Below are 538,393 nucleotides of genomic sequence, written 5' to 3'. Positions count from 1 at the left end.
AACTTAGTTAGATGGGCATAAATTAAAGTTCACATTTTGAAAAGTACTTTTGCATAAGCTAGTTAATAATTTAAAATATTTATTCACAAAATTCTAGTGGTCAAAGGAAATGTATTCGATACCCCCAAATAATAACAGTGTATTAAATCCTGATCTAAATTTTTATAGACGTTCGACGATAATTTAATATTTTAGAAGTCTTACGGATTATAATTGTACAAGTTGTAAAATAGGGATAAAATTTAAATGGTGAACTAAAGACTGGTCATTTGAGTAAATCAGGTTCTGTAGTAATAATAAGTATGGGCCTTTCGATTAGCCAGATTCGGCCCATATAAATACTCCATACTCTCAAATCTCACAATTGATAATTTAACAAGAAAGTATATATTCAACATTTTGTAGTTACAAAAACTCTCTCAGAAACCCTATTCTCCTGCCTCCGTGTGTCTGTGCCGCCATGGATATTGACAATCCGAGGGCTGAGCAACCGGCGGCAACCTTACCGGCGAAACCCAACTTTCAACCTCTAAAGGCCCACGAAATCTCGGACGGCCATGTCCAGTTTCGCAAAGTTACAGTCCCACAGCATCGGTACACTCCGCTGAAGAAAGTATGGATGGAAATCTACAATCCAATCTTCGAACAGATGAAGATTGATATCCGAATGAACCTCAAGAAGCGTCGGGTCGAGCTGAAAACCCGAACCGACACGCCCGACATCAGCAACCTACAGAAATGCGCTGATTTCGTTCATGCTTTCATGCTAGGGTTTGATGTCTGTGATGCTGTTGCTTTGCTCCGTCTTGATGAGTTATATGTCGATTCGTTCGAGATTAAGGATGTGAAGACGCTAAGAGGTGAGCATTTGTCTAGGGCTATTGGTAGATTGTCTGGGAAAGGAGGAAAGACGAAATTTGCTATTGAGAATGCGACGAAGACTAGGATAGTAATTGCAGATAGCAAGATACATATATTGGGATCTTTTTTGAACATTAAGATTGCTAGAGATTCTCTTTGTAGTCTCATTATGGGGTCTCCTGCTGGTAAGGTTTATTCCAAGCTCAGATCTGTTACTGCTCGGGCTGAGATGCTTTAATTTTTGTTCTTGGATTTATAGAATGTTTAAGTATCAAATTTTTAATTCATATATGTGTTGTCCTGATATCTTGTTTGGAAGATCCTTGTCTATTCAATTGGCATTTTAACCTCAAGTTATGCTTTTTTCAATAGAGATGTTTGAGTACTACTAGTATGGGGTGATTATGTATATGAGGATATGAGTCTATACATACGAACCAAGTTACTATAGCTTAGAATCAATGTTGTGAGTATGATCTTACACATGCATAATGTTGTATGATTATTTGCAATTCTTATGTGCTTTGTCAGACTTTGACATGATTATTGCCTTAAGATAAGTTCGTTAAGTACCAGTGCATATCAACTCTACCAGTCTACCCTAGGTATGCTGTTGTATGGGTAAGGTCTGCGTACACAGAGTTAAACAGCCTTTCTAGCTTCTCGCGGTAAAGCTAAGGTCTGTGTTCACTCTACCCTCCTTAGACGCTAGGTATGTTGTTTTTGTTGTAGTAATAGTATTCAGAGTTGGATGTTTTGATGACTTAATTGTCCATCTCATAGCAACTTATGGCTCAACTGCTCTTCTCAGAGCGGAGTAGAATAGTTTTAGAGATATATTTGATTCTGTAACTCTCAGAATTAGTGCATCACTGGTTCGTGTTTCCTTTTCACTCTACATGCTAGGTGCACAAAAGACACAGCATAAACATATTATTTTGGTTGTATCGATTTTAGCTGCCTTTTGCCTTTCTAAAACTCTGTTATTCATCATCACACGCCCCAATTTTTTCTACCGTGCTTACAATTATTGGGGATGTACTCATATTCTAGCTTTTATACGTATACCTTAAGTGGAGAATTTTCATCCTCCAATCCAACCCAACCTAAACTGTTTCCAGTGAGGGCTTACATAAGTCCATCTCCACTTTTACTCTAGCCATACCAGATCTGCTCTTGTTATTTTGTAGCTTTATCTAATGCTAAAGATGTGCCTACATCAGTGATAACTTCTCACGTAATATCAATTGTGCATATGAAATGCCAAATTTGGTAGAAGAGCCATTTCTGTTAAGCTTGATAATCTTTCAACTTTGATAATTGTCCCTTTTTTTGAGATTGTGTTTGGGAATTTACTCATTTCTTCCTATATCCCTAAAATATGCGTTTGACTCTTCTGTTTAAATTAGCACAGCGTCTTTAGCATGTGCTGCTTCTTTTTCTGTGCTCCATCGTCACAATCTGGATCTTGATAGTAGATAAACCTCCTTGGTTAGTCACAATAATGTTCAAGTAATACACCTTTTTAAATCTGCTAGGTAAAATTATACCATGGCTGTTACCTTATTTGTGGCTGCTTATCGCCAGAGTGGGTGGATAATTTAATTTAACGGTTTGGCCTATTGGATATCGATTTTTAAATTTACTTATCCGCTAGCCAACCTATAAGATATCGGTTGGTTCGGTAATTCATTAGCAATTATCGGATGGTTATCGAGCGGTGTGTCGTCTAATTTCTAATTAATTTTTATGATACATTTTTCACCATTAGTTTTTTTTGAGTTTGCTGATTTGCTCTGTTATAATTATAGAAAAGTAAAAAAAAATTCCTGGCTTTACGGCTTTAGCCTTTCGAAGTTAGAACTAACAAAGGAAAAATATATAATTATTTTTATATATTATGGTAAAATATTAAATGAGGCTAATATACTTAAAATAAAAGTATAATTATGATAATTTTTAACGGGTTAACGGTTTATCTAATAAAAAAATTGAATAATCTGTCTCTACACCAATAAATCGTTAATTATAAAATTTTAATTTGTTTTTCAACTGTTTATTCGATAATTTAATATTAATAAGCTAATTTTGTAATTGATTTATCGGTTACTATTCGGTTTTGAACATCCCTACTTACTTGCATTATTTACTCGGGTGAAATGCATCCAAAAGATGTTTCCAAAAACCGAACACCCCTACTTGCATTGTTTACTCGAGTGAAATGCAGCTAAAATATAAATAAACATAAGAATTAGTTAAATAAATTTATAATTAAAATTATATTATATAGTGTAATTTTTTAATAGAAAAAATATGAAGAATTATCACAAAAATAAAAAATGAATGTTGTTATATATGGTATTAAAAATAATATAAATGTATGTATATCAATGTAAAAGGTAAGAATTTAAAGGGATATTTTTGTCATTTATTTATTTTATCTCGGGATAAGTTATCATAGGGGTGGCAAAATCAAATCCAATTCGCCAAATTCAGCCCATTCATTAGCTCAATCCATTTCAACCAATAAAAAATTGGGTTGATATGTAATCCGAATTGGCTCATGAGAAATCTTATTAAAAACTTTTTTTTCAATTTGATATGTTATATATAGCCATAATAAAGAAAAAAAATAATTTTATTAGGTACTAAAATAGTTTGAAAGAACAAATAAAATAATTAAGCTTAGTAAAAATTAAGCTGGGTTGAGTTTTGATCCGTTATATAACTCATTACCTAACTCATTTTGACTCAAAATAATTTAGATTGAGTTGAGTCTTAACCCAATTATTGTCTTAACTCATTATGACCTGTCCGAACTTGATCCAACTCACTCAATTGTCACACCTAAGTTATCTTAGGATTAGTATATTATCTAAGAGAAGGATAATCTATTTCAGTACTAATTATTAATTTTGAGATAAATTATTCCAAATTTACCAATCAAATAACAAATTAAAATCTCATTATAATTTAATTACAAGACTATTTGATATTATCCTTCGTATCTTTTTTGTCATGTGAATTTAAATTTATCATAAAAATAATTGAGTCACCAAATTACGAACAATACGATGGTGATTGAGTAGGACTTTTCAACGCATGCTTTCTATTGCCCCTAATATAAGTAGTAGATCATCATCATACTTCCAGCTTCCTTTCCTGTTTTCCTTCTCTTTTTTTTCCTCGTAACATCAAATTCAATTTTTTTTACTAAACTTGTTTGGTGAAATTTTAATGCCTACTAGTTATCAATCAATTTGACGTTTGGCCATAGTACACTCCTGCAAAATTACTCCGATATTAACAAGGAAATAATCTCATATGCTCACTCATATCAATTGAATAAAAGAAATAATTTTTTCATATATTTTTATGTGTGAAAAAATAATAATATATGTATGAAAATGAGAATCTCTCCTAAATAAAACATAATAAAAAAGGACAGTCCGGTGCGCTAAAACTCTCGCTATGCACAGGATCAGAAAAAATAAAACATAATACTATAAATAAATTTGTAAAGAATTATAAAATTATATTAACTCTTCCAATATTAAATCCTCCTCTTAATATGCTTTATTCGGGACCATATGCTTCATTCTTTCCTTTTCCTTTTTGTATTTTTCTTATTGACCTGTTCTCATTCTTTTTGGGCACTTTGTTTCTTCAAGCATGACTAGCAAAAAGAGAGTGGCTTGTCTAGAGAATCCTTACAAAAGTATTAACCAAATAACAAACATATTGGGTCAAAATGATTTATTTTTTTTTGATTTTTCATATGGTGTTCAATATCTTTGTGCATTATAAAACGATGCTTTCAATAAGATTTTTTTCATCTTCTTTTTTTTGAATTAGTAATCTATCACTATCAAAAACAACTTTTCTACTTCACGTAAATAAGGGTGAAGTTAAAATCTGCAACTTTACATATATCTTATTCTTCGCAGCGCTGATTATGAAATTATGTCGGGATAAGTTATTTTTATTGTTATGTAATTATTGAAGATGAATAAACATTAAATATACACCAACTAAGCCTTCAACCATCCACCTCCACCTCTAAAAAGGGAGTAGTAATTGCCAACCTATCCTTCTTGTGATCCAACTGTCATTCACAAGTGCAAACTTCACTTCACAATACGTAATTTATTTATTATTACTATTATTACTTTTTTTTGTTTAACTTTTCAGGTAGCATTGTTTTGGTACTTCAAATGGAGCAAATCACTGTGAATTATATTGTGTTAACATTAAAGATATGTTTCATTTTTCAAAAAAAGTGTACAAAAATAATTTCTTAATAGTATATTATTACTCAGAAGGGGAGCCTTGGAGTAACTGGTAAAGTTGCTGCCATGTGACCAGGAGGTCACGGGTTCAAGCCTTGGAAACAGCCTCTGGCAGAAATGCAAGGCAAGGCTGCGTACAATAGACCCTTGTGGTCAGGCCCTTCCCCGGACCCCGCGCATAGCGGGAGCTTTAGTGCACCGGGCTGCCCTTTTTTTTATATTATTACTCAAACAACAACCCAAAAAATAAAAAAGAAGAGAAAACTCAATATCCGCACCGTGATCCATAATTAAACTCAATTTAAGACTCGTGACTTTTCTATATTGCTTCAAGTTTAACAAACATTTTGAAAGAGCATAAAATTAATAGTAAGTCTGAATTTTAGATTCGTAGCATATTATATTCTCGTAATAGCCTTTTTTTTTTGCAGTTGAAGCTGCGATGTAGGCTTCGACTTGGCTCCCAAACCCATGCCTCAATAATTCACTAAACAAAATTTATCAAAAAAACATTGTAATTCTTTAATAAAAAAAATATATAATACAAAAATAATAACATATGAGACTATAATAATAAATCAATTAATTAATTTTAAAAAGAAGTTCACTTTTGGTAACTAAATATTAATCGATGGTACAAAAGGATCCGTCTTTTGACTTGCTGATCGTTTTGAGTCTAATATTAATTTATTTATTTAGTTCAGACAATTATTCTCTTATTAGGTCAGCAACATAAAATAAAATAAAAAAATTCGAGGAATTAAAACAAACAAATTCATTACCAAAATCCTGAAAATCTGAAATCCCTTTTACCTTTTCTCCACCTCTTACTCTTCACTTTGCACTAAACACTCTCATTCTTCTTCTTCTTCCTCCTCCTCCTTTACACCATTAACACAGATCCAAATCTCGTACTCCTTCAGCTCAAGCGAATCGGGTCGGGTCGGGTCTTTTTTTCAGCTTTGAGATATGTGGATGAGCAAAATGTGGTTACAGCAACTGGATGAATTCGATTTGAGGTTCATGGATACTGATAATTTGACCTCACAACCTCAGCATTACTCCTAAAACTTGAAAGGCGTTTCTCGATTTTTCAGTTTTTCGAGGTAATTCACTGCGGCTTGTTATGTATTTTTTTTTCTGAATTTTATATTTTTGTATTTGTTCAGCTCGATTTGTTTTTTGTTTTCTGATAATTTTGGCGGCAGATCTGTTTGCTCGTTCGATTTCAATTTGTTTGGGCATTGTTAGATTGAACACTCAATTTTTGTTTTTATTTTGAAATAATCTTTAAAGGTTTTCTGACAGTATTTTTTGTGTAGCTTTTAAATTTGATTTCTAAAAATAATATGGAAATTCATGTAGAATTCAGGCAGAAGATTAGACCCATTGGAGGGAGGAGTATTAAGTAGCGGGCGGGAGCTAGGATTTTCAGTAAAGTAATTGAAAATATAGAGAAAGAAACTCAATGATAACCTAAAGGGATTCACCATATACTATTTGTAATTTTTTATTTTTTTGAACTAGCATATATGGTATGATTTCCCGGCTTGCACCCCCTGGCTCCGCCGCCGGACTATTAAGAAGCAAGACCATGTTTGGTTCTGCATGCTCTTCAGTCTTCACTGTTTGCTTCTTTGACAATGTGAAAGTATAAAGAATTGAGAAATTGAAAATGTTGTTGGTCCTTCTGAACTGTATTATTGGAGTATATTTTTATAATGGAAGCTTAGGATTCCCTATTACCGGGACCTCATATGACTTGGGGTTGTTCAATAGTCCCAACTTACCAAACTCTCTTTGACATTTACTTGAGAGAAGAATAAATTAAAAAAATCCCCATGATCTGGTAGATTTTTTAATGTAGTTCTTCTTCATCAAATTTTTGAAGCTCCAATCTTGGATAAGAAATATCACGAGGGTGAAAACGTGTGATAGAAGGAATAGTCTAGTCCCGAGTTGACTTTAAGGAGTGGTTATTTTCCTTCCCTTTGCTTATTAGATACTAATCATGATAGAATACTTAAGTGTTAGCTATTTGTATGTATTAGCTCTTGCTCTTCTACTTCAAGATTCTTTATTAATGAAATTGAAAATGGAATATTTGTGAACCAAAGTTTTTCTGTGAATGTTTTTTCTCCTACTACTACAACAACAACAACAACAACAACAACAAACCCAGTATAATCCCATAGTGTGGGGTCTGGGGAGGGTAGAGTGTACGCAGACCTAACCCCCACCTTGAAAGGTAGGGCGGCTGTTTCCGAAAGACCCTCGGCTTTAAGAGAGGACAAGATAAAAGGTCAGATAGGGGCAAACATATAGAAAACAAGATGAAAACAGAAATAACGAAAGGGAAAGTCGTGGTAGAGTGGTACGGGAAGAAAGAAGAATAACTACAATAAATAAATAAATAAGATAAGATAAGATAGATAAGACAGTCAAAGTAATGTTTTTTTCTCCTACTATATAGTATATTCTTTTCTAATCACACTAATACTTCTGTTTTGAGCTGTTTAATATTGTACATGGTTCGGTATCTCTTCGCATTATTTTTTTGGTGTAATCATTCGTCCATCTGTAACATTTTCGCCTACTTCCTTGTGCAATAAGGTTTTCGTTATTTTGGCTTAGAAAGCGATATGTCAAGTTTTCTGGTTTCGCTTTCGCACTTCTCTTTTGCACTTTGTTTATTTCTTGACATTAATGAATATGAGATTGAATAGCTTTTGAAGTTATTATATGTTGGTAGTATGGTGGATGAGATTTTTAACTAAGTCAGCCTAGCTTTCATCATACTATGTTATTTGACGTTTTCTTCTTCTTCTTCTTCTTCTTCTTCTTTTCTTTTTATGGTTCCTTGAGAACATGATTTGTTTTATTAATCTTCTTCTGCAAATGGTGAAAAATTAGTTAAATGTAGAACAATTACTATTTGGCATTCATAAGAAATTATATAAGTCTAATTCATTGCTAAGTGTTTTTGGAACATATGTGCAAAGAGAAACATTAGTTAGGCACATATTAATTGTTAATTGGAATCCATAAAACGTCATCGAGTTTTAGTTCATGAAAATTTAGTGCAGATTCCAAACATATTTCTTGAGGATTTTTTTTTATAATTTTGACCGCATAAATGCGTAAAATGCCATTTTTTATCCTCCCTATCTCCCCTTTAGTGTTTGTTGGTTCTCAAAATGTATATCTTCTGTATTATTCCAGGACAACCACAATACTGACAGCATAGTGGCTTTCAATCAGTTGAAGGTTTCCTCATGAGAATCTACTACACCAATCAACTTCTACATTCTCTTTTTGTTGTAGCAACTCTTCTTTCGCTATGCCTTGGTGATCTAAACTCGGACAAACAAGCCCTTCTTGACTTTGCTGCAGCAGTCCCACATGGCCGGAAGATCAACTGGAATCCTGCCACCCCTATCTGCTCATCTTGGGTTGGCATTACTTGTAGTAATGATGGGGCCCATGTGGTGGCTGTACGACTTCCAGGAGTTGGACTCATTGGTCTGCTTCCAAATAATACTTTTGGGAAGATGGATAACTTAAGGATTATCAGCCTTCGATCCAATCGTCTCAGTGGAAACCTTCCTTCTGCTATCACTTCACTTCCTTCTCTCCAATTCCTGTTCTTACAGCAAAATAACTTATCTGGACCTATTCCTGCTTCTTTTTCAAATAAACTGAATGTTTTGGACCTATCTCATAATTTCTTCACTGGTAAGATTCCTGAAACTATTCAGAATTTGTCTCAGCTAACTGGTTTAAGCCTCCAGAATAACTTGCTTTCTGGACCCATACCCAATATTACTCTTCCAAGGCTTAGACATATAAATTTAAGCCACAACAATCTTAATGGTTCTATTCCATTATCCCTCCAAAAGTTTCCAAATTCCTCCTTTGCAGGGAACTCACTCTTGTGTGGACTACCCTTAAATCCTTGTTCGCCTGTTCTACCACCTTCCCCTTCCCCACCAGCACCTTCCCCAAACACCGAAGAAAAAAGCTCAAAAAAGAAACTTAAACTAGGAGTTATTCTTGCTATTGCTGCTGGAGGGGTTGTGCTGGTCTTGCTGCTAGTTGTGATCATGATTTTGTGCTGCCTGAAAAGGAAAAGGGGTGATGGCAGAGGTGTGCTGAAAGGGAAATCTTCGGGTGGAGGAAGGAGTGAAAAGCCGAGGGAAGAGTTCGGTAGTGGGGTGCAAGAACCAGACAAAAATAAGCTGGTTTTCTTTGAAGGCAGCTCTTACAATTTTGATCTCGAGGACCTATTGAGGGCCTCAGCTGAAGTGCTAGGAAAGGGGAGTTTTGGAACTGCTTATAAGGCTATTTTGGAGGAGTCATCTACAGTGGTGGTTAAAAGACTAAAAGAAGTCATTGTGGGGAAGAAGGACTTTGAACAGCAGATGGAGATTATTGGTAGAGTTGGACAACATCCAAATGTGGTTCCTTTACGTGCATACTATTACTCCAAGGATGAGAAGCTACTGGTGTATGGTTATTTCTCAATGGGCAACTTGTCAATGCTCTTGCATGGTAAGGCATCATATGCTCTCATCGTCATTTCCTTTCTCTATTTCTAATGTTTGGTGGAGTAACTTGATTCGCCCTTTGTCATTGAATGACTAATAGTAAACTCCTAACACAATACAAAATGCACTCAAGTAATCTTCTAAGAATTATTAAATGAATCTAAACAATTTGAGTTTGAAGTTTAAACTTGTGAGCTGGTGTGAAAAGGAGCGTTCTTTCTTGTAGCTTATTGTAAAGTTAGAGAAGAAAAAGTCTTATTTAGAATATATGCATCAGTTTGATCTCTCTAGGTATATTATATGAGTATAAACAGCTCTTATATGATTCCGTATCTATTGTTTCTGTAGCTACATATTGACACTTGCTGGCTTCCTTTTACCTACCACTGGTCCATGCAAGGTATAGTTTATCACTCGCACTATCATGCTGTTTTTCTAACTGGAAAGCTGCTAGTGCTGAAAAATTTCATGCATGATATACTTATTATCTGTCCTGGAAGACTACACGAGAAGTGAACACATCCCCATTCCCTAACCTACATAAACTTATCAATGTAGAGTATACTGCCAATGATCTTATGTATTGCTGATATTTCTGTTCTCTAATCCCTATCAAACCCCACTATCATTTAGGAAACAGGACTCCTGGAAGAACTCCACTGGACTGGGAGTCGAGAGTTAAAATATCTCTTGCAGCAGCAAAGGGGATTGCCCACATCCATTCAATGGGTGGTCCAAAGTTTACTCATGGAAATATAAAGTCCTCGAACGTCCTACTCAAGCAAGATCTGGACGCTTGTATCTCAGATTTCGGTTTAGTCCCTATAATGAACTTCCCTGCAGCCCCACATCGTTATCCAGGGTACCGGGCTCCTGAGGTGATAGAAACCCGAAAGCATAGTCATAAATCAGATGTCTACAGCTTCGGTGTCTTACTACTCGAGATGCTTACTGGAAAGCAACCAATGCAATCACCAGGGCGTGATGACATGGTTGACCTTCCTAGGTGGGTCCAATCTGTTGTCAGGGAGGAATGGACATCAGAGGTTTTTGACGTAGATTTGATGAGATTTCAAAACATTGAAGAAGAGATGGTACAGATGCTGCAAATTGCTATGGCATGTGTTGTAAGGGTTGCGGACATGCGACCCAACATGGAGGAAGTTGTTAGAATGATTGAAGAAGTTAGGCAATCAAACTCTGAAAATAGGCATTCTTCAGAAAGAGAATAGATCCTATTATTCAAATGTGCATACCCCTTGATTCCTTGGATTTCTGACTTACAATTTGTAAGTGCTGAGAAGTGCATTCCATTCGATTCGATTTGATTACCCAGTGCAACAACATACATGTTTTCTTTCCCTAAATTTTCCCATTCAATCCTATTGACAAGTGTATCTAATGAAAGTGTGGATTTGTTTTCCTTAGGATATATAGTAAGACAAGTTGATCTTCCTTTTTCTTTTGGTTTTAAGAACTCGTCATTTGTTGTAAGATTTAGAAGGTGTTTGGATTTTAAACAGTTTTTGGCTTTTAAGCTCTTTTTTATTCGCGTGTTTAAGTTAGAACCACAATAATTCAACTTCAGATCACCAATACGAAATTTGAACAGTTCCAATTTCATGAGACTATATTTCTCAAGTTTAAACTATAAAATCGACTTCTTGATACTAAAAGTTAATAATCATAAAGTTTGAAATTGAAAAAGTTAACAACACAATGTCTTTAGTTTTAAACTATAAAATAAATTTCAAAACATAATATCCTGAAAAATTAACTTCAGGACACATTTCCTACTGTTTGAGGGTGTGGAAATTAACGTTGGTCGTGGCTACCTAGTGCCATTTCCACAAGAGATGTGCACATTATTACTCCAATAGACTATTTTAGAAACTTTGCTCTACGAATAGTCTTTGTATAGATAATGTAGGAATAATATTTATTCTCTTTTCTTTTCGTTCAATTTATATGATATATTTGATGCATTATATTCTTTTTTAAAATATTTTATAAAAATTTATATAGCTATAAAATAGATAATTTAAAATAATTAAATAAAAGTATCTGTATTTTCTGGGAACAGTGTGTCCTATAAATGGTAACAGAGTGAATATAATTATCCCCTTTCTTCCATAGGATTGGCTCAAAACCTATTCCAAGCTGTGCCAATCTCCATTCAATCAATTGTCTTCAACATCTTCTTTCTTTCTCAGGTACTTTTCTGCATATTAATGTCAATTAAGAAGATCTAAGAGTTCACATGAACAATCCGTTAGATCTCGTATTTTTTTCTGTTTAATTTTTGATAAGCTTCAGTTTTCTAATTCTGTGACCTTATTTTGTGTGTGTAACTGTTTTCTACTTTACTTGAATTCTGATATCTGTGGAATTTGATGAAAAAAATGTATTTATATTTGGTTAGGGCTTTGATTTGAAGGTATACGGGCTGATTTATGGCGTCGAAGCGCATATTGAAGGAGCTTAAGGATCTCCAGAAGGATCCTCCCACATCATGCAGCGCTGGTATGTCGACTCTACCTCCTATTTTGCCTTCCACTTCTGGTTGCTGAGCTTATGTGCTAGTTTTGTTAGCTGAAGACCGATAATTAGGTCAGCGGGATTGAATTTCTGATGTTTTCTGCTGCTTTTGTGAGGCTAATGCTGCTAAGTCTGATTTAGTAATTTGTTGAACCTATTTCTGTTTCTGTACTAGCAGAATCGCATGATTTAAATGTTTGTTTCTATAGAATTAGTGGCATTAGCCCCTCTGTGGTAGCCTAGTTGTCCAAGAGCTGAGTTAGAGTAACGATGTTAGCATTCAAGATTCAAATCTCAGTAGAGGTGAACTAGGTGAATTGTTCCCATTTGGCTATGCTTTGGTGGACAAGGTCATAAGATACATGTACTAGTTGGAGGTAGCAGGTATTGTTCATGTATTCAAGGTGTCTGTTTGCAAGCTTGGACACTAATGTAACAAAAAAAAAACACTAGTGGCATCATTAGTAGGTTGATCCCTTAAGAGTTAATAGCAGCTGAATGCAGATTTGGTTATTTGTATATATATTTTTTCTTTTTTTACTTTTTTGTTATATGATAGTGGTATCCGACCAGCTTGTGCTCAACCCTGGTTGTATTGCATCTTTATATTGGTTTTTCTTTATCGCTTCTGAGAATTGACATTCAATATATGCCACTCTGAAGATTCTGAATGTTACTTATAATTGTCTATCAAATTTCTGTATCGTTCGTTGTTGTACTTCTCCTAAGTCCTAACGTATATTGTCATTTGTCTGATGAGGAATTGCTATTTTCTCTTAGATTTAGGATTGGCTTTAATTAGCTGAGTGTGATTATACATTTGTTTAAGTGGGTACTTTAATCACATGGCTATTATGTTGATATTAAATAGCATATTTCATTAAATACAGGTCCAGTGGCTGAGGATATGTTCCATTGGCAAGCAACGATCATGGGGCCTACAGATAGCCATTACGCTGGAGGTGTATTTTTGGTCTCAATCCATTTCCCTCCTGATTATCCTTTCAAGCCTCCAAAGGTATGCCTATGCTTTAGAGTATCCTTGTCCATATCTGTGTCTGTTCCTTTACATTCTTTATTGTTATAAGCTAGAGAGTATCGTTTTGCATGAATTTAACCAAAGACAAAGAAATCAACTGAATGCATCTCAAATATGTGCATATAGGTTTCTAAGATAATTTTCTTATTTTCTTAAAATAGCCAGGAACTTTCATGGATGACACCTCACCGGCTTAGCTGTGTCCATATGTATATGTGGCGCGATAAAATTGGCTGATATTAACCTTCAAATTATTTCCTACTTCGAGATGTCTAATTTGTTTTAGTAGAATGTGGAGTTCACCTTGGCATGCTTCCATCAGCACTGAAAAGACAGCATTGAACGAGAAGAAAACTAAGGCAAGGCTGGTGATGTGGTATGAAGGGCTCAGAGAGAGCGCTAGCATTAGAAATGCTGACACTTTCTTTGTCTGCACATGGTTTTTTGATTTACATACCACAGAGACAAGTCCGCAGACATACATGGTGGAATACACTCAAAATTGACATAAAGCTCCATCTCCCTTTGGAAAATTTCATGAAGCCTTGGATACTAGTTACTACTGCCTGTAACTTCCTTATGATCTTTTCCACTACTTGAGATGACATTTGAAGCTTTTGTTTGAGAAGTTTGTATTTTCTCTGTTCTCTTATGTTCTGATGCTAGAGTGAGCTGGTACTTCAGGGTGCTGTTCAAGATTATAGCTCAATCATCATGGGCATAACATTTTTTGTCCATTTTGTTTTGTCATGCCTATAAGTGTGCTAGTCTTTTGCAGCACAGAGTTCTTGCAACATAATGTAGAAGATGGCTGGCATTTGTTTGCTGCTAGATTAGGTTTACCTTCATGGTGGTTCTGTAGGTTCTACGGATTTTGTTTTTTTAGGCACTGTTTGAAATTTGCAGATCTGCTAATTCTTAAAATGTGTTTGAATAATAGTTGTTGCCTGGGTTTTGTGGTGATCAGACAAGTTTGATCTTCTTGTTGTTTATTTGTTTCAGGTTGCATTTCGAACTAAGGTTTTCCACCCTAACATCAATAGCAATGGAAGTATATGTTTGGATATACTTAAAGAGCAATGGAGTCCGGCTTTGACCATATCTAAGGTTTGGATCTTCGTCTTTGTTTGTGTCCAATTAAATGTTGCTATTTTTTTCCCTGGTCTTTTCTCTATGAAGGTGAGTTCTAGCCAGAGATTAGGTCTAACAAAATGAAGATGATGGTGGTGGTGCGTGATATGATTTGGTGGAGAATGGTGAACTTTTGATATGTATTATTGTCCAGACCTGTCGAGTCTTGATTTCCCTCTTTATAATTAAGGACTTCGAGCCATTGCAATCATGGCTTAAAGTATGCCAAATAATCCGACCTGGGAGTATACTTAGTAGAAGAAGCTTTATGTCAATATAAATGAATGTGAGAACTGTACTTGGCAAGTTATACTGTCTCTTTACTAATGTGATGGCATGCTCTGTAAATAGGGTGGTTTAGACTGGTATGTTTGTATTTGAAGAGCAAGTGCAAGCAGACAAAACTTCGAATCAACCATTTTTATCAAGCCGTATGAGGAGAAAGATAATGCCAATCAGAAGGAAAGATAGAGTAGAGGAGGAAAGAAAAGTATCATCATTTTAGAAGAGTAACTAAACAGCCTTTCAAAACAGACCTTACTTCTACCTTACCTTTACCTTTTAACTCAGAGGTAGAGAGGCCATTTCCGATAGACCCTCGACTCAAGGAAATGTAGTCCAAAGCAGTCGAATTCAAACAGATATTTATCATACTATGCCCTTCATCTGCATCAACATCAACTGGAGGGAAAATGGAAGACCGAAAGAGACAAAATGTGCCATAAGTAGTTCACCTAATTTCTACCAAAGATTTAGCAGAAGCAAGTAAGAAGTGCTAGTCATTATGCATTTGTTGTATTGGGTTTCAGAGTTGAGGTTTGGGTGTTCAGGTTTAATTGAAGTGAAAAGATTAGTGGTAATATTGAGCTGTTACTGCAGGATTGCTCTTTTTGCTCCAGAAATGTTATACCTACAACTCTCAGATAATCGACTTATTGAATTCTTCTATTTTATGCTCTTTGTTTTGCTTGATGTCTCTTGTTTGCATATTTATATTAAACTATCCAAAATGTGATGAAAACCAGTTTATGTACCAGGTCACCACTAAACTTTCTGGCAAAGGGGCGAGGGAAGAGCTTCTCTGAATTATCTTTCTTATTTCAATTGTCTTTTGGATTTTGTCTCACGGGGCTATTTTATGTTATAGGTCCTGTTGTCCATCTGCTCTCTATTGACAGATCCAAACCCAGACGATCCACTTGTACCAGAAATTGCTCATATGTACAAGACTGACAGGGCCAAATACGAGACCACTGCTCGTAGCTGGACGCAAAAATACGCTATGGGATGACGGCAAGATTGTCCTCGGGTGTCTGAGACACTTCCAATTCAACGACTTCATTTTGCTCACTCCTAAGTGCAGTGTCTTCATTGTGCTTTGGATGAAAGAACAAAATGTTGGTAAGGAAATCAGTTTACGTAGACTCTCCTATCATGTCAAGGTTGTTGAGACCGAGATCTTTCAATATGTGAATATCTATTTGTTGAATTTTAGTGAGGGGAGAACCAGAAATGTAATTTTACTTTTGCTCCTTCCTACGTTTTTGTTATTTGAATGTCTTGTATGGGTGCTATCTTTTGAGTGGCAAAAATTCCAGTGGTTAAACTGCAACTATTCTCCGTATGAGACCATTTTTCTGTGAATCTGTTCTGTTATAAGTTGTGCAAAGCAGGTTCTTGAAAATCTGTGTAGGTAAACGACGATGGCTCGCTGCCCTCTTCCATGAGATAAGTTCTCCCTTGTATTTCAGTGTTTAAAGTTTGATTTTTTTTCCCCCTTAATGTGTGCGGAGATATTGGGGACTCTGGATTCAAGGCTTTTGGTCATGTCGTTTTAGGACAGCTGCAAGAAGTGCTGACGATTCAGCTGGGGATACTTAATGTGTTGAGCAGATGATTCTTGAAAAGTGGGAACCACCGTCTGCAGGACGTAAGGGCGACTGACTCTAATGCACTGAGGTCATTATCTTAATCTTGGGAATCGTTTACTAATGAAGTTATTGTGCTAACTTTCTTATCGCATCCCCTCAATTTTTTGAAGAGGTAAGCACACGATAGGCAGTGTGTCAATAAGTCATCTTTAAATATGCGGTAGTAGTTTTTTTTGGAAGAGTAGTTTGTTCTCTGTCTAAAAGTTTAGCTTGTGTGTGGATGGGTCACTATCGAGAAGGGTCAATAGGATGGTGGTGCAATTAGGAAGCGCCAGATGTTGGAGTTGCATTATTTTGAGGCAATTTTTCTGTTCGTATAATTGAGTTGAAATTAGAAGGTAAGCTGATTGTCACTTAATTTACAAGCAGAAAAGTCTTCAGCCTATAGATTAGATTCACATGCCGTGCTATCAGCTCTTTCTTCACTTTGCTTCTTATTCAAGTCAAACGTTTCGATATCTTGGTATAACTCGGGTCACTTGTGTGAGACAAAGTAAATCTTTTTGTATGTTTAATATGCTATGTAGTACTCCCTCGATCCAACAATAATTGTCTATTATTGACTTGACACATGAATTAAGTAGTAAATGATAGAGGTAATTTTATCAAATCACTCTTATTAAATATAATTTATCTAAACATTGAAAAATGAATAGTATTTAAAAGCAAGGGTAAAATAGACACATTATGGTAAATTATTTATTAATTTTATAAATTAGATAAGTATTGTTAGACATTTTAAAATAATATAGTGGACAAGTAATAGATAAAAAAGAGAGATTAATAAATTGTTGCCTCCCAAGAGAATAGCTTCTTTTTAGCTTTCTCATGGATTTACTAAAGGTAAGGTTCAAACAGGACTACCTTTGGTAAGTTCTGTGGTTGGTTGAAAATTTCAAAATAGTTTCTTCCTAATTTCTCTAATACTTTTGTGGACTGATATCAAGCCTTCATTATAATTATTATTCAAAAGGTAGGACCTTAACTCATTATAAAACTTCAAAGAATCCTAGAGAACCAATGGAGGCTTCCTTGCAATATCCTATTCCAAAATCAAGAGAAAATTGTGCAAAGTTAGGTAAAAAGCAAAATGCAAGACCAAAGACTTTCTGCTATGCGTAAATACAAAGACATAAAAGAAAGTCGGGGCTGCGGGGTGTGGGGTTGGGGGTGTTTGACATGTCCAAAATCACCAGCTGTAAAGAAGATCCTCCTGTTCTTAGTCAAGTATAAAACTAATATTTTTACTTCGTTTTATTTCTATTTATGTAACACTATTTCATTGAATACATAATTTAAAAAGATTAGAACGTATTGTCTAAAATTAGACTTAAATATTACGTGATTATAATAAATCATATCAATAAAAATAAATGATAGTTTTAAAAAATGTAAGTTTTTTTTTAGATAAAAAAAACATTTTATAAGACAAATTAACAAAACGTGTCAAACAAAGTAGGACCAAGAAGATCCTATACCCATTTGATCCACACTCTGCATTTAGTCCACTTGCACAACACTTCTCTACTAGCTGCAAAAATTCTGTAAAAAAAATATTGAAGTTATCAACATTGATATTGTATAAAACTTTATATTGTTAAATTAAGTTTTATATAAAAGTAATTCTTTTATACTAACAAGCTTGACTTTTTTAAACAAAGAAAAGGATTTGAGAGTCAGTAAGAGAGTCATGACACCATCTCAAGCCCACTAGACTTGATTTCTTGCATTGTTAGAACTCAGGGATAAAGTAATACGAGACTATAGAACAGAGCATGGTCAAATAAGGTCATTAAACAAATAATTTTATTTAAAGAGGAAATAAATGAGGAAATTATAAGATGAAAATCGAACCTTCATTAATAAAGTTAAAATTCAGATAGTCAATCAATTCAAGCTACCAAAATTCTCTAAAAATTGTACTTACGTAACTTAACCTCTTTTAACTAGAGAGTCAAATTGTCCAACAAGGCAATTTTTTATTTTTTTTTGTTACCTTTTTTAGAAATTCGCACATTTTTTTTTGCTTTTTTTGACATAGTAATAGGCAAAAAAATAAAACAAAAGCGTATTATATCTAGTATCTAGTTAAATTTTATTTATTATATTGTTAATTATATACCTTAAATCCAAATTCAAATTTTGTTGTGTTTCAAATTGTATGTCCCAGTGTGGAATCGTATCCAAATCGGGCCCCAAGCTGGTATATCTACGTGGTATATGTGGCCTTTCAGAGTTGTATATTTCTGCCCAATTGCCAATACTCAGTGCACTATATATCTTGAGTGGAGAGCAAAAACTCCTACCTTCTCTGTTTATAGCTCCTCACTCTCATTTTCCTCCCTTTGGCTTTAGTCTACTAATTTTATTGCAGAAGAAGAAGAATTATACTCAGAGTTAGAGCTTATTTCCCGCCAAAACAACAAAGAAATTAATCTTTTTTCTTTTTCCACCCATCAACTTGTTTCGCAAATCATTGTATTTGTACCAGTGTACTCTCCAACTTTTTCCACAGTTTCTTCTTTAGCAATAATATTAGTGACTAAAGCCCATATAAATTTATTCACTCCAACCAGTTCTTGATTGTTCTGATACTGCAAAAAGATGGAAAATTTTCGCTCTACTTGTATGATGGTATTTTTTTTAATGTTTTTTCTGTGCTCAATTTGTTCCTTTTGAGAAAAAATCTTTTGATCACTTTGGTGTAGCCATGACGGAAAATTCAGTTCCGGTCATTAAATTCACCCAACACATAGTAACTACAAACAAGCATGTTTTTAGTGAGCACAGTGAAAAACCCAATTCAGAGACAAAGGTTTTACAGAGAGTTGTGAGGATTATACTTACAGATGCTGATGCTACAGATTCTTCCGACGATGAAGGACGAAATACTGTACGCAGAGTGAAGAGGCACGTGACGGAGATCAACCTCATGCCGTCACCTAAATCGATAGGTGACAGAAAACGAAGATCGGTTTCATCAGATTCTGACGTCACTCGCCGGAAAAAGTTCAGAGGCGTTCGTCAAAGGCCGTGGGGTCGTTGGGCAGCAGAGATTCGGGACCCGACCCGGGGGAAACGGGTATGGCTGGGAACTTATGATACACCAGAGGAAGCAGCTACCGTTTACGACAAAGCTGCAGTTAAGCTCAAAGGTCCCGACGCTGTTACCAATTTTCCGGTATTAACAACGGCGGAGGTAACTGTAACGGAAACGGAATCGGATTCTGTTGCCGACGGTGGAGATAAAAGCGAAAACGACGTCGCTTTGTCACCCACCTCAGTTCTCTGTAACGATGATTTTGCGCCGTTTGATAACCTGGGTTTCTGCGAAGTTGATGCTTTTGGTTTCGACGATGATTCACTTTTCCGGCTGCCGGATTTTGCTATGTCGGAGAAATATTACGGCGAAGAATTCGGCGAGTTTGACTTTGACGATTTTGCCCTTGAAGCTCGATAGTAGAGCGGGGGCTATTTCGTCTATTTTAGTAAGATGGGGGTCACTGGTTAGTTGACTGGTGACGTGGCATTTTTTGCGGAAATATATATAATGATTAGCAATCTATTCATACGAGAAGACTTTGTGAGAGATTTTTGTTTTTGTTTTTAATTGTGGGTGAATATTGTAATATGAAAAAATTTGTATGGTGAAATTGAAATAGAGTTAATTAATGATGAAGAGAAGGAACGTTAAGGGGAGAGCGTTTAATTTTTTACGATCGAGGTGTGTATTATGATTCTAAAAAAAAATAAGTTATGCTTTTTATGTCTGAAATGTTAAGTTGAGACTTTGTTCGAAAACATCAATTCTGTTTATAAAGGAGATCTTCTAAAATTATATTGGATTTGTTTTCTTGTAAAAATAAGAAAATTATATCATATACCTCTAAATTGTTAAATATGTTTCTTCTTGAGCTTCAATGATATAATTATGTGCACTTATATTCTTTTGAACGTGTAAAAAACTTGTTGAAGTGGAAACAAACTGTTTTTAGGTCTATTATAATTTTTTTTATAAATAGTCAACAAAGCTACTATTTTAAATAAATTTTGTTAGAGCAATCTGCTAATCTAAAAAGATGTGTTCAATGAAATAATTTATTGTATTTTGTTTGAGATTTAAAACATTATATTTATTATTATTATTATTATTATTATTGTAATATTTAATCTTTCTAATGAGTGAAGAATTTTTAAAAATGCTACTCTGTCAATGTATGTGGAAAAAAAGTTGACCATAAGATGCACTCTTGAAGAATTTGTATTCTTAATGTGATGGAGGAAATTAATGACACTACTTACTATAATCAATTCCTTTACTCCCTCCAATTCATATGATGATATTTAGTTTTAAAATATACTATTCTACTTATCAATTTTTAACTTGTTATATTTATTAAAAAATTAATTATTAATATGATGAGTTTATTATTTTATTTTTATTAATTACTAAAGTCATAATTCAAATTTTAAAATATTTTGATACTAAAAATATTAACTCTTTCAATAAATTAAGAATATAATAAAAAATAAATAAACTTTCTTAATTTATCAAATTTAAAAAGTAAAAAAAATCAAATTAATAATTTTTTGATAAATAAAAGAAAACAGAGGGAGTACTAATTTTTCTTATTGGATGTCCCTTAAAAGACGACATCAATATTATTCAGCATTTAGATATTTTAATTTCAAGCCTATATATATGTGACACCCTAGTGGGACACGTAGCTACAAACAAATAGAGAATTGAATTATTATTATCAATGTTATAGCACAGCCATAAAGTGAGGGCGGCTAAGGAGTAACAAAAATTCCACAAATCAAAAACTTTAATATTTTCTCCGTTTTAAAATAAGTTGTATTTTCAGCTTAGATAATGAATACATCACTTTAAAAAATTACTCACTTCGAGAAAATATAAAAATATAATTTTTAATGATGTAAAATATCATGTATTAAACAAGAGTTATTTTAGAAATAAGAAAGATAAAAAACAACACTTATTTTAAAATGGATGAATATGAATGAAAAAAAGAAGATAAATACGAAGAAATAGGATTGAGTGGGGTCCAATGGTTGGTGACCAAAAAGATCCGAAAGCAACTCTATATATAAGCCGCCTTCCACTTAAGTACTCCACTTATTAAAATGGGATTTAATTTAATTTATATTATATGAATGGATAATGTAATTTTTTTTATTATAATAGTATTATTATTTCTTGTATCAGGTTGTCGACTTTGATTTCTCAAAGTGTTTGATAGTATTTGATTTCTATGTGGTTGATAGTTTGATTCGATGCAAAATTTATAAGGAAATTAATTAGAAAATTTATGATCTAATAAATATGAAAATATTATTTCATTTTTTAAGTTTAATAAAATGCTATTTCAAACAAATGTCACAAAGAATGATAATATATATATATTATTGGTATATAAAACTTAAGCTCATTATAAAGATTGGAAAAGTGAAATTATCAATTACTTATCACTAAATGAATTGATAATAATTTTTTTATGTATATATTATTGTTACTTTTTCTAATTAAGAATTTTAGTTACCTTAGTTGAAGTTTTATTGAAAATAACTTTTTAATTTTAAAAATAAAAATAAAATCTGCATATATATAATTTTTTTTAATTTTATTTATAAAATTACACTAAATATATTATTTTTTGAGGGGAACATTAACATTTCTAAATTTAATGTTAAACTTAAACTCATCGCAAAGATTGTTAAAGTAGAATTTGGAATAGAGTTAAGACTATGACTTTTGACTATAGGGGGTCATTAACAACAAATTATATAGGGCCCTAAAATAAGAGACAGGCAATATAATAATGATCAAATAAGTTTAGTCGGTTTCTTAGTTGACTGATTCAATTGATATTTTAAATATTCAATTTAATTTGATCAATACAATATAATTAAAAAAGAAAATGTCACTTTTAGATGTGTCTCTCCTTTTGGCAAATCCACTTCATATTTACTTTATGTATATTCCTTTAATTTAGAATCAAAGTGTCTATTATAGTGGAATGGGTTATCAGATAATTGTAATAACAAAAACATGTCATTATTTTTTCTTTTTTCTTTTTTTTTTTGAAGCATTTCAGTGAACAGATATCTTTTTGTTATCGGTCTGTTTAACATGAGGTTTTTAATAAATTTTAAAGTAATGAAAAAATTGATTGTAATTAAAAATAAAATATAATAAATAAAAAGTGAACGGTTTCAGTTTCTTGCTTATTTATAAAAAATATCACATTGTTACTGCTCTTTCTGAAAATAACTAATGACGGAAGAGGATGAAGAATTTTTTTTTATGGGATATTCTATTTAACTATTATTTATGTAATACGACTTATGAAACTTTATATAATTAAAATTTAAGCATTTGTATTTGAAAGTTAGGTAAAAGTGATTGAATTTAGCCATATATGGATGAATTGCAGGCAATTAAGCTCCCATTTGTATATAAATTTTGAAGTTAAAACTTGAAAATTTGAGTTTTTGAAATTTGAAGTTGTGTTTAAACATGCATTTCAATTGGAAAAGATTTGAAGTTTTGTGAGTTTGGAAGTTCCAAAAAAAACAAATATTGGAACTTGAAAATATTTGAAGATTAAATTTTCAAAATCTGATCAAAGAGATATTTAAAAATAATTTTTCAAAATCCATGATCAAAAGGTAGCAAAAATAGTTGAGCTTTAATTCTCCTATATTTGAAATTGGAAAATAATAATTGAAACAATTGTGTTGGTTGCCAAGTTTAGTTTATGCTTCTCCTAACACACAAAATTCAACAAGCATGGTATGTACTATGTATACTGATGATTAGATTCAAGACAATTGGAACTTCATAAAGACTTTGTAGTTTCCTACTGAGTCTTCTCTTTCTTTTTCAAGAAAAACAATTCAAATTTTTCCACAAAACAAGTACGTTAAGTTTAAGGAAGCCACATTTGTATGACTTTTCTAGTCATAAATAATAGTGTTGTCTTCTGTCTTCAACTGATAGAGACATGAAAATATGACATTACGGTTACAAGCAAGACCATTGTTTTATCAGAAAATATTTATTCCTATTCAATATTTACACGAACTCAAATTATGAAGAGTATAGGATGGTGTAAATATTGTTGGGTTTTAAAGGTGTAAATGGGAAATGAAAAGGTTGCGACTTTTTCAAAAAAGTTGTAACTTTTTAAAAAGAGTTGCGACTTTTCTGAATGATTGTGACTTTTGAGAAGGGTTGTGTCTGTTCCGATAAGACACAATAAGCACATGTTCACACTAACCTTTGTTGTCTATAAATAGATGATTTTTCTCTCATTTTTAAACATCAAAATTTCTCCTCCTTCTGCATATATATTTTCTTTCAAACAAAGTTGAGTCTTTGCGTGATTTTGTTGCTGGCTTTTGAGTTCGCTGAAATTATTGAAGTTTGAGGTACCGCTACTTCTTTAACAGTTTATCCGTTTTATCTTGGGAGGAAATAATCCATAACCTCGGGTACAGTGAAGGGATTAAATTCCTTAAGGACACACAGTGAATTCTGTGGACTCGGATACTATTTTTTTATTTTCATCTTTATTGTTTCTGATTTGGTAACTTTAAATCGACCAAATAATTCACATACATGATAAAAGAGCATTCCAGCCCTAGTGTACTTATCCACTGGAGTAACAAATATTTCGTATCGTAAGATTGTTTTCGTGTTCTATCCCCCAAACCTCATTCTTCTTTTGCAAATTGGAATTTTTATGCCCTAGGTTCATTTTCAATACTGAATGTTACTGACATTTATAGAGGAGCATATTCAAATATTCAATGAATAAGTTATGGGTTCATTTGAACATATAGTTTTTTTCTTAGTTTAGACTATGTAATGTCTTTAAAAAAATCATATTAAATATGTATGATGAATATATTTTGAATACAGTAAATTTGATAAAAATGATAGGCGTAATCCAAATTTATAAAATTCAAATTTTAAATCCTCTTTTATATTTATATATAAGCTTCTATGAGATAAATAATTGAAATGTGCTCCCTTAAAACTAGAGGCAAACCTAAGATTTAAAAACTCATGAGTTCTATAATACTTGAACTTTATGAACAGTTGACTTATAATAAAAATAGTAAAATGGAGTGCTAGCCAAGATTGACCCCAGGTCACGAGGGTGGGTTCTTGGGCTTATACTAGTAGATCGTCGACCAGATGCACTTCTATGCCTACTAAAAATGCACTTATTTTTATATTCAATCTCCAAAGTTAACGGGTATACGTACCCCTCCACCTATACACGTGGGTTTGCTGCCTCTGCTTAAGACTTTTGATACACTTGGAACTAGGGGTGCTCACGGTTCGGTTTGGATCGATTTTTATTTAAAAAAATAACCAAACCAATTGAGTCGGTTATTCAAATTGTCAAACCAAATCAAACTATATCGGTTTTTACTATTCGATTTTTGTCGATTTTTATCGGTTTTTTTGGTTTTTGTCGGTTTTTAAATCACCTTGTAGACACAGTTGGAACACTCAACTTATTGACATTTTCTTAAATATCCTTTTTATATTAACTTGCCAATATATGTAGATAAGATAAAAAACCCTTATGAGTTGATCAAACTTTTGTTTAGCCAAACATTCTCTTTACATATTATAGTTATACTGTCTATTTTATTTATATAATGATATTTGAATAGCGTATTTTTTTTCTCTAAAAAAGAAAGACTTTTGATGAGTACCAAAAATATTTTTCAAATTTGTGATCCCTTATGACTATATAAGAACATGCCATCAAGTGTAATATGAGAATCTTAGAGGTAAAAAAATTTGCAATACGTAAATGTCATTTATTGAATCATATAAAAAGAGTTTGTTGTAACTTGGGAGACAATGAGATAGAAGTAATATCTTTTCTAAATCACAACAACCCATTGAATCTTATATACATTTCACTTGCATCTTCTTCTTTCTTCTTACCCCAAATATTGAGCGACGATCAAGTTAATGATTAATTGAAGGACAAGAGGAAGTTGATGAGATGGTAAACATCACTCACTTAAGTTATGAATTCGAGTCATTAAAAAAGCAAAAGGATGGGAGCTCCAACAGGGAGGAGAAAGACAAAAATAATAAAATTGATTGAAGAACTACATAAAGTGACATGAAATAAAATTACAATCAATAATTTTTACGTATAAGTAAATAGTTCTGTAAATATTTTTTTTAATCATCAACAAATAAATCACAAACTCATTTTTTATATGTTTATTAATTATACTCGAGTTAAATTTATCTATCCACTCTTTAACTCCCTTTACATGTACAATTACTTAAAAGCTAATATAATAATAATAGTAATCTATCTATATTTATACTATATTAAAAGCATTAATGTCCTTAAAAATGCCGATTGAATTTTTGTTTTTCACTAAAATACTCTATTTTAGACAAAATCGTCTTTTTACTATTTTTCTTCAATTTATACTATTATTTTAATAGTATTAAATATTGACCATAATAAACATAATAAAGATTAAATGGAGAGGATTTTCTTATTATGGTTGTATTCTTACACGATTTTTTTTCCCAACTAAAAAGATTTGATCCAAAAAAAAAACTATATTAAAAGCACGAAGGTCCTTGAAAATATTGATTGAATTTTTTGTCATTTATTAAAATACTCTGTTTTAGACAAAACTTTTTCAACCAATTAAAAGTGATAACGTAAAAATATAATTTTTTCTTTCAATGCCCAAAGCAGATTAGTGCGGCCCATGTTCTATCGAACAGCCTTGAGGCCCAAGTAAGTAGCCCAAAACTGATTATAAGGGCAGTAGAAACGCAACTCTCCCAGTAGTATCCAAAGAGAGAAAACGTTGCATCCTATCGGCCGCGAAGATAAACGAATCATCCGATTGAAAGGTGAGCTTCTGATCTCTTTTGTTATTCATCTTCTTTCTTAATGTTTTTGTACATAATACGCATAAATTTTGCCGTTTTTTCAATTTTGTGTGAATTTATCTGAAACAAGGTAAATTTCTTGAACAATTTTTACGATTTTCTCTATTTTTTTGTGGATTGCGATAGTTCGGATTAATTTATATGTTTTTTTGAGCATCTAATAAAGCTAGTTAGAAGGATTTAGGGTTTTTGTGCGAGTAATAGTAATACACATTGCATTCCTGTTTCATTTTTATGCCTGTGTGAATTATCCGAAACAAGGTGAATTTCTGGAGCTATTGTTACGTTTTTCTATATTTTCCGAGGATTGCGAAAGTTTGCGTTAGTTTTTATGTATTTTTGAGAATATAAAAAAGTTACTTATAAGGAATTAGGGTTAGCTGCCTGATATTACTCCAAATTAGATATATGTGTTCACTAATTTGTTGATTCTTATTGGTTTAGATCTTAGTGCAGTCATGGCTGAAGAAGAGAATCAAAACGAGTTGGTGGCTGATGTAAGTTCAGCTTTTTCCCTGTATTGCTGTTTGACGTTTCTGTATTTGCTATATCTCTTTGCATCATCTCTTGGTAATGCCTTTCTGTTGGTGCGTTGTCCGGACTATGAGAGTAATAATTCCTGGCTTTAGGTACTATGCTGTTTGAATACTTCTTAAAGAGTTTTAACCAACAAAAAGGCACACTTAATAAGAATCCCTAATTAAGGATTGAGGTTTTTTTTTTTTTTTTTGCAAAGAATGTTTGCACAATTTTATAAGCCAAGCAATAAGTAACGGTTTATAATAGACGTAGATTTGTAACCTGAAAAAGATGATAAGAAACCTTTTACTAATGATTGAAGTATATTAGCAGTCTTAAACTTCACAGTGTCCGCATTTTATAACTTAAATCCTTGAGAATTTTCATATTTTAGTTGTCAGGACAAAGTGCTTAGGCTTTCATATGTCCGTTGTTCACAGTTGTATGAAGTCATCTCTTCGAACAGTGTCTGCCTTGGCTTCTTTTATTGAACATGTAAAAGTGCAGAAGATATAGATATATTAACGTTCTTTGTTGGTAGTAATCTATATGCATATGGGGAAGTTAGAATAACATCAATAAAGATTTTTGTAGTAATCTATGTGCATAAGGGCAAGACACAGGCTTCTTTCCTCTCTTTGCTAGTGGAATGTAAAAGTAGTGGAAAGATTTTCTATTCATTGTTCATTTTAGAGGTGGTAGTAGGGCTTGGAGAGCAATGGTGGAATGAAAGGTGCAAGTGAGCTCATCCAGCAACAGTGAGAAATAACATATCATGTGATTTGCACAAGGAATCTTTGACGTTACGTTCGGATACCTCTTGATTCTTGGCTCAGAGTGAATATCAAACACCCAATGTGAATGCAGATACTTCAAAGAAATTACCATGGTTAAAGTTATTTGAATTTTAGAGATACTGACTCCCGGATAATAGTACAGATAGGCAATTTGATATTAGCAGTTCACTGGCATCAGAACAATCACAATTCTCTATCCTCTGAACTTTGAACATGCATGCCTCATTAGAAGTGCCCGAGTGAAAATGGTGGATGCTTAATTCAAGTATACATAGATCTTTCTTCCTTTTTGAACATTCTGATTGCTTGGATTTTTGCTAATAGCATCACTGGTCTTTAAGCATGTATTCCTCATTAGAAGTGCCTGAGTGAAAGTGATAGATACTTAATTTAATTATACATGAATCTTTCTTCCTTCTCAAACATTCTGATAGCTTCCATTTCATCAAACTGGTGATAGAAATGGTGTTGGATGTTTACCTCTTCAGTTACATCCAATTATACAACACAAAACAGTTTATTGGTTTTACGTCGATTTTCAAATTGATGGTGTTGAGATCACAGAGCCTATTTTGTGGGTGATTGCTACATTGGTTTCATTATCTTTTCCTCTCTTTCTACTCATTTGCAGATAGCACCTTTTGATCCTACAAAAAAGAAGAAAAAGAAGAAGGTTGTAATTCAAGATCCCGCAGATGACTCTGTTGATAGCTTGGCTGAAAAAACTGAGAATTTATCTGGTACGCTAGTTGTAAAACCTGGTTTCACTTAATTTTCGCCATAATCTTAAGAGAGGTGGTAGTGTATAATTGCATAATCAACCTCTTGACCCCTCCCCAAAACCCCCCAAAAGACGCATGTTCTCGCACATGCACACACCATCTGAAGATAAAGACTACTGAAGAACATTTGAAACTTGAATGTGATCTCTCTGAATTGTTTTTCTATGCAGTTTCTGAGGGCCTTGAGGCTACATTTTCTGGTAAAAAGAAGAAGAAGAAGCCGGTTAGTTTTCTTCAATTCCACATGGAATTCTTTTGATTGAATTATCAGTGAATACCTTGCACGCTTGTCTATATTCTGGCACCAACCCCTCCTGGAAGAGGACACTGGTGGAGGACTGAATGGTGCGATAAGAACATGTATGTTTACACTCAGAGGGAACAGAAAAAGAGGGCGGGAGGGGAGAGATGAATAAGGGAAGCTTGTATTCTTTCTTTCTTATGTACCTAAAGAAACCCATTTTTCCACACTCCCCCGGCACCAAATATGGCCAGTTTTATCAGTATTAGATAGTCACAGGCTTATTCTTATGACCTCATAATGTGTCAGTGAGATACACTCAATGAAATAAGACATTAGGAGTATTTTCTTGAGATCCATTGTCATGACCTGTCACAAACCATTTTAAAATTGTGCAGGCACACACTGATCTCCTGAGTGATGAAAAAGAAAGCATTGGCGAGGAGGTGGATGGTGAGATCTTCTCGATTTCCAGCTTTGTTGAGTTTAATTGTGGTAGTATTTGAGATTTAACCTTCTCTCTTCTTCTAGATCAACCTGGAGATGATGAAGAAGCTGGAGAAATTGTCCTACAACAGTTACCTTGGGAGGGAACTGATCGAGATTATGAATATGAGGAGGTATTTTCTTAATTGCTTGTATTTTCTGCATATACCTGCTAAGAGACACTTTCAGAATGCACTAGATTGTCCAAGATAATAGGTAGCTAACCAGTCAGGCATATGATTAAAAACCTTGTGTAGTTGTGTAACCAAGGCACCCTAAGTTTCAAAAAGTTGTCAAATGTTTGGTACTTCGATGGCTATCTTATTCCTATGTGAACTTTTTGATGGATGACTAAATAACCCTAAGACAATCTAAGTGTAAGGGCAGTATCATTTGTATACAGTTCCTAATATAAGGAATCTGTGCTAAAGTAGGACTATATTGCCAAAGAGGTGTACATTGTACTCATTGTACTTCTTTGTGCAAAGGTTGCCTGCTTTATTTGCTATATGGAACTAGTGGCGTAGATCTGATTGTCGTTTCCTGATGCACGCTACTGGCTTGCTTTTAGGCTTTTTATTAATGGCAATTGATTTTCGCTTTCAATTCTGCAGCTTCTGGGCAGAGTATTCAACATTCTCCGTGAGAATAATCCTGAGCTTGCTGGAGATAGGCGAAGGACAGTTATGAGGCCCCCTCAAGTTCTTCGTGAAGGCACAAAGAAAACTGTGTTTGTGAATTTCATGGATCTTTGCAAGACGTAAGTTCTTTTTTCACCTGGTTCGCTTTCCTCAACCTTTGTATCAATTACTGTCGTCCACTTGTTTTTTTGATTGAATGTTTTATGTTCAGCATCATGGATGTGTATTTCTTATATGTTTTGACGACAGACATCATATGCTAATTGCTATAGTAAGTGACGTTTAGACGATCTTTGCACCACATCAATTTCCTCACAGCTTGGAATTTTGCTTGTACTTTGATAGTGATGAGTAGTGACCACCATATTTACCAATCACAATATAATTAGTCTTGTTTTACATTGCTGCCTTACATGGCTAAGACTTGTCATTAGTCGTTTTAACTAGTTAAAATATGAAATTTTCGTAGGAACCTGCATCTTTATTTGCCACAATAATTTCACCAACTCAACTAACCCTGCTACCTATTCTTGAGATAGGTAATAACTCAACAGTGCTAACTAGTTTTCGGACCAGCACTGTAATATCTTCCTATCTGTAGAAAGTGGAACCTGGAAAGTTTCTGTGGAAAACCAAGCAATGCATTATGATAACCCAAGTTTTTGGCTCAAACACCAAACATATATGGAATGTTGTGCACTCTGAAATTGTCATTTTCTGTGGAAAACCACTCCATGCATCATAAATACTCATGTTGGCTCTAACATCAAACACTTTACATGATGGAATATTGCTGCACTGAAATAGCTTGTGTGGGTACCTCTAGCAACTTGCTCTTAGTTTATCTGAAATTTGTTTCACACAATTGTATTTGGTGTGAAGATCAAGGAGTGAATTTGAAGAATATAGTTAGTTTATTATAATTGATTGAACTTGGATGGTGAGTTTGATTTTACTAACGTGATTATGGTTTAAATTCTAATTGTTGATTGAAGCTGGTCTTCAAAACTCTTCAATGCTGTATAATGTCTAATGAACGATAGTATGTGTTATAGTGGCATCACTAATGGAAGGTTATCATTGGATTACCTGTGAGTTTTGGTCAGTTTATCTTTCTGTATGTTCTACCTATTGCGCTGCTTGATTAATTGTTTCCTATTTATAGGATGCATAGGCAGCCTGAGCATGTTATGACTTTCTTGCTGGCTGAAATGGGGACTAGTGGATCACTTGATGGGCAGCAAAGATTGGTCATCAAGGGAAGATTTGCTCCCAAGAATTTTGAAGGAATCCTCCGCCGATATGTCAGTAAGTTCCTGTTGTCAATTCCTGATCTATATGCAGACTGCAGCTATTTAGTGACATTTTTTTTTCTGGTTTTACATATTAATAGTGCTTTGTATGCGCGCTTCTGCATCCTACGATATAACAACCTTCTCTTGGCAACTTTCTTTTCCTTTCAGATGAATATGTCATTTGCAATGGCTGTAAAAGTCCAGATACTATCCTTTCAAAGGAGAACCGTCTTTTCTTCCTCAGATGCGAGAAGGTATTTTTTTTTAAATAGACGCGATATCCATTTCTTAACTGCATTCAATCTTCACATTTGTGAATGGAATAGCATATCTTTGTAACTTGTGCTCCAATTTTTCTTCCATCAGACAAATAGAGAATAGACTACGTGGCAGGTGATTGTATAGGTACTTTTAGGCTTCTATCCCCTTCGAAATCGCAATACAGGATTAGTGGGGGGTATAAAGTTCTTTCTTTGGGCTTTCGTAGAGCAAGTGCTGGTGCTTCTAGATTCTAGGCTACTTCTGGGGCATCCTGTGACAGAATGTGAAGTTTCATTCGCCAGATCATATATCTTAGTAATATGAGAGATCTCAGGCCTTCCATTTATCTTCATTTATACTGGGTTGCTTTTCTTGAATGAATTGTTTTGTGCTTTTGATCTTGTGATATCTGTTCTACCCTCGAGAATGCTTTTAGTATTCCCATCTCTTGATCAATCATAAAACAAGAAAAAAGGCTTTTAGTGTTCCCATCTCTTTAAACCTGAAACAAAGGTCAAGAATGACTGCCTTCTTTTTACCTCAAAAAAAGAGGAAAATGGCTGCTTTCTTATTTACAAAGGACCATCTTTCTAAATTGTTGAATTTTTCCTCTGTTCTTTTTTTCCCCCAATTTGAAAAGGGTTATAGGGAACTATTGAATTTTCGAAAACAAATTAGCTTTAAATTGTTTATTTCTCATGTAAACTCGTTTCTGGTTTGTTTATTTTCTTGCAGTGCGGGTCTGGAAGATCAGTTGCTCCTATCAAGGCTGGTTTCGTTGCCCGTGTTGGACGTCGGAAAGCTGGGACCTGATACGTCTTGGGGATTGTTAGTTGGACAACTTTTTCTCGTAATAGAGTATGTTGGAGTTTTGTATGTCTTGCTTTGTGTTTAACCTGAGGAAACACATTGACGTTTGATGCAACTTTTCTTATGAAAAGAGTCGGTTTAGATTTAATTTGGTGGGAGATGTCAATCTTGTGTATTTCTATAAAATGTGGCTTTACTTTTGTTTTCGGCTTATATTCACCTGCTGGTTATGTTGCACATGCAATGGCCGAAGATGATGTTAGTTTCTTTCTCGCTCTCTTTCTGTGTGCAGCAGATGGCCACAAAGATTTGCCTTTTGTGTGCGGCAGATGGCCGCGTAATCTTAGTAGTGATTTGCTTCCTAAAGGTCCCTTTGGATATTGAAAAATTGGAATATGAAACTGAAATATAATAGCTTCGAGGTAATTTGAAACTGATAGTATACTTAAAAACAATTTAATAGAGCTCAACCAAACCGGTTACCAGTGACTAACTGCCATAGATATTTCGAGGTAATTTATCCAATAATTTGATTGATCGCAACATTATCAGTGTGTTCACGCTCGGTTTATTCAATTCCTTTCTAACTTTTTTGTGTAATATAATTGTGTTAAAGCTTCTGTGATTGATAACAGTAGGATTTCACTGGTAGACTCTTCTATGTAAAAGGCAGGGGTATTAAAGCAGTAGGAAAAGGGAGTCATCGGAACTTTGATCCATGCCTACTAAATGACTAAATAATAGAATTTTTGAGTCTGAGAGTCATTGGAAATAACTTATCTACCTTAGATAAAGTGACAAAGTAGGAATAAGGTATGAGTACATTCTACCTTCATCATCAAATGTGTTAGTGTTGTTGTTATTGACTTAATAATAAGAGTTGTGAAGAATCAATGAAACGTACCAATTCAGCAACCGATATATATTTTTAATATTTACTGCTCCCATCTGTCTGCGTATGTCTAATTATTGCAAACACATATACCCTCATAAAATAAAATAAAATGACATATATATTCAAGTCCAAGAGAAAGTCTTAACACGTTGCTGGAGACTCAGAATTTGAGAGCTATTTCGAATAGTTCAAAACTAATTTTGACTATTTTCCGTATAAATAATGATAGATAGATATATGATGGAGTTTATTTTATTAATTTTGTTTGAGAGATCTTCTTGTGTTTCTTGGTGTCGATCAGTTTCCTTGGGATAATAAAACCAATAAATGTTAAATGGATCGAGCATGACAAGTGCTGCCATATCTAAAAGCATGATTAATAATATATACCCCCAATATGTAGGAGGGATGGGAGAGCAGTAATAAACAACATTACACAGAGTTAAGTAGAAGTGCTTTATTACTGGTTTCTACCTTTTATTAGCCAGATCAAAACAATATATCATATTTTGGGGCAGTATAATGACGAAATAAATAAACGTTGAGAGGAGGCTCTTAGTAAGGCTAAAGCAGAGAGAATAGAAGCAGAGAGTTTGCTTGCATTGGAAGTTGAGCAACTAAAGGCAAGCATTGTCAAGAGCAACAACAATAATAATGTCGAAGAATTGAACAAAATCCTTGAAGCAGTAGTAGCAGAGAGAGATCAGTTGAAAGCCAGAGTTGCGTTATGACATAGTCACAAAGAAGATCAAATGAAGAAGCGTTTGCACCAAAAAATAATTTAACCATGTGTAGTATGTTGAGTTAGTTGCTGAAAATTTAAGGAGGCACGTAAAATGGTAGAAAGAGCTGAAGAGAAAGGCATTGGTCCCAGTATTACATTTACAACCACTCTTTCTTTTGTACTATTCATTACTTTTGTTTCCAAGTTCAACTTTCCTTTTGTTCAACGCTGCACATTTTTGCTAGTAATGACATAACAGCTAAATTCCCAAGCTCTAAGCAGCTAAATGTTCATCTAAAATGAGGGTTGTTCCCGAAGGAAATATCATATTTGGAGGAATATATATATTGAAGAAACAAATGATCGCTGTGTATAATCATTCTATTGTGAAGGTAGAGAGGTTGTTTTGAATAAATGAACCATATGAATCATTAGAGGAGACTTTTAGTCAAGCTAGAGCAGAGAGAATAGAAGCAGACTTTTCTTGGTAGAGAGGTTAAAAGTTCGGTTCAAGTAAAGTATATCAGAAATAAAACATGTAAAACCCTAAGCACATGATTGTTGAAACTTGTGCAGACATTCGTTATTGTAACTGTATGTATAATAAGATGCAAATCATAAGTACTCTATTCTTTATAAAGTAGTTAGCTAAGTTTTTTTGATCAAAATGGTGTCGATTGAGGGACAAATCGAACAAATACTTCTGTTCGATTTTTCATAACCAAAATGCTGTCTTCAAGTGTGCAACTTTCACGTTTGAAAACAGATGGTCCGTTAAATATATTTACACTAAAGTTGCTTAGTATTCATGAGCCTTCCATGAATATTTTAAATTTTGGAGAAAGGCTCCTACCTTCTAAATCGCAATCAAATTAATGGAATGAATAAGCATTCAAACCAATTGCATAATGAGTTAATTGCTAAATTTCCACTTTCTTAAGATTTACCCTTCGGCCAATTATATATAATTATACGTATATTATATATGCATTAGCTATTTAATTTAACGACTGTTTAAGTTAATTTTTCAAAAAATCAGGCATCTTGGCTTTTTGTGCTTCCAAGGGTGTGGTTGTGGTAGGTGCAGTTCAAGACTTATTATTATTTCCTGCCACATATAACCTTTGAACATTCGTGTCCTAAAATATATATATATGGCTTGAAAAATTCTAGCCGTTCAACGATGGCAATCAATAAGCATATACTCCCTCTTTCGTCTCAATTAATTTATATGACATAATTTGATTGTATACAGATTTGAAAAAATATAGGAGATTTTTTAAAATTTATGGCCTAAAATAAATTATAAATATGTGTGTGGATATAAATTATCTCATTAAGAATGGAATTGATATGTTAAAGTTAAAATGTCACTAAATATAAAAATATCTTCTTTTTTATAACTAACAAAGTAAATTTCTAATGTTGTTGGTGATATGGTTTAATAATTCCTTTCCCATATTAATTAGTTGGTGGATGGTTTTCAGATGGAGACACATTTAGAGCAGAACAATATTTTCAAGAGATCTAAATTTAATTATAATTATTTCCTCCATTTAACAAAAGAAGAAGACAAGATTAATAAAATACTATAATTGCGAAAAGTAACCAAATAGAAATGTGGTCCTTTAATCCTACCATCAACTAGTAAAACTTTTGACCTAACAAAAGCACGTTCATTAACATTTAAATCAAATACCAAAACACATCAAAGTATATAAAAAAATAGTGCATACAATGCTATCTTATAAAGATAGAGAATGTCTATCTCCTGTCAAGTATGCTTCCCAGACATAGCCTTTTTCTTACCGACGAGTAAGTACCCTTTTTTCTCTTTTTAGTTGAGTTGGTGTTCAATGTACCCCTTACCGATGGTCAGAATTTTTTTCCAGTCATATCTTTTTAAAAAAAAAACTTCTACCTCTCAAAGATTCATAAACAAATCTGTAAAGTTGTCTATAAATATAGAGTACAAATAAATTGTTTTTCATAAATAGTAAGATTCTGATTCATTAGCCTACAAAAGGTTGTTGGCGCCAAAGGGCATTCGTTTCACATTTGTATCAAAATGGGACTTGTCTTCGAAACAAGAGTTCCGTGCCAAGCACCCCAATGAGGACAAGTTTTTGAGAGAGAAGTTACTTGCGATAGACAATCGGCACAAGCAAAACATATCAAAATTAATTTAAAAAAATAATAAAATACAATAATGAAGAAAATAATAGTAATAACAACACAAAATTTTAAAAGTCTATGACTTACTTTAGATCATATAAATATTTATAATTTATTTAAATCATAAATTTTTTAAATTAAACCATATCAAATAAATTAGAACGAAGGACGTGAGGGAGTACTAATAATTGTAGAAGAAGTCATTAACCCCTAAATCAGTAGTAGTTTAAAAAGATAATATATTTTTATTTGCTGGCTTATATTTATGATGATTATGATAACATGTGATAGATCTCTAAAAAGGTGGCAGCCACATAACACCTTTGGCATTGATGCCCAATTGAAGTAATAGGTCAACATTTCAATCCACCAACTCTTTCATAATCTATTGAGAAAAATCCTCCGTCAAACTTAACGGACGTTATCTCCATCTTCAAGTTGACCTTTCAAGTTGTGCTGTAAAATTTTGTTTTGTTTTGTTTATTCCATTAAGACATTTTTTATTTGAAAGTGATGAAGCACCAAACTTTGACTTCTAATGGGAAACGAAAAAGGAAAAAAAGAAAGAAAAATCAAAATTTTAATAACCCTTGAGAAATTTTAGTACTATTAATTAGTTGATTCTCTTTTGAAGAAATAGAAAAGTACGATCTTACATGCATGGAGAATTAAAAAATTAGTTTGTTCAAAATTAATTAATCAAACACCACCAACCACAACTTATATCACATTGCATAAAATTTCTTTTATCTTTATCAAAATTTTTAAAAGTCTCGAATTCGAATCGAAAAGTTCTATATAATATTGAATTCAAAATAATCAGATTAGTAATATTACCAAACACGAAAGTGATAGTATGCTTGTCAACAAAATTATTTCTCTAGACACAATAATGTTCTGATCATCTAATGAAGTTAAATCTAGAAGTATATATGTCTTGTATGAATGAAAATCAAAATTAAACATTATTGTGTTTGAACACATTGAATTTGAATGTATTATTGAGAGAAAATAAAACAAAAGTGACTGCACAAAATGCCAAAAACATCTCTCAGACAAATACTGAAACCCATTAATGATATATATATTTCCATTAAGAGAATAGTAGAATATTACAAATGTAATTAAAAATGATGGAATATTCAAACTTTAAAACTCAAATTTATATTGCCTTCTAATAATATTCATCCCTTAAGCTAAATTTTAAAATTGAGCATACAGAACATATACATGCAATTAGTTTGTTGAAAAATCTTTTTGTCACCTATATAGTCATTACTACTAAAAAACACTTCATTTAACTACGAACTTTATCATTGATTCGTTGGTACTATTTTGCTCATAGCTAATAAAAATATTGCTAATTCATTACTAAATCGAATTAGCAACAAATTTATTGTTTAGCTACAAAATATATCTTGAGCGGAGTTCAATTTTGTTATAGTGTATATAAGAAATCGTATAAAATATATTGAGCACACATGTGAGATCATTAATTATAGCTAGTACGACGTTGAGAAGCAAAATTGTGGTTCATAAACGATGTCGACACATTAAAAAAATAAAGGGATGGAGATGAACCCCAAATATATTGTTAGTTGATGTGTTTTGTGTATTACGAAAGTTCCACGTCTCTCTTATATAAAAGGGCAGTTCGGTGCACTTAAGTTTCCGCTATGTGCAGGATTCGGGAAAGGATCCGACTACAAGGATCTATTGTACGTAGCCTTATCTTGCAGAGGCAATATTCTCGAATACCTAATTTAATGACACTATTAATTTTGTGGGGTTTTCAATTTTCAGTTTTCACTCACTGTCCTGAGCAGAACGGCATCGTTGTTCATCTGAATCTGCTCGATAAAAAATATATTTTTTTATATATAAATTATATTTTAAAAAGTTTAATGGGTATGTATAATTTTTGAATTATTTTAAAAACAAGACTAAATGTTGAATCAATAATTTAAAGAGTTCAAAATTTAATATGAAGTTTCAAATTTAAATCTTGTACACTATATTTTTATTTTTTTGAATCTTGTGCAATATTATAATTCAAAATTCGACGTGAGGATGATTAAACTTTCGATAATAATTAGATGCAAAGATTATGTTAGTAAAAATCAAATATATGTTACTTTTTCTCATGTTTTAATTTATATGATAATGATAAAATTTGGAGTCAACTAAATTCTTTTATGTATTTTTTTAAAAAAAATACTTTAAGTTGTTAATTATTATAATTTATAGTACTTTTTACATCATTTTCACATAATATATGTTACTTTTTTTCCAATTTATGTGGCATGGATCAATTTCGAAATTCAATCAAATTTTTTATATGTTTTTTTTATTGATATTCTAAATTGCTAATTATTGTGATTTTTAGCACTTTTAATGTAATTTTCACATAGTACATATTACTCTCTTTATTCCAATTTATGTCATAAAAACAAAATTTTGAAAGTCAACTAAATTTCATAAGGTTTTTAGATATTTAAGTTGTTAATTATTGTAATTTACAATATTGTATTTTACATAATTTTTACATTATGTATATTACTCCCTTTATCAAACTTTATACGGTATAAATAGAATTTTGAAAGTCGTTCAATTTTTTTTAATATCTTTTTTTAGATATTTTTAGTTGTTAATTTTTATGATTTATAAAGTTTTAAAAGTTATTATATATATATATATATATGAAGCAGTAAAATACAAAAGATTTAAAGAATAGAATATAAAAAAAAATACCAAAACTATCTTTGACATATAATTATACAAATATGTTGATGTAAACTTGCTTGTTAACTTTTTTAAATAGTACACTTGGAAATTGGGATACCTAATCATTAAATTAAAACAATACTCCTAATACTTCGATAAAAAATAATCAACAAGTAAACCTTTTACAGGCATTATTTTTCAAATATTTTTCTGGGAAAAAAAATTAGCCAAATATATGGGCAGTTTTTTTGGAGTATGAGAATTTGACATAATAAAATGGATTTGTTGTAATCATGTTTAGCTCTACTTATGTGATTAAATTGTTGGCTAAATAGTACTTACGTGCCTGGCATAGACTTCTAAAAAAAATATTATTTGTTGATTACAATTACTTAGTTGAAATGTTCAAGTCATAATCAATTGAAAAACAAAATTAAAACTTCAACCTGATCATATCGTGAGTGATTAATTATTTTACTAATCAATTATTGGAGTTACAAACCTCACCAACTAAGCTGCAGATTGGTTGATAATTTTATATTTAGGTAAATTGAAATCCCAGATCACCAAATATCAATTATACAGTAACTGATTAAAGTACTGTACTTAGACTACTTCAAAAGAATAAGAAATTGCAAATTGAAACATGATTAAATTATTTGTTTCAGATCATTTCTTCAAAATTTGACTTTTTTTGACTACTATTTTAATTATAATAATCTCAAATTTGTTTTCTTAAATCTGATTTTGTATATATGATTCCATCTTTTTGGGAAAATTCGAAAGCTACTTTTGTAATAATAATATCAAAAAATCAAGTTGGTGTAATTATTTTTATCTTTATTTTGATATCCTCTATTTCCATAACAGTGCATTATGTAACTATGAATGAATATTATGTTATTTCATTATATTTGAAATTATGTAACTACATATTGTAATTTTAACCTTAATAATAATTTGTAGCGATTGTTTCAAATATTTTCTGAAAAAGGGCCCTTATTTACTAATAATCGTTTTATTCTCTATTTTGTCAAATAATGACGTGGCTTCCATTTGCTGATTTGACAGTGGATGATTTAAAATTCAAGTAATCTAAATTATTAAACAACATGAATGATATCATATGACCTAGTACTATCATATATCTTGTATACTACAAAAAAGGGGTAAATTTTGAAATATTACAAATTATTATTATTTCAAATTTTAAAAATCAACACTTGAAAATAATGTTACGAAACTAAATTTGAAGAATTATTTAATTCTCAGAATTATATTTTATTTATTTAGAATTTTCAGAAATATTCATAGTCATTATTTTTCAAGTACACACTGGGTAAACTTGTTTCTGTGTGCAATGTGCAAATTAAGAATTGTGATGGAGTGATAAATTTTTTTCATCTTTAATCAGAGGCTTTGAATATGAGCCCCCTGAATATAAAGCCGCATTTATATTATATTTTATCCCCGATATAAAATATTTTGGCATAAATTTAAATTTTATTCAGCTACGATATGAATATCAAACAGACTAAAAAAAAATAAATTACAATCAAACAAAATATAAAGCGAATTAGATAAATCATGTGCGATGAGTTCTACTAAAGGCCACAAGGAGAATCAATCCTCGATCTTCCTTATAAGTCAACCATTCATCCCTGGTGCATGAGGATTAGAATAGCCAGAGCTAGTAGAGGTTTAGATTTCGAGTTTCATTGAATATAGAGTTATTTTTGTTCAATATTTTATTTTTTAATGTGAAACTTTTTGATTTGAATTTAAATTTAATAAATATTTAAAGTGAATACGGAACAACATTGAGTGAAAAAAAATACTGCAAATCAAATCAGATGTAAAGTAAATTATATAAACCATGTACGATGATCTTCACTAAAAGGAGAATTAATCACCAATATCCCCAATGAGATAATCAATTCAGCTATCCTTACGACTTATGAGTTATATTTTTATTTATATTTAATGACATATAAATGAAGATTTATGAGAGAAAGCCGCCATAATTCAATCTCACCAAAAAATTAACCCAAATAAATTTATCAATATTAATGTTGTATGCATCTAGTGAATTCTTCTTCACCAAACAAACACACCTCCCATTCATCTATCTTTCCTCTACCTAACCCCATCCACCATCCACTTGCTCACGCCGTTAACTCTCCACCTAACTCCGTTTTCCCTCCTATAAATCCTCACGCTTTAACATTTTTGCTTCCTCAGCAGTACAAAGTTCCACATTTTCCCCCAAAAGAACCTATTTCCATTGTCCTCAAAAATGGATCTTCTCTTACTGGAGAAGACCTTAATAGGCCTTTTCTTTGCCATTTTAATCGCTATTATTGTTTCTAAACTTCGTTCCAAGCGTTTTAAACTACCCCCAGGTCCAATTCCAGTCCCAGTTTTTGGGAATTGGCTTCAAGTTGGTGATGATTTGAACCATAGAAACCTTACTGAGTATGCCAAGAAATTTGGTGATGTGTTGTTGCTTAGAATGGGGCAACGTAACTTGGTTGTTGTGTCATCCCCAGAATTAGCAAAAGAAGTTTTACACACACAAGGGGTTGAATTTGGTTCAAGAACAAGAAATGTTGTTTTTGATATATTTACAGGGAAGGGTCAAGATATGGTTTTTACTGTTTATGGTGAACATTGGAGGAAAATGAGGAGGATTATGACTGTACCCTTTTTTACTAACAAAGTTGTGCAGCAGTATAGAGGGGGCTGGGAGTCTGAGGCAGCTAGTGTGGTTGAGGATGTGAAGAAGAATCCTGAATCTGCTAAAAATGGGATTGTTTTGAGGAAAAGATTGCAGCTTATGATGTATAATAATATGTTTAGGATTATGTTTGATAGGAGATTTGAGAGTGAAGATGATCCCCTTTTTGTAAAGCTTAGGGCTTTGAATGGTGAGAGGAGTAGATTGGCTCAGAGCTTTGAGTACAATTATGGTGATTTTATCCCTATTTTGAGGCCTTTCTTGAGAGGTTATTTGAAGATTTGTAAGGAGGTTAAGGAAAAGAGGTTGAAGCTATTCAAAGACTACTTTGTTGATGAAAGAAAGTAAGTTCACTTTGTCTCCTTTATGCTCAATTGTTGATTTTCCTTTGTTTTATTGTCTTAATGTAAATGTGTAGGATATAGGATCAATCTAAAGAACCAATCTTTACTCAGTGTCTTTTATAAGGTAGGTGTATTGTTGATAGAGATCTTTGGTATGTGGGGATCACATCACAAACTGTTGTCTTTAATCTTTTGGCAAGGAAATCATTCCATGGCATTAATTGTTTAGGGGATTTTGTTGCAAGTCCTGCTTCAATGAGGGATGGTGTGACTGGATTCTTACATGTTTTGGACAAGTCTAACTTTTGGGTTGAGTTAGGCTCTATGTCTATTCTTTCTTATCATGGTATCCGAGCCAAGCCATTCTAATTCTTCGTTTACCCAATGTTGGGTGCCATATTTGTTGTCCATGCTCTAGATGGTAGGCCTGTGTGAACTAGTGGTGTTTGAAGTCCCATTTGGTGTGGGATGGTGCGATTGAACTTTTCGTATGGTCTTGGGCAATTGAGCTAGCTTTTGAGCTTGAGTTAAGCTTGCGGTCCATTTTCTTACTAGGTTTTGACTAACTTAATTAGAGCTATACTAGTATTATGGACCGAATTTGTTTTGGTTAAAGCTGCAAATAAAAAGGATTGGAGGGAGTACTTCCTCTGGTTTATATTTTAGTCGTTAAGCGGGTTTCTTTAAAGACAGATAAAGGATTGTTTAGCCGAATATTGTTATAAGGATGTGCAAAAACCAAAAGATAGATAATATAAGACGGCTCCTTTACCTCATGGTAAAGCGTTTGAATTTCCCAAGGCTGTAAGGTCTAGCTTGATGAAGTGCTTTGTGGTACCATTAGTTTGTAACATTTTTATTTCTTTGTGCAGGAAGCTTGCAAATACCAAGAGCATGGACAGCAATGCTCTAAAATGTGCCATTGATCACATTCTTGAAGCTCAACAGAAGGGAGAGATCAACGAGGATAACGTTCTTTACATTGTTGAAAACATCAATGTTGCTGGTATGTTTCAAAAAAACTTATCTTTAATTCTTTGAGAGTATAATTTGTTCTAGTTTGGTTTGAAATGATTGGTAGTATATGAAATGGTTGAAAAGAACTTCTAACAGTATTGGTTGGTGTTTGTGTGATGTATTTCTTGGAATTTTTATCGCTCGTTTACATGATTTTAATTGTCTTAGTCAGAATAAAGTAATTTATAAGTTAATGCATTTCCAGTTCCAATTTACTCTGTATTTTTTTTCTTAAAAGTAGTAGTTGAGAGATTCCAATTAAAGGCCCCAAGAACAACTGTTTTTATGATCAAAATGGGCTTCCTATTGAGTTAACAGTTTGTTACCACATACCAATTTCTTGTGGTAAATAAGCTGTTATGTTAACATCCAAGTTGAACCTGTAGTTTCCCTCATTGAACGGGAAATAAGTAATCAAGTGAACCACATGATATGTCTCAATGCTATCAAGACTAGTTAGGTACCACAAATTTTATACTACCACAAGACTTGAACTCACTAACGGTAGATCTTGAAATCGCCTCTTGTCCTAAAGTTGTTTCATTGATTGCATCGCCTTGTTGTAAGTAACAAGTGAGTTTTGATGGGGTCTTAACTTAAAGAGTCACACGTCCTACCATTTAGAACCATTGAAGCATGTTTTGTTGTTTATATCTGTTCATAAACTTCTTGGCTAGTTCATTATTCAGCTAATATGCTTAAGTATTGTCATGTACAGCAATCGAAACAACGTTGTGGTCAATTGAGTGGGGTATCGCAGAACTAGTCAACCACCCTCACATCCAAAAGAAACTCCGCGATGAGATTGATACAGTTCTTGGACCAGGAGTGCAAGTGACTGAGCCAGACATGCCCAAGCTTCCGTACCTTCAGGCTGTGATCAAGGAGACTCTTAGACTCCGGATGGCAATTCCTCTTTTAGTCCCACACATGAACCTTCATGATGCAAAACTTGCTGGATATGATATTCCAGCTGAGAGCAAAATCTTGGTTAACGCTTGGTGGCTAGCTAACAACCCTGCTCACTGGAAGAAACCGGAAGAGTTCAGGCCCGAGAGGTTTTTTGAAGAGGAGAAGCATGTTGAGGCCAATGGGAATGACTTTAGATTTCTTCCGTTTGGTGTTGGTAGGAGGAGTTGCCCTGGAATTATCCTAGCTCTGCCAATTCTCGGCATCACTTTGGGACGTTTGGTGCAGAACTTTGAGCTATTGCCTCCTCCAGGACAGTCTAAACTCGACACCTCGGAGAAAGGTGGACAGTTCAGTCTACACATTTTGAAGCACTCCACCATTGTGATGAAACCAAGATCTTTCTAAACTTTGTAATACTATCATTAAAGGGTTCTGAAGAAATTTGATAATTATGATTGTTGTTTGATTGTGTAAACCTTTGTTTGACAGAAAACATTCTTCTTTCTTATGTTATATAGAAGTCTTCTTGGACTAGATTCATTACAAGTTCTCCTATCTGATGTATTTTCTTGATACACAAATGGTAATTTGGCTTTCTGACAATTTCATTGTTTTGGGAGTTAGATTTCTCGTACATCACTCAATTAATAGTTATTAAAAGTCATTTGAAGAAAAAAAATAAGTAAGTCACCCAAGGGAGCGGTTTAGTGGCCAATAAAATGGATTGACAATTTAGGACATAAAAAACATTGGTTAATTTCTTTCCATTCATTTTAGCCTTAATAGATGTAATTATGCGATATTTGTTGCTGGTGAGAGATAAGTGATGAAATTAGATGAGATTTAAGAAAGTTGATCTATTATTAAAAAAGTAAAATTGAAATCAGGACAAAAAAAATAACTAGTTGAGTAATCATTCAAAAATTCAACTTGAAAATATCTTTTTACTTAAGACTTTTGGACCACCTACTAATTTCTGCTTACCACATGATAGAAGCCTTAGGGAAGGGGTTTGGGAGGATGAAGCTAACGTAGTTGCACGAAATTGTATTAATTTATTATTCATCAAATAGTCAATTAGTACATAAATACATGTTATTTAATCATAATTAAGTGATAAAATTCGTATAAAAAACATGTTATGCGAATACATTTTAACTTAAATATAATGCCACATTGAATATGTGGAAATAGTTGGTGCCCCTGGTCCACCCTCCATTTGACCTGGCCAATGAAATTAAATGTTTGTCTGATTTAATGTTATTTATTCTTTACCTAACCCCGTTAGGTAATTTTTAAACGAACACGATTAAATTAAATTAATTTAATTTGGTACTACATTGTTGTGGTACTATTTGGAAGAACGATAATGACGTCTCAACGCCTCCTATTGCCACTGGTTAAATTGCATAATTATTCATCTAACCATGGCTTTCTAAATCATCTAGTAGAGACTAATAATCATTAATGACTTGTCATTTACTTTTAAGGCTTAATACACTGATAACCTATTAAATTTAAGAGTATTGAGCAACTGAACACATGATTAACTTATTCTTATTAGACATTTTCGATTCAAATTTTAAAAATGAGACAAATTTGCTAGTATTTTCGGTTATATATTTTGGCTTAATACATTGCATTAGCCTTAGTAAACTGTAAAATTTCATGCTTATTTCAATTGAGGTTGATATGTATCCTTTAAGGTTAATCCAACTACCTCGAAGAGACGCTTGTAAACACATACAAAAAGAAATTCCTAAATTTGAATTGAAAGTGTCTAAAATAAATAATTTATCATGCGTTCAGATTCTTAATTAGAATAAATTATAATTCAAATATCTAAATAAAACTTAATGCAAAGTTTATGAAATTATTGAGTATTAAGCCTCCTTTTTAATATTTTGAACTTTGGCTCTTTGTAATATCATCTGGTAGAGAGAATCAACTTTAACGCCTTATCAATTACACTCTGGATTGTTATTTTCAATGGATTTTAAAGTATATAATGGTGGATTTTAATCCAAAGCTTTCAAATAAAAAATAATATAATTTGACCTAATAAGTTAAGTAAAAGATAAGATTTTGATCATTCCTTCATTTATAGGTAATCTGATTGTGCAATTAATTTTAAATTTTGGCCCCGCTATTAAAATGTTGACTAATTTGACCTCTAAAATTAGGATTTCCCAAATTAACTGATGATTGAAAATAATTTAACATTAAAAAAAATTGTTTTTATCTTTGATGAAATAATTTATACCAATATAAATAATGAAGAAATATTTTAGACTATAAATTTTAAAAATCTTATTTCATTTATTAAATTTTATGTCAGATCAAACCGTACCCCATAGATTAATATGAAAAGATTCTTATATATACAAGGATAGACGTATACATATAAGAACCAAGTTACTATCTAGGTATCACTTACATGCAAGCGAGTTTCTTTAGCTTATGATACAAACTAGATACATGAGCTCGTGCAAGCACGGGCTCAATATATGTTATTTTATTTGTCTTAATTTATGTGATACTGATAAAATTATGAGAGACAATTAAATTTTATATAATTTATAGTACGTTTAACATAATTTTTAAATAATATATGTTACTCCATTTGTCACAATTTATATAGCACATGTGAAATTTTGAGAGTCAATTAAATTTTTAATATATTTTAAGTTGTTAAACATTGTGTTTGGTACTTGTCTCAATTTATGTGATATGCCTAAAATTTGGAGTGCTAATTAGAAATTTTTATATGATTTTTAAATAATTTGAATTATTAATTATTGCAATTTATAATAATTTTTACGTAATTTTCAAATAATATATATTACTGTTCTTGTCCCAACTTGAGTGGATCTAATAGAATATTTTTTGAAGTATTTATAGTTGTTAATTATTATTATTATGATTTATAATAATTTTTAAATACGCAACTAAATATTTCAAATTGTTAATTATTGTTATTTATAATACTTTTAATATAATTTTTTAACATATAATATATTTTGATAAAATAATACAAGTAATTGAACATCCATCATGTACTGTCTTTAAAATTTTGGATGGTGGAAATTATGTTTTTATTTTCAAGCAAACCTAAATTAGTCAGAAAAAAATGTCAATTGATACACTCAATTTAAAGATAGTTGAATGTCGACCATGCATGCTTTATATTTTTTATGATGGAGATTTTGGACGAGCTTTCTCATCCATTTTACTTGTCGTACTTATTTGTCCAAAATAATTATCATTTTAAATAATTAAAATATAATTAATTATTTGTTCTTACCTTTATTTTTAATCATAAATATGAAAATATAATAATATGGTGCAAAAGAGAGAAATATTAAATTAGAAAAATTAATAAATTAAATAATTTAATTAAATTATTCTTTAATTGATAATTTTTTTAAGAACGTAAAAAAAAATATGACAAATAAAATGAATTGAAAGAAAGTAAGCTCTTTCTAAAAACGTAGAACAAAAGTAGCATACACATCTTGTTCAAAAGTGACTAAAGACGTGCAAGAAACCTGCTCTTCTTTATATATATATATACCAGACACATGTATCTGTACTAGTATGGGTTCAATATCTGTTATTTTGTTGTCTCAATTTATATAATGTAGATAAATTTTGGAGAGTCAATTAAATTTTGATATGATTTTTAGATATTTTGAGTTGTTAGTTATTATAATTTATAGTATATTTATGTAATTTTTAAATAATATATGTTATTTTTTTTATCCCAATTTTATGCAGCATTGATAAAATTTTAAATTTTTTAATTATTATGATCTATATTACTTTTATGTCATTTTCAAACAATATATGTTACTCATCTATTCCTATTTATGCGGCACTTATTCGAGAGTCGATCGAACTTTTTATATGTCTTTTAAATATTTTAAGTTGTAAATTATTATAATTTATAGTAGTTTTACGTAGTTTTGAAATAATATATATTACTCCCTTTGTCCCAATGTATGTAGCACATATAGACTTTCAAGAGTCAATCGAATGTTGTTAATTATTGAGATTTACAAAACTTTTTACGCAGTTTTTAAATTAAATAATATATGTTACTCCTTTTGTCCCATTTTATGTGACACCAATAGATTAATTTCAAGAATCAATCGAGGTTTTTCTTATGTTTTAAAAATATTCAGCTACAAATTATCACGATCTATAGTATTTTTTTTTTACAATTTTTAAATATATAAAAAATTAAAAAATAAGAAAAACAAATTAAAACAGAAGAATCATAAAAAAATTACAAATATACCCTCAAGCTGCTCAAGCAGACATGTCGACCTGTTGCCTGCTTGAGCAATGTGCTTGTTGTCTTTTATTATATAAAATATAAAAAAAATAAAAAAAATGTAATAAAGAAGATAGGAGAATGCTTTGATTTAGAATTTTTCTTTAATTATATATATATTGTGTACTTTAATGTGACTTATTAATGTTTATGTCTTTTAATTTTGGGTGTGCAAATATATGATGCATTTATAACGCTACATATGACACATAATACACGTGTAAGACACCACATAGCTTACAAATTTTCACATAGAAAATCATATATGCCGCAGATTTAGGCTTCTTCGATTGAGAAAACTCCGACAATTACTTTTATAGTAGCTTCGAGCCTAAGATCAAAAACAGTTACGACTGAATTCAAGTTAAAGAACACACACATATATATATATATTATATCTTTTAAAAATATTTAATAAAAACTCTTTTGTCCTAGCATTTATATGAATGCCCTTCGTACGGAACAAACCGTATGAATTAAATCGAATGGACTTTATTTTAGGATCTCTTAACAAGGATGAACATGTTCGATACTAATTAAGAAAGCTGCTTAATAATTCAGTCTCTCATTTTCACATGAGATCAAATACATAAAGTTTATAAATAAAATATGTAAAATCCTTGTGAGATTAATTATTTTCTATTCAATCTTATCTTCATAATAAAATATTTGTTAACCAAACATTAATGAACTAATGAAGTATGCACCTAGCAAAAGTCTTTATGAGCTCACCAACTCCCCCACCCCGCTCTCTCTTTCCTCTACCCAACCCATCTACTATTCCGTTAAACTTAACACCGTTAACTCTCCACCTAACCCCCATACCTAACCCCTCTATAAATACTCAATCAACGCTTTTCTCCAAACCAGTACAAAAACATTCTCTTTTTTTATAGCCCCCCAAAGAACTCATTTTTATTGTCCTAAAAATGGATCTTCTCTTACTGGAGAAGACCTTAATAGGCCTTTTCTTTGCCATTTTAATCGCTATTATTGTCTCTAAACTTCGTTCCAAGCGTTTTAAACTACCCCCAGGTCCAATTCCAGTCCCAGTTTTTGGGAATTGGCTTCAAGTTGGTGATGATTTGAACCATAGAAACCTTACTGAGTATGCCAAGAAATTTGGTGATGTGTTGTTGCTTAGAATGGGGCAACGTAACTTAGTTGTTGTGTCATCCCCAGAATTAGCAAAAGAAGTTTTACACACACAAGGGGTTGAATTTGGTTCAAGAACAAGAAATGTTGTTTTTGATATATTTACAGGGAAGGGTCAAGATATGGTTTTTACTGTTTATGGTGAACATTGGAGGAAAATGAGGAGGATTATGACTGTACCCTTTTTTACTAACAAAGTTGTGCAGCAGTATAGGGGGGGCTGGGAGTCTGAGGCAGCTAGTGTGGTTGAGGATGTGAAGAAGAATCCTGAATCTGCTAAAAATGGGATTGTTTTGAGGAAAAGATTGCAGCTTATGATGTATAATAATATGTTTAGGATTATGTTTGATAGGAGATTTGAGAGTGAAGATGATCCCCTTTTTGTAAAGCTTAGGGCTTTGAATGGTGAGAGGAGTAGATTGGCTCAGAGCTTTGAGTACAATTATGGTGATTTTATCCCTATTTTGAGGCCTTTCTTGAGAGGTTATTTGAAGATTTGTAAGGAGGTTAAGGAAAAGAGGTTGAAGCTATTCAAAGACTACTTTGTTGATGAAAGAAAGTAAGTTCACTTTGTCTCCTTTATGCTCTATTGTTGATTTTCCTTTGTTTTATTGTCTTAATGTAAATGTGTAGGATATAGGATCAATCTAAAGAACCAATCTTTATTCAGTGTCTTTTATAAAGTAGGTGTATTGTTGATAGAGATCTTTGGTATGTGGGGATCACATCACAAACTGTTGTCTTTAATCTTTTGGCAAGGAAATCATTCCATGGCATTAATTGTTTAGGGGATTTTGTTGCAAGTCCTGCTTCAATGAGGGATGGTGTGACTGGATTCTTACATGTTTTGGACAAGTCTAACTTTTGGGTTGAGTTAGGCTCTATGTCTATTCTTTCTTATCATGGTATCCGAGCCAAGCCATTCTAATTCTTCGTTTACCCAATGTTGGGTGCCATATTTGTTGTCCATGCTCTAGATGGTAGGCCTGTGTGAACTAGTGGTGTTTGAAGTCCCATTTGGTGTGGGATGGTGCGATTGAACTTTTCGTATGGTCTTGGGCAATTGAGCTAGCTTTTGAGCTTGAGTTAAGCTTGCGGTCCATTTTCTTACTAGGTTTTGACTAACTTAATTAGAGCTATACTAGTATTATGGACCGAATTTGTTTTGGTTAAAGCTGCAAATAAAAAGGATTGGAGGGAGTACTTCCTCTGGTTTATATTTTAGTCGTTAAGCGGGTTTCTTTAAAGACAGATAAAGGATTGTTTAGCCGAATATTGTTATAAGGATGTGCAAAAACCAAAAGATAGATAATATAAGACGGCTCCTTTACCTCATGGTAAAGCGTTTGAATTTCCCAAGGCTGTAAGGTCTAGCTTGATGAAGTGCTTTGAGGTACCATTAGTTTGTAACATTTTTATTTCTTTGTGCAGGAAGCTTGCAAATACCAAGAGCATGGACAGCAATGCTCTAAAATGTGCCATTGATCACATTCTTGATGCTCAACAGAAGGGAGAGATCAACGAGGATAACGTTCTCTACATTGTTGAGAACATCAATGTTGCAGGTATGTTTCAAAGTAGCATATTTTTATTTCTCTGAATTTACTTTGTTCTAGTTTCGTTTAGTATGTGCATCTCCTACTGAAAAGGTTGAAAATAACTTTTAACGGTACTTGGTTTGTTATCCGTATCCTTATGAGTTCCTTTTGGATGAGAATAACAGAATGGTGTGCTTGACTGGTTAAAAAAAGAATGACAATGTTACCTCCACATATTACCAAGTTTAAGGAACTTATTATCAGTTGTCACATGATTTTTAATCAGACTAAAGTAATTTATAAGTGAATGCATTTGGGTGGGGAACAACAACTGAAATGATTGCTAATACCCCATACGCTGAGGAGCAAAAGGAGGAATCTGCTCAAGAAGGGCAATCACTTAGCAAAGCGATGATCAGTAACTGGTCCCAAGAGGATTATCAGCTACATTGGGACTAAGACACGGCCCAGAATCCTATGAGGGGGCAGCAGTGTGGAATTTTCCAGAATAGGTGAAAGCCTGACGGAGCTCTGTTCCAATTTACTCCTGTTTTTTAATCAAAAGTCGTAGTTGAGTAGTTCCAGGGGTTAGGTAACAGTTTGATATGGTTGGTGTACTTACCAATATCTTGATGGGGGTTAGGTAGAGCAGGGTTGTTGGTGCACATTTCAAGGCATCTAATTATGATCATGATAGTGGAGTAATGTACTGAAAGATCTTTAGTATCATTATTTTCTAACTAAAGCACTCAAGTGAAGGCTTATATTAGAAAACACTTTCTTTAGCTCTTAGGGGGGGGGGGGGGGGGAGGAGGGGGATCTCGTGCCATTGTCGCTCGCTCAGCTTCGTCAAAGGCAAATGATGTGATTGATTGATAATTTAATTAATTCGCGGATCGAATTGAGTTCGCTGAAGTTTTTGTAGTGTGAGGTACCACTACTTCTTTAATAGTTTATATGTTTTATCTTGGGAGGAAATAATCTATAATCTTGGATTAAGTGAGGGGATTAAATTCCTCGGTGATTTCCGTGGACTCGGATTTTTTCATATTGATTGTATTTCTAGTTTACTATTCGAGATACTGCAGATAATAAAATCATACTCAGTTTAAACTCACTAACGGTAGTTTCGGTGCATTGTCTTGTACTGAGCAATAAGTGTGCTTTGATGAGGACAAACTTATAGAGCCACGCTTCCTACCATTCTTCTAAACCTAGCATTTAGAACCATTGAAGCATGTTTTGTTGTTTATATCTGTTCATAAACTTCTTGGCTAGTTAATTTTCAGCTAATATGCTTAATTATTGTCATGAACAGCAATCGAAACAACATTGTGGTCAATTGAGTGGGGTATCGCGGAACTAGTCAACCACCCTCACATCCAAAAGAAACTCCGTGACGAGATTGATACAGTTCTTGGACCAGGAGTGCAAGTGACTGAGCCAGACATGCCCAAGCTTCCGTACCTTCAGGCTGTGATCAAGGAGACTCTTAGACTCCGGATGGCAATTCCTCTTTTAGTCCCACACATGAACCTTCATGATGCAAAACTTGCTGGATATGATATTCCAGCTGAGAGCAAAATCTTGGTTAACGCTTGGTGGCTAGCTAACAACCCCGCTCACTGGAAGAAACCTGAAGAGTTCAGGCCCGAGAGGTTCTTCGAAGAGGAGAAACACGTTGAAGCCAATGGCAATGACTTTAGATTTCTTCCGTTTGGTGTTGGTAGGAGGAGTTGCCCCGGAATTATCCTAGCGCTGCCAATTCTCGGCATCACTTTGGGACGTTTGGTGCAGAACTTCGAGATGTTGCCTCCTCCAGGGCAGTCGAAGCTCGACACCTCGGAGAAAGGTGGACAGTTCAGTCTCCACATTTTGAAGCATTCTACCATTGTGATGAAGCCAAGATCTTTCTGAACTTTGTAATACTATCAATTAAGGGGTTCTAAAGAAAACTGGTCAGTATGGTTGTCATTTTGATTGAAAAGTGAAAACATTATTAGTTTTATAGAAAACATTTTTCTTCTTGGACAAATTCATTATAAGAGAATTTACCTTTATCTGAAAATGTTCTCTTGATGTACAATGGTAACTTGGCTTTCTAGTCACCAAACAAGGATTGTGGTGGGTGTTAAGTACTCTTTATCATTAATCAGCATTTTATCTCTCATATAAATTTTTCGATGTGAATTTGGATTTAGTCGGGTTTTGATGTGGGTACCACACACCGAGTGGAAAACCGGTTTTTTTTAAAGCTTTTTGGTCAATAGAATTTTTGTCCTAGTAAATAAAATATTAGACCATAATAACCATGGTACAAAATGAACTTGGATCTTTCCATAAGAACATTAGAGAAGAATTAATTGCATTGTTTGGGCTAAAATTGTCATTTCAATTGAACTTTTGGACCCCCTACTAGTTCTCATAAGGCGTATTAATGATCTCTCCAAATCATATTAGTTTATCATTCCGCAGTCAATTAATAAAGTAAAAACAAAATACATGTTTCTTAACTATAATTAAGATTAAAGTTTATAAAAATGACATATGTCATATATTTTTTGATTTGACTTTACAGCAGTCTATGTACTTGGTCCAGCCTCCAAAAGGAAGTCACTTAAGTTCTGAAAATAAAAACTCTGTTAGATTTGTCTCGATTTATTCATTTCACTTAACCTAAGTTAGGTACGTTAACCCATATTTTAGACCACATGATCAAATTTAACTTATATAGTTAGGTACTTTTATGTGTAGTTACCAAAAGCAATTTATTAATCAATTCCAGTTGCTCACTCCATTTCAATTTAGGTAATGCTATTTCTTTGTTGGTTTGATTAAAAAAAAACGTATTTATATATTTTTTTAAAAAATAATTTTATATTCTTATTGAATGATTTATAATCATACATATATGAATAACTTGTTTGGATCAGAATTTTTAATCATTATTTTATAAATAAATTTCATGTCAGTAAAATGTCATCATATAAATTAAAACGAAAAGAATAGTAGCTAAAAAAAGTTGGTGAACGATGAACATGTTTGTGCTATTTAATTTATCTACATAATTATTCATCTAACCATGGCTCTCTATATCATCTACTAGACCTTAATCACCATTAATGCCTTGTCATTTACTTTCAATAATTTGAACAAATTGATTTTTCATATGGTTAATCAATTAATAGTTATTAATTCAGAAAATCATATTTTTCTAACAAAAAATAACTTTCTAAAATATTTACTGTAGTAATTGAGTGATAATATGAAAAATCAACTCTAATTTGAACATTCTTTCTTTGCATTATCATGTAGTGGTACTAATCAACTTTAAACCCTTGTCATTACTTTTGTTTGACATTTACATTGGGTTTCAGACTTTATAATAGTACTAGTTCTGAAAACGTTCGTTGCACGTTTATCTCAAAAACTTAATTTAAACATATTGTAAATGATTAATTTGGTACAATATATTATAGGAAATAATTATCAAAAAAAAATTAAAAAATGCAATATCTAGAAAAGAGAAGAAAATTTAAAACAACATATTAGGAACAAAGAAAAGCTCGTAATTCCTCAAACTTGCTCTCTTTCTCCCCCGACAAACTAATTCTATCTTTTATAACTTTATTCAGGCATAAAACAAACCATAAAATTTATAATATCAGGTAGATCATATAAATGATCATGTTTCTGTCAATTTTGTCGCACAAAACCTAAAGAGATTGACTAATTCATGATTCAACTAAGAACTTGAAGCACAATTCCGTGTCAGTTATTATTGCTATATTGAAATGCATTGTAATTAACTCTAGAAGTAGTTTTCTGTTTCGCATAATAAACAACAAAATGTGATCTCATAAAATTTACATAGAATATGAAAAAGCTTCACCATATTACTTAATGGTTTGAGAGAAAATGAGCAAAGAAAATAAAAATAGAACCGAGAGATCGAGGGTAAATTGTTACATACCTGGTGGATTTGTGTCATCCAATAATGAAAGTTAGACACATAATTGATATCCATTTATATAAGATGTTTAATGAGCAAAGTTCAATATAAATTCATCATTAGTGTTAATTGATACTAAATGATGGAAAACAAAAGGTTTGACAACAGCTAACAATTATTTAATATCTATATGCATATTATAGAGATTGCGCCTAAAGAAAAAGATGTATATAGAAAATTTCTAACATCTTAGTGTCAAACAAGCTAAAAATTAATTATATGAGTTCTCATCTCTACACTTAAACTTAAATAATATCATCATCATAAATTAGCATATTTTACGTTGTTATCAGCCTATACTGCAATACTCCTCAATTATCCAAGCAAAGGAACAAGAATATAGGGATATGTAGAATGTTTGCACATTGAAAGATCGCAAGTACTTGTGGATATATATTGAAAGATTGGCAAATTAATGCATCGATTTTTTTATAAACAAAAGTTATATGAATCAACATTTTTACCAAGGGTTATTAAAATATTAAAAAAATATATTCATAAAAATAAATAAATAAATATATATGTAGAATGTTTGCATTCGGATTGAGATAAAGATCGCAAGTAAAAAAAAATATTCATGAAAAAAAATCAAATAAAATTTAATTTATATATATATAATAAAAAAATCTCTCTACATAGTAATTTTTTCAGCAAAAAAGTGTCATACGATGTGACTTCGCTGCTAGTCACAAACATAAAGAAAATTTGTTATTGTGTGCCTTTAGATTCCATATTTTTCGATCATGAATCTAAGTCAAAAAGTTAGATATCCTTGTGCCATATGCAATTTGCTTTTGATCAAAGTTATTCTTTCGTAAAAAATAAAGTATTGCTGAAAAATGAATCATAATCCTTTCTCGAATATTATCTTGTGCGATATACATATATATATATATATATATATATATGAACGAATAATAAAAATTTTACCTCTTTATGGACTATACACCTCACTTGTACCCAAAAGATGAACTCAAGAAAATGAAGTTTCTCCGAGACTTACGGATTTGAGTCTCTCTAGAAAAGATTTGAATTAAGTTTTGTTTAATATTTTTTAATCTATCAATAATAGATCGTATTAACAAATAGTGACAGGAAGTCACATGTTAAGGAACCAGATGGAATGGCAACAATAATTGATTTTCGAGATTTACGAACATGTGCCCAGCCATGTACTCCTGTCCCCCCCCCCCCCCCCCAAAAAAAAAAAAAAATCCCTCTCTGTCCCCCTCAATTCTCCCAAAACATCGTATCTTTTCGTTCACATCTATTTTGATCGGATGTATTTGAGCTAATTCATATATTTTAGGAATAATTTTATTATTTTCACAAGTCATAAATTTTAAAATCTGAATCTGCGTTCTTCTATTAATAGCATTTGAACTACAGTCGGTTTCCTCTATGACCTTCTCATTTCGGCTATTGTTTTTTTGTCTTTTAGAGTTTCTCTTTTTTCCAAGATGAGCCCCAGCTAGCTTGTCTACAAAATATATAATCAACTTTTATGAAGATAGACAAAATGAAAAATAAAATCATGTACTATTTCCCATGTATGGCTGCCAACTTTGTATGATTTCATCCATTTCAAGTCTATTTATATTATAAGCATGTACCAGCTAGCTTGTCTACACTATAGTGACATGTTAATTATATTTTCTTGATAAGTGTTCATAATTTATTCTTTTAAAAAAAATATCTATGAGAAACAAAATTATAATACTTGAAAATGATTATAGGATAGATAATATGAGCTCATGAAAGAAGCAAATTTTTGAAGGTTAAAAGATATAAAGAAGAATACGCCAAAGAAAATATGATGCATACACGTATAAAATGTAAGAAAGACCTAATAAGTGCTCCCTTTTGGAAACAAAAAATTGTAGCTACAAATTTGCCTAAATTCACCAAAATGCATAAAGACAGATGAAGTAAAAAGTAATCTATTAAGGGATAAAAGTTGTTCACGAAAAGTTATTCCTTCAATCTACTTATTTGACAAAATGTGCAAATGCGTACTCTCAAACTTGGAATTGCAAAGTGTTACATCACAGCGAAAATGAGTATATGATAGGCCAAGTGGCAAAGAAAGGAAAAAGCAACTTTGACCAATTGCAAAGGTCCAAGTACCAAATAAGCAAAATATGTCCTAGGAAAAAAAGCAACTTTATAATCCACTTAAATTCCAATATCTCTCTTATATATAGTAGTAAAGTAAAGTAAAATAATATCTATCTATCTATCTCTCTGTTTTCATCAAGCATCAAAATCCACTACACAATTCCTCAAAAAATAATTTTCTATGATGAATACTACCACTCATTTCCCATCTGATGGATTTGAATTCTGTCATCGTTTCGCTTTGAAGAATAATAATCTCGGTGGCGGCGATGGAGGAATTAATGATGTTCTCTGCTTTTCAAGCAGACGACCATCAGAAGAAGAGGTTGTTATTGGTAGTGGTAGTGATCGGACAGTAGTTCAAGGGGATTATTTCGACGGAGTTTTTAAGTATATACATCAGATGCTTATGGATGATCAAGAAGATTTGGAAAATAGGCCTTGTATGTTTCAAGATTGCATCGCTCTTGAAGCTGCTGAGAAGTCTTTTTATGATGCCTTGAATCCTCCTCCAATTCATGGCGATGGTGTGGATCAATTTGTTGAGTCCACCTTTAATTCTGATCTAGAATGTTCGCTTTTTTATAATTCTGGTTTAAACAATTATCATCAACCTGCTAGTATTGGTGTTGCCAATGGCGGTGATTTAATCTCACCGAATGCAAAAAATTGTTATCAAGGTAATGATGTCAATCAAGGGTGGAAATCAACGTCAGATGGAAATAAGAAGCACACTCGAGAAGAAATTAGTGACAGTTCAAAAGGGCGAAATTCGAAGCAGTTTGCGAGTAATGGAACAGAGGAAACAGAGGATAAAACAGAGGAACACTACGATAAGACGCTTCTTTGTCCAGGCTTGAATCCTTCTTTCTATGAGAATCGATCAAAATCAGCAACATCATCAGATAATGCAGCATGGGACAAGCAAAAGAGCTGCCATATAAAGCAATCTAAACGTGGAAGGCCTCGTGGGAGCAAAAAAGGCGTTAAGACGAATGAAGTAGTTGATCTTACTAGTCTACTAACGCGTTGTGCGGAGGCTGCAGCAAGCTACAACAGCAAGACATTCATAGAGGTTCTCAAGAAAATTAGGCAGCATTCTTCTCCCTTTGGCGATGCTACTTCAAGATTGGCCTATTGCTTCGCCAATGCCCTCGAAGCTCGTTTTGCTGGCGGAGATGCAACATTGATCACAAGTAAGAAAATATCAGCTGCAGATTTCTTGAAAGCTTATCAGGTCTACATCACTGCTTGTCCATTCAAGAGGATGTCAAACATATTCGCGAACAAGTCTATCGCGAAATTAACAAGTGAATCACCAAGAATTCATATAATAGATTTCGGGATCCTATATGGATTTCAATGGCCTTGTATAATACACGGGATTTCCCTTAGGCCCGGAGGACCTCCAAGTCTTAGGATCACAGGAATCGATTTCCCTCAGCCAGGTTTTCGACCAGCTGAGAGAGTTGAGGAGACAGGACGACGTTTGGAGGATTATTGCAAGAGATTTGATGTTCCATTTGAGTATAAAGCAATAGCAAAGAAATGGGATGAGATTAAACTAGAAGATTTGGATATCGAGAGAGATGAAATCGTTGTGGTCAATTGTTTGTACAGGCTAAAGAATGTCCCTGATGAAACACTAGTAACACACAACAACAAAAATCCAAGAGATGCTGTTCTTAACTTGATCAAGGAAATAAATCCTCGTTACTTCGTCCATGGGATCGTTAACGCTATGTACAATGCCTCTTTCTTCACTACAAGATTTCGGGAGGCTTTATTCCATTTCTCGTCACAATTTGACATGTTTGAAGCCACAATGCCACGAGAAGATGAAGGAAGGATGATGTTTGAGCAGGAAGTATTCGGAAGAGATATCATGAACGTTATAGCTAGTGAAGGGGCGGAGAGAGTTGAGAGACCGGAAAGTTACAAGAAATGGTCAGTGAGGAATCAGAGAGCGGGGTTCAGGCAACTTGCATTGGATCAAGACATCGTCAAGGAAGTAAAGACCAAGGTGAAAATGTTTTATCACGCGGATTTTCTAGTGGATGAAGATAGCAACTGGATGTTACAGGGCTGGAAAGGAAGAATCATGTATGCACTCTCAGTTTGGGAGCCTATTCATAAATAAAATCTTGCATTCAATTCTTGTAAGAACATAAATCAATGGAAATTCAACAAATGCATCTGTCTTCTTTGACTTTCCAAATAGCAATTGTGTCACATAAACTGAAACTGACAAAATGCCAAAACCACATGGCCTTACACTGACATTAGCTTCATACGACATAAAATATATTTCGAATAAGCATACTTGGGCATATTTTAAAATCAAAACAAATCAAACGGTGGAGAAAAAGGGGAAAACTGACATTAAAACATTAAAAAAAATATGCCCAACTTCATATTGAAGCTTCGGGTATAGATCTAAAACAGAGAATACACTAACATGTAACTCGCATAATAATAGTGTCACGTAAATTAAAACTAAGAAATAAAGAACTTGTAAGTAGCAAGAGTTAATAATGTCACTAGTTTGGGGGATAGAGCTGCAACACGAAGTCAGAGATTTTAAGAGGATCATGAAGTGATTTTTGTTACAATTGGTTTAAAATGTGGAAAGAATTTTGACAAATACATTTTTAACCTATTGTAACAGTAATGTGTTATTTTCTAGCTTAATTGTAAGTATATTTGTTTATGGACTTTGTAGACTTTCACAATTAGACCTTCAAAACAATCCCAACTAGTGTGTGATTTCCACTTCCCACCAAATAAATCAGTACAAGCTACTCTTATTAAGTCTCTAACAAAATATTATGATAAAGAAACTAAGTAGCAAAAAAAGTACTAATATATGCAGAGTTTTAGGCGAAAATCATCCTTAAACTATATTTCAAGTTTAGATTACATCCTTAAAATACTATTCTTAGCAGAAAACAACCTCTAAATATTTAAAAGTTAACAACTTTCATCCTTCTACTAGAATTTGTCATGAAACTAACAAATCCCACAAAAATTAAGTCACCCATTCGTATTTAGTATTATGATAAATGACAAAAATATTATCATGAATTTTTTCGGCAATTGAGTTTAGTATTATGCAAAATCTTTTAATTAACAGTTTTTTTCATTTATTTTTCGTGTTATTTAATATTAAAAAACTTGTCCGTTGAAATATGATTCTTTTCAATTGAATCTGCTAGAAGCGGTGTTTGTTGGAGACTTCCACATTAAATAATGGAAAATAAAAGTTGAATACGAGACATAATCAGAATTTCGATCACCTCAATATCACATTGCCCCAAAAAATTATTGATCTAACTATAATTTGGATTTTAAAAGGTAAAGATAATTAAGCTCCGGCTTCTTTTCTTTGGTAAATGAGAAGAAGAGCAGATCATGTATCATCACACATTTCTAACATTTTTTGTTTCAGCAAGCACTAGTATCCAATATTTTTAATATTCTTTTCTTCATGAGCTTTTTATAGCAGATAATGGCATTATACAAGATAACTTTTGTTGATAGTCACGCGAACTGTACATGTTTTTGTAGGATCCTTTAGTTTTTTGACAATATCTAACAGAAAGATGAAAACTGTTAACTTTCAAATACTTTGAGGATGTTGTGTGCCAAAAAGGATATTTTAAGGATGTAATTTAAATCTGAGGTATAGTTTAAAGATGTTTTTGACCAAAAACTCAATATATGCATTGTGATGAAAGAAAGATAATCCAAGGTAAGATCCATCCACACTTAATAAGGTCTCGAGTTTGATTCCTATGAATGAAAAACAATCTTGATAGGAAGCATTTTCCCTGATTTTACTACGGTACGAACCCAGATTAATCGAGGCATTAAAACAAGTATTGAACACTAGCGCGCGGAATTACCTTAGAAAGAAAGCAAAGCATACTTATCATGATCTATGTACTCAAGAATAATAAGTGATTCACAAATTGGCTTGTTGTTACATTTAATTGCACGGTTTGGCGTGACTTTTAAATGGGTTGATCTTTAATTTTTGTCCTTAAAAATCGAACTTATGCCTAGAGAGGGCATAAATTCTTTAATGATGCAACACAAAACTTGTGGGATATTATAATATGAAGATATACACTTATATTTCGTGAAAAAATTATTTTCCTTGAGGGAAAAAAATTTATAGACTAACACGAAATAGGAGCAAAAGTACAAATGACATATGAATGAGAAATTCTTAGTATAATAATGTACTAAAAAAAAGAATGAGGCACTAAACTCTCGCTATCTCCTACTTATGACTTATAAGTTACTTTTTATAAGTTTTTCAAACACTAAGGACATGAGATTTGGTGTAATTGAGTGTAATTACACTCTTTGGCATGTTTGGTAGACTAGGTAATTACTTGGTAAGAGAGGAATTGGTGTAATTGAAGGAGAGTAATTACATTCTTCAATTCCTAATAGAGGGTAAGGAATTGGTGTAATCACATGAAACTTTTTAAAATTCTTCTTTTATTTATATTTATATTTTTTTATTTTAATTTATTTTTTATTTCTTTTATTTTTTAAAAAATATTTTTACTATTCTAATATTTTCTAAAATTATATTTTTTATTTTTTATTTTTTATATTTCATTTCCTTCTCATTCTCAACCTTTATTTTTTCATGTGATTCCATGCAATTTTTCATATTATTTATTTATTTATTATTGTATTTTTTTTTGCATAATTTTATTAGTATTCTAATTTTAAAATTAAAGTAGAATTCATTATTAAATAAGATTATACACTTACGTTTTCCTTTTCTTTTAAATCATATTTATGTACGTTGTGTTTAAATTTAATATAAGTGTATTATATTAAATTTTTTGTTTTGAATTTAGAATTTATGTTATATTTTCAAATTCATTTGTTTCAGTAGTATCTTGATATTTCACTTTGCAAACCATTTATTTTTTAGTTAAACTTGATAGATTATTTTTTGTCAAATATTTTAATAATTTTATGATATTTTATTTATAATATTAACATTTTTGCCAAACATACATTTCTTAATGTTCATAAAAATCTTATACTTTTAGTTTTTATGATTAAATTAATTAAAATATACTAATTTTAAAAATATAAATAATTTATTTTTTATAATATTAGTTAAGAACATATATTTATTAATTAATATATATCTTAAATATTTAATTTAATATCATTTATAAAGGTCTTTATTTGTCTAATATAAAATTTAAATGATTAATTTTTATTTTTAAAATTTAATATAACCTTATAATTTTACTTTTGCAACCAAATAATACATTTATAATTACATTAAAATTACATTCTAAACAATAAACAGATCATTATAATTAATAAGTTGTGTAATTATTAGGCTAATAATTACTATCCTAATAATTATACTAATTTCAATTACTAGCTGACTTTCCCAACAGATTGTAAGAGATGAAAAGAGCATGCGCTGAAATACTGGCTTTGGATGGGCTCGTCTCTTATTAGCCTATGAGCAAACCCAAAACCACTCTACACGGCCCGTTTTTTGTATTTCTTTATTTTCAACTTTCTGTAATATCCTTCTACGATTTTTTTCGAAAAAATTATTTGATTGAGTACTTTTTAAAAATTAATTATTATTTTTAGTGATATTTTTTATTTATTATCATTTATAGAAATATACAGCAATACTATGATAAATCTACACTTGTATTAAAAGTGAATTATCCATACAATATAAATGTATTATAAGTGTTTTAAAATATATATTATGTTTGTGTAGTAAGAAACTGATATAATGTATTATAAGTCTATTAAAGTATGTGATAAATGTATTATCCATCTATAAAACTTGTATTATATATGTTTTATAAATAGTTCTCTGCAATATATATTATAACGTATTATAAGTGTTCACTGATTTTTTTTTATTGCTATAGATGGTAAATATTTTCTTAATATTGTATATTTATGTAAGTTTCCCATTTTTTCACTGCGTTTCTTTGAAATTTGAGTTTTTTTAAAATGAATATTGTTCAATCTAATATAATCAAAAATACAAATTATTTAGTATTTCTTTTTTCCTAAATAACTATCATGGTCTAGCTGGCCAACGATACCTGTCGTAAACACCTTGCGATCAACGAAACATATTGTTATTTCCTAAAATATATATATATATATATATATATATATATATATATAAAAGATTGTCCGGCAGCTTTTATTTCATTTTCATTTTCATTTTCTCTGTGAACTTTTTGTTTTGCAATATTCCTAGAAGTATCTCCTATTTTATCTTAATATAAGAATTCTAGCTCGCGGTCACATAAAGCAGATGGAGATTCTCGGACAGAGAAAAACTGCACTCAACATCTATTAAATATCTTATTTGACCAATTATATACTTTATATGAAAGTTTTGGACAATTAAACAGATTTTTTACTGTCGCGAAAATCTATTCACTCTTTTCTAATGAGTTATTTGTTCAGTTTTAGGGATCTTATTTATACGGGTTACTGTTGGATGCTATTTAGTAAATATTCATTGTGGAAAAAATATACTTTTTTTTAATTACAAATTTTAATCATATAAATTATTTTATAATGCTTTTTTTTATGAAAATGATGAAAGTCTCAATAAGTTTTTTTCCATTTTTAAAACTCGAACCAAAAACTTCAGGAATTTTAACTATCCATCATAATCCATATGGATAGATTATTGTTTATGTGCACAAAAAACGTGTCCAAGTTGTCTTAACCTAATCCTGTTGGAGAATATTTCACAATGGGATGGATATTTATATATTGAATATAAGTAAATTACAAAGCAGCTGAATTATAAAGTAGGTCTATAATTAGGAATTTCTTATGCCATGCACATGAATGACTTTGGCAGGCTATTAACTTGTCTTTTCCCCTAGAGTTATTATTTTGCCAAATCTGTTACCAATAAACCATACACATGCAAGTAAAACAAAAATAATAATAATAATTCATGCATAGGAAAAAGAGGGGATATATTCATCAACCTCATACTTGGATTTTACTAAAAAAACAAATGCATTCAATTTCGTAGAGAGAGCACTACTAGTCTTATTCTCCTTTTTGCAATAAACAGAAATAATAGGACCAAATATTTATTTCCTTGCCCTAATTTACCAGTCTCACTGTCAAAAAGGTGAAAAGAGGATAAACATCATTTATGGTATACCGATTTATTATAAATGATATTTTTTATGAAACAATTTAAACTATGTACGTAAATTCATTCAAAATAAATAGTCAATCCAACTTTTAGATGATCAACTGAATCAAACAAATCAAAACATATTAAGTTAATAATATGCGAGTTATATATTCAACTTATTAGAAATGATATTTTTTATGAAACAATTTAAACTATATACGTAAATTCATTCAAAATAAATAGTCAATCCAACTTTTAGATGATCAACTGAATCAAACAAATCAAAACATATTAAGTTAATAATATGCGAGTTATATATTGATTTATTCAAATTTAAATAAATTATATTTTTATAGACTAATTTTATCGTCTTAATTATTTTTACCAATTTTAGGAGAACCTATGGAAGGTAGAAATGAATACATGTTGGTGAATGCAACAAATGGGTGATGTGTCCTTCTCCTAAATAATCATGCCCACCATGCATGATAAACAAACCCTTGCCTTGTAGTAAATGTTATATAAAACCTAGAAATTAAAAATGCATATAAACCTACTATTATTATTTTTACAAATTAGTAACCCATGCACCTTTCACAAAGGTGTATCATTTATTTATATGACAATACTATCAATTCTCGTTTTCTTCCTCCTACATTTATTCTACATCAGATAGTATATAAATTCATGCAAAAAGTTTCTTTTTTATTGGCACCCATTAGGTAGGTTATTAAATTGAATCCAAAATTTAAAAATATACAATTCAAGCAAAGTATAAATGGGCAAGAAGATCTTGAATGAAATTTTCACTATTCTGATTATATATTAATGGGTCAACTATTTAAAATTCGACCGAAACTCTCATCATTTGTTAAGGTGGGTCAATCGATCGATCGGATTGGACAAATATCCGTTACACACAATTTTTTTACTAGTCAAGAAGAGATCCAATTTACTGAAAATGAAAAATCTACTAGTATTATTTCAGGACTTAATAGAAAAGTCATATATTGAATCGAAAATTTACGAATATATAAAGGTTCTAATTCAAGCGAAGTTCAAAAGGCCATTAAAATCTTGATCGAAATCTTCATTGTTCTGAATAGGTGGGTCAATTACTTAAAATTTAATCGAAACTCTCATTATCTGTTAGAGGTGGATCAACTGGTAGATCGAGGGGGCAGATGATGTCTGTTTTACATGACCTTTTTACTAGTCAAGAATGGATCCAATTTATTGGAAAAATAAAGTTCTATTTATATTATTTTAATACTTGAAATAATAGGCAAGTTATTAAATTGAAAGCCTGTGAATAAATAAAAGTTCCAATTCGAGAGAAGTTTAATTGGACAAAAAGCTTGATTGAAATCTTCATTATTCTGAATAGGTGGACCAATCGATTGAACGAGTTGGGCTGATTATTACTAAAATCACTTGGTTTCGGGGGTCCAAACTCCTCAACTGGACACCTCAGGTTTTCAAGGTAGTGGTACGTTCAATTCGGATCAAGTGGCACACCCATGATAGCCACAATCCGGTACACCTCATTAATGAACTCCATAGGGTCCTCATCTAGTTTAGAACCATCGAACTTGGGCGGATTCATCCTTTGGAAATCCCGAATCCTAGAGGCTGGATTTTGCATTTGGGGAGGAGGAACACCTAGATTCCCTTGGTTGGCTATGACTTGAGCTAACAAAGTAATAACACTGCGAAACTCATCATGGGTTACCCCATCCTCATGATGTTGGGCATTGAGAATCGGAGGAGTTTGGTCCTCATCGTCAACCCTTGCTGGTTAATTTTCGATTTATTGAAAAATGAAAAATCTACTAAGTTAACTTAAAATAATAGGTAAGTTATTGAATTAAAATCGAAAGCCTATGAATATATATAGCGAAGTTCAAATAAGCAAGAATTGAGTTAGGTGGACCAACTCAATTAGATGGACCAACCGATCGATCGAATTGAGCCTGGGTCTGTTTCACATAACATTTTTACTAGTCATGAATGGATTCAATTTCTTAGAAAATGAAATATCTACTAATGATTTTACTACTTAAAAAACAGGTAAATTATTAAATTGAATCGAAAGCCTATGTATATATAAAGGTTCCAATTAGAGCGAAGTTCAAATGGGCAATAAAATCTTGATCAAAATTTTCACTATTCTAAATAGGTGGGCCAACTATTTAAAATTTGAGCGAAACTCTCATTATTTGTGAGATGGGCCGATCGATCGATCCAGTTGGACCGATGCCTATTTTACATAACTTTTTTCACTAGTCAAGAACGAATCCAATTTATTGAAAAATGAAAACTTTACTAGTGTTATTTTAACACTTGAAAAAAACATAGAGAAAAGAAAGAGTCACCAAGACAAGAGAGTTATAGATAAGCAATCAAGAAGGATAGATATAAATAATATTGTTATAAGTTTTCACATGACTCAAATTAAATTTCTAATTTATATATGTTAATCGCTAAAGCAGAGCTCACACGCTAGTATAATTGAAATTATGTACATGTAGATTGTGAAATAATAAAATTTCAATACAATATATCCTTTGAAATTATTTGCAAATAGTTCTAAAATATATACATTTAGCTAACTGAACTTTCATTATTTTTTACTAGTTGCAGTAATTTATGACAAACAAAAATAATAATATGAACAAGTCAAAGACTATAACACAAGAAACTAATAATTGACTGGTTAAAGATTCTTCAAAAATATTTAAATATTTTTCCTACGTTTGACTCATACAATTATATCTAAATTATTACTCCTAGAATATAAACTAAAGCTCGAATGCTAAGCATAATCTCATGACATCTAGGGTTTTCCTCATTTTTACTAACTGATCAATATGAAAAAACTTAAAAATATTTTCCTCCATATGTAACACATCCTAAAACTTATATATACATATGTGTGTTTGTATTAAGTCCCATTAACAATCCAAGAATATCCTTTCCTTCACACCAATTTTAGCGTTTAAATTAATTAACCGGTCAAATTAGTATAACTATTCTAATAATTTTACTATCGTATTATAATCAATGTATATGGGGATAACATTCAACATAAATAGAAGGACTGAAATCATATACAACAGTAATTAAAGTACATATTTCTTACACTATCAATGAACTTTAATCTACTATATATAACATATTAAATATCAATAATATCATATTATTAATTAATACTCGTCATTAAATTTATCTATAATTATCTTAAATGTCAAAAAATATGCCACTAGTCAACTTTACTTCATGTCATGTATTTGTAAAGATATAGTAATTATCAAAATCATTTATAATCATGTTTTATTTCGACCCACACGCATTCGACGTGACTAAAGTGATCTATGGCTTAATACCAATGCAACAAAAAATAATTGAAAATTAAATAAAATTCATTTTATATTTAATGACGACGATAGTTACATGCAAAAAACATGAAAATCAAACTATTTAATTTTCGAGCATGAGTTTATTTTTTTAATTTAGTTTATTCCTTTTTGATGTATTAAACAAAGATACCTTTTGATATATAAAAATTCTTTAACTTTTAATTTTTATTTTACTTTTATAATAGCATGCTTGATCTTTTCAAAATAAATGTCATAACTTGTTCAAAATAATAAATTCTAGGCACTTTTAATAATTTTATTTTTTCCCTTATATTTCATGCACACAGAAGTGTAGTAAAAAAATTTGATACACTATGTCATTATCTATAAATAGTGAGAAAATGATCTACTATATCACCTACAATTTAAATTTGATAAAAACTCCTACAAAGATCATGATTTGTGTTTTATTTATAAATCTCTTAGGTTATTTTTAACTGACCACAAAGAAAAAAATGATAACAAAACAATGTTGTTTTAAATTGACCTTCTATGAAAAGTATCATCTAACTATTACAAAATAAAGCTAACAACAAAATAACATCGTTTTGTACTAACCTTTTATGAAAAGTATCATCTAACTATTATAAAACAAAAGTAATGAGAAAACAACGTCGTTTTAAACTGGCCTTCTATGAAACGTATCATCTAACTATGACAAGTGAGGCTTGCTCAGTTGGTTAAGCACCTCCACCCACGACCGGTAGGTCCTGGGTTCGAGTCACATTGGAGGGGAAGTGTGGAAACACTATAAATCCTCCAAAATGGGGGGTAAAAAAAAATAAAAAAATCATCTAACTATTACAAAACAAAACCGTCAACAAAACAACGTCGTTTTAAATTGACATTCTATGAAAATTATCATCTAACTATTACAAAATAAAATCGATAACAAAGCAATGTCATTTTAACTGACCTTCTATGAAAAGTATCATCTAACTATTACAAAACAAAACTGACAACAAACAACGTTGTTTTTAACTGACCTTCTATAAAAAATATAAATCTAACTATTACCAAAAAAACAACAACAATAAAACAACGTTGTTTTAAACTGAATTTTTATGAAAAATATCATCTAACTATTACAAAGCAAAAGCAACAACAAAACAACGTCGTTTTAAACTGACCTTCTATGAAAAGTACCATCTAACTATTACAAAACAAAGCCGACAATAAAACGTCATTTTAAACTGACCTTTTATGAAAAATAACATCTAACTATTACATAACAAAATCGACAACAAAACAACGTCGTTTTAAACTGACCTTCTATGAAAAATATCATCTAACTATTAAAAAGCAAAATCGACAACAAAACAACGTCGTTTTAAACCGATCTTCTATAAAAAAAATACCATTTAACTATTAAAAAATAAAATCGACAACAAAACACCGTCGTTTTAAACTGATCTTCTATAAAAAAATATCATCTAACTATTATAAATTAAAACCGATAATAAAACAACGTCGTTTTAAACTGACCTTCTATAAAAAATACCATCTAACTATTACAAATTTATACAAAATCGATAACAAAATAATGTCGTTTTAAACTGACCTTCAAAAAATATCATCTAACTATTGCAAAACTAAACCTACCGTATCTATATGAAATCTTTTCACGTTATATATGTTAGTAAAAATAACACATTTTTTCATATATCAGTAATAACACTTTTTTTTAAAAAAAATTCCACCTATATCCTTTATTCATTCATGTTGAAATTTACCTGACCTGGTAACTTTTAGTCAAAGTGTAATACAGTAAATCTTGACTTATGAAATATATTTGACGTCATAATACCAAAGGGCACATGGGAATCTACGAAACCATAGGGGTCAATCGTATCACTGTCCGAAAAAATTGACTGAAAAAATAAAAATAAAAATAAAAATAAATAAAAATAAAATAAAATAAAAACAAGAAATAATTTTGTGTTAAATTTGTAAGAAAAAAAGGAAAATTTCTGTAAGTATAGAAGACGACCTTGCGGTGGTTGTCTTCAAGTGTCGTGCATGCATTTTGTGCATCCATTTTTTTTTTTTTTTGCTTTCTTCTTCTATGCTCTGTAGACTCTGCATGCACACATTCAACTTTCTCTCTCTAAAAATCTAAAAAAATTCTCTCTTTTTTTTGTTCTCTCTCTAAATTCTCTGTAATTGAATCTTTATCTGCTCTGTTTATCTCTTCATCGAAAACCACCGACCAACCACCGACCACCGACCACCGCCGATAATTTTTTTTTGACAGTGTGTGTTTGACCCATTTTTTCTGCTGAAGATTAAGTTCAAGATTCTATAATTTTTGTGCTCATGCTAAGGTTGATTTTTCATCTGGGTATTCGCTACATTTGATATTGGGCTAAGGTATAATTTTTTTTCGTGTGTGTGTTTATTTGATCTGGGTTTATTGTTTTCTTGATGGTTTTTTTAGGGTTTTTGTTAATTTAAAAGATTTGTTGTTAAAGGTTTGATTTTTAGGGGAAAAATGGGGTCAATGATTTGCATGAATGAGCTTTGTCGTGCAACGACGTCGTCTGAATGGAAGAAAGGTTGGGGATTCAAATCCGGTGGATTTGCTAAGCTTTGCTACAACTGCGGGTAATTTATTTCTCTTGTCCTAAATTAATTCTACCTTTTTTTCCCTATATATCTGTGTTGATTTTCTGATGCAAAAGGGCAGTTTGGGGACATCGGTTTTTTGTGGATCTCCCTAAATAGAGGGGGGCAAAAAAAAATTCTTGTTGTAGAGAAATTTCTCTTTGTTGCATTATGGGTTGGTTCCTAAATTTTGGGTTTTTAGTCAAATATCACATTTGTGGCATGTTGATGTTTTGTTCCTCAATTTCTCCTTCAAGAGTGAGTGGCCTCGACCTTTTGTTAGTGTATACTATGATTACATATTACGCTTAATAGTTTTATCTTCGATGTTTGTTTCGAAAAGTAGAAGCCTTAATTTGGAGGAAGGAGAAGGAAGGTCAGGATTTAAAGGACCTTTTGTTCTCATTTTCTTATTTTCAAGCTTTTAACTAAAGAAAAATGAGTTTTTACTTGATGATATAGTGGTTATTGGAGATAAAGATGAGATCTTTCATTAGTTTTGGGGTTATATGTTTCCATGTTGTATCTTAAACAACTAAGGTGTTTATAGTTGGATGCATCGAGTTCCAAGATAATAACTTGCACAAATAACTTTGAGTTTGATCTTGCTTTATTGGTCTTCCCATGTAAAATGGTATGTCATCATCTTTGTCAACTGTTTGGTTGCTAGTGTGGTTCTTTTTGGTTCTTGGAATCGGAAGTATAAGTTCTTATAGTTGTTATCTTATGTTATAAAAAAAGAAAATCATAGTATAAGTTCTTATAGTTGGAATTTCAACTTCTTTCTTAGAGCTCCATTTTATGACAGTGTTGTTGTCCTGGACTCATATTGGTATTGTTAATTTTGGTTTCCTTTGCTGTTCTTTATACAAGCGTCACAAAGTAAGAGCCTTTTCATCAGTGTTGACTTATAGTTGACTGTAATTTATATGTTGTTTCTGCCTAGCTATTTATTGGTTCATTAAGCCATCAGTAAACCAAAGTTTGTGATTTCTCCTCATTTTTGGTCTGTAGATCTGCTTTTGAGAATTTAATTTTCTGTGAAACATTCCACCCGGATGAATCTGGTTGGAGGGAATGCAGAACGTGTAGAAAGGTAGGTCACTGAATCTCATGTACTAAATTTGCATGGTCAACTGTACTAGATTTGCATGGTCAACTAGTGTTTTTGATTCTATCTTCATTTGGTCTGGCAGCACATACACTGTGGGTGCATTGCCTCAAAATATTTGTATGAGTACTTGGATTATGGAGGTGTTGCATGTATAAACTGTGCACGTCATTTGGATGGTCATTCCATCAGACCAATACAGGTATCCTTATTTTTTTATACTGTTCATTAATTTTTGTAGTATTTGCCATGATTTCTTCACTTTCGTCATTTCTTTTTCGATCTGTTTTGATATGATTTCCTTGAGCCGAGGGTCTATCGGAAACCTCTCTACCTCCCAAGGTAGAGGTAAGGTTTGCGTATACTCTACCCTCCCCATACCTCACTTGTGGAATTACACTGGATTTGTTGTTGTTGCTGTTGTTTATTTATTTTTGGTTTTGGTGAGACAGAGGGACATGCACAGTGCAATCTGATCAATTCACTAGAAATCATCCCAATATTTACAGTTGAGAAGTGGTGGCTTAGATGCATTGTAATGCACATAGTTTTGAAGTGAACCTAGAACCTCAGTATCGTGTCTTCTGCCTCTCTCCCTCCTATTCTGGATTAGTGAGACTAACTCATCATCATTTATATGCTAATATTTCTCTCAGCACCATATTCATTTTCATCATTGTACTTGGATAACATATATTAGTGTTGTCTCAAAAACTCTGTGTAACTTCTTTATTCTTATCTGGTTCTTCATTAGATCTAATGAGTAATTTACATTACATATTCTCTGCTAGTGGAGTTGGAAGGTTTGCTGCTTCTGTTTACCCCTATTATGTTGCAGATTCTATAAGTAATAAAGATGATTATAGGTCGCTGCATTGGTGTGGGAAAACACTAAAAGTAGAACCAAGGAAGTGTCGGAGTCACATCCAAAAGTATAAACCTAAAAGTAGAGATTCACAGGTTGTATTATGAGTTCATGAATTCCAACTTGCCTTCAGAATCATGTTGAAAAACCTTGTTGTTCCAAAAGAATCCTTGTAAGTAGAACAAAACAGATTAACCCACTGGATCTTTTTTTGTAAATTTGGTTACCAGCCAGCTTTTTGTGCTGATGAATATACTGTTACCATCCTAAAAAAAATCAAAAGAATAAATTTTAACTTTAGACTAAGAGTAGAATCCTTGTTGTCTTAAAAGGGTATTATGTATAGGATGGACTCTATGGAAACAAAGAAATTGAAGATGTTTTGAAGGGGCCTTCTCTGGAAAGCCAAATGCTTCCACACTTCATAGTTTTCGCTTAAATTAGAAAATATAAATGGCTTAGAAGATTTTTCAACTTCTTTGTGCTCTCTAAAATTTTGGTATTATAAGCATCTTAGTGCAATTGATTTTATGAATAAAATAAAAACGCTTATGGAAATTGAGAAACAATGAATTTCTCTCCAACACTTTTACTGCAATAACTAAATATATGTGTGAACACGAAATATGCTGGTAAGCTCACATTTAGGGAGATGATGTTTTGCTCTATTTGTTTTAATTTATCGCATTTGATTAGTTTAGGGATTAATAAAAGAAAAATTATATGAGAGCTTTAGAGCATGTTAAAACAATAACTCAAATGAGTAAAACAAAGTTGTTTGTCAAAAACACTCCCTCATCCCAATAGAAATACCTACTTTGACTTGTCTAGATATTGAGATAAAATGTTTAAGATTATTATACCATGGTTAATAAAGAAGTGTCTATAATAATAATTTGGAATGTAAAAATTGAGTAGTGGTTGCTAAGATGTGAAATAATAAATATTAGCGTTAGTTTTTACTACTTTCTTTTAATTTAGGTGACACCATTTGGTTGGATATGCAGTTTAAGATATCATTTGACTTGTATATTTTATAAATTAGTAATGTAAGAACAACTTAACCTAATAGTTGAAAGAGCTAGATTAAGAGAGAAAATTTCACGTCTCATAAATTTATAGGTGAATTAATTTGAATTCTAAGAGCGTGTGAAAGTTGTATAAAATAATATATATTAGTGGAATGGTGTGAAATATTTTCGAATTCTCCAAAATGGAAGGGATGTAATAAAAATTGGGATATAGGGATTACAAATTTGAATTATTAGAGGAAGAACAATTTTCATCCATGGAAAGACGTAAAACTTTTTGGAATTGATCAAAAAATTAAATTGGTGATTGTTGTTGGTTACTTGGTTTTAAGGTTCATCACATTGAAGAAATGGTATTGAAAATCTAGAATCCTTCATTTACACATAAAAATTTTTGGATGAAAAAAGATTTTGTTAAAGGAAATGGTCAAGAAAATTGTAAATAGAAAGGTATGTGGGTCAAGATATTTGTATAATTATAAGACGTACGTACGTACTTACCTTTATTTATTTCTGTTTCTCTAATCAATCAATAAATCAACCTTTTTTTAGTAAATTCTTTTTTGTGTTATTGACATTTAGTATCATATGCACATATTAACTTGTAAAATTTAATTTTTGCTCTCTCTTGGCAAACTTACTTTGTAATTTTCATATATTCTCCATTTTTAGTTGTCACATACTAAGAAAAATTATTTAAATAAGCCTTGCTCGTGATGGCACGCTTATAGTTATATTAGGTTCAGTCTGTGTAGAGATGTATATGTAGTAAGAGGTAGAGAATCTCAAGTTATTGATTTATTGGAATAATACTTGCAAATGGTTCCAAATGGAGCAAAACAGATAGTGAGGATTCATAGAGCGATCCAACTACAGTCAGACCTCTCTATAACAACCATCGTTTGACTTCTATAACAGCATTTCACTATTGCAACAAACAGATATCGAGACAAACAGCGCCGTTATAGAGAGGTTTGTAGTTGGAAATGAAGCGTTAGTAGTATTAGTAGTTGTTGATTATAAAGATTTATGGAAGTATGTAAAATTACAGGGTCAAAGTTAGCTCTCCAATAATGGGAGAAGAGTGAAGCCAAAGGAAGTTTAATTCCATGCTGATAACCATCAATGGTGAAAATTCAGACTGCCTCTGCATAATATTATTTTCAAATCTTCACATCTGTAAATTAAGGCAGCTTTTCCACTTAGAGAAATCGTCCGATGTATCTTGGTTTCTTGGTCTCTTAGAATTAGCTAGTCTGTATCGTGCCCATGCAAGTGTCATTTCCATGCAAAACGGACACAACAGGTTGCTCTCTTTTTTGTTTTTTACCTTTTTTGTGTGCTTTAGCATTTGATTATTTGAATACATTGTCTTATCTTTACTTGTCATGTCATCTGAAATAATATTTTAAAGATATGGGTAAGTATCTAAAAATGCAGGGTCAATATAGTTTGTCTCCATTATGAGAGAAGAGTAAGGTTAATCGCTGTTTGGTTTGGAGCTGGAGTAACCATCCAGAGTGAAAATTGTAACTACCACCTTAGCATATTACTTTCTACCCTTCACATAGTAATTCAGCAAATTGATGCAGCATTTTCACTTGGAGCAAAATTTCTGTGTTTTGATTTCTGGCGTTATTGTAATTATATATCTTGCGTCTATATTGTGTCCATGCAACATTGAAAGACAATCCCACCAGAAAGCCAAAACCGAATCCCCGAAAGAAACAAACAAATACAAGATATTGACATCTTTTATTTCACTTATCTAATCAGAGTTCTTTTTACGTGTGCTTTGAATGTGTATGCCCACTTCACGTGATCTTTTACTAATTATTGCATTCCCCGAAAGTATTCTCTTTGACAAATTTAGCTGATGGTCAGTTAACGTAATTTGAGTCTTAATCATCTTATAAATGCTTTTGCAGGTACCTGGTGATGATCTTTCTAATGGCACCTTGGGATCTAAGAGTGCACAGCCACTTGGCGTTGAGAATAAAATGGATGAGAATGACTTTGACAGAAGGAGGCTTATGCAGACCAATGAGCCTTGTCAACTCTTTCAAACTCAAAGGAATGACAAGAAACAAGAGACGATGCTTCCTATTGGTAATGTCAGTACATGCTTTTCAAATCTGAACCAGCAGAATATTGGAGCTTCTCTATTTGGCAAACCCGATAATGAGAGACCAAGTCAAGGTGTTAAAGATATGTATGAATCGATCAATCAGCCGTCTCTAAATTTCTCTTTGAGCACTCCAATTGGTACTTCAAGTTCAGGCCAGCCTTTTCTTGGTGGAGATGTTGAAGGAAGGGAACAAAGCAAAACTTCTCCCTTCCAACAGGGACAAAGGGCACGCCATATATTGCCCAAGCCCCCCAAACCTAGCCCCACCTCAGGTTCTGAATCAATCAAAGGAATGGCTTCACAAGCGCGGATTGCAAGGCCACCTGCTGAAGGGCGTGGTGGACGCAATCAGTTACTGCCTCGATACTGGCCTCGGATTACAGACCAGGAGTTGCAGCAATTATCTGGAGAGTATCCTTGACAGTGTATTATTTTTGGTTGCTATTAGTTATCATTGAGTTGTGTGTCGCGTTTACTTTAACTGGAATTTCAGCTTAAAGTCTACTATTGTACCACTGTTTGAGAAGGTCCTAAGTGCCAGTGATGCTGGACGAATAGGCCGTCTGGTTCTTCCCAAAGCATGTGCTGAAGTAATAGTTACTTCTTCAGTGTCTTTTTGTACTTTGTGAAGTTTAGACAATATGATATCTTGCCTGTTATCTTTATGGCCTCAAATGGTTAGCTTGCGATGCACCTTTTCTGCTTAATCAATGCCAATTCCTTGCAGGCATACTTTCCTCCAATTAACCAATCAGAGGGTCTACCTATAAGGATTCAGGATATAAAGGGTAAAGAGTGGACATTTCAATTCAGATTTTGGCCCAATAACAACAGCCGGATGTATGTCTTGGAGGGTGTTACCCCTTGTATACAAAATATGCAATTGCAAGCTGGTGATACTGGTAAATATTCTTGCTTTCATCTTATAAAAAAAGATTTGTTTCCATCTCTGGCAGAATGGCTAGTTATCAGACTGTAGATGCTGTCTTTCCTTTAGTTGGTCATCAATTGACTCTGTATTTGATAGTGATTGTGATTTTCAGATAGAACTACTGATTATGATCTATTGTTGTAGTGATATTCAGTCGAATAGATCCGGGAGGAAAACTTGTTATGGGATTTCGGAAGGCAACGAACAATGTTGACATGCAGGTTATATACAGAAACATTGTTTGCTATAGTCAGCTTTGTTTTCCTGATTATTATAGTGATTTTATTTCCCTCTTTTCGCATGCAAAACAGGATTCTCAAATGCCTTTACTTCCCAATGGCAATGGCTCTGGAGAAACTTCATTTTCTGGCATGGCTGATAACTTTCCGGTGAGTGTTTACTCTAGTCTTCTAGGTCTTTTTGCAAAGCAAGTATTGTCGCATGTTGCAGCATTTGCATTTTCTCTTTCCCGTAATGCGAATTCTTTTTTCCATCCAAAACATGAAAAGAATGGAGGCAGGACAAGCGAGGATACTGTGAACAGGCAAGTGCTGATGTCAGAGAAGAAAAAGGCAAGAAACATCGGGTCCAAAAATAAGAGGCTTCTTATGCATGCTGATGATGCTATGGAACTTAGAATCACTTGGGAAGAAATACAAGAGTTGCTACGGCCATCTCCAACTGCCAAGCCTAACATTGTTGTGATTGAGGACTGTGAATTTGAGGAATATGAAGTAAGTGCAACCAAAATACAGAAAGCCACAAAAATTGTCTCTTTACTTTTAGTGCTATATTGTTCGTTTTTCATATAGCCAATCAAGTTTAATGCTCTTTTTCTCTTACTCTATAGGAAGCACCGATTTTTGGAAAGAGGACAATATTTACTGCCCGATCTTCTGGGTAAGGGAAAAACTGAATGTACTGAGTGATATTTATTTGTAGTTCTCTGTTATGTCAATATATTAACTTGTGGCCAGTGTTATCAAAAGCAAAAAGAGCAAAAAAGCTCTAAAATCCATTGATGCTTTAAGCGCAAATAAAGTATGAACTTTAATGAAAAAAGACACAAAGGGAGAAAATATACAAATATATATGTTTAGTTCAAGACTAATGATTATAAGCATGAATGACAAAAATATGAAGACAAAAAATTGAAAACAAAATTATGATAAAGTGAAATATCAATTGTTTAGTGTCGTCTAAAGAGGCTCATTGCCATGGCAAAGTATGCCTTAGGACATTGGTGACGACATAAAAGCGCAAATTAAGCAATGCGAAGTGCTCAACACGTTTTGAGCCTCGCTTCGGGGCTTAAGTGTGCCTTTGACAACACTGGTGCAGACTTGAGAAATTTCATATGTTGTAGCTCAATCTATCCGGAAAACTTCTTCCGATGTGTGAACTGTCGCATGAAACCTTTAAACTACTTTTTCACCCCACCGTCTTTCACCATAGAAGATGCAAAATCTGAAAAGCTAAGAGCAGAGTTTTGCGTTTGTTAATAATGTTCACCTTTGCCTTCGCTGGTCATATCAAAATTACACTTAAGAAATGAGTGAATGCAATCTCACTGTTTGGTTGCTATCTGTTGGATTTTTGTTTTTGTTGGAGTTCAACGCTGATTTCTGTTGTATCGATGCACAGGGATCAGGAGCAATGGGCTCAATGTGACAGCTGTTCTAAATGGCGTAGATTGCCGGTGCATGTTCTCCTTCCTGCAAAGTGGACTTGTTCAGACAATATTTGGGACTCAAGAAGGTCTATACTAGTTATATCATTTTCATTTTTCACGATATCACATAGCTAAAAGAAAAAGGAAATTTGCCTTTTGCCTATGTGGGGGTCTCTCTCTTGGTAGGTAAACCATAAATCTGGGTGTAATTCCGCTCTACCAAATTTAGTGGCTTCTTACTATGATATTGGTAGTCTGTACAAACTGAGATACGTTTCTGCTAGATGAATGCGTCGTGTTTTTCAGATGCATTTGCTTTCTTTCATGTGTGTGTGTGTGTGTTTTATGAGAATTAGCCTAAACAAATTATGCTATTTCATATATTAAATAGATACTCTCTGAAGAATGTCAGTTTCTTATCCTTTTTCTGCCAACTTTATTACAGATGCTCTTGTGCTGCTCCAGATGAGATTAGTCCGAGGGAACTGGAAGCTCTCTTTAGAGTTGGCAAGGGTATTGGATATCTTTTCTCATTATTTAACAGAAATCTTCCCTCCTCCCTTCTGATTCTTTGTTAATGACACACAATGTTCACAAGGATATGATCATGAAGTAAAGGAAATGTGTTATGTGTATAGACATATATAACATGGACAAGAATGACGATGTGTGATTTAAATGGGTTTAGTTTCTGGTAGAATTAAGATTTGAATGTGCTATTGAGTAACAGCTTCAAAAAGGTTTTGTCGCTAGGAGGTAACTTTTCACAGGACATAAATAGTTCTATATACAAGCTTCAAGTTTGAGCCATCAAATTCTGTGTATTTTGTAAATGCAAGGTTAATCACTTACTTTTCCGTTACTTGCATTCACAAAATACACCTATCTTTTAGGAATTGATGGTTCATCTTGAAGCTTTAAGGTTTATTTCAAAAGAAAAAGAGCAAGTTTAAGTAATTTCTGCTGAACAGTCTTTTCTCCTGCTGCTAAAATCGACTTTTCATTTATATCTTGATGTTTATCTGCGCAAAGCACTACAATGTAGGAAATCTGTTTTGGTTGGAGGGGTCTTTTTGGTTTTCTTCTTTTTATCTGTGATATTTTGATTGGGCAATCCATATCAACCCCCCCCCCCCTCGAACATTTCCTTTGGGATTCCAGCAAGTTATAGAGCTTCTTTGTTGCCAACCCGGTTTATGAAGGGCTTTATGATGAATATGTCTGTAATTATATCAAAAATAGTAGATGCATTATGATTCTTGTGTGAAACACTTTATAAATTGAAACATATTAATTATGCTTACCTTTGTTTATATATCGAAGTCACTCACTATTAGTGTCTCCTCATTCCAGATCCTAAGAGACGAAAACTTGTAGACAACAATGAAGATTGTGAGTCTTCTGGCCTAGATGCCTTGGCGACACTTGCTGTTTTAGGAGATAACATTGGTGACATGGGAGAGCCTTCAGTTGGAGCCACAACAAAACATCCCCGTCATCGCCCTGGTTGTTCTTGCATTGTGTGCATTCAGCCTCCAAGTGGGAAGGGCAAGCACCATCCCACATGTAAGTGCAATGTCTGTTTGACTGTGAAACGTCGTTTTAAGACACTCATGATGCGTAAGAAGAAAAAACAATCAGAACGAGAAGCGGAACTTGCACAGGCAAAGGATCAGGTCCCTCCTAAAGATGAATCAGAAACAGACGGGATGACGAGTGGAATAGAGTTGCTTCAAATGAATCATTCCGAAAACGAACACATGAATCACTCCGACAATGAAAGGAATTCAAATGGGGATCAAGTGGAGGAGTTTGGACCCGGGAAGGGACAGTTGGACCTGAACTGCCATCCGAACCGTGATGATGACATGCTAGCTGAGGCCACTGCTGGAATGAGCATGACCTCCCTCGTTAATGCTGCCAACCTTCCCCTGGAGTATCTAACGCAGAACAGGCTCGAGAGTTTGGGCAACTCTTTACTGTCAGAAGCTGCAGGTGAGAGTGAAGGGCACCATCCTAATAACGGATTCGTGAAAACTGCAGAGGTTGAACTGGATAGTAAAGGCGACAAATCGTAATTTCTTTTGCGTTTTTTTCCCAGTTATATGAGCCTTTTGTTAAGATATATAGTGTTGTTCAAAACCTCATTGTTGAGGTGTTATACATACTCACAGTTGGAGGAGTCTGTTGTGTCTTCAATTCCTTCACTTTTTGTGGGTTCTCATACATACCTTCTGCTGGAAAATGTACTTTGTTCTTTTGCCTAATGTGTACTCTCTATCAAGGAAAAGCTACCAAAGTTTAGGGAAGTGTTTGACATCATTTGATTCTTTTTAGGTTGCAGCATTATTTATCTTGTGATTTGACGGATTCAAGATTTGAAGTTTTTGGGCTCTAAATAGGGGAATGCAAAAATTGGTTTAACCGATAACCGATAAATCAAACCCAAAAAACACCATTGGTTTATCAGTTTAGTTTTGGTTATTGGGTTAATGATTTTAAACAAATTTGTATTTTGTTTTATTGGGTTATCAATTCGGTTTTCTATTTTATGATTTTGATTAATGGTTTAATCGATTATCCAATATTACTTTTACTTTTGGCTGTAGGAAACACAAAGTAGTCTCCCTATTGCGACATCTTCTATCTACTCAACACAAACTAGTCTTTCTATTACGACATCTTCTATCTACTCGACACAAACTAGTCTCTCTATTGCGACATCTTTCTACTCAACACAAACTAATTTCTCCATTGCGACATCTTCTTTCTACTCAACACAAATTAGTATTACCTTCTCTCTTTTCAATTTTAGATTTGATTGTGACAAATACATACAAATTAATTTTATCATCGCAATTTATTGCATGAGTCTTTAGTAGGAATTCGAACAATTCGGTCTTAACAAAAGTAATCAATGTAGATATTTGTATTGCACTTGTATTCTTGCTACTATTTCTATTTTATGAACATCGTGTATATATGATTATATGAGCATTTGATTATTTATCAATCGAACCGTTAAGAATCAAAAATCGATTCACCAAAAATCAATAATAAATATCTTAGTAGTTTGGTTATCAATTTTACGTGTTCAAAAATTGAAAAATTGAAAATCGATAATACATAATCTGATCGAATCGACTGATACGCACCTCTATCTCTAAATAGTATTTCTTATGTTTCAATTTATGTGACACAATTTTTTTTTTAGTCCGTGCAAAAAAGTGTTACTTTTTATAATCAGAAATAATTTAACTTTAAAATTTATTTTTTACCTTGATGAAATAATTTATAGTCATACTCACTCTCACACAAATGATCAAGTAATATTTAGACCACAAATTTCAAACATCTTCCTTAAATTTTATGTCAAGTCAAACAATGTCACATAAATAGAAACGGACAAAGATTTATACTTCTTTCGTCTTAAATTATTTATCGTGTTTCTCTTTTACACATTCCTTAAGAAACATTAATTTGAAAGGCTCTTTTCTAATAACTATTTATTCTTATTTATTTCTTAAAATATAATCTCTATTCATTATATATTTACTCGATTGATCCACTACAACAAAAGAGACATTTAGTAGTAATAGATTTTACTTTTAGCAGCCGCAAAAACATTTAGCAACAATGGCATTAGCAGTATTTATATAATAGAGTGTTGATTATAAATACTTATATTTATTATTGCCGCAAAATCCTTTATTTGTTATAGCATAAATTGTTTGTAATCTTCACAAACAATTACTATCATATTAATAAGAAAAAAATAATTGGTTTCATCTTAAAACTTCTAAAATGACAATTTGAGACAATTACTTTAAAAATCACAATAAATAAATTGAGTGAACTAGCTCGCTACATTATTATGAACGAATTGCAATAATAAACATTTTAGGAAACCTATTTGAAAAATATTAGTTGAAATTTACAAGGTCTTTAAAGTTTGACCGCTTCAAAATCAACTTCAGACAACAGCTGAAACCCATCAACATTATTAAGTCAATAGCAATTATTGGACTAATATTTGAAAGATCTAATGACTAAAAAAACACATCTAAATTGTAACTTTTTTTGCAATCTCAACTATCGATTATTTTCTTTATTAGCCTAAACTATCACTCCCTTGGTATTAAAATATACCTGGATGCTTTCTCAATCGAAACAAAGCTTATGATAGATGATAGTCACAATACATGTACAAATATTTGAAAGAGCAAATGTCAAAAACACACATGAATTATTACTTTTTGCAGGTTTCATACCTCAATTATCAATTGTTCTCTTTACCTATCTAAATCATCCCTCTCTTTATATTAAAACACACATCGATGCTAAGTATAAATGTGTGTAGGCCAACTCCGCATCAAGATGTGTATTGATACGAAAGAGAGTTATAGTTGAGGTAGTATGAAACTCGTGAAAAAATGATAGTTTAGATTGATAAATAGAACAATAGATAGCTAGCTGAGGTATGAAACTCGCAAAAAGATAATAGTTCTGCTGTGTTTTTTACCATTAACTAACTCTATTTGAAATCTCAAAGGCATCTGGATACATTATCAGTTAAGCCTGAAATTTAGTAATTCACTTGTTTCATTGTCATTTAGCTTGAAATTTGTATCCACTGATTTAAATCAATCATTGGGACCACATAATTCAAAAAAAAAAAAAGGATTAAATTTAGGCAGATCCTTGGAGATGCTCTCTTTTTCTCCTGAAAACTGAAAAATAAAAGTTTGACCTAAAAAAGGCAACTATTTCTAGAGTGAATATGAACATGCACACATCTTTCTCCAGAGAGACATGATATACAACAGCATTCATCTGAAGTTTTATGCATCAAACAAGATACACAGGGACAGGTTTACATTTACATGATACAAAAAATATACAAGGCCATACCTCTGCTTAAGAAAACAAAAGGCTCTCATACGAGCGAAATTTCTTCAAAATAAATATCTATGATACCATGTTTCTCCACTTGTCCTTCAAGTCACCCTGAACAAAATTGTTCAGACATCATTAGTTGGAGTAATATACAACCAGTCTATAAATAGTAGTATCAGAAAACACTTACTGATGTCCTCACTGAAAATATGTCACGATAAGTATCTAAGATGACCTTCCAGTTTCCAGAACCATACCTACCAAAAAAAGGAAAACAATTAGAGCGCTAAACCCTGTGTCGCTACTTTTTTAATGTCAGAGGAATTAAGGGATGCTCCATACTTCTGTACACCAGTTCTCAAAGTGTCTTCTTCCAACGTACTCCATTTCATGGGTTTTCTCCTCGTGGTGATTTTTTTAAATTCATACTTCTTCAGGGGAGAAACTTTCGTCCTCTTTGGGCTAGGTAATGTAACCCTATTTGCGCCACTTAGTGATCCTTCATTTACCTCATCAAAGAAATCATCCCACTGTACATACAATTCAGAGTTTGTTTCCATTAGCAAGAATAAAATTGCAAATTATTTTCCCTCTATTTGGATATTTTCCCAAATACAGTTTGTGTGCCTAGGACAATTTTTTTCAAACAAGAATATGCTTTAATGTTTATGCTCTGATATTCCTCTGGCAAAACCAAATCTAGAGCTAATATCTGATCTAACCTCACTATTTTACGAAGAATCATTTTGTTACTTGGCTTGGCAAAAAGTTAAGCACATTTGGTTACAGAAAATCATTTAATCACTAGGCGAGTAAAGCTTTGAGAATAAACAAGACTACCTTGCATTGAAGACTTCAAGTTACTATACATTCAAGCATTGTGCATCAATACATGCCAAGAAGCAGCATTTGACCATATATTTTTAAGCAGGTGGAGGGAAGAAATTTTTTCAATGCATATACCTCAAATGGATGGACAGCACTGTGTCGGTTCACTCGGTCTGGCTTGGATGCAGCATTTTGATGACAATTATGCTGCGCCTCACATTTCTCCCCACTAACTTGAACCATTCTGCTACTGGAGGCCATTGGAGGAGGGGCTCTGCCACTGTTATTTTCAGCAGGCTGATGACCCATATTATCCCTTGCCGTGGAAGACAAAGTCTCAGCAAGACGTAGTGCATCAGGTAGAGGATCCTTCACCATAGCACGCAGCTCCAATGAACTCAATTTAAGTGCTTTCGCTGCTTTCTGGATTTCAGCTGAAGGCAGTAAACCATCCTGTCCACCAGATGCCTCTAGTTCTGACTCAATAGAATCACTGATCCTGACACCTCCACACATCCCAGCTGATGCTCCTCTGGTGCGTTTGAAAGCAACATGCTTCTTCCTGCGCAATGCATTTCCATTGGACACTTCTGCAAGCAGAAAAAACAATCATCTAGACATAAAACTCATAAAATTGATACGAGTTCAGCAAGCAAAACGTCAAAAAGTAATCTTTACCACTTAATAAGGATAAACTGATATTGGTATTACAAAGAAATGACAAAAGTACTTCCTTTATATCTTATCAAGGGTGCCCATATAAACTACAGAAAGCACACAATTCAGCATTTAACACCAACATACAGAATTCGGTCATCGTTCATTAAACTAGAGCAATAAGCAGATCATAGTTACAAGTTTATTATCGAACCTTTGATCATATCATAGAGTTTAATAACACATTACCTCTGTCATTTTTCCTGCAAGTTCCTTCTTTGTTCACCCCTCCAAAAAATGCCTTCATTGTCTCATCAGACTGGTAAGTTTCGGCCACAACATCAAGAAAAGGAGATCCAATTCTCTCTTTAGCTTCTCTAACGAAAACCTTAACCGTCTCCACAGCAACTACGCCTTTACTTCTCTTTATCAAACACTCAGAACACCTATCATCCCATAAAGCCGCCTCTATTTCATCCCTCCAATTCCATAACTCTTCTGACACAAACCCTACATTCTCCATTTTCTCCATTAAATTGATTCTGCGTTTCCATATCCTCCTTACTGCTTCAAAATACTTACCTTTGTCACCTCCTGCCCCTTCACTATTCAAAAACTTCACCGTGCACTCAACTGCCACCGCACAATACGCAGCTTTCATAACCTCTGAAGCTTCAATCCCCTCTTGATGATTTAATTCCTCAATTAATTCGAGAAATTCGAGGATTTTCTCGGTAACCGAAACGTTAGAAATCTCAGATTCGATTTTTCTGATGAGCAGCGCCTTTTTGAGATTAGAACTGTCGTTTGGGAGTGGAAGAACGTTAATGAGAGCGTTGAGAATGCCGTCGTCGAGCGGTTGCCGGAGGATGAATTCGAGAATCCAATGGGAAATATTAGTGTCGATATCCATTCGTAAAAGCATGAAATGGAACCCTAAAACCCCAAAACCCTTCGTAGCTATGCTAGGGTTCCTTTAGAAATCAATTTTTCGGGTCGGACGTTTCTCAGTTTCTTCGCCGGTGGCATAAATGCTCCGACCAAAATACTCCGACGCTGGTCCGATTAGATAATTTCTAGTAGAATGGTGAAGTCCTGAATAGAGAGTTGCGCTGTTTAGTAAATTGTGCCAAATAAAATATTGATTTCGTAAATCATTTTAAATAATATATTTGATTATAATAGAAAACTATAAATAAAAACTTCTTATTAAATATTTGATTTTCTGTATAGGAACAGTGTCGTATATATTAAGTAGTAGAATAAAAGAATATTTCGATCTTCTCATTCTTTTGGATATTTGATGTTATATAGATTCAAAAATTGATATAATATTATATTCTGATACTCATACTATAAGAAAGTTACTTGGTGCACTTGCTGTATGATGAGATATTTACCTTGACTACTAAAGATCAATTCTTAATTAATATATTTTTTCTTCTTTTAGAGGTGTATTCATATCTATTTTTTCTGTTTATTTTTTTATTTTGTTGAAGCATGATGAAAAATGATGACTCCATGTCGTTGTTATTCCGAAGAAAATGTTATAAATTCTAAATTCATCATCATTATTATTTAAGTGCAACTACATGTTAGAAAAAAATGAATGCATCTCAAAAAAAAAGCTGTCATTCTTGATTACTAATATGTGATTCATTTTATGTTAGTATGAAAAAATATATCTACATTCAATTACTAATATGGAATAGATCTTTATTTCTAATCTTTATTTGAATTATTACAATATTTATTCACTTATTTTTAACATTGAATAGTAATTGTTTGTTAACATGGTTGTGGTGATAACCAAGGTCTTTTTTTAGGCGGAATCCATTGGTGCCCCCCATAAAGTTGACATCAATTTTCACTTAGACACTTTAATTAAATTTTGTTTATTTTAGACACCTCAAGTAAGGTCTCGATGTGTCATTTTGACACTTTTTTGATAATCACCTAAATATATAAAGTGTATGTAATGCACTCGCCGATGACGCGTCAAAAGTGACGAATTAAACGAAGACTCGTGGCATATATATCAAAAATAATTCTCAAATAATGACTTTTGAGTAGGAAAAAATGACCAATAACTTAATGACATGTGACATTTTTTTATCCAAATAATAATTGTTTTAAAAAAAAATCAACTTCTATTAACCTCCAGCACCACCCATCCCTCCCGCCGTCTTCTCTAACCCCACCCACCCTCGCATTTCTCCTAATTTATCCTGAATATCACACAAGTGCTCGTCATCTCCATCGTCGATCTCCGGTAACACGCACTTCACCGATTGCACCGATCTCCCTTCTCTGAAATCGTCTCTCCACTGGACTTACAATTCAACAAAATTCGACACTTTCAATCGCTTTAACTGCTTCTCTGCCTTCTTCTAATGGGTGAATTTTGAAAGCTCCACCAGATGGATCCAAATGGATCCATGATTGTTAATCCTTACAATCTTACTTCTTATAAATCAATTACACAACCCCTCCCCCCACCCCATCAGATCTTCATCTCCCTCCACACCCAATCCAATCTTACCTATATCATTTTTAGAAAAACATTAAAAAGAATTTAACTATTCTGAAAATTTGATGAAGATGGCTTTAAAATAATTTGTAGAATTTTAAAAACTTTTGTCGATGTTTTTCAAATTATTTCGAGGTAAAGAAGGCAACAAAACAAAAAAAAGTGTTTAAGCTTGAGGAAATCTCGTGGCATTCGAATTCACTTTATATTTGGTTCAAATCTATTTCACCATGGATGAAAAATAGCAGCTAGGAAATAGAGAAAAAGAAGAATAAGAAAAAAATATAATTAAAAAAAATATATATTTTTTAAAAAGCTCTTCATGCGCTCAAAATGGGAGCAGCACACGCAATGTGCCAAATCAACACAAAGTGTCAAAATGACACACCGGGGCCTTACTTGAGGTGTCTAAAATGAATAAAGTCTAGTTAAAATATCTAAATGAAAGTTGGTGACAACTTTAAGAGACCACTGGTGAGTTCCGCCTCTTTTTTATTTGGTCATAGAGTTGAGCAAAGAAAAAACCTATCAAATCTTCTTCCAATACTGATGACCAAGGTCTTTTTATTTGGTCATAGAGTTGAGCAAAGAAAAAAATCTTCTTCTTATACTATTATATTCGATTTTTTCATCTGGTTAGTCTTTATTAAATTTAAATTTTTAGTTTTGTACTAGATAAATTTATTGAATTTTAAGGAATATATCTATATCGGCTAAAATATTTTTAAGGACGGTATCAATGACATGCCTTAAACAATGAGAAGTTCCGACAGATTTCATGATAAAGTATTTTTCTATAAAATTTTCAACACTACGAACATGGAACATGTATTTATATATATATATATATATATATATATAGAACAACAACGAAATAGTGCAATAGATTAAAGACAATAAACAACTTATGATAATAGTTATCAAAAGCGAGAAACTAACAAAATAGTACTAATACTATGACATACACCACCAAATCTAAAATCATTAAAAAATAAAAACAACGCTCTATTATCTACCAACCTACTACTCTAATTCACGACCTCCACATTTTTATATCTAAGAATTTCTCTATGTATTTGGCCTAGTTTTTAAACGTAGTATGTATGTATATGTTTTCCATGGATAGTTGTTCTTGGAATGAATAATATATTGAATAAATGATTTAAATATGAAATTCGTGATTATTACCGAGTCTTCAGAAGAATATTATATTTTGATTAAACAAACATAAATTACCTCCACTCACAAAATAGTTAACGAAATATAAAGTATATTAAACATTGATTTAAATTAGTGTTACGGCCTAAAATGGGACAATTGTCATATACTAATATTAGCTTAATTTTTAAATTTGTCACTAACTTTTATTTAGATATAGAAATTATAATTTTATTTCAATTTAGTATATATATTTGCATGGGTTCTTAAGTTTTTATTTAATTATTTATTGTTCTTGAATGACAATAAAATTCTCAAATATTTCCTAAAAATACACCTCAGAAACAGAGTCACATGACCAACAGGCGAAAAGCTAGCCGGAATTCAGTTAAAAAGTTACAAATTTAATCATTAAATTACAAAAGACTATAAATGTTAGTGGTGCAATTTTCTTCGCTCTCTTTCTAATGCTTTAACTTCTATCGAACACTTAGCTCCTATTATCACTTCGTCCATTTCCGTGATCCGAAGCTTTACAGGTTCTTCTTCTTCTTCCTCCATTTTTCTCTCCTTTTATCTGTTCATATAAATGTATGAATATTGTAGGGAAAAAAAATCCAATTTTATCTAAAGTATCAGATCTATAATTTTGCATTTTGGTAATCTTCTTAATATATTAACATATTCTTAATTTCTATATGTGTACACTGCTTTTTTCTTAAATTTGGTAGACATGTTTGGATCTCGTTGAATAAATCTCATTTTTTTTTTAAAAAAAAAACATAATTGAACGTTTTGTTTTCAGCTGAGCTGGTTTTGTATGATTCATGGACGCACGATTGCGCTAAGGTAAAAAAAAAAATTGGTTGTCAAATTGCGAGATGTTTTTGTATTTAGGTTGATGTGTGGAAATTTATATTGATGTGTAGATTTTGAAGTTGGAATTGGAGAAGGAGCGAAAATGACAGAAAGCCAGAGGTTTCAGCTGGGGACTATTGGAGCACTGACTTTGTCGGTGGTGTCTTCTGTGTCCATTGTAATTTGCAATAAGGCGCTTATTAGCACACTAGGTTTTACATTTGGTAAGTTTGATAAACATTTTTGGTAATGCAAATAATGGCTGGTGTTTTGTGGTTTTTCTTTTGTTCAGGTTCATTAGTGTAATGACTAATCCTACAAGTGAATTGCTTCTGTTATAGATTTTTCTTTGTGAAATTAGGTACCTGTTTTACAATTAATGTTTAATTTACCTTAAAAGATAAATTAACTAATACGCCTAAATAGAGCGGAATGGACATAGAGGATTTCACATAGCTAACATTAACTATTTGGATAGTGGCATAGTGATTGATTCATTGATCGCTTTAACACAGTTCTATGAGATTCATGAAGAGCTTGTTCAGGAAAGTTTTCTAAGATCGTCATGTCTCTTCTATTGGGATGAATGTGCTGACCCCAACTAGCTTGGGATTGAGGTGTATATAGTTGTTGTTTGGATGAATGTGATTCAGTAAACCTCAATATTCTCTGTTAAAAAATGGGTTTGACTGTGTAATTAGTAGGGAGCAGAACAACCTCAAATATTTGGCTTAGTTATTTCTCATGTTTGTGTTCTTCTTCAGTCATTATGCCATTATTTACTCTATTCTTTTAATGCAAAACAGCTCAACTTGACAGTTTATGTCACATGAATAGCAGAAGGAGAGAACACAAAATTAAATGTACCAAAAAAGGAGTGAACACAAAATAAGTGCAAGTGTTTGCATATAGTTAAACAAAAATTAGAACATAATGCAAATTAAAGATACTTCTAGATAGTGTGCATTCACATCTAAAATATATTTGGTTGTCATTGGCACTTCTTTTGGATTAGGGGATTGTTGATTTGTTGGCACTTCTATTTTGGTTCCTGCAAAAGCTAATAATAGAAATTTCTCAATTCTTATATCATTCTGCTTTGAGTTTTAACTTCTTATATTTTTCTCTCAGCTACGACTTTGACAAGCTGGCATCTTCTAGTTACATTTTGTTCTCTCCATGTGGCAAGATGGATGAGATTTTTTGAGCACAAGCCTTTTGATCCAAAAGCTGTTATGGGCTTCGGAATACTGAATGGGTCCTCTATTGGACTTCTTAATCTAAGCCTGGGGTTTAATTCTGTTGGTTTTTATCAGGTTTCTTCTTTTTCCTTTCTGCTGTTAATGACTTTTTGGTTTAAATATTTTTTACCTGGGATCCTGGCTGCCTTTAATAATGATTTATCTGGTTAAGATCTTCTTTTCCCCCCTCTTTTCTCTTTATTCTCATTCCTTGTCCCAATTGCTCTCAAACATTCCTCACAATTGAATTCTAAGTTGTCTCTACAAAGAAAGCCTTTTAGCTTCTGATTAATTTTAGATACTTAAATGCAGTTAATTTTTTTTCTGATTTTCTTCATTGTTTTGCATTTTAGATGACAAAATTAGCAATCATCCCCTGTACAGTTCTTTTGGAGACTCTTTTCTACCGGAAAAAATTCAGGTAAAAAAGTACTCAACGTTGACTTTCTCAAATTGACTTTACTATTTCCACAAAAAGTTGTTTAATTACACTAGGTAGATAGAGGATCACATTACATTACCTTCACATCTATTTTTATTTCTCTTTTTGAGAAATTTTCTCTTCCAAGCATATTGAACATATGAATCTGTTCTCATTTTATTAAGCTTGGACCATTACATTGGAGAAGCTTTTCACCAACATGTGGTTTGCTCGAACAAATTGAACCAGAAGTAATTTCTTGGAATAATTAAGAGTCTGATCCCTATGTCTTGTCCTTATCTAGTAAGTTGAATGTCAGAAGTATAATATAACATTATTCCCATGTGCAATCGTTTCTATCTTAGATTTAGGGCCAAGCATCATCCATTGTTAAAAGTTGAGTCAAAAACTATAGAAAAAAAAAAGTTGCTTAAGATAATTTATCTGCGTGAAAATTGATATACAATGATAAGCAGTGTAGAGGAAAATACTCTGTACCTTGGATCAGAGTATTCCACCCTTGATTTTCAATTTTTTTTTTTGAACATGATGACGTTCCCTATGAAATTGGCGATTAAGTGCATAATGCAGGCTAAAAGTAATTGAAATTTAGCTTGCTTCCACAGATGAATGCCAGAAAAGCATTTACATCATCTTGGCTAATTGACTTTTGTTTTGGAAACTCTACTACTTTAACATTATGGCTTAAAGTCTGTCAGTACTTAGCAAAGATCTTAAGTGTCATTTCACTGGCTGCTAACATGGTTAAACGAGAAAGCGGAAGGCCAAGTTTTTTTTGACAAGTTGTGCTTTTGATATATGTAAGTTCCTGTAAAATGTAACTGATCATTAAAATTCTTGGAGCCAAGCCATCTCTGCTTATTTTGGGTCTTTGATAATTTAAAGACCCATTTGGAACATTGCCTATTTTTATTAATTTTATTTTTTTGGTTTTATCACTCTTAAGATAGGGAGCCTTGGAGTAACTGGTAAAGTTGCTGCCATGTGACCAGGAGGTCACGGGTTCAAGCCTTGGAAACAGCCTCTGGCAGAAATGCAAGGTAAGGCTGCGTACAACAGACCCTTGTGGTCGGGCCCTTCCCCGGACCCTGCGCATAGCGGGAGCTTAAGTGCACCGGATTGCCCTTTTTTTTTTTACTCTTAAGATAGTTTGTCCTATTTTTATGCAATGTTCAGAATTATCCTTGTCAACATGAATGGAACTCTCTTTCAAGGAAACGCTTTCTTGTTTGATTCAACTATTGGCTAATTATTTAAGGCTGAGCTAGACGCAATTTTAAGGTTGCAAGTGACTGATGGACTATCAGATAAATATAATAGTAATGGAGCAGTTAGTCAGGGAGCTATCTTAAAGGGTTGGTGCATATGAAGACAAATTTTTACTCAAGTAGAGTATCTGTGTGCACAAATAGAGCTCCTTTGGCTGCACAAGTTTGATCCAAGTAACTCTATGTATCTCTTAGTCTGGAGTGATGCTATTGCACTATGAAGTGATACTTTTATCTGAATACCATTTTGCTTTCATTTATTCTTTTGCCTAAGCATTTATGAAATTACCCTTTAAGCTGTACATTTAATGATTTGATTCCTATCTCAACTATGATTTGCAGTAGGAATATCCAGCTTGCACTTACCGTTCTTCTCTTTGGGGTTGGAATTGCAACAGTAACTGATTTGCAGCTCAATTTACTGGGTTCTGTTTTATCTATGTTTGCGATTGTCACCACTTGTATCGCGCAGATTGTATCCTTTGCTGAATGGTCAATAAGTTTTTTTCAGTTCTTTCCCTTACTGGCTTTGCTTACTTCATAAATCCCCAGTTTAGCAACCTTATTCTTGGCAAATAAGACTTTAAATTTTTATGAGAGTTGTTTTATATGTATAAGAAAATGATGTTGGACCTATAGTTCACAGCTATTACATCATCTCTTCCCTTGCTTGGATATCTTAACCCATCTACTTAGATGACGAATACCATCCAGAAGAAGTTCAAGGTTTCTTCAACCCAGCTCCTGTACCAGTCTTGTCCTTATCAATCAATTACTTTGTTTATAGTAGGACCATTTTTAGATGGACTTTTGACAAATCAGAATGTATTTGCTTTCAATTACACACAAAATGTGCTGGTAAGTTAGAAAATCATTTTCAATTTTAAGTTAGAAATTAGCACTATTTGTTAACTTCAACGTGTTGATGGCAGGCCTTTATTGTTCTATCCTGCCTTATATCTGTCTCCGTGAACTTTAGTACTTTTTTGGTAATTGGCAAGACTTCTCCAGTCACCTATCAGGTCCTTGGGCATCTAAAAACATGTCTTGTTTTGGCCTTTGGGTATGTTCTACTTCGTGATCCATTCAGCTGGAGAAACATTCTGGGTATCGTCATTGCTATGTTTGGGATGATACTCTATTCATATTGTTGTTCCATTGAGAGCCAGCAGAAGTCCATAGAGGCTGCATCCCTTCTGTCTCAGGTATTACACCTTTGTTTTTTGGTGTTCCATATTGTGATAGACAAAAGTTACTCCATTTTATCATACACCAACTGTGCTATCTAGAAGAAAGTTGTCATTAAATCCTTGTGCTCCAGAAATTTACACTATATTTGCAATATGATTTGCTTGCAAAACGGTTTGATTAGTTAGTGGCATAGTTCATGGGGGAGGCAGATCTGGAAGAAAGGAAAACCCTAAAGCCTTATGCTCCCTTCATTTTAAACCACTACTCTCTATCGTGCTAATGCCGAATGTCATAGTTCCAGAAGCTGGTGGGGATTTGTGTGTTTTATTATCAACTTTCCTTGATGCATTTAGAACATAAATTTACTAAATTCTCTCTGTTGTTTCGGTGCTTGAAGGTAAAGGAAAGTGAAACCGATCCTCTAATAAATGTTGAAAAAGGCTCTGGCAGTTTACCGGATAGTGTTGTTGTTAAGGCCCCTAGCTGGAATTCTAGCAAGGATCAGCACGTATAAAGCTTCTAATGGTTGGCTATTTGCTAGCCGTTGATCAGAGTATAGGTAGACGTTTTCAGCAAAGAAGTTGTGTCTGCTAAGTTTTTTCCATACGTCACACAATGTGTTACAACTTACAACATTTGAAAGGAATATAGCTTTCTATTTTGCATTGCAGTTGGTAGATTTAAAGTATAAGGATAGCTGTCGTAATGTATCATTTTTGTTATCGAGCCTTGTACGAGTTAGACACACTTATATACTATACTTTTTTACTATACTTATATACTATACTTTTTTACCTAGTTGAGTATTATGTTCCTCAGCAGCTCTCAGATTTTTTCTTTCTCGGATTAGTTTATGTTCATATGAAGCCAATGAAAATGATGAAATCGGATTTGATTAGATTTCTTTGTTGGTTTTGCTATAAAGTCTTTAGTTATTTTTTTTTCTTCCCCTATATGAGAGTTTTGCAGTAGTAACTTTCAAAATTAAATTGAGATGATGTAAATTTTCTCTTCACCTTTTCCCCTATTTAAGGTGATTACATAAAATTGCCCAAATAAAATTGAATAAGTAAGTTGGAAGGAGTAGCAGGGGATGAGAAAGGCTAAGATAGACAGAATTGTCGAGAAACTAAAAGAGTTGGAGTTTGCCAATTTGGTCATTTAACAATTCGTGGAGTTTATATATATTTCTACTACTGGTTATGTAACGAACTTAAAATTTCAATGGTTCATTAAGTTTTTTTTTAAAAAATTAAATTCCTTTATATGCTTTTAAAATATTTTAAATTTCTAATGCTTATAATTTATAATATTTTTTATATAATTTTTATTCTAAAAAATTGAAAGCTTCTATATCCAAAATCATAATTAAAATTTAGAAATTTGAATCACAAAATTTTAATTGTATTGCTTGAAATAGAGGGAGTAAAAATTATTCAAAGTACCAACAATCCCACAATAGTCTTTTATTTTTCACTCTATAGTTGATACCCTATTTAAGCTCCTTTTGGTTTTTCTAATCTCTTCTTAGGAGCTCTCTAGTCGTTCGAATTCATAACTTAAAGTCGAGGTGAAAAATATTTATTATTTAAGCATTTGTTTAACATTCTCCCTACTAGAAAGCGACTCAACAATAACAAAAATAAAAACATTCCTTTTCATTTTAAATTCCGTGACATTATTTATTGAACATAATTTTGGAAAATACAGAATACTTTTCAAATTGTAGCCTAAAATTAGGGTGTGCAAAAATTGAACCTACCTATAAAAGTACCGAAAAAAATGTTATTGGGTTATTCTTTTGGATTATTGGGTTTATGGGTTTTTAGTGGTCTTATAAAAAAAGTTATCGAGTTATTGATTCGATATTGATTTTTTAATATTGAATTATTCGGTAAATGAATAAATCATTAAAACATAAATTTTAAATATTAATATCAATACATTATTGGTTACTATCTTTGCCCTTAGCCTTTGAGCTTCAATTTACATTATTGTCTTAATTTTTTTATTTGTGTTGCACTTGTATAGTTCTTTTCATGTTAGTTACTACTAAATTTATTTTATGAGCATTCCGTAAAGTTACGTTATTGTCTTGTTTCATAAAATTGTTATAAAAAACATATAGAAATAATTGTTTTATGAATATTTTTTATAAGTTCAATCGAAAATCAAATCGTTAAGTACTAGCGTATATAAAAATCGAATCGAACTAATAATACATAAAATCAATCGAATCGAACCGCTTTAGAAGATTAAAATTAAATTATTTTTAAAATAATTTGCGAGGGACTAAAAGTGTAAATTTACATCCAGCGCCGGCGAAGTAAGGCAGTCGGATTCTCGATTTTCTCCGCCACGTCTTCTCCTTCAGCTATCACGTCCTCCTCTCCACCACCCCCACAGAAACCCGACCCGACCCGACTGGTTCTTTTAATCTCTGTTTCCCCACACAGCCGCCTTTTCTCATAAACAACAATGGAGAAAAAAGGGAGTTCGAATATGAATATCGCGATAATCCATCCTGATCTCGGAATCGGTAAATTATTATCTACGCATATTTATATTTCCTTGATAGATCTATTTATCATTGCAATTTGTTGAATCTTTGATCAAATGAATTATTGGTAGAAGATCGTTAATTTCAAAAACCTTCTACATGAAATGGTAATTGTGTTGATGATCCTTTGATTTTTCTAAGACTACTAGACTTTTGAGCTGATAAAGGATTTCTAAAGCTGACCTCAGTGAGTTTTGAATTTAGGTGTAGTTGATTGATAAGGTAAATAATTGTTGGATACTGGATAGGTGGTAGTAATTATCATCCTTCTGCAATTATTATTGTGTCTGTCAGTTTCATAACTCTGAGATTTTATTATAGTTTGCACAATGTGCAGATCTATGGGTTAATGGAAGCACATTTTATCATGTGTGTAGGTGGAGCTGAAAGGCTAATTGTTGACGCTGCTATGGAACTTGCTTCTTTGGGGCACAAAGTTCACATTTTTACTTCACATCATGATAAAAATCGATGTTTTGAGGAGACTCTGTCTGGTTAGAAATCTTACTTTCTACACTCCAGTTATATGCCAAAGAAATATCCATTGTGCCTTTACTTAACTGATGTAAATACACGTTACACACTTTACAGGTGTCTTTGATATTACTGTATATGGGGCTTTCCTTCCGCGCCATATCTTCTATCGGCTTCATGCAGTATGTGCATACTGGCGGTGCATGTTTGTTGCTCTCTGCTTGTTGTTTATGTGGCCTTCATTTGATGTAATACTAGCAGATCAGGTCTCTGTTGTCATTCCAATATTGAAGTTAAAGAAGTCTGCAAAGGTATTTGGATGGATCTGATAATATCAAGTATCAACTGCTATGATATGATCATTGAGATATATGAAGTTTATACCTCATGCAGGTTGTATTCTATTGCCATTTTCCAGATCTCTTGCTGGCGCAACGTACAACTATTCTTAGGAGGATATACCGGAAACCTATTGACTTCATAGAAGAAATAACAACAGGTTTTTCTTGACAGTCTGCCTTCTGTACTTGGTGTTTGTTTCTCTTTTATCCACTTTTTTTTCCCTAATCTGTTCAAAATTTGCTTTTTCTTTGATTGCTTGGTCAAACTATAGGAATGGCAGATTTGATCCTGGTTAACAGCAGGTTTACAGCATCTACTTTTGCATCAACCTTCAAGAACCTGGATGCACGTGGGATTAAACCAGCTGTTTTGTACCCAGCGGTCAATGTATATCAGTTTGAGAAACCTGATGACACCAAGTAAGGGACGCCTTTCCATCTCTTGGTACCTTCAAGTTCGAGGTCTGATTGCAATAACGCTACAGATTTCAATATTTTTTTCTTTTATATTCAAATGCATCTGCCCCGGAGTTCCTTCCCTTCCATGTGCTCTTAAAAAAGAAGGGAGAGGGGGAGGGATTGTAGGGAGGTAGAGAGAAGGTTACTCCATAGAGCTCAAAGAAACACAACTAATACATCAGATGGTAGTACAATTTCAGTTATTCCTTTGTCCTGTGGGGGATATCTGATATAATTGGAACAATACAACGATAACTTCAGTTGTTCATTTCTTTTAGGCTGAACTTTCTGTCCATCAATCGATTTGAGAGAAAAAAGAACATAGAATTGGCAATATCTTCCTTTGCCATGCTTCACGCCCATGAAGTCCATGATCATCAAGAAGTTGACATGAATGATGTTTCCTTGACTGTTGCAGGCAAGTTTATTCAATTCTTCAAGTACATTGTATGCTGTATTATCCACCAACATGTTCTTGTTCTCTGTTTTGCTTCTGTCATCTCTTTTATTCGCTATTGGCATTTATCTTGTATGGTTGATTTGCATTATTTATCTTGTCTGTTTGTAGTGCAAAAGTTTCTGATATTCTGTTAGAGGTATGCAGAGTTCATCGAGAGCCAATAAGATATATGAATTTTTCTGATGTATATAGCCCGTCTGATCTCATGTAAATGACAAGGATATATAGTGCCCTGAAACTATATAAATATCAGATATTACTAGTTGTTGATGAAGTTAGCTTGGGTGCTTGTCTCCCTGTGCTGATAAGCCTTATTTTCTTCTTTTTATGTGCCTTTAATACCTTAAATAGATGGATTTGAAGTATGCTTCAATAAACGAGTCCAAGATATCTGCTGTCTACCATCAGTGGCTGAATATATGCTCAAAATAAATCTTCTTGCATGGTAATGGAGTTCTTCCTGCTTTTTATTTCAGGAGGCTTTGATGATCGCCTTAGAGAGAATGTCGAGTATCTGGAAGAACTGAAAAAGTTGGCAGAAAGGGAAGGTGTTTCTCAGCGGGTCAGATTCATCACATCTTGCTCTACTGCTGAGAGAAATGCACTCCTTGGCCAATGCCTATGTGTTCTTTATACACCAAAGGTATGTCTGATTCTGATATCTCTTCAACGAGGAAAAGAAACTTTTTTCCTTGGAGTAGGATGACCTTTAATCATCATAGTTGCTTGATGTTAGATGGAGTATGTTCGTCTTTTCTCAAAAAAAAATTCAACTTGAAAGTGGGATGACATTTTCTTTTTTTGGAAGAGTAGGATGAGCATTTTGGCATTGTTCCTTTGGAAGCAATGGCAGCCTATAAACCTGTTATTGCCTGCAACAGTGGTGGTCCAGTGGAGACAGTAAAGCATGGCGTCACGGGCTTCCTCTGTGACCCTAGCCCACGAGAGTTTGCTTCAGCAATGTCTAATTTTATTCAGGATCCTCACATGTCTGTAAAAATGGGGCGAGATGCTCGTCAACACGTTGCTGAGTCCTTCTCTACCAAGATTTTTGGCCAGCATTTGAATAGATATCTTGTTGATGTTGCACGAGGTAAGAAGGATTAAGTATTCTTTCAAACTGTTACCTTAAAAGCAAGTGCTCCTATAGGAAGTTGTAGTTAGATCAACTCCTCAGTGTAATTGCATTACACTGATTGTGATACAAAAGTTGGAAAAACATTTCTTTTTTCCTTTTAATGCTTATAAAAAGGTACAGAATACTTGTTGAAAATAGAAGGTTATGGGTTGTGGAAGTGGTTTTTCAGTTTCTTTTGGGTTGATTTCGCGAATGATCATTTAGTTAATTTCTCAGAAAGTCTTTTTTATTTTTTATTTCATTTTTCTTCAATAAAAAAATTGACTTTAAGATAATAATTATTAGTTGAACGATCATGAAATCAACTCTATTCTTTTTTCAGAATGAATTTAGTATTAAGATATAAAGTCATTTTAATTGCAAATTTCACCGCATTACATTGCAGAAATCTTGTCACAAGTTGAAGATGATTAATTAGCGTTTATTTTAATATTGACCGACTTTGGAATATCAAATTTAGTGGTCAATCATTCAAACTTGATTACTAAAATGAGTCTCTATAATGAGAAAGTAAAGTATGGAAAAAGAATGACAAAAAAAAAAATTGGTTAAAGCAACTTAATTGTTATTTCATCATTAATGATAACTGACAAGCTTTTCGTATTTTGCCAAATATTACAATCACGTTTCAATCCAAGTAAATTGAAGTATATTAAATGAATCCTCACGTCTACTTTGCTATGTCTTAATGGTCAACAAAGTGAGTTGAGAATCATGGGTTTCACATTTAAATTTCAGCACATTCCAAATATCCTACTTGGTGGGAGGTGATAGATATCTCGTAAAATTAATTGAGTTGCGCACAAACTGATTCAAACAACGGCGGAATCATGATTTTCATTAAGGGTATGCAAACTATGAAGAAGTAAACACACAAAGAAATTCAAGGGGTTTGAATGAACGCCCATACCCTTACTATCTCTGCTCCTGAATTCGGACACCATAATTATAAAAAAATATAAAATAAAGGTTACCAAACGAGTAATGATTATGGTCCCCGTTGCAATTTTTCAAGATTCCTATAGCTATCCTTTTCAGACTTAAAAGAGTTTGTTGTATTACGTAAAAGGCCATTATCCAAACAAACAGAATTATATTTTGTACAGAGTCATGTCATAGAAAGTTCACACGCTTAAATTGTGACCCAATAAGTCTGTGGTTTACGTTATTTAAACTTTTAGAACTGCGCAGCAGGTCACTTAACAATATTTTCTGCACAACTTTTTATTACAATCATGGATATATAGGTGACCTATATAAAGCGGCTTGTTACATCGACTAGAACTATGTTGATAGTGTGAAAATATACACGTAATTTAATTTTAAACGAATTTTTGAGCCAATAACTAATGTAAATCGATTCATGAATATCTCCAAAAGGTGACATATTTTCCTTAAAACTTATATGTGGCCCGCTGTACAACAGAATTATGAAAAAAGACAGAAGATGATATACGATATAAGTTTGTCATTTTCTTGAACTATGGGAACAGTTTCTTTGTCACACTATATAATGGAAAAAAGGATAAAAAAAAATTTGTCTCGCAATTTTAAATAACATTAATCATTTTTTGTTAACTTTTATCACATAGATTATGTAAATATTTTTTTTACACTATTGGAGAATAAAAGATATAAATCGACCCAAAGTCATGTTACGACAACCAAGTTGGTATTCACGTGGTAGCACTTGATATGTTACACATGGTTGATTTTTTCCTTAATATGTTACATATTAAACTAATTAGGGTAATAAATCATTTGATTTTCCTTCACCTAAATGATAATTACTTTGGGAACTCTTTTTTTTTTTTGTATTAATTAATTGATTTAATTTAGTGAAATCTTCTTCTTCTTTTTCTTTTTCTTTTAAAATTCTCAAAAAAAATTGTTATTGGTATTTGTTAGATGTGTGTGCACTGGGTCAACATGTTCTGGTGCAATGACTTGTAAACTATAAAAAAGAATTATCAGAAGGAATTGATTTTTGACATTTTTATAAGATACGACTTATTGTACCAATTCAATTATCCTTATCGATTTTTTTCTTTATGATCCAACTATAATATTTTATCCGCTCTCAAATTGTTAAATCATTGTACGAGATTACATTAATGTTAAAACGAGAAGCATGTGACAAATGATTAAAGTGCCAAGCCATTTTATTCTCTCTTAAATTGTTAATTAAATCATTGTACCCGTATATATTAACATTAAAATGAGATGCATGTGAAAAATGGTTAAAGTTCCATTCTAAGCCTAAATACCAACATGGTCCACCCCAAAGGTCTGAAATTTGAACTTTATGTTTGTTTAGTTGTATTTAGAAGGAGGAAAAAAAATTAATGTCAACAATGAAATTAAATAATTTTGACTCATCTCGATTTCACAAATGTGGAAACACTACGATCAATAGTAATTAAGGTTCAATCCCTAACGTGTTGAAATCAACTATAGAAAATTTTATGGATTATGCTACTCAATTTAAACTCATCTATATCAATATTATATAAATTAAAATTATGAAAAACAAATGTAAAAATATTAGAAGTTTTTTTTATATTTACTACATAAAGAAAAATACAAGATTTTGGACATGATTTTTTTTATAGAAATTATTCTTAAAACATTGTTTGTGTTATATATTGGAATAAACTTTTTGTTTTAATTTATTGAAGAAGAAATTTTCAAATTTGATGATTGGCAACTGTTTTTTCAAATGAAATGCATGTCCAAATACAATTCCAACTTCAAAAAATATTTTTAATTTTTTCAAGTCAACCAAATCTATATTCAAACGCCTACTTAAAGTAAAATTGTAAATGCTAAAATATTTACTATTCTTAAAACAATTTGTTTATATATTGGAATAAACCTTTTGTTTTAATTTTTTGAAGAATAAATTTTCAAATTTGATAAATTGGCGATTGTTTTTTCAAATGAAATGCATGTTTAAATACAATTTCAATTTTTAAAAATTATTTTTTAACTTTTAAAAAAAACTTTTAATTTTTTTCAAGTCAACCAAATCTATATTCAAACGTGTACTTAAAGTGAAATTGTAAATGCTAAAATATTTACTTCGTTATTTATCCTCTCCAATAAAGGAAAATTAATATTCTCCTAACTAATTTATCCTAGGAATAAAATCGAGGAAGAAGAGTTCCAGATTCTCCTTCTTTTGTTTTAGGATTTTTTCCATAAAGGGAATTGGTTTGAGTGGGGTACAATGGAGTCAAAATTATAATTTAAAGGCAATAAATACAATGTATCATTTTATTTCACATAAAATAGTTTTATTAATATATTATTTGAACAATTTTTTTTTTTAAAGTGTATATGCTTTGAATTTCATTTGACTTGTCTAGTTTCTTTTGTTTGTTGTTAGGTACATCGTACTCAAATCGAATGTCTATCAAAATAATTTTATTTTTTTTAATAAAATAAAATAGGATTTTGTGTATTTTATTTTTTACTGAATATAATATAAATAATTTATTATAATTTATTTTACATAAAGTATTTTAAATTTATTTTGAGTCTCATCGATCTATAGTAATTGATTATAAAATTGTTATTATTGTCAATTGCAGATCCAAAGTAGGACCTAAACAATGAACTCTTCTCGTTGACAACAGACAATCAAAGTCATATATTATTTGACACAAAAATTATAAATTTCTCTATGAAATTCGTTTGACTTACATACAATAAATGGAATATAATCGAAAATTTTAATCTAATTATTTAAGAAAAAAAGTAATTAATATATAAACATTCCGCATTTATATAAAATCAAAAAAATATAATATTTAAAAAGATGTTACATTGACAACCTATCTTGACACAAATATCTTTATACTAATGAACATTTAATTATTTGCTCTAAAAGTTCTTTCCAAAGAATCCTCAATCTTTCTCACAAATCAAACAAGTATAATGTTTTCAATCAATTGTTATTAATCAAAAGTGTAAATATTTTATTAATTATATTATTACATATTACTAATATCGTGACTTATTTTTACTTTTCAAGAATTTATTTAGCTATGATTAACGTTAAATTGAATTAAATCAACTCGAGAAATGAAAACTCACCAAATTCTTTTCGGTATATATAAGGTTTGATCGGGAAATATAAAGTCGTAATGTGAATTATGTATAATGTGTTTCTCCAATAACGGCATTTGAACATTGCGCCACCGCAGCCTTCACCGGCGTCCGAAAGAAAACAGAGTAATCGCAAGAAAAGAAAAAAAAACCCCAAAATTATACGTATATATGTATGTCTATACGAATTGCAAGTAATTGCAGGTAGAAGCGGATGTGAGGAAAAGTAGAAGAAAGAATTTTGGATTTTGAGGAAGAAAACAAGAACAGAGGGTGTGGGGGTGGGGGGTGATAGGGTGATGGGGGGATGTGGGGGCAATTGAGAATTGTCTCCTTCTCCGGAATTTTTTGTTCCCTTTTTCTTCTTGATATTAAAGACAATCAGATTACAGATATCCAAAAAAATATACATGACATAAATACTATATATAGCGTTTTTTTCTTCTCATTTTCCCCCATTTTCCCATTTGCTTATCTGTCTAGAACATTCCATGTTGTCAATGGCTTCTAAAACCCTACGATTTTCTTGGGTATAATCAGGATTTTTTATTTTATTTTTTGTTGTTGATAAGGTAGGGGGTTATGGGTTCTTGTGGATTCGGAAGCCGGGTTGAAATGGAGACCCGTTGGGGGGAACTTTTGGGTCCTGATCCTTCTGCAGTTACAGAGGATTGTTGGGTTGTTGCTGAAGAAGCTGTACAAGAGGTTGTGAATTGTGTTCATCCGACTCTTGATACTGAAGAAAAGAGGAAAGATGTTGTTGATTATGTGCAGAGACTCATCAGATGTTCGCTTGGATGCGAGGTCATTTTCCCTAACATTTGATTTGATTAATCGATTGTATAATTGAGATTCTAGCTGTTGATTCCTGAATTTGCATGTCTATTTTTATAATTCAATGATATCTATCATTGTTTGTTCCAATTCAATCGAAATGTTCTTTTACCTTTCAATGGGAATCTGTTTCCTTTTCTTTTTTTTTGGTGGTGTTGGGGGTTGGGGGGGTTGGTCAACTTGTTGGGGGTTACAAAACAGGGTTTACTTTTTCTTGGATGGTTTGTTCATATCTGCTGAACAGATAAGGGTGAACTTAATTTTGTTTGCAATCTATCTCAAAAAATACTCTACTAATCTAAGATGGTATGAAAGAAGGGGGTGGTTGTTGTTGGAAGAGAACAACATCGCTATTCACTGCCACAGTTGTTCTACATTATTAGCGGCGTTTCTTTCTTACAACAACTACAACATACCTAGTGTAATCCCACAAGTGAGGTCTGTAGATTGTTGTTTTCGGTAGACGCTCGACTCAAATGAGTGTAATCAAAACAGGATTGAAAGAGATTTTTCTTTTTTCTAATAACAGAATGTTGTTTGTGACAACTTGCTAACACCTCAACTAATCCACCAAGTCGTTGCTACTTCTCACCAGCACATGTACCGAGTCATCAAGGTTTAGGGAGATGGGAAGAATTCAATTAATATAAGTTATACTTTGATGAGATTACGACCTTGGTTCTGAAGGTTGTCTCTTTAGCTCTTCAACCGCGAGACCAGGCCACCCCCTGCTGACCAATTTGAAAAAAATTAAAGTTCTACTGCAGATTGTAGTGTTAAGCCGAAGATTCGCTTCTGGCAGATTTACTACTTACTCAAGTTCATCTGTTTTTCAGTAAACCAAGATATTTCATTGTAATGTCTACTTCTAAATGTGTAATTACTTTGAATTGCTTTTGTATTTTCCATGAATAAAAGTGTAAACAGTTTTCTGTCTAAGAGCATAGGTCAAATGACCTGCTGTAAAATCTACTTGTAAAAGTTTAAGCTGATTCCTTATTGATGAGGCTGGCAACACTCCCTTCGATAACTATTTTTTCTATCGTTTCGCGTCAAGTGGTTTCTTGTCTCTTTAAGCATTCCTTATACACCATTGAGTCAATTCAATTTCAGGAAACTAATTTATCTTGTTAATCAAATATATCAGATTAAAACTGAAGTGTGTGATTCGTCTTTTAATTCTTCTACAGTTTTAACATAATGCATAACTTAGTTAAAAATGATCCATTTGTTCCAGCCGACTAACTTGAGCAACTCTATACATTTGAAGTATTCAAGTCTTCTCTAACTTTACTTATCCACAGAATAGTTGAATGTTTTCTCTCTCTCTTTGAATCAGGGGCGGATCTAGCATACGTTTTATGCGTTCATCCGAACCAAGTAGCTCTTTGGCTCGGACCTTGTATATGTGCTAGAACTCCCACTAAATAAAGACAAATTATAGATTTCGTATCCAGAAAATCAAATGTTCTGTGTTAGAATTCCAAACTCGAACCCATAATGTTTAAATCCTGGATCATCCCTGCTTCAAATTACGTTCTGCTTCCTTAGTTTGTATCAGCTTCAATATTGCAGAGTCTGGTGTGCTTGAACTTGAAAGCAAAGCTTATTATCACATATTGTGCTTGAACTATGTTACTTTCTGTTTTAAGCTTTCTAACTGTTTTAAGGTATATCTTGTTTTTCGTTATCTTAATTGAGTTTTGCTGATCATACTTGTTTGTCATACAGGTTTTCTCATATGGATCAGTGCCACTGAAGACCTACCTTCCTGATGGTGACATTGATTTGACTGTTTTTGGCAGTCCTATTATTGAAGAAACATTAGCCCGTGATGTTCTTGCTGTTCTGCAGGAAGAAGAGCTAAAGGACAATACTGAGTATGATGTCAAGGATCCCCAGTTTATTGATGCTGAGGTTCTTTCCTGACTCTAATGACAGAAGTTTACTCAAACCTTTAAAGTCTGTAAAATGAACTGAGTTGGATGAAGTATTTCACAGTTCTTTTCAGCTACAAATGGTTTTAGTTTTTATTTTGATATCCTGCCACCTATGGAAGATGGATAGTTGAGTCTAAGCATAGTGGAGCTTTTAGCATGCCTATTTCTTTTTCTTTTTTTGGTGTGTGCGCGTCGGGGGTGGCTTGCACTTTTAGTTGCTTGATGAATGTTTATCGTAATTGAAGGTTGTTTGATAGAGGTGTACTACTATCTATTTAGTTTGGCTATCCATAGTCATTCACTAGATTTATGCTTAATTGATCATTTATTATCTGTTTAATTTTGAGAAGTTTTGACTTTCTCATGGCAGGTTAAGCTCGTGAAATGTATTGTACGAAATACCGTGATAGATATATCCTTTAATCAGTTAGGAGGACTTTGCACACTCTGTTTCCTTGAGCAGGTAAGTTACAAACTAACTGTCGACATTCAAATAATCTTGTCCCTGTTGGTACTCGGTTGTGGGTCAATGACAGTGTGTTAATGTGATAGAGCCTCTGTGCTTTAATTTTGTTTCAAAGACTCTTATATACAAGATGTTTAGCATGTCTTGGTTAAGCGGAAACAACTGGAACTGAAAAATGGTTTAGTGGAATCTCTAAAACAGAGAATCAATACCTCTTTTATATAGGTATAAATTTAACTACTGCAGTATGCTGTTGAATAGAGTGGGATCTTTTGGTTAATTGGTTTTTGTTATTTCTTACCAGATCAATTCCCTCTCTAATTACCAGGTGGTAGTAAACTTTTACACATTTAATAATATATATAGCTGAGTGTTGACATATCCCTCCATTCTGCAGTGTATGTACTAACTTTTTTTTAATGCAATTTGTGCTTAAAATGAACTACATTTTGCTTTTTAAACAAATATGTCTGACAAAGTTTAGTTGTTTATTTATCTATTTCAGATTAATGTCTTTTTGAACTCTCTAGAGTCTCTGCTTCATCGTCCTTCTATTCCGTGCAAACATTGGAGAACCAAATATCTCCCCCTGTGATTTTAATCAATACTTTTATTCTTCTGCTTCATGTTAAATGAGGAAATGAACAGCGCATTTTATTCTTGTCGTCTTCTCTGTTTGTTGACCGCAGGTAGATCGCCTTGTTGGTAAAAATCATCTGTTCAAACGTAGCATTATTTTGATAAAGGCTTGGTGCTATTATGAAAGTCGTGTTCTTGGTGCACATCATGGCCTGATTTCTACATATGCTTTGGAAACACTGGTCTTATTTATATTCCAACTGTTTCATTCATCGTTAAATGGTCCTCTAGCGGTAATTTCTTGTTTGTGCTTTTTTACTTTGTGCATTGAGCTTGGTATGCAAGCATAAGTGTATTTGATATTCCCGTTTTTGCTTGCTTTTAGGTTCTGTATAGATTTTTGGATTTCTACAGCAAATTTGATTGGGACAACTATTGTATCAGTTTGAATGGTCCAGTATGCAAATCATCCCTTCCTGAGTTATTTGGTAAGCAATGCTCTTCCTTTCATAATTCATTGATGTAGTTTGTGATCACCTTTAGATGTCTACAACCCTTTATAGGATTTTTTTTTTTTACACTTATGCATAAGCTTACAAAGATATTGATGTTTCTCCACATTTTGGCTTTTGGGTGGTATATGGTTCAGTTGAGTGAAGATTTTATTTTTCTTTATTCAATTGTTTTCTCATAGTCGCCCTTTATGTGTCTGCAGTTGAGATGCCAGATTATATAAGCGATGAGTTGTTGCTTAGTGAGGAGTTTTTAAGGAACAGTGCGGAAATGTTCTCAGTTCCATCCAGGGGTCTTGAGACGGACACACGACCATTTCAACAAAAGTATCTAAACATTATCGATCCCTTGAAGGAAAATAATAACCTTGGGCGTAGTGTCAGCAAAGGTACAACTTGAATGATTTCTGTTTTGTGGCTTACAAGATTGTTATATAGGAAACCCGTCCTCCTTTTGTTTCTTTGTTTTTCATTTTATCCTTTTCTGGTACTCCGGGGAGTCAGAAACTATGAAGAATGGGAGATCCTTATGAACTGATTCTACTGTTTTGGCCACAAATGAGATTATTACAATTTTGTTTTGTCTACTTTTCCCCAAGTTTTCCTTTTCATCTTTGCATTCTGTTTTTCCTGTAGCTACCAAAAGTACTAAAGCCTTGCCTTGTTACCACCTCTTGTTTGATAATGAGCAATATGTTTCACAATTGCCTGCCCAGGAGTATATGTGTCATTTGAAAGTTAGTATGCCTGTAGAAGAGAAATTTCGGAAACTGAGAACGTGCTTGTCATGTTATTTCCAGGAAAGAGCATGATTGTGGTGCTTTGAGTTGGTATGTAGGTGGGGTCTGTGTTGCTCTGTCTGACGTGTAAATTATGTTTTAATTCCCTTCAGGTAATCTCTATCGAATACAAAGAGCTTTTAAGTATGGGACCCGCAAGCTTGGCGACATTCTTTTGTCACCATTTGACAAAGTTGCCGATGAGATCAAGAAGTTCTTTGCAAACACTATTGAGAGGCATAGACTCGATCATGTGGCTGATTTACAATATTCCAGCCTAATTTTTGGTGATGAAGACACATGTTCTTCATTATCCCCTGCTGAATTTTATGCCAATGCTAGAATGCTTCTGAAATCATCAGATGGTGATTTTGAGACTGATAGCCTGAAAAAAGTATATACATCAATACCAAATGAGTTGTCGAGTAATTTGATGAATGGAGCTTCTTCAGAGATGGTGTCAGAAAATGGCTCCTTTTCAGATGATGCAGCAGTTTCAGGATTCTGTCAATACAGATATGCAAATGGTCCTTCAGCTTATGTACCTCTAAATCTCAGTGTTGCAAATGGCACATATGACTGTTGTTCTAATGGAAATTCCATGAGTTCTCTTTCTTGGAAGCATTACCATGCTCCTCCGTTCCATTTCAATAAATCATGTGTTGAAAATGGGAACAGTGGGCCTGAGAATTTGTGCCAAGGTGACCTATCTAATTCTTGTTTGTGGGTGGAAACCCCAGAGTGCCCTCAGGAGAGCAGCAGCATTTACCAAGCAGGTACTGATTATAGTGAGGACTTCTGGTCTGGTGGTTCAGCAATCTCGAGTCCAAGGACCAGTGTTTTAGAAAGTGTAACTCTTGATATAGGGGAAAGGGACTTGGCAAGCACAGCTGGAGATATTGAAGCTATGAATCCTTTGGTGGACTTAAGTGGGGACTATGACAGCCATATACGGAGTTTGCTCTATGGGCAGTGTTGCTATGGGTTTTTACTGTCAGCACCGGTACTTAATAGTCCATCATCATCTCCTCTGTCTCAAAACAAAAACTTTTGGGATACTGTCCGACAATCAATACCACTTAGACAAAACTCATTTTGGCAAACAAATGGGAATGGTATGGTTGTGGAACCAGCTGCTCAACCTTCTGGCAATGCTCTAACATCTGTTGCTACGATAGGTTCTGACAAGAAAGAAATGGCACAAGGAACTGGCATCTACTTTGTGAATACGGTAGTTTTCTCTTACATTCTGGCCAGTTTATTTTCCATCTTTTGAGTATCTCAGTTTGTTTAGATAAGTGTCTCCCTTTTTGTAAAGCTTGAGGCGGTTTTTTATCACCCTCCTTTGTCCTTTCAGAAATATTACCAGGAGAGACGTTGTAAAGGACGGACTAAGAGTAAGGCACCAGGAAGTCATGGTCAGTTGCATTGGCATAGTGGCACCCATAGTAACGAGTGCATTGCATTTTCTGATCCAAATCATTCAGAGGAGATTTCATCTGTAAGATCTTCTGTTGAAGGTGGTGAGAAGTTAGCCGCTCCTAGCCAATCTGATGACCTCCTCAAAGATTCTCATACCAATGCTTTCTTGGATTCATCATGTAGAATTGAATTTGGATCTCTGGGTAATCTTTCTGAGGATGTGCTTCCACACACTTCTCGTGATATGGTCCTGATTCCAAGTGTCCCACAAAAAGTGCAGCTTTCAAAACCTGCATGTAGTAAACAAGGAAGGTAGGAAAAGTTCCCTACTTTTTCTATTTTTGGACTGAGGAGTAGTCGTATGGTCTTTGTTACAGGATGCTATCTGAAGTTCCAATGTGGTTTTCAGGGCTGCAGAGCATTCGTTGCTGCTGAAGAACGAAGATGAGTTTCCTCCTCTACCATTGTGGAAGGTTTAGGATAGACTGAGGGAATTTTACAGTGAAAACTAACAAAAACAGATACTTTAGGCAGATATCAGATATAAAAGAGAAACTTGAAGACTGGTAAATCCGAGTATGTCTTTTTTTTTTTTTTTGGATGTGCATTTAGGTGGAGTACCTTTTATGGTAGAAGCAGGAGAGTACAACAACTACAGCTTAGTTCCAATCTAGTTGAGGCCGTCTACATGAACGTAGTGTAACATAGTATATGCATATTGTACAGTTTCTTTGGCAGAACTTCGTTGCGGCATTGGCTGTAATGCTGTAGTTCCTGAGTTACCACCATTGCAAACTTTTAGTGCCTGTTAGCTTCTTCTAATCATTTTGGTACTGCTGACTTTCTTTCTTTCTCATCTATTTTGCTTCATTTTGTCAAAGATAAATTAGTCATAAGTGATACATCTTGATGTCCAATTTCGCGATAACAAAGAAATCAAAATTAATCGTTCTATATATGTCTATTCTTTATCGCCTCTTCAGTTTTTCTACCTTGATCTACATATTCACCCTGTTAGAGTTAAGAAACAGCCATTAAGAATTCTTGTTTTTCCTTGAATCAAAGGTCAAACAACTTCATCCTTCATGAATCTCATTTGTGCGTTTACACTAGATTGACGCTGTTATCGTCCTCTTGTATATTCATTTGTGCGTTTACACTAGATTGACGCTGTTATCATCCTTTTGTATATTAAAAGCATGTTATTTTTGTCTTACATCATGTTGATACTTTTAACTGTTATTGACAAAATTGAATAGAGTAGATCTACTTACAGTGAAGAGAACATATTTTTAAAGAAAAAAAAGTCCACTGCTTTAGTCAGAAGTTATACACTCACTATTACTCAATAATCAACTAAGTAACATTATTGCTACGAATCTTCTGTTTAAAGTAACTACGACCTAATAAACCTTTTAGTTCTTATGTCTTAATATCCACAAATATTAATTATTCTAACAACCATATTCTCTGATTCTTGTGAAACATGCACATTGATTATAGCTTAAACCTAATAAGCTCAAATTAAAACTTGGGAACTCAAATCATTCTTTTTAATTAATGTTTTTTCAAATCATTTAAGACGGAAAAAAATATTATTATTTTGTCTCAAGGTGGAATATAATGAACACGTGCAACTCGTATCTCTCTTCTTTTTTTGTGTGTGTGCGCGTATATAATAGTAAAATAGTTTCTGTTTCAATTATTACGTAAGATGAAACGAAAAGTAAAAGTGTGCATACAATAATAATACAAAAAAAAAGCAAACAATCATGTGTGATTTGATTTTAGAGTGGAATTTTGGGTGCCCACAATAAGATGCTGTTTGCCTACCAAAATAATTCTGTGGATAAGAATAAAAAACAAGTATTAGTGGGGGTGAAATAGATAAGAAAATGAAGCGTGTTTTTTTTTTAGGTCAACTCTCGAGAGTTATGATGAGATGGATATAAGTTTTAATTTTTAATTAAGGTATAATATTTAAATTTTGAGAGTAAAAAAATATTGATGGAAAGTGTTTTCTTTTTAATGGACTTTATATGATGTAAATTTGAATTACTTAAATTTTAAAACAAGTAAATATTAAATATCTGATGAAAAATCAAAAATAATATAAAAGACTCGTCTTTCTTTTCTTAATAATGCTGGATTGAATTTGTATCTAATACATTTTATCAATATAAATATCGACTTGTTTTAATAAAGATTAGGAAGTTGAGTAGAAATTACTGAATATCTTTTTTAATATCTTCTAAATTTTTTTCTTCTTAATTTTCATTTTAACCGCTATAACACAATCTTTAGATTTTCACCTTTTTTTTTCCTGGTTTTATTTTCTTCTTTCTTGTTTTATTTATTTTCATTTGAAATAGAGAGGATCCTTCCTAACTTGTTATATTCATTGTATACTAACGTGGTGGGCCTGGAGTAGCTACTTCCAGTCATTATCAATGTAAAAATTAAACGAAATCACGAATAAAATTCAACATAAAAGATGATGTATTCAAATAACTACTTTCTATTCATGCATGAAATTTTAATTATTTTTTTTTTAAAAAAACATAATTAAAAGTTATATGTCAGCTGAATTAACCGGAAAATATGATAGATATGAGTTGTTCGAATGGTAAGCACACCTCACTTCTAGTCTTAAGATTGTGAGTTCGAGTCACCAAAAAAATAAAAAAGTGAAAACATATTTTTGTTTAATCATTTTTTTTAAAAGTGAAAGTTCACAAAATCGTTAAATTAAAATTTAAAGTTTATATTTTTTTAAAATCCAAGTCATACACCAACTTCTATTACTTATTATTTTTTAAAATGAAAAAAATCTCCCTTTACTATTCAAGAAGAGATGAGAGTACGTGCACGGTGCATCAATTGGAATTATTTAATTAATTAATTTGGTCAAATATTATTTATTAATTACTGCGTTATTATGCCATCGTGCACTGCAGATTTATTACGTGATAATATAAGAGCAGGTGTCACCTTTAATTTCCCTTGCAATAGTCAAATTTGGCCCATCAATTTTCTTGATTATAATATTAACCTGACCAAGTTCCATTAAATCATTGACAACAGTTTTCATATTTAATATTTATATTAAATTAATAATAGCATGACATATACATATCTTCTGCATACTCTTTTATTACCTAATTATTAATTAATTAGTATGTATTTTTTCATCATGGTAAAATATATCGATTTGGGGTATACACCAAATGCAGTTACTTATTAGTATTACAAAAAAACTATTTAACAAATAATGTTTACATTTTCAAATTGTTGATAAAATACAGATCAATAATAATTCTCAAATATTTCAATTGTCCTTTTTCTTTAATGATGAAACTTTATTCAAGAAGATACTAGCAAACATTGAAGTCTAGATCTTTTTATCAATCATAGCACATAGGTAATAAAAATACAATTAATTAGAAGTACAACTGCTCAATTTTTTTTTATGAAAATTATCCGCTCAATAGCCAAAATTAAATTTATCATACACAAAAATAAAAAATAAAGTGTCATAACGGCGTGTATCTAGCTTGACAATTAATTACTTTTATTATTAAACAAATAAAGTGTCAATCTCACCTACTTCTGGCTTATACTTGCATTTAATCGATAATATCATATATAATAAGTTGTCTTGTTACAAGAAATTGTAATAATGTTTAGTCTATTCAACTTATAATATGTATGTATATATAGTACATTAGTGGGAGTCAGGTCAAATGCCAACTTGATCATATGTGAAATTGCCTCCACTCGAATAAATAAGACTCCAAATTTTAGATCGTTCACAATAGTTTCACTTATAAAAAAATAAATTAAGATAGTAATCGAATATATTTATATTGATGAGTTTCGATTATATACTTATACTTTCGCTTAAATCGAATTTTTACTATGTTTCAAAATGAATAAAGAAAAGTGAATTTTTTTTGCTAGTTTTTGATATTGATATCAAAAGTGCTTTTATGCTATCGATCGACATTTGCTTGTTTCAATCTTACGAGAAGTTTAACAATTCAATTGTTTTGCCTAGTTATATTTATCATCTTTAACTTGTATGAATTATATAGGTACAGTTCAAATATATACAAATTTCTACATTTTTTCCAAAATCTATAACCTTAATAATACACATGAATTTAAACTTTAAAAGAGCAAAAAACCTCTCATCAATGATGAATGCGAGTTTTTTTTTTTATCAAGATTCATCATTTAATATATATACATAAAATAAAATATAAAAATAAACTTTTATTATGTGATTTTCCGGCAAAGTTTGCCCCAAGCTCTGCCCTTGCCTCTAGCTGATTTTTTATATTAACATCATGAAGTGTGCTTATACTATCTACTGACATCTACTCATTTCAATCTTTAAGGAATTTGATTATCTTTAATGTGAATTGTATAAATAGTTAAAATGCTTATAAGATTTTATATTTATTTCCAAAATTTATAATCTTGATACGCATGGACTTTGAATCCGTCTCTTCCCTATTATATGCACCAACCTTTTAGTCATTTTATCACTTCATAAAAAATCTAACCTAAAGATTTTATCTTTTCTAATATTCCTTTTAGTCACTCTTTTTTCTCTGTCGCCAGTCACCTAGCAACAAATAATAATCCCACCAAACCAATAGCTACAGATTCTTCAGGTCCAATTCTTTAATTTGTCTTTCTAATTTACTCTTTTCACCTTCAACAAAAATCCAAATCTTGGCCAAAAAATATCTCATCTTTTTTTTTCCTTCAAATTTTTTCAAGAAAATCCAATCTGACCCTACGAGTCCAAATTGTATAGTAGCCATTTTCACTTGTGCTATTCTGCTGTCAAATCAATACACACTCACCTATCACATTTGTCTCATTTCTCAATCAAATGGTTGTCATAAACTTCTCAAGACCCTTTTGGCTTCTCTGTTGTGTTGTGTCATCTCTGAAGCACCTCTTTTACTGAGTCTTGAAATACAAATTTTAGCTACCCACGTAACTCTTAACCTCCACAAATAAACAATTTATCTTCCTTATCCCCTTCTTCTTTTTTTTTTCAAGATTCAACTTGTACCCAATTTCTCAAGAATCATTTTTGGTATGTATTCGGGAAGATTTTCAGAAAACTGCAAAGAATTAGAGGATGATGATCTTGGGTATGTTGAAACTGACCCTACTGATCGTTATGGACGTGTAAGTAGTTGTTTTTTCTTATAAAGTTTCAATATTTTTGCCTTTTTATTGCATGTTGTTATAAGTAGTTCTTGTTTTTTTCTTATAAAGTTTCAATCTTTTTGCCTTTTTGTTGCATTTTGTAATATGGGGTTGATCAATTATGCATTTACAATTCTTGATTTGTTGATTTCCATAAGTGGAACAGATAAAAGTTACTGTTTTTTGTTGTAAATTATTGTAATGGATGATTCTTGATTATGTTTGGTATTTTGGGTGTTTATGCATGTTGCGGACAGTTCGAGGAAGTTTTGGGAAAAGGGGCAATGAAAACAGTTTATAGGGCAATTGATGAGTTGTTAGGTATGGAAGTGGCATGGAGCCAAATTAAACTTAATGATTTGCTTCAGTCACCAGAGGATATAGAGAGACTTTACTCTGAAGTTCATTTGCTTAGCACTCTCAATCATCCTTCTATCATGAAATTCTATACTTCTTGGATCGATATCGAAAAGAGGACCTTTAATTTCATTACTGAGATGTTCACTTCCGGTACTCTTCGAGGGTAATGCTCTATTCCTTGTCTATAGTTGTCTTTTTTTCCAAATTGCAATGATTTTAAAGTTATGTAGTGAAGTATTTGGAAAGTTATGTGCAGTGACGAATCCATAATTTAGAGTCCGGTGGGTTCTGATCGTTAGATTAACTCTGGAGATTTATGAGTCTCGTGTGTCTACCATTTCACCACCAAGGCATCCTGAAAGTGAATAGTATTCCATGAATATGATGCCTATCTAGTTTGGTGTATGGAATATATGACAAAGGGAGTATCTATTGATTGGTCATCTCAATAGGTACGAGTTGGATATCCAATTGCTTTGATTTGAATGATCAGAAAATCTGCCACTAGTTAATGTTGTAACTAATTGAATGTGAGGCCCCTGGACTTAAAGATCCCAATTTCGATGATTAATCGTGTTAGTTTATGAGACTTCATGAATTTTTTTCTCCTTAGATTGTATCTTACATGTTATATCCTATTGAAAAAACCCAAAGAATTTAAAGTTGAGTTTTGATGCCTATTACAATTAATAGGAGATCTGGAGGATCAACCTACAGTTAACGTTAATATCTGTGATGGATTTTCTGATAGGGATACATTTGATTGAATGCAGATACAGAAAGAAATATCATCGAGTAGATATTCGAGCTGTAAAGATTTGGGCACGCCAAATTCTGGAAGGTCTTGTTTATTTACACGAACATGATCCGCCAGTGATCCATCGAGACCTGAAGTGTGATAACATATTTGTTAATGGTCATCTTGGACAAGTGAAGATTGGGGACCTGGGATTGGCAGCAATTCTTCGTGGGTCACACAGAGCGCACAGTGTCATAGGTAACTCCATCTCCCACTTCCCTTTTCCCTGTCTGGAACTTTTGTCATCAATCTGTAATAAATCTGCGGAGTATCCAAGTAGCAGTGACATTTTCTGAAACCATACATTTGAATTTGGTGAACCCAACTTGTTTGGAATTGAGGCATATATAGTTGTTTTTATATACGTTTGAATTTGGTGATTCAAGCTCTGTGGTGTTCCAAATGTCAGAATGTATTTTTCCAAATCTAAGGTGCTCTAGTGTTTTGTCAAACATTCCACAATTACTACTAATTGTTTATTATTTCTATTTATTGCAATAGGAACACCTGAATTCATGGCACCAGAATTATATGACGAGAACTATGATGAGCTTGTTGATGTATATTCATTTGGCATGTGCATGTTGGAGATGCTTACCGGTGAATATCCATATAGTGAATGTGTTAACCCTGCACAAATATACAAGAAAGTGATCTCTGTAAGTTGCTTTATTTTTTAGTATCTTTTTCAACAGCTATTATCAGTCAATCAGAAGTTTACTTGCATGCCCTTTTATTCCTCACGCAGGGTAAGAGGCCAAGGGCATTTTATAAAGTTCAAGACTTGAATGCACAAAATTTTATTAGGAAATGCTTGGAGCCAGCATCAAATAGATTATCAGCTAAAGAACTAATGCTTGATCCATTCCTCGTGATTGATGATGCTGATAGTGAGTCTGTTACAATGATGCGACTTCAAAAGCCTATCTTGAATGATAAAATTGCTATTGAAGACCTTCACTTGAAGGAGGATGTTCCAAGGACTAATATGACCATCACCGGGAAATTGAACCCTGAAGATGATACCATTTTTCTTAAAGTGCAAATTGCGGATAAAGAAGGTATCTGCTGCTCTTCCATCTTTATCAAATTTTTACCTACTGTGACCTCAGCTTGTTCTCAAAAGATTAGGACTTTTTAGATTAAAAAAAAAGGTGTGGTTCCATAAGAATGAGAAGGATTATATAAAGGAAAAAAGCACGTTACTAGTCCAGTTTCTACATAAGCTCATGAAGCTGAAGCATTTGCTAAGTTAAGTTTTAACACTGTCCATTGCAGGTGATGTCAGGAATGTGTATTTCCCATTCGACACTGTGACTGACACCCCCACGGAGGTTGCAAACGAAATGGTGAAGGAATTAGAAATTACAGACTGGAAACCACGTGAAATCGCTAATATGATTGATGGAGAAATATCCGGCCTAGTACCTCAGTGGAAGAAGTGGAATCAGTTTGAATCTGCCGATTACCATGTTCTAAGCTATAAGGATGATGATAACGATCGCCATAACCCTTTCCAAGGTTTCTCATCTTCTTCATCTTCCCAAGTATCATTGTCAGGTCTGCTCTCCTCTCAAGTGATTGACACAAACGCCAATGACTGTTGTTGGCTTCATGGTATTATAGTTTATCTGATCTGTGTTATATTACTGAAAAGATATGGCACCTGGGCCTAACTCCCCCCAAAGCTAGCTCATGATGGGAGTATTGCCCAAATCCATATAAGGAGACCCCCAATCCATTCTTCAACCAATGTGGGACTTTTTACCCACTCTAACACCTCACTTCACGCCCAGGCCCAACTGAAGCATGGACCGAGAGCCCAACGGCCAACGGGATGGACCTGGCTCTGATAACATGAAAAAATATGGCACCTGGGCCTAACTCTACCCCAAAAGCTAACTCATGAGGGGAGAATTGCCCAAGTCCATATACAGAGATCACCAGTCCATTCCCAACCAATGTGGGACTGTTTATCCATTCTAACAATTACTAATTCCACACATGTTTTCTCTTTGCTCTACTGTCGACAGATTTTGTTTAACTAGAGTAGTGGTCTGTGTTGTTGAGAATGAACCACATATGTTAGTTGAGTTATATTAAAGGAACTAGCATACATACTTTGACCAGAAAAAGTTACCTAGACGTGATTGTTTATATGTTTGTCACTACATTTTGCTCTTGCAGGTGATATGTTTGATGATACCAGCTCTCAAAGCTCGTCTCACTCTGCAAATTATTCCAACTTCAATTACTTCTCTGATGATGAGAACGATCATGTGACAGCCTCTACAAGACAAAATCAACCAGCTACTGCAATTACTCACCCCACTTCACGGTTCTGCCCCGAGGAAAACTCAAGCTCCGGGCAGTCTTTGGCAAGAACGTGCTACAAGCAATGCAAAGCTATGCTAGAATCAAAAGAAACTTCTTCCACCTCTAAAGGGAAGGGTAGAGATGATACGCGTAGACTAACAAGAAACAGGTCCTTAGTGGATATGCGGAGCCAATTGTTGCACAAGTCATTGGTGGAGGAAGTGCACAAGAGACGATTGTTCAAGACGGTGGGTGCTGTTGAAAACATTGGGTTTCAACAGCCTTATGAGGATTTGAAGAGTAGCCCTCGATCAATGAATTGTACTTATTCAATGAGATCGTCGAGTGATGGTAAGGGACGAGGTCACAAACCAAGAAGACATTGATTTCTCTTCTTCAAAATATGCAACTTAAATAGTAAGGACTAGTATATATATACATATGGTAGTTTTAAGCAGATTCAGAGTTTGAATTAAGCAGCTGATGTAATTGTAAATGACAATAAAAGTGTGTTCAAATTTTGTACATTTGTTCCTTCATGCAATGAAAGAATAACACCCTCTTACAAATTGTGCAAATATTACTCTTTTGGACTGACAAAACATTAGAGTGTTGGTTGTCCCATTTGGAGATAGTTGTCTAATAAATTTTATTTATTCATTTTCCGACAACTTATGAACCATTTAAATCATGGTCTAAAGATCATTTATGAGTGAATCGAAAATCTTATGAAAAAAACGTTAGATTTCATGTGTATATATGTGCATTCATCAACAAAATTCCAAAGGTACATCCCAGAGGAAATGCAAAAACTAATTTCTTTATTCTTTTTTATGTGAAAACCTTTTATATGTGCATTCTTAAACAAAATTTGATTTTTAGCCCTGACCAAAGTCTTGAGGATAGGCTCATAAGTTGTTATAGCGGATCGTTTCGTTTGTGCCACTTACAAGAACTCCTTTTTCACTATACTTTCCAAACTGTTATACGCTTGCCTGATTAGAAGGGTATCAAATGAGTGGAATGATTGAATTTGAGAGGGATTGAATTTTTTTTCTTTTTTGGATTAACAAACCAACTTGGGGCCCAAATGAACTTGCATACATTGCATTTTTGTGTGAAATTACATCCAAGGTTTCTCATTGGTCAATTTGGATTTAATATTAGCTCAACTTTTAAATAAACTTAATTGAGCGGATCAAAATAAATTGAGTTAATAAATAAATGGATAATTACCCTGCCTAAACTCCAAAGGGTTAGGCAGGTCATGTTTGTATGGAATACTTTTGCCACCCTTATCTAATTGTGATCATAAAACAGTTAAGTTTGTGCAATAATAATATGTGAGGGCATTTTTGTTAATGTCTATGGCATGCTATGTGAGTTATAATGTTCAATAATTGATTAAAAGGGTATACAAATGCAAAGTAATGGTATATTTGCCCCATGCTTGTTACACTTTTGTGAACAGAATCTTCATTGTGGATCTTTCTTGAATGATGAGGCTTCACTTTTCCCCAAAGGTCACTTTGATTTCCAGGTATACAAAGGTCGTTATTGTTTTAACTGTTTGATGGATGTTTACCACAAAAAAAAAACTGTTTGATGGATGCATCTTCTTGGTTCTTTCTTTCCTTAAATTAAAAGGGATAGATGCAATGTTGATAAATGAAAATAATCAGAGATTTCGAGTTTAAAAACTAAAATTGAGAAATTCATGGTTGGAATTGTTTCCCTCTTAAGTGAGGCTCTAGATACCCAAGGCAAAAGCAGCTCTCTCAAAAGTCTGTTTCCATGCCTATCGTTGTGGGACTAGATTGTGGAACAAAAAACAGACAAGGGTTAGAAATTAAAAAAAATAATCTCGACTTTCATACTAATATTAATTAAGGATGTGTTTGGTATGGACAAAATTATTTTCTCGCAAAATAATTTATTTAAAAATTAAGAAAATGAATTCCCTTAACCAAGAAAGATAATTATTTTGTTGCCTCCCCCAAACCCCAACCCCACTCCACTCCTTACCATTCCACCCCATCCCATTCTATTTTTTGTAGATTCTACAATATTTCTGTTCTTACCTATGCAAATACCAAAAATGAGTAATTAGAAAACACCGTGCAACATAGGTAAATTAAAATCAAATATTTTATAAATTGTTAAACCGCTTGATACGATGAAAGCTTATCATATAATAATAAAGATGGTTCAAAATTAACTTTAGGTCACATGTTCGAAGTTTGCGCGTGACATATTTGTCTCTCGTGACTAGATAGATTTTGGTACTAATAGTTCCCTAACGACCCTCCCCTATTTTTTGATCAACGACCAAATCTACATTCAACGCACAATATTCGGGTCGGGTGTTAGTGTTAATATTGTCAATTTCTTTTTCTTCGTTTCTAGTTATATGTTGTCCTGAACTTATGTAATTAATAGTACATCAGCATGGCAAACTCAAAAATTCGTTAAAAGTGTTCAAGATTTAATATATACATATGAAAAATAACTTTTAACTTATATATATAATATGACTTTTCAATAAAGTATGTTCAATTGACCACCCTTCACAATTCAAATTTTTTATATAGATTGAATACATATGCCTCAATTTGAACAATCAGACTACAAATTAAAATTTGAGTTTAGTGATTCTGAATTAATTACATTGTCGGATCATCTTTACCTATCAAAGGCAGTACTCCATAATTAATCGGACATATCCCCAATAATAGGCAATAGCAACTCACAAGATTCTAAATATCCAATACTATTCAAAACACAACGTACGTCCTTGATTTGACTTATATAATTACATCTTTGTGGTCCTTTTCATTAATCTCCACAATTACCATGAAGAATTAGGCTTAACATTATTCACTCTCAATCATATATTTTTTTGTATAGGAAACATCTTTTTGATAAGACTATTAATAGTGTTCCCAAAAAAGGAAACTTGTTGATTATTGAACAGCTAAAAAAATTGCATTATTAATTTGTGCAAAGGCGGCCAATAGGGTACCTTAATTATCTAGGTGTTCACTCATTTTGACAATTGTGTAATAGAGATGGCCACCTTTTACAAACTTTAAAGTAGTCCTAGCTTTATTTATGATTTGTAATATATCTTCTTCACATTCTGTATCTGCACTACCTTAATTCTAATGTGGACCTCTTCTGTCAAAGTGTCGATACTCAGAATATGAAAGATCAACTAAATATTTTGGGGGAAGTTGGTTACACACTTCAACCTGATAATCACAACAAACTTCTATTAGAAAAATAATGGTCATCTCAAAAGAAATTGATCCTTATAGATTAGGAAGATTTTTTTTTGTTTAACTTCATAAGAAATGGTCCTTTAGTGAACTTGTAAAGAGCTAGAGAAAGAGAATAAACTCGCGGACTTTAAAAATGAACATGAAGGCAAAAATATGATGTTAAATTCCTATGAAACTCCTATAATCACTAACTCATTATTTCCTTATTATTCTACTATCTATTATTGTAACTTTTGGCCATTTATTTAGCCAATTTTCTACTCATTCTTTCTATTCATTGCAAAGAAGAATTCCTCACCTATAAATAGTGATGGTCTTACTTTGTGTTGTGTATAACAAGAGATGTACAATAGAATATAGAGTGAAAAAGAAGAGTAGTTTGTATTGTGTTTATATTGAGATTAAATATAATGAAAGAAAGAGTTGAGACATAGAAAAATATTCTTAGTGTTTAACTATATTCACTATATAAAAGAGAGTAATTATATGTTGAAGAATGTTCTTTTTGTGAAACTTTGGACTCTTCAATTAATCTGGAGTTACTTGAGTTATACGATGTTGTTGGGCTGTTGTATGTTGGAGGAGACAAGTCAAGAGTATTACTGCTGGATTGGTATAAATTATAGCACAGTGAACTTGAATCTCCTTAAAGAGAGCGAGATATTTGTGCTCTGAATATATTTTTATTTATTTTATTTTTAACTATAATTTATTATATTTCTGATATATTACACCAACAATATGTTTTACATTGTCAATGGATAGAGTTTGAATTCTTTCGCAGTTCGTCCTTATTTCTAATACTTCTAGCTTTACAACTGCCCTGAAATTTAAATAGAGCAGGGCAGGGCGGGTTAAAACAAGCTGATTAACTAGAATATCAAACCAGGAGCCTAAATAGAAAAATTTACTGTAAAAATAATACTTTTAACATTTTTAGGAGGAATGGGAAAAATTAAAGTAAGAAAGTAGTAGAATTTTACAAGTGAAGGTCAGACAAGTTGAACCATATTTGTTCAAATGCCTTGATAATAAGATCATGATACTCATTTGAATTCAATGAAAGATAACAAGCAAGAAGATTTTCCAAGTCTTTCGATGCCCTGATATTGTTTTCGACAACCATTTCGAGCATAGATTCTTTGAAATCCTTCTCGGGATCAATTGAAGCCTTCACTATAGCAAAACTTGTCCCTGTTGAAATCGAACAACTCTTTTTCTTTGCCTTCGAACGCCTTTTTGATGATGACACACTATTTCTCTTGCTTGCTACTTTAGTAGAATTTGTTCGTAGTTTTACACCAGAAGAGCTAGAGTAATGTTTTCTTGAAACAGGGGAACCTACTCTGTTCGTAGGTTCCTTTTCTCGTCGAACCTTCACATTGTCGTCCTGTTTTATATTCTTCATGGAATTTGATGTCTTTGTAAGAATCGGAGGGAGTTGATCAATATCTGAAATTGACGCGTACTCTGCATTTTTTGAGTGAGCTTTATTTTTCATATCTATGATAATATCAGTAGCTGAAGAAGTGAAGTGACAACTACAAGAATTTGGCCAATTTGAGGCAAGTTCATTGAAAGATTGAGAATCAACAGAGTCGAATTCCGAGGATGGAGAGTTAAGGAAATCCAATTCAGGGAATTTTTCTTCTTCTGTTGAGGAAACAGAAGAAGCCGACTTTAATTTGTTTGAGACTGAGACGTAGTTGGAAACAGAGGAAGGAATATGTTTAGGAGAAGGCTTGTAAATTGTCTTTCTCTTGGATTTTTTCTTTGATGATGATGATGATCTTCTTGGTGGATCAAGAAAACTATAAGCATGAGAATTGTAAATCTTGTCAACTCTAATGGACTTTCTAGTATAAGAAAATGATGATCTTGGCTGAGAAAATTGTGACTTATTAGTAGAAGAAGATGAAAATGGGGTTTTATGGTTTTTGGTTTTGCTCATATCTTTAAGCTTGTAAAACCAAGTGTTTGGCATCATATCAGAAAATTTGAATTTGTGATTTCCCATTGGAGGAACAAGTTTTCTTCTTACTACTTGTTTTCCAAATTTCCACTATATGTCACAAGCAAAAGAATGAAGGTTTGTGCTAAATAAATAGTGTTGAAAAAAAGGGAGGGGGGACCCTATAGGAAGATATGTCATGAAGAGCAAGTGGAGCACAGACTGAACAGTGGTTTCTATTTTATGTATGTAAGCCAGCTACTATTTCTTACATTTTACGATTTTGGTCATACATATTTTGGGCAGGTTATGGGGAAGTTTAGTTGATCATACTTCAGACAGTAATCAAAAGTCAAAAGACAAATTGTCACACCCCTTTTTAATGATTTTACTAATAAGAAGGTTCTTCATCTCTTATATTTAAAAAGAAAAAAAATCCTTATGTGATTTTTTCTGTAAAGGAAAATAAATTTTCCTCCCGCTCTTCAGGTTTAGCCTCTACCTGTCAATCCGTCAAGGATGGAGCTCTTCAACAAAAAATCACACTGTATATATATAAAGTCAATTTTTTTTATACATATATAATAGATGTTAAGCCTTTTGATGAAAATTTTGCTTCTGCGACTTAGCTCATCCCATTGGCAAAAAAGAAAATAAAAAGGAGGGCAAGAGGAGAAAGGAACCAAAATGCTTTAGAAGAGCAACACACTAGCTATCTTTAGAATTTTACAAGAGATTAATGAAGAATCTGTGCCATCCTTTTCTGCTTTTTTTTGTTTTTTGCTTTTCTTACATTTGAGGAATTATCAGCTGTCTATTAATTTGTTTATTGGAAATGAGTAACTTATGTGGGACTCTCTGAAGTCTGACTTGGCCCCTTCACAAAAAAATAAATTGACAAAATGATGATTTATCATTAGTAACAATACATGCCCACATATGTCTATGGAAAGGTTGTGGTCTTCAAACAAGTAAGCCCCCCATGAATTGTGGCAAGTTGTCGCATTTTCTTACTATTAAAAGGTATAATATATAATCCACAAATTTGCTAGCATGCGTTAACATGGAGACATGTATTCATTTTGCATGCAGTTGAAGTCTCCAAATTACTTGTGTCGCATGTCTATCTCATATTAATTTTTTCTTTTAAAAGTTATAATCATACAAATACGATTTTCCTCAGACTCAATGGAGGTAATTAATTTACTCGAAAAGAGAATTTAATTTTTAACGCGAGTTAATGTCAATCAGGTCGTGATGAGGCAAATTGAGGGAATATGCTTCGCCATACTTACAGGGAGCAGAATGAGGTACGAACATATTAACTAAAGAAGCAGCAAAGGGCAAACATTTTGGTGACATATATAGTTCACTTGTCAGTTCCTCCTTTGTTTGCTATTGTTGTCTTTAGAGCATACAAATTAGGAATTACTTTTGCCAGAAGCGTTATTTTGTCATGGATGAATAGGCCCAAAATTATGGAAGGTCTGGGCTAATAGGAATTAGATTTTGGGCCCAAAAGTATGAACTTTTCTTGCCAGTAGAAATTCTTGGATTAGAAGATGAAAGGATAAAAAGGGGCAACACTTTAACATATAATTTGATTTGACTACTTGTAAGGAAGAATTTGAAGATTTATGGGTGGCTAAAAATAAAGTTCAACCTATCCAATTGAAGTTGAAAGATCAAATTTTTAGGGTTATAATTAAATACTTCACTCGCACCTAAACTGTTTCACCATATAATTGTTGTTGTCTTGTTGACATATAGCTAGATCAATGCTTCTTGAAATCATCTTGTTTGTCTTTTTCTTTTTGTAATATCATTTGTTATATATATCCAGAATTTATATTAACTCGACTAATTAAATTTGCATCGCGTAAATAAGGCTCATGAGAAGTGTTCCCTCGTCCTAAGAGTCGAACCTGATACATTCTCATTTATTCTGACACATTCTTGGTGATATATATTAATTGTTTATCTTTGATCTTTCGTATCTTAACAACCATCACGTCCGTTAACAAACTCAAATGTAGATCAAAACTATATTGTATTAGTAATATAAATACAACTAGCAAGCAAGAGTTGGTGACATTTCCTTCATGGTATACCACCTTTAATTTCTTCTTCTAAATCAAACATGCAACCAACAACTTAATTATTCTTCAACACACCTTAAAAGGGAGTACACTTTTTGTTATTCTTCACCCCAAAATACACCAAACTCAACAAATTTAATCTCATATAACACCCACAAGTCTCTTGTCAATACCAAATTGAAAGCAAAGATAAGCTAATAAACCACCATTCACTTTTATATATTTCATCCACACTCTTTTCTCAACCGTTAAAGTTACAAAAAAGAAGAAAATGAAAATGAACACTTCATGTTGCTTGAAATTCAATAATCCATGCAAGAAAATAGTAAAGTTGTTCAAGTTCAAATTAAGAAAGCCTCTCTTCATAAGAAGGCTTCGATTATTTCGCCCTTCAATAGGATGTGAAAGCAATAGAAGCACCCGTAGAAAGCAAGCTTCACAAGTTCTTTCGGTGTTTCGTTCGATAAGGAGATCAAAACCAAGAGAGGAGGACCAAATCATGGAGCTCAAGAGTTTCTCCGATGCAGGTAAAGGTAACAAATGGGCGAGTGCAGTAAAATTTGAATAGGTTAAAATGAGTCAAATCAATAAACAGTCATGATCAATTTGACCAAAATTACCTTGGGTTAAATAACGGTCATAAACCAATTTCCCCAAAATTTATTTGAGTCAAATAACGGCTGGGTCATAATTGACACACCAAACATGACCTAACCTGCCATCCAAGGGAGGTCAGCGATCTATAAGTCACATATTCGAATCTATAATCAACCACTACTAATATTTGCATTATGGTTGGCTATTTGCATCGTATCCCCCTTAAGTGCAGGTCTTTTCTGGTCCTGGATCTTGTGTGAACGCAGAATATGCTTGCATTGTTTATTTTGAGTCAACAATGCACTTTTCTTAAATTACTAGTGAAATGTTTTTGTGCACCAAATTTAATTTTGTATGTGTCATGACTTGGATTGCATTAATTTTGACCTGTCGAATCACACTATTTTGAGTCATTTAGACCCAATAATTTTGATGAATTATTACGGTTCAACCTGAAGAGTCAAATTAACAAATAAGTCATAACTCAATCCGTTTAAACTTGAGCACATTGAACAAATTACAAAAAAAAAAAATGTTTGATATTTTGCAATGCAGGGCATATTAAAGCACCAGTTCCTTCACCAATTACTCCAGCTTATGCAAGATTGAGTGGAGCTACTAAAAAAGAAGTAGTAATATTTCAGGATGATGTGGAAGATGCATGCAGAAGCTTCGAGAATTATCTAGCAGAAATGATTGTTGAAGAGGGGAAAATGAGAGATTTGATGGGTGTAGAAGAATTGTTATACTGTTGGAAAAATTTAAAAAGCCCTGTTTTTATTGACTTAGTGTGCAGATTCTATGGTGAGCTATGCAAGGATTTGTTTTCAAATAGCTATAAGGATGATATCAACAGTCCAAAAACAATCTTTCATTAACTTTAATTACAGCCTTTCCTGTCTCTGTAACACATTGAAATGTATCAAGCAATAACAGCTATGTTAAATGGGTTTCTTTTTTTTCCGCAAACGGTCAATGCAGCAACTATATGGAAGTGGCACCAGGTAGTCACTTTTAGGACTACTGTTTAAATTCCAGCCAGTGTTTGCAAATTATTTATATTTACCAATAGCTTAAAAAGTGGACAGATATATATTCTTTTTCTTAAACTTCATGATATTGTGTCCTTAAGTTCATATTTTTAGTTCAAAACATCAGAATGTTGTGTTCTTTGATTAAGCTTTTACAGTTCAAAACATCTATATATATACTATGTTTTTAGTTTTTTAGTTAAAACCTCAGAATATTGTGTCCTTTGCTTAACTTTTTTCCAGTTCAGATTTCAAGACACCGTGGACTAAGGTTCGAATTATAGGTATATGTAGTTCAAACTTCAAATTTGTGTCATGAAGTTCAATTTTTGTGGTTTCGACTTCGGGCCATTAATAGAAAAGAAGAAAGAAACCACCAGTAACAGTAATCAATTTGATTTTAAGTCTACTTGTACACTTTGTCCCATTTTAAGTCTATGCACCACTGGAATTATTTTTCAAATGGTTAATTTTCGTCTTTAAAATGTTTGATACGTATTTTTTGTCCTTTAGCAATGAATTTATGCCGTGACATAACTTTGTGTAACATTATAATGTGAAAATATACATTTAAACCCCACAAAAAGCTACTTCATCAATTTTAATTTATGTGATATTTTTTGAATTTTGAGATTGAAATAAATCTTTCTTTGATAGTATATTTTTAAAAAAATATTTTTGAATTATCAATCATAGTTAGTATTTTTTAAATAATTTTTAAATATATAAATTTATTTCAAAAAGCTTACAAATTCCATATCTAAATTCAAGAACAAAATTAAACTATTTGATTATCAAAATCTAAAAGAGGCCACGTGAATGAATTGGGACAAAAAATTGAAGACTCGGTACAAAATATAGTGCAAATGACCAGAACTTGAGAAGGGATTTGGGCCAAGGAAATGATAGGTAAATTCCACCGGGCCTCATTCTATTTAAGTCTGTAAAAGTCTAATTTACATAAATCTCATAGTGTTAAAAGTTAATTATATTATTTTTTATTTTTTATTTTTTTCAAATTATAAAAATTATTTAAAATTTATAGATTTTGGATATATCAGCAAATATCTGGATACATAGGGGAGGGATGTATCCAAAAGGAGAGAGATGCATCCGAAAGAGGAGGGATATATCAAAGAGGAGAATAAAGATGTATCAGCGAGCGGAGAGTGACGTATCGAGAGAGAGTTTTAGAAAAGATTTTAAATGATAACTTTTTAAAAAATTAAGATAAAATAAGATATGTATTTAAATAATTTTTCCATAAAAATAACATTTTTATTTTCACTATATAAAAGCAAATATATCCCTACTACTAATGGTGCGAAGCGGAAAGAGGGGCCCAGCCCCTACCTCTTCTACATATAATATAATGCCACTACACTAGGTAAATTATTAATATTTTATCTTAATTCTCAATCTTTATATTGTTCTATTTAGAGTATTCTTTCAGTAAGTTGAAGTTGAGTCAAATTTTATCTAATCACATCTTCTTCTTTTTTAGCATATCTCCATTTGAGCTAACTCGACCTCTCACACTTTTTAATTGACACATCTGCACATCTCCTATTCACATATTTGAATAACTTTAGCATCGCTTATCTTATTTTGTCTGCCACGTAGATTACACTCAAGTTATCCTATATAACTTGTTCCTATGATGTCTCTTCTAATAAGCTCACATATCCATCTTTTAATTATAATAAAATTAGTATAGTATGATGTAATTAGTCAAAAGTGTTAAATGTGCGTGTAAAATGCATGTGGATGTGGCCAACCTTGGCCTAATCTACGAAGTATACGCGCTATTATTAGTTAAATAAACCGCGGACGCTTGTTATTCTCCCACGAAACATTCTTCTATTGTCTTAATTATTTTAATTATGATAATAAATCTTATCTAATCTAATACTCTCAGTTGTTACCTTTCTTATTTCTCAACTGCACCAACAATAACAAGAAGGAACCTTGATTATAGAACACCTTACATAACTTATTAATTACTTTTTAATTAGACCGACTTCATATTTTTATGCATTATGTGTTGGACTAAATACCGACCATTCTTATTCATTATAAAAATATTATTAAGTCACATGTACTCAGTCTTCTTGTTGAATGAATAAATATAAACTAATGTTGTTACTTTCTACTTGATTTGGTTATAACGCCGCTGAAATTTAAAGACAATATCATTATAGTTCATTATAGTATATAGTTTAATAAATATATGTATACTTGTAGTAAGTCTGTACAAATTATGGTGCCTGGGCAACCTTATTCATGAATACCAATTAATAAGTTTTGTTGTTGGAATAGTACATTATGTAGAATGGTAATTCTTTTATATATATTTAAATATTTTTAATAAATATTCTGACTTCTTCACCTAATCACAAATCATAATAACATAGTAGTGGCCAGTGGGATAATTGCATTCTACATTCATGAGAATTCAAATCTTTACGAGTCTCAAAAAGGATAAGGAAACTATAAGTGGGCGGGAAACCTTTTTGCTTTGATAATATAATTAAGCAATAACCGGTTTTAAAAAAAAGAAGATACGTTCAAATATATATAATAAACTAATTAGTTTATAATAAATATAGTCATATTTTATTTACATAAATAAAAATAGCCAAAAATCATAAGAAACATATCGTGACTATATAACTTGCAAAAGTCATAAAAAGTATACGTTGACTATACAATATAGATTACTTATACATGAGTTATGCACTAAATATATATATTATTATATATTCTATACATGAAATATACACTTAATATACATGAATATATTCAATTTTTTTATAATTAAAATGATGGAATGCCTAATTGTACCAAAAAGAAAATCCATAATTAATTAATTGAGATTCATTGGGTGACTGAAACGTGTAAACCACAGCCAAAACCGACTTTTTATTGATTGACTAAAAACGTTGAATAAAAAAAAAAAAAAAAAAACGATGGCTATAGCTAATTCAAAGACCGGCTTATATAACACAAGTAGACTGTTCTCAAGTCTGGAACTTAAACAAGAAGTTTCCTCTTTTGAACTATTCCAATATACATATATACCAATTCAGAGAGGAAAATAAAATAACTTTATATAACAATTCTGCAACTTCTTCTTCGTTAATCATATCTAATTATAAACCAAATCACATAATTGGATCCCGGCATCCGTCTACCGATGCCGGAGAAGCCTATATTCGGAAAATATGAGCTAGGAAAGCTACTTGGTTGTGGCGCATTCGCCAAAGTGTACCACGCTAGAGAAATCAACAATGGCAGGAATGTCGCCATCAAAGTAATTAACAAGAGCAATCTTTCCAACAAAGATGGTATTCCTGACAAACACATCGAGCGTGAAGTCTCCGTCATGCGCCAGCTGCAGCATCCATACATTGTTAGACTCTATGAAGTGCTCGCCACGAAGACGAAGATCTATTTCGTCATGGAATACGTTAAAGGAGGCGAATTATTCAACCAAATCGCTAATAAAGGCCGATTTTGCGAGGATCTCAGTCGTAAATGCTTTCAGCAATTGATTTCCGCCGTTAATTACTGTCATTCACGTGGAATTTACCATCGTGATTTAAAACCAGAAAACGTTCTAATTGACGAAAATGGAGATCTCAAAGTTACCGATTTCGGACTCAGTGCCACAACTGACCAAATTCAATCATTCGACGGGCTTCTACATACAGTTTGCGGATCGCCGGCATATGTAGCACCGGAGGTTTTAACGATTAAAGGATACGACGGAGCTAAAACCGATGTCTGGTCATGCGGAATTATTTTGTATGTGATGATCGCCGGTTACTTCCCGTTCTACGATCAGAACTTGATGTTAATGTACAAAAAAATCTACAAAGGCGAATTCCGGTGCCCGAAATGGATGTCTCCGGACCTTAAGCGGATACTATCTCGTCTTCTGGATATTAATCCGGCGACGAGAATTACGATTGAAGAAATCATCAGAGATCCATGGTTTAGAAAGGGATTGAAATTTATCAAATTCTCAGAGGAGGAAGAAATTAAGATAAATTCATCATCAAATTGTTTGAATGCGTTTGATATAATTTCATTCTCCCAGGGACTGGACATTTCGGGATTGTTCAAATCGAACAATCCGGTGGATGATTTGGAGAGGATAGTGGTGGAAGAGTCACCGGAGAGTGTAATTGAGAGAATCGAAGAGCTAGCGAAGGAGGAGAATTTCATATTGAAGAGGAAAAAAGAATGGAGAATCGACATGAAAGTACAAAATGGTAAATTAACGATGAACTTGAATGTATATCGATTAACCGAACAATTAAATGTCGTGGAAGTTCGAAAAAGTGATGGTGACGGTGGTTTGTATAAAGATGTATGGAAGAATAAATTGAAGCCGGTAATTCTGAGCCAACGGAGAGTTGAGCTTCAGGTTTCCGATTGCTAGATTTCAAGCATTGGGTGAATTTGTTTTAATTTTTTTTTTATTACACTACAAAACAAAAGGAAAAAAATGTACCATAATGTGCTTTGTTTTTTGTATTTTTAAAAAAGAGTTATTGTAAAGTAAAAAAAATACAGAGTGGAGAAGTTCATATTGTAAATACTTTTTCTTGTCTTATATTTATGTATTATCTTGCTAAAAGTATCTAAGTGTTCGTTTTGGATTTACTTGATATACATTTACAGTATCATAATTAGCAAAGATTCATATAAGGGAAGATTGATATAAGCGATCCCAATTTATTAATTTGTCAATACAAGTTAATTTTATAGCGTGTCTATATTTATCATATCAAATTATTATGAAGAGTACTTATTTGTTGTTAAAGGACAATTTAACCTAATAGTGTCCGATTCAAGCATGGCTAGCTGGTCGGGAGGTGATTCACAACAAGTTTACTAATACTTTATATCTTTTTTTGTGTTAGCTAGCAAAGATAACCTTTTTTATAATAGTCTTACAACAAAAAATAGGTCCCTACTATTTTTTGTCTAAATCAAATGCTAAGTAATAATTAATAGAAAGGATTTGGATGCCCATGCCAAGATAAGAAGCAACATGAGCATTTCAAATTGATCTTAAGAATGAACAGTACGTAATTAAATCTCTACTTTCCCTTCTTTTTTTTCCCTCCAATTATTCATGAGCTTATTTTCCTTCCAAGAAAATTAATGTGTGTACACTAGAGACCATAGTTATGAATGATTTTGTTATTCTTTTTTCAAACGAAAAAGGGCTTAAAATGCCTTTGAACTATTGAAAAAAGTATAAAAATGTCCCTCGTTCATTTATTGGGCCTACATGCCCTTGACATCCACCTTTAGGTCTAAAATTGACTTTAACAAAAAAGGAAAAATTACTAGAAAAAACGTTTTTTAATAAATAATTACTGATTTTAGAGATACTTTTTATTTATTACCATTTATAGCAATATATAACAATATTATGATATATCTGTCATGTATTAAAATTGAATTATGCATGCAATATAAATGTATTATAAGTGTTTTAAAATATATTATACTTGTTTGGTAAGAAATTGACACAATGTATTATAAGTGTATTAAAGTATGTGGTAAATATATTATCCATGAATAAAACTTGTATTATATGAGTTTTATAAATTATTATCGCTAATATGTATTAAAATTGTATTATAAGTGTTCAGTGAAAAAAATTATTATTGCTATAAATAGTAAATATTTTCTTAATGTAGTATGTTTATGTAAATTTCCCAACAAAAAAGGCATTTTAGGCCCAATAGATGGATGATGGACATTTTTGTACCATTTTCAATAATTCGAGGGCATTTTAGGCCCTTTAAAAAGAATTTTAATTAAATAATTTGAATAATTTTTTTAAACACGTGACGACCATCTATTGGTTATAATTTAATTATTTAAAATAAATTATAAATCAAAATTTATTTAACGAAATTTTAATTAAATAATTTAAATAGTTTTTTTTAAACACGTGGAGGCCATCTATTGGTTACAATATAATTATTTAAAATTAATTATAAAATTTATTTAACTGAATTTTAATTAATTAATTAGAGTAATTTTTTTAAACACGTGGCGGCCGTCTATTGGTTATAATTTAATTATTTAAAATTAATTATAAATCAAAATTTATTTAAAAGAATTTTAATTAAATAATTTGAATAATTTTTTTAAACACGTGTCGGCCCTCGAACTATTGAAAATGGTACAAAAATGCCTTCATCCTTCTATTGGGCCTAAAATGCCCTTTTTCGTTAAAGAAAATGTCACTTTTAAACCTAAAGATGAATATTAAAGATATTTTAGACCCAATAAATAAATAAAGACATTTTTATATAGTTTCAAATAGTTGAAATATATTTTAGCCCTTTCCCTTTTTCAAAAGAGTAGAGAAAAAGTTGTTTATTGTACTGACTATACAGACACAGTTCATCTACTCAGGATATTCGGGTTTCATTAAAGGAGTCAAATCAACTGGCTTGTAGTTTCGTCATCATTTTGGTACGTAAAACAATAATTTGAATGTGCTGGAGCTAGCAAATTGTTTGGAGTAATGAACATGGGTTGTTCGGACCAATCATGAGTCATGAGTCATGACCCCTTCCAGTTGCACATAATATAATTATCAAGTGCAGGGCGGTTCAAACACATTAGTGTGTTAGAAAGAGTGAAATTATTAGGTTTTAAAGGTGTGAATGAAAAATAAGAGGTTGTGATTTTTTTGAAAGGTTGTGACTTTTTCAAAAAAAAAAGTTGTGATTTTTTTGAAGAGTTGCGACTTTTTGAAAGATTGTGACTTTTTCGATAAGCCACAATAAGCACCTGAACTAAAAAACCGAATTGAAACAAATGAGTAATATCGTCCTAAAAGAGTTTATTTACAAAAAATAGTCCCAAGCCCAAAAGGGACAAAAACTAAAAACTAAACAGAATGTACATTAAACCCAATCTTAATTTTGGCCCAAGTGAAAAAATGGACTCTTTTGAACATACGGCCCAAGGCTTATCAAGCCATCCTAAACTAAATAGGAAAACTTACATAAATATACTATATTAAGAAAATATTTACCATTTATAATAATAATTATTTTTTTCACTGAACACTTATAATACATTTATAATACAGTATTAATACAACTTTAATACATATTAGCGAGAATAATTTATAAAACTCATATAATACAAGTTTTATTCATGAATAATATATTTATCACACTTTAATACACTTATAATACATTGTGTCAATTTCTTACCTAACAAATACAATATATTTTAAAATACTTATAATACATTTATATTGCATGCATAATTCACTTTTAATACATGACATATATAATATTGCTATGTATTGCTATAAATAATAAAAAATAAAAAATATCGTTAAAATCAGTAATTATTTATTACAAAAATATTCTCCCTGATAATTTTTTCAACTAAATAATTTAGGGCCCAATTGAACTTGCATAGCATTTTGGGCTAGTTTGAATACTAATGACTTATCAAGCCTGTTTGGATGGCCCAATCGAATATGTTTGAATTGACTTTTGGTTTATGCTTATTTCTAACTTATGACTTATGATTTATATTTGTTATTTTGGCTTAAAATCAAGTGCTTATACGTATTTTTTTAATTTTACCAAAACACTCCTAAACTGAGTTATTTTGACTTAAAAATACCTAAAATAAGTTAATCTAAACAGGCACTTGGTTTATCTTTTGTATCCAAAACTTAAATATATACTCATCCGTCTCATTTTAGTTGTCATGATAAGGTTTTGCAACACCCTTAAGAAAATATTAATTAGGAGTGTTATTTGACTAATATACCCCTTATTAACTCTTTAATCTTTATCTATTTATGTGTCTCTTAATTCTAAAATAATTAATGCCAAGGGTAAAGTTGGAAAAATGTAATTAATTGTCTCTTGATTGTTTAATTGATAATTATTTTAAAATAACTATTTTTAGTATACATGACAATTAATATGGAACGGTGGGAGTATAATATATAGAGTCTAGTTTTCACGAATACACACAATATCTATATTAAATGACTTTAAAATGTGGCAAACCACATGCATGGCAACAGATTCCCAGCTACTTTGAAAAAAAAGTATGAACAAATTAACAATGGGAATACCAAATTGCAATTTAATTACAGTATCTATATTAAATGACTTTAAAATGTGGCAAAGCACATGCATGGCAACAGATTCCCAGCTACTTTGAAAAAAAAGTATGAACAAATTAACAATGGGGATATCACATTGCAATTAATGGAAGCATCTACGATTAATGGTTTGGTTTGATTTAGTTTGACTTGATTTGGTATTGAAAAAAAAATCTGATTATATTTGTGTTGGTTTGATTTTAACTTCAAAAATTCAATTCGAGACCAAACTAACCCATCATTATATATACAATTTTTAAAATTTATTTTATACATAAAAGTATTACTTTGATATAATTTTTAAATATTTCTTATACTTTTTCATAATTTTTAACTTTTAACATATTATTTCAAGTTTTTGAGACTTAGAATTTTGAATGGTCCAATAAGGATTATAGTCCATAGATACTAATAACTCTAATAAAGTACAAATCAAAATTAAATCAATATTAATGCTAAAAAAATAAATTAATTCAACACTAAGAATGACAATAATGTTAGCTATTTGTTCTGTAGTTTTAGTGTCATCATTCATCTCATATTTTGTGATATTTTCTTAAGATACACCTTAGATAGTTGTATTTTGATAGGACTAAAGAAATATTTGGAACATAAATTAATGGGAAAATGACACGAATTAGCAACATATACTAGTTAATTAATATACATAGCCATAGTTTAAGTTAATTTTCACTCGCGATAAACCTTTTATAGTAATTAATATACATAGCTATAGTTATTCAAAATTTGTATATACTTACCCTGTTTGTGTATTGCCAGCGAATTATACAAACGGATTTGTATATTTCCAGCGAATTATACAAACAACTGCTATAGCTATAGTTACGGAATGTAATTACCTAAATTGTAGCTATTTTACCCCATTAAGATTTTTATAGTAGCTATTTGTGAAATTTTCACTAAATTAATTATATGTTTGAATGAATACTTTATCGAAAAAACACAAAAATCCAAAAAAACCTATAAAAAAATGAGGTTAAAAAATCTAAACTTTATTAATTTTATTTAGTGTATAAATTAAAAAATACGATACAAACTATTTAATTTAATATTTAAAAAACCCAAACTAACCCGGCCATATACACATACGAGTGATGGTTAATTATTGATAAGTAAATAATTGGTGAGGTCTGATGTAAACAGAAGGGCGATTTCGTAGGCTAAAAATACGGGTCAAACTAAACTTAGATCTCTGCATAAAATGCCTTCCATTTAAAGCAAGCTATTCACTCTCTTTTCTTAAAATAATTACTACTATAACTCTCTTATCCTCCCAATGACTCCATGTTCCCACATCTTATAACTTTTACCCCTTAGTTCCTTTTTTAGTTGTCGTTGGTTCTTCAAAGTTTAACTAAATGTATTTTGTTATTATTTTGATATGAAAATATTGGAATGTATAGTATTTTTCGTTTAATTTTTGAGTATTTAAATTTTTATTTTAAAATATCAAATTAATGTAATCTATTTTAGTTTTAAAATTTATTTAAATTGACTTTCGAAAAAGACACATAACAACTAAAAAGGAACAGAAAGATTATATTATAACACTCATTATAATTACCAAGTCTTTTAAGGACTTTTTATATTATATTATATTATACATTCTCTATAATAATATTTTGGTTTATCAACTTGAAAATATTCAAACAAACAACATTATTATGATGTCTTTACAAGTTGAATCATATATTCGCAACCCTTTACTAGTTCTGGTTTTCAATTTTTTTCACACATACACTAATAATTACTACTCTAATAATAATAATAATAATTATTATATATATATTATTGTCTTAGCTAGAAAGTCTTTGAAGTAAGAATCCAAGAAGACATGTAAATTATTTTCAACAGGTAAACAAGTTTGGTTATTGATGCTGACACTAAGTAGGAAGGGGATGGTCACAAGAAACTGGACTTTTGTTTGTTGGTTTCCCATTTTGGTATTCAGTATTCATACTGAAATTTGATTTAATTTGATTTTATCTATTTTTGAAGGTAGTGTTCCAAACAATATTTTTTTGATTGAGAGAGGAGGAATTCTACCATCCCATCTGCACAACGCATATAGATCATAGAAATTGGACTTCTCTTATTTGCAAACTTGTCTAAATTCAGTTCATGTTATTATTAGGAAAAGAGAATGGCCATTCACATTAAGTGATGGTCTTCTATCGTCTCTCACTTTCTTATACTTCTAAACATATAAATAAATTCTGAAAACTTTTACATAATAATAGTTCGGAAACAGTCGTCCTACATTGGTAGGAGTCAGGCCTGCGTACACTTTACCCTCCCCAGACCCTACGATGTGGGATTGCACTGGATTGTTGTTGTTTACATAATAATAAGATATGTTATTTTTATATGATTTAAATTATGTACACCAACAATAATTAATGTAATTAATGTAAAAACTTTTTATACTATACTTAGTTGATAAGTTGTTATTATTATTATCATGATATTTATTATACAAATGTATTTATAACTATTTAATACTAATTGATCTGATTATGTAAATATTGTTTGTACCACATTACATAAAACTTCATTTTTACAAAAAAGAAAAAAGAAAATGAAGTAAACATAAGTTTGGTAGTGATGAGAAGTCAATAGGTGCAATTAGTCACACGTGAGCAAGCTTTGACTCAGCTAGCAAACAATAATATTTTTTTAGTTTCTTGTGAAAGTACATTAATTATATGTGCTAATAATTAACCTTTCTCATGCCTTTTAAGAACTCCTTTTTCTCCCCTTTCTACTTTCCCTCTCTCCCTTTGAGAACTCAATTATCTTCATCGTAATTTTCAATTTATCTTCATCTTAATTTTCAATTTCAACTCTTCTCGAATGTCAACAGAAAGGTACGTATACTAATTAATTTACATAATCAAATAAATATAGTTTCTTTGTTGTTATTGTTAAATTCCTTTTAAGAATTAGATTAATTAGGTCTAATGAACAAAGACGCGAAGCTATGGGGCGCAAAGAATTCATCCAAAAAGTTATATTGTATATACAAGATCAACTTTTTTAATATGCATAATAGTAGATGTTGAATTTTCTTTTTTTCTATGTTTGCTTCTTGTTATTCTGAATTCATTTATTAGAAATACTGGCTTCGCCTTGAGGAGTGGATCTATAGCATGAAATGTACATATTCGATCAACAGAACCTAGTAATTTTAGTCCAGATCGTATATATTTGTTGAAAAATTGACTATATCTATACATATTATAATAAACTTTAGATACCACGAATTGAACATCAACTATATGTTTGACTTGTTGTGATGAATAGGGAGAGATTGGATGAGATGGGAAAGAAGTTAAAGAGAGAGATGGATATTTCACAACTACATATGCAACAACAAATGGGAAGAAGACACGTATTGGGGCCTGGTGGAGGAGGAACAACATTGAATAATGTTACACCTTGTGCTGCTTGTAAACTTTTAAGAAGAAGATGTGCTGAGGAATGCCCTTTTTCTCCATATTTTTCCCCACATGAACCTCACAAATTTGCTGCTGTTCATAAAGTCTTTGGGGCTAGCAATGTCTCCAAGTTGCTCATGGTATTATATATTTAATTTCTATTTTATCAGTTTTCAATAAAATAAATAAAAGAAAAGTCACTCATATATATCTACAATTTGTATTTGAGTTTAACTTCTACCATCAACAGTGAGATTAATAAACTAAACTAAATAAAGTTATGTTTAGGGGGAAAGGGGGTTGATCATCTAATTAAATACTTTTTCGCAGGAAAATACTACTATATATATACAAGATCGATTTTTAAAATTTTATTTTTATGTATATATGGTAGATGAAACCATCTTGATAAAAGTCGATCCTCCCTCCACCATTGACTATGTTACTAGCCTGTCTAATCAAGGGCAGATCAAGCCCTTGAAGCTAATTAGAAATAACTTACATCAATTGACTTTAATGAGCATATATATAACCTTTAAGAATTTTGCCACATAAAAGTACAGCAATGTTGACATCATATATAAATATTTCAGTTTTAATATTTGTTAAAATTTTGGTGATATATAAACGTGTTATGTATGCTCAAACATCAAAATGTTGAATTCGATTGAACCCCCTCCATTTTCCCCATGAACTATAATAAGCTAAAGTATGTAGAGAAATTAATTTCTTTTACACCGTCAATTTATATAAAGTTAGAACTTTTATCTTGTCATCACTTATTTTCTTTCTTTTAATTTTTTTTGTGCTGAAAAATATTGATTAGGAAGTGCCAGTGGGACAAAGAGCAGATGCAGCAAATAGTTTGGTATATGAAGCAAATGTGAGGCTAAGAGATCCAGTGTATGGATGCATGGGTGCAATTTCAACTCTACAACAACAAATTCAAAGTTTACAAGTTGAACTTAATGCAATTAGGGCTGAAATTCTTAGATACAAATGTAGAGAAGCTGCTAATAGTCTTATTGCATCTATTTCCACCTCTATGCCACCTGAATTGCCACAAGCTCCTCCTACTCCGCCGCCGCCACCACCACCACCATCTGTCGTGGTGGTTTCCTCCTCCTCTTCTTCTGCTTCCTCAACTTCATCTAATTTGTACACACCGGCCTCGTCTAGTGTGGCAAACTTCAGTGCCATAACCAATAATAACATATCGTATTTTGATCAGTAATAGTGTCATATAAAATGAAACAGATCAGACAATTAAGGAAAGACATTTGGAGAATTAATTTTAGTTCACTTTTTTTTTTCTTTTCAAATTTTTCATTGATAAGAGCATTATTATATAAACATACCATATTGTATCTCAAGTTATGGCAATTACAGCTAGAGAGATCTTAATTAGATGATGATGAATTGTCTTATTTTTCAAAGCTTTTGTGATGGACAATTTTCTTACTTTTTAATTGTTTGTTTTGTATCTGGAAGATATTTTTCTTTTAGTATTTTATAGACATGCAAGCATAGCCTTTTTAAAAAAATATAAAAATTGCGGGAAGTTATTAATTCTCATTTCGAAGAGTTCTAATTCTGATCGATGGTGTAAAAAAAATATTCTTTTACACTACTAATGCATGTGTGTTATATCTGTACATTATATATATCATACTTCCTCCGTTTCTTTTTACTTGTCAAATTTTGACTTGACGTACCTATTAAGAAAACAATGATTGATATAGTGAGTTTACTATTTTGTCCCTATTAATTGATAGAGTTTTAAACATATTTACTCACTACATTTTTCAAAGACATTAACTCAATGTTAATAAATTGAGGGTATAATAGGAAGAAAAAAATTGTCCTTTTTTGATTTGTCAAAATTGACAAGTAAAACGAAAAATCAAATTAAAAAATATTTGACAAGTAAATAGGAACGAAGGGAGTATCGTATAGTGTCCTGTTTACAACAAATTTTAATGTGATAAAACATAAATTGCAATCACAAATAAAATATGAAGAAACATAATTTTATTGATAAAATATGTGGGTACAAATCTGTTTGTTCCATTGATTTTTCTCTCTAAATTTTCTCCTTGATTTGAGAGCCGTTAGTGACATGTTTCTCGAACTAGGATGATTTGAATTTGATCTCTATCGTGATTCGAGAGCCATTAATGACGTATTTCTTGGACTAGGATGATATGGACTACCTAGTGATGTGTTTTGATCTCCATTGATCTTTGTGAATATATCATGAATTTGTGGAATATTCGAGATGCCATTTCAAGGAAATATAATACCCTTTATATAAACACGAATTAGGGTTTAATGTAGAGTAACCTCCAAGTAATTCTAACTGAAATAGGACTCGTCTTGTAGAGTCGTACAAAATTTTGATGTCTACATGTCCATATATAGCGCACATGAAAGAAGAGAAAATGTATACTTAGCTAATCTCCTCTATTCTTATATCTGATATAATTGTGATTTGGATTTGTTATATTTGAGGCGAGAGTCTTTCGAAACAATTCCTCTACCTCCACATGATAGGGGTGAAATTTGTGTACAATCTACCCTTTCTAAACCTCACTTGTGAAATTTCACTGAATAGGTCGTTTATATAGTTGTAATCTCAAAAATTAGATAATATGCTACTGTAACTAATTAAATTGCATCTTATGAGTAAACATTCTTCTCTCTTAAAATATAACTAATTAAAAACCCCAACATTAATTAGGTCTTCTCTATTCGTTGCTGCTAATTTTAAAAACGATTTTTGCAACTATCGAGAGATTCCTTAAGAAAACTGAAAATCATTTTTGATGTCAAGACAAAGTAGTGACCATTAATAAACTATGTAGGCTGTTAAAAATAATTAGATTCCTATTGTTATAGGAGTAGCATATAACGTTAATTAAATTTCCATGTTTGAGTCTTTTTTTTTGTTAATTTTATTTCACCTCTCTTTAAGAGCTTCTGCCTTTTTTGCTCTAAGCCTTACTGTTAAAAGTGAGGAATGCTTAATTACCATTCAAATAACTCTCTCTAGTCCATGTTTGAGTTTTGATTTGAAGTAAACTATAAAAATAATCTAATTTTCCTAAGCTGGGAAACTTACCAAGTGTGTTAGTTATACATGGTGTCAATAAATTAAAATGAGAGCAAGGAATGTATCTTTTATATAACATAACGTATGTGGGTTAGGTTCTCTTGGCGTCTGGAGGTCATCAATAGAGTAGGATTAGTCAGATCATAGGCTAGCTAGCCACTCTATTCTAAATTAATTTCTAAATTGGCAAGTAAAAGAAATAAGTTATACTAATAAAGAAAGAAAGAATACGATGGGAATATTATTTTTTTCTTCACCATGCTACCATTTGGCCGATTAGGCATCGATTCATATATGTCCATAGAAACGGATCTAAAGTACAATATAAGATTTAATATGTTGCTCTGTGCATATATAAGTTCATCTAAGTTAAGAGCGAATGTTAAAAACTATATTTTAAAATGATTTTAGTATATATATATATATATATTAACATCAAAATAATATTTGAATATTTCAAAAATAGGCCGACACTATTCCTATTACTAAGTCATGATCACATGGGTTATTAATTAGTTTCAATTCAATTGCAGCCATTAATTCGTATGGTACCTATTTTTTGTAGAAAAATATGTAGCTTTTAAAGTATACAATGGCCTTTTAATTAAAATAATTTCAATCGTGAGTCAACTTAGATGTATGTGTTAATTCAGGGGCAGAGTCATTTTTATTTTAATTTTTCTTTCTGTTTCAGAATTATTCTTATAGTTCTTCAATCTCAAGATGTTGGTGGTCAATAATCCCTGTTTTGATTAATTTGTAGAGTACTCTTTGTTCAAATTAGCCGGCCGGCTTACTCTTTAATTTTTTCCTAGTAGATAAACATAAATTATACACAGTTATACATATATTGATTATTTTTAGTTTAAGTGATTGGATGACTGGAAACTTAAGTTTATTCCCTTTTTTTATAAAAAAAGGTTGTCCAAATATTGCCTCAGAAAATTATCCTTCTGGTCCAAATATTGACTCAAAAAATTACCCTTCCGGACAATGTTAGACTAGGGCTTAATTAATGTTTGCTCATATATATTTTTTGATCATTACGGATAAATTATTAGACTGTTATCTAAATTTTGCAATATTAATTTATAAAATATTAAATCGTGATGTATTGTTTTCTAATAAAATTTTCAATTTGTTCAAAAGAGATACTTAAACTGTATCCTAGACGTTTTATAAATTGCAATAGAAACACAAAGATATTCATTTATTAAACTTGAACAAAATTTCACAAGAATATATAAAACAAACAATGCGAGTACTATAATAAACACAAGTAAAAATTGAAGTCTTTATTCACGCAAACATTTGTTTCTTATAACAAAACACAAACACGATACACACTTGAGTTCACTCACAACAACATAAATATTACTATTACAATTTTTATAATTAGTGCACTGACGATATATATTACTTAAAACTCATAATTAATTAATTGATTTTTCGGCAATTGGTACGAATTTCGCCATTGGATCCAGTAAGTGGGCTCAAATTCCCCATTTTAACCATAGCATTTGCAAAATCAGTATCGAACGTTATAGGATGAGTACTATAAGTTTTCACGTGAGAGTCCGTTGAACCGCCGCTAAATAGTTGTTGGTCCGAGTGAAGTATTCCTTTATTGTTAACCAAGTTCTTGTAAAAATGATTGTCGAATAATACAGGGGTGGCTGCATCAAGTGATGAAAGAGTGTCGTCTCCACCGGTACTAGGACAGTTCGATTTCAACGATGTAGCCAACGATGAGTCGATGTTTGTTTCGTTGTACACACGTTCTCGAAATGTTGTACATTGTGCTTTGCCTATTGTGTGACCACCTATATATGAAAATATACATATCAATTACTTAACTTCACTCTTTTTTTTCTCGATTTAACCTCTATAAACTTACAGTATAAAATCATAATTATAAGGTATTGCGCTCTCTCACAAGTCAACCCCTACTTCTAATTGAAAGTTTATAGGCCTCCTGAATTTGCTTCAATAATAGGCTCATGCTTTGATATTAATCGTTATGGACTATATATTACCAAGATCGAGATATATAAACAAGCAAATCTAGTTTCAGCAGACAGAAAAGCAACTAATTAATAACCTGAAAATAAAATCAGTAACCTTTTAGACCACTGATTTGTGTAAAAATTAACTTAATTACACCATAAGTTAAATACTTTGCAAAATAATTGGAATCAAACAGATTTAAATTATATACAACGATAATGTATGTATGATCATTTGTTGTACACATACATAACAACATGAATTAATTAGTAAGCTGGACGATAAAGCAAGTGGTGTTCTACATCATGTTAAATTGCATTGATTTGTATAAACAATTATACTTACGGTGTGGATGTCGGTGTCAACACATATAAATTGTGCATTTTGCTTTATTTGAGCCTACATATTCATTTTGAATTATTATTTTTAATTAGAATAATAATAAATTATCATCTCCAAGGTAGGGATAAAGTCTACATATACTTTATCCTCTTCAGATTCCACTTTGTAAAATTACACTTGGTATGCTATTATTATATTTTAATATTTTTTTTACACAAAATCATCTTAATAAATAAAAACCTCAAAAGTTTATTACCTGCAAGAGCAACCATTTCTTTAGCAATGAAGCCTTTATTGGCAAAGTTAGTAATAAGGTCACTAAGATCCAATGAAGGAGAAGGAATATCATTATTTGCTGCACTTAAACTTGCTGTTGTTGAATCTCTTCTCCCTAATTGGACTGTCCATGAAGGCCCACCTAACTGATCCAACAATTCAAGGAAAAATTACGCAAATAAGCAAATATATATTAGTTAATTAGTTAATATGATTACAATTTAACTAGTATACAATACATTACTAACATTTAGCGTTAATTACGATTCGAATTTGTATAATTCTCAGGTTTATGTAATTCAACTTTTGTATAATGTAATTTCGTATAATATTATTTATATAACTGTTTAAAGCTTAAATATTTGTGTTTGTATAAATTCGTTATTTTGAGTTTATACAAAAATAGCTCAATGATATTATCTGCGAATTATACAAACAAGGCAACTGAAACTATAGCTACAATCCGTAAATGTACAAACTATGGCTAAGGAGCCTATATGAGTTTATTATAGTGGCTATTTGCGAAATTTCTCCCAAATTCAACGAGATATAATGATTATTATGGCCCAAATTATTGTGGAAATTGAAATTGCAACGATTCTATGGGATAGCCATTTCCGACCGATATTTAAAAGATAGGCAGTGTTTGGAAGTTTATTTAAAAGATAGACACATTTGACGTAAAAGAACCATGACAGTGTCATGGATTTCAAACTTTAATAAACGCAAAATCCAAGATATTATCATGATTTTTGAAATCCATGGTGTAGTCAAGGACTATGAACTTTAAAAAAAAATGAAGCTTCATAACAATATTCTCTTGAATTCCATCCCATGATATTGAGATAGACTTTCGTTTTTTATGTTCGAACCTAATGACAGTATTATAAATGCCACAAATTAACTATTTTTCAATAATTTTTGAATCTATGGCTATTTTTATGAGATTAAAATACTTACAAGTACAACAGAATCTCGTGCAGCAACCGCTACAATATCCGCACAAGAAACAATTCCAGGACATACTTTCTCAACTTGAGATTTGATTTTATCTATCACATCAAAACCTCTTAGTGAATTTGAATTTGCTCTCGCTGATTTCTCTCCAGTAAAATCTGAAGTATCATCCAATAATACAGATCCATCACATCCCTGTCAAAAACAAATACATATAAATATTTTGCATAAAAATAAATAAATGAAAGTTAAAGTCGACAACTTGATTTGAAGATTAACCATGTTATATAGTCTTTCTAGGCTCTAGCTACTATCTTTTATCTATATAGCGATATATGATGTGTTTTTATATGAAGCAAATAAGTGATATATCTATATATCTTTTTATCAATAGTGTAACAGTATAATTGAAAAGAAACGACAAATAAAGCGTGACGCATAGCTAGATATATAATCAAAAGTTGTCCACTTCACTACTAGTTAAAATCAAATCAATCAATCGACTATACACCAAACTAATATTTAAGGTGTGTAATATGAACTCTATATATTCATACAGTTGTAATATTAATAGAACGGGAATTAAATCGATTGAAAAACCAAAGTGTAAGAATGAATTAACATGCATTAACGAAGCAATCATGAAAATGAAGACGGAGCAACGAGGCCCCCATGCGTCGCTCGTTCGTCACAGCATTTGCGACTGCGTTTTTAATCGTATACATAGCTTTTGGACATGATTTTTCATAGTAGTCCGAAGATAAATCTGCCGAACAAAGTCCAATTACTGAAAAAATAATTAAAAACACAGACAAGTAGAAAGTAAATGCCATCTTAATTAAGAAGATTGAAGAAAAATCAAAGGCTAGATTTAAAATGTATGAGATAATAGCAAGTTAATTAAGTAGTAATTATGATGGAGATGATTAATATGCTGCATTTTATAGATGATGATTATGGTTGAATCTTTGACTTTAATTTCCACTTAGTATGCATTAGGTCAAAGTTCACCCTAGTAGCTTGTTGATAATCTGCCTGTTTTTATATATATTGTAAAATAATTGTCATGGGGTCAAACAGTGAAGATTCTCTAGAAGGATAAGATAGCATATTCTTGCTTACAAAGTAAAGATAGTAAAAACTGTGTGTGTTTATATCAAATTAATGAACGTATATTATGTGTATAAATTAATGCATATTTTTGTTTATTTACTTAACCATGGTAAACTGAATTGAGTTGGTGTAACATCCGATTTGAATAAATATTTACTGTTGATTACGTAACATGTATGTGTTTCAGATTTTCAGGTATTAATATGAGAGATATCGGCCTCAAGCTTCATAAATAGAAAAATTTCAAATAAAAAGCAGCTTCTCTTTTAATGGGACGGGCCATAGTGATACAAATTTAATTTAGGGAAAATTAATCAAAATAAACTCAATTGTGAAACTATTTACTCAAATTGGAACCAACACAAACTATTTATCTTTAATAGACTCATGACCCAAACTATTTACCCTCTTACCCACTTTCTCCTTTTAATTTCGCGTATGACGTCATGCTGACGCCAGCATCACTGCTATAAAATAATCATCTGTGATACTCCATCGGTATTTGATACCCTATCGATTGAGCTTAATTCTCTGGGATGCTACGTCGGTATATTGACACCCTATCGGTATCATACATGATTGAGCTCTTTTTTTATGAAATAAAAATAAAACAATTAAGAGAAAATTGTTAAAATGACAATCTTATTTATTAAACTCTAAATTAGTAAAAAATATATTCTTTGTGATACTCCATCTGTATATTGATACCATATCCGTATCATATAGGATTGAGCTTAATTCTCTGTGATACTCCGTCGGTATATTGATATTCTATCGGTATCATGATGGATGGGTGTAGACGTCAGCATGATTTCAGCGCAAGAATTTTAAAATAAATTTATGTCATTTTAAAAAAAAAAGGTATAAAAATAATGGAGCATTTAAGGATAAATACTTTCTTTTTTTGAGATATAAATATTATTTTCCCTTTAAATTAATCAGTCAAATGAATTTTGAATATAGAACTGTTATTTCCATCCTGCACTATAATGGTGTGATATGTTGCTTCAATCAATTTATTTCCTCTTTTACTTATCCCCTATCACTATGTATTCACAAAAAAAAGTAGCTTTTGAAAGATAAAGATAATAAACAAATAAAAAGTCTAAAAGTATCTGATAGTTGGGGTGTTCGTATTTCACATTTCATACAGATTATTATAAAATTAATTGGTTGGGTTTGTTCAATTTCCAATTAAATAAAGGACTATTGGATTAGTAATTTGGTGATTAGTGTGAACAGGCTAATTATCGAAGAATCTGATAATTAGTCCATCTTTTTTCTCTAAGCAGCCATACAAGTCAAAAGATACATCATATATAAATGAAAAATACATCTAGATATAATCGAGTGAGTATAACTTCCACTAAAAAAGGAGTAAAAAATAAAATTTTCCATTCTTTTCAACGTCCTAGTTTTGTTTTTACTTTAGGAAATTAAACACTATATTTATAATTTACGAGTATGGTGAGTTGCGTTATAAATAAACGGATGGATATGAATTTGGAAAGATCAACATAATTTAAATTAATAAATGAGTTGGTGAATCCCTAATTTAAGATGAGTTGCGTCATAATGAATTCCTAAGTTTCTAAATTTAAGATCAGTTGTGTTATGATGAGTTGAACATTAGAACTTTTTTAACATCTTATTCTGTGTCTAGTACTCATATTGTAGCCCGATTAAATTTGAATTTGTATCAAAAAATCCCACATTGAGGAGTAAAGTGCTTTCTAACAAAGACGACTCATTACCCAAGGAGATGAGTTCGGACAATATAGGTAATAGACGAACTTGCCCAAGTACTCTAACTAAGTTTTCATATTTTTTTCATTTGTTTTCTTATAATAATATGTCCAATTACCAAACAAAACTACAAAACTTTTTATATTTAACAAATCAAACAAACAAAAAAAATGTGTTTCTTAATATTTTAACAAGTTTTCTTATAAGTCAATTTAAATTATGTACGATTGAACAACCTTCTGATAAAATAAATATCATTTGTTCGAATATTTCTTGGCTCATATAACGAAATGTTATTACTGAAAGCATGTAATTTAACAATACAACATGAAAATCAATTTCAACTAAAAACATTGATCATTATAGTGAAATGTTCGGTATATAGTGACAGTCGTAAAGAGGCCAATTGTATTTAACCTAAATTAGCTAACTTAGACTATGCGCAAATTGATGTGCTATGCATGTAGATATATATGTCAAGCTCAACCCGTCCAAACTGAGTAAATCATATTTTTATGGACTAATTAATCCCTCCTCTAGTCGATCATATCTACCACAACCTTCACCTCAATTGACATCATTAATTTTTCTACTCAAACAATATAATTATAATTCTCATGTGAAGCACAATCTTGGTGCCTGATCTTTGTCCTTCTATAAGGCTCTGAAAAAGGAAAAATAACATATATAGAGAAAAAAAAACAAATAACTTATTAGAGGATAGTACTACCAAGTGTTAGTTTGGCTATATAGAAAGTAAACATAAATACCTAACTCTTAACAAACTTTGTTGTCCACTTTACTTTTTCAGTTCAGTTATTCTTCCTAAATTCATCTGCCCACTTTTTCTTTAAATGGTCCTCCATCAACCATTTCTCCCAAAATTTATTATTTGCAGGCCTGCTTTTAGACTTTAGATGAGAAAAAAATACTGTTTTTGTTGTTATACAAACTAATAGTGGTTGAAAACTTTTAGGTTCATTAGTATATACTATATATGTCTCCGGCACCTATAATATAGTTAGATGATTGTTTTGATCGTCGTGTTCAATATTTGCATTGGATTTCGATTAATCCCGTGGTGGGACTTTTCTGAGGGTGAAACATGACTTATCAAAGATAATTGCATTGTGGTTGAGAACTTTTTGGTTCATTAGTATATTCCTCCAATTGTTTGGACCCCAATACTAATTATTGTACGTTAGATTTCCGAAGAAAAAAATATTCACAATTTTTATGTCCAATCATGTTCATGTAGGAATATGATACATTTAATTAATTGGCCGAGCTAGATTCTGAAGATCATGTATTAAATGTAATACACGACGCAGTGGGTGAATGGATGTTCTAAGTAAATAACAATCACATAACAATAATAATATAATATAAACGAGTGGTTCGTTTTAAATTATTTTTGAGTTATATATTTCTCCTTTATATTTTGGAGGATAATAATCATTATTAAAAAATGAGTCATAACTGACGAAAATGGCTGATTTTTTAAGAAATATGAACGCTAAATCGACGGACTGTACATATATGGTTGGTTTTGTCGACAGACTGTACATATATGGTTGGTTTTGCTTACGGCGCTTTCGTAAAATCAACGGATATGATCGGTTAAAATTGAGTGACATGTGATCCTGTCCGTTGGTTTTTGTCAGGGTGGATTTTTCAAAAATATACCTAAATAATGTAGCTACTAATTGAAATTGAACCTACTTTGGTACCACTCGATTAGACATTTTGATGAAATATTTTCAGCGTTTTATTTATACTCTTCAATTGCACTTATGCACTTCAAAAATCGACTTTGTTCATTGATTTTTGTAAAAATATAATTAAAAATTGGGGGATTACGTCATTTTTCTTATAAATTTTTTTTAAAAAAAAAATTACAATATCTGCACATTTTTGTGTGAAAAAAAATAATCCGACGGACATAATTGATTTTCCCTCAGTTTACTACTACAACTATATAAGAGAAAAAGGTCAATTAATTGATATAGTACTTTTGAATGATAATATATGGCCATAATAACCTACTACGTTATTTACATATGTGAACGCAAAATGTTCAAGAGAACCATAAAATAACTTCTCTTCTCGTTGTTCATAAATAACTCCCAAATTTGTATTTAAAAAAATATAAAAATGAATTTATAACGTCGATTTCTCAGATGGTCACTAGCTAGTTTAACTAGTAGTATTATCTTAGAAAGTCATTATTTTTCTTGATTTCAAATTTCGCTTCAATTTTAAAAATATTTTTAGAGATAATAACTATTATTGGAGTAATAATCATTTGACTCTAAATTTATATGATAGGAGAAGAAGTACGTAGCATATCACAATAACTAATTTCAAAGCATAAAAATTACAATAAAAATATATTTCATATAATTCAACAAAGTAAAATTTAAAAATTAGAATAGATATACGCAGAGTTTACCAGTTACCCTATTTGAAGGTAGAGAGGCTGTCATATTTCACTTATATGGCTACAAGTACTTATGGAAAGCTAATGGTCCTCTTTCCATTTCCTAATTTCTGCAAATTATAAAAGAAGGAATTTCGGTCTTCTGATTGCGTAGTAATGTGACTTACGCACCATGCATATGTAAGGCTATAGTTTCTAATATTAACCTTTTCATCAGTGGCGTACGCAAAATTTTTAGTAAACGTTATTGATATTTATAGAGAAAAGGATAAAATTTAATTATCACATATATCATTAAGGTATATCCTTTACCCATCGATTTAGTCTATTTCTAAGCTTTAAGAGGTCTAAAATTAATAATTCCGAAATTTTGGAAATGTTTATAAATAATGGGATCAAAAGTATAAATTTTAAGTAATTGAACGTTAAATGTATCTGATAAGATATCACAAAGACAAAGTATAATTTTATCAAATAACTAAGGAATCAAATACGCAATTAGTTTATGATTATTTTTTTTAAGTAATCATATAATAGCAGTTTGAAAACTTCACTTGAATAATGGATTTGGTACTTTGGATTTTTGAATATCCAAAAAATTTGTACCTTATGTGTAGTCCTATCTATTAGACATTAATCCATTACTGATAGATCCAATACTATCAAGTCCAATAATATATATCCTACGTACCTATTAGTCATTAGCTCATATAATTATATGCCCTTATTTATTTTTCTATTAAATTTCCTTGATAATGGTTGTTCTATTGCTTACCCACTTTATTTGGATGATTGTGATAAGAACGGAGAACTACTAATGCAAATATTATGATTTTTTTATTTAGATATTTTTTTTTTCAAGAAGAAGAACTCAACGTACACGTTTAAAACTAAAAATTTAAAATATTCAAATTAATTAATTCGAAATCAAATTTAAGAAATTCGATCCAATCCAAACTTATTTAAATTGAATTTAGATTGTAGTTTTTTTAATACAAAAATAATAAATTGGAACTTCCATATCAAATTCAAACTGTCCAAACGCTCACCGCTAAATTTCATGACCATACGTAAAAGTACGATAAGCCTCCCACGTACCCTCCATCATTTTTGAAACCTTGGACAGAGAACTTTAAAATGGTCTTATTATTGGGGTCCCTAAAACTGTTTTAATTAAAAATGCAGTTGGCACTGATAAATTGGTTGTACATTTTTATTTAAGGTTCACACCTACCTTACATTCTACGTCAACATTTAATCCTCATATTAATAATTTGGCAATAATATTATGACTCAGTGTCTTTGGGTTCAACAGGAGAAAATTGACATTTTTTCTTTGTATTATTGTAAGTTTCTTACAATATTTCATCATCAACATATAAATCTTTCGCTGAATATATATTCTATTCTCGATTTCACCTTGCCAAATAAAAATCAATTGTGTATGCAGAATTTTGAACACTTTTACTAAATGTGCCTATGGCATAGCCACATAGACTGAAGGTGGCCAGTTGAATATTCTTTCCTTGCTAAAATATATTATGTATATAAAATAATAATACTACGTATACAAGTACATTATCATTTACAAAATCATTTATTTACATTTTATATACTATATATAACGTACATAAATTAATACTAAAAAATATCACATAAAGTATCAGTTTGTAGTTCAAATAAGCTAATATAAGGTAATTAATTGACTCTATAAGTTAATACTACTATCTATTAATTTCCTCCACGTAAATGTGTATAAAATTTTTGTGTTCTTCTATGAAGAATAAAAGCAAGACAAGTTCCTAGGAAACAAAGACAACCCCATAAAATAAAAGTTGTCTGAAAACAATGTATCCCCAAACAACTTCCATGATCACTTGTTGATGAATTTCCTTGTCTTCTATAAAGCATAGCTGCCAAATCCCCAAATAAAAATGATCCAATTGGTATATTAGCCACAACAATATTGTGATTAACACCAAAATTTTTGGTCCCAAATAGCTCAGTTGTTTGTGAAACAGAAATTGAAGTAATTGCTCCAGTGCAAATTCCAATTATAGCTGTGCTGATGTATAGAGATATGTGACTATTGTTGAGTAGTAAAAAGAAAGCTCCTGTCATTGGTGCTAGTGTCACTGCTATGGTAGCTGGTCTTGATATTGCATATTTACTCCTGAAATAAATATTAGATCGACCAGTTTCAGTTCAGTGCACTGATAGTATATAATAACATGTAACTATTCGTAACATTATGATATGATAACTTGAAAAATGTAGGACCTATATTGTCCACGATGATCACTCATGATAATCATGGATTATTTTTAGCATAGGATCTAATGGATTGACCATGTTAAAAGAATATTTACACTATCAGGTTAAGTAAAGGACAATAACCGGTAACTATATACATCAAATTATTTTTGGGCCAAGACATATGCATGATACTGAAATATATCAACTATCATGAACTATCAATAAAGTAAGTTGGGAAAAGCTTAAATTTAAAAGAATGGTGTCCCGACATAAATAGTACTTTCGTCTCAATTTATGTGGTATTTTGATTTGATGAGAAATTTAAGAAAGAAAAAATAATTTTTGAAACTTGTGGTCTAAAATAAATCATAAATATTTGTATAACTATAAATCGTAAAATCGTCACCTAAAAAAATAGATGGTTAATGGATGTTATTATGTTTGGCTTACAGACCAAATGTATAACTTGCCCTATCATTTATGTGTCATAACTCCAAATTAAAAATCTCATGTCAAATACGTATATAATTTGATATGACATTTGTGTTGCTTAAAACCAGGCAATTCCAAATATTTTGTGTTTATGATAAAAACACGAAGTACGTATCTTACCAAGCTAGTTAATACAAGTACTGATACTTATTTAGTGTTTAATTTAATGCATGAAGAAACACTTGGTCTAAAAATTACAGGAGAAAAAGAAATGAATGGTGATGATTATATTTGGGCTATCTGATATTAACACACAAATTAATGTCTTCCACCATAACTAGCGGCTCATTAAATTTTACTACCAACTAACATTCTTTCAAGAATTGCTTTTGCATTAAAAGCATTAAAAGAACGAGCAACAAGTATGGTGCAGTAGTGCCCATGATCTCTAAATTCTTGATAAAATTGTCTCAGAATTGATCTTCCAAAATTAATTTAACTTTGGGTATGGAACGTTTATTATTTTTTCTAAAAAAACTCACAGCATTAAAAATATTCACTATCTTATAAATAATTTATTTTTCTTTTCAGCTATCAATGTCGGACTTGTTCACATACACTCAACAATCTTCTCCTTAAACTAGGCGCAACTAGATCCCCTATTTATTTATTTTTTGCAAACCGATGGCACTAAGTCGGTCTCTACGCTATTGCTGCCATCTCCATACTTACCTCGCCGAATCATTGACTTTGATACTCGTTGTTGGGCTAAAACAACTCAATAATACTCTTAACGTGATATGATAGTATTCATCTTGGGTAAAATCTACATGGTTTTCTCAAAAAAAAAAACTCACATCATTAAGGATATTTAATACCTTATAAATAGCTTACTTTTCATTTCATTTATCAATATGATTTACACACTCAATATGAAGACAATATATGTAATATTTCATAACTAAATATTTCAGGTTTGAGCTTCAGAAATAAGCAACTTTTGATAGAAAGCTAAAGATACTTTTTAAAATAAAAAAATTATACGACGTAGTCAGACGAGTAAATTTCGAATATTTTCATAAGCACAATGAGAGAATTTCTCACCTGGAGAAGAGGTAGTCGAAGAGTGAAGGTAGAAGACGACCAAAGAAACCAAATGAAGATGATAATGAAACCAATGAAGATGTCGCAGTGAATCCACGAGAATCAGCAATTTGTCCCAAATTATTCAAATAAACCAAACCCAATGTTGCACCAAACAAGTATACAAAGAAATACAACCAAAAATCCAACTTCATCAACATTTTCTTAGCTCCAATTTCCTCCATTACAGCAAATCCAACTTCATTTTCTTCTTTAACCCCACAATTCACCTCTTGTGGTGTTTTGATTTCTTCCTCCAATTTACTTAAATCACAAATTCTTGGATCTCTCCTTATCCAACATTTCCCATGCCAATGTTCTTTGGTACCTTCAACCAATGGGACGATAATTGGTAGCAACAAGAAAATAGCCATTCCAATTAAACTCAACAATCTTGGCAATAACTTTGAAATCGCAGGCTTTATGCTGGTGATCACAGAATAAGTCCCTGTTGCTAGCGTTATAACGAACATAAGTTTGAACCCATGTGATAATTTCCTTGATTTCTCAATCTTCGTCTCACGAATTACTGGAGCAACAACAAAGGCGAAAAACAGGGGTAAAACAGAGTTCATTAGGAGATATGTTTCAGCCCTTTTACTCGAGTTGGAAACATTTACTACATCAACTATATCCGTTACAATCTTGGCACTTAAACTTATGTAACTAGTCGATATTCCAACTGCAACTTGTCTATCCAACGGGAAATTCTGAATCGATACGATATACGAAACAGTATTGATCCAACAAATACTATTGCCAGCTAAAAAAGTGAGTGAAAAAACATGCCAATAGGATAAGTAAGGTATATGATTTGTAAGAAATAGATATTGTACCCCATACCCAATTAATCCAAGAATTGAACCAATTAAAAGGACTAACCAAAGGGGTAAATAAATAGCTGCAATTCCAGCAAACCAGCCAAGTAATTTTCCAGCATCAGAAGCAAATGCTAAATTGTTGAGTTCAATTTGGGAAATTGATAGGAGTTTTTTTATTTCAGAAGAATAAGCTGGGAAATTTGTGTTTGTTCCAGCCATAGACTGTAACCATAATGCTCCAACTAGGCTCATCCATTGTTTAGACATTTGAGTTCTTTTTTTAATTAATTTTTGGGAAAGAACTAAAGATGTCTCAAGTTTGATGAGTAATAAAAATAAAGAAGAATCCGTCTAGTTTTATAGAGAGGAAATATCTTGAATAGGAAAAGGTGAAAGTTGTTTTCATTGGCAGAAGGCAGGTAATGAGTTACATGTACGTGTTTGGAGGAAATTAAATATTTTGGAATTAATGTAAACCCTACCCTTGAACGGAAAGTAAATATTATAAAACATTTTGAGACTTAAAAAGAAAGTGAAAGTATTCTACCATTAATTAAGATCATAAGGTCGAAGGAAAGTAAATTTCAACACAAATATGAGAAAATTGAATTTTCCATCATGCCAACACACTCGTAGTATTAATGTGTTAGTATTTTAAGTGTTTTCAATTGAATTCCCTTTTTCCAGGGTAAGACATATTTATTTTTATTTTTCCTATGTATATATGATAAATCGAAAGGAGCTTTCGCGTAATTAGTAAAATTATTGTCATGTGATTAGAAGGTCACGCGTTTGAGTTGTCGAAATATTCTTTTACAGAAATACAATTAAGACTGGATATAATAAACCATTGTGATCCGATCTTTCTCCAAACCTCGCACATAGCAGAGGATTAGTGCACCAAAATACCCTCTTTTTTATTTTATTTTCATGTATATATATGATAAATTTGTTGGATCCTATTATATTAAGAAATTTTCTAGTGTAGCCGGAAAAAATGACTCAAAATTGATTTTGATCATACGTTTGTATCGCAATTGTTGCATTTTCACATTTGAATCCTCTTGTAAAAATTTCTGATTCCGCACAGTATCATTAAGAGAAATCCAATGATCTGGTCTAGTGGTTAACAAAATGAGAGTAAATTATGAAAAATTGAAAACTAGACTCAGATTCTATTAGAGTAAAAAAAATGTGAGGTAATTTCTTTCATTTATCGAAGCATCGAAGGTCGGAATTACTATATAGATATACCTTTAGGAGTGGAGTCAGAACTTCAATCAGGAACTCAATCACATTCAAATTTATCTTAAAATGTTCATTGAATATGTATAAATTTTTAATTTAGAAGAACTTGACTTCGACTTTCCATATCCTAGTAAAAAATACAGATACTCAATAAAATAATCAACGTGTATAGTGTACATAAATTGATCCGAACATTAGAAAAAGAAACTTGTGGTGGCAGGAGAAATAGAAGATGTGTAGAATTAGGAACCACCACTCAAGGTTTAGGAGGCATTAAAGGCTGATTAATTGCGTGTATTGTACAAGTAAGAAAATTAAACAAATAATGTTGCAGCTGTGAAATGCTAAAACAGAATATTATGAGTATAAAATTTGTTGTAAACGTAACATCAAAGAGGGCAGAATTTGGTTAAGTAACTAAGTGAATTAAGAGCCTTGGACTCTTTAACTTCATTATTAGACTCACAATTATTATTTGTTCACTATAATAAATGATGTATTGACTTCTTTTTCTGGATAATAATTATTTCTAAAAGTAATAAAATAATAATTATGTTTACATTTATAGGATTTTTTGGCATGTCTGAGATTCTTACATTGCATCATTTATACTTAAAGAATGTATTAATCTTCCCCTTTTTCCATTTCAAGTTTGTTTGACATAAATTTTCTTGTTTAGAAATTTACAAGGCTGTTTTCAACAATATGACATTGTATTTGATGCTTGTGTGAAAGGGAAGCACCAACATATACTAATTGATCTCATAGTAACGTGATCATTTGACAATAATATATCCCGTGTAATCTTTTAAGTGAAGTTTGAGGATGATGATATAAATATAATCGTATGCGTCAAATAATTTTAAAAATAAGAATTAAATACAGTAGTACTGATTACTGAAGTAACAATATACAAAATATGAGAGAAAAAAAATGAGAAACAATAAATATTGTGATAATCGAAGTAACAGAATCATTCAAATCCATATAGTTGTATTTTCACTGTCTCATATTAGATGACATCTTACTAAAAATAGTTGCTTCATATTACTTGATTACTTACTAAATCAGGATATAATTAATTATTTTATTTTATTTTACTCCTATAATTAATATGACCTTTTGAATGTAAATAATTTCTAATACTAGCTATTTCTATATTTTTTGTATATTTTTCCTAACTTATTTTTATGTGCATTGATATAAACAAAGGACAAAATAGTAAAATTGATTAAATTATTAATGATTTTTTTAATTACCATTTAAAATAAAAAGTGTTCATCTAATACGGAACGGAGGAAGTGCTTATTTTATATCACTATCCAACATCTCATCTTTCCTTCAATCAGTTCACTTATGTTTCTTCTGTCATGCTGACCTAATTATTTCGTGTAATTTTTGTGCTCTTTTTTTTCTTCTTCTTTTTATATGATTGTTTTTTCTGATTTTTCAAATTTCTAATCCGGTAATGAATAGTGTGTAGAAATTCGTTTTATTTTGTGCGTGAAAATAAAATTCTATTTTTTTACTTAGTTTTCATTTTCTACCCTTATAGGATTAACTCTTTCCATAAATCACAATACCTATTACCTATATATATGCTCCACTTCCTTTACTATTCCCTTTTTAATAAGTTCAATAAAGAATAACACTCTTGTATTTTTTTATAACTGTGGTATTTCAGTTTGATTACGCGAATCTCAATTAATTTTATGAGATATTTATCAAGATTGAAACGGATGAGAAGAAGTCACATAGTATTTTTTGCCTTCACAAAAATATGAATCGGAAATCTAGCTCATGGATTTTCAACTTATTTCATTGATCATCAAATCACAATTTTGAGTGCATATTTTTTTTTCTTGTAGTTGTATAAATCCACTACACCTTAGATTTCATGAGAAGGAATTCTACCACGTGAATATGCTCTTTAATGAAATTTTAACCTTAGTTGATTGTGACCATGCGAAACCAGGCACGTATTTTTTTTTTCTTGTAGTAGTATAATTTTACTACACTTATATTTTCATGAGAAGGTTTAGTCATAGCTGGTTGTGACCACGAGAAACCAACTAAGAACCTATCTTGGTAAATAGTTGATCTGTGAACCTATGTTAGCCTTGTCAGTATTGATTTTATTGGTTATGTATGGAGTCATCAAAATATAATTAAATGGTACTTTGCTTGTTAGACCTAGCCTATAGTATATGTGAATAGATATTTCTGGATTTTTCCAGCATTTGATTAAACCTTTCCTCTAAGTTCAAAGTAACTGCAGAGTGTAATTTCATCCTAGACATTTTGGGACTCTTAAGATTTTATTTGAATTACCTATCATGATTCTGTTTATTATCCTCTGCATTAAACTTTAACTTAATGGCAAGAACTTATCGGTATTTATATCAAATAAATAGATGCATATCCCTCACATAACTATTTGGTCAGAGTCTAAGCTAGAAGCTGCTACTAATTAATTAGGTATCGATTGCATGGTTAGATGATTTCCAGCACTAACTAATTAATTTCTTTCTATAGAGGACAAATCTGTGGCTCCCAGTTATTGATGTGATGTTTGCAAATTGCAAGTTTTGTTATTTCTGCTGTATTAAGGTTAGTAAATTAAAAACTATAAAGATGAGAATAAAAAAAATAGTATCCGAGTCTACAGAATTCACTATGTGTTCTTAAGGATTTCAATTTCCTCATTGTACCCGAGGTTATGGATTATTTCCTCCCAAGATAGAACGGATAAACCATTAAAGAAGTACCTCAAACTTCAATAATTTCAGCGAACTCAAAAGCCAGCAACAAAATCAAACAAAGACTCAATTTTGTTTGTAAGAAAATATATGCAGAAGAGGGAGAAATTCAATGTTTAAAAATGAGAGGAAAATCCTCTATTTATAGGCAACAAAGGGTAGTGTGAACATGTGCTTATTGTGGCTTATCAAAAAAGTCATGTGTTTATTGTGGCTTATCAAAAAAGTCATAACCTTTCAGAAAAGTCGCAACTCTTCAAAAAAAATCACAACTTTTTGAAAAGTTCGCAACATTTTGGAAAGTCACAACCTTTCAAAACGATTACAACGCTTTGAAAAAGGCACAACCTTTAGTAAAGGTCACAACCTTTTATTTTCCATTCACACCTTTAAAACCCAAGAATTTTATCTTTGACATATAATTTAATTTTGCTTTTGATGGTCATTTCTATAAACTTGAAGGTTAAATGTGCTGAATTGGAGAGGACAAGGACCGAAATTATATTTGAAGAAAAACGGAAGAGCGCATTTACCATGGTTTAAACGAAAAATAGTCAAAAATGTTCTTACATTTTGTAAAATGAATAAACATGTCCTCCATTTATAATTTGTTTTAAAAGGATCCTTGGTATCAATATGTTGATCCAAAATGCTCTTATTATTACTTAATGGGTCAAAAATGCACTTTTTTTAAATAAATATATTATTTATTTTCTTTTTTAACACATTCTTTGTCTAATAATATATTTTTATTAACAAATGTTTATCCTACTTCAATTCGAAAAAAAATTAAATATTTTTTATTTATTAGAATTATTTTTTATCGTTATCTAAATAAAAATTAATGATGAATTTACTATGATTTATATATATATAAAACATATATTATCCGTTAAAAAGGTACATGAAGTTATTCTATTTTAATTGATAAAATGAGATTAAGAAGAAAAAAATTATTTCCTGTACATTTTTATTAGTTAAATTGATTTAAAATGTAAGAAACCAAGAATAGGATTTTTTAAAAATATAATATTCTTAACAAAATGTGTTTTAAAATGAAAAGAAATAATATATTTATTAAAAAAATGACATTTTTGACCTATTTAGTAATAATAGGGATATTTCTGAACCAAACTATCAATGACAAGATTATTTTTGGACCAAAGTATTGACCGGGAGGACATTTTTGGACCAAACTATCAACGAAAGACATTTTTATCCATTTCAAATAGTTTAAGCGTAATTTTGACTCTTTTTCCCAGTTTAAATGACAAACAATCAATTACACCAATTCAAGAAATACAGATACATATTTTCACACATCGTTCTGATCAGAGGTGGATCCATGATTTAAAGGTTACAGGTGTCATATCACCTCTAATATAGACATGTTCCTTAAATCGATCAAATATTTAACCTATTTTTGACCTTGTAAATATCAATTTGGGACTTCAGTTCGAGTATTCATCTTTTTAGTTTGTAAAGACAAATGAATAAAAAAAATCATGATAATTTGGCGCACAGAAAAAACTTTCAAAAATATCTTCGAATTCAAGTTTGGGTATGAAAAAAATCATATTGAAAGCGTCACTCCATAATAGGTCCTGCGGTGCGCGATTCAAATTTAGTCAGAAATGAGATATTTTATGCTTAAAATAAAAAACGAAAAAAAAGTCAACGAAATACAAATTACGAAGTTTTACAACATGTTAACATATGTGCATTCTATAATATAGTAAAAACACATAAACATCATGTAGTGCCCATAGCCTAATGGACAAGGTGATTTCTAATCCCATTATATTTTGTGGATTCAAATCCTTGTTGGGTAAAGAAAAAATGCACGCGTCCTTGAGGAGAAAAAATCGACCTACCACTAGTAGCACCATGCACTTCATTTGTTCTTTGGGTGATAAGTTTATAAAATATCTTATACATAGATTATAGATAAACACAAATTCAACCGAAGTTACCGGCACCCACGGCTATACATAGATCCGCCCTAATTCTGATGACTAAACCATAGTTAATTACTACTCCAAACTTTTCAAATGATTTCTGTTATTTTTCTTTTTAATCCGTAAAAAGAAGATGTCTTTTTCTTTTGTTTGCCAACTTTTTAATATTAATTTTTCAAATGACATGATTAAAATTATAAATTTTAAAAATATTCTACTTATACATAATTTAGGACAAGAAAATTCAAAAGTTTTACTTATCTTTACTTTCTTAAATACTATATCAAATCAAGACTAGCCAAATAAATTAAAACATAGAAAGTACTATATATTTACTTTACTTTACGACTGAAGTTTCTTCCAACAAATAATTATATATATCCATTTGCACTATAGTATGAGTAATTCTCGAAATAGTGCACAAACAACACTAGCGGGTCGTATGGTACGTGAGACGAGGATAAAATTTAAAATTAATTTTCTCTTCCGAAATCATTTGTACTAAAATCATGGGATTATTATCCCATATTAAAGGTGAGATAATCTCATGAGATATCCTTAATTATCCCATCCAGTGTACCCGATCCAAAGAGTAAGATTTAACGAGTCCAAAACATCATTCAACCAGAAATCCAGCTGGACAATACTGAAAAACAAAGACAACACATAATCGTAAATTGTTAAACTAGACCGCTACAGTTAAGAGGTGTACTTGCGACAGGAAACCCGACTGAGATATACAATACTGGCAAGATTAGTTTTAAAAAGCTCAAAGAAAAGATGTTTGCCCAAATGACATAACAAAATGCCATTCACCACTACCCAGATAGCAGAATTAGCCAGATCAAAACACATAACTATATGTCATTCACAACACAAGGTTAAAATGATCTGCAAAGACATATACAGGTATGCACATATAGGTACTGATGACAAGTTAAACAAGGCCTTGTAGGGACGGTCACCATATGCCCTCCTCATCATCGGAAACTTCAACATCGGACTCACCAGATTTATCACCTTCAAGGATTGGATCTGCATAATCTGTCCAGTCCTCGCGGTCCACATCCTCATTTTTAAAAGAAATTACGCCAACAGTTTCAGTTTCATATTGTTCCTCAGAAATGCTGCTTGAAACTTCGGATTTGTCATTAGATGAACGGGTTTCATCCTCATCTTCAGATTCCTCTTCATCCGGATAATCATTCCAGGGATTATGTTCAGCTGGAAAAAAAGCTCAAATATCAAATCATTTCTAACAAAAAAGTACCTTAAATAACAAATGATACTAAAAGGGGGTGGAAAGGAAAGAGATATGACCATTGGAATCATCAGATTCATAATCTGAATGATCAGGGCCATCGTAGTAGTCGTCGTCTTCGTCAACCTGTACCCTAAAACAACCGCATCAACTATTTTAGTAAGAATTAAAAGGAAAAGATACCAGCTGAAGAAAAATTATATGATGTATGAATCCTTACAATGGAAAAGGGCTAGCAATATCCTCGTCAGGGTTGGTATCATTCTTAACAGTATAATAGTCATAAACATAACCATCTGAAGACACTGCACAGCAGTTAGCATAACCTTCAATAAACTCATATAAACATGAAAATAGACAGCAAGCTCCATTCCTCATTTGGCCAAATTCACAATAGTGACCATCCAATATACTCGGGAAGGGAAAGCATTCAAAATTCTATTAGTTAGGAATGAATCCAGAACTCTAGCTTTAGTACCTTTCCTAAAAGCATGGCTGAAATTGTCAGTGACGATGAGCTAGAATTTCTACCATATCATTTTGTTTCAGAACATAAATAAGTTGATGAAATTTGTCTAAGTGATAAAACTTCACAGAGCAACCTATAGCCTATAGGGATTCCCTTGCTGGGAGGAGAGAGTCACGAGATTGAATTTGAAAACAAATCCCAGGAAAAGGGAAGAAGCAACATAGAACCTTGTTTCGACACGTAATTATGAATCTCTGACTCAATTTCTTCAGCAGCACTTGGCATGACTTCTCGTAAAAGAGGCAAGTATTGGGACATCATCTTGTGATCTTCGAGCTCGGTAGTCCTGCATTGACATCATAAAACCAGCTCTTTTTCATTTGTGAAGAAAAAAAATAACACATGCGACAGTAACTTAAAAAGCTAGCATGTAATTACAATAACACTTACTCCTCTTGCACTTCATGGCTTTTTTCTTCAGTATCAACACGAATAACATCATATAGTCGACACATCTCATTCAGCTCTTCATCGTGCATTAGTTTTCTCTTCTCTTTTCTGCTTTTCCATATTTGCTCAAACCGGGCATTTTTCGACAGATCCTAAAGGAGAGAAAAGCAAGATGAGCTAAATCTTAAAAGCCTTGAAACATTTAATTAGGAGAAAAGATAACTGAATCTACTATACAAGAAACCACTATTAAGGGGTTCAAAACCCACTTAAAACCATAAGGTTAATAGCATGAATCAAGTTTGATACTACCGTAATAACGAAAATGTCCTCCCGGTCAATACTTTGGTCCAAAAGTGTCCTCCCGGTCAATACTTTTGGAAAATAATCTTTTTGGACCAAACTACCAACGAAAGACATTTTTATTCATTTCAAATAGTTTAAGCGCAATTTTGACTCTTTTTCCTAGTTTAAATGACAAACAAACAATTACACCAATTCAAGAAATACAGATACATATTTTCACACATTTTCACACATCGTTCTGATCAGAGGTGGATCCATGATTTAAAGGTTACGGGTGTCATATCACCTCTAAAATAGACATGTTCCTTAAATCAATCAAATATTTAACCTATTTTTGACCTTGTAAATACCAATTTGGGACTTCGGTTCGAGTATTCATCTTTTTAGTTTGTAAAGACAAATGAATAAAAAAAAATTATGATAATTTGGCACACAGAAAAAACTTTCAAAAATATCATCGGATTCGAGTCTTGGGTATGGAAAAAATCATATTGGTGTCAAAAACCACTATTAAGGGGTTCAAAACCCACTTAAAACCATAAGGTTAATAGCATGAATCAAGTTTGATACTACCGTAATAACGAAAAGAGCAAGAGTGACGCCTCCGTCACAAGCTTCAAAACCCAATACGTGTCATTGAATTCAAGCACAAACACAAACCTCTAGAATACAATATAATAATAGCAAATCAGATGTGGAATTCGCTTAACTACCAATACACCTTCATAAGCTAGGTTTAGCAACAAGCACCTACAGATGCAGAGTTAAAAAGGTTAGAAGATTTGTTTGAGAGTGAGCATCGAAGCTTATGACGGCGCTATGATATACTAAAAAAATGTTCAGATCACTTCCACCAAGGTGATTAAAAGAAAAAAAATCTTCATCAATTTTTCCCCACAACATTCTTCATTTTTTTCCTTGGTCAATCCAAATATATCAGCTAAAAATGAATAATATATTCCACTTGCTTATTTTTTCAGACAGTATGCAAATGTCATGTAAACTGTTCCAATAGATAGTTTTGTTTCCTTGTATCAATATCAGATCTGTTCAAGTATCATCATCCTTCCTTCCTTTGGTATTCAATTTTTCTTCTGAATGTTAGAATCAGATAGCGGTTAAGAATGCCATTTGGTATTAACAAGCAGTGGCGGACCCAGGATTTTTAATAAGGGGGTTCAAAATCTGAAAAAGTAGACACACGAACTAGCCGAAGGGGGTTCGACATCTACTATTTATACATAAAAAAATATTTTAACCATGTATAAATAGTATAATTTTTCGCCGAAGGGGGTTCGGATGAACCCCCTAATTACATGCTAGATCCGCCCCTGTTAACAAGTAAATTACATTCTTAACCGCCATTTGATTCTAACATTCAGAAAAAATAGTACGATTGCTGGTGGAAAGTGGCATGCATCCCATGGAATTAGTCGATGTGCACACAAGCTAGACACCACGGTTATAAGAAAAAAGAATATAATTTTGTATTTATCTCTCTTTTTCTTTTTTATCAGTAAATATTATTACTATTATTATTATTTCTCTTATTAGTACACCAAACCCCTTCAAGTAATTCTGTTTCATTCCAACATGACTCTTTCTCCATCAACATAATGACTTACCTCAGTAAAATAAATACAAAAGATAAAAAGGAAAACAAGCATGCCACAAGTAAAACATAGAATAGCAAGTTACATGCTGTGTGGCAAAAATGTTATTAGCTTAGTACAAAAGGAAAGATTCCATCCATGAAATGTAACTACATTAAACAACACAATATAACTGAAAGCTGTGTATAACCATCTTCTCTGTAATAGTAACAGTGAAACAATATTGAATTACTACATCATAAGAAGATCTGATGGTATAGAACTCTGGTAATACCTCTTGCTTTTGCTTTGCCTTGGCAAGTAGTTGATCTTGTTTCTGCACATATCACATTAAGTGCATGCATTCATCAATTATAATGAAGCTCTGGTTGATGCAAACTTCTTTTATATTTCTGCACATGTTTGTAAGTAAATCAAGAAAGAGCTTACCTTTTCTGTCCGAAAACTTCGCCTAATCTCAGATTTCTCTTTGACTTCTGAAGAATCTGCTGGAGCCGACTGATAAAGTGCAGCTATTAGAAAACTCATGGTAGCTACTATCAGGGCGAGAAATAAGCTAGTTAAATAATTGCACGCACAACTGAGAAACCCTTCTAAAAGTATGGCTTGATAATACAAGTGCTACAAAATTCTCACAATTCAAGGGTACATGTAACAACAACATACACAGTAAGGTCCCATAAGTGGGGTCTGAGGAGGGTATGATGTACGCAGTCCTTACCCTTACCTTTGAGAGATAGAGTGATTGTTTCCGATAGACCCTCAACTCAAAAGAAGTTAAATCAAAGCAGGATTGAAAGGAAAATAACACCGGCAAAATGAACAATGCAAACGAAGCAACAAATAGTAGTTAAATAGGATGTGTAAATGAGAAAGTTAAAAATGTAGAATATATTAGACTAACCACAAAAGACTTCACGATATCAACAGTGACCTCTGAGCTAGTTACTGTCTCCACATGTTGCACAAGTACCTTTCTGCTCTTCAATTCCTCTGCTGAAAATAAATATTAGTACATAACAGTAACAAAAACAAAAAATAGAAACACCTGCCGTGTTACAATCTTATAACAGCATTTGTTGCCTCTTCAACTACAATAGACATTAAGAATCCACAACATAAGCAATTACTCATTTGAGCATATACGTTAATAACATTCAACGAGCTATACCTCCATCAACCAGCTTTGTCTTTATCTACAACTTCTATCAAACATTTTTTGAATACTTTTTAGAGTTAATAGCCAAAACACAACTAAAGTATCTTGGTTATTCGAATTTCATATCTGAACTATCATGTGCTCAACTATCAGTTCTTTCCCTTTTCCTACCAGAAATATCACCATCATTCAGGCAAGAAAAGGGAACATTTGATAGTTGAATTGTGTTTTATTTAATCAACAGTTGGTAATATTTCTCACAGAGGAAACTCGTATCGGATAATTCATGAATGAAATTCGAAAAGCCGAGATATTTAGCTGTGTTTTTGACCCTTCAACCTGCGTTTTAAGTAGTACTTTTAGATATGTAAATTCAAAAAGTGTCCGAACTCTCATATTAAAAATTAGAAGTGTTAACCATCAAACCTCTACTTGAAGATTCATCGATTGAAAGCTTCGCAAAGTCAAGCAATGGTCGTTTGACTGGCCTCTCATTGATTTCAAGCCCTGTCGGTGCACAGCAGTTGGAACAATTGAAAAGTTAAGCTTCAAGTAAACCGAAAATACCAAAAGGTTGACTGTGAAAAACCCTAGAACTTACAGAAAGCGTCAAGTCGAGACTGGAAAGCTTTTCTCTTAACCCTAACAAAGACGAGCTTTTCTTCCTTCGCCGGAACAGAAGAACTCTCGGCGACTGCAGCCATTGCCGGAAAGCAAATCAGCGGCGATGTTTCCGCCAGCCACTTCGACTTATATATTGAGATTCCGAGTATTTTTTATGTTTTATATGAAGCTGGCGGCATATTTTAGGGAAATGAGCAGAGAGAGAAATAATGGGTCAAATTTACTCCCAATTATTGGAAGAAAATTAAAAATTAAAAATAATAAAAATTAACAGATTTTAGTCTAAAAGTATAGGAAACTCCTTTTTTTATACTGGAAGTTCTCGTACTTTCATGTTTATTTTTTTTTATATATTTTGGTTCCTTTACTGCATAACATACCTCTGCATGAAGAATCAGAGATCGAAAGTTTAGCAAAATCAAGCAATGGTCGTTTGAGTGGCCTCTCATTGATTATCCCTGTCGATGCATAAGAACTGGATCAATTGAAAATTTATGATTCCGAATAAACTAAAAGTACCAAAATGTTGACAGTAAAAATGCCCTAAAACTCACGTAAAGCGTCACGGCGAGATCGGAACCTTTTCCGTTCAGACCTACCGGTGACGGGAGGGCCATACTTAGAAGGAAGAGAAGAACTCTCGGTAATTGCAGCCATTGCCGGAAAGAAACTCTACGGCGATGTTTTGCGCTTTCCGTCGAGTATAATTATCGCGATTGTCACTATTAATTTTTTACAAAACTTTTGGCCTTATCAAGTGCTCAATACAGTGAGTATAAAATCATTATAAACTTGTAATTGAAAAAAAATATTCATTTATTCAGATTATTAATTTATCGATAAAAGAGTATTTTGTAGTATGTGTCATAAGAAAGAAAAAAAGCTAGATATTTAAAAATCATAATTCAAGTATAATGTCTTCTTATCGTTTTGGTTAGGTGGAAAGAAAAAATAATCAACTATAGAATCATATTTTACAAAAGAAATAGTTATTAGTCTAGTATTATTGACTGATTAAATATATATAAATTTTTGATGTATTCTAGTAATTATTACTTTATATTTTTTCTGGGCCTTTAATATTTTATTTTTAATTATTATCTAATGCATTTAGCGAGAATATTATTTTAATATAACTAGCTCAAATCGGAATCGGAGAAAAATATTTATTTAGCGAGATTATTATTTTATCGAGGTTTTACTGTATCTGTTAAATATAAATGATTTGATTTACTTAAGTTAAATATTTTTTATATTATGTGTTTGGGAAATTGACGGTAAGAACTAAAATTGATTAGAAATTGAAATTTTATTTTGATAGGTAATTTAGCTTGGTTAAGTCAATAAGTTGTATTTTTACTCGTAAACATATAAATTTATCATTTATAAAAACTATCAAAAAAAATTATAATTTTTATACAATCTTATCAAATTAGCAAATCATATTTCATAAATAAGATATTGATATATCATAAAGTGCGGCATTAATCAATTGCATGTCTGCATGTTCTTCTTTTTATAAATAATTTCTTACGATTAATATAATTATAAATTTTTAAATACACATAATTTTATAAAAAAATTTAAAATGGGTCATATTATACAATACGTAAGCTTATGAGTTAAGTTTAACATTTTTAAAAAATTGAAATCACATTTAAAAGTATTTGAGATTTAAAATCGTGATTGGCATTGAAGTTAAAATTTTGAACAGCTTTCATAAACAAATATGGATTTCTAATCAAAACTTAAAACTAAAACTTCAAATTCTATAACCAAACTCCTTGTAAGTTCCAACTAAACAAAAAGTGTAAGTATTTTTCTAACCAAATAAAAATATAATTCACTGATCAACTTTTATTTTTCAAACAGATCATTAAATCAATGCATTTGTCTTAAAAATTTTTGGAATGTTTAAGGAAAAAAATGTTTTGCTATTATGTATCAGCAACATGATTAAATTGAAAAAAACAAATGGCACGCAAATTTTACTTTCGTTCTTAGAAGCTATTTTGAATATTGTTATGTAATGTAAAGAAAAATATCAAAAGAGAGGTGTTAAAACAATAATAAAATTATTGTGTAATCTATAACTCATGAGTTTAAATCATCAAAATAATCACTAATATTTGTATTAAAATAAACTTTCCAGTCTTATTCCTTGAATGCAATCCTTTTTATGCTCGGAAGAGTCTTTGGATGCGAAGGGAAACTTCACAATTGCTCTCCCTCTAGTTTATGAGTATTTCAATTTTCAATCAGCTATTATTTGGCATAAAAACCTTTCTTGCCAAATGAAATTTATGTCCAATTGTCACATTTCTTTAATTTTATTCAAATTAAAATAAAGTGAAGTACTAAAAATATCTTTGAACTTCACGCAAATTATTAGTTTCATCCTCAAAATATTAACAGACTTAAAAACACTTTTTACTTGACTAACTAAACTTAAATACATCTTCAATTTGTCACATGACATAACAATTGATCTCAAATTCGATGCGACTTTTAATAAAAAAAATATAGATAAGTGTTAAAAAAACACCCCTAAACTTGACGAGAATTTAGGGGTGTATTTCAATCATGTTATAAAATAAGGAGTGTATTTAAATTTAATTAGTCAAGTAAAAGAATGTTTTACGGTTAATAGTTTGAAGATAAAACTAATAATTAATGCCGGCAAGTTTAGGTATATTTTCAATATTCTCTTAAAATATTTTCTAACCATCTCCTATATTCGCTGACAAATTTCTCCCTGTTGCCAAAAGGAATTTATAAAGTTAAATTCCTCAGACTTTTTAAATTTAATTCTTGTCGAAGCAAACCGCGGGCGAGATCTAGTCATTACGACCATTAGCTCCAAAATTTTCCGTTTCGGTTTCTTCACATACAAGATTGATTCACAGAGTTGGTCTTCAATTTAAGTTCATTTAGCTGGTTGATGAGAACCACTACCACGCCGGATGAATGGCCGCCGGACGGGCAATTCCCATTTGATCTTTTTATATCGAAGAAATATAAGTCTTTTTGGGATGCTGGCAACATCCAATTTACCGATGCTGTTGGCAATTTGTTCTTCAGAGTTGACCGTCGTCAATCAAATAATTCATCTGCTCATACCCATCACCAGAAACTAATTCTTGATGCATCGGAAAATACCCTAATTCGCTTAGTTCGATTAATTGTAAGTTTCCTTCTTTTGCTACCTTAATTTGTTAAGACTGTTTTTGCTGCTTAATTTAGGAAGAATTAATTGGTAAAAACTTGAAAAACCCTAAGCCTATAGTCAGAAACTACATAGTTCCATTGTCTTTCTCTGCTGCTGAATCTAATTTGTTGAGACAATGTTTAGCTGTTTACATTAGGAAGAACAACAACTAAAAGGAAACTCATTTCTATGTGCAAATGGAAATTGAGAATTTTAACGTTAATGGTGCTTGCTTGTTATGTGCCCTATTAGAAGCTAATCAAGTCATCAGGAATTAACTTATGCGACAGTGCAATAGGTTCTTTTGTGATAACAATGTAGAATGTATATTTTTTGCTATAAAATAGTATTAATGCATCGACATCATCTCTTAAAATGATCAAAGAGAAGGGCTTGTATGCTTGTTTATCTTCTCTTAAGATGTTATGTGATGCTATTTCTTTCCTGTCTTGTAGAAAGGATCATGGCAAGGCTTTATGGTAAGTGATAATGAAGAAAAGGAGTTGATGTTCAGTGTGAATAGGACGCTAAATACATTTACTAAACTAGAGTTTGACATATTCCTTGGTGATGGACATGGTGAGGGCGCAGAGGCTGATCTTAAGATGAAAGGTTCCGCCTTCCAGAGATCCTGCACCATCTACAAAGGCAATTCCATAGTAGCTGAGGTATTATTATAGTTATATAGCAAGTTAAATTGTCATGATAGAGTTATCCAGGACCTATGCTAGTGAAAGGTAGTAGGGACTCAATAGAAAAGTCGAGGTGAGCACAGGTTGAGCCCGACACCATATCACAAAAGTGGAGGTTAGAATTGGTTTACTATGATTCTCTGCTTTGAATGAACTGGAGGTTAGAATTGGTTTACGCCTCTTCTGCTGACCAACATGGGCTTCATTAGGAATCGTTCACACAGGATACAGCTATTTCAATGTGTTTTCTCTAGTTAGGAAGAATATGTTTGTAGTAGAAAAAATGACTTCCCCTCCTATTGAAGGTGCTCCTTACCCTGGACGTCATTCCTTTGTCCCACATAAACATCTATTTTCTACCGAATATATCAGGGAAAAGCTTACATGTATTTACATCGTGCATCATACTTCATATCCTGCTGAACTGTCAAAGAAATAACCAAGGTCGAGACTATAGAAATATAGCATGATAAAACACTTGAATTCTTCAAAGAGGGTTTAATCTATTTTTATTTTACCCAGTGTGTTGCTGATGCTTGGGTCTAGTTAACTTCCTGTATTTCATATTTTAGTATAATCTCTATACATTACGCAGTACAGTTGGTAAAAAATAGAGGACTTTCTCCCCTAACTTGATGCCATGGACTTGAATATTTCCAGTACTATGCGGTATAACATCTAGTTATTGGTCATTATGACATTTTGTCATATAATTTCAGTTCCATGGTAGAGCCATACTACATGACAGTGAACTACAATTACACGAGTAGTGTTTGAAGGTGTAGGTTTTGATTGAACTCTTTAGAAATACACACACTTACTGCCTTACTGATTATAGCTCATTTGTTCTTGAGATCTGCAGGATAGCTTTCACGTTAACTTTCATCTCTTTCATATGTTGAGTTTTAACCAGCTTTATGGTGTACTTAAATGCAGACTAGTCTTATGTACACGCTTGGATTCAGGAAGCATTTCACTCTGAGGAACAGATTTCGAGTAACCATATTTCCTGGTTTTGCTGAGCTTAGCCTTGTTGTGGCTTTGGTTGTAATATTTTTTGACAAACGGAAATTTTGGCTATAAAAAAGGCTGAAACTCTCAGCATGATGGATGGCAGTGTAACAAAGATAATTAAATCCGTCATTCCTTTTTATTTCAATGTAACAAATTTCATTAAAGTTTCATATGACTCTTTCAATTTTATATTTTCCTACATAAAATTTCAAAAGATAAAGCAAACAATTTGCCTGGTGAAAAAGTGTAATCTTTGCAGGGTAAATCTAAAATCCGTCAAGGATAAGTCCTAAAAATTCAGAAGGTTATATTGTGCAGTTACAACATCATTGAATACACACACCAGGTCAAGAAACAAGCAAAAGAAAATGGAAAGAACAATAGCCTGGTGTAATGACGTATATATGAATCGGTGAAAATTTTCTGGATATCAAAGCATACAAACACAGGCAATATATGCCTAAACTAGCCTAGAGTACAGAGCAAAAATTCAAGAAGTAAACCTCACTGTTTTCTCTAGAGAGTTGGTCAAGAAAGCACCCAGATTATTTGTTACTGAGAATGACCAGATTCACAGAGTATTAACAGATGCAATAATTTTACCGTTAAAATCTCAATGTTATCTGTTGAAGTTCGACTCTTTGTGGTTCAACGCATGAAAGGAACCAGCCATCTCATTTCTGCGCCATTTCCATTTGACAGATAATAGATTTTCTTCCAGCTTTGTTCTGTAAATGCCTCACGCTGAATGAGCCGTTGTCTGCCAGAATGAGAAAATTACACAAGGAGAGTTAGTACTAAACAGTGGTGTGGCCACATAACATGAAGCAGACCTTCAACTAAGTTCTAAATCCTAATAAATAACTCTATCTTCTTTCTCTTGGCATTCCATAGTTCTTTTTCTTTCGTCTTCTTCAAAGAAATGGTTCAAACTTTTATCGAACAGACCATTCCATGGTTCTTCTCCTTCCCTTGCTTATTTGTTTTATGTTTCCCTTTTGATGAATCAATTGTTCATTCCTTTTCCTCCTCCTTTTTTGGGGATAATTCAATTGTTCACTTTCTTTCCCTTTTCTAATAATTCAAATGTTTTTTACGTTTTCCCAGTTCTATCCTAAGTTCTATTTTCTTCAGTATTTATGTGGCGAGTGAATGGTGACAACAGAATCCTCGGTATTCACTCTTTTTCCTTTCAATCAAGTAATCCTCGGTATCCACTCTTTCTTTACGAGGTATGAGCATACCTTAGGTAGTAATGACAAACGGATGCAGCTTCATCCACACTATATCGTGGGAAATTGATGCGGGCATCTGCAGGAACATCTGGTAAGTCTTTGCGCAGCTTCCCTACAGCAGTTGAATGCGAGAAAGCACCCACCATCATATTGTTGTGAAACATGGACCTAAATGCATTAACCTGCATTTGATGGGACTATTCAGTGGCCACACTTAAACAGGCAAGCTACAGTAAGAAGATAATTTTGACAAAATGCAACAATTTATCAAGATTTTTCACAGCCATGCCAAACAAAAATCAGATGAATACTGCCCCAAAGCATTTCTCAAAGAGGTGGATAGGATCTGCAGGGCTTATCTTCGGGGTAGTTCTGAAGAGAAGAAGAAGGTAGCCTTGGTTTCTTGGGACAAGGTTTGCTATCCTAAGAGGTAAAGGGGTCTGAACATCAAAGGCAGCAGGGACAGGAATATAGCCTCAGTGGAACAGTTGTTATGATAAACTATAACGAGTAAGGAATCTTTATGGGTTAAATGGGTCCATGGGATCTATAGAGGAGGATCTTACTATATGGGACCATGGAGCTCCTATAGATTGCTACTGGAGGAAACTCATGGTTACAGTACTACGTAGGTCACTAGCCTTTTCCACCTCATGCATCTAAGTAAAGTCTATTGAGGCTGTCCTAGTTTCAAATTGGCAGCCACCATAGGAACTTCCCAATTCATGATGAATCCTCAAAATTTCCCAGCTATTCCGCCAAATTTTCTTCTTAACATTCAGCATTTATATTCTCAGGGCTCCAAAAATGTGAAAGCAGAAAGAGGATGCATACACAGGATAAACTTGAACCGAGGACATCCTCCTAGATCCAATTTAGCAGGCTAGCATTTTTTTTTGGTCATTCAGGCTAGCGTATTTGGATAAACACGTTGTCTTGTTGTAAAAATCAAATAAACTGATCGCCAAGAAAACAAAGGCAGGAGAACTGTGTGAATAATTATGAAGCAATATTCTCAAACACTTAAAGAATAGCTTACAGTTGCAAGTTCTCTAGCATGAATAGGTCTGCAAGAACGAACAGTTACTGGCTCCTCATACTCACTGAATGTGAACCAACTGTTGTACTGTCCATGAGCAAAAGAAAAATCAGGAAAAGGGAATATGTGATCAATGTCAATAAAAATAAAATTAACCCTATCCAAGGAACGATTCAAAGGACAGAAACAAGAGGCAAAGTCACAACGAAGAGTGTTTTTCTCACTTGATCAACTGCAATAAGAACAGGCACGTCCTTCACAAGGGATAATTCTTCCCTCAAACGGACTACCACCCCAACAGCAGCATGAGTAGAATTAAGCCCGACTTGAACCAGGTCAAGCAGAGTATAATCTTCTGGTATTTGTACCACATCAGCACCTTTCATCCATCCAACACCAGCTCCCTCTCCCAGTGGAATAGGTTCAAAAATTTTGCAGGGTAACTTTTGGAGGTGATCCTTATTATACTTCAAGAAATCCTGAATTGAGAGAGGATTCAAGTATCCCAAAGTTTAATTCTTAGACTTGTAAACAAATTCAGTCAATAGAGGATGATACTTCTCCAGAAACAACTAGCACAAGATACTATATGAAAAAAGAAGAAGATGAATATATGGACAATGTCAGGAGTTTGGTATCAATCTTATTTTGTTTGAATGAAGAAGTTACGACCTGCACATGTATATACCTTAAATTTTTTGAACTTTCATCTTTATGGAATGGGATTAAAATGAGAGAGATTCTTAACACAAACAAAGTCAAGCACTATATGGAGGAGATAGAGCAATAGTGAAGTCACGGGAAAAACATGCAGAAATACTGATCCGTATTTGCTAAATGATATTGAAGAACAACTTCACATTCTATCAGGATCCACTGTGTATACATAGCAGTGCCAAGATAAACAATTTCCAAGTATATCCTACTAGCAGATCTTTTTCTCACTTTCATGTGGGCTAAAACTGTTTCTGCATTAAATATCATAATATTTGAAACAATGAGTGAAGAGAAGTTGGATAAGTTACCGAAGTAGCGAAAATGTATGACAATATTAATTACCACATGAAATTAATCTGTTCAAACTATGTCTCATTCATATATTAGAAAAAATACAGCTTTCTTGCCTGAAGAACATTTGCTGCTTGGACAGGAGTATCCCATAATCCTGTTTTAGGATTTTTATAGAAAAAGCCTCCATGAGTCCATTCTCGGCCTTTAGGAACATAAAGAACTATCCAACCTTCATCACGTGCCCAATGAATAAGTATTGCAAGGGCAATACTCTTTCCACAACTTACAGGCCCATCTAATACAACTTGCTTTCGGGTTTTGAGACCTGCAAGTTGAGGAACATCATCAATCATTTCTCTTAATCATGGGTTACAGTAAAGTCAGCTCATAAACAACTGATTTCTTCAAAAATCAAACGAAGTGGAACACATAGCAGGGTACAATTTAAATATTCTTTCTTAAGATAAATTAAGTAATCTTTTTCTTTAAAATTGGTAACTTACAATGAAGTAATTTTCTTTACACAACTATAAGTTGAGATATAAAAAGCACTTTCAGTGTACCTCTGCATTCTCTTAACATCTTCAGGGAATTTCACTCAAGGGAAAGAAAAATATGTTCCAAGGACTAGGAAAAGACTAGAGATATAAGAAAAGAAGAAAATAATGAGGTCTCAGTTTGAATCCCATCGACGTCAAAAAACACTAGGTGACTATTTCCATATGCCCAAGCCTTGGTGGGTAGAGTTACGCGACGCTTGTTAGTTGGTGGGAGGTAGCGGATACCGGTGGAATTAGTTGAGTTGAGCGCAAGGTAGCACTGACATCACCGTGATTTAAAAAAGGTGAAGCTCATGTGTATAGTTTATTAGGAAAACACTAAATCTGGTAACTGTAAGGAGGGTTTTATTTTGCAAAATGATCCATGAGTTCCCTCGAAGAGACTCAACTTTAGCTCTGAGATGACAAATCAAGTAAGTTTTCGTGCTTCTGCAAGCACTGCAGAGCAAAAGAAGGGCCATAATGGCAGCTTTAGTAGTAGACTGATGCAGATATTTAGGAGGAGAGAAAGAGCAAGTGATACATGTGATGTAAATTCCTACTCATCGTGCACTCTTTTCCAAATTTAAGTACATTGACTCTTACACTCATACTTTAAGAAAAAGAAAAGGAAAAGGATCTAATTTGAAAAATGTGGAAAGATTCTTTGTAGATGAGCAACACGTAGTGTGGGTTAAGCGCATGTCACGAGTTCGAACTCTACAATCAACAAAAGCATGGTATTTTAAGTGGAGAAGGATATAGTGGTAGGTCCATTATGCACCGAGTTTTGAACGTGTGCCTCTGACATTCGGGGATTTCTCGGTTATAAAAAATGGTTCTTGGTAGATCAAGTCATTAAACAATCTTCCACACGTGCTGCAACCATCTGATTCTGATTTCTTGAGGAGTTCATAATGCTGAATGCATCCTTATGAGTTGATGCTCATACCTCCAATTTACACTCTTCAGTCAGTTCCCCAAACTAGTTCAAACTGACCTTCAATTGAACGATTATTACCGATAATAAATCAACAAACTTGATTTATGCCTAATGCCAAACAAGTTGGGTGCATCTACATGAATCATATGTAACCATCTGGTCCGTTATTCAATACTAAGTATTCAATGCAATCTAAAGGTTCTTTGAAAGTAAAAATTCATACTTCACTTGAACACATTTCACATTAGTACTCCTGACAAATACAGCTCTCCTCAATTATAATTCATAATAGATGATAAGACAGAGAATGGACCCTGAAACATATGCAGCACCAAAAAGACAAAGAACACACCTTTAGTATTAGATTGCAAAGTAGGATCAACAACCCTTTTAAAATTATCTCGAAGATCCAGAAAACTCTGGCGTATTAGCAATGCATCTCTCATAGAGTCATCGAATTCCTTAAGCATGCCCGTTGGTAATCCCTCCGGCAAAACGCTCTCCAGCTCTTCCCTCCTAAAACAACCATTTCATGAGTACAGACACAAAACAGCTCAGCAACAAAGTGCATCCAAAACTTTAATTCCACGTGTAATCCCTACTACTACACCCACTAAAGCTTTGTTACAATTTGTACAGGTTTAGTATTAGCACATTTTTTTACTCCATATATAGTTTGAGCCAATATACAATGGGTGCATATCAAAAACAGATAAAGATGTACCTGAATTTCATGTAAGTACATGTATCCTTTTCGGTAAGCTCGGAAATAGAAGTTGCGGGAGTGAATAGTGGACGACCATTTGGACCGATATCCAGTGATTTATCCTTCTCGTCTTCTTTGAGAGCGCGTGCACGAAGATCCTTATTGAGAGTTTCAGCAGCTTTGGCTCCTGCAGCAGCATTTTCATGTTTGACATCGGGTCTGAAGTTGGGTTTCTTCGGGTGTGTGCTCGTCGCGAAGGTTCTGGAAGAAGAGAGCTTGGAAGATGCTGAGATTGATGCCGGTATACGGATGTCTCCGGTGGTGGAATTCGCCGCCGTAGCGGCGGTTCGGAGTATTGATCGGAGCATTTCTTCGGGGGTTTTGGAGCTCAAGGGTTTTAGCCGGCGAATGCTTCAGTAATCAGTAGTATTGTTGCATTTGATGAGATTCGGAAATTTGATAAAACAATGAGGGTATTTTTGTCCTAGTGAAAAGTGTGGGTAAGCCCAGGTCCATTTAGATACTCTGATTATTTGCACTGTATAGCCATTTTTAAGGCCACTCTTTAAATTAGGTGCATATTAGATAGGAATGTACATGGATCGGGTTGGTTCGGATTTTTTACAAACCAAACCAAATCATTTGTGTCGGGTTATTAAATCTATAAACCAAACCAAACTAATAAAAGTTGGGTTTTTCGATATCAATTTTTCTCAAATTTTTCGGATTTTTTCGGGTTTTTCGGTTTTTTCGGATTTCTCGGGTTTTTCATAGTATCTAATAAAAAACACAGAGCAGTACTTATTTAAAAGAGTTCTAGTACAAAATATCAACATATAAGATGGAGGCAGAACACTATTTGAAGTTTTAACTTTATAATATAACTTTATAAGATGACCTTTTATTGTATATTATTTAGATGAGTTTCTCAAGTCCAAATCTAAATGTAAGAAAGAAAACAAAAATTATGAAAAAAAATTAAAAATATTTATAAATTATATTTTAATAAATATTTTTATGTATAACATAATTTAAAAGTAGTATATCTATAATCGGGTCGGTTTAGGTTCGGTTTGACTTTTTTTAGTTAAAATCAAACCACCCTATAATGGTCGGGTTTTTTTTTCCAAACACCAAACCAAGTCAAACCAAACCACTAGTCGGGTTTTTTCTCCGACTTGGTTCGATTTGTCGGTTTGGTGCGGTTTATCGATTTGCCCTGTACAGCCCTACTTTATTATTAGCTATGTGGCTAAGTCGAAAAGTGTTGAACTCCAAATTTTTACCATGCTAAATGGTTAATTTGGAGATGAATTTAGTTCACTGAGCTAACTGAGGAGATAATTTAAAGAGTTGCATGAAGAAAGGCCTATGTTACATATGCAAATTCTAATTAACTATAAACTATTTCATCAAAATATGTTTATGTTTGATCAATTTTATGTTTTTGTCATTTATCGTGCATAAATCTTTACACTATCAAATAAAGGTGAGACTTATAATAATGTCTAACTCGAAAATAGAGTGACAGTTTATGCATTACAACAAGTTAAATCTCATTAATAGTGTATTTCTTAAAATAATATTAATGTGTATAAATTAAACTCTATTTAATTAATCAACAACATGCTATATGTGACAAAATGCGACTGAAGCACCTATTTACCACATGCATCAATCTACAATTTAGACTTATCATTCGTTCTACACCAATAATGTGAAAACTAAATGATAAAGTAGGGTTTTAATTATTGACATTAGTATTATCTTAGAGATTATTAATTTATCGTGTATTAGTTTAGTGGGGCGCTTGTATATTGACATTATAATATATTTTTATAATATTAATATTATTTAATTCGTTGTAATATATTACTTACTACGAGAAAATAGTCAAATGGCCCCTCAACCTATTATTGAATTTTCAACTACACACTTATATTTCACGGGAACCTATTACCCTCCTGAACTTTTTAAAAGTGGAATATATAATCTTTTAAATGCTGACTTGACACAAAGAGTGCATTGACCAATTTTTTTTTAATATTGTTCTCTCCTCTTTTTCTTTATTCTTTCTCTCTCTTTCACCATAACACATACACTCAAATGCATCAAGGTTTACAATTTGTGTGAATATGAATTGAATGATTTATGCTTCTACACTCACTATTACTATTTGTTTGCTAAATCAAGAATCATTATTGATTTTTTAAAAAAAAAATTGTTCTCTCTTCTTCATCATTGTGAACTTTCTGAACTTTCAAAAACCCATTTTTGTTCCTCTAATTTCCATGACTTAGGCACATATATCTTCCTCTTTCAAACCTCACTTAAATCCAAATAATTTCTTCTTAATCCCTCAATCTAATCCCCCATAATGTCAATTTTTCCGTCAATCTTTATTCCAATCTTGACTTTAGCATAATAATATTCGATGTTCTGTTTCGTCCTTCTCGAAGAAGCACCATACTGATTCACCCGATTTCGAATATATCGTTGAGCTATCCTTTTTCCTTCCTCTCTTTCTCTTCCTTGATGCTATTTTCCCGCCATAAATTTCAAGTCTTATTACCATATAATGATGCATGCCTTTTTTCAAATGAACTTCCTTTTAGTGTTATTTACTCCAAAAGGAAAAGGAAAAAAAGGGGATATAAAAGGAAATAATAGAATAAAAAAAATTTAAAAATATATATTTTTTGTAAAAAAAAATAAAATAGTATTACGTGGCAGGACCGCGTGCAGTTCACCACTTAATACATATCTGGTTGTGACTTTTTAAAAGGTTATATATTCCACTTTTAAAAAGTTTAGGGGGGGTAATAGGACTTTCGTGAAATATAAGTGTGTAGTTGAGAATCCGATAATAGACTGGGGGGCATTTGACTATTTTCTCCTAGTTAGTAATGTATTACAATGTATTAAATAATATTGATATTATAAAAATATATTACAGTGTCAATATACAGTAAAACCTCACTAAATTAATACACGATAAATTAATAATTTCTAAGATAATATTTTTCTCCGATTTCGACTTGGGCCAATGAAAAATATCACTCATTTCGATAAGATATCAAGATAAATATTTTCAGAAGACCCCTATATAAATATATGGTCCCATTAATATTATAAATTAATAATTCTTTAAAAAATAAATATATTTAAGATATTTTAGTGAAATATGATTTCATCGTGTTTTATTTTTTTGTTAAAATTTAAATCTAGTTGAAGCTCATCTTTAACTTTTCTTATTGCATTCAAAAGTTTCGATGTTTCCACAACTGCAAAATTTTTGAGTGCATGTGGAATGATCTCTTTTGTACTTGCATAATGCTCTACTCTTTGATCTGCCGTTGTTGATTTTGTGACACATTTTAAGTGAAAAGTCATTTTTGGATATGGTTCAAGAAATTTCATATGTTGCTTCTATAATTTATCTTCCACCATCATACATTGAATATTTTGAATGTATAATTCATTATACAATGAATAATATTTGATTATTAAGAAACAATGAACACTATGTACAATGAATTTATTTTTACAATGAATCATTGAATTCTTAAATTTATTTTACATGAATCATTTAACAAAAAAATATATTTCAATGAATCATGTACATACATTATACTTTATGTATAAAAAAAATATTTTTTTATATGAATTCAATAAATATGATGTCACGACCCAACTCCGTGGGCCATGACTGGTGCCCGAGTTGGACACCCATACGTACCCTTAGCCCCACTTAGTACATCACTCGAATAAACATAGGTAATGATCAGAAGGGATCTCTAAACAGATCATAAAAATAGATATAACGCACGAGGGCCGATAGGCCATAACGAAACACACAAAACCCAAAACATATATACAAAACCCACATCTCATGTCTACAGACCTCTACAGAATGATATCCTAGTCATATGACGGGACAGGGCCCCGCCGTACCCTGAACAACATATATATATATATATATATATATATATATATATATATATATACAACAGAAAGTGTCAGTACCAAAATAGGGTTCCGGACAAAGGAGCACTGTCGACCAACATGGTGGATGTCCTAAGCGAGCGGATCAGCAAACCAATCATCTGTACCTGCGGGCATATAACGCAGCCCCCGAAGAAAGGGGGTCAGTACGGAAAATGTACTGAGTATGTAAAGCATGGACTGAAATCAATAAAGTCATTACCAGAGCAAAATGTACAAAAATGAGCAAAATATCCAAAAATATCAAATGTTTATCAAACCACATATAATGGATTGTAATAAGTAAAGTCATTACCGCGATAGAATGTACAAAACTGAGCAAAATGTCCTGAGATATCAAATGCTGATCAAAACCTCAGATAATGTATACAGAAAAACATATGCCATATCCGGCCCCATTATGGGACTCGGTGAACAAAGTGTGGTCGCCCTCCCATCATCGGCGCCACGGCACAGCATAACACCAGAGTAGGGAATATCTCCGTAACAAATCATATCATATCAGATGGCCATATCAAATCATATCATATCATATCATATCACAAACATATATGTACATGGCACAACATAACTCCGTGGCATAATATTTACCACCCCATGGTACATGTCATACCTGCCCCCTCACGTCGGGACACGGCGAATAATGCAGAGAAATACGCACGAAAACAAAACACGGCTCGGGCTCGGTGAAGGAAGCATTGGGGCATCCACGAGTGGAGTAGTGAGAAACTAATGCAAATTAAATCATATTTGAGACTCGATGGAATAATCAGAATGAGCTATCATTTAAAAATCGAGACGAGACTCATGTCAAGTACCTTTCAAAAGTTACCCGGATTGTATCAAAATAAATCTTCTGGAATCATATAGACGTATCGAAGCATAATAAAATACCTTTTGGAAATCAAGGAATTGTCCATCCTAATGGCTCTAGGAATAGGAACCTCTTTGAAATTATATAAAAGTCATATTTTTGTTTCCTAAATACCATACCAAAACAAATATTAGCTTTACATACTTATGTCAAAACATAAAAATCGAAAGAATATGCTTTACATACTTATAACAAATACATGCCAAAAGAAAGAAAGGTTCACTTTACATACCTCTTACGGATTACTCTTAACTATGCTCGCCTCGTCGTCTCTTGAACCTATTTAACATGAAATTAATACTAAGGTTAATAAATTTTCACTTTCCAATTTCCAACTCTACACCCAAGTAACCATAGGAATCATTTCCTTATCTATGTCTCTCGACTAGTTTAATACTAGCTCCGAATCTACCGAAAATCGGGCAGCATCTCCCCTGTAACTTGAACATCCCCGAGTTTTCAACTCGGCCACCATGTCAACAACCATACCAACAACAACAGCCAGCAGCATGTATACAATTAAATCACTTCAACTTTACACAATACAAGCTCTATACAACTCATTCCAAACTACGGTACCAAAATAGAGTTTTTAACCTTTATTTCGTAAAATATGTAGTCATACCAAACGGAGGGTTGTGTGGATGCAACCAGCAGCAACCACATACATTTTTTAGTACTTTACATCCCTGCAACACGTAATTAAACCACCACCAAACCGCAGCACCACAACAACAACACACTACGCGACTTCGATTTAACTACTACGACTTTCATTTAGTTTGTTTCCAACGTCAAACATCCTTATACATTTTTTTTACACTTCCAGCATATTTTAAGACATGTAATATACTTCATAACATCATCATAAAGTCCAGTTCAAAACAGAAAACTTTACCTTTCCCGAAATTCACCAAAACTCGCCAAAACTTGCCTCGGAATTTCCTTTAGCGCAGCTGAAACTTAGGGACTGTTTGATAACGTTTTGGGCTGCTTCAAACCATAAAATTTCATTACAATTACCTTCATAACATCATGGTATACCCTATATAATTAATTCATGAAACGGAATCGAAGAACTTACCTCTTTTTCTCTTAAATTCGTAGCTTTCTCTCTAGTTTCTCTAGTTTCTCCTCTTCCTTTCTCTCCTCTTCTCTTTTTTTTTCTTGTAATTTCGGTTCCTCCCTCTTGAACTCTCTAGATGAGTATGGGAATTAATGAGTCATAAGACTCATATATATATACAACTTTAGGGGTGACACATGTCATCCCCTAAGTGGTGACACATGTCAAGCTCTAATTGGTGACAAATGTCAAGATATAAGTGGTGACACGTGTCAAGGTTTCATTGGTCCAACACACCCCTTTTCTCCAATCATGGGCTGCCATGTGGCATGTGGGGCCCACATGAGTCTTCTTGAAGACTTTGTGAAATTCCCATTTTACCCCTAGCCTTTCACAATATTACCATAGGCCACTTTGCGAATTTTCCTTTTTGCCCTTTGCCTTTTCCAATATTTCCACACTATTAATGATCATAAATAATATTCATATCCAACTTGTATATTAAATAAATTTTGGAAGATGTTCATTTCCTTAACTTTACCACGGCTACCTTAAAACATCCAACCGTATAAAATACGGGATATAACATCCTCCATGAGAAATTCCAATTTTTGCCCCTTACGTTTTCTAATATTTCCAAGTTGAAATTATAATTAATCATAAGAATTTTTTGTCCAACAAGATCAAACATAGCCTTGCCCTTGACTTGTTACCGTTGTCTCCGAAATATCCTAATGTGAAAAATACGGGTTATAACATATGATACATAATTTAGTAAGATACAATTATTTTGATGTATTTATTGTACTTTATATATAATAGTTTTTTTGCAACATGGGGTTGAAGCACCGTGTTGGGCCATGCCCACATCTCTCTTTGGGCCGATAGTCAATTTATGGCCAGCATTCGTTCCAGACCAATAAACCCATAACCCATTTTGTGATGTTCGCCTTTCTTCGAATTTTGTCGCACACATTCAGAAATCACAGAGAAGAGCAAGTGATAATACAGAGACAGAGAAGCTACTCTACTGGGTAATGATGCTTACAGGAGACATACCACCGAATCAAACTATATACATTAAGAACTTAAACGAGAAGGTCAAGAAAGAAGGTAATTTTTTCCTCGCTGTGTCAAGATTTAAGCTAGGGTTTTAGTATAAATTCAAATCAGAAAGTGTTAAGGCTGCAAAATTTCAGCCTTTTCATACACTTATTCATTGTTGGGTAGTTGTAAATGGTAGCAAAATACCATATAAATCCACTGTGTATGAGCACTATGTGGAGTTGTAAGTTTGAAAGGACTTAGAGAAGTCATAATAGAAGGGTATGTAGAATATGTATGTTTACACGGGGTGGGGTATAGTAAAGGGCAGAGTTTCAAGTGACTTGTAAGCACAGATTGTTTTCCAAGAATGTTGGGTCAATTATGTAAGCCATTTACTTGGAAGGGATTTCCACTTTTGGTTGAGAGGAGCTGGAGTTTGAGCTAAGTAAAGGTCTAGTGGTGGTTTTCCCAGTCCCATTCATTGACTCTGTCAAAAGAATACAAACACTTTTCGGGTGAATTCCATTCTGTGGAGTTGGTATTAACTGAACCTAGTATGTTAGGGGTGCAATAAGTGTGCGAGATTTTTAGAACCCTTATTTGCTTTTAAGAGATAAACTTTATGCAGTATTGGAATAGAATGTTCCTGAGTGGAGTTGGACAGATTCATTAGCGGACACCAACTGATTTGGGGATTAAGCAGGGAAAAGCTTTCTGGTGATCATTTCCTTCTGATTTTTGTACATTTTTGCCTCAATGCCTATATTATAATCTTTGCATTCAGGGTTAAACTTGGCATGGAAAAAGTGTACTTATCAAGGAGAAAGCTTCAAGATTCGCTCTGTTAGTGTTCTATTAAGTAACGAAACTTATAACTCTTATGCAACATTGCCTTGAGAAATGATCTTCTAATTACGACAGAGTTTTGCAATAGGACCCAATTCTTGGGTTGTCTATTTCCTTTTGTTTGTTTGTGCTTTCAAATGCTTTTTCTGTTTGTTTATGGTGTGCGTGGATTTTTTTTTTTTTTTATGTGTACTGGCGATGATGCCATTTTGAACCGTTTCTGTTTTCTAATTTCGGAAAATGCCAAACATCCTCTGGCTTGTATTTTGTATATGAGAAATTAATGTGGATATGATTATTAACTCTTACGGTTTTAATGGGTTTGACAACAGCTGTTTGCAGGAGGATTAGTGTATGCCCTTTGCTTTAAGCTATTTTTTTTCCTTGTTTTGCAGAGCTAAAGAGGTCTCTGTATTGCTTGTTCTCGCAGTATGGGAGGATTGTGGATATAGTAGCGCTGAAAACTCCTAAACTTAGAGGACAAGCATGGGTTGTGTTTAGTGAAGTAACAGCTGCCAGTAATGCTGTGAGGCAAATGCAAAACTTCCCGTTTTACGACAAACCAATGGTGAGCATAATGACAGTTGGAATTGCAATCGGTTTTCTCTTGTGCATTTTTTAAAGTACTAACATGGTTGTTGTGGCTTAACTGTTCAAAAATGTCCCACTTCATTTTCCTTATTTTCGCTATCTATCTCCTGAAGTATGTGATGATCCGGAATGATTAGCCTCCTTGATGAGACATATGCTAATGTTTATGTGATTTTTTATCAACTTGTTATGTTTATGTGATATCCTTTGTCCTATCAGAAAAAGCTACTACACTGTCTACCGTACAATAGTTCTCTGAATGCATCTTTTCAGCTTGGACTGCCCTGATTTCTGGTTTTATAATCTGTCCCTAAATCATGTTGTCTTTCAAGATGTGGAAACGTATTTCTACCTCCACTCTATGCTCAGTGAAGTGCATTAAGGACGAGCATGGAAAAATATTGGTAGAAGAGACCCTCGTTAAACAGAGATGGCAGTCGTACTTCCATAAACTCTTGAACAAAAAAGGAGACAGAGAGATTGTGTTGGGAGATTTGGAACATATAGGGAGGCTTCACGTTGGTGAGTGTTGCAGGAGTATTTCGATCGAAGAGGTTAGGGTGCTGTGCGTAGGATGCGCTGGAGAAGAGCGGCCGAACCTGACGAGATCCCTGGTGAATTTTGGAAGAGCACGAGCCCAGTAGGTTTGGAGTGGCTGACTAGGTTATTTAATGTCATCTTTAGGATAGCAACGATGCCCGAAGAATGGAGGTCGAGCGTACTGATCCCTCTATACAAAAACAAGGGGGATATCCAGAGTTGCAACAACTATAGAGGTATCAAGCTTTTAAGCCATACTATGAAAGTGTGGGAAAGAGTGGTGGAGATGAGGGTTAGGAGAGGCGTGTCTATTTCAGAGAACCAGTTCGGATTTATGTCGGGACGCTCAACTACTGAAGCTATCCATCTTATGAGGAGACTGGTGGAGCAGTATAGGGAGAGAAAGAGGGACTTGCATATGGTATTCATCGATCTAGAAAAGGCTTACGATAAAGTTTCACGAGAAATACTATGGAGATGTTTGGAGGCTAAAGGTGTACCGGTGGCGTACATTAGAGTGATCAAGGACATGTATGAGGGTGCCAAAACCAGGGTAAGGACAGTAGGAGGGGACTCAGAACACTTTCCAGTTGTGATGGGGTTACATCAAGGATCAGCCCTTAGTCCGTTTTTATTTGCCTTGGTGATGGATGGATTGACGCGACAAATTCAAGGTGAGGTGCCATGGTGTATGCTTTTTGCGGACGACATAGTCCTGATCGATGAGACTCGTAGCGGTGTTAACACTAAGCTGGAGGATTGGAGACATACCTTAGAGTCTAAAGGGTTTAAGCTGAGTAGGACCAAGACAGAGTACTTAGAGTGCAAGTTCAGTGAGACACCTCATGAGGTTGGCGCAGAAGTTATGCTTGGTGACCAGGCCATCCAAAAGAAAGGTAGTTTCAGGTATCTTGGGTCTATCATGCAAGGCAGCGGGGAGATTGACGACGATGTCACACATCATATTGGGGCAGGGTGGATGAAATGGAGGCTCGCTTCCGGGGTGCTCTGTGACAAGAAGGTGCCACCACTACTTAAGGACAAGTTCTACAAAGTGGTTGTTAGACCGGCTATGTTATATGGGGTGGAATATTGGCCAATTAAGGTCTCTCACGTTCAAAAGATGAAAGTAGCCGAGATGAGAATGTTGAGATGGATGTGTGGGCATACCAGGAGCGACAGGATTAGAAATGAGGCTATTCGAGACAAGGTAGGAGTGGCCTCAGTGGAAGACAAGATACGGAAAATGCGACTTAGGTGGTTTGGGCATCCGAAGAGGAGAGACACAGATGCCCCAGTGAGGAGGTGTGAGAGGTTGGCCATGGATGGTTTCAGAAGAGGTAGGGGTAGGCCGAAGAAATATTGGGGAGAGGTGATTAAACAAGACATGGTGCAGTTACAGCTTACCGAGGTCATGACCTTAGATAGGAGTGTGTGGAGGACCCACATTAGGGTAGAAGGCTAGTACATAGTCGTGTTATCCTACCCTATTAGTAGACGCATTAGCGCACTATAATTTCCATTGTGGAGGACTCAGATTAGGATAAAAGGCTAGGTGATTCATCCTTTGCACCATAGTAGTTGTAGTTCTGCTCATTGTTTAATGCCTTTTGATTTCTGCATTGTATTGCTGTTTATATTTGTGGCGCCGTTGTACTTTGACTATCTTATCTATCTTATCTTATCTTATTTATTTATAGTAGTTAATGCCTCTTTCTTTCCGTACCACTCTACCATGATTTTCTCTTTTTGATATTCCTGTTTTCATCTTGTTTTCTATATGCTTGCCCTTATCTGACCTTTTATCTTGTCCTCTCTTAAAGCCGAGGGTCTTTCGGAAACAACCGCCCTACCTTTCAAGGTGGGGGTTAGGTCTGCGTACACTCTACCCTCCCCAGACCCCACATTGTGGGATTATACTGGGTTTGTTGTTGTTGTTGTTGTTACTCTATGCTCAGAGATTTAAACATTTTAATTTTTTTGCTAAATACCTGCACTTCATAAAAAAGTATACCAAGTTTGGATGGAGGAGCTATATTACTAAAACTAATAATACAGTATTTGTCAAAAAGGTATGCCAAACTTTTTTACAGAATGTGGTTAGAGTCGTGTGGTAATCCTCACTTTAACTATCCTGCTCAGGAACCAAATAGTGCCTTTTCCCACTTTGCTTCAATGGTGACCTATGTTGCTCGGACTCTTCAAAAATGTCATCGTGTGTGTGTCGGATCCTTCAAAATTAGTGCATTTTTGGAGGATCCGACACGGGCGCGGCAACATTTTTGGAGAGTCCGAGCAACTTAGATGGGGACTCTTACTCCCGATCGCATGGTTGGAGGTGTAGACCCTTCTCACTAGGCTATCCATCCCTTGTCTGCCTTAGTTAAAGGATTTTCTAATCTTCCTGATTATGGTTGTGGTGGTATAAAATTGAAAACATAGTTGCCTGCCTTAACATTGATAGACTATGACCTTAAATCAAGCCATGAATTATTATTCTTATTAAGGACCATGGAAACATCAACATAAATTAAAATGACACCATATGCTCCACAGGGTTTGGTATAGTGGTAAAAGCGCCGGATGTTATATGTCATGTGCACGTCGCGACTTCTACTTCGAATTCTTGTTTAGGCAAAACCCTAGTATTTAAGTGGAGAAGAGGAGACGGGCTGTCCCGTTATCCCTCAGAGTATCAAATCATGTGCCACTGAACCTCGAGGATTTCTCAGTTATAAATGAAATGACACCATTATAAGATCAGATACATGTATGCTTGTGTTTTGCATGAAGGGGTTTTCTGTACCAGTTAGAATGTGAAAGTTGGATCTTCTCTGGAGTCCGGACATCTATAAGCTCTACATAGATAGCTAATGTAAATATGGACCTTGTCCACAACAATCTGTTTAACCTTTACAAGCAAAAGAAGACTCTGGAACTGTGTAATAGGGTATAAAGAATTTCAGATTAATTCGATATGACCTGAAGTTTATCAACGATTGTTAAATGGGAAGGGTTAGATGGAGGTTGGTGATATAATTATAGAGAGTAAAGTTCTGTATCTGTTACTCATTTTTGTTTAAATCCTTATCACCATGTGCTTGATTGGGAAAATTTTTGCTCAGTTTGTAGAATATAGAAGTCACAGATACGCATCCCTCTAGAATAATTATATCTGGAAAGCTGTATCATCTTGTTGCTTGGTTTTAATATTCAATTTTTGGAGCATATCCTGACTATCTCTGTGCTTTGTGCATGTCGGACAAAAAGTATGTCCTCTAGAGTTGCATCTCAATAACCTGTATAAAAGTGCACAGTAGATACTATGGTCTTCTATCTTTCTAATGTTTGGCCTTTTTTAGTTTTAATTTCTCTGGACTAAATGTTTGTATTGATTGCTTAAATTGGCTTGCTGTCCAAAAAAAATTGGCTCGCTGTTGATCATTTTATATGGTATCGAACAGTAAAAGGATGTCAGTGACTAAGCTTTTGATATAATGCAGCGGATACAATATGCTAAATCAAAGTCAGATTGTATTGCTAAGGCAGAGGGGACCTATGACAAGAAAAAGAAACAAGATGAAAAAGGTGAAATCATTCTGTTGTACATTATTCACCTGCTCCATCTTCTCTTAAGCTTCTCATTTGTCCTAAAGTGCATGTTATGGGAACTCATCTCTGGAAATGTTAAAAAGTGAATCTTGTAGTCCAAGAAGAGTACTCTTTGCTGAAGCTAAGAGCATTCAAACAAGCTAAATAAACATTAATTACTAATATAGTTTCTGTTTACCTTTAAGATTTTCCTTCTTGCAAAATTCTTTTGCAATCACTCAGCTAAACAGAATATTTTATAGTTCAACTGAAGGATCTTAACAGAATAGTACTAGATGCATAATCATTGAGTAGCACCTATCAAACTGCATGTGATCTTGCAGTTTTGATGAACCACATGTGTATTTGCGTTGCATGCATAACTTTTAAAATGCATTTGTCAGTTATTTTGTTGACTTCTAGTGATCTGGACTAACTCGACATATTAATATGTAGTGGAAAAAAGGAAACGTACTGAAGAAACTCCGCAAACTGGTGCAGCTAATGGCCCAAGAGCTGACAGTAACGGAGGTCCAGCTGTAAGTTTGCTGCAACTTCATTATTTCCTTCAAATGTTGCTTCTTTTATTTGGCTCAGTTGTACAAAAACCTTCCACTCCCTTGTCCATAATTATGCGAAAGATTATCCATATGGAAATTCAAATACAGTGTGACAGCCTCTGTAGTGACCCCAAAGTAATGCGCTCACAGCCTGGTTATACTTTACCCATAACTCTGAATTACTAGCAGCTTGACTTCATGACAACTTCTAATATGTTACAGTTGATCTCTTTTTGTTCAATATTAGTTTCTGTATATATTCATCTATCATCTTCATTAATTGCACATTGTTGAACAACTTTTGCAGGCTGCATCTCGACCAGGAAAGCCAAGTATGCAAGATGTTGCAGAACCAAATAATATTCTCTTTATACAGAATCTTCCCCACGAGACAACAAGTATGATGCTTGAAGTGCTCTTCAAACAGTATCCTGGGTTTAGAGAAGTTCGAATGATTGAAGCGAAGCCAGGTATTGCATTCGTGGAATTTGATGATGACGTCCAGTCTTCAGTCGCCATGCAGGCTCTTCAAGGCTTCAAAATCACCCCCCAAAATCCCATGGCAATCACCTATGCCAAGAAATGAGCAGTCTTAATTCCAGTACAGGCTGGGATTATCTGTTCACCCCATAGGTCAGATGAGGAAGATGTAGAAGGCACATGTATTATACACTTGAGCAGGTTTCTTTTAAGCCTTGAAGTCTATTGGGTCTTTGTATCCCCAATTTAAAATGTTTTGATATTATATTGTTTTAAACAATTTGATTTTGTGTACTAGTGCTGCTGAATGCTAAGAAAATAGGCATTTGATTGAATCTGCACGGGTTTAATTGCATTGACATAGTATTTTTATCGGAATTTTTTCTAAAAATCTTTTATCGGTTCAAATGTACTCATTTGACCAAGTTTGTATTTTTTTTTTGCCAATCTTGTCGGTTCGTAATAGAGATATTCCATTCTATTTTACATCATCAAAAAGAAGAAAAAGATCTTCATGACCTAATCTATGAATGATAAAAATTGCTTATCAAAAAAGATTCTATGAATGAACTAGAGTTCATATTCAAAATTCAGTCATTAAATAAAATTAGTAGCATCAGTTCAATCAACTTGTAGTGATATTGCATTAACCAGTATTAAGTATATGTTTATTTATTCGCGTAATTTTTCCATAATGAAATTATTTTTTTAATTTTTTAAGGTTTTTTGTCCTATTGATTTTTTATACTGATCAAATTTCATTCCCATCTTTTTTTACAAATCAATGCTTAACACCATGTTTAATGAGCATCTTCATTTCAACTAATTCCATCTAGGTAATGTGGAACAGACAACATAAATACACATTTTATTTTTTAAAAATCTATATTTGCTTCGATTTTATTTTTTTAAATATAGTGTTAATTTTTTACATGGTCATCCCAATAATAGAAATAACTAATGAAAATCATAGTTATTTTTTATGACAAGAAATAACCAATGAAAATCACGGTTGTTTTTTATGACGAAGAAAGTCATTTACTAAGTTAGCATCTTAGATTCCCTTCTTAATGACAAAACTCATTGGCAATAGGGCGATGTGGTGCTCAATAGAATGGATGATCTAAAATCAAAATTTAGTAAAGAGAGTTATATTTATTTAATTTATATATATAATTTTTATAAATTTTAAAAAAATATTGTAATTGATTATAATTTAATAATTAATTTTTTTAGTATAACATTTCTTATAATATTTTGTAAGAAAAAAATAAGTATATATAAATTATTATACGTTACATGACAACACAAATGTTTAAATCTCTTTTATTGGTTATAGTCTTGAAAACTTTTTCAATATAATCAATTGTTATATATACTATCAAAATTATTCTAATAGTGTTTAAAATAAAATTAAGACTTCACTTCATCAAATATGTTAATTAAAGTACCATTTTTTTTAACTTATATAATATTTTTTTAATTACAAAAACCAATATTATAGTTATTGTTATCTTTATAAGACATTCAAAGTTAACACAATATTTTTTAAAATTTAATTATTTGATAATATAATTAGTTTAAGCTTGAAATGTGCAATATTAAAACATGATTGATTCAAATTGAAGTATATTAGACAAATTAACAAATAAAAAGTAACTGCAAATTTAATCGTGTAGAATTTTTAATTATAATTACATCAATAATAAATTTTCAAAAATATGTGCATAATAATTAGTATCCCTCCGTCCCATAATGGTTGATCATCTTACTAAAAATACTTGTCCCATATTAATTATCCACCTTACTAAATCAAGAAAACATTAATTATTTTTTTTCTATATTACCCTTGGAATTAATTATTTTTGAAAGTATTCACATTTGTTTGTATAATCCCGCCTCCCCCCCCCCCAAAAAAAAAAAATAAAAAAAATTAAGGGGTGAGTTATTAAAATTATATTCTTATTTATGATTTCTTAATATGCGTGTAAAAAGAAAAATGATCAACTAATATGAAATGTATGGAGTAAGAGATTAGCAACAAACTATTAAGAAAATTTTAATTAATACTCCTCCGTTCCTTTTTAGTTTCATGATAAGGTATGACACTCGGGGCGGAGCCATCTTACAGTCAGGGGTTCATTCAAACCCCCTTCTGGAAAAAATTAAATCATTTATACATAGTTAAAATAATTTTTTATACATATACAGTAGATGTCGAATTACCTTCGGCTAGTTCATTAGTCTACTTTTTCAAATTTTGAACTCTCTTACTAAAAACTCCAACTTCACCACTGTATGACAAATTTTAAGAAAAAATAATAAAAAGTGTTGTTTGACCAATATATCCCTTATTAATTCTTTAATCATTATTTATATATGTGCCTCTTAATTATAAAATAATTAATATTAAAAACAAAGTTTTAAAAAATAATTATTTTCCTTTTGATTATTTAAATAAATAACGGTACTGATTACCATAGAAATTACTTGTAGATAAGACATGGGAGATATTATACTTTTGTTCCATCTCGTTGAGACGTTGACAACATTTTTAATTCTTTTTTTTTTCCAAACTTGCCAATTCGTAAATTAAAATAAATAGTCATATATTTTACATCACCAAAAAGAAAAAAAAATCATCATAACACTAATATATAGTAAAATTTGCTTATAAAAAGAAGTATGAATGAACTATATTATATCAATTTATCATGACCAAAATCTGTTAAATAAAATTAGCATGGAATTTAATGTTTCATTCGTTGCTAAATCCAGTTTATTGTACTGATCTTTGAATGTCATCACTCATCAACAATTTTAATCAAACTTCGATTATAAATCACAGGGAGGAAAGTGTAGTTTATTTAACTAGAAGGAGTTCACAGAAATTTACCCAAAATAAAATAGAACGCGGAAAATACAATATTCGAAAAAACTATAAATTAGGGCAGTTTGAAATCTGCAGCTCCTCAGTTCCTTTTCGTGAAGATGTCAACTGCAGTTTCGCAGCAAATCTCCCTTTTCCGATTCCATGTCGAGAACCGTAGGTTTGTTTTCGATTTATCGAAATTTTCATTCCGATTCAGTAAATGCACTTGTGAGCATGATTTTTGTGCAGATTGGATGAAGGAACTCTTCGAATTCTCGAGTCCATTTTAGCTTGGAACGATTTCAAATCTCTGTACGGAGTGGTATGTACTTTGAAACAGTTCATGAGAAACGAGTCTCTCTGCATTATTCAGGAAATCGCTGGAAAATCTGCAGAGCATAAGCTTCTGATCGTCGATTTTTTAGTTCACATTTTTGCTCTCATTGGAGATACTGAGGTATATACAGCTTTGAATCTATCAAGTTTAATTGATACATATTATTTTTTTAATTTATTTATTGGAAATAATTAGTTTCTAATAGATATAGTTAATCGGAAAGAACAGTTGTTTTCAGTAGGGTGATGATGCTGAAGACACTGAAAAAATGCATATAGTGAGAGCGTCTGATGTATTAAAACATGTATTTTGGTGGAATTTGTGATAAGTTGAAGTGCTGCTTGAAATTTTGTTGTCTGTTGTGTTCGGTAATTGTATTATCTTTAAAATATATCTCATGCTAATATTTTTTTTGCTAAGGAAGTTATTTCCTTACGTAGTTTTAGTGTTCACATGCGCTTGAGTAAGTATTATTAGTAGTCACAGTCACAGGTAACTTCTATAGCTGTACAAGTGCGGTGCTTTTGGTGGTGGTGGCAGGTGGTAACATGAATAGCAAAAGATGTAAAATTGACTGCTGCGTGCCAGAGAAATTGGTATTATGTATCTGTAAAGGAAATATATTCTTCCTTATGTATATACAAAAACTCTTTTAGGTTAAGGTTTGTGAAAATGAAGTAATCAGTGGAAGTGATATTTAGGAACACGAGAACCTGACTATCCAATAAGTGTAATGATTGGATAGCTTTCATGGTATATTACTGCAGATACACCTCGTTCTTTTCTTTTATGTGACACAATTTGATTGAGCATGAGGTTAAGAATTAGCTGTAGTCTTCAACAGAATGTTGATTTAGTTGTCTAGAATTCATTTGACATTAAACATTACATCGTGCTTTATTTTTCTTTTATGAAATTTGTGAAAGATGCATACGAAATTTATCAGAGTTAAAAGTGTGTCGAACATTCTGGGAGATCTAAAGTGTAGGCATATACTATGTTGTGAAAGCTTTAAGAAACCACAATTGATGATGATGGTATTCTTCTATTATAAAATTCTGGTTTTGCCTTTTTATTTTTGGTTCCAAACACGTTAATCTTAACAATTGGGTATTCACAGAATTGCTTGGCGTTGAGATATGAGGCATTGCTTTTGAGAGAGAAGAAAGCTATCAGTGATCAGAGGTTTCTTGTTTCATATAGTGAATGGCTCACTTTTGCTGAGCATTCACTTGAAAGTGGCTTTTGTTCCATTGCAAAGAAGGTAAACTTCTGACAATTTTGGGCACTTGCATTTTACATGTGCAAATTAGCAAGGTAGAAAATTCTTAGTATATGCTGTCCATTGAAAATTTATGCTCAGGTCAGAATTAATGCTAAAATGATGCTTCTGCTTGTAATGTTATGTTTCTATACTTATGTGATCATAGCTTGAAGGTTCTTGTCATGTTATATTATGTTCCCCTTTTGGATGTGTTTGTAGATTAACCAGAAATGAACTTTATAATAGGTTCTATCTCTGTTGGGTTACCTGAATAATTTTGATCTGACATTCAGATGCTATTGTGAAAATTACTAAAACTTTGTTATCTCTATGCCTCTTGTTTGAGAATTTGTTAGATGTAGATTATGGTTCTTTTGCATTCTGAATTAGGAATTAGACTCACTGCTGACATCTCCTTTCTAATTAACCTCCTGTACCTCAGCAATGGGTCCTCCTTTGTCTACTACAGAAATATAGTATGGTCAATTTGTTATGGACTTATATGTGTAGTGAAAGTTATGCTAGTAATTAGATCAATCTAGCTGCGCAACTATTGCATGTTTAACACCTTGCCGACAATAAGAGCATATGTATTTCACTTGATGCTATCTATTTGTACATTTATTTTGAGCCTGGTACCTTATGGCTTCATAAATGTTGTGAAGTTACAATGTCCTACGGCTTATAGTAAGTGTATCCCAATATCTGGCTCTGACTTGTACTTTTCAGGCATGTGAAAAGGCACTCTTATGTTTTGAGATGAATATCGTAGATGACCCTGCAAATGACTTTATAATTGAAAAAATTAAGAAGCTTGAAGACGTTGCTGTGATCTCAGCGTCCTCAAAATCTGGTATGTTCAAGTATTTCATTAAACCCTTCCTTTGTTTCATAGGTAATGCTTCGCCATTATATGTTCCTAGCAATTACCTGATTTGAGTTTGGTGGAATGACATCAAAGTGTTCCATTAGAGCATGTAACTAGAAGGGTGGTGAAGGGGAAGCTAATTGTTATCAGTTCATTACTGCTAAAGCTTTCTTGTGGTACATTAGTTCAGGTGCAGGCAACAACGTACTTCAAGAACAAAAATATTCAGCAGAACTCACAAGGATCTTACATTTCTGTGGAAGCTAAAAATTCAGGAAGCACTCTGTTTAGAGATGGAATTAAAAAACGACACAGACGCCAATTGGATGAATACCGACATTTGAAACTGGATGGAAGAACTGATGGAGACACGCAAAATATATTGGTAGGTCATTCTGCCAATATCATTCCTTCCCCTGCCCCCCAAGTAAAAAAGATCTTATTTAATTTCATCATTTAATTACAATTGAGAGTGCAGGAATGATTTTCTCTGAAGTATTACTATTACGGAGTCCTCAATATGATCAAATATCAACTTCCCTTCTTATGATTAGTATCTTGGAAGGTAATTACTCTTATTAGTATACCACGATATCATTGCTACGATATGTTTAGAACTTATAATAAATTTGGTCTTATACGTATGCCTGCGAAAAACAGTCACAAAAATTTTGTTCTGTGGTAAGAACCTCTTGTTTCTTCTGTTGACTCCTTCTTTTTTGTTTAATTGAAGAGAGTTTGTTTCATCAATTGAAAACTTTTCAGAATTTATTTTTGCACCATAATAAGCAATTTTTGGCATTTTAAATCACTGTTAATGAGACAAGGTCAGACTGCTTGCCTTGTCCCTTGTCAACCTTGGTCCTGCAATAGGAACCTAGCATGCTGGTGATAAGCCTTCAATAAAATATGTTTCTTAGGGAATCTGTAATTAAGTCTAATCAACAAAGAGTACATTTGCAGCAAGATATTAGCTTCAGCCCCTCTCCATGCAATCACGTGCCTATGCAGTTGAGTGTTTTGTCAATTTTCAGACCATCACCAAATTGGATAGGTGTAACATACTAGCCAAAATCAGAGACTTGGCTTAGTAAGAAATTTTGACTCAAAAAATTAGGAATTTGTATATCTTTTTAGAAATCCAATGAAGAGGGCATAAGGAAAAAAATCTTCTTTCTTTAATTTTATCACTTAAGAATTCATGAGATGAAAGTATCATGCACGGTTTTTGAATACGAAGAATTAGGGGTGGATATAGGAAAATAAAAGACGGTCATATTGAGAATATAGTTAATTAATAAAAGTTTGGTCTCTAATAGCTTAAGATTTCAGAGGAGATGGTCACACACATCAACATGATATCAGAGCAGACATAAGTTAGATGAGATGGTCAAACACTTCAACACATCCAAAAACAATTGCTAAGGTCAGATCTTGTATATGTGTTAAAAAAGTACATTAAATTGCTACTTTCTTAATCTCAATTTATGTGTCATTCTTTTCTTTTTGATCTGTCTTAAAAAAAATGACAACTTTCTACATTCAATGATAATTAAACTTTAAAATGTCCGCTGTTGACAACAAATATTTACGACTTATTTTAGGCCATCAAAATCACTTTTTTTCTTTAAACTTGCTCAATCAAACATCATCATGACAAAAGTGAGTACAAATAATAGATTTAAACATACATTGAAAAGTGAAAAACCTGTAGATAAATGTTTTATACAGATGACGATAAGACTTTCTAATAAATCAAATGGACTATGATAAACTTTGGAGCTTGAACCCATAAAGTTCGAATTTTAGATCCGCCTCTAAAAAGAATGATGTGATGAATCCTCTATCGACTGTGACTTATTTCAGGCTCTGACCTACTCTCTTTCGATAAACCTCATTGAAGATTTTAGGATTTAAGGGAATTGATTTTTACAAAAATATTTGCCACCTTTTGTTTTGTTTTTTTTCTTTTCTTTTCAATATTTTAGTTTTCAACAGAACCGGAAGCCTTGAATTTCCACCATTTTAAGAGAGGAACAAAAGAAAACAAAAAACGAAAAAGAAAAAAAGAAGATATTTTTAAATTTAAATAAATAAGAAAACATCCATTTTCCCAATAATCGAATCTTCCATATCACCAAGTGCAATTAATGGATGCATTGAAGCTCGCATGTTTTTTATTTTCTCTAAGACGGTACTGAAGATGTCTGTTTTTCACTCTTATTTTATTCATCACCTTAAAAAAATTGATTATGCCATAAAACCAATAAACAATATTTACAAGGTTCTCATCCTGTCGCGTCTCTTCTTCCTAGCTAAGAAGTTACTCGTTTGAAAAATTCTAAATTGGAAACTGAAATAGAAGAAAAAGTTTGTATCTATGTACGGGGGGGGGGGGAGTAGGTGGGGGACCCATAACTTATTTTTTTAGTCTTAGAAGGAAAAGTGATTTGGTCACTAGACTAGTTGAACATAGAAAATTGAATATGATAATTATATATTCAATAGAGTTTTTACTAGCTGGGAAAGAGAGCTGTTTTCCTCGGAATAGAAGATAACAAGTTTGGAATCATGTGGAAAGCATTAATTGCTAAAGACTGGGAATCGAAGCTTGGGGTTCTTCAACTCTCATTGTTTATGGTGTATCATTTCAGAAACCTCGTGATACATTTTCTCTAATAAGCTGATGAATATTTTTAATTATATCTCTAGCTTAGCCATACTGTTGAAGAATCTTTTCATTTTCATCCTAACTTAATTAATGGTGAATCAGATGTGTAAGCTGTAACAATTTAAATTACTTAATTTTGTGCATGTTACCACTGTGTTCTATCGTATAATTATACTACTGCCTCCGTCTCCTTCATATGTTCCTTAAGAAAATATTAATTAAGATGAATTTCTTTTACTATTTTACTTTAATTTATATCTTAAGATATAAATAATTAACTTTGTCTTCAATTTCTAAAATGACAAACAATAATTTGAAACGGAGGTAGGACTACTTTTGTTTTCATCGTTGTCTTCTCATAATTTGTAACAGTTACTTCAGCTTTGCGTGGACTAATTAACTGTTTTTTTTTCCATTAATATTTGGTTGTTGGTTGTTTGTTGCTTTTATTTTGTTTTCCTCCCAAAATTAAAGAACTTTTCATTATTTATTTCCAATCTATATCTTATGGGGGGATGTTATGGAAAATATTAGAATTTGCTGCTACAAATATTGGATTATTCAGTTGTCTTGAGGGTAGAAGTAGAGAGATATTCATCGGTTAAGGTTGAAGAGTAAAACTGAAGGAAATATCCAACTTTAGAACTCTTGGAATGTGTGTAATAGAAGGTAGACGTAATGCATAATTAATTAATCCGTCAAAAAGTTTCTAAATCATTCCTTTCTTCTTCTTGAAAAAGGGTAATTACGTAATATGCTCACACCAAATTAATTTAAATTAATATGGTTAATTAATGATTGAATAAAAAATTTAATAAGTGAGAATATGAATTAATAACCACACGGTTAAAAATGACAGAAGCCTATATACAAACACTGCAATATCAGTTCAGTGTAACCAACTATGATGCGGGTAAATTTTCACCATGAACTTACTTGCATTTGGTATTTACACCAAACTAATAGATACATGACAAGTGTTTGCACATGAACTATTGCTTTTTCCATTTATTTTTACCACCATATCTATATTAATTCGATGTTTAATTTTAATCACGAGAAATGATTGGAGGAATAAATAATTAATGTTGAGGTAAAATATGGGAAAAATGTGTTTTTCCACTTGATATACTAAAAAAGTAACAAGTAAAAGTGAAAATATTTTTTTAGTACATAGATAAGTAAAAATGAATGGGGGAGTAGTACTTAATGGTTACTATCTTCGTCCATGTATGACTTGACACATTCTTTAAAAATTACCCAGTTTTAGTCTATCACCCTTAATTATATAAGTCATCTAAATACTGAAAAATAAATAGTACTGATCTTAATAAAAAGGGTAAAACAAATATAAAATGATAAATTATAATTTTCTAATTGACCAAGTAAAAATAGACATCCATTTTTATTATAACGTACCAGTAAAAACGAATGCATGGAGCAATTGATATATATGCATTCTTACTTTATTAGATTACTTTAACTTTAGTAAATTTACATGATTTGATACAAACCCAGCTCCATGTTAAGAGAAGAAAACAAGAGCTCACACACACTCTTTAAATTGGAAAAATGATTCTATCAGACAAGGTCTTAGCTCAATTCAATAATTCTGCTAAATATGCCCAAAAATGACATTTCGTACGTGAAGAGGTGAGCCATTAATAGTGTACATGAAAAGAAATTAAATGATGGACGTGTATGTGATTATTAAACTTGGAACCTGTGTTAAGCACGTCGAATTTTATAGATTAAACAGCCTAAACAAATTCCTTTTTAATAAGAGTCGCTAATTAATGTCAACTAAATTAATGTTCGTCTGCCGGAGGACAAGTCAATTGAGACAAATTAAGCCTTAAATTGTCAAAACAATGTGGAAGATTTATTAAGAAAAAGATTTTCCCACTTGATTTGCAACAATATTCAATTAAAATTTTGAATTTTCAATGCAATAGTAATTCTCTTACTTGAGCTTCTTTTGCCTACAATGACTCATGTTTTCTGGTAACATCAACTTTTATTTTTTTCTCTCTCCTTTATTTTTAGCAGGGGAGGTGGGTTAGCTGGAGGGTGGAAGGTAAAGAAGAAACTGATGAACGATTTATTGCTACGATATGTTTATTATAAGTTCTAAACATATCGTATCAATTAATGTTTTTTTACCAATAGTAACAGATCACCTCACCAACTTTTGCAGGGTTCGTGTAATTTGATATTCAAAATGACCTAATAAATAGCAATTTAGATTAGTTGATTAATTATAAGAAGTTGATAAGTATTAAGCGTTGAAAAACATTGGGATAATTATTGTTATACCTCAAAAAATGAAACTATTTATTATTTGATATTTCATTACTTTCGTACCCTTTGTTTTTAACTATCTCGCGCATTTGATATCATGAGAGTATATAATCAGAGTATAATATACTCTGATGGTATACCATGAGACTCGTATATAATATATTCTGATGGTATCAAGCAATTTTTTATACTATCAGAGTATAATATACTCTGATGGTATCGAGGAACAAGGAAAGGGGCACTGACGTAAGTACACGTTTGATATCATGAGAGTATATATATATACTCTGATGGTATCAAGAAGGAAGAGGCAGTGCTTCAACAAAACTGCTTGATACCATCAGAGTATATGGTATCAAGAAGAAATTGTTTGATACCATCAGAGTATAATATACTTTCTTCTTGAAACCATCAAAGTATAATATACTCCGATGGTATCAAAGATGAGCAATGATGCTAACGTTAGCATGACGTCATGCACGAAATTAAAAGAGAGAAAGCGGGGTAAGTGGGTAAATAGTTTGGACAATGAGTCTATTAAAGGTAAATAATTTGGGTTGGGTCCAATTTAGGTAAATAGTTTCACAATTGACCTATTTTGTATAATTTTCCCTAAATAATATTAGCAAAAGGTTTAGTGAAACAAAAAGTATATATAAGCTGTAAAATCTTATGACCTACAACTGATTTTAATGTGTATAAACACTTTCAATATTTATCAAATGCATAAATAAATCAAAAAGTAATTACAAGTTAGCTAATAGTGGTAAAACTCACAATAAATAAATTTCTGAGACTTTAATTTCATCTAGGGTCACACTAGGTAATTTGTTGGCCAATTTTTATCCAAGAAGGTGTTGGCGGTTTATAAGAAATACATATAACAAAAAAATTGATGTTTCCATGTGAATGTCCGCCAACAAACATTCACGTCGAGCTCATCTTTTGGTCTTGCTCGGGGCTAGGGTTTTTGCATCGTTACTCACCATTTTGCTAAACCCTAACCCTAGTTGTTCTCCCATGAATTTATTGCCCCTTGTCTTATCTACTATACTATACTCTTTAAAAATAAAATATTTCATTTGCAAAATTTCATTATTTATTAGCTACCTATAAGTATAGATCTCAAATATATATTAGTCAAACAATAACGTGAAAATTCATCAAACTGAATTATTAGTTGCCAACCTTTAACGCTTCTTGGCGGTGTCACCATTAATTCTTTATCCTGTTTTTTTATTATTATTATTATTGTACTTAAATTAACTATAGCTCAAAGAGTAATAAATTAATGAAGAAAATGTTTTTGTATTGAGTTTTGCTTTTCTAAATCCTTGAAGATCCAGCTTTATAATGTCATTTTTACATGATGAATATTCAATGGACCTCATATTTTAGGATTGGAAGTGTCCACAATCTTTTTTTAATAATCGTGATGTTTAGGTCAATTTGGGTGGATTATGGGTACTAAACTCATTAATTTTTGTCTATTTAAAAGTTTTCTAAATAGCTTTAAATATTTGATAGTGAATTCGATAATTATTGTATATATTAATTTGAAGTTGTTGTATAATATAAACTTCAAATCTTGAATCTGCATGTCACTACAACAAAAGACACATTTATAAGTGGCAATAGATTTTTTAATATTATCGCAAAAATATTTATCGGCAATTGAGTTAATTTCATTGTATCTAGAATTTCTATTGCCGCAAAATCCTTAATTTGTTGCACATACGCACATCTTAACTTATTGCTTCCCACCAACACAAATACCGAAAAACTCTTCTCCAAAATTTCCATGATATTTTATTTGTCAATGCATTCTATACTACAGTAACTCCTTCTAATTAAAGTGTTATAAATAGGTTCCCAGCTCATTCTCTTCCAAACTACACTTTGTCCTAAGCTAGCTACAACAATATCTCTCTCTTCCTTAATTCTCATTCTCTTTGTTGAAGTGGTCTTTCTGGCACAAAAAATGGGAACAGGAAGTTCTCCTTGTGCTTCTTGCAAATTGCTAAGGCGTCGGTGTGCCAAGGACTGCATCTTTGCCCCTTACTTCCCTCCTGATGATCCCCACAAGTTTGCCATTGTTCACAAGGTGTTTGGTGCTAGCAATATTAGCAAGATGTTGCAGGTACTCTTTCTTCTAATAATCCCATATAAATCCTTCTCATGTAGTACACCAACCCAAAAGAACAAGTACATATGAAGAAACCCTTAATTATATATGAGTATGTAACCTTTTTGTAAAAAAAGAAACTTTATAATTTATTCATGACTATTGTTGAAGTAGTTTAAAAAATCCTAAAACGCTTAGAAGTTTAGTAGACATATTTTTATATAAGCTTCATATATCCCAAAGGAGACTTTGCACTCAGCTTCAACTCCTTATAATACTTTTTGAGATGATATATATGAGTTGGGGATCATGCAGGCCAAATCCCCTACCAATCATTGTTGGTTTTAATTAGTAGGAAAAAAAAAACTTTAATTAGAAGTATTTTTGAAACATGAAATGACCACAAGATCTCATCCGTCCTTAATCAGAGCTAGGTCTAGGGTTCAAGTTCGGAGAATATCAAAACTCCTGGTACAAAGTGCTTCCCCCTTTTTAATGCTTTATAGAGCTCGCGCGAATCTGGATTTGTTGGGTAGTAAGTTTCAAACCCTGAATGCATAAAACCAAAGGTGAACTTGAAATGTCCAAAAATTAAATGTCAAATGATCATATAGATGGGTGGTTTCTTCATGTTTTATTAAAAGGGGTGGAGCTAATCTTGGGAACCAAACTCTCTTCACTAAAAAATTACAGTGTATATTCATTCAGTCAAAATTATTTCATGTTGAATCACGTGTCTTCTTTTGGTTGTTCACCTTTTTCTATATTTTAGTGAAAATCTTGATTCCGTGCCCCTAGTCAAATATATATGCAACAATTATAAGATATATTTTTCTTGGTTTACATTTGTATATATTCAGGAACTTCCAATACAGCAGAGAGCAGATGCAGTAAGCAGTTTAGTGTATGAAGCAAATGCAAGAGTAAGAGATCCTGTTTATGGATGTGTTGGTGCCATTTCTTTTTTACAGAATCAAGTTTCTCAGTTACAAATGCAGCTGGCTGTAGCCCAAGCAGAGATATTATGCATTCAGATGCAACAAGAACCTGTTCCCTGCAGTTTGCCAACAACTCTAATGGAACAAGAATTAGATAAATCACCATTTTTAACAATTAATAATAATAACTCTACTAATAATAACTTCAATAATAATCTGCAGCAATATCTCAGTTTTGCTTCCTCTAGCAGTTCTATAATGCAAGATCCTGTAAAGAGAGAGTCTCTCTGGACATAAACTAAACTAGGCACCTCTTGTTTACTTAATTAATTTGGTCATCTTGTTAATGTAGCTGGTAGTTAGATGTTTTGGAGTACTTGTTAAGTAATGAAATGCCTAGCATTTGGACGGCTGGCTTGTCTATTTCATTTTATATGACACTTTTTTATTTTTAATCTATTTTGAAAATTAGAATAATGCGCATAATTCTATATTAGAAACTTCCATTCTTAAACCTCAAACTCTAAGGATACATACTTTTGATATGTACAAATTAACAAATTAAATAAGTCTTTCTTTAGGAATGATAAGAATTTCAAACAGGGAAGAAAAAGTAATATGAAAGAGATGAAGAGGGGTAGTTAATTTATAGCACTTATTATTTAATTTATATATGTGTGCTCAGACCTAGGTCCCTAGCATGTGGAATTTGTGGAGTGAGAGTTAAGTAAGGTTAAACATTTTCATGGAATTTGGTCGGTGCCTTCTCTCTTTAGTTCCATATTATTATATAGTCCAAAATCACTTTCATTTATTTATTTGTTTATTTAAATCACTTTGATTGAATATCATCAACATATGATAAGGTCTTGTTTAGGTCTAATGAATGATTAAACGACATGCATGGATGTTGAATCGTTAATTAATAAAAATTATCAAATCAACGTTCCAAAGAAGTATTTAAAATGTTTAGTTTATCCAGCGGCATATATAGTCTAATCAGGTTGCCGTAGGGATGAATTAAGCTCATACGAATTAAAATAAATTGAGTTAATAAGTCATGAGTCATTAATTAATTCATCCAAAGATAACTTTGATTGAAATGAGTTGGATCAGAATTGGCTAAATAACGAGTCATAGCTACTCTGCCCAACTCGTGAAAAGTTCATATGATGCCCCATTTTGATCGTCCCATTCAACTAATATCCATTGAATATATTTCTTTTTTCCAGAATAGCCAATATCATATAATTTGTAGGCGATTAAAAGTACATACTTCTTTTTATGTTTTACCTTTTCTGTTTTTGCTTGTGTTCAGATGCACACTTAAAATCTTATCATTTTTAACATGTATGAAAAAAAACAAGGAGTGCTAATGGTGTGTTTGCATTTGTTGTTATTTTGACAAATTGATAATTGGAGTTTGTTCTTTATGATATATGAAATTTATGTTTCTTATTTATAGTAGATTTGGATGTGTTATATATATATATATATATCTTTTTTTTTTGGATCTATATATTGTTGTTGACAAAAAAATTTAGACGCACATGTATGAATTTTTTGTCAATTTTAGCATATGTTTCGGTCATGTATGTCTGAGCATACCGTCATAAATGAAAAACTAAAAGGATATTAAATGACTTTGTTAGATTTATTGTTATTTGACCAATTGATGATTGAGGTTTGTTCTTTATGATACATGAAATCTATGTTTCAAATTTGATCTAATTTTTTGGAATAGATTTAGTGTTGAAATTGGAAAATAAAACTATTCTTTTGTTGACAACAAATTTCAAGCAAATGCCTGAAACTTCAGTCAATTACAATAGTTAAATGAGTTTGTTGGAATTGTTATTTTGACAAATTGATTGTTGTAGTTTTTTTTTTTATAATATCTGAAACTTATATTTTAAATTTGAACTTATTTAAATTTATAATAGATTTGTGTAATGAATTGTTCACATTTGAATAACCAAAAAACTTGTTTGGCAAAATAAATTCAGCATACATGCATGAAATTTAAGCCAATTCTATGTGCACTCGAGACACAAAAAGTTATTCCATCTATAACAGGTGAATATGAAACAAATAAGATAAATGCTTTCGTTTTGAACCTTTTTGCTTTTATAAAAATTATAAATAAATTTTGATGAAAACATATATAACATTTGATTTTGAATAATCTCATGAACATAAATCAATACTATGTTCGCTTACAAGTTCAACATAGCACTGCATCAACTATATTTATGGCACGAAACATCCTCAATGAAAGCATCAATGTTAATTTCAGAGGATCCTCCATTTGCAGTGGAACACTGACAAGTTTTCTGTATTTCTTTTGCTCTTCGCCTCATTTCCATCATTTGCTCATTTCCAGAATCCATAAACCATTTCAATAGCCTAGAAATCTCCTCCCTCGTTATCGAACATTGGTCATGTTTTTTCACCCTGTAACCGATCTTCCAATCTTCAGCAATTTGCTTACTGTTAGTTCGTTGATCCCAGAATATAGGAAAAGTCAGCATTGGAAGGCCTGAAAATGCTGCTTCTTTAGTCGAATTCCATCCACAGTGAGACCAAAATCCACCAATCGAAGGATGTGACAACACCTTAAATTGGTCACACCAGGGCACAACAAGCCCTGCACTACATCCTTTTTTCTGAAATCTAGCAGTTTCATCACGTGCCACCCAAAAGAAACGAACACCACTATCGTGCACACCAGCCACGATCTCATCCAGTTCATCACGCGAGACAGAGAGAAAGCTCCCTTGAGATATGTACAAAACAGAACCATTTGGTTGAGCATTTAACCATTTAATATACTCTGGTTCATCGACAGGAGTAGTTGAGGAGGGATTTTTTTGGCTAGTAAAGTAAGGTATTGCTGGACCAATCGGATAGACAGGGATGGGGAATATTTGCTTTAGAACATCGATAACAAAAGATTCGAGCTCGTAAACTGATGTGAACAAAAGATACTGTGCTTTAGAAACTGTAGAGAAGACCTCCATAGTGACTTCCAATAATTCTTGCCCCTTTCCATAAAATGCGGTAGGAAGATCTAAAACACGAATTGAAGGAATTCCAGGTATATAATCAACTTGCTCGTGCATTTTTCCTGTCATGAATAATGATAATCATTTAGAAGTAAACAACAACAACACATACCCACTGAACATGTTGTTGGCTAAAGAAATAGTTGTCACATATGTTTGTTTGTGCATGGTTATCGCATTGATTGTGGGTTCGCCTGAACTCACTAGCTTTCCTTCATATTTTATACTTGTATTTAAGAAATTATTGAATATGTATAAATTATAAATAATTAAAATGTTAATTGAATCACAAAATATTTGTACCGTTAGTATATATAACTTAAACTTTAGAAGAAAATTTGAAGAATGAAAATGCAATACCTGATAAATTGGCTCTAAGATGTCCATTTAGAGCAAGAAGATCCATGTGATAACCAATGGAGAACATAGTCGCCGACATAGTAAAAAAAGAAGCCACCGGAATATTCCTCCGATTCCCTAATCCGACGACCCAACTTAAATACGTATCATACACTATAACATTCGGTTTCATCATCGGTCCATCAATCAATTTCTCAACCGGACCTTCCAATTTAGTTAAAGTAGCTTTGACAAATCCAGCAAAATCTTTCGCCCGACCAAATTCAGAAGGAATAACGTTAGGTATCGTGGCGTATTTTATGTTTTCTGGTAATTTATCGGAATTGATTAAGCTGTACCACTCTTCAGTGACAATGAAAGTGATGAATATGTTTGGATTTTTTGTGACTATGATTTTACAGAAATTCATCATAGGATTTATATGGCCTCTTCCTGGATAAGGAATTGCTACAATATGACAATTGCTTTGTGAAGGAAGTTCCATATTTTGGTAATAAAATTGAGATGTTTTGAATAAAATGGTGAGTTTGCTTGGGTTTGTGCAACCTCATTATATAACAGTGTTGATGATATGTGGTACAAAGTTCTTCCAAGCTTAAAATACCCTTGACATCCAGTTCCAAAAATGACCTTTTTTTTAACGAAAAAAAACATTTTAGATAGATAAGGACATTTTTGTACCATTTTCAATAGTTCAAAGGTATTTTAAGCCATTTTTCATAATTAAAATTCTAATAAATAAATTTTAATTTATAATTAATTTTAAATAATTAAATTATAATCAACAGATGACCGATACGTGTTTAAAAATATTATTCAAATTATTTAATTAAAATTTTTAAAAATAAATTTTGATTTATAATTAATTTTTAAATAATTAAATTGTAACCAATAGATGGACGACACATGTTTAAAAAAATTATTCAAATTATTTAATTAAAAAATTTTAAAATAAATTTTGATTTATAATTAATTTTAAATAATTAAATTGTAACTAATAGATGACCACCACGCGTTTAAAAAAATTATTCAAATTATTTAATTAAAATTCTGTTAAATAAATTTTAATTTTTAAATAATTAAATTATAACCAATTAATGGCCGCCAAGTATTTTAAAAAATTATTCAAATTATGTAATCAAAATTCTGTTAAATAAATTTTAATTTATAATTAATTTTAAATAATTAAATTATAACCAATTGATGGCCGCCAAGTATTTTAAAAAATTATTCAAATTATGTAATCAAAATTCTGTTAAATAAATTTTAATTTATAACTAATTTTATATAATTAAATTGTAACCAATAGATGACCGTCACGTGTTTTAAAAAATTATTCAAATTATTTAATTAAAATTCAATTGAAAGAACATACAATATCCTCGAACTGTTGAAAATGATACAAAAATGCCTTCGAACTCTTATCTCATTCTTTAATTTTCTAGAGGAGAAAGTCATGAAAATGAAAAATCAACCATGTCAGCTTCATGTTGAATGTTCTTAATCGAAAAGTCAAATTTGCGTGTCAAAAGGGTAAAGTGAAAAAAATGAAAAAAAGGAAAATATTGTTAGAGAATTAGTGATTGTCCACTAAATATGGATGCTTTTTGTGGGGCCCCATTTAAAGTGGGCAAGTTATCTATTATATTTTTTTCTCTATCTAGCTATAAATTATCAGATTTTGGCAATAAAATGTGACATTCATAAAATTATCTTCTTTCTCTTTTCTCTTATGGTTTTTATCTTATATTAAATTGTGACTTTAGTTTATAACACATTAACAGCACGACCCTCCATCACTTTAAGCTACTTTTGAGAAGTTAACAAAAAGGGTAAGAATTTTATTTTTTAAAATGTCTAATATCTCAAAACTTGGTAGACCATTGGGTTCAAAGGATTAAAATCCTAGAAAGAGAAGCGTGAGGAATAATAAAAATGATACTACACAAGAACCTCCTGAAGAAGGTCAATATTTGAGTAATTCTAATAATTCTGAAGAAATCAGTGAACCCGAAACTCAAGTGAATGAAGAACTTTCAATAAGTTCTATCAGTGATGATAAATTTAGATCGATCAAAAATTATGGTGGATAATAATTTTGCATATAATGTTGCACTTAACCTCATGCAAGATAGTGAAAGTCTTGAATCTAAATCCGTCGAAAAATGTCGACGTAGATGTGATTCACCAGAATGGCAAAAAATAATTCAATCAGAATTAGAGTCACTTGCTAAACGTGGTGTTTTTGGACCTGTAGTCCAAACCCCTGAAGGTGTAAAATCAGTTGGCTATAAATGTGTTTTTGTGCGAAAACGAAATGAGAGAAATGAAATTGTAAGATTCAAGGCATGCCTTGTTGCACAAGAATTCTCCCAAAGACGCGGGATCAACTATGAAGAAACATATTCACCTGTTATGGATGGAATAACTTTTCGATATTTCATAAGTTTAGCTGTACATAAAAATCTTGAAATACATCTAATGGATGTAGTTACAGCTTACTTTTATAGTTCACTTGATAATGAAATTTACATGAAAATTCCAGAAGGATTAAAATTGCATGAAGCATGTAATAAGTCTTGGGAGATGTACTCAATGAAATTGCAAAGATCATTATATGGTCTAAAATAATCAGGGTGTATGTGGTATAATCGCCTTAGTGAGTACTTAATAAATGAAGGCTATATAAATAATGTCATTTGTCCATATGTTTTTCATTAAGAAAACAGAATCGGAGTTTATTATACTCACCGTTTATGTTGATGACATAAATCTCATTGGAACCATGAAGAGGTCCAAAAGGCGATTGAATATCTAAAGAAAGAATTTGAGATAAAAGGCCTTGGAAATACAAAACTTTGTCTAGGTCTGCAAACTGAATATTTAGTACACGGGGTCTTTATCCACCAATCTGCCTACACTAAGAAAATCTTAAAATGATTTTACATGGACAAAGCACATCCATTAAGTACTACAATGGTTGTTCGATCACTTGAAGTGGAAAATGATTCATTTCGACCTCCAGAAGAGGATCTCAGTGCAATTGATGCACTTATGCATTAACTTAATATAATGCATGTGTATTAAGTGATTGAACAATTAATAAACATGATAAATTTGTGAATATTCACAAGCAATGAGTTCAAAATGAGTGAGTACACAAGGTAATAAATTAATTATTTAACATACTTAATCAGATATTATATGAATTAAAATTAGAATTTTATCAATAACCTACGAACCAAAAAATGTCATTAAACCTTTAAACAAATAAACCCTCAAGAGCTCATCGCATTCTATGTGGCTTGTGAGCTATATTCACAGAAATAGAAAAGGATAGCAGATGCAGATATCTCTTGGGATTCAAAAAAAAAATACAATAAACCCATTATATCTTATAAATAGGGTTCGGAGAGGGTGAAATAGACACAAATCTTATCTTGTATAAAATAAATAGATTATTTTCGCTAAATCCTCGATAAATTAAAAGTACGGAAGTGGTGAGTGTACAATTTTAGAAATTTGTTTGTAGTGTCTTTGCGGTTACCCAATGCAAATACTTAATTTCATGTGAAACTCAAAAGCACACTCAATACTTGCAGCCTTCACATGTCATACACAAATTATAGTATGTCATAGCATGTGCAAAAATAAGATCCAACTTCCATATTTTGCTCCCTTTCTCATTTCTGGTGACTCTTTCTGTTAATTTGAAGTAAAGCTCATAGAGTAATGTAGATGGACCGCTTCATTTTTTACCAGTCCCTTCAAGTTCCGGTATAGGATGGATACCTCTGCCTAACAACATGATAGTGGCCATTAAATATATTTCTCTTTTTCCAGAATAGCCAATATCATATAATTTGTAGGCGATTAAAAGTACATACTTCTTTTTTTTGTTTTACCTTTTCTGTTTTTTCTTGCGTTCAGATGCACACTTAAAATCTTATCATTTTTAACATGTATGAAAAAAAAAAAAAAGGAGTGCTAATGGTGTGTTTGCATTTGTTGTTATTTTGACAAATTGATAATTGGAGTTTGTTCTTTATGATATATGAAATTTATGTTTCTTATTTATAGTAGATTTGGATGTGTTATATATATCTTATTTTTTTTGGATCTATATATTGTTGTTGACAAAAAAATTTAGACGCACATGTATAAATCTTTTGTCAATTTTAGCATATGTTTCAGTCATGTATGTCTGAGCATACCGTCATAAATAAAAAACTAAAAGGATGTTAAATGACTTTGTTAGATTTATTGTTATTTGACCAATTGATGATTGATGTTTGTTCTTTATGATACATGAAATCTATGTTTCAAATTTGATCTAATTTTTTGGATTAGATTTAGTGTTGAAATTGGAAAATAAAACTATTCTTTTGTTGACAACAAATTTCAAGCAAACGCCTGAAACTTCAGTCAATTACAATAGTTAAATGAGTTTGTTGGAATTATTATTTTGACAAATTGATTGTTGTAGTTTTTTCTTTATGATATCTGAAACTTATATTTTAAATTTGAACTTATTTAAATTTATAATAGATTTGTGTAATGAATTGTTCACATTTGAATAACCAAAAAACTTGTTTGGCAAAATAAATTCAGCATACATGCATGAAATTTAAGCCAATTCTACGTGCACTCGAGATACAAATTTTCAACCTCGGATATGGTTGAATTATTCCAAAATCTGGTAAACTTGTTAAAAAAAATTATACAATGAGCATTAATTAAATGAAAACTCCAAAAAACAAATATTTATGCACTTTAACCGCTCAAATCTTACCAAATTTTAATTTCTTTACTTTTTCTTCTTCTTATAATTGGTTAAGTTACCAAACAAAATTAATTAAAAAATTAAAATATTTTGATAAGACTTCTCGTAAGGTTAATTTATGGTACATATTGAACCTAAATCAACCAAATTTTACGAGACATTATTTAAAAAAAATTATTAATTAGCATTCAAGCGGTAGTGTCGTAAATAATAGTAAAACATCGACATACATTTTGATTATTAAAGGGATAATTTCAAATATATACAATAAACTAATTAGTTTACAACAAATATAGTCATGTTTTATTTACATTACTTATACATGAGCTATATACTGAATATACATTATGATACAGTAAGAAATTGAATATAATTCGACTTTACATGGAATATACACCGACTATACATGCCTATACATCAAATGACCATTTTTTTTGGGAAAAGACAAATTCTCTCCTAAAGTTGTACCGAAAAGTCAGTTACACACTTAAACTATCATAGCAATTTATTACACAGCTAAACTATCTAAAAGTGACTTTTTGGTACAACTTCAAGAAAAAATTTATGTCTTTCCCCCCCTTTTTTTTTATAGTTACTTTTACTGACTGGCCATGTGGTGTAAGTATCTCATTATTTTAAAAAGTGATGACTCTTTTGTCACTTCTATATGGTATTGTCAACATTACAGGCCCACAAACTTGTTTGGGTCTTTAGCTCTATTTTAAGTCACATGGCTAGTTGTCAGAAGCCCAAAGAAGAAATTGAAGACCAACAGGCCCAGCTGAGTCATATATAGAATCAGTAAAATTCAATAACTTTAACATAAATTCAATATTTTAAATTCTAAGAAATTTAGTTAATATAAATAGATAAACTATCAAGAATTCGGTAAGCAAGAATACACATAATCTAAAATCCATAAATTAAAACTTTTGTTTTGCCTCTGCAGAGTTTGGAAGAGTGTCAGCTATGAATTCAGTCAAATTCAATAACTTAAGTTCAAACTTAAATTAAATTTCCCTTAAAAATTCATCGAATATTTGCAGATTATTAAATTAAAACAGGATAACTCAAAAAGATTAAAATTCAAAATTCACTAATTTAAAATTCCGACTCGCCTCTAATTAAGATTGATTTCATAGATGAATAGGAGGATACACCCTAGATATGAAGGGGTAAAAGAAGTCCTGAAATTTTCATCTCGGAAATTAACTTGGAAGTTGTTTAAACTTCAAATTCGAAGTTGTTACTTGACCTGATTTTAATAGGCTACTATTAGTTACTATTAAAAAATTATTATTTTTCCATTATAATTTTTCACTGCTAAAATGTTTAATGATTGTTTCTACATATATTTTGATTGAATCAATGAGAAAGGAAAAAAATAATAGTGTGATATTTTTATATGAAAAACTTAATAAGTTTCATAATATTTCAATGAGAATCTATATCCCATTATACGTTTTCTCAGTAAATTATTTCGTTGAAAAAAATACATTTTATAATACAAATTTTTCATCGTTGAAAAACCTTTGTTTCTCAAAATGTGTGCATACAAATTAAACTCACGTTACAACACGGTAGAACCAATAATGTACAAACTTTTTGAAAATGCCGTTAATTATTATAAAGTAAGTTTTGATAAATGGAGGGACCATAATTCCATCAGATTTTTCCTGTCCACTTATCATCAAACACTGTTCTATAATGAGGTTGCACAAACCCAAGCAAACTCACCATTTTATTCAAAACATCTCAATTTTATTACCAAAATATGGAACTTCCTTCACAAAGCAATTGTCATATTGTAGCAATGCCTTATCCAGGAAGAGGCCATATAAATCCTATGATGAATTTCTGTAAAATCATAGTCACAAAAAATCCAAACATATTCATCACTTTCATTGTCACTGAAGAGTGGCACAGCTTAATCAATTCCGATAAATTACCAGAAAACATAAAATACGCCACGATACCTAACGTTATTCCTTCTGAATTTGGTCGGGCGAAAGATTTTGCTGGATTTGTCAAAGCTACTTTAACTAAATTGGAAGGTCCGGTTGAGAAATTGATTGATGGACCGATGATGAAACCGAATGTTATAGTGTATGATACGTATTTAAGTTGGGTCGTCGGATTAGGGAATCGGAGGAATATTCCGGTGGCTTCTTTTTTTACTATGTCGGCGACTGTGTTCTCCGTCTGTTATCACATGGATCTTCTTGCTCAGAATGAGCATCTTAGAGCCAATTTGTCAGGTATTAGATTTTCTTTGAAGATTTAAGTTATATATATATTGACAGTGTAAATTTTTATTAATTTGCATTGCTAATTGCAATGTGTTCTCCAAGAGAAAGCTATTGATTAATAATTTCTATTTATGTAAGACTTCTACGTGATTATCATTATTCATGACAGGAACAATGCACGAGCAAGTTGATTATATACCTGGAATTCCTTCAATTCGTGTTTTAGATCTTCCTACCGCATTTTATGGAAAGGGACAAGAATTATTGGATGTCATTATGGAGATCTTCTCTACAGTTTCTAAAGCACAGTATCTTTTGTTCACATCAGTCTACGAGCTCGAATCTTCTGTTATCGATGTTCTAAAGCAAATATTCCCCATCCCTGTCTATCCGATTGGTCCAGCAATACCTTACTTTACTAGCCAAAAAAATCCCTTCTCGACTACTCCTGTCGATGAACCAGAGTATATTAAATGGTTAAATGCTCAACCAAATGGTTCTGTTTTGTATATATCGCAAGGGAGCTTTCTCTCTGTCTCGCGTGATGAACTGGATGAGATCGTGGCTGGTGTGCACGATAGTGGTGTTCGTTTCTTTTGGGTGGCACGTGATGAAACTGCTAGATTTCAGAAAAAAGGATGTAGTGCAGGGCTTGTTGTGCCCTGGTGTGACCAATTTAAGGTGTTGTCACATCCTTCGATTGGTGGATTTTGGTCTCACTGTGGATGGAATTCGACTAAAGAAGCAGCATTTTCAGGCCTTCCAATGCTGACTTTTCCTATATTCTGGGATCAACAAACTAACAGTAAGCAAATTGCTGAAGATTGGAAGATTGGTTACAGGGTGAAAAAACATGACCAATGTTCGATAACGAGGGAGGAGATTTCTGGGCTATTGAAATGGTTTATGGATTCTGCAAATGAGCAAATGATGGAAATGAGGCGAAGAGCAAAAGAAATACAGAAAATATGTCAGTGTTCCACTGCAAATGGAGGATCCTCTGAAATTAACATTGATGCTTTCATTGAGGACGTTTCGTGCCATAAATATAGTTGATGCAGTGCTATGTTGAACAATTTGTTTACTGTTAGTTTGTTGAAGACTACAGTTTTTGATAATCCTGCAATAATTTCCTACAATAAAATGCTTTTTTCTATTAACGAAAAGGTCAATTTTGGATATGTATGAGGGACATTTTTGTACTTTTTTCAATAATTCAAGGGCATTTTAGGTTTTTTATCAAATACAATTAAATAATTAAAAATATTCTCTCTAACAGCTTAAGCTTTTAGTTGAAATGATCATACTCTTTAACATAATATCAGAGCAAGTTCTTGAGATCGAATCTCACTCATATCAGCGTGATAGAATTATGGTCCGTCCATTTATCACAACTTACCTTACAATAATTAATGGCATTTTCAAAATGTTTGTATCATGTTGTTTTCACCTAACGTGTAAGAGGCATAATGCCCTTTTTTTCTGTAAACTTTGAGCCGCCTCCATTTATGAGAACTATTATTTTTACATAAATTTATATATTAAAAAATATAAAATTTTGGTTTAAATTATTAATTCTGTCAAACTCGCAACTATTTTTACGGAAATTTATATATTAAAAATATAATTTTTTTATCTGATTATTAATTCTGTCAAACTAACAACTGAAAACACTAGCTTACGTTTCTCTCTTTGCCTTATCTGTTTCCTTTTTCCCTTTTTAGACACTTGTGGAATTTGGGTAGTTAAGTATCTTTCCACGATGAAGATGAAAAGACAGAGAATTTGGATTCAATGCACTTCACAATTTTTAACGTGTAAGATATTTGCAAAATTAAATTATTTAAGAAGTAATTAATAAATGAATTTATCTAATTAATAAGTAGTTTATGGTAAGTTGATAACCTATTATATATAAATAATATTTTTCTATAATTAATTTAGTTATACTACTTAAAGAAAATTTTATGTGAATCACACTCTTATCTCATTCTTTAATTTTCTAGAGGAGAAGAGTCATGAAAATGAAAAAAATCAACCATGTCAGCTTCATGTTGAATGCTCTTAAGAGAAAAGTCAAATTTACGTGTCAAAGGGATAAAGTGAAAAAAATGAAAAAAGGGAAATATTGTTATAGAATTAGTGGTTGTTCACTTTAATTGGTGGATGTTTTTTGGGTAGGCCCCATTTAAAGTGGGTAAGTTATCTATTATATTTTTTCTCTCCCTCTAGTTATAAATTGTCAGATTTTGATAATAAAATGTGAGAATTATTTTTTTTCTCTTTTCTCTTATGATTTCTATCTCTTATTAAATTGTGACTTTAGTTTATAACAAATATTTGTTTGTATAGAGTATTTTACACCTAATTACATAATTTATTTTTAAACAATAATAAATTAAAAATAAAATATATATTACTTAATTATAATAATAATTTACTTTATTAATTTATAGGTTAATGCAAAGTCGAAATAAAAAAATTGATAGATCAAAGTTATCGACCATCTACTTAGAGGTCACTAAGGTAAATTAATTAGTTATTTCCATTATTTACTTTTGTTTGTCAACTTTACTAAAAATAAATATTTCGTTTGAAAAATCAAAAAAACAATTTCTTACTTAATTTTTATTTTTTAAATTATTAACTATAGTTATTTTTTCAAAATATTGAATTGGAGAAGGGCCTAAAGTGCCTGACAAATATTTGAATTGGTACAAAACTATCCACCATCCACCATTTGGCCCCTAATTACTTCCGATGTTGATTTTTTGGCTCAAAAATATCTTCGATATTAATCATTTGGCTCGTATTGGCCCTTATTTTTAAGAGTTCTCTAAAGTAAAATTATTAATTATTTATTTATTATGTTGTCTAATCTTATTGAACCAAATTTAAGTCCTTCTCAAATAAATAATAAAAACCACGAATGATTCATATTTGACCCGATACACTTGAAAATAACATTTAAAAAATTATTACTTTCATTGATATCTTCTTATTGGTCTATTTTAAATCACCCCCAATTTATTATAATCCAATTCATAATTAGGGATCCAACTAAAATCCATACTCGCCCCGTCTAGTTATTCATCTAAAAAAGATTATCCGTTTCTATAAATATATTTTTTTTTATTAATTATCCAATTGTCTTGTTCATTTTCTTTTTTATTCTTTTTTTAATCTCTTATTCTTAATTAGGATATTATGGACTCAATCTCCAAATGAATTTACATGTTCATATTCTTTTAATTTATATTATTATCATGGTGAGGTGGGCGTGTGATAGGATAAAATGTTTTTTTTTAATATTTTTACATTTTGAATTTTGGATACACACAAAAGAAAAATGCTTTGTCATCTTCTGTTGAACTACTTATTTATATATGAATGTCGTTGTTATTTTCCTCTTTTTTCTCTATTATTTTATTATAAATTGAAAAAAAATAAAATTTAAAATGATGAATAAGATTAAAAAAATAGAGGAGGAAGAGAGAGGAAGTGGGGAGGGGGAGGTGAGTGTAGAAATCAATTTTGAGATAACTAATTCGAAAAGATTGAATGAAGGTAAATGAAAATTGTTTGAATGAAGGTAAAAAAACACAAAATATACAAATAAAAATCTAAAAAATTCCATTAAAAATGTCAATGTAGGTTATCAAAATTTGGAGAAGCACGATTTGGATGGAGAGAAGAAATCTTTAAAATTTTCAAAAATGAATATGATTGTGAAATTAGGAGAAAAATGAGAGAGATGAGAGAAAATTGAATAGATGTATAAAAAGAAAGAAATAAATCATCGGAGAGAGAAGAGGCAGTTTTAGACTTTTAGTTATACAAATGGAGTGCGTGAGGCACGCTTAAAATAACAATTCTAATGAAACAATAGTTGCAAATGATATTCAAATTAAATTATAACTATATTTAATAATAAACTATTAAATGTCATTTATGTAATTTTTCCTTTTATTTACTATCGATCCTAAAATTAGGTCAATTATATGATTTCATATATTACGTATTTTAAATTATTTTAATGAAGAAGCACCTAAAATTTTCTTAAACTGTCGAGTTTGGTACAATATTATCCTCCATCCACCTTATCAGTGTGGACCGTTAAAAATAAAGATAGTTCTGAGTTAAAAGGCTGATGTGAGAGGTGTTTTAGGGCCTAAAAGATAAATATAGAATAGTTTTGAACCAATTTAAATAGTTAAATGACATTTTCCGTCATTCTCTATTTATTATATTTAAAGAATGAAATAATAAAATTATTATTTTATTTATTAAATTATGCCAAAATTACTATTAGACAAATAAAAATCGATCGAGGAAGTAATAAATATTGAATGAGAACATTAAGGTTACTCAATAAATTTAGTTGAGGCGTGTGAACAAAAAGAGAACTGTTTGTTTTTCCTTTTTCAAATTAATTAGGAAAGTCGACAGTTATTAGCAAAATTCCCAATTTGTTGGAACCCTAAACCTAACCACAACTCTTCTTCCTCCTCAAACCCTCCCCAAAATCCCTCAAAGCTTTAAGCTTTTTCTTCTTTTGACTTTACAGTGCTCTAAATTATTGAGCCGCTAATCCTTGTACAGAAAAAGGAACCAAATTGAACACAACCCGTACCCGAACCGGAAGGTACGGGAACCCTAGTTTTCTCATCCATGGCCACCGATGCTTCCCCGAAATTCCAACAACGGGACCTCTTACCGGTGCCACAACCACCAGATTACCACCCGGTGGCTGTGGTATCGCCGGCACATGACGGCCTCCATTTTTGGCAGTTTATGGTCGCCGGGTCAATTGCCGGTACGGTTGAACACATGGCGATGTTCCCCGTAGATACAATCAAGACCCAAATGCAAGCCCTAGGTACTTGTCCCTTAAGATCCGCTAGTATCCGTACGGCGCTTGGGGGAATTCTTAAATCCGAAGGCATTGCTGGACTTTACCGTGGCATTGGAGCTATGGGCCTAGGTGCTGGTCCAGCCCATGCCGTTTATTTCTCCGTTTATGAGAGTTGTAAGAAAAAATTTTCCGGTGGGAATCCAAATAATTCAGCTGCACATGCTATTTCGGGTGTTTTCGCTACAGTTGCAAGTGATGCAGTTTTTACACCGATGGATACGGTGAAGCAGAGGTTGCAGCTGAGTGAAAGCCCGTATAAGGGTGTATTGGATTGTGTGAAAAGGGTTTTGAAGGAAGAGGGGTTTAAGGCCTTTTATGCTTCATATAAAACTACAGTCTTGATGAATGCCCCATATACAGCCGTACACTTTGCTACGTATGAGGCTGCGAAACTGGGGCTGTTGGGTGTTTCGCCTGATAGTGCAAGTGATGAAAGTATAATAGTTCATGCCACTGCTGGGGCGGCAGCTGGAGCATTAGCGGCGTTAGTTACAACGCCCCTTGATGTTGTCAAGACGCAATTACAATGCCAGGTATGTTTTCTTTCTTTATGGGAGCTATTTCTTGTATTGATTTGGGCTGGTTATCTGGGAATCTAGTTGTTAACATTGTAACTCGTAGTGGTATATATGGGTCTGGAATTAAAACTCTATACTTTAAAATTTTAACTACTAAGAAAGGGGCCTGAAAAGGTCAGAAGGTTTTATCTTGGGAATGGTTCTTTTTGAGGATAAGGTTACATAACATAAAAGCACAGAACTAGAGAAAAGCAGAGAAGGAAGAAACCTACACATTCTACTCGGCTTCTTGAATATCCCGACTACTTGAGGCTGGCTTTTTCTGACTATTCAGGGTTAGCTTAAGTTGGATTAACCTCAACCATAGATGCAGTTGCTGAGTAGAAATTGTGCTTAAGGTTATGCTGAAATCTGTAACCTCTTTCTGCTGCATGTTTTCGTGTAACAGTCTTTGTATAAGTTTGGATACCAAGGTCTTTTTAATTATTGGTGCTTACTCAATTAGGCAACATGACCAGTAGTATTCACGTCCTTGTACACTTTATGGATGTTAATAAGTGGTTTAAGGACTTCTCTTTAATGGAAGAGAATGATTGCCTAATTGAGATTTTAGTTAAATACAATATAGTTTGTCCAGTTAGGTTCTTTTATTTTTGATTCATGTTTAGTTGTTTTACTATATTTTGAGACATGAAAGGTTATGTTTCTGCTGTTAGCACTAGTAGAATATAGGTTTCATAAGTTGGTGTTAATGTTCTTGGGAAACTACAACTAAATGCCCAGTATTCAATGAGCCTATATATCTGAAAGCAGACATAAGGGAACCGATTCATAAAATGTTGTGCAGTAGTGCCAATGTTCTCGAGCACACTAGTTTATTTTCGTTCTCAAACTTTCCCCTGTCGGCTGTGACACTTCATTGTCTAGTCGAACAGTAGTCTTTTTGATGGCTAAGTGAAACAAATCATTGACTGGGTGTTTTGACAATATTTGAGTTGAAGTTGACAAAAAGATTATTTGAAGTTGAAGTTGGAAAAAGGTTAATGGTAGTCACTTCAGTCTTGTTGGGACAAGAACTTCACATGGAAAAGAGTTTGTGAAGTTGAATATTTTTAAGTGGAAGGGAGTATTTCAATATTTCACTTGAAGTTCAATTTTTTTTCCCGGTAAGGTAAAATTTTATTGAAACTTAAAAAAGCCTCTATGCTGGGCAGTACAACTCCCGTAAATTACATCATTGTTGTTCCTGCAGGGAGTCAATCAACTTATCAACTTACCCTCATCATATATGTCAACTAGATTACACCAAGACGCCGAATTACACAAACATCTAAACTTCAACTGTTCAACATATGGATAGATACATCTCTTTTTGTTTATAACCGTGGTGCCCAGACCAGTTGATGCACACCTTGACTAATTCCACGGGGCAAGATAGGTACCAGGTAACTCTGCTACCAAGGCTTGGAATAGATGAGAATAAATCACCTAGTTTGTCTCCGTTGGAATTTGAACCTAAGACCTCATGGTTCTTCAACCCACTTCACTAACCATTAGGTCACACATTGTTTTCAAAATATCTCCGGTTTCTTTATCTCTAAATATTCACAAAACACAACCTGGAACAGACCTCCCAATCTATTTCAACTTGTTTCTGCCCCTGCAGAGCAACCTGCTATTAAGAAACTCTGAACACTTGGCAATCAATACAAATATATTACTCCTCAACACTTGAAGTTCAAATATTGAAATTCATCTTTGCAAATATTCATGGCCAAACTAGTATTTGCAAATGTTGAGATAGTATTTATGTCGAGACGTGAATAGTTTCATTTGGTCGTACTTCATACATTTAGGTCAAATGGGGATACTCATGTATTTTATCCTGTTTTACAGGAACTTTTTATTTCACATAATCGAAGAATTTTGAAACTTATATTAAGGATGTTCGGGGGAAGTGCCCTGGCTTTGTAAACGAAATCACATGTGGTCTTACTCAATGAGGAAATAGAAGAAAATTTTATCATCTGATCTTTAATTGCTCTTTTCTAGACCTGTACTTGCTGCTAGGCTAATTGACTGTGATTTTGATTTTTTGCTCCATTATGTTGGAAGTCGTGATGTGCTTTAATTTTACCTGAAATGTTTTATCTGGCTGGTTATCTTGAATATCCATCACATGTGAGTTTTGCACCATATTATTTTCTCCCCTGTGCTAGACAAATCAATGCTTTTTTAACTTGAACCAACTTGTCTGTCAAGTCCTCATGTAGCTCCTAATGGTGGGTCCTGTGCAGACGCATTTAAAACGGAAAAGGGCCTAAAATGCCCTCGAATTATTGGAAATGGTACAAAAATGCCCCTCATTCATCTATTGGGCCTAAAATGCCCTTGACATCCATCTTTAGGTCCAAAAATGACCTTTTCTTTAACGAAAAAGGGCATTTTTGGTCCAATAGATAGATGAGGGACATTTTTGTACAATTTTCAATAGTTCAAGGGCATTTTAGGCCATTTTCCATAATTAAAATTTTGTTAAATATATTTTGATTTATAATTAATTTTAAATAATTAAATTGTAACCAATAGATGGCTGCCACGTGTTTTAAAAAATTATTCAAATTATTTAATCAAAATTCTGTTAAATAAATTTTGATTTATAATTAATTTTAAATAATTAAATTATAACCAATAGATGACCGGCACGTGTTTAAAAAATTTATTCAAATTATTTAATTAAAATTCTGTTAAAAGGGCCTAAAATGCCCCCGAACTATTGAAAATAGTACAAAAATGCCCCTCATTCATCTATTGGGCCTAAAATGCCCTTTTCTGTTAAAGAAAACGTCAATTTTGGACGTAAAAGTGGATGTCAAGGGCATTTTAGGCCCAATAGATGATGAGAGGCATTTTTATACCTTTTTCAATAGTTCAATGACATTTTAGGCCCTTTTCCGCATTTAAAATCTAGGAATTAGTCCAATTTTGTACCTTACAACAACTACACCTCAGTACCAAATAATTTGGGTTCAGTTATATGTCCGATGTCGTTTTGTATTGTGCTCTTAGCTTGCTGAGTTCCGCATAGTTTTCCACGAAGGGTAATTTGTCCTTAGTTTAAAATGAGGCATTTGCTAAATACGTTAGTCATCTAATCTTTAATGTGTTGGTTCAGGGTATATGTGGCTGTGATAGATTTAAATCTAGTTCAATTGGGGATGTTTTTCGGATAATTGTGAAGAAGGATGGATACAGAGGTCTTATGAGGGGGTGGATGCCAAGGATGCTCTTCCATGCTCCTGCTGCTGCAATTTGCTGGTCTACATACGAAGCTGCCAAGGCCTTCTTCCAAGAGCACAACACTGTTAGCAACAGTGTGACCTGAAAAATATAATAAGAAAGAGGGAATATTATCACTTTTCTCCATGCCAAAAAAGAAAGAGAAGGAGAGAATTCTCTCTATTGTTGTATGCATACTATAATTTATGGATGAGGCAGAAAGTTTACCTGCTGTGGGAGATTGAAGACGGAGAAACAAGAAGAAAGGTTGTGTACTCCTAAGTTGCATCTACAACCACGAAGTTATATTTTTATTTTTATTTAGGGTCTGTATAATTTATGTTAAGTTTGAATAAGTTGGTGAGATTGAGTCCTTGTTCTGATGATTTTTTTTCTTCATATCATGAAGAAATAGGTGAATTGGATTAGAAAATTTTGAGTATTAATTCATCACATGAGAATTGGTTATTGTTATCATTCTCTTTTCATAGGTTAGTTGGAGCACCATCTTGATTCATCAACATTGCTTGTACTTGTCCTCTTTCAACACCATACCCAGTGTAGTTCCACATAATGAGATCTCGAAGAGGATAGAGTGTATGTAGACTTTACCTCTACTTCAAAGGTGAGATAGAGAGGCTTTAGATGTCTTGCTCTTCCAAGGGGAGTTTTCTATTTAGATATTTCCTGTGCTTAGAATATGAAGAATTTGAACGATGCAGAGTGGTTTATCTCCCAAGTATAAGCTAAATTTTATCACTATTGAATTACACACAATACAATTGGCACCAGTGGTCTAGTGGTAGAATAGTACCCTGCCACGGTACAGACCCGGGTTCGATTCCCGGCTGGTGCATTCTTTTTTCTCATTTTAAAATACATCTGTTATTATATATATATACCTCAAGTTCATTTAATTTTGTCTCTGATACCTTGATTATATATAGCTAAAGATTTTGTTCGATACCCAAAAATTTCTTTAGAGCATATAATTGTACTTCTGAATCCATACTGCAATTCAAATAGCTACAAACTTCTGTTCAATCATCAAATGTTTTATGAGAATGGCTAAAATGTACGCGTAACAAATGATTTTTATAGTTAATTACCAGTCTACTAGTACCTTGGATTTGCTATATACTGATTAACACCATGTATTTCTGACTAGTATTTAAATTACAGCAGATCACTATACACGATTTATACAAATAGAATACAAGGAGCCAGCTTTCAATTTACAGTTCCCTGTTTTCTGGAATGGATGAAATCACTCTCATTTTCCAATTCACATAGCCATTTGTAAGAGAACGAAAACTCCGTGTTGTTTCATTCTCACTTGACAAAAACAGGAACTGAACCATGGCTATGGTGAAAATAGAAAGATATATCAAGAGCCTGTACACACAAATAAGATGAAATGATGCATCACAAATTACAAACGTGATCCTAAAATGAGTGAAGTATATGCAAATAGGTTTAACCATTCAAAATCATGAAATGCTAACAAAAATAAACATAAAGTAGATGTCCTTTTTTTCCCAGTATTATTCTTCGTTTGGGTTTTAGATTTGCAAGGAGGGGAGCAGTTATTGAGCTGCCACCAGAAATGCAATAAAATCACCCCTTGTCATGATATAAAGTGAAACATCAAACCAAATGAAGAATGGACGTTCTTTTAAAGCATACCTTGGGGTTTCTATGATATCTACGTGTAATCAGCGACCTGAAGTTCACTGGACCAATCCTTGGTGCTCCTTATGGCCTTAGCTTTATTATCTCTTATTTCTAGTACCTGATAAAAGACAGTAAGATTCCAAGTATAAGAGGGTGCATCCAACTGGATAAGCAGCTGTACAGGTAAGCCAAATATGACTATAAGTTGAAAATAAATCAAGAAAATAGTAGTCTCTTAACAGAAGCTCCAGTAGTGAAAGTAATTGTTTTATCTTCTCATTTTTAATCATATAATATTGGATATTACAATAGTACATGGGCGAGAAAGGTAATCACCTCAGGGCTTGAGTCAAGTACTCCTCTAGACATTCCTACGTCAATGCGCCATATGCTACAGTTATACTTACTGCAAGGGAAACCAGAATTAATCAATATACGAGTAGTAATCATTGGTTTTAGTAATTAGTTATGACTAGTACTAAGTGGCTATCTTAATATTGCTTTAGGAAAAATAACAGATCATATCAAGATCCTCTACCAATTTACTCCCATCGGTTGAGGAGTATGTCCTACAACCATTGCTTTGGCGCCCACACTTTGTAGTGTTTCTTCAAGAAGATATTGTACCTGATAGTTAAAAAGAAAATCATTTACAGATTAGCATAACTTGATATAAACATGTTACAATAAGATTAGAAACTAAACATAATTGATTTCAACTAGGAAAAGAACAACAGGCAATAAGCCAGAAAATACAACTCTGAAAAGAAACTGAGCAACAATTTCCATCGATTCAGGATGAAACCGAGATAAGTTCACATGATATGAGAGGACAGTTTGCTGAATGTGCACAGAAGGAACTGCATATAACCTGCTCAAGCTGGTAGTTTTCCAGCTCCGGGCTATCTCTGGAGTACATACGGTTCCACACAATACTGTCATAGCCCCTGGTGGCTATGAAAGGGATCTGTGGAGAATCATCTGCTTCACTCGGACCTTTCATCCATCGAGAAACTTCTCTATTCAGCCTCTCTAAGCCATAGGCAACTGCAATAGCATTAATAATCATATTAGAAAATCATTTTACATGTATCCTAATAAACCAGAAAACTGGGCAGCTGATTAGCTTGTTACCATGATGAGGAAGAAGGCCACCATGACAGAAAAGCCAATCATCAACCTTAAGAACAACACCATGTCGTGCCAACTCACATGCCAATGGACCCCCGGGTCTCATCAGGATTGATCTTGCAATTACACCCTTTTGCCGCTGTCCTAATATTTGGACAACTTAATAAGCATAGAAAATATCAAGCACCAAAGCACATGGAAATAACAAATGTTTCTTAAGAGTGTAAAAGTTCATAAAGGAACTATCTTGAGTATCCACTTAAAAATTATACAGTTACCACTTTAAAGGCTTTTTTCATCAACCCGCTGTTCGCAATTGGATTGCTCGCTAGTCGCAATACTTGTCTAAATTTATGCCTTTTACTTCACGGTAACAAGGTAATTTTCTGTTTACCTACAATAATTTTTTTTTTAACAAGTCAACACTAAAGTGCTTCTTATGCCAATATATTTGTTTGTCCAGCCGCTCAAAGTAACTCTGAAACCTCCCATCAGCGAATGAGAAGAAGACCTAGATTTGAAAAGAACACACCTTCACCAAATTCCACTGAGCCCAATAATTTTGAGACACCTTCCGATCCTGTTTCCATCTGCCAGACACAGCACACCAACTGACAAAAGCTTCTTCCCAGTTGCGTTCACATTTATCCAAGTATTCCAAAAAGTCTATACACTCATCCAGTGCCCCATTATTAACGTATCTGTAGTCTCCTTCGACATTCATAGTTTCATGATTTCCATTGACCTATAATAATAATCATTCATGACATGAAGAACACATAAGGTTAACAGAAAATCATCATTCAAGTCTCCAAATATCATTAAATTGCACAGTATAAAAGCTACATTTACCCAGCTGTAACAATAAAGAAAGAGAGATTAGCTGTCAGCATATTACCAAGATACTAGTAAAATATGGCTGAACACATACAGACCTGGAAAACTGCCCCACCATGGGCTTTTGCCTGGATATCTAGTGACTTCAACAAAGATAAAATTGCAAGTTCGTCTTCACCTCGATCAAGTATATCTCCAAGCTGAACCAACACCTGGTACAAAGAACCATGTCATATTTCTATACGATAATCAATGAGTTGATAAATCTCAACTACAGTAGAAGGCCATTTATAACCTTCAAGCTAGAATGTGATTGCAAATTTAAAAGCTTACCGTCTCACCACCAATCCACAAACTTTGACCATCAGAACTCAGCACACCAGCCGTCTCAAGTGCACATCTTGCCTTATCAAGATCTCCATGCAAATCTCCAACTAAAACGAAAAATCAGACCAATCAAAAATGCAAAAGGTTAGGCAGAAGAGCACTCCAATCATAATCTGAGTAACCTAACTTTTTTGAATATGCGGCAGAAATCCTCTCTTTTTTCTCTCCTACTCAATTGCGTATTTTCAATTTTCAATTTTCTATTCATCATTTCACCACTACCTCTCTCTCTCACACACACACAAACACACACAAAAAATAATAATCTTGTTTAGCATTGAGGCATGGTTTAGATAGTTGGGAGATAATATACACAAATAATAAACCTTCCTCTCAAATTCATGAGTTTAAGAAATAAAAATTGCTATGACACGATTGACAAAGAAATTCTCCAAATATCTCCAACAAAAATTCCTGCCTGTAACATTGCTGTCTATTTTTGTCTTCATTTATGTAATATGCTCTACTGATTGGTTGGATCTATTGGAAACAACATCTCTACCCCACAAAGGTAGGGGGTAAGGTCTGCGTACATCCTACCCTCTCCAAAACCCACCTATGGGATTACATTGGTTATGTTGTTGCTTAGTGATTAGTTTTTGCACCACCAATTCCAGCCCAAAGAATGGCTTACAAAGGGGGTTAGTCAAGTGGTTCGGTTTCTCGTCATTACCTATTCATATACATCCCTCCCCCTAAAATATTCTGATAGTAGTTTTTTGATGAAAGGTGGGAATATTTACCACTATACTACGACGCCTTTGTTTTCTGATAGTAGTTAGGCTGGTGAAATCAGATGAAGCCCATCCCCTCTTGATATGTGTCATAAACATCCTTGTCAGTATTGCGGTAGATCAGTTAAAGGCAGCTGGTTGCTCCTTATATGCATGGTAATGGAACTGCAGGTGTTAATTAGCTTTACTTGGTTTCGATCATCTTTTCCAGTTGGAAGATGAAATAAAAGGTGGCATGTGGCACGATGTAAGTAGGAAATCAGAGTGGCCAATCCATAGGAGGGTCAACCTTAAGCCAAGGACAATTCAAGCAGTAGGCTGATAATTAAAATTGAAAAAGCTTAGATGCCACGCTACAACTGTTTGGTAATGCTTGCTAGTGTTTCAGCACGAGAACTCTTTTTAACTTTAGCTTTTACACTCCACTTGCATTCCTAGCGATTAAGCATTTCTATTTTGTATTGAATGCTGCTTTCCTCGCAGTTTTTCATTCCCATAACTATGATTATTATGTAGTAAGTATTACAGTTGGACCTTTTGTCAAGAGTAGTGATTAGTATATTTTTCAACTTTTAAGTCCTGTACATTCGCTCAATTTATCTTTTAAACTAGTACTAGTATGCCTTCATAAATACCAATCAGTTAGTAAAATCAAGCACTTGTTCCTCCTAACAAAAATCAATTCGGCAGCAACAAACGCAATCAACACTACCAGTTCAGCTGTTTCAACTATTCAAGTTCTACTAGTTGAACTCAGTGGCATTTGATAAGAATCATAAACTCACGCTCCAAAATCCAAATTTAGACAAGAATTCACTTAGGGTTACACATCAAGAAATTATAGCTCAAGCAATTGCCAAAATTATGAACTGTAAAAAAGACTTTTGTGGATACATGATGAAAATAATCCTGATTATATTATAAATAAATAAAAACTCGAGAGGTCCAACACTGAATGTTGTAGCATAGCGAGAACATGAGATTTCTAAAAATAAAAATGAAAATTGGAGGTATGAGAAGGGCATGGGGATCGAACCCTCACCTATTGGTGAAAGTTCATGATACTGTTGAAAATTCAGAAAGGAAAAGTGAAAGGAACCTGCTACAATTCTGCGACCCGGAGCAGAAACGAAAGTGGGCGGATCCCCATCAACGACAATGGGCTTTAAGCTAGCGGTACTAGTGCTGCTGCTACTGGTATAGTGAGATGGGGTTGAAACAAGTGAATCAACCAATTTGCGAGAGTGTGATTGTGAAGGAGAAGGAGGTTGAAGGGGTAAAGAACACGTTAACGAAAGAGTAGCCATCATTTTAAGGGAATACTTTTTCCCTTCTTCTCCCTATTTGCTACGATTCTCATTGCAAATATCAAACAAAAAAGTGGAGCTGTTTTAGCCACAAATGTTTGGTGTATCAATTCCCAATTTAATTACGTATCTTTCATTTATTTATTTTTAAAAAATAATAATAAACATAAAAGAGTAAGCTTAGTATAATTATATATTTGTAGACTATTATAAAATAGAGGGAGAAAATTAGAGTTGTGTGTAATTTCATATTGCAAATACGATGCCTTTTTATAGGCTAAAGTTGTTGAAAAACAGTCAATATACAGTAACAAAATGCGTGAGTTACAGTGAAAATATTATTCATCTATAGCGAAAGTGGATCCCACAGACATTCACTTGTTTTACAACACTTCTCCTTGAATGCGCAAAAAAATAAGAAAATATACATAATTATCTGTTGCCTCATTAAAAGTTGTTTGAAGAAAGCTACTTTATAAGCTGCTTGTAAAGCTGATTATAAGAATCTGCTTGTGTAAGTTGTTTATATGGACTTGCTTGTAAGCTGTCTGCTTGAGTTCAAACTTATCCCGAAAATCGTATAGTGCGCTTTATACTCCCCCAGATTAAAACATCACCTAATTCTCGTGAAGGATGCCACTCAATCTTGTACTTAGTTTTCCAAATGTTGATATTGAATGTATCTTTGTGACCAAATCATATTCATGAATATGTTGCCTCCTTGAACATATCCTGATATATCATTTTCTTGTCTCTTAGATGTGTCCAGTCGTTGAGTTCAGCCAAATAAATTCTTGACAATCACTTAGTTTATGACCTCGTCGAAGTAGACGAATTGCTCATTCGACTTGTTTATAGTAATAGTCAAGTGATAGAGACTTTCATGACAATAATTTATTATTTTGTAAAATAACATGACCGACAGTATAACCACATGAAAGTAGATAATTTTCTTGAGATCAGACTTCATATTAATCAAATAATTTCCTACAGTTTCATAAGCAATAAACCTTAACATGATTGATTAGAATAATAAATTTATAAATCATTATTTGATTCACTTTGACATCTCTATCGATAAGAGTCATGTTATATTTTGCATGCACATAAATAGAATTATAATATCATGAATGGTAATAGCAGGATACACAGGTGCACCAATTGCACTATGACATGGTATTTTCTTACCATTTTTAATGAGATAGAAAGTGATCTTACGACTATTGACGCACTCAATAGAATCACTTTAAAACCTTTTAATCATTGATAAATTTTCATACAATATTTACGTCTAACTAGTCATGATAATCATTTATTATACGTATTCAAATTCTTCATATATTGTCAAACTAAAAGAAGTCTCATTGCATCCACCACAGGAAAACACATCTCCATATAATAATGTCAGGATTTTTGGGAAAAATCTATATGCCCCAAGGCGCAATCGTACTTTATATTTTACGATTTTCATTTTATTTTTATCATAATCATCCATTTGAACTCCCATTGTTATTATATCTTGGTATATGGACTATAAATTCAAAACATCATTTTTTTCAAGTGAGATATAATATACTTGAATTGCATATTTACTTTGGCCAATCATTGACCTATCGATACAATTTGAGAGATTCGAATTCAAGATCCTTGTCATCATTTATAATTTTGAGCGCCACATTATATTAAAGATATTGTCGACGGTTATTTGATATCGATTCTGATATGACATAACTTGTTGAGCTCTCTTTATTTTTCATCATTTTCAGGTATCTGAACCTTTGCCAAGATTTTATTAAGTTTATGTCATGGTGTTTTTTTTATATCACTTGCCTCATTATTATGACCATCTTGATCATTTGGTCCTCTTTTTCTTCAAGAAATTTTAACTTTGGAATCGATTTATTTATCACGCTTCAGGCGTACCATAAATTATGTCATTCAATAAATTTTTATTGGAGCATTTATTACTGGATTATAACATAGGATCAGCGAATGCGTCTGACAATTGACTTATATTATCATTGAACAAGGATCATACCAATAATAATTCATATGTATAACTTATTTTCTAGTTGCTTTTCATCCATCCCCTAATGTTAGAAAATCTAACATTCGCCCTACCTTATTTGAAGACTCATCTTTGTGCATTACGTAGTGGTGGAGCAATTGAATCTTATATTGCACATTTAAATTTTTAGATGAGAATTATTTGGTTCCTGACCCTGAACCAATTATAATAGGGGATCCTTGTTGGCTTCATGCATAGATGTGTTGTTATATTTGAAATAGCACATCTCATATCACATTTATTTTGAAAGTTTTGTTCTCATAACCAATAGTTTAGCTTTAATTGGAGGCATATAACTTTTGCCTAAACCTACTTGGATATATAAACCAGCATCATCAATATAATTTTATAATTTGAAATGTGCTCTTGATTTAACAATTCGAGCAAATAACAAAGCACATGTGACTATAGCATAGATGTATCTATTAAAATCATATAATAGTAAATGGTCCATATGGCAGGTGGACGGGTTCATATTCACCTTTTTATAGATTTCAAAAATTCAGGGGATACAATTCCAACCTTAGCTGATACAATAATAATTTTATCATGAGAACAAACAACACAAGAGAATTCTTGAAGAGTTTATTATTTCTTCAAAATATAACTATATGAATTCTCAATTATTTTTGCATTATATTTGATCCGGGATGGTCAGCCGGTCATACCAACTAAAATTTATTTCAGTAAATTTCTAATTTATTTTTGCATGTGATTCCATCATCATGTCCATATTTATGTACCACATACACCATAAAAAATGGGTAATATTTCACATAAATATTTATAACTAACTTTTAATTGTAGTAATATGAAGATCTTAAATCTTCTCATATTTTACAGTGTCAATTTTTATTTTATTTTATGATACTTTGTTTGAGACTTAAATAGTTTCTTTTGAGACTTACTATAATTCCATAATCATGAATAATTTTATTTCTTTGGGTAATATTACATTAGCTGACCAAAGATATCAACTTTGGATACTACCACATATTTCATAACATTGTTCATATGGTGGATATCTCCTTCAAGAAGAAATTTATATCCTCATTGTCATGGTCAAAATCATTACAAGTAAGACTTGTTTCTTGATTTATTTTTTTCATTAATATCTGCCTTTTTTTTAATAACTGGCAAAATATTTTGATGTACAGCGATACATAATCAATGACAATTTTGTGTAATCAATAATTTTCATTTTTGTCATGGTCACAACACAAGAATTATTTCTTTCTTTTCCCTTTTTGTGATGTACTAAAAGTACTTGACTAATGACGACCATTTATATCAAAATAAAATTTCTTTATTTCTCTCAAACCTCCGGTAGAAGTGAGTTGCGACATTTATTCAATGAACATGTCATTATTCATAATTTTTTTATCATCTCTTGACACATTTACTTTCAAGAATGGTCGAACATTCACGATGTTTATCACAAGTCACATTCTCTTCAAGAAATGGACTAGAATCATATGTATGTGCTTCAAAATTTTTCATTAAAAGTTCAGGGTTCAGGGTTTTGCCTTGAAATTTATCATATTTATATGACACATCTCAACATCACCTTTTGAAAGGTCATCACCTTTTGAAAGGTCAAGAGTACCACAACTTTATGTTTCTTTGTTTTGATGGAGGATTTACAAAATCAAATTAGGTAGGATCGCAACTGCGTGCCCAACATCTTTCATATCAAGTTTGATGACAAGAATTACTTTCACATTTGGAAAGACTATTTGGAAAACTCATAGTTTTCTTCTTATTTACCACAAATCCACAATGATAATTATTGTATGATTCTTTGTCATGTCCATGTTCATTTGTACAACCACAATAATCATTGTCATCTTACAATTTATCATGTCTTATTACCACATTCACTTAAGGGAATGGAGCAAATTAAGTGGGACATGTTTCATGATTTTTCTTTTTCCTTAGTCATTGTTATATCATCAATATATTGCGTCGGGACTTTAACCCAATCTCTTATTCATATAAAGTAGTGTTAGGCTACGATAAGGCTAGAACCCAACATCATATTAGTGAATCAAAACTCAAATCTAACATTTTATCCTCTTGGTACGATGAGATTTGAATCCATCATCTTAGCCTCAACCAATGATATAATAGGCCAAAATACAATGGAACTCATCTTCAATTGAATTTTGAAAATATTATAATTATGGTCATAGAAACAGCAAATTTAATAAAATAGATATGCATCTTTTGAAATGTGGATGATTAATCAGAGTAAACAGATAACTTAAAAATGAACCATATAAATCCACACAATATTAAGTGAAAACATTCAACTGGACAAAATGCACTCCCAATTAATTAATTTTTTTAAATCTTTAACAAAGTGAACTGTTGAACAATTCACATGATTAGCTAGCAGAATCATTTTATTGCAAGGGAAATGGTAAAACAATTGTCAGCTAAATGTTAATTATTTCACTTTTGTGAATTATTTACTCAATAATATAAACAATCATAAAAATACAAAATTTATCCACAAGACCATTTGTTCTAAAAATATTTCTTGGCCATATACGATTAGATTCATTTTTAAACTAGGTCCATAAAGTAGAAAGATTTTTATACTGTGCAAAATCCTTTTTTCGTAAAACAATTTTTCTTATGGCAAAATAAATGTCAAAAATTAAATCATAAACTCAAAACCCATTTTTCTTCTTGGTCATGTGGTAAGAATTTCTAAGTTCGTAGTAAACATACCTTCCACCTTGCATATAGTTGCTGCCAGGATTTTACTCTTAATGGAGTTCAGAGAGTTGGAACTAACCAACCTAACCCCCTGGGGCAATATTAAATGAAATCTAGTATCAATTTTATTTCTATCCTCACCAGAGAAAGAAAACAACAAAAGAGAAGTTCTTATTAATTTTCAGTGAGGCGGTTGTATTCTCAAGTTCTTTAATCTTTGAGCCTCATGCCGATAACGTATTATAAAATAATAATAATGATATATAAATAGCAAAGAAAAGAAAGTATAATAGAGGAAAAGAAAGAGAAAGAGAAATAATATGATAGAGAGAGAAAATTAGATTAGAAAATATTATCTATGTGTAATTTTGCGATGCCTTTTTATAGGCAAACGTGAGTTCCATGGATATCCAATTGTTTTAAAACATAGACCACTTTTTTACATATGCAGCTATTTAAGCTAATTTCCTCCTTTTTTTTAACTCTCTTGTTGAGGACTTAGTAGCCTTCTAAGACTTTCTTCTCCAACTCACTCAATCGATAGGTTAAGGCAATCAATTGGAAATCGACTAAAAGGACCTTCCTTTCTATTCCTCGGTAAGCGGACCGTAGGAGCATGGGGGGCGATATCTGCTTTTGACTGATAGAAAGCATCTCTTTTTTGTCCCTCCTGTTTATCAAAGTCAATTTTAACTTTAGCAAAGGGACGTCTAGGCCTTAAGGATGCCAAGTTTTTAGCTTGTATGTTTAATTAAATTTTGTTTCTATCACTTAGAGAGACTTTAACCTCTATTATGATTCTTTTTTCCTTTTTCTTTTTTTGAAAAAAATAATTCTACAATATATTAGCTTACCAATGAAGAAAATCTGCAAGAAAAAGAGAAATGAGATGATAATATAACTGTTCAATACTTCTATCTGATGCTGACAGAATCCAATATTGTAATTAGTACATACAATGTGAAGTCAAACTCTTTCTTGGTTGGTACTTGAACAAGTACATTAATCATAGACAAAGAAATTCCAGAAGGCAAAATCCTGACGGATCACACTTGAGGAAACAACAAACAGACACACTAAGAACTGCTTAATTTTAGGACAAAACAATAGTAAGGACAATTTGCTGCTCTTTCAACATTTTTAGCATCGTGGTAGATCTGGTGGAGGTGGTTCCATTGTCTGTTTCTCTCCTATTCCATTTTCTACGATGAATGCCATAGCTAGGCCCCAAGCCAAGTGTGAATCAATGTGGCAATGGAACAACCAAACCCCTGAAACAAATCGCATAAAACAATCAAATTGTCAAAACAGGTACAAAATTTTCAAACTTGAAAATTATTAATGATGATTATCAGGTTCTTTACCTGGATTATCAGCCACGAAACGGATGACTGCCCATCCACCAACAGGCACATCGATTGTGTTCCTGACAGGTGGATCATTCAAATTAAAGTTGGCAGTATCAGTTTGAGGATTGAAGTTACCAAATCCTTGTCCAACAACCCAAAAATGGTATCCGTGGAGATGTATAGGGTGATCCTCTGTTGCGAAAATAGCAGTATCTTGCAACACAATTTGTACATTAGAACCAAACTTGAGCTTGTACAACTTTGTTCCAAATCTTGGTTGCCAGAGTCCGCGTGAAACATTGCCTGTGTAATCAAATTGCACCGGTGGAACAGGTGGAAAGTCCAACGTGTAAATTCCTGGAATGTTTTGGTAATAGGCCTGCAGCAATGAAGTTCTTCTAGGAAGAACAAATGAAATGTTGTTCATGCTAGCAGCAAAACGCGTATTATTAGGACCTTGACATCTAGGACCTCGTGTGCAATTCACTAAGCCTAGTCCAACAGTGAAAAACAAGCTCTCATCAATCTGATTGGGAACTCTATTATTGTTAGGAATGCTCCTCAATTGGTTAGCGAAAGTAGTGGCAGAGGATGTATCATTGAAGGCTGGAAGTTGAGGCAATAAAGGTCTTGAATTTGCGCCCGAGTTGAGATTTGTGTACTGGAGGATGGCAGTTGTAGTGGTGTTGTCGAATTGCCCGTTCCTGACTGTGGCATAGGCACGAGCTGCCATATAGTATCGGCCAGGGGACTGATTAGCAGTGAGAATTACATTAGTTGTTTGTCCAGGTCCAACCATAATGACATTAGTTGTAAAAGGCTTGTTGTAAGTAGCATCAATACCCACAACAGTGAGCATGTGGTTTGCAACTGAGAAGAAAAGTTGTTGATTGAGTGCAGCATTGATCACCCTCAGGAGAACTGATTCTCCAGGATTCACAGAGTATTTCACAGTACCTGCATTAAAATTCTGAATTAGTCGTTTCACAGATTATTTACACTGTGAGTGTATATAAGTTAATCGGCTGTGTTTTATTTTCTTTTATGTAGTAAGGACCTTGTGTAGAGCATCTGTAGAGGTCACCAGGTTGACCATTAATAGTATATGCATCAGAAATATTAGGAGCTGCTCCAGTAAATTGTGCTTGTCTTTGTACTGCAATAATGTCTCTGTTCCACCATTCGCCTATACAAAATAAAAACATATAGTGATATCGAATTCGGAGTGGCATAAAAATAATGTAAAGAGTCTTTTTCAGTGTATATAAGTTAAATACGAAAGATAAAGAAAAGAAGCATTACCAAGAAGGACAGGAATATCTTTTTGGGGCAGTGAAAAAGGAAAATTAGAACCCTGTTTTGGTAAAATAACTAATGCTCCATAAACAGTAGCCCTAAGCCATTTGCTGTGAGCATGCCACCACAATGTACCTTCTTGATTTTCAATAGTAAATCTGTATGTGTAAAATCCTCCTGGTCTAATTGGGCATTGTGTTACATACTCAGGCCCATCAGCCCATGGTGTTCGCATTTGACGAACTCCATGCCTGCATGAAAATTCAGAACAATTTTAGTTTTATGCATTGATAATATAAAAAATGTTTGTCACTTATTAGGTAATTACCAATGGATGGTAACGTTGTAACGAGCTCTATTAACGACAGTAACAAACAATGTATCTCCATTTCGAACTGTCAAGGTTGGCCCTGGGAATTGTCCATTCACTGTAATTATATTCTTGGTTCTGCATAGTCTAGTTACACTAGTTTCTTGGACCTGTTCAAAAAAAAAAAAATTATCTCATGTCAATGTTGGAATTATTTTCTAAAACAATAAGAAAATGTAACAGGATACTTACAATAAATTCATGGTAGTGAAATTCTGCATTGACAAAAGTAGAGAATAGTGAGAGAATAACCACAATGAGACAACTTATACAAGTCTCCATTTCTCTTCTTTTGTGCATTTGTATTAGTAAAAAGTTTGAAAACTGTAATGCTATGTCTAGAGGAATTAATGAAGTGATAATGCAATGATTAGAGGACTTACTGAAATTGTCTATTTATAATGTTACAAGGAGGGAATCATAAACTTGTTTTATTCTTTTAAAAACTAAAAGATTAAGAGATTTGGAGGTAGATTAGTTAAAAGTCAAACAGGGACTTTGGAAAGTTTTAGGCAACTTAGTCCAACTATATGGTGGATTTGGTGCAACCACTTGCAATTCTATTCTTAATATTCTAAAGATATATCTTTAACTTTGGGGAAAAAAAAATCATCCGTACAATGAATGTAACTTTGGTGTCTCTCTTATAAATCAGTATAAATTTAGTTATTAATGATTTCTCTGTTTCTTTTTATATTAAATTTTCAAAGTTTCTTCAGCATCTCTTTTTTAATTTTCATCTACCTTCTCTAGGTAAAATCTTCTTGTAATTCAATATGTGAAGATGGTAGGACCTAATCGAGTGATTTAATAGAGCTTTAACTTCTATCTATTGACGATATAACTTTCTCACACTATATTGTTTACTAAAAGATATAACTAGTTATATGTACATTTAGCAACCTTAAAAATTGGTTAACATCCCATAATTGGGTAGAATACACTAATAATGTAAAAATTATTTGCACTTTTAGTATATTTAAGTTACAATTGGATTAATATCAGAAGAAAATGATTAATGAACTTGAAATTAATTCGATTAGTTGAGAAGGAATAATTTATTCATGACAAAGGTTAATCTTCCTTTTTATTAGCATGATAAGCCAATTAAAACATCTGAATTGTTTGTTGGCCAAACAATGAAGAAGGTAAACCAATTACTACTTACTAGAATCAGTTTGTTGGGCATTTCTTCTGATAGTATCAGCATTCAAATTCATATATGTTCCTACTAAGATCATGCCTCAAAAAACAGCTCTGAGTGACTAATGACCTACTACTCCTGTGATTTATGTTTACTTGTCCATATGGGGTAGTCGTACGATAGCAAATATAATATTTTCCCTATTTGAATTATCAAAACACACTTCAATAATCCATTGTTCCCTTTTTCTACCTGAAATAGGAAACTCGCACACTTGATAGTTCAGATATGAAACTTCAAAGTGAGATACTTTAAGTGTGTTTTTGACCAATAAATTGGAAAAATGTTATATCTGCTAGCTTAGAGGGTGGTAGGATGGGATCCTTCAGCTTTAATCATACTTCTCAGGTTTGAGTCTGGAGAATTGAGATATGACATTCCTTTGAAGTGATCTGTAGCATCTTTTGATTTTCTTGCTGCTACATTATAACTTATACTGCATGGAGCTACATATAATTTTCTTAAGCCCTCTTTGATTTTCTGCACACATTTAAAGGTTTAAATGTTAACGAAATGAGAACCAATTTCGTCCCTCTGGAGGAAGGAGAGAAGAAGCTCAAGCTTCAACGTTTCTGCTTAAAGAATCACTTTTCCAAAGTTGTGAAAAAATGGCATCAAGAACCATAGAGGAGATGGACTTCAAATTTTTGGTGAAGAAGATAAATTAATTCGATTTTTTTTCACTCTCTCGTTGGGGACTTACTGGCTAGTTTGCTGATGAAATCGATAACAAATACGATTAAACAACGATAACCATATGAACAAATGTCAACAGATTTAAGTAATTCAATCAATTTAACTGTTGAAAGAGAGTTAAATTAGTTGGAAATGTCTTAGGTTATTACTAGGGGTGTACATGGACCGGATTGGTTCGGATTTTTTACAAACCAAACTAAACCATTTGTGTCGGGTTATTAAATTTATAAACCAAACCAAACCAATAAAAGTCGGGTTTCTCGATATCAATTTCTTTCGATTTTTTCGGATTTTTTCGGGTTTTTTGGTTTTTTTTGGATTTCTCGGATTTTTCATTGTATCTAATAAAAAGCACAGAGCAATGCTTCTTAAAAAGAGTTCTAATACAAAATATCAACATATAAGATGGAGCCAGAACACTGTTTAAAGTTTTAACTTTATAATATAACTTTATAAGATGTCGCCAATAAAATGCTCCTAAATCCCTCTATAACACCGCCGGGGCTACTAGAGTCGTTCCCCGGATCGTTACGGACGCTACTATGGAAGAATCCAAGAAAATTCAACCCGGACCCCCGGCACCTAAAAAATCCGTGGGCTAACACACACGAAAAACTGGGAAAATCGTCTAATTACTATTGCATCGCCAATAAAATGCTCCTAAATCCCTCTATTGCACCGCCGGGGCTACTGGAGTCGTTCCCCAGGTCGTTACGGAAGCTACTATGGAAGAAATCAAGAATATTCGACCCAGACCCCCGGCACCTAAAAATTCAGTGAGCTAACACACACGAAAAACGGGCAAAATCGCATAATTCCGATTGCGTCGCCAATAAAATGCTCCTATACCCCTCTAAAGCGCCGCTGGGGCTACTGGAGTCGTTCCCTAGGTCGTTACGGACGCTACTATGGAAGAATCCAAGAAAATTCATCCCGGACCCCCGGCAACCAAAAAATCTGTGGGCTAACACACACCAAAAACTGGCAAAATCTCCTAATTCCTATTGCGTCGCCAATAAAATGCTACTAAACCCCTCTATAGCAATGTCGGGGCTACTGGAGTCGTTCTCCAGGTCGTTACGGACGCTACTATTGAAGAAATCAAGAAAATTCGACCCGGACCCCCGACACCTAAAACTTCTGTGGGCTAACACACACGAAAAACTGGCAAAATTGCTTAATTCCTATTGCGCCGCCAATAAAATGCTCCTAAACCTCTCTATTGCACCGCCGGGGCTACTGGAGTCGTTCCCCAGGTCATTGCGGACGCTACTATGTAAGAAATCAAGAAAATTTTAAAAAATATTTATAAATTACATTTTAATAAATATTTTATGTATAACATAATTTAAAAGTAGTATATCTATAATCGGGTCGGTTTGGGTTCGGTTTGACTTTTTTTAGTTAAAACCAAACCAACCTTATAATGGTCGGATTTTTTTTTCAAACACCAAACCAAGTCAAACCAAACCACTGGTCGGATTTTTTTTCCGGTTTGATTCGGTTTATCGGTTTGGTGCGATTTATTGATTTGTTCTTTACGGCCTCAGTTATTACGTTAGGTAGATGCCATGTTCTAGCCTTTAGGTTTAGTTATATGTTGTCGATGTCACATTAAAAATATTTAGATATATAAGCTCAGCCTGAAGAAATATTTTAAGAAAGAGATACATTTGATAGCAATAAAACTGTTCAGTACTTTTTGTATGATGCTGACAGAATCCAAGATTGTGATTACTATATAATATATGAAGTCAAAATAACTTCAACATTAATCATACACAAATGAATTTCAGACTCTATAAAGCCAAGGCTATATCCTGATGGCTCACACTTAAGGAAACATCAAATTAAATAAACACACTAATAACTGCTTAATTTTAGGACAAAACCAAAACAAAGACAATTTGCTATAATTGCAACACATAGTGTGGGGTGGATGATTCTACTGCATCTCACATTCACTAAATATTTTTAGCATTGTGGTAGATCTGGTGGAGGTGGTTCCATTGTCTGTTTCTCTCCTATTCCATTTTCTACGATGAATGCCATAGCTAGGCCCCAAGCCAAGTGTGAATCAATGTGGCAATGGAACAACCAAACCCCTGAAACAAATCGCATAAAACAATCAAATTGTCAAAACAGGTACAAAATTTTCAAACTTGAAAATTATTAATGATGATCATCAGGTTCTTTACCTGGATTATCAGCCACGAAACGGATGACTGCCCATCCACCAACAGGCACATCGATTGTGTTCCTGACAGGTGGATCATTCAAATTAAAGTTGGCAGTATCAGTTTGAGGATTGAAGTTACCAAATCCTTGTCCAACAACCCAAAAATGGTATCCGTGAAGATGTATAGGGTGATCCTCTGTTGCGAAAATAGCAGTATCTTGCAACACAATTTGTACATTAGAACCAAACTTGAGCTTGTACAACTTTGTTCCAAATCTTGGTTGCCAGAGTCCGCGTGAAACATTGCCTGTGTAATCAAATTGCACCGGTGGAACAGGTGGAAAGTCCAACGTGTAAATTCCTGGAATGTTTTGGTAATAGGCCTGCAGCAATGAAGTTCTTCTAGGAAGAACAAATGAAATGTTGTTCATGCTAGCAGCAAAACGCGTATTATTAGGACCTTGACATCTAGGACCTCGTGTGCAATTCACTAAGCCTAGTCCAACAGTGAAAAACAAGCTCTCATCAATCTGATTGGGAACTCTATTATTGTTAGGAATGCTCCTCAATTGGTTAGCGAAAGTAGTGGCAGAGGATGTATCATTGAAGGCTGGAAGTTGAGGCAATAAAGGTCTTGAATTTGCGCCCGAGTTGAGATTTGTGTACTGGAGGATGGCAGTTGTAGTGGTGTTGTCGAATTGCCCGTTCCTGACTGTGGCATAGGCACGAGCTGCCATATAGTATCGGCCAGGGGACTGATTAGCAGTGAGAATTACATTAGTTGTTTGTCCAGGTCCAACCATAATGACATTAGTTGTAAAAGGCTTGTTGTAAGTAGCATCAATACCCACAACAGTGAGCATGTGGTTTGCAACTGAGAAGAAAAGTTGTTGATTGAGTGCAGCATTGATCACCCTCAGGAGAACTGATTCTCCGGGATTCACAGAGTATTTCACAGTACCTGCATTAAAATTCTGAAAATTAGTCACGATGAGATGGATTATTTACACTGTCAGTACATATTAGTGAAATATTTTCAGGAGGCTAATATGTAGTAAGAACCTTGTTTAGAGCATCTGTAGAGGTCACCAGGTTGACCATTAATAGTATATGCATCAGAAATATTAGGAGCTGCTCCAGTAAATTGCGCTTGTCTTTGTACTGCAATAATGTCTCTGTTCCACCATTCCCCTATACAAAATAAATATATATAGTCATATCGAATACGGAGTGGAATATAAATAATGTAAAGAGTCTTTTTTAGTGTCAATGTATAGAAGTTAAATCCATAAGAGGAAGAGAAAGAAACATTACCTAGAATAACAGGAATATCTTTCTGGGGCATTGAAAAAGGAAAATTAGAACCCTGTTTTGGTAAAATAACTAATGCTCCATAAACAGTAGCTCTAAGCCATTTGCTGTGAGCATGCCACCACAATGTACCTTCTTGGTTTTCAATAGTAAATCTGTATGTGTAAGATCCTCCTGGTCTAATTGGGCATTGTGTTACATACTCAGGCCCATCAGCCCATGGTGTTCGCATTTGACGAACTCCATGCCTGCATGAAAATTTGAGCAGTTTAAGTTCTATGCACCGACACTGCAAAAATAATATTTACACAAAAAGGTCGCTTAGAAGGTAATTACCAATGGATGGTAACGTTGTAACGAGCTCTATTAATGACAGTAACAAACAATGTATCTCCATTTCGAACTGTCAAGGTTGGCCCTGGGAATTGTCCATTCACAGTGATTATATTCTTGGTTCTGCAAAGCCTAGTTACACTAGTTTCTTGAACCTGTTCAAAAAAATAAAATTGTTTCATGACAATGTTGGATAATTTTTCTAAATTATAAGACGAAAGTTGCTGCCATGTGACAAGGATGTCACGGGTTCAAGCCTTGGAAATAGCCTCTGGCAGAAATGCAAGGTAAGACTGAGTATAGACCCTTGTGGTCGGGCCCTTCCCCGGACCCTACGCATAGCGAGAGCTTTAGTGCACCGGACTGCCCTTTTTTTTTATAAGACGAAAAGGTGAATCGATACTTACTATGAATTCATGTTTGTGAAATTCTGCATTAGCAAAAGTCGAGAGTAGTGATAATATAACTACAATGAGACAACTTATATAAGTCTCCATTTCTATGTTTTTGTGTATTTGCTTTAGTAAAAGCTTGAAAGTTGTAATGCTTTGTTAGAGGACTTAATGAAGTTGTCTATTTATAATGTTACAAAGAGGGAATCATAATTTTTGTTTATTCTCTTAAAAAGAGATTAAGGGAAACGCAGGGATTTGAATGTAGCTTAGTTCAAAGTCAATCTAGGATTTAAGAAAGTTTTAGGCAACTTAGTCCAACTATATGGTAGATTTGGTGCAACCACTTCCAATTTTATTCTTAATCTAATTATAATAAAAGACTACGGTGTCTGAAATAAGTAGGTAAATTTTGACTATTCAGTTAATAACGGTTTCCCCTTTCCTTTTTCTTTTAAATTGTCTCACAATGTCTATGTCTTCTTTAATTTCTAATCTTGCTGTTATTTTATATGTGAAGATGGTTGTAAATAAGATTTAATATGAAGAAAATGATTGATGAAATTGGAACGGATTTAACTTATATAGCGTGTATTTTAACAAGTTATAACAAGAAATTTGTCTAATTTTTCAGATTACTATTATCACTTTTAACGGACAATTATATGTAACTATGTATTTTAGTTATTTGATAGCGTTAAAATTAAATAGAAGTTGAGTCGTTTGAAACTAATTGAGGATGAAACTTTATTCAAGACTAGATTAATCTTTTCTTTTTTCTATTGAGTTGAATGATTTCATTAGCACATGATAAGACAATTAAAACATCTAATTTAAGTATGAAGCTGTTTTGTTGGCCAAACATTGAAGAAGTTAAACCAATCACAGGCGGGCATATGGCCCCAATTACTAGAAATAACCCAATTGTGCATTGGGCCGATGCCTCTATGATGTCAAAAAAAAATAGAAAAAATTACTAGAAAAAATACTTTTTAATAAATAATTATTGATTTTAGTGATATTTTTTATTTATTATCATTTATAGCAATATTATGATATATCTGTCATGTATTAAAAGTGAATTATGCATGCAATATAAATATATTATAAGTGTTTTAAAATATATTATACTTGTTTGGTAAGAAATTGACACAATGTATTATAAGTGTATTAAAATATGTGATAAAATATTATCCATGAATAAAACTTGTATTATATGAGTTTTATAAATTATTCTCGCTAATATGTATTAAAATTATATTATAAATGTTTAATAAAAAAATATTATTACTATAAATGATAATATTTTCTTAATATAGTACATTTATATAAATTTCCCTAAAATCAAAGTCAGTATAAAAAATACCCAAGCAAATTTGAAACCAAATTAGGAAGGACAGCTTAGCTTTTGAAGCTTCGATATCTACCACTGGACTATATGCGGTGTTACTGAACTTCCAATAAATATTTCTTATATATTTAATAAATTTTTTAATATAAATATATATAGTATCCACATAAAAGTCATTGATTTCCGAGAAACCCCCACTCCCTACCCTCTAGATCTGCCCGTGTGGGCAGATACATGAGTTGATGGTACAAGTTTGATATAATTAGTAGCTTTGATTCAAATTTTATATTTATTTTTAAAAATATTTAATAAATATAAATTATTAATTTAGAACTTAATAATTTAAAAAATTTAAAATTTAGAATTCATAAATTTCAAATTTTGAATTTACGTCTAAATTTGTCGATTTTCAGTGATTGTTAAAAACCAAAGTAAACTAAGGTTGAATTTTGAGTTGGGTTTGGTGGATTTAAAGGGATACTTACCTACTAAATAAAGACGAGATCAAACCTTAAAAACTATATATGACTAATATATTCTAATATAATTACTGTAAGTTATAACTTGAACCTTCTTTTTGCGACAAAGATATTAAGTGCAAATATTGACATGACATGTGTACCACTAAATAATTATCATAATTAAGCTAAAAAGAGAAATTTTGTCAAGTAATTGTACCCAAACAACTTCACACTTAAAAGTCTTAAGTACAAGAAGTGGTTAATAAGCTTTATAGTTTCAGCAATCCCTCTATTATTAAAATGTGCAACTTCACTTTCATAATATGGGTTAGGCAGCCTGTCAACTAACTACCCAAAGTATTTAGAGAAAAGATTACATCTGTTAATTGTACAACTGCTCATATTTACAATATTTTTTTTCCTACAAGAAAAAAGAAAAAATAGACAAATCAGTATTGTAAAATAGTTAGGATCCCTTCATTTATTATTAAAGGTTTTGAATTCGAGCTTTGAGAATGAAAACTTCTTGATGACAGTATTTTATCTCCCTTAGTAGGAGGTGATTTGATAAATAATCTCGCAGCTTTAACGTTATCTCACTAAAGTCACTAAACTATTTTCTATAATTAAAAAAAAAAGAACTCAACTCTAAGTATCACTAAACTATTATCAGTAAATTATGTTTTCTAATAAAAAAATATGATACCCAGTCAAAGTTGAAAGTTTTTTTGATAAAAAAAATGTGAAGTGTTTTAATGCAATAAACAAAAAAAAAACTTATGTCTTGCAGAATTAGGTCGTAAATAGGTGTACTTTAGCCCGCAAATTTTATTAAGTGAGCAGTATGGGCAAAAATTCAAAGACTGTATTTGAGGGACAAATGTTAAACATAATAGAGGCATTCGTGTGAATGACATTAATAAGGGCTTATAACTATATTTTACTATTTTAAAAAATCTCAAACCCTAGTTAAACATCATCCCACAAAATAGAGGTATCGTGTGAATGACCCTAATAAAGGTTTGTTACTAATTTTTATTAAAAAGAAATCTCGGATCAAAAACTATGGTATGAACCCCACTACGCTCCATTGGTCTATATATATTATGTTCCGTATCGAAAATATTGTGACATATAAGCTCAATCTGTTTGTACGTGCAGAAACAAAGTTGACACAAGTTCGGAACTTACAGGCTGCCAGCAGCAGTAGTAATTCTTGTAGTGAATTATACATAAAAGTTATTGCAAGTAATTATACATAAAAAGTAAGTAACCTAAGAAAATAAGGTAAGTAGCCTTCTGCAACAAGTTCAATTACACTTGTTAGTGAATACTTTTGTTACACATAAAAGTAAAACTGAACATTGTTCTTTCTAATTTCTACATACAATTTTGTCAAAAAAATTATAATACAGAGAAGATCATTCTTTTCTCTTTTTTTTTTCTGTCTATCCTAACTTATTTTCTACATTCTTGGCATTGAATTGATCAAAGAGGCTAACAACTTCAGTTGCTACCCAAAAGGGCCATAACGAGAATGCTGACTATATTAACCTGAAGCAGAATGCTGGCTATATTTACCTGAAGCAGAATGCTGACTATATTTACCTGAACCAAAATAAAAACTGCTAGCAACAGGCTTCAGTGGCTGGATGTTTATAAACTCGGTCCCGGGTGGTATTTGTTGCATAACAAGCAATGAAAAACTATAATCTGAAGTAGCTAACATGTCTCCGATAAATCCTAGTTCTGGACACTCAATCCATTCATTAATCCCTAGTGTTAATTCGGAGTGTTCGTGGTCTCTACCAACTATACAAAGATCACAACTGCCCTCGAGTGAACGAAGAACCTGAGTAGTCCCCACTGCATCATTCACCACTTCTTCTTTGTAAATCACCCTCCCTGCATCCACATTATTAGCCTTGAACCAATGTATCATATGTGACTCCATAGTCTTCTCGTTGTTGTCACTCGAATGTTTGAGCCAGACAAGAGTCACGCTGATGTGGGGATGTCCTAGCATCCTGCAGCAATAGGCGAGTGCCTCATCATCATCAGGACCACCTAGGTAAAGCATTGTGATGCGGAAAAAAGAATGGCCAAACAAGATTTGTGTGTTATCGGCTAATTGCCCCCGATCAACTAGGATCCCAACTGAGCAAGGCGCTTTATGGAGTACCTGTTGGTTCACCATCCTAATTGCAGGGAAATTGGCTCCTACTGTTCCATCAATAGCCCACTGCTTGTGGAACGGGATGATCACAATATTGACACCTTTGTCCACCGCGATTGTACATATGTCATCATGCATAGTGGCATACGGAACAATGGAGGTGAAGTGTTGAACGACCATAGAACCTTGATTTCTATGCGCGAGAATGTTAAATGCATTGGATATATGTTCTGTTCTGCTAGGCAGAGACTTAAGTTTCGGTTTGCCTTTTCTATTATGAGTTGGCAGCAGTAAAGCGGCTGCGCTGCCTTTGAGCTCCATTAGATTTAGAATGAACACTGCAATCGGTCTTCTTCTAGATGGATTGGATGCATCAAGAAGATTGACTATGCTCGGGACATTATCTTCGTTGTGAATACACACTTGGACCCGAAGCTCACTGGTCGGATCCAAATGTTGTATACTATTTGTTCTGTAGCCTGAGTACCTTCTTGATGGATCATAGAGGTACCAAATTAAAGGTCTTACAATACCTGTTATGACCAACATTGTGATTAACAAAAGCGCATATGCTTCACTTGATATTACCTGTAGATAATCAAATAAGAGACATGTAAATAACTTGTATACTATTAGTGAATAGCGATTGAGTTTAACTTCTATACACTGACAGTATAACAAAGGGACTACTAACAGGTACATGCTATATATATAACAGATAAAAAAAAATACACCATTCATATATAACCATAGAAAAGAGAGGAGATAGGTTGCATACTCCAGTATCCTTTAAGCCGATATAACAGGATGCCTCGATAATTCCTTTGCAACACATGACGAGAGCAAGAGGGACTGCATCTTTGAAGGAAACCCCGAATTGAACTGCTGAAACAAGAGTGCCAATAAACTTACCTATATAACCCAATAGGATCACTGCTTCGAGGCCTAAAAGACTCTTTCCTCTTCCTAGGGAGAATATGTCCATTGACAAACCACTGATAGCAAACTTAGCAGGAAGCAGCAATCCAGTACATAAAATATCGATCTTGTAGACCATCGATGATCCCAAAGGAGGTCCCTGTGGCACAACTATGCCTAAAATAAAAGTACCAACAGCAGCAGGCTGTCCTATAGTCTGAGCGACAAATCCACACATCAGAGCTATCACCGCTATCATTAGAAATTGGCTTTCCTTCATAGCCCCTCTTTCCGGTATAGTCCTAGCAACATGTTTCACGAATGGCCTTACAGCAAACACGACTACTATAAGAAATGTGCCTATCCATGCAATGGACAATACTCCATTCCACTTGGAATAACTTGATGATGCATCTATTGTTGTTAAAAGTATGGAAACAGCATATATACAACCGTCATTAACCAAGGAGGCCAATGTAGCTATTCGACCAATTTCTGAATTTAGAATCTTAAGGTCACCAAGAAGGCTAGTGATGACAGGAAAGAATGAAGCAGAGTTAATTACGGCTAACAAAGGCAAGAAATGCGCTGTCGCATCATCTATGACAGTCAAATGAGGTAATGCATAACTGGCTAATCCTCCAAGTGCAAAAGGCATAGCAAAAGAGGAAACGCCTATTAGCACCGCGTTTCTCCCCGCTCTTGTCAGCATTGTTGGATCTACTTGAACTCCAAGAACAAAAACATGAAACATGAAACCAACATCTGCAATTGTTTGTAGTACCAATCTGCCTTCTGGTCGAAATATTGTAGCCGAATACGCACGAATCCTACCTAAGCCTGATCGCCCCAAGACAATACCAGCCTGTTTTAGACCAACAATAATGATAGTATAAATTTTGCAACACATGTGATCAGAAGTGTATGCAGCCTATAAACAACAGCTTAAACTAAACCCAACATTTTAGACACGGAAACACACATATATGCGTAAAAATTATTCACTAAAATTTCAACAAACATGGAATTCTGAACCCATAATTTCAAAAGTACTATGTGTACAATAATGCTAAAAACTTTAAAGGTTGAACTCGTCAAGTTAAAACCCCAAGCTCTGCAAGTAATAGAATTATTAGGTATTCAGAGGCGGATCTATGCAACAGCCTATTAACAACAAGTTCAACCAAATCCAGTATTTTCGATACGAAACATAAATATGCACATGTAACAAATTAGTAAAACTTCAAGAAATATAACATTTCGGACCCATTTTAAAAGGGTATCGGGTTTAGTTCTTGAAGTCATCAAATTTTAAATCCTGAATCCACTTGTAACAACGATGATATCATGAATTTTGGGACACAAGAATTTCAGTTAAACACGACATTTTCCATACGAAACCAGACATTATACTTTCAACTTGTTTGTCTGATTTTGATTTGACATAAAATTTTAAAAAGTAAAGAAGTCTTTTGAATCTTGTAGTCTTAAATTAGAGATATATACAATGTACCAAAATTTCCTATAATTGTGGTCTTAAGCATGCCGCCTGGAAAGTCAAAATTAAAGAATTGTCAAAAGTATATTAGATTAAGTTCTCTTCAACTCGTCAAATTCAAATCCTGAATCCACTTTGTTACCAAGAATATTGCAACACAAGTATAATAAAATTGTGATAAAAAAGGAGCTTACAATAAGTTGTGCACTGACCATACTTTGTTTAAGAGGTTGAATAAGGCCGAAAACAATTCTTGTAACAAAGAAAATGAAAATTAATTGGGCCAATACAAGTGGTAAACTAAAAGCAAAAGGGTTACCACCAGACCATATACATCCCTTTGAATTTGTCATATCTGAAAATTGACATACAAATAGTTCTTGACGATGATGATGTCCTTCCACAAATCCAGCCCAAGCTGAAACATTTCTTTTTACCATTTTATTTTTATTAAACAAGGGGAAAAAATTGGTGAAAATGGAAGAGAATTTTGGTGAAACAATTAGTAATACTATTTGTTTAGATTGTTAGAAAATTAAAGTAAGTTGAATCTGCTAAATAGAAATGTGGATAATTGAACATATATCCATCATATTAGCCTACTTTTTTGGATTATTTTTCTTTCAAACACCCTCAATTTTCAACGGTTATTCTCTTCTCTCTCTCATTCTCTTTTTTTTTTCTTTCCAAAAAAAATAATTTTTTCTATCTTGTTATTGTTAACTTGTTTAAGATCTCATTTTTTTCATTAAGATTCAGACGTCTAAATCTGAATAGGCATCTGAATATCAAGATGTGCATTAAGATCTAGATATTTAGATCTAGATACAAATCTGAATATTAAGATGTGGTCTCTAGATCTGAACACTGAATGATTAAGACTTTGTTTTAAATATCTGAATGTGCATATGAGCTCGATAGTTTGATGGTCACAGAGTCTCAATAAAATTACTTGCTTAAAACAAAATTATAATAAGAGAATATACATAATTCAACAATAAGTATATAACTTGGAAAAAGCTCTTTTAAGTTTAAAAAAATGTTAGTCATTTGTTGCAATATAAATCCTTGGTTTTAGTTCTCAAAAATATTACTAGTATATTAACTAAATAGTTTATTTTAAAATTTAAAAATATCGGATAAAGTTCTATAGTTATTTTACTAAAAACTTATAAAAAAATGGAAAGACAAGGAAATATTGAATATTTTTAAATATTAATTGTGGTCTAAATCAAAATTTTAACAAGAGCCCTCAAGTATATACTTAGTTCAATAATAATAATATATCTAGCGTAATCTCACAAACAGATTTGATTATACAAGCAAGTTTGAGAATTTGAAAATCGAAGAGTCTCAATAAAATTAGTGGCATAAGATAAAATTCTAATAAAAGCCTCAAGTATATACATAGTTCAACAATAATAATATATCTAGTGTAATCTCACAAAGGTTATTTGATCATACAAAGTTTCAATAAAATTAGTGGTCTAAAACAACATTTTAATAAAATACCTCAAGTATGTACATAGTTCAACAACGATAATATATCTAGTGTAATTTCACAAGTGAATTTTATGATCAAAGAGTATCAATAAAATTAATGGTCTAATACTAAATTCTAATAAGAAACCTCAAATATGTATACATAGTTATTGTTTTTAGTCATAACTATAATATATTTTTTTTGCTCAAAAACCTTGATAAACATCAATACACCAAAAATATTATTGCAACAAGAGTTCTTGACAAACATCAATACGCCCCATAAAAATTGTTAATATTAAAAAAATACTTGTAAAGTTTATGAAAACTTACCAGTTCAAGAGAAAAAAATTGATGTTTGATTGAGAAAAGAGAGAAAGAAAGTTTGTAGCAGTGAGAGCAAAGTCGTGCAAAGAGCGAGAGAGGTGATCCATAATTATTTTATAGTGTATTTAATAAGTCTGAATGTTGTTAAAACTCTCCTAATTCATTCAAATCTTTTCAGATCCATTAAGAGAATTTTTTTTAAAAATAAAATAAATAGACTTAATGGACTAAATTTGAATGGTTTAGATTCAAACCTAAAAAATCAAACACACCTAATGGACTGAATGATTAAGATTCAAACCTCCATTAAGTGCAAACAAATGAGGCCTAAGACATGGGCAGAACCACTTTAACCGACGGATGGTCCCCTACACATTCTTCGGTAGAAAATTAGTACAAAGGTTAAATATTAACTACTTATAAATGCATATTTAATTTTACATTTTCTTAATATAATTAAGAAGAAAATTTGAACATTTTTCGCTAAATTCCTAACTCCGCTACTGGTTTTGAAGTCAAATGTGAAAAATAGAGATTGTAAAGGCCGATTTGTTCACCTTAGAAGAGTCGTATGGTAAAATGAAGGAAAAATTATCAAATTACACACCTTATATTCCTATATTTTTAATTATTCTCTACCATTTGTAAAAATTTCAAAAATTCCTCTTCTGATACAGAGGAATGATGTTGATACATCGCGATTTGATACATAAGTCATTTTCATGATACATCGCTAGTTGTTACAAACCAAACACAAAATGTATCAGTAAAACATAAGTTTTACTGTTATTTTTGTTGAGTTCATGATATATTAGGTATTATAAGTTGATTCATAAATTTTATTGATATTACAATGTTTGATTTGTATCAACTAGCAATGTATCATGAAAAGGACTTATGTATCAAATTGTCATTATCAACGTCATTCGTATGTATCAAAAATCTAGAAAAAAGAGAAAATACGGGTAATTACCAAAAAAATTGAAATAAATTATTATTGAGCTTTTTCACTATGGAATGCAAGTAAAATACCCAAAATGAAAATTTTAAAATTTTAAATTTATATGTTCTGAATCTAGTGGCTGCCTTTTATATAATTAACACTATGTAAATTGGTAAAGGAAATTATTTAATATCTATTAATATGTTTAACTATCAGAATTTCTTTGCGTGTTTCCTTTTTTAAAATGTGAATTTTGGTGCATAGCCATTATCAGCCCAACGTGGGATCGCAATTCAGTCTCCATGCAAGCTTTCAAACCCTACGTCGATCTTATTCACTCATGCGACAACTTTTATAGTGTCCTAATATTAAAAAATGTCCCTTAGTAACAAATATTACTGTTATTGTTCCATGTTATTCCATTTCCATTACTATTTAATATACTATTTTGTCGTAGTTAGTATTTTCTTTTTTTAGTATGCTCTGCTTCCTTTAGTAATTTATCTTGCATTCTTAACTTGCATTTTCTTCTTTCAAGCTGCTTTATAATACTTCTTACTTTCAAGTCGAAGATCAATAAAAAACAATCTCTCTATCTCAAATTTGTGTCCACACTATTCTCCTCATAACCCACTTGTAAATGTATAGTGGAAGTAACACAACATATGTTGTTGTTCAGACTGTCGTCTGATGATTATTTGATTCAAGCTGATCCAGTTTGATGCGATGTTAGGCTAAACAGACCTTAAATTTCCATTCAAATGACCCATTTCATTTCCTCTCGAGGCAAAAACACCTCAAATCGTAACCTATACCAAGAAACTGAAATAAAATACGACCACTGTAATACCACCATTTTTATCAAGGTCTCAACAGTGCGAAAACATTCTGGGCAATTCCCACTGGTACAATACCATCACTTGCTGCTCCTTGAATGAAACATCTGCTACAGCATAGATGCCATATTAGATATGATCACATAATCGCAAAACATTGCCTACTGCCTTCCTCAGGAGTCCGATAAAATCATCAAAATCTTATTTGCACGTAACCTTAGGATATCAGAAGACCTTTCTTCACACCTGAGATCCCTTCCCCAACTCCCCCGATAACAATGCATCATTACAAATTTGATCGACACATCTCAATTGGAATACGAAGATATAAAATTCAGCATGTGAAGTACGATGAAAGTGTTCTCAAGACCTTAAGGAGTTATTAAATGTTCACAACATTGTCCAAGTGTTAATTGACTTAAATAGTATGAAGAATAAAATAAGCCAAGGTCATACAACTACAATGTCCTACCATCCACTCAGAAGTACTAATTTGCAACTAGCAAATTTGAAAATGATAAAAACATAGACATGACTTAAAAAAAAGGATACAAAAAACTTGCATAAGCACCAAAGTAAAATTTCAAGCAACTTCCATGACTCAAAAAAAAAAATATCACCACTCTGCGATTGTAATTAGAACAAACAAAAGAATTGGGCATTAATACTATTTCCCATGAATTGTCTGAACTAACTTGCAAGCGCTTAGAAACCTCAAAAGAGCAAACAATCAATATACTGTCTTGTTTTCTCCCATTATATGTAACATCTATTATTTGTATAGCTGTATTGTATGTCTTTTTTCTGATCCAAAAATTAATCCATACAAATAAATTAGCAAGTACTTCACCATTGTAATCCGCCATTCATTCTGAAAAAATGCAGAAGTACAAGAGACCTGTCCTAAACATCCTTTCACGGAAGAAAAACTGAACTAGCAGATACACAGTAAAATAAAAACTCAAGTAGTTAAGAGCCACATCATAAAGGAAACAAATTCATTATACAAGGTCTGATGCTAGCATCTCCGACATGCAAGCAAAATCACCCTACAGAGACCAAACATCATTCAGATAGAATTACCAGAGTATTTGGTTTTCCACAGTAGTAACACTCACCTGAATATTTCACCTACCTTAGCAGCAATTTGCAGATTATCCAATCGCCTCTATCAAAACATTCAACATATCAAAAAAGGTTCTGACTAGAAAAACCCCATCCCTTCCGATACCCCAAGTAGCAGTAAGAAAGGAAAAAAGGTGGATATTGCTCAAGTGAAAGCGAGTAAACAGCCTACCTCTTTAAGTCACAGAGAGTATATCTTGAAATGGAACTAATTAAAAAACCCTCCCACCACAAATTTTTAGTACATAAAATGCTTGGCTGGAACTCAATAAGGACGTGAACGGTTTCCACCATGAAATTGTCTATCTGGGCCAGAACCTCCACCGTCTCTATAGTTATCCCTGCGCCCACCACCACCATAACCTCCTCGACCGCCACGGCTGTCAAAGAATAGAGAAAGACTTGAGCATAAGATATATATTAACTCTCCAGGTTAGCACAGGGACTCCGAAGTTCAGAATACACAAAACATCCCCACCCCAAGTATACCTTTAACCCAATAAACAACAACATAGCCAATGTAATCCCACAAGTGAGGTATGGGGAAGTAGAGTGTACGCAGACAGTACCCCTACCTCGTAGAGATAGAGGTTATTTCCAATATACCCTCGGCTTAAATAAAGCCAGCCAAATATACCTTTAACCCAAAGGAACTATAATATAAAAGGAACAACATATCCTTCATACAATCCAATAGATAAAACAATTTTCTATACCTTGAGCCAATAAAATATACATACGGTTCTCAACGGTGGTAGAAAGAATATAAGGCAGGAAGAATGCATAGGGTGTCAAATCAGCATGTGGATTTTCAAGCAGCAAAGGTGGAAAATGATTAGAAACACTAATTCTTGAAAGCACAATGAAATTATTTGACACATGTAATTTTACAGTTTTACATTGATATATACATAGATGGTGCTGATGAATATATTTTTGCAGGATAAAGCAAAAATGTTTTGGTAGTAGTGTGTGGCCACACAATTTTTTTTGGGTGAAGAATAGTGTAGCCACACAGTTAAATTAAGCCAGTTCGCATGCACCTCAAAAAGGAGAACGTAGAACCAAGTTATAGAAATGATTTTGATTGCTCAATTCGCTTCACTCTGGAATGAATCAATGCATCAATGATGTTAACAATTTACTGAAAAATAATTATTGAAATTAAACTTCAATTTACACACCCTAGATGGTAACATCAAGTACGAATTTTAGCCATGCAACTTCAGTATGAAATTTGACACAACAATGATAGTTAACATTAGATGCAAGAACAGCTCTGCTCGTCTAATTAGCACACAACCAAAACTCCCAAAAATTGCTTCAAATAATCATATGTCCACTATCTAGCTAATCACACTTGCTAACTCTGCATACATGCCACAGCATAACCACTAAGACATGTTGCGAATTAACATAAACTGTAAATTGTAGCACAACTGGATATATGCAATGGAAGAGAAAGAGTGTGCAATAATTTAAGAAGGCTCACCCAGAACCAAATGCCGGAGGCGGCTTTGGTGCAGACTTTTCAGCCATCGCAACAGTGATTTTGTAACCTCTGAAGTCATGATCTGAAGAAGATTATATTTTATGGTCAGCATGTAAATTATTTTACTGCATAAACTCAAATGAATAATATTGGGTCCAGTTTGTACTATTGAAAAAGCCGCCGGCAGAGTGCGCTGCAGAAGGATCTTCATATGACAGAACTGCATCTCCTTTGTTATTTCCCTGTTCGTCTGTGTATAGCTTTATGCTCCAAGGCCACTGGTCTTTGTAGCCTCGTTTTTGCTTGATTCTTGCCACCTACACATTTAAAAGAAACGAATTGAGCACTAACCCTGGTATATATGCAAAGAGAGTCAAAAAAGTAAACTACTTCATTATCACAATTCAATGGCAATATTTTAATGGAAAAATAAAATCAAGTAGATAAGATTATCAGGTATTGGGTCGTCCTTTTGTCTAAGCTCAGGCATCAATACCACGGTTAACACAGCAAGGGATCATGTGAAGTTAGAGAAAAACAACATAAATGCTACAATACAGAATGAATCTGATACTGAGAATCATAACCGAAAGAAATCTGCATATTACTTGTCCAATGCTCCCAAAAAGTTCTCTAAGTTCTTCAACGGTCACATCAGGAGGCAAATTTGAGATATATATTCTTGCGTTGTCACAGAGATCTCCACAACTCTCATCGCATTGCTTGACCTTTACCGGAGCCTCAGCTGGAGAACTACCATAACCACCTCCTGCATTCCGGGCACCACTGCCATATCCCCCATCATATCCACCAGGCGGGCCACCCCGTCCACCCCCACGGGCATCAGCTGGTGTATCCCCACCGTAACCACCAGGGGCACCATACGAAGGGGGATAAGATGCAGGTCCACCAACATAACTCGTGGGCGGGGTGACTGCATCAGGGTTTCCACCGTAAGTATTAGAAGGTGGTGGATAGTTGCCATCAGCTGCCCCATAAGATGGAGGAGCATGTGGAGGACCTTGAGCATAACCACCACCATCTCTTCCCTGACTACCACCATAAGAACCAGTTCTACCACCTCCAGCATTTCTGCTTTCATAGCTGTCACCTCTTCCCCCTCGACTATTTCCATATCCCCCATCACTTCCACCTCTGTTATAATTGCTACCACCACCTCTGCCACCACGATCATCAGAACCAGCAGGTGAAGGTGCACCACATTTGTTACATTCAACTCTTCTAGCAAAGTTCAAATTTCCACAACTACACCCAGACATGCCAGAATTAATAACAATTGACAAGAAACGGTAACAAACACAATAACATACATTAAATGAAATATTAGGAAATGAAACCCAAAATACATAACCTTGAAACAACCACCGCACTGAACTAACATCTTGTCGAATTGACAGGATATATGCATTATTAGAATTATAATGACAAAGGCAAGGAGAATCAAAATAAGTTTCTTTTTTTATGAAGTAGATGTGTATTAATAACAAAGCATCCAGGGGGTGCAAAAGTAGGAAGCGTCAGCTCTAGAAAGGGCAAAAATAAAACCTTCCATAATTCAAGAGAGCTGACAAATCCAAGAATTGTTCAAGGATATACAAAGGTGTAAGGTTAACCCGACTAAAAAGTAAGACTAAGCACAAATTTCCTAGCAAACCTGCACAAGGAAACACTGGTTATCTTGAGCAAAATGGCTGGACCATTCAGTAACAGGATTTTATACAAGTAACGACATGAGAAAAAACATAGTAAATCATATATTTCTAGTGATAAGTATGAAACATTATCTATTTTACCGCTATGGCTCATAATATAATGTCTAGTGGCATAACCTAGAAAAGGCTCAGAGGCTGTGACTTGATATAATACAATCAGAACACTTGTAGATAAGAAGGATGTGGTGCTCTATGAAGTGATTCAGATTCCACACTATTTTGGGGAAAGCAAATATTATGGTAACTGAGATCGCCACTTGGATAACATGATTTCCAAAAAATAACTTTTGTTTTAGCTTAAAGAATAGACAAACAAACGCCGCCCCACTATCTAATTGTCTTTAGGTTGAAGGGTAGAAGCAAATATAATCCTTTTTTGCTCTTGTGGAATAAGTAGAAGTCTCACAAGGTTTAAGGCAATTAGGGGAAGAAATTAGTAAGGATAATTCATCATGACCTGAGATGGATGTTAGAATATTACCTTGGGTTAGGGCAACGCCAATCACCTTCCTTACCACTTCCTCCACCACGACCGCTGCCGCGACCTCCACGATCTCCTCCTTGGTATCCGCCGCCACCTCCACGATCTCCTCCTTGGTATCCGCCGCCCCCTCCACGATCTCCTCCTTGGTATCCGCCGCCACCTCCACGATCTCCCCCTTGGTATCCACCGCCACCTCCTGTAAATAGAGTGACATATGAATTAAAACTTATTCAAACTACAAGCAAAGTGTAATTATTCAAATATATACCTCGATTATGGGAACCACCACCATATCCTCCACCTCCTCGACCACCTCCACCACCACCACCTCCTCTACCACCGCCACCGTATGATCCGCCACTGCCTCCATAACCACCACTTGAACCACCATATCCTCCCCCGCCTGATCCATACCCGCCGCCTCCTCCGCCACTAGGTGGCGGAGCAGATCCGCCGCCTTCGTAACCGTACGTACCAGCCATCGACTACACTAGCTAGGGTTTATGAACGAGAAAGAAGAAAAGATAAAGTGAGTAAAACACTATATGGGGATAGAAGGGTCAACTTATATATGCCGAATACACGAGATATTTTTCCTTATTGATCTTTGTTCACTTCTCCAGCAAATAATCACCTAAACTACTTTTCTTATTACAACCCGTTTGGCTAGACTTAAAAAAATATAATTTTTATGTATGAAATATTTTTAAAATTTTAAAATGCTGAAAGTTATTTTTATAAATAAGCAATTGAGTGTTTGGATAAAAGTACTTATGTCGAAAAAATGAGGAAAATAATGTGAATTTTATGATTAAAAGAATAAAAAGGATAGTTTGGGAATTTAGTTAAAATATAAGGGATATAAAAGTAATTTCTATTGTTAAAGAAAACGGCTTTAAGAACTTAAAAAAATTATTAGAAATTCTAATTTTTTATTTTGGGCTGACTTTAAAAATTTTATGGTTTAAAGTTAGCATTAGACAACACCACAATAAGTTAAAAAGGGCTTATAAGTTGGTGCTCTTAATAATAATTCCTTTGACGTCGCATATAGTTTAAAGGTGAATTATTCACATATTAAAATTATATATAAATAATATTATATTTGATAGTTGGTTAAAAAGTAAGTTATTCATTTATAAAAGTATAAATATTGAATTTGATTGCAATTTGAAAATCCGTATAATAAATATATTTATATAACTAATGCCTAAATCAGAAAATAGTTTGTCTAAACGCAGAAACGGATTCGATTGGGCTTTATTTGCTTCTTTTTCATCCAGCCCACAACAAAAATAATGTGGGCTTGAATGAAATTAGGCCCCTGTAAATACGACATCTTTATGCAAATAGTCAGTAGAATTCACTAGTTACTTTTTCGTATAATTTATATAAATCTCATAATGTTAAGAATTAATTACATTTTATCCTTACTTTTTTAAAAATTATAAAAAACAATTATTTTTTGAAAAAATCAAATATATAAGTCATCTTCCCTGATACATAGTGATGCATTAAATACTGTTGCGGTAAAAAAGGAAAATTAATGAAAAGTCTATTAATTGAATATTTTGTTACGTTTAAAAAGTAAAAAAGTAAATAAAGAAAGCATAAATTATGGAAAAACTTTATTGGCAATGGGATTCAATCCTGACAAATTGAAACATGCTAGTACAATTCAAAATTCTTCTTCCCATTCTTCCAAAAAAACTCTCAATTTTTGACTCAAAATTGTCGACAAATTGTATTGATACAACATGAACCTATCGATATTGTTGAGACATTTCGAAATCTGAAAAAGTGAGGTGACACATGAACGATACAAAAGTAATGGAATTGTTGTTGGTCAAAATAAGGGAGTTGGTGCTGGCTTCGGTAGGGCTTTGAGTCAAGATTCATGGATGACGTCATTGTTGAAAGTGGAAAAAAGTTACGAGAGTTGGTATAGAGCAATAGAGAATGTGTAGAAGAATTTCGTCATCACGTTTTTTTTTGTTTTCAACAAATCAGAATGTTGATATTTTTTTTCTTTTTTGTGTTGTCTATCTTTTTGTGATACACATAGGTTCAGATTTTTAATATATCTAGTTGTTTTTTCTTTCTAAAATTAATGTGTCATGCCTTCGTTTCAACATTATGATACATTATTTTTTTTATCATACACAATATATTATGTTCAAATATTAGTTTTGATACACAACCTTAATTTATTAAAACACAAATTAGTATCTATCATGTTCATAGTTATTTATTTGATACATAACTATTACAAATTTAGTTGTTTTTTATTACCAGATACATATATCTTAACTTATTCAACTAGAAGGTTATGTATCTGTAGACATTATCCAATATAATTATTGATATATAAACACTAATATTTTTATAACAATAGCAATTTGTATCATATTCATAGTTATGTATATGACACAACATTGATACACAGCATTGATTGAACAACTTGTTGATTTTTTTATTTTTTTTATTTTTGTTATTAATCTTTTTCTGATACATGTGAGTTCTGGACATGATACATAAATTTGAATTTATAATAAATGTATCTGATACATAACGACTACTAGTAATATATTTATTTTAAATATAACATCTTATGGGCAACAATTACCTATTTAAGGTATCTAGTAGAAATAATGTACTTAACAATTTAAACAATGTACATAAATAGTAATGTATCATGATAAATCTATCCATCTAGAAAATACGATGCAAATATAATGTATCATAATGTTGAAATGAAGGCATTATACATTAATTTAAGAAACAAAAACAATTAGATACATTAAAAATGTGAACCTCTATGTATCACAAAAGATGAACAACAAAAATCGACTTTCATCCATATGTATCAGCAATTTTTTAAGATGAAAAAACAAAAAAAAATACTTAAGTAATGGAAAAAAATTTACCTCTTGAATAACTTGAAATCATCAATTGAAAAGAGAAAATATTTAAAATTCAAAAATATATTAATGGATGTACCTGTGGAGAGATTTTTGGAGTGAAAAAGGAAGGAAATCATGAGTATGATATTTTGACTTGATGTATATGAAAAAGGGGATGATGGAAGCAAAATAAGAGATTTTTGATATTTTTTGAAACGGTAGGAAAAATAAGAAAATATGATTAAAAAGAGTGTGTAGTTAACTAATTTTTCCTATTTTTTTTTAAGTCGGTATATACATGTGTTATACTATATTGATTATACATTCATCGGATATTTTTAGTTTAATTGATTGTGTTAATTAGAGGTGGATTCCGAATTTAAATTTTGTGATTCAACTTTTAAGGTTCTTAGTATTGAACTCATTTATTTCTAAAATTATACATCCAGACCTAATAGTAATTGTAATTGCTAAATTCTGAATCCATTTTTGTCACGAGTCTCTTCACCTTTAATCAGATATTCTAATGGAGAAATTCATGGTAGAAATGTTGTTCCATTTAACGTGAATTCATTATGCCATTAAATTCCGGATACTAAAATGGTGAAATTAAAAAATGATAAAAAATAAATAGTTGAATATTCTATAAGGCAGTTTTCAAGAACCAAAAAAATTAAGATATGACGTAATTTTGTTTTATTGTTTGATAAATCATTTTTAGCTACTGGATTTGCATTTAGAGAATCAATGCATTCTTGAATTACCTGTGGAATTTCGTGCGAAAAGTTAATTAATAGCCCTAATCAAATTTTGAAATATTTTGCCTGTGAAAATATAGAGAAAAATCCGAAGATAACTTTGGCTAAGGTCCCTATACAAAAATGATGTTGTATAAGGCTATGCGTTGTCGTTGATGGCCAACCACTTCATGAATTAAGTTAATTTGCTCCACATTTCATATTTTTGCACTTCCAATTTTCATATGTAGTCAGGACTTTCTCTAAGGTATGCGAATAAAGTCTCACATTGATAGCTGAAAAGAAAAGTAAGCTACATATACAATGTAATGGTGTGAGACCTTTTAGAGAGAATAATATGAAATCTGATCTAAAGCAGATAATATTACATTATATTAAGACTATCTTTCAACCAGTTTAACCGAACAATTATGTTTGTTTCATTATTGCAGGATTATGAAAACTTCATAAGCTACATTTGTAAAGCTTACAAAGGAATTGCTGCTGTTCCAGCTTGCAATGCATCTGTCAATGTACTTCAGAAAGGTAGGAAAATTAAACCTTTTGGTTTCACAAAGAGAAGTAGTTCCAAGTTATCAACTCTAAGTTCAGCAATTTCATCATGGATGACTAAGTTAAGTGCATTATTATAAGTCTACATGTTGTTTTTTATCCTGCTATTTTGTAATATACTTTGTTCTGTAATATTGGAATTTTTTGAAAATTACACTTATAAGTTGTAATCAACTACCTACCATGTACAAGTCTGTGTAGAGCAGAAAAAAATAGTTGTTGTATTGAGTGGAAATATTAACTATGACCTTTGTACATTCATACATTTTGTCTAAAGAAAGGCCACCAATGTTTTTTGAGTCTTCATTTTAGTAAACTATATAGCCGGAATTCCGTTGGTATTGAATTCTCAAGTATCCATTATGTTGCAAACTTAGTATAAAAAAGAAGAAGGTGGAATATTCAAGCTCAAGATATGATAATAAGTGGACTAGTTCAAGTATCCATTACTTTAAAAATTTAAATTACTGAATCCGTTACTAGTCATATATGTAGCTATCATGTCCTTGGCAAACTAATTCATTCTGGAAACTAGTGAGATTGTCACAATAGGTAAAATAAGAGTCATATTTCGATGCTCAACAAAGTGTGATAATTGGATAGTGATTTAATTCACCAAAATTTTAAAACAAAATAAGATTAATTAGGAGTAACAGCTGCAAATTTGTCGATATGTCCGAGTGGTTAAGGAGACAGACTCGAAATCTGTTGGGCTTTGCCTGCGCAGGTTCGAATCCTGCTGTCGACGAACTTTTTTGGCAAGAAAATCATCACTGTGCCAAAGAGCGAAGGCGGCCATTCAGCCCCGCAAAGGCGATACAGTGAAAGACGCTGCGTACCACAATGTGGCCGGTGACTAAAACGATATGCCAAAGCAAGCAGGGGCGTATGCAAGTAGGGTCGCTGGATTCACGTGAAAATTGGGGGTACCTCTCTAAGTAAGATTTGAAATCTTATATTTATTTTGTTTTAATTTTCTTTTTAAAATTAGATAACACCTCTCTGAGTGGTTATTGATAGCTTTTTTGGTATAATATATATTAATTTTGGACCTATTAAAATTTTTTAGTGATAAAAATCTAAATGTCAAATCAATTAAATTTATATCTTAGATCCATGTTTTTCGTAATAGTGCACCATCATCTCAAAATCCTGGATACGCCTCTTTACGCAAGCCAACTTCACCTTCTAACGTGGTTAAAGACGTAACCTGAAAAACGGAACATCAAGAAGTTTGAAGATGGAGGTTATGCACCTAAAATTTTCGTGGACTCATTGCTTAAATGGACTTGTCATCTCATCTGCAAACAAGGCTACCTATTGGGCCGACAGCTGACTTTCTGTCCATACGTTCCCTTCCCATGGGAAACTATGTGCTTTTTCCATGGAAAAAAACTTTGAAATTTCTTAATTTTTTTTGTTATACATAGTGGGAAGGGAAGAGGAAATGATAACGGAGATATCAATAAAGTAAAAAAAAATTCAAGTAACCAACCAATTGAATTATTAAGATTCTCATTTAAAATATCCTTTTAGTACCTTCCATTACAACTTTTTTATGTTCCAAAGATATTTGATAATAATGTGGTGCCAAGTCAAATTTCATGGGACAAAATGGGAACAATCAACAAACTCTTCATCTTAAATGCTCAGGAATCCAATTAAATGAGAAGAATGGCCAAAGAGGCATAGATCGTCTGGTGAATAAAAATATGGTGCACATATATTGTCGGCGACCTTAGATACAGTCAGTCAAAATTTGCTCTCTTTATTCTTTTTCCCCATCCCTCAAATCTTCCTCCCCAACTTTTATCTTTTTGCATGGGACCAATTAGGTAGTACAAATTTATCTGCACTCAATATTCACCTCAAATCAAACTTACTGCTTCATATTTTGTGCGAAACTTTTTAAATTTTGAGATTCAAACAATTTTTTTTAATTTTAATTGTATATTCGAATATAGAATCAAAAAATAATTCATTTGACTCTAAAAATTTGAATATAGTTATATAAATTGAGACCAAGTAAACATTAATTATCATAGTTAAATCATATAAGAAGACAAAATATCTCCTAAATTAAATATAGTTTAGTGATGAAAGTGTTTGTGAAGATATATACATGTATCATGTATGTATTGATTTGCTGTATATATTTGATGCGGAGAAGTTTTTATCAAATCAATTATTGGGATGGATAGATTCCTCTATTTTTAATTGGAGTTTTTGAATTTTGAGTCTTAAAAATGAAATAATTATGATACAAAAGATTTTCTCCCTCTTTATTGGATCTTATGTGACGTTTAATCGACTAAATTTATCCAGACGTTAAAGTAAGTATCGAATAGCAAAAAATAATATTATTAAAATAAATTTATATTAGTGATTATATAATTTGATGATAAAGATATATGTAAAAACATACATATCATCTAGTATATTTTATTGATTTGGTACTAGTGTGTGTGACTAGATATTTTCCCCAACCTAGTAAAAGTAGCTAGTATGATAAGTTGCTTTCTTCTAGAAAGTAGGATCATAGCAATAATTAAAGATCACCCAAATTATATATGTAATCAATTAGATAACCTTTCATTTTTAAGATTCATCACGTACCCTACACTCCTGAATAGCAACAATACTCTTTTATTTTATTTGTCTTCCTTAAGCGTTGAGTCACATTATTAGAAAACAAAAGATCATAATGAATGTTTCCTAGGACAATTATTTTTAATTTGTTTGGTGTGATTGTCCTAATTAATTACAGCGGCGGAGCCACGATCAACGAAATGGGTTCAAGCGAATCTCTTTATTCTCTCAAATTTATTAAAGAAGAAGCAGGCTCATCCATTGCACCACATATTTTGATAGTACTATAGTGAATTTTTCAATACATATAACTTACAAGATTTAAGTTAAAACTACAAAATTTTATCGATCTGTATCATATACGGTATATATATTATATCCGTCTTCTCGGGCAAAACTTTTTGCATATATACTAACTTTTGAAACTTACAGGCCCGCGTACACTCTTTTCAGACCTCACTTATGGATTTACACTAAATGCATTGTTATTGTATATTTGCTTTCGAAACCCCTTGAAGTGGGAAAAATAGTTCAATTTTTTTAGCAAATTTCTGAATCCCCTTGTTAAATTTCAAATGAATTTTTCAGAGCTTAAAAGAGGATAATCTGATCAGTAGTTAATGTTTTTTGTTGGATCTTCTTTACTCTCTAATAATTCAAATGACAAAAATCAACAAACTCCGTCTTTCTGTGAATTTACTTATAAGTAGCAAATTTCTTTTGATCTCAAATTGATTTTTTAATTAATTTAAAATTTCGTACATATATATATTTCAAATTCTAAACAATGTGCTCTTGTTGTTTTGTTCTGTGTTGTCAATAACTTTTGAAAAAAGTACTTCGTATATAGACAATGCTTTCCTATAGTTTATAATATATGCATGTACTGCGCTCCATGCTCAATAAATATTGTCACGAGTGCCATGAATTTTTGGACAAAGACAAATAATTGTTCAGCTGCTTTTGGCTTTAACAAATATTACTGCTCTTTCATGTGTCATTTACATTCTCAATTGAACCTAATTTTTTTAAAAATCAGAGATCTTTTCGATTTGATCGCTAGATATAGAAAAAATTACGTTAGGCAATTGTTTTCTCTTTGAATTAATAAATTTTACGTAATGTGAATAAATAAATATTGGATACTTATTTGGGGTTAGATGAGAATAAAGTTGACAAATGGAGTAGTAAATTAAGAATAAGGAGAAAAGTTGAGCATTTTTCTGCTATGTATTATATCACTCCTGTCGATGCCACTATATGGTAAAAAGAAAGGCTGATTCTCTTTTTTCTCTCTCTATAGCTATATATTATTGTAAAGTCTGATGAGACATTTCTGCTGTAGAATAGAAGGGCTTCAAAATTCCATAATTTTTGGGAAATGGACAAATAATTGTGTACATGTATCTTTAATTATCATCACTCTTTCTGCCTAAGCCAAAAACTCAAGAAACCCTTAGGTTTAAGGTCAAGCCAAATTATATTCACAAACTACAATACACCATCCTCTGTCATACCTTCCAACATCAACAATAACAAAATACATGGTGTAATTGGGATATTCGTCCTCGAGCAAAATAGAAAATAAATTGGCATAGAGAAAATATCAATATGACATGTAAAATTTTTAGGGGTATCATATTTGATATATTGTTATTAACTTTCGGACTGAGACTCTCTCGCTCCTTTAAATGCAATTTCTGCGTTTGATGTTTTATATTGAATCTCCTTATTTAAAAATAGGGATAACTGAGAAGCCATTTTGCAGGGTAAACTCGCTCTACCCGTTGTAACTAGAATTCTGCTTCTATATATCTACCTCTTATCATAGAAAATAATGAAGTTGGGCGGAAGATACATTATATAAAGTTTTAAACTTACGAATATATATATATACCTAAGCAAGTTTTAATTTTTTTTTCACATCTATCCACTTTGGAATATCTTCAGTCATATGTGCAAGTAATTCAGACAAAAATAGCTAAATTTCAATTAAAAATAATTGAGTTTAACCACATATAATTAAAATTCAGATAAAACTGATTGAACTTTATATATATGCTGAAGTTTAAGTAAAAATGACTAAGATGTATCTGAACAACATAATAGGCATATATTTAACCATATTTCAATTCAAATCTCCAGATCAAGAGGTTGAGGTCTGAACTCCGACGGAGAATACGTGTCAAGGGTGTTTGATTTCATGCTCCTGAAGATAGGAATCAAACGTGAGCTGTCGTGTGTTCATACTCCGCTGCAGAATGGGGTGTCCGAAAGATAAATGTGACATAAAAACTTAAACTGCGCGCGTATTCAAATTGCTTAAAATTTAAATAAGATGGTGGAACACTTCAACGAATAATTTTAACCAAATAATGAACAGTCCTACTCGAATTCCTTATCAAAGGACGAATTATAACTGCAAGAAGAAAAGAAAATTTTCAAGAAATGAGGGAAGGTTTGCATAAATAAAGGAGAAAAGTCATGAGTAAATAATAAGTGTATTGTTGAGAAAAATAAAAGTCAGCTGGAAAAAAGGGAAATAGAAAAATGATATAAGGTGATCATTGGATTACATCAATCAGATTTGGATACATAAAATAATAAAACATAATTCTAATAATTATAATATATATGGGAAATAAATAATCAAGAATATTATTGCGTACGTAGACCTCGCAGAGGAGGAAGAGGAAACTTTTGTTTGTTAGTATAATTGATGTTATTTTTTAAACAAAGATATAGTAATTAAAACCCAATGAATAGATTTCAACAATAAAATAATTAATGGATTTGAACAATAATTACTTCAATAATAAAATAATGAATAGAATGGAAGCATCATCAGTTGGCTGAGGGTCCTTTTCGCACTAAAGAAGGTAGTGCCTTCTCCTGTTTTTTTTTTATATTTTTTATTTTTTTAAAAAATATTATATAACACAATTATATTGTAGTTTTATTATTATTATATTTTAGCTAATTATTCAAGGATGCCCTTATATTGTTCTTTTATGATTGCTGTTGATATCACACAATAAAACCTTTTTTACGTCCCATTCTACCCAAGAAAATCTCAAGAACAGAAAGTATTATTTTAAAATCTGGTTTTTATTTTTTATTCCTTCTTTGATCTTTTTTTTTTCCTGGGGTAAACGGAATATACACATATTGATGTTATGATGCAAATAGCGGTTGAAATTTGAAATGAAACTCGAGATAAGGTATATATATAATTTAAATTCTTTCTGATCACGGCAAAAAATCATATATAAAGGGTGTTATATATCCTACACTGCTTCATATTTTTTTTCAAAAGAATGTATGTATACTCCGAGACAATACAATTTGAAACTAGTACAAACAGTGCTAAAGCTTGTAACATACCTACCAAAACTCCATAATAGCTGAATTGTGATAATAGGTCGATATCTAATCCTTGAACAAAATCTTGTATAGAGTGAGCATTAATTTTCACCATCAATGAATTTTTTTTTATAAATTACCCATAAGATAATTATATAAATCTCTAAAATAACTAGTATTACTCAATGATAACTTGATAAAAATGGAGTACGTACTACTTATCCTAAGTTACTAGTTTACTGATAAATGTAAAAAAAAATTAATTCAACTATCAATATAGATCCACATAAGAGTTAAAAATCCAGATAGGGTAACAAAATCTTGATGGTAAAAGGAGGAGGCACCTGAAACGGCAAAAAGTCTGACGTTATATTTGTATGCTGCAGTTTAAAGACACACACACGTGAGGATATACAGTAAATTTCCATTTTCATACAAGGTAAAAATGGGGGACCATGTATATATAATATATATATATATCAGATCAATTTTGAACTACTCACTCATTCTTATTGGTAAAATTGGGAAAATTAAAACATGCTTAATGTTGTCTAAATGCAAGATTAATTCAAATTTGAGCAAGCTTTTGCACACCTCAACTAATTTTATGTGGCATCTATCATCTTCTACCAGCAAGAGATTCCAAATAATTATGCCCACTAAACCTAGTGAAATCTCATATGCAATATATATATAAAGAGAAATATTCTTACCGTCATGAGTGATAATTCAACTGTCACTAAAAATATCTCAAACAAATGTGATCAGTTAAATTTGAATTTGCGTCACATTAGGTTTAGGTAATTCACAATTACTAACTAAACTAAGAATCGAAAATGAATCCTGGAAAAATAATAAGTATATTTTATACTATACTGTTGTATTAGGAGCAGTAGGTGGCTGACCAATAGCACCATCGCCACCACTTCCATCACCACCACCACCACTGGCATTTCCGCCACCACTACCTCCTCCTCCTACTGCGATAACACCGCTGTCAACTGTCGTTACCGAACTTGATGTACTCGGCCGTTTGCGTTTCTTCTTTTCATAAGGAATTCCTCTTGCTTTTGCTTGACTTTCTCTAACTTCCCTTAAATATATTCTAACAGCTTTAGCACCAAATGGATTTGATTCAGGTTTTCCCCCATTTTCTTCATAAGCAGCTCTTAGCCTACCAATTAGTGCATCAAGGCTACCCCAAGCCTGTTTCAATGGACACGCACAAGGTGCTGGTGGATTCGGGTGCCCGAAATACGGGCATCCGGTCACGTGTACTTTTGTTTTCCCGAATTGATCGAGGTACTTAAGGAACTCGATCACGTGAGCTCCGCTGCAACGAGCTAGGGTTAACGGCGGCTTGTGGTTCTTTAAATACTGTAAGAAAGTGTTCCAATCTCGACGTTTTTGTGACTCGTAACGGCTTGGTGGTGCTGTAGACGCCGTTGTTGTTGACCGTCCACCCTCTATGGCGGCCCTTGCTGATGATGTACCTTCTCCTCCTCCTTCACTGCTACCGACAATGTTTGGGTCGGATTCTTCAACTCTAGATGTTGAATCCATAAAATGCCAGAATTTATGAGAGATGACGATTCTAGTTTTACGGAGGATTTAATTTGAATCCAACCTGTAATCGCGTCGATCCAATTATAAACTCCACTGACTAGTGCTTTTAAAGACCCAAATTGTAAGGATGGGAGCTTTACATCCTCGTCTGAAGTTAGCTAAGAGAGAAACTGTGATGAAAATCGTCTTGCAACAATACTAGTTTTAGCTAGTACTGAATATTAGATAGACAATCGATGATATCATAAGATAGTTTTTGCTTGTGTAACTCAAACCCAGATAGTCACAATCACTCAAAATTGTTATACTAGGAACACATTCAAATCCAAATTAAATCAAGTCAAAAAGCAAAAAGAAAGCCTTACTCAGCAAGGCAAAAAGTGATTTCAAGGCAATTGTAATTTCCCTCTCTTGATATAGTTTGGTTCTACAATTTCAAGCAAATCTTCGAGAAAACGATATAGTGAAATAATCGATGAAGCTCAATTACTTCGGATTTACGGAGAAAGAACAAGTTGAAGGATTCCAAAGTTAGATAGATGATGATGCGACACTGAATGTGTAAGAGTTTGAAGTGATGATGAGACTGTTGTTCGATGAATTGAGAGAAATGAAAGAGAGAGAAACTATACAGTAATAATAGAAGAAGAAAGAGTGAACGAAAAAGAAAATAGGAGGTACTATTGAGGGGGATGGTGGGGCCTGTGGGGTTTCTATTCACACCACCACGGCCCCACCACTCCTCTAGTGTTTCATTATCTTGTCTTCTATTAGTATCATCAAATGTATTATGCCCCCACTCACTTTGACCCAAGGGAACGTACCCTTCATCCAAACCACACGATTTTACCTTTCTAATTTAGCACTCTGTTTATTTTAATTTATTTGTTTGACTCGATAAAGAAATTTTAAAAGAAATAATTTTATGAGTTTTTTAGAAAAATATATTTTAGTGGAGTTTTCATAAATAGCTTAGTCCTAAAATTTAATATGTCTAAATAATTATAGTTTAGATAATTACATTCCGTAACTATAGCTATAACAATTATTTGTATAATTCGCATATCCGTTTGTATAATTAGATGACAAAATACAAACAGGGTAAGTATATATATAAATTTTGTATTTATACATTTTAAGAATTTTTCAAAACTTATACAAATCAACTATATCAATATTATAATTATATACATTCTAGGGTAAATATATATAAATTTTGAATTTATTTAGTTAGGAAATTCTAAATTTATACAAATAAATTCTGAATTTATACAATTGGGAGCTTAATCATACAAATTCTGAATAACTATAGCTATGTATATTAATTACTGGAAAAGGTTAGTGGCGAGTAGGAATTATCTTAAATTATAGCTATGTATATTAATAACGGAAAAGATTAGTGACGAGTAGGAATTAACTTAAATTATAACTATGTATATTAATTAATTGATATATGCTTGCTGGTCCGTATCATTTTCCCTATATTTTATGTATTTGTATTAAAATATATTTTATTCTTGTGTGAAAAATTATCAGATCAAAATAATAATTTTTTAAAAAAATAAACTAAAAAAACGATAAACAAAATTAAAATAGAGAGAGTATGCAACAAGGAGAAAGAGTAATTTTCACAAGAAAGTGTGCATTATTAATACAATAACGTGTGATTTGAGAACAACTCTATTTATACAATTCGACATACTAACGCAATGTTTGTTTTTGGGTAAACCTCATCATAATTATATATTAATTATGCATAATTTACGCTGAGAATCTACATCACCCCGTTCCCCCACAAATTATTTTATTTTATAATTTTTTGAAACTTGTGGTCAATGTATTATAACATATGTGTAGTAACAAAACTTCTCATTAATGGTAGAATAAGAAATGTAAAGTTTGTTTTTTAAATTCAGAAATATATGTATCATCATTCTTCTTAGTACGAACGAAACAGGAAATTATATCATATAAAATGATACAAAAAATATGTAGAGGTAGAGGAGTAATATATTATAACATATGTCTAGCAATAAAACTTCTCATTAAAGATAGAATAAGGAATGTAAAGTTAATTATTTCTAAATTCAAAAGTATATGTATCATCATTTTTTTTAGTACGAACTAAAAAACGAGACAATACTATATAAAATGATACAAAAAAATATATATGTAGATCAGAGTAGCATTGTTTTAATTTAAACCTACTTCAGAAGGAACAAATTAAATCTAGCAGATTTACAATTTTTAAAATTTTTTTTAATAATTATCCACACCTACTGAATCAATTAATTTGAATTGGCATCATGTAGGATTCAATGAAAGTAAAACACTCTCGATCAAAATTTATTTTTATTTTCAGAACTCGAAGTCAATCTCTGGTTAGAGTACCAAAACTGTTGGTGTTAAAAAAAAGTTGATTCTATGAAATCACACTTATAAAAATAATTTCTTGCATAGCAAAGTGATAGTATTAGATCGATCATAAAGGCCTTTCAGAATTATAAATTCTTATGAAAATCTGTTACTACATCTATGTAGTGGACAGGTATAATCTAAAGTCAAAAGTCCCAAATAATACTCTTCATAATGAAAGGAGTTCATGTTGTTGTTGTTTTACAATTTTTTTGTAAATTATCGTCGGAGGAGGAGATTATAAAAGTAATACTATTTATTTATATTGATAGATATAAACTTAAAAGACCCTATTAGTTGCACGATCATTGCATTTTCACTTTTCGGTTTTGTGTAAAACTGATTAATCATCATTACCTTATACTAATTGCTAGATATATTTTAATTTGCTATGCATACATTTTTTCCTTTTCAATTTATGTGTTTAACTTGATAAAAAAAAAATAAAAAATAAACACTTTTCAAATTGTGGTTCAAAAAGAATACCATCTTTCTTAAATTAGTCTCTTAGTACCAATTCCGTATTTTCTCATTCTTCAATTTCCATTTTCTTTCTTTTTCACTGGATCCTTATTTGATAACTATTTAATGGCACTATTCTACTTTGTTCTTATTGGATCAAACTTAACACTTTATTGTCAATACAAGTCAAATAAAAGTAAGCACTAAAATGACTTTAACAAAGTCAATTTAGTAAACATAATAAAGTTTTTTGTATTTTTAAAATTCATGTATGATCAAATGGTATCATATAAATTGAGACGGAAGAAATAATATATAGAAAAAGGTCATATTTGTCCTTATACTCCCACAAATTAGTCGTATTTGTCCTTTATTATATTTTTTTTCAACATATTTGCTCTTTCCATCCAATTTTAGGGTCATATTTACCCTTGTACTATCAAAAAGGGTCATATTTGTCAATACGATGTTAAATTCTCATGTCATCAATATGTTTTGCCTTCTACTCTAAGAAAGGATCATATTTACCCCTACAACATCAAATTCACATTTTTCATCTTAATTTTCTTATGTGATTTATGGGACATATTTTAGCCCATCTTAAATCTATTAGCCCATTTATTGAGGGAAAAAAAATACTAGCTCATTTATTAAATAAATTAGTAAATTAATTGGAAAAAAATATGTCCCGAAGGATCCACATAGAAAAATTAAGGTGAGATATGAGGATTTAACGGGATAGAAATAAATATTGTTTTCAGAGCATAAGAGTAAATATGATCCTAAAATTGAATAAAATGGACAAATATGTTGAGGATATGAGGATTTAGTATCATAGAGGTAAATATAAGCCTTTTTGAGTGTAGAAAGGCAAATATATCCCTTTTCGAGTGTACAGAATGAATATATTGATGACACGCGGATTTGACATTATAGAGGTAAATACGATCCTTTGTGAAAAACAGATATAAGCCTTTTCCGTAATATATAAGAAACAACTGTGAATAGGGAGAATTTTAGTAGCTTTGTTAGTTGACAATTTGAATTCTTACCTTACTGATGAGGGTTTGATTTCTCACATTGTAATCTCCTCTTCATTTTTCGTTCTCCATCCCATTTTTTTTATTTGAAAAAAATTTATGAAGAATTAATTTTGTGTATTTAATGTTTACTGCATATTTGTTTCATATTATTTGATCACTTACTAAATTAAGATATAATTAATTATTTTTTTCTCACTTTACCCCTACAATTAATATGCTTTGAAAGTTTAAATAAATTTTAAAAATCCAAAAACTTTTTTTTTTCAAAAGGCTAATTAATATAAGCAAAAGATAAAATAATAAAATTAAATAATCTATAAATAATTTTTTAATTATCCTATAAAATATAAAGTGTCCTTATAATATGGAACGGAAGTAAATGATTTTCACACAATCACGAGTGTGGTCGTGTGTGGTGCACGTAGAATTGCTAAATGGCATCTTGAATTGGTCAAGGGAGTGGGCCCATCGTACGAACTTCACTTTGCAGTGAGATTCCAAATGTCAGAAATACCGACGAAGTTATTTCCAATCGTGGCCTAAATGATTTTTACCAAAAACGAAATTTATTATTAAAAATACATCCAGTGTAACTGATTAGGGAAAAAAAAAATAATGTTTACGTAATATTATTTCTATTTTATGAAGATAGAAAAATATTTTAAATGAATATTTGTTTCAAGTAAAATATATCAGAATAATATATATAAAAAATATAATAGTAAAGAAGTTATATCGAAAATAAGAGAAAAAAAATAATAACATCTAACAATAATAAATAATACGATAAACAAAGACAAAAATATGTAATAATAATAAAAAATTTAAAAAAGTAAAATAATAGTACTAACAACACTGGTAAGAAAAACTAGATTATGTTTGATTACTCATTAACAATCTACGCTAATATTTGGCCTCCACATCCTTCTCTCTAAAGTCATTTCCTTGGGTAAGCTCTTGTCTAATCTCACTCCTCAATGCTTCTTCGATCTATCTTTACCTCTTCTCAGACCGATCATAGCCAACCTCTCACACTTCCTCACTGAGATATTTGCGCACCTTTTCTTTACATGTCCAAAACATCTCATTGTCTTTTTCATATTTTTCACAGTAGAAATTATTCTAGCATTACCCCGAAAATCTTCATTCTCGTCTTATTCCGAATATCTTCATTTCTAATATTATTGTTTGCAATAAATTTTAAAGTAATAATAAATAAATTGCAATCACAAAAAAAATAGAGAAACAAGAATATTTCATTTATAAATAGTGCGGGTAAAATTTTGTTCCTCCCTTAATTCTTCTCTCTGGATTTTTTTCTTGATTCGATAGTAGTGGTATATTTCTCAAATTAGGATGATTTGGATTTGATCTCTATTGTGATTCGAGGGCCGTTAGTGGCGTACTTCTCGAACTAGCTAGAATGATTTGAACTTGATCTCATGAAAGGATTGTGGATCTTGTTGAAGTGTTTAATTATCAAGAAGAACTTAACATACTTTGACCTCTTTATGAATATTTCATGAATTTGTGAAATTTTTAAGATACCTTTTCAAGAGAATATAATATCTTTTAAATAGACATAAATTAAGATTTAGGGTAGACTAGACTCCAAGAAACCCTAAAAAAATTAGATCTCGTCTCGTAGAATCCTACACCATTACATTTTTGTACCAACTATACCTTGAATAAAATTATAAACAAAAGAAGTAGACATTATATTTTGCTAGATACGCTAAAAATCACCAATATGAATTGTGATAAAATATTAATTAAGATCCTTTTATTCTTAACAAATATTGTTGCGAGTGTCAAAATAAAAAAAAATATCTTCTTAAAGTGTCAGTTCTTTAAATAAATCATGCAATAAAATTAGCCGACTCCCAATACGAGTACTAAAAAAAACAAAGGATGGGTTGGGGAGGGCTTGACGGTGGGAGTTATTGCCAAAATGTGGAAAATGAGGCATCTCGTGTGACTCCATTTAATTGCATCCCTTTGTTTTTTTCCCCTTTGGTCCATTCCTTTGAAATTCACACGAAATTTGTCCTCCTTATTTTCAAAATTTAAGAAAATGACATGACAAAAGAGTGCAACATTTCAAAAACGACAAAATTAGAAACTTTTAATTGATCAAGCATCGAATTTAATTTCTTTTGTGATGAAATATTTGTATAGATAAGAGTTGTTTCACTCTCTTCATCTGTATCAAATTAATTGTCATACTTTGCTCGTCAAAATTCAATCGACTAATTTTCAAAACAAAATTGAATTAGATCAATACAATAATTTACGTTAATATTTATATATCCAAGAAAAAAGTATATAAAAAGTATAATAAGTTATATTTTTTCTTATGTCAATATGATGAAAAAATATATTTTAAAATATTAATCAAAGTTAACTTATTTTGACTCTCAAAAAATAAAATGTAATAACTAATTTAGAAGAAAGAAAGTACATGTTAAGCTTACATTAATATTAAACAATTTAGAGTTGCTTTACATTAATATTATCGATTTCTTTTTATCAAGTTATCAATTAATGCTCATTATAATAACTTACATGTAGTTATAGTTATTTAGTTATTGTATGAGTGATTTAATTAGTGTGATTATGTAACTTAACCTTTATACCATTTGGAAGAAGGTTTTGCTATGAACATGTTTACTTCAATATTCAAGCATTGTGCGTTCTATATATGGAAGATCTGTGATCCTGCTTATATTAAGACTTTTTGAAATTCGCCTCGTAAGATCTAAATTGAAGGAAATAAATTAAGAAAAAAGGATCAAAAATGTCCTTAAATTATTTGAAATAAACAAAAATGTCATTCATTTATAGTTTGGTCTAAAAATGCCTTTACCGTCAATAATATGGTCCAGAAATGTCCTTTTGTTATTTAATGGGTCAAAATGCCATTTTTCAAATAAATATATTATTTATTTTCTTTTTGAACACATTTTTTTTCCTAATAATATTTCTTTTATTAGCAAACGTTTATTCTACTTCAATTAGAATTTTTTTATATATTATTTTATTATAATTATTTTCTATCATTATTTGAATAAAAATTAATGATAGATTTAGTATGATCTTATATATATGATATATATTATCCGTTAAAACTTAGAGTACATGAAATTATTTTATTTTAATTGATAAAATGAAATTACGAAGAACAAAATAATTTCCTACATTTTACTACTTAAAAGTGGTTTTAAAAAAAAGAAAACAAGAATAAAGTTCCTTAAAAGTAATATTTTCATAAAGAACAAGATTTATTTATTTTTTAAAAAATATATTTATTCGGAAAAGGGCATTTTGACCCATTTTATAACAATATGAGCATTTTTAATCCATTAAATAACAATAGGGGCATTTTAAAACCAAAATATACAGCAAAAACATTTTTTGACCAAACTATAAACGGAGAAGCATTTTTATTCATTTCAAAATAATTTAAGAACATTTTTTACCCTTTTCACATGAATTAAACAAGTATAATCGTACATCTCTTATTGAAATTTACCATTAAACCTAATAAAATATTTATTTATATTATCGGTATATATAACTTTTTCTAAACGATGTGGGAGATACACAAGATAAGCTCCTTGGATTTATATGAAGTCAAAATAATAGTGACTTCATCATACAGCATCTTGGAAAATTTCCCTCCTACAAAAACTGTCTTCGTATATTTTATTTTGCCTAAAAGAAAAAGGTATCCGATGCTTCATCCCATTAATATAAATTCTCATTAACTTTACAATGTGTACAAAAAAAGTCAATTTAATTCCAAACCCCACAATTTCCTTAAATTAATAATTTTGGAAAAGATTTAACCGCCTTTCATTATCATTTATGCCTTCACACTAAAAGGATTCCTTTTAATCATATATCTCATCAAGAAATCAAAGATATGTTTTGAAAATGAAAGCTCTCATAGGGTATATCCTATAAGCAGCCAACTCTAAGATGGATGATAGAGTACAATTATTTAAAGTCATTATTTTTTAAAATAAAAAATAGGTACCATTTTCAAGGAAAAGAAGAAGAATTTCAAGAATGACATTAGAGAAAATTGATGATGATGATGATGATGATTGAAAATTACATTATGAGATTTCTTAGAATTAAACTATAGTTAGTGATAAAGAAAGATATAATTTTCCAGTATACTCAATCGACTAGGGGCCTACCGTTGATGATATTAAAATATATTGTCTAGTAAGGAGTTCAAAGTTTTTGTATTCGGAAATTTATTGCTTTTATTTTACATTTAAGAGAATTAGCATCCAAAATAGTGTTAATTTAAGAGAATTTGCATAGGCAAAAGGTAAAATGATTAAGTGAAACTCGTGATATTAATATCTGAATTAAAAACTTTTTAATTACTAAATGATTTGTATATGTAAAGAGAAAATGCATACATGTCGCATCAAAGAGGTGTGAAAGGTTAGCTAGGGTAGAGATAGAGATAATCGAAGAAGTATTGGAGAGAGATGATTAAACTGAGACATGACTCTACATAAGAAGATATGGAGGTCGAAGATTAAAGTAAAAGGTCATTAGATAATAGAGCGTTGTCTAATTCTCCTTATGATCAGTATTATTAGTATTATTCTCCTACTATTTAATTATTCTTCGATTTTTTATTACTTTTTACTGATTTTAATATGCTTTATTTGAGCCAATGAATTTTTTGAAAACAATCTCTCAGTCTTCATAAGATAGAAACACGCTCTACTTATGGAATTACTCTGGGTATATTATTATTGTAATAATATAGTTACTGTTTTTTACTTGATTTATAAAGTGTTGATAAGAGGATATGAATAGGACAATATAGGAGAAGAAGTGTATACGAATGAAATTGGTCTATTTATTACTCCCCTTCAACCATCCATGTCTGTGTTCCCATTTGGATGTTGGGTCTATTTCCAGCTGATAGTGATCCAAATCTCGTGAAAGCTAGCAATGCCTTATACTACATAAGTATTTAAGTTACATAATAAAAAAATAGTCAGTGCACTATGCTTTCATTACGTGCGAAATCTAAAAAAAAAAAAAGACCACAAGAATTTATTCTACGCAGCTTTATCTTCTATTTGTGCAAAAACCTATTTTAACAAACTCAACTCTTGTGACCTCCTGATTACATGACATCAACTTTAATGCGGAATCTAAAAAAATAGACAACAAAAACTATTCTACGCATTCTTACCTTGCATTTTTTGCAAAAACCTATTTTAACAAACTCAAACCTTGTGACCTCTTGATCACATGACATCAACTTTAGCGGTTACATTATTAGATGTGATTTAGTATGAAATAGTACTTACTTAAGTACCATTTTCATCAAGTTATGAATCAATATTAGTAATAAAATTTTCATTTAATTATCTTATAGTATCTTTAACTCCGACAATCCCTACAGGCACAAGCAAGGAGAAAAGGAAATCACAATAGCATTTTGTTTATTTGCCCTCTAAAATGCGACAATTCACGCTTAAATTGGTGACTTTTATTTCCTTTACAAGAAAAAGGACCACTGAATATTTCAATTATCTGATTCACGTCGGTAGAATATAATCTTTGATTAGTTGGGATAGACTTCTAGGCAATTACTTGCAAATTCATATAAATATATACAATTTTTTTTGTAGTTGTGTTACTATATTAACATGATTTGAATAGAAAACAACAAATATCATTGTCCAAGTCTGGGTGGACAAATTTACCCCATATTTGTATTGATGAGAGGTAGCAAGTGTCCCGAAAAACTAATCGAGGTCATAAGCTGAAAAGAACACCATGATCATATGTAAATAAATAAAATATCATCATTGATAATGTGTTAAGGGTGTTTAGCTTCATGCTCTCTGAAATACGAATCAAATGTGAAATTATTGGTCTTTAAAGACACGAAAAAATGCAGGTAGTGGAATCTAAACGTTCATATATATATCTATCAAATATACTTTTATAACCGTTGTTGCTCAACTTGCAAGTTTTCAATAAAAAAAAAGGTATTTAATTCCCCTTTAAAACACTTCATCTTTCTACTATGATTGATTAATTAAAAAAAGGAAAAAAATGATTTCAGAGAGAAGCATATAGCAATAGAAAGAAACGTATGGAGATTATACTCCCTTTAATGAAATGACCCTTCAATAGATTTGGATTCTTTAGAAGAGGGCCCATCATTATCATCATTCTTATTACTTTTTACTCCCATTTCTTCAAAGCAATTGCATTTAGCCACTGAAAGCCAGATGTTTATTGGGTAGGGTCATCCCCCTAGATCTTTTAACCTTTTCTGTAGATAAGCACATTTTATTATTATTATTATTATAGAAAGGAAAAAAGGTCGGACATACTCTAAATTTTATCATTTAGAATTGATATATCTATTATTATAAAAGTAGTTTACATATATCCATATTGTTATATAAATGACTCACATATATACTTTTCTTCTTAACAAAAGTGAAAAATTTTATTTTTTTAAAAAATAATACATATAGGGATATATTTGATCCTTCTCACACATAATTTATTTTTTTGATTCAACAGCTAATTTGAATTTATTATTTTGATAGTCAAATTTATTTTTCTCACTACTTTTGTTGTAAAATTTATTATACATGCCCCAATTTTATTTTTTTATAGATACAAAAACTAAATTACAATATAACAACAAAAAAAATAGTTTTAAATGTTTCACTTTTTTTCATTCACACTTTTTTTTATTTCTCTTATATTTACACCAAAGAATGAAAAAAAAAATATAAAATAAGAATTAGAAACTCAAATAATGATAATCAAAGAAGTCAAAAAATAATTCATGCGTGAAAAAGATTATATATACACCTAAACTTTGCTAAAATAAAAATTCACATGTATGAGTATATATATTTTTTTAATTTCTCAAAACAATATATACCCCATACATGAATTTTTTAAAATTAAAAATCAAAAAAATATTTTTTTTCACTTTCTTGAAATAAAAAGGGTATATATGAGCTATTTTTATAACGGTAGAAGTATATGTAAGTCATTTGTGTAACGGTATAATGATAAAGTTGAGAGGTTTCCCTTATAGGAATAAGAAGTTTCTGGAGGTTATCCTTCATTTTGTTTTCTATTTAATAGTAGTACTTTATTTCCTATGGAGTTAGTATTAGCCTGTTCGTCAAACCTAGCAGCTGGTCTTTTCTTTTTCCTATTAGGTAGAAGAGAGAGAGAGAGAAGTATTTAGTATGAAACACCCTTGGATGCTCAACTCCATATCTTCCTTGTAATCTTACAGTTCTCTTTTCAACAGCTTACGCTTAAATGGACCTTCCGCCACGAGAATTTGGGCTAGTCGGAGCAGTGTCAGACAAAAGATAATAAGCCACATACGGGGCATGGGTCTTGTCTGATTGGTTGATAATTAAAAAACGTAAAGGAACTTGATTCTATATATGATGTCTTCGTTGGAGGGCGTTTGATTAGAGAGAGAACTGAATGATTAATGATTGATGGTTCCCATCTGGACCAAAATATTGCAAAATAGTCGTCTAAGAACTAAGAAGAAGAATGATAATAGGGACATGCCCTATGCAAGAAAACTGAAGAAAGATCATAAGAGATGTTTCCCATCTCACAACCATCATATTCAAGTCTGGCAGCAGTAATCAAGGAACAAAAATTATCATATGAACCATGAAAAACCTAAAATTTTTTTTTGATAATCATGGTGTCCAGTCCTATCCACCAAGGCTTCGACAAATGGAAAGAAATCACCTAATTTTTTCTTCTCTCCTCTAAAATTTAAACTCGAGATCTTATGGTTCTCAACCAACTTCATTGGGCACTAGGTTACACCCTAGGGTGCATAATTTTTTTTTTTCATATCCCCGTAGAAAACCATCAAATCGTTCTCAGTATATAAATTTGGTCACAGCGGGAAAAAAAAGAAATCTGTATTTCAATGAAAGCCTGAAAAGATGTGACAATCAAGAGTCTCTTTCAAACAAATTAGGAAATCTAATAAGCATGGCATATCTATGGAACGCGAACGAAAGAATCGTTGGATATATACTAACAAGAGATGATGGCAATTTTTTACCTGGTTTCTTTAATGACGAAACTAGTCACAAGAGGCAACTGCTAATGCCACATTCAAATCATTTGAGGTTCCGCATATGTACATTCTGTATGTTTCTAGTTCTTGTTGGTAACCTCTTGGTGCATGACTAGCATAGTAATTTTCGCTAAGGTGATCACGTTTGGAAAATATGATCTCTCTCAATGTTGGTTCATGGCCATTTAGAAGATTTCCCATGCTTAAGACTTTCCTCCATGATTGATTCACAGTAGGTGGAGTGAACATGCTTGCAACTACCTCTCTCTCTTGTCGCCTAACTTCTTGTTTTTTATCGAAATCCTAACATAACAAAGTTGCACCGTATAAAATTAGAAAGCAGGAGATAGAGGCAGAGGTAAATTTAGCCTGGTTTATGGAAATAATATATTAAAAACGACATCTTCGGCCACAGAGGCTAAAATGAGGGGCCGAGAAGTGTTAATAATTCTTGAGTCGTGACCAAGACATCAATCTCTTATTCTAGAGATAGAAAAAGTGAAAGAACAAGAGATATAAAATCATACCTTTTTCTCATCAGCACCAACTGATACTGTTCCCATTTTTGGTAGATAGAAGTTGTAGTAGTCATTGAAAATGGATTCTGATAGACGTGGTGCTTGCAAGAACTTCCGATGAAGAGATGCAGCGAGTGTTATCAAATTCTCAACATGTGCGAAAATTGCAGAGAGTCGCTTCAGGTCTTCAATATCTTCAGTGCCAACAGAGAGGCTATTTTCTGCAACAAAAAAGGTCAACCTGTTAATTTATGAGCTCCTAAAAACCTACTGCAACTCAATGACATACTATAACAGAAAATATACTTTGCAAGCATCTGAGAGTGGCTGCCATAGTGAGGTAAAGTTGTCCAATTCTGGTGGTCAGCTGCTTTAGACCTCCAAATGACGTTCTGTTTAGTGTGTCAGCTGCTGCTTTAAAAGCAGTAGAAACCATTTGTCCCAACAATTCATATGGACGCAGTGTTTCCAAATAATGAAGAGCCTACACGAGTTACACGATACAAATTACTTACAACCAAATCAAGAAGCTACTCCAAAAAGGCGAGATTTTCAATAGATTGACCAAACTACACAAACATTTTGCAATACAACTTTCCCTCGCACCCTTTCTTTGTTGGTCCTCCTCTATGCCCTAAAACTTCCGCAGTCAGCAACCCTGACTCGAACTCTCAGGCCATTAACACTGCAAGTGTTAAAGAGTCAGAGACGATGCTGATTTGGTGAAAGATTACAAGATGTTAGGTATCATCTGTCTGGATTAAAGAGGGGGCAATTAGATGAATAGGGCAAACAGATGGAATAGGTCTGTGGAGTTATTCAATAGGGAGGAATGCTCTGGAGCCTCCAAATTTGAGTCTCTGTGGACCAAATATTCCCCCTTCAACTAGTCCGAGGGAAATAAACCCCACAAACTCTACTTCAAGGATCAAAACCTGCAATTTTGTCGAACTAATTTTCTGACATTCTCATGAAGATTTATGATGGATCACTTATACCATAATAATATAAATGAGCCTGGCTTATGCAAGCAAGCAAACCCCAGTATACCTTTTCTCCTTCTTGATTTGGATCCAGAAGGGGCTTCTGCTCAGAAGCTGGCAATGGAGGTGCCTCATTCCAAATCTTTCTCCATGAATTCCCATGATCAGACATTCTTTCTGAAAGTTTTCCACGAGGTGGCCAATCGTTTGATGACTCTGCCACTGCATTGTTGTGAGATACTACCTTCTCCATATTATCATCATTCTCCCAGTCTCTGGGTGAATGCCACCGGATGAAATCTTCAAACACAGCATCCGGATTTGCTGCTTTAAAAGCAGACATATCTATTGCACAATGCAAAGGATAATAAAGAGTAAATAAGGAGAGAAGATTAATTCTTCAAATATCAGCAAGCAAATAATAATTGGAAATAAGTAAGTCTCGTGTGATCCATACAACCAGAAACAACAGAAAAAAAAAACTAAATGGAAAATAAATCAAGGATTTGATTCACTTGATATTAGGAAGAATTTTTTATGTACACTTTTTAGAACCTAGAGAATCTAGACTAAATCTGATGATAAAGTTCCCATCTATAACATTTTGGCCTGAGATACTCAATCCATTTAAAAATACTAATAAACTCATAATTAGTACAATTGCTTCCTCGTAACCTTTTGATGTTTTTTTTTGAGAAGGTAAGGTATTTTATAAATGAACAGCACTAAGAAATTGATGTCCAAATCTGTACATGTGCAGCAAAAAAGTAACTCAGCAAAAGTCTAGCCCTTCTAATCATGTAAGGATTCTAACCCTTTTTGACACTTATTAAGGTGTCATATCGTCCAGTGATAAGATAACCTATGGATTCCGATTAGGAGATATTTTGTTCATAAAGGTGTATTACAACCCTACGAGTATGTTGTACAACTGGTTGGTTGGTTTGTCGTCTTAGAGACTAGATGCACCATATACAATTCAATCTTGTACTTCATTGCAACTGGGTAATTTTCTTTGCTTCCATAACCACCTGTGAATATCTTGTTAAGTCGTAACAACATACAGTGTTCGTTTCACACACAAACATAAGTACATTATATCCGGAATAATTCCATATAATGATTTATCTTAAGAGAAATATAACTTAAATTCAAGTCCATAGGAAAAAACAAAAGGAAACATAGAAGACAAGGAATACATTTAACCATATGATAGCCATCACGTATATTTCATTCTAAAAAGAAGTGATAGTAGCTGATTACATTTAATTGATTACATGAAAGGATTTAGGTCATCTAACATACTAAACCCCACAGTTTCAATCTTATATTAGGTGATGCACATTATAATGCAGTTTATACACTACTATTAATATGGATCACATATTTCAGTACCAAACACCTGACGATAGATTATGTTTTCACATCGAGTACCAAGAGAACCGTAATGTGCTGGACTTTCCTTCCACAATTAGATGACAATATAGACAGTTAACAAACCCATCCACAAACTTTTGACCAAAGATCCTTAATTATTTTAGAAGACAACCCTTAATCAACTGATGTTTCAGCCAGTGAAAAACTGGATTAAGTGTTATTTCAACTCGAGCAACAGTGTCTTGTTCCAATAATTCTTGAGGTAAAACAGAAGAATGTGTTCACTATTGTGGTTATGCACCAGGCATCACAAGATGGTGCATCCATCTATTTTTTGCATTGTCAAACTCTTGAAGTATCTCATGATCTCAGCACACAACAACAGCCAACAAGCTGAGATCCTCAAGATGCTCATTTGATGTTTTAGCCAAAAGTGAGAAGAAACCAATAACTTGCAATGACTGATAAGAACATCTAACCTATGTTGCTCAGATCCTTCAAAAATGTTGTCGGGTGTATGTCGGATTCTCCAAAAGTTATTCATGTTTGGAGGATCTAACACTTCTTTTTTAGGACCCGAGCAACATAGTGCATAACACACAAACGTGCGGAAGACAGCACGAAAGCCTTTAAGAAAATAGAAGGTACAGAAGTTCCTACCTGATGACAAAATGTCTTTCTCTAGTTGGGCGGAAAATCTCTGCAAATAAGCATTAGACGTTCCATTGTCAGATGAAATAATACTAATGGTGAAAATACAAGACTTCATGAAGAAACTGAAGGATAGTTTAACAGAAAACAACTGTTTCCCCAGGAAATATTGCAATATAAGAGATCTGTGGATATGTCCTTCAAGCAAGACTAGGATAGTCAAAAACACAAACCAATACCAAACAATCCAAATACTAGAAAATTTACCACACCTTGTGTGATTTTAAAAAAAATAATCTTTAATTGTTAATTCTAGACATAGTAGCTAATGAATACAAAGTATTACCATCATCTAAAGATTTTCTCAATAATAATAATAATAATAATGAGAAAACTTTATGGTGGCTTAAAAGTGAGTGAGTGGAATTTAGTGAAGAGACCAAAACCTATAATTGCTGAAATCAGTAGCAGGAACATGGGGCAAATAAGTTTTAGGAATTCAGGAGAGAGCAAGGTAGTTATTCTAGAGTTTTGCAGTTTATATGTAGTTTATTAGTATATAGATGAATTAAAAAAAATCAATTATATATCAGGCGGAAAGGAGACTACTTCACCATGATCATGATGTTTAAGCCATATCATTAATAGAATGCAATTGAATACTTCTTAATCTGCATATTCAGGATTATCAAAGGATAATTCACTATCTGAGACGTGTATATGGATTTAAGTACCTAGAGAGCCCTTTAAGCACCTTTTCCAAATGCCACCACACAACCAATCATCTAGGAGATCTACTTGCACTGTAGTGCAGTTTTTGTTAGCAATTTCTTAAGCAGAAGAAGATGTAAGAATTGGTGGGAATTACAATACCATTTCTCTTATTAATCATGTTTAGTACTAAACGAAGAGAGAAGTCATAGAAAACACTGTCATGTGTGCTATATGAACTGAAGCCAGGATTCATGTAGCTGATTCAACAACAAACTATTAAATTTGGCATTCATATATATGTAGAGACTATAGACTTCTTATAATAGCAATCATTCTTCATTCAATTTATAATATGCATCGACTCTCTGCAAGAATAGTGCCAGCAGCAAATTTCATGATTATCAGAAAAATGATTATCTGTAATAGAGCTTTGAGCTCACAAAAGATTCACCAAGGGCCTCAACGGCTTGAAGACGTTCTTCATGCATGTCTTCAGTCATAAGTGGTGGATCCTATAAGGAAAATCCACATCAAAAGGTTGCCATTATATCATAAGCAAATGTGGGAAGCAAGCAGAAGACTGATGAAAACAACAAATACTCAGTCAGCAGTGCAAATAAATCAACCTGTGTAAATGGAGCATGCATGTTCTGGTAAGATTTCAGAAGCATCATAGACCGCACAATACCAGCCGATCCCCTCCTGATACATGCCGAATGCTTTGGATCACCTAATTTCACAGCATCAGAATGTATAAAACTAGAAATATCACTTTCAGGATCTTTTGGACGATCTGGTGTTGAGAGACTGCAGAGAGAATAGGAAATCAACTCAGTCGGTTCAAAGGGCAGAAATTCAAACTAATACAGATTAGTAAGTTTTTGAAATATAATACTCACTCCGTTTCAATTTATTTGCCTAGTTTTGACTTGGCACAAAATTTAAGAAAATAAAGAAGAATTGAATCTTGTGGTCTTAAACTAAAGACATGCAAAATGTACCAAAATTCCCTTTAATCTTGTGATCTTAAAAATGCCATCTGGAAAGTTAGAATTAAGGAGTTGCCAAAAAAGGAAAAAGGCATTCTTTTTTAAATGGACTAAAAAGATAAGACAAATTGACACGGAGGGAGTATATCCACATCTTGCACAAAAGAGCATGCATTTTTCCCTGACTAAATTTAGTTTAATGCTGCAAATTTAAAATCTATGAATCTCCGATCCAGATGTAAGCCCTAGAATTCACCACCAAAGCAAAACCCAAAATAAAAAGATGAATAAAAAGAGAAATGGCCAGATCATTTTGAATTAGCCTATCACCCTTTAGGTAGCCGGAAAAGTATAAAAAGAAGGTCAGACACCCATCCTGACCCAACATCATATTTAACTATTTAGATAAAACATTGCCTCGAACGAGCCTCATTTAAGTCGAAAATGGGTCCAAATCAAGTATCTCGACTTCCACCAATACCAGGAAAAATTTAAATTCCCCTCAAGTGGAAAGAGGGAATATTCCCATTTAGAGTCAAAACAAACCATGTCAAACATTAAATTTTTTGAAGTGCTAAAAACAATTAGCAAGAATAAATGAATTAATTAATCAGTTCAGGTGAACACCCTAAGATACAGCTTATAGAGTGTAGACTGCCACGGCATAAATCACCAGGTTTTAGAATCATAGGAGCTTCAATTCCTCCATCATGATGAAATCACAAAACTTGACCTTCGCGCAGCTTAGAATTGTAAAATAGACAAGAATAGCAGTACTTAAAAAGCAGAAAAACTGGAATGACATAATTTAGAAAAAACTAGATTCGCTGACAATCGGCAAGCATTCAACAATTAATACAAAAAGTTCTCACTTGCTTTTCACCTGTCACATTCAAAAAAAGAATCCTCACTATCTCCATCTTCAGAAGATATGTCACTCTGGATCTGAGAGTCTCCCTATATTATATAAGTTAATTAATATCATGACAGAATTAAGTCATAACAATGCGTTGATGTTCTTAAACGCTTAAAAAAATTTAGATAGAAGCAATGTAAATAATTGTCATAAAAGTACCTTAACATGAGCGGAAAGGAAAATATTGTTTTCACCTGCCTTTGGACACTCTTGATTCAACTGACGCTTTTTACTTATGCAAATTGAAAGCTACATATTTGGGAGATAAACCAAAATTAAACCAGATAGATTATTTAGCATTGCCATATCTTTAAAAGAGACTATCGAAGAGAAAAGGTAAAGGAAAGTATCATTCACTAGTACTCGTGAAACCTCCATATTTATCAATTTAGAATACCATTTAATCGCACTTTTTCTTAGAAATATTTTGTTATTCAAGACTGAACTTGGAAACAGATTCATTACGAAGCTCATGACAATCAGGATAACTACAAACTAACAACTTTAAAAAAATCTGAGACATTGATTCATGTTTTTGCAAGATAGAAAATCAGAAAGCTGGGGATTAAATCTACGTCAAAAGATTGAAGTACGCTGGGCTTCAACAAAATTACTAAAATGAAAATCAAGGAAAACAGTGGCAAGACAGTGGGAAGGCAGTTAAAGAAAGAAAATAGGTGAACTGAAATAATATTCAGACACAATTTTTACATGTTGAAAGATAAAACTAGTTGTTGTGGCATTGTAAAACACACTTATCAAAAGCCATAGACAGGTATGGAAGTCCTGCTCATTATTTTCTATTTCTCTGTCAAGCATTACGGCAAGTGACTTACCATGTGTAATTTCTGGTTAATTAAACATGTAGATAGGTCGATTACACCACTGGCTTGCATTCTAGGTAATGGCTGTGACTCTTCCCAACACCAGCGAACTTCTCGTACAAACTCTATCCAGAATGTCGCAATAGCTAAATAGACATCACAGAAAAGATACGCCTTAGTGGGAAAAAGAATGCTGAAGTAACTTAAAAGAAGGAATATACTAAGGAAGTGATTTCTTGAACTTGTTTAGCCCATTGAGCCAGAAGGTACCCCTTATATTGCAATCACCAAACCAGAGAGAATGCAGACAGAACTGGCCAAAAAGTGATTCAAGAGGAGCGCCTTTAATGGTACGAGAATTTTCATGATCTCCTTCAGCAAAATCAAGTTGCAGGGCTTCAACTGTATGACCAAATTGAAAAGAAGTCAAGATAAGTCAACTGAATGTTTCTCCTTCCATTTAGACCCTAAATTCAGAACTCCAATACTATATTGACCAATTATATTCTGAAGAATACACTTCTCATTATGTCTGGTTTCTAATTCTCTTCTTGTTAAAAGAGACCTATCATTTGTGAGGTAAACCAGATCAAAGTACTCTGCCAAAATATAGCTAGGTCAGCCAAGAATCCAGCCGGAATAACATCTCTACACATAATTTCTCTATGATGAATGAAACGTGTATCTAACTAGTGAACAATAAGAGGGATGGAATTGCTCTATCTAGCTGTTGTACTTCATGGTTTTCAGTTATACAAGCAACAGTAAATTTTTTAGTAGTTAAATGCATTTTTAAGGAATCAGAGAATGTACAACAAAATTTAAGTTAATATGAAATAACACTAAACTAAGCCATTATTACTCCCCTCACTCCAGTTTCCCTCAATCATTTACATCTTGCGGATTTAAATGTATAAGTCATTAATCATATGTCTAACCTACAGTAAATAAAACAAAGTATAGACCCTGAAAGGGATATTGTCCATCAAAATTGAAACCTAAGGAAGCAGCAGTTACCTTTTCAGAATTGTAACTCCAAGCGGGAGACATTAGAAAAGGCTACAACTAAAAATAAAGAGAACTCGTGATATACCTTCATGAAAGAGATCTTTAAGAACTCGATCAAGGACAGTTGGGGGAGGTATGACTGCAGTAGACTTCAAATTTTCAGGTCCTGAGTGCTCTACTGTACCAAAAAAAAGGAGCAGATTAGTAAACAAATGCATCAAAATCTAAGAATACCGCATTTATACAAATCTGATATTGCACCCCAAATCCCAATTGATCAGAAAATTGCAGATGATTTGTGCACATTTGTAGAACCTGAAATAAAATCTTCCACAAATTTAGCGTCCAGTGACATATGCAAAGCGTCAATTAAGAGCTGCAACTGTGATGCGAATCCAATTCTCTTTCTGCCAGAACCATCACTTCTGAATTCACCAAATGTGTTTATGAAGTGAGACTCCAAATTAAAGCGCAAAGTTCAGTCCAAGCCAATCAAGATTGAATCAGAGGAAAGTATTAGATAATATAAAGACCCCACCCCCCTCTAATCTGATAACTAGGACATTCTTTTTTTTTATAAGCAACAATAACTAGGACCTTCTGGAGAAGCTTAATCTTGCATAAAAACATTTTTCAGTGTTTCCGACACAAGTGTTAGTCAGCCAATTACATGTTACCTTCTCAAAAAAAAAGTGCTAGTCAGCAAATTTTGCAGAACTCAATTGCAACTGAATACCCTCTTCACTCACTAACACCTCAAAAGCAAAAGAAATAAATGAGAAAAGCATAAAATGAAAGTCAAACGCCATTTCCAAATTATATTTGGCACAATGTCAAAAGCATTACAGTGTTAACTCCATCCTCTTAATGTAGAATTAGAAAATCACATAATGCTACAGCCTACAAGAAGACAATGTCTCATTTCAATATCTAGTCTATAATTTAATTGAGAAAGTTCATCTACCTAACTGATGAAAAGCTGCATGATTGGTAAAATACACAATTTAAGATCTCTTAAACTACTGCACAGATAAACTGACTTATCAAGACGAGTCACAGGTTGCGATATCCCTTATCCTTCACAAAAGGCTTCTGGTCAAACATTAGCCACAGTGACCCATGGAAACAGAAAGCTTGCACTTTTGAGTAGTTAGCAGCTTGCACTTTTGAGTAGTTAGCATCCCGTTCATCAAGTCATAAAGCCAGCAGTCAAAATTTAAGTTCAGCGAGGATATCATGTTAAACTACATAAACTTCTAGTTGCCAATTTTATATACTTTTGGAAAAAAAATGAATAGAGGATTAATTAACGATCCTACCGATGTTATATACTTCAATGATAATCAATGTTTTTTTTTTCACAGCAAAGTAAGTGGCAAGCAATTATAGTGTAGAGCAAATTCTTCAAAAATAATCACCTATCTTTCACTATATTGAATCATTGACTACTAAAGGATTAAAAAACTTTATCTGGATATATGGTGATTATATTTATTTTTGTGTGATGAAATGGCTGCAGAGATTTGATAGGAACACATTTTACTAAATAGTATGTGCAGATCTTTTTTCTTTGTTGACAAGGGAACCCACAGTGGGTGCGCACAAGGAAACCCCAATACAGTGTAATAGCCTGCAGACCACACGGGAGAGGTAAATCGCACTAGGCAAGCCCCGCGCAATGAGCTCGTCAGAGAAAGCATGCAGGGGGTTTCGAATTTGAAACCCCCCATCTAGGAGATCACATGCTGAGCATGGTCACCCTTGACAACAGTCCATATAGAGCTACCATTACATGCACATAGCAAACAAGAACCTCAATGAAACACATCCAGCAGGCAAATGAACACTTGCTAAATCACAAAATTTACCAATATAATTTGTTAAGAAAGTGGAGAAGACCCAAGTCTTCCATTTTTCATGAGCAAGCAAGAGCGAAAAAAACACGAGTATTCATAGTGTCTTACAGATCAGATAGACATGGAGATATTAACCACTTCTCAGCCTCAAGAGGTGACACATTTTCCAGCTCAGCCATTTCCAGTGAACTCTCTATCGCTTTCTCTGACCATACTGTAAGCAGCTCAAACCCTGCATCATTAACAAATACACATAGTAAATCAATAACGCTAATGGACAGAAAATTATAAATTAAACTAAGTTCAATCTCTTGTACCAAATAATTTAGCAAAAAGTAATAGTTGGATAAAAAAAGATTGAAGTAGATTGTCACAACCCCCTAAAAGAAAGTCATTCTCTCCAATTAAAGCCTCTTAGAAATCCTTTCCATCTCAATGCTCTAAATAGCTGAAAGAACGATAATTTTCCTCGAGGCACTCCCGAATAATAGTAAGGCCAAAAAACCAAGTATTTGATGAAAAAAAATGGCTGATTTATTCATAAATATTGTTCTAAGAAGAGCTCCCAGTTACGAGCAAACATTCAAACACTCAATTATGAGAACTTAAAGCAGCAATTCTGCAAACTCAGGTTAAGATGGTCTTATGTCACTCTCCCTGATGAACTCTGACCAGATATGATAGTGTGAAATACAGTTGATACAGTTATTGATCTCCTCAGCAACACAATTACCTCTTAATGGGTCCTCAGCAGAGTACCACTCACTCCAAGGACAATTATCATCCCACTGTGTTCTACTCTGATGGTTGCTTTTGGGACTCTCCCCAGATTCTGTAACGCCTCCCTCAGGTTCTAGTACATCATCATCCTCACCGTAGGGAAGTGTACGATAGGTCAGCTTCATCTTGAGATTGACTTGGAAAAGATGCATGGATAGGTCCATATTGGAGAAGGCCTTGAGCAAGGAATTCAAAATAGGTATATTAGAAGGACATTAGTTGAAGATAATGAAAAGCTCATAAACAAGTAACATAATTCCTTGAAAGCAAGAACAGATGCAATTGTCGAGAACATATTATTCATTTGGCAAAAAGTTGGGCATAAACATTGTAGAGCCATCTGAGTATGCCATAAAAAGCCAATTTTTATTTTTGTTTTATTGATATTGGAAAACCCTACCCCAAACTTCCCTATGCAGGAGCCCGATAGTGACCCTTTCCTGCTTTGCTCCTTTGGCTCCTCAAACCCCCAACCTTATAGTTGGAAAATGGAGTGTCCTTACACCAAGCTGTCCCTCCATTGTCATGTCATAAAAATGCCAACTAAACAACAATGTATAAAGAGGGATATCGTGATATGATTTTAAATGGGGGTGAGGGTGGGAATTGGAGGATAACGAATCATTCTGGGCATGATATCAATATGCTGCTCTTTCAGAATCCAAAATGTAAATATCATCTGATTTCAAGAATAAAGCACAAAAACCGAGATCAACCAATTGCAAACTGTGCAAAAGTTTTATGTACAGCTTAGGAAATACAGCAAGTCATCCAGAATTGTAAGATCAACAAACCATCAGAACCTATAAATCACTTGGAATATCAAAAGTCTACATGAGAAGATCTTACAAATTTAGAAATAAATAGCTCATACAATCCCTCCAAATGCATAAGCTTCACTGGCACCTGGCTACCTATACGATCAGCTTCAAATCGTCTCGTGAAGAGGGTTCCCATGTTCTGGATGCCAATGTATGCTTTCCGAGAAGGATCATGCACTGGAACAAATGCCGGCCAAAAACTGCATAGTGTGAGCATATCAACCATTTCCTACATTGTTCGTTACAGAAAAGAAGAAGTATAACAAACATAGAGCCAAGAGTTGAGTGCTCCTTGAAGAAAATCCAAGTACCGATATGATTTCCAACTTATTCTTTTTCTGCATTTTTTTAAGCCCTTTTTATTAATAAAGCAGGTTTTCTCAGAGCACTTTTTATGAGATAGAATGAAAGGTGCATTGAAAATTCTGCATTTTTTAATAGGTTGCCACTTTTACTAGTTACTAGCATAAATGCATAATTGCTTTTCTTATTGATGAATCCACTCGTTCACATAACTGGTACAGCTTTCCAAGTAAAAGTTTCAAACTAGATAAAACATTACTCACAAAAAGCACCATGAAAGTGCTTGAGGTTTACAATACTACAAATTTAGCCTCTCTTTGATAGTTTAGGGAGCTAAGGGAATCGAATAGCGTATCGGGGTAGTTTAAAGTATTTTTTTTAAAATAGGTACATATTGAGTATATTAATAATAAGAATAATAGACAGCCTAGCACTAAGAAGGTCCCAGGACATTACAACAATAGAAATTCCCCAATACAAAAAACAAAAAGGATGGATTGCTTTTGTACAGAGTACTATTCCTGTAGAGAATCTATGAAATTTAGCATGCTATTTTCATCTTTGACACCCTGTAGGTTGCACCAAAAAACTGAAAGCCATAAACATCTGAATTTGATCTTCTGCATAGCATCTACTTTCCCTTTGAAACATTTTGCATTCCTTTCCTGACACCACCCAACAAAGACAAGCAGCTATTGTATTCCAAATCTTTCTCAAAGGTTTCTTTACTCTCCCAACATCCCAGCTGCTTAAAAGTTCCTTTACTGAGTTAGGCATAGTAAACATATACTGAATAGGTTGGAAAATAAGGACCAATTCTGACTTGTCACTGGACAATGCAGAAAAAGATCAAAAAGCACCTGCTGCATAGTGACAAACCCCATCTCTGTAATATGCACTGAGTTAAGCACGCCTAGTGAGAGACCAGACACATAAAACAAAAGACCTTATAAGGGGCATTGTTCTTCGATGGGTAGTTTGAAGTGATTCAGGGAACATGTGAAACATCGGTAGCATGCTGCTTGCTAAAGGGAAAAGGTATGACACATAGCTTTTTTCTTCTCATGATTCTGAACAAACCAACATTACATACTTCATATTAACCGCAACTTACATACATTCTATTCAAATCCATATACTAGAAGCAGGAAAATATTCTGTTTATCAATTTCTCCTTTGTTTCAGCCTCATCAATCTCCACAGGTTTTGTTTAAAAATTGACCTTCCAATATAGTGCACCACATTATGATAAAAATTCTAGCTGACAGAACAACAATGCTCCATCAAGATTTATTAGATCTCTCACTTAGATTTTAGCACTTTAGCACATGATTTTGGAAAAGAAGATGAGTGCTTCAATTACTAACAGGTACAAAACCTAGGGTAATAACTCAAAAGTTACGAAGTAAATAGAATGATACCATCCTGTGGCAACATACCCGGAACAATTTGACAATGCAATAGCAACTGCACTTAGAAGTTTGCTGGCCTCCGGTCCATCAAGAACCACACCACTGACACTTTGAGGAGCAATCACCTAGAGATGTGCATTAGGAATTCAGAGAGAAAGCAAAACATTATATACTAGATGAAGGTACTAAATACACAAGAAACATGTCATTCTTCTGTGTGGACATGAGTGAGAGAAGATAGACAGAGATACCAGGAACTCATTCACCCCAAAAGACAGTTGCAGATTATGCAATTCAGAACTCCAGTCATTTCCTTTTCCTCGACCAACTAAATTCAAAAGATTGGTTGGATAAGTCAAAAATGAAAACACTATCAGATGGATTTTTGCAGCAGAATTATGTGCATACCATCATTGCGTGTTCCAAAATAGTACTCCATGCAATAGCTTTTCATCGCATACTTCAGGTCAGTTTTGACCTTATATAGGCCCTCAGCGATATTCAAACTGATAGCACCCTTTCTCTGTCATTAGATAATATGTAAGATACACAACCAAGAAATTCATGAACAACATCCAAGAACCTGTTGGTCATACATCCACCAGAAGTATTAACTCAATGTCATATATAGTCAAGAAACTCTATCAATTATAATTCAAGTCAAAGCATCACGACAAGACTAAGTCCCATGTAATTTGAATTGAATAGAAATTACAAATGCTAGTGTCCGGAGAATATCATTAACATTTGAAAGAGATGATTGATCTGACCTGCAATTACTCCGTATCAAGTACTTGAAGATAGTAATACAACCAAAGTGCACCAAACTAGGAACAAAACAAAAGCAGATAACTCTACCAGGGTATCCTTTGAACTTTCGGGAAGCTATTATAAATACTTTCAGACTGTTCTCTCTGCAGCTCTCTATGGCTATAGTTAAAGCAGTTCATTGTAAGATGTTTTAGCAAACATCCAAATCAATCAATCAACAATGCCTTTATACCAAACTAGTGAGGGTCGGCTACAAGAACCCTCTATATACATTCTGCTCTATTTGGGCTCATTGCTTTCCAATAGTCTATAATATTTTTTTAAAGACAAATTAGGGGTTCTCTAAAACTAAATGTTATCCTATCTAATAATTACTCCAACACTGACATACAAATGTCTGCCAAAACTACACAGACTCAGGCAAACACGAGACTTAGTGCAAGTATAATAACAACAGCTAAGCTTAAATTCAGACCATATGGATCCTGATTCCTATGTAGATTCATTATACTTTGGCTATCTTTACACTAGCTGTCAACTTACCACTATTCCTTGAGATGGCTGCAGTAAACAGCAAAATTGCTACCTCAATTGAACAAATAACTATAGCAACCTCTATCTGAATTATTTAATAGATTTATTATTCAGTTTATTAACTCAACAATTGAAACAGATGCTTCAAAGGCCCAGGGTATCAGGGTATCCATTGAACCTTCGGGAAGCTATTATAAATGCTTTCAGACTGTTCTCTCTGCAGTTCTCTATGGGTACAGTTAAAGCAGCTCTTTGTAAGATGTTTTAGTGAACGACCAAATCAATCAGTCAACTATGCCTTAATACCAAACTAGTGAGGGTCGGCTCCCTCTATATCCATTCTGCTCTATTTGGGTCATTGCTTTCCAATACTCTATATTTTTTCTTTAAGGCAAATTAGGGGTTCTCTGAAACTAAATGTTATCCTATCTGATAATTACTCCAACACTAACAAACAAATGTCTGCCCAAACTACACAGACTCAGGCAAACATAAGACTTAATGCAAGTATAATAACAACAGATAAGCCTAAATCCAGACTATATGGATCCTGATTCCTATGTAGATTCATTATACTTTGACTATCTTTACACTAGCTGTCAACTTGCCACTATTCCTTGGGATGGCTGCAGTAAACAGCAAAATTGCTACCTCAATTGAAGAATAACTATAGCAACCTTTATCTGAATTATTTAATAGACTTATTATTCAGTTTATTAACTCAACAATTGAAACAGATGCTTCAAAGGCCCAGTCCCTAGGAAGATTTGGTTAGGGACCCGACTAGTAACTAACTAATGGTATCAATGCTCAACTATATTCATTACCATTGTTCAGATCTCCTGAAAGAGATTGAGAAGGAGAATTTGAATTTCAGGTATAGTATAAGTGACTATTTTGAATCGTATGTATCGAGTGGAAATTATAATCACTCAGATGCAAATTCAAAATAATAAACTACGAATCGCCATGTAAAAAAAGATGTAGTAGGAATTTGACCAAAAAAAAAAAAAATCATACCAACAAATTCTTGGTGCCATCAGACAACCACTGCCGGCAAACTGCCTCTATCTCGGATATGAACCTACAGAAATAAATAGCAACTTCAGATTCTATGCCCCTGTATATATCATGATCTAAGCTTTGAGCATTGAGAACACAATAAGTAAATGCAGTAACTTGTTATGGTTGAAGAAAATACCTTTCCCACGAAGAGGCCAGGGTAAAATCATCAAAATGTTCAAACTGCAATTAAACAATTAAAACAACATAAAGCCTTCACCAACATTGAAACCCCAGAATCTAAAAATGAACAATCTTTTGAAGTCTTGCAGCTAAGGACTTAAAGTTCCCTCCTTTTTCTTGCAATCCACGTATTACATTCTTTACGGCATATATGTTTTAAATGTTGCTCATTGATTGATAAAAGCAATGAGCATTTTCCAGGATTTGGAATGTAGGGAAAGGGACAAATATACCCATGAACTACTCAAAATAGCTCAACTTTATCCCTCAATACGTTTTTGAGTAAAAAAAATGCCCTCAGCATTACATTTTTGGCTCAAAAATATCCTCCAACTATCCAATCGGATCAAAAATACCCTTCCTTCTAACTATTGTTCCAAAACAAGGAAAAGATACCAATTTTACTCTTGCACTATTCGAAATGGGACATACAGTAAACTACAGAATATTGCTTTAATCAGTTTCAAGTTAGAAACCTAACTCTTTTAAGAAAATTGCAAAGAAAAACCCAATTTGTATGGACGATTTATTAGACTTTGGGCTTAATGCGTACTATTATATAAAAGTCGCAACAATAACTTCATAAAATTTATTTTAAAAAAAAACAATTATGAAAGTACCTCCTCTTGTAGATCCTCATCCTCAGCAGAGCTTGGCATTTTGCTAGTTGACGCCATTATCTTTCGCAGAAATCAAAATTTTCAGTTCGTAATTGTTAATTACAAGACGATTAATTAGGATAATACCTCGAAGTATAAGGATTTTTGATGGACGAATGTGAATTACAATAAGTTTTTCAACTCGATCCTTGCTAGTATAATTTTTGAAGCAACTCGTGAGATTTTTGAGCGTCGATCGGGGTAACATGTGCACAGAGAGACCTGGAAAGGGTAGAAGGAGATGACGGTTTGGCTATGACGGCGTCACTGTACGTTGAAGTATTCTACTTAACGATATCTTCTGATTCGCTAGCGACTGACGGAAAAAAAAAGGTTCGAGAACAAATAGACCCCGTATTTCAATATTCTTAACGTATTGAAAATTGTTTTAAGTTCCCTTTCAAACACCACATAATTACCCTTATAATGTTAAATTTCAAGTCATTAATTTTTGTGTTTTTCACCTATTGAATCGTCAATTATTCTTTAACGGTTAAAAATACGCAATTCTTTTAATAAAATTATGAAATGATATATGTAAGATTTTAATTAAATAAATAATAACTTTATTATTTCATGTGAATATTATACCTGTTTCATAAATAATTTGTTCATTTGAAATTGTTTAGTTGAATTTCTATGAATCCACCATTGTTAAAAAAATGAAGAAGTTGCGTTGAACCTAGATGTTATATTTTGGAACTTACCAAAATACCCTTAGAGGATAGCGCGCTCGCATAACGTATCATTCCTAACTTTTTTAGGTCAATCCGAGGTCGGAATATCAATCAGAAGGAAAAATCATGTTGAAAAGTGGTCTCGGTTGAATTTTAGGCAAACCGGATTAAAAGATAATTTTTCGGAACAAAAAGAGCCTAACCAAAAGAGTGCGCGACAGGTCTACGTCGCAGACCTACCCCCACCTAGTTCATTCTCTCACTTTGTTCATAAAACACATTTGGCAGGTGCGTTTTATGTGTTGCGCGACTTTTGTACATAAATCGCATTGATAAATGTGATTTATGTGTATTTTTTTCATACGTTTTTCAGTTTCAGTATGACATTCTGGTCTTTTCTCCCCCCCCCCCCTCTTATACTTAACACATGACTGATATAGGCCATTTTTGACCTTATAAGAGTTTCTAAACCCATTTTTTAGACTTTTTACGCATTCAAAGAAATGAAACTAGGGTCGTGGAGAGAAAAATGGGCTAGGGTTCAAGGATTTCAAGCCAGAATCTTGCTAGTTTGATTGTTTGTCTTCATCCCAGGTATGTAAGGCCAAACTAATGCATGAACCTTATTCTTTCATGTGCTCCATGATTATGATGGGTTGATATGCGAATGAATTGAGTCCCCGTGTCTGTGTTTCTTGAGAATTTCCTTAAATTTAACATATTTTACATAATATTGTGTAAATGATGTTTTCTACAAAGTTGTTTCTTGAACAAATGATTTAAACTAATTATTTCATAAACACTAATAGTATTTTGACTAATATTGGATGTATCAGCCTAAAGATTGAGTCTAGAGCTTTGAATTTGTGAATGCATGATTGTGACTGAGATGTGAGCATGATGATAGTCTTGATGAAACTTGATAGTCCTTTCCATCTTAATAATTGAACCCAATTGAATGGTCTCAACTGAATGTTGTCATAAATGATTGTTCCAACTACTCTTAAATGATTGGATAATTGGTTGTTGAAAATGATTGATTGGATAGAACTGATGAACTGATAAAAATTCATATAAGACTTATTGATTGGTTTGATTGGGCTTGATTATCTCACGAACATTGAGTCTTGGGAGGAGTATCAAGTATCGAAATTGGGGTAAGAGTAAGTAATAATTTGAACTCAATAACTACGTCTCCAAACATAAGAGAGGATTGAACCGTTAAATCAGATATTTTCCTATTTTATTATCCTAACAAGATATGACTTGATTGATTGTTAGATTCATGATTGGTTGATTCGTCCTTTATCCTGACAAATTATTAGATGGTTGTGGCAACAACAAAGAGCTTGTTGTACGATTACTGCTCGTAAGTGATTGTTGTCGGATAAGAGAAACTCATATATAGGTTTTGATAGTACTCTGATTAAATTAGATTGAATTGGATTTTATATGATTGGTCTCTGTCTAAACCCTTCTCTTGCTTTAGACTTATGACATCCTGATTGAGTTTCTCATCCTCCTGAATTGAGATGTCTGAACTGATATTATTCTACCTTGATGCATGTTTCATTCTGTCATATTACATACTTGTATATTCCACGTATTGACGTTCATTTAGACCTGCATCGTTTAATGATGCAGAAACATGTTTTAGAAATCATCAACAGGCGCATCGTTGAGGATCGGTTCACAATCAGTTTATATGTGAGTCCTCCCCTACATTCGGAGGATACCACTTATGTTATTCTTGCTTTGAGTTTAGTTTTTTCACTTTGATTTGAGGTAGCCAAGATCTTGTCATTGACACAATTTAGATAGTAGTGATAGAGGTATCATAGAATAGATAGAGATGGGTTGATTGAGTATTTCTATTCCTTAAATTGTTCTTGTCAGACTATTCTTATGACATAGATTGGAGTTTGATTTGTTGGCCTATGGCCTTTCTTCCTTGAGTTAGATTGTTGATTGGATTTGTCCATCTATTTGTCTCTTTATTTTAGGTCTTCCGCTGATTGAATGAATAAACAGATTTTTGGCTAGGTCAAGTGGTTTGCTTGAGAGCATGTAATGATTTTTGAGTGACGATCACGTCTAGGGTATCCTCCCGGAGTGTTACACTAGATGTGAAGTCAATTGGAGTTTGTTTGCTCGTGTTTTGAATAAAAAAAAATCACAACTTCAAACGAAGAAGACAATATTGTCTTTTTGAATCTATTCGGTCGCAAAAAATGAAGCTTGAAAAAAGGGGATTCAAACAAATAATTTTAGTTATTTTGATTAATTCGAATAGATCAAACTATTTATGGTTTGAAGCACAAAGACTAATAAATCAGTGATGCTTATTTAATTATAACCCCACGTATATTATCTCATATTTTTAATAAAATATAAAAGATATTTTTAATCCGAAAATTAACATTAAAAACATATTATCCAATAGCTGAAAAGAGGTGCATGTTAACTTAGAATTAGCTTGGGTTATTGGGATCAAATAAAAATAAAGGATGACAAAATTGAGTTAGTTTTAATAAGTTAGGAGTGTTTTAACAAATACGCCTAAAACATATAAATAAAAACAAAATTTTAAACTCAAAAACTGCATGTTATGTCCTTAAAAAAATTATTTTCATATAATATCTTATGTGTTTTATTATTTCCCTTTAAAATAGAACAAATATAATTTCTACTATAATAGACATCTTGATACAAAGGCAGTAAAAAATCAAGATTCGATTTTTCTTTGGATAAACCAATGCAGAGGATTTCAAAGAACCAATGTAAATAGTTTTTTTAAATAAAGCCTATGTTAATATGCAAATAAGGCCTATGTTAATATGCAACGAGTATGAAGTTTGATATTTTTATGGAAAATTGAAATATCTTTTTTAAAAAATAAATGGACTTAGAGTACAAAACTTTATTAATGCTAAAGGATAAACATGAAAAAAGATTCAAATATTTTTCTTGAACTTTGAACAATTCATCTATTTTGATCAATGAAAAAATCTCTAAAAATTTAATTAATATGAAATAAAAAAAGTAAAAAAGGTACAAAAAAATTAACAAAGTATTTCGATTTCACAAAAATTAGTTAATCAACCAAACTCAAAGACGAATGCAAAGTGCAACAACAACGCAAGAACTTGCCTTATTTCAAATTCTTTATTAAATTATTAATTTATTTACTTTTATATAAAACAACACCTATTCATTCATTCCCATTCTCAATCCAACCCAAAAGTCATGGGCTCAAATCCATCCACACCAAAAAACCAATAAAGTTCTCTGTAAAGACTAAAGTTATCATCAATACGAAGTACATAATATACAATGAAAAATAGAAAACATGTGACGTACTAAGCCACACTACATACGACATGATTTAGTCCATCAATTTTAATTTATTTAATCTATTATAATTTAATATGAAGTTTAATAAAATAAAAAAATATTAAATTTTATAATTTTAAACTAAAAGCTATATTTACAGATTTGCTAAAAAAAAATATTATTTTAAAATATATTGAATGGGCTAAGTACAAAAATATCCGCGAAGGAAAATTGAGGCCCACATCCCAAAGATTGCTTCAATCTCCAAGGACACCGAATGACAAATCACTATCACAATTCTATGTTTAATCAGACAGAGCTATCATCACATTCACCGCTCCGGCCGTCGCTTTTAACTCACTCTTTTGTCACCGGTCCTATTTATTTCCCCCCACCATCTCCCATAAAACTACCCCTCACACGCCAAATATAATACTTTCTCCTTCTCCTCGATTTATGTGTCACAATTCAATTTTAAAAGAATTTTTTATTATTTAAAATTTAAGATGGATGTTTAAATTTTTTTTAATATTTATTTTTTTATTTATTGAAGTTTTATATTTTTTAGGAAATAAATTATACTATTTTTAAAGTTATATTTATGATTTTATAAAGAATAATAGTAAAAAGTATGGTTTATATTATGTCCTTAAATGTTTTTCTTAATATGTGTGCATTGCAAATTCAGTTAATATGGAATAGAGAGAGTATCGTTTTATTTTCGAAAGTTAGATATATATTTAATTTTTTTAATTATTAGCGTGATTATGTTAGGGTGATATATTTCCTGTCTTATTTTTAATTTAAGAAGATAAAAATATTGTTTTTCAATAACTGTCAACTTAAATAAAATATATCAGAAAACTAATACAGCAGTGAATGATGCATATTGAATATGATAGAGAGAATAATAACAATAATAAGTTTATTATACCTTTTATATATTTGAAAATTTTGTGTTGAAATTCAGGATCATTATATTTTTTTGTTTCAATTCATATGATATATTTGAAATTTTAATTATTAATTCAAATATAAAAGCTTTAAACTTTTTAAAATAAAATTTATGTATTTGAAGCTATCTAAAAAGTAAATCATATTAACAATTCATACAATAATAAGAGTAATAACATGCTTGGTGTATTTCATTTATTACAATTTCTCCTACTCTCTCTCTCTATATAAATATAAAACACACACTACTTTTAAGTCCATTTTTATAGAAACTTTAGACCTCCAAGCTAGTGTTCACTTCGAGCTAGGTTCAAATCATATGCATATAACTAACTATTCATATAATTAAAAATCAACAGGGAAGACGTGATATTCTGGATCTGCGCGCTTCAACTCATGGCAGCAGCATTGGAGTGCTGGTCCAGTAGAGCAAGTATGGACGAGGACATGGTAGAACAAATTCTAATGAGTAACAATGATAGATCGGAGGAGCCGTCAGGAAATGGTTGCTCAGCCGGTGGTGCTAGCTCTACCGGCGGCAATGGAGGTTTTAAAGAGTCTTCAGCGATGCAGAAGCGTTTTCAGAGGCTGAGCCGGAATGTATCGGAGGCCATTGCATCACTTAAGAACTCGCTCAACCTCGAGTCGGTTCGTGACCCGCTGTCGGACCGGGTTGAGACCTGCCGGAAGCACGTTTGGGGAAGTGTTGTCCGGGGCTTGACTCAGCTTTATCCGGGTAGTCAACTTCCGGAGAAGCTCGTCTCTAACATTCGGAAGCATTACGACTCTTTTCCACTCAGGTTTAGCATTTCTACTATTTTCTCAATAAACTCGTCATTGCAATGTCTGTAGAAATTTTCAGAGAAAAAATTTTACGCTGTTTTTACATGTGTATGATTACATTGGCGGATCTAAGATTTGGAAATCCTGGGTTATGAGCTAGAGTGCGAGTTCTAAATGTATGTCTAACTCTCTCTATAGTTTTTTTTTTCTTCTTTTTTTTACACATCTGTATATAGTGTGACTTGTGGATTCTGCAAAACTCCTGAACTTTTTTCGCTTCAGTATGTACGTGATCATGACCATCAAATTGAAAATGGATCAATGGAGTCTGAGTTATTGTCGAGAATTCGTATAATCAATTTCAACTAGTTTGAGATTGAGACATACCAGTAGTAGTTGTTGACTTCTTGTTGTTATGTGTATGGTTTGGACCAAGAGTACTGTTCGGCTGGACCACCACAAGCTAGATAATTTCCTATTGTGTGCCACCATCTAATTTTTCAGCTTTGGTGCTGATTGTTTCGTTCTTGGCATTTTCTTATATACTTGGCTTGTTTTTGATAGCTATGGGCAAGCTGGATTCGAAATGAAGGATGTCTTTCTACATATTAGATTGATAGAGCAGGCATCTGCAGAGGACCACCCAGCCATTATGATACAAGAGGTGTCTGATGATGAAGTCCAAGGGTCGATTTTCAAGTTTACATTTGCTTGTAACTCCTCTATTTCGTGGTCTGCAATGTCTGGGGCACTCGACAGCGCCTCAATTTGCTGTAAAAAGATACAGATCTTTGAAAAGAAAGGTTTTACATTGGGTGTTGTGATGCTTTTGGTTCAATCTGGGAAAGAAAAAATGTTTAAAGCTCGTATTGAGAATGTTCTTAAATCAGCCCTTAAGAAGCCAAAATCTACTTCAATGAAGAAGCTACCATTTGGGCTTTGTGGGAGTCAAGAAGAGAACACAAAGAACAGAGAATATGGAGACATTGAAGAGGACTCTGGGCAGCCAACTTACAGAAATGGATTCGAGAATTCGAGCCCAAAGGTCCAGCTTCAAATGCCTTTACCTACTTCTTTGTTTACAGTCTCGGTGGATGAATGGCAGACTGTGCTATCTGGTGGGGAAGAAATTGGAAAGTGGTTATTGAGCTCTGATAATCTTGAGTTCATCGATCAGATTGGACCTAGTACATTCAAAGGGGTATACAAGGGAAAAAAAGTTACCGTTGAGAAGCTCAGGGGGTGTGACAAAGGAATTGCCTATGAGTTTGTGCTTCGAAAAGATTTGTTGGAGCTGATGACTTGCGGGCACAAGAGTATATTGCAATTTTTCGGTGTTTGCATCAATGAAAATCATGGCTTGTGTGTTCTGACTAAGTTGATGGAAGGTGGATCAGTTTATGACTTATTGCTAAAGAAAAAGAAACTCCAGACTAAAGATACAATGAGGATTGCCACTGATGTAGCTGAGGGAATCAAGTTCATGAATGATCATGGAGTTGCATATAGAGATCTCAATACACAGAGGATCCATTTAGACAAAAATGGGAATGCTTGCTTGGGCGATATGGGCATAGTAGCTGCTTGCAGGAGTATTGACGAGGCCATGGAGTATGAGACTGATGGTTATAGATGGCTAGCTCCTGAGGTTTGTTCACTTCTACATCCAATTTGATCCATATGTATACATTCATATGTTCTCTTTATTCTGGATATTCAGCAATATTTTTGAAATATTTTGAACAAGGCTATTCTTGGGATGGTACCAACATTATTTTATGGATGGCTCACTACAGTTTGAGGGTAGTGATAGATTGAAGGGGGGAAGTATTGGGATCTTTTGTTCCCTTTCTGGCAGAGCACTTCAGATGAAATTTTGTTATACCAAGTAAAAATTAAACATAGGTGGAGGAACTTATATAATCATTGGAAGTAGAAGAAAGTATTTTTCATATGTTGTGAAGTTCATCTTTAGGTGATGGCTTCAAGATTCCATATTGATGGGTCATCCAGAAAAATCTAGGGCCTTACATAACAATGTGATCTGCTTTCACCGTACTACACTTTTTAATTGGAAAGCATCTTAACAAAATGGAGATGGTAGATTTGTCGGAAAGATGTTAACCAAAATTTTTAGTGGTATAACTATTTTTAGGCTGTGACAATGGGGTTCGCAGTGTCAAAGATTGGTTTTCTTACATGAGTTCTGAGCTAACTTGGTAGAATCTTTCCATATATGCTGTGGTAGCCTGAGTAAACAGTTTTCAATGCCAAACTGTGTATCAGCTTGTGGTAGAGGAAGCTGAGAGCTCTTATAAGACAATACCTGGCCCCTACCTTTTTTTTTTGGTCCTTTGGGGATGAGAGAAAGGACCATGAGTAGAAAGGGAGAGTTTTTCTCTGTCAGATGTGCTAAATCTACCTGAAATTAAGGTCAATGAAGGCACTTTATAGATTTTGGATGCTAAAGGAGGTTGAAAGGGCTTTCGTAATGGCCAAAATACTGTTATGGTGCTTGGGTGTAGTGTAATAAGAGGGGCAAAACAATGATCAGTTTCTACATCAATGACAACAACTATGTGTCAAACTAGTTAAGTTAAATGAATCTTCCATATCTATTCTGCTCCATTTGGGCCTGTCTCATTCTACTACTCAATTATTTGTCTTCTATGGCAAATTAAGGTTATCTAAAACTAGGATTCTTTGAACTATCCCTGCAGCAATGACAGTTTCTGTACTAGAAAAATGTCAAGTTAGTGTTCAATGAGTGACATGTGATGTTTTCCAGTCCTTAGAGTACCCATTCTTAGAATGGAAGCAAAGTATCATCTACAATTTTCTTGAGAAGCATATTCTGTGTGTTGTCGATACATAAAGAGAAGGGGGAAATTACTCTTTTGTTGCCACAAGATGAGTAGTTTAATTGTTCTTAAGAAAGGAAAAGTTTTGATTTTTGTAACTATTCTGAAAGCATAACAATGTCTTCATTGGATAGGCCTTTTGATGATTATCTACTAATAAAAACGTTGCCACTAATCCTGGCATGATTTTTGAGCATGCACAGCATGTTATCATATTTGCTTTTGCTTTATTTGCTTTATGGAATTGGCACTTATGTTCTGCTGCATGATTATGTACTTTTGTTTTTATTCTAGTAAACAATTCTGAGTTAAATTCTCTTAGTGGAACCCACTTTTATTTGAAGACGTAAATCCTTGTGGATGTTTGGTATACTATCATTCTGTTGCTACAGTTTTTTCCCTTTCTATTGCTGGGGAGTGGGTTCAATTTTCAAACGAATTTATGCAATTCTTTTAGGGGAAATTGTGATATTGGCTAATTCCAATTATATTCTTTATAATATCATAGAAAACATCACAAGGTATAGGTAACGTTTACATATACACCTCACCCTCCAGACCCCACTTGTGGGATCACATTGGGTATGTTAGTGAATATCATACTGAACATCTTAGTTGGTCCATCCGCTAACAAGAAAACTATGTGTCTACTTCTTTTTATGAGGAGAGTTATTTGATACTTCTTCTTATTCTAAGTCAATAATCTATTAAGTTTTCCAAAATTTGTTAGTGGAGAGACCAAAATTGCATAATTCTATTAATTAATATATATAATTTTATTAATTAAATATGCTGATCAGACATCATGAAGACGAATTTGAAGCACTAATCTGTTTAGAGCTATATTTTACAGTTGCAGAACATGCTAGTTTTTAAATAAAATAACTTGTTATATGATTGATGTAATGGTGTCTAATAACTTGCCTGCCTCAGACGTTGATGTTAATGTATGCTAAGATCTGGTTGGTGTTTATCAAAGAAGCAATGTGCCATGAGCTGTTTGCTTTTATGCACAATAAATGATAAAAGCTATATTTTCCACATTTTAACCATGTTTTTGGTTGTAACAGATAATTGCAGGTGACCCTGAAAGTGTTAGAGAGACTTGGATGAGTAATGTATATAGTTTCGGAATGATTATATGGGAATTGGTGGCAGGCGAGGTAGCATATTCTGCTTACTCGCCAGTACAGGCTGCTGTTGGAATTGCTGCTTGTGGGCTTAGACCTGAAATTCCAAAAGATTGCCCACAAGTTTTGAGATCTCTTATGATCAAGTGTTGGGACAATTGTCCTTCAAATCGTCCCCAGTTCACGGAAATTCTGTCAACATTGGTACGTTCCAGCAGTAATAGTAACAGTAAGACTAGGTAATGAAATCTTTTCCATCTCATAAAAATGTAAAAGAAGCTGTTTAATCTGGTAGATGCTGTAATCCCTCATGTAGATCCTTCATAATAGCTGCAACAACAACTACATATCCAGTGTAATCCCTCAAGTGGATAATAGATCCTTTGTAGCAATGCAAATTATATCCCTCCTTGATTAAAGATACGTAACACAAAGGAAAAGAAGTTAACTGGTTTTTTCCCTCTTGGAATATCTGTCCAGCTTATAGTTTATGTTTGTGGTGGAGACATGATTGGTTGAGTCACATCTGGTCTCTCATAGTCCTATTATGGTTGTCAATTATCATTATTAGTTACTTTTCATGTTGTCTGTACTGTGAGTTGACAAACTACCATAAATGCAAACAAAGACAGAAAAATAAGGCATGAGAGATCGCAAAGTCTTCGTAATTTAGGCCTTTTGTGTTTAGCTGCACCTTTATGTTTTTATGGTGGCTAAGGGTCCCAGTTAAGGGTCCCTTCTGTGTTTCCTTGTCACTAGAAAAAAAAAGAAGGAATATAAGACATGAACCGTTCTTTCCCATAGGAAAAAGATCCAAATGACATTTTGATGGGCCAGTTTTTGAAGGCAGATTCAATTGGACTTTTAACCCCAAGGCAGATCCAAAGCTGGAAAAATGGACCAGCTTTTGAAAAATAGTTGGAATCTATATGTGACATGTTATTTATATATATATATATATCTTGTTTTTATTTTGTTTTCGATATGCTTGTCCCTATCTGACTTTTTATCTTGTTTTCCTCTCTTGAGCCGAGAATCTTTCGAAAACAGCCGTCCTACCTTTCAAGGTGGGGTTAGGTCTGCGTACACTCTACTCTCCCCAGACCCCACATGATGGGACTATACTGGATTTGTTGTTGTTATATATATTATTTTAGAAATGGCTAATATTCAGCAATGAGAATTTCAATTGGATTACAACAAGATACAATTTTAAAAAGGTTCTTTCAAAGATAAAATGATTACTGCATAATAAGAAAGCAGTAGATACCTATTTCGCAAGCAAATCGTGTCAACTAAAACAATTGAGATTTTTCAAAACAAGGAGAATGTGATGAGAATACTAGTCACTGGAGTTGCATCGCCAGATCATGCCAATTCCAAAAGCAAATACACCACCAGAATTAATGTCAAGAATAACAAACAAGGCCAAGAAACGATTAAGGAACTTTGGTTGCAGGAGTATGATATGGAACTCAGTCTAGTCTGCACCGTGCCTTCATCCAGAAACACCTGTGGCAGATAGTTGACACAAATCATTCAAACTTTGATCTTTTTCTAGTTTTACCTCCGTCTTTTGTTTGCATTATAGCACTAGCAGAGGCGTAACACCTTAGCTTCTCAAGGATCCTTCTCTCACTGATGCGCAATACCAATGAATAATATTTCTTAGGTTCTTTCACCAGACAGCAACAGTTGAAAGTTTTGATATCATCTTCAAGACAAGTTGAACCATATAAACTTTCCCGAATATCTGCTAGTCCTGACAGAGCTGCACAAACTCCATCTGTGAGCAACATACTGTTGCTCGACTCAAAATGGAAGCCCTCAGACTTTTCAAAACCACTGGTGATAGATACTTGAAGATCAAGTTGAGCAAACACTTGCTCTGGCAATAATATTATGTAAAGCAAAACCAACAGCTCAATTTGCGGCTCCCCATCAAATGAAATTTCAAAATATTCGGAATTTTGGCTAACACATCCAGAATAATCTAATTTTCTCCATAGTGATAACCTCCTCCTAGTGTAACGATGCGAAAACTGAGATGAACTCCACTGAAGTACAAGGTCCAGATCAAGGTTCACAATGTCATAGTGGTTATCAGGCTCTGCAAATCCATACCTATGTAGCAGAGCAGCATTACCTAAAGACCCATACGTATTGAATACCTCAGCCCCAGCTTCCACCTTTTTCACCATGATCATTTCTAAAACTGTAAGATCATCCCCAGAACCCCTTGAATAAACTTGGGTTGGTTCATTGTCGTCATTTCCATGCTTGTCGGTGTGAACATCATCATCCAATTCAGAATCACTAGTATTCAATTCAGAATAAGAAGATGTGAAGTGTACATCCTCAGCACCAGTTTTGTGATTAAACAGATCCGCCAAGGGAACCATTCCGCATCCATAGTAATCATCTATTTCAAAAGACCGCGAGGCAATTAGACTTTTTGAAGCAAGATACTCCTCAACACCAAAATTTTCTGCTCTGAGCTGTAAAGAAACTGAAGTTAAGATCAGAGGCTCAATACACTCTTTCCAGTCCTCGTAGATAAGTGCCCTGTCGTCTTTAACTATCTTGTGAAGCTCAGTTCCGGCGAGAAGAGAGTCGATTTCAGATAGGGACCACAACAAAGGAATAGGTTCAGAATAAGGAAGCGACTGGAGATAACCAAACCAAGGAGATAGCGGACCGAGGCTTCGCTCATACATTATCACAACTGCTAGAGCTAAAATGCCTTCAAGCTCCGATTCCTCGATCATTTGCCGCGCACCTGAAGTCTTCACCGTCAAGCAACTCTCCTTCGGAATAGTCGCCACTAAATCGCCAACATTGAGATCGCACAATGCTCTCACCGATGAGTTCGTTGTCACTACCAGGTCCAGCGCGTCACTACACTCTACATGTTGCGACTTCATCCAATTCTTGAATGCTCTCAATTTCCTACTGGTTACCATTGCTACAGTACAGTAGCGGCGGCGAAGGTTCAACAAAGATTGATGTGCCGGTGCATTACCAATTTTTCCTGGGCCGGCCCAATTGTAGCCTATCAAAGATTGGGCTTGGACGGGCTGGCTCGTAAAAGGCATTACATTCTTGATTGTTTCCAAATCCTTCAGACCTATGAAAATAAACTCCAATTTTGAAAAAAATGCTTTTCTTCTTTTATTTTTAACCTTCTTGACTCGAATTTATAAACCTAGGATTGGAATTGAGCTTTGGTAACTCGAACTTACAACCTTAGGATTGGAAGTGAGGCTTGTAACAGAAGTCACAATCTTATAATTGAAAGTGAGTGCTTATCATCCGAGTAACTTCCTCTCGTCGTTGTTTTTCTTCTTTTGATTACCTTATTTCCTAGATAATTTAGCAGGAACATAGATCATCCTGAATTATGGTTATTACTTATAAATAATAGTAGTAATAATAATAATTATAATAATAATAATAATAATTTCTTTCATTTATCATTATCTTTAGGGAAAATGATTAAAAATACCCCTTAGCTTTCAATTATTAGTTGATTTTACCCTGATTGTTAAAGTAAGATTGTTCTTACCTTCGCCGTCTATAAACTTGTCACCTGTATTCCTCTTTTAATAAAAAACCCCAAATCAACAAAAATTCCCCGATTTTACTTAAATTAACCAATTTTAACCCAACCCAAGAAAATAAACCTAACCCAAACACATATTCCCCTCCCAATCCATTCATCGTTCTTTCTCATATTCCGACCCTTTTCCCTTTTTCAAATGCCCCTATTATGATCAAAAAATGAAACAGACACAACGACTTAATCAATTATCCAAAGGGAAAAAGGTTCTAAAGTATGTGATAAATTTATTTATTTTACAAAATAATAGGTTGGAAAAGGGGGAAATTGATTAAATATCAAAAGCAAAAAATATAAGTAAAACAAAAAGCAAGGTGAAGGCAAATGCTCTTTTTATTTTCTTTTTGGACAATTAACTTATGAATCATAATACCCTTTTATCTTTTAAGATCTACAAAAAAATTAAAACTTATTCGCGATATCCTCATAACTGTCCTCATTCAGGTTTTAGGATAAAAAAATAGTACAAAATATAAAATGAGCATCGTACTACTCATCAAAAAAACGAAAGATTGTAGTAATATTTTAAATTATAGTTCAACAAAAGGAGTTGTTCAGTTGGTAGATGTCCTTCATGTCCAATTTTAAAGTTGTGGTTTTGAGTAATCAAGAAAGGTAAAGAAGGTAAAAACTTCTAGGCAGGGGCGGAACTACAGGGGTGCGAGGGGTGGCGACCGAACCCCCTTCGTCGGAAAATTGCACTATATATATACTGCGAATTTTTTTATTCATGTACAAATATTATTTTTGCATCCCCTTAACAAATGGAGATTGTGGATTAGTGGATAAGGCGCTTGTGATTGAGCCCGTGGTCGTGGGTTCGATTCTAGACAATGACACGTTATTTTACTTTTTTCATCCAATCCCTTATTTTTTAATTTTCTTGAACCCCCTTATCAAATATTCTGGTTCCGCCCCCCTTCTAGGGAGGGGTAAAACACAATGCCAAAAGTAATAATTTCAGTTCAATGTTTCACTATAATACTCAATAAACACATTCGTTGAGCGGATCGCTATAAAAAAACGTTGATGAATGTAATTTTAATCAGAAGGTGAAAATATTTTTATATTATTGTTAACGCGAGCTATATAGATGTAGTTAGCTCAGTTCGAGCAAATGAGGTCTTTTATCCTTTTACAATTTCAATAGAATATTTGCTATGTTTGAATTTTTTTTATGAGTAAAAATGAAATTTCTTTTAAAAAAAAACCATAAAGTTGAAATATTTTAATAAAAAACTAGAAAAACATGATTTCTCCCCCTCACATCTATCTTTTTTGTTATAAGAAATAATAAATGCATAGTACTCTGCACGAACTAATTTATGCAATGGGAAAAAATATAAATTCCCCTCTTAAACTATCATGGCGATTTATTACACACTTAAAATACCTACAAGTGAAATTATTACACACTTGAATGCATAACACCACTATCATAGTATGTAGTGTATTACACTCACTGCCACGTGGCGCCACGTCAGTGTCATGTTATCGTCATATCAGAAATTATAATTTTTTATATTTTTTCTTTATTAATTAACTTTTCTTTTATTAACTATATTTTATACTAATTAATTCCTAACTAATTATTAACCATCCATCCGATTTTTTATCCTTTTCTTTTCTTTTCTTTATTAATTAACTTTTCTTTTATTAACTATATTTTATACTAATTAGCTCCTAATTAATTATTAACCACCCATCCAATTTTTTATATTTCTTTTCTTTATTAATTAACTTTTCTTTTATTAACTATAATTTATACTAATTAACTCCTAATTAATTATTAACTACCCATCCGATTTTTTATATTTTTTTCTTTTCTTTATTAATTAGCATTTCTTTTATTAACTATATTTTATACTAATTAATTATTAACCACCCATCCCCCCCACCCCCCACCCCAATGGTCTTCTCCATCAAAATGGGAGAAAAATACTTCTTTTTCTTAATGGATTTTGAAAGAAAAAAAATCAAGATTCAAAATAGAGAGTAAATAGAGGTAGGCGTAAAGAAGAAGAGGGTATGTGGGTGTGAAGAAGAAAGGACGTGGGGGTAGGGTGATTTTTTTTTTTTTTTTTTTTTTACTTTAATGGGTTTTGAAAGAAAAAAATCAAGATTCAAAATGAGAGTAAATGGAGGTGGGTGTGAAGAAGAGGAGGATAGGTGGGTGGAAGAAGAAAGGATGTGGGGGTGGGGTGATTTTGTTTTTGTAATTTTTTTTTTAATTTATAGAATCTGACGCGCTGCTCCTTTTTTTTTGCCACGTCAGTTTTAAGGGGGTAATAGTTTAGATGTGTAATAAATCGTCATGATAGTTTAGGTGTATAATTGATTTTTTGTTACAACTTAGTGTATTGAACCTTAAATTAATTATTATTATTATATATTAAATATTATATATTAACTTGAAGTTTAGAATTCAAAAAACTTTAAGGCTTGAATTCGTTTTGCTTTTTATAAATCTCTCATTTTAAGTATATAATATTTATTTATAAATATATTTTGAATAATTTTATTATATTCTTTATACTGACGATATATATATAATTTAACTCGTGTGGATGAAGGGAGCATGTGACCAAAATGAGAATTGGTTTGTTAATGTGGTTTCTGTAGAAGAATATAGAAGCACATGCAACTTTTCAGAAACCACTTACTTTGGTTGTGTGAAAAATATATCACCTAACCTTTATCTTTCAGCAATGTCCCTTTAAATAGCACAATATGATCCAATCTAACTTCCCTCGTGCCCTGTAATCATACACTTACATGGTCCACTCCCCCCCCCCCCAACCCCCAACACAAAAAAAAGAACAATGAAATGCACAATTTTTATTTTTTGTATTTCGATAGGTTTATGACTAACGTGGATTTATCTTTTGGGATGGTTCACTTGATTTGGAAGATTTCATCTACATGAATGATCCGGAATCGATTTCTCTTCAATGTTTTCTGAATCGAGTCTATTGCACAGAGCTTGTTTACTGCGTTTACATCTCTTGAGTGATTTACAAATTATTACATAGTGAGATATTTATCCAGTTTGTACAAAGTGCCCACCTCGAAGGATAGAGATTGCGACAAAGATTATAGTAGCCGCAGGCTATTCTCGGAGATACTTAATATTCAAGGGTGAATACATATTATGACATCGAGTTCATTTGATTAATCCTAAGTATTTTATTTGACGTAGAACATATTCACTAAAATTGTAATAGATATGAATCCATCATTTTGAAAATACAATGAATTTCATCTAAGAACCAGATGCTATTTGGTTATATGAATTAAGGGTTTATCCATAAAACTTTTTTTTTTTTGGTTTATCCAGAAAACTTAGAATCAAATTTGTCCAGTATTTAATTGTGAGTATTAGCTAAAAATAAATAAATAAGACATTCTTTTCTTTATTGGCCTTTTTCAAGAAAATTGAATCTTTTTTTATATTTATGAACTTTTCAAATTTAGTGTGTGTTACCTTGTATTAAAATAATGTTATGGAAACAACATGGTATATTGAAGATCATACAATTGTAAAGGTACTTTTGATTATTATCTATATATAACTTATTAGTCAATTTTTATAAAAAAAAATCGGAGTCTAGTCAAACACTTTACAACTGTTAATTGTGACCCAAACCAAGCAATTAAATATTAATAATTATTATAATTGAAGGAAAATATATATCATTTAGTTATAATTGAATGATAAATATGTATATGAAAATAAATATATTTCATATCTATTAAATTGATATAAACATCAAATATATATATAAATTTTAGTAGGGTTTGACCATAAATTTCATATTTTTTTCAATTTTTTGGGGAATTTATGGAATTGGAGTTGAAGATAGAGTTGCGTTTGGTTACACGTTTTGCAAAGAATATTTAAAACAATGTTCATGCTTGAATGTACTTAAATACAATCTTAAAAGTGAAAAGTGAATTCGAAAAGAAGTAATAAATTGTTTTCTAAATTTTAAATATAATTTTAAATTGATATTTTAAAATTTTCATGACTGAACACTGATTTTCAATTATAGTGAAAAATTATTCCTAAGAAAATGAATAACTTTTATGACCAAATGAATTCTCAATGTATTATTATAATGTTCAAAGAGAAAGATGGATAAGAATCTGTTTAGAAAAAATATATCCATCGATCCAACTTATGATTAGTTTTCTCCATGATGATTAACATGACATCCCACTTTAGATTAATTAGTACCAATTACTAATTCATAATCTTAATCAAACTTGTTGAGACTGAAACTTCAGCGCAAAGATAGGATATATTTTCATCTTTAGGTGGTTGGATTAAATCAAGAAAGGTAAGAAAAATACATATAATATTTGTACATATGTATCCTATGTATGCCTAAATTGCAAACAAGAACAATAAAATATTCATTATAATCTCATAAGTGGAGTCTAGAGAGAATATGATGTATGCAGATTTTATCCCTATTTTTTGTGGGGATGGAGAGTCTGTTTCCGATGAACGTTCAACTCAAAAGAAAATTTTACAAAGCAGAATTGTAAAAAAAAATAAAAATATGAACATGTCTAGTTTTAGAAATTAATATAGCCAAAAAAAGAAAGAAAGAGAAAGATCAGGAAAAGAAAAAGGCCAAAGCTAGAATTCTAATTACAGATTCGTCAGAATTTAGTAGCTTTGGCTAAAATTTTGTGTTCGTGTTAAGAACCGCACTTAGTATGTATAAAAAATATAATTCAAAATTCAATAAACTAAATTGAATTTTATAGAATTTACAACTCTTTAAAATTCTGAAATTCGTCAATAATGAATAAGAATACTCCTAGCAATTTTTGCTAACATTTCCAAATCTAAAATTTTATTCTCTCGACAATCCACATGCTTGCTTATCCTCTTATTATCACTCATTTTATGGATGGCTAGATTCTATTATATAGTACTAACTCTTTAGTTTGGAAATGTTACTATTATACCAAACCTTTTTTTTTAAAAAAAATTGAGTCATTATTATTGATCTACAAGCAGATTTTAGTACTAGCAAGTTTTGAAATCTTTCATATTCTATGATTTTGTTGACTTTTTCATTTCAGATCAATACAGTTTGATAAATTATTGCATTAGAAATGATTGGAATATATTGGTCTTAGGTTGGTTATCTTTCTTAGCAACATTGTGGCATAATCACAATTCACAAGGATTAGATGCTTTTTTTTTTAATTGATGTTCGATATACATATTGGAGCACGACTAATTTAAATTCATATTATGTAGCATTTCGTTCGAAGAAAACGCTTTTTATCAATGATTTTGTCCTATTTAAAACTTGAATTTGAGATTTATTAATTAAAAAAAAAGTAATTTTATTTACTGCATTATATTCTTTTATAATGGATTAAATAAGCTGGTTAAAAGTTAAATCTTTCAGGTTTATCCATTATTGTGATAACATACCATTATTACGTTAGTTGCAATACCAACCCTATTGTTTGCTAAGAAAAGAAACTTTGACCTTTTTTTTTTCCCTCGTCAATTTATTATCACATATTTTCGTATGTATTTAGTCATTTTGCCCTCCGCAATAGATCACGCATAATTATAGAGGAAGTCATTTTCAACTTAAATTAATATAATTGTCATTATTATTGATGTTGTTAAGTCATTCAGTCAAACTACTGTGAATGAAAAAATTAATAGTGTCACGACTCAAACTACAGAAAATACTTTTAGAGATTTTTTAGAAAAGATTAAGAGAAGTGGTTGTTTATGATACTCAAGTAAACTAATATCTACTTTTAGACATACTACAAAATTATGAAGTATTACAAGACGAGGGTTAAAATTAGCAAAAGAAATTGAGATATTAAAACCTCAAAATCTCCTTTTATATTTTTTCTTTCTTTCATTTCATCTATAGTACATTTATATTTGTCCATTTTATACTTTGTGTACGATCATTAAAAACTAATTAATATAAATATTTTATCTAATTAATATATAATTTTAATTTGAGAAATAATTAAAAAAGTAAGTAACTAATGTTAAATATATATAAAAAAATTAAAATATATTTCTCCATATATACCATTAAAGAATGTCCTCCCATCTTAAATTGGAGCTATGAATATGGAAAAAAGAATTTGATGGGGAGCGCTACTCCAAATGATACCTATTTGGTGAAAATTTGAATTAGTTTAATACGAGTACTAGATATAAAATAGAAAATCTGTTCTGAAAAAATGAAATAATTTTTCTCCTGTTTGCCACTGTCACCCCCACCCACCCTGACACCTTCACCGCGTTCGCAATTTCTTCTCTATAATCCCTTAATACTGACGCCAAACCCTTCTCCTTCTCACTGTCCCACCCCCATCTTCTTCTTCATCACTATATTTTCTTCCATTTTCTCTGCTTCAAATCTCTCAATTTTCCGCCATTGATTTGAACCAAGAAATCCCATTAAGCAAATACTACACCAAGTTTCAAGAAAGTTGTTTCACTTCTTCGATCTCTGAAAACCATGTTGGTAACTCGAACCAAATCAAAGATTTGGGTTCACAACAACAATATCTCCTGTCCTTCTTTCAAAGATATTCAAACCCTTTTCTCCGACGATTCAAATTGCAACTCACCCACTCCCAACAAAAAACCCAATATCTTCCATCGTGTCCGCCGTGTTAGCGCCGTCCTTCGTGCTCTCTCAATCCGACCCGGACCCGATTTACCGCTCAAAACCCTCCTCGCACAACCAGAATCTAAACTCAAGGAGACCCGTAAATCGGACCCGTTGATTCAAATCCCTGGAGCTGAGAAAAAGATAGTGATCTACTTCACCAGCCTGAGAGTAATCCGTTCTACATTCGACGATTGCAAAGCCGTTCGATCGATTCTCCGTAGCTTCCGGGTTTCGATCGACGAACGAGATGTGTCCATGGATGCTGGGTTTATGGAAGAGTTAAAGACGATATTGGGTATCCATGAAAAGACGAAACCGTCCCTGCCGAGAGTTTTCATCGGCGGGAGGTACATTGGTGGTGCGGAGGAGATTCGGCAGCTACATGAAGCCGGTGAGCTGAAGAAGTACGTTGAAGGGCTGATTCCGGCGGACTTAAGCACGTGTGAAGTGTGCGGCGGCCATAGATTTATCCTCTGCGACGAATGCAGTGGTAGCCACAAGTGTTATAGCGAGAAAGGTGGATTCAGAACTTGTACGATTTGTAATGAGAATGGTTTGATCAGGTGCCCATCTTGTTACTATGCCCCCATTACACTATGACTAGATTAGCAAGCTCTATAACTATATTTTAGACTAGTCAGAAAGTATAAGCTGAAAATGAAGATGAAAACTTTATACACTTCATTTTCTTCTTCTGTTTAATCTTTTATTAGCAGCAGCTTTTTGTATGTTTAATCTCTATTTCTCTTCTTCTTTTTCCCCCCCTTTTTGATGGAGGTAGAGGGAATTGGTGCATTGGGTGTGTTTATATGCTAAGAAAGCAGCTTGATTAGATGCAAAATGTGGTCATCAAAATGCTATCTTTAGTTGATTTTTCTTTGTATTTTTCAAAGTTTGCTGTGCCTGGCAAATTGTCATTGATTAGGGGCGACACTCTGTTCAACAAAATGTTAGTGACTAGTGGCTTAGTCGTAGGCATGATCTGTATATCTGTGATGAAATTGAGTGAATCTGAAATTATCTTTCTGAAAGTTGTTTAGCGTAAAGATAATGAGTACAAAACAACAACAACATTTTCTGTGTAATCTCACATAGTGGGGTATATGTGAGGTACGGAGAGAATAGAGTGTACGCAAATCTTACTCTTGACTTTCTGAAGAAAACAAAATAACGGAAGTGAAGAAGCCATGACAAAATACTATTAGATAACAAAATAAGGGAAGTGAAGAAGCCATGGCAAAATACTATTAGATAACATGGGTGATGTCAATCAATCTTGCACATTGCCTCATTTGGGTTGGCTCGAATTCTGCTTTCTGAATATTGACATTGCTTGTGACCTATTCTATTGTATGTGTTAGCAACTTTGAGGCATGGCCAGAGCCTGTGTATACCCCTAGACCCCTTCCAAAATTATCTATTTCTCTTTTGTTTTACCAACGATAGTGCTCGGACCAGTTTGCATATGACTGATCATTCTATTATAAAGTCTTGGTGGAAGGTAGCGGGTACCCGTGAAATTTGTCAAGGTGGGGCACAAGCTGGCCTTAACACCATGGTTATTAAAAAAAAAGTTGTTTTTCTTCTGTTGGATTTGAGTCATGGTCTACAACTCTCCATGATCTATTTGTATTAGTTTAAAGATATTTTGGCAATATTGGATTGTGTTACTAGCTTGGACTAGCCTCCAATGCTCAATGCTAAGATTGGGTGATATTCCTTCCTACCTAAAGAAGTTTAGTTAAGAGTTAGAGCCCAGGAAAGCTTTCTAGTCTTAGAGTTGTGGGCTCTCCCTTGTTGGAGTATACTAACAACTATATTTGTAGAATTATGCTTAAAGGAGAAACATATTGTTTATTGTTTACAGTGAAAGCATCTTTTGAATGAAAATACTGACAGGTACGTCCAAACTTGGGATAGGTAAATTGCTGGCTGTCTTTCATTGTCGCAAATGAATTAGGTAAATTTTTCGTATCTGCCTGAATTTTAGTGGGTAAAATTATCTAGTGCATGCTGGTTGATAGCAGATACCCTCTAATGAAATAGTTGTGGAGGTGCACGTAAATTGCTCGGACATTATTGTCACCTCTTCGGTGTTTGACCACTTTATATCATCAACATGTATATATGTCACGCACTGATAATGTTGGGACATGCGCTATTAACTTGAGATAAAAAAGAAAAAAGAAAAGGCATATTACCAACGTCTCCACAACCTCTCCAGTTGACCACCGTCTTTATCATTGTTTGCCATAGCCAAATACCTCTAAATCCCCGAAATCTTTCCTCCGCCTCACATAGGCAAATCATCAAACACCATTAATGCCGCCTTGTAACTATAGCTTCATTATCGACAACGACCATAAACACCCATTAAAAAAAAAAGAGAACTCAAGTTTAAGTAGCAGGAAATTGTGAATATTTCCTATGTTGTAGTGTTCATATGTTTCCTTCTTAGATTTCTGCCAAAGATTTCAGTAGTAGGAAGTTCGTATCAATTTTTATAGTTTTAAATTAATCTCTCTTTGCCATTGAGGATATGCAAAACAAGTGGTCATTCTTTTAAAAACTAGAAAACAAAATTACATCTAGGGAAGAACGCTAAACAAGTGGTCATCCTTAAAAACTAGAAAACAAAATTGTGTAGGAAAGAATGCAAGCGTGGGCTAGTCAATGGCGAAGACAGAATTTTCATAGATCTCTGACATCTACTAGACAAGAACTTGGTCACCTTTTATGTATAATGTGAATTTTCTACTTGGGAAGGAGAATGAAATTTGGGTGGCATGAAAATCACCACTGTCTGAGACTTGATACGCAGGCATGCTTGCCAGAAATGAATTGATATAACTCACGGAAAATCACGTCCCAAAAATTAGCTATTGAGATGGAAGAGCCCAATACTTAATAAACTCCACATCAGCTCCCCATTAAACCAATGTAGTACTCAATGATCACCATGCTTCACGGATGACTGCACACTCGCTCATTTTTAGCTCTGGGCAAACACTGCTTAGGGAACACCCGAATAATTAGCTATTGAGATGAGAAAACCCAAAGCTATATAAGCTGCACATGGATGACTGCACACTCGCTCATTTTTAGCTCTTGGCAAACACTGCTTAGGGAACACCCGAATAATTAGCTATTGAGATGAGAAAACCCAAAGCTATATAAGCTGCACATGGAGACGTTTGGAGAGAAAACCTGAGGGAGGGTTGTTCATTCCCTCTTTGTTACAACAAAGGAGAATCATTGAATTGAAGATAGGAAGCAACGAGATATCTATGCAACCAAATACAAAAGAAGAGATGATATGAGCAAATCAAAATAGAAAAATAGGAGGAATGTGTGGGTATCTGGCCAGCTAACTTCTGTTATTTCGTTAGATTTCCCAATTTTCTGTGAGACAACACCAAAGGGAAGGCTGGGCGGAGCCTGAGGAAGAGGATCAATATTTTTTTAAAATTTAACACGTCTCACTTAAACAAGGATTGAGATAAATAAAAAAAAAATATAGGGTTAAAATTTATTCGTTTCAATTAGTTTGTCTTTCCTTTTTTGTCCATTTTGCAAAAGTTATCTTTTATCCCTCTTTGACAATTCTGTTTAAAACAACAAAAATTAAAAATATTTTGTTATATTCAATGTCTTTTTAATTTAGGATCATAAAATTCAAAAATTATCTTTACTAATCAAACAAACATGAAATAAGTATCTTTTGTTAAATAGCACGCACATGAACGCTTAATTGTGATACAATTAGTTCGAATTTTCTTGCAAATACTTAATTCTTTGTAGTCGCCACCACTTTGGATCCTACTCTTCTACAATTTTTCGTCCCATATTCTGGTAATGGTTAAAAGACGCATTTGGTAGGTTAAAACATTTTCTTTGAAAAAAACACTCTAGAATAGCCCACAGCCACACCGACTGGGTCGATTTAAGATTTGTTTAATAAAGCATTTGTAGAAGCTGGATAATCGGAAGGGACAGCCAACAGCCCCTTTGCGTTGCGCTGATCATAGCGTCGTTGTTGTTTCGATTTCTGGAAATCATGTTGCTTACTCGAAACAAATCAAAGATTTGGATTCACAACAATAATTCACCAAATTTCTCTTGTTCTTCATTCAAAGATATTAATACCCTTTTCTCCGACGATTCTAATTACAATTCACCCATTTCCACCACCACCACCAAAAAACCCAATATATTCCATCGTGTCCTCCGCGTTAACGCTGTCCTCCGTGCCTTCTCAACCCGACCCGAACCTGAACCCGAATCAACAACCCATAAATCGATTCAAATCCCAGGAGCTGAGAAGAAAATAGTGATTTACTTCACCAGCCTCAGAGTAATTCGTTCTACATTCGACGATTGCAAAGCCGTTCGATCAATTCTGTCTAGCTTTCGTGTTTCGATCGACGAACGAGATGTGTCTATGGATGTTGGGTTCATGGAAGAGCTAAAGACCATATTGGGTACCCGTGTAAAGACGAAATTGTCCTTGCCTAGAGTTTTCATCGGCGGGAGTTACATTGGTGGCGCGGCGGAGATTATTCAGCTGCATGAAGCTGGCGAGCTGAAGAAATACGTTGAAGGGCTGACTCCGGCGGAATTCAGCACGTGCGAAGTGTGTGGAGGAAATAGATTTATCCTCTGTGAAGAGTGCAGCGGTAGCCAAAAGTGTTATAGCGAGAAAAGTGGATTCAGGACTTGTACGGCTTGTAATGAGAATGGTTTGATCAGGTGCCCTTCTTGTTACTACCCGATACTCTGAATGCAATTAGATTAGTTAACCTTATAACTATAATTAGGCAAGTCAGAAAGTATTAGCTGAAAATGGAGGTGAAAATTTTAGTAGTACTTCATTTTCTTTGTTGTTGGAATCTTTTCCTTCTTCATTTCTTACCCTTTCTTGGTGTGCTTATAAAGTAAAGAAGGCAGCTTGGTTTTTGCAAAATGCTCTCTTTAGTTGATTTTCTTTCTTGGTTGTTTGCTTTTGACATAGTTCTGTAAAGTACTAATACATTCTAAATTGCTAATTATGTATGAATAGTGATATGGATTTTCTTTCGTAGATTTGATTCCATTTTTTAATTTTGGTTGTACTGATATTCTATATGCTATCACTGTGTAACAAGTGTTTGTGCTTGGTGGCTTAGTCGTGGTATACATTAGCTTGATTCTGTATCAAAGGGCCGTCATTGGTACATAATTACATCTGTTAGAAAGTTAAGAAGTTCTTGTAAAATCTCTTTTACAAAGTTGGATTAGCATAAAGATAATGACATTCAAATCTTTCTCATTGATTCATTGGCTCGAATATTGGTATCTGATTATAGAGTTTGCTTGTGGCCTACTTATTGATTGTCTTAGCAAAGCTGTGCGGTTTGGGCAGGGCTTAGCCTCCTTTATTAGTCCAATACCTCTTCTACATTAGCAAATTCAAATTTAGACATTGTATGTTCCAAGTTCAGAGAATGGGTTCTATAATGTGTATTTTACTCTTATCTATACTTATTTTCAAGCGCAAACACACACACACACACACACATATATAGGTCAATCCCAGACACTTTGCCGATCCCTCAAACCATTTGTTGGGTCCGCCATTTTCTTTTTACACTATCTATTTGCATTAGTCAATATATTCTGGTACCATTTATATTGGATGGTGTAACAAGCCTCAACTTACCTTCATTGATTAATATTAAGTTGGGATACTCTTCCTTTCCGACTATACACGTTTAGTTAGAGGTTTAACGCTAGAACCAAGGATAGATTTCTAGTTTCAGAGTTGTGGGCTCTCCCTTGTTGCAGTAACAACTATTTTTGTAGAATTATGCTTAAAGGAGAAACATATTGTTCATGGTGAAAGCATCCCTTGGAAGAATATACTGGATAGGTTATGATCAAAACTTATTCTAAGTTAACTAATCTGCTGGTTGTCTTTCGTTGTCACAAATGGAACTCTTATAATGGAAGAGTAAGCTCTGGCCTTGATCATAATTGACCTAAAACATCTTACATAATTATCTTTGCCTTCACTTGGAAAAGTGTAAAATAATACTAACTGCTAATCATCGCCAGCTTTTTCATTTGAATTCTGACAATAGTTTAAATAGCTGGCGGACAGCGAAAGTTGATGTTTGAGAAAAGTGAGTATTTGAAATTGATCAAGCTAAGATAGTATTAAAAGCATTTCTAGGGAGTTGGATATAGACACCCCTTGCTTGAAGGATCCATTTTAATTCAATTCATCTTTGATGTTTGAATAACTGCCACCAGCTATATTGGTAAATGGTTAATAAACAGTCATTCTTTAGGGTTAATTTGTATTCTTTTCTCATTGTTTGGATATTGAGGTATAGTAAAAACCTGCTCGTACTCAGGTATTAGACCAAAAAAGTGACTTGTCACTTGAAAACTAAAGTGAAAATTCATTTATAAAAGACATATAGGTTTTGTATTTGTTGGTTTGATATAAACACCGGGTGTTGGTAAGTATTATATACGCAACGAGGCATTTGAGATTTTGAGGTTCAAGAAGAAGCAGTCTACATAAATTATAAGGAACATTGTTCTCTTCATTGAATCACTATTACTTGTCTTAATTGACTGGAAGCACATTCATGGTCCTCCATCTTAATGATCTTTGATGTTGTAGCGGCTAAATTGTAGCATTTGCGCCGTAGCTCGGTTATTATTAATATTGTGGCATTGAAAATGCTGTAGTAATAAATTTATATGAATGAATTTGAATTATATACCACAAGTGTACTTTAATTAATTGGTTGTAACATACCATTTGTCGTTTCTTTTTAGGTTTTATATTCATATGTATGCATTACACAAATGTTATTTATAATCATCCTTCACTAAGTAACTATCACGTAAACTAAAGATTCTTTACGCTATCGATCATAACTGTATTATGTTATAACGATGCAACACTTGAAAGTAAAAAAAAAAGAAGAAGATAGTATTAAACTGTGCAAAGCAGTAACATTGATTTGTCAAATTTCAGTCATTACGCCCACCTTTTACTCTGTTCACGGTTAGCTGGGAATGAGACAGAAGGTTCGATTTCATTTATTTCTTTTGTCTTGCACCTTTCACTAAACAAAATCTCTTCCACGAGCTAGTAAGGAAGAAGACCTTGTTGGCTATTCCTTATTCTTGATAACATGAGATAGATAGATTACGAAATCTCTTAATTTCACCACTTTTGAAAAGAACATCATATAATTGGTCTTATCCTTCTCAAGATGTGAAAGCTAAGAAATATCCATTAGATAAAAAAATTTAGTTTGATCACTATAAGAGATATTTATCATATAGTATGGTAGCTTTTCCCTTCAAACAAGAACAATTGGTTAGATATAAAGATTGTTGGATCAAGGGAACATGGGCTTTATATCCATTTGCCATTCAAAAAGAAAGCAAGTAGCATGTGGTGTCTTTTTCTTTTTCACTTCTTTTTGAAAAGAAACAAACTTTGCTCGTCTTTAGTAGTACCTACATTTTTGATGCACTTCCTCCAATGTTGAGGACGCGTGTCCAAAAATGTGCTTGAGGTCCATTAAATTAACTCACGAAGTAAGAATTGTTAAAAATTAAAAATAATGACATTTTTTGTGTCATTTAATTTTAAATAAAATTTTCATATTAGCGTTAATAATCCGATTTTATATCCACAAAAATTATTATGATATATTTTAAATCATAATTTTTTAAGTTTTTTTAAAAAATCTTTGTGACTAGTCTAGCATTTTTATATAAAGTGGGATGAAGGAAGTACTCCCTCCTCCGTTCATTTTTATTCGTTTAGTTTAGATTTTTCACATTTTTTAAGAGATAATAATTGATGTGAGTATTTTATTACAATACATATTAATTGTGAAAAATAATGAGAATATGTAATTAATACGAGGAGTTAAATATTAAAAAATATATTTTTTTCCTATGATATTAAAAATATATCATAATGGATAAATAAAAATGAGTGGAAAATAACTTTTAAGCATATTGCATGGAAAAAAGATGGTCTATGAGGTAGAGCTATAGACCAAAATTGTGTACAATATAAATCATAAATGTAAATATGTAATGTCAGCTATAGCCCATTTCTCCTACGGCCTTCCACTTAGAAATGACAAACATTGATACTAATACTTCATCCGTTTTTATTTATATATCACCATTTTAAATTTCACATATATTAAAATACTAAGTAAATTTACTATTTCATTCTTATTTAATATTTTTTTGAAAGCAAATTTTCAATTAATGAACATGAATTAATTTATTTTGATTAATTAATATAACCAATGGACCTGAATTATTTAGAAATTAAAAAATCCATAAAGATCACCAAGTATTCAACATTGTTTTAAGATATTCAAATAATGAAAATTTGACCCTTCTTAAATTGCACATGAAAAAAATCATAACTTCAACCCCCCCAATCCCCACACCAAACCCAAATAGAAAAGGAATAATCCCACAAAGATTGCAACAATATTTGATGATTAGTTCACATGTCATCATTCATGGGTGGATAAAAGTCCATGGCATCAAAATTGAGATACTGGTCAATGTCTATTTCTGCAGTTGATTCTGACTCATAAAAGTTGAAACTTTGTCTCTCAATCTCCCGAGCCTTTGCAAGTTCCTTAAGCCTCTTCAATTCAAGTTTCAACTCTTCAGTTTGTACTGCAATCGACGGCGATTGAAGTCAAGATTTAAAGTTTATTAAATTCTTGATTTTAGCTAGTTATAAATCTTCTTTAACTTATTAGGTTCTAAATGAGTAATAATTTGTACATACTTGATGATGTTTACGTATTAATTATATATAACAATTCTTAATATTAATTATCGTATAATAATCTATTGTTTAATTAAAATTTCTATATTATAGTATAATTGCCACATAAGTAGAAAGTGAAATAATAAAAAACTTTTTTATGGGAGAGGAGATATATAATATACCAGTGTGTAAATTAGATTTGGCAGTGACGCTATCCAATTGTGCTTGCAACATATCATTCTCCATCAGCAATTTCTTTTTATTGTCTTTCATATTTTCTATTTCTGATCCCGCCCAAGCTATGGTGTCCTGCACCAATACATATATGAACCAAATTATTAGCGTTAATTATTGTAGATCACTCAACCTATTGATATTGGAAAATCCAACAAATTCTTATGCACCCCGAGAGTGATTCATTCGACATCTATTCATCAATAAAAATATTTTGAATTATTAATTAATTGTTTCCGATTCATCAGATCTTACCTTTTTTGAAAGGAGTCAATAAAAAGTAAAAATATGGACTAACTTAAACTAATTTAAAACTTAAATAGAATTTTCTAATCTTACTTATTATGAGTCTTTGCTAAATACTTCAACTATTTAAATCACAAAGTTACAATTGGTCAAATGATATGAAAGGAATTAATTACTAGTCTCCTTTGAAATAAGACTATTTTTTTTTAATTCAAATTTAACTAGTGAATCGAACAGGGATTCAATTTTATTTGTTTATGGGTGAAACATAAGAAAGAAAAAAGAATTATATATCTTATTCTTATCAAAATTTCACTTATAATATTACACTTGATATATTATTGAACGTACACTTAGCCTAGTGGTTAATTTAATTTATATCCAAGCAAGGTCACATGTTTGAAACGTGTGTGCACATAATTTCTCATTTAATTAACAAATGAGTTTTGATGAGACATCATTTTGATCGAGACTCATTCTTTTTCCTTTTTTTTAATTTTTTTTTTGTTATCCTAGAGTTATGAAGTTGACTTCAAATTAAGCATTAAATCTGCAAGCGTATGTAATTAATTTGTGTCATCGACATCATTAGCAATTTAGCATACCAGGTTCGAAAAATTGAATTAAAAAACTCATAAAAATAATTATATAAAGAATGTATTTGAGTAGCTAGAAATTTATATGATTCAATTTGTTATTGTGATTTATTTATTTATTGAGAAAAATTACGTGGATAAGCAAATATATACTAATTAATTAGTTAACATAGCTATAATTTAATTAAATTACTATTCGTCACTAACTTACAATCATAATTAAGTAGCTCACGTCCAAAATTTATATAATTTGGCTTCCAATTGTATAAATTCAAAATTTGTATAATTTGATTTCTAATTTTATAAAATCAAAATTTTCCTAATTATATAAATCTAGAATTTGTATATACTTATCCTAGCTTGTATATAATTATCATGTTGATATATTTGATTTATATAAGTTCTAAAAAATTACTACATATATAAATAAATTTTTTATATATACTTACTTTATTTATATATTGACAATAACTCATGCAAAAATGCCTATAACAAACATAAATATAGATACGAAGCGTACTGAAATAATGAATTGAGAAACCATTTGAAATTATTACCTGTAGATCTTTGACTTTCTTTTCCAATTCGGCTGTGTATTCAATCTTTTTGATCCTGGATCTTTGTGCTGACAGCCTATTTGACATTATCCTATAATAAAGTCACAAATTCAAAAAATAAAATAAAATAATCTAGTCTTAACACATAAAATCTTATAAAAACGAAATAAAATATTATTTATCAGACAACTAGAAAACATGAATTTTTGATGGAGTTCTCTGATTGGATCAAATCCATTAAAAGTTGGCTTGTTAAAAATATTTTTGATGGGCTTTTCATTGAAATTTCAAATTAGTCATAAATTTATAATTTTCTCTTTGAAAAAATAATTATCTAGTCTTGACATATATCACAATCTTAAAATCAAAGGAAAGTCTAATTATTTATCGCACAACTAGGGAAAAAATAAATTTTTGATCTAATTCGTTGAATTCGCCTGGTCAAATCATTTCCAATGAAATTTTCATCAAAAATTTTAAATGTCAATTAAAAATTCACATTTTTTAAAATGACGTCAATAAAAAAATCGCGCGCACACATATATATAAATATAACACCTTTTTAGCTTCTTCAAATCCACATTTGGGTCTACTTGACCATATTTGAGTTCATTATTCATTGCTTCTTTCAGGGTTGGAATCTTATTAATTGGTTCATCTTGAGTTGGAGTTTTTAAGCACAAATCCAAATCAAGCTCATCAGATCCTTTTCGTTTCTCATCCATTTTTCCTTCATGAATTTTGTTGAATCACCTAAGGAACAATGAATAAAGAATTCAAAAAAAGAAAAATAATTAGCATTTTTTAAATAAATAAATAAATTATGAAGTACATGAACTGATGTATGTATACCTCTAATTAAAAAACGCTTCTTTAGATTTTAAGTGAGGTTACAAATTATAACTAAATGTCTTTATATAGAGACTGAAAATGCTTCTTTTTTTCACTTGGACAGCCTGTCGTGCAGTAAACTAGATTTCATATGATTCGAATCTTTTTGATTAAAAGGTAAATAATTTAATAATGTGCTATATATCTTTTTATTTATTTATTTATATATATATAATTAAGGAAATCATAGGAGACAAGCATTTTAAATATTATTTTTTTTAAAAACACGGTGAATAGTATATTTATAGTAATGTTTTGAAAATTTTCAAAATTTTTTAAAAAAAAAATTGAAGGAGAAGGGTACTTGGTAAGAAATTCAAATTAGTATTGTTGTGTCAAGACTAAAGCCGCAATATGAGTTAGGTTTGTTGGATTGGTTCGGTCCAACACGTGATTTGATAGGATTGAGCTAAAATTTTTAGAGTCCATTTAAGAATATGACTTTTTAGTCCGCTTTGTGTCCGAATAAAAATAATAAAAATATAAAGTAGAAAATTAAGAATTATGAGGACTCCAAATACAAAATCTACTTAAACTTTTAAACCATCATATAAATACAATGTTCAAAAAAACTCAAATATTATCAAAGATATTTGCATAAAATGACAATGATTTTAGATTGAAGCTATACAATCAAATCTTTACTTGAAATCAAATTTAATAAGTATTGTTAAAATTATTTTTTCGTAGATTTGAGACTTGAACATTTGTTAACAAGTAATAACACTTTGTAATATTGTCTAAGTAAGATTTATATTAACATTGTAAAATTAGAATTCAAATAAATTTTTTTTATAAGAATATATGTTTTTTTGTAAAATGTTAGTTGGCCCGGTGTGGCCTGCATCCCACATAGTAATGAATTGGGATGACTAATTTCTGGCCCACCAAAATAATCAACTAGGCGTGGCCCGTTAAAATTCAAAGCCCGTATGAATTAACTCAATGAGTTGATCAGCTCATTTTAACCGTTCTAATTAGGACATTGTCTAAACATGATAGAAAGTTGATTAAATGACATAGAAGTTATTTATATCCAATTTTGGATTATTTCATTTTTTTCATCCTAATTACTTATGTGATACTAATCAAATAAATTTAAGTGACTTTTTTTTAATTAAAAAAATAGCGACTTTCATGATATTTAGATAATGAATTTGGTAATATAAAATAAATTCAAGCGATTATCTACCATAACACACATGTTTCAGATTGTAAACTCATTTTGTCGTAATCTTTTTTTTTTTTTTTAATCACGCCTTAACTTTATTATTGGTGTTGACTCATTAAAATGGGGTGCTGACTCGTTAAAATGTGTCTTTGACTCATTAAAAGGCGGCGCTAATTGTCTATGGACATTTATTTACATCACCCCTCCACACCATCCGCTTCATCTCAATGCATCTGAATCCCTGTCTTTCATGAGCGTTCGCCCTTCGCTAGTCGATATAATGTCAACGCTAATTAAAATATATAATTTAAAATATTAATACTAATAAAGATTACATGGATGAATTTCATTTGCCCTAAATCAGATTTGTCTAGAGTACATACATTTTAGTTTGTTGCTTAAAATTAAAGTATCTTGAGAGGTCTATTTATCAATGGTCACCTCAACTAATGATTATTATTTTAGAAAGAAATTCTTTTTTTGATCTATTTTTTTAAACGAAGAAATGACTTTCTAAGATAATAAATATTAGTTGAGTAACTATCTGATAAATCAACTCAAGTTTGTTAGTATTATTTTGAATTGTTATTCTCATTTGTTTAAAATTTGATTTTACAAGAAGCAAATACAACGAGTGCCCATGGTTATAGAATCTTTAAGAGATTATCTTTAACAAGTAATAACAACATTTTATTGAAATTAGTTAGTACAACTCCTATCTCTCACTCTTAAAAATTGTGAAAAGAAAAGCTCTCACAAATGAGGTATTTTTGTGTGAATATTTTCATAACCAATCTGTCCATAATCATCAATCACCATCACTAACAACCTCTGTCATCACAATCATCACCATCACTATTGTCAACCACAAGTCATTACTGCCAACCACATGTGTCATCACAATCCACTGACAACCATCACTATTGCCAGTCAATTGCTATGACACCTACCATCTCCATCGCTATTCACTACCATCATTATGTCCAATTGCCGCGATACTTACCACCTCCATTTCTATTCACCACTAGCATTTCATCCAATTCCTGCTACCAACTCTACCTTTACCATTGCAACTAGTGTCACCGACAATTCCACTAACACCATCATCAACTATGAGCATACATTCTTCAGCCATCACCATGAACACTGTCAATTACTAATATCAATCGATTCCACAATTACTATCCTTTGCACCAAAAAAGTGGAAAGCAAATATGTCACAAATTAAACAAGAAACATATATTTTTTATGCAAAAAAGAGAAAATTTTAAAGCTACTACCTTTGAAAACCTTATTATAATGAATCAATAAAAAGAATAATCTAGGCCAAGTACATAAACACCCCTTGAAATCTACATCAATTTTTATTTTGATATTTATCTAATATTTGAATGTACTGATTAAACACTCTATTTTATAACTAGGATATACGATTAAATATATGGCTTGTTAATACAATTAAATATTTGGCTTGTTAATAAGTTTCATTGACTAGAAATAGAAGATTAGTGAATGTACCGCTTTTAATTTACTTTTAAGACATTAAACATTATCTTACCTCAAAGTAAAAATTATCTTATATCAAAATCAATCTATTTGGATTGAGAGAATCCAGATAAATCACGTTCATTATGTGAAATATCGAAAGTTTTGATATATATAGATCTTCTACATGTCATTAATATCTCATTGAGTTAGACAAAACATAATTAAAAATGGTGTGAGTTAACCACCTTGTTGCCCTTATCATCTTTCTTTTAAAGCTATAGAGGCTCACTTCAAACTCAATTACTTTGTCTTGGAGTTTTAAATACCACCACTCAAATTGTCAAAAAAAATTCATGGTCACAAATTTTTTCTACTTTTGCCGATAAAAATTATTTTGTCAATTTTAAGAAAGGATGTATTTAAATATAAACGTTATATGAATAGTTTAGGACTTATATGTTGTACGTTAATCTCGAAAAATCTACATATTAAATTAAAAGATGACACTTTAAGGCACATAACATTGAAATCATACTTAAAAGTAACATTGCAATACCTACTCAAGTTTATTATGAAGAATTGCATGTCGTAGTAGGTCAGCTTAATCAGATGATATAAAAAAATTGATGTACTATAATAAACATAACTTAAAACTCATTTTCAAATGTTACTAGGAATTAAAAGATTCATAAAGACCAAGTATATATAACATTAATTTCGATAATTCAATAATAAAAAATTGACCCTTCTTAAATTTTACAACGAAAATTTATAACTTCAACACCCCTCACCCCCTCACCCAACATCCCCTCAACTAAACGAAAAAGAAAATTAATTATTCAACAATAATTCATAGCAACAATATTTGTTGACTAGTTCACATATGGTCATTCTTGGGTGGAAAAAAGTTGATGGCGTCTAAGTTGAGATATTGGTCTATCCCTGCAGCTGATTCAGAGTCATAAGAGTTAGAATTTCTCCCCCTCAATCTCCATATGCTCTTCATCTTTCTGAGCCTTTGTCAGTTCCTTAAGTCTCTTTAACTCAACTTTCAACTCTTCAGTTTGCGCTGCAAATTAGGCAAGCGGAATCAATATTTCAAGCTTATTAGATTCTAAAAGTAATAATTTATACATATTCAATGAATTTTTTAAAACAAAATATATAAAATTTGAATCAAATCTACCGAGTTTGGTTGAACCTACAACAAACAATATGCTAGCACTGTTGCAATAAAAGTTTGGTATGTAAGCCATAAAGAAAGAAAAAAAATTAGAACGACTAATGCATGAAACGTCTTGTTATTGATACAAAGTAATTTCTGCATTACGTTATGAGAAAATTCGTGTACTATTATTTTACGTAATAATCACATCATTATTAATCACTATATAATAATTAATTATTATTGTTATTTAATTATCACATGAATAGTTTCTATATTATAATTCATGCATAAATATAAAGTGAAAAAAACTATTTTTTTGAGAGAGAATATATAGATATACCATTGCGCAAATTAGAATTGTGAGTGATGCTATCCAATTGTTCTTGCAATATTTCATTCTCCAGCTGCAACTTCTTTTCCTTATCTTTCACATTTTCTATTTCTAATCCCACCAAAGCTATTGTATCCTGCACCAATACATATAAGAAATAAATTATTAGCGCTAATAATAGTGAAACAATCAATCTATTGATATTGGAAGACCCACAAAATTATTAGCACTAATTATAGTAAAACAATCAGCCTACCGATATTGGAAGACCCAACAGACTCTTATGCACCTTGAGTGAATCATGTCATTTGGCATAACTTCATCAAATTTATTTAATTATGTGTGAAATGTATATAAGAAAGAAAAAAGAATTATATATAATTCGGTATGCCTAATCTAGTGTATCGAAAACAAACTCATCCATCTTATAAAAATAGGATTAAGATTTGTGTATATTTTATAGCCTTTTTAAATTTTATTTATGCAATTATATTGAATATGTTATTATAAATGCTTAGTCTAGTATTTATTTAAATTTATGTCCAGGCATGGACACATGTTCGAAACGTGTGCACTGAATTCCTCATTTAACCAATGAGTCCACTTCTTTAAATGCTAGAATTATCTAAAACTATATTTGTGCATGTCATTGAGTTTAACAAAACCAATCAAGAAAAAAAATTAATCAATCAAACTATCATTCAAATAAAAAAAATTGACGTAGACTTTTATTATCTGAAGATCTTGGACCTTCTTTTCCAATTTAGTTGCGTATTCAACTCTCCTGGTCCTGGTCCTTTGGGCAGACAATCGATTTGATATCGTTCTATAATAAAAGTGGCATTTTCGTAAGAGACAAATAATTATCTTGTCTTAACAAATTTAAATATTAGAAAATAAAAAAAAAATTATTTACACGCAACTAGAAAAAAGATTTTCTAATCGAATCCATTGACAATTAACTTGTTGAAATTGTTTTTAACGGACTTTTCATAGAAAATTTCAGAAGTTAGTAAAAAACTTACATTTTTAAAGTAATGTCATTGGAAAAAAGAATTGTCTGGTCTTTACATATACAATCATGATATAAAAATAAATGAAAATATTATATATGAAAACTAGAAAAAAGACATTAATTTCTGTAAAATCCGTTAAAAATTAGCTTGTTAAAATCATTTTCGATGGATTGTTTACTTAAAATTCCAAACATTAGTCAGCCATTCACATTTCTTTAAAATAGTGGCAATTAAAAAAATACACATATAATTGCATACCTTCTCAATTTCTTCAAGTCCACATTGGGATCGACTTGTCCATGCTTGAGTTCAAAATTCATAGCTTCTTCAAGAGTTGGAATTCTATTAACTAATTCATACTCAATTGGAGTATTAAGAGACAAATTCAAATTAGGCTCATCGATCAGATCTTTTTCGTTTCTCATTCATTTTTTCTTCCATAAATTTTATTGAATCACCTAAGAAATAATTAATAAAACCCCCCAAAAAGAAAATAATTAGCTAAAAAGGAAAAAAACGTGATAAAGAAAGTGAATTATGAAGTGCATTAACTAATATATGTATGCCTCTAAATAAAGAATACTTCTTTTGATTTGTTGTGATGTTGCAATGTAATAACTAGATGTCTTTATACAGAAAAAAATTACTTAGACGTACAACCTGTCATGCAGTTAATTAGATTTTATATAATTGAATCTTTTGAATAAAAAGGAAAGAAAATTAATGCAATTAAGAAAATTGTATTAATATTTAGAAATGTACTTACCTAAAAAATTAAATTAATATTATTTTGTCAAGCATTGTCTAGATATCACAAGTAATTGCTTACGTAACATAGAAATTATATTATGTCCATTTTCGCATTGCCGCATTTATTTCCTCTAACAACTTGATGTGGTACTAATTAAATAAAGTTGAGTGACTTTTCAAATTTTAAAAATAGTGACTTTCATGACATTGGTACTATTAAATAAAATTTGAGTGATTATCTATAATAACACGTTTCTCATAGTAAATATGTTTTATCTTTTTTTATTATATTAATTACACCTTAATCTCGTTAAAAATCGACGCTAACTATCTATTGACATTTATTTTATATCACCCACCACACTATTACATTGCATTGCGTTTTTAGGGATTGAATCCACGTCCTTTACGAGCGATCGCCCTTCTCTCATCGTCCATGTTACATGTATTGATGGATTACCTAAGCCCCAAAACATATTTTGCGGAGATTATCTGCATTTTATTTTGTTGTTTGAAATTTAAGTATTTTGAAAAATTTATTTCTTAGATAGTCACTTAACTAATAGTTATTATCTCAGAAAGTCATTTTTTTTCTTCTTGATTTTAATTTTATTTTACAAAGAAAATGACTTTATGAGATAATAATTATTAGTTGAATAACTATTTGAGAAATTAACTCAAGTTTGTAAGCATCATTTTGAAATATTATTCTCATTTATTTGGAATAATTATACAAGAAGAAAATACCACAAGTGCCCATGGTAATAGAATCTTTAAGTGCTTATCATTCAAAAGTATCAACAACATTTTATTGAAATGTAATACACTCTGATCTCTCGCACAAAAATAGTGAAAAGCCAAGCTTTCACAAACGAGAAACACGCATGTCTTATGCAATAAAATATATATTAAAGTAACTAATTTTGGAAGCCCAATCATGATCATGTTAGTAAAAATACAATATTGGCCAAATTACATAAACGTTCCTCAAAATTGGCATCAATTTTATTTTAATATTTATCTAATGCCTATGTCAGTTGAATGCTCTAGTTTAGTAGGATATACGATTACCACAATGAATGATGGATTGTTTATAAGTTTCATTAACTTTAGTAGAAGAGTAGTGAATGTGCGTTTTGTAATTTACTTTTAAGAACGTAAACATTATCTTGAGTCGAAGTAAAAATATATGATGCTGAAATTATTCTAATTGGATTGAGAGAATCTAAATAAAGCATGCTCCATATTTAAAATATAGAAAATTTTGACACCCATATAGATCTTCTACGTGTCATTAATATCTCATCGAGTTAGATGAAATGTGATAAAAATGACACAAGTTAATCACTTTTCATTCGGAATTTATTTTTGAGCCTACATTTAATTAAAATATAATTGAAGTAACAACAATAGTCAAGTTAATAAGACATGAAGTAATTTTACAATATTATCTACTCAATTAAGCACATCATTTATACAACGATCCAATATGGATGAGATGAATGAACTTATGCCATTATCCCACAAAGCACATCATTTCATTTCTTCACTCATCTCCCGTATAGTTTTTTCCATTGTTCCTCTTTATACATAAAAATAATTTTATCAAATTCAAGATAGGGTGTATTTAGGTATGAATAGTGCAGGAACTATATGTTGTACGTTAATATAGAAAGATGTATGTATTGAATTAAAAGATGACAATTAAGGCAAATAACATTGAAATCATATTGTGTTTTATGCTGTAAACCAATATGGATGAGATGAATGAAGTTTTCCCATTGTCCCACGAAGAGAGGCTAGTTCAATTAAGTGAAATTCTTGGATAGTATCTGGAGATTGTACTTAATAAAATTCAAAATAGTTTTTTTGTTGATAAATACTGTATGATAAATCATAATTTTTATTATATATTTAATATTTTAAATTGTTATAATATTGTTTATATAACTTCTTTATATGTAACTATTGTATTTTTATATAATTTTTAACTAATTACTTATAATATTTTTTATATAATTTATTAATATATATATATATATATATATATATATTTTTAATTCACACCTAACATTAATTAGTTATATTCTCTCACTCTGAAATCTGAATCAAGAAATCTATGTTGGGACGGAAGGAAGAGTACCAGTACTAAAAAGGTTTTCTCGAATGGGCCTATCAAGTTAGCACACGTGGCAGTTCACATAGTAGCCGCCCGTAGAGCTCTAAACACCCGAACCGACCCGACCCAAACACCGAAGCCCATCGTCCCTTCCGCTCCTGTTCCCAAATCAGGTACGAAAATTCCCAACTCTTTTTCTGTTGAAGCTCTTTACGAACAATCTTCCTTCTTGATCTGTAAGTTTTTTCTTTATGTTTATTGCATATATTTACTAGATTTGGCAGGGATTTTAATAAAATTTCAGATCGAATGTGGAACAGTCTGATTAAATTAATTTTGAATTAAGGTTTAATTGATTGATTGATGCTTGATCATGGTTGAGATCCACTTTAAACTTCTAAATTAATCTAAATCAAAATCAGCTGATGGGTTAAGTTTGTATGAGCCGAATCATGTATGTTAGTGGGCGAGTTTAATTTGTCAAATAATAGTTTTTTGTTGTAGCTTAATTGAGCTGGGGAAAAAGGGTGTCTGCCCTTGCTTTATGTTTTTTGTATTGATACTAGGATTGGTATCTTCAAATTTCTTGCAAATTTAGTTGTTGGTAATGCTCTAGTACTGCTGTTCACTAGTCAGACTGTGTGATAATGATGACCAGAGGATGTAACTCGAGAAAATCACGAATCCATTTGTTCGTTAAGACTGTATTTTCATTTCGCATATAGCATGTACATGATGCAATTGCAGTTTACTGAGTACATGACGTTAGATAGGAGGTTATGGAGGACACAAATTAGGATAGGAGGTTAGGTAATAGAGCGTTGTCTTGCTTATCTTTCCATACTGATAATCGTAATGTTTCTCCAGTAGTTTCTTGTCCTTCAAATTTTGTTACTATCTCTTGTACTTTGATTAACACACTACTTTATTATAGTTGTCGTTCCTTTTTTTCCAGGATGCTTTGTTTTATTTTCTGTAGTATTTTTCCATGATTTCTTCATTTTAGTTATTTCTTTTCGATATGTTTTGATATGCTTTTCCTTAAGTCGGGAGTCTATTGGAAACAACCTCTCTACCTCCCAAGGTAGGGGTAAGGTCTGTGTACCCTCTCCCCTCCTCTAACCAGACCCCACTTGTGGGATTACACTGATATGTTGTTGTTGTTGTTGTATATAGTGTGTATATATTAAACCAAGAAGATGACATAGCCAGCTCAATTTAGAAACTTCCTTTTAGGCATATTAACTAGAGAAAATCGTGAATCCAACTTGTTTGGGTCTGAGACATAGTTGTTATTTATTATTTAATATTTTTCTCCTATTCTCTTCTTACAAGATAAGGAAAGCAAGATTGAGATGGTTTGAACATGTGAAGAGGATATGTATAGATGCACCAGTGAAGAGCTGTGAGGGGTTTGTTATAGAAGGTACGAGAAGAGGCAGAAGTAGGCCAAAGAAGTATTTGGGAGATGTGAAAAGATAGGATATAGTGCAGTTTTTGGTTACCTAGGACATGACCTTAGATAGGAGTGTGTGGAGGACACATATTAGGGTAGAAGGTTAGCCGGTAGTGTAGTATTGTCTTGCTTAGGTGATTGATGTTTGCCATGGTACTAGTTGTATTATTGTAGTTCTTGTTTTTTATTATTACCATTGTTTTTTATTGTTTTCTATTCTTAGTATTTTGTTTACTATATTTCGATTATCATATTATTTTATTATTGTTCGCGACTCCTTTCTTGTAGACTTTGCACTGGTACCTTGTTACTTGCCATATTCTCTTCACTATCTCCTTCTTATGTGTACCTTGAATCATTGCACTTGAGCCGAGGTCTTTCGGAAACAACCTCTCTACCTCCACGAGGTAGTGGTAAGGTCTGCGTACATTCTAACCTCCCCAGATCTCACTTGTGGAATTTCACTGGGTATGTTGTTATATTTATCTCTTCTTGATCATGTTCTGTTGTTGCCTATCTAGGTTGCAGGTTTTTTTCCTCTGTCGAACCTTTTGGTGTGGATTTTATTGTTCATTCATTTCTGAGGGAAGACTCATGTCGGCACAAAATGAGGATAACATCTCTCAACCACAGGTAATCCACATCTTGAATGAAACCACAAACTTATATTTGCTGGTTATCTTGCTTAATTGCTATAGTGAGTTGTATGCTTAAGTTGTTTCTGAAGGCAATTAGGAGAATCTTGCTATTATTTGACTCTGTTTTCTTCTTCGTGTGGGCATGCATGCTTGCTCTCGTCTTTTCCAGCTTTTCTATTGATTGCATATAGTTTTTGTTTTTATGTTTACTTTACTCTTACATTTCTGTATATCGTTTGTTCCTGCCCTTATTCCCATTGGTGATCAAGGGTGGGGGTGTAGGAAGCAGGGGCGTGGCACTCCTTATTTAAACTTAGTTCCCTTTGTTGTATGCTCACAGTTGGGATATCTTGTATATGGGCGATTTTACTGTATTCTACTTCAGCTCAATCTTGTTGATATGTAACTGCTAGTCTGCCTTGTGATCCATGTGCAGTTGTCCGCTCACATTTTTGATGAGCTTCTTGATTCCATCATTATTGATGTTGCATCCGAGTGTCACCGTGTAGCGAAACTAGGCCTTGATCGTAATTTAGAAGAAGAGGAGGAAGAGCTTCGGTTGTCTGCTCAAGCTCGGGCAAGGGTAGCTGATCCTAGCAACAGTAGTGAAACAAATGGCAAATACGTTGTTGATATATTTGGACAAACCCATCCTCCTGTTGCAAATGAAATATTTCAATGTATGAATTGTGGCCGATCTATCATGGCTGGGCGGTTTGCTCCTCACTTGGAGAAATGCATGGGAAAGGTATATTCTTTCCTATTTCATTACGGAGTCTCAAATTACTTCTCAGCAGTTGATGCAAAATTATTTTCTGTTAATACTTATATGCACTTGGTCTCAGGGGAGGAAGGCCCGTCTTAAGGCAACAAGAAGTAGCACTGCTCAGAACCGGTATACACGAGGCAGTTCTGCTTCAACCTACTCCCCTTATTCAAATCCCACCAGCACAAGTCGATTACCAAATGGAAGTTCCGGCGTTTCAGGTCATGAATACTCTAATGGCTCCTTAGAAGAGTAGTGATATGGCCTTGGATGCAGTGCTGGAGGCTGATTCATCTTCAGGTGAAGGATTGAAATGAGAAGACAACTTGGGACTTCCCTCTGTTGTTTCATCCCTCCCCCATTATCCGGGCCATACAGAAGCAGCTGTACTGGTTTGTCATACAAAGCAGATGTTGCTCATAGTATGGTTTGAAAATAACTGTATGAAAACATGGGTTTCCCCCATGCAAATGTTTATAGTGCACATTGGTGGCTTTCACAAGTCTGAGTTTAGTAGAGATGAATAGCATTGTAAAGGAGATCTCACTGTCTCAATATTCTAGTTGAAAGTTAATGCCTTCATTATCAGTTCTATTCTAGTACATGTTAACCGTGACCCAACTTTGCTAGTGATATTATATGATTTGATCTTTGATTCAAAACGTGGCAATAGAGTGTAAAGTCTCTCTTCTTATATAACACAATGTCACATACATACATCATTTTTTTATGGACATGTCGTCCTCACTCAATTGCACACTAACCTACCTCAAAAGGTAACATCTTTACACAGCATCTCTTTAAAGAGAGATTTAAAACTATAATATTGTTGGGATCCTCAATGAAGAGAACCCCTACAAAAATAGAAAGATTTAAAACTAGAATTGTTGGAATCCTCAATGAAGAGGACCCATCCAAAAATAGGCGTATGCCACTACTTGCAACGCACACACGGTATTCTTTAGTAAAAGGCGAAAGAATAGTTCGCTATGTGTTCATTGCGTGGCTGCGTGAATTGCTGAGAAACGAACGAGCGCATTATATATTCCTTCCAGACTCTCTCTTCTTTGTCTCCATTTCGATGTGGGACTTTCTTCTTACCACGTTTCATACCACTACGGGCCCTGTTATCTATTGGGCTGAGTCCAGAACTTTGAAGGACCCATATTTTGAAGATAGAAGACCATAATGTTTGGCCCATAAGCAATGATCTCAGAGATTTTTTCACCATAAATAATTTATTTTCTTATTATTGCTAATCTGGCTTCTTAATGCCTCTTCCAAGTGGTAAAGTATGTTAATTACTATTTACTATATGATCATTTTTAAAATTTTCCTTAAAAAAGTTAACCTCTACATAATTTGGTTTTATGTGCAGTCCTTTTCAAGATCCTAACTAAAGTAAATAAATATTTGTAGCACGTACATGGGTGGATCTAGAGGGATCGGAGGGTGTTCATCCGAATCTCTCAGCAAAAAATTATATTATATATGTAGAGTAGATTTTTTGTACAAATTTATATATATGTAAATTTTAAACAACATGCGTTTAGTTAGATCAGTGATCCAAAACAAATAAATTGCACCCAAAAATCTAAGATTCGGTTTTTCAAATATATTTTTATTTTTTCACCTTAGTGAAAATGTTGAATCCGTCGCGGTCGTAACTAAAGTAAGCAAACAAAGAAATCTGCTCCATTATCCATTTTACGAAGTTCTCTTCTATCCATATTAATGATTTTAGCATCAATTTTCTGATCTTGACCACTTCAAAAAAGGATTATTTTGTTTTTTTAAAAAAGGAGAATAAAAATTTGTCATACTTATATATTATTGAATACATAGCGTATGGGTAATGGGCCTTATTGCTGCAATGGGAAATAAATGGAACAGTTGACAATGCAGTAAAGCAACTCAAAGAGAGTGAGTTTAATTATTCTTCTTTTATTTATTTTCTTCCTAAACAAAGAGAGGGAGTTGGCTGTTGAATTTATTGCTACTATGAGTCTTATTTTTCAGGTTATTAGTTTCACTAATTTGATTTTTTTTTTGTTATTATCACTATATAAAACAATATAAACAGTTTGATCCATATATAATACTAGTAATATAGACTATAGTGGCATGATATAGATAAATTTAGAATTTAAATTTAATTGGTTCAACCTTTATGTTATAATCATTTTTTTTTGTTTTCCATTTGGTGTTCGGTATCCACATTGGAGCCCGACTAAATCCATATTCGCGCCGGAAAGTCCCACATTGGGGGTAAAGCACTCCGTAACAAAGGTGACTCCGTACATAATCATTATAAATTTAGCATCTAAAATTCAACAAAGTTTTAATGAATTTAAAATAGAATGGATTTCTGATCGGATATCCCATATTTCTAATTATTTGAAATTCACGTTTGTAGTAATATTAGTTTTAATCTACACACATCTTTAATTTAAGATCATAAGATTCAAAATACTTCATTAATTTTTTAAACTTCAATCTCAGTCAAACTAAGACACTTAAATTGGGACGAAGAGAGGAAGTAATAATAAGTAGCCAGGCAGCAGAATTGCCCCTACTTTTCCCCCCATCACTTCCATTATTTGAATTGTTCATTATTGGTCATGTCTTTACAAGATACTCAAACTTCAAACTGGTACTTCAGTGACCTGAAATTAATAACATCACATTTCCACAACCATGGTCTATCAATTATCTTTTTCTTCATCTTAATATTACTTGTTGCCTTCTTTTTCTTCTATTTTGTTTGTAAATTTAACTTCTTTTCTAGTGAAAGTTTGAGCTCATCATCACTACCTAGGGATGCAAATGCAGTTTTGGTACAAATCAACAAGGGGCTTGATGAAGAAACTATTCAAAAGCTCCCTGTTTTCTTATTTGGTGAGACAATATCCAAGTTAGATAGTGTTAAAGAAAGTGATGAATGTCCAATTTGTTTGGGATTATTTGGAGATGATGAAATGGTTAAGTTATTGCCAGATTGTGAACATGTATATCATGTTCAATGTATCGATGAATGGCTAATTGCTCACTCAAATTGTCCTTTATGCCGAGCTTCTCTCCACCTCAACTCATCTATTACAAGTTCCGTAGTCGTTGCATGATCGGAGATCGGTTGCATAAAAAATGAACAAGTACTAACCGGTGTATTTTATTTCTTTTGTCTATTTGCGAGTTGTACTATTCCAACTTGTAAAATCTGCTTATGATTTGATATCACTACAATTTAATTGATTGTAGTGAGCTTGATGTATAGAGTACTTACTATATGCTATTGTAAGTCAATTTCACCTGATAGTCTCTTTTTGGCATCACTCAATTGGTTCATATTCTAATATTATTTGCTTTACTATATGCTATAGTAAGTCAACTTCACCTGATAGTCTTTTTTTTGGTATCACTCAATTGGTTCATATTCTAACATTATTTGCTTTACTATATGCTATTGTAAGTCAACTTCACCTGATAGTCTTTTTTTGGTATCACTCAATTGGTTCATATTCTAACATTATTTGCCTTTTCCACTAGTATTTATAGATATTTTTTTTTAAGGCTATGAAGTAATAAACATATAGATCACTTCAAGATCCAATAGTAGGATTATACGCAAGTTGAAGATAAATTGAAGCTTGCAACTTAAGATTCTTTAGTTGCACAAAGTAAAGAAAAAAAGGAAGCAGCTTTGATTAAAGTTTAAGCATAGATCACAAAGTAAAAGCCAAACAAAACTTTGGTTTGTTAGACTAACCCCAAAATATATTTTTTCACCAACAATTATTTAGTTCAAGGACTATTAATCTCATACGGAAGTGGGATAAAATAATTCCCAACTCATTGGATATCCTTATCTATCCCATCCTACAAACCAAACGACCCCTCAGTGAACTACCAATTTCTTTTGGTGCTCTTTAACCTATTTTATACAGCAAATAACATAGGAAATGAAGAATTCGCCATTTTTCATAGACTCTTTGGCCTTTGTCTGAAAACTAACAAAGATCATCCTCCATCAAATTGGAATCAGTTTATGGGACACTATTTCCTTATTAATTCGTTCATTAAAGAATGACACATTTCTATGTTAGAAACAATTGAACTTTAAACTTCAATTTTAACTTTAGTGACATACTTTTGTAGACACCAAATCTCATGGCATATGTAGACCAAGTTCCAACCCTGTAGAATTCCGATTGATGAAAGCAAGTATTCATGGCATATGCATTGGATCTTGGACCTTGCACCAAGAGCCAATACCAATGCATAAAAGTATCTAAGTAAAACAAAGTGAACGAGCAGAAACATTGATATTTATAAATTTGAGAAAGAATCTTAAAGTGTCTAGTAGCCTGTTTGGATTGATTTATTTTTAAGCAGTTTATAAGTTGAAAACTGCTTATAAGTTTTTAAAAAAAGTAGGTGCGGGCCAACTTTTTTTTTTTTGACTTATAAGCTGTTTTCAACTTATAAACTGCTTAAAATAAGTTCATCCAAATAAACTCAACTATTTATTGGGGCTTATTTTAAGCACAAAATGACTTTAAGTTGGCCAATCAAACACTCAAAAAAAGCTGAAAACAGCTTATAAGCCAATCCAAACGGCCCCTAGGTTCGGGCCAGGAGGGTCTCTTAATACCTTTTTTCTTCACGTCAGAGTTGTTTCACAGAGAGACTTTGATGGGAACAGCATGTCTTGTTCTGGTACAACAATAGGATCCCATGTGAATTTAAGAAGGGGGAAAGTAGATTTTTAAATTTATCATCTTTGAACAGACCATGTGAAGAATTCCTCGCGAAATCACAAAAAAAATTAAGAGAGAAAAAGAGAGGAAGGGATCGGAAAGGCCAGAGTAAGAAGAAGATGAAGACGAAGCCCTTCAAAATGATACATTTTAATGTCAAACTCTCGTCGATATACAATTTTTTGGTATAAATTACAACAATTTGAAGAATGAGTGAATTGCTGCATTTACTAATTAGCAAGTCAAGTAGCAATGACCTACATCAGTTTGTATCTCTTCTCCTGTACTCCTGTGACCCCCATTTGAATCTCTATGATTGTGTGAAGTGGCATCTGCAAGTTTAACAAGGAAAAGGGTACAATAAATGGAAGTTTTATTTCTATACTAGACCAGGAATGTAAATAGCAGAGGTTTCTGTTTTGATTTCTTCGCTGAAATGATTAATTCTTTCGACTTATTCAAAGTTCACCACATAAAATTGCACAAAGCATAATGAAGAAACCATCTCCTATAGCACTAAAAAACTTTGCCTCGTCTTCCCGCCACTAGAACACATATGTAAGGCTTAATATATCGATAGTCCCTTAAACTTGCTAGTAAATTTGATTTAGACTCTCGACCTACAACTTGTTCTAATTGAACACCTGAACAAGTGATGAAGTGTTCCTATTACACACTTTCGGTTCGAATTTTAATTTCTTTTGCGCGTATTCGCAAGTACCCATTACGTACATAAGCTAACCACTTAAAAGATGTCACCTTTAATTATATTCATTCATCTCAATAAGTTGTAAAACCCCAGGTTAGTTCCAGTTGAGGCTGAAGTGTATAATTAAAGGAGATGACATATTTTATGTAGTTAACTACTGACAAGAGGGGGTTGCTCAGATGGTAAGCTCCCTCCACCTCCGATCCTAAGGTTGTGGATTTGGGTAACCAAGAGAGCAAAAAGGGTGAGAGCTCCTAGGGACGGGTAAAGAAAAAGTTAACTACCTAATAGACGCTTGAGAATACACGCTAGAGTTTTTCCAAAATTTGAATTGAAAGGAACACGTTTATCATGTGTTTGGGTGATCAATTGGAACAAGTTGTAGTTCCTGTGTCTAAGTGAAATTTACTGGGAAGTTTAAGTGACTTTCATGTATTAAACCTGTGTATAATCAGCAGAGACTTCCAACTCAAGGCCATTATCCTGATTAAATAATGAGTAATGGGTGTCTTTGGTATGAATGAAAATAATTCCCGGAAAATATGTTTTATGGAAAGAAACTGTCTCACTATCCAACACACTGTAAAATTTTAAAACTATTTCAAATGAACTATCAGAGACATACATAAGCAAGGAAAGCTGTCTTCTCCCTCTTTTTTGGATGACAAGGGAAACCAGCAGCTGCTACCCTTAGGGTGCGCACAGGGTAAAACCTCCGCTCCTATGCAATAGCTCGCAAACTACACAGGAGAGGTAACCCGCACTAGGCAAGCCCGATGCGGCGAGCTCGACCCAGAAGGCAAACCCCTTGCTTTCGCTGGCAAGGGGTTTCGAACTTGAGACCTCCAACATGAAAGTCCCAAGCCCAAACCACTGGGCCACTCTGAAGGGTAGCTGTCTTCTCCCTCTTTAATGAAATATATTTTCCATTGGTGTTCCTGTCAGGAAATGACTTAACTTTTAAAAAAACAATTTCCTAAAATTATTTTTCTTCATACCAAACACACCCATAATAAAAGTTGTATGCTCAACCTCTTTTTTAGAATCATGTCAGTGTCTTATCTACCCTTGATAACACCCATAATAAAAGTTGTATGCTCAACCTCTTTTTTAGAATCATGTCAGTGTCTTATCTACCCTTACTTAAAAAAACCAGGGTGTATATTTATCAATTATCATAGAGGAGCCTTAATGAACTTTGTTTCGTTCAGCAACTTAATTAACCAATCAAGTAAGACAGATGGAATAAAAGAAAGCAAAAGTGGAGTGGAGCTCGCCCAAAGAAGATAAATATCATTTTCAAGTCTAGAATATATTATAAATATGCTTCAACTACCAAATTAGCACGAATAGATATGCATCCCTGTTTATTGTGGAATATGATATAATGATCCTCTTCAAATTCTTCATGCGCAAGATCAAGTGATTACCTCTATGTGTGGAATTTCGTTCAAAGGCCTATCAGCAAAATAAGCATACAAAGCCCTCAATACGGCCTACAAGAAAATTTAGAAAGAGAACTTTTGAAGTCATGGATATGCTTTATTGGCATGGAAGTGAGATAATTTTAATGTTTCAGCAACATTTACCAACCTGGTGAGACACCACCACCACCGGTGCTCTTTGTCTTTCAAGCTCAATAATCACAGGCTCCAACCTGAAACATGTTAAAATTTAATTAGAACGAAATGAGAAAAATAAAGAATTCCAGATTTGAATTGACGGTAACAAACCTTTCAGTTTATAGGGTTAAATAACAAACCTTTGTATGACATCAAGATAAGATTCGCCTCTAGGGTATCTATACCTCAGCTTGTCCTTTTTGCGTGATCTGTATGTATAAATAAGTAAAAAGCAATATTTGACACTAACCAATTGATATTTTTTTAAAAAGAGTACAGCGTTGTTCATTAGTGTATCACTACACAAGAATGGTGGAGACCAGCTTCATTTCTTTCTGACAAGTAAGCAACACACTATTATGAAAGCATGCGAAGAGAGAGAGAGAGAGTTAATCACACAGCCAGTTAGAAAATAATGAAGCAGAAAAGCCCTTTGATTTACGTGGAGATGTTTTTTACTCCACAAGTGGGCCGTTCATCAGTTGTTCAACGAATTACTCCCAAACTACGAAAGGTGATGCCCTTGCCATCACGGAAGATCTTTTCCAGCTCTCAACTACATTTCAAAGCAATTTAATCCAGTTGATTTTCTATATAGATAGATACTGAAAAAATAAAGAACTATGCCACTGGGGCAATCAATTTCAAATTAAGTTCATTAAGTAGACACCAAACAGACTCTATGGTCAATTCCCTGTCTTAGCAATATCACTTTTCTGTAGCTGGTGAGGCATATTTCCCCTTCAGTATGTGTTAATAGTTTGCTGACTGCTCCTATAAACACCACAAAAATTCTACTTGGATAAAATCCAACTAGGTCACAAACAAATGGATAAGCTTGCATCGTGAAAGGTGAAGAGTTATAGCATACTCATATTCTTCGGGCATATTTCTCTTTATTTCTTCATACGTCATCCCATCACATACACCAGAATTTATTTCATCAAGGGCTCGCCATTGTATCTGAAAAGAGAGTGAGGAAAAAGGAAGAACCATACTTCACGAAAGTCAAAGACGTGTTTAAAAAAGAAACAAACAAACAATGTTTCAACAAGCCAACCTTGGGAAACCCAGCAATTGGACTAGCTGTCAAAATTGTTCTTTGCAATGTGCTGGTCCATATCTAAGTCACAGAATATATAATAGAGCAGTTTATACAACATTCTACAGCATATAACTAACAATTTGTGCAGAGTAAGCACTACCAGCTATCTTCAACTATTAATGATCTGTGCAGAGTCAGCAACACCTACTGAAATCCTAACAAACAATCAAGGAACTTAAGAAGGGCATTTTTCAAGGTTCATGGAGAAATATAAGAAAAATAGAAACTTTTGAACTTAATAGCTACTAGAGACCATAAACTCTTTACACGCTCATACTTCAAAAAAAAGTACTCTTTATATGCATGCTTATGCTGATTTGCATTGTGTTCTACAAAGAATGCAAGCTTTTAATTCTTCAAAAACAAGAAATTTGAGATAATATAACATCGCACATTCCCAAAGATCAGCTGCAAGACCGCAAATCCATTTCTTTTAATTCACCTCCTCCCAACCCCCACAAAAAAGTGAACGGTACCTGAATTTATTTATTTATTTCTTGATTTCTTTTTTGAGGAGGAAGTGGATCTTTTTTTGTGCAAACGTCTATTAAGCTGCTAAGAACCACATTTTCTATATAGGGATTCTTTATATCTTAAGATCAGTATAGAAGTTTGACATCTGTCGTACTAATTAGTAGTAGCGTAGTAATGGCTGATAATAATTTTTTATATTCTGCAAGTGACATAAAATGGTACTTCCCGTATAAACCAAAAAAGTTGGCTGCTAATGGTTCATGCACTTTTGCTTCGTAATTTTTAGCAACCATTAATCCTGCTTCAAGTTTGTGTAAGAAACGATGGTAAGTATAAGTACTACTTTGAGATTCTTTTACTTCAAAACTACATCTGACATTGCAGTTTCCTAATTAATCTAACATGAGGTGGAAGTTACAAATATCAGAGAAGGCTGAGATCATGCTTCTTCTAGACAGCTAATTTTCCAGTTGAAAATATCAGGCCAAAAAAGAAAAAGGAAAATGCTTGCTTGCCGTGGGGGAAAGATCAAAGGTTCCTGCTTTGCACAGATTACTATCCAAAGCAGGATACTTCAATTTTGTTTCTTTTGTTTATTTATTGAGATGCAGTTATCAGGAAAAAGGAAGTGCTTTCATCAACGATTAAGGAAGCTTTCTTCTTTAGCCAGAGAAAACAGAGTGATTCAGAACAGGTTTCAAAATGAAGAACTAGCTTTTCTTGATACGCTTAACAGTATTACAATAAAAGACCAAAAAATAGAAAGCTAAGCACCCTAGGTTTTACCTGTCTGATTCAATGGCCCAATGTTAATGCTTTCTCCTAAATGTACAAGTCACTCCTAATGCCTATCTCTATTGCTTTAAGCCCAATCTTTCTCCCAGCCCTCCCCAACTCACCCAGCGATAGCTCAATCAGATGTTGTAGGTGAATCAATTTCAATAAAAGCACAAGCAAAAGTCGGAAAGGAAAAGAAAAAAAAAACATTATACAATTGAATCATCAATAGAAGGGACTTACAGAAGCGGCCTTTTCATTTTTCATCCGTTTTTCAACAAAATTGGCTAGCTTCTTCGCATAGACCTCCCCAGTTTCACTGTTAAAAAAGTTTGACAGTCATAAAGGAAAAGAAAAAAATTTAAGCTAGCCTAAATTGCAAATACGTCTAGAAAATAGAGTAAAGATTTCTTTACTTGATTAACAATAACCAAATCACAGCATATACAAAATAAGTGAATATTTCATCAGAAGTTTATCATCCAATCCTTACAGATAGCAGAAGAAAATCTCAAACGAGCAACTTTTATACCCTAAGGGAAAATTCTACATTTTATAACTTTCAGACCAGTAAAATCTGAAGAACCCATGAAGGCTCCATGTCCCATGGTAATTTTTTATATCACTAAAAGAATCTGAAGAAGCCATGAATGCTCAATGCCATACGATAAATTCTTGTAGGGATGAGGCAGCCCGGTGCATAAAGCATCCAGTGTTCGCAGGGTCTGGGGAAGGGTTGCACCCCAAGGGGTGTGATGTAGATAGCTACCCTAGTGCAACTAATATAAGCATTAGTGGTTGCTTCCACGGATCGAACCACGGAGACAACTTCACCGTTGCTTCAAGGCTCCCCTTCCCCTATGATAAATTTTTGTATGACCTAAAAAGGAAACAATTGTTTATGGCGTAAGAAAGTCTCCATTACAGTCATAGTGCTAAACTCACGGCACATGCAACAAATCAAAAGAAAGTTATTAATTGCTTTCAGCATGCAAGACCATGGAGTACATCTCTCTGTGTAGATTTAATTCTCATACCAGCAGGATTTCTTAGGCTTTTCATAATTCTAAAAATTGTGGGTGTAACATATTATGGTTCCAGGACGTGGAGACACTCAAGCTTTTGCAGAGGGGAGAGATGTATTTATTCAACCATGTCTTTAAAATACCCCTTTACAGAATCTATATTCTTTTCTTCTTGTGCTCAGCACATAGAACTATGTAATAATGAATGGAGATAAGGCTCTAACTCTAGATCTTCATCTGTTTTGTTACATGTTAAAATTATAGGGCACCCAGCTTATAACCTTTAAGTAAATAGGCAGGAGGCCAACTACTTACTAAGCTACTCTTTCAGCAATGACAATCTAGCCAGCTGAAGTAACTAAATACAAGTTAAGCCTTACAAGTTAAAATTTTTGAAGTTCCATCCATGTTCAAAAAATTGTTGTCTTGCACAATAATTTGGATGGATTATAGAATGTTCACTTTTTTCTTGCTCCGTTTATTCTTTTTGATTTTTTTTGATATTCGTGGTGTCCGGTCTAGATTGTGCGCACCTCGACTAATTCCACGGGATACTGCCACCTTCCACCAGCACACTGGTACCAGGTAACTCTGTCCACCAAGGTTAGGACAAATGGGAAGAAATCCCCTAGTGTTTTTCTCTCTGTTGGGATTTGAACCTGCGACCTCATGGTTTTCAACCCACTTCATTGAGCACTATTCTTTCTTCCAGATTCTTGAAATTCAATATTCTGACAGTTGTATCCCTCCCTCAAAATAAAATCTTCAAGCAGGGATTTTATTAGGTTTTGTTTTCATTGAACAAAATCAAATCAAATGCAAACCCCGGCTTTTGACTGTGGAGGGTGGAAGTCCATAGGACGAAGCCAATTTAAGTCGCTGTGGAATGGACTTATTGAAAGAACAACGAAAGTCCCAGAGAAGATTGAGCATTTGACATTGCTGGGAATTAAAAGGTAAAAGAGAGAGGCTCATTAAACATTAATCTCAAAAAATAGGAAAAACCTAAGATGCAAGGTGAATAAACAAAGAAAAAACAATTAGAAGTAGTAACTTCAATCTGTTATTCCTAAAAAATTAAAAAAGAAGTAAATATATATATATATATATATATATATATATTATCTTCAAGGTGTTTCAAGGATAGAAACCTTATGGCAGTGTCGCCACCAATTCTGCCTCTAACATTGTATAGACTCTCTCCATGCCTTGTTAGCAAAATTGGACGGGGTGTGAGATGTGTATTGACCTGCATATCATATCAATCTGATGGGCATTTCCAACAAAATTTAAGAGCATATGAGAGGAGCAAATTAAACGATAAGAAGTCTAGATCAGGCAGATTGCCATCTTGCAATGACTGCTAGTGTGGTTGACCAGTTCTCTTTCTTTCCTTACTTTTCCAGGATAAGTGGAAGGCCAGGACATATATGAAAATCACTCTTGGGGAAAATGTGAAGACCCATCACAAGAATTTGGCAGATCTAAGTTATACATTCAAATGATAAAAAGAACACCAGTAAAGAGGACATGTTCTGTACAGCATGGAATTCTTCCATTTACCAGTGTGTAACAGTAGTGATATCATCCAGTAGCAAGAATACTGACTCTGCTACCAAACTATGAATTTCAGTCTCTCTTTTCCTTGAAACCATTAGAACAGATACTGAGTCTGAGACTAAACTAAGGTGATAAGTTACACATTCGTTGAGAGAACGGGTTGTTGTCTCCTTACATGGTCCAGAGAAATTCTCACCTCATGAGCTAGCTTTTAGGCCCAAAGTTCATTTTCTTAACAGCAGTGTTATCAAAGGCGCGCTTAAGCCCTGAAGCAAGGCTCAAAACATGTTTGAGCGCTTCGCCGCGCTAATGTGCTCTTTAGTGTCATCATCAAGGTTCTAAGGCACTTGGCAAGGGAAAGCATGTGGCATTCATGCTTATAATTAATAGTCTTGGACTTAACATATATATCGTCTTTTTTTCTCCCTTTGCACCTTTTTTCATTAAACCCACACTTTATTTCGGCTTTGCACTTAAAGCCCCAACAAACCTTAAGAGCTTTTTTGTGCTTTTTGCTTTTTGGTAACACTGCTTAACCATCTGTGGATGTGAATTTGTTGCAGTCTTTGCTTCTTCTGTTTTTTTTCTTTTGTATGTATTTCATGGAGAGTGAGGTTGCCAAAGAGGATAAAGGCATTACGAGAAATAGAAGCAATTCCTTCATTGCTAGCAACATTATTCGATATAATTCAGGAGACGCCTCAAAGATACAGTAGCCTGTTGGAAAGAAAAGAGACCACTTAGTAGGATGAGCAGTAACTTACCAAGAAGAAGACAATCCTTCCAGGAAGATAGCCACTAATATTATTCACCTGCACAAATAGAACTGATTCATTTAAGAGTCTGAAGCTGTATAAATAACTTCAAGAGACTGATCTGGTAGGATCCATTTCCTCCCTTGGAAATGTGAATTGAATTTCTCAGAAACTTAATCTATGGTTGCAGCCAAGTCTAGCCGCCTATCAAATTTAAAGAAAGTAATATATTATATAAGTGCATGGACGTCTCTGGCATTACAGTAAAGCAGCTGTCGATCTTATACGAGTAATTCAGATAAAACTAGAAGAATCTTGACAGTGGCACAACCTTCCATCAATTTTGGAAATCAGTCATTAATAAACTCATATAAGCCTATCTTCATACTTAACAGGAAATGCTACTATGCTACCAACTAGCAACTCAAACAAGCCAGCCTAAAAGATTGACAAAATTTGAACACTGCAGCACGAGCATATTAAGAAAGGAAGAGAAGGTCCTGTAGCCAGTTCTGAATTGCTCCCACCCCTCTTTCCTCTTTAATTAACCGAACAATCCACTGTAAATAGCTTTTGAATTCTTACTGAATCCAATCTAAACATCGTCTGCTCCATAGATTACATATTTTCTCCAACTCCTAAAATTCGACCCATATGAAAATGAAATTGGTATTCAAAAGTCTATGTCAGCCTGTAAAAAGCATATAAAACAATTTTATACAGAGTCCTTCTGCTCACAATCAAAATGTTTACCCGCATCCAGACTGCCAAAAGATATATAGCTCTCACTGAAGCTAAATGCGATGAAATCTTAAAGAAGTCAGAAGAAATCCAACTTCATATTCCTTCAGAAGATTAAGCATATAGGATATTTTGAGATTGTGAACCATCTTATAGGAAGAGTTAAGAAGTACAATGCTATTGAAAGTCAAACTCCTAATCACAAAGTTAGCCCGATAAGGGGAAAGAAATAACTTGTTAAAAGTATGAAACCTAAGACCTAAAAACCCTTCAGAGGCAATCTATCACTTGAGCCAAGCCTCATAGGTGGCCCACTGTCAGTGGAATAACACAAAATCATCATGAAGAAATCAAGAAAAAATTGTTTAAATAAAGTCCATCTTGGAATTAATTCTTTGATGATAAAAAAGGGAAATTTTTACAAATAGCAAACTTTAAGCATTAAATAGGACTCCATAGCTACACTTTTAATATTTGCAAAACACAGCTATACTTTTATTTGCTATGCCTCTAAATTCTGTATTTTTCTCGTGATACATACAAAAAACAAATATACAACCTAACTGAATGTAGTAAATTAAGGATTTTATTAGTAAACTCCCTTAATTTACTCTCTCATTATTCCTATTATTTTCAGGACTCTTTACTCTTCATTATCTCTCATCTTCCAGAAATTCAAAAACTCATCAACTCCCTTTGTTTGTTTTTCTAAAAAATTCAAAAACGTTGATACATAAAGAAAATTTGGAGCAGTTCATAATCATTCTTCCACCATACTCTTACGAAACAAAGCTCGTTTGGAGACATCACAGTTATTATACAAACCAAAATTGTTCAAGTAAATGACCCTCTATTTCCATCCAAATATAGTCTAATTTAAATTCCAAATCATAGTTGAATTTGTGATGCTCATCATTTATTTTTGCTATTTTTAATAATTTGGAATACATAATTGTGAGATTTATATGTCGAATAGGTTGTGAACACAATTTTGGTATATCTTTCGAATTGTATAAAAAATCTTCAAAGATTTGAATACAAATTTGTACATTATATAAATTTGAATTTGGATACAATTTTGATGCTTTAGTGGTGAATTAAGTTTGGAATACAAAAAAAAATAAAAAATTATGTAATTGAATTTGGATAAAACTTTGATGCTTTTGGTGGTGAATACACTTATGTAGTTTAACTAAGAATGTAATACAAAATAAGAATAAAATACAAATTGAGATTGAACTAAAAAAATGTATTTATAATACAAATAAATCTTGGATTCAAATAATTTTAGAATACAAGTAAATCTGGGATACAAATAAATCTTGGATACAAAGAAGGTATTTATAATACAAATGGAGAAAAAAAAATACATAGTTACCTACTTCAACGAGATTCTGATGGAAGATCTTTTGAAGGATTTTTCATTTTGAGAAAAAAAAGGAGCAAAAATTTGTAATGAGATAGAATCGGGTGGGATATGGAGAGAAAGGGGAGAATTAGAAGAGAGAGAGTGTGTAGGAATGTGGAGAGGCACGATTGAATCAGAAGAGAGAGAGAGAGTGGGTTTGAGGAGAGAGAGTGTATTTGATTGGGAGGGAAAAAGGATGTATTTTAGGATTATAATTAAAATCAAATATTTTGCTATAAAAACAACATGTAGTTTTTTTTACAATATTTTTAAACTATAGCTATTATACATAAATAAGTTGATAATTTTGCCTAGTTGCATAATTTTATAAAAAAGCAGTATTTGCTCAATGCCACATCCACCTTTTGACGTGTCCTCAAATAAACAACACATGAAACAAATAAAAATAAGGTCACTTACTTGTATTTGTCCTCCATGACCACTGACCATATCAATCATTTTGATATAAGAACCTTCCTCTACTGGCTCATAAACCTCGGGGAAAAGAAAATGTCAACAAGCATTACATAATATGATGCTAAGCATTCATAAATAAATATGACAAAAACAACCATAATAACTATGATAAATAATATTACTTTTTCATAATTATCAAGGCGATTCTTGAAGTCCCTGTATCCAGCTTCAAAATCTGGCCTGTATAACAATGCCAACTATGTAAGGCTTTTTCCAACTAATATGAGAAACACCAAAAGATACAGCAAGTTATCATACTCTTCAGCATAGTCTGGGCTTTGTTGAACTTTGAGACGTATGTTTCTTTCAATTAGTTTAGGATCATTACAGATGGTTTCCAAGAAAATTATCTGCAAGCAAAAGATCACAGAATTCAAGAATGAGTACTAAGAGCAGATAAACTACTTAAGCTTCTGTATCCATCAACAAGTATCATCATGACGTTTTTTTTTTTTGATGAAGTAAGATGTTATATTAGCATGGCATCAAGCGGACGTAGAGTAGTTACACTCTCTTTTGGCTTGTCTACAACCAGTAGTACATAAACATAAAGAATGAAATAAAAAAGAAAGAAAGGACTAATCTGTTAAAAGAAACTGCTTAGACTCATTAAAGCACTGAGATACATAAGCACCCCAGCCAACAAGTTAGAGTGACTTCACTGATGCGGCAATTTTTTAAGTGCTAAGAAATGAAAAACACAGCCCAGAAGTTGGATACATATGTAATAGTTCTCTATGAGTTTTTCAACCAACAAATGCAGTATCATGCAACCACCACTCTAAAAAGAGTAATAAGAGCATGTTGACTTACACTATAAAGACGTCTATGTTACCTCGACATCCCCCACCTAACTCGTGGAAACAAAATAAAGTATAGTATTAGCTGAAAATGCTATTTGTAAATATCAATTATTGTTAAATAACTTAATCTAATCCTGCAAATGCACTTACATCAATGAGAATTAAACACATCTTAAGTTCTTTTATTTTGTGATAACCGAGAAATCTCAAAGGGTCGTGGTTCGAAATTCAACTGGTTGTGAGTCCACCCCTCTACCCTTCTCCGCTTAAATATTAGGTTTTTAACTATGACGTGTGTGTAACCTATACATCACAATCATACCACTAGATCAGAGCCTTCGGAAAACATCTTACAGTTCTATTAAAGGAAACTAAGAGCAGTAACATACTAACACTAGATGTCCATCAATAAAACTTCACCTTGCATTTTCCCTCAGCCATTTTCATAAGCATATTCCTTCTTTTACTTGAGCTATTTGTGGCATCGAAAATTCCTACCTGCATTCAGTAATGGATACGGTTATTGGAAACTCGGAACCAGGTACGTTCCATGAGAATAATGGAAGACTTACCTGTCCACCCTCTTGCATCCATGCAATCATGTCTTCCATTGCAAGGGCAGCTACCTAGTAGCATGTGATGTATTAAAACTATGTGAAAAGAAGAAAGTCAATTCAACGAATAAATTAGGTGTAATGTAACTACAGGAGAGATCGATGATGCACTACAACTCGAAGTTCTACACACATCAGCACTAGGACAATGCAATAATGGCTACAAGAACAACAACAATAGAAATTTCTTCAAATATTACCAGTCATACTGTCAATATATGGGCCTATGGCCATCCATATCTAAACCCCAAAATCCTAGAAAGTAACTTCTATAGCAAGATGTGAAAGCAATTTGTTGTTCCTTTCTACAACACTTACACACTAGATATAATATTAGTCAAGTTTTTCGTAAAAGTGAATGGTCAAATGTCCAATTAATGGGTGCTAAATTGGCAGTGGAGAATATTGATACAAATTGCAAAATTCCTATGCATGTGATATGACAGAAGCCCTATCCATATGTTCTTTTCTCTGGGAGAGGCTACTTAGATTAGGGATGTTAAGGCAGAGCAATCAAGGACCTGCCCATAATCGAACAGAGAATATAGATCTGAATGGGGAAAGGGGAAGCAACAACATACCCAATGAAATCCCACTAAGTGGGGTGTGGGGAGGGTAGAGTGTACCCAGACCTTACCACTACCTCATGAAGGGGCAGTTGCCGATTTCTTTTCCTTCCATTGTGGGGGTCAGGGATAGGTGTTCAATAATTTTTATACAAGTCATGGTAGTTCATCTGGGGTTTTGATTCAAGTGAGCCACCAGAACTTAGGTTTCACAACCTTACCTCTCCAAAACAGACCGACTCTTCCTTCATTATTTTCCTCATTTCTCCCAAAACAGATCACAAATCCAGAGGACACCCCCCAACTCTCTTTCATTGATCTCTCGGTCTCTCAAGAATCAAGATACAGAACAACAAGTCTGACACTCCTGATGGTTCTTTTCAGGACATAGAACAAATAATAGAGAGAAAATAGGAGAAGCGTAATTTCCCTACAGAACACAAAACACGAAGGGGGAAAAGCCGCTATTGCTACAGGTTATCACTGAAATTCTCTATCTTCACCCATCCCTTTCTTTCCAATCTCAAACTTAACCCCGTCTTAATATATGCTGAAGAATAGACAAGAAAGGGAAGACACAGACCTCCTCTGACTACATTACGTGAAGCCTGCATCTCCATTTCAACAGAGGAACCCTTCTCAATGCTCACTCTCTGACCTTCCTGGTCTTGCCTCTTTCGTCTAAATTTTCCATTGCTTCAAGTGAGGTCATCCGACACTGCTAACTAATGTATGTGTACATAATATAGAATGACACCGTATGGAAAACAATGTAAAGTAATCATCAGTTTGGGATGGAAGTAAAGCCTTGCTGAACCCCACAGCCTCCAATCCAAACATGCATACTAGCTGAGTTATAACAACAGGCAGGTGTCAAAATCCTATGTATACCACTGCCAATTTTATAAACATGGATAGGATAGAGAATGGAGGCCATAATGGGGCAGGGCGGGGAAGGGAAAGACATTTGAGGGGCAAGGGCGAGGGAAGGAGCACTATGGTGAGTCGATACAGGCATAGCATTCAGTATACCCGCACGAACCCTGCCTCATGGTCAATCTAATTAAGATGATTTCAGGCTTCTAGCAAAAGGACAATAAACAGCACCTATTCTGACAGAGTTTACCTCATTGCGAGCCTCCAAGCCTTCTGGATTGTCAGCTCGGAAGAAATCAGCAGTCTGCGTCAACAAGATACACAAGAAAATGAAGTTTCACAGATGGTATTTCAATTAATATGAATTAAACCTCCTAGGAGGAGAAGCTCAATAAGTTGTCAGACATACAATCGTTATTTCATTAATGTGTAGAAAAGTAACAGTAATCACACCAAAAGAAAAAGGATACGTCAAGGACGATAACAACTGGTAAAATTCATTCAACAGTTGAGCAATAGGGGAGAGAACTTCTCTCAGATAAAACAGGATATCCTACCAAAGCTAACATCAGATCACAACCCTATTGTTCCTAGGAGTTGTGGATTAGATTCCAACACCTTCCTCCTTGTTTCTTCTTAGTCGCTGCTGTTATGTTGTAATAATGCCAAGCAGTCACAAAATTTTCCCTGGAACTCTTTCCTATGACGCCATGAAATCTCAATATTTTTACTGTTCTTTCTGCCACATAACGAACCCTAGAATACTATTTTCCTGCTCCTATGCATGATATCCCTTCAAACTTGTTTTATATCAGTGTGTTACTAACCAATGTATGAAAAATAAGCAGCCAGTTTATCTAATCTCGGCAGCTTCAAAATAAAGACCCAGGAACGAAATTATAGAATGATGCAACAGAAGCAGCATACACAGCATCTGGTCTGTAAGTCATCCTTGAGGTTGAATTCTTTAATATCTTATTGGGAGAAATGACTGTTCCACACAATAGGATCAGAATAAATAACTCCACATGCAGAACATATTACAGGAAATAATTAAGAATTTATGCATAGAAGTCTGCGTCCATTTAAGAGGAGAAACAACTTCCCCATCCATTTAATGGGGAATAAAAGACAAAAATGGTCCCTTATCTTTGGTAGAAGGTTCAAAATAATGCCTTAAGTATCACTTGAGTAGTTTGGTCCTTGAAGTTTGACAAAAGTGAGCACTTTTGGTTTCCGACAGATATTTACCAAACTCTGATTGTTAAATTAAATCAGAACTGTGAAAATGAAAAAATATTTAATGGGAACTCACATTTGGAAGTACATATTTTGTATTTTATTATTTCAAGAGTCTACTACAAGTTTTTGAGGTGCAATTTCTGTTATTGTTTGTCTATTTTTTGTGTCTGGTGTAGTTTTTTCATAAATGATACGGCAGTTCTATTTGACTGCAGATATTTAGAAAAACAGTTCAATTCAGGCATGTAAACTACCTGATTACTTCCGTGCTTGAGTCGGCGGTACTGTCACAGAAAAAAGATTGGTTAGTTTCCTTATGTTTGCAAATTAAGACATTGAAGAAACAAGCGCTACAATTTACCTTCCCAACATTGAAGTGCTTGGTGTCATGACCTAACCATCGAAGATACCTAGTAAGCTTAGCGGCAGTAAAAGTTTTGCCACGAGCTGGCAAGCCAACCTGCAGGAAGCATAAGCAAATCCTAAGATCATTCATTGCATAAGACACTATTCTAAGAACATAGGAAAGTCAATCCGAGAAGACAGCATCAGCATCAATGTTGACAAGCTTACACCAAAACCAATTAGTGCTTATCAGTTCTTCCATCATAAAAGAAAAAATACCAGAACGATTGCTAGATGCCCGTCTTCCTTTGGCCCAAGCATCTGATCAGCTACAGCTCCAGCTGCAACTGCTCCTGCAGCAGCTGGCATCATATTCTAAGCAATTTAAAAGAATGATACATCAGATGCATAAACCAAGCCACAACAGAAATTTTATTACAGTATTCATCACAACGGACACATTAGATTTCTACACACCTTGGCATCTGAATCAGGCTTGAGATCAAGAGTAAAACTAGTTGTACTGGGTGATTTGACTAGTCTTGGAGATCCCACACCCCTATCTACAAGGAGTCCCCTGTAACTATCTTGTTTTTGTAAAGACGAGAACGTTCCCATGGACTTGGATTCAACCGTACCAGACCCAGAGGGGGCTCTAGTTGGATCCGGGACAATTACTTCCATCTGCTGGATGATAAAAAAGATGGCATAATGCGAATCAACCGCGGCTCTTAATAATGAGGTACAATTGAGAGAAAATGGTAATATATGTAGAACGAATTAGAGCACAAGGTTGGTAAATTAAGTAGGGAGAACACTAGTCACATAACATGCATGTTTCCAGCGAATGTAATACCTTCTGTACATAATATCGGATAAAAATTTAAATAACATCGATGATTGGTCATATGAGTGTCAAAGATACTTACTATACAAGATTTTTAGCTGGAGGATGAAGAAGACTAGTATATAATACAAGTACCAGAGTTGAATAGCTTTTTCATTGTACTGAGTAAAATGATGATCAGTATCATGTATTAAAAGTATGCTAATGCCTATTTCTCTTAAATTATGGGAATGCATTAAAATGAAACACTCATCCCAAAAAAATTGCCAGGAGAAATAGAAAAACTCTGAATCTCAGAGCACTTTGGGGGTTTATTCTGTTTTGATAAGAATGGGATAAAGATAGACAAAATCTCAAGTCCTACAGTCAAACTAGACCTCAAGTCAAAAGGCACCACGAGAACCTTTGTCATAGCAGACCGATCATTTGAAGTGTGACCATCTTTTGAGGAAGGCCTTGGAATGGTAGTGCCATCTGTTCCAGAAAATACCCCTTTACGTGTTAGTGACCTAGGAGTTTCTGTCAAGTTAGCTGCGTAAACCGGTGATGTTGCTGGAGCAGGGACAACATAATGTTCAAGATCAAGCTCTAGACTTGCCGAAGAGCCCTGTCGAGAAAAAATGTTAAAAATATAATTAATATAATTAAGGCATATATGAAAAATCCAACTGCCGAAATCTATAGAAACAACCCTGGTAAGCAATATTCATCCACAGACATCTGAAGAAGCTAAAAACAAGAATAATTTGACCAATAGACAGGAGTAGAAAAACTAGGAGCACCAATAAGAAACATGAAAGTCAATAGTTTCCTCAAAATTTACACATATGCTAACATAAAGGTATAGGCTAAACATCCTTATTCAAATTTAAACCTCTTAAATATCAAAATCTGCATCCCATTATACTCCTAAAGAAGAGGAAATTATCTCCATTTAAATGTACGATATCTGTTGATGCAATAGCCTGTAAAAGTACAGTTTATCGCATTTGCTCCAAATGTGAGCACAAGGCACCTGAGCTCCAACATGTTAATACAAACACTCATTCACATGGAGAGATCATCTAACAAGATAGTAAAATAGTAATCACAGGGATCTAGCACTATGGTTTATAAAGAAGCATTTACGATTAGCAGTCAAACAATAGCAACATCTTACCTCTGCACCCATAGCTGGTGTCGAATTTATGCTAACATCTGGTACATCTCGAACAGTGGAAAGCCTGCGATTTTCCTGAAAGGCTCTCCAACTAGCCGCAAGGTCAAATGGTGAAACTCTGTGTGCTTTAACAAACACTCTATATTCAATAATCTCTTCATTTTCCAGCTTAAACGAGGCTGAACGTCCATCCCCTTGTAACATTCCAGCAATTAGTACACGGTTTGGGCCTTCCTCCACTATACAAGGATCATAGTTGTATTTTGACTTCAACAGGAACTTAAAGTCCAACGTCTCTGTACAAATAAAAATCAATTAATCAACTACTTCTCAATCCCTAGTTACTTCAGGTCAACTATATTAATCAGGTGTAGCTTCTGATATTATCCTCTTATACATTACCCAAATGAATTTACCTTAGATTTTCATTCCATGAATTAAACAAATTTAAGAAAATCACAACAGTAAGCTAACCGTGATTAGGAGGAACAACGAAACTCAGTTCCCACATAGAAGTTGATTCACGTTCCATCGGAAGCTGATAATGTAAAACAGAACTGCATTAGTTATTAATCGCAAAAATCAGAAGGAAACTGAAGAGGTGAGAATGATTAATTACAGCTTTAGACGAATCCCATGAGCCAATTAGTGGAACGGAGCCATAAACATGAGGAATGAGTTCACCTTTGAGCTTATAATTCTCCATTTTGAGAGAAACGTAAAGCTGTCCTCCTCCATGATCTTCTCTATCTTCACTGCCATGTGAACTACTGTCCGTGTTCTTCGATGAACCAGTACCCATTTTTGCTGCTGAAGCTACAATTTCTCTCCAGGAAAAAAAAAAAAAGTTTTTCTGTCCGCTTATGTTAACTGAATATAATAATAATAATAATTACGTAATAAAAGTAGTAGACGTCAGTTGTGGATAGGACGATAGGTTAAAGAGAGACGGAGATTGCAAGATGTGGAAAACTGAGAAAAAGAACAAAAAGAAAAATGGTTGGTTAAATTTTTCCTGTTTTGATAAGAATGGAATTTGGGGAAAACATATTTAATTTTTAGGTTAATACAGTAATAATGGAAAATACAGGTTGAAATCTGTATAGATTTTGGATGCGATGATTAATTAATGTATATTCATAGTGAATCGATTGGAGTTTCAAATTGATAATTGCAACTCTAGTTTCAAATTATCAAGGAAATTTAGGAATGTTTTCACATGTTATATGTCTCTATAAAAAATTATCTCTTTGTTAGAACGAGAATGGCAAAATTTAGGAAACATAAGGATCAAATTATATCATTGTGTGTTAATTTATTAATTTAATATATTCAAAATTAAATAAAAGGGGACATTTCAATGAGAGGAAGTTATGAAGATTGGATTAGAAGACTAATAGGTCTTTCAATTTATGTGGCAATTCTCTTTTTTAGAAATCTTATTTTGGAAGAGTCGCTTATTTGTACTATTGTTCATAACTTATAGTAGATCTGATTAACTATCCATCTCATCTAATTTACATTCTTAACAATCCATTTTTGCTTCAGTAAAATTTGTTAGTGGCACATTTTGGTGCTTTTCCCCATTAATTCGATTCATATATTCATAAATAAATTATAATTTAATGACCAAATGTTATGCATGAGATCAAATAAACTTGCATTTGATCATGAATTTCAAATGTTTTAGAATATATATTATTATTATAAGTTATAGTATGCTATTGCTTTTAATGTAATTTCAACTACATATTCTTTATTTTTATTTTAAGAGAAATGAAGAATTCATGTTGGTATAGAAACATAATTTAGTGTCTAAAAAATAAATACTATGAAAACAGTCAAATATTATGGCTAGTTGGTGCAAATCCTACAGATAGGAACCTGTCGTCTGGGCCCATTTTTCAGATCAAATGGTGACTTGCCCCAAAGCCCATTAGGGTTTCCTTTTATATTCCACCAGCCATGCCTTCCCTTCTCATAGTGCCATATCTCTTCTTCATCGATAGGTTCACTCCGGCCAGGAAGTAAAGAGAGTCCCTTCCGTCGTAGCTGATTCACCATGAGAGCCAAGGTACGTGGACGTCCTCATCTCGTTCTTCCTTTCGTAGATTGCAGTTTTATAAAGAAGGTTCTATAATTTAAGTCGATCGATGCAGAATAACGCTCTTACTACTACCGATTTGTGAATAAAACTTCATTGTTGAAGCCTTACATGTGCTACTTTTTTTTTGCGATTATTATGTGTTGGTGCTCACTGGGCATAATCTTTTTTTCATTTTAGTGGAAGAAGAAGCGTATGAGGAGATTGAAGAGGAAGCGCCGAAAGATGAGGCAGAGATCCAAATAGAATCGTGTTGGGCAGTTATTAGCTTTTGACATATCACTCTCGGTTATTGCGTTTTTGTCTTAATTTCAGTATTTGCCGTTAAATTTCAGTAGTTACATTTTCCTTATGGCACCTAATGTATTTCTGCTTCTGAGGTGTATTGAAACTATGTGAGCCATTTGTGGCTCAAGTTTATGATATTTACTCCTTATCTTATACATTCATCTCGATCTGTTTTTATTTTTACCAAAATGAAGTGTTGGCCTGCTAACTATGCGTTATGAAAATGGGACACAATGTCCATAACAGAATGAATGACGACTGTTTGTATTCCAAGGATTAACAGTGTTTTGCTGCATCTCTAGTTTACACTTTGTTTGGATGGTTATGACAATGTTTCATGAGAGAATTGAGCCATAGTTGATAAAAAAAGGTGATATTCATTTAGTTCAATTAAATGAAATATGGACTTGATTAAATTGATTAAAAATTTTGAGGGTACATAGTAAAATTTCAAAATTTTAAAATCTTTTTTCTTATTTCAAATTTTAAAATTTTAAATTTTGATATTATCTATTAATGTCTCTCTTTTCAGATTTTCTCACCTCCTCTATCTTATTCTCTCCCTTCATCTTCTTATTTTCTTCTTTTTGTTGTCATTGTCGTCATCGTCATCGCCCGTTGTCGTCACAGCCGCCTTTCATTTATTTTTTTATGGCTGTTCTACTTTGATTTTGAGAATTTCAAAAAAAAATATTTAAATTATTGATTTTTTTTTTTTTACAGAAAGCAACTATTATTGCAACAAGTATTATTTGATTTTCTACAGCAACTTTAACAATTATTTGAGAAGTAGAAAAAAATGGTGATAGAGGAGGAGGTGTTAGTGAGAGTGGAGGAGGGAGAAAAATGTGATGGTGATGATGGAAAAGGTAACGATAGTAGCGGAGGAAATGATGGTGATGATGACAACAGCGGCAATGGTAGAAGGGGTAAGAATAATGTTGGCGGTAGAGGAGGGAGAGGGGGTGGGGTGGGTAGGACAGTTGAAATGCCATTGTGTAAATAATAAAACTTAATGGTTTTAAAATTAATGCCATTAATTGTAATTTTAAAATTGTTACATTTACTAATTAATTAAAACTTGTATCGCTCTTTTTTAATTTTGAAATTTTTTGTTCCTTTAATAAAAAATCATTTGTTTCATAATGTGTTGTATTGTATCATATTTTATTGTTTTAATGAATATAGTATTTGAATAGATAGTATCGTTCTCTGTCGTTACATAATGTCACACATTCATGATTTGAATGATAAACTTACAACAAAAAAAGTAGAGTTATTATGAAAAAATAAGGTAAAGATGAAATATAATTATTAAATAATAAATAAAGACAAAATGAGAAGAAAATATTAAGGTAACTATCCGAACACATCAAATCGATCGTTACATAAAATGGTCTTTTCATAGTTATCTAATGATGGATTTAAACGATACGATTAAATTATCGATACAATATAATTTAAGTAACAATCAACACAAACATTGTATTTAAACTAACAATACAACACAATACAATGGGTAACAACCATCCAAACAAGGTGTTAGGTTCTCGGCATTTTTGAAAATGAGCTCATAGTTCTGTTTTATATTCCATTTTTTTTGAGCAATGAAAATTTCACTTCATGGTTGTATATGCATGCGCAGTCAATTTCAGTACAGAATATCAATCTTATAGATCGATCAGAGTTGGACATTTACTCAGCAAATGTCTATAAACACTCTTTTAACTCTTGAGTTCTTCATGGATTGTGGTTGGGTTGGCTTCTGCTCTGCACTTTCGGCTCAAATTTTTTTTTATGCTGAAGAGCAAATATAACAGAACAAATTTTGTGTTGTCTTTCATGGTGATTCTACTCCACTCATCTTATACTCCAAATTATAGAATCTACAAGGTGTACGTGATCTTGAACAAATTTACTTGAGGATAGACACTTGAACCCCCTAAAGCTAATATAAAATGGTTGTTGCTAGTTGCTAACTAGCTATACATATTACCACATTGAACCTCCTCTAAGAAGTCCAATTTCCAATTTTTTTTTGGGTGGTGTCAGCAAATCTCAAAGCTTCCATCTGTCATTCAGGGTCTTGTTAATCATTTTTTGTACTAGGGAAAAAAGCTTAAATATGTCATCAAATTTTGAGAAAAGAATTATTTATGTCATCCGTTAAAAGTTTGGCTCACCTGTGCCGTTGTCGTTTGAGAAAAGGCTCATCTACGCCATTATTTTTTAACTCCAATTTTGCAAAACCACTAAACAACTTTTAACACTTTTTTATTGGACTTTTGAATCAAATATACTATTTTTGCTTTTTCTTCTTCAAGAACACATGAAGAACACCAAAAACTTCAAATTTCCAACTTCTTCAATTTTTCACGAAATCATCTTAAATTTCAATATTAGCATCCCTCCGAGCTATGAAATTTTGAACATAAACTAAAAAAACACTATGTTAAAGTTATTATGTCTATGTTCAAAATTTCAAGTGATTTGGAGTTATGGAGAAAATTCTACCATTGAAGGAGGTTAAACTTTTGAAATTTTGAAGAAATTTTAAATGTCTTGTTGGGTTGGGTTGAATTAGAGCTTAAAAGATATTGAGTTTTAATATCTAGTTCGGAGGGATGCTATTATTGAAATTTGAGGTGATTTCGTGAAAAAATGAAGAAGTTGAAAATTTGGAATTCTTGCTGTTTTTCATGTGTTCTTGGTGGTCTTGAAGAAGAATAAGCAAAAAGAGTATATTTGATTCAAACTTCAATAGAAAAGTGTTAAAAGTTGTTTGAGTGGTTTACAAAACCGGAGTTAAAAAATAATGGTATAGATGAGCCTTTTCTCAAACGATAATGGCATAGATAATCTAAACTTTTAACCAATAACATAAATGAGCCTTTTCTTAAAATTCGATGACATATTTGAACCTAGTCACTTTGTACTATATCCGGAATAAATTTCTAAAACTATGATAAATGAGTAGAACTGTTAAATGGGTGAAACTGTAGTAGATTGAGCCAGGTAATAATTCCAAAAATCCATTTTATTAAATGATGATTAAATTTTCTAATTTCCAGAAGCTTAGAGAGTTTAAACAAAGAATTCTTAGTGCCCTCATTGAGGGTTTGGTGGACGTCCATTGGCAGAAGAAACTCTAGATCCCCATTCAAGCAACTCTTTGCTAGTATCATCCTTGTGAACGATAACTTCAATGAAACATAAGCAATCTTTCTTCTCTCCAGTTGCAGTTGCAATTGCTTCTATGAGCTCCTCTTCAGTCCTTACCTACAATCCAGTTATAAAACACTTTGAAAACGACGACTTTTTCCGTTAGTATGGATGAACATTTCTATGTAGTAACACTCACCTTCTGGGTCCAGCATTTGCTTTCACCATTGTGAATAGCATCCACTAAACCAGTGTAGTTCCAGTTTTTGATGACGTTGTATGGTCCATCATGAATTTCAACCTCAATGGTGTAACCACCATTATTAATCAAGAAAATGATAGTCTTTTGATCACAACGAATCATTGTTGACACGTCTTGTGCAGTAACCTGTTATCAAAAATAATTAGTTCTCAAGCGAGTAATAGTGTCTGGTATGATTGAAGTCATTTTCTTACCTGAAAACTTCCATCACCGATGAAAGATATGACACGTTTTTCGGGTACAGATTGTGCATAGCCCAAGGTAGCACCAACAGACCAACCAATGGAGCCATATTGCATCTGGAATTGATACCTGCAACACGAACTTTTTTCGTCTAATGACTGAAAATAAAATGGATACCAGTCTGTTAAGCTGTTATTAGTCACATACCCACATCCTTCTGGTAACTTAAGCTTCTGGCAATTGAACCAAGAATCCCCTGTCTCAGCAATCACAGCTGTATCAGCTGAAAGCATCTTCTGTACATGTTGGAACAGAATATTGACCCTTAAAGGTTCATTAGGCTCTGGCTTTAGAGGAGTTCCTTCAGGAACAAAGATCCGACGATAGTTTTCATAAGCAGTCTCGTTTTTCTTTACTTTCTTTGCTAGTTCAGACAGGAAATCTTTCATTAGGACACAACCAAATGCTGGTCCATTTCCAATTACAACTCTATCAGGATGCACGATTAACGCCTTCTCTCTCTTGATCAGAAGCGAGTACCCAACAGAGCTGTAGTCGTTAAAAACCGGACCAGCAAACAAGTAAGCATCAGCTGATTCAACAATTTCCGCGCAATAGGATGTGCCTACTGCACCCCAGTAAGTGCCAATGAAGTGAGGGTGCTGTTCTGCCACTAGCCCTTTTGCTGATGGCATCATTGCCATGGCATAACCAGAAGAATCAGCAAGTTCAGCAAAAGCATCACAAGCTTTAGCTACTCTTAGCTTTGGCCCTCCAATCATGACTGGTTTTATTGCCTTGCTTAGAAAGGCCAATGCTGCATCCACTGCAGCTTCCAACCCTTTCTTGCTACTTAGCCTGTATCAATAAATTCTAATTGTATAAGTTGAAAGAACATTTCTCATACTTTGTAGTGGCGAATTCAAGATTCTTTATATATATGTGCTAATTTCTTCACACACACATATATAGGCGAACCCACTGCCTCTGGTCTTGATCCACCATCAGGGGCAGAGCCAGGTAGGGTTGAGGGGTTCATCCGAGCCTCCTTCGATGGAAAATCAGTTTTCATACATAATTAAAATTACTTTTTTTTATGTTTATAATAGATAGTGAACCCTCTTTGATATTTTGATCTCCTCAGTGAAAATCCCTGCTGCGCCATTGTCAGTAAGTTCTAATTGTAAGTTGAAAGAACATCTCGCGTACAACAATGGAAAATCCAAGACTTAGAGTAGGTATATTCTGCTCTTCATATAAGTGCCAATTTCTTTTCACATACACATATATAGTCAAACTTACTGCGTCTAGTCTTGATCCGCCATTGTCAGTAAGTTCTAAAGGTAAGTTAATGAATAGCTCTCACGTAACAATGACAGATCCAAAATTTAGAATCAATGAGTTCTTCTCTTTACAAGTGTGCCATTTCTTCACACGTATATACTCCGAGCTCGACACGATGAATATGTCAACTCGCTACGTCTAGTCTATATCCGCCACTGTCATGCAAGGTCTTTATGAATGTAAGAATAGATGATAAGGTAACACATACCTAGGTGATAGAAAAAATGGAATGGGATCCCTGCTGAAAGTTGGATGAGGGATGGCTGGCAAATTGCAACTGATACTAATGTATACAGGCTTTCTTTCTATTAGAGCAGTGGAAATTGCTCTATCAATTTGTTCAAGTGCATCCTCCAAGTTATTTACCACAGCCTAGCACAACCAAACATAGAATTAGTTGGATATGTAGGGAACTTTTTGCATGGTATTTATGGGGGGATAAATAGAAATTTTCCTTTGGATATACGTGTTTGATATTGTTTGGAGTATGAGGGTCAAAATGTTTATTTTTCAATGTGAATTTGGACATAGATTTTTAAATATTTTGGAAATAAAGTTAGTATATTTGAGAACTACATAAAAGTACTATAACTCAAAATTAGTCAATAATTCAAATTAGTGAAAATTTATTTAAGAAAAGTGTAGTCAAAGCAGAATCTCTTGGACTCTCCAAATACTGCAGTAAATATGCCAAATAAAAAGTGTAGTCAAAGCAGAACCTCTTAGACTCTCCAAATACATGATATGTTGTTGTTTTTTTATATGCAGATTATTTTATTTTATACATCCAATTAAGCTCCTTAAGTGAGATTTTATGCTAGGATTAATCAGTCATGATCTCGAAGAAGGCATAAGGGTTCACGGAAACCCAATAGCTTTTGCCAATACTCTAAATATATATTAAAAGTCTTTTCTAATATTCATAAATTATTTGACTTTAAACTTAGTAAGTATTATTGTATATTAATTTGAGTAACCCATAAACTTCAAATTCTGAATGAAGTGCAAAAGTCAGGACTTAACTCACCTGATAACATGTAACAGTCTGAAAACATCTAAGTTCTTGGCTGAAATCAGGCAATCCAATAGTATGATGCAGTATTCTATTAGTTCCATAGTCATTAGTATTAGGACCTCCTACAATGCAGATAATAGGGAGGTTTTCACTATAAGCACCAGCAATTGCATTAATCACACTGAGACCACCCACAGTGAATGTGACAACACACGCACCAACGCCTCGAGACCTCGCGTATCCGTCAGCAGCATATCCAGCATTAAGCTCATTGCAACAACCAATATTCTTAAGCCTTGGCTCAGCAATTAGGTGATCAAGAAGTGTGAGGTTGAAATCACCTGGCACTGAGAAAACATCCTCAATGCCAATTTCAACTAATCTTCGGGCTAAATGGCGTCCTAAGGTCGCATCAGGGCTCGTGATAACGGAAGAAGAATGTGAGTCTTGGATGCAGGAAGTGGTGCCATTCCCTGCTGGATTGTCCATATTATGAATTATATTTTGGTATTGAGAAAATTTTTACAGGAAAAATGTAAGACATGAGGGAAAATATATATATGTGTGTGTGTGTATAAAAATAAAAGAAGTCGATTTGTTAAGATTCGAAAAGATAGGAAAAATTGAGTGAAGAACAAGGTAGTGGTTTCTTGGAGAGGTAGTCAGTTTTTTTCTTTTCCTTTCCGTTTACTGCTTCAAATTTCAAGGTACCCAATATAGGACGAATGTCGTGGCTTAATGATCGGAATTACTATCTAAATGTTGTACAATTTTATTTTAAAGTACCATTTTGGTCTAATATTTCAGTGGGTAAATAACATAAGAGTAGAGTAGTGCTTTTCTTTGTACCCACCTCTATCTAATTATTTACACTCCATCTACAGTCTCGCAATGAAAAATACTTCTAGCTTAAAGTGACTCAATTCGCATGACTCAAACCCGAAACATCTAGTAAACAGTACTCACAACTCAAACTGCAACTTTTGGTGGTAAAAGGAAGAGGTTTAACTTCAAATTTATTATCATATAGAACCTCATGGTTAGGTCTTAAACAGCAAGTACCCTTCACCAATCCGTCTTATACGTAGAACTCGAGCCTAGGAGTCAATGTCAATGGAGCTTTCTTAACGAACCATAAATAGTTTAACTACTGAGATTCTTAAAACCGCAACAAGTCACAAAGAAAATAAATAAATTGTATAAAACCAATAGTTAACTAAATGCAGCTTATTCACATTGCGTGTCACAGAAAAAAAGCTACACAGAAAGGTTATATATTCAGCACTGCATCATCTTTTTTTCATTTATATCAAAAGAGGAAGCTTCATTACCCTATGAATTACTACACACAAACTAAGAAAGACGCTCACGACTTGTTTCATCGAGGACTCCCCATACGAGCTCAGTAGCTTGTGACCAAGTGAACCCGAACAGTTTGAGACACCTCCACTTTTATATGTATGTATGTATGCCCAAAATAAACAGCAGTTTGATCACAGTACAGTACTAAGAAAATCATCTTGTGTGCATATATCATTACAAATAGAGTGATTTACTTCATGAGACTCGACTGATCAGACCAATAGAGAGCTTGTTTCTTTTACCATGCCATTTTCAAATTTTAAAAAGTAACATTCATAGAAGCACAAACATAGAATGCATCAGCAAACCTAGCATTAGCTTCAACTTCCCCAAATAAGTAATGAATTGAATTATATGGAACCAAGGACACGGAGTAAGAACAGCCTCAAAAAAAGGACTTATAAATACCATACAGTTGGTATATAATACCATGACTTAAAATAGACCAACACAATACCTCAATCAAAGAACAAGACCCGACCTTAACGTGAGTTACTCCAAGACGTTCAACACCTCAGAGATGGACAAACAAATAACAACCTCCCCCCTCCCAGACGACCCCGCCCCAAAGCAACACCAAGAAGTAAACACCCCTTGCACTTGACCAGACTATACCCAAATTTGGTTGGCAAAAACGGAGGTGCTACAAACCTCACCAACTATATTTGGCATACATGACATACATCTCTCAGGCTGAAGCAGTCTCATCCTTTTTCTCTGCATTATCAGAAGGCTTCTCTTCTTTGACGTCGTCTTCCTTCGCTTTCTCTTCAGTTTTTTCTTCACTCTTCTCTTCTGGTTTCTTGTCTTCGACACTCAACTTCTCAAGTAGGCCAGCAGCATTAGATGCATCCACATTTTCCTCTTTCTTCTTTTGTGATTCAGCAACCTCTTGAAAAGTCTCCATAAAAGTCTTGCAATCTAAGAATAAAAACATTACACTAAGACATCATTTTTGCTGACAGAACTTACTCTATTAACGTAATATTCATTCATAGTGGCCAGGTGGACCGTTCTGAAGACAGAGGAAAAAAGAAAAAGAGAAAACAAACACAGAGGCAGCAACATAAAAGAATCAGGGACATGATCATGCATACTATTAATCTACAACATCCTCAGAATCACTTCCTGGACCCCTCTCAAGTCTCATCCCAGTGTTGGACTTATCCTCAATCATGGGCAATTTTCTAATCCCTTGAAAGTGTAATTAACTCCAATATGTCGAGTGGAACTGCAAAGAAGATCCAGTTCAAGAATCCTAAAAGACCTGGTAACTGAAAGAACACCTTCCATACCCGTCTAGGTTCATTCATAACCTTATAATTCAATAGTCCTATTTGATAATTTATAAAGCACCAGTACTCAAACCCTAAAGAGCAATCGCTCTCAAGTAGGTAACCAAGCATGCAGTATTAACCATGATTCGTTTCACCAGTACCCTGAGATTCTGGAGAAGTCCAAGATCAGTTCACTCTCAACAATAACACAGACCTCAATCAACAGGATATGACCCAAAAGGTTCTCAACAACTTTATTAAGAAAAGATCAACTGCTTAGGTCATTGGTGGTTCCGGTTTAGAGAATCATAAATGGGGGCATTTTAATGGGTTCCTGTAGACTGAGGTTTTGGTTTTGCCTTCTAACGGTGCATCTGATTTCCAGTCTAATGTTTTACATTCAAAACCAGTGAAGGCCTGCAATGAAATTGTTTTTGGAATTTGGGAATTCGGAACAATAGCAGAGACCAGAAACATGAGGTCTTCCTTACATACAGTTGTCCCATCATTCCCCTCTCAGCTTATCCCAACCTGGCTTAAATCTTAGTACCTTATAAGATTAGACCATATGATAGTATAACCAATTTAATATAATATAATATAATGAGAATAAAAACACAACCAAATAATTGAACACAAAACAAAGGTATAAGATAATATGTATGTTGCCACTTAACAAAAATAATATACATGTTATTCCCTTGCAGAGAGAAGTCTAATTATGCCTTTCAGTTTAAGGTCTGTTTGGCTTTTCCCACATCCGCAAAGTCGTGGATCTACTGTATAGGAGGGCCTTAGGCATGGAAGTGATCAGGCTGGTGATGAAACCTAAGTCGCAAGTGAGATGATCTCTATTCATAGCACACAATGTTCCAGCAGTAAAATTTGTACATCTATAATTTTGAGCATGCACTTAAGTCTAGAATTGGAAAAGAATTCAGGGACTCATCTATTCCCTAGTTTCTGCAATCAACTTTCATAAGCATTTTACTCTTCCAAGTTCTATTCATGCTTCATCCACTGTTTCAATTTTCAAAAGGCAAGGATGTACTACGTAGAGTATCTTAGCTTCCTTGATCACTCTTGCTTGCTATTATTTTATTTATATTCAAGGAATACACACCATTAAAGCCATAACTAACATCTCATGTTGAAAATGGTACCTTGGATATGAAATAACCTCTATTAAACTTCAGCATCTGAAACACTATGCCATTGGTTCTAATATAGATAACTTATATAGGTTTGAAGAGGAGCAGAGCTTGCAAAATTCTATTTCACTGTCCATCTAAGTACACTTCTACCCCCTCCCCTACACACACCAACTCAGAAAAAAAACCTTCAAACAGGAAACAGAAAGATAACAAATTGTACAAAACTAGAAGCAATGACGACAAAGCGACAAAGAAGAATTTCACATGGTAGTGCTCACCATATCTGTCAGATGTCTAAACCCGTGTTTTGTACTTATGGGAAACTGAAATGGATTATTTAGAAGGAGTAAAATCCTATCTCCACAAATATATTTTTTTAAGAAAAACTGTCTCCACAAATATAGATGTTATTCTAACCTTCAACCCCCTCCCCATGCACCAGCTGAAAACCACTGCTCCACCCTTGTTTGGCCAACCTCTACACGCTCCTCTCTTACCTGGGATGAAGCAATATTTTATCCTTCACCCTTTTCATTTGATATACTTCCACTTCTTTTATATTATTATTACTATTGTTTTTATCACTACAGTTTTGTTATTGTCTAGTCTTGGCTTATTCCTTACCTAATATATGCACGAGAGGAACAACAAGGGTTAAACTGTTGTATACAGACCAATTCAACTAAATGTCTCAAGAGATTCTATCACCAGCCATGCCGCCTCAAACATGGGACAGAAACATTACAATCCCAACAAAATACCCAACCATAATTTGGTGGTACTATAACCTTGCCTTGATCCATCACCAATCCAAACAACAATCATAGCCTCATTAGCCAAAATTACTCAAGTAGATGAATTCACAATTTTTACACCTCAGACCTGAAGATCTAATCTTATGATCGCCACTACATTCAATCTTCCAGAGTGGAGTACATGGTAGTTTCAACTAGATTAATAGTTCATGAACAGTCAAACCGAATTAAATCATATGCACACTACAGAAGTGTAGGTTTTCGATCATAGAGACAAGCTTGGGTTGGACTAACAAAAAGAAAATGAGAAACTATAAATCACACCCAAAAGTACAGTCATTAACTGGTCAACTTCTATACTCTATTGATCTAAATACTTCAGAAATCTACAACCACAATAGACACCCATTACAGCATTCCGTAGAGAATGAAATTTTCTCCAAACAAAAATCTAATTTTTGTAACAACAGGTACCAAAGGAGCCATTATACTGACTAGCAATCATGGGGCAAAGGCAATCACAACAAAAGGAAATTGCAGATTTTAGCTAATCGAAAGCTACACCTAATAAACAAGACCCTAGAATCTTGTAGAAAATAACAGTACCAGCAGATTTAGAAATTCTTACTCTCTAACGATGCAAATCTAATACAGAAAAACTCATCCTTCAATTCGCCATCAGCAAAATCTGCCGCATGCCACACACAGGACTTCTCGTTTCCAGCATGTTCCTGAACTGTCATCGTCGGAATAACTGCATAGCATCGAATCAGAGTCCATATCTCAGATCTTAAATCAAATGAAACACACAACTGAATAAAATCAACTTTAATCATGTAAGAAAAAGTCATAAGTTGAACTATAAACAAACCTAGATGATTGGCACAGATCTTAAGAGTCTTAGATTGGCGCATAACAAGACGAACTTTTCCAGTTTCCTTATGCTTTAAAAGCTTAACAGTACCAGCACCTCTCTCTTTCCACTGATTTCCATCTTTGTCAAATCGATAAAGCTTAGCTTTCCTGTCACAATAAATTCACAAGTATTAAAGTTATTTCTCAGTACTAGAAATCGAAGCAGATCGAAAAGAATTAAACACGATTATCAGAGAAATCAATTTACAAATCGAGGATAGCATCTTCGTTCTCTTCGCCAGTTGTTACGGCAACTTCCTCGAGCCTGACAATCGGCGCAACCTGAGCTCCGGTATCTTCGTCATCGGCTCCAGCGGCTTCTTCCTCTTCTCGGTGCTCGTGCTCAGGGTCGGCGCTTGACATTGTTAACCGTACGGATGCTGTGTATCTTAACAGAGGTTTTTGTACAGAGAGAAATATAGTGAAGCAGCTAGTGGGAAGAAAGGTTTATATAGAGTTTTGGGATGAGAAGAAAGCGTGATGCTTACGCACATGATTTTTTTTTCTTTTACTTTTTTTTTTAAAAATCATTAAGCCTTAGTTAATTAATAAACATTATTATAAATTAAAACGCTAATTAATCGAGATGATTCTTTATGTTTTGGAATTAAATTTGAAATTAGTGGTTGATATAGAAGTTCAAGAAGATAGATGCAATATTATGAAAATATAAAGCTAGAATCTCTATTTAATGGTTTTAATCCTCAGGCTATTACTATTGATTTATTACACTTCTGAAATTATAGACATTTGATTTAATTTGTTTTTATGATAATAAAAAAAAAATATAGATTTCAATTTGTCAAATTTAGATTTTGAAAGAATACCCAATAAGTATTGTACCATAGAAACAACTACAAGACGCCTGAAATTTTTTATTTTCAGCAGTAAGTTGTCTAGGGATCACTTGTCCAACAAATCAGGTCAAAGTTCAGTGACTACTCTATCCGGGCACGAGCAGGAATATTAAAAAAATGGAAAACCCAGTCCATCCATTTGCAATTCATACCGAACGAGTTCCTGAAAAAATAAACGGATAACAAATGAAAGCTATATAGCAATTGCAGAATTGAAATTGAAGTCTAGCTTTTATCAAAAAAGAAAAGATCTAGCACCAACTGAAAGCCACATAACTAATCGCCACAAGATTGTCTACAGAAATAAATCAGGCATTCAGGATAAGTTCATAAAAAGAAAAAGCTACATCATTCTCTTCAATTGTCATCTTCAGCCATTGCCTCTTTAACATCAAGAGTAAAGTTGTATTCCTGGTCACAACCCAGATAAGAATCGCACATGAAATAGAGTGTGTAGTTCCTTGTTCCAGCTTCAGCAGGGGCAGCAAAATCCAGCTTCACCCTAGATTTTCTTTGGAGGGTAACTCTCTTAATGGCCAGTAATTGGTTGCTCTTTGTATCCCCGACGACAAGCCACCATCCTTCCTCTTTGGTTTTGGGATATCTAGGTGCAAAAACAGGTCCAACTTCTGTTCTACCCTCAAGTTCTCGCTCAAGGGTTACCTGCACACTTACATCGTCTCCAGCACTCACATTATCACTGTCCAGCACATCATACGTCAAATCAATGTTTGGAAACCGATTACAGAACCGGGCAATATCCAGAAGCTGCAAGTCCGACATTTGCAAGAGCTCATGCCTCTCATCATCTTCCATCTCCACTAAATCAAAAACTGTCTCTATACTCTTCCCTGGAGTTTCTTGGCACTTCTTAGCCAATTCCTTTGTGAAGTGTGGAAGCTGGAGAAGCATCGAGTCACGTTCCCACATCCCCTGTGTCACCATCTGGCTCACCTCCATTGTTAAAAGTGCTAGACTAAGCCAACCATTACTGGAAATAACATCAACCATTGCTTGAAGCAGCCTAGTAGCAGAAAGAAGCACCTCTTGCTGGTCAGAAGCAAGATTTCCACCCACCACTTGCCTAGAGAAATGGGCTTGTAAAAGAGCATTAGCCTTGACATGAGGATCTGTGTATTTCGGATTCTCAAAAGAGAAACGCAGGTGATTAATCAACCTTCTTATCAATTCCTCTTCCCCTGGTCGTATTGGCAGCTGTTCAAACTCCGATGCTGACGCCAATATTTCCAGCAAGCCCTTCAACTTCGTTTTGGAGGTCACAGAAGAGCTAAAACGCTCTATTGTAGTGTAACTGATATAATAATATGACGCTATCATACCGAGATTCAAAGGTGAAAGCAAAAATTCATCCTCAACAGTGACACATTTACTTGCCTCCAAGTCACTGATGGTATTCTCCACTAGCTCCGACAGTTGGTCAGACAGATGCCTATGACTAACACCCTGCAGATTGTAGTAATTTGGATTTTGTGTCAGCCTTCTATACATGAAGGTCCATGTTAGGTAATCAACAGCATCTTGCTTGTTCTGAATAACGCCAACCACCACCTCAGCATTCAAATTATCATGGAGATAATGTTGCAGATGGCTTTCAACTGGGAATGCTTCATACAAGAACTTCTTGTAGTAATCCTTGCGTGGTGCATGGCAGAGGATAACACACTTCCCTGAGCTATCTACAAGAGGTCGACTGGCATGGCCCATCATCTGCAACAAATCGGTAACGGGATAATCAGTGTGTGCATTTTCCCTACCATCATAGTACTGTGTTCCCATGACCACCACCAAATGTGCAGATAACGGTACTCCCCAACACATTGTACCGTTCATCACACACACTTGAATCCATCCAGTTTCAAACAATGTCTTCACTATATCCTGATCAGTGGCACTCAACCCTTCATGCAAGTAGCCCACACCATACTTGAGTGTCTCTTGCAGCATAGGTTCATTGATCCTTTCCACAAAAGGTTCCAGCTCTTCTGCAGATCGTAGCAGAAATATAGGTGTGTCTTCGCTGTCCATGCTTGAATAAGTCACCAGATCTACAGCAGTCAAGCGAGCATGCTTCCTTGTGGGAACATACACAAGTGCAGGTTTTCCCTTCCTTGCATGTTGGACTATTGCAGTATATGTGGGTTTTGTCATGGCTTGCATCCTAGCTTCAAAGTTGGCAATATCAACACCTTGAATGTGTATTTCAAGTGGAACAGGCCTTACACCAGGCGGAAAGTTGAAGAGCCCATGAGATGTAGCCCCAATCCATTCTCCCAAATCCTTGGCATTAGCTAAGGAAGTTGACAAAGCAACAATGCGGATCTTGTTCTCAACTTGGCTTGAGATATATCTCATCCGAGAGACGATCACCTCCAGGATTGGGCCACCTTGACCCCCAATCAGGTGCAATTCATCAATAATGAAAAGACTGACTTGCTGAACATGCTTACGTTGTTTCCAGCGACGAGATAAGGCATCCCATTTCTCAGGTGTGCTGATAATTAGTTGACCCTTCTCCAACAGCTTCAGATCACTGGCTGTCTCCCCAGTTAATTCAACAACTCTCATTCCCAGATGGTCCGCAAATTTCCTTTTCCAATCATTGAACCGCTCGTTAGCAAGAGCCTCTAGTGGAGCTATATACACAGCACGAATGGTACTATCAGGTCCTTTCTGATGATTCCTCAATATGGCAAATTCGGCACAAATGGTCTTCCCACTACCAGTTGGAGCAGCAACCAAGACATTGTCATCTGAATTGTACAACACTGTGAAAACCTGAGTCTGAACTGGATTGAAATGCTTGAAATCTTGATAAAGTGCTTCATATGCTGGATTCCTCAATGCAGTAACTGGCAGAGGTTGCAAGTCTAGTAACTCAGTGGGAGGAGGATATTTCTCTGGCAAAATCAGATGTCGGAAAGAGACAGGCAAAACAGTCTGGGACCCTAGCCATCTGTCGGAGACAACACGAATGAAATACTGTGGGGGCAATGGCTCATATATTGGGACTGTGAAGTTCAAAGTATGGTCCTCATCAATATACTGCTTCTTCAGCATGAAATATTCATGATGAAGAATATACTCTCCATCATTATCTTCAACAATTATCCAGAAAGGTTCAACAAAACCATGAACCTTGTCATCCCATTGGAAATCCGGTGTAATAGTCAATTCAACTCTCAAGACTGACCGTGTAATCGGTTGAACATGTGCAGCGAGGTTCAGCTTTGGGAACTGATGAATAAACTTGTGTAATGTCCTTCCCATCTTCGGAAACCGGATAAGCTCTCCCAACTCTTGCGATGAAAGATCATAATAACGCTCCCAAGCCAAATCTTTCTTCTCCAACTTCATCAAGATTTCATTTGGTATGCCATGGAATTGGCGAAGTGGTGTCTGTACACTCCACATCCTCTTGCTTATCATTTTGCACCATTTTAAGGCCTTCTCAGCTAACTGAGCCCATCCCCTCTTCAGAACAATCTCAAAAAGGGCTCGCATCAGACGTGCAGCACTCTGCAAAAGAAAATAACTAAGTTAGATAATTCGCTATCAGATAACACTAAAACACGAATGAATAAAGAAATAGTAAGCAACTAAATAGGAGGTTATTTATACAACACAACAAACCTGAGTTATATAAACCATGTCGGATGACAAGGACAGCCCTTCAAGCTTCAGCCGTGAAATATATGCCTGCAATAGTACATTGATCTTGGCACTAGGTTCCTCAAGACTCTCTTTTATCGGGATAGGAACACGATCTAGAAGCTTCGCCAATTCCATTTTCTCATCTTGTCTGACTGTTACATATTTGAATTCCTCACTAAGAGAGAAAAGCCTACAAAGTTCAATATCACCCATCGTAGGCTTCAAATGCTCATTGTACGTGGAAATTGTCCCATGAGTTATATAATAATAACTCGCAATGCGACCCAGGTCAGTCACCTGGAAATATCCACTTTTTCTGTCATACTTGACCAAGTTATTCTTGTCCAGCAATATAGCAGCAGAATGTACCTGCAAGCAAGCAAGTATTTCAAACTCTGAAGGAATTATCAATGCTCTTCAGCTAAGATGGAACAAAATACAATTTGAATGTTAAACTATCAGTACAATAAGGACGGAACAACAATTTCAAAGATGGAAGAAAAACAGCACATGCGTTAGATGTTACTACCATTGATTATCATAGGAATAATAATGAAGGTTAGTTTCTGCTCTGTTACGTTCAAACTAATGGAAACTAGCTCTCCATATAAACAACTAGCTGGCATCAACTCACCAAGAAGGACAGCTACCAACAATCTAATTATTATAAACTAAGCATTAACATAAATTCTCATTCAAAACAGAAGGAAGATCATAACTTCCGTAGTGGAGTACCTAGTCCCAATTTCAAAGAACACAAACTGAAAGCCACTGACAGGAATTCTCCTCTAAAGCAAAGCCCGGAAGTTATGAATTAGGGCGCATAATTACAGCCTAGAAGCACCACAAAATGAAAACCATCTTCACATGAATTTTTGAAGTAAAAACTCATAAATATTGTACTATAATACTTGATCACAATTCCAAAGTAACATGAAATGAAAATCACCAAACAGAAAACTATTCCTTGAAGTCAAAAGCCCATAATAGGTATCAGAGTGCATAATTACAACCCCAAGTACCACAATGCTATGAACTTATGTCAACATATAGACTTTTTTTCAAGATATATTAACACATAGACATTACATTTTTCCATGATCAGCATCAATATTCATGGGAATACAAGATTATAATCATGGAAAATATGAGCAAGCCATTTGAACAACATTTAGCAATACAAAAATATGGTGCTACCAAGAAATATCATAATATGAGTTTGACATTTAGATGATTGCAGAGCTTTAATGAGAATTGAGGCTGGAAAGACTTACCAAGTCGGCACGCCTTTCCTCCAAAGCATAATCAGTCTTGAGAGCATCAGCAGCTAGACCATAAAGTGTGGGATTCCGTACCATGCGGACATAGAGGTAGGTATACAGGAGCCATTTACATGCTTCCTTGGCATTCAACACAGTCCCAAGGACAATCTCGGCATTTAACTGATCTGCCAACTTGGAGATAAATTGACTTTCTATTGGCAGCTGCTGATTCATCAGGGACAAATAATACTGCAATTCGCTGTGGCCCGTTAATATGATTCCTTCACCATAGGTGTCATATTGAGGACGTCCAGCGCGACCAAGCATTTGCATAACATCAAGTGGACTGAGTTCAGTCCATGCTCCTTTCTCAGGATTGTAAATCTGGGTACCTTTTATAATCACAGTATGTGCAGGTAAATTGACACCCCATGCTAAAGTTGCTGTTGAAACCAACACTTGCACATGGCCATCAGCAAAAAGATCCTCCACAAGTTGCCGATCGGTTCTAACCATTCCCGCATGATGAATAGCAAAACCATATGGTAAAAGATCTTTGAGATCATTGCTCTTCACAAGCTCAGTTTGTGACTGTAGGAGTTCCCGAGTTAAACTGTCCTCCTTCAAAAACTTACCAAGGGTGTCATTAGCAAGTGCAGTATCCCGTATTGCGCGAGCTGTTTTAGATGTTTCCTTCCTTGAATGGACAAAAATAAGCACCTGATGCTTTCCTGCAATACTAATCACCTTCTCATAGCAAACGTCATTCATCAACTGGAATCTCTGCAGTGGCTTCTTAACTGTAATTCCAATGTACTGTTGAGCCAATGGAACAGGCCTATAGCTATTGTCAAAATGGAAGAGCCCTTTCTTCAGATCCACTCGCAAAAACACAGCCACGTCCTCATAATTTGGAAGAGTTGCAGACAACCCAACAAGCCGAATATGCTCTTTTGTGGTTTCGATCTGTCGAATAGTTCTAGCAATGATACTCTCCAAGACAGGACCTCTGTTGTCATGCAGGAGATGAATCTCATCAATAATAAGAAGTTTAACAAGCTGTGTATATGTGCGATCGCCCGACTTTCTCGTTATAATATCCCACTTCTCTGGGGTAGTCACAATAATTTGAGTCTCTTCAATCTGTTGACGAGTTAATGATTGATCACCGCTCAACTCTTTCACCGTGACACCATAATGTACCAAACGCTTGGAGAGATTACCAACCACTTCAGCAACAAGGGCTTTCATGGGTGCCACATATACAATCTTATAGTTGTTGTGGTTGAATGTACCATCATCTTCATTGCGGTTTAGTGCAATTTGCTGAAGTATAGTGAGCATAGCTACATTGGTCTTCCCGGCACCAGTTGGAGCACAGAGCAAAATGTTCTCTGGAGAAAAGAGGGCAGTCTCATATACTTTACTCTGCACCCTGTTCAATTGGGTCATCCCGCTGAATGCTGGTTGAGCCCACTCTGGAATGGAGGATATCTTCACAAGCTCTTCGCCAGGGTCTAGTGGCCTTGGCTTCAATGCTGGCACGTGAACTTCCTCATACCCCTTCTTATGATTCCTGTAAGACCCCACTGGAAGCTCACATTTCTTATTTGCCATCAACAAACCGCCTTGATGAAATGCAAGGCTGTCAAGATCAAGAAACTGGCGCTGCCCCATTAACCAACCATTATCAAGATCTCTATCTACAAGTGCCTTCCTTTCTCCATCACCATCAACACCAGACTCATCTTTAAGACGCCGAGCTTCTTCCCTAATGCTTTTCTCCAGATTCTTCTGCCTCTCTTTTGCAGTAGCCCTAGTAGCATGCAACTGTTCTAATATAGCTACATGATCTGGCCCCAACCCCAACATCTCTTCTTCAATTTTCTTCCTATTCTCTTGGTCTTCGGCCCTTGCAAGACGGGTACACCATACTACCTTTAGCCGGTTTCGCAGAAGATATTTGATGAGACTGAACTTATCAAATTGGAGATGCACCAGCAGCTTTGTTTCTACTTCGCGATCATCGCCTTCAGCAAGAATTTTAAGAACCTCTTCAGCAAGCTTTTGGCTCTGTTGGGGATCAATCTGTTGCTCATAAGCTTGAGAAATCTTTCTTTGAAGCCAATAAGCATCTATGTCCTGAACATTCAAGGCCATTCCCTCATCGGCCTCCCGCATCTCATCATCATCAATGCCACTGCCCATCTGCATAGCGCCAGAAGCACTGGCTTCCATCACATCATCATCCTCCTCTTCATCATCAGGTACCACATCAAGATCACTCTCTTCTTCTTCTTCTTCATTCTCCTCAAACTCAACTGCTACACCGACATCATCGTCAAGACCATCATCGCCATCAGCTGCAGCAGACGCTGATGCATCACCACCGTCCTGATAATCAGTAATGAGTCTCCCAATTGACACCAACTGATCAAACACCTGATTCGATATAGGATTTAACAGCTTTTCAATTTCCTTTTTCTTTTCAGGATTCTTGAAGTTGTCATTTTTTAACACCGCCAACATCTCATCAGCCGCCCCACTCACAATGTTGAGGGGCTGTCCACCAAGTTGCTGCTGAATCAAGCTGAGCATAGCCTCATAAGCAGCTCTAGTTTCCTTTGTTTTAGGCTGGTAAACACCTTCCTCACTCGAAGTAAGAACACTTTCTTCCTGAAGTCGTCTCTTCTTGCTTTGTCTAGTTGGCTCAGAGACAAGTGGTTCCCGCTCCTTCTTCTTCCTAGCCTTCTGAAGTTTCTCATCCAACTCTGGAGGTCTACCCTTGTAAGCTCGATCACCAAACGTTTTAGGGTCAATTTTTCCATAAAGAGACTCAGGTTCACCAGAGGGTTCATGAGTATCTCGGGGACGAGAATCAGTAGTTAGAACAAGACTTGAGTTCGCTCTGTACTCATACTGTTTAAAACGTGCATGTGCTTCTGCACCGCCGCCCAAATTCGACATCTTTCAATCGAAAATCAGAAAACCTGAAATTTCAACAACACAAAAAAAAACCTCAAATACTTAAACAGCTAAACCCTAAGTACAAACAAGGGCGGCTCAAGGCCCCAAAAAATAAGGGCCTCCAAAGAAACAAAAATTCCCCAAATTCAGTTCGCTTAAATACGAAAACATACCGAAGATGCACAAAAAGGAAATAAATTTGACCGATTAAACGAAGAACCAAAAGATGAAGGAGATAAATACCTACATAAAAGAGACAACCAGATCAGATGAAAGGCGATATAAAATGTTAATATTAATTGTGAGAAGCACGCAATAGCATGCTTGGAACAAAAACCCTAAGTACAATTTATAAAAAAAAAATCTATTTATTGTTAATTTTACTTTTTATCTCTTAATTTATCTAATTCACTCCAATTTAAATCAATTATGTTTTAATAAGATTGTCTTCAATTTTTTGAATTATTTAACTAATCCTTCCAAGTTCAAACTAAATAAATTATCAAATAATTAAATTTAAATATTTTAATTTTGAATGTGTTTAGTAAAAAAAAATAACAATTACGATAATATTAATTTTTGTAATTTAAAATAAAGACGAATTAATAGAAAAACTTTGCACTCACCGGAGTCGGAGAAATAGATTCGAACGCGTCCGCCTATGCCGGAAGTAGAATTAATACTACTATACACTAACTGATTATTAGTAGTAATATATAGGAAAGTAGTTCACAACCGACTCACACAATCGGAGGACATCGTCAGTCGCCGCCTCTCAAAAGATTGAAGAAGCGGAGTTTTTATAGAATTTTGTGTTATAATTATTGATAAAATGCCCTACGGTGGTGGGCCTTTGGACTACAAAAAAATCAAGGGTATTTTACTTATATTCCATAGTAAAAAATTTCAATTATAATTTATTTTGATTTTTTTGATAATTACAATTTATTCTAATTTTTTTGATAATTACTTGAATTTCTTTTTTTTTTTAGATTTCTGATACATACGAATGACGTTTATAACACCTAATATATCATGAACACAACAAAAATAGCAGTAAAACATAATATATCATGAACACAACAAAAATAGCAGTAAAACTTATGTTTTACTGATATATTTTGTGTTTGATTTGTATCAACTAGCGATATATCATGAAAAGGACTTATGTATCAAATCGTGATGTATCAGCATCATTCCTATGTATTAGAAGAGAGATTTTTGATTTTTTTTATAAATGGTAGAGAATAATTAAAAATATAGGAATATAAGGTGTGTAATTTGATAATTTTTCCTAAAATAATCAATTCTAGATCTACAATTACCACTCTAATTACTTTAGTTAATTTATTTATTAGTGTATCTACTTATTCAATTTTATGATATTTTAAATGTCTATATGTGCACAATCAAAGTTGGAGAAGATAGATAACAACTGAGATCAAGTTTAAAAACATATTTGTATATTATGTTTTGTATTATTATTTCTCACTCAGTTCAATATCCGTATTGGAATTCAATTAAATTTAAATTACACATTGCATGGCTTAGGGCTTATTTATAGGAGCGACACTTTAAATAAAAAAAAATTATTGCGAGAAGTCAGATCCGAAACTAAATTAAAAATGGAGAGATCTCAATCACCTCATCACAATCAAGGTTGATAATTACCTTAAAAGTTGTATTTACAAACCATTGTAGAGCCATGATGTATACAATAATTATTACAAAAACTTAGGTATTTGTTAGTATAATATTATTTGTGTAATTACTATTGTTATATTTGATTGTATCAAAAAATAATTAGATATTATTTTTATCTTAAATAGAAGGTTAATTATATAATAACTGATCAGATGAATAAGTAAGTAAATTTTAATTAGTGAAAAAATATGTATATAAGACAAATTAAATATGAAGTATTTAGTACTACTAGGTAATATTAGTAAATTTTATGAGGCAACTCTTATTGAATTAAAGTAAATTTTTAAACATGTTATGTGAAAAATTAAAATTTAAGAGTTAGTGAAAATGCATTTTAATACAATACAAGTTACAATTCTTAAATTTTAACTTTTCATGTGACATGTTTAATACAACAAATTAAAAGTCATTTAATTTTTTAATTTTATTATTTGTAACGTAATTCGTGATAACTTTTTATATTTAGAGCAGACATCAAAGAATGTAATTGAGTGAAACTATTCTTGAAAGTCACAGATCATTACACGAGCATGTGAAATATATATTGTTGAGAGGTTTCATATATTTTTCAAGTTTTGTAGAAACGTCGGTTAGATTTGGCATACAAAATACCACTCAAAAGAGGTTTCATAAAATAATAAGACCTGGCTTCCTATTAACTTTCCTCTTTAGCATTTCTTGACGAAGAGCTGACTAAGAATTGAGGTTTTTATATTAAAACTCTGAAATAATTTTTCTAGAAAAACAAATTCCTAAGTTTGATTTTTAGTTGAGCCAGTACATATTTGTCAAAATATCATCTTTCTAACTTCAAATAGAGAAGAACACAATACGTACTTATTGAAGGTTTAAAATTAAAATGATAAGAGAATTTTGAATAGCATTGAAAAACCTACGGAGAACAACTTAACATCAACGGGTACAATAATTGTCTTTCATAACCCCACAAAGATGAACATAAGCAGTTCAACGTGCCGAATCAACCCACACTGAACCAATAGTTTCAGTAAAGTTGATAGATCAAGCACACCTCAAAATTGCAAGTATGAAAGTTTTGGAGCCACTTCACTATCCTTCCATAGGCTCAGCTTGAGATGACTCTTCTACCTTGTCACCTTTCTTTCCTGCTCATGCAAGGGGGTAAGATATCAGAGTTCAAAATGTTACTCGTTTTGCAACATTGATTCAGTAACTATATTTTGTAAATGAATTTTGAATTACCTTTCTTTTTCTTCCCACCACCTTTCTTCTTGGTCTTGGTGGGAAGGGATAGCCAAGCCTTGATTTCAGGTTCATCCTCTGTCGTCTTTGTAGGCGCCAGCTCCTGGAGAGCATGAGATGTAACCCTATCCGATCCATTAGGCATTAACAGCACTGTAAACTTAATGTGAGCAACCAAATCACCTGCATAGCAACGAAAGATGAGGAAAACAAACAAAAAAGGGACATTAATTATCAACAAAACTTCCATTTATATTTGAATACTGACAAAAATGGTACCAACCAGGTTTCTCATGTAGAACAGGATATGGCTGCAAAAGCTCATGGTTAACACATTCAACTAGGCCCAAACGAGCCCTCTTCTCCTCCAAATCCCTGTTCAAGTAAAATAAGAGTAACTAAACAGCATTTTCTTTGATATGTGAAACCACACATCACTATTATCATGAAACTTCTAAATTACTACTGCTGAATATGAAAAATGGGAAAATCACCGGACCTTGCGGTAAATGGCATGATAGGGAATTTCTGACTGATTTCACTGAAGATAAACCTTGAGGCTTTCATCTTCAGGTTATAGCTCTTGTCCACAGCTCTCTTGTAGATCGTTGTTTGTTTCTCATCCAACAACTTCGGCTGCAAAGTTTTAGAAAGGCCCGTGAAAGTAAACTGTGAGATTCACAAGGAAAAATCATAATATTTAATTTCAGATGTCAAAGGTGCAATACACGTCCACACCTTTCCATCACCGGTGCTTGTCACGATATCAATGGAGTAAACCTCATTCTCCTCAAATTCTGCTTCATCTACTCTTGTATCAGGATTGGACACACTCAATACAACTTTGTTTCCATCAATAACAAACTGCTTCATTTGATGGCTCAATACACCCTCGACAATCTTGCAGTCATAGGCAGCAGCAACCTTCTGAATAGCTTCGGTTACATCTGAGTTCTGCAATGTCCAAGGAACTTAGCAATAAAAATAATACACAAGAAATCAAAAAATAGATATAAGACAGAGCATCCTATCATTTTCATCCATGACTTCACTAGCCTATACGACATCTATATCCTTAACACCTACTCTACCTTGTCTACATATTTGTACATTCAAATGAGACCAAAGGAAGGCATGAAGCTCACCTCACAGTAATCTGAGGATTAAGAACACAATTGAAATAAAATAGAACCTAACAAATTGCAAGTTTACACTCGTAAATATACTTTTCATTTAACACTACCCAAGATGATCTATAACTCGAGCATTACATACCATCAAACTCAGTTAAGTGGATCTCATGCAAGTAAAGGACTATTGACTGAGGTACATATCAAGAATTTTTTCAAGAAATCATGTTACTGCATTTTATAGTAACAGAAAAGTAACTTCCAAAAAAAAAGTGTGTGTGTGGGGGGGGGGGGGGGGATAGTAAGAGAAAAGTACTGACAGAGAGGATTTTGATTTTGTGAAAATTGAACTAGAGAAAATACCAAGGATCTAAAGGGACTCTCCTCTTATCAATATTGACGAAAATAGAATCTTGCCAAAATATTTCCCTCTAATTTTTTTTCCTTCTGAGCTTCATGCAAACTGGAGCTACAGCTGATCATGCCACAACATCATGAGTTCAATCATCTTAAACCATGTTAAGGAATTAATCTAACAGATTAAGATATCCTTTTCCAAGGCAAAAGCTAGTATGTACCTCCCCCATCCAATTGCAGCACACTTCTGGGGAATTATACTTTCAAGAAAAGCAATGATTGAGAATCTGAATATATGAATAATGTGTCCCTTCTGGAATAAGGTTAAGCTTTACGATGAAGTGTTGCTAAGAATTCATCTAATGAACTTAGATGAAGTCATAGTTACATATCCAAAACCCTTCACACAATAGATGCGTCAGAGGTTCAATATAGATTACTTCTCAATACAATCTATTAGAATATGTCTTCAGCAACTAACAATTAAATTTAAACCTATCGACACTCATGCAGCTCAATAAAGTTGGATCAATGATGTGCATGGTTGGGTTGGTCAATAATGATGTTGAACCAACTAGTTAGTGCATCAGAATAAACAAACATCTAGAATGACATTACCTTCTTTCCTGGTCTCACAAGCCTCAAAGCAACTTCAGCAGCTGTATTAGCAGCTGCAATGACATCAGCAGCTCTACCAGTAACGGGTCCTTCGTGAAGAACATGTGTATGTCCAACTACTGCAATAAATCCATCAATGTGACATCCCATATCACTGCATCAAAAAAGAACAACATGTTACTCACACAAACAGTTTATCTTATTTCACGATACAATTAAAAAGGGTCAAAGCAAATCATTCAAATGCATAGACTAGGAATTTGACCTTGACAAAAACCAAATTATTTATGACTTAAAGTTCCTGCTATCAGCACTTGATGCTAGAATTCAAGCTTAGCTCCGTGCTGAAAGAATTCTCCTTTTTTCCTTCTAAAGTAGCTTTTGGAATCACGACAAACAATGAAAATCACCTCAAAGTGATGCAAACTATTACTTACATCTTCAATATATCACCTTCTTCCAGTACTGTCTCATCACTAGCCAAAGGAGAGAAATGGCACACTGTGTTATTCACTGAAATACATGTTGGAAACGCAACACCTCTCTCAATCTTCTTCTTCACATTCTTGTACATATTTCCAGTTTGCCTGCACCGTGATTTATTCATCAATCAGTAATTATTCCTGAGATACAAGGCAATTACATGTATTGAAAGTACAGAAAATCCAAGAAGTACACACTCTTTGATAAAGGCATCCCCTTTTTCACAGAGGTCAACTATCTTTGCTTTTGGCTTGCATTCCGACAACACCAATTGCAGAGCCTCTGCAAAATTGAAACCAAAATAACAAAACTTAGTTCTTTCTGAATATGGCTTTTCAAATACCCTTTAATCATTATAATTACAAACAATTGTTATTGTTTTCCATATATAATTTCTACAGTTATAAACTTCATTTCAAGAAAAAACGAAGTTAAAGAATTGTTAAAAACGAACTTTCAGCTATCAGCTGCCACAAAAGATTCAACTATCAATCAAAAAATCAAACAGGGTATGTAAAAAAATACATTAAACATCAAATTAAAAACCCAAAAAAGCATTAAAAAATTAAAAAACAGAGAAAGGAGATTAACTGTTAACAATTTCAGCGGCGCTCTTGTACTTGGTGACGACCTCAGGACTTGTGAGATCCAATTCTTTCTCTTCTCTCTCGTCGTCCGACATAGTTACCAAATAGCTATAAATTCAAACACACAAATTCTGCTGAAAAAAAACACACACGAAAACTGAACTGAGAAGAGAATGGAGACAGAGAAAGAAGAATAAATGTAGAAAAACGAAAGCTTACCGAAGCGAAATTGGAATTTTGTGATGGAAGGAAAATGGAGGCAACAAGGGTTTGGAGCTAGGGTTTTTAGTGAAGTTAAAGGTCTGTGAGGCGATAAAAAGGAGATGGAGTAGTGAATTATTTTAGAAAAAATTACTTTAAAAAATATTTTTTAATAAATAATTATTAATTTTAGTAATATTTTATAGTTATTATTATTTATAGCAATATATAATAATATTTATGATAAATCTACACTATGTATTAAAAGTAAATTATGCATGTAATATAAATGTATTATAAGTGTTTTAAATATATATTATGTTTGATTAGTAAAAAATTGATACAGTGTATTATAATTGTATTAAAGTGTGGCAAATTTGTATTATAGGTATTTTTGTAAATTCTTTTTTGTAATATGTATTAAAATTGTATTATAAGTGCAGCAAAAAAATAAAAATATTATTGCTATAATTGATAAATATTTTTCTAATATAATATATCTATGTAAGTTTCCCAATATTTTATTTTATTTTTTATTTTCCTAATTGGCAGTTGAATGCCTTGTTTGGCAATGTTCATGTTGGTAGCATAATCAATTGATAATTTTGGTTAAAAGAAAATATTTTTATTTAGGAAGGATAGCTCTACAAATGACGAAAGTAAAAGTAGACAAAAATCTTTGATGAAATTGAAATTCTACATCTATGAGGCAATCAATAATTTGTAGGTTTTATTTGAATTATAGATAAGTATGAGTTTTGTTTCTGATTATTGTTTTGAATTTTAATTATTTTTTAAAATTTTTTTGTGGAGCTTGAAATGAGTCCAAAAAAAACTAAAGGCAGCTTGCCAGCATCTATAAATCGATCATCTGAGATAGGGTTTCTGTTGTGATCTTCGCTTTCTTCTCTATTATGTCGCCGCAGGAAGCTACTTTGAACATGACCTTTCGTTTTATCTTGTTGTGGATCATCTAACATTTGCCTCTCAATGTCTTCGTTTCTACACTTTCTCAGCTCGCAAAAGTAAGTTTCCTCGTTTGTCATTTTTTTATCTCATTTCTTCCTTGCTCGTTATCCCTTTCTCTTCTGCGGAGTTATACTCAGCGAGTAGAATGTAGCGGATTTCAAAGTAATTTTGACACAGATACAAAGTCATGTGCATTGTGATAAGAACTCTATATAAGTTCATCTCATTTATCCCTTGCATTTTTTTTCTCTTCGATCTAAATCCCCTTTTCCAGCTGAAGTGGAGATTCCAAGATGCCCCCGATCTTCTCCTCAAAGGAGTTCTTTTTCAGCCACAAAGCTAATCTTCTCCATCTGACTTTTTTGAAATGAGTATATCTTAAATTGACAATTTATGTAGTTCACGGACACACGTATATTATGAATATTATTAATGTTGAAACTTAATTTTAACTCTTTTTAATTTCAATTCATATTTTCGAGCTTTTATATTAATCTATTATTATCCTTTTATCATCATGATTACATTCTTATAATTATTATTAAAATTACATATTTTATTATCCAAGTCATTACTATTACTTTGTACTTTTTTGTCTGAGACAATTAATGGTCCTCACTTTATTTCAAAATTCGTACTTATAAATTAACTATAAGCCAATATTTTATATTTTTCTTTTTTATTATCGTCAAGTTAAAATATTAATATTTTACATATATTAATTATTAATTATCATCACATAATATATTATGTATTAATTATTAAGTTAAAATCCGGAAATAATACAATGAAAATGGACAGACATTCGATCAACACCCCAAATAAGACCAAATATTTCAGTTCTTATTTTTTGTCATAATCTATCTAAAAAGTAGCTCAAATATAGGCCCAAACCCATGTATTTCACCAGCAAAACGCTCAAGACCCATATATCAAATTAGGTCATCTCTTTTCTCAATTTGTACCTCGTACTTCTTTGACTAAACTTCATCTCTTTTTCACTATTGACAGAACACTTCTTCTTTTCGTGCAAATATTAAATACTCTATTAAAATCCCACCTAAATATTGAGCCAAGAAATTCTAATCGATCCTTATAAATATTAGCATTTGTTTGTATTTATTTTTTGACGAATCTTTTTTGTCGTTTATAATATCATAAGCAATATTTACTTTAAAAAGATCTTGTCAAATTTTCCACTGTTCAAACATATATTAATGATCCAAGTATCTCATTTACTGTCCCGCAATAGTAAAAATAGATCTTTATTAAAGACTTTCGTTTTCTTCCTCTTTTGAAGATATACAAGAAAGATTTTTAATTTTGTATAAAGCTTTAAATATTTTTTCTCTTTAGTCGTACTTTTTAAACCATTAACAAGCAAGAATACTAACACATGTAATCTAATGTTTCTCTAGTCTTAGCTTGACTTTCAGTTTGAAATAGTCTAGCTTATCATAATCAAGCCATTATATATATATATATATTTATATATATATTCATCCACTACACAAATTTAAATTTTCATTATTTTTTCTTTTAATTCAATGGAATTTTTAGGCCAATGCCCACAACTTGAACAAAATCATCAAAGATCAAATAGAAATATCAAGAGAGTTGATGAATAAAATTCATGATCAAGAAAAAAAAAACATTAGCATATGGGATGAATTCATTCATGATATTTAAAAAATATGAGTTCAAGACTTCCTAATATATCCCACATACTAGTATTTGTTTCTTCTTGGTCATCAACTTAGATCTTCAATTCTCTTGAATTTCCTATTTGATCTTGATGATCTTGTTCTTCTTGTGAGAATTGACCCGAAAACTTCATTGAATTAAAAAAAGAAAAATTGTTATAATGGGTGAATGAATTTTGTTTGTGAATATATATATATATATATATATATTGATTTGGCTATGAAAAGGTGGACTATTTCAAATTAAAAGTCAAATCAAGACTGAGGGCCTGGATTAGCTTATAAGCTGTTTTCAGGTTTTTTGAGTTGATTGACCAACTTAAAATCATTTTGTGCTTAAAATAAGTCTCAAAACATAATTCAATTTATTTGACTTAGATTATCTAAAACAGTTTATAAGCTGAAAGCTTAAAAAAAGTTTATCCAAACAGACTCCAAAGAAGGATTAGATTGCATGCGTGAGTGTTCATTATAATTAAAAATTTGACTAGAGAGTAAATTTTTTTAAAACTTTTCACAAAACTATAGATTGATGTCTAATTTTTGAATTTTGTTTTCTTCGTTATCGTAAATGTGACTAGAATTGACTTCTAGTAAGTTTTGCGAAAGTTAAAATTGAAAGTTCAAAATATTTAAAATTGAACTTAAAAATTCAATCCAATCTAAGAGTATTTGAATTGAATTTGAATTATAATTTCTTCACCTCGAAAATTGAAAATCTCAAATTAAAATTTTCATATTGAATTTGAAATCACTCACCCGCACACACTCACACACATACACATACACATACACACACAAACAACCTAATTTGAATGCAAGACATTTACGATAATGAAGAAAACAAAATTCAAAAATTAGACTTCAATCTATGATTTTGTGAAAAGTTTTAAAAAAATATGACTAATCTAATTATAACGAACACTCGGCATGCAATCTAATGCTTCTTTAGTCTTGATTTGACTTTTAATTTGAAATAGTCCACCTTCCCATAGCCAAATCATTATATATATTTAAAAAAAATTATAATTCAAATTCAATTCAAATACTCTCAGATTGGATTGAATTTTTAAGTTCAATTTTGAACTTTTCAATTTTAAATTTCGCAAAATTTAATTCTAGTCACTTTTAGTATTGAATTCAAGTTATATACTTGACAGTGTATGTATATATACATAAATATTTGAGATATCTTATGCTATTGTGTAGTAGTTGATCCATTTTCAAAGTTTACTCTGATGCTTCTACTTGCACTTTTCTCTTACATGCTCAGAAAAAAATTGATCGGAGATGTAAAATTATGAAGTAAAAATTGTTCAAAATTACTAATTTAATAGCAAATTATAAAGTAAAAGGCTGTTCAAAACTAATAAATACAATAAAAATGACATCAAACATCTATGCGTAGCACAAATACACTCATCTAGTATCCCTTTTAAGTATGTGCTTGGAGAATAATTGGTTGAAATAATTTAAAAGAAAAGCATTTGAAGTTAAAATTTTAAAAATGTATTTGAAAGTTGTTGTGTATGGATATCGATATCAATTGACTTTTTTTAAAAAAATATTATTTAACTCGAATACTTCTCAAACCATTTTTCAACTTGAATAAAATAATGAATGAAGTTGTCAAATAAACACTCTTTCGTAAATAATATTTTAAATCAAAGTTGAAATAATGAAACTATTCTTCTAATAAAACACGTTAATCAGACTGCATCATCCTCTTGTATTAAAAAGTGTAGGAGCTAGGAATATGTGGCGTTATCAGAAATAGTAATAGTAATATTTATCAGATTCAAAGGTAATAAATATGCTATAAAATGAATACCAAATTTACAAATGCACTAATATTTTAATGCATGTATTTGGTGCAATTACTTAACGATAAATTAATACTTGTACCTCGAAATGTTAATTAACCATAAATTAATTCTATTATAGTTCAGACAAAACACTAGCAACATAATATGCAATGACTCAGCAGAACAGGCTGGACAATAACAGGCGTAGTGTCAGGTACAAACAAGTGCCACAATACCTGGATCAGTACGTGGTCTCAGATGCAAAAGGAAAACAGACTCTGCCTACGATGTTAGCAAAGGAGCAAGAGTAATAGCTGCTAGAGTAGTATAAATAGTGGCAGATTTCACTAAAGAAGGTCATGGATGAACTTGCTTCTCTTTTTGTTGCTTAGAATTGGATTTGGAACCTCCCTTTTCTTCTTTTTTCCTTTGTTTTGCCTTTTGTTATTCCCTGAAGAAGAGGAACAGGTCCCTCTTGTGACCTGCAATCAGTTTATCTTTAATACAAAGTTCTTCTTGTTACATTTGGTGCTTTTATTGCCCCTCCTTCTACCATGGGTGATGGTGCACACAACACTCGTCTGAAATCTCTTGATGAGGCTGTGAAACAGCTTCAAGAACAATCTGTTAGCCAATCTAAAGCCATTGACTCCATCAACGCTACCTTACAAGAAATTGTAACTCAACTCCATATCTGACCGCTGGTAGTCCTTCTTCAGTTTTGGGTCAGTCATCTATGCCACTTTCACAAACTTTTTATCAGCATACTACACCAACACCCACACTGAATCAGCAACCCCCACACCAGGTGCTTCCCGTTCCACCCCATGCCCTTAATCCATTTCGACGTGATAAATCGACACTGATTGACTTGTCTAAGTTTGATGGTACCAACGTAGAGAGTTGCGCTTTCCAAGCTCATCAGTATTTTGACATTTACAATATTCCAAATGAGCAACCCTTGAATGTATGCTCTTTCTTTCTAGAGGGAGATGTATGAGAGTGGATGTACTGGAACCGCCAACTCTGTGGATGGGACCACTTTCTTAGGGCTCCTGTTACTCGTTTTGGGTCAAAATTAATGGAGGGACCAGAAAACTTGTTGGCAAAACTACAGATGCAAACCTCCGTTCGTGACTATCTTTCTCAATTTGAGAAACTAGCCAATCGTACCTCTGAGGTATAGCTGCCGTTAATGAAACACTTCTTTTACCTCTGGAATTCACCCTGATATTAAATCAAATGTCATGGTTTTTTGACCCGGGGATCTCAATGAAGCAATCAGTTTGGCCTTTTCGCAAGAGCAAAAAAAATTGGCCTAAGCTGGGACGCCGATCTGGCCCAACTATCTGTCAAAAAACCCTGCTAGTCCATATTCCCTCCACACATCTTCCAACCCTAAAATACGACCCTTTCTTCAAGCTCTTCAGCCCTGACTGCATCTATTCCAGACGTTGGTCGTACATCATTCAGAAAGCTAACACCCACAGAGCTTCAGCGAAAACGTGAACTTAACCTTTGTTTCAATTGTGATGAAAAATATCACAATGGTCACAAATGTTCATCCTTTCCTCAACTTTTTTTACTTCTTGAGGATGATGACACTACAGAGGACACTCCTTCTGATTCGTCTCCACCCCCATCAAATTCGCCACCTCCAGATACCACTACTGAAAGCCCTTCTCTACTTCACATTAGTTACCATGCCTTGTTCGGTGGCCCTCATCCCTTTACGATTCGTGTCACTACATTTATCAAAGGCCTTTCTATGTAGATTCTCCTTGACGGAGGTAGCACACACAATTTTATTCAGCCTCGTCCGCCAAGGCACTCAAATTACTTGTTGAACCTTCTTTTGGTTTTTCAGTTATGGTCGGAAATGGCCACCCCCCTTGACTTAACCACTCTCTTGATTTCCTATCTAGAGATTTTTCAACCCCATCCTCTTTACCACCTCCACGATTACAGGATCATCGCATTCTCTTCTTACTAGGAGCTAATCTTGTAAATGTCCGGCCTACTCCGACTGTCTCTCATTTTGTGTTAGACAACACTTCAAATCCTGCAGTTTCAAGTTCTCTGCAACAACGCGATGAGACATTAGCTCTGTTGAAGTCTAATTTACTGTAGGCTCAAGATAGGATGAAGTATCAAGCAAACAAAGGTCGTAGGGAGGTGATATTTGATATCGGTGATTGGGTGTATGCCCGTCTTCGATCATATAGATAGTTTTCAGTTCGTCTTTAACGTCATTCCAAATTGAGTAAGCGTTTCTTTTGGCCCTTCCAAATCATTAAACACATTGGTGACGTGGCTGATAAACTCGATCTACCATCATCTTCTCGAATCCATCTAGTGTTCCATGTTTCAGTGCTACGAAAATGTATCGGTAAACCAACTAATCAAATAACACCTATTTGATTTGTTGGACCAAACTCCCTCTGTCATACTTACACCTGAAGTTATTTTGAACAAAAGGGATGTTACCAAAGAGGCGCATCAGGTGTCTCAATGCCTTGTCAAATGGGTAGGCTTGCCTATTAAAGATGCCACTTGGGAGTACTCATATACCCTCTTGCAATAGTTTCCTCACTTGAACCTTGAGGACAAGGTTCTTCTCCATGGGGGCGGTAATATAACGACTCAGCAGGACAGGTTGAACAACAACAAACGTAGTACCAGGTACAAATGAGTGTCACAATACCTGGATCAATACGTGGTCCAGATGTAAAAGGAAAACAGACTCTGCCTAAGATGTTAGCAAATGAGCAAGAGTAATAGTTGCTAGAGTAGTATAAATAGTGGCAGATTTCACTAAAGAATACCCTGGATGAACTTGCTTCTCTTTTTGTTGCTTAGAATTAGATCTGGAACCTCCCTTTTCTTCTTTTTTCCTTTGTTTTGCCTTTTGTTATTCCCTGAAGAAGAGGAACAGATACAAAGTTCCTCTTGTTACATAATATCTCATAAATAATGTCACGCTAGATATAAATTTAAGGACAAAAATTTAAAATCAACTTATTTAAGGAGTAATATTTAAGATCAACCATCCCATTTAAAGGGCAAAAGTGCAATTTTTTCTTCTCTTGGAATTACACATGTTGACTTTATCTAATTGTGGATATGAGTTCACATATTAGGACCATATAGAGTTTGAATTGTTGACATTTGACTGCATTTGGACATCTTCACTCCATTACCAGACTTAACTTAACCTATCAAATGTCTTTCTTAAGCTAATAAACACTTATTTAATCAAAATAACATTCTCCAATTATTACTTTCTTTTCTGTTAACTAAATGATTTGGTCTACCATTCATACTACGATATTGACGATGCTAACAGTTTGAGTCGAAGTTATAGATCTAGAATTCATTATTAACATATTTACGAATCTCAATCTTGGTAATACAACATCCCACTTTACGTTACTACCAGGATTTTGAGAATAAAGTTTTTAGCATTAGGATTCACACTTGTACATGGCCGTTTCAAAACTATGGAAGTTAAGAACTACGTTTACTACACAAAGTAGACAAGGAGAACTAAATCTTCTGTCATTTGTAAAACCAAATTTCAAGTCTGGTTCCTTAGTATAAGCCAGATGTGATACAATTATACAATCTGGGGATGTTTAACGATTGATAGCAAAATGTGACTTGTCAATTTTCTTGAAAAGAGTCTACCTAATTCCAGGATAATAATATCATAAACACTGTCTAATGAGCAAATGGATAAAAAGGGGGTTTTGCTCATCATTTCACCTGATCTGAAGTCTCATAACAATTTGATTTACAGAGTTAAAAACCTCATACTAGTAAACTGATCTAACTGTTATTCTAGTTATAATCTCTAGCTAGCAACTCGTGTACGAGTTAAGAGTGAGAAAGAATTCCTAACCTAAATTGGGGATCTTGTCAACAGAATTGTCCCAGTAGAATTATCATCACACTTATATCATCAAGTGAACCTCGTGAAACAGAGAGGTCAATGAGCTTTCTACACGCTGACAAGGGCTGCTGTGTACTGATGCCAGTGCACAAAGGACGAGCAATATCTACTGCTTCCTGGTTGCTAACAGTATCCCATAAGCCATCAGATGCTAGGACTAAGAATTCCAATTCAGGATTAAGTTCAAGAATCTTCGTCTCAGGTTCTGCTGTTACCCATTGTTTAAGATACTGATCCCCAATACCTCTTGATACAGCGAGAGATCCCTGAATTCTCCAAACACCATGACAACAATCTACATAGCCACCCTACAGAACATTAAGCACAAGAACATCAGCCACTGTTTATATTTAAACAAAAGTAGGGTAGCACATAGCTAAGCATAATTTCTTCGTAAAGCTGCTTACCGATGCCTCAATCCTATCCTTCTCATCTTTCCTTGAAGGCCTATGATCAGAGGTCAATGCCTCAGCAAGCCCTCCTCTGCTCACAACAGCACGACAATCCCCAGCATTAGATACAACTAAATTGCCCTTTTGGATCAATGCTGTCACACAGCATGATCCACCCCGAACTTCTTTGTTGAGAAATTCAGAATCTGTTTTAAGATAACCGTTTTTCACTGCCACCTCAATTTTGTCATCGGTTGTCTTCCCTATTTCATTCATAATGTTCTTATTCAAGTTCTCTGCTGAAAACTCTGCAGCTTTTACTCCTCCATGACCATCAAATATACCAAAAACACCCTGTTACAAAGTAAGTCCTTTGTCAATTTTTACTGCTTCATAACAATTTATAAAAGATCAAACATGCCTTAATCCAAACTCAAGGGTAAATATCGGTATATCCATCCCACTATGTTCAGACCCTTTTTCATTCTAATACAGGCAAAATAATCCACCCTCTAAGACAAACTTGGTGCTTATACATTTTCAGTGACGTTCTATTTCTATCAGGAAATAAATTTGGAGAAACATTAGTTAATTCTCTCCCCAAACCCTACTTGTGGATTATACCGGGTATGTTGTTTGTATTAGTTAATTTTCTCATCAAACCCCACTTGTGGGATTACATGGAGTATGTTGTTGTTTGTATTAGTTAATTTTCTCAGACTAGGCATAAAACAATAATTTGACAGTTACCTTCCAACTACATACTCTATGACACCAGCAAAGATACTCAATTTGACGCTAAAAGTCCAGAGAATTTGAGATAATTTTAAAATTTTACATTTCCTGTTCCAGATGAGCTTCCAAATATACCAAAATAAGTTTCAGAAACTGAAATAGAACCATAAAATGTACTACTAGTAATTAACAGCGGAAGCTACCTGTTTGGAATCTCCTTTGAGATTAACCATTGCAGAGTGACGATCCTCCATTGCACCTTTTCTCCCTCTTTTACAGCAAACAGAATATCCATCACCCTCAACCTCCACCAAATCCGCTACACCAGCCGGAGTCACCGGAAAATTCCCGAAACTCATCGAAGTCACCGGAAGATCCAACCTGGTCGGTCTCTTCCTCTTCAAAACCGTAGAAGTAGAACAATCAGTATTAGAAGCTCTAATAAGGTTACTCTGTGGAGGTTTCTGAAGACGAAGAATCCGTAGCGGCGACGACGGAGAAGAAGGAGAAGATGAGGTCATTGAAGGAGAGTGGGTTAGGGTAAGGGTTTCAGGTGAAGAAGATGAAGAAGAACTAGAAACTTTGCAACGAAGAGAAGCCGGTACCGGAACCCTAGACGGCGAGAACACCGGCGAATTTGAAAGTGCGACGGTGCAAGACATATTTTCTCCGGCTACTTTTTCCGATCTGTCGTTTTCTTTAACGTTCGAATTTTTTCCCGTTTTTTTTTTTTTTGGATTTATAATGGAGATTGTGATAGAGTTAAGAGGTATTTATATGTGTGGAGGAAACAGTGCAGACTGGCAGTCAAAGTATTCGGGCCATAGTTGAAAATTTGTGTGGCCCATGAAAGCCCATCCCGTGTTTTTAGAGCGGTGATTTTATTATACTATACCTTTTTAAAAACTTTACTTATTGTGTTGTTTGACTATTTTTTAATTTGTTCGTTTATTTTATTTTGTTCAAGTTTTGATTTTGATATCATAGGTTTAAAAGATATTTGATAAATTTTATATATTTTAATTAAGATTATAAGAATTATAAGTGTTTTTTAAAAAATTTCGTACTTCATGCTAAATTAAAATAAGAGTATTCACTTTGTGAACTATACCACTTCTTTCATAATGTCAATTTTATCCCTAGAAAAGATTTATATTATTTATAAGAAAAATTATCAAAATACACGATTTATTTTTATCATATTTTTTTAAAAAAATTATCATTTGAAAAAATTATAAAAGTTCCTACTCTCTTCTATTCTCAAATACATTACTTTACGCGATGTATTCGTCGGATACATCTGTTTACTTAATGTATCGAGACGTTGAGGGATGTATCCGGAATAGAAACGCGATGTATCAGGGAGTTTTTGGGATGTATCCAGATTCCATCAAAATTTAAGAAAGTTTTGTAATTAGAAAAAAAATAGGAAAATGATGTAATTAACTATGAGATTTGTGTGACCCCTACTTATTTATATTGTATTATAGATGTCATGTGTAGATAAGAGAGGTAGCTCAAGTGTAAGTATTCTTAACCTCTAATTTTAAGATTATAAGTTTGAATCAGAAAAAAAGTAATATGGAGAAGATGATGAGAAAGGTGAAAAAAACGATAGAAGTCATAAAGATAAAAGAGGGTTGCTAAATAGTAATCACTCTCCACTTTTAATTTTAAAGTTACAAATTCAAGTCACCAAAAGATAAAAAGTGGAAAAGGTTGTACAGAAGGGGCAAAATGATAGAAGTCATGTAGCCTAAGAGATGATGGGTTACTTAAGTGGTAAGCACTCTACGCGTCTAATTCTAAAGGTGCAAAAGTAGAAAAGGTCCGACGGAAGGGGTATCATGCTAGAAGTCGTGCAAACAAGAGATATTTACTTAAGTGATAAACACTCTACTCTTTTAATCCTAAACTCGTAAAAGTGGAAGGGGAAAACATGATAGATGTCAAGTTTTATAGAAATGACTTATGAGAGAATTGCCGAATATAGAAAATTGCATTCTTTTTAAGATATGCTAAAGAAAAAATAAAATACATAAATTGACAGAAAAAAGTATATAATATTAAAGACTATTGATACTTATTAATTAAAAAAATTTGGAGTGGCTAGACTAAACCTTTTGAATACTAAAGATTAACAATAATATTCATGTATTGATTAAAATAAATAATACTCCTATAAAGTTATAAGCTAAGATAGTTATAAAAAATGACTTTATTCGTTAAGTAAGTAAAATCATTTCATGAAGATATTTTCCTTAAAAATATTTCCTCATAATTTAGAGTGTGAATAATCAATTAATTCCCTCTTAGTTGTCATTTGTTTTAAGTTAGATTGTCTTTCACGTACACGCAAAAATGTAAAATTAGTTTTGTCAAGTTTCCATGTAACGCGTTATCTTTTAGTACTAAAACATTATATTATTGGAATGTTATGGTTAATAATAGTAGTAGTATCTATTACTAATAGTTTTTATAAATCAAAACAGCATTGTTGTTAGAGAAGAAGTGGGGAAATGTGGACAGTCAAATTTAAGAAATTAAGGTCAAATACGCAAATACAATAACTACTTTTCTTCCAACCTTGCTTACAGAGGTTGGTTTTGACTAGGCCACTTTGCACTACGTATGTCATTTTCTAGGTATATTTATTGCAAATTATTACTCCCTCCATTTCAATATTAAATAAATTTTTGAGGGATTTTTTATTGTTCAAAAGAATTAAATTGTTCAAAGTTCAAGATACATGTTTGAAACTTTTTACGTATTTGCCCTTTCATTTATTGAATTTTTATATTTTCTAGGAGATAAATCACGCTACTTGCAAAGTTATATTTATGATTTTACAAAAGACAATAATAGAAAGTATGATTCAAATTATGTCCTTGAATATTTTTCTTAATATGTGTATTCTCTCACAAATTCACTTACTATGAAATTGAGGAAGTACCCTCTTATTCACATCAGCATCAAATTAACACCCATTGGATCAGAGCAGAATTAGATTATAGCTTACGAGTTCGATTGAATTCAATAATTTTAGTTTAAATTTTAAACTTAATAATAAAAATCTCAAATTCATAAAATTCAGTGGTCCCTTATAAGTAATACTGTAATACTCTTTCCATCCCAATTTATTTAGTTTATATAGCTTATGATACAATTTTTTCCATTTCATCATACCTACCCTTAGCCAACCCAACATGAATACATCTACCACAGAAGTAGCTATTAGGCCAAGAGGCAGCAATACGACCAAAAAAGTCACGAACTCATTAGAAAAGTCACAATCTTTCAAAAAAGTCATACTTTTTCTGAAAAGACACACTCCTTCGAAAACGTCATAACCCTTCGAAAAAGTCACACCCTTTCGAAAAAGTCACATCCTGTCACGACCCAAAATGGGCTATGAGTGGCACCCACACTTAACCTCCTAGGTGAGAGAACCAACGGTACAAATCCCAACTTATAAAATGTGACAATAACGCGGAAGCTCAATTTATGACAGTAAGAAATAATAAAACCATTAAAGTCTATTAGATACGTTTTCTCAAAACCTGAAAGTCATCATTTCAAGGACATCTAATTCTAAAATACTAAGTCTGAAAATATCAAACAACAGAATAAATAAATAACTAAATGTGTCTGAAAACTAAGGACATCATGCCATGCCCAAGAGAAGTCAACACGAGCTAGAAGAAATAGCTCACCTTGGAACTTGATGCACTGGACACTAGCTAGAGCTGAGGTCGAGTCGAAGTTGATGGAACACTCGTTGCACTATACAAAATAAAACAAAGAAAAATATAAGTAGAGGTCAGTACAGGACAATATGTACTAAGTAGGTATCATCGACCGGCTCAAAATAGAAATCAATATGCATAAAGTAATAGCGGGAAATTAGTCATAACACTTAACAGGTGAAAACAAACAAGATCAAGATCAAGATCAAGATCAAGTGACAACACAATGAACAATTTCATAACCAGTCCACAATATTAAGATCACACATGAGGACTCAGGCCTCCACATCACGCTCTTTTGGAAAATGAGTTATTGGAGATTGGGTAGCATTAAGTCATTTTAATTTGTTTTTCTTTAATATTACTGTTTCAGAACGTGACACCCAATCCAAATATATCGTGCCGAAATGTGACACTCGATCAAAATATATTGTGTCGAAACGTGACACCGATCCAAATATACTGTGTCGGCTCGTGACACTCAATCCAAATATAATTAATTTATCATTCTTTATTATTACATTCCACTTCATTAACAATATTTCACCAAGCTTTCTTTATTCAAGACACCATTTTTGATAGGGCAAGTTTAAGATTATGGATTTCACGGTCTCGAGATTTCAGATCAATCACAACAACATATCAACCATCCAAACCACAACAATTAAATGCATAGTGAACTTCACATATTACTCAATGACTATCAATCGCTATTAAGAGTCTATCTATGATATAGACTAAACCATAACCTACCTCAATCGAAGAACCGAAGTCAAGCAGGTTAATTCACCAGTGTCTTTCCTTTCTTCAATGCCTCACGTTTCCAATCTATGAAGTATACAATATTTGTAAGCAAACGAATCCATAGACACCAATATTATATATAGCCTAGACTCAACAACCCATCCAAATCTATAATCAAATTCCTAATTTTGATACCAACTAATATCTCAAGTCCATATTTCTAAATCTTAAAGGGTTAAGTTTCAATTTCTTCAAATAATATAATTCTATCGGCATTTACATAATACAATGCACCTATTATTTAATTACTTATATCAATATATCAAAATTTGAAATATAATGTAATAACTACCCGGAAAATCCGAAAATAACGAAGAACAATTTGGACAGTGACGCACTACGAATGAATTGCAAAACCATCCTATTTCTATATGTAACCCCAATGATCTGCCAATTATTATCCCATGATCACCCCTAATCATTGTCCAATGATTAGGATGACTACCCATCAAACCTTAACCCCCACCCCCAACCCCAATTTCAATACGTTGCAGCGAAACAGTAGAAAAAGAATTGTCCTTTTGACATTGAAAATTTGATTTTCTCTTTCTCAACTTCAATAAAATATATATATGTATACATATATATGGATATGATTTTTTCTTCTATCCATATGCACCATTACAAGGATTAAGAATTGGGTTTTCAGATGAGGACTTTTACCTGAAGAATTTCTGTTTTGCTTCGATGTCGTTCTCTCTTCGTTTTAGGGTAGTAGTAGTTTGTGGTATGACAAAATGAAATACTAACCCTTATAAACTTATTTTAATAAATAAAGTGGTACAGTGTATTAAATAAATTACCATTTTATTCCATTAATTAAATAAGTTATTTAAGTTTACCCCTCAACTAAATAACCGTAGTTATTAATTAGTCCAAATACTCATTAATAATTTGCGGACTGAGTTTTTTATGAAATAAAAAGCTCTAGTTGTCGAAACGACCTAATGGGTCGTTACACATCCCTTCAGAAAAGTCACACCTCATTGAAAAAGTCACAACTCTCTGAAAAAATCACATTCCTTCGGAAAAGTCACACCCCTTCGAAAAACTTACAACTCATTGCAAAAGTCACAACTCTTTGAAAATGTGACACCCTTCAAAAAACTCATAACCTTTCAATATGAAAAATATGCTATTCAAATTGCATCTTTTCTATTCGTATATTTTCAAAAAAAAAAAAATCATTTCCCCTTTGCACCTTTTAAAACCCAACAATGTATACTACAAAGAGTTGAGCAAATGCTAATCTTTTTTCGTTTATTTCTATGCAGATAAAAGAACTTCACCAATATAACTGTTTGAGAGCAAATAAATCACCAATTTCCAACAGACTAGCAAGCGATTTGGATTGTTCTATTGTTGATCAAAACTAACATTTTCATGGTATATGCAGCATATATATCCTATTTAGGAAGAATGAACAATTCAGTGATGGTGTAGGCTATAGTTGGATGGATAGATGAACTCCAAGGACATGCTGAACATCATAGAGAAATTAATCCATAACAATAGTAGTACTGTTTTATTTTCCTGTGCTTGGTTTATAAGCTGAACTGGAAAACATGTTTTTTCATCTCATAGGTGACTGATAAAGATAATTTTTCACATATTTCCCCTCATAACTTTCCTGATACAAAGGAAGCATACTACTACTGGCTAATCTTACGCAGCAGGCTCGAATCACGCCACACATGGAGATTTTTCCATGGATAGATCAGAGGGTCCTGCCGCCCGCCACGAACAAATAGGAGGCGTGGGCCACGGGTCGCACATAAGCGACTAAAAAAGAGAATGAATCGAGACGGACAGAAAAATTGATTTGGATTGAAACCATTCTTAGACGGAATTGACTGACTTCTAGTTGCATCAGATTTAGAAATTTGTTGCCAGTTCCGATAGAAGGAAAGGAGTATCAAGGCTGTGATCCGAGGGCGTAAAGCGAGAAGAAGTTTACTAAACTCTAATGGTTGATAAATAGTATGATTGTATTGTAGTATTAGAAGACAAGATAGTCGTTGAGTTGTTTACTTACCTAGTAATAGAGTTGCTAGGGGCTGAACTCGCCGCAGAGTTCAGGAGCGGACAGCCACTTGACTGTAAAGAAAGGAGCGAGCAAGACTGCCATACACCCTTTCAGTAGCTATCCACACAAGCATATGATGTTTAAGTGTGAATAGAGGCCAAGACACCAAAATCTCTCAATATATCACAATTACCCTCTATCGTCCGGTCCATGGCCCGGTCTTTATTTTGACAAGATGATTTTCAAGCGTTTTTCCCACAGGTACTTTCGTTTAGATATAGTGAAGTTAAAATCATAACTTTTGTAAAATCCTAGTGCTACTTCTAACCATGCTCCTCTGCTTTGTTGGTTCTGCAGAAATTTACAATGTAGTCCTAGGGGGCTTTGAGAGTTTTGTGTGGGGGGGAGGGGGGGGGAAATGGTGGGACACAAGTGATACGTTATCTCTTGTGTGAACCTCTTTATATTCCGATTGAATTGGTTATGATTATTTCTCTCGATATTGTATACTCTCATATTTATATAGTGAATTGCAAATCTCTTCTTGTGGATGTAGGTCGATTGACCGAACCATGTTAAATGTCGTCTCTTTTGATATATTTCTCATTTGTCTTTTTACTCATGCTTTTTCAAAATTTGTTTTGCTAGCTTCCGCATGACACCTGATTATTTTGGATCCTAAGAGTTTGAGCTTATTAGTGTTGTATTAGTAGCAACAAGAACCTCCATTTCTTATAAGGTATATAAGGATTAGACACGGATGACTTAAATATTATAGCAAAAAAGCAAAAAGGAACTAGAAGTTAATGAATAATAGAACAAAAAGAAAGATTTAAGTGGGACATTTACATGTCAAATCTGGGTAGGCGCATATATTTCATCACTTATTCCAGATCTAGGTGTGGAATTCCAGGGTGAAATGAATTCTACTTCAAAATTATTCGAAGGGGTAATAGAAATACACAAAAAATAAAGAGCGTAACTGAAAAACTGACCATAGAAATCCACGGATTTGAAGGTCGCCAATAACATATCCAACGTAATTCCACAAGTGGGATTTAACGAGAATATGATGTACACAGATCTTACTCTTACCTTTGTGGGCTAGAGAGATTGTTTTTGTCAGACCTCATGTCAAAAGAAGTGTAATCAAAACAAAATTGATTGAAAAATAATGACATCAAAATAACATGACAAACCAAGCAAATGAAGCAACATGTAGAAGTAAAAATTGAAGAATAAGTACTACGAATTTGAAGGTAGCCATTAGCCAATAATACCAAATAATATCTTTTCATTAGCAGCACAAATCTACAATGCCGATTCAGTTACTATATAAACTCATTTAACAATCATCTTAATTAATTAGCTGCACTAAAGTGAACATTTTGTGTCACCTAAAATGAATTTGCATCAATAGGCTAGCAAAAACTAAAATTACGACTACTACTACTAGCTAGCTAGTCCTATAATAAGTTAGTAGAAAAGGACAGTGTAAAATAGTTGGTTCCATGTATCAGGCAGGCCAGGCAGACACCAATGGCTACAATCAGGTTTGTTAGGGTTAATTCTTTGCTGAGAATTGATATCACCACTGTAGATGGATGGATGTGCATCTTTCCTCATAGTTGATAACAATGATATGTCCAGCAAAAAAGGTGGGTTGTCCATCTCCCTTATTACTTTTTGGATCACATTTGATTGATCCAAGTCCGGACCCGGGTACGTGCCCGTCATTGGGGTGGTTGTTACGGGGCTGGTCTCCCCGTAACAACTCCCTGTTGATGCACCCGCGCTCCATTCACTCGGGCTGTCATCCAAAAAAAATTGGCAATAAGTTTTAAATTATTTATACTAGTAAGTATATGTGAAGTTTCTCAATTATTTGCCACCGACAAACAAGAGTCTCGGAATAATTTTAATTAATAATACATGATGGAGTGTATTATTAACACTTCATAATGATAAATTAATATGTTCTAGTAAATTAATGCCCCTAGTACAAACATCGAGTTTTGAATAAAACATTTCCTCAACTAGTCTAACATTTCTCTAGTACAAAAATTTCTCTGGGAGAACACTTTTTCTGTTACGGACGTCTAAAATAGTTAACATAATTCGATAATAATACTCTATCTATTTTTTAAAAAACTATGACATTAGATGTGCTATAATATTAGTGTGATTAAAAAAAATTCTCACTAGATGGAAAATGTCAAATGTAATTTAATTATTATTTTTAAAATAAAAGGTATAAGGAGTATCATTTTCACAAATAAGAAAATGTCATCGAGATTTTGTATGGTTTCATACAAAAATATTACTGCAAAAACACAATAATTGAATGTTGTTAGGTCCAAGTTGGAATATAAAAGCATCTAATAAGTCGATGACAGCTGATAAGTCCAAAAAGCGACTGCTCCTACTGATAACCCTGACAAATCTACTGATCACCCAGAGTCTCACGGATAGGCAAATTTTATATTTTGATTGTTATAATAAAATATTATTATTTAGAATTTATATTATAGCGTAATATAAAAAATAGGAACTAGAGAAAAAAGAAGCAAGAGAAAGAGTTAAACATACTTGTAGTGCGTAGGGGAAATGCCCTGAAAGAAAAGTCTGGTTCTGCTTCTGTCAATATTGGCATCAACCCATCTTGCCCACGTTCTTAGCCCTTTCTCCATTGCCACTAGTGGATCCATGTCTTCATACATTGTCCCTCCTGCTTCTACGTTGTCCCATCTGTATACGGCAGAGTCAGAATTTTCAATAAGATTCAAAATTTGAAAAAATAGACACACGAATATCTATTATTTATAGATAAAAAAATATTTTAATCACGTAATTCGGATGAACCCCTAGCCACAGTGTGGCTCCGCCCCTATCTGCATAATACCAATTCTACCCTTACGTCAAATCTCAGGGGAGGAGTCATAATTTAAAATTTATATATATATATTAATGAATTTTTAATACAAATATAAGATCTAACCAAAAATTACTGAATCAATACTTAATACAATAGCTTTGCCCCTGATATTATTACATATAATTAGCTTCTAATCATGAGTGGAGATGAACCCCCTTCAGCAAATAAATACATTTTTTAATACATGATTACAATAATTTTTATGTATAGATATAGTATATTTTGAACAGGTGTCGGCTAATTTGTATGTTTACTTATTCATATTTTAAACTTGGAGAAATTCTAGCTTCACATTCTTATAGCATGACCAAAAAGTGCACTCTTTTGATTATATCAATTTGTAGAAGTGTTTTTACAATGTTGAATTGCTCACAGAAATCGAAGTCCAAAAGTGAAAAAAAAATCTATATGATGATGAAAGGCGAGAAAGGAAAATATACCCTTGAAGAGGGCCTTTATGAGTCCACCAATGGCCAGTATTAAAAGATAATACATCTACACCATCCCAAGCATTGGCATTTCCTCTTATGTCATCCAATTTTAACACTCTTATGCCTTGGACAGTGTCAATGTCCACTAGATATGGTGCTTTGTAATATGAAAGAGCCACTCCATAATCCTGCAACAATAACACATTGTCTAATTTTAGCACAAAATTACATAAAAATAAATAAATACTACAATGCAAAATTTCATCAACAACAATAACAATTAGGAGGCAGAACAAGGAATTGAAGCTACACTGTAGCTCCGCCATTTGAGATAAATATAGAATTTGAATCAAAATTATTGGATTCTACTTAACCCGCGATATGTGAGCTTGCTCACATTACGAGACATAAATCCGAGTAACATTGGTGAAAATATTAGTAAAATTGACATAAAAAAATCAAGAGCAAAGTGAATACCAGGAACTTGAAAGTCGAAATAGGGTAACGCCTCGACATTTGTGTTTGAGCTTTTGGTACATCAGCTGAAATCATACAAATCAACGACTCCCATTGATCACGTCCTAATGAATCGCCCACAAACATCACTGTTTTCCCTTTCATTTTCAACAAAAACTCAAGCCCATTGAACCTATTTAGTAAAAAAAAATCAAAAAACCATCTAAAATCGAAACTACACTGAAGAAAAAAATCAAGTTTCAAGTACCTGGGTAGCTCACAGTTCGCCGGTTTCCATCGATATTTAAGGTATTCAGTATCGGGTCGGCCGTAGAGTTGGCAGTTGAACTGTGGATCGACGGCAGGGCAAGAAGAAGATTGGTAAAATGGGTAAGTTTCATCGTAAACCCAAGTACCCATAAACAGAGAACATGAAGTTTGATTCCCTTGAAGAATTGGATTTCTGTGATTTGGGTTATTATAATTATTATTTTTATTGTTATGGTGGTGCCTTAATAGTATAACTGATGAAGCTACATAAAACTGTAACAAAAGAAGGAGGCATAATGTAGAAGGAGAAGAGAGAAGCTCCATTGGGAGAAATTAAAAAGGGTCAAGGAAGAGAAGAAAAAGGCTACTAATAAAGTGAAAAAGATAGAGAGAGAAGAAGAAGCGAAGGAAAAAATAAAGGGGTGAGAAAGAGAGAGAGAAAAAGAATGTCGCTTTGTGAATGTACTGTTTTGAAAAACGAGGCATGGGTGCCTATGGGTGATGGGAAAATGGGAGATATTTTGTTGCAGTGTACATGTGGGCTCACTTGATTGCGTGACACAACGATTCAAGGTTTGAATATTATAAATAAAAAAGAATTTAAAATATTTTTTAATTATTAAAAATAATATAAAAATAACTCTTATTTATTTATTGAATCTAAAATATCGTGACATTCATTTTTATATTCAAATATAACTTTTTCTTTAACGGAAAAAGGCATGAGAGTATTTTAGTACCATTTTCAATAGTTTAAGGGTATTTTAGGCCATTTTCCATAATTAAAATTTTATTAAATAAATTTTGATTTATAATTAATTTTAAATAATTAAATTGTAATCAATAAATGGCCGCCGCGAACTTCAAAAAATTATTCAAATTCTTGAATTAAAATTATATTAAAGAAATTTTGATTTATAATTAATTAACCAAATCACGGGGTCCTCAGTAGGCATTGGGTACCCCGTGATTTAAATTTTAAATTTTATTTTTAAAATTTAATATAACCTTATAGACACTTTATTTGGTGTAATTGGGTGCCCACGTGTAATTACAAGGTTATATTAAATTTTAAAAATAAAAGTTAATTTTCTAAATTTAAAATTTATATTAGACAAATAAGGATCTTTATAAATGATAATTAAATTAAATATTAATTAATAAACATATGTTCTTAACTAATATTATAAAAAAATAATTTATTTATATTTTTAAATTAGTTTATTTTAAATAATTTAATCAAATAAACTAAAAGTATAAGATTTTTATGAAAAAAATGACATGTACGCTTGAAAAAAATGTTAATATTATAAATATAATGTCAAAAAACATTTGATAAAAAAATAATCTATCAAGTTTAACGAAAAAATAAATGTTTTGCTATGAGAAATATCAAGTCAATAGTACTAAAACAAACGAAATTGAAAATATGACATAGATCCTAAATTCAAAACAAAAAATTTAATATAATGCTCTTATATAGAATTTTAACAAACGTACATAAATATAATTTTAAAAATTAGAATACTAACAGAATTATTTTTAAAAATAAATAGAATAATAAATAAATAAATAAATAATATGAAAAATTGCATGGAATGAAAAAGTAAAGGTTGAGAATGGGAATAAAATGAAATATAAATAAAAAAATAAAAAATATATATTTAGAAAATATTAGAATAATAAAAACATATTTTTAAAAAATAGTAGAAATAAAAAATAAATTAAAAATTAAAAATAAAAATAAAAATAAAATAAAATTTTAAAAAAGCTTCATGTAATTACACCAATTCCTTATCCTCCCTTGAGAATTGAAAAGTGTAATTACTCCCCTTTAATTACACTAAATTCCTCTCTTACCAAGTAATTATTTTCTACCAAATATGCCAAAGAGTGTAATTACACCCAATTACACCAAATTTCAATTGAATTGTGGCTTTCCAAACATGTTCTTAATGTTTGTATTAGTGTTTTTTTAACCTATCAGAAAAAGAATATTATTTTAATTAATATAAAATATTTTCATGTAAATTTTTCCTTAGATCATTTTTTTTTTAAAAAAAGAATAATTTAATTTTTGTATATTCTAGATAATTGAGATGGAAAGAGTAATAATTATTTATAGACATTGAACAAAATTATTTGTGTTAGTAGTAGTGGTTGTCCACATTATGGGACCCACTTTAGAAAAAAATTACGCCCTCTCCCTCATCCGTTCTTGTCATTCAGGCTATAAATAGCCATACACGGAGAAGAAAAAAAATAAGCAACCATCTCTCATCTTCTGTTCTCCTTTATTTTCTTTTACTCTCTCATTATTTTGTTACGTTAGTTTATTTTATAACATGTTATCAGCACGAGCCTCTATCTCTTTGAGCTATATTCTTTAGAAGGTAACAAAAGGGGTAAGAATTTTATTTTCTTAAAATGTCTAGTATCTCAAAACTTGAATTTGTTGCTCTTGATATTTCTCAAAAAGGTTATTCATCATGGGCACTAGATGCCGAAATACATCTAGAATCGATAGGTCTGGCAGACACCATCAAAGATGACAATACAACATTTAGTCAAGACCGTGCCAAAGCCATGATATTTCTCCGTCACCATCTTGACGAGGGTTAAAATTAAAATATCTCACAATCAAAGACCCTCTTAAACTGTTGAAAAATTTAAAATAAAGATATGATTACCTGGAGTTGGTCATGCTTCCACAAGCACGTTATGATTGTCTAAATCTGAGATTAATTGACTTCAAAAATATAACTGAATATAATTCTGTCTTGTTTAGAATTATAACTCAGTTAAATTTATGAGAAGAAGAAATCACTGAGCAAGATAAACTTGAAAAACCATACTCCACATTTCCACCCGCGAATATGCTCCTGCAGCAGCAATATCGCGAAAAGGATTTTAAGAAATATTATGAATTACTTTCTCACATTCTGATTGTTGAACGTCACAATAAACTATTAATGAAAAATCATTATAGTCAGCCCGTTAGTTCTTTGTCACTCCCTGAAGTGAATCAGGCAAATTATAACCAACGAGAAAGAGGTTATGGCCTTAGTCGTGGTCATGATCGAAGAAGAAATTATAATCATGATGCTCGATTGGCACCGAGAAATGATCAGCAGTACAAAAAGAAGAGTGAAAAGTCAGAAGCTTTATCAAAGAAAAATTCAGAAAGTATATGTCATAGATGTGGAGGTATGGGGCACTGATCGCGGACTTGCCGGTCATCAAAACGTCTGGTTCAGCTATATCAGGCATCTTTGAAAAAGGCAGAAAATAAATTTTATCTCTGACGATAATATTGAGCCTATGCATCTGGATATAGTTGTTTTCTTTAATTTTCTAGAAGACAATATGAATATTGATAAGCCTAATAATATTTAAATAATTTTCTCTTTATTTGTCTATACTAAATGATATGTTTGTATTTTTCTAATCCATGTAAATAAATAAAATTTGTGTAATGGATTATGTTTTAATTATAATATTTATTTTATTTCTTTTGAAGAAAAAAATATGGATATGCCTCAAATTTTATTTGTATTAATGATCAATCACGGGGATATTTGTGTAATTGATAGTGGAATAACTCATGCCATTTTTAAAGATGAGAAATATTTTTCCAATTTGCTTAGAAGAAAATTAAATGCTACTACAATTTCTGGTAATTAAAAAATGATTGAAGGCCTCGAAAGAGCTACTATATTTCTGTCTAATGGGACAAAAATTATTATAGAAGATGCACTATTCTCTTCTAAATCCACAAGAAACTTGTTAAGTTTTAAAGATATTCGCAGAAATAGTTATTATGTTGAGACATTATATAAAATGAATACTAAATACCTTGGTATAATCAAAAGTTTTCAGGCCAGAAATATATTTGGAAAAAATTATCAATTTTGTCGTCTGGCCTATATTAAGCAAAAACTAGTGCAATTAAAGCACATATGATCGTAAACCAAAAGTTTATCTATCTAAATACATTTATACTATGTCATGATCGAATAGATCATCCTGGATCAATAATGATAAGACGAATTCTTGAAAATTCAACTGGACATCCGTTAAAGATCAGAAGATTCTTACGAATGATGAATTTTTCATATGCTGCTTGTTATCAAGGCAAATTAATTGCTAGACCATCGACCTTAAAGGTTGGTATCGAATCTCCTGGCTTTTTAGAGCGTATACATGGACATATATGTGTTCTCATTCATTCACCTAGTGGATTGTTTAGATATTTTATGGTCCTAATAGATGCATAATCTAGATGGTCTCATGTGTGCCTTTTATCATCTCGCAATCGGCGTTTGCAAAGTTGTTGGCACAAATAATAAGATTAAGGGCGCAATTCGCAGATTATCCAATTAAGGCCATTCGCCTTGATAATGCTGGAGAATTTACATCTCAAGCTTTTGATAATTATTGCTTATCAATTGAGATAAAAATTGAACATCCTCTTGCTCATTTTCAGGCTCAAAATGGCCTTGTAGAGTCATTTATTAATCGCTTACAATTGATAGCAAGACCTCTACTAATGAAAACAAAATTGTCAATTACTGTTTGGGGTCATGTTATCTTACATGCAGCAGCACATGTGCGTCTCAGACCGACACATTATAATAAATATTTTCCGTCACAATTAGTATTTGGTCATAAGCCAAATATAGTCCATCTACGTATTTTTGGTTGTGCGGTATACGTGCCTATAGCACCACCACAACGTACAAAGATGGGCCCTCAACAAAGGTTGGGCATATATGTTGAGTTTGACTCACCCTCCATAATTCGATACCTTGAACCGTTGACTGGAGACTTATTCACTACTCGATTTGCAGATTGTCGGTTTGATGAAATAACTTTTCTGCCATTAGGGGAAGAGAAAAAGAAACCCGAAAAAAGAAACTGCATGAAAAGTTTTATTACTATCTCATTTTGATCCACGTACCCGCACATTTGAGCAGACGGTCCAAAAGACCATTCACTTAAAGAAAATAGCAAATCAAATACCAGACGTATTTACTGATTTGAAATGGATAACTAAGTCACATATCTCTGCAATGAATGTGCCTATCCAAATTAATGTCCCAAAAGGATCATCTACTAGTATCATAGCTTATGAATTCCAAACACGTCTGAAGCGTGGTAGACCATTGGGTTCAAAGGATAAGAATCCTAGAAAGAGAAGCATGAGGAATAATAAAGATGATACTACAAAAGAACCTCCTAAAGAAGGTCAAGATTTGAGCAATCCTGATATTCCTGAAGAAATCAATGAACTCAAGACTCAAGTAAATGAAGAACTTTCAATAAGTTCTACCGGTGATGAGATAAATTTAGATCGATCGAAAATCAGGATTGATAATGTTTTTGCATATAATGTTGCACTTAACCTCATGAGAGATAGTGAAAGTCTTGATCCTAAATCCGTCGAAGAATGTTGACATAGATATGATTGGCCAGTTAGCAAAAGGCAATTCAATCAGAATTAGACTTACTTGTTAAACGTGAGGTTTTTGGACCTGTAGTCCAAACCCCTGAAGGCGTAAAAGCAGTTGGCTATAAATGGATTTTTGTGCGAAAATGAAGTTGTAAGATACAAGACACGCCTTGTTGCTCAAGAATTCTCTCAAAGACCCGGGGTCAACTATGAAGAAACATGTTTACCTGTTATGGATGAAATAATTTTTTGATATATCACCAGTTTTGCTGTACATAAAAATTTTGAAATATATCTATTGGATGTAGTTACAACTTACATTTATGGTTCATTTGATAATGAAATTTACATGAAAATCTAAAACGATTAAAATTGCCTGAAGCATGTACTAAGTTTCGGGAGATGTACTCAATGAAACCGCAAAGATCATTATATGGTCTGAAATAATTAGGGCATATGTAGTATAATCACCTTAGTGAGTACTTGATAAATGAAGATTATATAAATGATGTCATTTGTTCATGTGTTTTTATTAAGAAAACGAAATAAGAGTTTGTTATACTCGCCGTTTATATTGATGACATAAATCTCATTGGAACCCTGAAGAGGTTCAAAAGGCGATTGAGTATCTAAAAAAAGAATTTGAGATGAAAGATCTTGGAAAGACAAAACTTTGTCTGGGTCTGCAAATTGAGCATTTAGCATATGGGGTCTTTGTCCACCAATTTGCCTACATTGAGAAAATCGTAAAATAATTTTACATGGACAAAGCACATCCATTAAGTACTCAAATGGTTGTTCGGTCATTTGAAGTGGAAAAAGATCCATTTCGACCTCTAGAAAAGGATGAAGAACTTCTTGGTTCTGAAGTACCATATATCAGTGCTATTGGTGCACTTATGTATCTTGCTAACGCAACCAGACCTGATATAGTATTTTCTGTTAATTTGCTATCAAGGTATAACTCATTCCCTAACGCGAAGGCATTGAAATTGTATCAAGCATATTTTGCGATATCTAAATGATACTATTGATATAAGTTTGTTTTATACTAACAAAGGTTGTGCAAACCTTAATGGTTATGCCGATGCAGGTTATTTATCCAACCCACATAATGCTCGATCTCAGACAGGCTATGTATTTACACACGGAGGAATTATTGTATCATGATTATCTACAAAGCAGTCTATTGTTGCTACTATTTCAAATCATGTTGAAATAATAGCAATGCATGAAGCAAGTAGAGAATGTGTATGGTTGAGATCGTTGATACAGTTCATCAAAGAAAGATGTGGCCTAGAAAATGATGTCAAAGTACTCACAGTTATATTCGAAGAAAATGTTGCGTATATAGCTCAATTGAAAGATGGCTTCATAAAAGGAGACAGAACGAAACATATTTCACCAAAATTATTCTTCACACATGATATTCAGAAGAATGGTGATATTGATGTACAACAAGTTCGTATCTTGCAGATTTATTCATAAAGACATTATCAACATCAATTTTTGAGAAGCTAAGATATAAGATTGGAATGCGTTGTCTCCAAAATATCAAATGAAGTTTTCATCAGGGGAGTAAAATACGCGCTGCACTCTTTTCCCTTAACCACTGTTTTGTTCCATTGGGTTTTTATGGTAAGGTTTTTAACGAGGCAACACTCAAGGCGTATTACCAAATGTGTGTACTCTTTTTTCTTCACTAGGCTTTTTCCAACTGTGTTTTTAAGGTTTTAATGAGGCACAACATCTATGGATGTTCAGGATAACTATGTATATTTGTTCTTTCACTATAATTTTTTTTTGCGCGTGGATATCCAAGGGGGACTGTTAGTAGTAGTGGCTGTCCACATTATGGGACCCACTTTAGAAAAATATTACTCCCTCTCCCTTATCTCTTCTTGTCATCCAGGCTATAAATAGCCATACACGGAGAAGAAAAAAATAGGCAATTATCTTTAATCTTCTGTTCTCCTTTATTTATTTTTTACTCTCTCCTTATTTTGATACGTTAGTTTATTTTATAACAATTTGCAGCATATGGACCAAATTAAATTTGTCTCTACGAGGTGTGTGGACCATGCGAAGAAAATAATTAATTAGGAACGAATTATCTAAGTACGAATTCATATAAATCATATTAACTGACTGCAACTAGAAAGGTATGTATCATATTAGGATGATTTTTTTAATCGTTAATAGTCCATATTGTTAATCTAGTCCAACTTTTCTTTGCAATTACAAGCCCATATTCAAAATTGTAAGTCATCATTAATATTTTGTGGTAGGTGTACATGAACTTAATAAATGAATTTAAGAAGAAGAAAAAACGTTAAACTAAGAGTGTGTTTCGCATATTTTTTTTATGAAAATAAGAAAATAAATTTTATAAGTGACATTCTATCATCGTGGTTTTCTCTTCACCATCAACACCCAATCCCACCTCCAGATCCAACACCCTCGCCTCTCCGCGCTCCCACTACTCCCTTCTCTTGACTCCAGCGTAATCTTACTGGCAACTTTCAATTCCACGATATTTATCTAAATTATATAAAAGGTTCATGGATAATATTTCTTACATACTTAACAAATATATAAAAAATAGATGAATAAATCACTTATTTTTCATGCTTAAATATATGAGAGGAAAAGAAAAGGGTGGGGGAAGGGTAATTAATGTGAGGCTATCTTGTCTGCAAGTTGGACATATATTTCAAACTTAGTTATAAGTAAAAGAATTTACATTTCTTGCTACAATAAATCAAATTTCCTATATATTCCAATAAAGAAAAGAGGAAAGAAAATAAAAGATCAAAAAGGAAACTTGTGAATGGTTAAATGTTCTTTGCTTTACTTCTGGAACAAACACAGAACATCATGCCTATTTTGACATTGTATATCTCCATGTCCAATCTTTCAACTTATTTGAGTTAAAAGGTAACATTAAGTATCTTAGGGCATCGCTAATACAAACAGCAAATTTGATGTCAGCACTATTTCAGTGTAAATCAATTCCAATAGTATATATTTTTCTCTATCTTTATTAATATATTATTATTTCTTATTTCATTTATATTTTCTTATTTCATAAAACAAATTCTTTCTGAAATATTCACCATACATAATTAATATTATTTTCTTTTATAGTGATTTAATATAAAATTATTTTATACCATATTTTTTTAAATAATATAAATTTCAGCAGTCACAGCAATTTTCGACCCCCATACAATTTATATTTTAATAGTATTAGTGGATCTGGAAAGAATTGTCCAGATTATTAAGCTACTGTTGTAATTTTTTAAAATTATTATGTTTTATTGTACTTTTTAAAATTACTATATGTTTTATATTTCAATTTTGATGTGTATCAATTACTACTTTGTTGTTTATTATTTTCGGTTATTTTTAAGTACATTGTATTATTTGTTTAATAATTTATATGTTTGCACTTTAAATTTTTGTGAAGATTAATTGTAGTTATATCCAATTATAATTTATAGTAAAATTAGCATAAATTTAATTTTTTTAAAAATTCATATATAGGAAAATTAATTTATAAAAAAACTAACTTTTATATATATAATTAAAACATACAATTTATATAATGTTTAATTAAAAGTTTTGTATAATGAAATAATATTAAAATATTCAATAAAGCGAATTGGAGTGATGAATAGTGTTACACCAAATTTGGTGCAATACTATTCACACACCAAAATGGTGTATAATTTGGTGTTGGATTGGAGATGATCTTAGTATTTAAATCAAGACATACCTAAATTTATCGTTATGAGTTGTGGTGAAATAATTGTGATCCTTCCACCTTTAACTAGACGTTTCAAACATGGTCGTCTCAACAAGTTCGTGTGCCTAAAGCCAAACTTTATAGGGAAATCTTTTTCTTTTAGTTGTCATATGTAAATTGAATAACTATAATATACGAAATGTAATCCTACAAATGAAGTCTCGAAAATGTAGGATTTACATAGACCTTATGAAATAAGATTATTAACAATGAAAATAATCAATGAAGTAATATAATATAAAGTTAGAATAATAAAATCTGACTCAAAATTTTAAAAATTTATATAATGATACTAGTATGAATTTATTGCAGTGCTTAAAATTTAAAGAATACATCAAAAATAAATTTGATCTTTTTAATAAACACAAAATAATAAATTTTGCATAATGCAAAAGGTTTGACTGTTTGGTAGACGTTAGAATATTCAGTAATGAGATAATAAAAATTAATTCGGAATAAAAAAGGTAACTGTAAGAATTGTAACGCGAGTTCATAATAATCACTAAAATATAAATAAGTTAACAAAATAGGTAGTCACATAAAAAAATGCTACAATTAATTAAATATTATTCAATTTCTCAATTATTACAATGATCTCTATATTAAATAAAGTAAACAAATACTATATATATATTCTTTAGAAAAATTAGGGGCCTTGAAAAATTTGAGGCTCCAAGTGGTTGCTTTAGTGGTCGAGACAGCCCTGGTTTAAAATCGAGTTATGGGAGAATGAAAATTATTTTGTAGGGAGACACTGGGTGAAAAAGAAAAAGAAAGACCCTATTTATCTATCTTTTGTAGTATTAACTATTAAAAAAGCTAAATAATTTGATATGGACCAAATCTGAGTTTTATGCTTGCATTTTTAAGTCGAAAATATAGCTGTCTTATGATAAAGCACTATACATAGTTATCATGTTGGGATGTTAATCAAAAGAAAGAGAACCAAAAGAAGTATAGTTAGAGGATTCATCATGCTACCCACTTTTTTAGAATTAATGAATATAAATCATATTTTATTAGACGTCAAATATTTCTTTCAAAATTTATGATCAGTGCATTGTGAGACATGACTTGTCAAAAAAATTTGAAAATTTATGGACAAACACTATCTATGTAAATTGTTTGCGCTAAGTAAATGTTTACACATAAAAATTAAAATAATTTTCAAAAGTTAAAATTTATGTTTGAACATGCATTTAACTTAAAAAAGAAAAAGAAAAAGAAAAAAAGGAAGGAGTCAAAGTAGAAAAGGATTCACTTGTTAACCAGTTTTTAAAACTTGAAACTCATCTTGAGAAAAGGATTCACTTGTCGACCAGCTTTTAAAACTTGAAACTCATCGTTAAATTTTCCAGCTATTTTGATTTTATTCTACAAAGAAATTAATAAAATCTTTTATGTGCAAAAAGAGAGCCCTATTTCCAATTCAATCAATTAAAGTTGCAAAAATATAATTGGAGGATTCATCATATTAGCTGGAAAATTTGATTTTGCACGTTTTCCAAAAATAAATTTATTCGTTAGGTACTACTACTGTATATTTTACTTAAATCAAGATGGTATTAACTTCTTCTTGAATAGAGTAAATAGTCAAAAAGCTCGAGTTTTGCAAACTCAATACAAACGTTTATTGGTCTTTTGCCCTACTTGACAGAGACGTTTGGCGTTCCTGTTATTGTCTAGTTAACCAGAAAGAGGCTAATGTTGCCTGTGGATAAGTAGGCTTGAATATACGGTTTAGGCAGATCTCTCATCTCGTCCTTGGTATTATGTTCTAAAATGTGCATACGCATTCGCATAGATTATGAAGTTGAAACTTTGGAAATTTGAGTTTTTGAAGTTGAAATGAAGCAAATTGCTATCCAGGATTCAGAGTCAGACGAGGAAGACGTTCATTTCAAGATCTCAGTTTATTTGATCGAATTGAACGATACGAAAGCAAATTGCTTCCTATTATGAATTGAACAACGGGATGGGAGAATCCAGAGTCAGGATCTAGAATGAGGAAGAATGGGAAGGTGTTCATTTCAATATCCATAAACGGTGACAATTGCTCAGATTTTTTGATCGGATTGATAGATACTAAACTCCCCTGCAAATTATGCATCTCAAAAAGGAAGAACTGGATGGAAGAATCCAGAGTCAGGATTTAAAAATGAGGTAGAACAGAGCATGCAAATTGCTTCTCCTGGTCCTCTAATATAATTGACAAGGTTAGTGAACCATTACGATAAACTTTCAATACTAGAACTTCTATTCTAGATTCAAAAAGTCACTCCCGCTATGCACAGGGGTCCGATGAAGGACACAGCTTACCCTGCATTTCTGAGTTACAACTTGCTTCTCATCAATAGTTTTGCTTTTAGTATTAGCAGTCAAGAAATGAACCCTGTTCCAGGCAAAACAACATATCTGGAAGCCCATGAAATCTGGCTCTATGCATTATACTATCAGGAACAATACAAAACTATACAAAATTCTGCTGAGGCCGATTTGAACTAATCTAATCAGCTTTACATATTATAACAGTCTTGATAAATTTCCTCCTACTTCTTTATAGAAGAGGAAAACTAAATATTAAACCTGAGCACAAATTTCAGGTTTTTTAAATAACAACCCTGTAAGAGATAGATAATCACAGTTCCTCTGCTGGTTCAACCTTTTTTTCCTCAAGAAATCACCAGCTCACTGTTGAGTATTACCCCTTCTGAAATAAGCTTAATTTATACACGACGATTTCTCCGTCTCACCTTGTAGCATTTTACCAGGCCACTACCATTGCTATGATTACTGGTAAGGTAGGCTGCTAAGACGATTGAGCTTGTTGGTTAACCTGTTAAAAATAACAAATGATGTTAATTATGACAAGGATCCAATAACTAAGAAATTTATAATTATGAAATGACATTTTCTGAGTATGTATAGGAATGAACCATGTGTTGGAAAGAGATTTTTATTTTTAAGTTTTGATATATGAATTGTCTTTGATACATGTACATATAGGAAATTAATTATGACACATTTATTGTTTTAGTGTGTTCATGAACTAGAGAAGATGAAAGTTGTTCATGAACTAGGAAAGATAAAGAATATCCGGAATTGAATTAAGTGCATGTAATAGACTAGGTACATGCTAGAAGAAAACCTATAAATACCTATGTAATCAGTGGCGGAATCAGGAATTTTATGAAGGGGGTTCAACATTTTATTACCTAAAATCAGGAAAAAAATGTGTTTATTCGGATTCGAACCCGAGAGCTAAGACAAGATAAGGCAAAATATTGAACCCCCTTTGCCACTGAGCTAGTCCCTTGGCTTATGCTCAGGGGGTTCAATGTTAAATATATACTCATAAATTAAAAAAAATTCTCTTATATATATAGTGTAATTTTTTAACGAAGGGGGTTCGGATGAACCTGTACACCATGTGGGTCCGCCCCTGTATGTAATGTGGTCCGGCCATTCCCAGATCCCGTGCATAGCGGGAGCTTAGTGAACTGGGTTCAACTGCTCTTATGTATGAATGTACTAAATGATTGTTTGAGATAGATCTAGTGTGATAGCTCCTCCGTTGATAGTTATGCCACAAAGTTATTGAGCCTACTTGACTTATTGTTCATATCATTGATTTCCATATGAGTGATTTTGAATGCTGGTCCATACGATTAGTTTCAAAAATATTATATATCATGATTCTTGTTACAGTAATTTCTATTCGTCTGGATGTGAACCTTATAGCACTCTGATTAATCTCTACTTCAACCGTTTCAAAGCGGAACAAAAGAGAGAGGAAACATACCCCGCATATCCTTGGTCCACAGTTGCACAACCATCACCTTGTGTCGCTTGAAACACCTCGGAAAGAGCAATGTTGTCCTCCGATTCAACGTTGTCCTTGCTGTTTGTATTGTCGACATGTGTTTGCTGGACTTTTGCAGGTTTTTTTTTAAGGATCTTCTGGCACATTATAGTACCCTGGAAATCAAGGAAAGTGTAATCCAAGAAGTTTGCTCTCTCTGATTGTTCCACCACTGAGAAACCAAATGAATTGGTCCACGTGTTTAGGACACCAGGGACAGCTGGCAAAACTAGCCTCTCAACTCCTAATTCCGTGAGTTTCTGGACAGAAAAAAACACAACGCTCAATGAAACAAAAGAAGAAACTGTTAATGATAAGTATATTTGGATCATATGATTAAACATTCCAAATGATTATCTGCCTGCACGAGATCGCTAATTCACTAATGTGAAACCTTGAGATTGTTACTACCATGAGATAACGAATATTTCCAAATACCAGAAAATCTTTTCCTACAAAATGTAGGTAAGCAACCCCTCATTGGGATCGCTGACCATTGTCACCCGCCTAAATACATAGCCTAAAAATCTTGAATCCCCAACCAAGATTTCAGAAACGTCCCTGCATCAGAAAGAATATACTCGTGGCCTCTTTTAGACCTGTTCCTTTTGTACCCCCCACCCTGCAAAACTGAACTGAAGAAGAGATGCATACCTTTTCAAGCTCATTTATTAAAATGCGACACATTCCAAGTCGGCGGTGCTGAAATTGTGTGGCAACAAGAGGGATCTCTGCCACCTTCTCTCCATATACCCTTCGAAATGACAGTAAATGTTATACATATTAATGTATAAATTTTGTTTATTACTTTTAGAATCATGGAAAGTTTACAAGGAAGAGAACAGAACTAGTGGTAATTCGTCCTGAGAATATATAACATGGGGTACCTTACAGTCGCGACTGAAATGAGTTCATCATTTTTTTCCAACAGCACGGTGTAGAAGCCTTGAAAATTTAACCGGTTCAGCTCGGACCTGCAATTTCAGATTTTGTTTGTCATTAGTTGAAATACTAATGCCCTTACATTTTTAATAAAAGGTAATTATGAAGTTGAACCCAAATATGTGGACCTTTTTTTAATAAGTAATCTATTAAAATTAAAAGTAGAACCACTAAGATGGAGCTGAATAGATAACATCAGAAGACTATACTGACTCCTCTTGAAAATCTGAATCTTACCATCTACTGAATATGACATCTTCTGCGATGTCTCTCCCAGTGAGAACTTCCTTGACCGGCTCAAAGGATTCATGCATCACATTTAAAGCAACACAAAGTCGACTATAGATCTCCGCACTGGACTCATCATCATCAGCTTCTGTATATTTCAACAGTGTCCAGGTGAGGTTATCATTACCCACTATAACCGATTTCTCCAGAAGATGATGCATACCCAAACATATCTGGAAAAAAAATAAAAATTGTCTCTGATAAATTCTCTCTTTCAGTTAAGAATCCACTGAAAATGCAAACGGCACTAGTTAAGCATATTATCACTATGTTTCACAATCAAATATAGCATTCATTTCATTGCATGGTTTCTTAAAAGTGCAACCTATAAACTGCTCAACAAGTAATAAATGCCCTGTAAGGAAAGCATGCTTCAATTACCAGCTCACATCTTTTGTTGCAAAACCAATTTCCTTCAGGAAAATTATCCAGTTTTTCAAGACCGTTGTTTCTCATGCACCGAGCATGATCTGCATGTAATCAAATATTAATTAGTAAAGAAGAGCTAAAAAACGTCACGGGATTATACTGGAAAGATTACAAAATATTGTTGGAACATATGAGAAAGATCAAATAGTTACTCACACTTATGGTTACATTGGCAACAAATGAGAACGGTGTTATCTGTAAATTGTTTTCTGTTTTCAACAAACCTGCTCTCACCACAAACTTTACAACAGCATGATGGGCAAAACCAGTCACCATCTGGAACCTCCTGTTTAAGCAATTGCAAAATAAAGCAATTAGCTTTTTGATTGAAGATTAAGAAAAAGAAACACAATATCACAGTAAAAAAGAGATACCTTTATCCCAAGGCAATCAAGATGAAATGAAGAGGGGCATCCATCACAGAGTATTAACTCACCCCCATAATGACACACAGAGCATATATAGTCATTTGCGCTAAAATGATTACCCTCTTTGTTTTCAACACTCTGTTTGGATTTCATCTGCATTTGACACTCAAGAAGAGACCTTCCATCCTCCAAATATATATTTGCTGAAGGTATATTACAACTCCTCCCAGCATGAGCTTCAAAGTTATGAAGACCAAATATTTTTTGGCAGCAATTGCATTTGATTCCTTCACGAGTTATCCGCCCTTCTGCCATTGGAATACCATTCTTCTTTTCACAATATTTTACCTTAGCACGTGGCAGGACCACATTATTGTCTATCAACCAAGATAAAACTGTTCGAGGTGTTTGATTAGAGGAAGAAGGAACCACCTTTCGAGCTCTTTTACTTGATTGCATATCACCATCTCCTTTTTTGAGAGAAGGCCTGGATTTTACATCTGCATGCTTTCTCTTCTTTCTTGATTCTCTCAAGAGTGAGATCAGAGGTGTATCCACTGGTGACCTCTCACATGAGTTTTTCGTAGCAGTTGATGGAGAAGACACTTGTTCTGGTAAGTGGCTTTCAGCTTCCCACTTTTTCACGCACCATTTGCAAGCTTTTCGAAAAGACAGAAAAGTTTTTCCTTCTGGAGAACAGTAACGAAATTTCCTTTCATTCTTCCCAACGGCATAGAATTTCCAACCAATTGCAGCTAGGTATTTCTTAGCTTTTAGGGATGTAGCCCCTATCTTCACCCCATGTCTATAGGACTTCTGATAGGCAGAAGTGTCTTGAGATTTCGGTAAACAATAGTCAATTACAGCTTGGTGGCAGATTTCAGGCTCAATTCTTGTTTCTTCAGGCTCAATACTTGTTTCTTCAGACTCAATTCTTGTTTCTTCAGGCTCAATTCTTGTTTCTTCAGGCTCAATATTTGTTTCTTCAAGATCAATACTTGTTTCTTCAGGCACCTCGCTGCACGGTGGTCTTTCCATGCAAGGAGACTGGGTGGAGTTAGCAGTGTCACCATGTAAACTACTTTGTTCAACTGGGGGAACCACCCCACAAGTTTTTGCCTCTTCCAACACTTGGCAAACTTCAATAAGTGACGCACATACTGTTCCATTAGGAGCAATGTAATTTTTCTTAATCTTACCACTCTCCATTTTGAGTTCAAATTTCCACCCTGAATGTAACAGATGCTTCTTAAAAATTTTTATTGAGGGCATAGATGGCATACACTTAATTATTACTTTTAGGCAAGAGTCAGTGTCACTGGCCAGTGTCTGCCAATCAAATTTCTTCTTCTTTGTAGGCAGTCTTCCCCTGCGACTCTTAAAAGTTGGTTGTTCACTCTTGCTATTGGACAAAATGCCAGCAATGTCATCACTAGGCGGCTTCTCAAATTCTTTTATCGGGGTTGCTTCTGGGCAAGAGTCAGGTTTACTGACCAGTATCTGCCCCTCAAATATCTTCTTTGTAGGAGGTCTCCCTCTGCGAGGCTTAGAAGTTTCCAACGTCCGTGATTTACTCTTGGTACTAGACAAAATACCAGCAGTGTTATCACTAGGCGGTTTCTTAAATGTTTTTGCTGAGGTTGCTTCTGGGCAAGAGTCAGGTTCACCAACCACGGTCTGCCCCTCAAATTTCTTCTTCTTTGTCGGAGGTCTCCCCCTGCAAGGCTTAGAATTCGCGATTGTCAGTGGTTGACTCTTGGTACTGGACAAAACACCAGCAATGCCATCACTAGACGGAGGTAAAACTGAGAAATCATGTGGTAATACAGATGAATCTTCTTTTTGGCTAGGAGGAATTGACCTACAATCATCGTTACTACCTAATTGAACATCCTCCATGGCAAGTGCAAAATTCTCTGAAACAATTTGCGTTTCAACAGGCGGAAGATGGGAAACATCTTGATCCATAGGCTGGGAAACATCCTGATCCATAGTCTGGGAAGCATCCTGATCCATAGAAAGTTGATGGGAAACATCCTCAAATTTCTTCTTCTTGATTGCTTTTGTCAAGTTTGCTTCTCGGCAAGAGTCAGATTCACCAACCCGAGTCTGTTCCTCGAATTTCTTCTTCTTTGTAGGAGGTCTCCCCCTGCGAGGCTTAGAATTCACAAAAGTAGGTGGTTCACTCTTGGTACTGGGCAAAATACCTGCAATGTCACCAATAGGCTGAAGTCAGACATAGAAATCAAGTGGTGATATAGATGAGTCTTCTTTTTTGCTAGGAGGAAATGACCTACAATCATCATTACCACTCAATTGAACATCCACGGAAACAAATTGCTTTTCTACAGGTTGAAGATGGGAAACATCTTGACCCATAGGCTGTTGAAGATGGGAAACATCCTCGAATTTCTTCTCCTTAATTGTTTCTGTCCAGTTTGCTTCTCGGCAAGAGTCAGGTTCACCAACCCGGGTCTTCCCCTTGAATTCCTTCTTCTTTGTAGGAGGTCTCCCCCTGCGAGGCTTAGAATTCACTAAAGTTGGTGGTTCACTCTTGGTACTGGACAAAATACCAGCAATGTCATCACTAGGAGGAGGTAAAACAGAGAAATCATGTGGTGACAAAGATGAATCTTCTTTTCGGCTCGGAGGAATTGACTCACAATCATCATTACCACACAATTGAACATCCTCAGTGGCAGGTGCAAATTCCTCTGAAACAAATTGCTTTTCAACAGGTGGAAGATGGGAAACATCCTGATCAATGGGCAGTTGATGGCAGGAAACATCGTGATCCATAGGCACTTGAAGGTGGGAACCATCCTGAGACATAGGCAGTGTGGCCGCACTATCTAATGTACAAGCGGCTTCAGTAAAGGGTGCAATCGAGTTATCAAAATATGTTTCAAGGTTCAGTTCAGATTCAAAGGCGAGTTCTGAAAATTCAAGCAATTGACCTCCCTCTCCAAAGATCTGTGAGGAGTTCACTTCAGAAAGAAAATGCTTGATGGTTAACTTGGTATTATCACGCACAACTTCCTTCACCAATTTCCTCCACATATCTTTTGAAGAAGACGTCCACTGTTTGAGATGTTCATCAAATCCATCCTTCAGCTGCACTTCATACCAAATTTGTTTTACCGAGATTAAGAGCGGGTTTAGCTTCTCAATCTCCTCAATCACTTCAAGGAAAATCCAGGAACCACGAGGCTTCCACTCTTCTGTAACCTCATCCCAATCTTGAGAAATACGCAGCTTGTCCACTTTAGCCTTCATTTCATCACCCAATTCTGGAAAGAAAACTTTTCGCTCCTCATCACCTTCTTCACGGTCAAACATCACACCTTCCCACCAGGCATCTTGATAAAAACAATCTACACACTGTCCATAATGCCATCTGCCAAATTCACATGGAGGCGGCGAAGGCCTAATCATACCACATTGATGAACTGGCTGTTCATCAGCAGAAATTAACCCATCAACTATAGGAGAAACACTTACAACTTCTACCAATTTGCCAGAACCCTTCTCTGACATAATGTAATCATATTCAACTTCACGCATCAAATCACTACAACTAATCACAGTACCCAAGTGCCACGAACCCAAAAATCCATCTTCAACACTCCTCACCTGCATAAATCACGATGCATTAATTAAAGAGGGGAAAAGGGCAAGTCCATGAAAACAATCTTGACCCATCACATATACTTTATAGCCATCAAACACCCAAAACAAATCATGGCTTTGAACTAACAATTGGAAACGAAATAGCATTGATGATGAGATTAAACTTTGTATGCACAATCCTCATAAACAACAATAACAAACCCAGTGTAATCCCACAAGTGGAGTCTAGAATCAAAAAGGCCCTCGGCTAAACAAACAGTCAAAAAGAGGCAATTGAACTCTGTATACACAATGAAACCCCAAAAAATTAAACTCCTTGAGTACACCCATTTACTAGTTCTATCTAATAATTCCAGTTTCCTTCATTCCAATGAAACATTAAACCCCCCCAAAAAAAAACTTGCAACAAGCTGTTATACACTGTATAATCAATCGTATAACTAATTTACATGGAGTGTACAAATGTACATCAAAAAAACAAAGATAGATAACACCAATGTAGGTAAATCAAAATCAATTTAAAGAAGCAATTTTTAACAAAACGTTATAACCAATGAAACCTAAAAATCAATAATTCAGTCAAGCATCTTATCAAAACCCAAAACCCAAAATTCCATCTACCCACGTTTTATATAACATTTATTAAAATTCATAGAATCAAATATCTTTTTCTTAACCCAAAATTCTAATTAACAAAAATGTTGATCAGAACCATTATTTTTACTGATTAATCTGTATATACAAGTTAATTTCCTAAAATTGAGAAATCATATCTGAACTGAAAACAAAATTCAGATGTTTAGATCAATCTAAAAAAATGAGAAATGAATCAAAAAAAATCTGAAAACAGAGTATTTTAATTACCTCCACTTTTTGATTAACATCCAATTTCCGATGTGTTCCTCTGTCAACTTTGTGCTTTCTTTTCCTCGAAACTCGTTCACGTTCGGCCGCCATTGAAGAGTAAAACTTCTTTTGAAAGTGATAGAGGAGTGAATGGGGTTTACAGTTACACTATCAGTTTTCCACATTTAGTAGAGATTTATACATATATACAAAAAAAAAATGTATCCAATGGTTTTAATTCAATCGCGAATATGTCGGGTTACATTTTGTTTATTTTTTTCTTTCCAAATTCTGAATAAAATAGGAAAAACATTTAAGCACTCTCTGTTTTGTTCTTCCAGTTTTCTCCCTGAAATAATATTTGAAAGGAGTTAACATGCAAGACCTTCATTTTGTTGTATCCCAAAAGAGAAATTATATATTGTACTATCTATACTTTCATGAAACTTATTTCTTGTGTTTATTTCAAAAAGTTGATATATTATATTTTTAAAATTTTGATTTTTGGTACTCGTTTTGAGATTTTAATTAATTTGGGTTCGTGCTATCAAGAGCAAAGTCATATTGGTGGTTACGAATTGAAAGGAATTGAATAAATTTTTAGGCGAATCTTATGATATATTTTCCTATTTTTCGTTTGATTTTCGATACTCATTTTCAAATTTTTAGTTGGTTTGGATTCGTGCACTGTCAGAGGTAGAGTCACAATGGTGTTATAAATATAATGGAATTGAATAATTTTTGGCGCAAATCTTATGACATATTTTTTTGTTTGATTTTCGATATTCATTTTGAAATTTTTAATTGGTTTGGCCGTTTGGATTCGCACGCGGTACAAGACAGAGTCACAATGATAGTTATGAATTTAACAGAATTGAATAATTTATGGCGCTAATCGTATATTTTATGTGAAAATGTACGGAAAATCTTATCCATAATCCAGTAATTAATAAATTTATTATTCAGAATTCGTAACTTCAAATTTTAACTCCGTATTTGCACATTACTTAAGATCGATCTTTATCATAATTTTTTAAATTTATATGCCAGATAAGAGAATGAAGGGGATAGGGAGTAGGCCCTACACGGAGTGCGGGGAGAAGAATGCTAGGATTAGTTATGCTAAGATTATTTTTATCCATTATTTGATTTGGCGTATTTAGTGCAATTTTGTCTTTTTTTTTATAAATTTTACATCGATTTTCTTATTAATAGTTATGCTTTTTTCATTGCTTTCTTTTTGTTTTATTTGAGTTTGATGCACTTAAGCCAAGGATATTTCGGGAACAACCACTCTACTTCTATGAGATAGTGATAAGGTATATATACACTTTACCTTTTTTAGATCCTACTTATGAAATTTCATTGGGTATATTGATGTTGTTGAGCGCAATTATATCTTTAACCATATTTATTCATGCATTAATAGCCCTTATATTATTAATGCCATAGTTTGTTATGTATTAATTAGACACCTATAATATTGAATAAAATGTATAGCTAATACATGTATTAAATATACATAGAGTGAAAATTCTACCAAATAAAAATACCAAACGCCCTCTTTGTATCATGACACTCTTTTTACAAAAGTGTCTTTAAGTTTATCATTCTGATTTTTTTCTCTTAATATAAGGTGATCGTAATATAATATGTAAGACTTGTGATTCCGGCATTTCAATTTTGAAGAAAGATTGACATAATTACAAGGTTCAAGAAGTTATCTCAACGAAAAAAAAAAGAAGAGTTATGAGTGTTTGCGTGTGAAATCTTGCGAGTTTTCTAAAGTCAATTTGTTTAATGACATGCAAATTATTTTAAATAATGTTATAAATTTATTTTGAAATTTCAATTAATTTATCTCACGTTGTTATAAATAGAGCCACAATAATAATTATAAAATTAACAGAACTCGATAAATTTGGTACGAACTTTATATTTATGTTGAAATTTCATTTTATATGCACGAAAATTTTTATTTACCACTCAATAAATAATAAAATTATGATTCAGAACTCCATATAAATTCGAACTCTGTATTTAACGAAACTCAATAAATTTGACTTTAATCTTATACTTATGTTTCAATTTCATTTTGTATGTACGGATAATCTTATCCATAATCAAAAAAATAATAACATTATGAATCAAAATTTATAACTACAAATTCTAACTCCATATTCACATATTACGTAAGATCTATTAAAAAGAAGAAACTCTCCACCAGAATTACTTCATTCAGTTTTTGGTCAAAAATATTTTTAAATTATACCCCAAATTTAAATTACATCTTTAAAATATATTTTTTGACAGAAACATCTTCCAAGTATTTGAAAGTTAACAATTTTCATCCTTTAGTTAGATATTGCCAAAAAATTAAGGAATCCTACAAAAACATGTGAATTCATGTGAACAAAAAAATTTCTGCATAATTCATTACCTGGTATAAAAAGCTCCTGAAAAAAAAGAATATTAAAAATCGTGGACACCATTACTTGCTGAAACAAAAAAATGTTAGGAAGATATTAAAAAATTATTATCACGCTTTCGAGCATATTAAAAAACTTATTTTATATTTAATTATGATTATAAATTGAAATTATATTTAGTTTTATTTTTTTTGAAATTTACTCGTAGCGGAGACGATCTTTAGGAGGATTCCCCTTATCACGTTTGGTTGAATGGAAATGAATAAAAACAAACACTGAACATTTCGAGAATGTTCCCTTTCTAAGTGGAGGCGGAAATGAAAACAATGTAAGATTTATTGAAAATAGTGTACCTAATTTCATTGGAAATTGAACCTCAATTAATGATGAATCATTATAGTATTTGGGTCCATGGATTTTTTTTCTATCCCGATGTTCAAAGTTGATATTTGAGATTCAACTAAATTTGAATTGCATATTACAAATTTCAATTTTAAAAATGGTGCTTCGTACTTAATATTCAAATTCAAGATCTCTAGTTACAGATAAAACAAATTAATATTTTATTTTATTTTTAATTTTTCATTCAGTATTTAAAATTTGTGAAGTTCCAACTAAATTCAAATCGAGAACTGCAATAACTATTTAAAAATGACACTCCAATAAGATTTTTTTTGATAATCAAGGCTCCAAAAGTTGGCTACGCCTCACGTAACTAAAGTTCCATTCATCTCAAATTGTCAATACTCCCTTATTAAAAACATAGTATTTAAACGCTTTAAAAATAAATTAAATTTAATCTTTCAAAATTAGCTTTATATAATTCAGAATCATTCAAAAAATATTAATTAGGAATAAATTAGTAAAAATATTTTTTATTTTTAGAAATGAGTAGTTTTTAAGGGAGGTGTCCAAGCTAAAAATTATTTTATATTGAAATGGAGGGAATCGTATTTCAAATTATTTCATATATTTTAATGCATGAGTGATGCACGTTTAGATTATAATAGAAATAATACATTCAAATAGATGTAACAAGTGTAGGCGGAATATTTTGTCTCACATTATTAAGGCAAGTATTTGAAGTCCTTTTCAATTGTTTGATGGGCCCCCACTTCATAATGAAGTTAGTACTATTAATTATTAATTATTGGTAGATGATTCTTTTTTTAAAAGAAATTCAATTAGGCAGATGTTTAAATTCTCAACATATTTTTCTTCAAATTTAATTGCTTAGATATTTATTTGTCAATCCAGTCGAAATTTGCTCTTCTTGTTCCCTCTGAAACAACCCCAAATCTCGTCACCTACCTCCTATTTTTTCGATTTTCAGGTCCTAGTTTTACGTCTTTTTTTCCAAAAATATATAGAAATGATAGGCATTGAACTAAATACCTAATCTATTCAATGAGTATAAGGACCTTAAAAAAATTTCTTTTTATCGTATGAACTTTAAGGTGTATGAAGTTTCATATTTGATTTATATATATATATATATATATATAATATAAATTGTATTGATGATTCAAATTTATTGGGCACTTTGTTAGGCTGATGTATAGTGCTATATATGCAAAGCGGTAGGAGAAATTGCATTATAGGTGAATCCATTGCCATTAGTTTGGTGCAACAGCCACATCTATTGCCAAGATTAGGAAAAAAAAATCGCATATACTTTTTTTGAATTGAGTTATTTTACTTGAAATAAAGTTATATTTTTAAAAAACGGAATTTTATATCAATAAAAGAGAAAATTTAGGAAAGAAAAATTAATATTTATATTTCTCTAAAAATCTTGCTTAAGAAATTTGAGAAAACCGATTATCATCGTTCATGTACGATTCATATTAGATCGGATCAACTGTGGAAGATAGTTATTGCATGCATATGGATCATATTTTTTGCGGTATGCAAATTAAGCAACAAATTATCTGCCCCTTTTGGGCCAGTACGTACGTTCCTTTTCCACCTTGTCATCTTCATTATGATATTTCTTCTAACAACTTTTTCTATGTTTTTTTAAAAAAATATTTTTAAGTCATGACATATAAATAGACATTTAAATCTGATATGAGCCGCAGGCAAATAAACACTTTAATTTTGAGAAAATATACCTAGACACCTCATGAATTTGGTTTGAACTGAAAACAAAACACCTGATGCTAATGTGACACATAAATTTTGGAGGTATTTAGATAATTATTTACAAAAGTGTTTATTACCCGCTTTCTTTGATTTATTAAAAACTAATTTAAAACTGTCTTATTTTAATAATTTGTGGTGTACTGATATCAATGCTTTCGAGCGTTGCCACAAATTAATTATTATCACATAAAAAAAAGATCTTAATGACTTTTTTTGAATTAAAATTTCAAAACCATTCATTTGGGGTACTGAAATGTTTTTTTTTCTCGTTTACAAATGATTTAAAAATAAAAATTGCACCGCTCTCACTCTTTTCACCATCAAAACAAATAAATCGACAAAACTTCATACGTCAATCTAATAAATGAAGCAAGAATATTTAATTATTCCCCCCAAAATAAAAACAAATAAGGTTTGAATCCATTAAAATAAAACACTTGAATTAAACTCAAGGCAAACAAATATGTACCAAACATTATTTTTACTAATCAAGATTAAATATTATTTTACATTAAACACCCGACACAGAAGTGATACATAATAGTTGGAGGTATTTAAATCATTATTTTGTAAGTTGGAGTGTTCAATTGACACAATGGAGATGAAACATTTTAATTAAACTTAAGGCAAACAAATATGTACCAAGGATTGTTTTTGCTAATCAAGATTAAATAGTATTTTACACTAAACATCAGATACTAATGTTACGCATAAATTTTGGAGATATCTAGATAATCATTTTGTATGTTGAAGTGTTCAACTAATACAGTGAAGATGAGATGAGGTATATATAAGTGCACTCTCAAAGTTTTAGTCCTTATTTATCAATTAAAATAAATTAATTTGAGTGTTTATCTGGATACTATATTTTTTTTTATTGAATTCGCTGGAATTGAGAGTTTATCCATAAGGATTCAAATCCAATATTTAATCCAAACGACTAATTCAAATTTACATCCTAAAAAATCAACTCCAGAATTATTATGTTTGATTGGCATTTGGCACAATGGTATTTCTGTACAACTTGTTCGAGTACAAGAGGAAAGTATTAGACTTCTGTACAACTTTAAAAGCTTAGTTTGCCTGGCTTTGCCGTACCATGATTTCTGACAATGTCTCATGCCCAGTTACTTAAACTCTTTGTAGTTTTACGATAGTATTTGAACCGAAAAAATGAAACTTTACGATAGTATCGTAAGATTGAATTGAAAAAATTGAACTTTTGAACACAATGTCTCGAGTGTTCTGAAATTTGAGAAAAGCGGAGAAAAAGAGGAAGTGGATCTTTGCCGCATTATAAATTTGACTATATTTTAAACATCATCCATTAAGTGGCTACCTGGTCTCAATTACCAACCGTAGAAACATAGTGGGCTACTAGCCTCCAATACCAGCTAAAATGGACCTTTAACTTTGACATATTTAAGAATATAAAATTTAAAATTTTATTTATTTACTTTATTAAATTATGTGTCAAATTAAATTTAGACGAATAAATTAAAATAAAAAGAGTAAAATTTAATCTACTTGCTCCATTGAATAAATATGAAACTTAACAAAGATTGAGTCTTCTTTAAAACTTGTGGTATTGTTAGAAGACGGTGATCGATCCATTTCAATTCTTTCTTTTTCTCTTGATTCTTTACCGACTATAAAATTAAAGAGAGTAATCTAACAACCTATCATTTCTTCCTAATGGGGAAGGAATAAACTAGAAAGAAAAAAGAAATTGAACCAAAGTTTAATTAGTACCTTGTACAAATTACAGTCAGCTCAAGATACTTGGGGAACTAATTAATAATCATTTTTTTATTTTTATATTTCCTATCAAAATAAAGATACTTAATTAATTTTGAATTTTTGAAGACCAGTCTTGAGGCCTAGTGTTTTCAAATCATGTTGGACTTGTGCTCGAAAATCTGCGTAGCTGAAGGGGTTGTACTTTGTGCTTCGAATGATAGTATCTTCAGCAGGGAACACAAAATAACCAATTGATATTCTCTCCTTGTGTTTGTTGACCTTCACTCTATGCTTCACACTCATATATCTATCATCACTCATGGCCTGCAATTTCACCAAAACCAAACACAACTTAATAAGAGTGTATGTTTTACGCGAAGATAACAACAGCAGAGTCAAATTTTTTTTTAAGGATATTCAAATGTAAAGAAGTAAACACATGAAGAAATTAATGGAATTCAACATTCAATATATATATATATATATATATATATATATATATATATATATAATAAATAATTTTAACATTAGTTGTACAACACTGTAATTTTTCTATTATAAAAAATAATCGTAACCTTAAATGAACCCCTTGCACTCATGTAGCTCAGTCTCTAGCCGATAGTTTATAAAGTTATTTTTGTAGTATTATTTACATAAAAGAGTATATACATTCATGTCATGCATGATATGTTACTCGGGGGTAAAACTATAATATTAGGTGTGGGGTTATTCAAGCTAATGTAAGTAGCTTTTGTTTTAGATCCTGTATTTATATTACTAATTTTTTTTAAATATATATATGAAAATATATTTAATTAAAAATCAATAAGTAATAATACTAGCTATTGGCTAGTGATGAGTTCAAAGCCCATAAACTTTAAAATTCTATTGAATTGAAGTGATGGTAAAGTAGAAATAAAGTGAAAAACCTACAATAATTCGTTAATTTTTTCTTATATTATAAATATTTTTTATACTGTGTGAAAACTTAGTGATGGGTAAGTTACATTTGCTATGAACCAAAAATTGTAATATTATATGGTCACTAGCTAATGTAAATTCTGACCCTTAATCAATAAAAAAAAGTGACTAGCTAGCGTGGTTGGTAAGACTCTCTTTTCTCAATAATTTTAAGGAAAATATTACTATATGATACAAAATACTCTACTACAAGTTAAAACTGCCGGTCACTAAATTGTACTATAATGGGAAAAGGATCTAATTAATGTTATCATAGTTGGTAAAACTCTCTTTTAAGGAAAATTATATGATAAAAAAGACTGTATATATGTTAAAATGTGATGAATAGATTAATTAATGAGATCATGGTTGGTAATACTAAATCTCATCTTATTCTCAATTCTTTATTAATTAATTTTCGGAATGTACCTTATGATTAAAAAAAAAGACTATATAAGTTAAAAGGTCAGTCCAATAAATTATATACTATAGAATGAAATTTCTCAAAAAAATAAATTTGGAACAATATTTTATTTTAAAAAAGACTATGCAACTTAAAATAAAAGGCAACCACTCAATGGTATAACCTAGTAATTAATGGAGTTAGTCGAGAATCATAAGTTCTTATTTGTCCAAACCTCGATAGATAGAGAGTTATCTGAAACTTATAGTAGAGCCACAATATTTAGTTTGTGGATTTGGATATATCACTTTTTTTTTCCTACTCAATTCTGAATATATTATTTATTCACCTCACATAATTTTTAAAAATACAAATATAGAATTAAAGCCCATGCTATTGGGTTATGTCAAACCCATAGCTGACGTAGTGTCTTTGTTCCCGCAAGTAGCATCTTGTGGAATTGGGTGACATGAGCCCAAAGTGACTCAAACACTACTAAAATGAAATACACTGATAAATCTAGAGTGTAATTAACCAACTTTATATAGTAACTGCATAAATTTTAAATTCTAAATCTGCCACACAAACTAATGAAAGAAATTAGTGGGTACATACCTGCAGCATGTCACCAATATTGACAATAAGGGTATTACGGAGAGGATTGACATCAAACCATTGATGATCTTTGTAAACTTGAAGGCCACCAACATCATCTTGATGGATTATAGAGAGTACTGAGCTATCTGTGTGTACGTCAATGCCCCACGTTCGTTCTGGCTCTAGGCATCTTGGGTAACGATATACCCTTAATAAACTAGTGTCAATAGACAAATAATTAGACTTGAATGGTCCCAAAATCTTGAATATTTCTGTAGCCAACCTAGCCTGCTCCTTCCCATATTCTTCTAGCAAACATCTATTAAATATTGATCACGTTAAATTCATGATTTATAACAACAGATAACTATGTATAATTTATTAAATCATAATAATATTTGTGTATATAATTATACTTCAAAGATTATATAGAAAATCGAAAATAATCTCTTTTATCTTTAAAAAATAAAAAATAAGACATCATACCCATCATATATTTCAGAGTACATATCCAAGTGAATACACTAGGCCATATGTTTATTGTTATTGTTTGTAAGTAATATGGAGAGTGGCTGTGGAAAATGCTGCTACTTTTGCGTGGCATATTTTTTTGGGGTCGTAGTTTAAAAAATCAAGGAGTTGAAACTTAGCAATTTAAATATGCCTTGTTATTGGGATCCACATGTTATTATGTGGCTATAAAAATATAAGGATAAGAGAAAAAGTTCTCATTTAAATAATTTTTAAATATAAAAAATTTAATGTATTATTTCGTTAACAGAAATATATTATTGAAAATGATGAGAGAAAAGTAGTTATATGTTTAAAAACTATATTAAAGTTATAATAATTAATATTTTAAAATATTTATACAAATAATTATTTTTTAAAAAATAATAATATCTTTTAACTATGCAAACAGAGAGGGTGCCAAGTTATGTTGAAAGCAGCAACTATTTTTGCGTCTGAGTGCACACTATTCTAATTGACTACTAGCAAATATGTGACACAATGTAGGACAAAGGAATCTAACAAATCAAGAGAAATCTGTACGTTTTTGCTATATAATATGAAATATGATGAAGTCAGAGAGGAGAGGAAAGATCGGCCGTATACTAAAATAAATCGAACAACCAGTAAAGATTACGTTGGAATGATATATATCTTTTTATTGTTAATTAAAATTATTTTTTTAAGATACGAAGTTGTTTTTATCAGAAATCGTTATTATTCTATCCTTTTAATTTAGCATGAATGAAAAAATAACTTCAGACTTTGATGTTAAATTTATGATTATAAAAATATTTATTTTTAAAGAGAAAATAACACGCAGAGCCTCAAATAAAATTAAAGCGCTAATTATAGAGTAATCAACCGAAAAAAAGATAAGTCCAGAAAAAATGGACGTAACACTTTATAATTTAATTAATTAACTTTTGTCTAGTATGAATAGTTAGAGTTTTGGTCGCGTTCATCCGTTCACCACCGTCGTTATCACTATCTTTTCCTTTAGTAAAAAATGAATGGTACTATTTTTTTGCGACATTTGTTGATGGCCCTTGAATTATACAGGAGCAACTTTAATTTTAAAAAGTGAGGAAAAGGAGGTTGAACGTGAGGGCTAGCTCCCTTGCATCACAAGCGGGGGCGAATATAATTTTTTTGACTACGAATTCATATATATGAATCTACATAATTTTTATCGTAAAGTATAAATATATACGTAAAATTAAACAAAGTATATATATATATATCAGAGTGTATAATTTTACCAATACAATAAAGTTAATGCTATAATTCTTACAAATTGAACCCATTATTATATTTCAAAGCTGAATCTACATACGATCACATGTACAACTTATTTGAGACGTGAAAAATGAAAATCTGGAAGGGAAAAAAAAAGAGCTACTATAAGTTTCATCAATAATAATAATAATAAATAAATCGAGAAACCTTTTTCAATATTTCATCTTGTCTTTAGCTAAAACTGCGCAGCTTTAGCCTGGGACAGCTGCACCGTTATGTTAGCCTAATTCCGTGATTTTATCTTCAATACTATATGAGACATATGTTAAAGAAATTTATAAAATATGTGTAAATATTAAATCCAGTAATTCAACTGATCAATATGTGTAAGTGTTAAAAAAAATACAATTTTTTTTATCTGTTATATTTTTAATTTATTAAGAGAGTTAATATTTTTGGTATCAAAATATTTTAGAATTTGGATTGTGGCTTTAGTGATTAATAAGGATAAAATGATAAACTTATCCTATCAATAATTGATTTCTTAATAGGTGTGCCAACTCAAAACTAAGTAAAGTAAAAGAAAACGGAGGGAGTATATCTGAATATAATAAGTGATCGGGTAATATGGGAGGAAGAGAGTAGTACTTAGCAAAGAGGAAAAAAAAAGAAGGTGAGAACCTGAAAGTTTCAAGCAACAAATCTTGATAGTGAATATTTGATAATTGAGCTAATGAAACATTGAATCCTTCCATCCATTGCAGGCTCTGGTTATTATTTTCTTGTGGACCTTTTTTTGGTTCTAGCGCGGCACCAGAGGTTGTTAGAGCAGGGGTGCCCCAAAAATAAGATATGGGGCTAATAATATTGCTGTTGCTACTAGCAAAGAATGTCTTTTTAGTTTCATAGGGCAATGAAAAGAGTTTTATAGCATGTTCTTCAATTTGGTTCAATAAAGTAACTGGAATTCCATGATTCACCAATCGAAATAATCCCCAATCTCTACAAGCTTCACTGATTAAATTTCGATCATCGTTCACATCTTGATATTTTGTTGTCTTTGTTGGAGTTGTGCATTTGAAATAGTCAATAACAGGTATGGAAGTGCCTAATAAAAGTGGCTCTGTTTTATCAGAGTTGGATTCTTGAATTTGGGGGATGTTTAGTGGTGGTCGAAATAATGGAGGGTAGGATTCAAAGTTATAAGATTCCGACATATTGTTTCTTCTTTGGCCAACTTAATTGCGTAGCATTAAACAGGTATTTTTATAGTCGGATTTTGGAACATAGGCCATGGTTTTATAGGCGGGGCGGAGTTACAGATACCCTTTGAATTTTTACAAGGGGCGGGTGTTATCTGACACTGCTTCATACACAATTCTTTTTAATAGTTATGTAATGAATATTTTTTTAAAATTTTTTTTTAGTAATATTGTATATGTATAATAGGAAAATATCTGCTTGAAAAAATGTATCGTTATGGAAGATCACGTTTTACTTTTTGGTATATTTTAAATTTGACTAAATAGAAAATTAAAATTCTTTTAAAATTTAACAGTTCAAATGAAAAAAATTCATTTCCTTCGAAAGATTTTTGTAGATGATTAAATCTTCTTTGTGTTTACTGTCTTTCATTTGTTCCACCAGTTGCATAGCCAAGATTCTTATAAAAGGCTGTAAAAATATAAAATACAAAAGTATATGTACTTATCAAAGATAAAACTCACAACCTCAAGCAATTTTTGCAATCCCTTAACCATTATATTAAAGGTTCAACATGTGTCAAGGAGTGTCAACACTTGTATATATATTCATTAAACTAAATTTTAACCTCTATATATAATGTAATTTTCCGACGAAGGAGTGTCTCTTGACACCCCTTGCCCAAGAGTGGCTCCGCCCCTGTGTTCCACTCCTTAATCACATAGGCACAACCATTTTAGGTGAAGGGTGGTTCAGTGCATATTTTTTGCCAACAATCTATCATTTCTTCATAATAGGAAGGAATAAGCTAGGAAGAAAAAAAAATGAACCAAAGTTTAATTAGTACCTTGTACAAATTACAGCCAGCTTAAGATACTTGGGGAACTAATTAATAATCGATTTTTTTTTATTTTTCCTATCAAAATAAAGATAACTAAATTTGAATTTTTGAAGACCAGTCTTAAGGCCTAGTGTTTTCAAATCATGTTGGACTTGTGCTCGAAAATCTGCGTAGCTGAAGGGGTTGTACTCTGTGCTTCGAATGATAGTATCTTCAGCAGGGAACACAAAATAACCAATTGATATTCTCTCCTTGTGTTTGTTCACCTTCACTCTATGCTTCACACTCATATATCTATCATCACTCATTGCCTGCAATTTCACCAAAACCAAACACAACTTAATAAGAGTTTATCTTTTACGCGGGGATAATAACAGGAGAGTCAAAATTTTTATTAAAAGTGTTCAAAATATAAAAAAGTAAACACACGAAGAAATTAGTGAACGTAACAAATAGTTTTAACAAAAATAGTTGTAACCTTAAATGAGCCTCTTGCACCCAGGTAGCTTCTTCTCTAACCGATAGTTAATAATGTTTTTTTGTAGTAATATTTACATAAAATAGTAATATATTCATTCATGTTATGCATGATATGTTACTCAGGGGTACAACTATAATATTAGGTGTGGGGTTATTCAAGCTAATTAAAGTAGCTTTAGTTTTAGATCCCTTATTTATATTACTAATTTTTAAAGAAAATATATATAAAAAAATATTTAATTAAAAATCAATAACTAATAGTACGAGCTATAGGCTAGTGGCGTGTTCAAGGCCCATATACTTTAAAATTCAACTGAATTGCAATGACGGTAAAGTAGAAATTAAAGTGAAAACCTACGATAATCCCTTAATTTTCTCTTATATTATAAATATCTTTTTTACTGTGTGAAACTTAATGCTGGGTAAGTTACATTTGCTATCAACCAGAAAATGTAATATTATATGGTCACTAGATAATGCAAATTCTGACCCTTAATCAATAAAAAAGTGATTAGCTAGCGTAGTTAGTAAGACTCTCTTTTCTCAATAATCTTAAAGGAAAATATTACTATATGATACAAAACACTCTACTATAAGTTAAAACTGTCAGGGTGGTTTGTTTTGAATACAAGTTATAATGAGATTAATTATGATGAGATAAGTTATGTTGGATTAGTTTTGATTGAATAAATTATGTTGAGATTATTTCTTGTTGAGTGTTGGCTTGTTGATTCAAAATAATATACATTGCATAAATTTTAAGAATAGATTGTTTGTTCATAAAAATATTCTCCACTTTGTTTAATTTTTTTTTATAATTTCTTTGCAACCTTTAGTTCTTCAATATTCATTCTTAAAATAAAAAAAAATTATGTGCATTTCCATGATGTCCGTATGTATGTTAAAATAAAACTTTCTTCTTATTAAATTTAAAAATAAAATTTTCATATTAAGTTTGTTAAAGTAAAAAATGATTTATGAGAAATCAAAATATAAATAAACATAAGAATTAGTCAAATAAATTTATAAATAAAAATTATATTATATAGTGTAATTTTTTAATAGAAAAAAAGGATTGAATGTTGTTATATATGGTATTAAAAATAATGTAAATATATATGAATGTGAAAAGTGAGGTATAAAAAATATTCAAATTGATATATTTGTCATTTACCTATTTTATTCCGGAATAAGTTAATCCGGAATTAGTATACCACCAAAAGGAGGGATAACTTATCATGTTACTAGTTATTAATCCCGAGATAAGTTATCTCGAACTTGCAAACCAAACGCCAATTTAAATATCACTATAATTTAATCTCAAAATTATTTGGTGTTATCATTCGCACCAAACAACCCTCAGTTCACTAAATTGTACTATAATGGGAAAAGGATTTAATTAATGTTATCATAGTTGGTAAAACTCTCTTTTAAGGAAAATTATATGATAAAAAAGACTGTATATATATGTTAAAATGTGATGAATAAATTAATTAATGAGATCATGGTGGGTAATACTGGATCTCATCTTATTCTCACTCCTTTATTAATTAATTTTCGGAATGTACTTTATGATTAAAAAATAAGACTACGTAAGTTAAAATGTCAGTCCAAAAAATTATATAAAAAATAAATTTGGTACAGCAATATTTTATTTTTAAAAAAGACTATGCAACTTAAAATAAAAGGCAACCACTCAACCGTATAACCTAGTAATTAATGGAGTTAGTCAAGAAATATAAAATCTCATCATTTATCCAAACTTCAATGAATAAAGAGTTATCTAAAACTTATAGTGGAACTAGTTTATCGGACTGTCCTTTTTTATCTTTATTTTTTCCTAATTTGATTTTGAATATATTATTTATACATCTCACGTGATTTTTTTTAATAAAATACAAATATAGAGTTAAAACCCATGCTATTGGGTTCAGTCAAACCCATAACTAAAGTTGTGCATCTTGTGGAATTGGGTGACATGCGCCTAAATTGACACAAACACTACTAAAATGAAATACATTGACAAATCTAGAGCGTAATTAACCAACTTTATATAGTAACTGCATAATTTTTAAACTTTTAAATCCGCGACACAAAGTGATAAAAGAAATTAGTCAGTATGTACCTGCAACATATCACCAATATTGACAATAAGGGTATTAGGGAGAGGATTGATATCAAGCCATTGATGATCTTTGTAAACTTGAAGGCCACTAACATCATTTTGATGGATTATAGAGAGTACTGATCTATCTGTGTGTACGTCAATGCCCCACGTTCGTTCTGGCTCTAGGCATCTTGGGTAACGATATACCCTTAATAAACTAGTGTCAATAGACAAATAATTAGACTCGAATGGTCCCAAAATCTTGAATATTTCTGTAGCCAACCTAGCCCGCTCCTTCCCGTATTCTTCTAGCAAGCATCTATTAAATATTGGTCACGTGAAATTTATGATCTATAATAACAGATAAATCTGTATAATTTATTAAATCATAATAATATTTGTGTGTATAATTATACTTCAAAGATTATATAGAAAGTCGAAAATAATTTCTTTATCATTACGAGAAATGAATAAGACAATCATACCACATCACATATTTGAGAGTACATATCCAAGTGATTACACTAGACTATATGTTTATTGTTATTGTTTGTAAGTAATATGGAGAGTGGCTCAGTGGAAAATGCTACTCCTTTTGTGTGGCATGGCTTTTTGGGGTCGAAGTTTAAAAAATCAAGGAGTTGAAACTTCGCAGTTAAATATGCCTTATTATTGGGATCCACATGTTATTATGTGGCTATAAAAATATAAGGATAAGATAAAAAAAATTCATTTAAATAATTTTTAAATATAAAAAATTTAATGTATTATTTCGTTAACAGAAACATATTATTGAAAATGATGAAAGAAAAGTAGTTATATGTTTAAAAACTATATTAAAATTATAATAATTAACATTTAAAAATATTTAACATTTTTTTTAAAAAATAATAATATCTTTTAACTATCCAAACAGAGAGGGTGCCAAGTTATGTTGAAAGCGGCAACTATTTTTGCGTCCGAGTGCACACTATTCTAATTGACTACTAGCAAAATTGTGACACTATGTAGGACAAAAGAATGAAACAAATCTAGAGAAATCAATAGGTTTTTGCTATATACTATGTAATATGATGAAATCAGAGAGGAGAGGAAAGATCGGCCATATACTAAAAATAAATCGAACAACCAATAAAGATTACGATGGAATGACATTTTTTTTTATTGTTAATTAAAATTTTAATTTTTTTAGATACGTAGCAGAAATAACTATTATTCTACCCTTTTAATTTAGCATGACAGTAAAAATAACTTCAGAACTTTGATATTAAAATTTATGATTATTATAAAAATATCTAATTTTTAAAGAGAAAATGACACGCAGAGCCTCAAAGAAAATTAAAGCGCTACAGAGTAGTCAGCCGGAAAAAAAGTTAAGTTCAGAAAAAATAGACGTAACACTTTATAATTTAATTAATTAACTTTTGTCCAGTATCAATAGTTGGAGTTTTGGTCGCGTTCAACCGTTCACCACTGTCGTTATCGCTATCTTTTCCTCTAGTGAAAATAAATGATACTATTTTTTTGCGACATTTGTTGATGGCCCTTGAATTATATCAAGAGCAACTTTAATTTTAAAAAATGAGGAAAAGGAGGTTGAATGTGAGGGCTAGTTCCCTTGCTTCACAAGCAGGGACGAATATAATTTTATGACTACAAGTTCATCTGAATCTACATAATTTTTATCACAAAGTATAATATATACTTAAAAAAATGTAATTTTTTTAAAACAAAGTATAAATATATATCAGAGTATAATTTTACCAATACAATAAAGTTAATGTTATAATTCTTACAAATTGAAATCATTATTATATTTCAAAGCTGAATCCACATACGATCACATGTATAACTTATTCGAGACGTGAAAAATGAAAATCTGGAAGGGACAAAAAAAGCTACTATAAGTTTCATCAATAATAATAATAATAAAATATAAATCGAGAAACATTTTTTAAATATTTCATCTTGTCTTTAGCTAAAACTGCGCAGCTTTAGCCTGGGACAGCTGCATCGTTATGCATGTTAGCCGAATTCCGTAATTTTATCTTCAATACTATATGAGACATATGTTAAGAAAATTTTAAAATATGTGTAAATATTAAATTCAGTAATGCAACTCATCAATAGTTTAGTGGCATTTCGAGGAGTCGGATCTTAAAAGTTTGTTGTGAATTTATGTGAACTCAATTACTCTCTCAATTTATTTTTACTTGTTAAATATTTGGAGGGTAGGATTCAAAGTTATAAGATTCAGACATATTGTTTCTTCTTTGGTCAACTTAATTGCGTAGCACTAAACAGGTATTTTTATAGGCGGATTTTGGATCATAGGCCATGGTTTTATAGGCGGGGCGGAGTTACAGATGCCCTTTGAATTTTTACCAGGGGCAGGCGTTATCGCTTTAAAAAAAAAACATTGTATATGTATAATAGGAAAATATCTGCTTGAAAAAATGTATTGTTATGGACGCTTTTTAAAAAATAAATATATGAAAACTAGGCTAGAAGGCCATTTTATTAATCAACAAACAAATAAGAGTACAAGAACCATCTACTTAAACAATCCACCTAAATGGCTCAAAATTAAAATAACAAACAAAAAAAAAACGGACAAAACAATCAGAGACAACAAAAAAGAAAAACAAATAAAAATCTAAAGCAATTAGAGAAGGAAGTCTCTGGAAGCCTCCGATCAACAATCATGGTGTCACTTCGTCTTCTTTAATGGTGGTTATTAAGACAAAATCAGAGAAGGTGGTGTTTGAAAAAATTTCATTTTCGATATCAACAAGTCTCACAAATGCTATGAAGTCTATTCCGAATGAAGACTTCTTTACAATTACCGGCCAATAACACAATTCTTCACTTAGAATCAGATAACGACTTAAGATGTAAAGTTCCTAAGATTTTCTTTTCTCAGTAGGCTGTGCTCCCAAGAAACTGACACAACTGTTAGAGATCTAGAAACATTTTGTATTGTTTACAACTCAATTGGATACGATTTATAAGGTTAGAACTTTTCAACAATGCTAAATTAAACATCTTACTTGCCTTTGTATCCTCTTGCTATGTATACCAAGTCTGTGGTTAAATCTTGATTATTGTACTAGAAAATTCCTATTTTGACATTTCATCAACCTTAGATTAGGAATCTGATTTCTATCTATGCTTAATAATGCTTTCTCTTCATGTGGAATATCTATCAGTAAATTGTAAATTATATTTTGTACACCTAGTATCAATAATAATATCTTGGTCAGGTATTCCTTGGACACCTCAAAGCTTTCATCAAATGCGAAACATACAAATCATAATGAAGTTTCTTCAGACATTACTATAGTCATTGAATACTATGCTTTAAATTTCTAGGCTTATCAAAAAGTTGAATCTGCATTAAGTAGTAAATCAAGAAATTAAAGTGATTCTGCTAAAAGAAGAATACCATTTTTATCCATATATATAATCTGTCTGCCTTCATTGGAAATTTCTTGAATAGAATTAAGCTGATAATTACCTGCAAAAACGTTGTGGACGCTTACATTTTACTTTTTGGTATATATTAAATTAGATTAAATAGAAAATTAAAATTCTTTTTAAAGTTAAATGATTCAAATCTATCAGGAGAGAAATTTCATTTCCTTTGAAATATTTTTGTAGATGATTAAATCTTCTTTGTGTTTACAGTCTTTCATTTGTCCCATTCCTTAATCACATATACGGAGTCATTTTAGGCGATGGGCGGTTCAGTGCACATTTTTTGTTAAAAATTTATGTGGTGTTTAGCTATTATAAATATATATTTAATTTTACATACCTTAAATCGAATTCCTTACTCTGTCTCTATTATTCGTCTCTGATATGAAGCATTCAAACACCCTCGTGATCAGGGGCGGAGCTAGTCAAGGTTCATGAATTCGTTTGAATATCCTTTATTAAAAAATTATATTATTTATACATAATTAAAATTATTTTTATATATATATATAATAAATATTAACTTAATTCTGACTCCAATATTGCTCTCGTCTTACTCTAAACCATTCACTTTTTTTTTTACAGTGATTTGCAGTGAAGTTGTTCTACTTAACATGAGTCTAATCAAAAGTTACTAATTCAACTTCAAGTGAGAGTAGACACAAAATTAAAAGAAGTTTCCAGTAGAGTTCTATGGCAATTGTTGGGTAGAAAAATAGGTACGTTCTCGACAAAAGTGGACATGCCTGTCCCATTCGATCGACACGTTGATATGGTCCCTAAAAAGAAATTGTTGCCTTTTATATAGGACAGTACAATTTCCATAGAATAAAAATATCAGGGGTCGTATAAAAAGAATTATTATTTTTTACAGTGTGCCTCCTGTCACTTTAAGTAATGGGAGAATAAAAACTGAGCTCTCCAATGGTAAAACCTCGTGAACCTTCAACTTGGTGCTTCTTGAGGTTGTTCGGTAGCTGATTAAATTTATATATATATTAATAATATTTATATTTGTTATGAGTGAATTTCTATATTATTTTATAAAGAAATATATATATATATATATATATATATTATAATTATGTATTAATTAATTATAAATGTATTTGTAACGTGTAATAATTATTCTACATGAATAATTTATTTTTTATCTAACTACTAGACAACCCCTTACTTCTCGAACCAGTATTAGTCCAAACCAAAGTTAAAGCTTCAAAAGTATAAATAAGTTGTTCTCTTATGGAAGAAAGAGAGTCATGCAACTGTTAGTTCAAAAGCTCAAAATTACAGTGAAAGTCACTTGATCGCAAGAAAGAGAAGTTCTGCCCCAACTTATGTTAAAGCTCGCTCCTCGCTCCCCCTTGCCTCCCTTTAAAGCTATTCGCTCAAATCTCAATTTAAATACATATTATTTTTTTTAGTTTATTTAAAATAGAATATTATTTTTTTATTATTAGAAATAACTTTTTTTATTTTAAATCATAAATATCTGAAATTTGTTTTAAAATCAGTATTTTAAAAATCAGGGGCGTGAGGAGAGAAGCGGCGTTTTACTTAATATCGGGCGAGGTGTAAGCCTCGAGACGTAGGGCATAAGCCCTGTGAATTTTTAAATTTTTAATTTACAATATAATAATAATAATATAATAACATAAAATTATAAAACTACATCTATAGTTTGAAATAATTACAAATATAATTAAGAAAACTCATAGAAAATAAAAATTTTAACATGACTATACAAGTATAAATAATCTAATATCTTAACTTTCTAATAATAAAAGAATCATTATTTCTCAAAATATTTTTTATCATACTATATAATTTACCCCCCTAAAAGAAAATAATCAATAAAACTTACTAGTATTATAATAAAAACATCACTCCATCATAAATAAAAATAAAATTACTTTCAAATAGCTAAATAAAATATGATAATTTTGAGACCTATGACAAAATCATGAATACCAATAATAAGTGAAAAGGTAAAATTTCGCTACGTATTTTTAAAAGAAATATTATGTAATATATAATCACCTTCAAAGTGTTACCAAATAGTAAAAATGTGATACTACAACTTGTTATTTGAGTTACTCTCAATCTTCTTATCTCTATAGATTAAAAATTATTAAGTATCGTTCATTTATTCAAATATTATGAGGGTCAATAATGTTAACTAAAGATTTTAACACATAATTTATGTAAGATCTGTTAGGCGAGTCTCGAGTGTTTGGCATTAGGTGTGCTTAAGACGTACAGTCGGGCGCTTAGGGTGTAAGTCTTACAAAACTAAGTCCCACACTTTAGTCTTGAGGCGTTTTGCTAGAGTCCCGCCCCAAAACGAACTCCGGAGCGAATTCTAATAGAGTCTTTTAAAACACTGTTTAAAACACAATTATTATTTTTTTAAAAATAATTAATTTTATATTTAATAAAAAAATCACATAAATTAAGACGGAATCATTTCATCACAAGAGAATATGTGTGTGAGGGAAATTGGAAGTAAGCTGTTTTTTTTTTTTTTTTGGTTTTAATAATTGAGAGTTTTGTGACATGTAATTATCAATCTACTCAGCTCTTCCTTTTTCAAGGACTCTGTATATAATGAAAGATTCTGATACGAACACTGAAGTTGACATGTCCTCCAAATTTTGTGCATTTCCTCCACATAGGTTAATGAAGTGTATGTTCAATGGATTCAAGTAAACCTTTTTACACAACTTGTACTCTCACACAATTATCCAATAATATTTGTTCAGTTTAAAAATTAATGAAGTATTTATTTATTTATTAATATTCATTATATTTTTGCTATTAGATACTATTCAATATCTAATATATTTTTCATAACATTAAATTTAATATATTCAAAGGGTAATATAGCAATATTATTCATATTATTTATTATTTTTTTTAAAATGTGTCAAATTAATACTAGACAACTGTTATTGAGTGGGGAATAGTATTATTTTTTTTATATTTTTTGTTTTTCTTTTGTTTGTATTATTTTTTTTTGTCTGTGCGCGTCTTCAAACAAAAAGTAAATAGTAAAAATTGATACTGACTTAAGTCATCACTCCACTATCTTCATACTCATTTGGCGGAGTCATAGGTTAAGTCATCACAAAAATACTCTTATTATACTATATCTAAAATAATAATAATTTTTAGTGATAATTAATTAATAATAATAATTTAATTATTGCTAATTATATGTTTTTAGAGGCAATTACTAGTAACAATTATATTTTAACACTCTTTTAAATGCTAACTGTTAAACCCTATAGCAATATTGAATCTAATGACAATGCACTTTTTGTTATTGTGCATATTTACTACAGTTAAAAGTTGTTTTGTTATAGTTATATAGTATAATAATGTCCATTTTGAATCAAATTTGCACACTTTTCACCAAAAGATTGTTATGACGAAAAGACGTAAAGAAGAGTACTTTTTGATGAGATAAGAAGAGTCATTTTGGGGGTTGGGGTTGGGGGGGGGGGGGTAATTATTGGTATTTGATCATCTAAATTTATAAAATAAATTATGTATACTTTATACTAAATATCATATATACTATATATGTAACTTCCCTTTTAATTTTTCAGACAAGTTGATATAGTTGAGTCCCAGATTCTTGGGGTACAAAAGTTAAGTGCAATTAACATGGATTCCAACTAGCTCAGTGGCCCAATATATATATATATATATATCTGTGCTTGGAGTTGCCCTACTTTTCATTGAACTTGTCAGAGAGAATCAAATTTCTGGACAATTTTCTCAATCTTTAAAGTTAAAATGTCCTGCATTTTTAAAGCAATTGGGACCTGTAGTCCTATATATTATCAAATATATGTATGGATGCTCACAAGGGTTGCTATAATTTGCTGGAAATAATTGTATTTGTAGCCAAATCATTGAAGTATTGCTTAGGAATCTGTGTACCAAAACTCCTACAAATTTATGCTTAATATATTACATATAAGATTATCCGATCTTCGAAGATCAAAATTATTGCATTTCTTTCGACCTTGCTTTTGACTGTATTTCTTTTGAGTGGATAGTCTATTGGGAAACAAAGTCTCACCCCCAAAGGTAGGAACAATGTCTGCATACTTCCTCTCTAGACTTTATTTGTGGAATTACACTCAATATGTTCTAGTAGTTATTGTTATTGTTTCGGTAACATTATAGACTTGGCTATTATTCTTGGTATTTGTTTAATTTTCTACCATTTGTGTTAATCATGCCCCAAAGTTAAATACATAATTAATTTTATCCTATTCTCTAAAATTATCTACCATTTGAAAAAATTATAAAAATCCATACTCTATTCTATTCTCGGATACATCACTTTATGCGATGTATCGATCGAATACATCACTTTGCATGATATATCGGAATGCTGAGGGATGTATTCAGAAATGAGACGCGATGTATCAGGACGTTTTGGGATGTATCTGGATTCTACCAAATTTAAGGGATTTTGTAATTCAAAAAAAGTAGAAATATGATATAATTAGCTCTTAACAACTATGAGATTTGTGTAATTCATTCAAGATTTTTATCATTTTGTCCATATTGAGTTAGTCTTATATATTAGGCCCACCAATGAATTATTCCTTGCCATATAAACAGGTTTTGTTGGGCTTGAGATACGTTGTCGGGTTTGATGTTGTTAGAAGAAGCCACATTATGAATGCTATTAAACAAGCACCATATAGGGCATAGAAGTAATTTTGGAAACAGTGATTATTTTTTAAAGACCTGCTTTTTAAATGTTGTTAAAGTATAAATCATAATTTTAATATTGGCAAAAATAATACAAATTGCTATTTTCTAAAAGTATAATTTAGATTTTGAAAGTTTAGCTAAACATACTATTAATTCCAGTCATTTGCACAAATATTTTTTTTATCCCACTATTTAACTCTGCTACGTTTTGTACATTGGGACAATTTTTTATACATACAAAATAAATTTATTCAATTATTTTGAAGATCAAAATTAAGGTAATTGATTAATAACGACAAATTTTGAAAAGCAATTTGTCATAAATGAGCTATTTATTAGAATGATTGATAGTATTGAACAATTATAATCTTTATTTTACTTGTTCTAGTAAGAAAATTTCAAGTTTAAAGTTTGATAAAGTTTTTTCATGGGATAATTAGGGGTTATTAGATGTAAGTTCTTGATGATAAAGGGTCATAGGGTGCAAATATTCCCGACAAATGAAATCCTCTTTAGAATGGCCAAGTGGCCCAGGCCCCCTCAATTCATTTTTGGGTCGGCTAATAATCCATCACTTTTATGGCCCACGTAACAAGTTAAGATCAACTCTCAATTTGTGCATTAATGAATTATTTTTTATTAAGGGTGTTTTCAGATTATTTTAAGAATTATATAAATAATATATCGAATTTACTTGAATGATCACAGTTTCACGTGACCTGTTTTTAGCACATAAATTCACCACTAGCTATGAGGTCACCTTGGTGGTTCCCTATTCATGGTAATTTTTGCTACTTCAAAGTGCCTCTTCGATGTAGTTGAGTTGATTGAACGAGAGATATTTTGAATAGGTCGGAGTTTTGGATTCAATATCATTTGTATGCGTTTCTTGATCGAGTTTGTCTCAAGTCACTTGCTTAGCAATTTGTATTTTTATATGATTTGTGAAACGATCACATTATACTAGGAGCAAACTAACACAGTTACAACTGCAAATTATTAACCAAAAAAAAAAAACATTAAAATGATCATTAATTTCTAATATATCTTTTCAAAAAATATTTTTCACTCATCCATATCAAACATTACAAAACATTTCTCATGAAAAAAATACTTATTTTTAAAAAGATGACTTTCCTCATTTCAAACCAAGTGGAAAGATAGTGTGCCACGAGACTTCTCTTAAGGATTAGGAACTCATAAATAACGACGTACAAAAACATTTACGTATTTGAAAGTATATTATTAATTTTTATATGCTTAAGTTTTGATGAAAGCATATATAGTTACTCGATTTATATTTATATTGATGAAATATAATAGATATTTAAATAAATAGTCAAAGTGTGCCCAAATTAATTCAAACAATACAATCATAAATAAGTTCTAGAAAATGATGATCCTAAATACAATCAATTACTGGCTACCTATAAACCTTAACAACATTAATTTGATCTTGTCTGTCTATTGTTGTTGGAACCTTGAATATGATGGTTCTTAAGTACTCTATTACTCTTGTAATATTTTATATATTTTGTATGAACTACTTTTCTCATTTCTCACTTTTGATTATTATTTAGTTTGCACGTAATGCTCACATGTTCCAATAGCAACTAAAAATTTATTTTATGCATGAAGTATTAATTCTATTTTCTTCCAGTTTATGTTACACCTTAATTTGCTGCCCGAAGGTATAAGAATAATTTAAAGTTCTGTTAAATTTGTTTTCACTCTAAATTGAATAAACTAAGTTTTTGACTTGATGTAGTAATTTGGAATCGAAGTAACGCCCATACATAAACTTGCAAAAAAAATATTATGCATGTTTTATCTCATTATGTCTTGTATACGAGAGAGCTAGATATTAAGTATATACGGAAGAAGATCTTAGATCTTAAAGACGTATTTTAAAATTGTGCGGACATTAGGCCCAAAAGTGATATTATCACTAATGGATTGGACTGTTACACATGAAGGATCATACATGTACAATGAAAATCATATAGTTAATCCCGACTTATCCGAAAGTGAATCGCAATAGTTGTACTAGTAGCGTGACATCCCCAAACAATTTCTCTATATACATGCAAAATTTTAAGAAAAGAAATTTTTGTTATTAACTTTTAGCTTTCTTAAAAATGAAGTGAAATTTTATTTGATGGTTTTATTTGAGTAAAGGAAGCTACAACAAACTCATTGACCCTAATTTGACGGATTAGATAATTAAACACATTATGATTTCCAAACAAAGTCGTAGCCACGTAAAGCTCACCAGTTGCTAATTATGTCAACTCTTCAACCAGAGGCGGATGTAGCAGATGAACTCAATATTTTTTGACGTAGCGTATAATATAATCAACCAAAATTATATTAATAAATAGTACTCCCTCCGTTTTCTTTTACTTGTCAATTTTTGAGTTTACACACTTATTAAGAAATCAATTATTGATATGGTGAGTTTATCATTTTACTCGTATTAATCACTAAAGCTATAATCCAAATTCCAAAATATTTTGATACCAAAGATATTAACTCTCTCAATAAATTGAGAGTATAATAAGTAAAAAAAGATTGTACTTTCTTGATTTATCAAATTTGACAAGTAAAAATGAAAATCAAATTAGAAAATTTTTGACAAGTCAAAAGAAATAGTGAAAGTAGATATGAATCTATAACTTTAAAGATATAATATGTTTAATATTACTAAAAATCTTAAATGTTGAATTCATAAAATTAAAATTCTGAATCTGTATGTGTCTACAATTGCCTTATAAATAGAGGAGGCTCTTTGGGTTTTCATCATCTTGAGATGGCGGCTGGTTTTGGAATTCGACACTACTTGTTTATGTTTTTTCTTCTTTCAATTATATTTTGTATTTCAGCACGAAATTCCATTTCAATCTCAGGTATATATATACATCCCTTCTTTAATTATGATATTGAAAAGATAAATTAGCTAGGTTCATTCCAAGCTTATGTCATGTAATCGGTTGTTTGATCTTTAAATTATTCATTTTTAAAAAAATGAAATATATCATATCCTTTGTTATTGGGTGATTATGATTAAAAAATCACTTGAGCTTTTTTACCTTTGCTCTTTTTTTCCCAACTTCCCAAAAATTGAAATTCCTAATCAATGAAAGGAATAATATCAACTTTTTTTTTGTTCAATATAAGATACCTAATTAAAACTTATTTGGGTCCCCTGGCTAAATCTATTGATGGTAGATTGAGGTAAAATTTCAGCTTCGAATTTCGGTTAATTGAATCTACCGCCCGAATTTGCTTGTCTCATATTTTGAAATTTAATAAATTCAAGGATGCATTTACAGTTTTGTTCGTTAATTATTGAAAAGAAAAGGTCAAGAATTAAATTATGATGAATGTAGTAAAATATGTGCTACGCAATAGAGTCGTCTCTTAAAATTTTTTTGAGTAAAGTAGAAGGAATTATTTCCTCGCTTGTATTTAAAAAAAAAAATGAGTGCTCCTCCTCTGGAATTTTATAATAATTATATTAAAGTATTTTCAAATTTAAAAAGTAATCATTTTTTAAAAATTAATAATCTTAAATATGTCATAACTTTCGACATTTTCTTTTGTCCTTCACATGCAGGTGACAAGATGACAATGTTACAAGTGCAGATCAGGAGGTCACTACTTTCAGTGCAGCTAGAGGATTATGGTGCACCCTCTGCGAACCGCAATCACTATCCTGGCAAACCGATCTTCAATCGTGGACGTGGACGTGGTCATAAAAACAGATCGTGACTAGGTCATGACCTGAACTATAATATATAATTAGTACTACTTGTATCTTAACTAGTACAAATAAAATACCCAAAATTTGTAATGCAAATTTAACTACTAGTATACTACTTCATTCTGTTACTGCTTTTATGTAAACGTTATAATTCGGATTCAACGATAATATTTCAGAGTGTTTAAGGTAATTATGCGCGTTTAAGATTAATATATAGCATCCTTTGAGTCCTTGAATTGATATGTGAAGAATTTATTACAATGGAGACGATGCATTTTCGATTAGTAGAATTTACTTGATCAGTCCATTTCTAGGTGTCAGGCTTGCTTTTTACCATAATAGTAATGGACAAATAGTTTCTATCAAGAAATTTCAAATTTTACGGATTAAATTTCATAACATTGTCATACCATGATAGTGGCTATTTTAAAAAAGAAAAGCTTATAGAAATTCCACTAGTTTAGGAGCTAATTACTTAGATACATTCTAGTTTGCAATATTACGAAGTTAATCAGATTTTGATGCGTCCAGATACGTCCGGATACATGTATCTCGAGATACATGAAATTAAAATTATGTGTAATTTATTCTAGACACACTGTATCAAAGTTGATTTGCATGCATTTAAGATACATAGACAAATCTTGTTTGCCTCCCTTTCATCTCGCTGGACACTTTCCTATGTAGTTAATATCCTAGATACATGTTAATCACACCAGATGCATACAAATACATGTATCTAGTGTATATTTAGTGTGATTTGCATGTATCCGAGATACATGACTATCTCGCTCACCTCCCTCTCCATCTCACCCGCTTTTCTTCCTATTTTTAATTTATCTTATAGCAAAAATACATATATCTAGGTACAGCTGTACAGGGCAAACCAATAAACCGCACCAAACCGACAAACAAAACCAAATCGGAAAAAAAACCCGACTAGTGATTTGGTTTGACTTGGTTTGGTGTTTGAAAAAAAAACGACCGTTATAGAATTGTTTTGGTTTTAACTATATAAAAAAAGTCAAACCGAACCCAAACCGACCCGATTATAGATATACTACTTTTAAATTATGTTATACATAAAAATATTTATTAAAATATAATTTATAAATATTTTTTAAAATTTTTTCATAATTTTTGTTTTCTTTCTTATATTTAGATTTGGACTTGAGAAACCCATCTAAATAATATACAAAAAAAGCTCATCTTATAAAGTTATATTATAAAGTTAAAACTTCAAATAATGTTCTGCCTCCATCTTATAAGTTGATATTTTTTACTAGAACTCTTTTTAAGAAGCACTGCTCTGTGCTTTTTATTAGATACTATGAAAAACCCGAGAAATTTTAAAAAACCCGAGAAAAATTGATATCGAAAAAACCGACTTTTATTGGTTTGGTTTGGTTTATAGATTTAATAACCCAACACAAATGGTTTGGTTTGGTTTGTAAAAAATCCGAACCAACCCGGTCCATGTACACCCCTATATCTAGATGTATCTTCCTTAATATATTATAGAAATTTTTTAATTAATGATAAAATACGTAATTATTTAAAATATAGATAAAATTAATATATATGATATGGATGTATGTTTAATAAAGTAGTTTTCCCTTTAAAATTAGGGAAACTTACATAAATATACCATATTAAGAAAATATTTACCATCTATAGCAATAAAAAAAAATCACTGAACACTTATAATACATTTATAATACAGTTTTAATACATATTGCAGAGAACTATTTATAAAACATATATAATACAAGTTTTATAGATGGATAATACATTTATCACATACTTTAATAGACTTATAATAAATTATGTCAGATTCTTACTACACAAACATAATATATATTTTAAAACACTTATAATACATTTATATTGTATGCATAATTCACTTTTAATACAAGTGTAGATTTATCATAATATTGCTATGTATTGCTATAAATAATAATAAATAAAAAATATCGCTAAAATCAGTAATTAATTTTTAAAAAACACTTAATCAAGTAATTTTTTCTTAAAAAAATATGACAGAAAACTGATCAATGGGTGCTATTTTACTGCTTATTGTACGTATAATGGGCTTAAAGAAGCTTTATGTTTTAGATTCTCATACACCTCACCCATTCTAGAGGCCCAAATTTGACTGAATAGGCCCATTATTACACGTATAATGGGCTTAAAGATTCACTGGATAATCCAGCTGGCCAGCAATTTGTGGAGTAAAAATGAGGAATTGACATATATATACAATTGCTACATACTATTAGCAACATATAGCCGAATATTAATTAGCATTTAATAGACTAATAAAATATGAAAAAATTACTTAACTACACACCCCTTTTTATCATATTTTTTTTTATTTTTCTACCATTTCAAAAAATATCAAAAATCTCTTATTTTGCTCCTATCATTCCCTTTTTTGGATACATCAATTCAAAACAACATACCATGACTTCCTTCCCTTTTTCACTACATAAATCTCTCCACAGTTACATATATTAATCTATTTTTGAATTTCAAATATTTTCTCTTTCCAATTAATAATTTCAAGTTATTCGAGAGGTAGATTTCTTTCTATCACTTAATTTTTATTTTTTTTTGATTTTTTCATCTTAAAAAATTATTGATACATATAGATGAAGGTCGATTTTTGTTGTTTATCTTTTTGTGATACATATAGGTTCATATTTTTAATGTATCTAATTATTTTTGTTAATGTATAATGCCTTTGTTTCAACATTATGATACATTACATTTAAATTGTATTTTCGAGATGAATAGATTTATCATGAAACATTACTATTTGTATACCTTGTTTGAATTGTTAAGTACAGTATTTCTACTAGATACATTAAATAGATAATTGTTGACCATAAGATGTTATATTTGAGATAGATACATTACTAATAGTCGTTATGTATCGGATACATTTATTATAGATTCAAATTTATGTATCATGTCCAGAACTCATATGTATTAGGAAAAGATTAACAACAAAAAATCCCCAAAAAATCTATCAGTTGTTCTATCAATGTTGTGTCATATACATAACTATAAATATGATACAAACTGATATTGTTATAAAAACATTAGTTTTATAAATCAACAATTATATTTGATAATATCTATAGATACATAACCATCTAGTTGAATAAGTTAAGATGTATATATCTTGTAGCAAAAAAATAACGAAATTTGTAACATTTATGTATCAAATAAATAACTATGAACATGATACATATTAATTTGTGTTTTAATAAATTAAGGTTATGTATCAAAACTAATATTTGAACACAATATATTGTGTATGATAAAAATATATTGTATCATAATATTGAAACGATGGCGTGATACATTAATTTAAGAAAAACAATAACTAGAAATATTAAAAATCTGAATCCATATGTATCACAAAAAGATTAACAACGAAAAACCTAAAAAAAAATAATCAACAATCTGATTTGTTGAAAACAAAAAAAACGTGATGATGAAATCCTTCTACACATTCTTCTTTGCTCTATACCAATTTCCGTAACTCTTTTTTCACTTTTAACAATGGCGTCATCCATGAATCTTGACTAAAAGCCCTTATCGGAGCCACCACCAACTCTTGTATTTTGACCAAGAACAATTCAATCACTTTTGTATTGTTCATACCTCATCTCACTTTTTCAGATTTCAGAATATCTCAACAAGATCGACAAGTTCATGTTGTATCAGTACAATTTGTCGACAATTTTGATTCAAAAATTGAGAGTTTTTTTTGGAAGAATGGGAAGAAGAATTTTGAATTTTGAATTGTACTAGCATGTTTCAATTTGCCAGAGATTGAATTCCATTGCCAATAAAGTTTTTCCATAATTTATGCTTTATTTATTTAATTTTTTCCTTTTTAAACGTAACAAAATATTCAATTAACAGATCTTTCATTAATTTTCTTTTTTAATCGCAACAACATTAAAGACATCACTATATATCAGGGAAGACTATTTATGTATCCGATTTTCTCAAAAAAATATTTTTTTGTAATTTAAAAAGAATAGGAATAAAATATAATTAACTCTTAATGATTTAGATAAGTTATACATAAAATATTGTCACAAATTGTCCCAAAATTATATTTCGACATTTTAATAGATTTTTTCCCCCATCATGTAACCAACTGTCAAAAAAACAGCAAAAAATAAGGAGATGTGGGTATTATCTTTTCATTAGTGTTATTAACTCTTTAATTAGAAAGATAGGTGATTCATTTTCCATGAATTCGCCAACCCAAAATCTATTAGTGTATTAAAAAAAATAAAAATCAACGCAGATCAACAGTGAACATCGAGTAATATATGGCATCTTTAATAGTTTTGATTCATCATAGCGAGGGATGAGGTAGTAAAAATAAGTTTGTGAATTATTCAATGAAAAAAGTAGTTATTACGACACATATTGATTTCAATGTATTCATTCAATTGATTTCAACTCATCTAAATGTCGATTCAACAAGCATCAAGCAGGTCATTCTAATATTTATTTCCTTTCTGGGATTTATTGCATTTTTTCCCCAAAATAAATGCAATTTTGGCAAATATTTTCCTAATTGTGTAACTTACTCGTAGCCTCCTAATTTAAAAGATGTATACACCAAATACAATAACATCAATCACTTATCAGTGAAATTTTATAAATAAACATAAAAAGAATAAAGTGTACGAAATCTTATTTTTATATTATAAAAATAAGAAATTATTTCTGAAAGAGTATGTACACCAAAATAAACAATGTTAATTTCCAATATCCATTTCATCAAATAACATATATGGGAGGTCTCACTTAATAATGTTGGGGCTCAATTGATTTTGCAGTCCTTAATGAATTTATTTTCAGTTGTACCTATAATTTAGAAGAAAATTAAAATATAGTCTGACACCACAAGAGTACAATTTTGTTATGTAAAGGCCGAAAAATCAATTATAAGTAAATCCAATAGAATTAGGTTGTTATCAAAGTAAATCCAACATAAATTCATATTATTAATCCAGTATAATACAAATTTAATCCTTAATATCTTATCTTATTAATCTTATCTCATTAAATTTGTAATTAATTTTTCACCTTTCAATAAGATAAATTAATTTAAAATTTATAATATTAAAACTATAATTTCAAAATAATTTAATTTGTATACAAACGACCCCCATGTCCAAAGTCCACATTGCCGGCCATAAACTATACCAAAGTAAACGTCAATCCATTATCCAATAGATAAGTTGGGGCGGCTCCATTAAATTTCTATATCTTTTCCTACTTTTGATTTTCAAGCCAATTGACTAATTAAAATATTGCAACTTGTTTGAATTGTCTCCAAAACGATTGCATCACATATTCATTGCACCGCTTTTTTCTTAACTTTACTATGTGTGAATTTGGCCTGCCCCTACCTTAGCACTTTGAATTTGGCATGATTTTGCAATAGGAATTGTCGCCTTTCTTCCATACCTTTTTTTTTTAATATGATCATTTAATATTTACTGATTTGATTAATTTAGATTTGTGTTATACAGGGTCCATAAATTGTTCCTTACTAGAAGTTCTTTTCATTTTAAGTGCTTGATATTATGGGATGAGCTAGTATACAAGTTATGAATTTCGATGAGTCATCAATTTTGGTCCAAACTCTCTATTTATCTTAAGAAATCTATTAAATATTTTTAAAAATATTTATTTAGAACCCAATAATATAAATGACTAGAATTTTGAATCCATAAACGGCAAATTTTTATTCCACATACGCTTGAAATGAGACTTGGAGGTCAACTAAGATTGGAGAAATCTAATCCATAACTCCATACTTCTTTGTGGTCCTCAAGAGTGCTTCTTATTTGGCTAGTCGATGATCTTTAGGATGTATTAGTTTTCTACTGAATCGATAGAGAGAGGAAACAACTAATTAGGTTGACATTAAAAACAAAATCATTCAAACTTGCGAGATGCAGCTTACAGTATGATTTATTGAGCATTAAATTATCCTTGTGGAATAATCTTTCTATATAAACTGCTAGTAAAATAATTGTCTCCTCATCTTCCAACAATCCAAGTTCCGATCTGTTATATCAATATATGTTGAATAAAAATAAAGTATGTTAGCCTGGCCTACCAACAATCCCACCTAAATAAATAGTTTTACGAGTTTTTTTTGTTAGTGTTAGAAGACCTCATAGCCTATAGGGATTAGAGATATAAGGCTAAAGAGAGCTTAAAAAAAGGATATTTTATGTATAATCTTGCATAATCTCAAAAGTAATATTCTGATATTATTCGGCTGTGCTATCTATAATTTTATCATTCGTGGAAGTTAATATCATGCTTACGCTTTGAGTTCTTTCAATTTATAAAAAGCAGAAAACAGCAAACAGCAAACAGTACCAAGAATGGGATTGTGAATAGATAATCAATTTCATCTCTTCATACAAATTACAAACCATTCAACTATAAACAATGTAGGACAGTGTAATTTGATAACTTGGCTATTGAATCAGAGAACAAATTTCATTTGTATCATTATTTATTGCCATGTTACATAGTCCATAGTGATGAGATTAAAGCATATATCAATCAAAATTCTGAACTTACAAATAAAATAAAAAAGATTCAAATATTTGAAAGAGCAGAATTCTTCCATCCTGCCCAAAGACCTTTTCTTTAGCTCTCTCTCTCTCTCTCTCTCTGTCTCTCTGCCTCTGCTTATTATCATTAAGAAAAGAATTCAAAAAATTGCAAAAGAACTTGTTAGATATTACTCCAAGAAAGAATGCGCCCGAATCCAATCTTTTCACCATCAATGCACAATCTGCTCCTGCTCCATGTATAGCTGGTCTACCCATGTTTGCGTCGTCTCAGAACCTCGACTAGTATTTAAACGATACTGTTGATCTTCCATCATAGCCAATTGTCTAGAAGTGGCCGTAGGAGATTGAACCCAAGAGACATCAGACTCAACAGAAGAGTCTGAAACTGAGGCTTCACTTGTAGTAGGAAACCTACTGCCACTGCTCCGTAAACCAAAAGAAGCAGATTTTCTCAACTTATTGAGCTCTTCCTTCTGGATGCCCCAGTCCAATTTACCATCAGGTGAGCCCCAACTTGACAGGTTAGAAGGCACAGCAGAAGCATTAGAAAGACGGCCTGCACCACTTCGATCAATGAAACTCTGGCTTCGCTTGGCAAATGCAGCTGCCCTTGAACTCAAAGCTGCTGTTGCAGCAGCACCAGATGGATCAATTCCATACAAAGATGATGTCCTATAAGACGGTGAAGATTGAACGGAAGAATAGCTTGCCATATGTTGCTGGTTCATATTTTGTCGCATCTGCGTCCCTTTGGGAGATTGCAACTGGGGTGATACAGCATCAAGTGATAGTCCTTGCAGCTGTGATAAAATCTTGGCATCAAGGGTTGCTAAGATATCATCAAGATTAGTGGGGTTCAATCCACCATGCCTACCGAATTCACCGTTTCGATCATTAGAAGAAGCTGCAAAAGCAGCAGCTTTGGCTGAAGAATTATTCCACCTGGATGGCGAAGAAAGAGCAGATAAGTCATCCATCAGCTGATCTTGCATCAGATAACCATTACCTAACTCCATGTCTCTGGCGTTAATTGTGGTTTTTAACCGACTAATAGGCAGCTGTAAGGTTGAAGTTGCAGGGCTGGACTGGCAGGGCCACAAAGATCCACCCACAGAAGAAGCTCCTGCAGAAGGAGACATAGGTGGAGTTGAAGTAGGAGGTATCATAACTGATGGAGAGCCAGGGGCTAGTGAAGCAATCGATGTAATATCTAACGACAACGCGCCATTGGAATATGATCTAGGGGAAAGCACAGCAGACCCTGTAGACGGGTACAAGGGGCGAAGCTCTTCAGGCTTGTGGGCAAAGAAGCATACCCTTCTGTTGCAATTTGTTTCATCCTTGCACATACGGGTCCGGTATTGTGCAGGGTGAAGCCAGCACTCAAAAATACCATGTGCATACTCACAAGAGTCTCCCCTTTGGCATGTCCCCTTGCGAAAGTCAGGACAAGGGACACAACTATAGTGGTATTTACTAGGGTCACGCCTTCTAGCATTTTCACCAGGGTGAACAAAGGGGCACTCGGTCCAATCATGGGAGTATGCTCTTGAGCATGGTTTCACCTTAAATATGTACATTCTAAAGTCATCAGTCCCATATATCCCGTTCTTTATGTCTGGAAGAGAGGGATCAACAGGATACTCTTTCTTCTCAATCCCCAATTTAGATATGGTTGAAGCCGACAACAGTTGTTCCTCAGATTGTTCAGAAATGATCTGATCAATCACCTCGTCGCTGCTGCTTCCTCCGAGTAAGTGCTCCAGTATCTTCCTCCTAGAGTTGAGGCAACTCTGCGCTGAAATCAGGTCAACAGGCCGTTTCCCATTTGCATCTACCAAATTCACATCAGCAGAAGCATCAAGCAAGAGCTTGACAACCTCAAGCAAAGCTGCAGAGCCACCAGAAATTGCGCAGTGAAGCGCTGTAGCCTTATCCGAACCACAAGCTTGATTAACCTCAAGACAACCCTTCTCAAGCATATAATTCAGTACCCGTTTGCTACCAAAAGTAGCAGCAACCATAAGGGGTGTCCTCTCTTCATATCCCATCTTCTTTATACCAACTTTCCTAACATACCATAAGCCCACCTCATTGATGTCAAGGCCCTCCTCTTCTACAGCCTTTTGAAAGTTTATAATATCATCCGAGGCCGACAACTCGAGCAAAAGGGAGAAATCAGGGACAAGCTCTTTTTGCTTCTGAATTTTAGCTTCCATGGCTAATTCAGTAGAACAGAGTTGACTCCTAGAACCACTACACATGAATAGAGTCTGTGCTTCCCTACAAACATCACACAAGAGAAACATTTAGTCCAAAATATTAACAAATTTCACCAATAACTAACCCAATAAAAAGAAATCTGCAGCAAGCATAATCTTATTCTTGTAAAATGGAAATGAAATTTCAAAACCCCATATACTCTATTAACTAATAAAAAATCCAAATAAACATAAATTTGTTAATCTAACACATGAGCTGCTCTGAATACTAGTCCAAGGCATGTTTATCAGAAACCAGTTAGTATACAGAAATTAGCAACACAATATCATTCTTGAGCTTAAAAAGTTCCAATCTTTGAGCATAAAATCCAAATCATGCGAATTTACAGCTATTGCGATCAATAAAGTAAGCAATTTACAAACAAGAATCTTTCTTGAGACTTGAGATCCTAATCATGGTAAACATAAAAAAGAGCTATCGCCATTTTCACACCCAAACTATCAATTGTTCTCTTTTCCTACCTATTAAAACACAGCTCATAGCTGAGTATGCCAACTATCAGTATTTCCTTTTTCCTTACTTGAACTATCACCATATACTCGACTAGGTATGTTTATATACATATATGATATTATTATATACATAGATGATGATGTCTCGTGACAACGCCTTCCTCTGCTGGCTCTATTCGTAGGAATAGAATCGTCCAAGTATAGTTCAGGTAAAAAAGAATGGACCAACTAATAATTGAACTATTAAAGTATGTTTCTTGCAGAAAGTTAAAAGGCAGGGACGGGATGAACATGTAGCCCCTTAAATATGTATACATATCAAATTTTCCCAATTATTAACACTTAAAAAACTGTAATCTAAAATTAAGATCTATAAAATTAAAATCATGACTCCGCACTAAAGTTCCGTAAGCAGAGTGATCCAACTAATTAATAATAATATTAGTATGCATAATTAGAATGAAATTATGAGAAGCATACCTCAAGTCTTGCATAGAGAAACAGAGGAGGGTTTAAAACCCCAGATATTGTGGAGAGAGAAAAGAGCAACACAGGAACAAGAAATGAGTTGCTAATGGAGGCAACTAGAATTCCTCTTTTTAACTGCAACAAGAACGTACGAACCATCAAAGAGTGGGACAGGTGGAGAGAGAGAGGACGCAAAAATTGAATGTAAAATTATTAAATAAGGATTTCTTTTTTGGACTTTCTATCCAATATCTTCTATTATTTTGAAATTGCGCACTATCTTCCTATTAAAGATTTTTTCATATTCACTAGAATTAAAAATTTTTAATTAAGAGAAAACTAAACCCATCCACAATGTTAAGAGAAAATTGACTCATCCACAACACCAAATCTTTTGGCAATAGAAAATTTAGATGAAGAAGAAGAAAATCGAGAGGATTTTTCGCACGAAAATTTATCCTTTTTAGATGATTTAATTTTTTTTGATGAATTTAAAAAATAATAAAGAAGTATTTTCATTCTAAACTATTCAAAATAATAAAAATTAATTTTATTTATATTTATGGCCAAACATAATTATAATTTTTAAATATTATTTTTATTTTAAAGATAATTTTTTTTAAAAAAATCGCAATAAAACATAATTAAACTTCTATTTGTTTTCCCTCCTGTGACCTCGCTTTTCTTCAGATGAAATGAAAATGAAAATAAAAATGAAATGCAAATGCTAGATGAAATGCAAATTCAAAAAAGGGGGGCTTTGGGCTGATGTAAATTGGAAACTAGACTCCCACGTTGACTGCATTCTCAGTTTTATGAACTTTTTCACTACAATACATAACAAAATATTATTCCAAGTATACCCTCAATCAACTTCTGTAATTCCTTCATTTCATTATGTTTTATTTGTCTCTCAAGGATTTATAAAAAATAATCACTCTAATTTCATAAGGTAAAAATAAAACAGTGTATATATTATTTTTTCAAATTTCATTTATAAAATTTCACGGAATATATTGTTTATTGTTGTATTCTCAATCAAATTATAATCGTTTCATATAATTGAGACAGTAAGTTGTCATACAACACATTTGGATCAATTGATTTTTTAATTTTCCACTAATTATTTTTATTTTAGGCTTCGATTAATTAAAATTTACATTGTGTAAGACCTATTAAAGAAAAGTACACCCTATTATAAATTTTTCATTCTCAAAACTCAAATTCAATATCTCTATAAATAAATTTTAGAGAATTCACATTTAATCCATCACAAACTCTCCGTACTCTTGGTGGCACTGGTGGACTAATGAATGAATAGAACAAGAGTTAGGAATTTAGTTTAGAAAAAGTATTTGGACATTCAGAAAATATATTAGGAACAAAGTAGCAAAATATTTGGTCAAATTAATAAAAGAGCTTATAAACTACACAAATTATAAGTTGGGGGGTGACCAACAATCCCAACCTTATTGCTTTTGGTTGATTTTGATTTAAGGAACAATCATTTTATATTTTTTTTGAATATTTATTAAGCGCATCAATAAATTAAAAGATACTTATCTATACTATATTAAAAGCATGAATGTCTTAATAATGTTGTTTAAATTTTTTGTCCTTTATTAAAAGACTGTGTTTTAGACAAAATCATCTTTTTCTGTCTTTCCTTATTAATATTACTTATTTTTATTACATTTAATTATATAGCCACATAATAAAAAGAACAAATCTTAAAATAATTAGATATTAAAATTATCTATGTTAAAGAGAAGGAACCCTCAGATAATTAGGAGTTTAGGACAGAACTGAAAAAAGTTCATTTCAAATTACTTGAAAAAGTTAGTTAATAAGGAGGATTAGGTATTAAGGTTGTCTATATTAGGACTAAACTGAAAAAGTTAGCGTCTTTTAAAAAAAATTATATATGGACAATATTGCATGTCTAAACCTGCGGGTTTATTTTAAATTTATATATGAAAAATATTGCATGTCTATAACTAAACTTCATAAAAAAATAATTAATATCCTTTTTGATTTATTACTCCTCTACTTGTATAAAAGGATTTATATATGATTCCAATAATGTATTCATGTCCGTTGCTTTTTGTCGTTAATTGATATAATTTCAATAACTTATTCATCGTTATAGCTTTTTGTCGTCAATTGACATCTTCTTCTCAATTTTGTCGCATCGTTCAGCTTTCTATTGACGTTTTGTTCTCAATTTTGATTCAATTTTTAGGTTTTCTTTATCTTAAAATCTCTCTTTTTCCTTTCTATTTCATATATATTGTCGCAACCTTGTAAAGTAATCTTCTCATCTCATAAAATTACTTTTGTTATAAAATTATATATTAATATTACTAAAAAAAATGTGAACGATTTATTTTAGATAATCTTGTAATGGATTATGAAAAGGATTTGATCAGTGAAATTGTGCCAAATAACATCTTAAGAAGATCATATTCTTATTGAATAATAAAAGTCTTAGTCATTGAAAGTAGAGCAATAAAAGAGGAACAAATGAAGGTACATTAGTTGATCAAGAGGTAATAATTATTTTTTATTCGTATTATATTTTATATTTTTACCTATTACATATATTTTTAACCATTACAATTTATTTTTTCACAGGACACAAAAGTTAATTCTATACTTTTCAAAAATTATGTTGTAAAATGGAAAAATTCTTTATAACAAGCCCAGATTTATTACCTCATAAACAGACGAATTAATGGTTCTAATCCTAATTTTTTATAAATAAATAAGGAGATTGAAGTTGGATTTCATTTAAATAGATATAATATTTATTTTAACGTTAACTGTTATGTTTTAATAATTTTATTCTTCATATGTGTAATTTAATTAATTAACATAATACATACTTATAAAGTACGTACACTAAACTAATATAAATTATAATCATGACAAAATTATTTTGTATTCTTATCTTAAAATTTAAACAGTTAAAGTTAATTAATTTGAACCGTTCAATCACCCAAGCTGGCTGGATAGGTCCTCTTGGTTTATTTTGTCGGTCCACGAGGAAGACGTGTGGAACCTTAGTTCCTCAAATAAGTTGAGTATCTATTAATCACAATTTAAAAAGAATAATTATCAGAATTTTTAGAAAGTCCTAAAACATAGGGTGAAAAAGATGAGTGATGAAGCACGTTGGAAAAGTCGTACCACAAATGAATTTACGTGGAAAATATGTATGTGTTCATTTATCGTGGTTCATACTTTATCTCAATTTATATGCGACACAGTTAATTCTAATTTCAAAAGTTAAATTTTTAAATTTTAATTGACAATTTAAATAATTGTTGAAAAATATATATTAAAAAAATACTATGAATTATAATAATTAAATTTTAAAAAAAATATAATCAAGTATGATAAAAAGATTCATTTAACTCTCTTAATTTATTATTTCCTCTGTTTACTTTTACAAAGTAAATTTTTTAGTTTTACACGTTACTTTTAATATAATATGAAAAAACAAAAATATATATTCTATTTTACCCTCAATTATAGTTAGTTATCATCCAAATTATTTTACAAGATCTATAATTGTATATTAATTAATATAAAATATTTATTATTAATTTTAAAAAAATATATAAAAATTTAAAATGAATAAATAAAAATGCACCGCGAGACTATATAGTGGGGTGACTTTAATAGTTGCATTGAGTGGATCATTTGACAAAGACGTGGAAATTATCGACACAAACACACAATGACAAAGAGAGGAGAGACATCGTCGACTTCGGAGCCTCCAATTATTTTCCTTTTCTCTAGAACCTCCCTTCATTTTTTCAATTTGGTACGACACTATATGAGTATTTATGTTTTCCAGAATTTCGGAGAGTAAAAAAAATATTTTCGTAAAAAAATGTTTTGTTAATAATAATAGGCACAAAATTATCGTTTATGATGCAAGTTTGGTAGAATTTGTAATTTTTGTTCAAATCATGCATTTTTTTAAAAATAATCTATTTTATAGTGTATGAGTTACAAATTAAAACCTGGTAAGGTCAAGGGGTAAGCCAATGGCAGAGTGTTTTGATGAAATTTTTGGCACGAAAAATTGATAGTAATAATTTTTAAGTGTTTTTTCGAGTTCTAATATAAAATTAAGAATTGAGATAATTAATTATAAATATATATGTATGACCTTTGCCCAAAAGTGAACGGTGTTATTTTTATCATCTAATAAAATATTTTTCATGATGGATATTTTTAAGCGATCAGACACTACGAAATAACTTATTTTGTAAAAAATTAGTTAAACATTTCTTCCATTTTAATTGACGAGCACGATTAATTTGACTGTCTTGTCAATATCGCATTAATTAATCCACAATTGTAGTCTGTGTATTCATTACTAATAATATTGTTTTAGATTTAACTGTTTTGAGAGAGGTTTTTTGGCTCAATCGTATAGTTTGGTTCTACAGTTAATTAACTTTGCATCTTCCTATTAAGGAAAGTGACATTAGCACTAATTAAGCTCCTCCACAAAATCATAGGATATTTATGAATCTACTTTAGAAAAAGGGCAATAATTTTGTTCAGTATCCAAGTTTGGTCGATCTCTTTGTTCATTCGGGTACATATTCGATAAAAATCCAGGTTAGGTCCCATGTGATTTTCCAGCAGATGTGAGCCTAACATAGATAACAAGTAGCGGTGAAGGTAGAATTTTTCATCAATGAGTTAACATTTATTATATATAAATATTAAATAGTATATACATAAAAGATTGGTCTTGTATATATAAGAGATAATTTTTTTAGTGAAGAAAGTTTGGATGAACTTGACGTTATATTTAAAGAATAAATTTTCGACAATAAGGATTAATATAAACCCTCTTCCACCCTCTAGTCCCGCCCTTGAAAATATATATACCACCTGTATTTTTTATTTTTTTGTGTGGATTGTAGTTGAACAACTGAAGTTAAAACAATTTTTATAGGAGGATTCATTTTCTAACCTACCTGTTAATATTTCTTTACATAAAAATTGACTTTACTATTCCTTGTTTCCTATATTGGTGAACTACGAGGAACTGTAAGACTAGCAGATAATATTGTTAGCAATATGATAATACCATATGATTGGACTATATTAAAGTTCTAATATATAACTTGTGTGATGAGGATGGAAGTTGAACCGAATCAGTAGACTGCCTTGGAACTTTATCCTATATTACTGGGCTTTCCATGTTTAAATCCAAAAGGAGTGGGCACACTTAGATTCAATTGGGCTTTTTAAAATTATTTAGCTGTTCACCTCGCTTCCTATTCATTTGTGGGTTTGGATTTGATTTTTTTTTTAATATTGCCATGAATACAAATTGGAGTTGTTTTTCAATTTCCGTGAGTAATTAATATGGACTGCAAAAAATGAAAACAACTTTCTAGTATTTTTCAAATTTCTGAAATTTCAAAATTTTATGGCCAAATGTATTTTTCGGAGTTGAACTCCAAAAAAAAGTAAAAAATTTCATGGCCAAACACCATTGAATCCTAAATGAAAAAAATTGCAGAAATAAACTATCATAAGAGGTAGTTTAGAATCTTTGGCCCCGTTTAATAATTAAAATGAATATTGTCCATTGGGTATAAGTTTTAGTCATGAAACAAGAGATCGAGACATTTCAAGAAGTTACAAACATAAAGATAGTGTTATGTATCGTCTATTGGGCAAGAGTATAAGTTATATTAACTTGTCTGAGCAACATGTGCAATATTTCTGTATGAGACGAAACTTGTTGTCAATTGAGAATGTTCGGTACTCACTCTCGCATTCACCTTTTGGTCCATATGTTACAAGTGATTGATATGATCGATGAGATCAAATAGAAAATCAGAAAGGGTCAACAATGCCTTTTTTCTTTACTATTATACATTTACTTTCAACTTTACAGATTGGAATTGAGAAGATTAATTAAATTCGAAACGCATGAGAAGTTTTACGGATCTGTAGACATCTCCTCTGTGATCATACAACGGAACGGAACGAATCCCTGTTCTAAGCTCAGAAACAGGCAAACATGTTTGTCCTGCAAATTCATCTTCACCAGATGGATCATAATCTTTAACATCAATCCGAAGCAATGCTAGTTCTGGTACACGAATTGGGAATTCGAATTCCTCGTTATGATTCCATATTGGTATCCATTGATCGTTCACTCTTTCTGTTTTGCTCATTTTCTTAGTATCAGCAGGTACTCCTGCTATTCCAATCTGCAAGAATTATTTATCAATGCAATTTTTGTAACCATGAAGACAATTGTTCTTTTCAGCAAATTAGTAGTATAACATTTTAAATGATAATGAATGCGTAAAAATTCTTTAAACTATTAGTGTATAGATATATTTTTAAAAAAACATTATATTATCAAATTTCATAAACAATAACTACATGTAAACCGCTTATAATAAGTAGTAATTAATCCGGAAAAATAAGGTAACAATCCACAATTGAAATAGCCAGGGCCGTCTCAACAACTTCAGGGTCTAAAGCCAAACTTTATATAGTGGCCTTTTCTTTTAGTTGTCATATGTAAATTGAATAACAATAACATACTCAATGTAATATTACAAGTGAAGTTTCGAGAAGGTAGGATGTACGTATACCTTATGAAATAAGAATGTTAACAATGAAAATATTCAATGAAGAAATATAATATAAAGTTAGAATAATAGAATCTGGCTCAAAATTTTAAAAGTTTATATAATGATACTAGTATGAATTTGTTGCAGTGCTTAAAATTTAAAAAATATATCAAAAAATAAATTTGATCTTTTTATAAATACAAAATAATAGATTTTGCATAATGTAAAAGGTTTGACCGTTTGGTAGACGTTAGAATATTCAATGATGAGATAATAAAAATTGATTGGGGAATAAAAACGGTAAATGTAAGAATTATAATGTGGGTTCATGATAATCACCAAAATATAAATAAGTTAAGAAAATAGGTAGCCACATAAAAAAAAAAGATGCTACAATTAATTACATATTATTCAATTTCTCAATTATTACAACGACCTCCACATTACATAAATATATATATATTTTTTTAGAAAAATTGGAGGCTCTAAAAAATTTGAAGCCCCAAGCAGTTGCTTTAGTAGTCTCATGATCGAGACGGCATGAAAATAGCTTACCCTGACATAGAAGTCTGGAGGGGAACAATAATCAAAGTGTCTAAAGTGGAAGTCTTTTCGCCAACCTTCTCCCATATATATCTTCACCTGTTTATCAAAATTGAATATTACACATGAGACTAATTATAGTATATGTTATTCTTCGCAGAAGCGCCAAAAAAAGAAGAAGGTGTTATTTATGTGACTAAAATAGTACATCAATCATACACAGAGTGTAATTCTACGAGTGGAGTTTAACAAGTAAATACGGTATATTGATGTTTATGAACCTTGAGAGTTTTCTTTACTGGCAAGGCCGTGGAATTGAAAACTTCATCACAAGCTCCATCAGGACTTAGTAAAAAATCTGGTTTTTTCACATAGCCACAGCCACCGTTGGCTCGAAAAAATCCTTGCATCATCCATAGGTACCTGTCATATCCCTGTTACGTACAATATAAGTATTTAATTAAGGTTCTAACAATATAATCTTGACCCTTTCTACTCAAAATTTCTTTAATTTTATGGCAAGTTATAGTACTTGACCTGCATGTTAAATGCAACCATCTGTGCTCCACGCATCCATGCAATTAGAGGATCATAGTTTGATGAACCAATGCGTGCACCCCTTGGAAACACCCTTAGAATATTTCGTTGTGTAAATCTGAAATATATATGAAAATATTATTTCATCAATTCATGGATTCGTGAGGGTGGAATCGAGAAAACACTAATTTCGTTGGTTCCATATTTGTGCTCTGATATTATGTTGAAGAGCTGACTATCGATCTCAAATAAAAACTTAAAATGTTAAAAGAGTCACATTTGAAGGACGTGTTGAGGCAAAATAATAATTTGATGAAACAATTGTTGTAGTAAACAAAGAGCTTATTAATGGAGCTGAAGATATTATATTTACCGGATAAGTTGATGGCTATGTTGAATAACAGTTACAGCGTTTTCAAGGGCTTGTTCATTCATGCTAAGACGTCCAACTTTATCAGAACTTCCATGGCTCCCAAAATTTTCCATACCACCTTTGTGCTTCGTGGCATGGATTGCAATCAAATCTCTATATTTTGGAACTTCATCTTGATCATCGTCTTCCTCCCCCTCCTCTACTTGTACTTGCTGCTGGAGATACCAATGTGTACTTTGTAAATATAAATATCATAAATGAGACATAGATGTGTAATATAATAGGTCATCATGATAGTTTAAGTGTGTAACTGACTTTTTGCCAAATATATTGCTATCACTGAAGGTGCCAAAGAATTACTTTGGATAAAGAAATTTATGAAAGATCTTGACTTTGAGCAGTTAAGGTTCGTCTTATTCTGTGATAATCAGAGTGCTATTTATCTCACCAAGCACTCCACCTTTCATTCTAAGTCCAAGCATATTAGTAGAAAGTATCATTGGATTAGAATGACCATGAAAAAGAAATTATATGAAGTTGAGAAGATACACACTAATGACAATCCTTCAGATATGCTTACAAAAGTGGTAATCGCAGAAAAATAAGAGTTTTGTAGAACAACGGCAGGCATGAGGCTTGTCAAGAGTTCCTCCACTTGAAGTCCATTTGACCCCTTGGCTGGAGGGGGAGTTTGTTGGGCTATGGCCTATGTTCCAGCCAAAGACCCATGGCCTAATCCTATTTGTAAAAAGATTGGAATTATAATCCTATTTGGAGTTGGTTTTGGCTTTAAAAAAAGTATCACTCTATAAATAGGATGATTTGAGAGAATTATGCAATTTCTCATTGGTAGGCACATAAGAGAGGTTTTTGAGAGAGCTTTCAACAAGAGAGAAGAGAGAAAAAAAAAGGTGTTTTTCGCAGCAGTTTTGCCTCTTCGATCAGCAACCTTCAAATTGCGTTTGCCAATTCATTATCTGTTGGATCAAGCTGAAATTTTTACTGAGTATTTCTAATATCCTAGTGTTTGATTTGAATGGTGGAAAATGAATTTGGAGGTCAGAAATATTCCGTTTTAGGTGCCAAACCGTAGCTTTGTTTTGGGTGGAGTTTCTTCCTCTTACTTTTGTTGGTGTAGCTATTGCTTCTCCTTGATTGACAATTGTTGTGTAGTCATTTAGGATAATATTTGTAACCCTCTTATTGTTATAGTGGAACAATTTGGATCTTGAAGATCCCGTGGTTGTTACCTTCAATTTGAAGGGTTTTCCCACGTTAAATTTGGTGTTATTTATTTTCTCTGTTTTCGAATTTACGTCCTTCCGTCATAATATTTTCAAGACATAATAATATTAAACATCAATTAATAAAGATAACATGATAAAATAGTCATGTCAATTATTATTTTTTCTTAATAGGTATGCCGAATCCACATGTGATATGTAAAAGTGAACGAAGGGGGTAAATCAATGGCTATATTAAATGTAGTAGCATGTGAAGATGTAATATTTAGTCAATGGATTCAATCAATCCCAATATTTATTACACGGAGTATAAATATAATTGTGAAAAATTACTACTCCTTGACACCTTTTGACTTGTTACGGTGTTTGAGAGAAAAAGTAAAACTGTTGAAACTTATAGTCTAAAACAATTCTTAGATATTTGTGTAACTGAAAATTATTTCATTAAGGATAAAAAAGATTTTAAAATTAAATTATTTCTAATTATAATTAAATAACATTTTCTTTGGGACAAACTAAAAAGAAAAGAGTACCAAATAAAATGGAACAGAGGGAGTACTAAATTTTCAACTGGAAAATAATATAGGAAGAGATTAAACCTGAATATGAATGTCAACTCCATTCTCCGAATGTCCTCTCTGAGTTGGTGAAATCTTACAATTGTCTGATTCTGCAGGGCTATTTTTTTGTGGTGGTTTCGTGGAAATTAAGATTCTTTTCATTAACTTGTTTGGTGAAGGGAACTTGTCCATATCTGGTTTTGGGATGAACAACATCGACCCAAATGTGCTCTTCACCATCTGCATTCTTAAGAGGTGAGCAAAATTCTAAAGTAAAAGCTACTCTCTCCGTCTTAATTTATGTGATACAGTTAGAATTTTAAGAGTCAATCAAGTTTCTTTTGATCAAAATTTCTTTATATGTTTTTTAAATATTTTAAATTGTTAGTTGTTGTGTTCTATAAAACTTTTGCATAATTTTCAAATATATCAATTTTACTTCAAAAAATTTAAAGTTTCTACGTCCGAATCCATAGTAAAAAAATAAAAATTTGAATCTTGAAATTTCAATTGTATCACATAATTAAATTGGGACAGAGGGAGTAATATATACGAACTTGATGTAGTGATTTAGGTAGATTGAAGGCATTTATAACATTGAACCAAGAAATGAAATTTTACAAGTGAAATATATTTTTAGAGTTAATTTTACCTGAGCTACTTTTTCTTGAAGGTGTGGGTAAGGATGAAGGTGGTCTTCAAAGGTGAGTATAACGGGATATTCAGAGAATAAGAAGGCATCCTCCTTTATGGCTTTCAGACATTTGCCTAGTTTAACAGGTGTTGTCAATGTCCTGCAATTTAAAATTCACGAATTTTGTATATGTGTTGGTGGGAGAAAACAGTTTTTTCATGAAATTATTTAATTATGGAGTATGAATAAGTTACCCTCCGTGACAAACATCGATATCATCTTTTGTGATATTAGGCCAAAGGTCCAATTCAATCACTCTAACTCCTTTCTTTAGGGCCTTCTTTATTGGTTCACTACTGCAATCACTACTGAGCTGGTTTCCAGTTAAGTAAGAGTTATGGCCCGTGTATATATAATAATGGGCTAATGGAGCATCCATATTTTGGTGGACCTGAAGAACCCAATAAATAAATGAAAGGAATTAAAGAGCTTCAGATCAAATGAAAATACAGTCTGTTAATTAGTGTTAAAATTGAGATTAAAGGAAATTGTTGAGTAAGATTGTTCATTAGTTGGCACACAATCACACAAGCAAAAAGAGAAGAAGAATGATGAGTTAATAAGGTTCGATTCAAGCCCATTGTCATCGAGCAGAAGTAGACAGAGTTTTCCATTATGAAATAGGAGAGAACAGTAGAAGAAATTCTCAATTATAACCCCTTTATACATTCCCAAGTATTTCCGAAACCTCTCAAGAATAAAATTGAAATAATTAATTTTAATACCTTAGACTGATGAGCAAAGTTATTATCACCAATAAGATATTTAAAAAATGCTTCAAGAGTCAATCCCCTTCTATGGACAACATTGAGATGTTTGAGGCTATTGAATATATTTTGGGCCTTTTTTTCAACATTGATCCCCTCCTTCTGTTCTTTCTCCAGAAAACTAATTAAATCATCCATACTCATAATTCCATTTTTTGAGTATGATTCAAATACTTTTTTAATATCTTCATGCATTTCACCTCCCCTCAGCTTGAATACTCTTGTCCAGCAAAAGCAAACCTTGAAATGTTGCTTACCGTTGGACATTATTATTTTGCTCAACCAAAGAAAAAGTAATTTCAATTATTACTGTCACAGATTTATTGTATCCAACTTTGTTTAATGTTCAATTTATATGTAGGAATAATATTATCTTTGTTCGTGATATGCATGGTGGAATATTAGAAAACGTTTGGTTTCCATATTCTGAGAATTGCTTAGGAATATAAGTGTCTCTGTTTCAGAAAGAATATATTATGCCTACACGAAAAGTGATGCTTGTAACTATCAGAAACTTTAGTAAATTGAAGAGGAAGAGCAAGTTACTTTTCTTGATTGGGATAGGTAAAGAAAATTCCCGGTGGCGAAACAAGAAATTTTAACAATAATTTTTAAAAAAAAACGTGCATTTTTTGAGCTACCTTTACCGCTAAACTAAGATCATAATATATGACAAGGGATCCAACAATAAAATTCAAAAGAAGTGTTATATACATTGTTTTTACCCTGTTTCCATAGTATAATTATTTGACAAGGGTTTATGTAAAACTTCTTCTCTACCTCACACAAGGTAGTCACAAGATTTACGTACATCCCACCATCTTCAAACTCCACTTGATGTTGTTGTAATCATTAATGGAAGGGGATTCAATTGAACTCCCATGGTTCTCACTGAATTAATAACTCCCATGTGGATCACGTTTTGTACTGGACTGTAACGTATGGAGTTGGATGAATGAAGATTGTAGACATAAGTTTCCAAGTTAAATAAGTTAGTTTACTACTGCAATCACATGATCATTTCTTCATATGCTGATTCTGTTCGCAAATGTTAACAATATTTTTCTTTAATTCCAAGATTTTGATGCAAGTGACGATTTGATCTAACTATCAAGCATCTGTTGTACAGGTTGAGTACTTACATAATACATACATAGTTGTTTCAAGTCACGAACTTTGAAAATCATTGAATTTGGCTTGCAGACGACGACGGAAGAGGTCGCCACCCTTCAAATTCATGTAAGCTTAAATGGGGCTCATATTAGTATTATTTTACTATTATTATGAAAGTAATAGGAATTTGGCTTGTTGTAATTTGGCGTAATCTGTGAACTTCAATAGTAATATTACTATATTGTTTTACATTATAAATCAAGTTTTGACATATTGAGATATGTAATTAAATATTAGGTGTAGTGTTTATATGAAATCCATTCAAGGTATATTATTTGGAGGAATTAAGACTTAACCCTAGGCTTGAGTTTTTAGGGAATTGATAATAGAATTTGGTGAATTGTTGAGTGTAGGTTAAACATATATATAGTATGTATGTCTACGAACTCGTTTACTTATAAATATTGTATACTTGATAGATTGGAAACGTTTTGAGGCATCGAAGAAAGGGAAATCACTGGTGAATTAGCTTGCTTAACTTTGGCTCTTCGATTGAAGTAGGTTATGGTTTTATTCTATATCATAGATAGACTTTTAATAGTGATTGATATTCATTGAGTAACGTGTGAAGTTTACTATGCATTTAATTATTGTGGTTTGGATGGTTGATATGTTGTTGTGATTGGTCTAAAATTCCGAGACCGTAAAATCCATAATCTTGAACTTGTCCTATAAAAAATGATGCCTTGAATAAAGAAGGCTTGAGGAAATATTGTTAATGGAGTGGAATGAAATCATGAAGAATGATAAATTAATTATATTTGGATCGGGTGTCACGTTCCGACACGGTATATTTAGATCGGGTGTCACGTTCCGACATGATATATTTGGATCGGGTGTCACATTCCGACACGATATATTTGGATCGGGTGTCACGTTCCGACATGGTATATTTGGATCGGATGTCACGTTACGGCACGGTAATATTAAAGGAAAATAAATTAAAATGACTTAATACTACCCAATCTCCAATAACTCATGTTCCAAAAGAGTGTGATATGGAGGCTTGAGTCCTCATGTGTAATCTTAATATTGTTGATTGGTTATGAAATTGTTCATTGTGTTGTCACTTGATCTTGATCTTGTTGGTTGCCACCTGTTAAGTGCTACGGTTGATTTCCCGCTATTACTTATTGCATATTGATTCCTATTTTGAGTCGGCCGATGATACCTACTCAGTACATGTTATTCTATACTGACCCCTACTTGTATCCTTTCTTGTTTTATTTTGTGGAGTGCAGCGAGTGTTCCACAGACTTTGAGTCGACCTCAGCTCTAGTCAGTCTCAAGATCATCGAATTTCAGGGTGAGCTACCCTTCTAGCTCGTGATGGAATCTCTCGGTTATGGCATGGTGTCTTTAGTTTTCGGACACATTTTGTTATTTGTTTATTCTGGTGTTTGATATTTCCAGACTTAGTTTTAGAATTTAGATGTCCTTCATGTGATGACTTTCAGGTTTTGGAAAAAATGTATTTATTTAAGCTTTCGCGTTATTGTCATATTTATTAGTTGGGGTTTGTATCGTTGGTTCTCCCACCTAGGAGGTGAAGTGTAGGTGTCACTCATGACCCATTTTGGGTCGTGACAGATGGCTAAACGGGGAAGCAAAAGGATGAATATATTAAGATCACTCCACTCGCATCAAAATTTTGAATCAGATTCCAGGATTCTTGCTCCAAGACAAAGAAGTTACTGGATTTCTGCAAGTAAAATCAAAATAAGGTACCCCGCCTATTAGTAATTTAAAACATGCCAACGACAAAAGACTAGTGGTGTTAGTTGGTGGAACCACTGATGTTTTCTTTCTGCTCAAATATACGTTTAGCCTATTTGCATTGCCGTGCTAGTCTTCTTTATTTGCTCTAATTTATTTGGATGTCTCAAAGGGACAACGTAGGAAGGACAGGACATGTATGGTTTCTAGTGCCCCTTGTGTCGATGGAAGGACAGGACCAGTCCACTTTTCATGACCCTAGCAAAATATAGCTCTTCGACTAAGAGAACCAGAATAGTAATAAGGGATTCGCAAGAAGTAAGAAAGAAGAATAATCCGTGAAGCAGACAGTGAAAATATAGCGTATTTATTCAAGAAAATTCACATTTTAAAGGCTAAATGGCCCTCCTTGAGCATAGTAGGCTATGCTGCAAAGTCATTTTGAAACAAATTGAGCATCTTGATGTAGCTTAAGGCCGGTCAACAGCATAATCAGGATACAAGAAATTCACAAACTGTGCGGACATTTTCACAGCAAAGAAATTTTTGGTGTAAAAATTGATTGGATCTGGTTAACAAGCCCAAACCGACTGCCGGAAATTGGCATAAATAAATACACTTGTATCCCTAGCACATAAGCTGTTTCTTTCACACAATAGATCATCTAAAGCTGATATATATTTAAAAAACTTCCCCAATTTACTGAATCAAAATATAAACGCGACAGAACAGAAACCAACTTCTGAAGGAATTTCCGAAGAAAAAAAAACAAGCTTTATCACGGCTATGACCATTGGAGTCATCAGTAGTTCACAACCTAGAATAACAATAGCAACCCGATTTCTTTCTCTAGAGAATCAATTGCAAGAAGCTTTAATAAGTGAACGATGAAACAATACCAAGATGAACAGAACAAGGACCTATAAAATTCACACCTGACTTGAACACACCAGGAGAAAAAACCTAGGGTGCATTTGTAATCAGCACAGAAAATTTGCTTTGGCCAGCAGTAACAGGAGTGCCAACATACACGTACACCCACTATCTCAAAAAAACTTAAGATCAGGCGTATTACAACAATCAAATTAGTTGAAAGTTGACTATATGAACTTTCATGTCCTTACCCATCATTTCGACCCGTTAAGGAGGTTATTGTAATATCGTAAACCACGAGGGAGGTTAGAGTGATAGAGCAAAATCTTGGGTTGGGGAATCAAACTTATGCTGTTTACATATTCATCCTCAGAGAATTCATACATAAACAAGCTAAACAGTAGAACATTTTCCAGAGCTGAATATCCAAATGCATATAACTGAATCAATCTAATCATCCCATTCCAATGGTTTATAACAACTGGCTAGAAAATAAAAACTAAAATATACGAATGAACATGTCCCAGAAAGTATAACATACTCTCATCCAAGCACAAGATAAAGACTTACTAAACTTACAACCATCATCACTCAGAACGATTGGCGTACCTCTCCACTTTATCATCAAGATTAATTCCAACCATAGCCTCACCAAGCCCGCAGCTGATTTCAGCTAGCAATTGTGGGTCACTGTAATGAGTCACAGCTTGCACGATGGCGCGTCCTCTCTTTGCAGGGTCACCGCTCTTGAAAATTCCTGAACCCACGAACACGCCGTCACATCCCAACTGCATCATAAGCGCTGCGTCTGCTGGTGTCGCCACCCCACCTGCTGCAAAGTGAACCACAGGGAGCCTTCCGAGTTGCTTTGTTTGCATCACCAGATCGTATGGTGCCTGAATCTTCTTAGCGAAAGTGAAAACCTCATCATCATCCATGTTGCGCAGCACCCTGATATCACCCATAACGGAACGCACATGACGAACGGCCTCGATGATGTTTCCGGTACCGGCTTCACCTTTGGTACGAATCATAGCGGCACCCTCGCGGATACGGCGAAGGGCCTCTCCCAAATTACGGCAGCCACAGACAAAGGGGATACGGAAATTGTGCTTGTTGATGTGGTTCTCATCGTCAGCAAGGGTAAGGACCTCCGATTCATCGACGTAATCGATTCCAATAGCCTCAAGGATTTGGGCCTCCACGAAATGACCGATACGGGCTTTGGCCATAACAGGAATGGTAACGGCCTGTTTGATTTCTTTGATAAGCTGGGGATCCGACATACGGGCAACGCCTCCCTGAGCGCGTATATCAGCAGGGACACGCTCAAGAGCCATGACAGCACAGGCGCCGGCCTCCTCAGCTATGCGGGCTTGCTCAGCATTGACGACGTCCATGATAACGCCGCCGCGAAGCATCTGAGCAAGACCCACTTTCACTGAAAAGGGGGATTGCTTGGTGGTCTCCGTGAGGGTACCATTTCCGTAAACTGTAACCACACCGCTTCCGGCCATAACTGAATTCTCTGTGTATAATAACAGAAAGAAGAGAAAGAGGAGGAGAAATGAGGAGATAGGGAAGAAAAGGCGGTGGAGGAGAATTGGGATTTTGTGTCTGAGGATCTTACTTTTTTATAGGACTATAATAACTGACCTTATTAGTATAATAATCTCTATTCCATATTAATTGATTTTTTAAAATTTTTATTATTATTCAAAATAATTAAAATTTTTAAAGTTTAAAATAAATATTTAAATTTTTATTTATTGAAGTTTTATATTTTTTAAAAAATAAATTACACTATTTAAAAAATTATATTTATGATTTTATAAAAGGCAATAGTGAAAAATATGATTCAAATTATGTCCTTAAATATTTTTCTTAATACGTGTGTATTATCTCAGAAATTCAATTAATATGAAATACAGAGAGTATATTTAATTCACATAAAATCTTCATTATTTATACACCAAACAAAATATTTGGAAAAGAAAAATGCAGCAAAAAATCAACTTATTTCCTTATCACTCCTCTTTTCCCTTGTTTGTTTGTAATAAACATATTTATACGCGGCTATTTATGATATTTATATATTTTGATGGTATCAAATAATAATTGAGTAGGTTTTTCATTGAAATACTATATGTTATATATACTCTGAGGTATCAAAGAGTATTAGTGTTCTCTACTCCTCTTTGATACATAAGAATATATATAATCCGATAATATCAAACAGTAAATGTGAATTAGCAAGTTAAAAATAAAAAAAGATATAAAAATAAAGGCATAATTGCTTGTAAATACCGGTGTTCTTTTTCCCTTTATTTTACTTCCTTAGACACAGTAACTTTTTGTAATTAGTTAAGATTCATTTGGGTGAAGGAATATATGAACGAATGGAGTACAATACTACTCGGATTAAGAGAAAACGATTAAAAAAAATTAAAATACTTATCCAACAAATAGAATAAAGGTTTAGTATATTGACAACCCTCAAACTTGTTAGAAATTTAATTTAAACGTTTGAAGAATATAGCTTGTTTTAATTAAGCACTTGTAACCATAATAACTTGAATACTTTTTTTTTGGGTGTTCTCAAATATCTGTTATGTAGATAAGTTAATTATTAAAATATATCACCCTATTTAATTATATAAATTAATCTCAATAAGCGGTAAAATCTCATATGTATTCCAGTTGAGAAAAGTGCGCATAATTTTAAAAGATAATATATTTTAAATAGTTAACTTATTTAAATAATGAGTATTTGAGATCATACACAAAAAAAATTCAAAATTTAAATTAAAAGTATTTAGTAAAAACAATTCACCTTACGTTTAAATACTCAATTAAAATAAATTATTTAAATATAATTTACTGATAAATTAGCGATCATTGATGTATTAAGCCTAAAATAAAACGTCACAAAATCTGAACATGAACCACAAATGGCATGATCATCACAGAAAATAAATGAAATAATTTTATTATCGTGGCAATAAGCGAATAGAGAAAATGACTAATAAAATTTAGTTGGTTTCACATAAAATAAATTCGTAAAAGGAAGTAGTCCACTAGTCCGTGAAAGGGGAAATGGGGGCTCACCAAATGAGTCGGCGAGAGGGAAGGGGTGGTTTTGAAACTTGAAAGTGACTTGTGCTTTAAATACAGTTAAAAATTATGTTTGACTATAAAATATAATAATTTTAGATATAAAATATAAATTTATTTTATTTTGTATTTTGTTTGAGGTATTAGGTCATTTTAAAATTATTTATTTCATTATTTTTAGTAATGAGAAAGGTAATATTATATATATTATAAAATAACTTATTTTAAAATAATTAATCCAAATAATTTATTCCGAATCAAACGAACTTAAAGAGAAACTATGGGGTCTCCTCACATTATTACTTCATCATAATTTGTGTGAGTATAATTTTAATTAATAGAAAAAATAACTTAACGTCTAAAATATATTACAATATTTGAACTTATAAATTAAAATATATTTTAAAAAATATATCACATGAACTGGATTGAGTATGAATTATTCTTTTTGCTCTCATTTTATTATTATTATTATTATTATTATTATTATTATTATTATTATTTTCTATATTTTCTTTTTAAAATTATCTGAAAATAATTTATTTTAAGTTGAGTAGGCATTATATTATATTAAATATATTATTATTATTATTACTACTTTATATTTCAGTAAGGCAGAGGCAAATGAAGCCACTTGAAAAAAACCAAAGTTGGAAGACTAAAAAGCAGACCAATTGCTTTTCTCGTGAGCTTATGACATACTTTCATCTGGGTAGATATTATACTTTAATCTTCTTGGATTTTTGTTTGATATTTTTTAGCATACTTTTATAACCTTGGATTTTTGTTTGATATTTTATACTTTAAAGAGTAAATTTCTGCCCTTCATTTTATTTTATTTTATTTTATTTCCAACTACTTATCTTTAAAAAAAAAATCCCCAGTCAAGAACAACAGCAGGGAAACAAATAAAAGAGCAGCAGTTCGTTACGTAAGCGGTGAGAGCAGAAGCAACTTTCCCAATGTATTTGCCCATTCCCAACAAAACCAGCCAATTTTTTTTACCACAATTAAAGAATCACATTTTTTCTTTTATAAAATTAAGATATCTCAATTTAAGTATATATTTAAATAATTAAAATATTATTTTTTAGATCTGAATACTGAATAACTAAAATAATTTTTGTTAGCATTTAAATATTCATAAATTAGTTATTTATGATGAATATATAATTTAAATTTTAAATATAAATTCAATAAAATAAAATTGTTATTAGATAAAAATATATATTTATATTCATTAATGATAATGAAGATAGTTTATAGTGATTATGGTAATGGTAGATATTAGTTTTTTTTTTTTTTTTAATAAAATTTTCCTTATTATATATAAAATAAAAGTACAAGTACAAGGAGGGGGACATGAAAACCTTACCTCCAAACTTAAGATGAATGATAACTTATGAGAGGACTCCTCTCGATACAATATGACTAAGGAAAACGAAAATGAGGGAGACTCTCCCCTTCCATGTAAATACGAAAAAGAAACCTACACTAGTCATATTCAACTAAGCTACATTCAAATAGCTAAACTGAAGAAGAACAAGTATACGAAACTTCCCATTCGCATGGATCGAGATCGTTCATGTCATCTTTGTCCTTCTTAATCTTTTCATACCGAATTTGTCCATGAGTCGTGTGATCATCATGCAAAGGTAGTGCATGGTGCTGCTGATTTGGATATGTAGACAGTATACCTCATTGATGAAACTTAAGTCGGCTAACTTTTTCAGGGTCTCTCGACTAACGTTTCCAAGTATCCGTTCGAGCTGCAACTTCTTGGGTTTTGCAGATGCTGGTTCAAGAAATCCAAGATCAGCTGTAACTCCAATACAAGGCTCAAGGTAGCAGGACACCTGTACCAAGAGACACACAACAGTGAACAAAAATAGAAAACTAGTTTCATTTTTGATGGCTGTTATGTGTGGCTCCAAGTATTGGATGTTGTGTTGTTGGTCTGGATTCTTGTTATTGTTGTTGTAGGGTTCATGGAATCTGCATAAGCTGGATGAAGGTGTTTTTGTTGGTGTTGCAGCTTATTGGTGTTACCCTGCAGCTTCTTGTACCTAGCTGCAGCTTCAGTTTGGTTAACTTGTTGGTAAAAACAGCTCCTCTTGTTGTTGTTCTTGGCATCTGCACAGAGAAACAACCAGAGGCCATTCTACATGTTGGCCCAAGGGATGCAGAGATGCAGACTGCATTTCTGAAGTTGTTGTTGTTGGATATGTTGTATCTTTGCTTCTGCTTTGTGAAGGTGCTGTGAATCAGCTGCTGTGATTGTTGCTCCTCCTCTTGTTTGGGTATTGGAATTTGCATGTTGAAGCATTTGTGTTGTTGTCCAAGAACCTGCAACTTTGGATGTGCTGCATTTTCCTGTAATTCTAAATACATGTAAGCTGCAACCTATAAGTTGAAGTACATACAGCCTGCTGTGGCTCTGTATTTTCCCAAGTTGCTGTGGTTGTTGATCTGTCTTTGAACAACTTGCTGCAATTGTGGTGTTGCTGCTCCTCCAATTCCTCATCATCATCAACCTCCACAGTAACCATGTGGACAACAGTAGCATTTTCATTATGATCATGTGGATTCTCTTTTAAAGACTCAAATAACTCAACCATTCTATCTACAGTAAATGGCCCTGAAGTAGTGCTGCCCCCTTATCTCCTCAATGGGGCAACTCTTAAATATGGGATGTTTAACTTATCGCTGTTTATTATTCCCCTTCCTTTTATCTCTAGGCTGCTGAAATCTCCATATTTGCAATTTCCCTTTTCTAAAGCAATGTTAGCTAGGTAGTCTGCCAGCTGATTTCCCTCCCTCATGATATGCTGAAACTGACAATGTCTTCCTTGTAAGCATGCTTTGATTTCTTCTACAATGTCATTTATTATCCAAGGACTTTTCCATTCCCCTTGTAGTATCCTGTGCATTAGCATTGAGTCTGTTTGGATAATTACTTGCTGGAATTGTGATTGTTTGCAATGAATACTTGCTGCTAGTATTGCTTTGGCTTCTGATACAGTGCTAGTAGTATCTTCAATATTATTACCCTCTGCATAGATAATGTCCCCCTTATTATCTCTTACGCAAAAAGCATACGAGCTTCCCCCTGGATTTCCCTTAGAAGCACCATCTGTGTTGTATTTTATCCATCCCTCTGGTGGAGGTTCCCATTTCACCTTAATCACCTTTATTTGCATGGTCTCTTTCTGTAGATATTAGTTGCTAATAACTATGGGGCAATAGATGTGATGGTGGATGTGGTTGATGTTATAGTGGCTGATGTGCTAGTGGTGATTGATAGTGATGGTGGTAGTTGTGATTGTTATTGTTAGGTTGATTGATGTTAGTACTTGATAATGTTGATGGAGATGACTGAAGAATGTGGTGATTAACGATGTGTTGATGGTAATTAACGACAATGCTAATTGTGATAGTGGAGGTCGTGGTTGGTAGTTTAGATTGACTGCAATAGTTGTAGTGGATGCTAGTGGTGGAGGTTGCGGTGGTGACGATGATGATAGTGTTATAATGATAAAAATGATATGTGTGGTAGTTGACAATGAATATGATGATTGTTAGTGGTCATTGTGGACAAATGTGATTGTGATGTTATAGATGATTAGTGGTGATGGTTGATGATTGTAAATAGAGTGGTGGTGAAAATTATTAATGCGAAAATCCCTTAAGACTGTTTGAGTGCTCCAAATCACCCAACACAATGTCCATGTCCTCTTTTTTGTCCAAGAGTTTATGAAAGCACGTTTGTCATCTTCATCTAATAAGTGCCTCTTCCATTAGCACTTTGTCTTACTTATCTTTGGTGCGCTTTACTTGATCCAAGTCTCTCACCTTCCTCTCTCTCACCTTAGTGAGCATGTAAAATCTTTTATCTCCGCCTTTGTCCCCTTGATAGACATATAAATATTCTAAAGTTGATGTCATTTTTGTTGTCGTAACCACTAATTTTGCCTTTTTTTGTTACCTTATACCTTTTCGTATTCGTCCGCTTCTTTTGCTCGTCTTTATATTTTCACTTGCTTTAAACTTCTCCATTCTACTATCAATTCCCTTGATGACCACCAAGGTTACCGCACAAAACTCCTACCACCTCTCTAAGTTCTTTCCTATGTAACTAATTGTCCAATTCCACATGTTGTTCACATTTTCACTATTCTCTTTAAGTTCCTATCGCCATTAACCTCTCTCCCATCTTCTAAGCTAGAGTAAATATCATAATTTTATAATGTTTTAAACGCTTGAATCTTCTTCTTCTTTTTATTTTGATGTAAAAATAATATTCAAGATCTTTGGTTTATAAATTCTGAATCTAATTCTTTTTGTTTATGAAAATTTGAAGAAAATATCTATATGTATTAAATAAATATCTAAATATTCAAGAATAGAAGTTATTAATTAGCTTTCACAAACTCGTAACTATAATAGTAATTCTACCCCAGTTTTTTTTTCTTGGATGATAATGGGTGGGTGGATTTCGTTTTACTATTGACGTCGTTCTAGTTTACGTGATTATATTTTTTACTAATTTATAAAAAAAAAAAGACTTTTTTTTTCAAATTTAAATATAATTCAATGATCAAAAGTCATGTGAATTAAAATGGAGGTGAGTGGCTAGCTCTTTTAAACGGAATTGGTAAAGAACAAGCAAGCTTTGGGAAAGGCCAATCATGAATTTGTCATGACTTGAAAGTTGAAACTACCACAAGCCTTTTTCCATCACTTTTTAAATGTTTTTATTTATGAATAGTGATATTTGCTAGATGATAAAGAAGTTGCTTGTGACCTAACCTTCTCCATTTGCCACTAGTTTGATTAATTTTTTTGAATTTATCTCGCATAAGGCTTTACTTGAAAAAAGATTCAAAGCTCAAATTTAAAATATATGATTAAAGAAGGAGCAATTCTATCCGAGTATCCGCCGCCGCTCATTTTCTGATGATCCGTATTACTACTTGAGACAATTGGGGACGTCATGTTTCTTCCTCAAATTTTGTAAATATCGGTAACGCCTTGATGGCTGATTTCTTGCCTTATTTTCTTTCCCATTTTCCTTATCCCACTATCACCAGTCTCCAATATTCCACGTTCATGCAATCCGTCCCCTAGAAAAATATTTAGTATTTGATTCATTACTAAAATTATATTAATTTATATAATTTTGATATAAGAATTAATATATAACTCATGAAAATGAATCGATAAATATTAAATATAAAAACAATTATAAGTTTAATTTGGTTTATTTAAATTATAACGGGTCAAACAACAATAACAACATCAACGCAATCACAATAAGTTTAATTTTGTTCATTTAAATTATAACGGGTCAACAATAATAATAACAAGTTCAATGTAATTGTAATAATTTTAATTTTTTTTATTTAAATTATAACGGGTCAATAACAACAATAACAAATCCAGCATAATCTCACAAATAAAATCTAAGATAGACTATACACAAATCTTATCCCTACTTCTGAAAAGATAAAGAGTTTATTTAGGATATAACGGATAGTATCATAAATACACCAATCTAATAAATACAAAACATTTGTTTCTATTTATATTTTATTGCTAAATCATAGTTAATAATACACATTTTAATCTTAATTTTTGGCTTAACTATAATAGAATAACAAGATTTGATGTGAACATCATATGCCAGTATTTTATTTTTTTTGTCATGAGCAGAACGTTTAATTTTCTGAGTGTACGAAGGTGAGGCAGAACCCGCGTTCGGCCTATATACCATGTTCAGATATTTTAATCACAGTTCAATAAGCTTAAAACTTGCCATTTTCTCTCTAAATACAAATGCTTATTCTTTAAAATACCTGTTTCTTCTGTCTTGATTGCAGAGAGCAAATGCCCTAACAAGCTTTGGAGATCAAACAAAAACAACTTTTAACGGCAATATTTTATATACATTAACAAAGAGTGTTATCGACATTAGGTAATAGGTAATTGCTATTGGATCAAATATTGCTATAGGCTTTATGGACATATACAAATAATTGTCTCTAAAAACATATTTAGTGACAATTAAATTATTGCCGCTAAAGATTATTTTTGATGTAGTATATAAACTTTAGTGATGTAAGTTACGTTCAGCTATACTTGGACCAGAAAACCCGAAACAACAACAATAATTAAGACTCAGTCCCAAACGAGCATACAAAAACAACAAAAATAAGACTATAGAGTTTAGAGTGTGTAATGATGTAAAATCCCTTTCTTCTGCATTGGTTTATTCTCAAGTGAAACAGAAAATTTCTTGTACAAAGAGTGTAGGGAAACAGAAAATGTAGAAGACGAAACAAATGTCTTGTACATTTTCCTGCTCATTCCTATGTAACTCCAGTAGCCAGTTGCGCTAATCTAGACCAGACACACACAATGGGTTCAATAAAATCTAATTCTAACTCTAAATCCTGAATACGTCACTGCTTGTACAAATTTCTATCTGGAAAGTGAGCAAGGACTCTCATTTGAAGGGAACACGAGGGATCTTTTAAGGAATTGTTTTTGCTGGTCATCAGCAAAACAAAGAACAGAATCGGTACATAGTTCAAGAGCAGAAGAGGGGGGAACAGGTACAAAATCCTGCAGCTTTGCATATTCTGAAATCAAGTGATACATGTAATCATAAATCCGATCCATACTCAAACTTTCCATGAAGTCTTGTGCTGCTTTTCCAATCGCTTCAGCCTATTCAACAAGAATAATTCAAGTGACAAAAGTACAAAAACATTGCTAAATGAAGAGTCACAAGCCTACACAACAGTAAATTTAAGACATAATCTTAAAGTATACCTACTAGTATACAACAAAAGCAACAACAACGTACACCATGAAATCCCACAAATAGGGTCTGGGAGGCGGCTAGGCCCTATCTCATTGAGGTAGAAAAGTTGTTTCCCAAGGATAAACGTACTAGTACAGGACTTGCAAAAAATTGCCAAGCAAAAATAAAGTAGAAAGACTACAAGGAAATCTAGAAGACTTCCTCTCAACAAATAATTAAACTTAACATCTATCTATTAGTGGTGGATCCAATCACGGATTCACGGGTTTGACAGAATTCAGTAGTGTCTCGAGGTTGAATGCTTTATATATGTATGAAAAACAAGTATAGATAAAGCTAGCTATGCATTTCAGAATTCAACTATCTTAATTCAATCCCCACAACTAAATTTTGGATTTGCTATCAACAACTGTCCATGAAAAATCATCCTACTGAAGAAAATTTCTTTGTTATCAACAAATTAGTTATAATCTTGGGGGGAAAACATACCTCCAATGGATTTGCATTACCCCAATCAACTGCAGCCTTAATAGAAGAGCATAAATCAAATGGAGGAAGTGGCCAGTAGTTTTTCTTCGGAATCAGACCGCGACTAAAGAAATCCTGATACTGTGGGGTGATTATCAGGGGAAGAGAACCACATGCTAGAATATACTTCAGGCTCACTGACCATGCATATCCTTCTGCATAAATCTTGTACCTGCATTATTAAGAACAAAATTTGATGGAATGAATGCATTTTTTTCTGTGTCAGCAGACATCTGATAAAATTGGAACGAGACAGAGAAAATTAATATGACTCCTACGCAAGGATGACACACACAAAGAACTTTGTACAATCCTTTTGGCGTACATGAAAGTCGATAAGATGACTCATCACTAGAGTAGCGATAGAAATAAAGGCATTAATAAATTAATTCAGCATGGAAACTAAACAGAAATGAATCAGCAAAGAAGACAAGCAATTATAGAGGTTGATCCTAGAAACTGTCAACATTGAGCAAGGCTTTTTGAATGACCCAAAAGAGTTTAAGTTTTATGTATCGACAAAATCTTAATTTTTTTAAAATGAAATTCTTAATTGCTGCCTAAAATGTCAAGAATATAATGTCAACCAAAGATCCAAAATCCGAAATGGCAACTCAAGAGTGTTGCAAAGCTCACCTATGATTACATTGCTTTGATAGTTTGGACCTCTCAAATCCGGCTTGTGCTTCTTCTGTCCAATTCTATATCCATAATCAATAGATAAAGGGACTCAAATTACCAAAAAGAAAGAAGTAACAAAATTAAAAACACAATTAGTTATATTCAGAAACTAAAGAAAGGAGTTTCTCATTCAAATGTGTAAGTCATGAACCTGCCGCATAATTTGTGCTCTCCATATTTGAGTGTCGTTGCAATTAAGCAACTCTAAGCGAATAGGAGAAACTACATCTGGGTTTCCTTTCCAGTATGCTAGTGGTATCTTGCTTGCCCAACTTTGGGAGTTTGAACCTTCTTTGATGCTTTTAAATTCTTCATTCCACGGTCTTATGTTTATTTCAGACCTGAAAATATAAATCAGCAAAGACGAAACAGACAATGAAAAAAAATGTGCATGATCAGCCAAAGAATGACACCCGAATCCTATGCAATAAGATATATATGTCTTATTTACGAGGTAACTAATTACACTTATTATGATTTACGGCTTATAGTTCTACTGCAAATTAAGTGTATAGAAGCTATACTGTTAGATGGATTTGAAGTTCTATGACAATGCAAACATTTTTCCGCAATTACATCACTTAAACGGTAATTGTAAGTAAATCTCTATAAAAACAGTACTAACATGCCATATACAGATTAACAAACTCAACCATCCAACCACATACCTTCTTATTAAGTTGTTACATTATATACTCCTATCCTTATGTGATATTCTTTGCTTATTGAGAGTCAATTTGATTAATCTTCAAAATTAAATTGGATTAGCTCAATATAAATATTCAAAAACTATACGAAAAGTATTATAAGTTGAAATTCAAGTTCGCATAATTTGAATCTCGAGGAATAGCAAAAAGAAAACAAACTGTAGTTTGCATTTGGATAAATTGAAGGAATGTTCATGTACTTACCAGCCCCAGAAAGACCAATCTGGAAAAGGTATATCGAAATGGTTCGGTGTTGTACAGTACCGAAACAGAGGCAAAGGCATTGAAGAGTATTCCGTTCGATTTAATATAGGCTTATCCATGCAATCAAACATTAAATCAACATCTGGTACTTTTCCAGGATATTTCCTGAGTAGCTGCAATATTCCCCAAATTGTGAACATAGCCCTACTCTGCACACAAGCATAGTAAAAATCTACGAATAATTTTCCACCAACAATTACAATTCGAAAAGCTGCATTCTTCTGAGCCTCCATTACATGGTTTATAGAAATCCTAGACTTTGCCCATGGCTCGAGGTCGTAACGTATACTCCTGAAGAAATCTGGGCAATTTTTGGATTCAGATTGAGGTTTGGTGTTTCGAGGAATATTAGTGACATGACTGGTGCTACTACAGGTAAGATAAGAGCATTGTATGATCGTGGAAGCCTTCGAATAAGTGGATTCTTCATCGAAGGATTTAGCAGGAAATACATGCCACGGCGTTGGCTCTAAGTTGTGACCAACAATTGTTTTTGTCTGAGAAACTAAGTTGTCCACCTAACATCCAGAAAACAAAAAAAAAGAAGAGAATGTTAGGAACTTCAGAAAGAAAGAAACAGAAAAAGATAGGGATATTCATGTCATTACAGTCACCTAAAAGTGAGTATTGTGAATTCCTGTCTGATCTGATAAAAACAAATTGGGCGTAGAGAAACGGAAAATGGGGAAGGGGATTACAAGCTTGGGAATTGAACTCACCAATAAAGTGAAAGTTCAGTAGTCAATCAATTGAGCTATAAGATTACTCGATATTATTTCTGATTGAGGGTTCAACTCTAAGAGATACAAATTAATGATCTTTGGGGTCACAATAAGCAATGTTATTATTATAGTTATCTAAAAGAGAATATATTTGATACTGTCATGTGAAGAATATAGCCAACCTAATAAAGAAAGTTTCGTAACAGATTGGAGCAGGCTAACATGAGATACAAAAATATCAAAAAATTAGAATCTCTTCAAAACAATTGTCTTTTAAATTACTATTCACTTCGATATTACAAACTAAGAATATCTAACAAAGAAACGTACGCAATAGAAAACAAGCAAACATATTATAGAGATAAAAGGATTCGGACCTCGAAGAAGAGGAGAAGAGCAAGGAAGAGAAAAGCAAAGAAGATAACGTAACGAGGGAGAAAAGACGGTCGAGGATTATGTCTAGAAAGAATCCCCATTGAATTAATTAAGAAAGCTGTTCCAGATTAAGTTCTCAAATCAATCTATTCGACCTCCGGAAGCAGTATAATTTCATGATCGTTGAATTGCATTGTCGATGACCGTATTTTTTTTTATGATCAGTTGATGAAATTTGACCTTTTGTGTATTATTTCTTGATCTGCTCTTTCCCTTTCGTTCTCACACACCACAATTGTTTACTTACCCGCTCACCTCTCAATGGTTTGGATGTATCATGTTTTTTTGTTTTTTTTTTTGATAAATTTTGATATTTTATTGATGAGGATGTATCATGGTTGTTTTTGCTTAAAAGAACAATATAAAAGAAGAAGAAGTTACACACTGATATATAATGACATGTATTTATGTACCTAATAGGATTTAACTTCTAAATACAAATATAAAATATTAATTTTTATTTTATTAGGTCATTTAATAAATGACTAAGTCCACAAACAGTTTCTGGATTTTTAACTTGATTGATTGACTTATTCTTTTTTTTTTTTTTTACTATGGGTTCAAATATAATATTTGTTGAAAAAAAATTATGATATTTTATTTGAAAGACAGAAATAAAAAATCAATCTTGTCGAATGATTAAATGTGCAATTTTTTGTTTCCAAAAATATAAATGAATTGTTAAGAATTTTTTTATAATAAAAAATATGTGAATTGTTCAAAGTTTAAGAGAATTATTGAGATTTTTTTTCATGTTTATCCTTCATTTAATTAGTTTTTAAAACTATTTTACATCTTCTAATTTGAGAATAATCAAACCAGTAAAAGTGAAAAGTGCCTTTTATTATTGTCCTTACATACTTTTTGAAGGAAAAATGGTCTAATATACTACCATTCGTTATAAAAATGACTTATATATATATATCCATACTGTTATATAAAATGGCTCACATATACCTTTCTCTTCAAAAAAAGTATAATTAATTAATTTTAAATTATTTAAAAATTTATTTTAAATATTTGATCCTTCTATAAACATTTTTTTTGCTTCTTTAATTCAACGGCTAATTTAAATTTATTTTTTTGATGGTCAAATTTATTTTTCACTAACTTTCTTATAAGATTTATCATATATGCCCCATTTCTTTTTACAGATACAAAAAATAAATTAAAATATAGCCATTTTTTATGTTTTCTCTTTTTCCATTCACACTTTTTTCATTTTATTTCTCATACTTTTACACTAAAGAATAAAAGAAAAAAAATTAAATTAAAAAACTCAAAGAATAATAATAAAAAAGTTTTAAAAAAGTTCATGTGTGATAAGGATATGTATACCCTACATGATTTTTTTTAAAGGTAGAAATAAATTAATACAAAAATTAAAATTAAAATTTTCACTTTAATAAAAAAAATATGTGTGAGCTACTTTTATAATAATAAGGGTATATGTGGACTATTTATAACGATAGCAATATACGTGAATAACTTTGTAACGAGAATATATCAACTCTAAAATAACAAAATTAAGAGGTATATGAGACCTTTTTTCCAAATCTCTTTTTCAAATGTGTCATGTAACAATTACTTAATATGACTTACTGGAGGTAACCAACAGAACTGAAAAACTAGGAAAACAAAATATTTTCCTCAATATCAAACGGGAAGGTTTTCCACAGATGGGCTGGGCCGACGCACTATACGTATATGGGCTTAATTAGCAAAATTCCTTGTACTAAATTGGGCCCAGAATTATTCAACAAACACCTCACCAGGTCAACGTGGCTTTCTTCCATTGGCTACTGCCATAGATCTCCTGTTAACTCCGTACTTACGATAAATAAATCTCTTCGGCACTGAACAATTCAATCCAGTCTTCAACTTTCACTCACAAGTCACAACTTCCACTACTATTCTCTCAACGGAGATACGAGCAAGTATGGCGGCGACGAGATTTCAACCGTCCGTTTTTATCCTCTGCAGCTTGGCCGTGATTGGAACCCTAGCTCTTGTTCAGGTACTCAATTTTGTTAACATTTCCTGTTGATAATCTTAATCTCCGGCTTTACGCACTTTATGATTTAGTTTTCCTTTTGTGACCCTCATCGTATGTACAAATTGAAAGATTAGAAATCGCTGTTTCGTATAGTTTAGGGATCGATCTGTAAGTAACTGATTAATTGACGTGTTATTCATGTTACGACTAAGCAACTTTTTTGGATCGATTTGTATGAATCTTCACTGTGCTTTTAGATCGTAATCATCTGTCGCTTGATAGACTGGAATATTTGAAAGACAGCTGATTCATTACGGAGACGGTTTCTATATTGATCATTCGAGCGTCTATGGATTCTTTTTTGTTCTTTTTTTGGAATATAATCTGGTATAAATTCGTATAAGACGTAGTGGATCATATAGAAGAATAATAAATTCATTTGTTGCTAGTCTTCTACACATCCACAATGGTTGGACTTTGGATGCAGTGATGGATCCTTTTCCAAAAATTCACGTTTACAACAGCTGTATTATGTTTTTAGACAATCAACATAGTATTATTTTACTTGCAGCTCTGTAAATGAACTGAAAGTGTGGAACAAAGCTCGTATCCATTAGTTTAATTCCGATTGAACTCATTGATTTGTTGAACGAGCTGAGCTCAAGCTCAATTACTAAAATCAGCTTATCTCCTGCTGCTTGGTTCTGCTTGTACTGTTTAAGAACAAACTTATTTTTATTTTTTTCTATTTCTTTGCTTATAAGTCTTCTTGAAGTATGCTGCTTTGCCTCCACCATTACTGATCTTTAGCCTCCATTGTGTTGGATCTTTCTTCCGTTTGCTCCCATTATAGTAGACTGCTGTTGGTGGAAAGTCAGAAGCACTTTTCAACCTCAGTCCACTTCAATAACTATCATTTCCCACTTCTTCTTTGTTTACATGGAGCAATTGGTGTTCAAGAGTCCGGAGAAATTGAAAGTTTCCTCCTTCTTCAGATGAATCCAACTTCTTTTCAAAATCTCTGTTGGTTCTTTCAATAATTGGCAAACCTGTGAAACATGCAGTAAGTAGAAGTTGATGATTTCATCAGAAAATTGTTTCATTAGAAAAACTGTGTTTAAGAAATTGTAAGAATCCGTTATTGTTGAGTTGAATTGTAGATTGTGCTATGCTAGAATTTTACAAGCCAAGTTCCTGCCTAAGTTACCGGACTCTCCACTTTCAATGCCACACCCGCGTCGGATTCTCCAAAAATACAGAATCCGACACGCACCCGTTGACATTTTTGAAGAGTCTGAGCAACATAGGTTTCGGCATACCTTTGAGCTCATGTTATAACAAGCTTAGCTTCAACATACAAAGCTTGTTAACACCTTTATATGCAACTATTAGGTTAATGATTGCATTGTCTTAACATAGGTTGAAGATAGAGTACTAGATTAGACATAGGTTGCTAAACAGAGTACTGATTTATAGGCTCCATAATGTCATAAGATATCAATCTCTTCTCAAGTTTACTGCTGAAAATATGTGACAATACTCATTTTCCTTTCGGTCTAAAATGCACTAATGACTTGGAACATCTCAAAAGGTGATATAAGTACTTTCTTTCCTGGTTTATGTGGGGCCATCTATGTGTGTGCATGCAATTTTTTTTTATTTTTTATGTTTGTGATGAATTAAGTGAGAAGTTTTGCTACTATTAACTTGAAAGCATGCTCTGCAGGCCAAATCCCAGGAAAATCTGAAAGAAGTAACTCACAAAGTTTACTTTGATGTTGAGATAGATGGTAAACCTGCCGGTATGCTCCTTCCCTTCATATCACTATTTTCTTTTCTGTATTTATATGGTGCAGATACAAGATGATTTGCCAATAATGTCTTTTCTGACAAAAATGCTTGTTCCCTTCATAAGTTCATATTTTTTTGTTTTAGCTCCTATGCCTATTGGGTGCAAATACTAGTTTGATTTGTTAATTGTGTTGTTTTACCAGTATTCCATCGGCTGCCCTCCTGCATTATTGATCCTAATATAAATACACATGGACTCGCTTTTCCTTATTGTTTTTTGTTGGGGAAGGGGGGATGCCTGGTGTTTCCTTCCTTCTGTTAAGCTGTTACATCAATCTTGCAAACAAAAACTAAATCATTTGATGAGATTTTTTTTTTGTGAAGTATAACTAAATAGTTTTATATATCTGCATCCTTCTTGATACCCCAGGGTCACATTTATGCATACTATCCTCCGTCCCGTGTAGATTTTAGAGTTGTGTTTTATTATATAAGCCTATTTGTCTCTCAGCACTAGGCCATTATTGAAATCCTGATTAATAGTTATGTACTATTATTCAACTTTTCCTCATCTCTCCATATCTGTGTGTAAGGTCAAATTTGAATGTTTGATGTTGTCCGGACATGTTTGAATCTTCTCTTACAAGTATTATTTGTTTGGAACAAGTAGTTTTGGGGTAACAACCGGACGATTTCTGGTTTTCGAGAAAACTTTCGAGTTGCTTTTTTCTCTTTTCAGAAAAGAAGAAGAAGAAAGAACAAATTTGGTTTCCACTTTCCAAGCGGAAAATATACTCTTTAGTTTTTGAAATTTTTCCCTCTAAAGCCTTTTACAATCCACACTCAACGTTAAAAACTTGAAAGGTGTCCCAAAACTTTGAAGAAAGGGAGAGGTCCTGTCAAATATTTGTAATCAATTGCATCCTCTGGATGCTTGATTTGATGAAATGCTACTTTACCTGTTAACAAATATTTGTAACTGAAGAAAGATGATACCCAAACAATCTTGAGATATGCAAATAAATAAACTGTTAGGTACTACAACATAGCTATGAAAATATTTATAGTTTCACTCTTAACACTAGCAAATATACATAAACACATGTTAATGCTTGAAAAATATAGACAAGTGTTCTGGCCTTCTGGGTATGTTGTTGCAATATAAACAAGTATTCTTGATTTGTTGATTCTTGTTATTTCTAGGAATATCATGTCCTCTTATGTATGTCATTCACAACATGTAGGAATCCACCTGTTTCTCTTAAAAGTTGTTATCGTTGATAATTTTTCTGGGCAATGTTTTTGTGTAGGTAGCATCATTATCTAATTTGCTCTGTTGCATTATTTTCCTTGGATTGATTTTCAAGTATTTGCTTTTTCTTTCAGGTCGTGTTGTTATGGGTCTCTTTGGTAATACAGTTCCTAAAACAGCAGGTATGGTTACATATATGAAGGAGAGCTTGTAAATTTCACCGTTACCACTCTGGTTGTTCACTATCTTTCTATTTTCTTGCAGAGAACTTCAGAGCATTGTGTACAGGTGCTTCTACCACACTTTCATAGTTTATTTTCATGCATTAGATGCTTTGGTTGATTCTCTAGCTTGTGCTCGGCTGTATTTATATTCATTTTTGCCCTAGTTTTGCCTAAGCAAGTGGTTTTTTCTCTTAGTTCACTGGTAATGCGAAAAGATTTTGTTAGTCTATGTGAACTATTGAGAATGGCTTAAAAGTGACTGCATTGGCTTGTTACCTTCACATTCATGATCTTGTTTTTCTTGTCTCTGGTAATTTACATTGCAGGGGAAAAGGGAGTTGGAAAGAGTGGCAAGCCTCTTCATTACAAGGGGAGCACATTCCACCGAATAATCCCCAGCTTCATGATTCAAGGTGGTGATTTCACCCTTGGTGATGGGCGTGGAGGGGAATCTATTTATGGTGAAAAGTTTGCGGATGAAAATTTCAAGATCAAGCACACTGCACCTGGTAGGATTTTCTCCTTATGTTGAAGTGGATAATTATTCTCCGTTTTCATGCATGTAAAACTGTTTCGTACATAATTTCCAGGGCTATTGTCAATGGCAAATGCTGGTTCTGACACCAATGGTTCACAATTCTTCATCACAACTGTCACAACTAGCTGGTAAGTTCAAGACTCTTGATAAAGCGTATTCACATAACTTAAAACAATTCAAAAATATTCTCAATTAAGAACCTGGAGTTTATGCAGTGTTTCTCTAATCTGGAGTGTTTGTTGATGTTTGTTTTGTATCATTTAACCCTAGTTGTTTGTGATTTACAACTCTTTTGATAAGCTATCCATTCTACAATAATCTTGTAAGCACTTCTGATTTTTTATTTTATTCGTAGGTTGAATGGTCGACATGTGGTCTTTGGAAAGGTGTTATCTGGAATGGATGTCGTTTACAAGATGGAAGCTGAAGGAAGACAAAGTGGAACACCTAAAAGCAAAGTTGTCATCGCTGACAGTGGTGAACTTCCTCTGTAATAGGTTCTGATAATTGCAAGATGTTTTCCGCAATAATCTTATAGGTCGTTTTAGCTGCCAATTAAGGGGTGGACAGTGTTTCTAACGTTTTATCAACCCATGGTTTGTCATGATATTAGCGCTGAAAGGGGAAATTAGGTGAAGCAATGGACATTATAGAGGCCGAGTGAAACTGGCTCACGTTCTATCTATGCCATCAATATGTAGTTAATAACTATTTTTACTTATTAGTTTCTATGAACTCATGCTTTTTCATGCCTTCTCCATTAGTGGAAATCAATGCACGTACATGAGCTCAGAGTAGTGTCGTTTTCCATTTTCTTTCATAAAATATGATCTACTACTCTCATGTTCTATGAGTCTAGGACTCTAGGTACTCCGCAAATTTGTCATCCATGGTTTCTGCAAAATTTCTCTAAGAATTAATTACATCATTTTTAATTATATGTATTCACGACGTACTAGAGAAACGACTAGAGTTATTTTTGTGATATTTTAGGAAGAAATATCAACGGAAATAATACAGATCGGGGCATTTGTCTGCCCCGTGGCTGTGATCTTACGTTCATCCTCATTATTTTTCTTCAGGAGTTTTTCATTCTTATACCATTTATTAGACCCCCACTTGACCTGCCAGGGATATTGAAATTACATCAACCATCCGAAAAAATATTACGCCGTATATTTAAAACTTTCCCCAAACCTCTGTAACACTAGTAGAAGGAAACAAACCAAGAAAATACGAGTATTCTTTAAATTGAGCATATCATAATGAAAATTGTATCTGTTACAAACACTTCATCTCCAATCAATCTCCCTCCTGGCTTTATGCATCAATCACAATGAAGTATCGACGAAAGCATACATGAAACAGACTTGCTTTTACCGACCAAAAATCATATAGTCCCCCGAGGACAGCCTAGAAGAGCAGCAACCAAGATGGAAGAAGAAAGAGGAGAAGATGAACTCATACATAACATCATAACAGCCTGATTATGAATACATCACTCCACTTTTTCTATGGAACTACAATATTAAATCAAAACAATAGAACTTACTTCAAAAATACAATATTCAGTTCCAGATGCAATAATCAAATCAAAACTACGGTATTCAATTAAATACCTTAAATAAAAAGCTACGATATTCACAAATATTCAATCCGGGAAATCAAATTAAAAAAAGAGAAGAGAGGTTGAATGCAAAATAAGTAATTGTATTTTTATGGGAGGGGGAAGAGGGTAAAGGTCAAAAGCCTGATCCAAGTCAAAATTCCCTTAAAACGTGAAAATATGGAATAATTAGATGTACCCGTTAGGATGACATACAAAGAAATATTAGAAGTATGGGTATCAGTGGACTACTCTAATCTTGATAGGTGAAGCTGGCTCTAAGGTAAAGCACCAAAAACCAGTATCAACATGAAAACCTAAAGATATGCTAAGATGGAACGACTTCAAATGCTTAATTTGCAGTAGTTCACAGGTAAAAAAAATGATAAATTGAGTCCTAACCAGATACCATTCAAGAAACAAGATCTGAGTTGGAATTATAATGAACGAAGCTAACATACTATAATTGAATAGAAGCTGCTTCTACATAATGTAGGTGCTTTTCTCAGTCATCAGAGAAAGGAAATGGACACTGAATTATTGGTCCAATCGGTTATCTTAAACACTAGATTGCACTAAGGAACATAAATCCCCCAGCCATCAGCACAAACAATTCAGCAAGAGATGAAATTGTCTATTTCAAACCATAAATTCCACAGCCATCAGCACAAACAATTTAGTGAGACATGAAATCGTCTCTGTCAAATGCAGGAGCAACTCACATCAGTAATAGAATATAACTTGAGGACAAGATACAACATTTGAAGCACAAGATATGAGAAAGTGTTTGTGGGGAAAACACAGATATGCCTGTCGATTCAAATGAAGATCAAAATGGCCTCAAGAGCCAAATGCAAAGGACCTCTATCCTTACATTTGATGACAACAGTAAGTAAAATCACAAAAGGGCCTCAGCTTAGTCACTCTTATATGAAATATCCTAAAACTACTTTTCCAAACCAAATCCTTACCTCAGAAGGCATCATGACCTAAAGTTTCCCAGGTGACGTAAAGATAGTGTATAATTTGCATGAATGAAACACTCTTAAACATGCAGTAAATTAAAAGCTCCGGCTTCACTGCAAACATATTATAGATATACGAGAGATGTCTCACTTAGTTTATACGACTGATATAAGTAACAAACTGGATCTGATATAGAACAATTAAGCTGAAGTCCTGATACTGAAAATCATAAATGGATGAAAGGAGCCACCTCCCTACTGAGGCACTACAGTGCAAAACAAGGCACAAGTTATACCACAGAATGAGCTCTAGAGGGTGTATGCTCAGTGGAGCCAAGTACAATTATACCTACAACAAAAGTACTGTACACAAGGCTTAATGAAGATCAAATTCACACCATATCTCAATGATAATAAAGTAGCAAGGTGTCTGCTACATTTTAAAGCAATATGTGCATGCCTATTGCCTTTTTTTATTCTTTTTCTTTTTTGCATTTTGTTGGAAATATTGAAAGTATACAGGCATACAAAAGACTACACAAGTCCACTGTCTGAATGAATGAATAGTCACACTTAAATTATAAGTTGACAACAAAACTTTAGCAAGAATTAGAACCACTAAAGCGGCCAAAGCAAGAGATTCTTGGAAAAATTGGCATGACATATATTCCAAAAAAGTTGATTTGTATATTTAATCATGAATGGTTCTCCTCCAATGCAGCATGCAACACTCAGGAAATCTTATCACTCAGGCATAATTGTCCTGTATACCAGTCATCTGTCAGACATGCCTAATGTAATTAGGAAACCTCATTGTACATGAATTCCTGTAAATGTAAAGTCCCGATGTTCATGTTCAGAAGAAAATAGAGATAATGCAAAGTCAATTGAATAATGAAGTAACTTTGACAATAATCAAACGGATGGCAGATGAAGGTTCATATTCAGAAGCAAATACAGATCATAACTCAAAAGTAATTGAATAGTTAAACAACTTTGACAATAACGAATGGATGAGAAATAAAGGTGGCTACTCAGCACAGCCATGCAAAACACAGAGAATAGACTGCTAGCACTCCCTCAGAGATCAAAATCCAAGAAGTAAAAACTTTGATTAGCTATTGCACTTGAAATAAACACTTCAAGGCCTCTGATCAGCTAAGAGGAGAATTTGACTGGAAGATAAAATAGAATTGATACCAATGATGGGAAATTGAAGGGGGAAAAACAGAGGAAATAACTTGTTTAAATTGCATAAATACCTCAATCACCTTCGTGTAAATAGCTAAGAGTATTATTTGAAGCTTCAGGAGAAGAAATCAAAAAATCAGAGGCAATACTATGTGTAAATGGCATAAATACGTCAAACACAATCATGTTAGCTAGGCATCAGTGAATGCAGACAAAAGCAGCCTCGCAAATCATCAATCAATCAACGAATCATTCCTTTTAAGAAACACAAAAAGATAGACAATAATCACATTTGTTAATTACCATCGCTATCACTAGAATTCTTAATCTTAAAACAGCACCATTATTCGTCTTATTTCGTCCACAAACAACAAACATCAAAATACTGATTCAACACAGATAACTCTGATTTATTGAGAATAAAAACATATGATGACTGACATGAACTAGCTAGAGTATATACAATGATAAAAACCTAAAGTTTATAATTAGGATAGAAGATGATATTACTATATTTCGATTCACCAAACGAGTTGACTCAGGATTCAGCGCTGTCCACGTTATCATCGCGATTCTTAGATTCAAACAAAGCAAGTTCCCGTCCACGATGAACGATGTTGCAGAAATCTTCAGAGAGATCAGAGTACAGGCGAGAAACTTTGGAGATATTACTATTTATATCTCGAATAAGAGCGACGTTCTTCGCCAGATTATCTGGAAGTTTCGATTGGTGATTTTCGTTCACCTGTTGAATCAGAGCTCGGTTCTGATCCAGAACCGATTGTACCTCCCGGAAACACTTCGTTATCGTTTCCCAAGCCTCGGTGTCATACTCTTCCTCTTCTTCGCCGTCGTTCAACGGGTGGGGACTGAGATTTGAAAGCTCTGTTAGGGCTTGCAAGGCACCGTCCATGATCGGAGCCACCCGCTCATGTATCGTCAACCAATAATTCGCCCGCTCTTTTTTTCTCTTGTTTTTTTTTTGGGAGCGAAATGATATATATCATCTTCCTATTCTCGATTGTACCACGCTCGTGACTCGTGAGTAATTTATATCTTCACAAATGGACCTGTTGGGTCCCATGATAAGAAGAATTCCTTTATTTTTGTCTATTTACTTATGATTAAGAACAAATTATATGAGATAAAGTGGGATGACTTTCCTAATGAATAAGATGAGGAAAGTAACATTGCAATAATTCATTGCGACAGTGAGTAGATGTGAGCATTGTACGTTTGGCTCTAGCTGGAGTTAGAAAAAGTAGAAGTAAGCCAAAAAAGAATCGAGAGAAGTGATTAGATAAGATATAATACAACATCATCTTAAATATTATTACGATAGTAGGTCAGTAAAAAATCGAACGTTGTCATTCTTCTAGTAATATGATTTAATTATCATGTAGTCCCCTTTTTCCTAATGTGTATTAATATGTGTTGATGCATTTTCTTTTGTACATTTGCTATTTATTGTCTCATTTTCTGTCTTACTTTCCTGTATTAGTTAAAGACCAAAGATAAAGTATCATTAATCTCTTTCCAAGCTCCAGATAGATATAGAATTTATGCGGCAATCACTAAGAAGTACCGTTTGAGCCATTGCTTGTCTTTCGCTTGAGCATTAAGGCTTCTTCATATAGATCTTAAGAGGGAGTGTTCTAATTCAGCGTGGAAGGTATTGCCCCAAATTCAAGTTCTCTCTCCATTTTTGTTGCGCATCACAATTCAATCTACTCTAAGAAACAAACTTAACAATCTGCGCCTTCTTGGGTTCGAGCCTTGGTACAGAAAAAATTATGTTGGGAGTGTCACCCCCAGAATGGCCCTGCAGTGCGCAATTCGGGCTCCAGACACCTCGTGGAAAACTGAAAACAAAACAAAAAAAAACAATCTGCGCCTCATTTTGTTAAAGCCGATTCTGCAATACAAGAAAACTTAAAACTAATGCCCAGTAGAGAGAATATCATGCTTGAACTCTCTTTCTTTATTCAGAACTAACAACTCTAACAAAATATTCAAGAGTGGAACAACCACACACTTGTTATTCAAGGTTTACTATCAACTGATTTAATCGGTTCTTCACAAACAGGGTTAAGTGGTAATCCCCGATGACCATTGCAGGCCGGCTGTTCCAATGCTCCAGGAGAACTATGCAAGTCCCATTTACATTCTTTGATAGGGTATGCTGGTACCACTTTGGCGGCACTGAGAGTTGCTAGGAATTCATCATGATCTAATGCCTTCAATCTTTTTGGTTCATCTTCCTGTTTCTCATGGGACCCAAAATGTTGCAAACTTCTTTTTAGCACCTCATCCTTCACTTTCTGGAGAAAAGATTAAGAACTAAATGAGCAAAAATTTGGCATTCAAAGAACAGGCAATATTCTCATAAGCATGAGAGGAACTCAAATGATGAAATCACCGCCAATTGTGCTTACATAGTAATTGAACATGCTTTGAGGAACTGCCTTTGTGAGAGGATCAACAACGTGCTGATATGTGGGGATACTATCTTTACATCATGACAATAGGTGTAATGTTCTAATCCTCTTCAACATACACATATCATCACGAATGGAATTTATATAGCCCAAAATCTATCATAATAAGAGGGGAAGAGGAAGCAGGCCAAGAAGAGAAGGTTCAATAAGACAAGCATCCTGGTGTTTGTTACTCATTTCATTAGCTAGAAAGAACTGTCATGTCATCTTTGAGAGATACTCATTTCTATGAACTTCAATAGTGTTTCTATATCATCTACCCCATGTCAACATTAGAACTGCAGTTGTTTGCAATTTTCTGCTTACTAGGCTCCATACACACAAAATCACTAATACAATAGCTTGATACAGAAAAAAGTATCTATTATGATGGGAATAAGCTAACAACACACCGTACTATATACTGCAGAATATAAATTCTAGTTCTTTGATAGACTGTTATTCAGACAACATCAAGAGAACAATATGTGTTCGTGATCTCTCTTCTACTACTTGTGATTGGATAATGATTTTTCTCTTCAGAAGTTCATTTCCAGTTCGACTTCTAACTTTCTGTGGTTTCTATGAACTAAATGGAGTGCATCAATATGTCTAAGAAATTGAGATCTATAGGTTGTCAATGACTTGTGCTAACACCCACCAACAGTAAGTCATTTCCTTCCCTGCTCTATCTAATAATGATCCCATGTAAAGGCAATATCTAAATTCCATAAACTCATGTATATTGGAGATAACTCTTTCTCCGTTTGTTAGTGTTCCAGCAGCATTTAAATTTTAAAGCTGATCTATTATTTCCATGTTTTTGTTCATTTTATACTAGTCCACATCAAAGATATGTTGCTATAATCATTAGCAGAAAAAAAATATCTTGGCAAAATCATGACCAAGGGGATGACACTACCCTTCATATGTAAGGTTTGTTCTACTGGGAAAACATTATACATATTATCAAAGTATAGAAATATCTTAAGCTTCTCTTTAAAAGAAACAGAAGGCAAAGGAAATCGATATCAACTAATAATTGAAATTCCTTCTCTTTGTAAAACGAAAGGCAAAAAACTGAATGTAGTTCCACTTATCTACTAACAGTCTAAGGAAGAAAAGTATAAGATGGAAAAACGCATTAATTATAACATTGAGTGATAGGTCAGAAGAAAATCATTATCTTCCTAATAACTTTCTTCCCAAAGAGATCAAGAAGTCTTATATGTGTTTGGACTCTTCCTCATTTTTTATGAACAACAAAAGAAGAGAAATGGAAGGTGTATCCAAATGGAAGGTAGCCTATGTAGTTTGCTTTCAAGTGTTACAGAACCATAACACAGCAGTAGACTTCTATGTGTTTACAGTCATTCAATTAAAAGCATCACTTCAGCTATCTGCAAAGTTCAAACTGTATATTCAGGCAGCAGTACAGAGATAGAATAACATCACTTTCTCATTCTTCCTCACTCGACTAAAAAAATAACTAGGCAAACATCTTTAGCACAAACAACTATAAACTTAGATCATGATATTCCATAATAAACTTTTTGAGATTTTAGTGACACTGTCAAATCAGTATACTTTTCATTTGTATTTGAAGTTATGGCAGCACTTTAATATATTGTACTAATCTGTGTGTTGTTGTGAAAATCTTTTGTTGTTATTTCGAAAAAAAAAATGTATCTCATCTCTTCATATGCATTTTCTTCCGATACCTAGAATTAAAATTTAGAAAGGAAACTAAACTATGCTTGCATTTAATCTTCTAACTTACGTTTCACATAGATCAACTAGTTCGATTGATCTGTCGTAAGAAGGTGCCAATTTCACAATTATCAACAAGCTCACAAAAGCATTCAAGCATTACAAAATTAATAGTTCAACACACTTAAAACACTGGCAAACAACAAATGACATGCATAATCAATGGCAGTATCTAAACAACCTGTACCATCCGCGAGTCAAACTTGGGAAGCCCAATATGCCCTACAGTCAGTGATCCGAAAAAGTTCCCCAGCAATGCAGCATCTGGTATTGCCAATCCATGAACAAGCCCTGCAACTAAACCACCAAGAAAGCTATCACCAGCTCCTGTTGGATCAACTTGATAAGCTGGAAAAGGCGCAACGGACAATTCTTCATCTTTAGAATACACGGTACACCCTTCTTTCCCTTTTGTCACCACCACACAACACCATTTCCTTGCTTCCTCCACATCCACATATGGTGCCTCCTCCGCCGACGCCTTCAAAAAACCAATTCTTTCCAACAAAGGCCAAAACCCGGTTTGATTCAAATGCACAAGATTCACTGTTCCATCAACCGGGTCGAATACCCGAATTAAAGCTTGGATATCAACAAACACCACCTCACACAGCTCAATCATCCGCTCAAGGGTTTCGGGCAAAATCTCCCCACCAACACCTACAGCCAATCCAAAATCAAATTTTGAGTTTGGGAGATCCGAGGGAGTTACCGAGTCACATGCAACGACCCGTTTTAGGATCCGATCTTGCCGTTTGCTCTCGGTTGAGAAATGGGCGTGGAAAACGGTGGTTTTGGAAGAGGACGAAGTGATCGGCCGATGATTAACAGAGTACATAAAATCATTACCCACTTTAGAAATGTAGTCGGAAGAAACCGACAAACCGTCAAGCACGGCGGAGATGAACGACGCTGCTCCGCCGAGTGACTCCGCTATCACGACGTCGTCTTTGATCAGAACATCATGACAGTAATTCCCCACAATTAAGCACCGATGGGTTGTGGGTATTGATGAATCTTTCGCTTCCTTCACCATAATTTAAGTTTTTTCTTCTCAAAATCTTCTAGCCCCACTTTGTATGGCACCGATAAAATCAAAAAAGGTAGGGCTTCAAGTTTCAACTCAATCTAATAATTTGATTATAGAGCTATTTGCATGGTTTCTCAGTTCTCACCAAAAGAGTGAAAAAGGTATTGAAGAAAAAACAATTTGGCAAATACGCCGCAAAGACAAATGGCTGAAACAGTTATGTGCATAGGCAATTCTGTGTATGTTTTACGTGTGTTTTTGTTGTTTGGCAAAATATATATAAAAGGGAGATGGGAGTTAGAGAAGGAACCTTTCGTTGTAAAATGCAAATTAATTAAGTAAAATTGTGAAAGGGGGAATATGTGCTTTTAAGGCATTGAAGTGCGGACCTTATTGGAAAAGGATTGATTCTGTGTTCTCTTCAATTAAAATTTTTGCCAAGAGGTGACTAGCTTCATATTTGACCAGATCAATTTACTGTAACTGTTGGATTCGTATTTAAATTAGTCGTAATATATAAATGTATCCTTGAGTTGACTTCAACTAGTATTTATATTTTTTAATTTTAAATATATACTAAACAAATAAATTTTATAAAATTGAACAAATAAATACATGTATCTTATTACATCGTTCTTTTTTTGATTGGTAAACAGTGAAAACTTACCATAACCAACAAAGCAACAATACGTACTAAAGAGCACCTAACTATCAATACCACCTTCTAGGAAGGGTAGCAAGAATAAAGAGCCTCAACAAAATCAAGTAAACTAATTACAAGAAGTGTGATATATAACAGCTCCCCATATAGCAATATTATACGTATTATATGACATAATACTAATAAGTACACGTATGTGTTTACTTATTTAATTTTATATAAATTCAAATGTCTACATATATATATATCAAAATGGAAGGATATATATGTTAGTTGAAGTTAAAATAACAAATGTAAGATAAATTCGTGATATACTAGTTTATGCGAGATATAGCCATATAGGTAAAAATTCAAAATTATGCAGTAATGTATAATACTTTTTTTAAAATTTATTTGTCTTACTTTTTTTTTATCTAATTAAAAAAATACGTTTTTCTTTTTTGACAACTCTTATTTTAATTTTTCACATGAGATATTCAAGATCACAAATTGAAGAATACTATTTTGATATATTTTGTCTTTAATTTAACACAATATTCAAACTCTTTACTTTTTAAAATTACATGTCAAATCAAAATCAGACAAATAAATATAAAATATATAAATACAAATAAACATATACCATTAAAGTGGACAACAACATGGGCATGCCATTGTTTATCGACCCACGGATATAAAGATAAAAGTTCCCTCTCTTTTAGAAAAAAAAATAAGTTACTAATTAAATATTCATTCTGTCTCATCATATTAAGAACTATTTAAACCAATCCAATAAATTCATAATATACACATTGTTCTACTCAAATCTCAATTAATTAATGAAGTAAACATTATCACTTTAATCTATCACTTAACAAACATAAATTAGTATAGTTTGTGAATGTAAACTTTTTCCTCTTATTACATCTGTTATTTTCAAATCTATTCTACTTCATCTTAAAGAATATGATTATATAACTATAAGAACGACACATCATCCGTAGTATAGAGATGTCGCATATGCAATCGTATTTAATCAACAACAAAATGATCAACAAACCTTAGCAGTAAACAAGATGGTTGCGAAGAATTAATATTTCATAATACATTTACCAATTCCAGTGGAAAACTTATCACCCTGCTTCTCATCGTAACAATACATATCTAGTTAGGTCCAAAGTTGCAATGAAACTTTCAAGATAGTAGAGGAGTATCAAGTTGAGACAATTCCCCCCATGAAGGTCTTTGGATCAGGACAATTCCCGGAGAATTTTGCCTGTGAGAAGTCAAAACCTGGATTCTGCAGAGACGAAACCCTGTGTTATCAAACAGAAGTTGTCAAATAGTAATTTTTAAATCATTTCTGCTTCCAATTTATAAACAGTATGTAGAAGATGTAAAACAGCACAAGACAGATACGAAAGTATATAACAGAACTCCAAGATACGGACAAGAAAAGTATTTTCTATAGGGACTGTCTAACAGAGTTCAACCTAAATGCTTGGATTTGTAACATTCATCTGCATCTATAAATTACAAATGCATAGAGAACCTAAAGGAAGCTAAGCTAGAGTTACCTAATTTAATCCAATAGATAATCTTCCAGAAATTGACCAAGAAAATCATTAATCAGATAGACTACTCATAAGGCTTGAAGCAACATAAATACATGGATATACACATACACACAAGGTGCGTGAGTGAGACAACATGTCTTAAATAGGTAATGGAAACAAAACCAGACTGTTAGTGAGACTGAAAAGAAGTAAACCTCAAAGCAATTGAACATTATGTGGGCTATGTCTTTTTGACATTAAAATATCTTTTAACAGCCAAATTTCATACGGAATTACAAAAATTTAATCATGAGTCTGGCTTATCAATAATCCTGCATACAATCCGAACACCCAAAAACATGACAATGAGACTATGGAGTATTATTTTCCCTAAATTATAAAAAGTAACTCCACATGAAAATGTGAAATAAGAGACAAGAAGACATATAACAACTTAGCAAAACAGAAAATGAAAAGGAAGGTCTAATTTCTCAATTTAAAGTAGGGGGCAATATGTATATGACTAGAATCCAACTCTTAAATTTTAATATTTAATTATTGCTAAATATTTAATATGTATATGACTAGAATCCAACTGTTAAATTTTAATATTTAATTTAAAAAAATATTTAATCATTGCTAAATCCTAATCAAGCGATTTAAGACACCAAGTTTTCCAGTTCAAAACTTACAAAGGCTCCAGCAAGTTCTCAAATCCCAACAAATTAAAATGAAGCCAACTGACATTGGATTGAGTGCTAAACTAAAAAGTTTCAACTACTGGTAAAAAAATTTAGACGGTGAGTAATGATGATATTTCTGAAGCTTTATGAGTGTATTCATGTATTTAAGAAATCTAACGGGTGGAGTTTCATATAAAACCTTCCAATATTCAACATCTTTTGTTGAATCATGTTGTTTGACTGGTGAAGACTAGGAGGTTAACTCCTAAGGAAAATGTAAGCAGTGATTGAACAAACAATCTGTCGATAGCCTGCAATCATTGAGCTGTATCTGCTTTGAAATTCCAATAAGAACTGCGACAGCAGTACAGCATACAGCAAACACGCCAGGACTCAGATGTCTAGTGAGTGAGACTTATTTTACACAGTATAAAAAGAAGCAAGCCATTCTGTTTCATTCACATTATCATCTAAGGTACTGCTTAAGCTCAGTGAAGCTATAAAAAGCAAGTTCACCCAGTACATAGACGAGCACAACATTTCTGATTAGTAGTCCAAGTAGCTATTGACTCTCAAGTGACAAGACATTCAACATTAGGGCTCTTTATTTTTCCAGTCCTGTAATCATCTAATTCATTTAGCAACCTCAAACCATCACCAGCATCAGTATAGATTTCCTAAAAGCTTAGCCTCTCTATAAAATTTGAGATGTATATGAATCTCGCTTACAAAATAACACTCATCTAACTCTATCCTGATTATGTGTCCTTTCCACTAACCTTTTCTTGCACATAACACTCTGCCTAGAATAATCACATCATTAATTATACATGAAAGATAATAGTGTTTTCTTTGGGGCAGCCCATCTCAATTTCTGTAAAAAAGAAACTTTGGGATTTTGAACACAAGCTTCTCTGATGCTCAAAAAAATGTTGCTGCTCTACACAGGGAACAATAATATTTTGCTTATTTAAGCAGAACTAAGGTAAAGAGAGAACAGTAATGTAATCCTACTTTTACTTCGGAATAAAAGTTCAATGAACTATAATTTGCTTCTTTTTATAAGCTGCACAAATGCAAAAGAAGAAATTAGCCGTAGAGTGAGGAAGAAAGGAACTAAGTGAAACAATGGATTGCTGCAGAAAACGACAGACATGCATAACAAATTATTGACAATCGAAGCAGTCTTCGTTAAGGGCAGTTGATGATGAGAAAAAGAGTTCTCCAGCAAATAGCCTGCAACATACATCTGATTAACTTCGGCCTTACTAGTACCGAAAGCTACAAATTTCCCTTGTAGAATTTTCTGCAGTATCCTCTTTCTTTCTTTTTTCTTTTATTTTAATTCAGCAGTATCCAATAATCTATTGAGGTCTTCCCTGTAGTTAAAGGTAAAATACTGTTTTGTAGGAGGTCTTCCCTGTTATTAAAGGTAATTTCATTGCTTTCAGGAAGTTATGAACCCAATCCACGTGGAAGCCACTTCAGGGAAAATCATGATATGTTTAAGTCCAAGAGAATAGTCAATAAAAAAAATCTACAAATGAAAAATCAATATGTAGAAAGGGTCAACCAATTCATGAGTATGACTAGCCCACCAAGAAGGGGCAAGCCAACGAGCCAACCAACGAAAGAACAGTAAAAAAGCAAGTAGCAATTTACAGTTCAATGAATCAACATGAATGATCGGCTAGGGAGTAGAAATACTTCAACAGAACCAATAACGGGTATTCCTAAATGATAGGAGAGTGCCAAAAAAGAAACATACATTTCAGTAGAAGCTTAATCATGTTACCACTTCTTGGAACCTTTGAAGCATGAGCCTTTTCTGTTCAAGATCACTGGCATAAGGATCCAACTTCCCTTGGCCCAATATAGGAGAAGACCATGTCTGACATTTATCCCTCTTCTGTAAGGTTACATGTAGTATAAGTTCCATAGAACTGAGTAACACTTCACACAAATATACCCAACTGCAATTAACAACAACTGACTCTCTTATAGCTAATAATTGAGCTGACCCAACTAGACTCCGTATTCCAAACTAAAAAAGTTCACACCCTTCAACTTTCCTAAGAATTTTAGAGACATTTGACCACTAATATTTTATATGCTCAAAACTACATGAGTTTCTTCACAATGTTCCCTAAAAGAGAGCCCCAATACCACTGTACCAAGAGACAATCATCAAAAGCAGCTTGCAAGCAATTGAGTTCTATTACCAACAACAACTACCGTGCAACAATCGCAAACTAGCAGGGTAAGCTATATAAATCCTGTATATCCATTCCATTCCATTTTGACTTGTTCCATCGAAAATTTGTTACCATAATTCAAGAAAATGTAACCCCCTATTAAGGAAAATAATAAATTACCTAGAGTCCAGAAGAAACAATCCGTCTTCACTGGGCTCATCAGATCGTGCTGCAAGAAAAAAAAAATTAAACAAAGGAAAAATACTAAATTATTTGCTTACATAAAACTATGAAGTTGAAGAACTTACATTAAGGTAAGGTGGATTGCCTTGATCCCAACTTCCAAATGCTTAGACTCAATCTTGCAATAAAATAGCTTCTTCGGAACATTTTCTGGAAGCGTTATGTAAATGTTCAATTCTTCAAGCGTTTGGTCCCATTCGAACACCTTCTGGCCTGAAATTCAATTGTCAATTCCACAATCAACGTTATCATTTTCCATAAGCACAAAATAGTTAGTAGTAGATGAGGAAAATGAAAAGGAAAAGGAGTTAGAAGTACCATTATGGACGAAACTGTGACGTTTCTCAGGGGCCAATTTTTCAGCCATTGATTTTAGGGTTCAGCTTCTGATTTGGGTAATTTTCTCTGATTTTTCTGTTCTTCCTTGGCGCGGAATCAGTCTCTGTCCCGGGTATCTGTCTTCCTAGCTGGTTCTCGTGTTCGAATCTTCTCGACCCGGTCCAACCGGGATTGGTATGTTTGGTTAAACTTCTCGAAAATGATTTTTCTTCAGTAGTATTTCAAATAGGGCCATATATATAAGCATATTATATAAACATGTCATTTAACTTAGACATTTTGCCTTCCTACTTTAATTGTGTATAAGTAAATTTTTCAACTTGTATAAAATTAAATAAGCAAGACACATGCGTAAAATGATCTTACTTTGACTCAAAGAAACCTTTGAAATATCCACATTTTGGATGCTTCATTTATTGTGTCAATTATTCCTCATTGATTAAAAAGAGAAATATTAATGTATTGGTCTTACTTTGGCCCAAAGAAACCATTCAAATATCCCACATTTTTTATGCTTCATTTATTAGGTCAATTATTCCTCATTGATTAAAAAAAATATATTAATATATTTATAGAATGATGGACTCTCCCACACAGTAGACTAATCCTTTGGGTTGTATTTTCGTAATCAATCTATAATAATTTGTATAGAGTAGGTCGATCAATGCGAGTGATGAGCTAAGTTCAAGAGAAGTGTCAATAGAGGTGGAGCTAGAATTTTAGATTTATGAGTCTAAAAAAATATCAATAGGGAGGTATAGCTACATATTGAGTGAGTTTTCCAAATATAAAAACAGGAAGTTGCGGAACCCATAGACAAAGCAATGGCTATACGTCTGGATGTCAACCGTGGTAATGGCACGGATCAAAGAAGTTGCTAATTCAACTTGTGCCACTTTAGGATTGGAGTAGTAGTTACCTAAATGTGACTATGTACAAAAGCGGATTTTACATTTTAAATTAGTGACTATTGAATAATGTATCATTGCATTCGTGTTACTTTATTTGTGACAATGAATATGAATGTAGTGTAAGGTTGATTAATGTATCAAGAAACATCTCACTCAAAAAAGATGAAGGCAAAGGAGTGTATCCTGTCCCCTGCAGAAATTCGAGTGACAATGAAAAGAAATTAAGCATTGCATGTGTTTAATCCTGTCTAAGAAATATCCTGCACTAAAGGTTTTAATCATGTGTAAGAAATATCCTGCACCAAGGCAAATAAAGTAAAAATTCTCTAATACAAAGCAAAACCTCTAATCTAGATTTCATAGTTTGAATACAAAGTGAATTTTTTGAATGTTTCATCATGTTTGGCCTTTCAAGATCAGCAATCCACTCATGCCAAAAAGAAATTACAATCTCATCATCTTCTTTGGAAGTTGAGAACTTTGACTGATAATGCAAAGACAGTGAAGAAGAGCAAGCAAAATCCAACAAGTATGAGAGCTGACCACCCAATCCACCCAGGTCCAAAACCTAGACTGACCTCTAGATACTCTTTCACAGTGCCTTCAAATTCAGGTCCTGTCATCACTTCTTCTACATCGCCAAGTTGAGAGCTAATAATACCTCGCAACGTCCATGCCACTGGGCTAATGTAGTAGAACCATAACCACCATCCAGGGATACTCTACATTGCATAAGATAAAGAAAACAATGCAAATTATCATAAAAGGATCCAAATACTGATTGTTTATCCTACTAGCTTTGGAGGAAACCATGAGTTGGCTTTAACAAAAGGTGCAATCTACACTTAATATATTTGCAGAATCCGGCAAACATGCTCTTATGCAATAAGCCATAGGCAGGTTCAGATTTTAAACTTAATGAGTCTAACTAATATTTTAGCACTGAAATCATTGTGCTTCTGAAATTATGAGCTCAAAACTTAATATTTTTCGAAATTTTAGTGGTTACTATGTTAAGTTGAACCCATACAAAAAAGGTCGCATTCGCCTTTGCAATAAGCAGTGTTCACTTGACAGACAAAATCTGGTTCCAAGTTCTTTCCTCCTTTGATAATTACTGTATTAACAGTTGAGCTGAAGTTTCCTATTTCCATTCTTTTACAACCGTTCTAAAAAAGAGAATATTACGTACTTCTCAAAATCATAATCACTTGCACATTAAAGATAATAAAACTAGGTGATTTTAGGATAGGAATTGTAAAATACGAGTAAACTGACCAAATAAACTTAGGTTAATTAAGGTTATATTATTTAAAATGGACCGCATATACAAAATTATTTGAAATCTAATGTGGTGCTTCATCATCTGAAATCTCTCTTTTCTATGAAATGTATTCAGGAGTCAAGACTTATTCATTTGTCATTTAAAATCACGAGAGTGAACCTAATATTATTTACACTTTTTTTGCCTGCAAATGTGTGAATGTATATATCCAATAGTCCTAGACTTAAATCCTATAAGAAGATAAAAGAAATTGGAACAATAATTTTCCAATAGTCCTAGACTTAAATCCTGTAATTTGTGATGAGTGTATACTGAGGAAAATAGTACTCACAGGTTTTGGAACAAGAAAGCCAGACATGAGGTTCCACAGCGAATAAAATGCAGATGAAATGACAGCAGCCAAATGTTGAGTTGGCGTAAGACCAACAGCCATCATGCCGTAAAAGGTGAAATAGCTGAATGTCAGAAACATGAACACTAGATATAGGAAAAATTTGTCTGCAACATACCAGCAAAACCACAACTTAGATTATCTGACAACCAAGAATAAACAGCAAGGAGTTTAACTTAGTTGCTATGAGCACAGTTCATGAGGAAGATCATGGAATAATGTAATTAACATATCAAAATTCAAAACGAGTAGCAACAGAGAGATACATATTAAATACATGAATTGAAGTTAATGGTCCGAATGTCAGAGGAAAGATGTACATCTCAACTAATTTTCATTAATATAGAAAGGGCTGAGACTCCAATGGCTATTTGGTTACATACCCGTCCTTATTTTTTAACATGTTAATTAGTGTTACCAAGTTTCCTAGAGAGAAACAGAATGTTCACTGGGTGAAATCCAAACCTAAATCGCTTACCTCCATGCAAGAAGCACTACTGCATTTTCATGGATTATTTTAATAGTTTTTCAACATAAACTGCAGTAATTACTGAAGAAACAAATCCATGAATCAAAATAAACAGATACAGGCTGCAGACAGCAAAATGAAAAGGGAGATCACATTTTCACACAGCTTTTGGAACTCTAAATATTTAGGCATGTTTTGTATAGCGCAAAGCAGCACAGTGAGCCAATTACTGCTTTACATAAAAAAAAAGGAATATGAATGCATGGTAAGTTACTGTCAAACATCAGAAAATGATATATGTGACGTTGGTCTTTAACATGTTACACAAATACACTTCCATAGAAAATCAGATGTAATCCTTCGGGGGAACATTCAGCAGAACGGTTTCTAGAAAAAACAACCAGAATGGCAGCTGAGCCCATTACTTGAAGAACTAAGGCTAGGCAAAAGCAAAGACAATATTGAGTTGATCATGAAAATTAAGTCCTTAGGTTCATACCAGCTGTTCTTTCAAAGTTGATCATCAAATATGAAATGATTCCAAATAGTAATGTCTGCATGAAGATGTATGGAATTTCGACTAACCCCTGTTTTCCAAAAGAGAAGAAGTTGATATTAGTAAAGAAACACATCATCTTTTCTAAAAGCAGTTCAATATACCATCTTATTGAGTAGTTCAAGAAATACCAACATACTATTATTATATCTGTTGCAACTCGAAGCAATTAAGATGCACTTGATGTGAATGTGCTAACCTGAGCGACTGCATATGGTAGAGGAGAGTACATTCCAGCAGCCTTCTCCCTGTAGAAAACTGTTCTCTCAATGGAAACTATTGGCTGTACAGAAGAAGCATTATTGACCCCCAGGAACAAGCATGAAGAATAAAGCGCACCCATAACAACGAACAAATTTTGAGTTGAGTCCCTGTGGAATCATTTCAAGTGTACCACCACAGTTAATAATTTGAGAATTGATCAGAAAATGGATACAATAAAGGCTCTAATATTAAATCCAAGTCCGGAAACTGAAACCTTATACATTAAAGAATGACATGCCAACTTACACAGTATTCAAGAGGGCAATCCATAATAATGAAACAACAGGAAGAAACTTATAAAGATGACAGATGAAACTCATATAACTTATTCATTCAGATTCACCTACTCAAAAAGTAAGATTACGTCACCTCAGCTCCACAGCCCACCTTAAACCATCTTGCCTGATCTTACCACTTTCACCATTTCTTTATGAGCACATTGTGTATGTTTTTCCTCTGACGAACCGATTAGGGATTATAAGATAGTTACCCCCTTTCACCCTAAATAAGAGAGTGAATAAAAAAAAATGATCTCCAAAAGTGATACAGAATGACAGCTTCTCCAGTTTTCATCCCCAGGATTAGACGAAATTTGTGCTGTTTATTCTTGGAATTTACAAGTATGAAACATATTATTAGTATGAGTAAATAATCTTATACCCTTAATAGAGGTAAACAGGACTAAAGTGTAGTAGATAATGTTTATTGCACTACGACTTGGACAGAGAGGGTCTAGCCATGTGCCAAGATACCTTTTGACCTCTGACGATTCTATAATTGTAGGGTAAAATGATATAAAAGCTTCAAACCTCTTTCTCTTCTCAACGAAGTGGAGCAACGATCCATATTAAAATTGAGCAGGCTATGCTTAAGTTGACTTCCTGATTAACCATACTACTATTTCTCAACTATAACTATAGACTACAACATTTTGCGCCAAGTAGGTTCACTGGAAAGTTGGGTGTTTTATGTGATCATTAGCTATTGGCACCCTTTTAGGTCCACCCCTCCTGGTCCAACCACTTTAATGAAATCCATCTGTGGAGAAATTTTGGTGACACAGCAGTTTCTAGTCACCACTTGAATGTCCAAAAACATCAAATGTCCGATTTTTTCATCCACTACAAAAAGTGGCCCTCACAATTCATCAATGTTCCTCAAATGCTTAATTCGAGAACTTGTTATGTTCTTTATGGTTGTCAAGGTGATTGAAACGTCAAATTAAAATTATAAAACGTTTAGGAGGATGATTCCAAGAGAGCAAGAGGATAAGGAAGGATCCAATTATTATTATGCCTCGTAAAAATATAACTGAAATTAGACAATGGATTATATAATATTAGACCTACGCATAAAATGCATTTCCTAAGTTAGTACAAGTACGTGAATTTGTTTTTCCATGTCTTCAAAGTTCGTTACGTGCATTTTCTTGTAATGACATCTCCACATTCAATCCTCGCATTCAATCTTTTCTGAAATACTTAATCCAATGGTTTAATGGTTCTAAGAATGGTCCTAATTGCTAGTTTACTTGCTGGTTCTCTCACTATGTTATTTTGCATAGTTCTGCTCTTTCAATCTGGCAATCCAACCATTTTGTCCATAGAAGTACTTCTATATAATTTAACAAAAAGAAAAAAGAGAAGCAATCTTCTATTGTTCACATTTGTCCTACTTGAAGAATCCCCAAGCAAATATTATTGGGGAAGTTGTTCTACAACTACCTTGGAAATAACAAGCAACCAACCGTGTCTGCTTTATAGAGACTGAAAGAGTTATCCAATAGTTTGCTCTAGATATTGCAAGATAGTCAAATACTACAAAACACGTTTTGAATGCGTAGTCAAAAAGGGAACAAAACGCGTTTTGAATGCGTAGTCAAAAAGGGAGATGCATTACGCGGATTTTACGCGTTTCTAGTTTCCTATAAATAGAGGGCCTCTTGCCCTCATTTAGATCATCCCACACAATAAAAATACAATCCAAAAGAGTAAGAACACAAAGAGGGTTATACACCAAGATAAATATTGTAGTCTTGAGTGTCCTCCTTAGTGAGTTTTTCCTTTTACAGAGAAAAGTGTTAATTGTTGTTTTCTCCTTGTATTTGAGAGCAGTGTACTTCCATATGATCATAGTAAGATCCTTCTACCTCGTGGTTTTTTCCATCTATCTGTTTGAAGGGTTTCCACGTAAAATTCTCGTGTCCAATTTATTTTCATTATTTATTATCATATCAAACTTTAGTTGTAGTGCTTCATCACCCAACAGATATTTCATAAAAGAAAAGTTACCTTTTTGAACCGACATCCCAAAATATAGAACCGAGAATCAGAGCACTCAATGTTGTAAAGAACAATCTAACAGCATTATAGGTCGGACTTCTCCAATACACAAGATTTTGCTTCCAGAGACAGATCCTAAACTGAGAAAATGCACCTTGACTGTATGTGGTGGTGAACTTCAGAGGTTCTGAGTTCTCAGGAGGGACACTCAGTTGCTTAATTAAGGCCTCCACTCCCCTAATTTTAGAAAAAGATACAAGTTCTACAAAATTGTCAATAAAGGAAAAATGAAGAAAACAATAAATAGTACACTTCAGGTGATGAAGACATTTATTAAGATCACCTGAACTGCTCAGACTTTCTGTATATTTCTGCAAAATCTTCTCCCATCCTTTCTTCAGCAGCTGGCGTACTTATCTCAAGCATCCAGGTTGCAGGATTGTAACCACTAGGAATTCGGGGTATCCCAGGAATACTCTACAAAATATATTCACAAACACGTGCAGCATGAACAATAACTTTTGAAAAGTGATTAACTAAAATATAGGAACTATGCCTCCTATAATTGAATTCTAATTGTGTTTTTTTTCCCGAAAGGAAAATGCTAACTGTTTCCTTATAAGTACAATCAGATTTCAACTGTATCAACAGATGAACAATCTTTATACAGAAACCACAATGGAAATATCTTGTGTAATTAAATTACTAGTAACTAATTCAAGATTAAAAAGGGGTGAAGCAGTGGAATGTGGAGAAACATTAGTGAGGCACCCTCACCCCTCTGCACCAAGAAAAAGGCTAGAAGAATCTTTCTCTCAATTTTAGAGTTGTACAAGACACTTTACATCTCTTGAAAATCGAGCACAGTTGAATAAATTGTACTAATCTGAGCCGAGGGTCTTTCGGAAATAGTCTCTCTACCTCCACAAGGTAGTAGTAAGGTTTGCGTACATTTTACCCTCTCACACCCCACTTATGGGATTATACTGGTATGGTGCTGTTGAATGATGGAGGCACAAGCACATACCTGAAAGTAGTCAACCATAGTTTGTGACTTCTCCCCAAGCTTCCCCCCATATATCACTTGTCCTCCGCGTTTCATAAGAAGCAGCTACATGTTGTGACATCACATGAGTGGATGCCCTGGCGATCATGTAATTTATCTATTATAGAAATTCCTTGATAACATACCTCATCAAATGCTTCAAAAATTTCGATACTTGGCTGATGGATTGTGCAAACAACGGTTCTGCCAGTGTCTACAGTATTACGAACAGTTCGCATTACAATCGCTGCTGCTCGAGCATCAAGCCCAGATGTAGGCTCATCCATGAAAACTATCGAAGGATTTGCCACAAGTTCTACTGCAATTGTCAAGCGCTTTCTTTGTTCTGTTGATAAGCCAGAACTTCCAGGCAAGCCTACCAAAGCATTCTTTAGAGAGTCAAGTTCCACCAAATCCATTACCTCTTTAACAAACTCCTGCAGAATTAGGAAGTCAAATGGGTCTTAGCATTTCATCCAAAATATCAAACATATTGAAGTTCAGAAGATAAAAAAGTAAAACTGCAAGGCAGTTGCAACTACCTCTCTTTGTTCCTTATTCACTTCTTTGGGAAGACGCAGATAAGAAGAAAAACATAGGGATTCAAAAACTGTAACTTGAGGAGAATGTATATCATTTTGTTCAACATATCCTGAAACTCTAGCAAAAGTCTGTTGTTGTTTCAGGTATCCTGATATTTTAATGTCACCCTCTATATATCCAGAAGTTTTCCTTCCTGCTAAGCAATCCATCAATGTGGTTTTTCCTGCTCCACTTGAACCAACCAATGCTGTAAGAACACCGGGAGAGAATACTCCACTAACACTTGACAGTAGTTGCAGCTTCCTTTCAGGTATTCCTTCTGAACTCATTTCCTGAAACAGTACATGTCTTCTGCTAGATATGATACGATTCAACATGTACAGGTAAACAAATTCTTCAGTATAGATACCTTTGGCATGTCAACAAAGTATTTGACATTATGGAAAGTCATTGCCAGTGGTTGGAATGGCAGTATCATCCCCCTTTTTTTAGTCATCCCTGGGCAAGGGTCCCCATTTGACTCAGAATTCTTACTACTTCCTGCCAAACATATCATAATTGGGTAAGAAGTACACATTCCATTCATCCATGAGAAGAGGGAATAATTTACCATCTGTACCCATTGCTTCTGGTGAGACAATTGCCTGGGATTTTCTTATTGCTGAAAGAATAAAAAGAGAAAAACAAAGTCTAGTAAATACTGGCAATTATATGCTGGCAATTCTAAATCTATTATACATGAGTTCAATATCACTTACGGTTGAGAATAGCCAAGGCTAGAGTCAGAATGGTGTTGAAAAACAAAATGTAGAGCAGTAAAGCACCTATTCCCAGCCAATACCAGCTATTGGTTGTTGGTAGGCTGTGCGATTGCAGAACGGCATTCCCAAGAGTTACATTTCCGATGGTTGTTTTCTACAAAATTTAAATTTAAATGATCCAACTCATTAAGCTTTTAGAATATATTATTGTTCATTCCATTTTATTTTTAATCTATGACTAACACATCCAGCATTCCCACGGTATAGAACGCACACCTCCATCCATCGCGTGGCTGTAAATTCATTAACTGAAATAGCTCGTTGTCCATATGTCAATGGTGAAACCCAAAAGGCCCATTGCCACCATGGCTTGATCATTTCTGCAAGGATATAAACCCCATTTCAATAAAATGAATTCCTGCTACAAATTAAAGAAAAGTGCAACCTCACCTTTTGGCACGATAAAACCGCCCGATAAAAAAGTGATCAGCAGTGCAGCTGATGCAAATGTATTTGAGACAACCAAAACTCGTGCAACAGAAGCTATTGCTCGAAAGAGTCCCATTCCCATCTGGTGTACTACAAAGAGTGAAAACACGTAGCGGAAAAACCTGGAACATTTAAAAGGGGATATAAGTAGGATAAGCAATCTAACATAGCCTTGTCTGTATGTCTGGTGAAAAAAAAAATGAACATGACAATTATCCAAAAAAAATAATAAAAGAAGAAGAAGAGGACAAAAACCGAACATACCTCCCAGCACCAGGTGAGAAACCTACACTCCAGTACACAACAAGTGACCATACGACAGCTTCAATTACAGAGTAAGGTAAACGCAGAATCCAACTACACAAGGCCCATGACCATGCTGGATAAAACAAATTATCTCTTTGCTTATAGAATACTGGGAGGCGAAATATTAAGAGAGGCAGTTCGGAAAATCCGTTGAACATCATATGAATCAAGGCAAAAAACAAGCAAGAAAGATATAAGTTGCCATTCATCAAATCTGTGGGATGTATCCGCGTTCTTAGAAACATTGTGCATGTTACAAATCCAACAAAAGCAACCTGAAAACATATGTATGAAAAGACTGTGATACATCAAAATTAAGAGACTTACAACTCTATAGAGATGCTGAATATGAGAAGCTATTGATGGAGTGGCTGCTATGGAGTCTAAGAAATAACTTGATGAGCTAATCAAATCATTTGAAGAATTGGAAGTGGCACAGTTGACATCTTCTTAGAAGCTTCCATTTATACATCCCACTTCTATACTCAATGTGGAGTTATATACCATCCTTTAAAAGTCATACGGGCCAGAAGGACCAAATGCATACTTGAATACGAGGTACAATTGAGACTTCAACTCTCTAACAGCTCAAATACACTGATAGTTTTCTCTCTCACGTTCTCAATTGTAGAACTCCACGATGGGCAGGCATTCAGTGGCAGAGTTACAATAATTTAGCTATGGGTTCAGATGAAACGAATAGTTTTTGCTTAGAATGTATACTCGTATCAGAAACTCCATTAAATATGTATAAATCTTAAACTGTGAACCCAATAATTAAAACGAGCTATTGGATTTGGTGCAAGTTTAGAACCCATAAACTTCAAATCCTGCTCCCCTTCTAATGCATTGTGAATTTTCTTGATAAATCCCTCGATCAAATTTAGATGGTCCTGTTTGACCAGCTTGGAGATTTAAAAATAAAAGCTAAGATGTGTGAATGATGAGTAGGTGTTACAGAAAGACCAATACTAAAAATAAAAACATTAAAAAAGGAACAAAAGTCTCATATTAAGTTTGAATTTTGAAATTGAAGGCAGAAAATGAAGAAAAGTGAATCAGATTGGTATAAAGAATGAACACTTAAAAGCATACCTGAAACGTCCTGAAGATATAAAGAAAACTATGCCTAGTCATTAGAAGCCACTCTCTCTCGAAACAAGCTTTAAAGAGATCCCATCTGGGAACAGCAAACTTCGTTGTAGATAGAGCTGAGGGATGACCTTTGGATCTATCATATGGAGTAGAAAGGAAGGATTTTATATCCTGACCGTATCTGGACTTCCTAAACGCTTCGGCAATTGTATGAACAGGAATATATTCATATGGTCTGGAATTATCAGCCCAGTATTGTGCCTGATCCTTTCTTGAGGTAACCTGTGAAGAGACCAGTTTAAGTACCAAATGCACCTTGGGGCTATAAAGCACCAAATGAAAAGTACCTCTTGAAGGAAATCTGCAACGCCCTTACGGGGTGGCAATCGAAATCCTAATGATTCAAAGAATTCAATAACATCTGCTCGGGGACCTTGGTACACGACATATCCTTCAGAGAGTAATACCAGATCATCAAACAATTCAAAAGTCTCAGGTGCAGGTTGAAGAAGAGCAATCATCAATGTTGCGTCCATTAAATGAACAAAATTTCTTAAGCACTTGACAATTTGGTACGTCGTGGAGCTATCAAGTCCAGTAGAAATTTCATCCATGAAAAGTGTTTTCCTGGGCCCGACAATCATTTCTCCTGTGTATGGAAACCATTATTAGAAACTGTTGACGTAGCCACATTTCTCTCCCTTTATGTGTCCAGAAAAAAGGAGTCTGCTGGGTGAATTCTGAAACTACATACTGAGTTTGGGCTATCTCACTCAGTTCAAGCACCCCAACTATTATAAGGAAACATGCCAGCTCATAAACAAACAAAACTTATGCATAGGTTATCTTTAAATTGCCTCACAATTAACGCCAAAATTATGAAGAAACTACGGAGGTCAATATTTGCTCCATTACAACCAGAATTATTTAAGAGAGTGAGAGATACCTGTCGTAACTCTCTTCCTTTGTCCACCTGAAACTCCTCTTATCATGTCATTGCCAACAATTGTATCTGAACATACATCTAGACCAAGAACTTTCAAGACGTAGTCAGTAAACACGCTGTGCTTCTTACCACCAACAGAAGATGCCTGACCAGTTATTGATTGCAACAAGTACCAACATGAAAATGACATAAAACATCATGAGAACCCATATAGCATGAGTGAAATAGACTGGTAGATAGAGAAACTCAAATCAAACCTTCATATATGCGTCTATTTCAGTGTTTGGACGTATACTTCTTTCCTTCTCTAAACGATCAAGGTCTTTCATATATTCTGCAAAAGAAATTAACAGGGCAAATTTGGGAATGAAACATGCTATGTCATATTAGATAAACCTTAATTGATTCTGATCAAGCAAGCAAAGTTGGATATTTATCAATCACTAATTACATGACAAGAAACATACTTGCCTTTGCTCTAAATATTCTTGCAACTTCGAGTAACAATCAGGCATAATTTTTGTAATCAAGTGAAGAAGTTTTGTGATGGGGGTAAAATAGATTAGGAAGATAATATCTGGAAACTTAATGCTCTTAAGTCTTAACACAATACTTATTTGTCCATAGAATAGACCCTGGGTGTGGCAGCGTTTTAGCTAAGAGTCCTACCTGTATTTCACCAGTAGACTAAGTTATGGAACTAGATAAAGGCATCATTAATAACACGCCCAAAAACAACAGAGAAATTCCAAAAGTACCTATATATTCAATTCCATTTTGCTTTGGTCTATCTTATTGCTGTAAAACCTTCACACAAAAAATGTTGCAATAGTCCTTTTATTCTTTTATTTTATCTCATTGTCAAATGACAATGAAGAAGTGATAACATCTTGACTTCTAGAAATTAGCACATTTCGCTATTTCAGTTCTATATATTTCCTAAGCTTTTGTTTAGGAATTAATTTTCTGGGATCTTTTCCCTTTATGTTGTTTCTATTCAAGACATAAGGTTGTCAGATACAGTTCTCTGGATTTTGATTTCTTTTTTTCTTGTTGAGTTGGGGGGAGCAGGGAAGGACTCTGATATTTTTGCTTATGTGGATGGATTTTGCTTAGTTCATTTTTCTTCTATAAAGCCAGCTAATAATAGTACATCTGAATGCAGAGAGAATAAAACCAGATAAAAAGAAACATATAGTACAATGATATAACATGGTTCAGCAAGCTTAATTGTGCAGCATAATACATCTGTTTACTAAGTGATACTCGCATCACAATGATAGTATGAAAGATTTTGGGAAACCCGTCACAGACATCTGGATAAGTAACCAAAATTTCAGAGGAAACCCATGCCATGTAAAAGGAAAACTGGTCAAGTACATGAAGTGGAAATGTTTAGACAAACCTGCAAATCCTAGACTTGCACCTTGGCATCTAGCAGCAAAATCTACAGTTTCTCTTACAGTTAACTCAGCGATATGATTATCTGTCTGACTTATGTAAGCTGAAGTTCTTTGCACACAAAATTCATCCAGATTATGTCCATTATATGTGATAATCCCTCTTTTCTGTAACAAAGAATTAGGTAATTATATTTGGTATTGTTTTTTATTACTTTAATTCAATGGAACACAATGTCTCCAGGTCCTCTAGAAAGAAGTAAACTGAAGTGAAGGTATATTAAAGACATGGTGCAAGTTAGAAAGGTAGGCAATGCAGCGAAATTATCATAGAGAACACATAACCGTTAAATTAAGATAACAGAACACTTAATATCTGATCAGGATTTTTTGTTTTCACACAGAAAAACTAAGGGACTACAAAACATTGCCATGGTAACAATCAGAAGTTTAATCTTATCACCATTCTGAATTAAGTTCTCAATAAAACATCAATAAAGCAAAGAGCAAATATGAATAAAGTAGACTAAGCCAGTGATTGATTTCAAAGAAAGCATCACCACTAGTACATTAATTTGAATAGAAACACGTAGTTCAGCACTCATATAAACTCTCTAGTGAACTTCTCCAAGAACTTAATTTTATTCACACCCGAAGTCTGAGTCGAGCATTCAAGAGGCAATAATCATGAACGAGTTGACAACAGAGAGTGAAAGATGGCATGTCATTGTCTGCATGGAGAAGATATGCTTCAGCTGTAACTAACATCGTGCGGATCATCATCATGTAAAATTTCCATCCCAATAAGTAAAAGTTCATATATTAGTTTTCAACAAAGCATGGAAAAATAAAGACCTCAGTTATTCGTATTTTCTCCTACATTTTAGGCCCCTGGTTACACAGCATTTCAAGGAAATATGTTATTTCGTCAACTAAAAAAAAATTGGAGCCACTAATGTTCACAAGATGATAATTTCAGATAATTATCTTGAACGTTAGATGTATAAATCAATAATAGAGCTTATTACATCAAGGAATCTTTTTAAAAGTACTCAACGTCTATTAAGGAGGACAAGAACTATGAATCCGAAGGCCATACAAGAGAAAGGCTGGTACTCACCTTTAAGCCATTATCAAGCTTCCCTGAAAGCGCTAAAAGCAATGAAGTTTTACCAGAACCAGGAGGTCCAAGGAGCAGTGTCATCCTAGCAAGAGCAATAAAAACAATGTTTCATTATATGCAACTGTTTTGCAATCTAATTACTTGCGGAGTATATTTGAATATGTTTAGGACTAAGCTGTTTTTACTTTAAGTAGTTGGAGAATTTTATTTCTTTTTGTTAGATAGGTAGTATAAATAGACATAAGGTGCGGTATTGTACATATTAGTGTCCAACATTGATCAAGCCAGTAACCACTTTCAAAGAAAACATGACCACTATTGATCCTATCCTAGTGAACTTGACACATTGAGGGAGCAGGTTTTGGCTAGTTCGATATTCCTACATTGGATGAATTGTTTTCCCACTTACTACATCTTACTGCTCCTAGCTAGTCATACAGTGATCCCCTCACCAACGGCCAATTCTTCTGTTTTAGCATCTTAAGCTATAGGTTCCATCAACCAGCCACATTATATCCAGGCTGAATAACCTTCCAGACTTCCATTTTTTTAAAAAACAAATGGGGGTAGGGGAAGGGAAAATGGGAGAAGGGATTACAAGGTGCATAATTGAATCCTCATCAGGTGAAAGTTTAGGTAGACAACTTGAGCTACTAAGATTCCCCTTCTAGACATCGAGTGCACGTGTCGGTAATTAATAGTAACAAATTTGAAATATGTTGTTAAAAATATAGTAATTAAAAGCTACCAACATAACATCAGTGCTTCTTTCACACACAAGGCAGTTATCAGAAGTAAGGAAAAAAAAAAGGAGAGAGCCAAAGCTTACCTCCCAGGTTTTACAACACCGCTGACGTTATTTAAAATGGTAAGAGAGCTTTTCTTAGGACGGAATATCATCAGTCCAGTCAATATACTCTGTAATTCATAAAAATACATTTAGAGAAACTATCATAAGCTATAGTCTAAGGTATAAGAATAACACAGAGAATTAGTTGCAGGATTGAATGGTTTACCTCGAAGACATCACGGACTGAATTCACCAAAGTAGGCAAAGCTCTGGAGCCAATATTGACATCTGCTGTGAGTGTTATATCCTCATATCGAACTTCAACTTTAGGAACCTCCAATCCCACGCTTTTTCCGGAATGAAAATTTTAAGCCATTATTAATTAGCTATAAATTTTAATATTGCTAGTTATGAAAATTAGCGAAAAGAATAGTAAGAATAACATTTAATTCCTTAAGATTATGTCATCTACGAGTTTATACTATACTTAATAATATACAAGTTAACAATAATTCTGTGTCTACTGTATGAATCTCAATTCTCTTTAAATCTCAAGTCGTGTCATTATTATATCAAATAAAAATAAAAATGAAAAATCGATACAATGACTTTCCTCGACACAAGCAGAATATTCTATAACAAAGGTATATATTAAGTACACTTTATTGGTAACATGCATATTAATTAAAAAATTTGATTTAGAATTAGAATTGTTAATCAAGATCAATCTAGTAAAAGTAATTATTTTATCGTTTATAAATTTTATAGTTCTGCAAGTTCAATTTATGTTCTAGATTTAATTCATGTGCATTCAAACAAAATTGAAATTCCACATATATATTGTTTCAAGTGAAGATAAATCTTCCACTAGGTTAGATGCATATACTATAAAATTGTACCAGTAATTTTCCTGCTTCTTGTTTGTGTGATCTAATAACTTTTTAGAGCATTGCAACTTCAAGATTAATATATAGTTGTGTTAACTATGATTAACAAATATCCTTATTTTATTGTTTATTTATTTATGAGTAGTTTATAACTTTTACTTTGTATTATATATTTAATCAAACAATATTTTATTTTATATTGATTTAGCCTCATTCAAACTTTGTAAAATTATACTATAGGTCTGACTCACACCCCAACCGTTTAACTCAAAAAGAGTAGGATTGTCCGGCCTTATAAAGAGACCACTCATCTTTTTAATCATCAATGTGAGCATTTTATTTATGCTTCAACACCCACCACACTCTCAGGTTCATATGGTGCATGGACAAGTGCAGTTAGTTTCATACAAAAGATAAATCATAAAACTGGGATTTGAACAAAAGAAATCAAGCAGCAACACATGTAACGAGCTAGTTTTTCTCTTGAGCAGAAACACTTTCGAATTATTTCATAGTTTATTACCAAAAAAAAAAAAAAAAATCAAAGAAGAGAAATAAAGAAAATGAAACAGACATTGCGATTCCTGTATCAACAAAATTTCGGAAGCAAAATCCTTAATTTTGCAATAATTGAACTAGTAAAAAAAATCAAAATAAAAGAAATCTGAATTACATTAGATTCATGCAGAGATAATATATACACATTCACCACACCAATACAGAGAGTGTATGAGTTGAAAATTACCTATCGAGGCGCTCTTTCACGCCGGCAAGCAACTTATAGTTATCCTGTTCAGTAGTCGCCATTGCTCGAGTGACGACAAGCTGGCGAGTGTTCCGATCAAGTTTTCTCACATCGACTGTGTCAGTCTTCCCTACGCTGCCGCCAGGGTCAGATTCCTCCGCATTCCGCTTCACCAAAGCGAGATTCGTTCTCTTCCGCGTCGGCAATTTCTCTAATGCCGCCCACACCAACTCCTGCTCGTCTTCCTCGACCGACTCCGCATTCGACGGCCGACTGAAACTTTCATTTTGTGCCTCCACATCTAAATCAAAGTACTCACTCCCGTTCGATGCCGCCATTTCAAACAAATTAATTCACTATAGTTGATAAACAATTTCCTCCGATCACAGTCTCGATCGACCTCGGATCAAGCTGAATATGAGTGATCAAGCCTGTTCCTATTACGACTATTTACGCGTAATGCTATTGTTCTTAGACAGTTATGCATGTTCTCCCAGTGGGTAATGTGAAGCAGGAAGAGTTTTGGACGATTTTGAAGTCCGATCCTTTTCCCCAGCATTTATTTCCTCTTTATTCTCGGGCTAATACGAGTCTTTCTGTTAAAGCGGTATGTTGTCACTCTTCACCTACATTTATGGGATTTCGAAAGAGTTCAAAATTACAAATATGTCCACTCGGCAAAGGAAGCATGACTTTCCTCCTGATGTTTGTACCGGTAGTTACCGATTGTTTTAAATTTTGTCCTCTTCTTACGAACAACATCAGTAAGACACGTGGCCATTTGCATTTCACGTTTTCTCAATTTCTTCTTCAAATGTTTCCTGAAAAGTTAGGAGGCATGATAACCGGATTCAGTTTTTCAGCATACTCACGTCATTTCTTCTGGACAAATTTATGTAACACCGTCTTATTTGGTATAACAGTTTTTTTAAAAAAAATAATGATTTTTAAAAAATATAAGATCTAAGACACTTATTAATTTATTTTTCTTTGAAACCCCAGGAAAACTCCCAATTTTTGTCAATGTAAACAACACAGCCCCCACGCAACGAGCTCGTAACTCTGTGACATATGAAGACTGAATTCGATCGTAGGTCTTCCAATACTCAACCATGCTCTCACGGGCAAATTAATTGTTAATGTGGCTCTAAATTATTTTATTAGTAATTAAAAAAAAGAGAAGGAGAAGAAGAAGTACGACAATCTTAGACAAGATGAAATTGAGGATTTGTCATTGTCCCCTCCAGTTGTTGGCTCCATGTAGATTGCTGGAAGCAATGGCTTTGCTTCCATACCTTATCTCAGGTTACCCCTTAGTGCGGGGGGCTCTGGCTTAGTGTGATTAAACCGTGAATCGAGTCAGGAAAAAGAAGAGGCAAGAAGAACATCTTACTCAATAAGAGTATCGAAAGAGATGCGCCTTCGGGACTTCCCTTCGGACAATAATACGTGAAGCTACTGGGCTGGTTGTGGACGAGGAGGGATTCATTGTTAAATTATTTTTAATTATAAAAATGTGACATTTTCTTGGAACGTATTAAAAGGAAAAAAATATAACACATAAATTTTAAAAAATGGTGCATGTATTTAATATACTGGACAAATAAATAGAAATGAAATGTATAAGAAACAAGAAAAATAAATGGTTTCAACGATTTTACTCAAATTAGGTACCTACATATGTATTACTGACTACCTACCGAGTGAGGGTATATTTTTCAAAAGGTAAATAGGTTTTAGTCAAAATTCACACATGCAATTTTTTTATATATGTGCTTCTCATTGATTATATGAATGTGCATTGCATGTTAATATCATAATAATCATTGAAAATTTTCATCCAAAAAAGAAGAATATATGGTTATAGAAACGTAAATAATGTTTCAAAATTAATGATAGATACGTGTATTGAATCGTGACGTTGTGTAAAAATATTGAAGGCAATAACAAACTAAAAGAAATTTGAATATGAACCAACTTAATTAATTACAATAAGTTTTGGTCCTTTAAATTAATCATGCATCATATTGTTTGAAATTTACTTATTTCAACCTAACACTACATCAAATACAACAAGCTCAGGAAGAAACTTGTAATAATAATAACAATACCAACAACAACAACAATAACAACAACAACAACAACAACAATAATAATAATAATAATAATAATAATAATAATAATAATAATAATAATAATAATAAAACAACAACAGAAATAACAATAATAATAATAATAAAACAACAACAGAAATAATAATAATAATAACAGCAATAACAATAATAATAATAATAACAATAATAACAATAATAATAATAATAATAATAACAAAAACAACAACAAGAAGAACAATAATAATAATAACAACAACAACAACAACAACAACAACAATAATAATAATAACAACAACAACAACAATTATAATAATAATAACAACAATAATAATAACAATAACAATAATAATAATAATAATAATAATAACAATAATAATAATTATTGACACCCAATTTTGACCCTCCACAACGTAAATTAGCTATCAAATTTCTTTAAATTTCAAATATTTTTAAAATAATTAGCTTTTATAAAAAAATAAAAAATTCTCCCATATCAAAAATTCATGAAGAATTTGGGGGTTTTGGAACCTATATAAAGGCCCATATTCTCATTAAGAAGTTGGAGGTTTTTAGCCACCCCAAAGTTAGAAATTTTCTTAACTTAGCTAGGATTTTGGACTCTTGTCCCTAGACTAAAAGTTGTGAAAATTTCTAGCTTTCAATCTATATTTTTTCTTCAAAGAAAATAAGAGATTGAAGTCGAAATTTAGGCTAAGAACAGTGTTTTTATAACATTGAACCCACGAAGGTTCGACTCTAATTTTTTAATTTTTCTTTTTGTGGATTGAAGTTCCATCAAGCTCTTGGGTGGTGGTGAAGTTGTCTCCCGCTCGTCGTCTTCAATCTCGCTGTCCGAAAAGAGGTAAAATCTTTTTTCAGCTTTATTTTATTTAATTATTTCATATTTTAAATTTAGTTGATTCGTAGTCTTGTTTTTTTAAGTTAACATGTATTAAGAATAATTAGATTAATGAAAGAAATTTTTTATAGTTAGCATGTGTTAGGATTAATTAGCTATCATGTGTTAGGATTATTTCATGAAAACTCTTAATTTTGTTCATTATTTTTTCAAATAGTTTTCTTTGACAATATAGATTTTCATGTTTTCAATTTTTTCCTTTAACATGATTTAGATAACAAAAATATGTTTAAAGTTGTTATCTAATTAAAACTTTTATGGCATAATTGATTTAATTCTTTCTTTAAAATTTGAACTAGTATAGCGTATATATTAAATTCGTGTTCTTTAGTTACTTGAATATATTTCTTCTTTCCTTTCTTTTGTCTACATATATGCATGTTGTTAGTCACTTCTAGGATACCCAACAATTTGACAACGTAAAATATCATAATATATTCATTGGTTTAGCTTAAAATGAGTAAATGCTTATTTCATTTTATTTTGGTACATGTGATATCAATTCGAGTCCATCTTTGGACTTCATCCTTGCATATCATTGAGTTTTGAGTCTTCCATCATCTTGCTCGAATTGCTGAAAAGTTGAGACATGGAAAGGAAGCTAATATACATGGTTTGAATATTGATATTGGGTTGTATACACAGAATAATGATGGAAAACATATATAGTATATGTATACAGCCCAATATGTACGAATATAAATTGTATACACTGATATATAGTGTATATACAGTCTGATATATACTGATATACAATAGATATAAGGAACAAACAGGTGATATACAGTGTGTATACAGTTTGATATACATAAATAATGTTGTATATATTATATACAGTGTATATACAATCCGATATATAGTGTATATACAACTGTGATATATAGTGGAATTGGGCTTAAGGCCCCAAACGCAGATGGGCCAATAGCTTAGTCAGGACGTATAGAAACTAAGTGTCGAACCATATTTTCATGTGTTATTTATTATTTATTTATATTGATTCGAGTTGTAATAATTTATTTATGTTATTTATGCTTGCTTAGAGATTAATTTTAATTTGTTTTAACTTAATTAGATTCCCTTAAAGATAAACCAATTCATGTTAATTTACTCTTTTAATGAATTTCTACCTTTACTTAGTCATTTGATAAACTTCTACTTTTTTATATACATGTATATTATTTTCAATGTTTAAGTTTGATCATTTTTTCTAAAAAATAATTTTAAAGTCTTCGTTTCCTTTTAAATTAATATTTTCAAAAGTTAGTCAAATAATTTTTCAAATCGTCGGATAACCGCGCATTAGGTCACTTTGAATGCTTAACACCTTCTCAAAGTGGAAATAAGAACCTCGTATCTTTTTCTCTGAATTTTGAAAACTTAAATCTGTTAGGGTCTTTTAAATTAAGTTTTCTTAATTTCTTTAAAAAATTAAGTGGCGGTTCTTCTTTTCTAAAGTTTATTTTTTTCTATAAAGTTGAAATTAATTGTAAACCGTCTTTTTCCGACATAAAAAAAATGACGACTACACTGGAATTTAATTAGGTTCTAACCATTAGATTTGTTTGATTTATTTGACTAACTATTTGAGATTGTAATAATTAGTAATTTATTTTTCTTTATTTGCATTTTATGTGTTTAAATTCTGAATATTAAATTGTCATTGCATGCATAACATGTTTTCTGCCACTTGGCCTTTTATTTTCTTACTTAAATGATGGTTATGTGGGTCGTAGCCGTTGTATCCAAAATGTTATTAGGGGTACCCTAGCGAAATGTGTTGGCCACTGGATGGTCAACGGTCGCTAACTTTCCCAACCCGAGTTGTTTGCTTGGGTCACCGATATGCTTCAAAATATAGCTCACTCTTAGTCAACCTAGCCTAGCAAAGTCAAATCCCTGATTTAGCGCATTGGCCTCAGATGACCCAATACCCAAGGCATACTAAGTCTATTAGAAAGACCACATTGTGTTCAAAATGACCCTCGGCTTAAATGGACGATCATGCCTATGTGTTTAAATTTGAAGATTGTATACGCCGTTTGACAAACTATTGTCATTCAGGGTTGAGAGTTTATTTTAGTAGTTTAGTCTAGTCAAAGAAGGATCTTCACAAGCTGTTACTTCATCCAAAAGGTGTTGACATTCATAGATGTCAAGAAGACAAGAACAAAAGACTTTTCACGAAATCTTAGTTTAGGATTGTATCCCTGTGTGGGACCGATTATTTATATCTCATTTTTGTATTATGTATCCCTATTTAGTTTATTAATAAAGCTTGTATAAATATGGTTTTGGGAGTCATATACCTGTTTAGGATGCACAATATTTATTTATGTGTTATATACCATTACTGTTTGTGTGAATATGTTGCTTTGTTTGTTGACATTTTATCCCACCCTTTTTCAAAATATTTTTTTTAGAATCCTCTAAATATACAAATATTAAGTCACTATCAAAGTCCATCCAAATAATCTTTGAGTCTTGAATTTTCTAACAAAATTCGAATTTCATTCTCAAAATTCTAAAATCTCACTCTCTCATTTGAGAAGAGGTTGAATTTTTTTTTTGGAAAGTGATTCAAGCTAGTCGAATTACGAAGGACCTAAATTCTCCTTTGTGAGATATGTAGGTAGCCTTTC

General features: G+C 32.7%; 60 protein-coding genes, 4 long non-coding RNA genes, 4 other non-coding genes and 2 pseudogenes across 102 annotated transcripts; 33 read left to right on the top strand and 37 right to left on the bottom strand.

Moving 5' to 3' along the window:
• Positions 1–392: 392 nt before the first annotated feature.
• LOC129901250 (uncharacterized) lies at positions 393–1,249 on the top strand. Its single transcript, XM_055976381.1, has one exon. It carries the CDS (start codon positions 461–463, stop codon positions 1,097–1,099), a length of 639 nt encoding a protein of 212 aa, XP_055832356.1. The 5' UTR covers positions 393–460; the 3' UTR covers positions 1,100–1,249.
• Positions 1,250–5,925: 4,676 nt separating this feature from the next.
• LOC129900569 (probable inactive receptor kinase At5g58300) lies at positions 5,926–11,234 on the top strand. The gene is made up of 3 exons (XM_055975571.1): positions 5,926–6,256; positions 8,373–9,701; positions 10,331–11,234. Exons 2-3 carry the CDS (start codon positions 8,426–8,428, stop codon positions 10,927–10,929), a joined length of 1,875 nt encoding a protein of 624 aa, XP_055831546.1. The 5' UTR covers positions 5,926–6,256; positions 8,373–8,425; the 3' UTR covers positions 10,930–11,234.
• A 520-nt stretch (positions 11,235–11,754) lies between these two features.
• On the top strand, positions 11,755–16,049 carry LOC129901473 (ubiquitin-conjugating enzyme E2-17 kDa-like). Of its 3 annotated transcripts, none has more exons than XM_055976663.1 (5): positions 11,755–11,910; positions 12,120–12,220; positions 13,126–13,253; positions 14,277–14,381; positions 15,553–16,049. In XM_055976663.1, the coding sequence occupies exons 2-5, from the start codon at positions 12,151–12,153 to the stop codon at positions 15,694–15,696; spliced, it is 447 nt and encodes a 148-aa protein (XP_055832638.1). In that variant the 5' UTR covers positions 11,755–11,910; positions 12,120–12,150; the 3' UTR covers positions 15,697–16,049. The 3 variants fall into 3 exon arrangements, with proteins under 3 accessions (XP_055832638.1, XP_055832641.1, XP_055832639.1); XM_055976666.1 differs by having other exon boundaries at positions 15,443–15,569; XM_055976664.1 differs by having other exon boundaries at positions 11,784–11,910; positions 12,135–12,220.
• A 2,432-nt stretch (positions 16,050–18,481) lies between these two features.
• LOC129901472 (pathogenesis-related genes transcriptional activator PTI6) lies at positions 18,482–20,111 on the top strand. The gene has a single exon (XM_055976662.1). It carries the CDS (start codon positions 19,047–19,049, stop codon positions 19,794–19,796), a length of 750 nt encoding a protein of 249 aa, XP_055832637.1. The 5' UTR covers positions 18,482–19,046; the 3' UTR covers positions 19,797–20,111.
• Positions 20,112–26,170: 6,059 nt separating this feature from the next.
• LOC129900533 (eukaryotic translation initiation factor 2 subunit beta) lies at positions 26,171–32,347 on the top strand. The gene is made up of 10 exons (XM_055975524.1): positions 26,171–26,276; positions 26,760–26,812; positions 28,263–28,371; positions 28,584–28,636; positions 29,053–29,107; positions 29,186–29,274; positions 29,755–29,900; positions 30,947–31,089; positions 31,245–31,330; positions 32,073–32,347. Exons 2-10 carry the CDS (start codon positions 26,774–26,776, stop codon positions 32,148–32,150), a joined length of 798 nt encoding a protein of 265 aa, XP_055831499.1. The 5' UTR covers positions 26,171–26,276; positions 26,760–26,773; the 3' UTR covers positions 32,151–32,347.
• Positions 32,348–40,890: 8,543 nt separating this feature from the next.
• LOC129898546 (trans-cinnamate 4-monooxygenase C4H2) lies at positions 40,891–44,221 on the top strand. The gene is made up of 3 exons (XM_055973128.1): positions 40,891–41,746; positions 42,619–42,752; positions 43,482–44,221. The coding sequence occupies exons 1-3, from the start codon at positions 40,962–40,964 to the stop codon at positions 44,078–44,080; spliced, it is 1,518 nt and encodes a 505-aa protein (XP_055829103.1). The 5' UTR covers positions 40,891–40,961; the 3' UTR covers positions 44,081–44,221.
• Positions 44,222–48,875: 4,654 nt separating this feature from the next.
• Positions 48,876–52,790, top strand: LOC129898545 (trans-cinnamate 4-monooxygenase C4H2-like). The gene is made up of 3 exons (XM_055973127.1): positions 48,876–49,725; positions 50,598–50,731; positions 52,023–52,790. The coding sequence occupies exons 1-3, from the start codon at positions 48,941–48,943 to the stop codon at positions 52,619–52,621; spliced, it is 1,518 nt and encodes a 505-aa protein (XP_055829102.1). The 5' UTR covers positions 48,876–48,940; the 3' UTR covers positions 52,622–52,790.
• Positions 52,791–56,959: 4,169 nt separating this feature from the next.
• Positions 56,960–59,014, top strand: LOC129898544 (scarecrow-like protein 30). Its single transcript, XM_055973125.1, has one exon. It carries the CDS (start codon positions 57,016–57,018, stop codon positions 58,972–58,974), a length of 1,959 nt encoding a protein of 652 aa, XP_055829100.1. The 5' UTR covers positions 56,960–57,015; the 3' UTR covers positions 58,975–59,014.
• A 10,420-nt stretch (positions 59,015–69,434) lies between these two features.
• On the top strand, positions 69,435–80,086 carry LOC129899263 (B3 domain-containing transcription repressor VAL1-like). 3 transcript variants are annotated; one of them, XM_055974154.1, is made up of 14 exons: positions 69,437–69,812; positions 69,914–70,046; positions 71,061–71,142; positions 71,243–71,359; positions 74,982–75,592; positions 75,675–75,771; positions 75,909–76,083; positions 76,257–76,333; positions 76,424–76,501; positions 76,622–76,846; positions 76,963–77,012; positions 77,757–77,870; positions 78,230–78,297; positions 79,138–80,086. In XM_055974154.1, exons 2-14 carry the CDS (start codon positions 69,934–69,936, stop codon positions 79,860–79,862), a joined length of 2,532 nt encoding a protein of 843 aa, XP_055830129.1. In that variant the 5' UTR covers positions 69,437–69,812; positions 69,914–69,933; the 3' UTR covers positions 79,863–80,086. The 3 variants fall into 3 exon arrangements, with proteins under 3 accessions (XP_055830128.1, XP_055830127.1, XP_055830129.1); XM_055974153.1 differs by having other exon boundaries at positions 69,435–69,812; positions 69,927–70,046; positions 76,424–76,846; XM_055974152.1 differs by having other exon boundaries at positions 69,435–69,812; positions 76,424–76,846.
• A 2,513-nt stretch (positions 80,087–82,599) lies between these two features.
• LOC129901127 (uncharacterized) lies at positions 82,600–85,307 on the bottom strand. The gene is made up of 5 exons (XM_055976245.1): positions 84,415–85,307; positions 83,644–84,098; positions 83,023–83,210; positions 82,871–82,937; positions 82,600–82,791 (listed from the first exon to the last, which is right to left on the bottom strand). Exons 1-5 carry the CDS (start codon positions 85,088–85,090, stop codon positions 82,753–82,755), a joined length of 1,425 nt encoding a protein of 474 aa, XP_055832220.1. The 5' UTR covers positions 85,091–85,307; the 3' UTR covers positions 82,600–82,752.
• Positions 85,308–88,271: 2,964 nt separating this feature from the next.
• LOC129901039 (UDP-xylose transporter 3-like) lies at positions 88,272–93,671 on the top strand. The gene is made up of 9 exons (XM_055976148.1): positions 88,272–88,392; positions 88,659–88,702; positions 88,783–88,935; positions 89,843–90,027; positions 90,306–90,373; positions 92,005–92,137; positions 92,359–92,520; positions 92,595–92,867; positions 93,251–93,671. Exons 3-9 carry the CDS (start codon positions 88,815–88,817, stop codon positions 93,365–93,367), a joined length of 1,059 nt encoding a protein of 352 aa, XP_055832123.1. The 5' UTR covers positions 88,272–88,392; positions 88,659–88,702; positions 88,783–88,814; the 3' UTR covers positions 93,368–93,671.
• Positions 93,672–95,124: 1,453 nt separating this feature from the next.
• Positions 95,125–98,442, top strand: LOC129901212 (uncharacterized). Its single transcript, XM_055976340.1, has 8 exons — positions 95,125–95,392; positions 95,791–95,907; positions 96,005–96,198; positions 96,281–96,386; positions 96,501–96,648; positions 96,966–97,105; positions 97,624–97,790; positions 97,961–98,442. Exons 1-8 carry the CDS (start codon positions 95,332–95,334, stop codon positions 98,252–98,254), a joined length of 1,227 nt encoding a protein of 408 aa, XP_055832315.1. The 5' UTR covers positions 95,125–95,331; the 3' UTR covers positions 98,255–98,442.
• A 3,973-nt stretch (positions 98,443–102,415) lies between these two features.
• Positions 102,416–109,763, top strand: LOC129899290 (uncharacterized). Its single transcript, XM_055974199.1, has 9 exons — positions 102,416–103,199; positions 104,961–105,146; positions 105,540–105,632; positions 106,325–106,507; positions 106,600–106,702; positions 106,930–107,115; positions 107,619–108,736; positions 108,863–109,239; positions 109,337–109,763. Exons 1-9 carry the CDS (start codon positions 102,978–102,980, stop codon positions 109,404–109,406), a joined length of 2,538 nt encoding a protein of 845 aa, XP_055830174.1. The 5' UTR covers positions 102,416–102,977; the 3' UTR covers positions 109,407–109,763.
• A 3,941-nt stretch (positions 109,764–113,704) lies between these two features.
• LOC129899205 (probable serine/threonine-protein kinase WNK4) lies at positions 113,705–118,156 on the top strand. 4 transcript variants are annotated; one of them, XM_055974071.1, is made up of 7 exons: positions 113,705–114,135; positions 114,414–114,679; positions 115,290–115,513; positions 115,817–115,974; positions 116,064–116,376; positions 116,594–116,932; positions 117,503–118,156. In XM_055974071.1, the coding sequence occupies exons 1-7, from the start codon at positions 114,043–114,045 to the stop codon at positions 118,015–118,017; spliced, it is 1,908 nt and encodes a 635-aa protein (XP_055830046.1). In that variant the 5' UTR covers positions 113,705–114,042; the 3' UTR covers positions 118,018–118,156. The 4 variants fall into 4 exon arrangements, with proteins under 4 accessions (XP_055830046.1, XP_055830049.1, XP_055830048.1 ...); XM_055974073.1 differs by having other exon boundaries at positions 113,709–114,135; positions 116,594–116,836; XM_055974072.1 differs by having other exon boundaries at positions 113,709–114,135; positions 116,594–116,875.
• A 3,670-nt stretch (positions 118,157–121,826) lies between these two features.
• LOC129900527 (transcription repressor OFP2-like) lies at positions 121,827–123,034 on the bottom strand. Its single transcript, XM_055975522.1, has one exon. It carries the CDS (start codon positions 122,927–122,929, stop codon positions 121,892–121,894), a length of 1,038 nt encoding a protein of 345 aa, XP_055831497.1. The 5' UTR covers positions 122,930–123,034; the 3' UTR covers positions 121,827–121,891.
• A 2,199-nt stretch (positions 123,035–125,233) lies between these two features.
• Positions 125,234–126,437, top strand: LOC129900209 (transcription repressor OFP17-like). The gene is made up of 2 exons (XM_055975137.1): positions 125,234–125,489; positions 126,115–126,437. Exons 1-2 carry the CDS (start codon positions 125,234–125,236, stop codon positions 126,435–126,437), a joined length of 579 nt encoding a protein of 192 aa, XP_055831112.1.
• Positions 126,438–129,645: 3,208 nt separating this feature from the next.
• On the top strand, positions 129,646–131,261 carry LOC129901525 (CBL-interacting serine/threonine-protein kinase 11). Its single transcript, XM_055976730.1, has one exon. The coding sequence runs from the start codon at positions 129,787–129,789 to the stop codon at positions 131,035–131,037; it is 1,251 nt and encodes a 416-aa protein (XP_055832705.1). The 5' UTR covers positions 129,646–129,786; the 3' UTR covers positions 131,038–131,261.
• A 6,311-nt stretch (positions 131,262–137,572) lies between these two features.
• LOC129899709 (LOB domain-containing protein 15) lies at positions 137,573–139,610 on the top strand. The gene is made up of 3 exons (XM_055974739.1): positions 137,573–137,654; positions 138,091–138,364; positions 139,051–139,610. The coding sequence occupies exons 1-3, from the start codon at positions 137,641–137,643 to the stop codon at positions 139,456–139,458; spliced, it is 696 nt and encodes a 231-aa protein (XP_055830714.1). The 5' UTR covers positions 137,573–137,640; the 3' UTR covers positions 139,459–139,610.
• A 3,023-nt stretch (positions 139,611–142,633) lies between these two features.
• On the bottom strand, positions 142,634–145,821 carry LOC129900558 (cationic peroxidase 1-like). Its single transcript, XM_055975558.1, has 4 exons — positions 145,545–145,821; positions 144,922–145,113; positions 143,942–144,107; positions 142,634–143,159 (listed from the first exon to the last, which is right to left on the bottom strand). Exons 1-4 carry the CDS (start codon positions 145,749–145,751, stop codon positions 142,774–142,776), a joined length of 951 nt encoding a protein of 316 aa, XP_055831533.1. The 5' UTR covers positions 145,752–145,821; the 3' UTR covers positions 142,634–142,773.
• A 5,958-nt stretch (positions 145,822–151,779) lies between these two features.
• LOC129901490 (protein NUCLEAR FUSION DEFECTIVE 4) lies at positions 151,780–155,211 on the bottom strand. The gene is made up of 2 exons (XM_055976687.1): positions 154,010–155,211; positions 151,780–152,390 (listed from the first exon to the last, which is right to left on the bottom strand). Exons 1-2 carry the CDS (start codon positions 155,134–155,136, stop codon positions 151,949–151,951), a joined length of 1,569 nt encoding a protein of 522 aa, XP_055832662.1. The 5' UTR covers positions 155,137–155,211; the 3' UTR covers positions 151,780–151,948.
• A 6,216-nt stretch (positions 155,212–161,427) lies between these two features.
• Positions 161,428–167,444, bottom strand: LOC129900299 (RNA-directed DNA methylation 4). Of its 5 annotated transcripts, none has more exons than XM_055975237.1 (12): positions 167,271–167,444; positions 167,097–167,174; positions 166,694–166,786; positions 166,519–166,599; positions 165,838–165,929; positions 165,363–165,431; positions 165,208–165,249; positions 163,015–163,166; positions 162,792–162,910; positions 162,316–162,400; positions 162,155–162,228; positions 161,428–162,058 (listed from the first exon to the last, which is right to left on the bottom strand). In XM_055975237.1, exons 1-12 carry the CDS (start codon positions 167,371–167,373, stop codon positions 161,796–161,798), a joined length of 1,251 nt encoding a protein of 416 aa, XP_055831212.1. In that variant the 5' UTR covers positions 167,374–167,444; the 3' UTR covers positions 161,428–161,795. The 5 variants fall into 5 exon arrangements, with proteins under 5 accessions (XP_055831212.1, XP_055831214.1, XP_055831213.1 ...); XM_055975239.1 differs by having other exon boundaries at positions 162,316–162,391; XM_055975238.1 differs by having other exon boundaries at positions 165,838–165,926.
• Positions 167,445–169,460: 2,016 nt separating this feature from the next.
• LOC129899233 (protein LURP-one-related 7) lies at positions 169,461–171,800 on the top strand. Its single transcript, XM_055974116.1, has 3 exons — positions 169,461–169,900; positions 170,380–170,592; positions 171,553–171,800. Exons 1-3 carry the CDS (start codon positions 169,658–169,660, stop codon positions 171,697–171,699), a joined length of 603 nt encoding a protein of 200 aa, XP_055830091.1. The 5' UTR covers positions 169,461–169,657; the 3' UTR covers positions 171,700–171,800.
• Positions 171,801–171,917: 117 nt separating this feature from the next.
• On the bottom strand, positions 171,918–177,525 carry LOC129899232 (uncharacterized). Its single transcript, XM_055974115.1, has 7 exons — positions 177,122–177,525; positions 176,750–176,913; positions 175,029–175,240; positions 174,129–174,383; positions 173,905–173,991; positions 172,875–173,047; positions 171,918–172,390 (listed from the first exon to the last, which is right to left on the bottom strand). The coding sequence occupies exons 1-7, from the start codon at positions 177,469–177,471 to the stop codon at positions 172,279–172,281; spliced, it is 1,353 nt and encodes a 450-aa protein (XP_055830090.1). The 5' UTR covers positions 177,472–177,525; the 3' UTR covers positions 171,918–172,278.
• A 3,561-nt stretch (positions 177,526–181,086) lies between these two features.
• On the bottom strand, positions 181,087–183,165 carry LOC129900920 (uncharacterized). Its single transcript, XR_008769726.1, has 4 exons — positions 183,067–183,165; positions 182,881–182,972; positions 182,215–182,261; positions 181,087–181,215 (listed from the first exon to the last, which is right to left on the bottom strand). It is a non-coding gene; the product is annotated as an uncharacterized LOC129900920 (long non-coding RNA).
• An 808-nt stretch (positions 183,166–183,973) lies between these two features.
• Positions 183,974–191,038, top strand: LOC129900328 (U2 small nuclear ribonucleoprotein B''). Its single transcript, XM_055975281.1, has 5 exons — positions 183,974–184,161; positions 185,337–185,509; positions 189,576–189,660; positions 190,120–190,202; positions 190,531–191,038. The coding sequence occupies exons 1-5, from the start codon at positions 184,086–184,088 to the stop codon at positions 190,807–190,809; spliced, it is 696 nt and encodes a 231-aa protein (XP_055831256.1). The 5' UTR covers positions 183,974–184,085; the 3' UTR covers positions 190,810–191,038.
• Positions 191,039–193,661: 2,623 nt separating this feature from the next.
• On the top strand, positions 193,662–196,750 carry LOC129901684 (protein DOUBLE-STRAND BREAK FORMATION). 2 transcript variants are annotated; one of them, XM_055976943.1, is made up of 6 exons: positions 193,662–193,753; positions 193,825–194,032; positions 195,033–195,176; positions 195,906–196,029; positions 196,230–196,429; positions 196,523–196,750. In XM_055976943.1, exons 1-6 carry the CDS (start codon positions 193,695–193,697, stop codon positions 196,526–196,528), a joined length of 741 nt encoding a protein of 246 aa, XP_055832918.1. In that variant the 5' UTR covers positions 193,662–193,694; the 3' UTR covers positions 196,529–196,750. The 2 variants fall into 2 exon arrangements, with proteins under 2 accessions (XP_055832918.1, XP_055832917.1); XM_055976942.1 differs by lacking the exon at positions 196,523–196,750 and having other exon boundaries at positions 196,230–196,516.
• Positions 196,751–202,670: 5,920 nt separating this feature from the next.
• Positions 202,671–204,500, top strand: LOC129901685 (LOB domain-containing protein 12). The gene is made up of 2 exons (XM_055976944.1): positions 202,671–203,156; positions 204,002–204,500. The coding sequence occupies exons 1-2, from the start codon at positions 202,998–203,000 to the stop codon at positions 204,374–204,376; spliced, it is 534 nt and encodes a 177-aa protein (XP_055832919.1). The 5' UTR covers positions 202,671–202,997; the 3' UTR covers positions 204,377–204,500.
• A 1,690-nt stretch (positions 204,501–206,190) lies between these two features.
• On the bottom strand, positions 206,191–208,035 carry LOC129899483 (UDP-glycosyltransferase 87A1-like). The gene is made up of 2 exons (XM_055974469.1): positions 207,505–208,035; positions 206,191–207,206 (listed from the first exon to the last, which is right to left on the bottom strand). The coding sequence occupies exons 1-2, from the start codon at positions 207,986–207,988 to the stop codon at positions 206,320–206,322; spliced, it is 1,371 nt and encodes a 456-aa protein (XP_055830444.1). The 5' UTR covers positions 207,989–208,035; the 3' UTR covers positions 206,191–206,319.
• A 5,888-nt stretch (positions 208,036–213,923) lies between these two features.
• On the top strand, positions 213,924–215,709 carry LOC129899354 (UDP-glycosyltransferase 87A1-like). Its single transcript, XM_055974295.1, has 2 exons — positions 213,924–214,545; positions 214,706–215,709. The coding sequence occupies exons 1-2, from the start codon at positions 214,062–214,064 to the stop codon at positions 215,590–215,592; spliced, it is 1,371 nt and encodes a 456-aa protein (XP_055830270.1). The 5' UTR covers positions 213,924–214,061; the 3' UTR covers positions 215,593–215,709.
• A 3,206-nt stretch (positions 215,710–218,915) lies between these two features.
• Positions 218,916–223,725, top strand: LOC129900608 (uncharacterized). Its single transcript, XM_055975619.1, has 2 exons — positions 218,916–219,984; positions 223,145–223,725. Exons 1-2 carry the CDS (start codon positions 219,208–219,210, stop codon positions 223,352–223,354), a joined length of 987 nt encoding a protein of 328 aa, XP_055831594.1. The 5' UTR covers positions 218,916–219,207; the 3' UTR covers positions 223,355–223,725.
• A 308-nt stretch (positions 223,726–224,033) lies between these two features.
• Positions 224,034–224,104, top strand: TRNAG-GCC (transfer RNA glycine (anticodon GCC)). The gene has a single exon. It is a non-coding gene; the product is annotated as a tRNA-Gly (tRNA).
• A 220-nt stretch (positions 224,105–224,324) lies between these two features.
• Positions 224,325–229,387, bottom strand: LOC129900592 (shewanella-like protein phosphatase 1). 2 transcript variants are annotated; one of them, XM_055975601.1, is made up of 10 exons: positions 229,111–229,387; positions 227,224–227,324; positions 226,989–227,102; positions 226,586–226,798; positions 226,057–226,192; positions 225,794–225,969; positions 225,461–225,549; positions 225,259–225,328; positions 224,935–225,040; positions 224,325–224,643 (listed from the first exon to the last, which is right to left on the bottom strand). In XM_055975601.1, exons 1-9 carry the CDS (start codon positions 229,319–229,321, stop codon positions 224,954–224,956), a joined length of 1,197 nt encoding a protein of 398 aa, XP_055831576.1. In that variant the 5' UTR covers positions 229,322–229,387; the 3' UTR covers positions 224,325–224,643; positions 224,935–224,953. The 2 variants fall into 2 exon arrangements, with proteins under 2 accessions (XP_055831576.1, XP_055831577.1); XM_055975602.1 differs by having other exon boundaries at positions 224,325–224,611.
• Positions 229,388–235,000: 5,613 nt separating this feature from the next.
• LOC129900717 (laccase-3-like) lies at positions 235,001–237,475 on the bottom strand. Its single transcript, XM_055975735.1, has 6 exons — positions 237,318–237,475; positions 237,084–237,235; positions 236,762–237,006; positions 236,517–236,645; positions 235,475–236,416; positions 235,001–235,381 (listed from the first exon to the last, which is right to left on the bottom strand). Exons 1-6 carry the CDS (start codon positions 237,423–237,425, stop codon positions 235,251–235,253), a joined length of 1,707 nt encoding a protein of 568 aa, XP_055831710.1. The 5' UTR covers positions 237,426–237,475; the 3' UTR covers positions 235,001–235,250.
• A 3,254-nt stretch (positions 237,476–240,729) lies between these two features.
• LOC129900718 (laccase-3-like) lies at positions 240,730–243,420 on the bottom strand. Its single transcript, XM_055975736.1, has 6 exons — positions 243,256–243,420; positions 242,852–243,003; positions 242,519–242,763; positions 242,267–242,395; positions 241,224–242,165; positions 240,730–241,130 (listed from the first exon to the last, which is right to left on the bottom strand). The coding sequence occupies exons 1-6, from the start codon at positions 243,343–243,345 to the stop codon at positions 241,000–241,002; spliced, it is 1,689 nt and encodes a 562-aa protein (XP_055831711.1). The 5' UTR covers positions 243,346–243,420; the 3' UTR covers positions 240,730–240,999.
• Positions 243,421–246,444: 3,024 nt separating this feature from the next.
• LOC129900296 (cation/H(+) antiporter 14-like) lies at positions 246,445–249,106 on the bottom strand. The gene is made up of 2 exons (XM_055975232.1): positions 248,007–249,106; positions 246,445–247,816 (listed from the first exon to the last, which is right to left on the bottom strand). The coding sequence occupies exons 1-2, from the start codon at positions 249,054–249,056 to the stop codon at positions 246,602–246,604; spliced, it is 2,265 nt and encodes a 754-aa protein (XP_055831207.1). The 5' UTR covers positions 249,057–249,106; the 3' UTR covers positions 246,445–246,601.
• A 5,110-nt stretch (positions 249,107–254,216) lies between these two features.
• LOC129898843 (transcription initiation factor TFIID subunit 15b) lies at positions 254,217–258,619 on the bottom strand. Its single transcript, XM_055973543.1, has 6 exons — positions 258,335–258,619; positions 258,064–258,262; positions 256,458–257,115; positions 256,016–256,166; positions 255,850–255,931; positions 254,217–254,737 (listed from the first exon to the last, which is right to left on the bottom strand). The coding sequence occupies exons 1-6, from the start codon at positions 258,546–258,548 to the stop codon at positions 254,623–254,625; spliced, it is 1,419 nt and encodes a 472-aa protein (XP_055829518.1). The 5' UTR covers positions 258,549–258,619; the 3' UTR covers positions 254,217–254,622.
• Positions 258,620–262,945: 4,326 nt separating this feature from the next.
• On the top strand, positions 262,946–263,027 carry TRNAS-CGA (transfer RNA serine (anticodon CGA)). The gene has a single exon. It is a non-coding gene; the product is annotated as a tRNA-Ser (tRNA).
• Positions 263,028–267,013: 3,986 nt separating this feature from the next.
• LOC129901483 (uncharacterized) lies at positions 267,014–270,559 on the bottom strand. Its single transcript, XR_008769842.1, has 3 exons — positions 270,163–270,559; positions 268,576–268,611; positions 267,014–267,122 (listed from the first exon to the last, which is right to left on the bottom strand). It is a non-coding gene; the product is annotated as an uncharacterized LOC129901483 (long non-coding RNA).
• Positions 268,947–270,169, bottom strand: LOC129901482 (protein LIGHT-DEPENDENT SHORT HYPOCOTYLS 5). Its single transcript, XM_055976678.1, has one exon. The coding sequence runs from the start codon at positions 269,792–269,794 to the stop codon at positions 269,102–269,104; it is 693 nt and encodes a 230-aa protein (XP_055832653.1). The 5' UTR covers positions 269,795–270,169; the 3' UTR covers positions 268,947–269,101.
• Positions 270,560–281,676: 11,117 nt separating the features above from the next.
• Positions 281,677–298,552, bottom strand: LOC129898940 (uncharacterized). Of its 4 annotated transcripts, none has more exons than XM_055973651.1 (22): positions 298,177–298,552; positions 297,513–297,556; positions 297,332–297,395; positions 295,415–295,529; positions 295,258–295,334; positions 295,034–295,131; positions 293,320–293,491; positions 292,424–292,646; positions 291,799–291,922; positions 290,150–290,259; positions 289,920–290,009; positions 289,097–289,228; positions 288,839–288,972; positions 288,162–288,251; positions 287,970–288,043; positions 286,724–286,904; positions 286,538–286,609; positions 285,393–285,432; positions 283,423–283,700; positions 282,679–282,856; positions 282,382–282,593; positions 281,677–282,157 (listed from the first exon to the last, which is right to left on the bottom strand). In XM_055973651.1, the coding sequence occupies exons 1-22, from the start codon at positions 298,231–298,233 to the stop codon at positions 281,861–281,863; spliced, it is 2,862 nt and encodes a 953-aa protein (XP_055829626.1). In that variant the 5' UTR covers positions 298,234–298,552; the 3' UTR covers positions 281,677–281,860. The 4 variants fall into 4 exon arrangements, with proteins under 4 accessions (XP_055829626.1, XP_055829625.1, XP_055829630.1 ...); XM_055973650.1 differs by having other exon boundaries at positions 289,920–290,012; positions 298,177–298,551; XM_055973655.1 differs by lacking the exons at positions 295,258–295,334; positions 295,415–295,529; positions 297,332–297,395; positions 297,513–297,556; positions 298,177–298,552 and having other exon boundaries at positions 289,920–290,012; positions 293,320–293,468; positions 295,034–295,123.
• Positions 298,553–303,410: 4,858 nt separating this feature from the next.
• On the top strand, positions 303,411–308,422 carry LOC129901588 (uncharacterized). The gene is made up of 3 exons (XM_055976828.1): positions 303,411–303,979; positions 304,527–305,610; positions 307,894–308,422. The coding sequence occupies exons 1-3, from the start codon at positions 303,576–303,578 to the stop codon at positions 308,194–308,196; spliced, it is 1,791 nt and encodes a 596-aa protein (XP_055832803.1). The 5' UTR covers positions 303,411–303,575; the 3' UTR covers positions 308,197–308,422.
• Positions 308,423–309,122: 700 nt separating this feature from the next.
• On the bottom strand, positions 309,123–311,215 carry LOC129899315 (ribosomal lysine N-methyltransferase 3). The gene has a single exon (XM_055974240.1). The coding sequence runs from the start codon at positions 311,046–311,048 to the stop codon at positions 309,489–309,491; it is 1,560 nt and encodes a 519-aa protein (XP_055830215.1). The 5' UTR covers positions 311,049–311,215; the 3' UTR covers positions 309,123–309,488.
• A 6,592-nt stretch (positions 311,216–317,807) lies between these two features.
• On the top strand, positions 317,808–319,696 carry LOC129901430 (uncharacterized protein At5g39865-like). The gene has a single exon (XM_055976599.1). The coding sequence runs from the start codon at positions 318,097–318,099 to the stop codon at positions 318,850–318,852; it is 756 nt and encodes a 251-aa protein (XP_055832574.1). The 5' UTR covers positions 317,808–318,096; the 3' UTR covers positions 318,853–319,696.
• Positions 319,697–321,987: 2,291 nt separating this feature from the next.
• On the top strand, positions 321,988–323,306 carry LOC129899618 (uncharacterized protein At5g39865-like). Its single transcript, XM_055974630.1, has one exon. It carries the CDS (start codon positions 322,310–322,312, stop codon positions 323,030–323,032), a length of 723 nt encoding a protein of 240 aa, XP_055830605.1. The 5' UTR covers positions 321,988–322,309; the 3' UTR covers positions 323,033–323,306.
• Positions 323,307–326,791: 3,485 nt separating this feature from the next.
• On the bottom strand, positions 326,792–329,425 carry LOC129900208 (transcription factor VIP1-like). The gene is made up of 4 exons (XM_055975136.1): positions 329,259–329,425; positions 328,701–328,791; positions 327,250–327,376; positions 326,792–326,970 (listed from the first exon to the last, which is right to left on the bottom strand). Exons 1-4 carry the CDS (start codon positions 329,423–329,425, stop codon positions 326,792–326,794), a joined length of 564 nt encoding a protein of 187 aa, XP_055831111.1.
• Positions 329,426–337,606: 8,181 nt separating this feature from the next.
• LOC129901142 (SAGA-associated factor 11) lies at positions 337,607–341,098 on the top strand. 6 transcript variants are annotated; one of them, XM_055976263.1, is made up of 5 exons: positions 337,607–337,807; positions 339,379–339,508; positions 339,612–339,723; positions 340,165–340,476; positions 340,574–341,098. In XM_055976263.1, exons 3-5 carry the CDS (start codon positions 339,685–339,687, stop codon positions 340,748–340,750), a joined length of 528 nt encoding a protein of 175 aa, XP_055832238.1. In that variant the 5' UTR covers positions 337,607–337,807; positions 339,379–339,508; positions 339,612–339,684; the 3' UTR covers positions 340,751–341,098. The 6 variants fall into 6 exon arrangements, with proteins under 6 accessions (XP_055832238.1, XP_055832239.1, XP_055832236.1 ...); XM_055976264.1 differs by having other exon boundaries at positions 337,607–337,870; positions 339,379–339,503; XM_055976261.1 differs by having other exon boundaries at positions 337,607–337,870.
• Positions 341,099–341,385: 287 nt separating this feature from the next.
• LOC129901902 (U5 spliceosomal RNA) lies at positions 341,386–341,502 on the bottom strand. The gene has a single exon (XR_008769988.1). It is a non-coding gene; the product is annotated as a U5 spliceosomal RNA (small nuclear RNA).
• Positions 341,503–345,360: 3,858 nt separating this feature from the next.
• On the bottom strand, positions 345,361–363,319 carry LOC129901043 (6-phosphofructo-2-kinase/fructose-2,6-bisphosphatase). 7 transcript variants are annotated; one of them, XM_055976153.1, is made up of 23 exons: positions 362,976–363,297; positions 362,831–362,894; positions 362,357–362,652; positions 361,601–361,804; positions 360,828–361,037; positions 360,630–360,725; positions 360,367–360,465; positions 360,260–360,289; positions 359,014–359,067; positions 357,280–357,333; positions 357,128–357,205; positions 356,163–356,254; positions 356,027–356,084; positions 355,848–355,922; positions 353,288–353,335; positions 352,115–352,212; positions 350,182–350,257; positions 348,643–348,705; positions 348,454–348,545; positions 347,723–347,791; positions 347,554–347,617; positions 347,391–347,456; positions 345,361–345,583 (listed from the first exon to the last, which is right to left on the bottom strand). In XM_055976153.1, the coding sequence occupies exons 1-23, from the start codon at positions 363,156–363,158 to the stop codon at positions 345,509–345,511; spliced, it is 2,244 nt and encodes a 747-aa protein (XP_055832128.1). In that variant the 5' UTR covers positions 363,159–363,297; the 3' UTR covers positions 345,361–345,508. The 7 variants fall into 7 exon arrangements, 5 of the variants coding, with proteins under 5 accessions (XP_055832128.1, XP_055832129.1, XP_055832131.1 ...); XM_055976154.1 differs by having other exon boundaries at positions 360,828–361,034; positions 362,976–363,296; XR_008769743.1 differs by lacking the exons at positions 345,361–345,583; positions 347,391–347,456; positions 347,554–347,617 and adding an exon at positions 347,980–348,138 and having other exon boundaries at positions 362,976–363,317.
• An 832-nt stretch (positions 363,320–364,151) lies between these two features.
• LOC129899298 (uncharacterized) lies at positions 364,152–364,903 on the top strand. The gene is made up of 2 exons (XR_008769497.1): positions 364,152–364,430; positions 364,641–364,903. It is a non-coding gene; the product is annotated as an uncharacterized LOC129899298 (long non-coding RNA).
• A 2,882-nt stretch (positions 364,904–367,785) lies between these two features.
• Positions 367,786–371,203, bottom strand: LOC129900207 (pyruvate decarboxylase 2). Its single transcript, XM_055975135.1, has 6 exons — positions 370,727–371,203; positions 369,908–370,071; positions 368,563–369,213; positions 368,367–368,484; positions 368,110–368,298; positions 367,786–368,027 (listed from the first exon to the last, which is right to left on the bottom strand). Exons 1-6 carry the CDS (start codon positions 371,201–371,203, stop codon positions 367,857–367,859), a joined length of 1,770 nt encoding a protein of 589 aa, XP_055831110.1. The 3' UTR covers positions 367,786–367,856.
• Positions 371,204–372,390: 1,187 nt separating this feature from the next.
• Positions 372,391–376,605, bottom strand: LOC129899497 (ran-binding protein 1 homolog a). The gene is made up of 4 exons (XM_055974488.1): positions 376,386–376,605; positions 376,134–376,285; positions 375,891–376,016; positions 372,391–372,997 (listed from the first exon to the last, which is right to left on the bottom strand). The coding sequence occupies exons 1-4, from the start codon at positions 376,538–376,540 to the stop codon at positions 372,765–372,767; spliced, it is 666 nt and encodes a 221-aa protein (XP_055830463.1). The 5' UTR covers positions 376,541–376,605; the 3' UTR covers positions 372,391–372,764.
• A 601-nt stretch (positions 376,606–377,206) lies between these two features.
• LOC129899185 (DExH-box ATP-dependent RNA helicase DExH12-like) lies at positions 377,207–385,736 on the bottom strand. 4 transcript variants are annotated; one of them, XM_055974036.1, is made up of 5 exons: positions 385,562–385,736; positions 385,109–385,178; positions 381,981–384,958; positions 380,686–381,075; positions 377,207–380,571 (listed from the first exon to the last, which is right to left on the bottom strand). In XM_055974036.1, the coding sequence occupies exons 3-5, from the start codon at positions 384,933–384,935 to the stop codon at positions 377,392–377,394; spliced, it is 6,525 nt and encodes a 2,174-aa protein (XP_055830011.1). In that variant the 5' UTR covers positions 384,936–384,958; positions 385,109–385,178; positions 385,562–385,736; the 3' UTR covers positions 377,207–377,391. The 4 variants fall into 4 exon arrangements, with proteins under 4 accessions (XP_055830011.1, XP_055830010.1, XP_055830013.1 ...); XM_055974035.1 differs by lacking the exon at positions 385,109–385,178; XM_055974038.1 differs by lacking the exons at positions 385,109–385,178; positions 385,562–385,736 and adding an exon at positions 385,179–385,256.
• A 1,740-nt stretch (positions 385,737–387,476) lies between these two features.
• Positions 387,477–391,363, bottom strand: LOC129900464 (ERBB-3 BINDING PROTEIN 1). Of its 2 annotated transcripts, none has more exons than XM_055975446.1 (10): positions 391,255–391,363; positions 391,040–391,169; positions 390,646–390,730; positions 390,403–390,552; positions 389,966–390,119; positions 388,599–388,814; positions 388,360–388,496; positions 388,144–388,235; positions 387,861–388,043; positions 387,477–387,763 (listed from the first exon to the last, which is right to left on the bottom strand). In XM_055975446.1, the coding sequence occupies exons 2-10, from the start codon at positions 391,128–391,130 to the stop codon at positions 387,708–387,710; spliced, it is 1,164 nt and encodes a 387-aa protein (XP_055831421.1). In that variant the 5' UTR covers positions 391,131–391,169; positions 391,255–391,363; the 3' UTR covers positions 387,477–387,707. The 2 variants fall into 2 exon arrangements, with proteins under 2 accessions (XP_055831421.1, XP_055831420.1); XM_055975445.1 differs by having other exon boundaries at positions 391,040–391,166.
• A 3,128-nt stretch (positions 391,364–394,491) lies between these two features.
• Positions 394,492–401,555, bottom strand: LOC129898990 (probable protein phosphatase 2C 25). Of its 2 annotated transcripts, XR_008769458.1 has the most exons (5): positions 400,996–401,555; positions 400,073–400,411; positions 399,615–399,973; positions 396,839–398,631; positions 394,492–394,627 (listed from the first exon to the last, which is right to left on the bottom strand). XR_008769458.1 is itself a non-coding variant. In XM_055973724.1 (3 exons), the coding sequence occupies exons 1-3, from the start codon at positions 401,452–401,454 to the stop codon at positions 399,632–399,634; spliced, it is 1,140 nt and encodes a 379-aa protein (XP_055829699.1). In that variant the 5' UTR covers positions 401,455–401,555; the 3' UTR covers positions 399,356–399,631. The 2 variants fall into 2 exon arrangements, 1 of the variants encoding a protein (XP_055829699.1); XM_055973724.1 differs by lacking the exons at positions 394,492–394,627; positions 396,839–398,631 and having other exon boundaries at positions 399,356–399,973.
• Positions 401,556–408,642: 7,087 nt separating this feature from the next.
• LOC129901275 (protein PMR5) lies at positions 408,643–411,859 on the bottom strand. Its single transcript, XM_055976407.1, has 5 exons — positions 411,459–411,859; positions 411,212–411,383; positions 410,744–410,922; positions 409,958–410,116; positions 408,643–409,178 (listed from the first exon to the last, which is right to left on the bottom strand). Exons 1-5 carry the CDS (start codon positions 411,782–411,784, stop codon positions 408,845–408,847), a joined length of 1,170 nt encoding a protein of 389 aa, XP_055832382.1. The 5' UTR covers positions 411,785–411,859; the 3' UTR covers positions 408,643–408,844.
• Positions 411,860–423,132: 11,273 nt separating this feature from the next.
• LOC129901514 (uncharacterized) lies at positions 423,133–431,336 on the bottom strand (annotated as a pseudogene).
• A 5,877-nt stretch (positions 431,337–437,213) lies between these two features.
• Positions 437,214–442,469, bottom strand: LOC129901596 (gibberellin 2-beta-dioxygenase 8-like). The gene is made up of 3 exons (XM_055976835.1): positions 441,790–442,469; positions 439,378–439,678; positions 437,214–437,723 (listed from the first exon to the last, which is right to left on the bottom strand). The coding sequence occupies exons 1-3, from the start codon at positions 442,323–442,325 to the stop codon at positions 437,502–437,504; spliced, it is 1,059 nt and encodes a 352-aa protein (XP_055832810.1). The 5' UTR covers positions 442,326–442,469; the 3' UTR covers positions 437,214–437,501.
• A 260-nt stretch (positions 442,470–442,729) lies between these two features.
• On the bottom strand, positions 442,730–447,753 carry LOC129900206 (gibberellin 2-beta-dioxygenase 8-like). The gene is made up of 4 exons (XM_055975134.1): positions 447,725–447,753; positions 445,758–446,058; positions 443,268–443,463; positions 442,730–442,782 (listed from the first exon to the last, which is right to left on the bottom strand). The coding sequence occupies exons 1-4, from the start codon at positions 447,751–447,753 to the stop codon at positions 442,730–442,732; spliced, it is 579 nt and encodes a 192-aa protein (XP_055831109.1).
• Positions 447,754–456,762: 9,009 nt separating this feature from the next.
• Positions 456,763–457,778, top strand: LOC129898734 (protein PSY1). The gene is made up of 2 exons (XM_055973383.1): positions 456,763–456,859; positions 457,570–457,778. Exons 1-2 carry the CDS (start codon positions 456,763–456,765, stop codon positions 457,722–457,724), a joined length of 252 nt encoding a protein of 83 aa, XP_055829358.1. The 3' UTR covers positions 457,725–457,778.
• Positions 457,779–464,252: 6,474 nt separating this feature from the next.
• Positions 464,253–467,720, bottom strand: LOC129898985 (zinc finger CCCH domain-containing protein 66-like). Its single transcript, XM_055973719.1, has 2 exons — positions 467,567–467,720; positions 464,253–466,634 (listed from the first exon to the last, which is right to left on the bottom strand). The coding sequence occupies exons 1-2, from the start codon at positions 467,578–467,580 to the stop codon at positions 464,561–464,563; spliced, it is 2,088 nt and encodes a 695-aa protein (XP_055829694.1). The 5' UTR covers positions 467,581–467,720; the 3' UTR covers positions 464,253–464,560.
• A 5,549-nt stretch (positions 467,721–473,269) lies between these two features.
• LOC129899376 (phosphoinositide phospholipase C 2-like) lies at positions 473,270–479,217 on the bottom strand. 2 transcript variants are annotated; one of them, XM_055974323.1, is made up of 9 exons: positions 478,857–479,217; positions 478,326–478,522; positions 478,090–478,231; positions 477,477–477,677; positions 475,634–475,848; positions 475,261–475,378; positions 475,005–475,157; positions 474,736–474,822; positions 473,270–473,808 (listed from the first exon to the last, which is right to left on the bottom strand). In XM_055974323.1, the coding sequence occupies exons 1-9, from the start codon at positions 479,163–479,165 to the stop codon at positions 473,506–473,508; spliced, it is 1,725 nt and encodes a 574-aa protein (XP_055830298.1). In that variant the 5' UTR covers positions 479,166–479,217; the 3' UTR covers positions 473,270–473,505. The 2 variants fall into 2 exon arrangements, with proteins under 2 accessions (XP_055830298.1, XP_055830299.1); XM_055974324.1 differs by having other exon boundaries at positions 475,634–475,845.
• Positions 477,605–478,399, top strand: LOC129899377 (uncharacterized). Its single transcript, XR_008769501.1, has 2 exons — positions 477,605–477,692; positions 478,111–478,399. It is a non-coding gene; the product is annotated as an uncharacterized LOC129899377 (long non-coding RNA).
• A 3,851-nt stretch (positions 479,218–483,068) lies between the features above and the next one.
• LOC129899162 (probable pyridoxal 5'-phosphate synthase subunit PDX1) lies at positions 483,069–484,307 on the bottom strand. The gene has a single exon (XM_055974000.1). The coding sequence runs from the start codon at positions 484,175–484,177 to the stop codon at positions 483,248–483,250; it is 930 nt and encodes a 309-aa protein (XP_055829975.1). The 5' UTR covers positions 484,178–484,307; the 3' UTR covers positions 483,069–483,247.
• Positions 484,308–492,028: 7,721 nt separating this feature from the next.
• On the bottom strand, positions 492,029–496,181 carry LOC129899161 (uncharacterized). The gene is made up of 6 exons (XM_055973999.1): positions 495,880–496,181; positions 494,721–495,298; positions 493,961–494,150; positions 493,765–493,829; positions 493,090–493,300; positions 492,029–492,503 (listed from the first exon to the last, which is right to left on the bottom strand). The coding sequence occupies exons 1-6, from the start codon at positions 495,976–495,978 to the stop codon at positions 492,255–492,257; spliced, it is 1,392 nt and encodes a 463-aa protein (XP_055829974.1). The 5' UTR covers positions 495,979–496,181; the 3' UTR covers positions 492,029–492,254.
• LOC129901943 (U6 spliceosomal RNA) lies at positions 493,344–493,446 on the top strand. The gene has a single exon (XR_008770018.1). It is a non-coding gene; the product is annotated as a U6 spliceosomal RNA (small nuclear RNA).
• A 1,494-nt stretch (positions 496,182–497,675) lies between the features above and the next one.
• Positions 497,676–502,532, top strand: LOC129901746 (peptidyl-prolyl cis-trans isomerase CYP19-4). The gene is made up of 7 exons (XM_055977004.1): positions 497,676–497,954; positions 499,660–499,735; positions 501,111–501,158; positions 501,241–501,264; positions 501,527–501,709; positions 501,791–501,866; positions 502,094–502,532. The coding sequence occupies exons 1-7, from the start codon at positions 497,877–497,879 to the stop codon at positions 502,230–502,232; spliced, it is 624 nt and encodes a 207-aa protein (XP_055832979.1). The 5' UTR covers positions 497,676–497,876; the 3' UTR covers positions 502,233–502,532.
• Positions 502,533–505,776: 3,244 nt separating this feature from the next.
• On the bottom strand, positions 505,777–506,545 carry LOC129901747 (protein EARLY FLOWERING 4-like). Its single transcript, XM_055977005.1, has one exon. The coding sequence runs from the start codon at positions 506,411–506,413 to the stop codon at positions 506,039–506,041; it is 375 nt and encodes a 124-aa protein (XP_055832980.1). The 5' UTR covers positions 506,414–506,545; the 3' UTR covers positions 505,777–506,038.
• An 825-nt stretch (positions 506,546–507,370) lies between these two features.
• On the bottom strand, positions 507,371–511,177 carry LOC129900597 (inositol 3-kinase). Its single transcript, XM_055975606.1, has 2 exons — positions 509,929–511,177; positions 507,371–507,821 (listed from the first exon to the last, which is right to left on the bottom strand). Exons 1-2 carry the CDS (start codon positions 510,781–510,783, stop codon positions 507,543–507,545), a joined length of 1,134 nt encoding a protein of 377 aa, XP_055831581.1. The 5' UTR covers positions 510,784–511,177; the 3' UTR covers positions 507,371–507,542.
• Positions 511,178–512,418: 1,241 nt separating this feature from the next.
• Positions 512,419–516,658, bottom strand: LOC129901547 (uncharacterized; annotated as a pseudogene).
• Positions 516,659–517,695: 1,037 nt separating this feature from the next.
• On the bottom strand, positions 517,696–533,253 carry LOC129901617 (ABC transporter G family member 31-like). Of its 2 annotated transcripts, XM_055976864.1 has the most exons (24): positions 532,722–533,253; positions 531,316–531,436; positions 531,129–531,217; positions 530,297–530,381; positions 529,182–529,344; positions 528,034–528,110; positions 527,777–527,921; positions 527,178–527,479; positions 526,831–527,112; positions 525,694–526,010; positions 525,391–525,551; positions 525,217–525,320; positions 524,938–525,094; positions 524,790–524,840; positions 524,589–524,719; positions 524,179–524,511; positions 523,783–524,073; positions 523,619–523,702; positions 522,935–523,068; positions 522,601–522,828; positions 520,245–520,416; positions 519,989–520,076; positions 518,961–519,127; positions 517,696–518,066 (listed from the first exon to the last, which is right to left on the bottom strand). In XM_055976864.1, the coding sequence occupies exons 1-24, from the start codon at positions 533,057–533,059 to the stop codon at positions 517,800–517,802; spliced, it is 4,287 nt and encodes a 1,428-aa protein (XP_055832839.1). In that variant the 5' UTR covers positions 533,060–533,253; the 3' UTR covers positions 517,696–517,799. The 2 variants fall into 2 exon arrangements, with proteins under 2 accessions (XP_055832839.1, XP_055832840.1); XM_055976865.1 differs by lacking the exons at positions 517,696–518,066; positions 518,961–519,127; positions 519,989–520,076 and having other exon boundaries at positions 520,250–520,416; positions 522,746–522,828.
• Between the last annotated feature and the right edge of the window lie 5,140 nt (positions 533,254–538,393).

Source organism: Solanum dulcamara, chromosome 8 (assembly GCF_947179165.1).
Source record: "Solanum dulcamara chromosome 8, daSolDulc1.2, whole genome shotgun sequence".
NCBI classification, from domain to species: domain Eukaryota; kingdom Viridiplantae; phylum Streptophyta; class Magnoliopsida; order Solanales; family Solanaceae; genus Solanum; species Solanum dulcamara.
The sequence above is the reverse complement of the archived record's forward strand: the minus strand, read 5'-3'. Positions and strand labels throughout refer to the sequence as shown.

What these genes read in the sequence shown, in the direction of transcription:
- LOC129900299 (XM_055975237.1), bottom strand. Translation starts at nt 167,373, where the DNA reads ATGGCTGCAATTACCGAGAGTTCTTCTCTTCCTTCTAAGTATGGCCCT. An exon ending in ATATCGTGAAGTCTTTTGTG is followed by an intron (nt 165,432 to 165,837) that starts GTTAGTCTAATA and finishes GCACTTTATCAG; the next exon opens with TCGGCTCCAGCAGATTCTTC. An exon ending in ATTGCTAGCCCTTTTCCATT is followed by an intron (nt 162,229 to 162,315) that starts GTAAGGATTCAT and finishes CGGTTGTTTTAG; the next exon opens with GGTACAGGTTGACGAAGACG.
- LOC129899263 (XM_055974153.1), top strand. Translation starts at nt 69,934, where the DNA reads ATGGGGTCAATGATTTGCATGAATGAGCTTTGTCGTGCAACGACGTCG. An exon ending in ATTCCATCAGACCAATACAG is followed by an intron (nt 71,360 to 74,981) that starts GTATCCTTATTT and finishes ATGCTTTTGCAG; the next exon opens with GTACCTGGTGATGATCTTTC. An exon ending in CGAACAATGTTGACATGCAG is followed by an intron (nt 76,334 to 76,423) that starts GTTATATACAGA and finishes CATGCAAAACAG; the next exon opens with GATTCTCAAATGCCTTTACT.
- LOC129901525 (XM_055976730.1), top strand. Translation starts at nt 129,787, where the DNA reads ATGCCGGAGAAGCCTATATTCGGAAAATATGAGCTAGGAAAGCTACTT.
- LOC129901685 (XM_055976944.1), top strand. Translation starts at nt 202,998, where the DNA reads ATGGGAACAGGAAGTTCTCCTTGTGCTTCTTGCAAATTGCTAAGGCGT. An exon ending in ATATTAGCAAGATGTTGCAG is followed by an intron (nt 203,157 to 204,001) that starts GTACTCTTTCTT and finishes GTATATATTCAG; the next exon opens with GAACTTCCAATACAGCAGAG.
- LOC129901482 (XM_055976678.1), bottom strand. Translation starts at nt 269,794, where the DNA reads ATGGATTCAACATCTAGAGTTGAAGAATCCGACCCAAACATTGTCGGT.
- LOC129901588 (XM_055976828.1), top strand. Translation starts at nt 303,576, where the DNA reads ATGGCAGCAGCATTGGAGTGCTGGTCCAGTAGAGCAAGTATGGACGAG. An exon ending in TACGACTCTTTTCCACTCAG is followed by an intron (nt 303,980 to 304,526) that starts GTTTAGCATTTC and finishes TGTTTTTGATAG; the next exon opens with CTATGGGCAAGCTGGATTCG. An exon ending in ATAGATGGCTAGCTCCTGAG is followed by an intron (nt 305,611 to 307,893) that starts GTTTGTTCACTT and finishes TGGTTGTAACAG; the next exon opens with ATAATTGCAGGTGACCCTGA.
- LOC129900717 (XM_055975735.1), bottom strand. Translation starts at nt 237,425, where the DNA reads ATGCACAAAAGAAGAGAAATGGAGACTTGTATAAGTTGTCTCATTGTG. An exon ending in TTCACTACCATGAATTTATT is followed by an intron (nt 237,236 to 237,317) that starts GTAAGTATCCTG and finishes TTTTTTGAACAG; the next exon opens with GTCCAAGAAACTAGTGTAAC. An exon ending in TTTCGTGGCTGATAATCCAG is followed by an intron (nt 235,382 to 235,474) that starts GTAAAGAACCTG and finishes GATTTGTTTCAG; the next exon opens with GGGTTTGGTTGTTCCATTGC.
- LOC129899497 (XM_055974488.1), bottom strand. Translation starts at nt 376,540, where the DNA reads ATGTCAAGCGCCGACCCTGAGCACGAGCACCGAGAAGAGGAAGAAGCC. An exon ending in GAAGATGCTATCCTCGATTT is followed by an intron (nt 376,286 to 376,385) that starts GTAAATTGATTT and finishes TTATTGTGACAG; the next exon opens with GAAAGCTAAGCTTTATCGAT. An exon ending in GATCTGTGCCAATCATCTAG is followed by an intron (nt 376,017 to 376,133) that starts GTTTGTTTATAG and finishes GATGCTATGCAG; the next exon opens with TTATTCCGACGATGACAGTT.
- LOC129899709 (XM_055974739.1), top strand. An exon ending in ATGTCTCCAAGTTGCTCATG is followed by an intron (nt 138,365 to 139,050) that starts GTATTATATATT and finishes AATATTGATTAG; the next exon opens with GAAGTGCCAGTGGGACAAAG.
- LOC129900527 (XM_055975522.1), bottom strand. Translation starts at nt 122,929, where the DNA reads ATGGGAAATCACAAATTCAAATTTTCTGATATGATGCCAAACACTTGG.
- LOC129900208 (XM_055975136.1), bottom strand. Translation starts at nt 329,425, where the DNA reads ATGGATGAGAAACGAAAAGGATCTGATGAGCTTGATTTGGATTTGTGC. An exon ending in AGAAAGTCAAAGATCTACAG is followed by an intron (nt 327,377 to 328,700) that starts GTAATAATTTCA and finishes GTATTGGTGCAG; the next exon opens with GACACCATAGCTTGGGCGGG. An exon ending in CAAATCTAATTTACACACTG is followed by an intron (nt 326,971 to 327,249) that starts GTATATTATATA and finishes CGTCGATTGCAG; the next exon opens with TACAAACTGAAGAGTTGAAA.
- LOC129898546 (XM_055973128.1), top strand. Translation starts at nt 40,962, where the DNA reads ATGGATCTTCTCTTACTGGAGAAGACCTTAATAGGCCTTTTCTTTGCC. An exon ending in TACTTTGTTGATGAAAGAAA is followed by an intron (nt 41,747 to 42,618) that starts GTAAGTTCACTT and finishes TTCTTTGTGCAG; the next exon opens with GAAGCTTGCAAATACCAAGA. An exon ending in TGAAAACATCAATGTTGCTG is followed by an intron (nt 42,753 to 43,481) that starts GTATGTTTCAAA and finishes TGTCATGTACAG; the next exon opens with CAATCGAAACAACGTTGTGG.
- LOC129898843 (XM_055973543.1), bottom strand. Translation starts at nt 258,548, where the DNA reads ATGGCTGGTACGTACGGTTACGAAGGCGGCGGATCTGCTCCGCCACCT. An exon ending in TGCCGGCGGCTTTTTCAATA is followed by an intron (nt 255,932 to 256,015) that starts GTACAAACTGGA and finishes AATCTTCTTCAG; the next exon opens with ATCATGACTTCAGAGGTTAC. An exon ending in CCTCCGGCATTTGGTTCTGG is followed by an intron (nt 254,738 to 255,849) that starts GTGAGCCTTCTT and finishes ATTCTTTGACAG; the next exon opens with CCGTGGCGGTCGAGGAGGTT.
- LOC129899232 (XM_055974115.1), bottom strand. Translation starts at nt 177,471, where the DNA reads ATGCTCCGATCAATACTCCGAACCGCCGCTACGGCGGCGAATTCCACC. An exon ending in TTCTTATTGCAGTTGATCAA is followed by an intron (nt 173,992 to 174,128) that starts GTGAGAAAAACA and finishes GCTCATGGACAG; the next exon opens with TACAACAGTTGGTTCACATT. An exon ending in ATGCTAGAGAACTTGCAACT is followed by an intron (nt 173,048 to 173,904) that starts GTAAGCTATTCT and finishes CATCAAATGCAG; the next exon opens with GTTAATGCATTTAGGTCCAT.
- LOC129900718 (XM_055975736.1), bottom strand. Translation starts at nt 243,345, where the DNA reads ATGGAGACTTATATAAGTTGTCTCATTGTAGTTATATTATCACTACTC. An exon ending in TACAACGTTACCATCCATTG is followed by an intron (nt 242,764 to 242,851) that starts GTAATTACCTTC and finishes ATTTTCATGCAG; the next exon opens with GCATGGAGTTCGTCAAATGC. An exon ending in TTTCGTGGCTGATAATCCAG is followed by an intron (nt 241,131 to 241,223) that starts GTAAAGAACCTG and finishes GATTTGTTTCAG; the next exon opens with GGGTTTGGTTGTTCCATTGC.
- LOC129901212 (XM_055976340.1), top strand. Translation starts at nt 95,332, where the DNA reads ATGGAGAAAAAAGGGAGTTCGAATATGAATATCGCGATAATCCATCCT. An exon ending in CATAGAAGAAATAACAACAG is followed by an intron (nt 96,387 to 96,500) that starts GTTTTTCTTGAC and finishes GTCAAACTATAG; the next exon opens with GAATGGCAGATTTGATCCTG. An exon ending in GAGAAACCTGATGACACCAA is followed by an intron (nt 96,649 to 96,965) that starts GTAAGGGACGCC and finishes CATTTCTTTTAG; the next exon opens with GCTGAACTTTCTGTCCATCA.
- LOC129899161 (XM_055973999.1), bottom strand. Translation starts at nt 495,978, where the DNA reads ATGGGGATTCTTTCTAGACATAATCCTCGACCGTCTTTTCTCCCTCGT. An exon ending in CTCTTCTCCTCTTCTTCGAG is followed by an intron (nt 495,299 to 495,879) that starts GTCCGAATCCTT and finishes TCTGGATGTTAG; the next exon opens with GTGGACAACTTAGTTTCTCA. An exon ending in GAGCACAAATTATGCGGCAG is followed by an intron (nt 493,830 to 493,960) that starts GTTCATGACTTA and finishes TTATGGATATAG; the next exon opens with AATTGGACAGAAGAAGCACA.
- LOC129899290 (XM_055974199.1), top strand. Translation starts at nt 102,978, where the DNA reads ATGGGTTCTTGTGGATTCGGAAGCCGGGTTGAAATGGAGACCCGTTGG. An exon ending in CCCAGTTTATTGATGCTGAG is followed by an intron (nt 105,147 to 105,539) that starts GTTCTTTCCTGA and finishes TTCTCATGGCAG; the next exon opens with GTTAAGCTCGTGAAATGTAT. An exon ending in CACTCTGTTTCCTTGAGCAG is followed by an intron (nt 105,633 to 106,324) that starts GTAAGTTACAAA and finishes TGTTGACCGCAG; the next exon opens with GTAGATCGCCTTGTTGGTAA.
- LOC129899376 (XM_055974323.1), bottom strand. Translation starts at nt 479,165, where the DNA reads ATGTCCAACGGTAAGCAACATTTCAAGGTTTGCTTTTGCTGGACAAGA. An exon ending in TTCAAGAAAAAGTAGCTCAG is followed by an intron (nt 477,678 to 478,089) that starts GTAAAATTAACT and finishes TTAAGAATGCAG; the next exon opens with ATGGTGAAGAGCACATTTGG. An exon ending in TGGTTGCATTTAACATGCAG is followed by an intron (nt 475,158 to 475,260) that starts GTCAAGTACTAT and finishes TGTACGTAACAG; the next exon opens with GGATATGACAGGTACCTATG.
- LOC129901127 (XM_055976245.1), bottom strand. Translation starts at nt 85,090, where the DNA reads ATGCTTTTACGAATGGATATCGACACTAATATTTCCCATTGGATTCTC. An exon ending in TTGCAGGAAAAATGACAGAG is followed by an intron (nt 84,099 to 84,414) that starts GTAATGTGTTAT and finishes TTCTGCTTGCAG; the next exon opens with AAGTGTCCAATGGAAATGCA. An exon ending in TTGAGAACTGGTGTACAGAA is followed by an intron (nt 82,938 to 83,022) that starts GTATGGAGCATC and finishes TTTTTTTGGTAG; the next exon opens with GTATGGTTCTGGAAACTGGA.
- LOC129899205 (XM_055974071.1), top strand. Translation starts at nt 114,043, where the DNA reads ATGTATTCGGGAAGATTTTCAGAAAACTGCAAAGAATTAGAGGATGAT. An exon ending in ACTTCCGGTACTCTTCGAGG is followed by an intron (nt 114,680 to 115,289) that starts GTAATGCTCTAT and finishes GATTGAATGCAG; the next exon opens with ATACAGAAAGAAATATCATC. An exon ending in TATACAAGAAAGTGATCTCT is followed by an intron (nt 115,975 to 116,063) that starts GTAAGTTGCTTT and finishes TTCCTCACGCAG; the next exon opens with GGTAAGAGGCCAAGGGCATT.
- LOC129901043 (XM_055976153.1), bottom strand. Translation starts at nt 363,158, where the DNA reads ATGGGTACTGGTTCATCGAAGAACACGGACAGTAGTTCACATGGCAGT. An exon ending in GGCATCTAGCAATCGTTCTG is followed by an intron (nt 360,466 to 360,629) that starts GTATTTTTTCTT and finishes TGCTTCCTGCAG; the next exon opens with GTTGGCTTGCCAGCTCGTGG. An exon ending in AAAATGAAAAGGCCGCTTCT is followed by an intron (nt 348,706 to 350,181) that starts GTAAGTCCCTTC and finishes TCTGTGACTTAG; the next exon opens with ATATGGACCAGCACATTGCA.
- LOC129899185 (XM_055974036.1), bottom strand. Translation starts at nt 384,935, where the DNA reads ATGTCGAATTTGGGCGGCGGTGCAGAAGCACATGCACGTTTTAAACAG. An exon ending in AGGAAAGGCGTGCCGACTTG is followed by an intron (nt 381,076 to 381,980) that starts GTAAGTCTTTCC and finishes GCTTGCTTGCAG; the next exon opens with GTACATTCTGCTGCTATATT. An exon ending in ACATGGTTTATATAACTCAG is followed by an intron (nt 380,572 to 380,685) that starts GTTTGTTGTGTT and finishes TTTCTTTTGCAG; the next exon opens with AGTGCTGCACGTCTGATGCG.
- LOC129901142 (XM_055976265.1), top strand. Translation starts at nt 339,685, where the DNA reads ATGTCGGCACAAAATGAGGATAACATCTCTCAACCACAG. An exon ending in ATAACATCTCTCAACCACAG is followed by an intron (nt 339,724 to 340,164) that starts GTAATCCACATC and finishes ATCCATGTGCAG; the next exon opens with TTGTCCGCTCACATTTTTGA. An exon ending in TGGAGAAATGCATGGGAAAG is followed by an intron (nt 340,477 to 340,573) that starts GTATATTCTTTC and finishes ACTTGGTCTCAG; the next exon opens with GGGAGGAAGGCCCGTCTTAA.
- LOC129901472 (XM_055976662.1), top strand. Translation starts at nt 19,047, where the DNA reads ATGACGGAAAATTCAGTTCCGGTCATTAAATTCACCCAACACATAGTA.
- LOC129900558 (XM_055975558.1), bottom strand. Translation starts at nt 145,751, where the DNA reads ATGGCATTTACTTTCTACTTGTCTGTGTTTTTAATTATTTTTTCAGTA. An exon ending in TTCATGATTGCTTCGTTAAT is followed by an intron (nt 145,114 to 145,544) that starts GCATGTTAATTC and finishes TGTTTTTGACAG; the next exon opens with GGATGTGATGGATCTGTATT. An exon ending in CACGAGATTCTGTTGTACTT is followed by an intron (nt 144,108 to 144,921) that starts GTAAGTATTTTA and finishes TTGTTGGATCAG; the next exon opens with TTAGGTGGGCCTTCATGGAC.
- LOC129898545 (XM_055973127.1), top strand. Translation starts at nt 48,941, where the DNA reads ATGGATCTTCTCTTACTGGAGAAGACCTTAATAGGCCTTTTCTTTGCC. An exon ending in TACTTTGTTGATGAAAGAAA is followed by an intron (nt 49,726 to 50,597) that starts GTAAGTTCACTT and finishes TTCTTTGTGCAG; the next exon opens with GAAGCTTGCAAATACCAAGA. An exon ending in TGAGAACATCAATGTTGCAG is followed by an intron (nt 50,732 to 52,022) that starts GTATGTTTCAAA and finishes TGTCATGAACAG; the next exon opens with CAATCGAAACAACATTGTGG.
- LOC129900207 (XM_055975135.1), bottom strand. Translation starts at nt 371,203, where the DNA reads ATGGACAATCCAGCAGGGAATGGCACCACTTCCTGCATCCAAGACTCA. An exon ending in CCATTTTTTCTATCACCTAG is followed by an intron (nt 369,214 to 369,907) that starts GTATGTGTTACC and finishes TTATTGATACAG; the next exon opens with GCTAAGTAGCAAGAAAGGGT. An exon ending in AAGTTACCAGAAGGATGTGG is followed by an intron (nt 368,485 to 368,562) that starts GTATGTGACTAA and finishes TTCGTGTTGCAG; the next exon opens with GTATCAATTCCAGATGCAAT.
- LOC129901746 (XM_055977004.1), top strand. Translation starts at nt 497,877, where the DNA reads ATGGCGGCGACGAGATTTCAACCGTCCGTTTTTATCCTCTGCAGCTTG. An exon ending in TACAGTTCCTAAAACAGCAG is followed by an intron (nt 501,159 to 501,240) that starts GTATGGTTACAT and finishes ATTTTCTTGCAG; the next exon opens with AGAACTTCAGAGCATTGTGT. An exon ending in GATCAAGCACACTGCACCTG is followed by an intron (nt 501,710 to 501,790) that starts GTAGGATTTTCT and finishes CATAATTTCCAG; the next exon opens with GGCTATTGTCAATGGCAAAT.
- LOC129901275 (XM_055976407.1), bottom strand. Translation starts at nt 411,784, where the DNA reads ATGGAGCTTCTCTCTTCTCCTTCTACATTATGCCTCCTTCTTTTGTTA. An exon ending in GCGAACTGTGAGCTACCCAG is followed by an intron (nt 411,384 to 411,458) that starts GTACTTGAAACT and finishes TTTACTAAATAG; the next exon opens with GTTCAATGGGCTTGAGTTTT. An exon ending in TTTCGACTTTCAAGTTCCTG is followed by an intron (nt 410,923 to 411,211) that starts GTATTCACTTTG and finishes TTATTGTTGCAG; the next exon opens with GATTATGGAGTGGCTCTTTC.
- LOC129899315 (XM_055974240.1), bottom strand. Translation starts at nt 311,048, where the DNA reads ATGCCTTTTACGAGCCAGCCCGTCCAAGCCCAATCTTTGATAGGCTAC.
- LOC129901039 (XM_055976148.1), top strand. Translation starts at nt 88,815, where the DNA reads ATGACAGAAAGCCAGAGGTTTCAGCTGGGGACTATTGGAGCACTGACT. An exon ending in CCACTTGTATCGCGCAGATT is followed by an intron (nt 92,138 to 92,358) that starts GTATCCTTTGCT and finishes CCATCTACTTAG; the next exon opens with ATGACGAATACCATCCAGAA. An exon ending in ATTACACACAAAATGTGCTG is followed by an intron (nt 92,521 to 92,594) that starts GTAAGTTAGAAA and finishes TGTTGATGGCAG; the next exon opens with GCCTTTATTGTTCTATCCTG.
- LOC129901617 (XM_055976864.1), bottom strand. Translation starts at nt 533,059, where the DNA reads ATGGCGGCATCGAACGGGAGTGAGTACTTTGATTTAGATGTGGAGGCA. An exon ending in TGCAAGTCTAGGATTTGCAG is followed by an intron (nt 528,111 to 529,181) that starts GTTTGTCTAAAC and finishes TTTCTTTTGCAG; the next exon opens with AATATATGAAAGACCTTGAT. An exon ending in CAGCCACGCGATGGATGGAG is followed by an intron (nt 525,095 to 525,216) that starts GTGTGCGTTCTA and finishes TAAATTTTGTAG; the next exon opens with AAAACAACCATCGGAAATGT.
- LOC129900464 (XM_055975446.1), bottom strand. Translation starts at nt 391,130, where the DNA reads ATGTCGGACGACGAGAGAGAAGAGAAAGAATTGGATCTCACAAGTCCT. An exon ending in GGGGATGCCTTTATCAAAGA is followed by an intron (nt 390,553 to 390,645) that starts GTGTGTACTTCT and finishes ATCACGGTGCAG; the next exon opens with GCAAACTGGAAATATGTACA. An exon ending in TTGTGAGACCAGGAAAGAAG is followed by an intron (nt 388,815 to 389,965) that starts GTAATGTCATTC and finishes TGGACATTGCAG; the next exon opens with AACTCAGATGTAACCGAAGC.
- LOC129899483 (XM_055974469.1), bottom strand. Translation starts at nt 207,988, where the DNA reads ATGGAACTTCCTTCACAAAGCAATTGTCATATTGTAGCAATTCCTTAT. An exon ending in TCTTAGAGCCAATTTATCAG is followed by an intron (nt 207,207 to 207,504) that starts GTATTGCATTTT and finishes TATTCATGACAG; the next exon opens with GAAAAATGCACGAGCAAGTT.
- LOC129900592 (XM_055975601.1), bottom strand. Translation starts at nt 229,321, where the DNA reads ATGATGGCTACTCTTTCGTTAACGTGTTCTTTACCCCTTCAACCTCCT. An exon ending in ATGGTGGGGCAGTTTTCCAG is followed by an intron (nt 226,799 to 226,988) that starts GTCTGTATGTGT and finishes TTATTATTATAG; the next exon opens with GTCAATGGAAATCATGAAAC. An exon ending in TGGCCTTCTTCCTCATCATG is followed by an intron (nt 225,970 to 226,056) that starts GTAACAAGCTAA and finishes ATGCTATTGCAG; the next exon opens with TTGCCTATGGCTTAGAGAGG.
- LOC129901430 (XM_055976599.1), top strand. Translation starts at nt 318,097, where the DNA reads ATGTTGGTAACTCGAACCAAATCAAAGATTTGGGTTCACAACAACAAT.
- LOC129900597 (XM_055975606.1), bottom strand. Translation starts at nt 510,783, where the DNA reads ATGGTGAAGGAAGCGAAAGATTCATCAATACCCACAACCCATCGGTGC. An exon ending in TTGACTCGCGGATGGTACAG is followed by an intron (nt 507,822 to 509,928) that starts GTTGTTTAGATA and finishes TCTTTTCTCCAG; the next exon opens with AAAGTGAAGGATGAGGTGCT.
- LOC129898990 (XM_055973724.1), bottom strand. Translation starts at nt 401,454, where the DNA reads ATGTCTTGCACCGTCGCACTTTCAAATTCGCCGGTGTTCTCGCCGTCT. An exon ending in TCAAAGGAGATTCCAAACAG is followed by an intron (nt 400,412 to 400,995) that starts GTAGCTTCCGCT and finishes ACTTTGTAACAG; the next exon opens with GGTGTTTTTGGTATATTTGA. An exon ending in AGGATAGGATTGAGGCATCG is followed by an intron (nt 399,974 to 400,072) that starts GTAAGCAGCTTT and finishes AATGTTCTGTAG; the next exon opens with GGTGGCTATGTAGATTGTTG.
- LOC129900296 (XM_055975232.1), bottom strand. Translation starts at nt 249,056, where the DNA reads ATGTGTTGCAAAATTTATACTATCATTATTGTTGGTCTAAAACAGGCT. An exon ending in TCGGCTTAAAGGATACTGGA is followed by an intron (nt 247,817 to 248,006) that starts GTATGCAACCTA and finishes GATTATCTACAG; the next exon opens with GTAATATCAAGTGAAGCATA.
- LOC129899354 (XM_055974295.1), top strand. Translation starts at nt 214,062, where the DNA reads ATGGAACTTCCTTCACAAAGCAATTGTCATATTGTAGCAATGCCTTAT. An exon ending in TCTTAGAGCCAATTTGTCAG is followed by an intron (nt 214,546 to 214,705) that starts GTATTAGATTTT and finishes TATTCATGACAG; the next exon opens with GAACAATGCACGAGCAAGTT.
- LOC129901250 (XM_055976381.1), top strand. Translation starts at nt 461, where the DNA reads ATGGATATTGACAATCCGAGGGCTGAGCAACCGGCGGCAACCTTACCG.
- LOC129899618 (XM_055974630.1), top strand. Translation starts at nt 322,310, where the DNA reads ATGTTGCTTACTCGAAACAAATCAAAGATTTGGATTCACAACAATAAT.
- LOC129900608 (XM_055975619.1), top strand. Translation starts at nt 219,208, where the DNA reads ATGGCCACCGATGCTTCCCCGAAATTCCAACAACGGGACCTCTTACCG. An exon ending in AGACGCAATTACAATGCCAG is followed by an intron (nt 219,985 to 223,144) that starts GTATGTTTTCTT and finishes GTGTTGGTTCAG; the next exon opens with GGTATATGTGGCTGTGATAG.
- LOC129900533 (XM_055975524.1), top strand. Translation starts at nt 26,774, where the DNA reads ATGGCTGAAGAAGAGAATCAAAACGAGTTGGTGGCTGAT. An exon ending in CATTGGCGAGGAGGTGGATG is followed by an intron (nt 29,108 to 29,185) that starts GTGAGATCTTCT and finishes CTCTTCTTCTAG; the next exon opens with ATCAACCTGGAGATGATGAA. An exon ending in TTCATGGATCTTTGCAAGAC is followed by an intron (nt 29,901 to 30,946) that starts GTAAGTTCTTTT and finishes TCCTATTTATAG; the next exon opens with GATGCATAGGCAGCCTGAGC.
- LOC129898544 (XM_055973125.1), top strand. Translation starts at nt 57,016, where the DNA reads ATGATGAATACTACCACTCATTTCCCATCTGATGGATTTGAATTCTGT.
- LOC129901490 (XM_055976687.1), bottom strand. Translation starts at nt 155,136, where the DNA reads ATGTCTAAACAATGGATGAGCCTAGTTGGAGCATTATGGTTACAGTCT. An exon ending in TTCGACTACCTCTTCTCCAG is followed by an intron (nt 152,391 to 154,009) that starts GTGAGAAATTCT and finishes TATTTATTTCAG; the next exon opens with GAGTAAATATGCAATATCAA.
- LOC129900569 (XM_055975571.1), top strand. Translation starts at nt 8,426, where the DNA reads ATGAGAATCTACTACACCAATCAACTTCTACATTCTCTTTTTGTTGTA. An exon ending in CTTGTCAATGCTCTTGCATG is followed by an intron (nt 9,702 to 10,330) that starts GTAAGGCATCAT and finishes ACTATCATTTAG; the next exon opens with GAAACAGGACTCCTGGAAGA.
- LOC129901684 (XM_055976942.1), top strand. Translation starts at nt 193,695, where the DNA reads ATGTCAACTGCAGTTTCGCAGCAAATCTCCCTTTTCCGATTCCATGTC. An exon ending in CTCTCATTGGAGATACTGAG is followed by an intron (nt 194,033 to 195,032) that starts GTATATACAGCT and finishes GGGTATTCACAG; the next exon opens with AATTGCTTGGCGTTGAGATA. An exon ending in TTTGTTCCATTGCAAAGAAG is followed by an intron (nt 195,177 to 195,905) that starts GTAAACTTCTGA and finishes TGTACTTTTCAG; the next exon opens with GCATGTGAAAAGGCACTCTT.
- LOC129898734 (XM_055973383.1), top strand. Translation starts at nt 456,763, where the DNA reads ATGGCGGCTGGTTTTGGAATTCGACACTACTTGTTTATGTTTTTTCTT. An exon ending in AAATTCCATTTCAATCTCAG is followed by an intron (nt 456,860 to 457,569) that starts GTATATATATAC and finishes CTTCACATGCAG; the next exon opens with GTGACAAGATGACAATGTTA.
- LOC129900328 (XM_055975281.1), top strand. Translation starts at nt 184,086, where the DNA reads ATGATGCTTACAGGAGACATACCACCGAATCAAACTATATACATTAAG. An exon ending in CGAGAAGGTCAAGAAAGAAG is followed by an intron (nt 184,162 to 185,336) that starts GTAATTTTTTCC and finishes CTTGTTTTGCAG; the next exon opens with AGCTAAAGAGGTCTCTGTAT. An exon ending in CGTTTTACGACAAACCAATG is followed by an intron (nt 185,510 to 189,575) that starts GTGAGCATAATG and finishes GATATAATGCAG; the next exon opens with CGGATACAATATGCTAAATC.
- LOC129901596 (XM_055976835.1), bottom strand. Translation starts at nt 442,325, where the DNA reads ATGTCGGAATCTTATAACTTTGAATCCTACCCTCCATTATTTCGACCA. An exon ending in TTGTTGCTTGAAACTTTCAG is followed by an intron (nt 439,679 to 441,789) that starts GTTCTCACCTTC and finishes AATATTTAATAG; the next exon opens with ATGTTTGCTAGAAGAATATG. An exon ending in ATATTGGTGACATGCTGCAG is followed by an intron (nt 437,724 to 439,377) that starts GTATGTACCCAC and finishes GTGAAATTGCAG; the next exon opens with GCCATGAGTGATGATAGATA.
- LOC129900206 (XM_055975134.1), bottom strand. Translation starts at nt 447,753, where the DNA reads ATGCAGCTGTCCCAGGCTAAAGCTGCGCA. An exon ending in ATATTGGTGATATGTTGCAG is followed by an intron (nt 443,464 to 445,757) that starts GTACATACTGAC and finishes GTGAAATTGCAG; the next exon opens with GCAATGAGTGATGATAGATA. An exon ending in AACACTAGGCCTTAAGACTG is followed by an intron (nt 442,783 to 443,267) that starts GTCTTCAAAAAT and finishes ATATTTTTACAG; the next exon opens with CCTTTTATAAGAATCTTGGC.
- LOC129901473 (XM_055976663.1), top strand. Translation starts at nt 12,151, where the DNA reads ATGGCGTCGAAGCGCATATTGAAGGAGCTTAAGGATCTCCAGAAGGAT. An exon ending in TCCCACATCATGCAGCGCTG is followed by an intron (nt 12,221 to 13,125) that starts GTATGTCGACTC and finishes CATTAAATACAG; the next exon opens with GTCCAGTGGCTGAGGATATG. An exon ending in ATCCTTTCAAGCCTCCAAAG is followed by an intron (nt 13,254 to 14,276) that starts GTATGCCTATGC and finishes TATTTGTTTCAG; the next exon opens with GTTGCATTTCGAACTAAGGT.
- LOC129899233 (XM_055974116.1), top strand. Translation starts at nt 169,658, where the DNA reads ATGAGAACCACTACCACGCCGGATGAATGGCCGCCGGACGGGCAATTC. An exon ending in TTCGCTTAGTTCGATTAATT is followed by an intron (nt 169,901 to 170,379) that starts GTAAGTTTCCTT and finishes CCTGTCTTGTAG; the next exon opens with AAAGGATCATGGCAAGGCTT. An exon ending in GCAATTCCATAGTAGCTGAG is followed by an intron (nt 170,593 to 171,552) that starts GTATTATTATAG and finishes ACTTAAATGCAG; the next exon opens with ACTAGTCTTATGTACACGCT.
- LOC129899162 (XM_055974000.1), bottom strand. Translation starts at nt 484,177, where the DNA reads ATGGCCGGAAGCGGTGTGGTTACAGTTTACGGAAATGGTACCCTCACG.
- LOC129901747 (XM_055977005.1), bottom strand. Translation starts at nt 506,413, where the DNA reads ATGGACGGTGCCTTGCAAGCCCTAACAGAGCTTTCAAATCTCAGTCCC.
- LOC129898940 (XM_055973650.1), bottom strand. Translation starts at nt 298,233, where the DNA reads ATGGCGTCAACTAGCAAAATGCCAAGCTCTGCTGAGGATGAGGATCTA. An exon ending in AGCTATTTATTTCTAAATTT is followed by an intron (nt 292,647 to 293,319) that starts GTAAGATCTTCT and finishes TCCTTGCTCAAG; the next exon opens with GCCTTCTCCAATATGGACCT. An exon ending in TTGGTGCTGATGAGAAAAAG is followed by an intron (nt 282,158 to 282,381) that starts GTATGATTTTAT and finishes TTGTTATGTTAG; the next exon opens with GATTTCGATAAAAAACAAGA.
- LOC129900209 (XM_055975137.1), top strand. Translation starts at nt 125,234, where the DNA reads ATGAAAATGAACACTTCATGTTGCTTGAAATTCAATAATCCATGCAAG. An exon ending in CAAGAGTTTCTCCGATGCAG is followed by an intron (nt 125,490 to 126,114) that starts GTAAAGGTAACA and finishes TTTGCAATGCAG; the next exon opens with GGCATATTAAAGCACCAGTT.